A 576,716-nucleotide genomic window follows, 5' to 3' on the forward strand; every position below is an offset into this window, starting at 1 on the left:
GTGTGAGATGACGCTTCATATTGTCACCATCTCTATCCGCTTTTACCAACCATTGCTTCGATTCACTACCGCATTAAATTAGCAGAGTAATCAGGACCGTCAGTTCAACTTTTTCCAGGGGGGGGGGGCAAAGAACATGTACTCAATGTATATATATATATATATATATATTTGTATATATGCCGCTGTGGTGGTCGAGTGGTTATAGTGCCGGACTCGTGATGCGAGGATCCGGGTTCGAACCCCACAGTGGTGGTCGGCTGAAGTTGGTTTTCTGTGGTTCCCAACTTCAAGGCGCAAATGCGAGCCGATCTCCCCGTTTAAAAGTCTCGCCACAGAGAGCAACAGTCCTACAACGGTAAATCATTCAACCATAACACTTCACTCATAGTTAGTAAAACTGGGGGCAGATGACAGCACTACACATAACAAGCATTACACAGAAACAAACTTTACGTCAGGTTGCACTACACGTACACACACATTCCCGCATGTACCGATTCATTGGGGGGGGGGGGGTTCGCATGTGTGGTGTAGCAGTAGTAGGTAGGGGCTCGGGGATCCATGATGTTCTTAAGTCAGCCACCTCGTTGGGCAATTTGCCTGTTGTGGCGTTGTATTTGTATTTGTATATATATATATATATATATATAAATGATGGCCGTTGCCCCCCCCTCCCCTTGACCTCTCAAATGACGGGCCTGAGAGTGATAATGTAATAATGGAGAATTTATGAGCTGTTATACGTATAATCTCATCTACGGCACCAAGATATACAAGTGAAGTTTCAGTCCTTCCCAGTTTCATGTTTGAAATTGCTCACAAAGATTATTTTGCGGACGGGCTTCTATTTTTTATCTTCAAAAACTGCACCCGAGTTTCGACGTCCAAAAGAACGACATATCATTGTTTCTATCTCTCGCTGAAAGGTAATTCATATTCACAAAGGTCCCTAATTAAGAATTTTGGGTATCCCACCTCATCACGGTTCTGCCGAGTAGTGTATCATCGCACGAGAATATGATGATATAGCATCTGATAATCAACATGTAATAGGGGTCCTCCTGTAACGTTTCTGATTATCTTCCAAAAAATTCCGCCAACTGTTTGCTACTCACAAGATAGATAGATAGAACCGCTCACAACCCCGGACTGATGCAAAGCACCTTACTTCCGTTCCCTCAAAAGAGGCAGAGTTGTGTCGGAAAAGTAAGCAAAGATTTATAGTGGTGGTTCCCCTTGCCCCGTGCTCGCAAGTTTCGAATTACTCGCGTCGTTCTCCCCAGGAAGACAGCCATCAACCAATGCAACATACAAGCCATTTGACAAAAATGGGTGACTGAATCCAATGACTAGGGAGAAAAATTGCACGTGCGCCCAGTGGCACATAAGGGCCGGAGACCGCAGCCTGGGATTCCGAAAGAAATGTGGAAAAGACTTGTGGGCAAGAAAGAAGAGGAAGAAGCTGGCAAGTTGAAGTGGGAGAGCTTTGAGAATGATCAAAACACACAATACACAATGTATACAAATTACATATATACCGCGCCTCGACTGTGACGGGAAACGAAGAAACAAAGCCTCCGTCCACAGTGCTGAGCAGTTTTGCCTGACCTATTGCAGAATATGCAATATACACACACACACACACACACACACACACACACACACACACAGAATTCACACAGAGCCTGCACTGCAACGGGAATAATCAAACAGAGCCTCCGTTGACAGTGCTGGGCATTCACATTTGAATTACATGCATATATTATTTACTTTACAAAAATTTCCCTTTTTTTATACCATTGGGAATGCACAAAAACATTACTGTATGAAGGTAGTATTGGGTACAAATATCACCATGAACTCATACAAATATATATTCAAGGTTACAAATTACTATCATTCTAAAAAAGTGCGGCGGGAACAATCAAATACAGCCCTTGTTCACAGTGCTGGGTGGCAGCGATCACATTTGAATTACCCACACATATTTACATAATATACGCTAATTACAAAATATAAATTCCCATTTTTATAATAATTGTTGACACACATAAACATTACTATGTACGTCACATATTCACAACAAATGCCATAATGAGCTCCTACTAATATACAAGGTTACTAAACCACCATCATACTATGAAATTGTATATACAAAAACATTCATAAATTATACAGGGTGTATTACTCAAATGTTATGGTTTAGGATCCCAAGTGCGCCCCTCTATATGGAACCCGCATCCGTTTCAGATTCCACTTCCGAATCACTAGTGGATTGTTCACTACTTCCAGTTATTATCAAAATAGTTTCTTTATAATTTATCAGATAGCCCAAGACTTGTTGTAGTTTCCTCGTTGCAGATCTTTGTAAAATAATTTTCCGTTTCCACAAGATCTCTCGTCCGTTCGGTGGCGCCTGTAAATGGTATCCCTTTGTGTACTCACACTGTGTCACATAGTGTATCACGCTTCCCGGATGGCCGCATCTACACGTACTGGTCTGGCTGATTTTGAACCTTTGCATGTATTCACCGAATGGACCGTGTTCTGTGAGGAACATTACTATTTCTCTCGGCATGACTTCTTTCATTTTACCCACTTTTGGTATTACGTCGAAGACTTTTCTTCCAGTTGTGCATATTTGCCAATGGTGTTGCCATTTCTCTGACGCTTCTTGCAAGAGCAGATTTTTAATGTAGGATGCCGGTAATTTCATTAGATGGTTTTCATGTTGATGTTTTGTAGCCTCTTTTGCGAATTTATCCGCCATTTCATTCCCCTCAATGCCTACATGAGCTTTCACCCATCGTATTGCAATCTTCCTGTGATCCATTAGTGTTTTTCTAATGTCATGCACTAGGCTATAAGGGGATTCTACGTCTCGTATTGCTTGTATACATGACATGCTGTCTGTCTTTATAGTTGATTTTCCTGCACAATTTTTTGCATAACTGACCGCCATCCAGATTGCGTATAACTCTGCTTGAAATACAGTGTTGTTATTTAGCAATCGGCAGTTCCATTTGTCTGTTACTTCACCCATGTATATACTGATGTAGGCGGCCCCTACGCCATCCACGGTCTTTGAACCGTCTGTGAAAATAATTCGATTTGTTGATTCTTCTGCATCTATGGTCAAGACCTGTGTTGGCAAAATATCTTTCACCGGGTGATACGTCCATGGTGGATGTTTATGCTCTACATCTGTAGGAAGATATGTTACATTGTTTATATTAATCTCGCGCTTTAGCCTTAAATTTGCTTTCTGTACTTCGTTTTCCAAAAGTATATGTAGAGGAGGATTGTTAGTTAATACTTGTAACGCACTGTTTGGTGTTGTGGAATAGGCTCCAGTGATGAATAGCAGGAATTTTCTTTGAAGAGAGTCTACTTTTGTTCTTAACTGTTGTTTGGGATCACCGAACCATGCGATAACACCATATGCTATAATGCGGATGGCGACCACTTTATAAAGCGTATTTCTAATTTTCGTATTAATGCCCCATGTAGGACCAGCCATTCTTTTAAAATTTTGTAAACATTTCTGTGTTTTCGTGATCAGATAATTCACATGTTTGAACCATGTCAGGTTTCTATCAAACATTATTCCTAAATATTTGATGTTCATATTGTGTCTTATTGGATTGTTTCGCAGTCTAATGGTTGGTCTTCCCTTTTTGTGAGAAATCCATAAGTAATTGGATTTGGAGAATTCGATTTCTAATTTATTTTTTGTGAGCCATGTATCCAATAATACCATTGCTGTTTTTGCGTGCTCGGTGACCTTGCGGATTGTTGAATCACCAATTACCATAGCAATATCATCCGCATACACTTGAATCTTTATATTTTCTGGCCAGTTTTTCGTAAGTAAATCATTTATGACAAGGTTCCACATCATAGGCCCACTACAGGAACCTTGAGGGCACCCTTTTGTTTGAATTATAGTGGCCTCACCTTCATCCGTAAGAAGGGATATCTGTCTTTCTCTGATTGCATCAATCATTGTTCTTCTCACATTGTCCGGCATTGAGATGTTGAGAAGTTGCTTTACTATTGTTTTATGTGAAATGTTATTGAAAGCTCCCTTAATATCTATTGATATTAGGGCAACATCTTGTTTTTGGCTCTTAAATGTTTGTATGCTGTCATGAATCTTTGATAGTGCTGTCTCCGTCGAGAACCCTTTTCTGAATCCATGTTGTTTATCGCTGATCCACTTCGTTTTCTCGATGTAGTAGTTGATTCTTTGTGTCAGCAATTTTTCGAGAATTTTGCCGATTGTGTTTAGAAGAATTATTGGACGGTATGAATTGATATTGTTCGGATCTTTTCCTGGTTTTAGAAAAAGTATCAGTTGCCCTTTCTTGAATGCTGTAGGGAAAATATTGAAGCTGAGGCATTTATTGAAGAGAGTCAGGAAAAAGAACTTGTGGAAAGCATGTATACTTTTAATCAATGCGTTTGTTATTCCATCAGGACCGGGAGCTTTTTTCACATTTAGTTTATCAATTATTCTATTAATTTCTTGAATTGAGAAAGGTGGATCGTTTCTGGTATCAGTATTCTGCTTATTTCTTGACTGCATTACAGTATTTTCATTTTCCCCATTATTTTTGGGGAAAATTTCTTCTAAAATGTTTTGGGCAGCTTGCAAAGATGTTGTTGGATGATCAGGATTTACGAGGAATGTTTGGGGAAGAAATGAGCTTGTATTTGTGACGGTCTTGTATGCTTTCCCAAAAGGCTCCGTCGCCTTTTCACAAAATCTCATCCAGCCTTCTTTTTTTGCCCTGTTGATTTTCTTTTTGTATAATGCAATTTCTTTTCGATATAATTGCTTTAACCTTATTTGAGTGTCTGTATCATTTTCTCTTTCACACCTCCTCTTTAGTGCTCGCAGACGTTTCCTTTCTAACGTTAGTTCATCATTCCACCATGCGAGGTTTTGAATTGGTGAAGGTTTCACTTTTGGAAATGTCTGCTCACACATGTTAGTAATATAGGTCATTAGTTCCTGGCATATTTGTTGGAGGGTTTTGTTGTCTTGACATTTCCTCAAATTGTATTGTATTGTTTCAATTACGCTTTTTGTTTTCAAGATGAAAACCTTTAGCTTCCTCGCTGTTATTTTATATCGTCTCTGTGGCTTTTGGCAAATAGTCACATTCGTTTGTATATAAATATATTTATGTCCGCTGAGAGTCACTTTCTCGTCCACTTTCCAAGATGTATTCAGTAGTGTTGCATGCGAGTTCGTAATAGTCACATCCGGCCATCCTTTCCCATAATCCGTCTCGAAGGTGGGAGGAGAATTACTATGGTTGAGAAAATATAAATTGTTCCTATTAGAATAATCAATGAGCTTATTTCCTCTAGTATCTGTTCTATGGTCTCCCCAGAGCGGGTGATGACTATTGAGGTCGCCGCACAACAATAAGTTCGCTTGTGTGGACAGTTTCAATAGTTGGTCCATTTCTTTAAGGACATTCTCAACACAATCTTTTGGTGAAGAGTACGCACTAGCTAATATTAAATCATGTTGAGGCTGTGAGATTCTAATCGATGTGATGTTGTTGCTCGTATGATATGTCATAGGGTTAATGTCTGGATTGAGCACCAGGATTGCCGCTTTCCCATTTCTGGACATCCATCTTTTCCATCTTTTCGGAAATCCGCGCAGTGGCTTCCCTGATATTCCTGGCTCCTGCAAGGCAATTATGTCAATCTTATCCTTGATTGCTGTATCTACAAGCAAGTTTATTGCCGCTCTAGTTCGATCTACATTTATTTGTAGTATTTTGAGATTGCCCATTGGAGATGGTGTCGTTGAAGAGCATTGAATTTGCTCTTGTCGACATAATCTTGGGTGTTTTTCCCGTCTGCTATTTTGACCTGTTATCCGGGAGTTGGCTATTGCGTCCTTGATGTTATCTTGAGGCATTGTATATCAAAAATGTAATATTAAAATAGTTATATATAATAAGCTACCTGACTTATATGTGTAGGAAAACGATGTGTTATCTTGTTATCAATTTTTCAAGTGTAACTTCAACTTGAAATTGTTCGCGACTGCCGAACTTATCACCTTTGCAGCCGACGAGTCTGTACATATCAAAGTGATTTGACCTCTATGTTCATCTATTCTAGCACTAGCAATGAGCTCCTGTAGATTGCTGTATTTTAACTGTTCTTCTAAGTCATTCATAACTTGCTTGATGTCCTTTTGGTCAATAGCGTTTAATGTCAGTTTAGATTCATTGATATCGGCATACCTATACACGGTATTACAAGCTCTTGAGGTTAGATTTCTCTGGTTAGCACAAGAGATTCCTGCATATGTAGTACGACTGCTTCGAATTTCACTATGATTCTTAAGATGACAACGATTGTAGAAAACCAAGCCGGATCCAAATCTGAATGCCGAAGAGGCCTCTCTCTTATAATTCTGTTCCTCGGATTCATAGGCAATATCACCCAAGAGGTTTGGATTTTTCTGATACATTGCTGTTGTTTTATTATTGAAAGTACGTCCAAAGTTCTTGTTATTTGAAGTTTTAACCCCTGCATATGTTTGCGGTTGAGGTCGGTGCTGTTTAAAATCATCGGTGCCTGGGCACACAACATATATGTACTGCCGGAGGCTTCGGTTGTTGAGTATAAATCTTTGGATGTTTTTACAGTCTTCTTTAGTGTAACAATCAACTGCCGTACCATTTCTAATATGTCTGATGTTGTGAATTTTTTTCTCAAATTTTTTGATAATAATTTGGTGGTTACTGTTACTTTGATGTGGTTGAGCCAATCTGTTCTTGTATAACAGCACTGAATAGATCTGCCGATTCTTGTTTTTCCTCTGCTTCTTCCTGTAGCTGACTTCTTGGTAAGGATTTTCCGTATTGGAAGAGATCTCGTCAAGTATGACATATGAAGATGAACTGTCATTCAATTCATCTACGTGATTTGATATCACAGAGTCCTTTTGTTGAGGAGGGGAAGGTATGGGAATAGATATCTGTGTGATTTTTTCAGAATTAGTCACAATGGGCAAATTCTTCTCTGCCGATTTTCTCGCAGTTCCATGTTGTTTTTCAAGGCATTGCCCTTGTGGTGATGGGGAGTCTGTTTGTGTCAAACCACTGAGTTCTTGTTTTATAGTCCCCTCAATCCATTCCACAATAGAATCTATCATAGAGTTGGTTTTTTCCAGTGACGCTGCAGGGAGGTTGTAATTATTGCTTAACCGCTGTTCAAGTCTTGCCCGAGTTCCAACTCCAGAGATGTAGGTGTTGACAGCTTTAATACTAGTTGCAGTGTTAATTGATGTGGTTGCAGATGGAGATAATGTAACTTTCTCTGATTGTGGCAGATCATGCGATACTTCTGGAATGTTGGTGTTGACTCCAGCCTCTCTGTGAGTTTCTTTGGCGACATCTCTTTGTGGTTTTGGAGGTTGTTGTGGTGCTCTGTTGCGCATCTCACCCATATTGCTAATCTGCTGTTGGAGAAGTTTCTCGATCTGTGGTTGAGCTGAGAGACGGTCTTGGTGAGACTGAGTAAAAAAATGTGGTGTAGTCGAAGTGAGCGTTTGTTCCTGAGGAGAAGATATTTCTGTTTGGCAGAAGTTGTCCCTAGTAGATTTGAGGATGTTGTCTGCCCAGATATTGATTGCATCAATTATTTTATTGCTTCTTTTGCGTTGTTTAGCGGGAATGCAGAACCCTACATTTCCTCTGGCTTTATCACTTGTATAGGAGTTCAAAATTTCCCGAAGCTCCTCCAGGAGTACGTGTACATTTGGTTGGAGTGTCTTATGTGCTGAAAAATCACTTGAGAGTGAAGTAGTGGCACCCATCGTTTTTTGTGCATATACTTGTTGACCGTTGAGTTTGGATATGACTTCAGATGATGCTTGTTGAGAAGGTAAGGTTACAGAATTATTTTTACTCAAATTATCACTGGATTGCATTTCTGTTATCAAAATGGGCTTGAGGAGATCCTCAGAACCTCCTTGACCCCTAGATATGGCAAGGTTCTTGTCTTTTTCCTTAAGTCTTGATGAACTTCGTCTGACAGGTTTTTCAGCTGAGTTGGGCGTTTCAAACCGACGAGAAGTTTTTTTGGTATTCTTGATCTGAGAGCAAAGTTTGTCTTCATATTGAGTTTGTTTTTTCACCCTTATCTCAAGGTTCTCTTTTTTTCCCTTGGAGGTTTTTAAACTTTCTGTTTCTTGGGAAATGTTCATATTGGCAGCATTGTTCTCCTCACTCCTTTTCTTAACTTGAGACTTGACGTTTTGTTTACCAGAACTTTTCTTTTTTTTTCCACTCTTATAACTTTTGGAATTTTTATGTGAAGTGAGGTTCTGTATTTCTGCTGACTTCTCTTGTAAGAGAAAGTGGCTTTTATCAAGTTTCTCTTTCTTGAAGTCTAAAAAGTCAAGCATTGTCTGAAGTTCCTTGTCGTTCCCGGTGTAATCAATTCCCTCTGGTAGAGAATCCATATAACTGCCTTCATCCCATGATTCAACTGATGAGTCCATTATTTTCGAAGGAAAGTGATTGGGTTGTTGGATCGTCGATGTATTTAGTGAGAGAGAAGTTCCTTTCGAGTGAGATTCAGGGTCACAAGATATGTCAGTATTTAGTTTACCAAGCTGTTTGCACCGACAAGAAGGTGGTGTGTTTGAAACACCCAACTGACTTTGGGAATCATTGTAATTGAGATCATCAGTAGAGAGGAGTGTCTTTGATTCACTGCCCTGTTCCTGTTCCCCGGAATTACTCGCCATTTCTTCTATAGAGGAAGTCTGTAGATCATGTAGAGTGTTATTATTCAATACCATTGAGGGTTCAGTTTTCGTTTCCGTTGTTTCAAGATCTATGTTTTGTGTCTTTTCTGTCAATGGGATTTTCTCTGCTACTAGACTTGTAAATGTAGTCGGTTTATTGGAGGCATCAGTTGCTCGAAAGACTCTCCTCTGACATTCTGAATCTTCTATGCTGAACTTGAGCGAGTCTTGCTTTTCTAGTTGTTCATTATGCACAAATGAAGATGTTTTCTGTATGTTGAAAATACCCATTTTATGTTTCCGTTTTATCAGCTCTGCTTTATTCGAAATTGATGTTTGTGAGTTGCAGGAATTCAGTTTGTAGACCACGTCTGACGTTGACGACGAAGATGAGAGGGAGCCAATCGATGAGTTTGACGACGAGATTGAGACATCTGAGTTTTCCGATGTTACTAAACGGGAGCTAATATTGAAGGTTTCATTGAAAGACCTGGCCAAATTTTTAAAGACTTGGTGAATTTTGGAGGCTTTCTTGTTAATTGGATGATCTCTCTGGTCTTTTTTCTTTTTATCCCGTTCATTGTGCTCGCTTCTCTCAAGATCTAGTATTGGATTTGATGTGTTCATGTCCTTATGGAATGGGTGATCTGTCCAGTCTGGTTGATTTGAAGTTCCCACAAGGGTATCTTTTTTGTCCATGTTTGAATCAAAAGCTGGGATCCCTACAGGTGTCTTATTTGATTTATCCATAGTCAGTACAAAACTATTAACGGCACTACCAACTAGGAAGAATATTAGCACATGAGAAACGTATGCGTGACCTGACTGAATGGTCACCAAATCGAATCCGTTCACAAAATTAAAGTAAAATGTTCAAAAATGAAAATTCAGTACAAAACTATTAACACCATGAGAAACATATAAATATAATAAACATAATAATAAACTTATAATACCAATTATAAAGAATATTAACACATGAGACACGTATGCGTGACCTGACTGAATGGTCACAAAATCAATCCGTTCACAAAAATTATAGTAAAATGTTCAAAAATGAAAATTCAGCCCAAAACTATTAACACCATTACCAATTATAACGAATAACCACACCTGAGAAACATGTATACGACTCGACTGAATGGTCGCCAAATGAAAATCGTTCACAAAAAATTATAGTAAAATGTTCAGAAATGAAAATTCAGCACAAAACTATTAACACCACTACGAATTATGAACACCAATGCATGAGAAACATGTGTGACCCGGTTGAATGGTCACCAAATGAAATTCGTTCACAAAATATTAATAGTATAATGTTCGTCAAAAAACTTTTACCATGGCAAAAGAAAATCAGTTAAAGAAACAATTCCGGACTTCAAACACCAAACTTGACAAAATGCAGTGGAAAGTCCAAAAACCATTTACATGTATAATAAAACTTGTCACCTGGTTCGAAAATGGCGAGTCATACACACAACATTGAATTCTTTTTACAAAATCATATCTCTCCAATTATAAGATTTATGGCAACGATTAACAGGTTGAATTATAGCAAATGTTCTGGTTAATGATCTCTGCTATCAAGTTTCGAAAATCACTCACCCCTATCATGTCCAAACTGTCCTCAAATGTAGTTCACCTTCACCGCTTGAAAACCACTGAAGTTTATATCCGGAGTTTGTAATCATACCATCCACTTCGAACTACTTGGAATGTTTGAATGATCTTCATACCGTTTTGAAGCTGACATTCCCGCCGACAAATCAAATGAAAAATTTACACCGATTGTCACTGAAAATTTCCAGTCATTGATAGCGGAAGATGGTAACCGTCGCCCGTTGATCGCGACTGCACCGATATAGCACGTGTGGCATTAACAATATCCAAATTTTTTCCCTACATCACACCACCACACAACTCCACATATGTGAAGTCCCCACTCCTACACTTAATAGACAATAATTACGCATTTACGGCCTGCCATAACCTAATATTCACGTTTTAAAACCAAATTTTTAACGGAGCACGAAAATAAACAAACTGCCTCCATTGTGACTTGACTGGACTCTCCTACTCACAAGAAATCGAAAGACAGTACTTGGCGAGATTACTCGAGAACTGGTTGACTAAATCGAATATCTCAACTTTCCATGGCTAAAAGGACTTTATCATCACAGATCAGATGAAATAGAAAGTCCCTGCTGAATGCAAAGAGCATCTAATGGATGAGTGGACAGAAGTAATCTCACTCGCTGTCCTTGCAGATAAACTGGATGGATGCCTATGACAATATCAGAAGTGTTTTCAACGGAAACAATTTTCCGAATAAACCCGAACAATTTCGTAAAACTGTGCAAATATAAAAATCCGCAACTTTTCATGACAAATCGTCTATCGTTTGATATGGATTTCTTATACCAGGGTTCATCAAGGCAAAATGTCCAAATTGCTCTCCATCGTCTATGACATATGTGAAATATCCAAACAACGTTATTTTGTACAGCTGTCTACCCACAGACGCTTTGGGCATGTATTCCAAGCGAGGAAACTGGATGTGCAGAGTTTGGGCAGTCTCGTTTTAATCGGCCAATGGCCAGTGTTTCCAACGTATTAGGTCACGTGGAGCTATTGATGGTTACACTGCACCACGAAACCGAACCAAACATGAATATTTGTTTTAATATATATATTTATTTATATTGCAACTTTTTTTTTTTTTTTTTTTTTGAAACCGAGCACAACTTAGGTCTATCGCCATAGGCAATTTACTACCTAGTGAGTTGTGCCGGAAGTGTAAGTATGTGTACCTAATAGTTTGAGTGCGTATCTAGTGTTGTGTAATTATATTGCAACTGCACAAATGAAATGTAACACAGCAGAACATCTCGCAACACCCCCCCCCCCCCCGCAAAAAAAGAGAAAAAATTTCTATAGCGATGGCCTGAAATGATCTGAATCGGCTGTTTCCCATTCTTTTACAGCTGTGACTCTTGTGAGCTTCCGAAATTTACTCGCTGTGTATGATCTGAAGACGTTGATTGTTTGAAGAAATAGTTTGCCCGAAGATAATCGATAATAAAATATTTGCTGAAGCTCAGAAAAATGACACTGAACTAGTGACTTTAAAAACGTCCAATTTGTAACGTATCATATGTACCATATTTGCTGCGGTACTTCCGCTGATGTTGCGGTACTAATATTTACTTGTTAGTGCGTCGGCTGACGTGCCGTGTGTTAAATTAACAATGTTTCGTTGTTGTCGTTGATGTTTACTGAACCTAAAGTGTTATGTTGCAACCGGGAGCCTCATCTATGGATCCAGATGATTTAAATACTGTATCAAGGAGAACCAATGTTTTGGTCACCGTGCCATTCTACCATCGCATAGTACCAAAGTGGACACAAGCCAATTATTTAAAAAATTGCGATCTTTCCCTGATATTAATCGTGCAAGCCGCAATTTATAATCATTATATGCTGCTTACTTCGTTAACATTTGACGCACACGGTATATATTTACCACAAAAATACAGGCATATCCCCACCTTCACTCCTACGATAGAATATAGATGGCAGCAAAACTGAAGCGCGAACCTGATAAATGCATAAGAGGCCACACATATAGCATAATATACATACACAACACATTCCGGCCTGAACAAATTCGTTAGATTTTTTTCCCAAAGGAATGCTGACAAAGTGTTAAGTACGATTGAGTGGTTGCAGTACATATGAAAGATATTAATCAGATCCTCTATGAAAGAAATAATTTATAAGCCTATATTAGCATTAATGGTTTTATACAGTGCATGCCGTATTAATACAGTGTCCGCTTAATTTGTTTTGCTCCTTTTCAAAGCTCTTGAATCTGATATTAATCAATTCCTTGTGCATTTATAATTTTGTGTATTATTATTTTTTATTATACACCAAAGAATAGGTAAATTTCATATATCACTTCAATTGTAAATAAAATTTTGTTTCATTCACTTGATTTTTTTCATATAGATACAAAATACCTAATTATTTGCGTATCCGGAAGCTTATTAATCTATGAGGAAATAACCAACAGTATTTCTACAGTAAATAATAAGGAATAAAAAAATGCAATCATTGCAAAAATTATAAAATTTTATGACAACAATATGTTCTGATGAGTGGGGATGGATACCAAGGATCAATTTTATTATTGGTTGGTTCGATTATTGGCTAACCATATTTTGTGAAATCCACCTTACAGTCGAGTGATTAGAGTATCCTAGTTCCTGGTTTATCGAATCCTGCCTCAGGCATGGATGTCTACTAACACCAACAAAGTCCCTGGACTGATCTGACGAATATCTTGAGAATACGTGAAGATCATGGTTGTTATTAAAAAAAAACGCCAAGGGCCTAAAAGGGTCTACATCCTCGTTCTATGCGTTGTTTTTTGAGTGGCTTGCTAATATTTCCCTATCAATGTGTATAGATGCCACGGAACATTTCATTGCAAGGCACGCAACGCGTACCAGATGAGCGTCTCACTTATGAGGACCCCCTGATGGTTGGTTCATTGGAGAGAGTTTAGATGCGCCTCATGGATATTATATAGCCAAGGCCGTGAAACAGAGACGTGGGTACGAGTAAGATGGGAAAAAGAAGAAAAGCAAATGTCCGAGGTATTTATTAATTAACCCTACGATCAAAGTAAGTGTAGACGCACCTCACAAACCGTGCAGAGAAATATGTACAGCCTCTAACTTCGGCAAAAAATAATAAATAATGGTAGTCATTATCATCAGAATCAATGAAAAATCGCCCCATCTCTCTCTCTCTCACACACACACACTGAAAACTTAAAACACAATTTCAAACCGCAGTGGGTAAAATTTTATTTCAAAGAAAAAAACATTTGAATTACGTGTAAAAGGACATGAGATGAATTTTTATATTCATATTTATTAATACAACTAATACGACTTTTCATTTCACAAGAAGATCAAAAACCATTAGTATTTTATCAAGTACAAGGAAAGAAAATCATTCTTATGTTAGAAGTGTGTCAAAATCATAAAAAAGCCATGATAAATCTAATAAAATATGCTTATATGGTCACCGCTCACGTAGACGAGCCTTTTTTGGGATCCTGAGTAGGCTGCCCATTTTTCCTCTAGAGAAATACGGGAAAATACGAGACGTCGCAAATTACCGCCAAGAACGACGCCAAAAGTGAACAAAGTTGCCAAATATTGCTGAAATTAGGGAAAAATGAAATGTCGGGAAACGAAGCATTACTGGAAATTGCAGTCGATTAAAATGAATTCCTTGCAATAAAACGTTCACCAAGTCAAATATGGGAGATTAATGTTCTTATTTATACATTCTAATCCCGTTTTAACGAATACCGTTATAGCGAAAATCTCGAAAAAAAAACGACCACTTTTCTAATCCCTCAGGTAAGTTTACATAAAAACAATGCAAAAACCTGGAATTCCTTTATAACGAATTTTCGTTATAACTGTGTGATTTTTCTGGTCTCTTTGAGTTTGTTATAACGGGATTCGCCTGTAGTTGCAATTATCATAATTTAATGTATGAGTTGAAAAATAATTTCAACCTTTGATTTCAATAAAGAATAAAAATCCAAATAGGCCTCATGTAGAAAACGAGAAAAACCGAGACACTTTTGCCAAAAAGTCGGAACGGCCAGAAAAACAGCGAAAACCGGGACTGTCCCGGGAAATACGGGACGTATGGTTACACAACTCCTGAGACTATCTGCTTCAAATAGTATGCTGCCATCTACTGACGTAACTTTGAGTAATGAAAACTCACGCATTCTCGGCTAGATGGCAGCAGAAGTTACATGTTCTGTGAATATTGTTTTTTTACATAATATCTTTTGGAATTTTTTTTATTTCTCTCTTTATATGAATAGATTATACATAATATATATATTCTCCTAAAATGTCTTTCTTTAATCTACATAGAAAAAAAATCTTTCTCATTGTTAAAATTTCTGGAGTTTCTCTTCCTATACTAAATCCGTTTATATGTACCTACCTTACATATGTACAGTGTATGATTTGGATAGATTGTTTTTTGAAAATGTGGATTGTATAGTTATCTATTTCTGAGTGACCTATCTATGAGTATCTATTTCTGAGTTATCTATTCTATGCTTATGGGCACCGGGGTCGTAACTAGGAATTTTATGAGAGAAAGAGCAACATGATTTTACCGTCCCTACTATGTAAAATTCGATGATTTTATTATTGTGTTTTTTTGTTCCCACCTAAACTTTGCCTCCTCCTCCACCTGAATTTTTCAGCCAGAGCAATTGCCATCTTTCCTCTCTCTAATTAATTCTGGCCCTGCTCAGCCTTGCAATCACGGAATGCACACAGCTTGTATAATGTTTTGTAAGTCTTGCATGTCATTTGGAAATTCAACGCCTGCTTTGGCGAAAATTTTTGTTAAAATTTGAGAAAGCAACTGCTTTTTACTATATATGGCTTGTCAAAACCACAGCATCAAGTACAGAAAGGTTTTTTGCTAATCTAAAGGGTGGAGGATGTACAACTCACATTTGTAAACATAGATTGCCTAAAAAATATTGGCGGATAACTTCACCATTTTGTATGATTCTTTGGTCTATTGGTCGTGAAACAGTCGAAGTGTTTGTGTGAAATTTTTCATAAAGGGTACAATTTTCCTTTCCGTTACCGCGTTAGACAAGCTCTAACGCGGTTCAATCCAGGTTTTCTTAATGCGTATTTTTTGGTATTGAGAGAGAGAAAAACCACGGGGACCACGGTTTTTTTCCGTTGAAGACACGTTTCCGCTTAATACAGGTTCCATTATATATAAAGACAGGTTTTACTGTATAACTCTTCAAAACTTCACGCATAGATATCACTAACATGTATTTTTGGATCGCATTGAATACTTGACTCAACCATTTGTCACAGGTGGGTTTTTAATTTTTTTCTCCTCATCCAATGTCTATGACTAGGAACAACAGACAACTACAGAAAATCATTCTCAATTTTTTAATTTAAAAATCTAAAGATTCTGATTCTGTCATTACCTTTTGTTGAATTTTTTTTTAAATTGATCATTTGTCACATGAGGGCTAATTAGACTCTCTGGGACGTACAATTCATTGCCGATTCCCAACGGCAACCGAGAGATTGTTGCGCTAATCCCTCGATGTAGGACTCCCCGTGGAAGCAACTTTTTTTCTGTGGTCATACCGTCTATGTTGCACCCCTTTATCAGGAAAATTTCTGACATGGAAGAACCGGGCTTCGAACTCGCGACACCTCTAAACATCCTTTGGTACTCTTTGGGTACTCTTATCCACCTGCGCGGGTTTTTTATTTTTTTTATTCTTACTAAATGGTTGTTCCATTCACTAATGGTATGGGGGGGGGGGGGAAGAAGCTGTATTTAAAGCAGAAAAAGTGGAAGCAAAAATAGGTTTCATTTCCAATGCTCGAGCCTTCTTGAGATGTCAGATGGTTTGGCTAGAATGCCAGAAGAATCATAGTCAGGATGACCATGGTAGATCTTATAAAACAGGGTAACCCTATTTAATAAGATACTACCCTGTCAGGGTTAGTCGAGAAACAGGACGAAGCGAAGCAAAGAGGCGAGGATTAAGTTCGGACACGGAAACAAAAGATGACGAGCAGTCGTGAATGAAACGGGTGGGTCTATTTTGGATTGATTCGAGTTGGTCTATGCAGGGTGTAACCATCAAGACCGCCCAAACTCTGCACAGCCAGATTCCTCGCTTGGAATCATCGAGCTTATATTACTGGAAGGAGCATCCAGCCTCGGCGACGGCAGCAACATCAAATGCAAGGAATTCACGTGACTCGGTGAAAACAATGTTCGTGCCTGGCAATAATTTCATTAATGCTGGAATAATTTCTTTCGTTAATTCTGGAATTTTATTTCATTAATTCTAAAGTTATTTCCTTTATTAATTATTATTTCCTTTATTAATTATTATTTCCTTTATTAATTATTATTTCCTTTATTAATTATTATTCCCTTTATTAATTATTATTCCCTTTATTAATTATTATTTACTTTATTACTTCTGGAATAATTTATTTCATCAATTCTGGATTTGTTTCTTCATTAATGCTGAAATTATTTCTTTTATTAATGCTGAAATTATTTCTTTTATTAATGCTGAAATTATTTCTTTTATTAATGCTGGAATTATCTCTTTCATTAATTTTGGAATAACTGCTCTTATCGACGCTGAAATTATCTCTTTTTAGAATTCTAGAATTTTTTCTTTCATTAATTTTGGAATTATCTCTTCTCTTAATTTTGGAATTATCTCTTCTCTTAATTCTCGAATTATATTTCAGTAATTCTGGAATTATCTTCCAATACTGAAATTATCTTTATTTATGCAATATTGTTGGCCCAAGGCCTATACAAAAGGACGCGGTAGATTTATTCACATATGCTTTGTAACATTTGACAAGAAATCGGAGATCGTGGGGTAATTAACAATAGTAGAGGGGAGTTTGTTCCATCCAACTATGGTATTGGGAAAGAAACTGAATTTAAAACAGTCCGTAAAGGCACAAATATGTTTTAATTTTTTCGGGTAGTCTAGTCTTTTGGAAACATAGAAAGGCTTAGTCAGAATACCGAACGTATCGAAATTTAAATGACCATAATCTTGTGAAGCATGGCTTAGCGGGAGATAAGTCGGCGAGTAGCGAGTGGGTGGAGATAAAGTTCGAGTTTCAGATCGGAAACTGAACTAAAAGATAAACAGCAGTCGTGAATAAAGCTGGGCGGATTAATTTTGGATAGATTCAGGTTTGTCGATGTTACTAGAGGTGTGGGGGGTCCCAGACCGAAAGAACAGGAGAAATATAAGTTTGGTAGCAGAGAAGTCGGACGTCACGATTAGAATGTTTGAGGTAGCGGCGAAGGAAAAAAAGTTTGTTGAGACATATCTGGTAGACAATAATCGATATGATTATTCCAATGGAGATCAGCCGAAATTATGACTCCAAGATATTAAAACTGAGAAACTTGGGATATGGTTACGTTATTGATTGAGTATGAGAATTCCAGGGGAAGAGTTTTACGAGTAGAAAACTGAACTCTTGAAAACTGTTTTAGATAGGTTAATAGGCATATGCCAAAATTATCGCCAATCTGAGATGGAAACAGGATTACGTTGGAGAGTTTCTTGATCAGATTTGCTTTTCATTGATTTAAGAATTATCTCTTTCATTAATTTTAGAATCATCACTTTTTCATTAATTTTAGAATCATCACTTTTTCATTAGTTTTAGAAGCAATCACTTTCTCATTAATTTTGGAATTATCTGTTTCATTAATTTTAGAATGATCACTTTTTCATTAGTTTTAAAATAATAATGTTCTCATTAATTTTGGAATCGTCTCTTTCATTAATTTTTGAATTATCGCTTCCATCAATGCTAAAATGATCTCTTTCATTAATTCTAGAATTTTTTCTTTCATTAATTTTGGAATTATCACTTTTCCATTAATCTGGAACTATATTTCATTAAAACCAGTCAAAACTGTCCAATTAATTTTTCCGAGCGTTACCCGCAGTGCCCACTTTTTTTCCTTTTTTTTTTGAAGATGCGCGCTTTTCCCCTTTTTTTTTCCTTTTCTTGGAAGTTAGAATTTTAAAATATTTTTTAATAGCATGAGATTTTATAGCTCTCATGTGTCGAGACGTAATATGACACCCCAAAAGTGGGGAGGGGCATACTGTCATGTGACTAAAAGAAATGCTGTTGATGGATTTATGTGGAACCATAGTAGTTGAACCTTTGCTAAAAGATATACGAGTAATAAAACTGATGCATCTTCGCAAGGAAATCGGAAATCGAGAAAAAAAAGTGATGGGAATGCAGCTTTTTGCAAAACATGAGACAAAGATAATAATAATAATAATCTAAGACCTTGAAATATAATTGTTCAACTCCATCTAGTGATGAGATAATAAAGTAGAAGGGTGGCTGTACAGATGACATCACATGTATGACAAATTATTTCGTCATATCTGTGAGAAAAAGACCGAAAAGTCTGTACATGGGCAAATGCCGTCGTAGGCACCACCATTACGTGTGGCAGCGACGGCAAATACCGTCGTAACCACTTGACTGGTTAATACTGAAATTTTCTCTTTCATTGATTTTGGAGTTATCTCATCGATGCTGAAGTTATTTCTTTCGTTTATTGTTTTAAACTATCATAAAATAACGGAGGTTTGTGTGTGTTTTCACCGAGTCACGTGATCTCCCAACGAATGATGTTGGCGAGACCGTTCTCAGTACTGCCAACGCGGAGACCGCTGACGTTATACTCCCTCCGACTTCTCTCATCGACCAGTGTGTCCCTCCCGCGAGTATGTTTGCATCCACTGCTTCCAAGGCTGCTGTTTTCCGTATCCTCAGTTCGGCTAATGTAGCCGGAAGGAGAGGCACATAAACGTAGTCCTTTCTAACCCTCACACAAGAAGAAATCGCACACTGTGAGGGCCAGCGATCTTGGAGCCCATTTATGTTTAATTGAATCGTCAGGTCCCGTACGGCCGATCCATCGTTTACGAATGCGATTGTTCATAAATTCTCGAACGTCCAAGCTCCAGTGTGGTGTTGCCCCGTCCTGCTGGAAAATGAAGTTATCCGAATCGGTTTATTACTCTAGGAAAAGCCAATCTTGACAAACACTGAAGTGGTGGGCGAAGGAAGATCGTTAGCGCAACCTCTCGGCAACTACGTGAAACTGGAGATTTCCCTCTTTCTACCTATATATTATTCGATCAAAACGGATTAAAAGCAGAATTGTTATGCCTTTTTAAATCGGGTGATTCTTTTTGAACACACTGTTTATTCATTTCTACGTTTCTTTAAGTTTAGATTTGTTAGCCGCCATATTGGTTAATTTAGACATGGTCTGTATGTATCCTCAAAGAAAGAGGGAGATATCACGTGATCCAAAAAGCCTCATTGAAGAAAATCCGCCCAGTCCCGGGTATTATAGCTAGTTATGCTATATTCAGAAAAAAAATGTCACCTTATAGTCAGCAGCGACGTATTATCCATATGTTCAAATTCCTATCATCTTGAGAAATGGAAGAGCTTGTTTGTCATGTTCATGCAAAAAAGAAGTTGATTATTCTATTCAGAGATCTATACGTTATTTATAAATATTTAAAAATTACTTCGTGAAATTAATTTTGAAATTTATATTCCAACATATATACAGTAGAGTCTCGACCGACCTTATCCGACCTACGATTATCCGACATCCCACCGCAAAAAAATAAATAAATAAAATAAACCGCAACCAAACGCAAATAGGCAACAAGAGCTGCAAGTTGTGAGCGTAGTCTATTTTTTGGTGCTCCCGACTGTACATTACCGCACTCGTCTACACTATGACTCATGTGTCTGTCATTCGCCCCACCCTCACTCATTCAATGTCACAATTCACTACTAAGTCAACATCATCTATAGCAGAAGGCCTCCGCGTGGAGCTCGTGATGTCGCTGAAGGTCATCTCACCTATAGCCATTGGCCGACGCATGCGCGATTTTTACCCTTGTGTGTAGTATATCCAATGGCTATAGGTGAGATGACATTCTTCAGTGACGTCACGAGCTTCTAGCGGAGTCCTTCTGCTATATATATTATGTTGAGTCAGTTAAGTGCAGTTTATCATTGTATACGGATCGGTTTATCGTCTGTTAAATGCGCATGTGTCGGTGAGTTAATTTGACAAACGTTGTGTTGCTTAAAAGTTGAAATTTACGCAAGTATGGCGACAAAAAAAAAGAAAGTTGTAAAACATGATTGTTAGATTCATAATGTAGATTCTTAATTAGATTCATAGGTTGATGATTAATAGTATTTTTCTTAACCCCTCCCTATTATCCGACATCTTCGCTTATCCGACGTTCTGCCGGCCAGTTTATATCGGATAACGGATAAGCGAGACTACTGTATATCAGAAGATGCAGTGATATGTAATGAATATCAAGGAAATTCTAATGGCCAGCGGTCAAAACAGTAAGCTTGATGATTGGTTGATTGATTTTACGACACTGTATCATGTAATGCGTACAAAGATCAACTACCTGTTTGATTTTTGAAAAATTAAAAAAATTCGTGCAAAGCCTATCACTACACACCATACGTGGACCTCGTACACATTCCTCTGCGGAATTTCTAACGGACTGCTACATGCCAAGATGTGTGTTATGAGTATATGTGTGTGCCCTTTACGTATTTATGTTGTCCAAATTGTGTTTGCTTCGATTTCTTGCTGGTGCTGATACCTGTATTCAATATTCTGAAGTGGATATATTAAATATTTGAATTTCAAAGTTATCTAAGTACCATGTGAAAGTCTGTTTGCTCTATGTGGATAGGGTTACCAGATTCGAAAATTGAGAAAGGTGGACGTATATTATTCATATTATCCGGGATCAGCTGGGCCTTTGTTAAAAAAGCATATGACCGGCTTGGAGGCAACTTTCATTTTTGTTTTCTGGGAATTTCGATGGCTATTGGTTTAAGCGAAGATTGTGAACATGTGGGGGAAAAACACTCAGACACACATAAAACAAACAGGCTCATGTCAATGAAGATATAAGGTATCTTAGTCATCTCTGAGTGGGTTGGAATAAAGTTCTCCAGAAAAATAATTACGGAAACCTCAAAAGAGCGAATATTCTAAAATGTAGCAGAACGCTTAAAATGACATAACAAATCAGCACGTCTCTGGTAACCCTATCTACGTTACCAAACACCAACCTTCCCATATCGCTATATTGCATTTTACTGCCATTAATGAGGTCTGTCGGAAATGAAGGCGGTATCTATCGGTTGTCGCCTCAAGCTCGTTAAGGAAAATATCTTATCTGTATCCTCCCTCGGGTTTGAACCTGAGATGAGAACATTACCTTGTAGTTTTTTTTACCTTAGTTGTTTTTTTTTTGTTTTGTTTTCTTCAATGGAAGACAAGCTCACATTTACGCCTCGAAGCTGAAAAACCACAGAAAACCAAATTTCAGCCTACCCCCAATAAACCGCGAACGGGGTTTGAACGTTCAGGTCTTTACAATGAGAGTCTAGTATGATGCCCATACGACCGCACAGTAGACAAAAAATACCAGTAACACCGCAAAAAAAAACTTCACCCTGCAACGATTAAATCAGCATTTAACCCTTTATTCGATCGTGTTGCTTTATTTTTTAAATAAAGGCGTTGTATATTTCGAGCTCGTTTCGGCATCGATGCTTCTAAGGCCCCTTTCACACGGAGCGGATGCGGATGCGGACGCGGATGCGGGTGCGGAAGCGGGTGCGGAAGCGGGTCCGCATACCCTTTCACACGAGCACTGAAGATGCGGGTGTTTCGCCCGCATCTTTAGGTTGAAATTCGTGCATAAAAACTATTTTTTCGCAATTTTTGTAACTGTTTTTCTCCTTCACCCCTGATTCAGTGCCCATATGCAGCCTAGAGGTATTCTTTGGTGGTTTAGTCTAGAGCCACATATAATATGGGAATAAAGATGTCTTAATTCCGATCCTCACAAGTAGTCGATGGGAGAAAATGTCTTCAAATATTTTCAAAACATTTTGAAAAAAAAAATCCGTCTTTCCGGAAAAATATGAAAGAAAAATTCCAAAAACATCCAATGTTCGAAAAATCAAATCCAAAAACATTCAAAACATTCGATGTTCCAAAAAAACAAAAAATTCAGGAGATATCAAAGAATTTGCAAGTAGAAAAAAAGGGGAGGGGTGGGAACGTTCAAAATGTCTGTGCTTAGAAATATTCACATCACAATTCTGTCTTAGGCCGGGATTACACTATAAAAGTTTTATAAAAGTTAGTTTATAAAACTTGAAAAATGCAACCGATAGGCCGATCAGTTAAGTTCTCCCGAATGTAACAGATGTGTTTATTGGTTACATTTTTCAAGTTTTATAGTGTAATACCAGCCTTAGGCCGGGATTACACTATAAAAGTTTTGTAAAAGCTCTTTGATAAAACGTGAAAAATTCAACCAATATTATCTTATTGGTTGAATTTTTTGAATACAAAATGTGTGTGTGTGTGTGCACCGGTTGCATTTTCTTGAATGCAACCGATGCGCCTATTGGTTGAATTTTTCAACTTTCATAAAAGTTCTTTTATAAAACTTTATAGTATAATCCCGGCCGGATTACACTATAAAAATTTTATTATAACAATCATTTCAAAAAAAGCAACTAATAAATTTATCGGTTGCATTAGAGCAAATGCAACCGATAAATTTATTAGTTGCTTTTTTCAAGTTTTATAAAATAACTTTCATAAACCTTTTAGAGTGAAATCCCATCCTTAGATTAGTCATTTCTGAAATATAAAATTTCGTTTTTTAAGTTTGTAGACTGAATATCGAGTAAAATATACTTGTAGGTATCGGGGAACGACCAAAAATATTCAAATGCTAGGGTCTTCAAACGGCCCGGAGTGAACACCGTACGTGGATAACACTGTTTAATAAAAGAATTTTTTTTTAAGTTTGAAAAAATTAAAAGATTAAAAATTTAAAAAAATAAAAAATATTTAAAATAATATTTCAAATATTTATAATTTTTTAAATAATTTTAAAAATTTAAAAAGAAAAAAATTAATATTTTTAAATTAAATTTAAAAGTTATTAAACTATTTAGTCAATTAAATATTCGTAATGAACAGAACGGCTTATAATTTTGGTCCCGTCAGTGGCCCTTGTTGGCAGGTTTTATTGTATAAAATTGTGAAATATGGACAAAAGGCAGTTAAAGTTGCTATATCTCCATTTCAGAAGGAAACAAAGGGATAGACGTATGTGGGTACATCGTATTTGATGAACAGGGACCATCATATGGTGTTTTTAAGGGTATTTATGGCAAATAATTAAAAAAATTCCGTGCAAAATCACCTTCAAAAAATAGCCAAAGATGCGGACGAATTCGCTCCGCATCCGCATCGTCTGAATAGCTCCGAATAAACCTATTGTCAAAACTTCTATGTGCGGATGCGGAGCCCGCACTTAGGTTTTGACACATGCGGACGACGTCCGGACCCGCGTGAACATTTCCTAGGTGCGGAGATTTTTCGGCTCGTCTGAAAGGCGCAGTATATCCCAATTGTTAAAACTTCTTCCGGACCCGCATCCGCGTCCGCATCCGCTCCGTGTGAAAGGGCCCTAAGCCACTCCTAAACATTCAATTTTTATTTGTGAGCATTTCATGAAGTATTTGTAGTTACCAACAGTAAAGGTGCTTACATTTCTTGATAAGCCAAGCAAAAACGATTTGAGACAACTCGGAGAGAAATACGTGTGGGGGAAACATTCTCCTGTGCATTCTTTCACCAATGATAAAGGAGTTTGTTAGCTATTAATAAATGACAGTTTTAAACTATTCAAATCTATGCAAATCATATGAATACAGTGTGTTCTCTGAAGTGCAACATCCTATATTTTTTTCTACTTTTTAAAGGTCCATGTTCCCAATTGAAAACATCGGTTTTATTAATTAGATAAAAATACGTTTCGTACATGAAAGAACTTGATTTCTTTTCCTGAAAGTGAGAGATTCCAAACTTAATGTATGAAACAAAAATTGAATTGATTTCAGTGCTTTATGCCATGAATTTAATTTTTTTAAATGTCCAATTTCGAGGAAAAATAAGATTTAATTTTTAAGTTTTTAATTTTAATGTTATTTCTATGGTATATGGGTTGAGTTCAGAGAACATACTAGCAGTTTTTCCCCTTAAACCTTTTTGGTCGATATCTAAACTGAAGGATCAGAAGGGGAAATAAAAGGCAAAAATTAAGAAAATAAATCCAAATCTTAATTCAGCAGGTAAAGGGTTTTAAATTATTTATTTGTCACGTGATAGCATTTAGGGCGTGATATAACCCCTAAAACTTTTTCTACTCTAGGTATATGAATGCTTGTCAAGTGAAGGGCTAGTTAGAAAGAAATAAATCCAAAATCCAAGACGAATAAAACTCAGTTATAAGTTACGTATTTTGCTTTTTATTTTCATGACTTGTAACTGGGAAATACATTTCCAGCAACAGCACAGTCGGCTGAGATATATATCTACATAATACACACTCAGATCTGAAATGATATAATTATATAGCCTTCTATATATACATAAGCAAACAGGAAACATTCGGAATAAATTAAAATAAACAAATAAAAACAATTTTTTCCATTTTTTTTTTTACAATATAGATCCCATATTTACATATTTCGTCGACAACAGGTGAGAGTAAATTTACAACGTGGGACGCAATTTATAAATGGAAGTTTCTTCTTTTTTTCTCTTGTCAATAAAAGAAAAGAATAAGAAAAAAAAAATGTTTTTTTACTGAAAATTGTTTCACACATTAGGAGCATTTCTTCGGAATCCATTCACATTTTCTCTTTCACATCGTTTCTGTATAAATGACTGCTGATCCAGCGCATGCGAATGCTAACAAAATTCTCTTTCCAAAAAACAGCATGCATTTCTCTCAAGTCTTTGGCATCACGCTATGAATCAGTTATCGGAAAATATCATTATTTGGCTAGCTCATAATCATCACATATAAATTGTGTTTTTTTTTTTTTTTGCTTTAGTTTGAATACAAATCATTCACTGACATCATAAGAATGTAGCAAAACCCCACTGGAGATCCACGTAAATTTTTCTACAGTATAGTTGCAAGTATATCAATGCTTCGAAATACTTAGCTCGTACAGGTAGGGGATCTCCGGTGGATTGTCAAACGTGAAAATTCTCATCATTTCAAGATTGTAAATTGTTGTAGGGATATATAAAGAACAAGTTCAGCTAAATTTGTAATTCTTATTTTTTAAATATTTCCTGACATGTTTTTTTTTGTTGTTGATGATTTTGGTAAATTTCCGTCAAGTAATTCGGTGTCAAGTTTGTTCTTGTGGAGTTTACACATACACAGCACTGTCGTGAATGAATTTTGCTTCATAACCATACCTCAGGCTCATTCAGGTTTGCCGCAGAACCACAAAAATCTATGAACACATTAAAATAATGAATTTAAGGAAATAACTTAAATTTTAAAATAAATGTATTATTTTTTGTAGTATAGATGACATGATGATGTGAAACATAAAAAACGAAACTGATTTACAATTAGATATCTTCGCCATATTGTCTGAACAATTTTATCATTTTTAGACAAAATTAATTATTTTATTCAATTACCATTACTTGATATTATCTGCTATTATAGCATGTAATTCAATATAGGAATTTCAAGAATTGATATCACTAAAATCGTCACATTAGAATCCTCTAATTAAGAACGATGAATGGAAAACATCATAAAAAAATTATAACTTCACAAGATTTTTACTTTGCGTAATTAATATGGAGTACATATACTTGGAAAAATTCTTGTACGCGCGTAAAACCATTTTCTGATGAAGCTAGCAAATGAAAATGCACCATTGCAAAGATGTTCAGCAACCACATCATTAAGTTCTCGTACATGTTTTCCCATCATAACCTCAATGAAAAAATCTTGACATTATAAATAGTTTTTTTTTTCTTCATAATGTATAATTTTATAGTCCAGCTCGAAAAAAAAAAGGTAAATTGTTTGTTTTTATTCCATTTTGCTTGCATCCATTTGAGTTCATTTTACCGCCAAATTTGTAGTTTTTTTTTTCTGTATTTCTCAAAATTGCATGCAACTTTTTAAATAGGCTTCTTTTTTTTTTTGCCCTCTCTAAATACAGCTTCCAAAATCATGTTCGATCATCAACGGACCCGAAATGATCAAGTTGAGGATAATATTAGTGAGACGATGGCAATCTTGTCACCTCGTTATTACAGAACCCATAGAGATAATGAAGACGAACAGGGATAGATGAGGTGATATCCTCGTCGAGCATGAAATGTTCGCGTCGTGCTGAATTGCTGCTGGGCGTTCGCCTAAAAAATAATGAAGAAAAATCATATTAATTTTTTTGAGTAGTTTTTCCACTAACAGAGAAAAAAAATTGTGTTGATAAAAACTAATTCCGATAAGAAAGTAGATATTGTAGAGTAGAAATTATTTCTATTGAATATGAATATGACATATCATTAGACATTCGAAAGGACGTTCATGTTTTAAGGATTTTCTACAGAATCAAAAATTGAACAAATTTGCTTGAAATAAGTTCAGTAGTTCAGAGCATTATGCAATTTTGACGAATAGGTGGATCGAGGCAAGCTTAATGGTGTGCAACTGTTACGGTCATATCCGGCCTCGCGCTTTGAGGGGCCTTGCATTCACGGTATCCGAGGTGAATTATTTTAGGCTGTCACCAATTCTGAAATTATTTCTTGCATTATTTATAAACTTTCATCAATGCCCCAATTGTTTCTCCCGTTAAGTCTGAATATTCATCGATTCTGGAACTATTTCTTTCATTAATTATATATTTTATCAAGTGTGGAATAGTTTCTTTCATAGATTCTGAATTTTTATTGATAATGCTTTAAATAATTTTTAACAGATTTGTCAGGAATTTTTTTCTCTCATTAGTTCAAAATTACCTTCAGTGCTGAATTTCCATCAATTTTTGTGTTAATATACATACGACTGGATTTTTAATTTTTTTTATATATTTCTCAGAATTTCTGTAATTCCTTCTATACAAAATACGAATAATGCATGCCGGGCCCCCCCCCCACAAAATATATAAAATCCGGCCAAAGGGGACCAAAACATTTTTGGTGACCCGAAATTCTTGAGATCCACCTGGTCCCGTTATAATTTTCGCAACGGGCCCCCGTGTCTGGTAAGAACGGTCCTGATTCGGAACGATACCAAAATCGGTACACATGATATTTAACGACAATGAACTTCAGAGAATCAGCTGAAACATATGGCCAACTTATCTTCTTCAACTATTTCAATTTCACGAAACGAAACCATCCTAATACAGGTGTGATTCAAACTTGCGTCTGTCAGCGATCAAGGAATGATCGTAGACACTGTGCATGTGCAAAATTACGAATTTGGGCGTTTTTTAAAGCTGTAGTCTAACAGATCACATTCAAAAAGAAATATAATTCTTATTTCTATGAGTTAATCTTTTACAATAATTTGTACAAGTTGATGAAATATAATAATGAATTTGTGAAAATATCCATCTATGAGAGTTAAGCTAAATACATTACTAAAAAGAAGAAAGAGACAGAAAAAAAAATTGACAAGTACCATAAGTACCGTTTAGGACATATACAGAGATACTGGTAGCATCAGTGTTAGATGGACAACACGTGTAGTTGCCAGAATCCTCGGGCTGAGCGTCCTTTATGAAGAGTCTGGAGACGGCGGTATCTCCAACGCCCTTGTGGATGCTGATCTCTCCTCTTGGTGGGTCAAAGTTGATCATACGTTCATCATGGTACCAGAAAACAAACACAGGTGGTTCTGGACTCTGACTTATGACGCATGTAAGATTTATGGAGCTGCCGGTCTTGACGAAAAAAGGATGAGGACCAATTATTTCAGCTTTTGCCACTGAAAGATAGAGTATAAAAGCGTCAGCGAAATATATATATATATATCTCTGTGAGATCAATAAAGATACACAAGAAGAGCATCTGAAATAGATTAAAATTCTGCGTTAAATTCTCTAAAACTGAAATAAATATGCAATACAAATACAACGCCACAACAGGCAAAATGCCCAACGAGGTGGCTGAGAAAAATGTATCAGCAAATGCAGGGACAGAGGTTCGTAACAGATTCACTTCTTTAGAACAGTAATTGCGGAAAATAGTTGATTCAAATTTTTTCTACGATCAAACAAATGTTTGTTAAATTCCACCTCTGTCAGTGAAAGAAACTCACCCTATGACATTACATTAAGGTAAATATTTACGAAGACATCGATGATGAAAATTCTTGATTTTCGAAATTTCTTCATTATACAGTATCAGCGCGAGAAAAGCGACAGAAACCGAAATTTCAATCGACGATATCTCAGAAAAATTTCACTAAAATGGTAAACACCGAATATTACGCTTTCACTGTGATAGAAAGGCACATGTTTTAGCAAATGGCTCTATTTTTTGATTGAAGTCCGTAAAAAAATGAAATTTATGTTTATATTTACTTAATTTTGTGTGACGAAGGTGCCACTACCATTTCCAAATCTCTCTTTCTCTCTCTCTCTCTCTCTCTCTCTCTTTTGTCTTATTTATTTATATACATTTTACTTTAACACTGACATTTTTTCATCCTGATACTATATGTAATTGAGGAGCTTGTTTTTAAAGGGGAAAATTTCCACTTTTCCTAAATTTACAGTATAAGTAAAAAAGTTTACACAGGTACAAAATAGTCCAACAGGAAGCACATGGGAGTGGTGGAGGGATATTTAAATACTATGTTTCCATCAACATTCAAGGGAGTTATTCACATTCGAATTTTGGAAATGTTCCGTCTTGAAAGAAAATTGGTGGATATGTTACCTTTTGATTAAAATTTGAGCTGGTCAAGTTCATACTCTGCCACGAAGCTGGGCTGGAAGAGATCTCGGCAACGGGATAAGTCCAGTGGCAAAGTTCTGGCGTTCATTCATTCAGCTGGTCAAGTCCGAAAAAATTGAAATTTGCACGTCTTCTGGGGATTCCAGAAGGTTTTAATTATCCCGGGAAGGTATCTTTACTACCCTCTCCCTCCTCGTTATTAACAATAGAAACAAGAGCATTATACAGTGAAACCTCCCATAAAGAACACTACCTATAGTCGACACCTCCACTGACAGACACAATTTTGAATTACATCGACGGGATTCAATGTGTCTTGCATTGAGACAATTACGACAATGCGTCTTACATTATCTTACATTGATAACGTATTAACGAACACTCCTCGTTAGCAGAGAAAATTTTTGGTCCCATGGGTATCTGTTATCAAGAGATGAAAAATATCGAAGTATATGTTCTCCTTTGAAAGAAAGGACTAACTTTACATTGTAATTTCTACCAAAAATATTACCGTTTGAATAAACCATGTTGGATAATCTGACAGAGCTTATCCCAAAGAGTCGACAACTGTTGAAAAGTGCATTTCAGAAAAAAAGTGGAAGCTTTCTCTTTTGAAAATAAGCTCCTCATTTATGCTTATATCGACAGAGTAATAAATTGTAAATATCTTGGATTAGTTATTTCCTCCAACTTGAAATGGAAAGCTCATACTAATTTAATTATCAATAAACAAAGAAAACTCAATTATGAACATTTAATTATCAATAAGCTTAGATAAACCAAACTGAAATCTATTATTTTGTATAACAGTTTGAGAAAAGTGTTTTATGTATTGTATTTCCCATGTATTATATGGATTAACTCTCTGGGGGGAAAAACATACAAAATTTCTATTTCGTCCATAAATCCTTTATATGGTAATTTTCGACGTTACTTTCTGCAGATTAACATTATTTTCTCTCAAAGCAATGTATCACTAATTAGTTTCAACGTGTACATGGGCTTTATTTATACAAAGTATTGTTGTTCATTTATAAAAAAAACCTGATTGCTATCCCAAAACCGAGTGATTGTGCAAAGCAGTAATATACGAAAACAAAATTTATATCAGATACCATTATCAAGAAAAAGAGTTTACAAAAAATATTTGCGCGTTCTTTCTCCAAGGGTTTGCTATGAGTTTAATGGCATTAATAGACAACAGCTTTCACTTGATATGTTCAGAGAAAAACAATAAAAAAATTTGTATTTGAAATAACGGATATTGAACAGCTCATTTTATTTGATGACTAATAAACTGTCACTGTAATTTGAAGCACCGGGGGTAACATTTATGTAGCATTCTGTAACTGGATATTGAGTATTACAGTTTATTGTGAACTATTTGGGTACGTGTACACTTTCAAGATTGCCAAGAAAATTGTTCCATTTGGGTCACTGTTTAGGGGCCATTCAAGAATTACGTAAGCAGATTTTTAGCCATTTTTGACCCCCCCCCCCCGTCAGCAGCTTAGAATATTTCATATCTTCAAAAATGGTGGTTAATGACGTAAGCAACCTTCAATCCCCCTTCCCCCCGTCTTCAAAAGTCAGCAAATCCGAAACCCCCCCCCCCCCGATGCTGACGTAATACTTCATTGACCCCTTACTACTATTGCCTATTGAAGGATTATATTCCTTTGGGTCAAATAGTGGTTGTTTTGCAGTTTTGTTTTTGTCTTTCTGTCTTGTACGTTTTTTTTTTGTCGTCTGGTCTAAAAAAAAAAAATTAACGCATTTTACTTGACACAGGATCGGATTTTATTTGACCCCCCTAGAACGCCCGATGTGCCAAAAATGACACACTTGGAGAAAAACCTTACTTCCTTTCGATGTTTCGGTATTTTTTTTATAGCGCACGCTTGGAAAAATATGTAGTAATTGATCCATGTGCTTTTTTTTTCAATTTTGTATAATGCTTGTTATAGGTGGCAGTAATATAACAAGCACAAGCATTACACAAAAACAAACTTCTTGTTATAAATAGGCAATGCCATTATAGGTTTACAATGCATACACGCACATTTCAACATGTACACCCAGGGATCGTCAACCTTCCGGACACTGTGGACCAATTGAAACTTGATGGTGTCACTTACCGCTATCCATACGAAGGTTTTTAACAGTTGGCTGATGCGAAGACTGACCTTGCGGGGAATCGAGCCTCCATCCTCTCACTCGCCACGTGAGCATTCTAGACTATCTATACTATTAGACTACAAAGGCAACGAATCCCAATTTTTTCTTAGAGCTTGTGCACACTGATCGGGACCATACAGTAGGACCTAACTGAGGAATGTCTCACACTTGCTGACACTGCCACCAGATGACGATTTATCCAAGGATGATACCACTCCCCACTACCCATATAAAGATTTTCTTTGTTCTCCACCTGGTGGCAGTATGAACAGTTGTTTTTGTTAAAAACATTCATATGGTTAGCTGAGAGTGACAACATCTTTGAATAAGTCGCCATCTGCTGGCAGTGTCAGACATTGTGAGCTTTGGCCTGAGTTAGGTCTGACTGTATGGTCTCCTTCAGTGCACACGAGATCTAAAGAAAGATTGACGTTCGTTGTCTTTGCAATCTAGTGGTTTAGAGAGCTCACCACAGCGTAATTACAACCTCTTCTTTCTTAAGCCGGGTTTTCCTAGGAGTAAAACTTTTGCGCCGCAGCAGCGTCAAAACGCTGATTGGTTAAAAACCTGAAATTCAGGTGTTTTTGACCAATCAGCGTTTTTACGCTGCGCGCGCTGTGGAAACCTGCTTCTAGGAAAACCTGGCTTTAGTAACACAATCGGCATTACCACTCCGATGATTGGTTACTAAAACCACAAAAGAAAGATAACAAAACGTCACTAGGAGCGGAGCTTTCGGCGAAACTGAATTACAATGTGCATTAACTAAAAATGTTTTGTATTGTCGCATTTGACATTCCTTCTTCTATCCAAGTAAGGTTTCCTGAGTTTTATCACAATGTTGTTTATATCAGTCACTCATTTCCAAATTGAAACACATACCTAAACCTAAAGAAATTTTTTCAACCTCTATTTTCATAACGAATTGAATAGCGTTTAAATTTTCTGTCGATATTTGTGAGTCTTACAAAACTAATATCTAGCATTGCATGCAAAAAAAAGAAAATTCTGACCCGCCCCCGCAGCGCTTTCTGCTGCTGATGCTGAACATGTCATTTTTACATTTCACCTGGTACTTACACTTTTCGCATTCCTACCACTTTTCTGTTATCAAAAAAGAAGAAAAAAAGAACAGAATAAATATAATTTATTAAAGCTTAGGATTATCATGAACCAAAAACTACACATTTTGACTTTTTTAGTGTAATTTCGAATTTTCGGAGGACTAAACAGGTTCAAAATGTCTCAAACATGTCATGATACGAAACCTCTAAAATTGATGAAATGTCATTAATTTCTAAGCCTGAGAGTAAAAACAGCACCCGCGTCAGGATTTTGAAATTCCAGATTTTCCAAAAATGGAACATCCAAGGCGTCATAGTGTTAATTTCAGACTCACTCTTTCCAGTGTCCCAGTATATTCCAGGTGAGTGAGATGCACAACATTTTTAGTAGATTGTTGTGTTCTTTCAATAAATTGCAGCCGAAAGACGTAAAAATAATACACATTTTTCGTATAAGAAATAATATATTTATATAACAGTGACCGCAAACTACTTCATATATTTTTGCTTAACATTTTCAACATGATACTACCACAAACGGACTCACCAACGACACTGAGATTAACGAACAGGCTTATCTTCGGGTCTGAGCTAACCTGGCACTCGTACAGACCCTGATCCTTGAGTTGGGCAAACTTGATCTTCAACGTCCAGTCATTGTTTCTTTCCATGTGGATAGCCTCGAAGCGTGCGTCTGTTGTGTACGTGTCCAGTCCAACTGTCAGAATGTGAAAGTCTTTCCTTCTAATCCAAGATACCTGCAAAAAATGGAGGAAAAATGACCGTTGAGAAGAAACGTTCTGAAAATATCTTCTAAAAGTAATTCTGAATTTACTTATGTCGTTAATTTTATAATACATTTTATCATTAAGGTTTTGACTTTAGCGTTTCTATAAATTCTCTAACTACTTAAGCCGTTTCGTTGGCGGTGCCCCTACAAAAGGTTTCGACGGTTTTTTGGCCTTCAAGGCTGTGGCCCTCGGGTTATATTACATTAAGGACACTAAATCTATAATGACTTATAGTACATAATGAAAACATTGTTTAAAATATTATGTATAAAATCATGTAAATTATGCATAAATCAATCTTTATCTCAAAGCTTTGGAATGATAATTTCTGGGAAATTCGCAACGTTTTCATAATTTTTGTAATCGTTCAAGTTCTCAACATGTTTTTTCTTCTTTTTTTTCGAATTTTTGTAATTATGTGAGATCGCAATGTGTAATCTCTTGAATTTTTTTAAGTGTTCAAGTTTGCAACATGTTTCCTGTCCCGTTTTTGTAATCACGCAAGTTGCCGCAACGTGTTTTCTTGAATTTTTTAATTCACAACATGTTTTCCCTCTCTTGTTTTCGTACCCGGGCAAAGCCGGTTATTTTTCCTTAGTAATAAATATTTATGTTATGGTGTTCACAAAAACTGTGGTGATTTTTAATTGTGGCAATGGGTGACATATTTTTAACCAAAGAAAAGAAGCCACAAACATTAGAAGAACTCAAACTAATCAAAGCACATCACAGTAAACTGTGATTTTAAGATTAAAAATACTCAATAATATAATGATGAGAAAATTTTGTTGTATCTTATTAGCCCTGTTATTATTATTATTTTTTTTTTATGTTCACTTTTCGAACATAACATTACGTACTATTGAAGAACATTCCAATAGAAATATACACGATAATTCATCGATGAACGGAGATAATTTATGCTAATAGGAAGTCCCTTATTCGAATGAACCGAAATATTCGTTTGTGAATAGTTAATATGAACAAAAAAAACTTACGCTCAAATGAATTATTAACTTTCTGGGAAAATTTCCTATTCAGCATCGTGTCGCCATCTACACTATATTGTTTTCAACAGAAAAAATCACTGATAATTTTTCATTATTTCCTTTCTAAAGGAAAAATCATTTAGATAGGGTGGTCGAAATCACTTTCTTCTTAATAATTGAACAATTTTTTCATCATTGAAAAGTTTTCCAACATCAAAAACTTCAGTGAATTATTTTATCAAAGGTATAGAACTAATAAACATGCAAAGAACTGCCGACTTATAAATGACGTATGAATGTGGAGGTTTTTTCCATTCCGTTCATGAAAGATGCTTTGAACAAAATTAAAGGTAAAAAAACAACGATAAATATTTACGTTTTACAATGTGATTCCATGATTCCCGTTGGCGCATTTTACTAGCGACCCGTTGATCCCTGAGGCATACTTCCAATTGGAAAAATATCCAAAAAACGTGTAGAACTCAGATACGACCATATTTCAAGGGGTTGTATAATTATCGAAATAAAAAAATTAACTTTTTATAGCGACACCATTGACTTGAAAAACCCAATTACTAAAATGTAGTGTTATTGCCCTGAGTCTAATGAGAATAGCAAAAACATATTCCGCGTTTCAAAGTGAAATATTCGCAGAGATATTTGAATTCAAAAAGGGAGGGAAAACAGCTTTAAAAAAATTTAACGGACAGCGCTTCGTTCCCTCATTTAGACTATTACTACACCAAATACCGACTCTGGCCATCTCGCTATATTGCAGTTAACTGTCATTAATGAGTTGGAAATGAAGACGCCATCTATCGGTGGTCGCCTCAAGCTCGTCCTCATTTATACTGTTCTTTCTCAACTTCTCTCAGATTTTTGAATGGAAATATCACAAGTAATATTTTTCATTGAGACAGGACATCAACCTTGTAATTGAATTTTTAAGGATGTGGCGACAGCGTCCACCACTGGATGGCGCTGTCGGCGTAATAGGGGAAAGAGCGCGCCTGCGCGATGGAGGAACTGGACTTGCGTTTGCCGCTCAAACCGGGTGGTCACAAGGCCTGCTCGTTCCTGTAGGTTCTGTAAGTAGTAAAAAACATGTGAAAAATCATTTTAAATCGGATAATTCGTTAAATAAACGTCCACAATAACGAATTACGATTGTGAAATTTGTTAAATGTGAGCCCTTTATATCGGGATGTGATCGTAAAATTTATTAAATGAGGGATCATTATATCTGGATACGATAGTAAAATTTGTTAAATGAGAGTATTACATCGGTATAGAATCGTGAAATTTGTTAAAATGGAGTTTGAGGTAAGATTTCAAAACGCTTGTCAAGTACGAGTTAATTATAGTAGGGGTCATTTCGGGTATTATCGAAAATATTCGTTAAATCGGAGTCCATTATACCCGGTTCAGACTGGTGCTCACAAGTAATAATAAAATAATTTATTTTTAGATAATAAATCTCGTCATAAATTTATCATATTTACCAATTCAAAACGGCAATTATGCATGATGACAGAGAAATGTGACTAATACAGTACGATTCATCATGTTTAACAAAGACGCTTGGGTGAGCGCGAGGTTCATAAGTGCCTGCCTAAAGCAAGCCTACTAAAGGATGCTCAGGGGTTTCGCGAGTTCGACATCATTCGTCGATACTTGTTAGAAACTTTCCTGACGAGGGGTACAACAGAAATGAACAGCATAACCACAGAAAAAGATTGCTACCGCTGAGAGTTCCACACCCAGGGGTTAGCGCACCAACATCTCGGTATGTATAAAAAAAAAGAAAAAAAAATTTGCAACGCTGTCGTTTGGAATTGGCAATAAATAGAAGGTCTCGCGTTCTAATTACCCCTCGTGTGCGGATAATAACCGTAGCGCGACAAAAGTTATTAATGACATGCAAACTCACCGGTAACAGTGATGTATAAATTTAGGGGCATTGAAAAAGAAAAACTTACCAAGATGGTCAGCCAGTCACGTACAATAACAGGAGTTATCACAGTTACCGTTAAACTTATAACTAAAGCCCGGATGCCCGGATAATATGCAAATGCATTAGTGCATATAGCATTGTATTGTATATTTTAGCACTTTTTTATAGTTTTTCATATAAATATTTTTGAATAAGCTTTTTAGTATTTTTCTATATTAATCGCATTGTATTGAAGTTTTCAAGATTATTTTTATCTTTTTATTCTTCAAATTTAATCAAATTTTGTCTAATTGTTTCTAGAAAATATTTTATCATTCAGTATTGTTCATTTTAGGACAATTTTTTTGCATTTTTAAATGCATATTTTTGGATCTCATAATGCATGTTTCCTCATTATATTTGCTCATATTTTGCAGTTTTACTGCATAAGTTTCTTCTATCTTGGAGCATACTTCAATGCTCTTAATACGCGCGTATTTATAATTTTACGTAAATATATATATTTTTCATTTTAGAGCATATATATATATTTCAACATTTTTGAATGCATATTTTAATGCTTTTTTTTTTAATTTTCCGGCAGTTTTAAATACATATTTTTTTCATTTTCGGGTATATTTTTACTTCCATACTTTAGCATTATTAGATGGATTCGCTTTAATTTTTCGCGAATTTTTTATTTCATGTCATATCTCTGAATTTTTAAATGCAGATTTATCTTTATATTTCAGTGCATGTTACAGCTTTTTCAGTGCATGTTTCCGTGTTTTCAGTGAATATTTTGCCACTTTTTATGGAGCATATATTTATCCGGTATCTGCTTATAACTAAAAATGACGCAACCAAAACTGAGGAATTGCATATTTACTAAAAATTCCTTTCCAAGAAAAATACAGGCAAGAAGAGAGAGAGAGAGAGAGAGAAACATTCGCTTTCTTCACTAAATTTCCCTTAACGGCTGTTCAAGATATTTTTCATCTGAAGAATATTTCTAGATGGTTTCATGTTCTCAATTACTAACATAAAAGATTCTTTTTTTACTTGCATTGAAATATTTTGAAATGCATTTTATTCTTTTTTTAACATTTCTTGTTCTCGAAGGATATTTACTGTAACTCATTTCCTTCTTTTTTCCATTTCTTATCCTTCTTAATGGAACATTCCTTTTCTGTCCCTTATGATTATTATTTCTTTTTTTTTTCTATTATTTTCCCGCCGTTCCAATGTTCCATCAATTTCTTCTTCTTTGGGGGAAGCTCGATTTTTCATTCCTTCTTTGTTATTATTGCTATGTGGATGTTTATTTTGGAAAAAAAAATAATAAATACGGTTGAAACTTTTATGAACACAAAAGAGAGATGGAATTTCAATGTTGTTTGTTCGCCGCCCCCCTCCCCGACCGCAATAATAATACTTATGCTGCTTCACGAATAATCACGGGGTTCTATTATCTTCGTTTGTGTCTTCTACGTTTCTTGTCAAACACGTGTCAACAGAATTTTCCAATTTCTAGAAGATAGCGTAAAATCTGTATATTTTTATGTCTCACCCGACGGATGTACTAGAATTTTCTATACGCAAAATTTCGAATAAAAATAATTTATTTTGTGTTAGAAACAGAATTGTTAATAAGAAGTGAATAGCTATCAATTTTTATACGAAAAATTTGCTGTCCCGTGATTTAATATTTTGACCATATTTTCCAATGCAAAAGTAACTTCCCCACAAACAATTTTGGAGGCTTGTGGTGCCTACATAAATTTTTGGTCAAGAAACTGACAATGACAGGTGTTCATAACCTCCTGCCCGTGGGCCAAGTACGGTCCACCAACTGGGTCCATCCCTCCAGCAAAAGATTGTCCGGTTGAAAAGTATCAGAATAAAAGGTTTGCCACATATTTCGTTCATAAAAATGCAGGAAACCGTAATTCATATGAAACATCGTCATTTATCGCCAAAAATTGCCAACGGTAAGTAAAATAGCCAATTTTCGCAAAAACTGCCAATGAAGCTACAGTAATGGCAGCTATGCACAAAATAGGGGCCTACTTTTGCAAGTTGCAATTGATGAAATGCGGTTCACCTGAAAAAAATGTATATGTTTGACAAATATATTAGCTGAATCTCTCGCGGGTGACCATATTATCTATATTTTCAGGGATATTGCCGTATATTTTCTTAATTTCACCCATTCCGACCATTTTGTAAAAATAACCATATTTCTTGAATTTTTTATTCTTCATTGTCGCATAAAAAAATATTTTCTACACTCATAAATTATATGATAATAATTATGCCTGTTGTGATTATGAATGTTCATCTCACATGTTTGTCATGGTAAATTTTTTTTATTTCATTCATTTTAAATGCAGCCAAATGTAGATGGATCAACAAGATGAATAAAACTAACAAATAGAAGTTTTGCCTATGAAGTTTTGAGAATGATTGTGATCAATAGATTCATTATTCATGATTATCCCTTGAGATTTGCAGAGGTGCTCCATATCCTGTCATTGGCGATATCGAAGTGGTTATAGCCATAATTGACAACTTTGCTTACTTTTAGCATTATTTTCAGTGAAAATTAGCGATTTATCGTGTATGAGATCCCCATTCCCGAGGAAATATGGTCATTCCAAAGATGAATTTTTCTTAAAAGTCGAAATGGGGTGTTCAAAATTCCGGTAATGCCCCGTAAAATACAGGTCATATGGTCCCCTCCACCCTGTGCTTACCAGTTTCTGTACCCCGCGAGCGGCAGAAATACCGTATATGTGGCCGGTGGTGTGAAAAAATTGTGCACCCGTGGGCTATGGAATTCATTGTGCTGTTGTTCTCTAACGCCAATAGATAAGGTCTTCATTCCGAGCATTCAGAATCGAAAACACGGATAGCAAAGTTTGCAAACCAATATGAATAAAAACAAAAGCAACACTGCAAATATACAAATATAAATAAATAAAATACACCACGTGTGGAGTTAAAAACTACGATAGAAACACGATCCTCTGTTGGTGCGTAACTTGGCAGCCACTATTTTTGGTCTATTCCACTATTTTTAAGCCATTACAAGTACTACGACTCAACCGGACATGCACGTCGTACACATCCCCCTACGAAATTCCTAATGAATCAGCACATGACGGAATGTGTGTTCTGAGCGTATGTGCGGTCGTACCCCCCCCCCCTCCAACGTATTTGTTGTCTAGTTACAATTGTTTCGTGTTCCTGCTGCCATCTGTCTTCCATTTTCTGATGTAAAGAGCTATTACGACTTGGAAAGGTGAACATGAATTTTGCGGACTGACAAAAAGTAAATAAATATGAGAAATGATTTGAGAACCGGCAAAAAAATACACAAATAGGAGAAATATAATTCAAGTGCCTCCTTCTTTTTCCCAACCAAATCATGTCCCGTAACTTTGTCTCAAGGAACAGATATAGAGAAGGTGGCCGAAGATAAAATGGCCATGATGGAAGAAAATTAATTCAAAGACAGGCAAATAAGATATAAATAGGTAAAATATTGAGAACGGAATCTGTAGTGTTTCAGAATGAATGTAAGGACCGTTGTTTTCAGTAGTTTGTACTCTAAATTGGATATTTTTATAATAACATGTATTTTATATTTTCCGTGACGACGTTGTTTTTCGTTTAATACATTCAGAATTGCTTCTGAACATTCAGCGAGCATTTTCTAGCAAATTTATTCATGTTTAAAATACGGTTGAATAATAATTAGATGGTTGTTAAGCTTTAATCCTTCGAAAGGTGTGCAGCTTGCACTTGGGTGCTCTTTCGGTTCTCTTCATGCTGTGCCACCGCATAAATGAGTGAATGAACGCCAGAACACTTTGCCACTGGACTTATCCCGTTGCAAAGATCTCATGCAGCCCAGCTTCGTAGCAGAGTCTGGAACACTTCATTTTGTGTCAAAAAAAAGGAAGAAAAAGAAGAAGAAAAACATACATAATTTTTATAACATATTTTCCCCGGAAAATTGGGTATATCTCGATTTACAAATTTTGTGGTCATTACGGACAAGATGGGGTTGGAAGTTGAAAAAAAGTTTCTGGGTTTCGTTAAGACGGATGAATGTCCGTGTATTAGGATGGATGTATATTTTGAAAGCAATGGGAGGGAAGCCCATGCCATCTCATCTGTTACCTTACACTTGTCATACTATATGTACAGGATACGAAAAAAAAACCCATGAAATTAGTATCTTATTGTGAAATATGTGCCACGCAATGAAATACGGTAAATTAAAAGGTCAAAGATAAACACACATGACCATACCCTATTCATATCTTTTGAATCCTTGAAATATCAATGTTACCTTATCCAATGCGCGGTAGGTAAACAAAACGCTTTACCTGCTGTGCACATTACATATATGACTTTTATTATTTGTATTACACCCACATATACCAAAGCAGATAATTTTGATATGAAACTAATCCCCCATTCCCATGTTCCGCTAAACGGTGAGACGTAAAGTATAAATGAACACGATTTTCATCTGGAACACTTCTACGCACAGGGTAATTCCTCACAAAAAGCAATGAAGATGTTTTTGGTTCTTCGAAAATTCTCCCAATTATTTCATTAAGGAATTACCAAGGCTTTCCATAATTTTAAGATGAGTACGTTGACATTTTATGTATTATATTTTATTACCCCTATACGTTAATACGCTTAAAATAGTGGTATTCATGAAGCGATCAACTATGCAACGCTTATTAATATTTAAAATTCCAAAAAAATTTCAACTATTAAATATTACCTTGCTGGTGTTTCATAACTAACATTTTTGAGAACTCTCAACTGAAATTATTTATTTTCTTACAAATAAATCCACATTTATCGTGCAAAAATAATAAAAATAAAAACTTCCTTTTACATCATTTCGTCCGTTTCTCACTAGTATTCACTATTATATTACTTTACCTGAAAGATGGAGGGCAGCACTAACCACACAGCGAACATATACTGCACAATTCCTCAGTCACATTAAAGCATTCTGACGCAACTCATCCCCAGATAATAAATAACTGGACAAACTGTTAATAGCAAAGTTATAGAATTGTGCTTTGCCCATTCACAGTCATCAGTAACTGCATAGATCATAACTGGCCAATCTATGAAGCGATTTGAGTTCTCAAAACATATATTTCTTTTTATTATTAAAAAAAAAACCTTGATACCATTCAAGTTACGTTAGTTTAAATTAATTTGTTTTAGTGAAAATTAATTATCTCAAATAGAATTTAATTACATTTCATCATTTATTCTAGAAGTAATTTTTGATTCCCGTTTCTGATTGCAGTTCTTACTATTTCAGCATAAAAGAAGGAAATACTCTTCTCAGGAAAAAAGAACACTGTTATTTGATGCTATTTTCAAAGAGTTATCTATTTGTTTGCTATTTCTCGAACTATAATCTCAAGGTTTTTTTTTTTTGTAACAAACAGGAATAAAATGGAATTCTAAAATTCTTCCCTCAATTTTTCATTTTTACTCCATGCGTGAACAAAAATTTGTCTGGTTGCTTTGCTAATAACTTTTTACAGCAATTTCAAAGTACCTCACGATCTATTAACGTTTTACTTTAAAGAAATGTACCATAAAAATTTTCCACTTTGTGCTAAACTGGATTAAAACAAAAGACGGGTATTTTAAAATGAAAATTGAAAAAAAAAAGAACAGAAAAAAAATCAAATCTCTTTGAACGTTAAGAGTAATAATGGGCACGTACCCATTTATGGACTTTGAAAAGCAAACTTTTTAACCACTGAAACTTAATTACCGAGTAAAACGAGTAGAGAGATGGTTTTGTAAAAGGAAGGTAGTTTAGAATTGGAGAAGGAGAAGGAAAAAAAAAATCGATGGTATGTGAAATGTCTGGTGAAATCTTTCAAACATCAGTGTAATGAGGCAAAATTTCATTAACGTTAATTCAATTTCCGTTTCATTAGGAAACAAAAACTTGTTTTCGGAAGTACAAAAAGAGATAGAATAAGAAAAGAACAAAAGAATAGCAGTTTTCATAAAATGGCGGGAGGAGAAGCACTAAAGGAAACAGCTGATGAGATATTGAGTTTCAACAAAAACTTTCCGGTGCGAATCATTTTGACTAAAACTCTCTGGCAGTTACCTTACGCCGGTGTCGATTTTTCAATTAAATATCGAGAAAAAAGCTTTTAAAGAGGTGGTTCACCTTAAATATATATATATATATGCTCCCTTCTCTCCCTACCTAAACTTAAAAATACACATTTTATGTTTCATTTACTCACTACAGAGAACTTTCACTATTACTGACACATGCAAGTTGACTATATTTTTTTCCTCAAATTTTGACGGAATTTGACCATAAACAAAAAAAAGCGTAAAATAATATATTAAATTTTTAATCATGGTTACGTAACGTTTAAGATCATATTATTGTTTTTTTTTTATTTGCATGTTCCTCACCTCCGAATAGAATTCCATTGGCTCTATACAACGTTAATTAAAATTGTTTTCGGTGAAATGAATTCCTTCGTATAATTGTGAAGGAATTATATACAGGGTGATTATAATTAAATTTCCCGCACTCTGGATAGTTTTATTCAAAACTATTCATCCGAATACTGCCAGATTTTCAGGATATATTAATGAGACCATGGGAGAGAGATTTATGCAATAAAAATAGTTCAATTTTTTTAACGCCAGGTGAATAAGTGGCACTTTTTATTTATTTTTTTCCCATGGTTCGTATAGCGTACATACCAAGTTTCGATGGAATGACTCCATCACAACGAGCGCTAGGTTGGTCTGACCTATATATTACTCAGACCTATATATAGCACCCGTTCTCTGGTGGACGTATATCTTCTTCCCCCACGGTCACATAAACGCGTCCTGAAAATTTGGCAATATTCGGATGAATAGTTTTTGGCAAAAACTACTCAGACCACACAAACACGCACGGGAACTTTAGTTATAATCACCCTGTAGATGTAATGTTTTATGATTCATTTGAATTATATTTTACAAAATAGTATTTCTATAATATCTGTTTTGGTAAATATTTAGTCACTAACTTGCATTTAATGAATGTGAGTTCTCTAAATGAAACTGTATACGTCTCTACCTCATTGAATTTACTAATTAAAAAAATATTGTATTACTTTTGCATTTGCGTTTCTCATCAATGTTTAAAATTCTACTCTTCAATATTATTTTGTATGTTCGTGTAAGTATCTATTTAATAAAACTGTGAATAGTAAAGCATTTTAATCGTTAAATGAAATTATATTTTTGTTAAATTATGAATTTATAAAGTATATTTTCGCAAAAAAACATTATTTTAATAATACGCGATCTCTCTATAGATAAATATTATCAATCCAGAGATATCACATATAAAAATAAGTAGAGGCGTTTATAGTTTTATTTAGACAACACATATTCATTAAAAACAAGTTCTCAAGATTAAATATTATTTTAATCAGGAGAATTTGTTTTTAATGAATATGCGTTGTCTAAATAAAGCTATAAACGCCTCTACCTTATCGAATGTACTGAAAAAATATGAAAACAAACCTCATATTTCACTTTTGTTTTTGCGTTTCTCATTTCTCTTTAAAATTCGACACATTTGAGTATGTTACTGTATACAGAGTGCATAGGTAACAGGACGTATGACATTTTACTGCCGAACTGTTGATCCTAGAGGCATACTTCTACTTAGAAAAAGTATCCAAATAACGTATAGTACTCAGATATGTCATTCATGTTGTAAGGAGATATATAGTTATTAAAATAAAAATGTTAACTTTTTATACGGTGTCTCCTGTGCTCTAACTCACTAACAGAAAAAAAGTTGTTGCCCTGTATCTCTTGACCAAAAAAAAAACAAACACCCCCCTTTTTAAGTGCAATATTCGCAGAGATATTCGAATTCTTCGTTTGGAAACAACATCAAATGCGGGTAAAACGGTTAATCCATATTTAACGATGCCACCCCCCCCCCCAAACTTTTCTCCGTTCTTCAAGTTTAAATATCTCAGTGAATACTGCGCTTGGAAAGGTAGAATGTTTTTTGTTGGCATGAAGGGAGACAGGGCAATAACTTTCTATCTAGGTTCATTGGCGCAGGGTGTCCGTATAAAACGTTTTTTTTTGTTTCAATAACTATACAACTACTTGCAACATGAATGGCGTACACGAGTACTCCACGTTATTCGAATACTTTTTACAATTATAAAGTATGACTCTAGTATCAATGGTTTACGAGTAAAATGCCATACGCCCTGTATACGTATAAGTGCATGAAACTATGGATAGTAAAACATTTTAATCGTTAACTAAAATTATATTTTCCGTAAATATAACTTGACGTTTCGGCCTAAATTATATATATTTTTTATTTGCATATGCCTCACCACAAAATAAAATTACATTAACAGTCTAATAGTATATTAATTAAAATTATTTCTCATAGACTAAATTTCATCGTTAAATATTGGCATGGAAAATTGATATCCATATCCAATATTTCATTACAAAATAGAGTATGGTTATATTATTTAATTTTTTTGTAGATAAGTATTTGTAATCAAGAACTTTAAAAAAGGAGTATGAGTCATTTAAATAAAATATTTATACTTCACTGAATTTGCTTTCAAGATTTGAGTGAAAGTTATACTACTTTTAGTTTTTACGTTTATCATACCGGTGTAAAATTTGGCACACATGTACGTATTAGTAAGTTACGGAAAATCCGTGTCTTTTTCTACAAAGAATTCAGTAAAATGTGTAAAATTTTAACCGAAATTATGTTCTTTTTACTAACATTCCCTCCACAAATTGAAGTTTTTTTTAACAGACTAATAGAATATCAATTAAAATTATTTCTAATGGACTAAATTTTATCGGATTGGATTGGATTTTGGGTTTATTGGCGCAAGGACCAATTTGGTCAAACTGCGCCAAAACAAATATAAAAATAAGAAAAATGTCCTTTTGTCATGTCAAAAACTAAAACTGTGCATGATAAAAAAGCAACATAAAACAATGACATGAATTGTAAAAACTATAATTTGTCATAAAAACCAATGGCTTTGATGAATTTAAAAATGCGAGATGTATCGCAATGGTCAGATAAAATGTCACGAAGTGAAAGATGATTCTGACCAAAAGCGGTCGTAAAATGATGACGATGGTCCGAACAAGTAAAAGCATGGGCAACGGTAAATGGACTTTGACAATGAGGGCACTGCGGTTGACTCTCTCGTAGTAAAAGATATGATTGTGTGATGCGACTGTAACCTATGCATAACCGGGCAAGCAGAACTAAAAAGCTAAATTTGATCGTATACTATATTGAGACATATAATTTTATAATTCATCCAAAGTATTTTCTACAAAATGTTATTTTTATAATATGTGATCTATTTGATGATAGATTTACCTAAATAGAACTGTATTCACATATCTATCTCATTGAATTTTCTGAAAAATTTTGTGAAAAAAAAATCGTACATTAGTTTTCTTTTCACATTTCTTATCTCTCTGCAAAATTGGCATTTTAGTAAGTTACCGGAAATTTGCGTGTTTCTACTAAGAACAGTAAAACGTATAAATTACCAACTAAATGTCTTTTCCTCAGCATATTTCACCACAAAATAAAATTTAATTCCCCCGTCTAAATACAGTATTAATTAAAATCATTTTTAATGAACTAAATTTCATCGTTAAATATTTGACATGATATTTTATAATTTATCCAAAGAATCTTTCACAAAATATAATTTTCACTTTAGTAGATCTCTTTGTTGATAAATATTCGCAACCAAGAACTTGTTCTTGATGAAAATGAGTTGTCTAAATAAAGCTATATAACCTCATTTTTATTGAATTTATTAAAAGACATACAGGAAAATGTCGCATTACTTATTATAACTTATTAGTAACTGTAATTTCCCGTTTTTTTATTTTTTCTTAGAATGTTAGATATTTTAGTATGCTACTGTATATCCTTGTTGGATTATATTTAATGAAACTATGGATATTGAAGCATTAAAATCGTTTATTAAAATTGAATTCCTGTTAAATTATATTTTATTGATACAATTATTCAATTTACAAATACATCAACGGAATAAATCAATTTTTTTTAGCATACATATAGTTGTATATATATATATATATATATTCAGCAGTAAAATAAAATTTTATTAATGGTTTGATGCATTGGTTTCTAATTACTTTTAATAAACTAAATTTAATGTTGGCACATTGATAACATATTATATAGGAGAAGATGAGGTGAATATGCTCGGAACCTCAATAAACGATTTATATGGTATACCTTATAAGTTTTCTATCTTTTTTCAAAGTGGTATTTTTATAATTGGTTCTTATGATCTTTTATTGATAATCTGTAGGGAGGTTTGCTGAGTTCTTGCGTGTAACATTGTAGGACTATTGTTTTATTGAACTGATTTTCTGTTTATTTATATTTTTCTTTTTTCTTGAAAGTATTGGCCAAATATCATGGTTTAAAGACAATGGAAGGGGTAAGATTTCTGTCTTTTTTTTCAAAAAAATTGTTAAATTCATTATTAACTATTACTGTTCATTTATTTTATACTTGGATGTTGTCTCATGAATCTTTCAAGATACTCTTTATCACCCATTGAAGCATCATCCATTCGAGTCAAATAGTGTTTGCGTTTGCAATAGTCTTTTTGTCTTTTCTTGTTTAAATAACATAAAATAAATATTTTCATAATAGTCGAAAAAAAGATATTATATCGAAAGAAAAACTATAGGACAGCCGTTATATGAAAATTATATTTAAATATTTTTATATTTGATTTTTATAAATTATCCGTATGACTTAACTATGATAATAAAATTGATAACTAATTCATAAATTCTTTAACGTCCACATAAAACGTGAATTAATGAATTTATTATTTATTTTGAATTCCTAGATTAAAACTGAAAATATGGATTTTTTTCAATGCCTATATAAGGTGTCCTATAAATGCTAATGCGGCCTTTATCTCAATAACCGTTCATCGTAGAGGTATGTTCCTAATTTAAAAATACTCAAAAATTATTCAGAAATTAACCTGTACCAGTTCTGAGAGTGAAAATGCAATGTGGCACAAAATAAAAAAAAAATCGGAATTTTCATACGGTCCTCTTGTTTTCCAACTTCCAATTAGAAAGATGTTGCCCTGTATCTCCTGAGGCCAACAGAAAAAAACTCCATGTTTTTAAATGCAACATTCGCTAAGATATTTGAATTCAAAAACCGCAGAAATGTTATGAAAGAACAGAAAAACTAACAGACAACGTTCTTTTTCCAACATTTATATTGTCCTTCATATCAAGAATAATACCAATTGGTTTATAAACGGGCATAGTAATCTGTTGATTCAAAAAGGAACAAATTATTTATTAAATGTATTTTCAAAATGCTGTAGAATGTAAATAATTCCACGGTGCATCTATCCATGGACATTCGAAGTAAACAAAAATTATAATTAAATATCAAAATCCTTTCATATCTAAAGAAGTTACTTTTACACACATTCCTCCTCTATATTCATTGGAATTCTCAGTTTTCTTCCGTATTTTCGTATAAATATTGTATTATTTTGCTTCTTGAAATTGTTCATCCTTAGAAAAGATTTTGCATACAATCAAATAATTTAGAAATTATCAAACCTCCCATATATTCCTTCGAATTTTCCTGTGAAACAACAAGGATATAGCGTTCTATCACAAATGCATAGAAATACGTACCAATGAAAATTAATTTAGTCTTGGAAATAACAACCTAATTTATATTTTTCTCTTAAACTACTTTAGGAAATTAATGATTAATGATTTTTTTTTTCTTTTACATTAACGGGGAATGTTTCTGACGTTATAAATTAGTCGGTGGCTCCAGCGATACAACCACTGATTATTAATTATGAGTACAACCACGATCTGTTCGCTTCATTTTTCTTTATGTTTATATCAATAATTTAATTTCTCAACGCAGGCGTGTAAACACTCAACGAGATTTCTAAGATACATTCAGTAAAATTTCAGCGGCAAACATGCTGTAGAGGGAGAATCGGAAATTTCTCCCCTTGCATTTCATGCCAAACATTTCGCCTACCCTGACTTTATGAGAGACTGTATAAGTGGGTGCGTGGCCGTATGAGTGACTATATGGTTCAGTGAATGGCCATATAAATGATCAAGTGAATGACTGGGTGAGTGGCCAAATGCATGCCCGTATGAGTAACCAAGATGGTTCTTGCATGAGCGATAAACCATGTTAGTGACAGAATGAGTGACCACACTTACTTGGTATACTGCCACACATTCGTGCGGTTACCCACCCACTCACTTGTTCACTCATAGTTACTAACCCATTGAATTAGTCACTCATACTGTCACTCACGCATTCACTTGATCACTCATATGGTCGATTATTAACCCACTCACTTGATTACTAATACAGTAACTCAATTGGTCACTCACCCACTCATTTACACACAGACGGTCAGGGCAAGAGATGGGATGAAATTTCCGAGGGCAAAATGTACCAAGGACGAAACGTGCTGGGGCGAAATTTCCGTAAACCGCTGTAAATAGAAGCATGTGAGATATTCATGTAAATTATAAGTGATACCATATTTCTTGGTTTTTTCACTGAGATACATACGTGTTAATTGCAATAATTATAGAGACTACACGATGATGCATCGCCAACGTGAGATTTTTCTCTCTTAAAAGGCACAACAAACCCAATATTGACTATGAGCATCGATAAAATTATATAATATTTAAATATCAACTAAATAAATTCCATTCCATCCATCTAGAACCGATTCTGAGCATTCGCGAAATCGGTTTGTACGGAGAGGACATACGAATATCTCAAAAAAATATGTCTCCGAAATTAAATTGCTTGGAACAGTTACAGATACAGACTCTGTAATTGCAGTAAATACATCTGAGCATTTTCCCTAATTTAGCAACACCACCACAATTTTATACCGACATTTCCTGCTCCACATTTACTTCGACTTTCACTCGCATAGCAGCATTTGACATATTCCGATTTCCTCAAAATGGTATTTTGATACCGACCATTATCTCTTTCGAATGTTTAATGGAATCCAATCAAATTCTGATTCATGCGTTTATATTTAACGGATATTTCAAAAGGAATACATATATTATCTGGAAACGGTACTTATATATGCAATAGGAGAGCTAAACGCTATTCGCAATTTTCTATCACTCAAGTAATGAACGAGTGTGTGGGATGGGGGGGGGGGGTAGGAAGCAATTTTTCCAAGATAATGGCAGATAACAGTTAATGGATGAATTTCGCAGTTAGTGCGCTGCCGTTATGCCGACGAAGCGGATTTTTAACTAGATAAAACTCCGATGTTTTCGTTCGGCCAATCGTTTTCGATTGTAGCTTCTAATAAAACTGGATGGAAGGAAATTGAACTTGAAAAGCGCCTTCAATCGTCCTCGAAATCAAATTTCGGTTACATATAAATCTCAACTGTAATTTATAATCAGTTTCTTTCTGAAGAAATTGCTTTAGTCAGAATTGTTCGATGTATTTTGAAAACACGGGTTGGAAAATTTGTGATTTTTTTTTCTCCTCTTTCTTTTGAGGTTCTTTTTCAATATCGATATAAGCGATTAATGTTCTATCCCGGGAAGCAGAGGCGTATTTATGGTTTTGTTGCATGTAGGCTGTACAAATTTTCTCAACCACTCTCCCATTCGAGTATAATTTTATTGACTCAAATTTGCAAACCTGCGTTTTATCCTTCTTTGCCCCTACCCCTGTAAATACACCTCTTTCTCTAGCTCGCTTTTATGGTAATCACTGCATTCACGGCCACTATTCTGATTGCTGATTCTCTTCGTCCTTTGCTCGGTAGTTCATTCTGTCGGTCATTCTCATGCTTACACAATATTTTGGCCAATCACAAACCTGGTTCTTTGTCTTTACGTGAACTCTCATGTTCCTAACTGGCATAGTGCCTCGCTCTATGGACCCGGCCATTTCTTCTCCCTCTACACTATTTTGGTCATTCAATGACCTGGTTCCTTGATCTCTATATCTACGCTCGAATCTCTCTAGGTCATTTTTTTTTGGTCACACATTGACCTGTCCCTTTCGCTCTCTAGGTCATTCTTTTAGTCTTTTGCTGACGTAGTCTCTTGCTCTCTAGATCAATCCTTTTGTCACTCACTGGCAGGTTCTCTGCCCTCTGGATAATGTGTGGCGTCACTCTTTGGTCTGTCACTGATTTCGTCCGTCGCTCTCTAGGTCAATCTTTTGACCCCTCATTGACAAGTTCTTTACTCTCTTGCTCGTCCTTGGTTCCTCACGTGATTGCATACTCTTTTCCTCACCCAGACGATTGCAAACACTGTAAGTCACTGGTTTGGTCCCTCACTTACCAAGTGTCTCGCTCTCTAGGTAGAGGAAGACATGGTTTTGCCACTTGCGGGCTGTAAAACTTTTTACCATGCTTCTCCCAATCTAAAATAATTTTCTTTACCGCTAATTCCTCCGAACTATATCCCGCTAAGCACCCCGTAAATACGCATCTGCCGGGAAGGCGTGTAAAAACGTATGCTAAATCCATGGCCCGTAGATTGAATGTGGACCTCGGCCTCTCATGTGAAATATCCCGCGACCTCAAACATGCATTTATAAAAATGAAGTAAGCTTCGCATACATTACCAAATGAATTAAGTGCGCCCGAGTGGAATACTATGTTCTGAAAAAGTCAAAAGAAGCATTATTTTGTCAGGTGAAAATTTTTTTAGCACATAGATGTTTTGTTCAGCCCTTATCTAATACGCAGTTTAAAATAAGATGAAGTCTGTGAATAAATAAACTGCAGCTAACATATGCAGTAAAATGTATTAATAAAGTCGAAGTCGTTAATAAAGTTCCGGTATTCAAATTCCTGTCTACGGGATATTTAAAAACTTTTGTTCAAACACTAAACTATAGATTCCCCATAGCAGACTCAAATATATTTGTTTTACTTTCGGAGTTTTCGAAATATACAATACATATTAGTGATGTGAGGACACATATAACTAAAAATTGAAAAATGTTTCTCTCCGACAATGATTAGAAACAATACCAAACACTACATGATATAAACGCTGCCAGAAATTTCAATTGTATTGATACATAAATACTTTATCAATACGATAATTTTTGGTGAGAATATAAGTGTATAGAAGGTGCATGAGTAAAATGAAAATTATAATTAAAAAATTGTGATTCGCGCGAAACCAATCGAAAAATTTGATTATTAATTTTTTAAAGAAAAAAAAAATTAGTTCCACGATAAATGGTAATAAGACACAATATCCACAATGTTCAATGCAGATGTACGTAAATCAGGTTGTCAGTAAATGCCACACCTGCACTTGCATACTTCATTTCATGCCTGGATCCTGTTTTGCTTAATCCTAATCGTCCCGATGTGGTCATATTAAGCGGCGTGCGCTTCACAATAATAAAACGGTAAGAAAATCCAATCATCATTGTAGACAAAAAAATAATAATAATTCCTTGAACAAGGAATTTTGTGAAGAAAGAGAAGAAAACAAGAAATAATTTACATCCCGACGGTGTCTGAAGGAAATTTAAATTTGTCTCTGCGGTCGGTAACCGAGACAGTAAAAGCGATACAAAAGAAATGACGATAATAACAACAATAAGAATAACGAAATAGGAAAAAGAGGGAGGGAAGTACTTGAGCGCATATGCCACTCAACCATTGGGCATTGGATCACTTAAAGCATGTGTATAAGAAATGCAGAGCATACGTTCCGCTGGCATTTTGATGAGGAGGAGGAGGAGGAGGAGAGCAACGCCGATAGGAGGCATATGTACCAGCAAGAGCTGGCGATGAGCCAAAGTCGTTATCCAACGGTTATTTGGAAAGGAAATGGAAAGAGAAATATCCATTGGAATACTTTTCAGCAGTTGTTGACATTTTTTGATGGATACCGTCAAGAAAAGAATACATTTTCTTTTCTAGGCTAAAGATGGCCGTGGAGAAAGTGGGGAAGTGCGGAATTGTCTTTTATTTTCACTGTTTCTTATTGTTATTATTCTTTTTTTTTTGTTGGATTCTGCTATTATTTTTAGGAGGAATAATGGTTTCGAGGAAAGCATTCTGTGCATGCGTAAGTAATGCATACCTCAATCCATCGAATATACAAGACATTAAACACTAGATAAGTATGGTTAGGAAAGACGACGAATAACGCGCAATATCTGTTTCACTCTTCGGAAAACAACCGCATATCTTCGGCAGATTCATTGGGAATGAGTCACTTCGGGACTAAGGAAAAATGTCACACCAATGGAAAAAAAAAAACGAGACTTTACTATAAATTAAATACAGAAAAACCTCGATAGTGTGCGTACCAAAAAAAAAAAAAATCGTTCTAGAGGGGTTATTGTTGTATCGGGAGTTAGTCATCATTAAATCCCTGCTGTTGCTGGTATCGCTTCTGAACTGGCGTTATTAGTACCAGCATAAAATACGTTTATGAGGTTTTTTTTTCCGCAATAAAAAATATAATTTATTTGCAATTTAAAAAAATTCAGTTAGTTATTCCGATTTGTAAACAAGGTTTACCCCACAATATTGTTTTGCATTATACACAGAAAGTAGCTTCATGGCATTGACTGACGTTGCATTTGCGCAACGCTTTTCAAAATAATATTAAATAATATTATTTCTGTTAAAATTTTTGTATGAAATTAACTTTTTTCGGAATTAAAAGATTCAGTGAGTGTCGGAGTATTTTTTAAATTTTGTTTGCAAAGAAATTTAATTTTTAATGCCTTTTCAAAAATAATTTTTTTGGGAATTTTATCCTGATTTTTTCGATGTGGAAATTTCTTTTTTCTATGATCATGAACAGAAACAATTTTTTTTTTAAATTGAAAAAAACATATTTTTCTGAAATTTTTTGTTACATGATACATGAGGTTTCCCAGTATCATAATCATCAATTATTTTAAGGAAATTAAATTAATTAGAAAGTTTAATAATTGTAAATTTACATTAATTACAAAAAAAAGCCTGCTAAATTAATGCCAATTTTTTGAAACTTCTGAAATGTGTTTATTAAGTAACCAGTTATCCTATATAAAAAAGCGTGCAATTTGGTCATGAATTTGAGGAGCGGTCAAAAATGGGTTTACAATTTTGGAGGGTAGATAGTGTAAAATACCGTGTTATCAGGCACTCGAACGAGCAAACAGGAATTCAAAACAATATTTAAGGTGATTTTGAGGGAAGCATAAAAATATTGTTGTAGCAGTTTTAAAATATATTTATCGCAGGAAATGATATCTTTGCATCGAGAGGTATTAAAAATCAGACTATAGGCAATTCCAAATATAATTTTGGAAAATATCGTTCCTCAGGGATTTATCGTTATATCGAGTATCGTTGTAGCACTGTTTCACTGTAATAGAGATAGCAATTATTAGGTTCGGTCAGATAGAAAGCTGACAGAAGTGTACGGTTACAATAAAATGCACATCTTGCAAAGGCCGGTTGTAGTGTTCCCTACTGTTGGTTACTTTTATTTGATCAACTCTGATGTGTAAATATGTTACCCCCCCCCTCCTATGTAATTTTTATATGAGCGTAAAATGAAAATATAATGAGATAAAGTTATCAATGGAGGAAATTTTCTAACGAAATCTCATTCAAACACGTCCTACCAGATCTCATGGCATCCATTGCGAATGATCCTCCTCATGATTTTGATTAGCCATTGGGAAATAACCCCTTTCTCTTGGAGTGAGTGCGCTCGCACAGCATGCCAGATTTTGGGATAAATGCCAAAAAGTAGACCAAACACATTTCCAACATCCTGGCAGCAATCGGTCGCCGTACCAAATATTACGTACAAATATCATTTAGTTACAGATAGTGTCCGTTAACTTCAGTTCTTTCTGCGTAGTACAAAAGCATACCGGTAAATATATATATAATATATATATATTTGTTTCAAAAAAAAGTTCTCCGTATGCGTAACACACACATAATAAATATCTAAAAGCTCGACAAATCGAGTCAAAATATAGTCTTTTATTTCCTTCAAGTTCCCTAAAAAAAGTTTCGAGACCAAAATTAAATAACTGGAAAGGAAAAAAAAAATTGCAATTTTGAGAATAACACCACAAAAATCCCCCTTGGGGAGAATGAACAGACCAAGCATAAGATTAGTTACAGAAATTTCAAGGAAGAAAAGAAAATTCTTGAAATAAAGTGGTTTTTTTTTCCTTTTTGGTCTTTCTCCAGTCTTTATAAAATCTACCCCTACTGGTATTAAATTGAGAGAGAGAGAAAAAAAGAATCTAATCATAAAGAAAGTTTAAAAGCGACTTGAGGAACATAGAAGGCAAAAAAAATAGAAAAACTTCAGAAAAACACGGAGCCCATCACCAAGAAGATTTCCGGAGATCCTTATCGAAGCTGAAGTGACCATGTCCATAGCCAAGAGATAACACAGCCGAAGATTTTCTTGTTTTATATCAAACCTACAGGGAGTAAAAAGAAGGATTAACTACGCTGCAAATTTGTAGTAGCCAACGGAAGCCGAAGTAGATTTGGGGGCGCTTCTTTGGATTTCTTTCTTCCCCTTTTTTCCAGATCCGGTTAACACAATGCTTTGAGAACCGCGGTAAAAGGCAATCGTTAACATCGGTTGCTTGAAGGACTCTGCAACCGCAAGACTAATTGAGAGGGCTCCTGAAAATATCGGCCAAACTTACTCTTCCAGATTTCCTCCCTCCTTTACAAATTCCACTAGAGATTATTTTGAGCTTCGAAGTATTTCCTCCCCCAATTAAGATAGAGATTCTCTAGTATATTAAACGCGCTTACAGAATCAATATAGTCAAAATAGAATTACTTCTAATTTCGCGTCGACCACGATATATTCCAACATCCGAACTCGCTCGTTTAATTGGAATATCGTTGGTTTGTTTGAGGTTTTATTCACATCTGCATTTATTCGCCTTAGCTGTTTGAGAAGTGCTCTGATTAGTCTTCAAGTTGGCGTCTCGTTAGGATGGGAAACGGTGCTCATCTGCATCCCGCGTTCACTGATTGTCATTAAGCAATCATTTCTCGATATTTTCGGATAGTAGAAACGGAATCGCTAAATTTCAGTAATGTTTCTTTCTTATCAATAGACAAATTTCTTTTTGAAGCGCATGAATTGTTCATTTAGATACTTAATATTATCATTATTTTCCAATAGCTCTATCGGAGAAGTATTAGTCATGGTTTTATCAGTGGCGGGGATCATCGCAAAATTTTTTCGGGACGCGCCAAAATTGTTTGGTATTTTATCATGATATGGCAGGGCCCGATTTCCACATGGGCAAGTGGGGAGTTTGCATGAACTTCAGGATTTTGGGAATCGAAAAGTTAAACATAATTGACAAACCAAATATCTTCAATCCAGTTGCAGGCGGACTCTACTAATTTCTGCTTTGTCCAGGGTCCACTGAAGTGAAAAATCAGGCTATGGATACGGGTAATCTATTATTTTTGTTTATCAAATTACATATCACTTCAGCACTTTTGTAAAGCAAGCCTATTTTACTTATTTTTGTAAGTTCAACTTGGTGATCAGGGTAAGGCATGGACTCTATAAGGTAAGCAAGCAGTGTGTGTGGGGAGATTACGGATGTGGACACAAAGCGAACACGTGATAAGATGTCAATTGGAATACCCATGATTTGGCGTGAGCCAAAAGATCACGACAGTGACTGCTATTTTTGTATAGAGTGAAAACATCAGGATTTAACAAGAAAAACAGGTGTAGCATAGAATATCTGAGTCTACCATCTGCGATCCGTGGCGAATATTTGCTTCTAGAACACTCTCCAACGCTAACATTTGTTGTGACTGTTGACGGTCTACGACCAATGTGTGGGCAGACAGATTTGAAGACCGGTAAGGAAGGCCGATACTTCGACTAAGGATGGAAGCTGGAAGGTCATGGGTCGCCCCCTTCGATAAGTCTTCCAATTCCTTCCAGTCTCCAATATAAACTTCAAAATATGTAAGACAGCAGCAGTAAGATCACGAAAGGCGCACAACCTTCACACCATAAATACGTTAGAGGCCACACGTACACAACACATTCCGGCATGCACTGATTCGTTGAAATTCCACAAAGGAATGTGTGCGGATAGTGTGTACGGTTGAGTACTAGTAGCCTCGAACATTTGACGAACGATGCCAAGGTAGAGCGGCTACACTACTCGCCCAGCCTTCGAACGTATTAGGCCGGGCTGGACACGAGTGTGGCCGCGGCTTCCAAGGGAAATCAATACTTAGAAATTCTATCCAATACATATTTCATACCGATATCATAAAACACCAACCTTGGTTTAAAAGATGCCCGATTATAACGATATGATTTCGCGGTCACCAGAATATAGAGTTCAACTGAATCTAAAGCGGTATTCGTGGCATGCAGTAGAACCTGTAACGCCTTTATTTGATTATAATTTATCTGTTGAAGAAGAGGTAAATAATTGGAAACTATTTACAAAATGGAAACGGACACGGGGGAAAAAAAAAACTTTCAATTTAGGGATCACATAATTATGAAACGCGTCGCAAAGTTATTCTCGGAGACGTAGCCAGTGACTGAGCCTTACTACACAATAAATAAAAGAACGCGTTGGTGGGCTTATACGGCTGAGATTTATCGCAAACAATTAGGCTCACCGGTAGCGGTAGTAATAAATATGTCACCGATACCTTCCAATTTCCGTAATTTTTGCTTCTTTTTATTTATATATTTTTGTGGACAGGAGGTAGGTGGTCTGTTCTCTTTTGTTGACACCGTTTTCTTTTGACGCGTTGCAAAAAGGAAATTGATGAAGGGGAAGCTAGGCTTATACCGACGACCGACCGTGAGGGGGAAAAGGAAAAGAATTTGTCGACAAATAATGTCATGAGATCAATTTCAAGTCCATATTTTTGTCCCTTCACAAGGTCGTTCGTAAATTTCCTGGCACCTTTCTTTCCCGTGTGATCTGTATTTCTGCTCTATTCTGTTCTTTCTTGGCATCAAACCATATTGCATACCGATAATGAAGAATATCGAGTGAGTGGGAGCCAAGAAAATAAGATGTTTTGTTACTGATTTTCTTTTCTTCTTGCTCGGGAAAATATTGTCTCTCTCGTATAACTTTGTTTGTGTGGAGAAAATTCGCATTCAGCAATATGTTCAGCATGTTCATACATATTTTTTCATTTTTTCCTAAAGGCTTGAAAAAATTACATGTCACAATGTATTTAACATTCTATAGAAAAATCTAACTTTATTTGGGATTTTTAGACTGTTTCGAATATTCGCCGTAAATATTCAACACTATAAATGCTAAACACATAATAACCTTCAAAAACCAGAACTTTTTCCCAATTTATCTAACAATGAAAGGGTCCCAAGGTGTCGTCCTCAAAAAATTATGAAAGAAAATTTAAGTATATTTATCTTACCCATAAATGCATATACTGCCAAACCCCGAAGTTGGCCGGTTCGCTAGCTGGCAAGCCCAATTAATCCGACCAATGTCCGAATTTCGGGCTCTCGCTGGGATTTGATTGACCCCTGTATGTCAATCCATATATATGGATCACTAAGGCATCGATACCCAGATTTCTTTGGTCATTAGTGTTGCTAAACATAATTATTATGGTTAGCTATGGTTAGTTAAAATTTGTCATAATTATCAAAAAACGTGACGATGATCCCAAATCATAAGGATTGATATGTAAGGATATATAGGGGCTGGCCAAAGCCGGCGAAATCCCGAATTTCGGATATTGGACGGGTTGACTGGACTGGCAGCCTGAACTGACCAACTTCGGGCTTTGGCAGTATCCATTATATATTTCCATATTACTGGATTTCCTAGGTACTGTATGGCAAAACGTAAGGGGTTCGAGTACTTTCCTTGGGCACCGCCCAATCACTCTCAGAGACGTATTACCTCCGGCCAGCGTCAGGGTGTAAACCCCCTGATGAAGAGCCCAGGGCCCCTTCGATAATAAATGAGGTGATAAACGAGACAAGCAATAGAACTTGTACTCGCGAGAATTTCTGTTTGGTCGGTACCTCTAAGCACTACTTCACCGGGATCGTATATAGCGGAAGATTGTGGGGCTGCAGTCACAACCGGTAGGTGAATGGGTGGGAAAAAAATTAAAAGTGAGGTATTAATTTGAAATACCCGAGTCGAGTACATTTTTGTATTGACTTGACTTGCATGTTTTTATTCTTTGTCAGGAAGTTTCATTTCTGAAGTCACCATAGGCAAGCGAATTCAGACATTAAATGAACATTTCTAAGCCCGAAAAGCTAGCCGATCTCGAAAAAAACCTAAGAGAAACGTTTATAATATGACGGGCATTTCTGGAAAATCATTAGGAATGATCATCCTGTAAACTTAACGTAAAAATCCACGTTTTAAAAATCAAATATTGTTAAGATATACAACTTCATTTGCAGCTTCTTAAGAAAGTTCCTGATAACCCCAGTCAACTCCAAGATTCTAAAAGAAATATAATATAAACCGTCTATAGAAAAACATCATAGAAATAACACTAGCAGGAAACCCTCATTTAAATAGTATAAATTTCACTGCTGCGAGAGAGGATTGGGAAGATATTAAATCTAATGAAATAAACATTCACACACACAGGGAAGAAAGTTTTTCATCATTCTAATTCGATTGTATTTTAATAAAAGTATATATTTCTTCTAGATTCGGGATAGGAAAGGAATTACTTCCATTGTGGAAACGGAGCTATTCATAAAAATAAAAAATGTTCTTATTTTAAAGAATATGGAAAACACGGAAATCAAATTTTTATAACCGCATTCTCTTTTAAAAATTGATGCAATGGAAATTATTTTTTATCTGTTTCTTAGGAGTTTTATTCGGCCATCAGTCGCGAATGAAAAATCAAGGGAAAAACAGCGTTATACTGTAATCCAGTTTACGAGCATCCAGTGCAGTACAGTGATTTGTTTATTCGGTGGGAGCTCTCTCCTCGCTCTCTCTCTGTCTCTTCTCTTTGGATAATTCTTTCTTTATTTTTTTAAAGAATATTTATTATCGCTTACTCCCCTTGGAGATTTAAATTTGATTTATTAGAAAGAACACACAAACAACTTTTCCTCTCCCCGAAAGAAGTTTCGAGCAGTAAAAATTCTGCGTTGAATATTATTATCAAGTGGAGCGCGTGCCCCCAAGATTATGTTTAGCTCTTGATGGAAATTTGAATTAACTAGAAATATTTTTAACTCGAGTAAAATCGTCAAAACTTCGCTCAGTGATTGTCAGTAAACAATTATACGGTGAAGCTTAATTATACGATGGAATATAATTTCTTTCTGTTTTGAGATTAGAATAAATTTAGACTGGAATTTTGACGCTTAATTTTCTTCTTCTTCTTCTTTATTTCATGTTCAGAAATTTCATATTTTAGATTCCTGAGATGAATACGATCCCTCAGGCTGACAGAAAATTAGATTAATTAAGAAAATAATTATGTCGAATACAAGAACTATTTTTGTGTTGTGTTTTATAAATGGTGCAATGAAAGGGTGAGATGTAGAGGTATCCTATAAATTCATTAATAGTAAGGAAATTCACAAAAATTAGAGGAATTGGTGGATTTGAATGCGGTTTGCAAAAAAAATTATTCTCACAAAAGGGATTTGTTTTTGATATGGGGAAAAAATATTTCAAATTTTTGTGGATAAAGATCGCTGCAGGGAAGAAAAACACTAGAAATATGCAAATCAGAGTCGTATAAAGTGCAGATGTTATGATTAACCGCTCATTTCTGAATTTTCCTGTAACTGACGCTTTTACAGCGTGATGTTGACATTGGTGAAACTGTTTTACCTCAAGCCACAAATCACCGGCTAAAGCTTCACGAACATTTCGGACACAAAAGGCATTGATGAAAGGATCAGGTCCGACCACACCTGCCTCACCGTTTTCCTTGCTTTCTATCGACTAATATTTTAATTATATTTTGTCTCTATACCAAGAAATATGTGCCTTCGTGAAAATAACTTTTACGCAAGCCGCATTCAAATTCCGTCAATTGATGTGTTTTCTGAGTTTGTAGCTCTATTCATGTTATCAATCTAATGCGTATTTCATGTTCTACTATTGCTGCCACGTGTTTTCGATATTTTGATGTGATATGGCAAGTTCCCGAATTTTCATGTTATGTTAAAATCGTGTTGAGTGCATGCGATCTGTGGAGACACAAATGAGAGACTGACGCATTCACGCCGTAAAGTTGGTATCATCACTGTGCCGCCAACGGTGTTCGAACCTGGAACCTCTCGATGACAGTCCACCTGCCGCGCAATAAGCGAGGCTAGTAGTTGCTCTCTTTCGTGCAAGATGACTATCCTTCCCATATTTGTGAAAGTTTTCTTTCCAAAATCTAAGAATATTTCGGGGGAAAAGCCTCAAACCCGGTTGCAAAAGCAATCAAAAATGTGTAGTTATATCCGATATCTTTGCGTTTTTGTCGACGTGATAAGCGAGTTTCATTAGCATTGTCTCCTCTATAGGAATCATCAGGGATCAATAATGAAAAGGTAAAAGGGGTAAACATCGTAAGTGCCAAAATGAAAAATGTTGGGAAATCGCAAAAAAAAACTTTTTGCAGCCCTTAGAAACGACCTTTCTACACGTTCTTTTGAACCACCTAGAGAATTACCAGGCACTTTCCGTGTTGACAACATCATAAAACATGGTTCATTTGCAACTTTAAGGGGGTTGGTGTCAGCAAATTTTTCGAAAAACACATTTTCGAATTTTTCAATATCAAATACTATGAAATATTTTGCGTCTGTGTTCTTGTTCTACCTGTACTAAAAACATTTTTTAAATATTTTAATATAAACTGCTGGCAGGCGTTATATATGTATATACTAATGTTTTCCACTGAAATGCTTTTTTCCTCAAAAATTATGTTTTTTGTTAGATGAGGAATATTTTTTCGAACACCACTCATTTAAATGTGTTGAAACTTTGTGTATCTCTCAACACTATGGTGTCATATACTTTAGCACGAGCTTTTAGGATTTTAAACGTTGGTTCTTTTTTTTTTTCACCGAACTCCAACATAATGCATCATTTTCAAAAATCACCAAAACTTACCCATATTTTGTGGCATAAAATTTTTTAAATAATTCTTATAAAAATTCCTCGTGTTAAAGTATATAAAGTTCATCATAGTGTTGAGAGACGCACACAAAGTTTCAAGACATTTGAATGAGTGGTGTACGAAAAATATAATGTTCCTTATCTAACAATAAACTTAGTTTTGAGAAAAACACATTTTTAGTGAAAGACATTAGTTTACAAACATGTGTAATGCCTGCCAACAGTTTATATTGAAATATTTTTAAAATATGTTTTAGTACACGTAGAACAAGAACTTAAACACAGACGCAAAAAATGGCATGGTATTTGAAAATTGAAAAATTGGAACATATGTTTTTTGGAAAATTTGCGTGCACCAACTCCTTTAAAGGTGTTTCCATTTTTTTTGCACTCACGGTGTTAACCATCTTTATCCTTCAATTATTGACGTTACAGCTTAGGTGTCGTTTCAACCGAGGTCGTTATAACTGAGTCCGACTGAACTTATATCTCTGAGACGAACACAATGAATAAATTTGCATTTTTCTACTACATTAAAAAATTTTGTTTTCTTTTTCCTTCTCCAGAGTAATTTCAAATGTAAGATGAACCTTTCCTCAAATTACTATTTCTTCAGTCACATAAAAGTCTGAATAATTTTGAAAATAACGCTTTTTCCTCATGATGAACCCCTTTCCCCTTACATTTAAATGTACTTTGAAATGCAAGGGAAAAGGGTTCATTATGAGAAAAAAGCATTATTTTAAGAGCAGTTTTTTAAATGCAAAAACGAAAAAAAAAAGAAAGAATAAAAGGCCACACCTTTTTACTCCAACACGCTCTCATTCATCATGTATGAATTCTTCCACTTTCATTTATGTATATTTTCTAAATTTTTAGTTATGTAAAGAAGCAATAATGGGGGGTAGGGTAGAGTCAGAAAGAGGGAGAAGGTTGTCGGGGGGAAATGGCACAGAGACAAGATGATGGAGGGGTATTTCGCAGAGGACTGTTTGTCGAGAACAATGAAACGAGGGCGAACCACTTTGTATGCATCGAGGCAGAAGCGAATGCGGTTTTCAACTCTGGCAAACATACCGTGGATTCCTTGTAGCGCGAACAAAGCCATTAACTGAATGCACTTGAAGAGCCCAGAGAGAGAGAGAGAGAGAGAGAGAAAGGGAACCTTTCAAAAATTCCTCGCAATTGTAATAGACGCGGTCGTGGGAAAAGAGGAGAGGAATATGATGAGGAGAGCGAGAAGAAAATGCGGACAGCCAAAGGAACAATTACATCAGCACCCACTAGCAAGCATCTAGGCTTTGTTATTTGTTGCTGTTTGATGTAAAAGTATGAATGCGAGTATTTTTCGGGCTCGAAATCTCCTCAAGGTCTGGCTGATACAAAGCTTCATTTTTGTTTGGGTTTTCACTTTTGTGGTTCCGAATGTAGACTTATGGAAATTTCTTTGGAACGCTGTTTAAGTGTGTAACACAATAACGAGTTATACCTACTTGAAGAACGAGTGCGAAGATTTTATAAGAAATTAAAAAAATTGAAATGGGGTGTAATCATTAGTACTGTATCATTTAGGCCGGGGTGAGTGGGGCCTCAACCGCATTGCGGGCCAAACTAAAACTTTCCTTGAAGCCCCGCGGAAGCAGTGGCTTTAGCAGTTGCCCGCCGAGCTGGCCACTACTGTATTTAAAATTACACGATGGTGTCGAGACCCTCGCAAGGATTTAATGAAGTAATTTATAGTGACTTTCTGATGGATGGGCCAACAGGCGCTAACTTGTATTCACTCTGGAATTATTCTTTACATTAAATATGATTTGTATGCAATCATTCTTTCAATGAACGGGGTCATTCAAGTATTACGTCAGCATCGATGAGGGGGGGGGGAGGAAGGGGTTCCGATTTGCTGACTTTTGATGACAAGGGATGATGCTTACGTCATCAACCACCCTTTATGAAAATATGAATTATTCTTAATGACATCTTACTCGGTGCGCCAAAAACGGGAGGAAAAAAATCCTTTGGATAGTTATTGGGCATATGAATTAACATTCTCCTTATTGATAAGTGCCCTACAGAGCCACTTTAGTGATCTCTAAATGTTTCACGGATCCTTCAAGTGCTCAGGAAATGTGTCTAGGCCACTTAAATACGCTGCAACTATGCAACGCATCACTCAAGTGATCCGTAATTATGACACGGATCACTTAAGTAATCTGGGAATGTTCCGCGGGTAACTTGAGTGATGTAGAACCGCACTAGGGGCCGCTTAAGTGCTCTAAAATTGTGCCGCATGTCACTCTTATGTGCCACCGATCGTTTAAGTGTTCTGGAACTGTATAGCGGGTTAGTTACTTAAGTGATCTTTGAATGTGCCACGGGCCTACTTCAGTGATATTTGAATGTGCCACGGGCCTACTTCAGTGATATTTGAATGTGCCACGGGCCTACTTCAGTGATCTAAAAATGTGCCACGGGCCTACTTCAGTGATCTGAAAATGTGCCACGGGCCTACTTCAGTGATCTGAAAATGTGCCACGGGCCTACTTCAGTGATCTGAAAATGTGCCACGGGCCACTTATACTCTCTGGAATTGTGCAGGTCACTGCACAGGTCATTTAAGCGGTCTGTAAATGTGCCGCTTAGTTCATTTTTACAAAATTGGGTTTGAGGGGGCAAGCCACATCAGATAACCTTCAGGGACACATTTGGTCCGCAGGTCAAGTGTTTACCATTTGAGTGAAATTTTGAGTTCTTACCCTTCAAATAGCATTGAAATTAACAGAAATCGATTATAATAACATATAAAAGGTATTTTCTTTCGAAATTTTAATTTTTTTAAATGTTTTTTACATTAATTTTTTTTTTCGTCTGGGGGGAGGCGCACTAGCCCCTCTATGCCCACCTCCCACGTACGTTCTGATCCTACCTATATGCGTTAGGGGGACATATTAGGGTAGGGGGCAGTGCTGACGAAATTTTGCTGATAAGCGGGGAGGGCCGGGTCGGATTTTTGTTGACTCTCTGACAGGGGAGGGGGTCATAAATGACTAAAAATTTGTTTGTTGACGTAATACTTGAACGGTGGAAAATATGAATTTTCATAAATCAGAAATCATTTCTTTGATTAAATATGATTTTTTCTGAATCGCTGGTATTATTTCTTTCATAAATGCTGAAAAAAAATGTTTAATTATTTCTTCTATTTAATCTGAAACTGATTTCGTTACTTCTGTAATTATTTTTTTTACTATTTATGAATTATGACACATTTTTTTAAATAAGTCTGAAATCATTCCGTCCGGCAATTCTGAAATTATTTCTCTTGATAATTCTGAAATTATTTCTCTTAATAATTCTGAAATTATTTCTCTTAATAATTATTAAATTATTTCTTTTAATAATTATGAAATTATTTCTCGTAATTATGAAATTATTTCTTTTAATAATTATGAAATTATTTCTTTTAATAATTATGAAATTATTTCTTTTAATAATTATGAAATTATTTCTTTTAAAAATTATGAAATTATTTCTTTTAATAATTATGAAATTATTTCTTTCACTAATTCTTGAAATGGTTTGAGCATTTCTGTAAGTAATAAAAGGTTCTCATACGCTTTTGTCTTTCATATTTATTGTCTTTTAATTTTCAGTTGTTTTCGCAAAATGGTCCAATTCAAAACACCCTGAGGGCCGAATGTGTCTCTATAATTGGTTCAAGAAATGAAATTTTTCGTTGTTGAAAAAAAAATCCCACGTCTCTGCGCATTTCCATGAAAATCATTAGATATTTCGAATTAGTAATTCCCCTTTTCTGTTACCTTTAGAACACCCTATACCTATTGTAATGGAGAATGAATACAACTTCATTCAAGATTAAAAATGTGTCTCTATATTTTCAAATCTAGTAATTCCTGGCGAATCAAATGGCAACCTGAACCTCCAAATTAATTCTCTCGATCCGAATATTCACAACATTTGACAGCAGTCACCAGAAATTTGCATCTAAATCAGGAATTGGATATTTAATTTGGCATTTATTCTAATTCATTGCGACTCAGAACTTTCAAGCCATTATTTATGAAAATCCAGCGTTGGAGTATGAGAATTACTTCCAAGAGTCATTTCTCTTGAAAATCTCTCCCGTTTTCGTGTGTGTTTGTTCACGTCTCCTTAACTATAACCTCAACACTCCAGAGGTAGCAATATGTGTGCCTCATTTTTAACGGTTTAAAATGATTTTAACCTTCTATTTAGCAGTGCTGCTCTTAAATAACAATAGTTTCTTACATTTTTCAAGTAAATACACATTATATTTTGAGCTCGTGCCTGCATTGATACTTCTAAGCACAACTCTTGAACATTCGATTTTCACTTGCGAGCTGTTCATGAAATTTCTTTAATTGCCAACAGAATGGCTCAAAGGTATACGTCTCACATTTCTTGATAATGCAAGCAGGAACGATTTTATGATATTTTTTGGAGGGAAATACCATGTGTGGAGGAGACATATTGCTGCGCATACTTCAACAATGATAGAAGAGTAAGTTGTCAAGTAAAATTAAGTTTTAAAAAGTAAGTTTTATTGTGTCCAACAATAAATGTCATTTTTATACCATTCAAATCCATATAAATCATATAAACGTAGTATGTTTCCTGAAGTGCAAAATCTCAATTTTTTAATATAGGCAACTCTTTTTTGTCAAGTTATAGCATTTCGAGTACCCCATTTGCTTAATATATAACCCCTCATTTTTTTTTCTTCTCTGCATATTTTGATGCTTGTCAATTAAATGGTTAAATGGTATTGGTTTTTTTTCTAAGTTAACATCTGAGATACACAATGTGTACTTAACTCAAATGGTGCTCGTAGTAAAAATATCGATAAAATAATTAATTGTTTTTTAGTACCCTTTTACATAAACACACAAGTAAAAAAAAAAAATTAATAGTCAGTTCTGGTTTATATGTGAAGAGAAATACTTATGAACACACAACGTGTGAGATCCATAGTTCCCCTCAAACATTTTAAGGAAACTCATGAAAATGGATCATACAGCCTAGGAGAACATGAAACGTCCTCTGAAGGCGGTAGAAGTGACTGTTTGCCGGTGTGTCTTATTTTCATAGTTAGGACTGCCTGTAGGACCAATGAAAGTCACGGTGTTCGAAGCGGTGAATGCCCATGAAATTTACCTAAAATGTAGAGAGTGTTTTCTCACCCCCACCATTAATAGGAGTAATGAATGTGTTAATGAGACACAGAATGTACAGAATGAATAAATTCTGTGATGCATGCACAGCACTGGCGATTTGGTGATGCATGCGTTACGTCACTATTGTATGCAGCGTGCGCTACCCTAGCATTACTGTGATGCATGCTTGACGTTGGAAATATCGGATTTCTAAAACCTAGCAATACGATGCCGCATGCGCTATTCTAGTAATACTGTAAGGCATGCACCCGCTGTCCAATCGTGACGTTACAAATTGTGTGATGAATGCGCGATACTACAAATCGTGATGCATTCACGACGCTGAGCTAGCAATACTGAGATGCGGGCCTGACGCTGCAAATTATGCGATGTATGTGCAATGCTATGAATTCTGTGATACATCCACAATGCAATAATGTATGCGCACTAAATTGGCAATATTATAATTCATGCATGCGTATGTGACTCAGTCGATGCAGTGGCGACTGGAGTAAAACGACAATCATTTTCAGATATTTTTGAAAATATTAGATAGAAAACGAGGTTTCAATGAAACACAAATTATTGTTGATGGTCTACCTAGAACTGACCGTCAAACTTTGCTGAGTAATGTCATTAATATCTTAAGCAATATTTTCGAAATTATCACTAAATATGCGAGAAATTAGAATTTTTCTTCCCTAAACACGCTGTCATTTCCATGACACCATCAAAATAATATAGTTCCTACATTGATTCCTCCATAAAATAAATACTTCTCACAGTTGATCATTTTACATACCCCACTATGTATCAGCAATTCATTCTCCGACTCGATCGCACCCTCGAACGAGTTTTCCCTAAAGGGTTTGAAATTTGCATCATGATACAGATGTTCCTAAAGTTCAACAGAACAACAACTTGCACACATTTCCAATTCAGGACTCAGATAATCTCCGAATGAGCCTCTTTTCCTGTCTCACTGCCGGAAATCATAAGAAAATTAACATAAACGATTCAATCAAGTGATCGTAAAATTCGTATAGGTACATCCACACCATATGGTGAGTACGGATTCCTTTGTTTCTGAACTTGATTGTTTAATCCCCGGAACCTTGCAACCACTTCCCTTTTTCCCTAAGACACTGGAGATTTCATCGGAATAAAATAAACCCCAACGGTTGAAACCTCGTTGGTAATTTACTAGTTTGAATGATTTATTTGTAAACTTCCAGACAAATTGGCGATGAAACAAAAGACTAATCGCTCCATAACATACTAAAGAGAATGAGCGAACCTCGTAAATTCCTTCGGAAATCCCTTCGATTTTTACGAGTAATTTGAAATGGTAGAGAGATTAAAATCTGGACTGTTCATTCATTCCATATATGATAGCATTTCTGAAGAAAATATGTAAATTAATTATTCGTGTCGGGGAGCGAGAGTTTACCGTAATCATGCCTGCAGTCTTATTATAACACACAATGCCTTTTTTCCTCCAATATTTTTTCGGTGATGGGATACTTTTTTGTGTTGATATCGGAGAAACAATCTGGCAGCGATACCTTTCTCTCATATCCCATTCATCATTATTTCAAGTTGTTTCAACTCTAATCTTCAGAAGTGAGATGGAGAGTTCTGATCAATTTTTATTACCATTCCAAACAAATTCTAATCATGTTTATGTGAAGCGCATAGAACGAACATGCACATTTTGAACTCGATGCAGAAAAATATTTCAACTATTGTTCCGAAGGAACCACTTTCCTGTCACTCAGTTGGAAATCATAAGAAAATTAACATAAACAATTCAATCATGATGATAGATTTCGTATAGGTAATGTACGTCCACCATATAGTGTGAGTACGGATTCATTTGTTTGAACTTGATTATTTAATCCATGGAACCATGCCATCACTTCCCTTTTTCCCTAAGACACTCTGGAGATTTCACCGGAGTAAAATAAATTAGTTTCCTGTTCTCTCGCAGCCCCAACGGTTGAAAGCCTCGTTGGTAATTTACCAGTATGAATGATTTATTTGTAAACTTTCAGACAAATTGGCGATGAAACAAAAGACTAATCGCTCCACAACTCACTAAAGGGAGTGTGAGTAGGGGCTCGTAAATTCCCTCGAAAATCCCTTCGATTTTTACGGTTAATTTGAAACGGTCGAGAGATTAAAATCTGGACTGTTCATTCCGTATATATGATGGCATCCAGTTTAGAGAAATATATAATTAATTATTCATGTTAGGGAAAGTTCACCGTAATCATGCGTAGTCTTTATACAATGTATTTTTTATCTTATATTTCTTCAACGTCAGACAATCTTTTATGTTGATAAAAAAACCATTCTGACAGAGACACATCTTTCATTTCATATGTCTTTTATATTTGTTATTATTATTGTTATTTTCAAATATACTCTTATCATCAAAAGCCGGAGAGAGAGAGAGAGAGAGAGTTCTAATCAATTTTCATTACCATTCCAAACAAGTTCAAAGCAAATTCTAATTAAATTTATGTGAAGCGAGTAAAATAAATTTAATAAATTTTAGGAATGGGAATTCCATTTCTATTTTCCTTGCAGTCCGACACACGATAATTAATAAACGAATACATATATCTGTCCAAAATAAAAGATCCCATCTTATATATGGATGATTTCTCTTAATTATTGACTAGCATGAACTATTCAAAATTTATATATCTTTCATATATTTGGTTTTTTTTTTCAATCTTTTAATCCGATGTTTTATTTGAAATTTTCCAGTGATATCTAAAGAATTAATATCAACATCTTTACATTTCAGAAGTAATTAACAGAAGGGAAATATTTGAGCGTATTTATTTATTTTTTTCCTCCTTTTATTCTGACCTTAATCTGTTCATAACACCATCAAATGTCATTTCTTCTTCTTTTTCAAATTGTAAGTATGTATATACACCTGGCAAAGTCTATCGTAAGCTTGAAAATTATGCAGGGTGTAAAGTTATATCCCTTTTCACTTTTTATGTTTTGAACTTCTCTTCACGCCGCTCAATGAGATCACAATAGGACACGGGGATTCTGATAACAATAACCAAGTGATAACTATATCCAAAAGCACCGTTTATAGCAACCATGCATCTCGAACGTGACGTACCCATGGCTGACGTATGGTAAAACGAGTATTTGTAAAACAGAACAAGTTTTTCTTTCTTTCGAGAATGGAGCTATATAATGTATTCCTGAATTAAGGTATTTTTTTATGCACAATATGTTCCATAGATCCTTCGAGAAAGTCTCTCGGAAAAAGTAATTTGAATATGTCAACTGCAAAAAAAACTAATTGATAACTCAAGCAAAGGTATACCGGCAAATTGCCTTCCCATAATAAAGGCAACGTATTCCGTCATACGTTTGCCTTTATCATGGGAAGGCCATTAGAGTCCCGTATATGAATCACAGAAAATACTACGGACCGATTGTATTAATTAAATAAGGAAATGTTTGTCAGTGGGGAGAGGGAACACCTTCTATTCATCCCCTAGCCAACATTTTTTATTTAAACATCTAAAACAGTGTTTCCCAACCGGTGGGCCCCGGCACCCTAGGGTGCCGCGAGATAAGTTAAAAAAACTACGGTCCACTTAAGGTCTTAAAATAAGTTAAATCGAATAATTACTCTCATGCGTGACAGACGTATCGATATATATGAGTAAGATTCCTCTGCTTGTGGCAACAATTTCTACTCAGTGATTTTTGTTGTAGTAAATTGTATTCTGTATTCAAGGAAGGGTGCCCCAAGTTTTAATGTCATTCCCAAGGGTGCCGCGAACTTCAAAAGGTTTGGAAATGCTGATCTAAAATATCAAATTCTGGACATAAAGAAAAGATCCTAGGTAATTGCACAGCTAATGTCATCTGGAACGCACTTGAAAAATTTCTTGAGGAAACCTTGCATAATTTTTGGGAAATAAGGTTTCACTTTGAATAAAGTAACGAAAAAAATGAATCTTCAAAAAATGCGTTTGAAAGTTGTTTATTGCCTTTGAAATTATTGTTTCAAATGATTTAAATCAGCCATAATTCCGTGTTTACTTATTGTATTTATAAGAATAAAGCAGTTTCGTATTCTGTGAAAAACATTCATTCAAATATATAAAACCATTTTCGACAGTTTAAAAAAGAATCATCATTTAAACGTAGTTAGTTGCCTTAAGCACAACAGAACACAGCCCATGTACAGTATCAAAAAATATTTCGGATTCCTTCCGCATTACAAACACTGATAATATACAGGGTGTTTATAAATTAACTGACCTTACTCAGTTTAATTATACTGACACTACTCCGGTCTATGTAGCGCTCGTTGTGCTGGGCGTATTTCATTGAAACTTGGTGTATACACTATTCGGACCATGGGAAAAATATAACCAGTAAAAATCACCAATTTTTCCCCTGGTGATAGAAAACTGAACTTTTTTCTTTTTATATTTGATATTTATTTTTCCCATGGTCCACATATCCTATATACCAAGCTTCATTAAAATACCTCCATTAGAATGGGTGCTACATACGTCTGAGTAGTGTCAATTTATTCATAACCACCCTGTATTTTTCTAATCATGGTATATTTATGATGAAATTCATATAAATGTAATATAAAATACACACCGCTTTTAGAATTAGTTTAAAAAAACGTTTGTCCTTTATACTTGGCTCATTTTACTTCCACTCCGTAGAACGTGAGCGTTTTCTTACACGAATACGCATATACTCACTGCAATACAAAAAAATAAATAAAAATAAATAAAAATCTTACACGGCATTTTCTCATTCATCCCGTGAGATATACCAGATTTATATAAGAAAAAAAGGGGAGAGAAGGATACCGGATTCAGCGAAACGTCTCTTCGAGTTTTGACAAGTGCAACTGTCCGAGAAAAGGGCCATGAAAATATTTACTCCCATAAAAATAAAATAGGACTGAATGGTCTTAAAACTTGAGGGACAAGATAGAAAAAACACCGGTATATATATATGTGTGAGTTTGTGTGTATGTGTGCTATGCATGTGTGTTTCCAGGGCGGATAAAAAGGTATATATATATGAAAGATTGGGTTCCCCTGCAGCATTCATTTCAGTAGCATCAGTGAAAAAATAAATAAATCCTCAGAAAAGATGAGGAGAAGAAGAGAAAAGAAATCCAATCTCATCTGTCTGTTCCGGTCCTCACATACGTGAGATTCAAAATCTTTTAGGATTTCCTTGTTTTCGGCGAACACTCATATAAGAGAAAATAGGGATTTAGATCTTTCCTCATCGTTGCTCTCCATTTTTCTTCTCAAGATAACGATCTGATAAGTAATAGTCGAAAAGAAAATGATATATGTTTCTACGGGGGAAAAACGGCAAAAAAATAATAATGATATTTAATATATTTTTTATTGCGAAATGGTTTACATGGACACCATCGGTGCCAGATGTATTTCAAGAGGAAAAGAGTTATCGCCAATCTCACTTGCGTTATTGACTACGTATTCCTTGCTCTCTTATCCCTTTGAGACCCAAGCATTTTTATATTTTTGGAATTTTCAAAATGATTTTGCATTTTTGATACTGAAAAAATGCATTATAAAATATATGTCGGAAAATCATTTTTTGTTTATAATTATTTTTTGACAATAATTAATTCACTTCATTCAAATGCTTTCTGTCAAGATGTGAATATAGGGTATACATTAATTTTCACTTACAATTTCTTCCAAAATGTTATTGCTGAAGTTTATGTAATAAATCATGCTTTTCCCAAGACACTTTCTACTGGAAGCTAGCTTAAATATCTCTGAAAATTGAACTTTAACCCATTATTTACATTGTGTCTATCCCAACTTCGACTCCAAGGAAGAAAACTTCAAGTTAAGGGAAAATTTCAAGACTTAAGTACGAAAGAAAGTCGGAGTAAAAACTTCGACTTAAGCAGATATTCGAGTTATCAGAGTTCGACTTATAGTGAATTGACTGTATTTTCGTTCTTTGTATTGTCCTCATTTCTGTTGATTTTTCTGTCATTCGAGTCAAGCACACGTCTTGAGAACAAATTTCTTATCCGTGTTATTCGTTAGCATCAATGTTTCGCCGTAATACCACAATACTAATTTTACAAAAAAAATTTGAACAGTTTTTTCCTTATATCTAGATGTCTCCTTCTGTCTTAAAAATGTTTCTTTTTGGTCACTCTGTGGTCGTTATTCAATATCTTTCTTGCATTCTTCAACTTTAGTTATTACGGTTCAAAAAAGACTAATTTTTATTGTATTCAAATTTTAATGAATGAAACACTACTTCCATATTTCAAAACGCTCACGTATTCGGAATCGCTTCGGTAGAGATCTTCATTCATTTTTTTTTAGCATAGATTCAATAGAATTCTCTTCTAAACGAGTTTATCCGCTAAATCCAGATAAATCGGTGTCTTTAATCCATGCATACTCAGAAGTGTGGATTGCTTTTTCCCACTGTCAATTTTTTTTTCTCAAGGAGTTTAGCCACGACTTGAAGAATTGTGTAAAATTTGAGTTCGAAATATGGCGAATGTGAACTTTAGGAGCTTTCATCAGAGTGCAGCACTTTATGTTGAACGTTCAGGGGGTTTGTAAGATGGTTTCCAGGACAAAGTGCCTCCAGAAAAAATGTTATTCATTACATAAAATTTAGCAATAAAAATCTGAAAAAAAACTATGCAAAGATGAATATAATCTGCATATCTCGACTGAAAAAATTAGAACCAAATATTATTTCTCGGAAAAAAAAAATGGAAAATTGAAGACACAAAGATTTGCTGACATTTATGTTTTTAATGCATTTTTTAAACATAAAAAATGTAAAATCATTCTAAAAACTCCATAAAACGAATACTCGTATTCAAAAGAGATGAGTAGACCTGGAGAAGCAACTCATTTTCTCTTTATACTCAATATTTGAGAACGCTATCTATATTTATTAAGAAATACAAATTACCCTCTCTCTCTTTCTTTGTTGATATAGGGATTGGAGTTTTAATCCCACCAAGGAGTACCAAATCCTTCAACTACTACGATCACGAAAACCTCGGATGCACTTGGCTAAATGTGCATACCAGAAAGCGGTGTTCCTTAACAGTACACGTATATGTGTTAGATATTACGTGCTATGTAAGTTCTTATGAGAGGTAGTGCCATCTCTCTTCCATATTAGAAGTGGGAGACACGCCTGAAATTTCATGTTTCTGTGGGTATTGTGTTTACAGAATGCCTGTGTGATCTTCTCGTATGGAAGTTTTTTTCTGAACTACAATAAGATTGAAATAAAATTTCATGCAAAAAAGTGAGATCATATATGATCGATACAAATATTTTCTTTCAATAATACATGGAAAAAATATCAGATTTAAAATTTCAGTTTTTCATATTTCGGAAATCTGTATGAAGCTACCTACGTCTGAAGTTTCTTAGGAATAATCACATTTCCCTGGAAGTTTCTTTCCCTTTAGAACTCTTGCCCTGTTTCATATTCTCTTCCCTCCAGATTTTTATTCGCCATGTACGCGCATCCGAATAGAATGCATAAATAAATTGCATTCTACGGAATGAAATTTAATTAGGCGTCCCTTTCGGGAGAATCGTTCTTTTCCTTTTTGGAAGGAAAGCGAAGAAGGAAAAACGTAACGCTAGCGTGCCACCCTCAAAAAGAGAAATTTCAACGAAATAATTCATGGATTTTTAACTTCGAACGCGAATGAAATTGAATCTAGTTTTTGAAAACGGTAAAAAGAAGTCAGGAATGAACGCGACTCGGAGACTTTTTCGGCATTGAAAATTGAATCTCGGCGTGTCTTGAGGATTCACCGGGCGTAAACATCATGTACCATTCACCATATTTAAAAAATAAAAATAAATAGTAATAGAAATGTTTTTTTTTTGCTCCTGATGGTGGTGCTTATCCTGCGAATGCTCCTGTGTTGAATTCCTGAATAAAATATTTTCCAGTTTTCAATGTTTAAAGTTTTCGCGAGAAACAAATACAAAGGCTTTGTGTGTATTATTGTGTATGCTTTCCTATCACACATCGATGAATACGAATATTATAGGTTGACTAAAATGTAAGCTGAACTTAAAATTCTAGAATAATACTCATAAGTATTATTAACTTCTTGTTTTAATGATATTTTCTAACAAAAGCTGTAATTTTCTATATGATTTCCTTGTCGTGAAATAGTTCTTGTCTTTAAATAGGTATTGCTTACGGATAACATGAAGAATGAGCTTTTAGTATTGCATTCAATAAGTCAATACCGTATTTTAATGTGATCATAGTTTTAAATTTCGAAGACATTAAAGTTTGAAACTTATAAATGTAGGAAAATCCACGAATACTCGAATAATTGTATATTAGAATTAATACTTCAGTTACTGCACGAATGATTCATCACATAACCTGAGTCATCACATTTTTTGTTCTGAATATCTGGTCTGAATCAGTGACGGTTTTTCCGAATTATTTCTGATACTCTTCAATTTGTCTGAACCATCACTATGTCTGTTGAATCATCAACCTTTTCTTTGAAATTATCAGAATTATCTTTTGAGTCATGAAAATTTTCTCTTGGGTCATCGCATTTCTCTTCTGGAAATCTTGAATCAAATCACTTTTTTTTTCTGAGCATCCTAATGTAATTTTTTTTTCTTCTGGATACATTGAATCATCACTTTTTCTTCTGGACATTTAGAATCATCACTTTTTCTTCTGGACATTTAGAATCATCACATTTTTCTTTTGAATATCTTGAAATGTGACATTTTTAGTAGGTAGGGCCTCCAAAAAATGGCTCGGGGATCCATGATGTTCTTAAGTCAGCCACCTCGTTGGTGGCTGACTTAAGAGGCGGCCACAACAATAGGCTGATAGGCCACAACTAGGCTCAAATAAGGCCTTCCTGTTGTGGCGTGGTATTTGTATTCACATTTATTTTCAGTGAATATCATGAATTTTCACATTTATTTTCATTGAATATCATGAATTTTCACATTTCAAGACACGATATCTGAATATCATGTCTAAAGCATCAGCATATCTTCGTGAACGCCATCCAGTTACATTATCACAAGTCTTTTACTGAGAAAACCCATACCATGATAAGGGCGCAAATGTTTTTATATCATGGTTCTTTTCCACAGGACTTCCTCATATAACCACCATTTTTCCTGCTCTAACGCTGACATCTAATCAAAAAGAATCGTGACGCTATAGTAATATAAGGCCAACATAGTTTCGAAAGAATACCGAATTCCAGACAAAAGATTCCATTACCTACTATAACCAATTTATTTTATTCTATCACATCAAGATCGTTTCAGGTTACACAGGGCGGACCGAAATAGAACTTACCACTAAAAAGCAACTAGTTTTGTATTAACGAAACAATAATGATAATATGATTATATACAATTGCTTCTGATTAAAAAAATATTGACAGGAAAATTATTTTCTCATGGATTAGAAACAAATAGTTGTCTGATTTAGCTTTTAAGCCTATGTAATTCTTTCTCTACTGCTAAAATAAATACGATAATTTCATCGCCAACGATTCATCGCCAGAAAATTCTTCGAGAACAATGCTCCAAAATGAAAATTTACCGCTAGAGAAATTCACTGACATGACCGTTCATCGACAAAGTGACATACATAATAAGTGATTAGATGAGCAGAGAGAGGTGAATATGAGCAAGTGAGGTCCCTTTCCGATTGATGCAGTGTTTTGCGCCCGATTGACGCAGTGGTAAGATGCTCGTCTGTCATCGTGAATGCTGCCAATAAGCCCGTGGGTTCGATCCTGGTGAGAAGGACATAAAGAACAAGTTCTTTTTATACAGAAACTGAGGCGGCCACCGATAGATGATGCCTTCATCTCCGACTCAACTCAATCGGTATTAAATTGCTGTATGGTAATATATGACTTCAGTTGGCGTGAGGTAAAGTAGTAGTAACCAAGTGAGTGATTGATTAAGTGCCGTATTCACCGACATGGTTTAAACTGTAGTCACAATTTTAGGGTAAGAGATCTACATAGATTGGTTAAAAACCTGAATTTAACCAATCCGTGTCGATCTGTTATCAAAAAATTGTGACTATAGCTCAAACCATGTCGGTGAATACCGGCCTAAGTCAGCCAGGAATCAACTGAGTGAGCAGATGATAGAGTGAGTTAGTCACTCACTCAATAGTTATTATATTATTTATTGTGAATGGTGGTGCTTACATCCGGGGGAACAACAAACAAATAAACATACAAAGGAATAAAATAAAATAAACAAGCAAGTAAAATGAAAGAAAAAAATACATGGTGAAACAAATAAAATACATATAGAAATGTCCTCTTCACTTGTCAATACAAGATTCATCGAAAGACTGGTTATTTGTGGAGATGAAGATTACAAGGAAGAAAACTCATCACTGCCCCCACGGGGACTCAAACCCCGGTCTCTCGCTTGCCGGATGAGTGCTCTACCATCTACGCTATGGAAGCAGATAGAATATTGCAACCTTGGAGCATATATATATGTTGAAAGGCACCGTACATGGACGGCGTCAACGATCAACTAATAGCTCGTGAATGACTAAGGCCTCCACAAATAACCAGTCTTTCGATGAATCTTGTACTGACAAGTGGAGAGGACGTTTCTATATGCATATGACCATCTGGTTGGCCTTTGTCATTCACGAGCTATCAGTTGATTGTTGACGGTGTCCATGTACGGTGCCTTTCAACATATATATATGCTCCAAGGTTGAAATATTCTATCTGCTTCCATAGCTTAGATGGTAGAGCACTCGTCCGGCAAGCGAGAGACCAGGGTTCGAGTCCCCGTGGGGGCAGTGATGAGTTTTCTTCCTTGTAATCTTCAGCTCCACAAATAACCAGTCTTTCGATGAATCTTGTATCATATGAATGCGTCAGTCGAATAACGGAGACTTAAAAAAGAAAGACTTTTCTCTCTTCTCCACAGACACATAAGATATTATTAAATTCAATGTGTTTGATTGCACTTCCAATTCTGTTAACATATACAGTATATATATATGTAATATAATGTTATTTAAATATAAGTATTTAAAAATATTATTATTATAAATATTAAATTAATAATTATAAAGATATTATAAATGTTAAATTATTTATAATTTAAATATGAATATTATTATTTCTAATTATATATAATAATTACTATATACGTTATAACTAATTGGTCGATCACTCAATCAATGCTCACTCGTTATTCACACGATTAATCACTCATACGGTCACTATCTCTCTACCTATTTCTCCTGCTATTTCACCAACTCAGATCATTCACTCACTTACATATTCAATAATTTGCTCAATTACTCAGTCAGTCAAATTATTCATCTGTGAATTTTCCGTTAATCCTGAAGCACTGCATTTCTGGACACAATTGAACAAAAAAAAAAATATATCATAGTTTTTTTCCGCTACTCTCGTCAGTGGTTTTTCACAGATTTTTTCAAACATCCTGTATATTTGTTTTCTGCAATTGCAATGCTGGTATTTTTGGTAATTTTTTGAATTCAAAAGAACCTGGAAGAAAAAAATAACAATTCGACTGATTCTGGGGGACGACAAAGTGTTGAAAAAATGATGTAAAATGAAGAAAACACTATTTTCCAGCTTCAACTTCTTTCCTATAACCCCAAACATATAAACATGAATTTTCAACGCCATTCCATTCACCGGTTACATTTTTTTCTTTGCTCTCGTATAAAGACTTGAGGAATAGGAGAAGAAAAAAATTTGATAGCAAATAACAAACATAAAATGAAACGAAGTTTATAAGGTATTTTTCTGACCCGAAGAGAAAAGTAGGGAATGTAAAAGGAAGCAAGGGGGAGAAAAAAGCCGTACGCACACCCAAGAGACCATTTCCCAGCCGCTGACACTTACAGGATTTGAATTGAACAGATTTCAAAGTCGGTGAAATAACTTTGTATTTCTGTGAGCAAAGCTTGCCTTTTCATAGAAATATACAGCTTCCGAGGTGAGAGAGAGAACTGCCATTTCGGAAACTTGGAATAGTTTGGAATTTTTGAGAGAAATGAGGAGGTGCTCCTGTTTTTACTCTAAGAATTTCGGTTCGCTGTGATTTTTCCCGAACTTTAGGCGAATTCTAAAATTTCGATGTTTTCAAAGAAATGCGAAAAAAAATTTATTGGAGTTTTGTGGAATTTTCAACTTTTTTTATGTAAATTCGATTTAAAAATGATGATTGAAAATAAAAATGAATATTTTATTCAAACGAAAAAACGGGACATCCAAAATGTCTCTTCCATACAGACACCAACATTAAAATGAAAAAATCATTTTCTTTCTGTCATTTATTTCCGAGTATAGATAGCAGCACTGTGAAATATTTTAAGTGCCAAGTCGTTCACGGTTTCCCAAAGGAATGCTTACAAACTGCATGTGCGGTCGATGGAGTTGTAGTAGTTGATCGACGTCAAATATTTCCATATATGAATGGGTTAAATTCCTTTTTCTTATGTATTACTACTACTCAACCGCACATGCACCTCGTACACGTATTTTTATGGAATTTCTGATAAATTAGTACGTGCACTTGTTGTGAACCTAATGTGAAATTTGTTTCTGTGTAATGATGGCAGTGTGCTGCCATCTGCCATCAATTTTTCTAACTATGAGTGAAATGCGATATTCACTATATACTGCAATCGAAACAAAATCACCCTAATTGTTCGACCATGCACGACTGAGAAATGCGACTTATTACAAAATAAGGAATAAGGTATAAGTAAAATCAGAGTGTTTCCTGAAATTTTGAATCGTAGAACGAGAGACCTCTCTGAGTACTTCTTTATCATATCTATGGCGATTCGGAAAAAACTGTGCGCTAAGCAAATAACTAAACGGCATAGCGCAAAATGGGTCGAATTGCCATTTTGTATGAGGTGATTTTGTTGGAAATAGTTACAATAGATCGAGCGTGACAAATTTTGTTCAACATGTGTTTTGCTTTTTTTAGCTTTGATTATTGCCTTTTCACAATGAGCTCTAAAAGGCAAGCGCTCGTCTAAAATGACATCGAGGTATGAACTAGTGTCAACAGGTGAGATTTGAGTGTCATTGGTTTCAATAGTAGAGTCAGAAGATAAGTCCTTTTTTGGCAGTGATTCAGATATCACAGCGTTTGTTTCACTTAATATACTGAGTATGTACAAATGAATCGCACAATTTAAAATAATTATTTTGATATTATTTTCTAAACTAATAAGTTTTAAGGCCTGAAGTATGTGTTTTATTGTCAAAACCATTACACATAATATACGGGTGATTATAAAAAAACTATCCCGACATATGGGCCCTAACTATCATACCATTCACAGAAACTGAATGAAATTTTGACGTAAGGTATTTTGAGGTATGCGCTCAAGAATGATATGGAAAACAACAGTGCCATTCTAACAGTTACGGTTACAGTGAGAAAATTTCGAAAATATCAAATGGCAACACCAAGTTTTTTGTATTGGAATGCGATCTCCATACTGAAAAACACTAAATAGCGTTGGAATGGCACCTGTAGCACGAAAATCCCCGGAGCTAGGCAAGGAAAAAGTAAAAAGGACTTTGCCATGCACCAGAGCATTAATGTTGGTTTCATTCGTCACACCGTTTCTTCGGCTGAGATCCCAGCCTGATTAGTCCTCCACAAGGTCATGTGGAAAATTTGTGAAACACAATAAAATGCTTCATTTTATGTTGCTTCTCTGTCCTTATTGGTTGTCCTCAATTTTAGCCTATCTACCGCCGGTGATTTTCATGCTACAGTTGCCGTTCGAACGCTATTTAGGGTTTTTCACAATGGAGATCACATTCCAATACAAAAAACTTGGTGTTGCCATTTGATATTTTCGAAATTTTCCCACTGTAACCGTATATCTGATACATAAAACTAAAGAAAAACACATTCAGCGGTTTTTTTTCAACCTCGTTCAATAGATGGCGATACTTCCGTAGATCGCAGCGACCGAAATTGACTGAATTTTTTAGCTTCAAATTTCTAAATGCATGCTGCCTGCACGGAAGTAGCAAAGAAAACCACTTTTTTTATATAATCTAATATATAAAATTTTTCTTCTCCATTGCCGCCATTTTTAATTTCAGTGTACTCTACGGAAGTGCAGCCATCTATTGAGCGATGTTGAAAAAACAAAGTGTTTCTTCATTTCTATGTATCACAGATTATATTATGTGCAAACCATTTTGAAAATATAAATTTTGAAAATCGTGCAATTCATTTGTGAGCAAACCCTGTATTTGGTATTACAGTTAAACTTTTCCCTCTAAAATTGCACGATGTTTATATATACTTTACAAGCGAACGGCAGGGCATGGATAGTATTTTCGAAGTATGAACGGACGTCTGTTTTCAGAAATTCATAGTTAACAAATTCACCTGCGGCTTAACATGTGTAGGTTTGGATTGCCAATGCGAAATGAAGGTATTTACTAAATCGTTCCGCGTAGGCCCCAAAATATAGGCCCTATTATAGGCTCTATTAGCATAAAGTGTTGCAGGAAATGATAAAAACTTCTGTACATGTCTAGTGACTTATCACGCAATATTTCTATATTTATATCAAGGGAAAACTATAAGAATACCAATGCTCACGGAATACCAACTCGACACAGATTGGTTAAAAAACCGGAAATCTAGGTTTTAAACCAATACGTACCGAGTTGTAGGTTGTATTGCTTATCGCATCGATCTAGTGTTCTCTCTGCCCATGCCGGAAAATCAAGCAACACATAGTTCATCATTCTGAATGTACGCATATCCTTGAAATCTGGGAAGAATACCATAGAACGAGACTGTTGCTGCATAAACAATAAATACGTTTCGGACACCGATACGTTACCGATTTATTCATGGGGTACTTTCATACATTTCTCGATGAAATGCATGTATAGATGGTCGGTGTATTGTGAAGCTGCATGCATGACAACGTGGCCTGAAAAAAACAATTCCATCACACGATTCAATGTAGTTGCAGCTAAAGGAAACATTTCGCACGAACACCATTTAGATAATCGACCGTCGAATATAATTTGATACTGTATTCAAATCTTCAGAGTTGGATGGAACGTAAGATTTGCCGAATGATTTGAAAGAAACCACCAACGCAACGACGTTCTTATAGTATCACCTTTCTGGATTTTTTCTGCCAAAGGGGAACAGTGGGGCCTATACCGTTTACTTTTTCATCCTGCATGGAGAATAAGAATAAGAGAGAAAGCTTCTCCTCTCAATCTTACAGAGTGGCTCTTTGGGGCGCTTCTTCCTTGGATCGTACTTATTGGATCCTGTTTCCGCGTCATTCCTTTATCTTTGGCATCCGAATCTTTCCCGAGTAGATAACTCCCGATTTCCTCCAGAATTCACTGACAGTTTAATTTGATTCCGTCCTCGTGATAAAGCTGAAACATTTGACCGTTGACTTCGAAACCTTCGGAAAAAGGAAAGGAAACAAAATTTGGCGCTTCTGTTGCCTCACTCACGTGACTACTACTCGACTCCTGTCCGCTTATCTTTCCTCTGGAAATGGAAAGTCATTTGTTTCATGTGTCCGAAATCAGAGCCCCGATAGTTTCAGCACAACCTAAAGGAATTTATACTGCAATATAATGCTGTGTCGATCATTTCAATCACTTTCTTCAGTGTGCATCACAAACGATACTTCGATCCGAATTCAAGAATGTCATTAGAAATATGATTTTTAAACTTTGAATCTCTCTCCACTAAAAAAATTGTTTACGGGAGTACAAGCTATTCGCTTACAAACATGCTGGATAAATAGTGCATCATCAATGAATTGGTGTGCATTTATGTAATTTTTAACCATATCTACGAAATAAATGAAGTTAAACACGTTTACGGCACAGATAATCACAAAAAAATAAAATCGCAAAACCTGATGCGTAAATCATGAATAATATATCTGTTGATCACAATCCTGAAATCATGAAAATTCCAGTTCAATTCATAGACGAGACTTATATTTGTTAAAGTTTTGGTCATCTTGTTGGTTCATCCAGATTTGGCTGCATTTAAATAGATGTTTCTCGCGAATATATAAGTTAACGACGGTACATAGGGTGCTGCGTTCTATATACATCCTAACCGAACGGTGGCCCGGTCTAAGGAATGTCTGATACTTTCACATACAGAAAAATCACGATATAACAATACCCTGATTACCAAGCAAAATATCGTTACAGAAGGATTATCGTTATATCGAGAGGCAGCACAGTTTAACGTTAGGAATATGAATTTCCACGCTACACTTGAAAAAATATCGTAATAGAAGAACTTGCCGTTCTATTTCACCGTATTGGACTGCACTAAGCTATCTAAGCTATCACATATACATAACGCACATATACTTTCATAAAAAGCAGTGAATAATTGTATTTCTATCAATTATTTATCTTTAATAAATTATTTAAATTTTGCGGACATTATGCATGAACTTCGGTGTAGAATGATGAATTTGATTGGTAATGTTTGTTGTGTTTACACATGTTGATAAACGTGAAGAAAGTTTTATTATTTTATCTTCTTTATACTTATTTTAGTTCAATTAAATTTTTAGTATTAAATTTGGTATTTAAATTTGGTGGATTATGTGGTGAGCATGCATCACGTACGGACAAAACTGTTAAGTGATTAAGTTAAAGTGATATTTCCATGTGATTTCTTCCATATTTATTGCACTTACTGACTCTATTTGGGAGTCATGCGCAACAAACAGTGAAGTGATAAATGCAATGAAATTAATCAAACTTACCGATACGATCGATAATTGTGCATAGTTACTGCTAAATGTGATAAGCCGGTAATTATGCATAAATACCGCTAAACGTGATAAATATGTGATTACACATAATTTAAAATAAATGTTATGAATCGTTAATTATGCATAATTACCGATTTACCTATATTTAGAGTAACGTAGACATTGTGAACAGCTCTAGCTCGCTACGAATTGATGATCATAGTCATCAGTAGGTAGCGGCCATGATATCATAGTCAATTAGTTGGCAGAGCTAGTTGTCTCATGATGAGCAGAAAACGTTATGCGATTTCTTACCAGATTTTACCTACTCTTAGATTCACAGACTTGACTCACTTGAAGACGAAATATGTATATATTGCGTATTTTTCTAGAGTTCATGGAAAAGTTACATAGAACCAAGCCTCTAGTTCTTGAAAATGCTTTATATCCTGAGACATTGATGCTTTTTATAGCTAGACTAAAACATTAAATAAACTAGAAAAGTTTGAGTAAGATCTCACTAGTGCTTTCACAGATAAGTTAAAACACTTTGAAGTAACCTAAAAAGTCACAAACACACACGCAAAAAGAAAAAAAAAAGAAAAAGACACTTGGTAGAAAATATGAGGACTGAAATAAGCAATAAAGAGCACTCGCTCGTGTTGCTTTAAACATCTACACAGACATTCCACAAGCATACTTTTTTTAAGATTAGCATATTTCCCGTAGCATGGCTCATTTAAAAGAAAATTATCATTCCAGAGTGCGGTCTTTTCGCATTTCTTTTCTCCCAGTTTGTCTCTCAGCGACTGAATTCTATTTGTATACAGTTCTGGGGTTCGGCTTGTTGATAGGAATATGCAAAACACTTTCATGCTTGACATTCCCACTGCTGAAGAAAGAGTTGCGATGAAAAAGAAAAAAAAAAATCTACGTGTTAGGCTAGTGTTCTTCTCTTGAAAGCATTTGTAAAGGGAGGAAATAGGGAGGAAGATGAAGATTTCTCATCATTTTGAGGATGTTTCATGAGCTTCAGAATAAGAATGTGAAACTTGAAGAAATAGGAGAAATAAGGCATGTACAAAAAATATATACACCACCATATTCAGCGTAAGAGGAGTATACGAGCTGCAACCATTTGAAATTCCCGAATATAAAGAGCTCTTCATATTCCAATGTGAAGGCTCAAGAAACTACTCTTTCTCTTCCCTTCGCATCTTTTTCTTCTTCAACAAAAACTTATGTATTTTTATGTAAGTATGGACCAAAAAAATGCTAAAAAAAGAGAAGAAAATGGAAGAAAAGCATACGCGCCACTTGCACAAAAGCCGAAGTGTCGGATAATGCAAATTTTTTGTGTGTGAGAGAGAATGACGGTCTTAGCCCCCGATACGCATTCTAAGGAGAAAACGTGTTCTCTTGAACCCTTTCAAGAGATTTTATTCTTCACTCATGGTCTATTTAAACACGTATGGGCATGTATTCAATTGGAAAATAATCAACCCCACCCCCTCTCAGACATATTGAATAATTTTATAAAATATTTTAGAACCATTTTTAAACCTCAGCATATTTCGGTAATCTTTAGAATTTTTACTCATGTTCCTTGTTTCAGTGATTTTAATTGCTTTGGATCCGGGGTGCACAACCATGCCACGTGTGAAAGTTGTTCCGGAAGAAAGGTATCACATACACCATATACACTCAACACGATAAATAAGGACATCATATTTCTTTAAAAAAAAATGCGGGATATCTCCAAGAAAACTTCTCAGGCCAAGCGAAGTTGCCAGTTACAGCAGAAAAAATTGTCAACAGCAAGAAAAGTAGCCTCTTACAGCTAAAAAATTGTCGACATACAGTTGAAAATTTAAAGCCAAAAAAAAATGTTACAGGTCAGTAAAGTTGTCAATTGCAGCCAAAAAAGTTGTTAAGTAAATAAGTAAGAAAGTATTTCATTGATATGTACCGTGGTACAATCAAGGATGACAATGTATCAATGTACGTACAAGAAAGAAAAACAACGCAAAATAGAAATAAAGCACGCACATAAAAACATTTATAACAATTAGTACAAAACAGATGAATCCTTGAGGCGGGGAAAGACAAAGTTGCAGGGGGCGGGGATAAAACCACATGCACAAACAAAAATTAAGTACAGTATAACAGAATAGTCCAATGTCATGGGGGAAGTTTGAAACAAAAACAAATAATTAATTAAATAACATCATAAGAAAAAGACATCATGTAATGACCGTGTCTGACCTGGGACAACATGAAAGAAACCCAAAATAATAACATTTGTGTGCTTCGATGAACGTGATTATTTTCATAATGTTTTCGATGTAATAGAAGATGTAATGACAGATTTCTCGAGAAGGGTTGGAAAAAAGACTCCAAAAGTTTTCGCGTTTGTATAGAGAAGTTATGTTTAGTGGTGAGAATGGACCTTTGGGTGGCGAAGAAATTACATTCAAATAAAGTATAGAAGATATCACTGTGGCTCTGTATTGAATTGCCGAATGATGGGGGGGGGGGGGGGGGGAGGGGTCTTCAGGTGACAATTTAATCTGGAAATCTTTGTATTTATAAGAACACAAAAGGAGAGATTCTTAATCTAGCAAGGTTTCTACGAAAAGCATAAAGGAATATTATAGAGGAGGTAAGGTTGAAAAGTTGTTAAAGGCAAGTAAAACCGCCAACTACCGCAGAAATCACTAAAAAATTGCCAATCATGGAAAAACGTTGAGTACCGTAATTTACAATGTAATTCACAAAAACAAAATAATAAAGATGAACGTATTTGACTACAATTTTGATCATTTTAGTGATCAAAAAAAAAGTTATCAAGTTAATCAAAGTTGCCAGTTACAGCCGAAAAAATTGCGAAAGCAAGTGAAGTAGCCATTACAGCCAAAGGTAAGTAAAGTTACCATTAACAGCGAAAAAAAAATTTCCCAATGCCAGTGCAATTATGGTCAATAATGTTATTTTCAAAGGACAATAAAGCTTAAACAGCTGAAAAATTGCCAACCAAAAATTGCGAAAAGTTATGGGTACTGCGAATGAAAATGTAATTCACCAAACAAAAAAAAAGGAAGAAAAATTCATTGTAAGATGAATATATTTATTTGACTAAAGTGCCCCTAAACTTTAAGGGAACGTAAAATACACATAAAGAAGAATTTTTTGTATAGCAATATTGGGTCGGAAATGGAAAGGTTTAGCGGAAAAACTATAAATGCTAAGGAAATGAAAAAAAAAAACCCAAAAAAAAACCATTATATTTACATTAATAATTACAGTGAATGCTCAATTGTGCCACCAACAACATCGATACACGCCTGGCAGCGTTCATGAAGTGACTGGCGTAACCTTTCGACGATCTCGGGTATTTCAGGAACAGATGCAGCAGCGACTAAATGTTTTGCAATGAAGTCTTCATCAGAATTCTTCTGCCAAAATTTATCATCTCCAACCTCACATTGCTATATAAAAAATGCCTCTATGTGTATAATGCCTATGTGTATTTTACCTTTCCTTAAAGTTTGGTCGGGTTCAGGGACACCCTGCATAATCAATTATGTGATAGAATAACAATTACCATAATAAATATAATTTATGAAATTAATTAATGAAAATAATCTTAATTCTTGATTTCAAAAATTCGAGTAGGCCTGACTGGAAACACAGGAGGATACGGGAGACGAGAAATTTTATAAAATATGTTGGAATGGCAAAAATTACAGAAATGTCTCGTAAAATGCGGATCATATGGTAACTATTCATGTACAATTTTCTGGCTCGCGAGCGGCAGAAATACTGCATATCTGGCTCGCAGACTAGAGATATATAGCCCGCAACCAGGGATTGCGCACGATCACGAGTGGCATACTGGTAAGATGCTCGTCCACCACCGTGAAGATTTCTGTCAAGGTTCCAGGTTCAAACCTGAGGGAGGATATCGGTGAAATATTTTCCCTAACGAACTCGAGGCGACCACCGATAGATAGTGCCTTCAATTCCAACTTTTTCATTAATGACAGTAAATTGCGATATAGCCGGTTTGGTGAATTAGGGGTTTTTCAAAGCCATTATTAAATAAGAGTGGCCTAGAGCAGTGTTCTTCAAACTTTGAGAGAAATAATTCCAATGAATTTGAGGAATGGGTGGTCAATGAAGTTTGAGTAGAATAGGGCGGAAAATTTTGCGTTGTTCTCTCTCATATGCGGCAAATCCATGAATCTGCTTTTGTTAAATCCAAGCATGATTTCGATCATTTTAGTATTTCTTCTCATGGAACTTGTTCCAATGATTTTAATAGCTTTGGAGAACGTAATGAAATAAAGATTATTTGGCTATTCATCTTTTAAAAAGAAATATCGTAGAATATTTAGGAACCTCAATAATCCCATTTAATCTGTAGTTTTAAAATTCCTGTCTGGCTATTAATAATAAATAAATATTTTTGAGAAAAAAAAACAATCAAAATTTCTGTCGAAACTGCTCATTAAAATTCCACGCTACAATTTGTTAAGTTATTATTTTCAGTTTTTTATTTATAAGGTAATGGAAAGTTAAGCTACTTTTATTATATGTAATCAAGACTCTTTGCATAAATATTTTAATTACACTATTGATGAGCATCAGTGACTAATGAAGTTTCTATCCGACTGCGTGAATGTAAATTAACAAATTGGCTCACGCTCTCTCTCTAGGATGATGCGAGCGAGAGACCCATAAAACTGTTTCCGAGCGTCATCTCATTAGCACATATGAGGCGGAGATGGACCATGAGTTTGAAACCTGTAATTTCAATCACAAATCAAATTATGCCGAGCGGTTCTATAATTAGCAATCGATCTTTACTCCCGCAAATCGAGTAGCTCTGGTGATTCCAACAGAGATCGTTTCTGGGTACGTACATACAAATACTCTATCAGATGCGAGCAGCCTGTTTGTAATTAACTCAGCAGCAGCCGTAGATTGGCATGATGGGTGAGCCGAACATTATCCGTGTTACCTCAACATGCTTTCAAGCATCTTTTGCTCTCTTTCATCCTCAACATCAGCGGTGCACAACCCTTTCAGTTCATGGGCAAAATATGCGGTGTTTCTGCCTTTCGCAGGTCAGCAACGTTTAACTAAAGAGTGGCCATATGACATATTTTACGGGATATTCCCGTATGTTTTTGGCCATTGCAACTTTTTTTTATGAAATGTCCTGTTGTTTTTTCCTGTACGCACCAGAAAAAACCATAAGTGTTTTCTTTCTAACTGACCCCCCCCCCAACTAAAGCAGAGGCGTACGCACGGGGAAAAAGAGCACGGGGGCTCGTGTCCCTCCCCAAGAGCACCAACATTTCAAAATATTTTGAAATATTTTGTAAAGCAATTACGTTTCGAAAGGGAAAACCTTTGCATGCTACTTAAATCATTTCGGTTCATTTAAATGCTTTTTAAGGGTTAGTAACTCAAAATGTTTCTGTAGAGAATGAATTCCTTGTTCCCCCCCCCCCTCCCCTAAAATCTCTTGTGACCTCTTAAAGGTCGATCCTGCGTGCTTGCCTGACCAGACTCATTCGTTTTTGCGACCATGGGTGCATCAGAAATTGCATAAAATTGCAAAGTTACTACAAAAAAACAGGTCATTAAAAATGAAGAACTCGCAATTTTTTCTCCAATGACTTATTACGCCAATATTTTCGCATATTAGAAATCTCAATTATGAAGTTAAAAATCACCCAATACATAATTTTTTCCACACAGGTCCTTGCTACACAGCACGTACTTGAATATTAAAAAAAAATAAGTTAAATTCTAATTATTATAGAACTGGAATTTCCAACGAACCATGAAACAAACTTGAAATTAGGTGAGCCTGCTTTAAAACTATAAAAATGTCGACATCGTTTAAAAATATTTTTATGATTACTCATTGCATTTTACATCAACACATCAGGTTTCACTAAAAGGTATGAGCTATTGATTAATAATAAATGGTCCTTTTTTTTAATCTCTCACCAATTATGGAAAGATATTACTCGAGGAAATGAGCTTCTTACAAGAAATTGTTTCTCATTAAACGCCAAAAAAGGAAAAGAAAAAAGATGGTAAAAGAGAAATAGTTTATTCGCAGAGGCAACTTCAAATAACTTTCAATTAAAGGACCCCACACGGAGGAAAAGAGCTTTTTCAAAGTGCAGATAATTATAAATAATTGCCCGAAACCACGAACACGAAAAATGTGGCAATTTCTCCTCCGTAATATAACAACAACAACAAACACTTCCTCCAATAATTTAAATTTTTCTTGATGAAATAGCTGATGGGCAAGAGGAAAAATTTACTTGAAGGAATGGGGGAAAAAATAAATTGGAACAAAGAGGAAAAATCAGTAAAAACAAAAAAAGAAGTAGAAAATTCTGCTCCACGTTTGCTTGTTCATTGCCCATAATTATGAACTGAAAGTGTACGTGTTTTTAAAAATTGAATGCAGCGGAGGAAACCTTTGGCACTAATATTCAACAAATGAGATAGCAGTTACATGAAAATTTAATGTATTTAGAAAATATTAAACAAGAGAAAAATAGTTCTCACAAATATGGGAAATGTTATACCTATAGGAAAGGTTTAGTTACACGAGGTTTAGAAATTGTTTTAATTTTTAATTAAAAGAATATATTTTCATGATGTTCAGAATGTCATTTACATAAAAATATATATATGACTATGAGCGTTCGCGTAAATAAAATCAGGAGACAACAGGACTATGTTCTTCCCCCTCATATACTTTCGGGGCATGCAGCATTTTTTCACTACTGCGATCATTTCTTGATGTGGTCGTATAATTATGAATTATTGGTATTGTTTATACGAAAAAAGCACGACTAATAGTGTCATTGGTGCATGTAGTTTACATAGGGGTTTTGTTGTTTTATGCTGTAATGGTCAATTTCAACTGAAGAATACAAGACTTTGAATTCCAATTGAATTGCAGAAACTGAATCCTCTCTTATATTGAATTGAATATGAACTAAGTTCATAATGAATGCATAGTAAACGGACTGAATTCTTAGTTGAATTCGTAGTAATGGGACTGAATTCACAGTGAATTCGTAGTAATGGGACTGAATTTACAGTGAATTCGTAGTAATGGGACTGAATTCACAGTGAATTCGTAGTAATGGGACTAAATTTATTGTGAATTGAAGCCACCATATCCCTTGCAGATGCAAGACACTACTTCACAGTGACTTAACTGAAGACATTGCATTCCCACACACAGTCAATTAATTAAACATGACATGACATTCGCAGTCAGTTGAATACATTGTATTCACAGTCAAATGAAGATATTGCACAATAATTCAACCTATTATTCATAGCAAACTGAAAGCACTGAACTCATAGCACCTTGTGCGTGTGTGTGTGGGGGGGGGGGGGTATACTAAGTTCATAATTCATAGAGTTGAGGACAATATATTAATAGTTCATTTTTCCCTCTACATACATTCGTGTGTGTGATTAATTCATTGTTTTTACTGATATCACTGTAGATATAGCCACCCCTCTTTCACACCCAAATAATAATTTTCCCCGTGTATAATAAAACTATGTGTGCTTGCTTTTCAAACCCCAGACTGAATTGCAGAAACTGAATTCATCCCTCTTTTACGGACGAACTTTTTTGTCCCATCGGTGCCCGAAAAAGAGATGTTTTACTGTAATTCAATACTTGTGCAGCATTTCGTTTCGTTCGCATTTCCCTACTGTGTTCCTATAAATTTTGATTCATAGGTATTAGCTTCTTGAACCCATATCGATCATTTTCTTAGTCCATCTCAGGTTACATCCCAGTGTATGTATGGGGATCTTCATTGACTATTCATTCAGATAACTGCTGAGGCATAGGTATTTGTGGCTTTTATTCTGTGTTTGGATGACAATTACACAAATTCCCTTCCTCCTAAGTCCGAGAGTATAATGACTTACCTTCCAGCAGAAATTTGTGAAACCATGGTAAATAATTTTTCAAAATTTACACTCTTCAGGTATAAGCTCAATATAGCATTCGTGGATTCCTGCTCCGAAGAGGTAATGGGGGATTCCGTTAGAGCACGAGGTCAGTCACTCATTCGAGCAGCATCCTGTCGGCGGAACTTTTAAATAATCTATCCTTGCTCATGTGCTCTCTTTTTGTAACGTACGTGTTTGATTAATGCGGGTAAATGACATTCTCGGAAGTCATTTATAAATCATGGAAAGCAGAGGAGTAAGGATTTAGTTTTCCCTCGACCTTTCGCTAGCGTATCCGTAAATCACTCTTTAAATGAACTCCGCAAATGCAAACAAACGACTAAAATGAGAGTGAAAGTAGGTACAATATCTCATTAAATTCATTTTTTTTTATTTTTACTCTTTCTCTGTTCATATCAAGCAACTGGCATCTTTGATCAGTCTTTCATGAGAAATTCTAACAAAGATACTCGGGTATGGCAAGCAATGCACAATCTTCTCTCTCTCTCTCTCTCTATACATAGAAAGGTGGAGTAGGAGAGGAAATTGACTCTCTTATCTTGGCGTATATTTTATTTAGAAGAAAAAAAAAGAAGAGAAAAAGACCTAAAGTAAAGATGGTGGGAGAAAGAACAGGCATAAAAAATGTAGCAATCCTTCTAGCAGACAAGGCATTGGCAAAGTGCCCCATGGAAGTGCTGAATTTTTTATGCGCATATTATTTTCTTTTCTACTTTGCTCTTTTCCTATATGACAAAGAGAGGAAACAAATTCTTCTCTTATCCTCCTTAACCTCTTTCTTCCTCCTTTTTCTTTACTTACATGCAGTGTTTCATCTTCTGGTTTTTTTTTTCTTTCCACATCACCATCACATCATAGGAAGTCAAACGAAGTTCAACAACAAAATATATATATATAAAACACATGATATAGAATAAATTTTTAGAACAACGAGGATGGGGGAAAAATAGGAAGTTGAATTCCACGAAATTTTTAATAAACTTCGACTAGTTTTTCATCTCAGAAAAATGAGGTGCTTTATAAAAAAAGTTGTTCGGCATATAATATTAATCGGTTCGTTTTTTGATGGAGGGTGGGAAAACTCGATACGGAACTTGGTGAAGTTTCAAGAATATTTTTGCGGAAGTTTTGTAATCGTGAATAATGCTATGAGTGCACGGAGACTTCCATTTGGTATGGCATGCGAATGGCGTAATTTTATGAAAAATGGGAGTTTACGTAACTTCGCGTGTGGTAAGATACATAGGCCTATTACTAGAAAAATGGTTATTCTTAATTTTGATAATCGTATTCTTTGGAATGTGTGTGTGTGTGTCTGCCAGGGTTTTTACCTTCTCAGAATCATAATTTTAGGGTTTTCATTCATTTTATGTTATTTTCCTAGACGAATTCCCGTTTAACCCTTTCGCTGCCTACAGTATTTTAAAGTCCTAAGTACTAATTTTTTAACCCAAGCAACATTCATTACGTCTGTTGTTGGGTGTTGTTATTTTGAAGTATAAATGCTGTATAGCTCTTAATGATTACCAGATGAGGGCACAAGTATGGAGCAACTACTTTTTTGAAACTATGTGGATTAATAAAATTCAGTTAGGTGTTTCACTCCTGTAGAAGTGTTTACTACATTACAGAAATGTGATGCAGTCAAGCGGTGCTTTTACAAAAAAAATGTCCCCTGACCTATCCATAAAGTAACAACTATGGTTTTCTTCGTGATAAAATACATAAATATTTATTATTATCTATCATTCAACACATTTTGAAAGAATTGTTATTTTTTAACTTTATTATTCGAGATATAAGCTAACAAAACTTTGAAGTACCAGGTTAAGTGATTCGTTGTGCACTGAATATTTTTTCTTTTTTTTGCTTTTAGCCTTCAATTATAACCAAAATGACCTACCAAAAAATTTACATTGTAATTATTTTTTTATAATGTGGTATGAAAGGATTAAATAAATGAACTAAAATTTCTTGGTTAGTTTTCCAACTCACACTTCAACAGGTTTACAAAGAATACAACTTGGTTTACTGTGCTGTGAGAATAGGCAGATATCGATACAGATCTACCGATATCTACATATGTTCAATGGCTTCACTTACATGAAATAAAAGATACAACAATTTTTTTTTTTTAGCAAATACTTGGACATTGCCGCATGGCAGTCGAGTGGGTAGGGAACTAAACTTTGACTGTGCAGGTATGGGTTCAGCCACGAATGTCTACTCACACTTACAAGTTGGACTGATCGTACGGATTTTTTGAAATACGTGAGAAAAAAAAATCATACAAAAAACATTTATTCGGAATCTGAAAGGCAACACATCCCCAGAAACCAATGATGCTGTGAATAGCCATTTCTCCAGTTCCCTTCGATCTTTGATCTTTAACTTGATTTCGAAGAACAGAAGCTGTCATAAATGATTTATTATATTCTGCTCATTCATGATAAATTATGAAATAAAAAACATTCATTCATAATAAACTCATTCCCGATTGATCAATAACTTCATAATTTAGAATTTCGAAGCGATTGGTGACGGTGCCTCCCAATGATTTTTACTTAAATTCTAAACTGAAATAAATGATGCTGTGTGCGGTTAACTTTGAACAAATAACTGTTTTGTTGCTTTTACTTCCACTGTGCGGCTTTTACACCCATGTATCGCTTATTCTTAAAAATTGCCGTTAATTTCAGGTACATAATTGAATAATCATGGAAGTAATCAAACACAAATGACTTAATAACGTAAGAAAAATTTCTATTTTCATATTATGGACGGGTAAGCATTTCTTCCAGCTCATTTTCAGGAAAACGGTTCCAAGGAAACGAGAGAAATTACAAAACAAATTGCCAAAGACAAAAAAAACACATTAAAACGTTTTGTTAGTCCCCTTTTCAAGAAAAACTATCCATTCATATATTACTAGTTTCTGTTTCAAATATATTTACATCTCATCGGACATGATCAAGACTATTCAATCAAGTTCAAAAAAATCATAAACAATACATAAATTGCACACAGCTACTTTTATCCTAAAAGAAACAGACAAATATGAGACTCGTGCTATATTTCAATAAATTCATGACCGCAACTGCATAAATATTTGAGGCATAAATGGTATACCTATCGGCACACAGAATACAACATTCTACATTCATATTTTTCTGCGATAATATTCCCAGTTTTGATTGTATTCTCGAAATATACTCGATGTTATAGAAGGAAGAAAAATGGAGAAAACGTCTCGGCACATACAAAGAAAGGACATTTCCTATGCATTTATTCAATTTGAGGGAATATTGATACGCAAATTTCCCTTATGCTTCACATTCTATCTAAAAAGGGTCTATTTTCCGGGAAGTCCCAAAAGTGGTGAATGCAAGTTCACAGATAACCGGGGCCAGCGAAAGATATTTCATATTTTTCATTCTTCGCGTAAATAAACACTACGTGTCAGCATTGACAAAAAAAAAGAGGACATATTTTTATTCTGTACCTCCAAAAAAAAAAAAAAAAACGCTCCATCAATATCTTCCTTCTTTTTCGGCACCGTGTTGTACATCAGAATAGAGACTGGCACCGGAACCAAATGGTTTATTTTTTTTGGTCCCGTGAGCAAAACCATATCAACAAACAATCCTAGAATAAAAATTGAAGAGCATAAAAGTAGGATAGGGTGACTGGAATAAAAAGAGAGGCAGGCAGAGACGGGGAGAAGCCCAACGGCATCCAAACCGGCGTCGGGGGCTCCAAAGTTATTGGGTGCTTCAAATTGAACGTGACCTCGTCGAATTGCCTTTGGTATTTTTCCTAACGGAACCAAACACGCGTTAGCATCGAACAGGAAACGGTAACGAAAATGAACGGGAACAAGAAAATGCGTAGAAATAGCATTGTGTGTATACACTGTGTGTAGGAGAATGGAATTCCACCAGAAAAATGTGTTTTCATCTAATCTATATCTACTTTTATAACAATGCGGGATGAAAATTGCCCATAGTGGTGCGAATGACAGGCTCGCACTTACTGGAACATTATGTATTGGCGCTTACATGTTCTGTGTGGGCAAACGCAGAAAATAAGACGAAATTCTCATGAGACGCCTTTGATGTTTCGGTCAATGCCTCGAGCGTTGTTTCGTGAATGAAAGTATAATGGAAATGATGGAATTTCAGAATTGTGTTATGGCTGGATTTGCTCAGTCGAGAAGTGATATAAAACTGATTATTTCATTTTTCACGTTTATTTTTTTAAATTCGAATCTGTTTTATTTTAAATATTTGCATTTTCAGTAGTTTCAGTGCAACCTCACCGTCGCCACAGTAGTAGTCGGTTGAAATTGGTTTTCTGTGGTTCACAACTGCGAGGCACAAATGCAATACGATCTCCCCGTTAATAAAGTCCCGCCACAGAGCAACAGGCCTACTATGGTGCAATTATTCAATCATTACACTTCACTCATAGTTAGAAAAATTCATGTTAGATGGCAGCACTACACGTATCAAGCATTACGCAGAAACAACCTTCACGTTAGGTTCACAACACGTACACGGACATTCCGTCGTGTATCAATTCGTTAGAAAGTTTTGTGACAATTAACCAAAAGTTGATTTCCAAATTATTTAAGTGCAGACCACTCATGCGGGCCAGAGCACATTTCCAGATCGCTCAAGTAACTCGAGGCATATTTAATGATTACCGCGGCGCAGTTCTAGAGCACTTATAGAACCTGCATCATATATACGAATCACCGTATCACAGTTACAGAGCACTTATGCGACTTGCAGCGTATTTACAGATCACTAAGCACAGTTCTAGAGCACTTAAGCAACCTCCATCGCATTTACAGATCACCGCGCGACAGCTCCAGATCCTTCAAGTGTCCCGCTGCACATCTACGGATCACTTAATTGAGCGGAACTGCAACACGTTTAAAAACTAGTGAAGTGACGCGCACTCTCCTGAAGGTTCAAAACCCATGTTTTAGAGAGCGTCAATAATGAAAAATCCCCGCTTCGATCCTTATTTAAATGCAATATTAGTTATTAGTTCACTACAGGATTGAAGGATTTCTCGTCAGGTGTCACTGAGTGGCTACCCACAGCCATCGGAAGTTTCTTTTCCAGCCAACGGACTATAAAATGTGATTGAACTTATATGTTTTAATCTTGATACTTCATTTATTTATTTATTTATGCAATATTGTTGGCCCAAGGCCTATACAAGAGGACGCGGTAGATTTGTTCACATATGCTTTGTAACATTTGACAAGAAATCGGAGATCGTGGGGAGTTAACAATAGTAGAGGGGAGTTTGTTCCATTCAACAATGGTATTGGGAAAGAATTTAAAACACTCTGTAGAGGCACAAATAGGTTTTAATTTTTTGGGGTGGTCAGAATACCGGACGTATCGAAATTTAAATGACCATGAATAATCTTGTAAGGCATGGCTTAGCGGGAGATAAATCATATAGAGTAGCGAATGGGTGGAGATTAAGTTCGAGTTTCAGATCGGAAACTGAACTAAAAGATAAACAGCAGTCGTGAATAAAGCGGATGAATTTATTTTGGATAGATTCAAGTTTGTCGATATTACTAGTGGTGTGGGGGGTCCCAGACCTCAGCTGCAACCTACCGTCGCACACAATATGTTGATCGCTGAGTTCAGTTGCAATGTTTTCTTGATGGGCACAATTCAAAAACTTACTGAACACATAATTAAGTCAATTTACACAACTGCCAATTTCAACCTCAATTTTATTGTCATTATTATTGCTACAAAGCATATAAATCAAACCAAAAAAATCCATCAAGGGATCCTGTAGGATCCATACTGGTCGATACACCAATTTCATATGGGGGCAATCATTTTCAATAGATGAAACAAGTATATAATTTGTGTGTATAATAAATACATCCATTAAAATGAAAAACTAACGAGAAAAAAAAAGAATTATAAACGCAGAAACAAAAAAAGCAGGAGACGGGGAAGGAAACAGAGCAATATCTATAAGCATAATAGGCTGTTATAATAAGGCATGATTTGCACAAGTATTGATATATATTTATCGGTGAATCTGGTGTACGCAATGAAATTAGTGTGTAACCATGATTAGCCAAAAAAAAAAAAAAAAAAAACAATATTAAAAAAATAATAATAACCATAATAACATTTTATTATGGGCAACGATCGGAGGAGTATAAATGTATCAATTAATGCAATTATATTTTATCTATAGCTGGAAAATTGCGTGTATATACGTCTATATATGCACACAGACACACATATATATATATACACCGGGATTTCCAAAATGGTCTGCGATGTTGTTTCTGATAAATAGGTAATTCTTGAGCCGTTTTTTAAGAGAGAAACCAAAAAGTATGCACCCATCCTACGGAAAAAAAAACCTCGGAAATCTCTTCTTGGTGATGTGAAGCGGGGTGTTATCGATCCATAAATGTTAATCCTACACTCTACATTTTACAGGACAGCGATTTCTAGCGATTTGCTTTCGTGCCGCTGGGTCTATTAAAAAAATTTAAACTAAGTTTTTTGCATCAAAAAGAAAAATCCCCCTTTCGTGAGAATGACTTTGGCAAACCACATTCAAAAAATACATACTTAAACTCTTAACAAATTTATGGAGCACCCTGTATAAAACTCATATTAGAACAGATACTGGCTTCATTTGAAAATTTAAATAAAGAACTTCAAACGGAAAAAAATAGCATAGACTTTTCAAATAAAATTAATGCAGAACTAACTGAATTCCAGATTATGGAAGTTACGAAAATATTAAGAATCTTCTAAATGAGCCACACGATGCACGTTACCCTGATTTAAATTGCTTTTTTTTTCATATCTTTAGGATGAGAGTCGCGAAATGTAATTCGTAATCGTTAAATATGCGGAGTTTTATTGTTTTCTTAAATGAAATACAGAGCATTGAAAATATCACCCTTCAAATATTAAAGCTAGAAAAATAATATACGCATAAGAACCTAAATGAAAAATCAAACGAGAAAAATATCGCTTCATCCCTAAAATGAACTTTTTTGGGGGAGGTAATACCTTAGCTCATTTTGGAAATGAAGAATGCCTCTAAAAATCTCCTGACTTCAAAGTCATTAACTTTTTTATGTATTTTTTTCTACAGTATTACCAGTGGAATGATTTCTGCGGGAATATTTCTCTCTTCTGCCTCCCAACACATTAAATAAACTCTTTTCTTCTCTTATCCCATATCTTCATTCTAATGGACAAACTAAAATGCGCTCGTTCCACCACGGCCATTTACAGCCTTTCTTCACCTGATCCTATTTTCTGTTCATTTCTATCTCGTTTAAAGTAATGCCGGATACTTGAAGAAGCAGTGAAACCCTCGGGATCGAAGAATCCCCGAATAATGGTAGTAGGATGCATGAGTGAAAAAAAAAATAGAACACCCGAGGATCATTTCAATGACATTGCTGTGCACACACAAGTGTAAGAACGAAATCCTAAATAGATAAAGTAAAAAAAAATAAATGAAATGTGTCCGATAAATGTGTCCTAACAGTAATTTCCATCATTGCTCCTATATCCTTTTTCTGAAGTCTTTCTCTGGTAATCACAATGGTTCACTACCCTTAGGACGAACAACTCCGCTGCTCTTAAGAGGATTACCGGAATCAAAAACAGGAACAGGACAAAAAAAAAATGGGACAGCAACATACACAGGAATCGTACAACCAGAGGAAAATGACAAATTGAACTTGTCTGGGGGGATAGCGATTTGTTGCGATTGATTTCCTTTTTTTTCTTTCCCGTTCACTTGAGATCAGGTGTTGTTTTGCTGTGCAAGTGATTCGATTCGGAATACACGCAAGTAAGCTAATAAGCAACTGAAATAAATAGCACTATTCTAATAATCAGACGTACATGCTTTACAAGTTCAGCAATTTTTTTTCTTCAGAATATTCAAAATGCATTTTAATTTCAGGATATGATGATTAAAATTAGAAATAGCCGGAGGTGCGGAATTTCGAAGAAAGCCTTATAATCTAATCGAGGCAGTTTTAACGAGTCAAGTGCATGCTTATTTAAGAGTACTAGCGAAGTTTTGTTAATCAGTTCAATTAAAACACACAGTGCTCTAGTTTAATTAAAAAACACAGTTACGGCACAACCACCTCTTCAGGTTAAAACAAAAGATTAACAGCGTGGGTGTATTTACTTCCATTCTATGCATACATGGAAACACATTCAGCAATATTCTATACATTCTGGTGGGGGCATCATTTAATTGCATTTTATACATGCGAGATTCATACATTTACCTATATCCTATAGTCTATATAAACACTTCGAGGAGCAAACGCGTGAGCCGATGTCCTATTAAAAAGTCTCGCCCCAGAGAGCAACAGGCCTACAACGGTACAATTATTCAATTATTACTCTTCACTCATAGTTAGAAAAACTCATGGCAGATTTCAGCATAAGAAGCATTACACACAAGCAAGCCTCGCGTTAGGTTCACAACACGTACACGCAATTTCCGCTATGTACCAGTTCGTTAGGAGTTCTGCAGAGGAATATGGAAGATGTATATGTGGGGTTTAGAGTAGTAGTAGTAGTCTATATAAATGCCGGTCGTATTAAATTCTATTCTATGCATACGCGACCGTTCTCAATCGCATTATGGACCGTATACGTTTCTATTCTACATATGCGGGGACACTAACGAATTTCATTTCATGCATACACGCGGGTTGTATTCAATAACACATTTTATGCTTATCCGCGGTGTGTATTCAGTTACATTCTACGCACACATTGGTCGTATTTAGGTATATTTTATACACCCACACGGGCCGTAATCAATTTATATTATGTGCATGCATGGACAGCATTCAATTCTTTATCCATGCATGCACGAATAATATTCAATTTCATCGCACGCATACACGAACCGTATTCCATTGCATTGCTGTATATGTATATACGCCGTTTTCAGTGAAATAAATATGAACTGAAAAAAAAAAAAACCTGAGAAATTTTTTGTCGTGAGTCTGCAATTAATCCCGGGAGTCACCATTTAATTTTTCAAATTATAACTATTTTTAAATTCCTAAATTAAAGAATAATTCCGATTTCATTCTCATAGACGGCCTTTGAGAGCTTCGTGTTTGACTCCCCGATCCATTTTTGCCTGCTGAAATCCTTCTGTCGAGGGGAGAGGGGAAGGGCGCTTATAATTAAACATCAATGATTCCAGCTCACAATATCCGATTATGCGGGGAGCAGCAATTCAATTGTTGTTTTACAACGTTAATATAGTTTGTAGAATGAAAATTTATGAATTGTCAACATTTAATAAAATTTCTCGAATAAATCAGGCATAAAAAATTAAATGGAAATTATATACAGTTGCAATGATCATAATACCTAAGATTTCCACTTTCGTTTGGAAATTTAGCGGCTATTGGTTCAACAGAGAACAAAAAACTAAATAATTGAATGTCCGTATTGAAGACAAGTATAATGTATTTTTTCTCATTCTAAAATGTAATTTTCTTTAAATTATAACTTGGTAACATATTTTGTATTAATTTCAAATGTTTCATTCAATAAAAACAGTGTGTGTATTGTGGTTGATTTCTATTAAAGTTTGACATGTAAAGCGTAATATTCGATTAAGCGGAAAAAGTTGAAATTTTCATATCAAGCGGGGAACTTGAACATATTGTCTCGATAGGAGAAACTTTAGTGCCAAAGGATTTTATCTGTTTATCCGATTGAGTGGGGTTGACTGTATTTATTGTGCCTCAAGTGGCACAAAAATACTATGCTACAAAAGTAAGTATTGTGAAAAGAATTGGATGAAATTGCTTAATTCTTATTTATCACAGTGATCATTCCCATGTTTTAGTCAACTTCAGATAAGGGGCCGTTCAAGTATTACGTAAGCAAATTTTTTAACCATTTTTTACCCCCTCCCCCCTTGTCAGCAAAAGTCAGCAAAACGCTGACCCCCCTCCCCCCCCACCCTTTTCAGCAAAATTTCGTCATCAGCCCTGCCCCTCTGAATCCTAACTGGCATTTCCATAAGGGGTGGTTGATGACGTAAGCATTATCCAAACCCCTCCCCCTTGTCATCAAAAGTCAGCAAATCGGAAACCCCCTCCCTCCCCATCGATGATGACGTAATACTTGAACGGCCCCTAAGGTATCTATCAGCATGTATAACGAGAACTCTACTTAATGTGTTTTTTGTTCGTCTTCCGTGGAGGAAAAGAACATAAAAAAAGTACACGAAGGTGTATCACTCAAACTAGAAATCATAGCGCATTAACTCGAGAAACCATGTATAATACAAACGACTCACCAACAAGGAAAGAAAAAGTTGGATCTTTTAGAAAAGGCTTTACTTCCAGCTCATGTAGTATTTAAAAGTAAGTCTGAAAAATTTATGTCGCGTTATGAGGGGGAAACATTCGATACATACGAAGATGAAGGAGGTTGGTCGAAGCCAAGGCTTCCGTCCTCTTCTCTGCTGTGTCATCGGTAAATAAAAAATGCCCAACTTGTTTTTCTTCATGTCGTCCAGAGAGAACGAGAAATGATAATAAAAAATGGAATGAAAAAAAAAAAAGCGAACAGAAAAAAAAACAACAAAGAGCAGGCGAGCATTTTGTTCGTTGATAGCATGTTTGCGGAAGAGAAACATAAATTATTAAGCCAAACATGTGCGTGCCTTTAGCGCTAGAAATGGTCATAAAATCCCCGAACACAACGTGGAAATTACAGCCTGTTTAATGCTTCATAACAAAAATTTATTACTCAGCCAGGCACTATAATTTCAAGTTATGAACGTCAACTTAAAATCCGGGCTTTTGCTTTTAAAACGGCACACAGATTTTCGTTTTCACTTTTATATACTACCAGATAGATGTTTATTTTCCTTTCTCCCCCACGCATAAAATGGCATCTTGCGGAGTGTTAATTCGCTATAAAATTTGTCGGGTTCTTGATCCTAAATAAAATTAAGTCTATAGCTACATAACAACGGAGTAGAGAAAGATAGAGAGGGAGAATGAGTTCCGACGCAGTTTTCCATGCCATAAAAAAAGTGCCTAATAACAATAACAATCTCTGGATGCTTAATAATCGTTAATAAAAACCCTGTGATAAGTATATTAAAATACACTAAGGAGAGGAGAAAGTAGAAGATTAAGCCTTAATTATTAGGCTTTAGTTTCTGATGGAGATAAAAAGGAGAATTATTTTTATCTTCGGATATTACAAGCATCGGGTAACTCGCCCATCTGAAATACCTTCCACGTTTTAACAAGAGAGTAAATATTTAGATATTACTTGCGTGTTCTGTTTGTAGAGATTGTTCGTGCGATGATATTCTCTAGAAACAATGTCGTGGAATCTTGTCTTTGATGCAATTATTGACGAATCTCTAGCAAGAATTGTCGTTGCCATAAAAAATGGTTTAAATCAATATCTGTTGTACGTGATTCATTAAATTGTTTTTGTTGTGAAGAAGAAACACAAGTAGGTAATTAAAATTAATTTAATTAGACATATCGAATACGATTCAAATAATGTATTAAACAATCGAATGGTTTTATGATTAAATTAAACATAATGTAATCGAAAAATTTGTTGTTCGAGTAAATAACATGAACTAAATAAGTCATTTAATTTGAATAATTAATTATTATTTTGATAATGATTTCGTTAATTTTATTTGCTTGCGATTAAGATATTAATTGACAGCATTTTTTTTTTGTTAGTTTGAATGTTCTTGAGATGCTCCTCTTTGGTTTCTAGAAAATGTTATTTATATTTTCACTGATTTTGAGTTACTTTGTATTGCAATTATCAATATTTATTTTCATAACGCCAGTACAATGTGTTTGTAATACGTTTTTTAAATCTTTTTGTGCTGCTAATTATCGTTTATTTCAAATCACCTGTAAGTGTCGGAATGTTTAATTCCGTCACTGCTACACTGCTATGAGAGATACTCCCAGAACAATTCGCAGGTATGGACTAATATAATAACAATTCCAGGTAGGGATAATATTTCAAACGTTCCGTTGACCAAACCTTTTCAGAGTGCAAAGTGATCAGTCCTGTGGCAAATTTTTCAAATTTTCTCAAATTTGCCACAGGAAAAATTGTCACTAAAATTGCAATTTTATTCTGATTTCTGATTTTCTGCGGCACATTAGCTAAACATATCTGCTGTATAAGTTGTTTAATCGTGCGAAGTATACTGTCGACTCAGAGCTATCCAAAAGAAAAATATATTGCAACCAAATAGTCTATATCTACATAAAACGTTGGGGGGGGGGGGGGGGGAGAAGAGAGATAGATAGATAGATAGAGAGAGAGAGAGAGAGAGAGAGAATGAGTTTTTCAAAGCAGTCTCTCATGACATAGGAAAAATCACCTAATAACAATGATAATACGGTTCCTTAATAATAGTTAATAAGAACACTGTGATAAGTATATTAAATTATGCTGAAAGGGAGGAGAAAGCTGAAGATTAAGCCTTAATTATTATGCTTTAGCTTCTGAGAGGGATAAAAAGAAGAATTATTTGCATCTTCGGATATTGCAAGGATCGAGTAACTCGCCCATCTGAAATACCTTCCATGTTAACGAGAGTGTGAATATTTAAATATCGCTAGCGTGTTCTGTTCGTAGAGTTTGTTCGTGCGATGATATTCTCTAGAAATAAACAATACCGTTGAATTTTTTCTTTGATTTAATTATTGAAAAACCTGTATGAACAGGAATCGTCGTGGTCATAATAAAATGATTGAATTAATAAAAGGGTATACATGATTCATAAAATTGTTTTTGTCGTGAAGGAAAAAGACAAGTTTAGGTAATTAAAATTAATTTACACACAGACATGTCGAATCCGATTTAAATAAGACATTAAATAATCGAGGGTTTATGATCAGTTTAAATAATGTAATTAAATAATTCATTATTCGAGTAAATAACATGATTTAACTGAGTAATTTAATTTGAATGATTAATTAGTTATTAATTTGATACTGATTTCGTCAATTTTATTTGCATGAGAATAGAAGATTAATTAGCAAAAATTTTATTGTTGATTTTTTTTTTGGTTAGTTTAAATGTTCTTGAGATGCTTGTTTGTGTTTCCTCGAATTTTATTTCCATTTTCACTGGTTTTAAAATTAAGTTTGCACTTTATTATTATTTAATTCTTTAAAATTAGGTTAGAAATACAATTTGTGTAATATTTGCGCTTTGAAATTTTTTCATTATACTCAAAAAATGTGTTTGTTTGTGCTGCTATAACTGCAGTATGATTCAAATCATCAGTGAATGTCGTTGTGTTCAAACTTTTACAGTACACACAGTTTTGTAATTTTGTGGCACCACCAATTGCCGAGATGAAACAATTCGCTTTCAATCTCATAGAAAATTTGTACTAATTATAGCAAACTTTGATAGCGTAGACCGATCATCAAAAATTATACTGATTAGGCTCGTTAGTGCTATTAAGTAAGTAACTACTCCATTTATTAAGTAACTCTGCTCTATTTATGGACATTGGATTTCCGATGCTTCGCAATCAATACAACTGTGAACCGGCTAGAATCAATTTGTACACAGATAAAGAATGAACAAAATAAGTGGAGAATGATTTGAAGATCGGCTGATGACAAAACACACATTTAGAGATTGTTTTACTTTTTTTCAATCTGAAATTATGTACCGGCCACATGGAACTGTGTAAATGTTTTTGAGTACTGACATAAAGTTCCCACGGACCGGCGCTAGTCTGCGTTTGATGAACACTCTGACCGACATCAAATCATTTCACCGTGCAAAGTGATCGGTCACAGGGCAAAATTACATGTTTTTTTTTAAATCTCATCATACTGGGCGTCTACCATTATGTTGTTATTTCGTTTTCAATTTTCGGAGACACAATTTAGAAACTATTTTTTCACGCCCTTTGAGAATCCCTCTTTTATGTATAATTCTAAAGTTGTACATTCATTTCTTGATAAGAGAAATAAATTGGTGTCTAGCAATCCAAGTAAAGCTTTCAAAATATATCTTAACAATTATACTCAGAACTGATAACGATGACTTTTCAATGTCATTTGATGTGATTTGAAAACAATTATTTATTTTTTTGGACTTTTGTGATCAGTATTAGGCAGTTCAAGTAAAACTAAATTTTCTTCAAACCTCATGCTCTTTTTTTGCACATTACATGTATCGCAGACTCGTATTTGAAGTTTTTAATGTCATCTCATTGGTCCCTATGGAGACGATATACGGTGCTTATATATATAAAAGTCATTTCGGCTGCAAAAAATGCTGCTGACGAATATATACTCGAAGGCAACATCAATATAAGTGATGAGGTACTTTTAGCGACTGTGACACTGAGCAACTGTTTATAATATGCCAGTATAGGTGAAGAGAGAGAAGAGAATAATTTAAATCGAAAAGAAAAAATGGATAAGTTTCAGTGTGTACCTCTTAAATGAAAATAACAAAAAAGCTTATATTTCTCTTTTATGTGATCACTAATATAACACATGCGTGATATGGACCAATCAGCGTCTTCAAGTCCGAATTTATACGTGTTCTTTCAGTTAAGTGGAATTCGAGCAAGAAGGTCAATTGAAATTGCCATTATTTTAATCTTAAATTATTGTGCTGATCAAAAGAACAAAAAATATAATTTTATATGGCAGTGTGAAAAAAAAAATAAAATATATTCAATTATTCTCTAGCATGTCATATTCCATCTAGAAAACACGTGTATAGAAATCTCAAAAACTCTAAAAAGAAAAGCAGAAAATATCCATTTTTTATCCCACTTATAGTGCGAAGAACCCTTTTGTAGTTTTGAGTGAGATCTGGGATATTTCACAATATAAAAATGATGAATCCGAATATTTTGACGTTTCAGACAGAAGAGGTTTATATCCAATAGATATGAAAGAATATGAAAGAGAAAAAGGGCCTCTCAATTTTATTGTGTGGTGAGGAACAGATAAATTAGACGAATTAAACTTCTTCCCACTATTTGGTGGGAGGGTGTGGGGGGGGGGCATGTCTGTGCGCAAAGGCTTTCACGACCATCTAACCGGAAACGAGATAGAAAACCACCAGAAATAAAGATAAAATTTATGTTCCTCAATTCATTCGGGCTAGTAGCCATTAATCAAGTTGTTCCATCCTGAACCCATTAGGGAGAAGCCCAGGCCACACACACACACTCTATCTCTCTCTTTCCTACCGAAAAACCATTGGTAATAGTGCTTGCTATCTCTCTTTCCTCTGTGTTGTTGTGGTGGGTTTCCATGTCATCTGGCTTGTGTTTCCCAAAGAGAGAACCAAACCGTTCTTGGGTTTGATATACAGCAGTTTCAACTCCCTCGCCCAGTTTTCTAGAAATACCAGAACAGCGTTTCACAATTCACGACCTATCCCTCGTTTTATAATCCAATTCCGTTCGACCGTTATCGCATTATAACCCCTTGCGTCGGAATTTACAAGCGAGTAGCTTCTAGGCACCGGTTATTACTTTAAATCCTTCAAATACTCTCTCTCTCTGTCTCACTAAAGGGTATTTGCAGCAGCTGTAGCTAACAACGATTTTCATAGCGACATAAACGTTATAGGAGGAGGGAAGAGTTAATGCCTTTAATTATACATTTTCCAACTACTAGACGATCATTAACGAGTTGATGAATATTAGGTAATGTATATAATCCTGAATTCTCTCTTTCGATGTTGGCAACGTGAAATATCGGTGAGTTTTAATGCCTGAAATATTCAGAAGATTTGACTGACGTCACAAATGTCTATAATACGTGGGGAAAAATTACCCAATGCATATCCGATATTCAAACTACCTATAACGATGTCTGCATATGAATGTAGTATAATCTTTCGCTATAGTTCCTCATGAAAGTAGATATAACAGAATTCACATGAGTATATATAATAGGGTGTTATCGTGAATAAATCTCATTGAAGTGGAAATACTTAATGAGCTTCACAGGGACTTCACGGGAATTTCAAATAGACCATCCTTGTGAAGCTGTAGATTGAAGTTCTATTATAGAAGGATGTCACAACTAAAGCACTGTACCACCACTATACTGATCCTTTGTTGAGATCACTTCTTATACAATCTAATATATGCAAAATGGAAGTAATGGGAAATTTTTTATTGTTTTTTCAGTCCAGTCTGATACAATAGTCACATTACTGCTTCCAATGTTTGCTTCTCTCTGCTAAATTAAGCGCCAGTGACATGGGCTGGCTACACCCTGGCCTAGCCTGACCCAATGCTCCTTGGCAAATGGTTGCTTCCAGAACACTGTCCGTGTTGTCACTGTTGGTGTTCTTCTACCAATGTGTGGCTAAACGGATTGGAGGATCGAGAAGGAAAGCTGTTCCTTTACTTGGGGTGGCGGCTGGAAGGTCCTGGTTGTTCTCTTCGACCAGCCTTCTAATGCCGTCCAGCCTACAATATTTGACGATCATTGCCAATGGTGGAGCGGCCACACTACTCTACCATGACCAACTTTATAATGTTTGCGGCCTCAGCGTAATTCAGCCTAAAAATTGCAGAATACAAGCGAAAGGAATTTCCATTCCTTGTAATCGGACACTCTAGGAAGGATGGCCAAATCCGCTATTGCTGAAATAACCATTGGCTGTGCTGTTTCTAAACCGTTTTCGTGCTCACTTATGTGTGTGCCATGAATCGTTCCGAGTGAAAGTGAGGTAAACTGTAAGGATCTGTGCTTTCTGATTCAGCTAACCGAGTTAGTGATTTTTGTTAATTATTTGAAATCACTCTGGCTCTCCATCAGTGGACTACTTGTCAGTAGGCACCGAATACAGTTACTAAAGCCAGTGCATGCAACGTGATGAAGAGAAATATTATTTGAGTAGAAGTTTTCAAATGAATGATTTATGTGGAACCCGTTAAAATCCAAGTTACACATATTCTGCGAACTGGAAAATTCAAGGACGGTGCAATCACTAGACCTGCCTCATTTATTGATACCTTTTTAATCCAGACGTGAAGTGTGCTGATGAATTTATCGTTGTTCGTTGGTTCCAAGTACCGAGTTAAAGCCCATATCATCTCCGCCATTGCCTTTTCCATTAGGGAAGTGTAAATCCAAAAATGGAAAATTTCCCACTTCACAATGAACAGTCAGATTAAAAAAAAAAAAAAAAAAAAAGATGATATCCTTGGGTGAGTCTCTTGGGGTTCTTACTCTGATTTTTAATCTCAATATTTTAACTTTTAGTGCCCTGAATCTCTCTATATTGGGCAGTGGAAAACCGAAAAGAGAGGAAAAGGAGTCACTAGAGCAAGGAAAGAAATTCTAAAAAGGCACTTATCAGGGTATTTTTTTTTCCAAGTGCTTTTCACTAAAAATCCTTCCCGTAATATCCCTTATAACCCACATAGTTGGGAAAGATATTGTACACACGCGGTAATGCTACTGAATATTATTTGAAATAATATAAAGCTTGCATAAACGCAAGAGCTGATTAAAAGTATATCAAACTAGCAATAATTCTTAATATTTACCATTGACTGCGGCTGATATGAATTATTATAAAAAGTCAAGCACAAGTATTACCTATATACATTATTTAAAACGAAAAAAGTGGAGATTTCTTTAAACTAACAGCGCAGCATTTTCTGAATAAATTAAATTGTAAGTACTATTATCTTTCTTAGTACAATAATTTAACTTGAAAAAAAAATTATAATAGAAGACGCAACTATATAAGTGTTGCTATATAAATCATATACACAAAAAAATGATTGGAGATTTCTTATGATTTTTCCACTGAATTTTCATAGTTCTAGCAGTTTCTCAGCACTATACTATCTTTTGCTACTTCTAGAGCATCGATGAAGCTTTATTTCCTTCTTAGAATTATTTTGTGTAACTGCTCTGTGTATTCCGATATGCTCAAATTAGTTAAACGCTCCTCATGTCTATAAAGTGCATGTGCCGTTTAGTTGTAGTAGCGATAGTGGTTTTTTTTTAAGTGACCTATGCAGGGGCTGCTCGAGCTTACCTGCCTAACGGGAGAGAAGCCTCACATGCCGCCCTTAAATGTGACCCTGGCGGGAATCTGGCTGGGCTTCAGTCAAGGAGCCTTCGAGATAAACCTGATTTTTTTTTTCAGAATACAGACGCACACCATTTTTTACAGTGTAAAAAATTTTCATGACCATACGCCCCGCTTTTGAAACAGATTTTTCTGCTTTTTTGGTCCAGAATTATTTTACCGTCCTTAATAATGTCAGATACCTCAATTCCCAAAACAACACTTATTGGTGAGCCATCATCATTTATCCTGTAAAGATGATATAAATATAATGAGGTTTTTTATTAAGAAATTGATTTCAAATTTATTTCACAAGGGTGGCTCTTGGGCCCCGCCACACATTGCGACCGTTCAATAGCGGTGCTAAATCCCAGGGGAATGGATGAAAAAATTTCATTGGCCAAAAAAAATCAAAGGGAATGGTTCTTGTCCTCTCTGGAGGGACGCCAAATCCTAGGTGAAATGGCGAAATTTCTTTTTTTTTGTTACGAATTAATGGGATAAGTAGTGAGGCAGGGACATGAGCCCCGACAAGGGTATGGCTGAGAGGAATACAGTCAGGAGGATCTGGAACAAAAAATACTTATCATTTTTCTTTTTTCACACTCTAATTCAGAGTGTTTCAAATTCCATTTATTATTATTATGAAAAAGAAACAACAGGTTAATCACTAAAAGTCGACATGTACAGTAATTTTAATTTTGTTGCATTTGATACCGCTATGAATTTTTTATCAGTAAATTAATTTCGCAATTTACAGGGTAAATATTTTAAGTATGGAATTTTTTATGTAATTAATTATTCGATTGTTAATTTAGTTAATTACAAAAATATAAATTTTCACGGCAGTGCCTGCCTTAAGCATAGACGAAGTGTGAAGGAAAGATATTGGGGAGAAAGGGAAAAAAAAGTTACTTATATCAACAATCGGTATTAGCAAGAAAGTGGAGAGGACCCGCCCAGTGTAATTCGGACATAGATAACAAGAGTGAAGCAGTGTTCATACCTTTCTTTCTTTCGCTCAAACTGAGTTGTGCTCTATCACCATCTATGTGCGATTTACTACTTAGTGAGTTGTGCCGGAGGTGCAACTGTGTATGTACTTAACAGTCTGAGTGTACATCTAGTGTTGTGTCTGATTTTTCAGTGATGCCATCTATATTTCAGAAGGAATGTGAGTGTAATAAATGAACTAAATTTTTGCGGTTTGTAGGTCTGTTGCTCACTGCGGCGAGACTTTTTTTAACGGGAAGATCGGATCGCATTCGTGCCTTGAAGTTGGGAACCATAGAAAACCAACTTTAGCCGACCACCACTGTGGTGACGGTGGGGTTCGAACCCGAGACCTCGCTACGTGAGTCCGTCATTATGATCACTTGACCACCACAGCGGCAAATTTGGTAGCCATGCCTACCTTCCAGTGCAACTGACCCATCCTCTCTAAATTCACTATAGTACCCCCCCTCCCAACCGAATTTAAAATCTAGCTCGTAACCAGCGAAATATTCCAGTTTTTTTTGTTTTTTTTTTGGGGGGGGGGGGCTGACGCCGAATGTACGGACTATTTATTTATATATTTATTCACGTCTCAACAGGCAAGGATTGCCCAATTACAGAGATGGACAAGAGAAGAAAAATACAAAAGCACAAATACAACAACCTACAAAAAACAAAAACGAGTGGAACAATAGAAATACATACGAAAGCATAATAACATGAATTTATTCAATACTCACATATAACTTTTAAGAAATTCTCTTATAGTTGAATTGAACATATCGGGGTTCACATCGCACTGATTATATATATATATTGGAGTATAGGCAGGAGGCGCACAAAATAAGACACGCACGGGTAGAGATTTAATACAATTTCGTGACACACACAAAAACGACCCAACCAATCGCACACTACTGCATCTATAGCGAAATCTTCTCTGTTTTCGGAAACTAATTTTTCTTGCTTGATTTCGGTTTTTTTAGCCATTCTTCATAGCCATGGTTCCGTTTGCTTTGTAATGAAACATACCTGTGTCAGCCCGTCATTGAATTCATTTGCACGAACTCCCATTTTACTTTATTCACTCTATTTGATGAAATCAATGTTTACTCTTCTCTGAATGATAGAGAAACGACGATTACTAGAGCTGGCAATTTTAAATAGCGTGAGCTCATGCAAAATATACGAGTATAACCAGGAAACTGGCATCAAAATTGCGAAACGTTAACAAACTTCAAGCCAAAATTTCATTGAAAAGTAGATCAAATGTTAGACCTTGTGCTGGCATATAGTGAGCATAATTTGAATAAAAATTGCTACTATTGGTGCCCGTACAGGGGTTTCAGTTTAATGGAACGAATGATGAAAATAGTGTCAGTGATCGGGTACTCGTTAAGCATGGGTTCAAAATGCATTACATAAGTAGTATTTTTACCGAAATATTTTTATTTGCCCATAAAATAGGGGTGTCCACATGTGAGGAGTGGCCGTTAGGAGGGGTTTTATGTATCTCCACTGTGAGCGACAGTTTTCATATCTGGGAAGTAGCAGTTCCGCAGAGGGCAAGCAGACCTTCAACACGATTCTTATATAACATAAAAATTCGTACACTTGATTTTTTTATTTCAAAGTATGGAAGCCAGATGGTGGTACTACTTGAACATTTTCTGCGGTTCCCAACTCCGAGGCGCGAATGCGAGCCGATCTCCACGTTAAAAAGTCCCGCCGCAGAGAGCAACAGGCATACAACGTTACAATTATTCATTCATTACACTTCACTCGCTATATACGAGTTGAGAAAGAACTCACAGTTTTAAAAAATTATTGCAGATGACAGCACTACACATAGCAAGTATTACACACAAACAAACTTCACGGAAGGTTTACTATACATACACACATTCGAACATGTATCAATTCGTTAGAAGTTCCGCAGAGGAATATGGACAAGGTGCATGGCTGATTTAGTAGTGGTACTACTTGAACACGAAACATGTATAATTGTATAACTCTAACAACACAAATATGGGAGGACCACAAACACTTTCAGAACAGATACCGACATGTACGAACTCGTTAGAAATCACGCAGAGGAATGCGTAAGATGTGCATTGTACGGTTAAGATCAAATGTAACTTCGAAATCAGTGACTGATCTAAACTAACTTATTTTCGAAAAATAAAAACGGCAAAACACAAGTGACGAAATTCCAGAATTCCATAAATATGTTCAGCATATTGAATTGCATCAAGTGGGAGTGGGGGGAAACCTTATAATTTCTTAATCGATTTGATGTTTCTCTGCCCAAAAGATCAAAGGAAAACAATTTTTTCTGGATATTGTTGCCAAGGTAAACTCGGAAAGGAAGGTTAACTTGTCTCCACTGGGAATCGAACCCAGTTCTATTGTAAACTAGGCTACTTAAAGGGGAACTATTATGCCTTGTTTTTTTCTTTCCGCGTTCACCTCGAAATAACATACAACAAAAGTTGTCATTCCTATTCTTATATTTCTCTACAGCTGGTCAGTAGGTGCGGGAAATGATTAAAACAGTTTTTTATAACATCAGTTAATATCATATAGTTACGAAAAATATTCGATTAAAATTCGCCCTATTCGCTTGGGTCACAGACTCACAATCCTCTTTCCGGCACGTTACAGGTCCGCTGTAAAGTGTTACGTATGGTGTCTCGAATATATTTACATTAGAAAGAACCAACGTTAAGAGTAAATAAAGACACGAAAAGAGGAAATTATAACTGGATTAATTGAATCCAATGAAACTTATTAACAACTGTTTTTATTGGCGTTGAAGAAAAAATGTGTCGAAAAAAGAAAAATGAACACTGTGCACATGGAGTAAAAGAGATGATTTACTGTCATTTAAATTATTCACGCCCGTTCTTTAAAATAAGCACTAGAACAATGTTTCTCGCTTAAAGGAATTTCCAAACACCGTAACAAGGCCTTTGTCACATGCTGACAACAGCAGCAACAGCAAGGCACCTTGTGGGACATGGTGCACCTGTTTCCTACTTAGAATAAGGTAAAATCTCTTTTGTTTCCATAAAACACTGGCCATCGCAGACTAATGCGTTAATTATGAGCGCAAAGTGAAAAGTTCTTCTCTTGTCTACTTGGTTATTTCTGCGCGAAGCTTTTGTTGCTTTTAGTGAACAGCGCGATGATTCTGATTTAAATGAGTAACACCCATCAGCCTCATGACCATGGAACTAATTTTAATTATAATGCAGGGTACATATACAAAGTTGCATTCTTCTTTATAATAATTATTATGTATTGTATGAATACAATAAATAATGCATTTTTTGTGTCATTGTTTCTTACCGTGTTTGAATGATTATTATCCGAGGTTGTTAGGAATGGAAAAGTTTTTAGGAATGATTTTTCGTTGATTAGTAATAATGAACAAGACACCAATTAAACATTCAAATTGTAACGTTTTATCACTAGAGATAGCACTGCGGGCGCGAAACACGTCGTGCCGTCCAAAAATGAGGAAAAGATGGGTAGATGGTGCGATTGTGTTGTACTTGTTTTTTTCGTTTACCCTTGTGAACGTGAGTTTAATAGTTATGTTATCCGTTGTCAAATATTTTATTTGTTTACTGATAGATGTCCCGTCTCTGTCTTTGCCAAATTTGTTACAACAACATGCATAAAAATCTATAGGAATAATGTAGAGCCGCGTTTCTCAACGAAAGATACGTGGAACACCACGTTCTCCCTGACATCGCTCGCGAAATGCACTGGTGAATGGGAGTGCAAATAGTAATTTTAATACGTATTATTATTGAAGGTCAATGCTACTGCAATAATAATACTATAATATTAATACGTTTTCTAATTTTTTACACTATACATTTCCCTTGAAAATAAGGTTTGTGAGTACTGGATTACCTCTAAATTTACCTTGAAAAATGGATCTGGAGTTTTATCTATATGAGCTTGTATAAATGGGAACTGACATTTTTGATATGACCTATCAATAAACTGACAGAGTTTGACCAATTATAGGGTTCTATTAGGCAATTCTACGGTCTCTAATATTCTGTGGTCCTCTTTGCTCTAGACATGCTTCCTAGAAAATGAATATTATATCAAGGGTTCTTAAAAAAGTGAATATTATTCCAGGAGTTTTCTAGACCAAATGTGTAAGTTCAAGGACGTTATCATGTTTCAAGAGTTCTCAAAATATGTAAATCTATAGAGTTTCGTGAGAGAAAGTTTGAGAAACACTATTGTAGAATCTTACAAAGGTACATGAAATAACCTCGCACCATCAAAACTATATTTCCAGGCAAATAATTGTATTCCAACTATTCGATGCTATATATACCGCTGCAGATACCTATATATTCTATACTATACATGCCTAGCGACATGATTGAAACATAACCGGGATTTCCAAGAAAAACATCGATGAAAAGCCGATGTATCTATATGTATATGAGTCAGGAATAATTTGGTCGCGTTCTGGAAAGTCGGGATGGTTCGGGAAGGGATTACGAGACAGACCGTATTACTTTTTCGGCTGTATGAGTAATATAGATATACGTATGTATGATACCATAACGCAAAAGCCAAAGAAACAAATTGCCGACTCTTACAGGTCAATGCTTTCGTCTCTGTCTCCTTTTTCAGCGTTAATCTGTTTTCTTAATGTCCTAACGATGTCGACCGCACATCGTTATTACCCTCGAACCCCCCTCCCCAAAAAAAAACCCTCCTCTTCTTTTTTCTACTATTAAGGACACGGATGATAAAGCGTAACAAAATAAATAGAATAAATAGAAACAGATAAAGAAAAAGTGGGTGTGCTTTTAATGTTTTTGTTCTGAAAATGCTGGCAGCGGAATGCGACGAATTCGAGAGCGTTTCTGAAGCAGGAACACATTTATCACTAACTAAAACCATTAGGAGGGTTGTTTGTCTTTCCGGTGGATCTGTAAAGCTAACCTGGTTGGTCCCTCGGCAAAGAGACATCACTGTGGGAAAAATATAGTAGGGCTAAAAAAACAAAAGAACACACACATAACAAAAAAAAATATTGTCTCATGAGACATTATGATAGTGAAAAGAAATGCGACGATGGCGAAATCTTCCGCCCACTGCTCTCTCTGAATTGCATCTGTTTTGTTTTTATTTTTCAAAAAAGAGGAATTTTTCGTGTATCTGAAAACAATTCAATGAGACAGAAATAAAGAATAACTCATCCTTTACTAAATTCTATTAGCATAGAGAGGGTATGTTTTAGGGGGGAAAAAATTTCAAGCGCTCTATGTTCGCAATAGGAATATCATTGAATGGAAACGTATAATCGTCTAAATATTCGACTTCTTCTTCTGGGAATTTTATTTTTGAGATTGTGTATAGGACTAACTTTAGACTGCGTCCTGATTTATAACTTTATTATAGCAATATTTTTGCAGCTTTCACACATATGATATTCTCTATAGTTATATCATGATTTTTCTAGTTTTATCATCACTTTTTCATTATTATCACGCTCCTTTTAACGTTCTTACGTGAGAAAATGTGCCACTAAATAGAAATGTTATACGCCGTATAATATACGGTATCGTATAACATAAAATGAAAGATGCTTGAGCCAATTCTGAACTTAATGTGATTAAATAATATTGTTAATTGTATTTCTACCAGAGTGTAGTATTTTGGGCCTATGAGCCGTCTTAAAGGGCATGAGAACCCTAACCCCCCCATCCAATTACCTGACCTTATTTGAATAAAACGTTTTTCGACGGTACCGTGGCATCTATTCTGGCGTACTTATCAAGTGGGCTAATATGGTAACCTAATAATACCCCTCCTGAGAAACCACTAAAAAGAAAATTTTCTGTATAATATCCTCTAAATTATACTCACAGGTTGTCTCCTAAATTCGTAAACAGTTTAAAAATTCATAAAAAATTAAAGAGTTGGCGTATTTGATTGCAGTTTCCGGGAAAGTTATTCTCAGGAGAAAGGGGAAAATAGCAAAAAAAAAAAAATTGTTGACAGAGGACCATTAAAAACTAGTGGAGCAGGAGTGATTCGACCTGAACCTTTCTGCAATCATTTCTGGTCCGAAACGTTCGTAAAGCTTTGGCCAGCGATTCGTGGCTGAAGTGAAACAAGTTCACCAATAATGCTTTATCCACCGATATCAACATCACAATGAAGACCTAACAGGTGAATTTAGGAATGAACTGGTAATCGTACACCCTGCATTTTCTGGGACAATGATTCGCACGTGTACAGTGACTTGCTTCTGTGTAGCGATCTCTATCGACGAAAATTAAAACTGATTTTGTTTACTCTGTACCAAAAAAATACCCCTTCGTTGGGATAATTTTTTCGTTGATTTGTAAATTTAAAATAAGTGAATAAAAATGAAAAAAATGAATTCAGAAATTAATTTTTAAATTAAATTTCAAACTCAGTTTCAAATGAGATCGGTGGAAATATATTGACGTCATGCTGCGTGTAATGTGTTTACGCAATATCAAGCAATACGTTATTTTATTAATGTTTGATAACTTCCAAAACTACCGAAGATATGCAAATAGGAGTCAGGCGTTATCATGATGATGATGCGGCACTCATCTTCACGAAAACGAATATGAACATCACTGTATAATATTGACATGCATCAACCATTTAAGTTATATTTATGCTAAATTTATTCATTAATGATTCTAATTTGTGAATTCTGGCAGCAGTCATTTATCAATTGTAGGATAGATGGACGAGGAGCGAAAATTGCCCTTGGCCGATCGCCATTATTTATTTATATCATATAAGAAAAAAGTGAATGCATGCGTCTATCCTTATTTTTTTTTCTTTATTTATTATTATTATTTCACACATATGCAGTAATTAATGTACAATATGAAATTGTAATGATCCTGCAACGAATTTAACGGTTATTTCTGCTGCATAATTTCATAGATATTCCTTCTGAAAATTTTCGTAGACACGTCTTTTAAATATTTTCATGGGCATTATGTATTCCACGAATTTTCATGGGCATTTCTTCTACGTATTTTCCTGGGAATGCCTTCTGCGTATTTTCATAGGCATGTCTTCTGTGTATTTACAATCATTGTTTTTTTCCTTCTTTTGATTTAATTTGCAAGATTTACAGAAAACTGTATAATGCAGGGATGTTAGATTTTTGGATAGAAAAATTGACTTGCTTCAACGGGGGAATGAGAACTACGTCCTACCTACTCGCATACGGAACCAGTCGCAATACGATTCCGTAAATCGTACATAAGGGGACCGTTCAAGTATTACGTAAGCAAATTTTTTTAGCCATTTTTGACCCCCCCCCCCGTCAGCAAAATTTCGACATCAGCTCTGCCCCTCTGAATCCTAACTCATATTTTCATAAAGGGTGGTTGCTGACGTAAGCATTATCCAAACCCCCCCCCCCTTGTCATCAAACGTCAGCAAATCGGAATCCCACCCCCATCGATGATGACGTAATACTTGAACGGCCCCTAACAGAAATAAAGTGTTATATCCTCTACATTATAATGTAATTTAAAAAAAATGTGCACCCATTTTTTCAACAGGTTTAGTAGAATTTTTATTGTTCAACAAGTTCTGTATTATTTTCTTGAATTTTATACGCATTTGATATATTGAAGAAATTAGTCAAACAAAAATCTCTCTCATATAATATTACAGATCATACATGATAGAATAGAAGAAAATAACACGCAATGTACTACCATTTTGAGAAAAATTAATTCGAATGCAAAAATCCGTTTTCAGAAAAACATATTTCGCAGTTACTCATAATTTTTATCTCAAGAGCGTCATTAAAATCAAATGAGATCTCTTCCGGAAATAAAATCCCTATACGAAAATCCATATATCCCTACACATTTGCCAGTAGAATCACGAGGAAAATTCTCTTAACCTTTCAAAGAATTTTTTTTTTTACCCTCTTAAGTAAATTTTCTTGAGGTCAAGAAGAAATAGAATAAGAAATGTGAAGGAAAAGGAAAGAAAATCTTCTCTATCAAAAAAAAATAAAATACGCGAGTAACTGGAGCATTTCCCTTCTCTTTGCAGTCTTTCAAAACGAAGTTTTACTTGGCTAACTCGGTTCGATGTTGAAAAGTTAAATAAACTGTTAGAAAATGGAAAGAGGCGAATTTCTCCCCGACATGGCAATTCAATTACGTTATGTAATTTACATCGATTTTTCGATGCATATATACGCCCCACCCCCACCTCCTCCTCCTTCCTCTCGCTGCTTAAGTTATTTCTTTGAGAAATATTTTGCCATTGCCAGAACGTTGGTGTTTCCTTCTCCTTCTCTCTCTGAAAAGAATTTCATTTTATTTCTAACTTATGGCTTTCGTACGTGATCACGCATTTCGCATGAGACTATCCACATAATCGATCGCGTTTCGTCCATCATGATGCAACCATTTTCTTTATTCCTCAGTGAATTTTGCGATTAAGTTATAAGTTTTTATTTTATGTTCGAATGTGTGTGTGAAAATACAAAAAAAAAGGCTAACCCAAGTATTTATTGAAGCTATATCCATACAGAAAATTGCGGGTGAAATACGATAAGGCATGTTTTATCTAACGTTATATTCTATCTTATTTGTGCATCCAAATGCAAATAATAAAAAATTGGTCATAGTAATAATGTGGCATAAAATATCAAAGAATTCTGTAAATGTAATTCTACAGTATGATGATTATTATGTAAAATATAATAATTATGTGAAATAATTATTATAAACCTTAGGGGCACTAAATTTTTGCCTGTTCGCGAGATGTTAATGGTGCTCCCTGGAGTAGGATGTGAAATTGACGGGTTTTTTTTTGGAGGAAAATAAATGCTACCTTCGGGGAACCTCGTATAGCGAACTATATTTGCCATGCCAGAGGTTAGTATCTCTTATTGTATGCACAATTATTTCTATAGCACAGTTATGTACGGGGTGAATTTCACTTAATGTGCCAAACGAAAGGGCTCTCTTCAAGGAGCATAAAACAGCGTAGCAACTTTGTGCTATTTCTAACAGTTTTCGAGTTATGCCGGATAGAGGAGACATACGTCAAGTCTGAAAAAGAGCCTAATTTGCGAAGTTTCTGAAGTACTTACACGTAAATTGTGCACATATTTATAGGGAAAAAACAGGATATCTGGATTTGATGGCGATCTACAAGCGCTGAGATTGGCAAAGTGCAAAACAGAATTATGGCCAAAATCTCTAACCGAATATGTACTTCAACGACCTCTCATTTCAGTGCTGATTTCAATAAACAGAAGGGCTGAACTTCTCCTGGAAAAGAATGTCGACATGGTTTATTGTAGGCTGTTTCAAAACTGGTGGAATGGACAATATTTTGGTAAATTAGACTGATTGTAACTAGACACTAGCGATTTTGGAAATGACACAGATTTTGGCACATACTCGATTTTACCCACCACCGATGTCGCCAAGTATGAAGTTCGTCATTGCATCCAGATATTCTGATGGAAAGTGGTGTCACCTTATGGGAATGTGTATATGATATTTCCAAATATATTCTTAGTTTGCGTTTCGGTCTCTCTGAATCTTCACAAATTCTGTTTTTTTTTCAAACTTGACGCATTACTCTTTAATTCACCTTAATTCCAAAGCGGTTGGAGATAGGACAGGGTTGCTGCGCTGTGCTATGCTTCACATGGGCGCCACTATCTCCCTCTTTCGTTTAGAAGATTAGTGGAAATTCACTCTGTATTCAGCTATGATGAAGGAAAGGAGAACCATCTACACCACTTCTACTACTTTACCGCACACCAACTCCAGTCATATATCGGCACATGAAAATTTCCAACTAGTGGAATTGGGTGGGAAATAAAGGTGCCATCTATATATCGGTGGTCACCAAGACTCGACAGGTAAACAGCTTTTTATGATGTTCTTTTGGCTGGATTTGAACCCATGGACCTCGACGGCAACATTCACAGTGGAAGACGAGCATCTTTCTACTGCGCAACTCAGACGCCCATCTACATCACTGGAGACACGACCCTGCCTTCCTCATTTCACGCACTGTGGCGTGAGGCGCTGCAGTGGATATTTTATCCGAGTTCACATCTGCAAATAATGCAGAAAATATCTGTTTCCTTGATTGTCACAAGTATTTGGGCATTTTTTATTTTCAAATACAACTCTAATTTAACTCCAGTTTTTTAATTCGTGACTGTGATAATTGGGTAAAATATGAATTTTTAGAATATTAACTCACTAATGCTCTAGCCTGTATATTTCACTGGACCGGAGTCTGAATAAGAACTTCGTGTGAATTGAAATTCCACAGCTTGGCTCAAGTCGCAAAATGAACTTGAGAATTTTTTTTTCTAGGTGTTTCTCTATTATAAGTAAGTTTATTTTTTCCCCTTTATCTTAACAGACATTTACGAAATCGCCTTCTGGTCGACTTACCATCACACGTTTTTTCCTTTCACTCTTTTTTATTACTGAATTCCGTTCCCAAGATATTTTTTTTTACTTATCGTCGATAGTTGTTTTTCCATCGAACTCAAATCAAAGAAAGAAGGAAATTTTTGTTTTTGTTTAAATTTATGGAGATAACATTGAAACAAAGGAAAAACATTTCTGAGGGAATTCTTTTATTCACGGTAATTTTGTTTCTTTCTCTCTGTATTTGTTTGTATTCATTTTCCGAAACCTTAATACAGTAAGACTCTGTCAGAAATAAATTGCTTTTATCGTATTTTGAAAAGACGAATTTCCCAGCATTTAGTTTTCAATCATTCACTTTCGCGACTACATTTTTTGCATTAAAAGTGAACTATATCGGAGAAAAGAGCCATTTCTAAACAAAACTAAACATTTTTTTCTGCAATCTTAGATTAAATCATTGGATAAAGAAATATTTTACAATATGTTTTGGGAAGAAAATAAAAATATATTTTGATATACTAACTTCTATTCATCGGTCGTCGATTGTGGTTAGAGGCGTTTTTACAGAGGGTCAAAGTGGACTACAGCCCATGACAGCAAGTTCGGATGGGCTGCAAATTGGTGAAATGATCAATCGCGAAAATTGGTAGAATGGGTGTCAAAATTTTTATAATATTAATAATAAATCCACCAAAATTTCCACCATGATCCACAATCCACCTCTGCCTGGAGAGCGTGTAGGTCAGTGAGTGGCCCAGAGAGCAAAGGATCAGGTCAGTGAGCTTCTAGAAGAGTGGCGCAGAACGTTCGCAAGCATGTGAATGACCAAAAAGCGCGACCAAGAGAGCAATAGAAGGTCGGTGAGTGACCAAACGAGTTATCTAAAGAGTATACAAGCATGACTAAAAGAATGCCCGCCTAGAGCGTTTGTAAGCATGTGAATGTCCAGAAAAGTTACCTAGGAAGGGAAGGGCCATCTCAGTAAGTGACTAAAAGAGTTATCTGGACAGTGTGTGAGAATGAGAAAGACCCTGAGTGAATAAGAATGAGAAAGACCCTGAGTGAATAAGAATGAGAAAGACCCTGAGTGAATAAGAATGAGAAAGACCCTGAGTGAATAAGAATGAGAAAGACCCTGAGTGAATAAGAATGAGAAAGACCCTGAGTGAATAAGAATGAGAAAGACCCTGAGTGAATAAGAATGAGAAAGACCCTGAGTGAATAAGAATGAGAAAGACCCTGTTAAATAAGACCCGTAAGTTCGAGTTGCCGGAAAAATATTGAAACTTAGGATGACGTCCACTTCCAGGTAAGATAATAATAGTTGATATGGATGTCTTTGGTAATTATTGTTATAAATTGTAGGGAAGTAATTAGGGACGTGTAGTTCATGAACCAACTGGTTCTCACAAATGAACTAGTTCGAGAAAAAGAAATGTATGTAGCGGTCTTCACGGTTTAGCGAACTATCGTTGCTTAGTTCTTTACCTCCTCCACCACCTATTGGAAAGCGTATGCACGATCAGTCCACGCAACGCCACTCCAAGGTAAAAGTCCAAACTCTGAGGATCGGAATTCGAATAGAAACCTTGTCCTTTCAGTTCACCAGTTCGTTCAGTTCAGACTACTTTCGCCCGAGTGACGTGGTGGTAAGATGCTCGTCTACCACCGTGAAGGCTGCTGTCACGGTCCTAGGTTCGAGTCCGAGGGAAAGATATAGATAAGATATTTTTTCCCCTACAGACTTGAGGCCACCACCGATAGACAACGCTTTCATTTCCAACACATCTCATTAATGGCAGTAAATTGCAATATAGCGATATGGCCAGAGTTGGTGTTTGGTGAAGTAAGCAGTAGTTCAGACTATATATATATATATTTCCTACTATGTGGAGTGATTGAATTATTATTGAAAATAAAGCATTACACCCTAGAAAGTTTTGATGATATAACCAAGGAATTGAGTGCTGCTAAAAGTGTAACTTTGTAAAATTCGTCCAAGAATTTGTGTGACTTTGTCAAAGACAAGTCAAAAACTCCAAGTTTTCCTATTGTATTAAAAGGAATGTGCGATAAGGTGCTAAAGGAAATCGGTGACAGGCTGATATGAAAGGAGCATAAATTAATCCCTGAATCAGCGTTGCTTGACAACCGCTTTAAAAAAGTACTAGTTTAAAAAAAAAAGGAAATTTGATGCAGTTTACGAAGGGTCAGTCACAAAAATCCAAACATTAATCATCATGGATCAAAACCAAAATGATCACCTTTTCCGCTCAATCTCAAATTTTCTTTGTCCCGGGTTCCCCAAGCTCGTCGAAGATTTGGACGAAATTCGATGAAGAAACAGTAAGATAAAACGTTAAAACGGCTGGTATCGTGGAAATAGAAAAATACTTATCTAAACCACTTTTACCTAGGTTGTCTGACTCTTTACCTTGGTGGGATCAAAGAAAGTTAATATACCCCCATTTCTATAAAACAGTAATGAGAAGGTTTTGCATACCAACCAGCTCAGGTCTTTGTGAAAACATTTTTTTCTAAATCGGGTCAAATAACGACTGAGAAAAGAAATAGATTACAAACTAACAAACTAACTAAAACTTTTTTTTAGTTAGCTAACGAATACTTTTTGTCAGTGAACTATGAGATAAGAATTTGTTTTTCCCAGACCTTACCAGGTAAGAACGGTGAAACGCCCTTCATGACAGTAGGAATGAACGCATCTTTAGCGGTACCCACTACCCAGATGAAAGGCTTGGGTGATATAACAAGCCCTCAGCCAATCCTCAAAATATATTCTACCTGCTGTTAAAAAAATCTATTTCTAGAAGCAGAAAGGGCTCCCACACTGGGTTTATTCCCAGAGAGTCAAGACCATTCGATTTCGTAGGCAGTTAAATTTTGCTTTATGATTTATCAATTTTACGAGTTTTTATAGGTGCTTCACATTCAAAATGAATTATGTAGTTCACTTGAACTAGTTCAATAAAAAGATCTATCTCAAAAGGAACAGTTCCGTAAAAAGAATGACTTTGCCTCTAAAAGCAGTGTAAAAATTTTCAAATAATGTGCATGTGCATCGTAGTGTTCACAATATTGTTTAGAAATATGGTGACGTAGATGTTGGATGCCAAGCACATAAGGTAGCTGTTATTTATCTTTTTAACTTGAAGCAATTAAAATCTGGGCAGGTGTATGTGTCGATTATATAAATACCCTAAACAATTTGTATATATATTTATTTTTATGTACACATAAAAATAAAAACACACGTAAATAAAAGGAAAAAAAATGTGCAAGAGTGTATATATATATATATATATATATATATATATATATATATATATATATATATACACTCTTGCACATTTTTTTCCTTTTATTTAATTTTTTTATGGGTAAAGTAAGATGCCAAAACGCCTATGTGATTTAATAACTGGTATTGAAGAACAGGGTTATGAGGATGGAGCTGGCCCAAGTCATGCTGATACATACATTGAACCACCTGGCACTGCAGCTGGACATATTACCGACGAAGGTTCTAGTGTTGAAGATAACACAGTTGCATCCAGAATAATCTTCCAGGAAGCCTGCTACGTGCCCAAATTGAGCCAGATTTAGATTATACTGATGTGGAGTTACCTGCTGTGACAGAGAAAGAAGGCTCGAACGAACAAAATTAACAGAAAATGACATGATTGTGACCTTGTCCCTGTGTTTGGTGAATGGAACACATGAATCTCTTGGTCGTCTAGATCAGTGGTTCTCAACCGGGGGCCATATGGCCCCCTTGAGGTACTGGGATACGTCGGGGGGCCATGACAGGTGGTTTGGAGAACTGAAAAGAAAAATTAAGGTGTGAAGAAATAAAGATTTTATATTAGTGACTAACACTTTCAGTGAGAGAAAGAATCCAACAAAACCACCCATAAAACCAGGGCCTTCTTTAGGGCATGGACCCACCCAGGCCTCACTGCCTACATTTTGCAACAAGTTTCCTAGGATGGGGTTTTTCCTCAAGTCCCCGGCTAAATTTTTCAGACCCCCTTCCCTATATGAAATTTATTGTATGAAAAAAAAAAATGATGAAAACCATATTAGGCCCCGGGCTGTGTAGCTCTGTCAGTCCCACTCTAGCTAAAGTATGGGACTACCATAGCATCACTTTGCCTAAGGAGGGGGGGGGAGGGCATGATATTGAGACGGTCCTGATAGAACTCGGACTAGCGGGGTGATCAATAAATTCTAGGCTAGTGTTCTGGAGCCCAATTTTCTTTGCAAAATTTTTGTTCAGTATAAATTCACTGAAAAAAATAATTTCAATACGTCTTGCTTCTAGATGAGAGTTGAAAACTCTGGGTAAGACAGGGGAGCCACGAGAAAAAAATATGGTTCAAAGGGAGCCACGGGCAAAAAAAGGTTAAGAAACACTGGTCTAGATGAACTTCAGTCAAAAAACTAGACTCCTACTCAAGTTTTTGATCTGTTTTTTGACGACGGTGTGTTCGAGTTCGCAGTTACTGAGTCGAACAGATACGCTATACAACATAATGCAAATTTAGGAGTCACAATTGAAGAAATGAAATGCGTTATTGGGATATTGCTTGTTTTAGTGGGCACATTCAAGTTCCAAGTGGAAGGATGTACTCGAAAGCGACTACAAAGTGAATAAAACAGCCGAAATTATCCTTGTCGATGGAATGACAATGATGTTATGGCAATGAGTTCTAATGCTGTAGGCGTATCCCCAATGGCAACAACTGGTGGAGTTTCATCAGCAAAGAAAAGCCGTATCTCTGTGCAACAGACAAGAATGTTGAAAGTTTATAATGATCATATGGGTGGAGTTGATCGACTTGATCATCATGTAAACAAATACAGGGTGTCTATTCGAGGAACGAAATGGTACTTTTGTTTGATAACATACTTTTTGGATCAGAAGATAAATAATGCCTGCCACAACTGCACAGAATTTGTGCAGGAGATAATCAGCTGGGTTTGCTCAATTTTGGAAGAAGGGTTGCACGATTCTATTTTATGTTATTATATTATTATTTCCATTTTATTTTATCATTTATCTCTGGAAAACTTCGAGAATTGAGAATATTTTCGCAATTACTGGGAGTTTCACCGACGTATGGGAACGTTTTTTATGAAAATTGCCGACGCTCCATTTTTTATAATATTTTAGATTCCATTTACCGTATTTTTTTAATGTAATATATTCACCCAAGTCATGATAAAATCAATTCCATTGAAAAAATAAATTATTTTTTACTGAAAAATCTCCTTCAGCAATTTCGGTAATAATTAGTAAATTCGTCGTAAAAATTGAATTTTTTGCCTACAAATATATCCCATATTTTTAAGAGTTGAGGTACGGTTATGCTAAGAACGAAGGTCTAATTTTCTATTTCAAACCATGAGAATATTGTTCTACTTAAATCCCTTGCAAGAATTCTATAATTTTTCGGTCAGTTAGAATATAATTACCAAGTCTGTCTGCGGACCACATTTGCCATCGTCGCGGACCACCTGTGGTTCGAGGACCCTAGGTGGAGCAGCCATAGAGTACTATGCATAATAAATAGTAAAATTAATAATTTTTTAACATTTACATAACATCAAATACAGACAGTTCATTTGACATAACATCAAATTTGCCAACGACGCTTGTGCGTAATCGCCGGTAAATGTCATAAATTTATCAAACTCGCCTTGACGATTGACAAGTATGCAAAATAAACGGTTTATAAAATTTCCCTTATATGTAGATATATGGTTTGAAAATGGTGGCTTTGTGAAATTGAAAATAATTCAATTCCAGCACTATTGATAGAGTGTACTATCTTTATACTATACTATGCAATTAGAGTACTATAGCGAATGAAATATATGCACAGTATGTACATCAAAGTTCTATTCTAATCCATCTAGAGATCGGACCATTCATCTGAAAATTATGAAACTTTTGGGATGTTTTAAATTGAAGAGGGAATGAATAGTTCTGTGTGTGTGAGCTCTCTTCCTTCAAAGACTAAAAATCTGTGTAAAGCTACCTATTTTTGTTTTTCATTTGAAAATATCAAAATACTGTATGTTGAGATTCATTTTATGTTTGTAATCATAGTATGGGTTTTTTTACGAATGTGTCTCACAAATTCGTGTTCCCGAATAAATTTGGGTTGGGCTTAAAGGCTTAACCGACACCATCCTGCCCTGAACGGCTATCGACAGTGAATCACTCAAGTTCTCAAGTGATGGATTCACCAGCTCCAGAAAGTAAACCCGTGATATCGTTTAATATGAAGACATAACAATAGAAATAGTTCTGTTGGAGATGCTTAAATACCATGTCATGGAGCTTAAGCGGTTTCGCCACATGCTGATGTTTGGTCACCATATATCAAAACCTTTCATGTTGAGAAGTGGTGCCATCTGTATCTTATTTTGCAAAACAAATCGATTCGATAAACATAGAGGCATGTTACGAGTTGCATGTATGGTTGCACGCATAGTCGGTGTAGTCATCACTAGTAAGTGGTTTTGGCCAAACACAGTGTTCAACACTCGCTAAAATTAACTAGAAATTAGTTCTACTGTCTTGAACTTTGAACAGACATTTTGAACAAACAAAAATTTAATGAATTTCTCCCTTGTTAGTCCCGTGATCAGTCGCTTATGTGCATGGTTATCTCAAAAAGTAAGATTGGTCTGAATATCGACCAGATCATTGTTCTTCTGCGGCTCTCTAAAATAGTTTAGGGTATATATATATATACCTATATATATATATTATATATATATATATATATGGTATAAAAGAACCACTTTACAACATAAATGGGCACTCAAATCAATATATCCAACTCACCGCGACGCACACTTTCAAAGACACTGTTGTAGAGCTTTTAGATTGATCACGCATCAACACACCACGTCCACCGCGTATATCTTCATTTCGCTGATACTTTGGTCACACAGTAAGCAAAAAAATTAGCGGGTCTCCCAAAAATATTTGCATAAAAACACCATCTTCCTTTCTTTTAAACCGAGCACAAGTCCGGCCCATCGCAATCGGAAATTTTCCACAGAATGAGTTGTACCGGAAATGTGCATGTGCACCTAAATCTGATTACGTATCTAGTGTTTCATGGGAATCTTACTCTGTACCATCTATTTTTTTATATTCTAGTCTAACTGGATCTGCTTTATTTTGGCAATCCCGAAACATCTCAGGTTCTTAAAACCTTCTCCTTCCGACTTTGCCGAGACCCAGATAACTTTGTAAAGTTCTCTTTCCCTGATAACACCTTTTCCTTTCCTCCCGTCCTGACAATAACCTTCTAGTGGGCAAAGTCAGCTCTTCCTTGATTTTGTATGTACCATATTTATTTGAAAATACGGGATATCATTATTTCATGTTTGGGGGACAGCATTTACCAGCTCACGCAATCCAAAAAAAAAAATTTTTTTTGAAAATAGGAAAATAAATATTCCAAGAGGTTAACGATTTCCTCTGTGGCAGTTATAATGCGGATCAGGAATATTTGGAAAACCTCTTAAAGGTTTAGGTAGAGTTGTCAAACAATTAACGTAACTCACCGTCGGTAAAACTTCCGTCGATGAAATATTGTCGATGCCTTTAACAGACCACACACATATTTTGGCGTGGAATTATCCGGAATATCCTATTTAACGTTATACAAAGAGTTTCACGCAATTTCCAGAATGCATTCTAAGTTAAGAATATTTGGCGTATGCAACAGGGGAACTGTCTTTTCTCGAGTCGTCGTCGTTGAAAGACATTTCACGGAAGTTGGATGTTAAAGGATGGCAAAAGGCGACGAAGACAACAACTAAGGTCCTCCTCCTCCGTCTTCTTATTCTTCTCTCGTACGCCTTCAAGTTGAAGAAGAAGAAGATAAACGACCAAGTTACTAATCAAGAAGGAAGAGAGGAAAACCAGGAGACAACTACGCTCTTTGGAAATGTGACTCAAGGCTGCGAGTCACAATTCCTTTAGGAACATACATCAACTCTTTCCAAAGGTAAGGGGGGAGAAAGAAGATACCCTGGAAACAATCGTTTGAAGGGCCCTGGCAAATAATCGATTTCAATGACACAAAGGAATTCCACTATCGATTTTAATCGAAGACACTTTTTTTATTCATTTTCATTTATTTTTCTGCGTAAGGAAGTCGATAAACGTAATCGAATGATCACGAGAGAAACGGAAGCGATCATTTCCTCTTCCATGTCTTACAACATTACGATAATTCCCCAGTCATTATTGGGAAGGCAATTGAAAAGAGCTCCACACACACGAACAATTTTACAGTTGAAAGATGGATTCTGAAACATTGCTGTAAGATTTACTTTTGATACTTTTCCATAAGGAGTTTGTTATAAGAAGAAGAAAAGATTCTTCAGTAGAGAAAGAGCTCGAGAGAGTCAAATGAAAGAGAATGATACTGCGTCAGGAATGCGTATTTTGACTATTTTACTCTCATTACTTATTCTATTAGAAAAATTCATTAACAATTATCCATTCTATATCTATATATATATATATTTTACGGTTTAGTCGAATCCCGTTAACGGATATCAATGGTTCCAGTACACAATATCTAATTGAACGGGGGAGTATAATGCCATAGAAATTGAACGATTTAAATTAAAGATGAAACTGATTATGATTTTATATGAGTTTCAAGAGTGATTTCTATATATTCGGATTTAATCTGTGATATAGGATTATGTTTGATTCGTAATTGCATACGTAGAACATGACCTTGGAACTCGATTTTATGCTTAGATTATGATTTTATACTATGATTGCATTATTTTGTAATGTAGGTTTTTTATAAATAAATGAATTGTCAGAAGTATCCAGTCCGTGAAGACAATGAGCCGATATTGTTATTAGGTGATGTGGCCCGGGTATCCCTAGGTTTGCGCTGTGTTTGATTACGCGGGGAACAATTCAATCGCAGTTTAACACCGGTTTAAGGATAATTTGTTTATTGGAAACTCATGAAGGATCGATATTAATGAAGCTTCCGAAATAAATTAGGCACGAAAATGAAATAAAAGTTATATTGAATTACAACTACCACAATACCCAAAATTTTTATTTTTTAGTTAGCACCTTCTATAGGATCTACGGGGAACAAAAGCAATATAGTTGAATGTACGCCCTGAAAACAATTTCGATAGTTCGAGGCCAGTTCCACTCAAGTCTAGGTGTTTTAATTAATTCATTTATTTGAGAAAAAAATAACACAAACTAATACAAAAGACAAAACAGAATAAAAATCTGTTCTGTAAAGTCTAAAACAGAAACAAAAAAGACACACGTTAATACATAGATTAGGAACATTCACTCAGTGACCCCAAGGGACTAGGGTGTCCTTCCAGTAGGTTCACAAAAAACAATCCACTGTCTGTTGGCTCATGGCAACCACCATTAATTTTCATGGTATTTTTTAATTTATGTTTTTATTAAAATATAATCTTTCACCTCTTTTTTTAATTTTAATATAAAGTAGCGCAATGTCAAGTTATGATTATATTTACATTCTATCTAATTAGTATAATCGATATTAAAAATATATTATTTCTCCCTCCCCCTCTTTTTTCATTAATATATCAAGTTCGAAATATATATTCACGCAATACCATACAAAAAAGGGAGGTAAAAAGACAAACAAACAACTTATTCATTAAACACTGCTGTGTAGTGATTGTAAAGATCAACTTCAGGATATAAACGCAAAGTGGTAAAATTCCGAAAATTCAGTTCCTTGCAATACACAAAATAACAAAAAGATCAATAATATTAGAGAGAACAAAAAACTTTTTTGACATTAATTAAAACTATATTCTCATTTTTGCAAATGAGGACTCTTATCATGAACCACAAAAAGAACTATAATTTCACTATTATACGGGACAAAGCGAAACCAATAGCGAGTAAAGCATCTTTAAATCAGGTGAAACATATTTCAGAGACACGTCTCATCTAATTTTCCATATAATATACTGATATTTTTTCTTATAACGACCAAAATGAATAACCGATTCAATTTTAATTATCAAATTATCTCAAATGATACGTTGAAAATGATTTTTCGTACTGTATTAACTGAAAATTTCTGAAACAAAATTAATATTTTTAATATTCGGGAATTGTTGAAATCATTAAAATTGATTTACCGAAAAATTCTCGGCTGCGTTAAGTAGCTTATTTAATCAACGGATGCGTTTGAAGTATTTAATGCCCTCCCTCGTGCAATGATGTAAATAGTTATCTCAACTATTCAAAAAGTCAGGATCTGATTGTGAATGAGCACAAGAAAAATAAATGTTTGAATAGCACTAAAGCACGCCGTGAATAGTTTTCAAGCAAATCGACACGAGTACACTATTAGATACCCTTTAACGATATGAATAAATGATTGTTTTACAGTTCACTATCTCGTATCGCAAGGGCATATCCGGTTTTCTTTGATACTAGGGGAAGCGAAAATGCAAAAATGTAGGTTATATAAATGGGTTTTCAGACAGAGACGAGAGAGTGGTAGGGCGAATCCCATCAGGGGCTTCCTGCGCTGCCGCAAAAGCGAATAGTTGGAGAGAGAGAGAGAGAGAGTGCGCTTCAAACAGCTTTCTACCCCTTGAAAGCCTTGGACATTGGAAACTACTTAATCTTCCATAGCTCAGGCCGTTGCGCCCACTTCCGCGGATGGCAGATGCCATTTCCGCACATTTCCCTTCCCTTAACTAACGAAATCCCATCAGTAGGGTACAACCATCGATTTCCACTTCCTGCTACCGACAGTACAGGTAAAAGAGCCAGTGTTGGAAGGTTAGTGAATGAGAGAGAAGGCTGGGCCAACCCGTCGATGCGTTTTGCCTTAAATAGAAATCTAGACACCCGCCATCCCCCAACTATTGCCTTCTCTCCTCACCGTCCAACTTCTAGTTTCCTCTCTCTCAATTATCGGCATGATATACAACCATGGAAATGAGAATCCTTTGCTGATGGAAAGTTTCTTGATGGAGAATCGAACCGGCGGTTGCTGATTGCAAATTATGACAAAGTGATGGATAAAAAGCTGAAAGTTATTAATTAGTAAGACCGCTTATGTATCTGGGATGGTGTATTCGGATTTCATTTTAAGGTTAGATACTTGCAAGAAGAATTCCACTGATGTCCAATAGGAATTTGTCAATATAACTTCCGCTTGCAGCAATTCATTTTATACCCTAAATTTTAATTTCAGAACCGCCATTCTTTTCAAATCCATCTTTAGTATTATTCAATTTCCTTCTGAATCAAGTTTTACATGTAAATTGCAACTTCGTGGTGTTTACATGCTAATTACTAAAAGCAAAAGGACATATTTTTGAGATACAGTGAAACGTGGTCGCATCTAGACCAGCAAATTTATCTAAATTTCAATGGAGTGGAGTTTCTCCGTGACTCCAACACTGCCGGAGCAAATCGGGATCAACTGTTTATTCATCAAATAAAACATCACCTTCGGTATTTTAAATGATAAGAATTCGATGCCAGTATGTACGAAATTAGATTACTTCAGAGTAAACGCATTGGACACTTCGAAACATAATTCCTGCACAACAGCTACGGTTTAATACAATTTCTGAAAGTAATGTTCTCCAACCTTTTTACAGCTGTGGATCGGTCAAAATAGTTAAATTAATTTATTTATGATAGTTTGTGGACTGAAACGAAATTAATAAGCAGGAGAAAAAAATTGAATACCCGCAAAAGAGTGTGTGTGTACGGAAAATATTTCTATGCACCAGCAAAAAATGATTAAATAAGTGGGAAAAATATTTTGCGGACGGACAAAAGATGAATAAATTTTAAAAAATAATGATAGTTGCAGACCAGAGCTAACGTCAGAACAAAGATGAACCCAAATTTTGACAGTATTTTATTTTTAAAATCTAAAATCATGTAGTGTCTACAAATTTTGATGAATTTTTTCTCAGACCGGAGGAAGATTCCACGCACCAACACCGGTTGTGGACCAAACTTAGAAAACACTGTCTCAATGTATCCTTGCACCATCTTTTCACTGTTAGTGGTTAAAAGCGCCATCTTGAGTAAAGATAGCCAAACGGCTAAATATTGCATTTATAGAGTAAATAAAAGATCGAAATTCGCCAGACAGCTATTGTACATTCAGTATCTCGAGCTCTGAATCGGCAAATTTAATCACAAGTAGTTTCTAGCGTCTTTTATAAAGCTACACTTCGGACATAATCTTCAACCTTGATCTAACTTTCTTGCCAGTGTCGAAGGTTAAAACTATTTTATATAGTAAGGGGCAACACACAAGTTTAAACATATCAAAAGTTCCCTAAATCTAATTCCAAGACTCTTCAATAGTTTTGCTGAAAACTACGAGTTGCTGATTTTACACACCAGTCTTCCTGCGGTTGATATGTAGATAGCATGACAATATTTCTTGAAAAATAAAATGGGACATTACTGAACAAGGAAAGGAACCCAAGGTGACGTCCTCAAAAAATTATGAAAAAATTAAAAATTTAAATATATTAATCTCACCTAGAAACTCCTAAAAACTGAAAAAAAATTAGAGGCGGAATGCAATTATTGAAGCAGCAAAAAATTATTAAAATTGTAACAGTCTTCCACTCATCACCTCTCGCGCTTCTTGGAGGATACCTAATTAAAAAACTTATTTTCACTTCCTTTTCCTATCTTTCCTCCAGCTTCTCTGAACTAGAAACTAGTTATTTCTCTTTTTTTCTCTCTCTTTCTTTGTCGGTGCTGTACTTGATTTGTACATGTGTTATTTGGATGACATAACTCTAACACTCTACGGTTGCAGGATTTTTTTAGTTCATTTTTGGCCTTTATTGGCGTTGAGAATATTAATATTTAAATATTCTTTTTAGTGACTCATAATAATTTAGTCGGACTTTTGTATATTTTTGTGCATATTAAATTACTAGAATCAGTGGTAATTTTTTCAAAACGTTTTTGAAGACATTACCTTGGGATCCTTTACTTAAAAGTCAATTGGCTTCAGAAAAAAATTGTCGCTCTTTCCAATGGAAACGAAACCCAAAACATCTTCTGTATTAGGCAGGCACACTGACCATTAAGCCACAGAAAGACGATTACTTTTTCCTCAAAACATGCACAGTGGCGTAAAAAAGAAAAAGATCACCCCCATCGATCTATATACCGCCATTTAAGTAATAAACTACGGAAAACCGGCAACTGTCATAAAAAGCAACGAAAGAAAAAACGCCAACTGATACAAAAACAAGAACAAGAAACGATGTTTAAATTTAGACTTGCAACTAAAAATGTTAAGTGTAAACATTGATTCATATGTCTTTACTATGAACTTTCGAAATATCTTCAGGCTAAAAATCCATTACGAATGGGAATTCGAATGTTACGCCTACTCAAATATCAGAATCAGTGTGATGATATTTAATACTTTTTTCAGAATTCTCGCTTCGAAATTCTACTGCACATGCTTGAAAAGAAAACCTCATTTCACAATTGAAAACACTCTAAGTTTACGATTCGATAGTTCGTTTTACAGTAAAGCAATTTAATATTATTAATTTCTTTTCAAGAAAAAGGAAAGTTTCTTCTTATATTTTGTTTCTTGATCTTTCCCACTTCTCTCAATGTCATCCAGGAATATCGAATCCATTAACAAAAGCTCTTCCTGAAATAGTAAAAGAAATTTTCCCACGGAAACTGAATCTTCCTCTTTCATTCTCTTTCCATAAGATAGAATAATAAAAAAAAATAAAGAAATCGACAAAAAATAAAATTAAACAGAATTAAAAAGAGATTTTTTTAAAAAAAAAAAATAGAATAAAATGATAAAAGAATAAGATAGAGAAGCAATTTGTTTCTTGAATACTTTTCTCTTTTACTGGTTAGAAAGATAAAAGGGATGGAATTTAAAAATAACCGAGAGCAGAGGAATTCGCGCATAGTGAATAATAATAGGAGAACAAAAAAGGAAAAAATAAGATGGCGCTAGTTCCGATAATATTAATACAAAAAAAAAACTTAGGAAAAAATACGATTTTTTTAGTCAGGAAAAGTACAGGAGAGTCCTCGTCGTGGAAAAAAAATAAAAAAAAATGAATTGGGTCAGAGACGGTACGACAAAGTTTAGTATCCGGGAATTCAGAGGAACATAGAAAACTAAGTCTTGTAAGTGGCAAAGAAAGAAAAAGACAAAAAACACGAAAATTGAAAGAAAAAGACGAGAGAAAATTCTCATAAAAAAAAGTTGGTAGCTTTAAATGTAGAGGATAAAAAAAGTACTGTGTCGGTATTTTCTTATAAAGAATGTGCTCGTGACGAAACATTTTCGCAGTTTTGTTACGCTACACCGATCTATTTGGAACGATTGGCCGAACGCTAAACGGCTTTTATTTCTTTTCTCGCCGCTAACAAAGGTGCCAGATACATTTTCAGTGTTCTAAAATAATAGAAAAAAAATACTATAAAAGTAAAAGAATTTGAAATTTTTTTATGCTTTCTGCAAGTATCCATTCTGCAAGTTCACTTCAACACCTCAGGTTGCGAATGTTATTGAGGGTCGTTGAATTGAAGAATAACATTATCCCGTTTCTGGAGCGCGTGAAGACTGAATGCTCGATATTGTCTTCGGATGTCACGATACTGTATTGATATTTAGCTTGGGAGTACCAAGTATTAATGGTAATGCAATGTGAATTACATTGCATTCATAAAAATGGATGGAATGTAATTTTTGCATTCTCTTTCGTAGGTGTATTTAGAACTGGGTTCAAATTGGTCTAATCGGCACATATATATTTTACTTTACTGAATATTGAGGCGATAAAATGCATTCGAAAGTACGCGCACTATATATATATATAGCCTCCCATATACAAAATTCTAGTATCCGAAAGAAACCAAAATATATTTTTAAATATGCATACGTATAAAGGTATATGATGATGCTGCTTCGTTGCAATGGAATGAATTTTTTGCAAAGGGGACATTCAAGTATTACGTAAGCAGATTTTCAGCCATTTTTGACCCCTCCCATGTCACTAAAAGTCAGCAAAACACTCATCCCCCCCTCCCCCCATCCATGTCAACAAAATTTCGTCAGCAGCTTGGAATATTTCATATCTTCAAAAACGTGTAGCTGATGATGTAAGCAACCTTCAAACCCCCTTCGCCCCCTTGTTTTCAAAAGTCAGAAAATCCGAACCCCCCCCCCCCCTTCCCCGATGCTGACGTAATACTTCAATGAACCCAAAGAGACCAAAAATGGTCAGTGCAAAAAATTGGTTATGAACTCATATTATTGGATTTATACTATGTTGTATGAATGGAAAAAGTAAATTCATAAAGTGCTTAAGCCAGATGTCATCAAAACATGATCCGGGGGAAAAATTTGGCTATCGGGCTTTTGCCATGGTCCACCGAGCATTTCAAGAACATGCATATTTAACAGTCAAAAACGATTCAAATTAAAACGTGCATATCTACAACGCCTCCAAGTGACTAAAATGTTATACTGCACTACTTAGAATTATCAGAGGTTTTCCATATTTATCATTAATGCTATGTTGACCTGGGCGCCCAAAAAATTTTTTCGCCTCACCCTCTCGTGTTTCCATAAATTTCAATAAATCGGAATCGAAAAAATTACATACTTTAGAGATTTACAGAAATACTGAAATATACACTTCCATTAAGGAGATAATTTCATGAACTATTAAAAAAATTTTTTCTTCAAAATTAGTGAAAAAATATTTCTGGATTAATGAAAGAAATAATTTCAATGTTAATAAATAATAATAGTTGATAAAAACAATAATTCCATAGTCATCACTTTGAAATGCAATTTAATAATAAATGACCAAAAAAACTGAGAGATAAACAGTTTCAGAATAACAGAGATAAATTATTTCAAAATAACAGAGATAAATTATTTCAAAATAACAGAGATAAATTATTTCAAAATAACAGAGATAAATTATTTCAAAATAACAGAGATAAATTATTTCAAAATAACAGAGATAAATTATTTCAAAATAACAGAGATAAATTATTTCAAAATAACAGAGATAAATTATTTCAAAATAACAGAGATAAATTATTTCAAAATAACAGAGATAAAAGATTCCAGAATAACAGAGATAAATGATTTCACAATAACAGAGATAAATGATTTTAGAATAATAGAGGGAAATGATCTCTGAATGACTGAGAGAGATGATTTCAAAATAACTGAGACTAGAATGTGACAAATAACCCTATTCTAATTTTTAAGATTTTATTATCAATGGATGAAATTTTCGGATGCTTACACGCCCGTAGACTATATACGCATTTTTCCTCAACGTAGAGAAAGTCTGCGGATTAGACGAGGAAAATAACGTCATTTCAAGGCCGTAATTCATGAGACTGTTTAGTGATGGACCGAAGAACTTTTAAAAAGTAGTTTTGAAATGTAAAAGACAGTGTGAAAAGAAAAAGAAACATAACGAAATTTAGATTTGCATCAGAATAGACAGAATAATTTTGATTTTGGTAGAGGTTTCTCTTTTGAAAAAGATGAAGAAAAATAAAAATTCGCATAAAAATCGCAAGCTTAAGTGAGTTTCAAAGACATATAAAGAAGAAAAAAAACTTCTGGGGCCGAATGCATGTACCGCAGAATAACGCAAAAGGTAAACCTTCAGAAAGAAAGTTTCTTTTATGTGCAGTCCAAACAGCTGCGTCTATGATATATCATCAATCAGAAATGAGTGTCATTTCTCCGAATCCCGCTTACGAAAGTAAAACAAACAAATGTTGCGACATTTCGAGCATATACGCCTTGAAACCAGACCATTTCTCAACTCGAAAAAAATTTGGACATATTCTCTGCTTTGATTTCAATTTATGTATTCTATGTCATTCATCATCTTCGTAAATAAAATTCTTGTGGAAGTCTCGGTTGCTTTTGCCTTTCTGGGAAATTAAAATTATTCTATATAAAACTGCAAGTATTCCATGTATATTAACATAGTACATGTAATATACATTAAATGGATATAATATATACATTAAATGGATATAATATATACATTAAATGGATATAATATATACATTAAATGGATATAATATATACATTAAATGGATATAATATATACATTAAATGAATATAATATATACATTAAATGGATATAACATACACATTTATAATAACATATATAATAACATAAATATACTTGTATAATAACAAGTATAATACATAGTATAAAACTGCGAGTATCTTATATGGTTTAATCGGCTGGGATTCTGTATGCGATCACATTATGAAACTCATGGCAGTTCTGCTTTATGTTTTTCTGAAAAAAAACTTTGTAAACAAGTTTCTTTGAAAGACAGACTTGAAGAAAAAATGTTTTATAAACTCTGTTTCCAAATTTATAAGAGATTTTTCTTAATTTTTAATTCTAAATATTTTATTTTTACTCAGGTTTCTATAAAAAAGTTTAGTTTCAGAGGTTTCGTCGGAATCTTGTACGATAATCTGATTTCTTTGTTGTTTTCAATCTGAATATTTGAAGTAAATTTTTCAACCATGTATTTTATTTTTCTCCCCCGTTTGGTATTAGATTTTTATGTATAATTTTTGTGTACGGATTTTTATTTCCGTCTATAATTTCTACGGAGCTCAAATTATTTTACATCTTTATTTGTTTTTTTAAGTGATTCTCATTTAATACTGAATTCTTACAGAGATAATGCGATTTTTTCCTCCAGATATTGCCATTTTTTGGACTGAAGTCCATATTTTTCTATTGTTATTACTTGCTTTTTGTCCGCTCTGTATGCATATTACCTATTTTTATTTGTCGGTATATTATAATGCTTATTCTGTGTCTGCTTATCATTCATTCATTATTTCCCCTTACCTTGTATTAACTGTTCTGACACCAACATATGTGCTCCATTATATTCCCAATGTATGGTATATTTTGTAAATATGATTGTAAAATGTGGCAACAATGAATTGCCACTCATTGAAGGACCTACTGATCAAATCAATAAAATTTATATATATTATTGCCATTTTTTAATCTATTATTTTTTGATTGCTCTTTCAATTGAGGTGCTGCCATCTATTGAGTGATGCTAAAAAAACTTTGAATGTTGTTATTTTTATGTATCACAGATCTATATTGTGTCATAATTTTTAAAATATTAATTTTTAAATATCGAGCCATTCATTTGTGCAAACCTTGCACTTCCGTACTCTCTTGAGCGTAGAAGGGAACTTTGCGAAGGCATATATTCAGAAGACGCCATCTATCAGTAATCTGCTCAGATCCGATCACATTGAACGTTGCTGAATCTCATTTTCTTCGACAACAACGAGATCTTTTTTGTGTGTGTGTGTGAGTGTGTGTGCGTGCGTATTTTGGTTATCTTTAACATCCAATTTAATTTTTCAGGCTAGTAAATATAATTCAAAACGTCTGAAATTATTCCTAATTAGCAATATTTTTTTTAAATAAAGCTTTTTTCAACTAAAACATAGTATTTCTCTGTAGCTTTCATTACTTAGAGTAGTATTACATCCCTTACTGAGATATGTAATCAATGTCAGATACATTTACGTAAACTAATTTCCAATTTTTTCAACTGTCCAAAAGTTTGCGAATATTTTCAATCAGATGTTATCACTACTACATTCATTGTCCTGGCATGTTAACATTAATATATATGTATGTTAATAAGATGCATTGATTTTTTTTTCATCTGAATGTAGAATGGTTTACTGACTCTGGCGAGGTTATTGATGACCAAAGTACTGTTCTACATAGGTCTGATTCAAGTACTTGTCCATTTTTCAGCCACATCATTGTACGTGAAGTTTTAGATACATTGCTACGACGGTATGTTCTTGTACATAGAGCTTCAGCTAGAAGCTATAGTTTAACCCTTCTTGTCCATCCATGATCACGCGATGATTGTTTCAGATCAAAGTGACCACGATAGACTCAAAAAAAGGACAAAATGGTCCAATAAGGGTTCTTGTAGTTAAGAAAAAGATTTCACAAAGTTGACAACGACATGGGGAATCTGCTGCAGTTCTCAGGAAAACTCAATTAAAGTCGATTACATCAGTAGTGATGCTGGCTCATTAATCATTCAGAACAGATATGTAATACAACTCGGTACGAAGACCTTCCCAAACTTTCGACCAACGTCACAAGCACGACTTTTGGAGCTTGTGTGTATGTGTCGTGTCAAACAATCCGATCGATCGATACTCTCTGGCAAAAGTAAACTGCTGCTGCTGCTGTAAAAATCCAGCTGCTAGCTCATGGAGTTATGTATGAATTTACTATATGCAGCATGCGTAGAAAATGAAAATAGATAATATTAACGTATACTTGGAAATATAAAGATTGATCGCATACAGTTGAATCAGCTGGAATAATACTCGTTTCGATAATAATAATTTCAGTAAATGATAATTTCACGTTAGCACTGAAGTAATTATTTCGCGAAATCCGGAGTTAGTATTAGAGCAAGAGTGTGTTCAATCTGTTTAGGAGAATGTGGGAAATTTCATTGATTTGAAAACGTGTCGCTGATCACTTAATTAAGTGATCTGGAACTGAGCCACAAGTCACTTAAATGACCTGGAACAAAACATTCTAGTGGCATTGATCTATAAATGTGCCGCAGCCGCATTAGTGATCTGGAACTCTGATCTGTGAAGTGATCTATATAAATATCCACGATGATTAGTCTATATAACACGGAACACTCAAGGTCTGAAAATATGCTGCAGGTAACTAAATTGACCCGAGAATGTGTAGCGGGCCGCTGGCGTGATCTGTAACACTTGCGTGGGTCACTGTCATGTAGTAATGTGCTGGGGGTAATTTAATTTATCTGGGAATATCCACGGGCCACATCTATGGGGAACACAGTGATCTGTAACTGCGCCCCTGGTCATTTAAGTGATCTGTAAATGTACCACAATGATGTGTGTAGTTGTCAGAGGACACTAAATTGATCTGAAAATTTAGCCACCTAAGATGTTCTTGAACTGTGCAGCAGGTCACTTGAGTGTTCTGAGCATGTGTCGCAAGCCACCAAGTGGCGTGGAACTGTACCGCTTAGTTCATTTTTACAAAATTAAATTTGAAGACATTGGCCACAGCAGACGACTTCGAAGAGCTACATTTGGTGACGGGTCGAGCATGTATGTATTAGAGCGATGAATTCTTGGAAACAAAATGCAATATAGTTATGAACACACGGAAATATTCACATCTTTTCTTTGTTTTTTTTTCACATCATCTCAGCTCTAACAAATTTCCCACCATAAGTGGTCACGACTCCCATGCACACGCCCGGTAATTGCTGTTACAGCTTTTATGGGAAAACGTTGTCGGATATCAGTTTCTCACGTCCAGCAGATATATAAGATTATTGTGTGTTTTCTGTTGTGCGTATTTATCTTACCATGTTTCCCTCCTCTCGAACCTATGGAAGGAAAAGAACGAGAAGAAACTCTCTGGGATAAGTTATTAGAAGGAAAAACCAATATGACTCCAGGTCAGCGATGGCGGTCTCAACGCGGTAGATATTCATTTTCTTCAATATCCGAAATAACAGATGGAAGAATGGAAGAGAAAAAGGACTCGGGAGATCACGATTGTGTGAGATCATTAGTACGTATACATCTAAAATAATCAATCACTACATATGTGTCGTACTCCGTACGAAACTTCAAATAAATGTCGATAATATATAAATGTCTGTTATATAGCAGTGTTATTCAATTTTTAATACTTAACCCCTCAAGTGTCACACCCGTCAATATGACGTGTTGGGATATCGATCCGTATTTGTCGCCCCCGTGATATTGCCGGGCTGAGCCGTATACTGAATAACATGGACGCAGCTAGTTAGAGTATTTACTTGTCGGAAATTTTCGTACATTAAATTTTTTCATATTGAATTCACGTTCACTGTATAAAATATTATAATACGCATATAAAATATATAATACGTATATAAAATATATAATACGTATATAAAATATATAATACGTATATAAAATATATAATACGCATATAAAATATATAATATGCATATTTTTATAGTGATATTATATAGGCCTACAATAAAATGTATAATATCACTATAAAAATTATTATAAAAAATATGTTTCCATCCATTGGATCAAGCGATACTGAATTTGTTCACTATTTACAAGAAACAAGGAGGGGAAAAGTCTTATTTGATGTTTCCATTTTGGACTTTGTAGATACTCTTGTAGACTCCATAGACTAACTACTCTATCAGACTTCATTCTAAAGAGGGGTCATCCCAGCTTAAAAGACAACCCCAACCGCTTGATTGAACGATATTTTATAAAACAAATACCTCCCTTAGATAAAAAGAAACAGCCTTCTAGGAAATGCAAAATCTGTTGCTCGCAAAGAGATGGAAACAATAAGAGATATCGAAAAGATACCAACTACTTTTGTCCTGACTGTAACGTTGGACTGCATTGCATGCTTTGAAATATACCATACGCAAAAGACTTATTAAAAACTTACGAATATTCGTCATAATTGTAATTTGTCATATTACTTCACATATTGTGTACAGCATTTTCAAAAGCAATAAAGAAATTTCAAAGTAGCTTGCTTTTACTGTTATCTTACATAATCTGTAATCGAATAACCAACATTTAGGCGCAGAATTCCTGTATGTTAGCTTTTCTGTGAGACAACTATAAACGCTTTAACCGAAAACCGTAATTGGTGGAACGGGGTTCCAATGGATAGTTATAAGCCATCAAACCCCCTTCATCATGACTCTGCCAATTCCTGTGCAGTACTGCGCTTTGCAATGATAGTTAGATTCTAATAAGGTGGGTGAAGACGTAGGTTCACCTGAGACCCAAGGGTTTTTTTTTTTTTTTTCTTTTTCAAGCTCGGCTCTCAAGAGCCGAGCTAAAATTTCGTAGTTTTCAAATGTTCATAGACTTGGCAACACAGGTCGAGGCATGTGTAGAAAATTTTTTTGGTCTTTTTAAAAAAAAAAAAAAAATTATAATTTTTTTAAAAAACTTTAACAGCCGCTGTGGTGGTCGAGTGGTTATAGTGACGGACTCGCGATGCGAGGATCCGGATTCAAAACCCACAGTGGTGGTCAGCTGAAGTTGGTTTTCTGTGGTTCCCAACTTCAAGGCGCAAATGCGAGCCGATCTCCCTGTTAAAAAGTCTCGCCACAGAGAGCAACAGTCCTACAACGATAAATCATTCAACCATAACACTTCACTCATAGTTAGAAAAACTGGTGGCAGATGGCAGCACTACACATAACAAGCATTACAGAGAAGCAAAAAACTTCACGTCAGGTTTCACTACACGTACACGCACATTCCCGCATGTACCGATTCGTTTTCATGAAAACCAAGCGACGCTTGAGGGGTTAAGGGACGGTGGAATCATGTTAAAAATTTCACGGACTAGCATAAATGGGACAAATAATTGGTGAGCTAGTGAAAAAATAATTGGATGAAAATTTTTTAACATTCCACACACAGCTGTTTTTTCATATTTATTATTATAAATGTGAGAAAAGCTTTGGGGTGACATTCGTGCAGCCACCTATAAAATAAACACGAAACTATCAATTATACTTCTGCGAGTAAAACTAGTTGCCGGTCCAAAACCGGTGTGAGGCATCAAAATAAACAATATGCAGAATGATACCATGTAGCCTATTGTTTATTTTTGTGATGCTCACCGCTGTAAAATCGATACAGTAAAATTCCGGTTACTGTGAATTTTTTTGTTACCTGAAAAAGTTAGTCAATTACACTATTGTGTATAGAATAAGAATATACAGAGTTAAAACTATACATCGAGCAATAGGACATTTTGCTCGCATAGGATACTTTGCGATGGGAATTTATTTTTTTATTTGTTGTAGATGGCAGCAGTTGTTCCAGTCTAAAACGGATGCTAATGTCCTATTTCAGTGGTTATTAACCTTTTTTTTTTATCCTAACCTTTGCATTCCAGTGTGCAGATGAAGAAAATTTTGTTTTTCTGTAACTAATTACATTAATTATCCATTAATTATATTAGTTATCCCTTCATTAATTCCTGTTAAATCTTCCGCTTATTATTTTATTTCCTTTTCGACTATGGTTAATATTTAATGTTGATTCTTTTTTTTTGATAATTAATTCAAAAACTAAATTGAAAAAAGTTATTTTTTACCATTTTTCGACATTTGGGAAAAACAATCAAGGAATAGTTCTGATTACTAGCGTATTATTATCTCAAATGCTCTAACATTTATTTAATATTTTTCAAGTTTTTCTTGAGTTTTGTACACAACAGCATCAACACAAAGAGTAGCATGTTAATAGCACGAGGTAAAAATGTAAGCAAACATATTTTAGGTACTCCTGATATTTTCTCTCAATCTAAATGGAAAACAAGTACAATCGTTAATCGAGAAAGGAATTTTTGCAACGTAAATTTTTCATGGCACATTTCTGCAAACGAAACTCAAAAGATGAGGTCATAAAAATATCGGTAATTTTTTTTTTTAAATTGAAAAAAATATATTTTTAATCTTCCTGAATGATCACAGTCAAGATTTTATAATTTTTTCCACATTTTGCTAAAATTCCCCCAACAATTATTTCCCGCAACCCCGATTCAGAACCACTGCTATATTTACTATTCACGAGATAAACAGCGTTGCACTGAGACTTTTGCTGCCAGCTATAAAGTAAAAAAATATATATTTGTTATAATTATTGAAGTAAAATTGGTTATTTACTTAAAACTGGCGTGCAGCATCAAAATGCTATATCATTTGGTATGATATAGTTTTTCTTTTTTTCGTTACTGACAAAGCTCAACATTGTTCTTATTCATCTAGATATAAATTCCAAAGCATCCTTCTAACATGCATCAATGAAGCTCTCCAATCATGTTGCAGCTTTGAGAAATTGACCGAATGATTCGGTGGTTGAAGAATTTTTTCTATTACTGGTAATTTATATGATAATTTATTGATCAAATTAAGCAAAACAATCATCAAATTGTGATAAGAATTGATTTATCAAATTGACCAAAATATGGATCAAGATGTGATGAGAATTGATTGACCAGATTGATCAAAATATTGGTCACATTATATTGAGAATTTATTTTTACATATTCGTTAAAAAAAGGGATATGAAGCACACACACACACAAATGCAAGTGAAAGACCGGAGAAATAACTAATAATATTCATTAGTTATTTTATAGCTGATGATAAATATTATTGTCATTTCCAGATTCTTAGACAGCTTCTTGAATCGTTTGAGACTTTTGAGTAGCAATATAGTTAATAATTTGGCATTTCACTTAGTACATCTCAATCGCTGTAGAACTTGAGATTTCATAATCAGTTATGTTAACAATTCTCTGATGGGATATAATTCGCTACGGCATCAAAATTATGCTCAATTTATTCAAATTTATGTACCCTTTACAGATTTCTCACATCTGACTCAGTAACTCCTCTGACTGATATACACGCATTGCCATAAAAATTTGCGCACCCAGAAGTCGTCAAAATGAAACGAAATTTTACACATGTAAGTACTACATGTGTAAAATACTAGTGATTATAAAATCCAAGAAAAAGGATCATTTATTGCAGAATAATGTACAGATGAACAGAAGTTTTAGTACTCTGTTGGACCCCCCCCCCCCTCTAGCGTGAATGCACGATGCGATACGAGCGGGCATTTAGGCATACAAGTTCCGTATGATGTCCTGAGACATCTCGTTCCACAGTTGCTGTAAATGCGCCTCTGGTAGGACCAACCTCGTAGGGTGTCCAACTTGCCATCCCAAATGATCCCAGATATGCTCGATTGGTGACAAATCTGGGGATAGAGCAGGCCAGGGAAGGGTGGTAATCTGACGGAGGCAGTCTTGTAACATCCTTGCTGTGTGTGGTCTAGCATTGTCTTCTTGAAAAATGGCTCCTGGGAGCCCTGCCATGAGTGGCAACACATGTGGCTGAAGGATGTTATGAACGTACCTCTGGGCTGTCATTTTGCCATAGATCTATATTAGGGGTGACCGTGTATCGTAAGCAATGGCACCCCATACCATGACACCAGCTGTGGGAGCGGCGTGTCGCTGTAAAGCGAAGGCAGGATTGAAGCTTTCACCACGGGGCCTCCACACACGAACACGATTGTCATCACTGCTCAAGTTGAATCTCTATTCGTCGTTGAAGACGACCTGGTTCCATTCCGTTGCAGTCCAATCCCGTCGTGCTCGGCACCACTCCAAACGGAGGCGTTGGTGGGTGGGTGTCATTGGCAGCACACGTAATGGGCGCCGCGGTACCAGATGTCCTTCAGCCAGGCGCCTTGCGATGGTTCGGGAAGACACAGGGGCCCGTAGTGAAGCTGCTGCCTGTGTCTGGATAGCGGCCAATGAGGCAGTTGGCTCTACGCGTGCGTTTCGGATGATGTGACGGTCTTCTCGACGACTGGTCCGTCGAGGGCGTCCTGAACCTGGTCGCCGTGTAAATGACGTCTCTTCTGTCCACTGGTCCCAACACCTCCTCACAGTAAAATCAGAACGGCCTAGTTGACGAGCTACTCGCCGAGCTGAGCACTCAGCTTCCATCATCCAGATGATTCTTCCCCTATCGAACTCTGACAACTGCTCATATGGTCTTCGACGGCGATGTAACGGCATGTCTACCTCAGCATTTCCTTTGCAAACGATTAAATACACTCCAGCAAGCTCTGCTTACCTGTTTTATACTCCAAGGAGAACGAAGTTCAACGCCCTCTAGTGGCATTACGCAATGCGCAATCACGCTGCATTTCTAATAATTTGCATATCTGCCCGACATGTACCTTCAGGCCAACTTTCGTTTCGATCCCACAATTATTTCTTGGTGCGCAAATTTTTATGGCAATGAGTGTGTGTGTATGTATATATATATATATATGCGCAGTTATTGGGAAACTACCCGAATTCTTAGCCCTCAGACGCACAAACCGGATCATTTTTGTCCTAACACAAGGTTTCGCAAACGTTATTCACCGGCAGGCCCCCTTTTACTAATCAACGGTTATCCGCGGCTCCTCAAAGCAATTTAACAAAGAGTTTCTTCGAAAAACCCTTATCAGCCCCGTTCCACTGCGCCCCTGATGAAGATGCGTCGGTGCACAGTTTAAAACCGCTATCCTAATAGATACCGTTTAACCTTTACGATGAGGGACGTAATATTGCGCTCTAAAGCCTGTGGAATAAATTCTATACATCTGACTGTTCAACCACTGTTTTCGTAAACACGAAGGTTTTGAAAGCCTATGCAACAAAGATGCATGCTATTAATGATGCATGATGTTATAGTGACGGACTCGCGATGCGAGGATCCGGATTCTAACCCCACAGTGGTGGTCGGCTGAAGTTGGTTTTCTGTGGTTCCCAACTTCAAGGCGCAAATGCGAGCCGATCTCCCCGTTAAAAAGTCTCGCCACAGAGAGCAACAGTCCTACAACGATAAATCATTCAGTCATAACACTTCACTCATAGTTAGAAAAACTAGTGGCAGATGGCAGCACTACACATAACAAGCATTACAGAGAAACAACAAAACTTCACGTCAGGTTTCACTACACGTACACGCACATTCCCTCATGTACCGATTCGTTGGGGGTTCCGCGGGAGGGGGGGGGGGTGTGGGCGGGGTGCATGTGTTTTTATCAGTAGTAGGTAGGGCCTCCAAAAAATGGCTCGGGGATCCATGATGTCAGCCACCTCGTTGGGCAATTTGCCTGTTGTGGCGTTGTATTTGTATTTGTGTGCCCCCCCCTTTTCTCCCACCACCACCGCAATATATCAACGAGATAACGACCAACCGATAACGAGCAACTGAGATAACAATGGTGGTAGTTCTCCTTTTCCCCTCCTCCTTCCCCATGGCATCCTCCCCTTCACACACACAAATAATGCTTATTTTTCTCAGCACTAATCCTTCTATTATATACTGTGCAATACAAGTGAGAAATAGAACAAGTAAAAAAAACTACGAAACAAGTTTGTAGGTGAGGGCGAAAAAGCAACGGACTACCCTAATAGAATCTTATATAATTATCCCTTGTTCCTCTCTCCTCACCCTTATTACTTTTTTTTTTATTCTTTCCCTTTCTTCCTTTCCTAACGTGGAACAAGGCTACCACATTTATCGCCTATACGTCTAATACAGGTTATTCAAATTTATCGCCAGAAGCTTGTTCGCGACGGGGTTAAGGAAGGAGGGGTGAAAAAGCCGTGCATCTTAGCATCTAATGGTTAAAGAAAAGCCTTACACGACGCAAAACGTTGCTACATGGATTTCTTGCGAATTCTCCTGCGTTAGATATGTTAGATTATCAGTCGTTACTTTTTGTTATTGGATGATATTAGATAATCGGTAACTATGAATCTGAGATTCGGGTACAACTAACACATCTACTACGAGCCTGAAACCGGATAAAAGCCAGTTTTGGAAAATTAACAAGATTTTGGAAGAACACTGTAGCCACTAATTTTAAAAGAAAGAAAAACAGTGCAAGGAACAGAGGTAATTTATGATAACAAAGAACACTTGAATAATCTAGCCTAAACTATACAAATACTATCAAAAGAAAAATATTTTTGAATAATTATATTTCACGAGGCATTGTTACAACTGAAACACCAACCACGTTCTGAATAAAGTACAGCATATTTACATGTTCTGTTCATTGAAAATTTATTTCTGTCTGTATGATCATTGACACGAACATTGCATTAGCAAAATTATAACACTAAAGAACAGGATTTCAAACTCAACTCGAAGCATACTTAATTGAATAACCACATTATCGCTTCCATGAAGGATTTTTATTTCTAGATTCATTTAATTCATATAACAACATCGTTAGTTGAAAATATTTAATAATCAAAAAAATCCATGAGGTACAAATGTTTTAAAAGTGTAAAATCCTTTCCAAAAATCCAAGGAAAAATTTAATGCCTCTGAAAAAAATCCTATATACATTGAAATCATTGATTTTTGATCTGCTATACATTACATGGTTCACTATTATATTATACGTACATGCATCCCCTTAGAAATAATACAATGAAAGTTATATTTCTAGATCAAAATAAAGACGATGAGTCAGTAACACTGAGAAACGGATCCCCAAGGGATTAATTAGAACTTGAGATCTTCTCAGGAAATTTGCATTTCTCAGGGATTTAAAATTACCATATAAGCTGGGATACACGGTTTCACAGTTCGTTTTCGTCATGTATAATGGGGAAGGGGAACCGAAGAGACAGAGAGAGATACCTGCAGGTATAATATATTTTTTCTCTCACCAGTATACTGTATGTGCATACATACATTCAGCGAACGCAGGATGTGTAATTTTCCAGGAATTGAAAATGTTCCACGAAGAACGTAAATGAATTTTTAACGAGAGAGAATTTTTTTTTATTATTTTCATCAAAATTCTCAGGTTTCTGATAATTTTGTTCTTGAATTCTTTTTCCCGCCTCTGATGTTACTATCCATGTCTTTCGGGATTATTAGACTTGGAAATTAGACTTCCTTGTTTTTTTTTAAGTTTTAAGTGCGAAAGAATTAAAGATACTGGCAAAACTTTATTGCACGTTCAAGGCAAAACTGAAACTTACGTTGAAATAAATATTTAAACGCCAGATTACACAGTGACTGAGGGTTCTGAGAATTTACATGGATCCTGATTAAAGCTCTTAAATCCATGATCCGCCATTTCATTTATTTTTTTAACTTTTAGATTATCCGAAAATAATGGCAGAGAACTATTGTTAATGCAGTCTAACTTGGGTTTCATCATTGGATTTATTCACCTTCATCTGCTCTGAACAAATCGCGAAATTAGTTGGGTAAAAAAATCAAAAATGAAGTTTCCGTATTGGAAATAAAACCATATCAGTGTGTAGAAAAATTTCCGGTGTATCTTAAGGTGTTATTTATTTTGTGATATCTGTTTACATCGGGAAGTACCGGAGAGTCAAAGTATTTAGATAACTCACTCAAATGAGATTTTCTCTGAAAATATGATGAAAAACTTAATTAGTTATAACTTAGTTACTACCCGGTTGCGTTTGAGTGAAACTACAAAATTATTTTGCCAATCGTTTTTAGGTTTATTTTCTTTTCGATTCTTTGTTTTTTCAGCTCTGCGTAGAATAAATGGTTTTAGAAAATGTTACTTGAAGTTTTGCTTCTTTCTGAGTAGTTCTAAAGTAGTAAAGTTCTAAGTACTGTAGTAGTAAAGTTCTAAGTACTGTAGTAGTAAAATTCTAAGAACTGTAGTAGTAAAGTTCTAAGTACTGTAGTAGTAAAGTTCTAAGTACTGTAGTAGTAAAGTCCATCTACGTCGCACCCTGAAACTTCTTTTTCCGGCATTCTGAATATTGTGTGTGAACGCGTTGTATGATTCATGCTGCCATCAGCCGTCCCTTTTCGTGTAGCAAATGTTTAAAATCACCTTACATATGATTCGCATAGTGCTAGTTGTAGATTGGGCTTGGTTTTTAGAAAGTCAACAGATCCGTTGATTAAATACATTGATGAAAACTTCACACACACAAAATTTAAACATTCATTTGAACCTAGGAGCATTCAATTTCGTCTTCATATAGAAACATTCTATCAGTCACCTTCTAGAAAACTGAAGTTTATGTAAAAGAATATATATAGTATTTCCACGAAATAAATTTGCGTTATTACCAGAGAACACGATAAACCATTTATTTTAAACGTATAAAACGATAAAACCTCCAACAAACATAGATCAGGGCAGAATCTTCCAACACATAGGCTTGAAGAGTACGGACCCTATAGTAGACTTTCTACTATAGGGCCTGTGTACTGCATAACTCTCTAAGCACGCTTTGTTATGCAGTACACAAACTCTTTCTTTTCTTTCAAACCGAGCACAACTCAGGTCTATCACCATCTATGAGCGATTTACTACCTAGTGAGTTGTGCTGGAGGTGCAACTGTGTGTGTACCTAACAGTCTGAGTGCATATGTAGTGTTGTGTTTGATTTCTCAGTGCTGCCATCTATATTTCAGAAGGAATGTGAGTGTTGTGAATGAATTATATTTGTGCTGTTTGTTGGTCTGTTGCTCTCTGTCACGAGACTTTTTTCAACGGGGAGATCGGCTCGCATTCGCGTCTTGATGTTGGGAACCACAGAAAACCAACTTCAGCCGACCACCACTACGGCGACGGTGGGGTTCGAACACGGTCGAGTCCGTCACTATGACCACTTGACCACCATAGCGGCTGCAGTAGATGCAGTGTAGCTGCAGATCATCCGGTCAACACACGATGAAAAGTTTCACCATCGCTTAGATTAATTTATTTTAAAAGCAAAGATTCTTATTGCTGCCTTTTTTTTCAGGTGTGCTAAAAAATAATATATATATATTTTTTGATTGAAAAGATTTATGCATGTAAACATTGAATTAAGTGTTCTGAAAAGAAATATTTTCATTGTGGCATTTGGTAAAAATACTGTACCATTATTTATTTCAACTTTTTTTCGTTCTCAATATAATACATTATTATTTTGAGTATATCAATCAAAAAAATAACAAATATCAGCAAGAGCCGAGAAAAATAATTACAAAAAGTAATTTTGGCTTTATTTAATCTTATATCTAAAAGCTTATCAATATTAAGACATTTTTATAGATTCATTTAAAACGTTGTGAGTGTCAAAATATATATGTGTGTGTGATTTGTAATTCAATTTTGGTGCCATTTGCTAGTTGGTGCGAAGTGCCGAGCATTGAGGTTTCACCTTCATCTTTGTTCCTCTATTCATAGACACATTGGTCAGTCAATGGTTAGATGGTTTATATATTACATCAGATGTGTATCTGATGCTCCCATTTGGCCACAGATTAACAGTGGAATAGCAGGGACGTCTTGATTTTTCTGAGGCCTATCTGGCAAATTGCGGAAAATTTCAACCGGTTTTCGTTTTTGTGAGGCCCTACGTGCCGTGCCCATGTGGGCGCACGCGTTAAGACGACACCCAATCATTCTGTGATGATGTGAAGTTCTCTTCGTTTCAACGTGAAGTTTTTAAAATGACATGTATTGTATATTCTAGGTTCTTTTTTTAATTATTATTTCTCTATTTTCTAACAGATTTTCTTGTACTGTATAGCATAGATGAACGTTGTCGAGTAGTGTTAGATTGCTTGCCACCAAGCGTTATTTTGTCGGTGATTGTGAGTTCGAACCCAGATTTTCTGTTCTTATCACATCTTTTTCGATTATATTAAACAGTGATACCTGTACCAAACGGAACAAAAGAGACTGAAATAATATTACATTTTAGATAGCTTTCCGTTTTATAAAGGTACACACATAAAAGCATTAATCAAGGAATGGACTATTTTTGAATCCGTCCAAGCCGGATTTCCGTCTCATACTGTGTCCATCTCAATGTATTTAACAACGTGTCAGTTTGAGTGCCATCAATGTTTCACAACATCTGAAAAGACATCCATCAAGATAACTGAGAAAACGTTAATTGATTTACTCTGCCGTTTATATATAAAGAGAAGCATTTCTCCGACTATTCCGCAGCCTAGGTGTTAAAAACATCCATCGTATTAATTTTATGATTGTTAAACGTGTTCTTATATATAAACAACGATGCATGTGCCAAAAAAATGCAGGTTGTCCTTAAATTCGCGAATAGTTTAAAAGTTCATAAAAATTGAAGGAATTAGTGAGGATTAGTGTTGATTAGTGTGCTTATTGTGCTTGTGTTTGGAAAAAAGCTATCCCAACGAAGGGTGATTTTTTTTTATGCAGAAAAAAGAAGTTAAAATTTTTGTCGATAGAAGGTGCTGAAAAAAAGTAAATCACTGGAGGCAAATAACACAAATCAGCGTCCTATAAAATGCAGGTTGTACGATTAAAACAGCACATTTCTGAATTTCCTTGTTACTAGCGCTTACATAATATTTTCATCATGATGTTGAAATACTATCTGTCTCGGGTCTGCAGAGATATGATCTAGGGCGTATGCACTGCATCTCATAGTAGCTCCGTCAGACCAGACGCGACCCATGCTTAACCTAAGTAATTCACGAGAGAAAAAATTCTTTCAGCGTCTTTTACAGGCATGCCATTCGACTAGATAAATATACTTGAAATGAAATTCTTCGTGTATGTACTGATTAGAAACATATTTCCTTGAAATACTTGATCTGCTAATGCAAACGAAATAATCCTCGAAGCGTATTTCGAACAAGTAAATGAAGTTTCAAACGAAATTTCTACGAACCATCATTCATAAAATCGAGGGGGGGGGGGGGAATGGTAAAGGCATCCGCCGAACGAGTATGGATTCGAAAATTATCAAAGGTCAGGACCTCTATTTAGACATGCATAAATGGTTTGTTTCAACTTGATCAAGTATTCCGCTTCGTTTTCGGTCATCGGCGTAATGCGGAATAAATTGATTTTTAATGGGTTGACAAATTGAATTCATCGGTTTCTGACAGTGAAACATTACGGAATGATTTGCCCGGGAAACTCAATTATGTATGAGAGCGCAAAAGAAAACGCCGCGTTTCCTTGGGACCATTTTCTTCCAATTAAGAAGTATGATTTCTTGAAACCATGAAAATCGCAGAAATTTACATAATTAAAATCTAGATCTTCAGGGTAAGAGGTTATTCGAACACGAGTCGAGATATGTTCCAGTTAATATCCAAACTCTTGCTCCCCCCCCCCCCTAAATTGAGAGGTTCAAATAAAAATTGAATTTACTAATGCATTAAAAAAAACGGTGTAGTTTGTCCAATGAATATCAAATCATTTATCTTAATCTTAAATTACGAGCCGATATATTGTGAAATACCAATCAATATTTCATGAAAATACCCAAACTAAGTATTCGTACACATTTATTCACGTCAATCGTTAATGAAATATGGATATCACTAATATACAGAATTTATACTCGATTATTGGGTGCATTGTAGTGCATTCATAAGAATAAATCACGTGTGAAATTACTTTATTGTCCTCATTATTACATTTTCTATACGTTTTTCTTTGCGGTTAAAATATGATATTTTACAAATTAGTAATTTTTTACTTGTTTGCGACACAAACAGTTTGTTTCTTCTTTGTAAAACCATAAAGATGTTACAAACATTGCAGTTAGGTTACAGACTTTAAGGTGCAGGGGTTTCGAAAGTTTTATGAATATACAACGTCTCTTAGTGGGTTTGTGAAGGAAAGTCCTCGCAGACTTAGGATGTACATTAACTTAGATCAGATTTAAAAAACACAGTAATTCAAGACAGACTCCGGAAATGTATCCATACGGTGGAAATTGGCAGTAGAACCACGATACACACATAACTCTAACACAGTAGGTCTATATAGAGCTACACATACCCTCACAACCATAGGCGCACGCAGAATTTTCTCGAGGGGGAGGTTTTCAGGTTCTTTTCCCTTCTGGGGGGGGGGGCATTTACGTTTTTTCCTGCAAAATAACACTGCAACAATCTTTGCTAAAGGGGGTAAGAACTCCAACCCTCCCCCCCTGCGTATGCCAATGCTCACAATACACGTTCCTGCAGGCACCAATTTGTTAGAAATTCCCCGAGGAATATCTAAGAGATGCATGTACGGTCAAGTGGTAGAAAATAAGCAAAAAATTCAGAAAGTGTTTAGAAATTTCTGGGAAAAATTGAAGAAATGTTGCAAAAATGGGTGAAGATTTGCATGCGAAGCGCAGTTAAGAAATCCTGATTATGTAATCTTTCCTCATGGGAGAGTGGGATACTTGTAGATTTAGGAACGCTTTAATTAAGCCCAGACATAAGAATTGCATTGATTAGGTGCAGGTTTCGTGAGTGCATCAAGTAAACGTAGATTCAGGACGTGTAGTGATTAAGCGTACTAAATTGGAGCGGATTTGCTGAACACAGTTAAAAAGCCCTGCTTATGTAACCTTCTCTTTCTTTGGTGGGAGAGGGGGAGGAGGTTAATATGCACGGATCGAGGAAGTGAATTAATTTTGTGCAGATTTCGGAAAATAGTAATTAAGGACAAACTTGGAAAATACATTGATTAGATGCAGATTTAGTGAAAGCAGTAATTAAGCGAAGATTTAGTAAGCATAATATAATTATATTCATACAAAGCCATCCGTATTTCCAGGTAAACTGATGCTGATACATTAATTCATAATTCAAATAGGAAATAGTTCATAGTCCGATAGCAAATAATTCAGAATCTTAATATGAAAATAATTCGGAACCTTAATATGAAAATAATTCGGAACCTTAATATGAAAATAATTCGGAATTGGCATATGTAAATAATTTGGAATCCTAATATGAAAATAATTTGGAATCCAAATAGCAAATAATTCAGAATCTTAATATGAAAATAATTTGGAATCCAAATAGCAAATAATTCAGAATCTTAATATGAAAATAATTCAGAATCTTAATATGAAAATAATTCAGAATCTTAATATGAAAATAATTCAGAATCTTAATATGAAAATAATTCAGAATCTTAATATGAAAATAATTCAGAATCTTAATATGAAAATAATTCAGAATCTTAATATGAAAATAATTCAGAATCTTAATATGAAAATAATTCAGAATCTTAATATGAAAATAATTCAGAATCTTAATATGAAAATAATTCAGAATCTTAATATGAAAATAATTTGGAATCCAAATAGCAAATACATAATTCAGAATCTTAATATGAAAATAATTCGAAATCTAAATATAAAAATAATTCGAAATCTTAATATGAAAATAATTCGAAATCTAAATATAAAAATAATTTGAAATCTAAATATAAAAATAATTCGAAATCTTAATATGAAAATAATTTGGAATCCAAATAGAAAATAATTCGAAATCTTAATATGAAAATAATTCGGAATCTTAATATGAAAATAATTCGGAATCTTAATATAAAAATAATTCGAAATCTTAATATGAAAATAATTTGGAATCCAAATAGAAAATAATTCGAAATCTTAATATGAAAATAATTCGGAATCTTAATATAAAAATAATTCGAAATCTTAATATGAAAATAATTTGGAATCCAAATAACAAATAATTCAGAATTCTAAAACCAAAACGTACTTCCAAATTCTAATAACAAACTAATTCAGAATTATAATAGCAAATAATTACGAATCTACCAAGAAAATTTAAAACTCTTTCAACAAAATAATTGAAAATTCCTTAAGCAGAATAATTCCAATAGCAAAATAGTTGGAAATTCAAAATGTTTGACACCTCTCAAGTATTTAATGAAAGGAAATTATTCGCATTTTAAAATATAATTGAGTGAGTTTCGACATGAAATAGGATGAGGACATGGAAAGTTGGAATGGAACCATTTGTCATCAAAATGATTACAGCTGCACAGAGCATCCATAATTCAGTACTGACAATAAATCTTCGTTTAATATACAACAAAAAAAAATAGATTGTTTCTTCAGTGAAATCGGATCACCCTATATTTTGCATGTGCGCCCGATTCACTAAAAACACATTATACATGCCATTCTCAATGAAATAAATAGAATAATGTCTTGCGGTCTGTTTGTTGCTTTTCTTGTAAGTACATTGAAACAGTCGGGGGCTCCGGTTTTTTATTTATTTTTTATTGTTTTTATTCTCCTCAGCGGGAAATTTTTCCGAATTATAAACGTATCGCGTTCCAAGAAATGCTTAAAGATTTATGAAAATTACTCGATCCTACCCATGAATATGCAAATTAAATAGACGGCGATCAACTTTATGCTCCATTTTGCGGAAATACGGGTATCAAAATGTCATTAGCGATGTTATTTTTGTTTTTTTTCTATCTCCTTCTCCGTGTGTGTGTCATTAGTATCCGCCATATTTTTTTCTATCCGAATCGTGAAAAACACTGACACTCGAATGAGAAATATTTTTGTGTGCCATTTGACACGCAAACAGCTCACGATGAAAAACCTCGACAGATTTCAAAACCAATTCCTTTCCATATGATTGACTCCCATAAGATATGCTAATCGCGTTCCGTGTTTACGGAGGCTTTTACCGCTCTAAAAATGATAGATGACATAACATTTGAGACGCTGATAAAAATGACAAGGAGTGAAACAAAACGAGTTCAAAAGTGTTTTTTGTTTTAAATCGACATATTGAGATAGAATTTTCGGAAAAAAAGCCATGAATTCATCTTTATATATTTTTTTTTCATCTCATCTTTCTACTTTATTTTTCATGTACATGATAAAAAAAATTATCTCAGGTTAATGTTTTAATGAACAAAAGGTAAAACGATTTATAATAAACGAATTATTTTGTCGTGCTTGATGGAAATATGTTTATGCAGGTTTGAAAATAAAATTCGGCATCTTTTGTGTTAGGTTATACGAGATTATAGACACACACAGAAAACTGGTTGGATTCTATTAACAAGTGGGGAGGACACCATCCTCTACATACATATCGCCATCTGGTGGCCTTGATGTCACATACGAGCCACTAGCTGTTTGTTTTCACCGTCCAGCGCACGGTGCCGTTTCGCATGTGTACGTTACAAGGAAGAGTAATCCTCATACTTCTATAGCATAGTGGTAGGTGCACTCGATTATAACGCGGGAGGATGTGAGTTCAAGTACCTGTAGGGGCAGAGGTGTTTGACTTGAGTTATACACATCATATAATGACTTTGGTTGTTTTTTTTCTTTCAATCATACCTCGGCTAACGAAGATGATTCGTTCCGGAATCGCTTTCGTCAGCCGAAATCTTCGTAAACCGGAACGTGATTTCCCATAGGTTTCTATCGCAAATCGTTTGATTCGTTCCAGGTCCTGCTCAAAATTTAAAGAAAAGTTTTTTTTGTATTTTTTAAACGTAAAGGAACACTGCAAAAAAAAGCAAACACTGACCGGAGGTTAAAATGAATAGCTTCAAAATTGGATAAGTGAGAATTATTCAGGAAGATGAAAGGTACTGCAGATCTTTGTGAAAATGTTCAGAATGTTCTGTTTAGTAACCTTTTATTCAAATGTTTTTTTCTATTAGCTGAATCTTTCATTTCGTATGAAAAGACTCAAAATCTTTTAAAAGAGAACTATAGCTTCATCTGAAAAGAGAGATTCTGAGGTTGATATGAGGTAATCGGACTCAAATGAGAGCAATTCTGATGATGACTGGCACCAAAATTCAGCTCACGACGCGGTTGTTTTACGTTAGCACGTGCAATGCGTATCAATATAAACGAAAATGTTCGTTAGCCGAGGCAGAACAATTACGAAACAATTCTTTATTAGCCGAAAAATTCGTAAGCCGAGGTATCACTGTATATCTTGTAGATTGTTTTTAATTATTTGCCTTTGGATCTCTGATAGATGGCAGCACTGGAAAATCAGAGACAACACTAGACACGCACTCAGACTGTTAGGTACACACGCGCGCGCTCACACACTTCCGCTACAACTCACTAGGTAGTACATTCTCCATGGCGATGGACCTAAGTTGTGCTCGGTTTGGAAGAAAGAAAGCGTAATATTTCCGCGACAGCCCCTGTGAGTTGAACGTATCGACTATCTAGTAAATCGCGTGAAACTCCATCAAGCGCTAAATCAGCGTTGCGGAAGATATATCAAGCAGGACTGAAAAAAAAAATCCGAACTAGGGCCATCTAGCGACCACTTGAGATGTTTTTAAATTTATTTTATTTTTGGATTCATTGTTCACTCAGAATAGCACAGAAAAAATCTTGTCTCTGAGGTTCCCAGATATAGTGGAAGTTCAGTCAATGAGTATAAATTTTGAAGTTTCGATTAACGAAAAATTTGAGCTTCCTTTATTTAGTTTTCCTCGTAATCACAACTGAGACGATGGCTTTTCGTAGACAATTTATCACTCCTCCATTCCATGTACACCCGTCCTATGCAGAACAAGCAAGCCTGCCAGAGCATAGACAAATAATAATAATTCGAATATATATGTTTCCACAATCGTACTAAGAATCGTCGTACTCATCGATATAATCGTAAGTACACATCGTACTAAGAATTCCATCTTAGTATTCCATACAAAAAATATTAAATCATCACAGGATGATTTGAGCAGGATTCTACGCTCATCATCAGTAGATAACAAGAGCTCTTTGATGGTTCAGAAGCTGAATTTATAGGAATTTGCTGCAGACCTTTTATTGAATTTCGGTGGTCAATTATACCCAAAATACTGAAACCACATTTATGGGAAATTTACTCGATTTCTACCAATCATAATTACTGAATTAAAGAATTAGGATAACTGATTCACTTTTAATGAAAGAATGGATTTTTTAATACCGTATTCTTGATATAATTATGGTTCTGAATTATAATGATTGAATTTTAGTATTTATTGTACGTCATTGTTATAACTATTTCGTAGCTATAATTGTCATCATTATTTCCGGTAAAATTGTTCGAAATGAAATTTTAGCTTTTTGCTATTACCATCTCATTGTTTCTGTTGTTATCATTAAAACGAGTTCTGCAACTCAAATGAGAGAAATACTAATTAACTTTCCAAAAGAAAAGTAGTTTCAAACATTAAATTTTGTTATCACCGAAATTTCTCGCGAAAGAGTGAGATGGAAAAAGGAAATTATAATGAAAGAAAAGTTTTTATTTCATGAGAAGAAAACACTTTAATTTGTTATTTTTCAATTCTTTTTCGGATCCTCATTAAAGTGTTTCCACTTTATCGTCTCGAGTAGAGAAGGCTCGCTCTTCCTTCAAAGAAGGCGTTTTCTTCTTGAGAAAAAGTGCTTGAGTCCACATTTATTCATTTCATAAGACATTTTCAAGGGAAACAATTTTTATATCGTTAAAGTTGTTCAGCTTATCTCATTAACGATATCTTTCTTTCAGTATAAATATTGTGTGATTCTTTTTCACATTCACGAAAGTCAACTAGAAGTTTTCACTGTTGCTTGGAAATGAGAGGTTCCGAACCAACAAGTCTCTGTTATAAAGTTGAATGCCAAATATACCAACTCGTATAAATGATGTCAATACAGAAACTCAAATCAAAAATGACTTGCCAAAACTGTAGATAAGAGGTTCGGTACTTTTTTGTGCCCATCCATTTTTTGATGGGAAGCCCTGGATTTTCAAATAAACCTGTTTGTGAAATCAGAGTAACGCCTTCGTCCATGAGATGGTGGCACACTGTCAGTGCAATATGCTTCGAACAGTGGATGAAATCGGCCTGCGCAAACGCGGGTCACATAAAATCACATCACGATCTTTTCTCTCTGCCTTTAGAAATTACAGCAAAAAGCAGTGTTGCTCTTGAGAACAACATTAATTTCTTATATTTTTCAAATGATGGATCTTTATATTTTGATCTCGTTTTGGCATTTATGTTTTGAAGCACTTCATAGGCATTCTTTTTTTATTCGTGAGCTGTTCATGAAGTTTCTACAATTACCAGCAGAATGCTACACGTGTCTCCTATTGCTTGACAAGTCAAGCAAGGTAGGTAGAATTCTAACTGATTTTACTTAATGGTGTCTTTGAAATTCCAGGTGTGCTCGTCGAATTCGAAACTTGTACCGTGGTTTTTATATCTGTCACAGTTGTTATGTCCTTTCAAAGTTAGGGAGTTCTTTCTGAAATATCCCGTATCGGAGCTGGAAATTACGCTAAGAAATAAACGTTTCGATAAACGAAAGGTATTTAAAATATTTCACTGTGCACATACAATTAGAGAGAGAGAAAAAATATATATCCTTTTTATTTTCTGGAAAAAATAGAACCTAAACAATTCCGATGTAGATAATTATAGGTATGTGTAAGTATATACCTCCTATAGGAGACCATGAAAATTAGCTCATAAATTGAAAGTGCCATTTCTCGGGTCACTGATCTCACTTACACCCTCGCAACCTACACGTTTTTTCTAATATGCTTGTGATGAATATGTTTGGATATTCTAGATATGGGAGGCTCAACTACTACTACTAACTACTACTCCCCACACACCGCATATGCATCTCGTACTCATACCTATACGGAATTTCTAACGAATTGGACCATGCCGGAATATGTGCTCTAAGTGTATGAGTAGTTAAGCATTTATTTTGTCAGAACTGTTCTTCTTCCGTGTTCTTGCTGCCACTCTATACTAATATAACTATGACGAAGTTTTAACTAAGTTTCTTAAATACTGTTATAACGAAAATCTCGTTTTAACGAACACTTTTCTAAATCAGTTTTCTTTCCCAAATCTTTCCTAAATCAGTTTACATAGGAGCAATGCAAAAACCTGGAATTTTTTTATAACAAAGTTTCGTTATAGCGAAGTGATTTCGCTGGTCTCTCTGAGTTCGTTATAACGGGATTCGACTGTACTACTGAATCACACAAGCACCTCGTAAACATTCCTTCAAGGAACTTCTAACGAATTGGGGCATGTCGGAATGTGCCGTGTATGTGTTTGTTGTGTGAAGTTTATTTCAGAGAAATGTTGGTTATGTGCTTGAGAAGTGCTGTCATCTGTCTTCTAATTTTGAAAGCAAGAAAATCCGGCGGACCGTTTGCTTGTTGTATTATGGGCGAATTTTACAGATCATATGTCTAATTGCTATCAACGGAGACACATTTTTCTTTTAAGTTAAATTTTAATTTACGAAAAAATATAAAAAATTGCTAACATAAACGTTAGTTGGTGTTACGATCATTTTTAATTCTGTAGCACGAAAATCAAACTAAATATTGGAGTCTCTATAGGCTAAGTTAGCCTTGAGGAAAATTTTTCTACCTCAGTCAGTAAGGTCTGATTCTGCTTTCTTTTCCAGTTTTCTATTTCCCAATCATATGGTTAGTGCCTCAAGTCATAAACTCTCTAAAGAGTTTTGAACAATGCGACAAAGTCAGGCACATAGTTGGCTCCTGAGACTCAATTTAAAAATATTACACCTTTGTTAATGATTGTCCATTTTTAAGTGTTAAACCTACCATCTTTGTGTGAAATTTAACTTTTCCTGATGGAAAAGTGGAGTATCAGCACTTTTCCAGTTGGAGAATGATGTGATAGCCCAGTGATGGACAAACGTTTCTTTAGGAGCGGGCCAGAAAAGAAAAAACAATCGGTGGGCCTCAGACATATCCTGACATTGATTCATTAATTTTTATGCTTAAAAGTAAATTGGGGGATAATGTTGTATTCTTTGAAGACTGCTACTGGTATCATTTCATGGCAAATAAGACACGATGGTTTATCTTTTACAAAAAAAATAAATGACATAACACTGAGATCAGAAATTTATATTATATTATTTTAAAAACTGCGGTGGGCCGTTGTTCGTCCATCCTTATGTTCACCAAACGGATGACACGCAGCTGATTAGCAAAAGTGAAGTTGGATGAACATGTCGAGGTGCCGAAAATTCTGCATTTTTCACTGATTTTTTGCGATTTATAATTCATTGAGAATCGTGTACGGGTCAAATTCATTGCTAGCAATTCACAGCTGACAAATCCACCGACAACAATTCACCGAAAAGAAAATTTATCGTTGGTAAAATTCACCGACCAAGTGGCATAGTGAGTAATCGAGTGATTGATTGATCAAGTGTATCAGGGAGTTAGTTAATTTGACGGTAATAAATGAGTGAGCGGATGAGTGAATTAGTTAGTGAGACAGTGAAGGAGGTAATGACTGAACAAATCCATCGATGAATGAGCGAGTGAGTTGGTGAGAAAAAAATCGAAAGAGCGAGCAAATGTGATCGAGTCAGTGAGCTGGTGAGGAAAAGGCAAAAGAGTGAGCGAATGTGTGATCGATTGATTGAGATGGGCTGCAAATGAGTGGGCTATTGATTGATTGAGTCACTTCTACGTTCATTCACTCGATCACTCATACTTTCATTCACTCGATCACTCATACGTTCATTCACTCGATCACTCATACTTTCATTCACTCGATCACTCATACGTTCATTCACTCGGTCACTCATTTGGTTGCTAACTCACTCGCTAGCTTATTAACCAAATCGTTTGATCACTCACTCGCACACACGCACGCACACACACGCAAAATCGCTAGCGTCGCCACGTACACGCTTGCTCAATCACTCGGTCACTCACTAACATGTGATGAACTGTTGCCGGCGAATTTTCAAAGCTGTGATTTTCCATATCGGTAAATTGCGTGGCACTTAAATTGTTGAAATTCTTCGTAAATTGTTAAAAAGTCTGATCAGAAAAATTGAGCCAACTGATACTGCAATTTTCGATTTAAAAGGATCTAAAAACATTACACTTTTTTTAATTTGAAAAAGCAAACATTTATTTCCCATTAGAATACACTCAGTATAATTCTGGATTCCTGTGCATTATAGATATGGTACCGTGATGTACATCTGAAAATGAATATCCATCTTATAACTTATATAAGATTAATAGCAACGTCTGCCACGGAGTTTTGATATCATTATTATCGTAGTAATACGCGATATATATTCCACGTCAAGTTAACTATACCGAACAGTTGTTCATATTACTTTACTGGAATGAAGGGAAATGGCACGAGGGAAATGTGTGCCACCTACAAAACTCGTGTATTCATGTCCCATATGGGGGATTGCGAAGTACCTATTTTCTTGATACAGTAGCCTAGCTTTACGCCAGTGAGTACGTATATATATATAAAGTATATGAGTGTGTATGTGAATTTTTTTCCCATCTTTCGGAAGCATAATTTCACCGCAAGCAAGGCCATTGGGATAAAACAATGATCCACCAACGAAAATCACAAAAGAAATGTTGAAAACCCGTATATTAGCCGAGGAGCTAATGTAATTACTTTTGGGACGAGGGATGGTCCCAGAAGCATTAGCGTGTTGAAAAAAAAATGAAAATAAAGAGGGAAAATAGAACAATGTTATGACAGACATTGTGGGTGAGATAGGATAGAGGTGTAGAAAGATCTGTCCGTGGTGGATGAGGTTCTTGAATAATAGGATAGAAAAATAATATAACATATAAAGTAGCAGGAGATGGAACGAAATAGCCAAAAGACGCCAAAAACTTAGTGCTCGAATTCGATGACACACGATATAACCTTCAAATAAAAAGATTTATTACTATAACGTTGATTTTTATTTTATTACTTTTTCTGTTTTTTCTTTCAAAAAAAAAAAAAAAAAAGAAATATATTGAATTTATCTTTTTTTCTTTTGTATAGAAATGATCAAAAAAACTAGGCTAGCCGAAAAAAGTGAAGAGAAGGAAAAGCTTAAATATGAACGGTTTACTGGATTCGAATACCAATGAAGCTTCTCTTTTACTCATTTGATAAATGACCTATAATATCCGTATATCCGACGCATTGTATAAAGTTGGCCTCGGATCATGGATTTTTTTTTACCGTGTTTGTGAAGTTATTTCTTCTCTCCGTAACCGTAATGTTTCTGTTTTGCATGTAAAATGGTTGCGTATGAACATGTCAGTAGTAGGTCAGGCGTAGGTCATTTGGAATCGTCTATTCTCATGACATTACGATGATTTGATATTTTATATATCTTCAGATATATATGTGTTAGAATATAAATGTATCATTTTTGAATTAAATCTATCTTTAATGGCTTTTGCCTTACATTTATGAATGCATTCGACATTTCAGTTAGTCGCTGTTCAGCAAAATAGAAAGGTGTATAATTAGGGAATTTACTAAATATACATTGTAGAGAAAGATGTCTTCTCCACTTTTTTACACGGTATATATAGGAAACTGGCTATATGTAGAGATTCTGATAATTTTTTTGAAAAAAAAAAACAACTCTGCTTCTTCTATGAAGTTTATCTACAGCGTAGCGGTAGTTCACTCTTTCAGCATAAGAAAGGGCGACACAACTTTTTCTTGCATATAACTAATTCGTTAGAAATTTCCCAGAGGAGTGTTTATATGCACGAGGTGCATATTAAATGATGGATTCTTAATTTTTTTTTCAGTCACGACCGAAAACCAATAACAACATCAGCTTCGTTAACCGTGGGGCTGTTGATGTCACTGACGCAATAAGTGCTTTCATAACAGCACTATGAGTGGATTTGTAGTACCTATCTCAGAACTCCCTGCGACTCTAGTTTGGGTGATGACCCATAGAGTAAGAACTCCTCGGTTAAGTAGTAGTAGAAACCAACATCGAACACTCCGTAATTAATTTTAGGCATAATTACCAACGATTTCACGTTGTCGTTGTTTCATTTTTAATTAAACATATTCAGATAATTTCAATTGAGAGCTCAGAATGACGAATTGAGAATTTTCTAGAAAATACTTTATGTTTTAATGATTTTTCGGAAACACGGTATTACTACGGAGAGAAAAGAAATAAAAATACTTCAACACATAAATACATAAATCAAAAATTTATACCGCCGAAATAACAAAGAATCATTTATTAAAATAATGAGTGAATGGGTATGGATAGAATCGAAAGGAAGATGAAATGGCCTCCTCGCTGAAGGAAAAAAAAAAGTGGTAAAATTGGAAATGCACTCGAACAAACACCAGAATATTCCTAACACATTCATTTATCGAGATTTCTCGGTGCAAGAATCCATTACTTACAGCTATACGATTGGAACCTGACAGGTAAGACACACACGCATACCTACACATTCTGGTGCGCACCCAGTTGGGTTTTCATCTCACTCTCTAAGAAAAAATATATATATTTCTCTGAAAGATGGAACAATTTTTCTGAATACTTTCCTACATATATATATATATTCTGGAGTTTTTCTGTCCTTGAGTGCTAAGATAAATAACACCTATTCGTCAGAAAAATGGATTATATGCAGCAAAAAGGCTTTTCAGCTCACTACTATATTCGCCACACCCACCACATCCGAAAGTGTTTCTAAAGGCATTTCCTGTGGCCGCGTTAAAGTAAAGTACGAAACGCTGTCGCAAGAAATCTAAGTCTCGTGTTTGTTTTTATGCTTTTGTCCCTCAAGCGCCGAGCACAACATATTTCCCAGGAAGAAATGAATTTCGAAGTGAGAGGAAAGAGTGAAGTAAGAGGGACAAGCGCGGTGGAATATATAAGAAAAATAACAAAAAAAGAAAATAAGAAAGAAAGAAAGAAAGAAAAGCTAAGCTTGAATTTCAAAAACACTATTTTTTGGAAAGAAATGTGTTAAGTAGAGTGTAGAATTTAGTCTTGCGTTTCCATGGAACCAGTATAAGATGAAAAAAAAATTTCGTGTAGAAAAATGGGAGTAAAATGCTACAGTCAACAAAAAACCCACTTTATTTTATTATATTAATACAAATGAATAAAATTTTGAAATACTCATGGATATATCGTTTCGAAAGAAAAAGTTGTCAGAAAAGTTGTCAGAAAAAGTTTTCGACGAAAATCCATAAATTGAAATAAATAGTGTACTTTGCAGCAGCTTTATCCAGAAAGGCCCGAGTCATGCTAGGCCACATATTAATCAGCATGTGTAAGCATAATCAACATAACCGATGGAATTCATCATTCAAGACCAGTTTTCCAACTTTTTTCGTCCCATCGCCCCCTTCTTCAGAAATTTTTTCTCCCATCGCGCCCCCAACGCAATCTAACTCATAGGGTACATTCTTCTACCGTCCCCCTGGAACTTTCCATCGTCCCCAAGGGATGCGTTAACGCCCACATTTGGAATCACTGTTCTAGACCATAGTTACCTAACCGGGGTCCATGGACCTCTTTGGGGTTCGCGAGAGAATTTCAGGGGGGTCCGGGAGCTTGATTGCGAGAAAATTCAACTAAATACATTTTTTTCATACCCTGGACAAAATCAAGTGTATTCATAATTAATTCGAGAAATTGGCAGCTTCTTCATCTCTCTTCAGTGTGCAGTTGGTTAAAACTACATACATCTCTCAACGTTGCCAGCTTCCTGTTTTTGCGCAGTGGTGAGATGCTCGTCTTCCACTATGAAGGTTGCCGTCAAGGTCCATCGGTTCGAATCCAGCCAAAAGAACATAAGAAAAAATTCCTTACCAGCCTGAGTCGACCCCCGATATAGATGGCGCTTTCATTTCCAACCCAACTCCGCTAGTTGTAAATTGTCATATGGCAATATATAACGGATTGGCGTGCGGTAAAATAGCTTCTTCATTTTGCTGGCTATATGCACGTTGGAGCCATTGAAAAATAATTCTTATTGTTTGGAATCTTTTGGAAACTACAAAGGCTATCGATATTTTATAAATGTTAAAATCATTTTTTCATAGACAAAATTTTGATTGAAAAGAGAAGTTTTATTCAATTTGCATTGATGGAGCTCCTGCGATGCTTGGTAATAAATCTGGTTTCGCTACTTTGGTGAAAAAAAAAAGAACCTCCTCAAGTCATTGTCTGTCTTTGATTTTTGCACAGATATACATCGGCAACAAAGACTCTTTTGCCAACTCTGAAAGAAATTTTGTCAATAGCTATAAAAGTTGTTAACTTTATCAGAATCATCGAATTTTTAAAATATTTTGTTTATGTAAGGAAAAAAACAGTATATACCGTAAAGTATATAAAATGCACATCCAACGCGGATTTAATTTTATTTATCGCTCGCACGCACTTTCTTTAGTCTTCTGGCAACATCTGATGTCTTCACGAATCCAAGAACTGTCACCACTGATTTTCATTCATGAACAAATTTCGATAATGCAGAAATATGTCCAACTTTGAAAATATACCTGTTTCAATAATTCTTTGATTTTTTTCATATGTACCAATAATACTTGGGATTTAGAAATAATCACCATTAAATGTGATTAATTCGTAATATTTATAAAACTTATTACGGTGGTTACTTATAATAACGGGGATCTATAATAAACGTATTTACCATATTTACCGCGCAAAATTTATGCAGTTAATGCTATAAAAATGTGCAGTACCCTATACGTTTTATTCTGGCGTAGACATCGAAGTCATGGCAGAAGAAATATAAAAAAAAATAAAAAAAATTGAGGTAGGCTGTGTCATAGCCACGGCAGCAAATTTTGACGCGAGTACGTTCGAGTACGGTACTTTCTTTTGTGTGTGTGTGTGTGTGTGTGTGTGTGTATGCTTTTCTTTCTTTCGAACCGCGCACAATTCCAGCCTATAGCCGTGGGACATTTACTACTATTAAACCACCCATGCACCTCATCCACGTTCTTTTGCTTAATTTCTAACGAGTTGTACATGTTGTAATGTGCATTTAGTAAACCTAACGTGAACTTTGTTACTGTGCTTTTGTTACTTAATGATTCTGAGTAGCGCTGACATCTGCCATCAACTTTTCTAACTATGACTGAAGTACATTGAGATGCCATGGGCAATTTACTACCGAATGAGTTGTGCCGGAAGTGTGAATGTGTGTACCTAACAGTGTGGGTGTGTATATAGAGTTGTGTCTGATTTTTCAGAGCTGTTATATACCTATATTTCAGAAGTTAAGTGAGTATAATGATTGGATATTTGTACCGTTTGTAGGCCTGTTGCTCTTTGTGGTGAGACTTTCTAACGGGAAGATAGTCTTGCATTCGCACCTCGAAGTTTTACAAATGCTGGTCGCGACTGAAAGTGTGAAATATTAAAACCGGAGTGACATCATCAGATTTTTCTCTAAAATGCCTATCAAACGAAATCATTTGCGTGAGGAAACTTCTGAGATATAGTGTAAAACAATTTCGTTACGAAATAATGCAACGAGTCTTCTCCCCAGATCGGAAGAGCTGTTAAAACCAGAGTGATATCATGGGATTTTTCTTAATCAGACATGAAAGACACTGATATATTCTGAATACGCTTTGAGATACAAGCTTTTAAAATATTTCATTACGCAACTTTTTGCGAATGCACCCAGTGTCATTAGATGATTTAAAAGACATATTAACCGAAAAAAAAGATGTAAAGGATAAGATTGAAATTCTGCGTAATGTAGCTGATTTTTAAAGTTATATTTGTTGTGTGCTCAGAATTAGTTCTGAATACTTTAAATTCCATGCAGTTAGTAGATATTTGAATGTTACTCGGCGGGGTTGTTATGTTACACGCCGAGAAAATAAATATTCACTACAAAGAAATGAATTTCAAAGTGAGTAAGAAGAGTGAGAGGGGCAAGCGTGATAGAATATAAGAAAAATATGAAGAACAAGAGCTGATCCTGAAAAATTTTAAATGCACTGTTTTTTGGAAAGAAATGTGTTAAGTAGAGTGTGGAATTTATTCTTGCGTTTCCGTGGAACTAGTATAAGATAAAAATATACATTTTTTTCTCTAGAAGAAAAATCGGTGTAAAGTGTTACAGTTAACAAAACCAACTTTATTTCACTGTATTAATAAAAATGAATAAAAATTTGAAATACTCATGAATATAATTTCCTACGACTAAGTTGAAGTTGTCGGAATAAGTTTCTGACGGAAATCCATAAATTAAAAGGAAGAGTGTGAGGTATGTGCTTTGCAGCAGTTTCATTGACCGAGCCCCGGGGTCATGCTGGGTAAATTATTTTCCATTTAGAAATAAGTCGAGCGAAAATTTATATAAAACCGTGATTTTTATTTTCTTTTTTTTGTAAAAGAAACTAACTTTCACTTCTCGTAAAAATTTATTCCAGTTGAATTAAGTATAATTATGCATGTAAGCGTATTCCGAAGTTCTTTTCTACGAGCATTTATCTTTCAGAACGTATTTCAAGGGAATTTATTCGTGAATCCTAGAAATACTTGGATTATTTATACTGGCGTATTAAAAAAGTTTATGCAAATGTGTTAAATGCAGAATAAACTTTCTGATATATATCATATGTAATCCAGTAGTTTAAACAGATTTATAATCTGCTTTTCTGAGTTGGAGAAACTCATTAATGTAGTAAAAATAAGACAGCGTTTTAAGATTCAACTTCATAGTGTAAATATCGAAGATGGCTTAACATAAGAGAATACACTCAGTGGCCAAAAAATTAGGAGCAACCCTCACTCAAACTTTGACTCGTCCGTGCAGCACGCGCGCTGACATAATAAACCGGATTTCCTGATTTGCAAAGGCTTAGATTGAACGCGGCATGATTGTGGGCACCAGAAGGGGTGGTTCCAATACCTCCGAAGAAACTAATCTTCTTGGCTTTTCTCGTACAGCAGTATCTCGACTCTTCAAAGAATGGCAGCTAAGCCAAGAAACTTCGAGCGGAAAGCGGAATAGTTGGAGGAAACCGCTTGTGAACGAGAGGTGTCAGACGACTGAAACGCATTGTGTGTCAGCAACAGAAAAGGTACAACGCAACAGATTGCAGCGCAATACAACTCAGATCATCGCAAAACATACCCATGCACTCTACAAGACGGATCTTAAAACGAATTGGTTTTAATAGCCCGTGACTAATAATAGTACCTTTGATTTCATGCAAAATCGGAGAAAATGACTTTTATGGGCTAAGAACGCCGCTATTGGACACGTGATCTATGGAAGAAGGTTGTTTGATATGACGAGTCAAGATTTCTTCTTCTTGACTTTAATGGCAGGATCCGTGTGTGACGCCAGCATCACGAAACCATGAATCCGGCATGTCATGTGACAACTGTTCAAGTGGACGGCTGCGGAATTACGGCCTGAGGAGCATTTTCCTAGTATACGCTTGGTCTCTCATTTCCATTGGAAACATCTGTCAATGCCAGCACCTACCACCACGTCGTTACTGACCACGTGCACCCGTTTATGGCTATAATGTTTCCTGATGAAGATGGCTATTTTCAGCAGGGGAATGTACACTCACACGGGGCCAGAATTACCTCAGATTGATTTGCAAAACATGATTCAAAGTTTGAATTTCTTCAATGGCCCCCTTCAGCGCCGATCTCAACTCAATTGAGTATATGTGGGGGCGAGATTGAAAGGTCTGTTAAAAGCTCCGAAACACCACTTTCTAATCTGAGGGAATTAAGAGCTGCCATTTTGTTAGCATGGGCAAACATTCATCCCCAACGGTTTCAGAATATTGTAGAGTCCGTGCCTACTGAATATCTGCTGTCATCAAAGCCAAAGGAAGTCCCACAAAAAATTAGTGGTGAGTAGCAGGGTGTTCCTAGTTTTTTGGCCACTGGGTGTATGTACGTGCAGTTAAAGATATAAACCATTTAGTTCCGTATATCTTGATGTAAATACTGCATTCAGAGCAAATTTCGAAGACAATTGCAGTCGACGGTCGTTATAACGAGATCTTTGCTTCACCAAAAACGGACGTAAATTCGGATGGGCATCATAACGAAAGTAAAGCGTATAGTACAGTCATTACAATGAAAATATTTGGGAAATGTTCGTTGTAATGAAATGGTCTTTATTGTATGAGGTCGATATGACGACGACTGCAAAAACATAAGAGCAGAATTTTTCCAGCATACAATTCAACTTTCACATTTAATGTAATAGTTGTTTTTTCTTTTCTTTTATGTATTATAAAAATATATTTGTTTGAAATAAACTTATTCACAGACCCAGAAAAACTAAATTTTCGAAATCAATTTAAATCACTGGCATTTAAATGCTATACGGAAATACAGTGTATTATAGTATATTGGACCAAGAACTTTTGAAGCCAAATTAAAAGTAGATGCCACACGTCCTCAAAAAATCATTATTCTTACAACGTAAGGCACTCAAATGCAACACCAGACTATTATTGCAAAAGTTTCAGCGACAATAAGAGACGTAAAATGAGTGACGATCTCTCAACATTCCTAAAAATACGTATATTCCGACTAGGGTTTCAGAATTTCCGACATTTTGGGTAGTACTAACGGGAATGTGGACAGAAAGTATTATTTCGAAGTTTTCGAAGACATAATAACGATAATAAAGCAGGTGGTTTAAAAAAGGGATGGTTTAAAAATGGGTTTTTTAAAAAGCAGTTTCCGCGATTTTCCGAGAAAATTTACAAGAATTCTTGAATGAAAATCACACCAAATACCTGACAACGGTTAGCAAGAAATTCCCGCACGAAAACCTTAATTTTGGCGTCGCGCCACTCACTACAAATTTGTGGAATGCGAATGAGCCCACGTTAAAACATATCGTGATTCCTCATCACGTAGAAGCCAGCTTCGTTCACAGAATCAAAAAACGATTTTAAGATCTACGAAACATTTAGAAATGAAATTTGACAAACTGATGATGAAAATGTGGTCAGACGTAGACCTAGTTCTACGGCATACCTCTTAAGAAGTAGATTTAGAGGTAACTAAAGAGTGTCAAAATATTTTTGACAATATTTCATAGCTTTCTCCAAAATCGAAGCTTAAATCTGTATATTACTTCATGATCTGAGTATTTTAATGGGGAAATCTATTGATACAAATACACTGTTGCCAAGTGAGTACATATTGGAGTAACTTCAATAAATGTGTAGACTTATTTCTTTTTCACTCAAACACGTACTAAAATTGATGAATAAAATAATCCATGATTGTTTGCGATTTCCGGATGAATTATGTTTTCCGAACATTATCCATGCTCCTAGGTCAGGATACAACCAATGATGGTGATTACAAGTTGTCACGAGTGTTACCAAGAATAGCTTTAGTCAGAGTGTGAAATATTCAATTTCCCACTGACTGATGATTGTTAGCCCTTGTTTCTTTTCTTTTTTTTTTAAGGTCCGCATCGAATGCCAGCTTGTCACGCGGCCAGACATCGACTTAATGGATGACCATTCGTTCTCGGGAATGGTAATCTAAATGCAAACCATAATTTAACAATCGCTCATCGTGTTCACGATAATAAGTGGGGGTATTATAATGCAAATTATGCATTTATAGGCATCGCTCATCAAACGATATTACTCTCAGGTACAGGGGAAATGGACACTCGAACATGGAGGATATGGCATGTACACTCATACACGAGATTCATCTCACGATACCGAGTCCGTATCTCGAGTAGCCCGCGTAATATTTCATTAAGCAATGGAGAACCTCTTTACTAGGTATGGGAGGGAAAATGCCCACACCCACTAGCCTTTACTGCCCTAGAAAAGGGAGTGAAGGGCGAGCGAAGTACCCCTTGCCACTTATCTGATCAAACAGTCAGCGCTGCTCAGTAATTAGGGGCAAACCACTGTAATGATGATTCCTGTGGTGAGACGGAGAGGTTGGGTAGGTTAAGGAATCCTCAAGCTCGTCTCTAACCCATCTAAAACCAGCCGAAAGCGTATTTATCATGATAAAACACTGTTCTAGACATTCAAGAGATGCGTCATGGAGAGAGGAAAATCGTGAGGATCAACGAAAATGTTGGAAATTCAACGATTCTGGGAAACTGGGGAAAAACGAGTACCATTTCAAGACAGTAAACATATTTCATATATGTGCTCTAATGCATTTACATTCATAATAGTATCGGCCGAATAATCGCGAAGTAGCACATCTCGATAATCCTAAAATAGTTTTCCCATAAGCGTGAATTTATGACGCAACTTATAGTAATAAAAGGTGTAAGGTTAAGTCTTTATATACAGTTTATATTTTCAAAAACCGTTAGTCACAGAAATGCACCTTCAGTTGGAAAAATAACGATTTTTAGATACATTATTTATTTTACGGTATGTATCGAAATTTTAGTTTTTATGCGTTTCCCCTTTTTTCTCAAATACGAAAGTTGTTCCATGCTTCTAAGTGCAGTATCAGTCGACGTATTTGAATCCAAACATCACTGAAAATGAGGAAAAGAGCATGACATATTAAAGGACAAATCTGAGGGGAAAGCAGTGCGAAAACCCTGTGAATTTGCATTCTTTTTAACTTTTTTATATTCGGAGATGCATCCTATATCTTTCAATAAGCAATATCTCGGCGAATATTGAATTTCGAAACATCGAATTTTTTTTTGGCTTAGTAGACACATGGTAATAACTTCTTAGTTGAGATTTAGATATCAGGAGGACCGTAAAAAAATTACATTTTATATCTTGCTATACAATGTATCCTGTATTTCTTAAACCGACCTATATCTCATCTACAGTTAGTCGTATAGGTATGATTCTAATTCAAAAATTGCTGAAAATGTGTTCAAGAATCACTCTGTACCAGTTTTGAGAGTGAAAATACAGTGTGTCACAAAATAATGAATCTGAATTTTCAAAAAGTTCTTTGCTGTCCTGTTCCAATAAGAAAGTGGTTATCTTGTCTTTCCTGAGGCCAAAAAAAAGATCATGTTTCTAAGTGCAGTTTTCGTCACGATATCTGGATTCAAATGGAGAGGTAAGAGTTGGGAAAGAACAGCATAAACTAACGAGACATCCTCCTTTCTCCTATTTATGCTAATTTTTCCCACGTGCATTCAAATATCTCAGCGAATATCGCCCTTAAAAACATTGTTTTTTTTGGCATCAGGAGAGACAGGGCAACAACTTTTTATTTATGTTTTTGAGCACAGGGTGCCCGTATAGAAAATTATTTTTTTACTTTAAAGCATATACAAGCCCTTTTAATATGAATGACGTATCTGAGTTTCACATAATATTTGGATACTTTTTCTAATTGTAATTATGCCTCTAGGTTCAACGCTTTGCTAGTAATTTGAGGTGTGAGGTGTTAGCTATGAACCCTGTAGTTGGCTCCTAGTGAAATAAATGGGATTTAAAAGTTTTCTGAATTTTTTTCCCCTACTTTGAACGGAATCTAATGAAGTTATTCTATCCAGCTATTTGTTTGTGTCTTTGAGATCTGATTCATTTTACATAGTGGATGCGTAACTTGCGACGCAAGTTCATCATGTTACACAAAAAAAGTTAATGTCCTTGTAATTAACGTAACTGTTAATATTACATAATTACTTCTGTTTCTCTTACTTGTATTTTCTTTTGGTTTTGCATTTGTTTTCAGATTCTAGGTATATTCCGTTCCGATTCTCCAATATCTGTAAGCGTAATTTCTTATGCTTTTTAGACTGCACTTTTTCATAATTCGACTTTATGCAAAAATTCTGTCTACAATGTTTGTTTTTTTTTGTTTTTTTTTCAATGTGTTGAAGGTGGTCTATGACCTTGTTAGCCATATGCATACACGTGTGTGCATATCAACTATTTTTCATACGAAATTAAGTGAATTTTGAGGAATTTTTCTCTCATCATCTATCGTGCTTACATTATTCGTTATCATTCGTAATCTTATCATTTTTGGGATGCTCCTACTTCTCAATTCTCTAAAATCTTTCGGTTTTCATTTCATTGGTTTAATTTTGGAGTTAAAATCACTCAGTAAAATTTCAATTGTTTATTTCCAAGTAACGTTTTTCTCAATTCGGCATGGTATATTTTTTTCATTGAATTGTTTTTGTAATGTTAAGGATTTTTATTTTGACTATATTACAATCACGATATTTTTGGTGGAAACGGATTTTTTTATTTGGATCTTCCTTCCATATTTCTCATTTCGATAACGCTTGGGCTATTTTATAGTTCTTTTTATTTTTTTATACAAAATTCCAAGACATTTTGCAAACTCATTAACTAATTTTCTGAATTTTCCCACACTGTAAAGTGACAGTAATTAGCATGAACTATTACACTCAAGTATTTATATTGCCCATGTATAATGCACAATATCACAGTATTTATACATCAAAATCACACGGAAAAAAAGGTTAAAATACAGCACATGGGAAAATTACATTGAACTAAAGGGATCTTTAACCTTTCAGACATATTGCGGGCAAAATTAAAACTTTCCACGGAGCCCGCGGGCCACCAAGTCACCTTGGTATTTCGCGTTATTGAACGAAGTTCCCCAAATTATTAAGTTTTTCATGTTCCGAAATTATTTATTTCATTAAATTCGAATTTTTATTTATTTTGGAAATCTTTTCGATGATTACGATTATTTTATTAATTATTACTTTTATTAATTCTGAAATTTAATCCAATAATTCTTAAATTATTTTTTCAATTATTTTAAATGTCCATTAATTACGAAAGTATTTCTTTCACTAACTCCTTTTTTTTAACATGAATTACTGGAAATTGATTTTTTTCACTTCTAAAAATTCTGAAATCCCTCTCAATAATTCTGAAATTATTTCCATACGTCACTATAGGCAAATTCAGTATTTCTTTTTCAGTGATCCTGTAACTATTTTTGTCATTAATTAAAAATGTTCTCATCGGTTATGAAATAATTTTTTTCATTAAGTGTTTTTCAACCTATTTTTAAATTATGTAATTATATGTATACTTTTTGAATGCTCGAAATAATTATGTAAAATCATAGGTTCTAAAAAGTGTGTTTGCTCCGGCTTCCCCCCAAATTCGTTACGAATGCCCATTTAATACATCAAATTCCCAGAATTACTAATGAATCTGTAGAGTATCTCACACAGTTCTGAATACATCAGTAGCCGAAAGGTTTCAGTGGCCAACGCCTTTTAACGTGCTTTTTTCGTGATTTATCGTTTTTATATGAAAAAAAAGGTATTTTCTTAAAATGGTCGGTGGCAAAAAGCTCCAAGAGCCACATTTGTCCTGCGGGCGATGTATTGAAGACCCGTGAACTTCATGGCTAGAATTATCATGGCATTGCCTTCAGTTTCTTGATCCCATTAATAATCAAAAATAGTATATATATCTTCTTTGATAACATATACGGTGTTCGTTAACAAGAGAGCACCATGCTATATCCAGAATACTCACATACATAGTAAATTTATTCAAATAAATAACTCTGTCACTTTTAATGAAAATTAATGATTGCATTAATGAATTACCGCACTGCGTAAACTTTATATGAGATTCCCGTGAATCTTCCAATGCATTAATTTGAATCTACGTCGTGTAAACATAATACACGTATACGGTATGCTGAATAATCGAAAGTTTAATTTAAATTACACTGTTTAGAACAACAATGAATGCGAAATTAATCTGAAAATAAATTAAAATTCTCACGTAGTTCTCAGGAAAAACAAAATTTATAAAAAATGAATTTTCTTGATTCGTATTCAAATTTAAATTGTATTATAGATGCCAGACACAAGTAGCTTTTGCGTGAAATTCAATTTGCACGTAATAGCAAAAGAAAAAAAAGTGGTATAATATTAACAAGAAGAATATTTTTCTTAATATAAAATTTTTTCTTCCCTTTTCCCGGACTGAATACATATATTATTATGATTTTTATTGTTTTGTTCGTCTCTCATGTCTGTCTAGTTGTATTTCAGAGGGAATTATTTTCTCGGAATATTATATGTTGGTAGTCACCCAACTTGGCACAGCTGAAAAAATAGAGATGGCGTTTATGTTCATATATATTTTTGGGACACTTGAAAAATATACATTACAGGCTCAATGAAAAATACGCCAGCATTTTTTAGTTTCTGAATTTCCTCTTTTCTTCAATAACAAAAATATTGGGAAATGTTTTCCTTGGGAAAATTTTCCTGAATTTTTTACCCTTTTTTTTTAATAGATATTTTCTGTATTTCAGTTTATATGCCTAGTAAGTAATTTATTTTATACTTCTGTCAATTGAAAATCTCTTCTATCAAACTAAAATAACATTAAGTGCATATCTGAATATTTTAGACTTACATATACTAATGTTCATTACCTTGAAATGACTCACAATATTTTTGAGTAATTTATTTCATTTTTATATTTCATATTAACATGTTATTAAATAAAATCCGTAGGCTTTCTGAATAGTATGCGGTGGCGAACAGTGAAAAAAGTAGTATTTCTCTTGCCCTGGGAATCGAACCCAGTACCGCCTGCATACCAGAAAAGCGTACTGATCATTACACCATATAGAAAGATGATCCTTTTTTCCTTTAAACACGCACAATAGCGTGAGTTGCTGAGTAGAGACATTGTAGCTTCTTTTTAGCTTCAGCTAATGGCCTCTAGGCGGCGGCAGTAGAGATGGATCAGGATGTTTTTTGCTCGGCTAAGATACATGGAATCAATATGCTTTCTTGATATTATGCCGAGGTGAAATACTGCATAATACTCGTATATAACCATGAGCTATGGATAAAATAGTAAACTAAGATGTTCCATGGTACAAAAGTGGGTTTGAAACGTGTAATATTCTTTAACCTTGAAACGGTGAAATTACAAAGACACAAAATACCGATATTACTTGAAAAATAATATAAGTAATTAGTATTTAAATATAGAGAGATCATATATAAAAATATTGACACGCATATATGATTGTTAATAAATTACACAAGAAAATAACAATAATGGAGGTAGAACGTACTTATGCAGATGAAGTTCATAATTATTCTACATCAGTGATTTCTAACGTGGGCGTTGGAATGTTCCAGGGGGTGGTAGAAGCTACGGTTATAACATAGGATCATATGGGTTAGATGGCGATGGGAGAAAAAAAATTGTGAAGAAGGGGGCGGGGTGGGACAAAAAAATTGGGGAGTTTTTTGGGGAGAAAAAGAAATTTTTTATTTTTTTTTAGTCGTCAGTTCCTTTGTAGCGGGGTCATTGCAGTACAATACAAATACAACGCCACAACAGGCAAATTGCCCAACGAGGTGGCTGACTTAAGAACATCATGGATCCCCGAGCCATTTTTTGGAGGCCCCACCTACTACTGCTACACCACACATGCACCCCCCCCCCCGCGGAACCCCCCAACGAATCGGTACCTGCGGGAATGTGCGTGTACGTGTAGTGCAACCTGACGTAAAGTTTGTTTCTGCGTAATGCTTGTTATGTGTAGTGCTGTCATCTGCCCCCAGTTTTTCTAACTATGAGTGAAGTGTTATGGTTGAAATGATTTACCGTTGTAGGACTGTTGCTCTCTGTGGCGAGACTTTTTAACGGGGAGATCGGCTCGCATTTGCGCCTTGAAGTTGGGAAACACAGAAAACCAACTTCAGCCGACCACCACTGTGGGGTTCGAATCCGGATCCTCGCATCACGAGTCCGGCACTATAACCACTCGACCACCACAGCGGCAGTACAAATACAATATCCGTGATTTCAACATTTCCTATGTCGCACCGAGGAACAACAAAATATTTTATCACGTCTCCTCAGGAATTTCACTTGGTAAAAGTTTGGGTTTGATGCACCCCACGCTGTATAAACTTTGTTTTTTCCCAACAAATTTGACCAAGAAATAACCAACATGGGTGAAAAAGAATAACTGGGGCCGGGGGGGTAGCTGATGTTTTTGTAAGGGAGAAGTGTAGAACTAAAATTTAAAAATAAATTGCATTTGTGGACGCAAAAGAAGAAGTATTAAAAATGTGTGCAAGTTGAGTATTTCAAGGTAAAATGGGAAACGTTTTTGCTGTTTCGAGGTGCTTAAGCTAATCTCGTTTCAAGGCATACGATATTTCACCACTTGTGAAAAATATTAATAACTTATAAATATCCGCAGTGCTTTGTATGATTATGCACTTGGTATGATTCATCAGATGATTTCATTAATTATGATATCACTAAATATAGTTCACTAAACTTGGAATGTTGAGAAGAAGAGCGGCAAAAATAAGCGCACAGTTTTATAGCTAAAATGTACCTGCTTCCAAGATCTTGGCCAATGTCAGGCAAAGAATTGAAATAACAATTGTGTGGTTTGTATTTCTAATCTCTTGCACTCCAAAAACATCAGCTAGGATGCAATACTATTAAAACTATCCTAAGTGTTTCGAGGTTTACTATGGTCAAGGTACAACAGTTTTTCCCAAAAACTAAATAAATTGTAGAATAACCAAAATAAATAATAAAAGTGAAGGATCTCTGTTCAGACTCACCGTCTTATCCCCGAGATTATTCACAACACAATGAAGGTAAACAGTCTGTCCGAGCTGCGTTGTGACGTTCTTCGGATGACCGTTGTCAAAAGACGGTGACACGTGGCTCACAAATGTCCAGTAGTCACCGACGCGTGGAGCAGAAGCTGCAAAGTTCTTAGCTTTTTCTTGCGTAGACGAAGATGAGAGTAGAATCCGCGGGAAGAACGACCCGCTGTTTTTCCAGGAATCGGCCATTGCATCTGCAAGAAATAAATTAGTTTCATCAATGTCTAATATCTTCATACTGTATGAGTTCAAGAATACATAACGTTTTAGAATTTCATAACTAATAATACAGTAAAACCTCGCTACAACGATACTCGAAGATGTAACGATAAATCCATCTATAACAATATTTTTCAAATCTTGTCGATTGTAAACAAGATTATATATATATATATATATATATATATATATATATATACTACTATAAACTCCTCTATAAATAATATTTTTTGCAGAGATTTTTTGAAACCACAATAGTCATATACAGTGAAAAAACTAACACTGTATGAGATGGAACCTGTCTTAAACGGAATCGAAGTATAGTCTGTTGAATGATTAGTGCTTTTATTTGCACTTTTATAAAACGGAAATCTGTTTAACGCCGGTATTACATTATGCAATTTTTCTAAAAGTTATTTTATAAAATTTCAAAAATTCAGCTAATAAGATTATCGGTTGCATTTGCTCGAATGTAACCTATGAGCTTGGTTGGATTTTTCAAGTTTTATAAAATAACATTTATCAAACTTTTATAGTGTAATCCTGGCCTAAAACGCGGAATATTATTTCAGTCTGTTGACGTTCCTTTTCGTACAGGTTTCACTGTACATATATATTTTTATATTTCCCTGGGAATATCCTTCAGTATATGTTTTTAACTCGTCACATATTTTGGTTCTTCGGAGGTCCTCTAATAATATCGATATTTGGTACCACCTTTGATCACCGAAAGGGTTGATGAACTTTTTTCGGTATCGCTGCTTTTTGTGTGATACGTAAAAGTGTATTACGATGGACCTCTTTGCAGGGGCAATACACATACATCTAACAGAGTTTTATTTATCAACTGAGCACACACATAACTCAAATTTTTTGTGGCCAATGATTTTTCAGGAAGAATATTTATTTGGTAGTAAGAGTAATAGCAACGCCGATTTAGAAAAGATGCCAACAGCAGCGTCTTGATAATACGATAGTCTTTCTACAACGACATTTTTTAGCTCTCAGAATATCGCTGTATCGAAGTTTCTCACCATACCAATAATATAAGTTACGGTATTGTTTTCAGTGGCGAACGAATACCAGGCAATCAAAGGCAAGGCAATAATATCACGAGTAATAAAATACAAAAATCACCCAGATTTCCCTACGGTTAGTGAGTGGCCATAATCTATGGGAGGAAATTAGGGAAATCGGCATCATAAACACGGAACTTCGCCACTTTTCCGTTGCTAATTGGGAAATTTCCAATCAATGCCCATGGTATATTAACCCATGGCTGCAGTCAAATGCCGGGACAACGGAAGGGAGGGGGGGGGGACACGTAGAAGCAACTGCCTAAGGTGGCAAAATTTAGAGGGCGGCAAACTTAATGTGAGAAAAAAAAAAAACACCGTAAAAATTTATTAAAAAAATAGAAGTAACTGAGAGAGAGATTTATTTGAGTGAAGGTCGCTAATAAAAGTTATTCCTACGAGAGAGGTATTTTTTTTATGGTACAGAAAAATATTTAATTTTTTTTTTGTCGATAGAAGGCGCTGTATGAAAGCAAATCACTTTAAATATGCGAATCAGGTCCTATAAAATACAGGGTATACGGTTGTATCAGCACATTTCTGAGTTTTCTTGTTACTAGCGCTCACATAAGATTTTCATTGTGATGTTGACATTGGTGGATAAAGCACTATTGGTGAAGTTTTTGTACCTCAAGCCACGAATCACCGGCTGAAGCTGTACCAATGTTTCGAACACAGAAGAGATTGAAGAAAAGTTCAGGACTGACGTACAGCATTTTCTAACGAAAAATATTTGACTTATTATTTTTTGTAATGAAAAACAATTCCCTAAAAAAACATATTTTTAGAATTAATCTAGGGATTTAGAAACGGATACAAATTCACAAAAAATGTGTCGTTATATCTGACGTCGTTGAGTTTTTATCTGCGTTATAAGTAAGATTCATTGACAATAAGCTTCATAAATTAAGTTACGGACGTCATAGCCGAGGTTTCGTTACAACCGAGGTCGTTATAACCGATGAATTTAACTGTTACTGGAATTTTCGAAACACCCTTCCCCTCCTACAGGAAGAAATCTATACCCTGATTATCTGAAATCGTTTTAGTTATCATGGACATATAGGTTTATATTTTTATTTTAATGGATATTGCAATAAAGTCAAAAAAATGTCAATTACATAAGTTTTGGTCCAACACTACTATCAAAACAGAATATACTTTATTATTACATCGATGTCATTTAGATTTGAGTTATGAACAGGAGATATCTCATTTTAAATTCAAGTTCGTCATTCTCCAAGAAAATGTGTCACACGATAACTAAGAGCTCTTTTGTGGGGATCAATCTTATGATTGATCGTGCGATAGTAAATATACTACTATATTAAACGCTATTTAAAATTAATGCTGCGAAATGAACAATTTTCTAAGTGAGTGGTATTTTTGTATGGATAAAGTAAATGGGTAGGTCTATATTTTTGACTGTAATAAGCAATGGTTCACGGATGACTGATGTGACTAGTAGAATTCTGTGGCGAGTTTCTCCATTAACGGCAAACTCACTGATAATGGTGGCCTTAACAAGAACAAATAAATAAACAACTAATCAAGTCAGCAGCCAAGAACTCTACTGCTCGCGACACATAATAGGAGAGAGATTCGCAGTTGCATGAAATGGTCGTGAGTTTGTGTCTCTTCCAGAAATGCTTTGATGACATTGTGCTGGTGTTCCTTTGCGCTAGTGAAAGAGCCAACCAACTGGAACTCTTGTTGATTCAGCTGCCAAAGACATACAACGGGCGTAGATAGATAGAGAGAGAGAGAGAGGCGTTATATCCAGAACTGTATAGGAGTTGATTTCTTAGAGTGAGGGACGCGTCCCTAATTTATATAACACAAGAACAGGAATCACTCAATCTCAAGATGTAAGACGTTTGTGAGAAATGATAATTTAAATTATTTGAACAAAATTATTCGAAAAACGTTGTTGATTCCACAATAAAGTCAAATCTCGATAAGTCCAATGTGCAGCGGCCGAAAAATTAAAACTTATAAAAGATGAATGATAAATCACAGTGCTATTTACGAATTGGTGAAATATGTTTAACACCTGGGGATGAAAGAATTCCAGAGAAAAAAATTCTAATTTATATAATCATATTTAGTTAGGGTATGAAAATATTTAGAAATGAACTAGACTCAAATAGTGTATAACATGGAAACGGCATTTATAATATATCCGTGTCGTGTAAGTGAAACGAATGATAAATAAAGTTTAGGCGAGATCATTTCTCCTGTCAAAAAATGCAGTGATTTTTTACTGTCTCTTTTTATCCTTCTTCCGTGAGAAAGGCATTCACTTTTTTGCAAGCAGGACAAATAAATCTGTTAAATTATTTTGCTAAATGTTAAATGCTAAAGTCTATTGATAAATATTAAATGCTAAATTCTATTGATAAATGTTAAATGCTAAATTCTATTGATAAATGTTAAATGCTAAATTCTATTGATAAATGTTAAATGCTAAATTCTATTGATAAATGTTAAATGCTAAATTCTGTTGATAAATGTAAAATTCTATTGCTAAAGGTAAAATTCTATTGCTAAATGTAAAGCGCTGCTAAATTCTATGGCTAAATGTAAAGCGCTGCTAAATTCTATGGCTAAATGTAAAGCGCTGCTAAATTCTATTGCTAACTGCTAAATTATATTGCTAACTGCTAAATTATATTGCTAAATGTTAAATTGTATTGCTAAATGCTAAATTGTATTGCTAACTGTTAAATTCTATTTCTAAATGCTAAAGCCTAAATGCTAAGCTTATGTTGCTAAATACAAAATGATATTGCAAAATGCAAAATGATATTGAAAAATGCAAAATGATATTGAAAAATGCAAAATGATATTGAAAAATGCAAAATGATATTGAAAAATGCAAAATGATATTGCAAATTGCAAAGTGATATTGCAAAATGGAAAATGATATTGCAAAAAGCAAAATGATATTGCAAAATGCAAAATTATATTACAAAATGCTATATTCTATTGCAAAATGCTATGTACTATTGCAAAATGCTATGTACTATTGCAAAATGCTATGTACTATTGATAAATGCTATATTCTATTGATAAATGCTATATTCTATTGATAAATGCTATATTCTATTGATAAATGCTATATTCTATTGATAAATGCTATATTCTATTGATAAATGCTATATTCTATTGATAAATGCTATATTCTATTGATAAATGCTATATTCTATTGATAAATGCTATATTCTATTGATAAATGCTAAATACTAAATTTTATTGCTAAATGCCAAATTATACTGCTATCGCCAACTATTTGACGTGAAATTACAATTATCAACCAGTATAAACGGTAGAAACATTGAGCTGAGAATAATTTCGCTTTGCTTGAGACGACATTCACGATTTTACTGCTATCAAATATTTATTCAAGAGGAGCCTATTACAACTCTAAGTCATAAGAGTTTCATAGCGCCAACGTAATTATTTATGTGGCAGCAGGCAGAGAACTTAGTAAAACTGACACTGGATTGCCAAATTACCATATTCATATTTGAACTCTTCCCTGAAAGATGACGAAGCTTCGTGAATCCGTCTATTATTAACACTCTGAAGGCATGTTCCACTGATGTGGGACTGTGTCCAAACGTATTACCTTATGCTTTAGTCGCGTGTAAATCTGCAGCGCTTTCGATAACAGCGACACATATCTTATTCACATTTCTACTGTCAGTCATTCATTCGAATTTTCGGCTATATTTGTCTTACAGTTGCTAGATGACTATTTGGTACGCGCAAATCCCACAATGCAAGACGTGCAAGGGTTAGTTACGAATCATTATGAACAATATATACACTATGAGTTTCACATAATCTACCGATAGATTGCACAAGTTATGGTGAAATTTTATTGGAAAATCTCTGGAAATGTTCTAGGGAACCTTATAGTACATACGGAATCTGAGTTTATGCGTTCCTCCTATGCTAAAATGTGGATAGTCTAGAAGTAAACATGACATGAAAAGTCGTGATGTGTTTGGCATATATATGAAGTGTTAACAAAAATCTATTATCACACTTCAAAACGTAATTCTATCGCCATTCGACTATCGTCTATTAAAACAACATTCTGTCAACATTTTACAGACGATAATTAAATGAATATCATTTGAAAATAATCCACTCATCGTCATCAAAAAACATAATATTTCATTGTCATTCTTCCGAATAATAGCTCAGCCATCGTCTTCAAAAACGTATAATCTTGTTACCGTGTTCCGACATACAATTTTGGCATTGTCTTCAAAATCATGATTCGTCGTCAGTGACATTTTTTTTTTCATTGTCGTTTTCCGAATCTTGATTCGATCATCGTGTTCCGTAATTTCATCTTTTCATCGTTTTTGAAAATTTTATTTCATCGTCAACAGCGATGTTATCCTTTCGTCTTTTTCCAAATGCAATGTTTTCATCTTCTTCAAAATTATTTTTCTGCTATCGTCGTCATGGAAAACATTTTATTCTTTTCATTTCTTCTGAACCATAATTCGGTCATTGCCTGGCAAAATATTATCTTTTCATCCATCTTCCAAAACGTTATCCTTCCATCGCCTTCCAAAATGTAATCATTTCATTGTCTTAAAAAGTTTTACCCTTTAATCATATTCCAAAATTCTTTTCATCGTCTTCCAAAACATTGTTTCCATCCTATTCAGACTCAAGATTTGGTCATTCATCCAACTCATCATTTTGTCATCGTCTTTTCAAAACATAGTATCTTTCGAGACCTATTTTTGTCATTGTCTTCAGAATAATCATTCGTTTATCGTTTTCGAAATTGCTATTTTGTTATCGTCTTCTCAATCACATTGTCTAAAGAATCGTGATTCATTCATGGTCTAAAACAGTGTTTCCCAAAGTGGGCAATATCACCCCCTGGGTAGGTGATGGAATGGTCTAAGGGAGCAAATAGAAGCTACGGATTTAACATAAGTATGAGTTCTATGAGTTCACTTGAGATAGGGGCGATGAGAGAAAAAAATTCTGAAAGGAGCGATGAAATATAAAATGTTTGGGAACCTATAGTCCAAATTTTGTTTTTTATTTTTTGCCAACACGTATTCATAGTAATAATTCATTATTCAAGGTTTGTAACATCACTCATTCTTTATCGTTTGAAACTTGGACACAAATTGAAAATATATATGTTACGGCCGAAGCCCAAAATTGGCCAATTCGCGACTTGGACAATTTCATTAAATATTGGCCCGGCCATTTCGCGAAGTGGCAGGTGATCCCTCGCCAAATTCTTATGACAAAAGACGTGATTCAAGATCATCGTGAAGTTGGCGTATTTTTTCGTGATAATTATGTCCAAGTTATGGCATCCCATGGCCAGGGATATCCGGCCACTTCGCGAAATAGCCGGCCAAAGTCCTAATAATATCTGAAATTCGGATTTTGGCCAAAACTCTTGGTCAATTCACGATATGACCGGCTGCGTCGTGAATTGGCAGCAGTTGGCGGGATTTGGCAGTGACATATATAGGCCTCTCTCTCTCTCTCTCTATATATATATATATATATATATTTAGTCTATAATCAAAATGGAACCAAAAAATTTGATATTGAGTAAAGTCAAACTTCATTAGGTTGAATCATTGTGATTCAATCTATACCGAAGATCGTGATCGAATAAAACGTGCATAAAACATTTCAAAAGTACGCTTTTCACGAAATTTCTTCGGAGTGAATGACATTTAATTACCAGTTTGAATTCTACGTGAATGAGGAAACGTGATTTAGCAGATAGAGAAATTTTTCATGGCATAAATATCGGTCGGCATCGTATATATAGAATCTGAAACACACGTAATTTTATTGAAAACATCGAGGTTAAAAACCGACGAGTTCTTTCATTTCCAAATGCAAATATTGCACGATCACCTTATTAAATAAATTCAAATACGTGAAATTAATTACTTCTCAGATTTTACGTATTTCATTTTTCGATGTGAATTGTTAGGATATAAAGTTCAAGAAATGTTAAATGTAACGGTTTTATCGGGGTTTCACTGATTAAAGATCTTGGATTCTTCTCCAATCACAAATGAAAAGGAAAACTGAATTCGAGTAGATTGATGATATTATGGATTCATATAATTGTTAAATATTAATATTTTTGTATTGAAAACGGAACCCGCTGCCAACAGTTTTTTTTAACTAATATCGAATTCAAACTAATTTACATGTAAATGCAAATTTCCGATTAAATCACTGTGTATTTCCAAGTTGTAAAGGGAATAAATGTGACATGAAAAGATTGAAGGAAAACCTTGAATTTATATTTAAAAAAATTCCGTGTACATAATATAATTACTGAAAGTCAATACGGTATTTTATTGTCTTTATAACACAATAATAACCTATTTTCATAACCTATATCCATGCTTCGAAAGTTTAGTGTTTACACAAAAAGTCGCTATAAATCATGTGTTTCAATAACGAAAATTTAAGTTGAAGCACAATTGCATGATGTGTACGTGGTGATCATAGTTTAAAAAACAGAAAATTTCATGGATGTAATAGCGTTAAATAATTAATTCACGATAAAAAAAAATCAAACTGAGCTTTTTTAGCGTTACGTAAACATGGGTTGCTTTGCACCACTTTTATGAAACTTTTGTTTAATCTTATATATGCTAGAAAATAACGAATAATAAATACAGTAGACGTTCATTATAACGGCCTCACCTTATAGTGACCATTCCGTTACAGCGACTGGTAGGATAAGTCCCAAATGTTTTCATATATTTATAGTAATGAATATCCTATGTTTTCCTTTCGATATAATGGCCTCCCAATATGACGCCCATTTTCCATGGAACGATTGGGTCGTAATAACGAGCATTGACTGCACTTGGATTTAAGGTAATTTTTAGAACGTTCGAACCTTTGTCTAAAAGTCTACTATTACTTGACGGCGCATGCACCTCGCACACATTCCTCTAAGGAATTTCTAACAAAGTGGTAAATGCTGGAATGCGTGTGTACGTGTTGTGAATCTTATACGAAGTACACGAAGGTTTTTTTCTTTGTAATGCTTATTATGCGTTGTGCTACTACCTGCCGTCAGTTTTTGTAACCATGACTAATGATTGATTAATTGCCCCAATCATTACATTTCACTCATGGTTAGAAAAACATTGACGGTAGATGGCACCACTACTATTGCGTAATGTTTTTCTAAAAAGGACTGCGATTAAAAAAAAAAAAATGCAATTTCTATATAATATTTTCATGAAATTTATTTATTTATTTTTTCTCTTGGGACAAAGTAGCCGGTAAGTAAAAATAACGTTTTGTCCCGCATCAAATATTCATGTTTTAAAACACTGTAAAAAGGCTTGAAACAATGTGACCCGCTGATTTTCAGCAAAACGTACTCTCATATATCAACACAAAAATTCACTTTATCTCTTAATATACGCTAGTACTTCTTTGTTCAAAAGAAAAAAAAAATGTTTACAAATCAATGAAGAAAAAAACAACATCAGCCTTATTATAAATCGGTAGGTACGGCACCTACGTATAATCTTTGTATCAGTCTTTTCAAAAACAACTTTCAATTCTTGACTGTACGACATTTACAGAAAAAAGTCCTCTTCACAATAATTTTGGAGGCTTGATATCAGATCATTTGTATAGAAAAAAAAGGGATCTTATTTTCTCTTGGCTTCTCGCTTCCAAGCTATTTTTGTAGGCTTCATGCAATCCGCATTAGTGCCTGTTTCTGCTACACTCATAACCAGTAATGGAAAATATTCTTCCTTCCAAGAAACTACCACAGTGTATTCTTTCTTCCAAAATGTCTTGCAATCTGCGGTGAATAGTAGAACTATATTGAAGATGGGCTTTCCTAACTAGTGCTACGGTCTGGCGTAATCGCTGGTTACTATGGAAACCTGAAGCAATCAGTTGTACCACGTATGGTTCAATCATTTTTTTTTTGTTTTTTTTGTTTTAGGACAAATGAAAAACCATAGAGCCAAAGTAGCCCTTATTTACGGTGAGTACTTGAAACAAAAATCAGCATTTTCACTGAAAAAATAATTGTGTCCTGATATGTATGAGTCATATCGTCACCCTAAAGTTGTATAAAAAACAGGATGGGAACAGCGATTATCTATAACACTGATTCCCAACGTGGGCGTTAACGCCCCCTGAGGGGCGATGGAATGTTCCAAGGGGGTGGCAGAAGCTACGGATTTAACGTAGGATCCTATGGGGTACATTGCGTTGGGGGCGATGGATGAAAAAAATGTTCTGAAGAAGGGGGTGATGGGACAAAAAAGATTGGGAAACTGAGCTATAGCAATAATACTGACATCTCACGTTTACTGAAAAATGGCGGATGAGACAGCTAAACATTAAAATATTTAAAGAAGGAGCTCTACGCTTTTCATACGGCAGCCAGACGCCTGACTAAAGATATAAAAGAACAAATAGGCACATTTGCATGGACATGTACTACATAATCATCTCATCAGTAAAATTCAAGGGAATTCGGTATCATGTCGTGATGCCAGGACCATAATGATGACGTGATGTCAACATGTTCATAAATATTGTTCCAATATATAAATCTCGATATCACGGGAGAATATGCTGTCAAAAAAAATACTGCTTTATTAAGAAATATTCCAGATTTCTATAAGATGTCCCAAATTGTTTGCACAGCGGAAGTATACTTTCAATTACAAAACAGTTATGAAATAAATAATGTGTATTTATTTAAAAATCTCGAAATTTTTTGCAGTTGTCGTATACATAACAGAATAAAGACATAAACATTTTCAAAAAGTCCCCTTGTGCTAAAAAAATTGTCAATAAATGAAATGTAATTCCACGGTGAAAAGTCATTTGAAAAAGGTTTCATATTTTAAATGTAATATTTATGGATGCATCAAATATATAAAACTATTGTGTTTTGGCAACTTATAATAGTGCCGGCAAAGTTTTCATGGGTTGACAAGTTTTTTAGGGACTGTAGTAAACCTCCAGGGTGAAATATCTTCTTGCATTTAAAAATGTGAATTTTTTTTGTAAATGACTTCTCAGAGCAGTATTTGCTTTAAACTAATTGGAAATTCTAGCATATAAGGCCTAAATAAAAAATAAATTTTCATATTTGTTATGTATACGGCCACTTGGGAAGACATTTTGGAAAAATTTTACAGAAGTTAGAGAACTTAAACAACTACAAGTTACAGAATATATTTTATAATTGAAAGTATGTTTCTAAAGTCAACGGTTGCAGAGATATCTGTTATGCAAACAATTCGGGACAGCCTGTATATTACTTTCATCAATATCATTATTAGACGTTGTAAGTGTTCGCAGCGGCAGCTATAAATAATAAATTCAGATGCTAACAAGTATATACGTGTACAATTAAAAAATATTCAAAGGAAAACCCATAGCAACGCAACGTTCAAATAATATTGTGACATCAGTTTCATGACTGTACTAGAGCCATTCTTGTCTCGAGATTGATAAATAACTTCGCTTTAGCTATTGTCTTATCGGATATTCGGCTCATATATGTTCCCCCTTCCGTACTTGCTCGAACAAGACTATAGAGAATATTCCACCATAATGCACATCCAGAATCTGCGGGGGACTGCACAAAAGCGAAACACAATGAAAGAGTTGCTCCGTTACATATACACACACACAGAGAAAGCGCAACGTTAACACAAAGAGGCCCCGAAGATCCGACGAGACAAATTACATTCGATTGTAAGCGCGAAACAGTGAATAGAAAAATGTCAATATTTTTCCAAAAGTATCGAGCGACATTATGCAAGGACAATAGGACCCTCTTCAATTAATAACACAGCCAAAGGAAACAATTCGAAATCTTCTGAATAAATTTTACTCAAAAGGCCTCCCTTTTCCTCAGCCTGCTAAAGCCCAGTTGCTCACAAAGATAATGCTTTGAATAATTCTCAATATCCCTCAAAGTGGGCAGATAGGGAGAATGACTGTGGGGAAGAAAGTTGTAATACATGAATTTATTAAGGACGAAATCGTGTAGGAAATTAACATTTACATTATTCAGGACTGATCGCGGATATTTCTTCGGATGTCTATATTTGCCAATCTCACTAGTCAGTGGTGTACGCAATAATTCATATTAAGATATGCGGGATTTTGACGGAAAGCACAATAAAATAAACAAAAAAATTTAATTTATACTGCTTACATTTAATATTCTCGGTGTAACTATGAATATTTTGGCAGACACCGAAATTTGACGAGAATTTTGCTGATAAAATTGAGATTCCGTGATAGATTGGGAACGACTCGAAGCTCGATTAAAGACCGGTGCTGAATTTAATTTTCATGTAAGAAATTTAGATTGTAAATTCACATCGTTAACTGAATACTTAATGGAATAATGTTGGATTCACTAATCTTAGGTGATCTATAGGTTATTTGTGTTATTTTGGATTCTCGAAACATGTTTTCAGCCAACATAATTGATCATTTGGGATATTATCAAGTATCAGTCAGATCTTGAATTACCGTCCTTATGATTGTATAAAATCATGGTTTTGTCATGTGAAAGGGCTAACAACAGTCCGGAAACCTTTAGTGCAGGCTGCACCGTGTATTGAATTAAAGAACTGCCGTGTGTATAGAAAGATTAAGTACAATTAGATAGGTTTGGAGGCAAATAGGCAACGAGGGATAGGTTTGCTGTTGAAGACATGTCATTAGTATCGTTATCTCAAACTCAACATATTTGTCATTATATATAATCCCTAACAAAATATTTTATCCGCAATTGTAGAACTTGATTATGAGTGACATCATTATGCGATATGAGGTTGGCTGTTATAAACACAGTCACAATTGTGTGTTTCGTAACGGTTGAGGTCTTCTACCAAGACTCTTCATATGCATGGGTATCCATGGATTTTTCTCTGACGAAATCTATCTATGAAAACCACTAGCTCTCACTTCCATTAGCACAAACTGTCATGATGTCCCACATTCGGTCTGGAATATAAAACAGAAGATGGTGTATATCAGTGTTTCCAATAGAGGGCAATATCGCCCACTGGGTGCGATGGAATTATCGGAAGGTCGGTATAAGCTTCTGGTACAACATAGGATCCGATGGGTTGGTTGAAATTGGAGCAATGAGAAAAAAAATCTCAAGAGCGCGATGGGGCAAAAAGTTTGGGTGCCTCTGCTGCGCATTCACGTGAATGAATAATTGGCACATTCTCAACAACAAGAAGCTGTATTCTTGGCCTTCTCACTTCGAAATCTTGAGATTCAAGCGTATAAAGTGAGACTTGTTTTTGAAAAGGTACAGTATGGCTAGTATGACCAGTGCCATGCAATTTTTTAAATGCAATGAAAATTAAGCCATTTCAAAATAAAGAAGACGGATAGAATAGTATACCACAAAAAAAAGCATAATTTTGACAACATAAATACGTTAGGGACACACAAATTTCGCAGAAGAATATTTATACGAGATTACACGTCCTGTTGAATACATCCATTTCGGCGTCCAAATCCGATGAACAAGATAATTTCTGTCGATCCACGTTGTAGCATCCCCGTTATAGCGTCAACCCCGTTTAGAGCCAGTAATGTTCAGTGAACAAATCTTACATATAGGGATAAATGTATGACCCATAATGTAAGAACCCGTTTTAGCGCCAGCTTGTTATATCGTAAACTATTTTGTAGGTATATACAAAGTCTATATGTCATTTTCTGACAATTTCCCCGTTTTTCCTCCCACCATTTCGCAAGAAGTTGAGGATTTATTTTCGTTTCACTGTTATATATTATCGATCAGCATAAAAACAGTTTAGAGCATTTGACACAAAATATTCCTGGGGTGCTTCCTGGGGTAAAATAGGTATTTTTTTTTCCTCCTCCTCTTTCACAATCGAGTCTGATATCAGGCTCTCCGAGACCATCGATCCCTTTGGGAAAGAGCGCAAACCATCCCAAGATGGTCTCTCTGGGCGGTCAGCGGTCATGTCTGTCTGTAATGTTGAAGGAGAAGTTGAAGAATGAGTTTCGCGCCCCTTCAGGTCCCGGAGCACAAGACCCACCTGTTTTCACCTTATCTTTCAATATCTGGAAAAAAAGATTTTTTTTTTGTTATAATTTTCGGACTAAAAAAGCAATGCAAGAATATTTCCCTTTCTTTATAGTGTTTTATCACTTATAGAGTGTGTCATTAAATATATCCAGATTGCAATAATTTCAGTGGTAAGTGCATGTTTCTGTTAAGTGTTTTTATATATGTAGAAATATTTCAGCAATTGTACAGTGCTTACAGATTAACCAATTTTCTCTACTCAAAATTGAATACGTGTATTAAAATAGGTTATCTTATTCATGGAGTAACACAATTAAGACAATGTGATACAGTAGTTCTTAATAAACGGGTGAATTTTTGCAATGGTGCTTCTCTGAACAACTATTCTGACCATGATCCGGTATAAAGCTAAACTAGTTAAAGGTTAAAAATTATTTGGGGTGGATGGTGGCGTTAAATCAGTGTTCAACTGTACGCGAATGACCATCAATAAATGTATTCTTCTTATCCAACTGTAGACACCAATGACTTGCATTTTACTCAGATCTGTTTCCACAACGATTCTCAAAATCTAAGTGGCTCTGGAAACTAAAAACGTCATTTTCACGAATATCATATAATTAGACTTTTTTGAATAATATCTATTTATTCACAGACATCATCAAAATTAATTTGCGTCACGTACTTCCTGAGATACAAAGTTCACAATGTGAACGTGTGACAAATTTTCAGACGTGCGTTTTTTTTTACGATTGCGCCAGATACCCGTTTTCGAAGAAGCAATCTCGGGAAAATGTGTGAGTGAGAAACTCGAAAATCCGAACGTGAAAAACTATATTAATTTGAATTCACAAAGATTGATAATCGCGTTTCCAAACAATGGATTGAGAGAATATGGCACCTTCCTTCCAGATATACATTCTTGGTAAACTAAAATTCATCCCCAACAACTGACCGCCGGAACATTCATTGACAAAAATTGACCGCAACGGTATTTACCGAAAGGAAAATTTACCTCTGCGAAAATTCACAGACAAATAACTCATCAACAAATTGACAAAGAGAGTGAGTGAGTGAGCAAGTGAGTGACAGATGAGAAAATTATCGAGTGAATGAACAGTTGAGCAAATTATCTAGTGAGTGAGAAGGTAAGCAGATGAGCGAGTGAGTGAGTCACTCATGTGGTCACTCATAAACACATTTACTAGCTCATTAACTAATTATTGGTTTGATCACTCACTCACTCATTCACTAGCTTATTCACCAGCTCATTCGGTCACTCACTTTCTCTTCAATCACCCAGTCACTCTCTGATGACAAACTATTGTCGGTGATTTTTCCCAGAGAAAATTTTCCCATCAGACAACTATTTGTCGGTTCATTTTTCTATCGGCGGTGGATTTTCCGTAAATTCATATTGTTAGCAGGAACTATAAAAAAAATTCACTCTTATTAACTCTTAAAACACTCCTTAAAACTAGATTTTTTTTCAAAAGATGTATAGAAGGAACGACATGAAAGCAGTCTTCTTTCCACAAAACAAGCACTAAATATCTGAGCTGTAAAAATGGCTTTTCAAGGTTTCTATATCATCCATCGAAACAAGTAAATCGTTAAAGGTAAAGACGTTTATTCTCAGCATTTTAGTTTCGTAACGATGAATCATGGCGAACTCAAACACAAAATCCGTAGAAAACATATACAAAGTGTATGTATATAATGTCCTGGCATTGCTTGCGAAGGAGTTTTCTAAAAGAAGAAAACAGTCTTAAATAAACGAAAACTTGAAAAATTATTTTTGTCAATCGACTTTCTCACACACGCACACAGAGGATGGATGATCCCGAACTTTTAAAGTAATTTGAAATTCAAAACACTCTTTGCCAATTCTGGCTAGACCATTTGATAGATGGCTTTTAGTGATGGCTCGAAAATATATGTGTACAGGAGAAAAAAAATTTGTTCTCCGAAGCGAGGCTCTGATACTGAGTCTTCAATATTGGTCAGTGAAGATGTATTCCTGAGGAATGATCCAATGTGAAAACATATAGTTTGATGAATTGAGCAAGACTTTTTTTCTTCGGAATATACTTTTTTTTTTTCCTGTCCAAGTTATTATAAATCAGGTCCGGACAAATCTCCAAAAATGAACATGCCTGGTCGGGCATGTAACTTGGAATATTAGATGCCCAAAAAATATTATTACTGAACTTACTTGAGAAAATTTTGTGAACAAATTGACTTATTTGCATATCAAGGGTTCCTCGAGAAACTCGTTGGGAAACCTCTGGTCTATGAAGCTAGTAGTCTATTAGACGAATGTTTAGTTTATCTATGATTAAACACCTAGAAAGTTATGTTTACTTTGCAAATGTTCAAGCAAATTAATTTTTCTCTTCTAGTGGAAAAAATATTTTTTTGCACTTAATATGGTTTGAGTTCCTCAGTTCGTAGTTACTCTAATGAATACTCGAAAAATGACCAAATATCATAAATTATTGCATTTGTGGATTTTTATGTCGGGAATGCTTTTCTATCATTAATGCAAGGCAGCGATGTGAGGGGAAAGGAAAAGTATAATTTTGCACCAAACTGCACTTGTGAGTAACAAGGAAAGAAAAACTGGACTTTTTTTTTGAAGGATAAGAAGGAGAACAAGAAACGGGAAGAGTTGTTTTATTTATCGTCTAAAGCATTTGTATGGATTGTTTCAGTATAATGATCAGAAAAAGAAAAAAAAAAGACATAAGCTACATAAAATACATGAACTCCTCACTCACTTTCTTCGAGAAGAAATACAGAAAAATAATGAAAAAAAAAAAAACTGTTTTCAAGAAAAATAAAACAAGAAAAACGATGGACTTTTCGAAAAGTTTCAAGTGGGGGAAAAACAAAAACACTTGAAACAACAATTTGGCAAAAGGAAAATTGCTGGCATTAAGATGGGAAATGACAAGAAAATTTACTCCTTAGGGGAAAACCCTTTAAGAAATTGCACTTACGATAAAAGAAGATAAAAGGAATAAAATAATAGACGAATTCGCCTGTCTTTATTTTTTGTGAGTTTTATAAAGATATTTCATAATCAACTTTCATTGAGCAGTCAATAAAGAATAAACGAGTTCGGAAGACAAACTTTTTTTTTATGTAATTTCGGTTTTTTTTGAAGACGTAATGTGATGAAATTGCGGTGATGTATCATCTTGGGAAGCGAACACTTGCAGCAAGAAATAATGCCAATAAAGAAAGAAATGCGTACATATATTGTTTCTCATTCATAAGATAGGATATTCATTCAATTTTAGGCACTGTGGCACTCATCAAATATTGAATACCATGGTAGCTATGACTTTCTTGCCTTCTATTATATTCAGAACGTTTTTTTAGCCCAGAACATTATCCTTATTATCGGCAAAAGGGGGGGGGGGATATTTCTGATTTTGTTTCCAGGAACCATGTTTTATATGTAATCTGGTATTATTATGGGGGGAAAAAGTGCCGCATTTGCACCAAACACATGACTTGTGCGTTTTGTGTAAAAAAAACTTAAAGCTCATCTATGGTTTTTTGGTAGAGAGTGAAAGAAAGGGAGAGGAAGTGCTATTTCAAAAAATTCAAGCATCTTCCGGAAATCCCTAATGCAAATATTAAGGGGTTGCAGATTGTTTCACGTCTTGAGACAATTCAGGGCCAGAAATGGCAATTTTGGCTCCAAATCAATTCCTGCCAAATCCTGATGCGGTTAGTGACAATAATTAGAAATTGATGATTCAGTTACATGAAACAGCAAACAAGTAGTATTTAATAATTTACTTTCTGGCGAAATCGCAGGAACAATTGAAATCGTGAATGAAGATGAAGAAACAGATAAAACGGTGGGATTAGGCGAAATGTACTCAATAATAATTCCAACGCACGCTGAAGCATGTGTGTGTCCTGAAATAATCCAAAATGTAATGAATTCTATCTGATCCAACCGTAATTTAAGAAAGACTTGGAACTACATGAGGAAGAAATAAAATAGAAATAATAGCCATCCCCCCCTCTTTTCGAAATAACTAGTGATCACTTCAGCCATTTGCAAAAAATGCCATGAAAACTAGCAGTAAGTACTGCAACGAGAAATGCTGATTTAATAAAACTTACAAATGAAAACCAGACCAGACCAGATAAAAATAAAAAATCCTAAAGCCGGCTTTTCCTAGGAGCAGGTTTCCTGTGCCGCGCGAAACGTGATTCACCCAGCGCGACACGCCGTTCACTCAACAATAAGAAAAGCAGCATGATTGTTTTCCTACAGAGCCCAATACGCCTGACGACAGCGCATTGCGTCGGGCGTGATTGGCCGACTGCTTCTGGAGGAGTCAAATGCGTCGTACGCCGCGGCCTTGCCGATATTCGCTTCACACACACACACACACACACTCTTGTGTGTTCTCTTTTCCTTCCCTTCAAACCGGAGCATGCGGACAGCAGAGTAGCTGATGAGAAAGCCATATACTTTATATAGCCGCCCTGATTTGATCCCCCCTCGCTGTGAAAACACAAACGCGTAGCGTGATTATGTAATACGTTTCTCAAGGCGCGAAATAGTCTAATTCGGTTCACGCTGCGCAACAAACCTATTCCTATTAAAACACGGCTTAATGGGTGTAAATGAATGAAATTGCCGAAAAAAAGGGGTCGGACACACCTTTACGTCTGTGTAAAATATCGGTACATTTGTCTATAGGATATTGAATATGATCTCCCTGACTAAAAAGAATTATCGTGTCGATTGTCTCGAATATGCTCTCGCCGACCAACCCGAGTCATCTCGCCGATCGACCTGAATACACTCTCGCCGACCAACCCGAGTTATCTCGCCGATCGACCTGAATACACTCTCGCCGACCAACCCGAGTTATCTCGTCCATCGACCCAAATACGCTCTCGCCGACCAACCCGATTTATCTCGTCGATGGTAACGAATGCGCTCTCGCCATCCAACCCGAGTTATCTCGTCGATGGTAACGAATCCGCTCTCGCCGACCTACCCGAGTTATCTCGTCGATTGACTCGAGAACGCTCTCGACGACCAACCCGAGTTATCTCGTCGATGGTAACGAATACGCTCTCGCTGACCAACCCGAATTATCTCGCCGATTGACTTGAGAACGCTTTCGCCGACCAACCCGAGTTATCTCGTCGATCGAACCGAATACGCTCTCGCCGGCGACCAACCCGAGTTATCTCGTCGATCGACTCGAGAACGCTCTCACCGACCAACCCGAGTTATGTCGTCGATCGACCCGAATACGCTCTCGCCGACCAACGCGAGTTATCTCGTCGATCGGCCCGAATACGCTCTCGCCGACCAACCCGAGTTATCTCGTCGATCGGCCCGAATACGCTCTCGCCTATCAACCCGAGTTATCTTGTCGATGGTAACGAATACGTCTTGCCGACCAACCCGAGTTATCTCGTCGGTCAACTCGAGAACGCTCTCGCCGACCAACCCGAGTTATCTCGTCGATCGACTCGATAACGCTCTCGTTGACCAACCTGAGTTATCTCGTCGATCGACCCGAATACGCTTTCCCTGACTAATCCGAGTAAACTTGTCGATTGCTTCCTATACGCTGTCCTTGACCAACCCGAGTTACTCGTCGCTTGTGTTAATAAATTTTCTTGTGCATAAATAATCGATACTGAGTAAATTTGAATTCTTTCATTCTTGCTTACCGCATTTATAAATTGATTTATGAGATTTATGAACGAATCCTCACACACACACACACACACACACACACACACACACACACACACACACAGAATTCCCTATCTCCATAAACAGCAGATATACTTAGTCACAGACTCGGCACCCATCCGCGAGGTTATAATCTTCTACTATAACCTCGTGCGCTTACACGCTTTTAAGTGTATGTTGCGGGATTGTTTCTCCTCTCTCTCTCTCTCTATTTCTTACCATTTTTATTTCATTTCGTTTTCTCATATTTATATTCCTGGAAACAGAATAACACTAAATTACCAGTTTCTCACGAGCACGCACGTCTCCGGACAAAAAACACGCAACCTCCATGTTTATTCTATGTGATTACATATCCAGCCGTCAAGAATGGAAGTCCACTAAATTTAATAATTCACTGGCACTAAACGCTATACAATATAAGAAAATTACGGGCTTATAATAATGATTATATATAATATAAAAAGAGGAATTCGATGGGATTAATAATTTATTTACGGATATTGATATTTTGTAACGCAGATAAAGAACTAGAGATGATCGATTTTCATGTATTAATGGTCCTAACCAGTAAATATTTCTGATAATAGCATCTGTGTGTGAATCATAAAGGGTACAGGAAACAAATAATGTTAACGAAAGAAATTAAAGAGATGTCTCTGCTGCTCATTAATTTATAGCCAATACATGTGCGTTGGAGTTGTTCAATTAGTGAAGTAATTGTACGTCATCTGGGAATTATTAGAATGAAAGACGATGATGATTAGATAGTTGGAGCAACTAACCACGTATCTACCACTGTTGCGTCAGTAAATGATGTCAGACGGGAAGGGGGGGGGGTGTATACGCTCTTAAAAATAAAGTGCAATACCAGTATATTAGGTTTGGCTAAATAAACAAGTGACTAACTAGGCCTTCTGATACTACTAAACCGTACATGCACAGCGTAAATATTCCTTTGAGGAACGTCTAACGACTTGGTGCATATTGGAATGTTATGTGTACCTAACGTGAGATTTGCTTCTGAGCAGTCTGCTGTATATGGTATAACATGTGCTTCTATACGTTCTCAGCAAAATAGGCAATCCATTTGCATTTATACCTCAGAATATTGATGGAAATTCACTTCAACCGAACATTACTATGCATGTAGTAGAAGTTCGCTACTACTACCGCTATCACTTAAGAGTACATTTAACTCGTAAACATTCTCTGAAGAATTTCTAACGAATTGCTGCACGCTAGGATGTGTCTTAACGGTGTGTGAGGCTCCGACGTACTAATGTAGTGAAATTATGCATGTTTCATTATCTAATGCTGCTGTCATATGTCTTCTGTATTTTAGAGTGAAAATGTTGGATGTCTGAATTTTTGTGTCGTGTAAGTATATGTCACAGTATTTCACTAGGGCTAATTGTACTGCACACTGATAACTGTAACTTCCCTCTGATGCACATCGAACACATTCCTCAACGGAATTTCTAATGAATTTGTGCTTGTCGGAAAGGATTGCGTTTGTGTTTATAAATGTTTGGCCCTAACGTATTTATTTCGCAATAGTTTATGAATGTCCAGTATTCTACAGGTTATGCCATCAGTCCTCCACACTTTAGAGTAAACCAAGAAAATTCCTGAGTTTTCATATTATATAAGTGTCATGGTGAAGCTTAGCTATCTGCGAGGAGATTTTTCAAATGGAAGGACGGCTTTTATTCGTGCTTCGAAATTAGAAAACAACAGAAAACCCAACCTCAGCTGACCACCGCTGGCCAACAGCAGGGTTTGAACCCCGTTGACAGTGACTGCAGTAAAAACACTCAGTATAATTTACAAAAGCGGTTTTGCTTCACAAAACGTGCTTGATAATGCCCGTCAAGTGTGTGTCCCAGCAAATCACCAAAACACGCTAGAAAGTATTAGAACCACACATCCTACAATCTGGACTCCACAACCATTTTCCTTTGCTTGTGTTCCTTCCCTGTAAAAACACATTAAAAAACTAATGTTATGATAAATGTTTTACATGACATTATTGAAGACAAATATAAACAAAAATAAACACCTGATATTATTTATCATTTAATGTTTATTTTTGTATTTACCTGACTTCAATAAGGTTGTGAATAATTTTTCAGATAGTAAAGCAAAGAGCGTTGTTAATAGAAGAAATACGGAAAACACTACGCTATATGTAAAGATATGTTGATTTTTTTGAAAAAAAACCATCTTTGCCTTCACGGGGACTCGAAACCTCGACGAGTGATCTACCATTAAGCTATGAAGACTCAGAATGACCTACTTGGAGCTTATATACGTTGCAAAGCACCGTGCAATGCATAGTGACAACAGTCAGCTACTTCAAGATTCCAGGAAAGGCTGGTTATTTGATGACAAGGAAGAAAATTCATCTCTGCTCCCATGGTCTCTCGTTTGCCGGACGAGTGCTCTACCAAAAAAGTAAGCCATGGAAGCATATAGAGCATTCTTCCCTTTGAGTGCATAAATATATTGAAAGGCTCCGTACACGGCGGCAGCAATCAAATCATTTTTGGAGATGATGATTACAAGGAAGAAAATTCGGTAACTTCTAGTATTACCCTTTTTTCTCGTATGACGACATCGGCCACCAGATGGCGACATTTGTTGTTTTCTACCGCACATTGCCTTTCAGCATATGTATATGCGCTCAAAGAGGAAATATTCTGTCCATATAGCTTATTTGTTTAGCCCTCGTCCGGCATATGAGATGTTGTGGTTCAAGTTCCCGTGGAGAAAGATACACAAATTATTCTTTCCAAAAAATTGAACATCTCCACATTATGATCAGTTTTCGGCATACCTTATATTAACTTAACAAGTGGAGAGGCAATGTTTCTCTAACGGCCGTATTCACCAACACAGTTTAAACTACAATCGCATGTTAAACGATTAGTGATCGACACAGATTGGTTAAAATCTTCAGTTTTTAGCCCCTGGTAAAAGGTACTAAACGTTATTTAAGTACGTTACCACAAACACTGGGATCTTTATCTTTGAACCGAGGACAGTAATTTATAACTAGTATGTTCATTTAAAACCACAGACACTCTCGTCAACCCTCGTAAAGGACTAACCAAGATACAAAACGTTTCCCGACTTCAAATGCCATGACCACTTTATTTCAATTCCATTTTCAGATACGATCATACATTTTTATTTTCCTTCGTTAACTGTCGATACACACTTTCGGGCAGAAATTATGCGTGATAACTCACCAACTTTCATTCAACATCACGTTTTCGGCACCCCATTCATGTTCGATCATGATGGAAACGAAATGCACACACACACACACACACACAGACAAAGCACCCTTGAGCTTATTCGATCAGGAGAAACGATCATTTCCCTTAACGAAATTAATGAAATATTCAATATTTGTCCACCAGCACCCGAACGAATGTTTTCAACATAATTTTCGCATGCACACGGAATTAATATTTGCTCGCATGCGTGAAGAATTTCTCTCGGGAATATCTCTCGCAAAAGGCACGACGAAGACAAAAGAGGGGCATCCTGCTCGGTTATTTATGATTTGGATATGTATGTATATATACATTTTTGCTCTGCATGGTGGTGGTGAGAAGACTCCGGCGTTCCTGCTTAATTTAACATTAACGCAAACAGAATTTTTACGAAGAATTCACCAGGCTATCTAACTTTAACAGGCTTCTCTGTCTCGGCACGCCGGCCGAGATATAATTTGGGTTCTTCTTATGTGTACAGTACAGCACGAGAAGTTTTACGCTAAAGGAAAACTCTCGTCTTTCCAGAGAGAGAGAGACGATTCTCCCAGAAGATTAAATTTCCTGCATTTCGTTTTCACTTTTAATTAAAGAATAGATTTTTTTCCCCATTTCTTTTTCCAAAAGTATGTGTGTCTGTCTCGCTGAGAAATTTCTTTTTAGGTTTCTCTTTCTTAAAAAAAAAGAAGAAAGAATTAAATAAAATATATTCTATTTTTCCGTACTCTTATTTTTCTTTCGTTTCTACTTTCTTACGTACGAGCTGATAATGAATGCAAGAAAGAAAAGATCACTATGGGGTAGATGGAGAAAAATGTGGCAAGTTTGTAGAAGAAGTAACTCTTATTGTTGTCCACGAAACAAAAAGAAATCTCTTATTTTCTCCGAAATTCCATCTGTGTTTTTCTTTTTCACCGTCTTTGTTTGAATAATAATTTCGCATTTGAATGCGGGATCGTCACGTTATGATGATGATGATGATGATGATAATAATAATAAAAATAATAGAAGAAGTATTGATTTTTCTTTTTCTTCAAAATTCATCAATTGAATTTCTTATTTCAATTGATGAATTCTTAAGGTTAATCGAATAATCATTTGAAAATGAATATTTAAATTTTAATTATTTTTCGAGATTTTTGAAAGAAGAAAGATGACAGAACAATTTTTTTTTTATCAATTGGGGGAAAATGTTACCGTTTTCAATTTCAAAAATTAATTTGAAAATTCTGGACTTTTTCTGGTGGGAAATTAAAATAAAATCGTACACAAGACGATGTTTTTGGTGTGGGGTATGTATGGCTATTGATGAATATTTTCCTGAGCATTTTCCACATATTCCTGGAAATTCGAGCTTAATGAAATTGTGAATGTAGTCGTGTTATTATTATTTTTTAATGTTGTTTAATGTTACGGCTAAGAGCACATTTTTATTTTAATTTTCAATGAAGGGAATTACTTTGGAATTCTAGTACGACCTAGTAGTCTATACTGAGACTGACACTCGTATCGTTCAATAAAGGACAACTCCATTTTGTAGTGTCGCAAGGAGTTTTTCTCTTATACGCTTCTCAATAAATGGAATAGCTGATCTCCGAGGGTCGCAACTTCTAACACAATCGACACTTTTAAAAGGAAGTACGATAAATATATCGGGATAAATCTAGAAGTTATCCATACTTAAATAAGACAGCCATAATCTTTTTTATGGACGGTGTATAAATACAGTATAAATTATTAGTGTTTTATTTTGTTATATATGCTTTTATATTGGGTTGCTGTATTTAGAAATTTTTGTTATATTAAAATATTTTTTTCTGAAAATACAATATCCAAGAAGATAATTATGTTTATGAACGTTGCATTCAAATATCAATTAATTACAATCCAATAATTTATTTAATTGTTTTAGCGTAATTAAAGCATGCACAAGAAATTAGGAAAACGCACAATTCAATTCTGAAATTTATAACCGCCAGGGAGTTGGAAAGCGACACCTCCAGGTTGAAGCGAAATATAATACTGCTCATTAAGGGAGTAAATGCGCCATTACTTTCCCAAAATTAGGCCAACGATGCAACAGTAGCACTTCAAACCTAATATCTAACACGATGGCTAAAACGTGTCTTACCCTTTGTCGGTGGTAAAGATAGTTCCACCAAACTATAGATAGTTGTCGGTATGGCTGTGAGCAGTGTAATTACAGTATATGCAGTGAAACCTCGACACAACGATACTCGGTGATACTCTCTCAAGGCCAACGATACCGAGGGAAAATATCGTTGTAGAGGAGTTATCTTTATATCGAGAGTCAGCATTATCATCACGCATTTCTGAATTGGTTTTTACATATACTATAAATTGGCTTTGTTAATAGCACCAGAAAATGCACTTATAAGTATTGATTCGAAAAAAAAAATGTTATTTATTGGGTGATTAATAAAATTCAGTTAGAAGCTTCACTCTGTAAAGTATTTTATGAATGAGACTTTTGTCTGCTACATAGGAAGTAGTAATACCGACAAAAAACTTATTTTAGAAGAAACTTTTTCATTCATGTTGAGTTCATTTCTGTTCAATTTTTTCTAAAACATGCATTTAGAGGGTGTTTTTTTCGATCAACTAAAAAAACAGTTCGAAGTTTCTAGAATTTGGCATGACAAAAACCTAATTCTCGTATATTGACACGTAATTCAATAATGTTAACTTTATCTCATCAATCGTCTGTCGTTAAAATGGTTAAAAGCGTTAAAAAGTTACCTGTATACGTTTTGAGAGTAAAAATAGTGTCACAAAATAAAAAATTTAAATTTGTAAATGCTTCTAACTTCCAATTAGAAAGTTATTGCTCGTCTCCCTCGAGGCCAAAAAAATACGTTTCTAAGTGAAATATTCACTGAGATATTCGAATTCAAAAATGTTCGTTAGTTTCTTCTGTTCTTTCATAATTTTTCGCCGATTCTTGAATTTAAATATCTTCGTGAATATTAATTTTGGAAAAATTAATTTTTTCTGTTGGCTTCAAGAGATATAGGGAAAAAACGTTCTAATTGGAAGTAAGAGAACAAGGGGGACCATATAAAAATTTAGATTTTTTTGTTTTGTTACACACCGTATTTTCATTCCCGAAACTGTTATGGAATGGTTTCTGAACACATTTTGAGCATTTTTGAAAATCAAAATTCAGCGCAAAAATTAGTGACTGTAGACTGTATTGAAATGTTGTCTCAAGAACTAGAACCAATTTGGCAAAATCAACATCAGTTTCAAAATCAGTAGTCCCAACATGCCCTCAAACCGTTAAAAGTTTCCTCTGGCACATGACACTTTTTTTTTGTGCAGTGCAATTAATGAAAACGGCTTTCATTGTCTAGTCTTGATTAGTTTTCTTTGTACGCAGACCCTGAAATACTATTTAGTACATCATTGCAGTTAGCTTTTCGGGTGATCATCATTCGGATATGTTTTTCAGAGTAGCATTAATGTCGAAGGAAACACGGAAAATACTACACAATACATATCACATTTTTGAAATACACAAAAATTGAAACGAGAAGAGAATACTAAATAAAAGATAATGAACGATTCTTCTTCAAGAAATTCCCGTACATTTCGCTAGGATATAATTAAGAAAAGTAAAAATAGTGATAACATAAAAAAAAACAACGAAATAATTTCAAAACTACAAAAATATTGTGGAAAATACTGGAAATGAATTAGGAACAAAAATGATTCAATTTGTGGTAAATGCTACAAAAGACATTAGTTATACACTTTCGGTTTAACAAATCAATTCTTAAATAATATAAAATAATAACAAGACCTGGATATGCATATGATGTTTTTCTCGTTAATTCAAAATTCCATTTTAGCAAGAAAAAAAATGGAAGAAACAAATTTTTGTTCTGAGAAATGCATATATTGCATATATTTTAAATCTATCCCCCAATTTAAAGTTCGATTCTTTTCTTGCGCAACAGTGAACGCGAATTAGAATGTAAATAATTAATCGAACCAGAAAACGGTTTTTAATACTGTAAGAATTGAAAAAGAAAAACTGAATTGAATCCGGGGGATTTTCTATTTTCCTTATTGGATCTCTCGTGTAATCATTCCCAGACGTAGTTCAGATCGTACAATCGCTTCTTTTATATCACAAGAAAAAATGTAATTCATTTTCTGAGAATTGCATATTAATTTAAAAAAAAATTATTTTATTAATTTAAAAAAAAATTAATAAAAGAAATTCTAGAAATTGTTTGAAAATGAACTTATTATTCAACCCTCGATACTAAAGAAAAATCTTTGAATGTTGGGTGGGAATAGTGATTGCCGTTATTAATTTTCCTTAGGGATTAATTTGGAAACGTCAATTGGAAAATGTGGATTTTTTCGACGTAAGGTTCAATGCGTTATTATCCGAATGAAAATAATTATTGTAATAAAAATGAAATAACTATTGCTTATAAAATCATTAAAGCGGTTTCTTGTATCTAACGCAGGGATCTTCAAAGCATGGTCCTCCAAAGTTTTTGTGGAGGCTCATACCTACGAAATGGCTTTCATAGTTACATACATACATATTTTAAAAAATACTGAGAAATATGTAACCCTCAATGAAGAAATTTATTGGTGCAATATTAGTGAAATTTATGTCAAAACCATTTCAGGAAGCATTTCAGATATAATGAGAAGAAAAATTCAGAATTTGTGAGAAATAATTTCAAAATTTATGAGAAATAATTTCAGAACTTATGAGAAATAATTCGCCAATCTCTGAGAAATTGTTTCAGACTTTTAAAATTAGTGACCTTAGTGAAAGAAATATATTGCATTTTCAGAATAAATATTCAATAATTCATTATCAATAATTTAAAAAAATATCAGAATTTATCGAAAAATGATTTCAGAATTAATAAAAAAAGTACATCTAGAATTTTTGGATGAATAATTTCAGAATTTATGGAAATTCTTACTTAATAGGACAATAATCTTATAACAAATGGAATTCTTCGATAATATCGGTTTCCCTGTTTCATGCTGAGCCCTGGGCCCCGATGAGCCCACCCGTTAAGACGATAATGTATGAATCCAGATACTACAGCATGACTTGCTGGCGCTTGGGGACTTCAAGTTTATTTATTGTTTTTTGTTTTTGGCCCGTAATGTCTGAAAGGTCAAGACCCGTTATCTATCCAAAAAATAGACATCCATAAACAGTCTCAGAAAGACCCAATAATTTTGCCAAAACTAAGCGACAACCCTACATGCAGCGTCTCACATTTTGCGAATCTTTGTACTGACATACAAGTGCTTCTTAGATCTCTGCTCAACTTAAATCAATCGAGTATATATTCCAGAAACATTAGTTCATTTTAGTTCAATCAGATTTTCGCACCATCTTCAGAAACAAAATTAAGGTTTTTTTTCTGTAGCCATTCCATTGGTTTACGATATATTTTTACTATCTCTTACACACATATGCATATTTAATATATAGAAAACGAAGAATTACACGAAACAAAATGCTGCAATCGGCATACAAAAAAAAATAAAATACATACACTGAATATTTCGGCATTTCCTTCAAAGTAAGTACAAAGATACTGCGCGTGTATGTGTGTGCAGGAAAAAAATATTTCTTTGTGGAACTCATGTATTATTCAAAGCCTGGAAATGATTACGAAAAGATTTTTGATTTCCCTTGAAACCACCGCCTTCTCTCAGTCCACTTATGTATAGAAGCTAGCCTTTCCCAAATTTTTTTTCCCCTGCCATATGACAAAACGCATATTTTCGCCTCAGCAACATTTCATGCGTAGGCGAAAAGAAATGAAGCCAGTAAAAAATAAAATACCTATTTTTTGTGTCCGAAAAATATTTCCATGTTCAAAGCCACGTTCTTATGGAGATTTTTGAACAGAAGAAAAAATTTCAATTTTTTTTTATATATATGAACAAACGTTTTTCAATCATATTCAGAGAAAGAGCTGTGAAATTTTACGTATTTTTGTTTCACAGTTTTACGCATTTATATTTTAAATGTCTACATCATATGCAGACGTATTTATGATTCATAACGGTTTTTGTTAAGATTGCGATTCTTTTTTGTGTAGGTATTTATACATCATTCTGTAATTTATTTTGTATTTTTGATATTGAAGAGATGTGTTTTTTCTTGTGTTGTGTGAATTCATTCTTGTATGATCATGAGTAATTGGTAGTAGGAGAAGAATCTTTTGCATAAGGTTTTCATACGGCGTTTGAAAATTTTTAGCGTTCACAGGACCCTGGAAAAGCTAATCATATTTCTTACTGCTCTCGAATGTGTGGAGGAGCTTTCATAGGTCCCTAGAAGAAAGCATTCATCTTTTACACGGCCCTTAAATTCATGTTTGAGCTTTCACAGGGTCGTCGAATAAGTTATTCCTCCTAATAATGTAAATAACCAATAATATAAATTACTAGCTATAATGTCAGTCACTGCCCAGGTTTTCTTCAATTGCTGGGAGGATTGAAAAAGTGACAAACCATTATAAAGGCATATGAACTATTATTCATATACTGACAGGATTACAGAAAAGGCAAACCATTGTAAAGGCATATACATATCTGAAATGCATTGGTTGAGAACCTCGGTAACCAAAGTGAACATTCCAAAAGTGATTGTTGAGGCCCAAAAACCATTGTTGCGCTACAGTTTTTTGACCATTGCGAGCATTTGCCCTGCCTTGACGCACTTTCAAAGTAGCCTGTTGTTGAAGTTGAGTCCCATTTGGTACAAAAGCAAAAAATTTTCAACGATAGATCGAAAATTGTGTATTTGTATACAGAACACACACACACACACACACACACACAAAAACACACAGAAAATCAGTTTTATGTGTACATAGATTAATAATCTATATATATATATATATATATGTAAATTGGTTGTGTGTGCGTGTGCGACGTCAACAACAGGCTACATTGATAGTGCGTCAGGGCAGGGCAAATGCTCGAAATGGGCAAAAAACTGTCGGGCAACGTTTTCTGGGCCTCAACAATCACTTTCGGTATGTTTACTTTGGTTACCGTGGTTCCCTAGCAATGCGTTTCAGACATGCTTTTACAATGGTTTGTCACTTATTTAATCCTGCCAGTATTATGTATAGTAGCTTATTCCTTTATAGTGGTTTGTCACTTTTCCAATCCTCCCAGGAATTGAAGATAACCCAGGCAGCGCCGGGTATTATAGCCAGTATAATAATATAAATAATTAATAATATGAGCAAGTTACCAAGGCCCAGCGAATGATTCGTCATACGGGGGTAAAAAATATAATAATAATAATAATTAATAATATAGATTATTAGTAGAATAATAATAATATAAATAATTAATACTTGTAATTAATTCTCAACTTTTTCTAATTTACCGACGACACTTGGGTAATGTAATTAACATAACATCATATAAATTGATAATTTTGTAGTGTTTATTGAATTCCTCGACACCCCTAGGTATTATGTATAATCACCGGTAAAAAAGTGATAGATTTATCAAACATACCTCCTCCTCTTAAGAAGATCATGGTCCACTGCTGTGTCTAAAACTGGGTGATCGAAGAAGACTTGGACCATGCTGGAAAATGTGCTTTTATCTGTTGTGAACTTAACAAGAAATTTGTTTCTGACTTATGCTTGTTATAGAGCCGCCATCTGCCATCAATTTTTCTTACTATTAGTGAGGTGTATTGATCGAATAAATGTACCGTTGTGCAGCCCTGTTGCTCTCCGTGGCCACTATCAAACTGACCGAGACGATTGACGATTATACATAATAACCAGTTAATATGCATAATGGAATATTTAACACATTTACCGTGACAGCTGCATGCGCCTATGAGTTCATTACGCTTTGTGTGTGTGCGCGTGCTGCAATCCTGAAACTAAACTAAACACTGTAATGATCGACAACTAATTTTCCTCCTTGTACTTGTACTCAATACACTTGATTAGTGACACGCTTTTTTTGATTCTGCACAAAAGTTAACTATACCATTTTTTTTCTGTCCTCTTTACTCGGTCGGAATTACACAGTGCGTGCAATTAACAAAATTCGTTAATGAAAACCTAATCGTACTTTTTTTTTCTCCCCGTCCGTTTCCTGAGCATAATTTGCTCGCCAGTTAATTGCTGGACAGAATTTTCAATTAAGCTTCGATGGTTGAATAATGATGCTACATTAGGCAGGAAATATTTACGGGAAAAACAAGAATCAGCCGTGAAAAAAAAGTTGCGAAAGAAAAATAAAATAAAACGTACACAGAAAATGATCTGGAAGTGAAACTAATACTATGTAAAGTAAGATCCTTTTTTTTTGGCATATTTTCCTTTCTACCATGCGCAGAGATAGAGAGAAATCCGAAATTCTTCAACAAACATTTTTTTCCCCACGTAATGATGGGCCAAGCAGTTCATTGGTGTGTTCGAAGAAATAAAGAAATTGAAACAGTTCTTTTTTATAATTTTGTAGTGCGATGATTTCATGATTATTCTGATTCTTTGGGATAATCAAAGGTCTCGTATTTTAATTTGCTTTAATATTCCTGTTATTTCTGTGCCGTCTTGCCGTTTTGATGCCAATATTGCGTTTTGTCCCGTATTTTTAACAAAACTGATTCTTTTCTCTTACTGTGACGAAAAAAGAAAATCAACTTCAAAATGTTTCGTCCTATATTTTCAACAAAATCAACTACTATAAAACCGTATATACACCTCTGGGGGAATGTATAACGAATTGATACATACAGGCAGGGCCTATTGCTCATAATTTCAGGTCTTGGACAAGCACAGCTTTTGTGTAGGGGGACTCTCTGTATTCTTTAAGGAGCAAGCGTATGTCACCATGAATGGCCCGTGTCCCCCCCCCCCCCCGAAGATGATCAAAAGTCAAAAACATTAAACATTTTGTGAAAAAGAAAGAAGACCAAAAACTAATGGGCTCGTTGCACGTTCCCCGTTCTTGCCTATGAAAGAAACAGGCCCTGCTTGCAGGAACGTGTCCTGCGTGTGTGTGTGGCCCTAACGTATTTATGTTGACAGAGATATGCTTGTGTCGTCTACTGATGCTGTAATATCTCTTCGATATTTCAAAGTGAAAGCTGTAAAAATGCCAGGTCATCGATGTTATACTGTGCAGTGTTGGAGGTTTACGTGCGCTCTCTGTGGAGTGACTTTTTCAATTGGGGGAACTTCTCGCATTCCCGTCTTGAAGTTGAAAAATCGTAGAAAACTAACTTCAGCCAATCAACTCTGTGCCATTTACGGTGTGCGAATTTGGATTTTCACCATGAACGGAAGCAACAGGGATTCATTATCTTAAATGAAATGGAGGATATAATACCGATAATTCGCATAACGTTATGAATATACAGGATGTCCGCTGTTATCGTTGCCCAATAGCTATTTATTGAACCGGTGGTTTTAGAGACAACTTTCAATCGAGGAAAATGTTTCAAATGATCTCGCCCATCGTTTTAAATGTAGTTGAAATTAGAAAAATTAATAAAAAAGTTTTAACAGTGTTAGGTAACACACCTTTCATGTTTTTAAGTGAGATTCTTTGAATTTAAAACCAGAAAAATGGAAAGAACAGCATAAATATGGAAAAGGAGCGTTATCCATTTGTTTACGCTCCCCACCCCCTTATTCACTGGCTGTTTAAAAAAAATTCAAATATCTAAGCGATTTTTGCACTTGGAAACATGGGAATTATTTTGTTGGCCTCAGGAGAAACATGCCAACAACTTTCTAACTGGAAGCTACAGGACAAGAAGACTGTATGAATATTTAAATTTTGTAACTTTTTTATTAATTTTCTTTTTCATTTCAACTGCGTTCAAGATGATGGGCGACACATCATTTGAAACATTTTTTTTTTTATAAATGAATGTTGTCTCTAAAACCAATGGTTCAGGAAATGGCCATTGCGCAACGATAAGGGTGGACGCCCTGCATATACATAAAATCTTTAACCAGATACTTACTATATTGAACTTGCTTTTCCGATGGAATACATTTTACGTAAGTGAGTTCAGATTGGCTCCATCATTCGGCATGCACCAAAAGTCAAGAACGATCTCTTCCGTGGTATTTGGTGATTTGTTTTGGTGGCAGTAAGAATTCTTTGTACAACTGGCAATGCGTTTGTCGGCAATTTTCAATTGAATATGGAATCCTATTTTAGTCAAACCAAGAGCAAAACGCGATTTTTTTTGGGAGGGGAAGGTAGGGTAGGAACTGTTATTTTCGGATAAATTTTTTTATGCATAAAACTTGTATAAATAATTTATGTAAGTTATTTATATATATATATATATATATATATATATATATATATGTATATATATACTATTCCCAAAGCTCGAAGTTGGTCACTTCGCGAAGTGAGAGTCCAGTTGACCCAGCCAATGTCAGAAATTCAGTCTTTCGTCGGGCTTTGGCCAGCCCTTATATATCGATCCGTATACATGTCTATATATCTATCACAAAGATATCGACATTCAGATTACTTTGATCGTTAGGGTTGCCGTAGCTCGCCATAATAATTATGGTTAGCTACGGCTATTTCACTTCATCCGAAAAACTAGAGCCGATCAGTCAGATTCGGAATCAGTGCCCCAAAAGCACCCTAAAATCACTGAAATTTTTTTAGAACAAAATCCGCATTGGGTAGTGTAATCAATAGTAAAAATCCGAAACCAAAAATTATTTTGAATAGGTGAGTTCATAACATAATAAGTTTGATTAAAAGTTTTCGATTGAATCGGTGTTATTATTTTTTACTGTTTCTCCCAGTCGCACATTCGTCAATTTTTTACGTCCTTCACGCGTAACAGTTTTGATGAACGTTAAAAAAAAAAAAAAAAAAAAAAATATTTCCATTTTATTGATCAACATGTAATTTCATTAAAACGACAACGTAAAATAACGATCACGCTGTAAACCCGTACGCACTGTATGAACCTTCTCTCAAAAATTTTTACGTGATAGTGAAGTAAACAAATTGCCACATTTTGGCAAAAAAGTGTTGATTTGGCTGAAAACTTCTCAAACAGATCTCATTTGGCTAACTCGCTACAAATCTGGTGGCAAATTTGCCAACTAGAGGACGAAGCTAACACGTAAGCTTGTACGTAATAGCAAGGTTGTAGTGTATGTACTCACTTGTATTACTACAAGGTTGTAGTAATGTACTCTACATGGAGAGAAAAAGAGTCAATCGTGAAGGAAGAAGGCTGGACTTGGCTTCTAATGGGATTGAATATTTTAGTTCCTTTTTTCAAGAAGTGACAACCCACCGCTGGCGGAGAAATGTACTTTCGTTCGCAGTTTGACATATAAAAATGACACGTCACAATATTTCAAAAGCTTATAACTCACTTAAATTCGTTCGATCCAAAAATGGAAACCACTTTTCTCTATTAGTTTTTCACAAGGAACCACGTGTGCAATTATTGGACGATCGATTGTTACCACCCTGTATATATACAGGGTTGTGCATAGCGAACCGGGCTATGACATTTCCCCAAAACCCAATTAGGAGGTTGTTTCCCTGTCTGTCTTAATGCCAACAAAGAAAAAGAAATATTCAACGTTCCCAAGTGCAATCTTCACTGAGATATTCAAATTCGAAAAACGGGGGAAAACTGATAAAATGCAGCTCTATATGAGGAAAAGCCGTTTTAACAGCGTGTAATGCTGTATTTTCCCCCAAATTCCCCCCGGTTTTCGAAATCGAATATCTCAGTGAATATTGCACTTGAGAGCGTTGATTTTTTTTTATCTTTGTTGGTATTGGGAGAGACAGGGCAAAACGCTCTAATTTGGTTTTAAGGCACACGGGGACTATATAAAAATTATTATTCTTATTTTAATAACTATACAAACCCTTGGAACATGAATGACATATCTGAGCACTACGCGTTATTTGGGAACTTGTTCTTATTGAAAGCATGCTTCCACAGGATTAACGATTCACTAGTAAAATACAATATCCCCTGTTTGCTATGCACCTTGTAAAATAAGATTTGTAATTGCATTCCCTTTATATCAAGTCATGCTTTAAGAAATAGATTAAAAACTATGAATATTACTGAAACACTTAATACATTGCAGTAAAATAGCGCTTTTCTGGATCTGTTTTTGTGGATTTTACCAACTTTGAACTTCAAATATGAGTCTGGTTCTGGAAGCAAAAACTCTCTATACAGTGAGTGGCAGGCCCACGACATCACTACCGTACGTTTATTTGCACATTCACTCAATGTCGATTTCCCAATGCGAAGACGAAAGTTAGATGGCAGCAGCTACTGAACATATAGCACTAAAGAAACTTGCCCCCGAGCACATGCAGTCCTTTAAATGAAATGTACAGACACAACTCATATCTTTCAGATCAAAGTTGCAAATTTCCTGTTTGAGAACGGTATTTATTTAAATGAAGAGCATATGGACAGACAAACGCGATATTCAATATTATCAAATAATGAAAAGGTAAATAACGATATTTACTATTTTTCGAATTTTAAATTCACAAAAACATACACCAAACGGGGTGAATTTCTGCCGATATTTTGAAATAAATCCCGAATAAATAAAACTAATTACATTATTACATTAAAAAAAAGTATTCGAAGAATTTCCAAGAAATTCAATTAAACGGAAGAATTCGACGAAACGAGAAGACACATTCGCTCGGAATTCCGCATAAAGGGACTTAAAACACGGATATTTACCATTTTACCAAGGGTTATTATTGTTATTATTATAGCTTTTCGGATATATATATCCCAAAGAGTCGGATAAATTTCTATAAGCATTAGCAATTAAGCTTCCCCCCCCCACATATCGTCTTACAGATTTTATCGATCCCCCCATTATTTTCACGCATCGTAGGAAGTATATCGAGATCAAGTTTTAGGATTGCATTTATTTGATGCTTTCGAACTCCAACGATTTAATTTCCACGCTGCTCTGAATCCCCCTGATATGTTTGAGAACCATACATAACTCGTATATTCATACTTACAGCACAAAAGCATAATGGATGGGATCAGGAAGTGATGAATAGTGAGGATGGAAAGTGAAGACGGACGTCGAAAATGAAGTCGAGATATTAATTAAATGAGCTAGCAGATTGTCTATTAACTTTTGGCTCTGTTCCTCTACCCGTGCAAGTGATTTTTGCCTCGATTATCACAATAATTATTACTCGGGAAAATTTTCCTCATTTTTACGAACTAGGAAAACAAAATAAAGGAGAATGAATCAAAGTTTTCGTGCTCCAAGGATTTCCGAAAAGAAAATTTTAATTGCTTCAATTATGATAATCTCAATTAAATAGAAATAATTTTTTATTGTAAATTTTAATTTTTTCAATTTATATCATGTCCGGAAAATTTAATTTCAACCTGATTGGCATGAAATGTGATATTTGTGATTTTTTTATTTCATCTGACCCAATATTTCATATCAAATAGGATGAATTTAGATATGATAGTCTTTCTAAAATTGTAGTTGTTTTGTTTCAGTTTTTAAGGAAATAATTGTTTTATTTCATTTCTAACTCTGAGTATAATTCTGATCACACTAACAGATGCATTATTTTTAATCGATGTACACCTACACATTTCATTGAAAACATTCAAATATTAGCCCATATTTTAATCAGTTTTGGCAAAATACAACATGGTTTCTTTCTTAAAAAAATTTCACTTCAATTGCTTTTAGGTCATTTTTATATTTTGTTCATGCATATGTTACAGCAAAAGAAGATGCTTGGTTGTAGAAATATTTGGAAATATGTTTCTCTCTCTGATGATTATGACGACGACGATGATTATCATAATAACGACGATGGTGATAGTGGTGATAACGATGCCGCTGCTTCTGAATGTGGTGATGGTGGCGACGACGATATTATTGGTGGTGGTGCTGATTATGATGAAGACGACGAACATCATGCTAGATTAGTAATATCTACAAATATACAAGTAACAGAAGGCACAAGAAAAATTCTAAAAAGGTGAGTACTTGATATCGTATGACTTTAATTAAATCAATTCGTGATAAAAAATATTACGTACGTAGATTTCCCCACGTGAAGTATCTTCTCTGCAATATTGGCCACTCTGCTAAGTAACAAACGCTCAGGCGTCATTTAGCCCTTTCCGATATAATGCGTACTAAACACGTGATTTAGTAATTCAAATGACTCCTTTTGTCGTATGTTTGATATTTATCTGAGTTTATTTGCTCAACGAGAGATATTACGGAATTAGAATACGGTTACAACGCGTATAATCTTCTTCAGCCATTCAAAAGAGTGCGTTCGAACTAAAAGTGCGTCAACTCGAATTTTTCAAACCTCAATCTAAAATTCATGTTGGAAACATTATTTCACAATAAATACATGGCATTCATTCTTCTACGCTTAGCAGAGAATCAGATGTTATTCGACCACAATTTTGAGGTTCTATCTTCTTTTCATTCTTGGAGAGTATTTCATCTGAATTGTATACTGCAGTTACGTGCATACAAGATTTCGGTAGTGGAATTTATTTTTGGACTTCAGCTAAGAAACGGGGTAAAAAAAGATCAAGAACTACAATCTTGTTCATGGCATTCAGGTGGATGCAACTCTTAGATAATTATTCAGTTATTATATGATTATGGAATATGCTATAAATCTTTCTAAATCTCAAATAAGCTATTCAGTTTACATACGGCCCTTCAATGAGTGTTTGAGCATGCACAGACCACTCGAACAATCATATACGCTTTCCTTATGACCTTCGAATAAGCTTATTTGTCTTTTGTACGGCCCCTCAAATATGTGTTTAAATTTTTTCAAGGCCATCGAATAACCGTTTGAGCTTCGCAGGGCCCTCGAATAAGAATTTGAGTTTTAAAAAAACCATCGAACAAGCAAATAAGCCATTCTCACGTTCCTAGAATTCGCTATTCTCCTTTCTTTCTGCTTTGGAATGATTGTCAGAATTTTCGCTCACCCCTCGAAGAAGCAATCACGCTTTCTTTCACATCTCGTAGAAGCTATTCATCTTTCATACAACCCTCAAATACGTGTTCGAGCTTTCACAGGATCCTTTGCATAGGTGCGTTGAGCTTTTGCACGGCCCTCGGAGAGGCAATTTAGTACGGCATACGAATTAGTTATTCAGCCTTTTTTTTATCATCATCAAATAAATTATTCAGCTTTCATTATCATCATCGAATAAGTTTTATACCGCTTTCAAGAGGTATTTTTTTATTCCATTCGGCCCGTAAACGCAACTCCATGAAGATGTCGGCGGCCCAGTTCAAAAAAAGCAACAACTGAGAAAATTGAATTTTTGAGTCATGCACGCCATGAGAACATGGTGGAAAATGCCTCTGCGTGTATTGTAGAACAGCAACAACTCTCAACTCTGTTTATACGTTCCCTACTGTAATTAAAATTAAGTTATTCAGATCCATACAAAGTGAATATTTTAATTGCAGGTATCTCAAAACATGGAGTTTTGAGCGTTTGCTTCTTTCGATTTGGGTCGCGATATGATCAGGTTTTCCAAAATTTTGAGCGTCAATTTTTTTATGATAAAACGTAATTCGCTGAATTTATTCTACACTTGTGGCAGATTTACTAAGAGCTCCCATCAAAAATATTTACTTTTATTTATCTATGTTGCTGGGCAAAAAAACAAAGATGGAGAAAGATTACACAGCAAATACCCATCCTCATTTGTCTCTTGTTCCCCGGAAACCTGTCATCCCAACTAACCACTAGACCACATACCTCAAGTAATACTCACGTAGCGAGTGTTACCACCACCACCACAAAAAAAAAAAAAGAGAACAGCAACAGCGGAATCCACGAGAGGTCATTTTGTCTCAACCAACCACCACCCTTTCCTTTCACGATATCTCTGGGCCGAGGCTTCAGTGGGCAGATAAAATCCTCTTGTCTTACAAGCTTCAGTTTCGTTGCTGAAGCAATAGAGGGAGGGCAAGAGAGAGACATACTAGCCCCGATGAGCAGTGGCCTCATTGATATTCGGGAAGCGTTGGGGCGAAACTAGAAATCAGATGTCGGAAGAACCCACACGGTGACGGAATACCTAATAGGTCAAGTCAAGTCAAGTCCCTTGAAACTGCAGAAAAAATGGAGAGAGACACACACATACTCTTAATCTGCGATGTGGAAAGATGTTTCGGCCTGAGATATGCTATAGCAGCACTTGACTCGCATTTACTTCGTGACTAAACAAAGAAAACTTGAGAAGCGACATCCAATCCTTATTTTTAAGAGGGATCAGGATAGAAAATATACGTTATCCTGAGAAGAGAAGCGTTTTTGAATTATTTCTGGCACGTTTCTGATTTTTTTTTATGCACCGAAAATCCGCCGTGACGTCTATTTGAAGTGTGTAAGCCTCTTGTAACTTCTGCACATGTTGAGGACTATTTAGAAGATAAAAGACGTCTCTCCTATCAAAGAAATAAGTAAGGTTGGGGGTGAGATCGTGGGGAGAAAAAAAATGAATCATCCTCTTTTATGGTAATTAAATGTTAATTAGAATTTGTTTTCTATTCATTTCTATGCATAATTGAATTTTCTAGGGAATTCATTACATCGGTCGTTAAAAATTCACCCGCGATTCCTAGCTGGTGATGATGGCAAAATTTTAAATTGTTTACGACAATGATAATTATTATACGATTAATAATAGACCATTAATTATATTGATTTCTTATAATGCACTTAATTTATAATTTCATTCATTAAATTTTAAATGAATTTTTAGTCAATTATTTCTCCATTACTGCTCTCTTAAATCAAGTGAAATTCGTATGGATATTTGCTTTTTTTTGCTTGTCATAGACGATATGATTGGTTCGAATGTATTATATGGTAAAACTTGGTTTATCGCCAATTATAATATCCTCATTTTTTTCTGGTAACCCTTATGATCAACCATTATTTAGTTCATACCTGATTTTGTCTATGCTCATTCCGTCGCGTGAAGTTCTGTCTTATTCGGTATCATTTGGTGACAAATTTCAACAATCATTTCATATAATTAAGTGTCCCACAAGAAAATTTTCGCTCGACGTCTATAGATGTTTAGGTTTCCCGGAGGCACCCGAATTCGCCGGCACAATTTGCTTACAACAACTAGTGTGACAGAGCCTGAGTGTGTCTCGGTTCTCATGCACGCTTTTCGGTACCATATTTGGACGATATATAGTTGAGGTGCAAGCGATAAATCTCCGAAACTGGCGTCTTCGTAGGTGTAAGAAGTAAAGGAGGAAAAAATTGGGTGTGACAGGAGATATTCCCTTCCTCATCAACTTTAACCACCAACATTTCCTTATATGTAGTTTTCTGCTTTGAAGGGTGGGGGGGGGGGGTAGGCTGTGATGAATGACTTGCTTCGAAATTTGTAAAATCGTTTTTACTAACATGCGCTCGAAATATTTGGCATTCCACCACTGTTACGGTTGTGGTTAGAAAATTTCTAAAAAAGACATACGATGACAATTTTTAAAGTTTATTGCGGAATCGTAAAAAGCACGATTAAAAACTACCAAGAGTGCTGGAGTTTTTGCTCCAAGTTCAAATGGAAGTCGAGAAAAAGAAAGACTAGCCAACTAGTTTGGGGGAAAATAGGCTTTTTTTAACGTTTTGATGAGAACTTATCGATAGACGTAAGCAATAAAGGGGCTTTGCAGTGAAAATCCTCTCGTTTTCCGAGCTTCATTTCGTGGCATTTTGATGGGTTTTATGCAGGCCCATCTGGGCTTGAAGGTTAGGTTCTAACACTCTCGGTGATTTTTTTCATAGTGCTTGTTCGGATAGATTTCCGCAATAAAATTTAAATGTTGCCGTTGAATCTTATGATACAGTGGAACCTCTCGCTAGCGGATAGTCTTGGAACTGAAAATTTAGTCCGCTGACGAGTAGTGTCCGTTGAAGGGTCATAAAATATATTCAAGCCCTTCTCTCTCTCTCTCGGGAGTTATATTCCACTGTATAAGGAAGCATGTAGACTATTCATGTAGAAAACATTGTTGAATTAATTTATGTAATCGACACACGTGTACAGTTAAATCAACATTTAACAGTTGACGAATACATTTTCGTCATACGAAATGTCTTCGCATATTCATTTGAAAAATCAAGTGTATCAAAAATACCGGGATACAACATTTTTTAATATCATACAAAATTCCATATCGAAATTTGTCTTCTCGGAAACGTTCATGTTGAAAATATTTTCATCATTCTGCGGGTATCATGTTTACGTGACATGGAAGTGGGAAACGTGTTCGGAAAACCCCTTTGGGAGAGACCAAACAGATCCTCGATTACTCCGCTCCATTACCACTGTACTTAGATGGTATTATAGGGAGGATTCCAAGCGTGTGGATCCGAGGTTTGGTTTGGGGATAAGCAATTCGCTCTCTGGTCTCACTTTCTTATCAGGCTGGCAATTAATCAAACGAATGACCTCGAAGAGTTTTTTTTTTTTTTTTTCTGTTTTTACTGATCTCACGTTACGTGATCGAAAGGTTTCTTTCTTTTGTTTCTTCTGTGTGTGTTCATCTGACAGTGGAAAAGGAAACGTCGTTTGGGATCACTTCTGATTGGACCCAAGTCGAAAATCATTGCCTGAAAAAGCTAGTATTTCGTTAAAAAAAATCTAATTTATTGACTGAAAAAAAAATTATCTTTATACTTAACATTCTCGTGCTATTCATTCCGTCTATATCATCATTTATTGCAATGCTATATATCGAAAATTTTCAATATTATTGATGCCGTAAACTGGGGTTACAGTAGTATGGGCCCCACTCCACCGCCGGAAGTGACGTCACACTTCCGGTGTTGAGATATAGTACGAGGTGTCTTATCTCTTTTCCGGTGTTAAGTGGCAGCTGTTGTTAATTAAATGACTTCCGGTGTTGAGATATAGTACGAGGTATCTACTATAGTACGAGATGTATAATTACAAATTATCTCTTTTCCGGTCATTAAGTGACATCTGCTGTTAATTAAGTGACTTCCGGTGTTTATCAAGTGACTTCTGTTGTCTATTAGGTGACCTACGCTGTTTATCTCTACAGAATGCCGACATCCGGTCATTAAGTGACATCTGCTTTCGATTAAGAGACTGCCGGTGTTTATCAAGTGACCTCTGTTGTCTATTAGGTGACCTACGCTGTTTATCTCTACAGAATGCCGACATCCGGTGTTTATTAAGTGACATCTGTTGTTCATTAAGCGACTGCCGGTGTTTATCAAGTGACCTCTGTTGTCTATTAGGTGACCTACGCTGTTTATCTCTACAGAATGCCGACATCCGGTGTTTATTGACATCTGCTGTTAATTAACCGACTTCCGGTGTTTATCAAGTGACCTCTGTTGTGTATTAGGTGACCTACGCTGTTTATCTCTACAGAATGACGACATCCGGTGTTTATTAAGTGACATCTGTTTTCTATTAAGATACTTCCGGTGCCTTATCTCTATTCAGGTGTTTATTAAGTGACATCTGTTGTTCATTAAGATACTTCCGGTGTCTTATCTCTACAGACCCCTATTTACTTCCGGACCTACCATATAAATAGCGCGGTCTGTGAGAGACAGATACCATTAGCTTTTTCTTCACCGTTCTAGCTTGTTCGCTTTCTCTCATCGACTTCATCATTCTTTTCGACTCGGAGCAAGATGGAAAATCGTAATGTAAGTACCTATATATTCATCAATTCTAAATGTGCAGATATCGTGTTTTAATGTAGCGTATTAAATTTATGTTTTTTTTCCAGAATGTTTTCGACGTGGAATCTGTTTTTGACAACAATTCATTGCCTGATGTTATCGATTGGGACGAGGTAACTTTATTTAATTCATATATTTAAAAGATTCACCTAGTATTTAACACTGATTTTTATACTGATGATAATACTGTATTTTTTCTAGAATTCTAATCTGTTCGGATCTGATTTTACCATGGACGAGGCAGAACTGATACTCATCGAAAACCCGTTCTTGGAAGAAATAGATATGAACCAAGCTGAGAAGGTTAGTTTCAGTTGTCTTATGGCTGTTTTCTACAATTCACTTGTTTTCCTCGTATATTCTAACATTTATTCTCTCTCTAACAGGACACCGTGGATCAGATAGGTCAAGGAAAGGATCCTGGCGAGGGTACATCGAGACAAAATACTGTAAGTTTTCTTGAAATAGAACATGTTTATTACTGATTATTTGACTGTTATATACAAAAAACACTTGTTTTCTCTCTTCACATATTCTAACATTTATTCTCTCTCTAACAGGAACCCGAGGATCAGATAGGTCAAGTAAGGGACCCTGGCGAGGGTACATCGAGACAAAATGCAGTAAGTTTTCTTGAAATAGAGTTTGTTTATTTTTGATTATTTTACTGTTTCCCCACAATACTCATTTTCGTTTTTTCTCTTACAGAACACGAAACCATACGTGTTGCAGGAAAAGTCCCGCAAGAAAAATGTCCGCTTTAATGCGGAACAGATCACCTTCACAGCTCGAATACGAACGGAGGAGTTGGTGGACCCGTCAACTCGTTTAATAGCTGCTGTGGCATTTTTGCGAGCGTTGTTGAGGCAACTGATAGACGAGACAACTAGCGGGTTGCACCCCGAGGACCGAATACGGTATGTATTTGTTGGATATTTAGGGACTGGATATTCAAAGTGACGAATTATTTGGAATAATTGATTATTTTCTCCTTTTTCAGAATCGTCATGACATCCGACAATTTGGACCGGCCAATCTCTACATCACTTGTTCCAGTGGCTTCGCTCACGATTGAGTCGCTGCTGGCAGTAATAATGAAAGTGCTGCAGAGTAAAAACTCCATACCTCTGGACGACCCTTCTCTAAGGTTTGACGTTATCACAGTCAGATTACCACGAGGAGGAGGCCGACAAAAGATCGTCAATATATCGTCTGACCGGTTGACAAAGATGTCAATCATACGTACGCCCGAAGACGGACTCTGTTGTGCCAGGGCAATAGTTATAGGCAAAGCTGTCCTAGACAAACATCCGAAGCTCTCGATGGTGAAAGACGGCCGTAAGAATATACAGAGGGAAATGGCTTTGGATCTGTATAGAGAAGCCGGAGTACCCGAAGGTCCTTGTGGTTTTGATGCAATCGCCAAATTTGCCGAGGTCCTGGACGTGCAAATATTTGTCAAGTCCTCCGAAGAATTTTACCAGGTAATTTATCATCACCGAGAATTATACTAATATTATACTATACAATGTAATATATGTTCTTATATAATTTCTTACTTATGTCTTTTTTTATGTAGGTGGTGTTCAAGACGGCCAAGAAGGACAAAAAAATATTTTTGTTGCTTCATGGCGGGCACTACGACCTGATAACATCTCCCAAGGGCTTTCACGCATCGAAATTCTACTGTCCGGACTGCGACAAAGCTTATGATCACGTTCAAAAACACAAATGTGCTACGAGATGCAATACCTGCTTCAGCGAAGCATGCATCCCCGTAGACCCACAATTATGCAGGGATTGCCACAGGACATGTAGATCCGCCGACTGCTACGCAAGGCACAAGAGTCTTGAAGGCAAGAGCAAAACTTTCTGCCAACAATTCTACGAGTGCCCGTCCTGCAAGAGGTTTCTCGTCGAGAAAGAGCGGCCTCGTGTCAAGCACGTCTGCGGGGAAAAATATTGCAGCAACTGCAAAGTTTTCCATCATGACGAACAACACCTATGCTCTCTCAAGAAGAAGACGGTGAAGGCCCCCACCGACAAGCTCATCTTCTTCGATTTTGAGACAGACCAGTCAACGGGGGAGCATATTGTCAACTTTGCAGTTGCTCAATATGCGGACGGCGAAGAGATGGTCTTCAGTGGCTACAACACCATCAACGAGTTCTGCGCATGGCTGTTCCGCAAGGAACACAGAGGATACACCGCAATCGCCCACAACATGAAGGGATTCGATGGCCAGTTCCTGCTCAAGTAAGTTTTTTACCACTATTCGAAAATGTTTACATAAATACCACGTTACTGTTTTTTTTATGTGTTGTTTTTTTTCCTTTGTAGATATCTCCTAGAGCAAGGAGTAAAACCTTCAGTTGTGCCGTGCGGATCAAAGATTATGGCTTTGCGGCTGGACACCCTAAAAATCCGGGTTATAGACAGCCTCAACTTTCTCCCGATGGCTTTGGCCAAACTACCAAAGACTTTCGGTCTAGAAGAGTTGAAGAAAGGTTTCTTTCCTCATCTCCTCAACAGACCAGAAAATCAGGATTACGATGGAGCCCTTCCGGAGAAAGCGTTCTATAACCCGGAAACATTCAACGCCGATATGAAGGCGAAATTCGATGGCTGGTATGAGCAGAGAAAAAACGGGAAATTCGTGTTCAAACACGAAATGTACGAATACTGCAAGTAAGTCCTTTTCTATATTATAATACGTTTTATTTATTGTTCTATTATTTCTTCACTGTACTTAAAATTTTTTATTTTTTTTAGGTCAGACGTCGATATTCTTCGACGGTGCTGCTTGCAGTTTCGTGAGGAATTCCTGGAGCTAACCGGTGTCGACCCATTCCAATACCTCACCATAGCCTCGGCCTGTATGGCAACGTACAGGTCGAAGTACATTGAGGTGGGGTCAATTGGGATGGTGCCCGTCAACGGTTACGTGAATCAAACCAACAGCAGCCGCCTTAGTATCGAATGGTTGTCATACCTGGGTGAGAAGAACAACCTAAAAATTCACCATTCCAGAAACGGGACTGGAGAAAAAAGAGTGCTTGGTCTCAGTGTGGACGGTTTCTGTACCGAAACAAACACGGTGTATCTGTTTCACGGTAATTACTTTTCGGATTTTATTTTCAAAACTTTTTTCTCTAATTATTATTTTTTTTTTTCATGTTTCTCTTTTTTCTTTTCAGGATGCTATTGGCACGGCTGCCCGCAGTGCTTCGATAGGGACCTGGTGAATCCTAGCACGCAGACATACATGTGGGAACTCCACAAGAAAACATCAGAACAAGAGCAGAAAATCCGTCAAGGCGGGTACAGGCTTGAAGTCATGTGGGAGCATGACTTCAATGCCATGAAGAAAACGGACGGGGGTCTGAAAAGTTTCTTGATGGATTTCCACTATGTCGACAGGTTGGCACCCAGAGATGCATTTTATGGTGGTAGAACAAATGCCACCAAGCTGTTCTACCAAGGAACAGCAAAATACATTGACTTCACGTCATTATACCCGTGGGTCAATAAATACTGCAGGTAAGTACTTTAAATATTATTTATAAGTTATTATGACCTAACGTATGAAATGTTTTTAAATGAATTTTCCTTTCATTTGCAGATATCCGGTTGGCCACCCCCGGATTATTACGGAGAACTTTGGGGAGCTGGGGTCGTATTTTGGTATCATAAAGTGCAAAGTACAGCCACCAAGAGGATTATATCTGCCCGTACTCCCATACAGGTAAATGGAATGATTTTTTTTCTTATTATTTGTTTTCACATATCATTATAACAGGTACTAATGAGTTTCATTTTTTCTAGATCCGACGGAAAGCTGACTTTTCCCCTATGCCGTTCGTGTGTGGAAACACTGTCTAACGAATGCCACCACAACGACGAGGAAAGGTGTATTACGGGAACATGGGTTACAGAAGAGCTCAAGAAGGCAGTTGAAAAAGGTTACGTCGTGATGAAAATTTACGAGGTATTTTTTTAATCTCATCACTTTAATCTCATCACTTTATTACTCTAGCAATATATTGTGTAGTCATATGTTTTAACTTCTTTTCTAGGTTTATCATTTCGAAGAATCTCGGGAAGGTCTTTTTGCCCCCTACATAAACGCCTTCCTGAAAATCAAGCAGGAGTCCTCGGGTTGGCCGTCTAACTGCGTCACGAATGAGGAGAAAAACTCATACGTGAAGCAATATGACCAGGTTGAAGGAATCCAGTTGGAGCCAGGAAACATTAATATTAACCCCGGACGTCGACAGGTGGCGAAGCTATGTCTGAATAGGTAGCTATCAATTTTTCAACATCTTTATGTATTTTTTAAATATTCTGCTTTTTTAAGATAGAGTAAAACAAACTATTCTTTTTTTCAGCTTCTGGGGTCGCTGGGGTATGCAGGAGAATAAGTCGCAGTTGTCGTACTTGACTAAAGCCTCCGATTTTTATAAGATGATGAATGATCCTGCGATAGAGGTACTTTTTTAATAATTATTATGTGCTATGATTCTTCATAAAATATTTAACATGTTCACATTTGATTTCATCAAACTAAAAAATATTTTTGTTTTTGCAGGTCAAGGACTTGTATCTGCCAACTGAGAACGTTGCTGCAGTTGAATGGCAGTACAAGTCGGATTTCATACCCCAGACCGACAGGACCAATGTTTTCCTGGCTGCCTTTACAACAGCGTGGGCTCGCTTGAAGCTATACTCCGAGATGGAGAAACTAGGCGATGCCTTGTTGTATTTTGACACGGACTCGTAAGTATCTATAAATTTTTATGAAACTAATTTTATGTGAGCATTTCTTGCATTTGATTTTTCTTTTATATTTGATTTTTCTTTTATATTTGATTTTTCTTTTATATTTGATTTTTCTTTTATATTTGATTTTTCTTTTATATTTGATTTTTCTTTTATTTGATTTTTCTTTTATATTTGAATTTTCTTTTATTTGATTTTTCATTTATTTGATTTTTCATTTATTTGATTTTTCTATTATTTTAGAATCATCTATGCTAGCGATGGTGACAATGACCCGCCATTGGGAGATTTCCTGGGACAGTTTACAGATGAGCTCGATGGTCATGTGATTACCGAATTTGTGTCAGGTACCTTTTTCAATTTATTATTTTTCAACGAAAATTCTCATTATTTCATAAACGAAAATTCCCATTATTTTATCAACAAAAATTCTCATTATTTTATCAACGGAAAATTTATTCTTATTACTTTTATAACAACAGGTGGAGCCAAAAACTATGCCTACAGGAGATCTGACGGTAAAACGTACTGCAAGATTCGCGGCTTCACCCTAAACTTCAAGAATTCGGAAGTTCTCAACTTCGACACTATGAAGGCTCTAGTACAGTCAATGGATTTCTCCACGAAGGTCGTCATTCAAGACAAATACAAAATTACAAGAGAGGTGAAAAGGAGGCGTGTCACAACCCGAGTAGAAGAGAAGAAATACGGCATCGTATATGACAAGAGGGTTCTTCTGCCTGATTTTACAACATTACCTTATGGGTACTAATTTTTTTCTGATTATCGCAATAACGGCGAAGACCTCTACTCTAATGAATAAATTTTTTATTGTTTGTTATAGATTTGTTTCTCTCGTTCTTGTGTTATTTTGGTATTTAATGTTATGCAAACAGAAATATCTGTCATTTACGATGGAGGAGTTGAAGCTTAAACATCCTTTTGGATGTATAGTGTCTGGACCGACTTCTTCGGGAAAAACCCGTTTTGTTTCGAGACTCATAGCCGAAAAAATGATTGATCCATTTCCTACGGAAATTGTCTGGTTCTATGGTATTTATCAATCGTTTTATGAACAGATTTCAGGTGTCAAATTCGTAGAAGGTTTACCTACAGATTACGAGTCTTACATCGGTTCACGAACGCTATTCGTTATCGATGATCTGATGTCAGAGCTAGGCAATGACAGGCGATTAACTAATTTGTTTATTCGCGGAAGCCACCACAGAAACCTTTCTGTGATATTCATCGTTCAAAATTTCTTTCATAAAGGTAGTCAGATGCGAGAAATATCTTTGAATGCACATTATCTGGTCTTGTTCAAAAATCCGAGAGATAGAAGCCAAGTTCAACATTTAGCTAGGCAGATGTATCCGGGTAGACAAGCATTTTTTCAAGAGGTTTTTAATGATGCCTGCAAACCCGCTTACGGCTACCTGTTGATAGACTTGAAACCGAATACGGAAGAACAATTAAGACTGAGAACCGGTTTTTTCCAGGATGATACATATTACGCTTACCAACCCAGATAAATTCATTTCGTGTCGAGCAGCCAAAGTGGTCACATCATGGAAGGGGGTCTTGTCATAGACTTTGAAGGTTTCCAATGTGGTTCGAGAGGATTTATAGTTAAGGAACTGGCTTACTTTTCGTTAGTTGGTAGTAGTTACGGGGCCTATACTTTCCAGCCACCTTATGAATGGTCCGAACTGAGCAGTAAAGAAAGAGCGTCTGCTACATGGGTAATGTCTAAGCTACATCATATTTCTTGGAGAGACGGCGACATACCTTATGACAAACTTTCCGGTATTCTTTCATTGTTATCGGATTCGTATTCTGTTATTTACTGCAAAGGTCAAGATAAGTGCAAGTTCATACAGCGGATGATGGGGAAGCCTTGTTACGATCTCATCGGTTATCCTCAATCCCCCTCTTTACCAAATCCTAAAGTCCGCTGTTTCAAACACGGCTTTAATCATCCCCATTGCGCACTGATCAAGGCCGTCAAATACGCTATGTATATACGAGAAAGAGGTTTCGACTGTCAGTGAGGATCAAGATGTCGAGGTATGCACAACAAAATTTAGAAACTCTTAAAGAGCTAACCTGCTGTAGAGGCAGAAAGCGCACTGAATTGATAAAGAAAAGTAGCAACAGTGTCATACGGGCCCTCTGCGAAGTGTGTCTTAACGTGTTAAAAGGTAACGTTCCTGTCACGAAAACTCAGAAAGCTAAGCTCAGTCGTCACAAGAGGAGTCTGAGAAATCTGTCTAAGAAGAATCTCCCACTATATAAAAAACGGCGTATTTTAGTCCAGAGAGGTAACGGTTTTCTCAGTCTACTTTTACCAGCAGCTATATCCGTTATCTCTTCCCTCATAAATGGAGCACGCTAAAAAATACGTCATCGTGCCGGCAGATAGACATTTGAACGCTGTAGAACAACAGCTAAGCAAGTTAGATGGTGATATCAGCACTGTTCTCAAGAAGAAAGGTCTGAGAGATGATGAAAAAGCGAAACAGTATTTACAGGTATTGCAAAGGTACCTAGCACTCGCCGAAAATGTGGATACTAAAATTTTAGGGGAAAAGAAAGAAGATATAAGACCCGATTTTGAGAACATGATCATACGAAAAGTCGCTCCGAGTCAGAAGAAAAGAGCTAGAGAACTGGTTGACACCTTGAAAATGAACAATAGACAGCTGTTTTGGAATGAGGATGGCGAACTTGTTCAAGATGGCGTTGTTGTCCCGGGAACAAATATCGTGGAACTAACACGACATAATCTGCGAAAGAAGAAATTTGGAAAAGTACCTAGAGGAAACGAAGCATTTAAAAATTCCGTTGAACAAATAATGTCTCCTCAATGGTTATGCTTGTAACTATAATACAATAAAAATGTGAAAATTTAGAAACCTGTGTTATTTTTTCTAGTATATATTCTCACACGATATAATTATACTCTCATTTGCTAATGAACAGAGCTAAGAAACAGGTGTGTTTTAGCGATAACGTATCAATATTCGTAGTTGGAGGCGAGGATAGAAGAGGGTTTTGGCTCGAGGATGCGATAAGATTTAGGAAAAGAATATCCGATTTTGAAAAAATATGGAGAAATATACAAGTCCCTCCGAACCGGCCAGTTTTGGCGGAATCAACGCGTTTCACAGGCGACAGAGAGAAGTCGGTAAAAACGTGACTTTGAAAGATGTCAAAGAATTATTGCAGGGTAACGAAGCATATACTTTGCACAAGCCATCGAGGAAGAATTTTCAGAGGAATCGAGTGATAGTGGGAGGTATAAACGAACAATTTCAAGCCGATTTGGTAGACATGCAGGCTCTGAAGAAGGAAAACAAAGGCATCAAGTACTTACTTACTTGTATCGATGTTTTATCAAAGTTCGCTTGGGCCATACCCTTAAAAGATAAAACCGGAAAAGAAGTTACCGAAGCGTTCAGAAAAATTTTCAGAGGCCGCGTATGCAAGTATTTGCAGACCGATAAAGGTACAGAATTCAAAAATAAAACTCTGCAAGTTTATCTAAAATCGATGAATATCACACATTTTTCAACAGAGAGCGAGAAAAAAGCCTCTGTCGTCGAGAGATTCAACAGAACTCTAAAACAGAAAATGTTTAAATATTTCACACATAATAATACGCACAAATACATAGACGTATTAAGCGATCTGTTACATAGTTACAACAACACGTGGCACCGCAGTATAAAGACTAAACCCGTTCTTGTTACCGAAGAGAATCAATCGGTCGTTTGGAATGAACTGTATAAGGATATCTTGAAACCCGTGAAGACAAAATTCAAGTTTGACATTGGAGATACGGTCCGCATAAGTCGCGTCAAAATGATTTTCGAGAAAGGATATGAACATAATTGGACTCGAGAGATTTTCACTATTAAAGAGAGACTCGAGCGCTTACCTCCAGTGTACAGGATAAGCGACTCTGACGGTGAGATTGTCCAGGGTACTTTTTACGAATCTGAATTGCAGAAGGTGAAGCCGAGCGAATATTATCAAGTAGAAAAAATTCTAAAAAGACGCAAATTGAGAGGTAGAATGGAGTATTACGTAAAATTTAAAGGCTACGACAGCAAGTTCAACGCATGGGTGAGTCATCTCAAGCGTATATAAGTGACAGTGTTTGCGCATTTATCAGTCATTCAACAAGATGTCGTTCTATGTAACACTCCCCAGCGACAGTTCAGGATCATACTATCCTGAAAACACTATATCCCATTTTGTCACAAGACTGCCATTTCCAATAAGCTTGACTGGTGAATGGGAGTGTGCACTTTCGGAGATTGTTTATTCTCACACATGGTACAACATAACCGAAAAAAATAATCTGTTCGGATTCGATCTGGGTGATGACAAACTACATGGAAGAAACGTTCCAGTCGGATATTACGAGACAGTTCCCGATCTCTTGAACGGTATGAAGATACCGGCTTTAAGAAACAAAATAGTGTTTAATTACAATGAAAACACGAGAAAAGTGAAAATAACTCTAAAAGATGGTGCAAAACTTTTGTTAAAAACTGGCATTGCGGAGCTGCTGGGATTTGAACCATTGCTGATCGAAGAAACTACCGAAAGTCCTTACGTTGCTGACACAAACGTGTTTTTTCCAGTTTTGTACGTCTATTCAGATATCGTGCAGCCTCAGGTTGTGGGAGATGTGCAAGCTCCACTACTGAGAGTCGTTCGCGTGAAAGGAAAAGATAACGAGGTTATAAGCTCTCATTATGATAGACCTCACTATCTCCCTATTGCTCGAAAAGAATTCCAGACTATAGAGATAGAAATTCGAGACAGTTCGGGAAATCACATACCTTTCAGTAGAGGAAAATCGATTCTGATTCTTCACTTCCGCATGAGACAACTCTTATAAAAACACCGGTCTTATCGACCTATTATCATTTACGAACTAGATACGAAAGATGAAGGTTCCATACCATTGTTGCACTGAACAGTTTGAAGACTATTATGTCCAACAAGCCGGCCAAGGCCTGCCGTATTATTCGGGCGTTGTAATGCAGAGAGGATATGGACTAGGAAACATATTCGGCAGTCTTTTTAGAGTAGCTTTACCTTTTCTAAAAAAAGGAGCTAAAACTGTTGGCAAACAGATTTTACGCTCCGGCGCTGATATTGTTGATGACGTAATGAAAGGGGAAAACGTCAAAAAAGCAGCGAAAAGAAGAATGGGTGAAGCTGGTAAGATACTGACGGAGAAAGCAGTGGCCAAGACTCGGTCCATGTTTGGAGCGGGACATAAAAGGAAACGTAAGAAGGTGAAACGCATCATTTTAGCCAAACGACCCAGCGTGAACACACACGATATTTTCGATCCGTGATGGCTTTTCTCTTGAAGGATTCTCCTCAACTGGCAAAATCTGAACTCAACCTTTTCACTCTACCTGGAACACAGACTACCATAGAAAGTGGAAAATGGGTTACCTATTACCCAATTTCAAACGTCTCCGATGGTGGCCCACTGGAATTTAACATTGGCGGAAGTGGTGACGAGTATCTGGATCTCTCTCAAACGTTAATTCATGTGAGAGCTAAGGTCGTGAAAGGCGATGGAACTTTTCTGGATAAAGGGAGTAAAGTCGCCCCTGTGAACCTATTCTTGCAATCCATGTTTTCCCAAGTTGATGTTTCCCTGAATGACCGTCTGATATCATCTTCCAGTAACACGTACCCCTACCGAGCTATGATAGAAAAACTCCTGAATCACGGAAACGAAAGCAAAACCAGCCAACTGACTACAGAACTCTTTTACAAAGACACTGCCGGAAAAATGAGTGATGTGGACCCGAAGTCAGAGGATCCCAACGAAGGTCTAATACAACGAGCAGCGTTCATCGAAGAAAGTAAGACCGTCGACATGATGGGTACTATTCACGGAGACATATTTTGTCAACAGCGACTCCTACTGAATCTTGTCTCTCTAAGAATAAAAATAATACGTAGCAAGTCAGAATTCTGTCTCCTTTCACCAGACAAAGATGCAAACTTCAAAGTCATTCTCCGTGACGCCTGTTTATACATAAGACATGTCAAAGTGTCTCCTGGTGTGCTTGTGGGACATGCGAAAGCTCTGAGCCATACTCCAGCCAAGTATCCGATAGACAGAGTAATATGTAAAGTTTACTCGCTACATCAGGGTAGCATGTCGTGGGTTCAAGACAGTGTCGTCGTTGGACAATTACCCAAGAGAGTGGTAGTCGCTTTAGTAGACAACGACGCTTTTTCGGGATCGTATAGCAAATCGCCGTTCGAGTTTAAACATTACGATCTTAACTTCATAGCCGCATATACTGACGGACAGCCAGTACCTTTCAAGCCTCTAGAGCCCCAATATGATCAAGGATTATATGTCAGAGCGTATCATAGTTTGTTTTTAGGGACTGAAAAAGCCTGTCAAGACAGGGGTATAGACATCTCTCGAAGTGAGTTCCCATTGGGGTACGCTATCTACGCCTTTGATCTCAGCGCCGATCTCTGCCAAGGTGATCATTTCAATCTGATCAGGCACGGCAACCTACGACTGGAAACAAAGTTTAAATCCCCGCTTGTCCAACCAGTCTCTGTCATTGTCTACCTGGAGTTCGACAACGTCGTAGAAATAAATCAGGCACGAAACATCCTCCATGATTTCAGCAGTTAAAATATGTATTCGTCTCAAATAAAAACAATTTTAGAGCGGGAAACACCATATTTCATCGGCGTGTTTCCATGTGACATGTTACCTTTGCATATTCAAACTTATCCGGCGTCTTTAGTTGTGAACGCAGATAAGCATACAGAACCTGGTTCTCACTGGATGGCAATCAACATTCCGGATAAGAACACCTTGGAATTTTTCGATTCTTACGGACAGAAACCAGAGACTTACGGAAAAGAAATTGCATCATTTACAAGAAGATATAAAAACATTTTATGGAACTGGACTCCTCTACAATCACCTACCTCCAATGTATGTGGACAGTATGCTGTGTTCTTCGTGATACAGAGAAGTAGAAATGTAAGTTTAGAAAGTATTGTTAAGAAACTAAACAGAAAAGGAAATGATTTTGCTGTTTATCAGTATGTGAAAAAACATTTTGCTGTACGAATGTTTTTCAAGAAGTAATAAAGAGATTTTGCCGATACATTGTGTTGTCTTTTATTTCTGTCGTTTGAAGTCTTTTTATTAAAATGTTATGTGAATAATCTTCACGCGTAGTAAAATGAAACACAACAAGTTCATTCAGTCCAAATATTTATTCATATCAAGATATCGATTGCATGCTCGATAAGTTTATACATCTGTCTGGAATTTAAATTTATTCCTTTTATCGTCGGTGTGTTATTGACAAAAACACGAATATCATAAATTGTATTACATCTCGTGAAAAAAACACCATCACCAAGAGATTCGGAACGGGAACAGTTTCCTCTAAATTTAAAGCTTGGGTCGTCGTACGCAGTCAATGCAAGGCTAGATAAAGTGATAATTATAATCACGGACACAACGATGATCCCGATTAAGGCTTTTCCGGTTTCTTCACGGCTAAAAAATTTTCTCTGGGCCGTCACAGCGATATCCGTCTCCTGTTGCATAATGAAACACTCTGTACTGAGAAAAATGACGACCGATCCCCCGGAAGTTTATAGCGACAAGGTATCAGTAGCCAATAGCGATGAGGCAGCAGCGGCCAATAGCGATAAGGCACCGGAAGTCGGATAATCAACAACAGATGTCACTTAATAAACACCGGATGTCGCTTAATTAACAGCAGATGTCACTTAATGACCGGAAAAGAGATAATTTGTAATTATACATCTGGTACTATAGTAGATACCTCGTACTATATCTCAACACCGGAAGTCATTTAATTAACAACAGCTGCCACTTAACACCGGAAAAGAGATAAGACACCTCGTACTATATCTCAACACCGGAAGTGTGACGTCACTTCCGGCGGTGGAGTGGGGCCCATACTACTGGTTACTTTGATCCAAAAATGTTATAGCATTTTTGTATATTTCTTACCAAATAATAGCATTAAAAACATTAATTATGCTCATAACCTGATTTTTACTATTTTTTAAACATTTTTCTAAGATTCTGGGTTATTATTTCAACCAAAATTTCAATTTTATAAGAAAAGAAATGGAGCCACAAGAGACATTTTTTGTTGTAAATGACACGATACTTAAAAATTTGATATTACATTTGAAAATAAATCTTAAATTCTGGCATGTTGAATGAAATATTTTAGCACCCATTTATGTCTTTCTAACTAATCTTACTAAGAATAAAATACTGTGTATCAAAAAGCGCTATTTTACATTGTAACTGAAAACAACGTCCGTTTTATTAGTTGTGGTGGAATAATTTTATTTTTTGCATCGCACTTCTTCACTGGTAAAAAGGGGGTGAATTCCCGGGTCTGTTTCATATAAACCATTCTTCAATCCCATTTTTATAGTAGACCTACTTATTTTAAGGTTGGCTGATGCATCTTCCTGAGACATTCCTCCTGATCTTACAGCATTTGGACATCCTGCTAATTTTTCAACTTTAAAATTCGCGTACTTTCTGTTCCTATGAGACCTCTCGTAATTCCAGTGCATTTTTAGTTTCAGATCTGTAAATAAATGCACAGGAACCGTGGTTTGACCAGTTGATGAAACAAAATTGGCAAAAAAGCGATGATATCAATTACTTTTACGGTGAGAAATTCGAAAATATAGAATTGAAAAATATAGATAGGGTTTACTTTTTGGAACCCACTTCTTGACTGAGTTCAAGTAACCCCCATTTTCAGTTTCTTAGTGCACTATCATTACTCATAAATTTCACTTTGTAAAGTGGTTCGCTATCTAGCTAAAACTGGTGTTCTTTTCTTAATGGCTGTACATGAAATGTAAATTTCTCTTTACCTTGCGTGTGATTGCAGTTTTTAAAAGAAAAAGTGAAAGTGAAAGTTATCAAGTAACATTTATTCGTGTTTTTACCCCAATGCAACATAACCTGAACTAAGAAAATGCAGGAAGAGTGGGAACGTCATTAAGTACCTCAGGCACTAGCTAGTGACGCTACCTGTGGAAAGGATGTGGAATCCTCTTTACATTTGCTAGCAGCAGACCGAGGAGTGATTTTTAATTTCTTCTTTTTTGTCTTGGATTCAAATAAATTCTCCAGAACTAAAGTAACCCCAGTGTGCGGTACCCTTCCAGTGTTTAGGGTTAGTGTAATAAACTGCTTCCAGTTTGGTTCAGTGTGAAATAAAATGAATCAGAGTTGAATTAGCCAAATCAAATAATTCTATTTAAAGTCGAAATATTCTTTATTAAGAAGTTTATTCATCAAGCGGTGTTTCTATACTACTCGTGCTCACGGGCATCTCTTCTGGTTTTCGGGCATCTCTTGCGTGCTTGCTTTGCCTGCACTTTTTCGTTTATACGACAGGTTTTTCTGATAAGTTCTGATATCAAACATTAATAAACAGTCCAATGATTTATTGGTGACTACGAATAGATTTCTGCGGTTTTTCAACTTCAAGGGGTTGCTAAATCATTCGAGAAATATCAGCAGTGAGCGGGCAGTCCTTCAACACGATAGTTACATAATGTGAAATTTCATGCATTGCCATTTTTCCATCAAAATATGGAATGTATGGCAGATTGGCAGATGACAGCAGACCAGTAAAACACGAAACAAGCACAACTCTTACAGCATGAGTAATGTTAGGCTACAACAAGTCCCTGCATGTATCACTTCTATAGAAATTTCGCAGCGAAAGTTTACTAGATGCTAGTATAGTCTAGTCCACATCCACTAACACCCTATTATAAATGCACTTACTGCATCACTGCTTCCACTAAGAAGTACAAAGAGCTGTGTCGCAAAGCTGATCCTGTTGTTTATTTTGGATCGCGGCTGAAAAAGATTCAACCTCTACCTTAAAACATAATAGCTTCAAACATTTCCAGAAAACATAGAAGTAATTTCAATTGTTACGCTAGGGTAGAAAGGGCGATAAACGCTGCCTAGAGATTATTATATGAAATGTGTTCATTAATAATAAATCGCACACATACGAAATTGAAAAATTCAATTAAATCTGTGTTTAATATCCTCAGAACTTCATTAATTACTTCAGTTAAGGGTAAATCCATTTCCCACATTCAGAGATCAAACTTTGCATGAAAACGAATGAAATATACCATTCCAAAACGATTTAAGCCGATCACGTGATCACCACATAGTGACATATGGTGTATCTATCAAAATCGTCCACACTTCCTCCAGTATATCCCATGCCCTCTCTCAAGGAGGGAGGAAATACTTTTCCCAAAGAATAAATCGATTTACCATCTAATTGATATTTCAATAAGCTTAAGTGTAGTGTGTGTGCGTATAAGGAATTTTCCTCTTGGCATCATTAGCTAATGATTTTTGCACAGGCTGTGCTATTAAGGTTGAACCGAGTAAAAGCCTTCTTCCTACCCTTTTCTACACATCCTACTTCCTCCGAGTGGAGTCTTCATTAGAGAGTTGACTCCCTTGGGGGTGTGGGAGGGTTATAGCCAGTGCATTGCTGGAAGTACACTGTGTGTGTAGTCGTGGTGGGAAGGGAATAGAGGTGGCCGGGCAAAAGGGCTATCGGAGGAAGTAGCCAAGACTTTTACTAGTTTACCGCTGTAATTACGTGCATGCTAACGCGAATGTGTGGTTGGTTGAAACGATGCCAGAATCAAATTGCCGCCAATTTAACTGGGCTCTTGGGGTGGGCGAGTAGTAAGAACCCACACCCTCTTTCCATCGCTGAAAGCGGGTTCACCCTTTTAACATACGCATGTATCACCACTTTCACGTGGCCCGCCCATATTATTTTCCCAAAAACTATTACGCGTTCTTTCAAAGCGTCACCCATTAACCCGGAGTGCAACGTAATGTTACGCGAGGGTTCCTCGTCTTATCGTTATTATAATTACACTCGTCATATATTTACATACGTATCAACTTTCATTGCTAGATTCATATTTATTCACATCAAGAAGAAAAAGCTTTGCATTTAGTGATATTTTTTCATTCACAGATAGTGGAGGTTCAGTCATTGACCTACTGTAGTGCAAGTTCAATTCAAACCTCAGTTTGCTGTGTGATATTTTGAATATAGTGAACTCCCTCCTCCATCTTCCTTCTTTTGCGGACACGTCTGGGACAAAAATAATGGTTCGTTAAAGAGGGGTGACAATATAAACAAATGGGAGGGGGGGGATTATTTAAGAATTTAAAATAAAACTTAAATATCAGTTGTTTGTTGGAAAAGGGTGACCTTTCACACTTAACACATTTGCATCATAAGCGCATATATGCGTTGAATTTTCCTGGCCATTATCACCGATGCGCATATATGTGAGCTAGTTTTTTATGCATAAGAACAAAACAATATAGAGTAATATCATACTGTATAAAACTATTAAATTTAATATTTCAAATTATTTTTAATGTATATCTTCATTGAACTGAGTAACATTATATAAATTCTTTGTGTACGCCATTTTGTTTTTCGCTTTCTTTCATTTTGAAATACTTCTAACTTTATACAATAAAAAATGAAATAAATAAAATAATTTTGGTGATATGGGACAATTTTCCACTTTTTCGAATGATGCAAATGGGTTAAACTGCTCCCGTAGCTGTTACATGATGACCTGCTAAGCATCAGAAACACTGAATTGGTTTCATGAGTGTAAGTTGTTAAAATTACGTTTTAATGACGCGCAAAGAATGTTCTAGCTTTCGTTGCAGTAAAATCGCTCTTTAAGGTCAGCCCTTTATAAAGGCTTAATAATAATTTCTCTTATAACAAAAGTACGCATTACTACTTCTACTTAACCAAACATGCACTTTTACATTCGTCTGAGTAATTTCCAACAAATCGGTTCATGTCGGAACGTGTTACGTGAGTGTATGTGTTTTGCATGTCCCCTAACGGGTATATGTTGTTAGAGTTGTGCTCGTTTCGTGTTGCTGCTAGTGCTGCCATCTGTGTTACATAATTCCATTCCCGCGCCATGTGGTAAATGCCAGAATTTTCATGTTATGTAAGTATCATGTTTAAGTCTGCCAGCTCTCTGCTGAGAGACTTTTTCAAATGGGAGACTTTAGCCGACCACCACTGTGCGTCAACGGAATTTGTAGCTGGAGCCTCACTATGAGAGTCTGCAATTATCTTTTTCTCAACGGATATGATTTTATTTATATTGACTTACTTCTGAAAGTGGAATATCGAAAATTGAATCAGACTTCCATCACGGCAGTAGGAACAACCCAACCTGTGATCCGACGCAGTGGCAGCAGAAAAAAATGCCCCAGAACAAAACTTCTAATTCCGATATGCGTATGTGCCAGGATAATTATCGGTAAATGGTGTACATACGACATTCCATATGTTTTGATAGTCAATACTTTACAAATACAAATACAAATACAACGCCACAACAGGCAAAATGCCCAACGAGGCGGCTGAAAAAACATAAACGAAACATAAATGAGGGGGGAAAAAACATAAACACAAAAGGTTTTACGTGAACGACAGGAAACATCCGGTGTTACGTGACCAAAGGATTTTCCTTTGCGTAGGAATCAATAAAATTCTTTTATACATATGTCAAAGGATATTTTATATATTAGGGCCGTCCAGGTAAACGCCCCTTTTACTCAGTTGGTTTCCATTCCCGTGCCATAGATTTATTTTTACGACCATGTACACCCGGTATTTATATTTATCTATATTTATTTTGTCGCGGCATCTGCCCGTGTCCTGGAGCCAGTTTTCACTTGACGAATAGAGGAACAACCCCCTATACGGTTCGCTTTATAGAAATTTTGTTCTTTCTTTTGCTCTACGCATTGACTGCGAGATTGATGGTCATGCGGACAGGAAAAAACATCGACGTTGAGGCAGCAAAAAATAGGTTATGAAAGGATTTTTTCCTCTCCTATATTTCCAGAATATTCAGGAGAGTATATAGATATATACATACATGTATCCCGGACATAATCCCGGACGCTTGGGAAAATTCTTTTCCGGTAACATTTCTCTCCATACTTATTTTTTCCAGGCTTATGAATCTTGAAATTTGGTATTCGAACACCGTCCAATATTTCTACTCGGTTATGTGTCACTCGAAAAATAAAATGGTGTTGTTTATCTTTTACAGGGATGTTCATATTCTAAAACGTGAGTGTTGGTCATAAATTTTACATGGAAGCTTTGTGTTGACTATTCCACATTGATTATGCTGATGACTGTGTGAATACCGCGTATAATAAGTATATTGTCGTATACCATGGTTTTTGAGTCTTTCATGCTCAAATTAACACGTGGAAATACATAGAAGACGTATGTACTTCTATAAATGCGTTAGAGGCACGCGTACTCGAACTCCTTGATATCTGTAGAAATTTGTGCGTAACTCCTGAATACTCGAATGTATTTTCACTTTTAGTACTTTACTCATTTTCTTGCACTATTGCTGATTATTTTCTCGTACCCTGAAATTCTCATCGCATACTCTCAGGATGGTTAGGATCGCAGATTGGGTATCGCTGATCTAATATACTGTGCATTGTCATTGTGATTGGCTTAGTTTAAGTATTGTTCGCTACTGAGTTCACATGGAACTCGAAGCAACGGGGCTTCCGAACCAGGTTACCTTATTCGCAAGTAACGATGAGAACATTACATGAAATGCTGGAGAAATGCTGGAGAATCATCTCAATATTGGGATGAGTAGAATTCCGGACCTTTAATAATTTTTTGTTGATGGTACCACTTTTTCCGATTATTGTTTAAAGAAGGTTGTAGGGAATTCCGAAATGTGCTACGATTTCACTTTCCTTCACGATGGAACTTATTTATAAAAACTTGAAAGTATCCGCGTTTTTTTCTTGAAGAAAGTTAAATTTTTTTCTCCTCAGCCTCCTTTGTTGTGTTTTGAATTGGAATAAACAATAATTAAAAAATTAAATAAATCGGTTGTATAAACACAAATTTACATCAACTCTATTCAAGCCAATTTACCGCCAAATTGGCGATATCTCTCCCTAGGGAATTCTGTTCATTTGACCATTTTTGTCGCACCACGGTCATTTTTTGAACACGAGGGCTAATTAGACCGATACCTACAATTTATTGCCGATTACGAACGGCAGCCTTTTTTTAATACTCATCGAAAAGTTGATGTGCTAATCCCTATATGGGAGACTCCCTGCGGTAGCAATCTTTTTCTGTGGTCATATCGCCGTTTTTGTTGAACCCCTGTGTCAGCAAAATTCCTGACAAGAACGAGCTGGGTATCGCACTCGCGACACCTGCAAACATACTCTCGTACTTTAGGAGAGTATCTTATAGACCTGGGCTGTCACGCATAGGACAGGGAATTCTGTAACAAACCAGGACTAGGTAGTTATTACGGATAAAACAGAGAATGGTAAGTATTTTTCCGTAGTTTTCCTTAACCCTTTTTCCGCATACCAGAAATCTGCCACTTGCAAATTACATATTTACTGTGAAGAGAGCTTTCTTCTGATTTTAAGCAGGTGCAAAGTAGAAGGGATTGGAAAATGCTAATCACCGGTAAATCAGCATTATAAAATATCTGGACTTGACAATGCTAATACAGGGTGGGCAAAAAGTCTGTAGAAACTTTAAAAATGAATAAAAACCGGAAAAACAACCGAAATAAAAAAACTATTTGCAGGGTTAGCATCGCTAGGTCAATGGAATTTTTTTAAGACAGGAAAAAAAAACTAAAAAATAACCGATAGGTGGAGCTGGTACGAGTGACTTCGGTGGAAATATGCAAATGAGACGGTTATAAGAACTTGCGCTCCTAATCCACAAACACTTCACCGTTGTAAACAGTGTATGTGGACTTGCCTCACTCTGCCGTTGATAGATTCGTGACTCGCCTGAAACGTGTTATCTCCTGTGGCGTTGGTCATGTGGAACACATACTGCTGTAATAAACGATTTGGAGGCATTGTGTTCGTTATTTGCGTATCTTTACTTTGACTTGTGTACGTCAGCGCCACATATCTGCTGTTTTTTTAGGGCTTTTTTTCTCCCTGTCTTAAAGAAATTCCCATGACCTAGTGATTTTGGTTACTTTTCCGGTTTCTATTCATTTTTAAAGTTTCTACGGACTTTTTGCCTACCCTGTATAAAAAGCCTTTAAGAAGACGAGGTATCTCGTCAATGCAAACATTTCGTTTAAAGATTGACTGGATATAAATCCTTATTTTGTATTAAGTGCAAATGTTTATAAACCACCGTCAGTCCAACTGAACATACCCGTAATTTCAAAATATTGAATCATGTTGTACATGAATCGTATGCACCCTCTCCTATTCATATAAATTTTATTGCATCTGTATGAAATATTATATCTCGTAGAAATCGGAGGATCTTCCAAAAAGAACCAACCATATTCTCATTCCCAAATGATTTTGTGCAACTGAACATTACCAAGAAACAAAATATATTCCGAGTGAAGTTATTCTGAATATACTTGAGGGAAATATACACATACATAAAAAAATAGGAGATTGCAAAGAAAAGCGATGAAAATAAAGGAAAGGAGAGATAGAAGTGCCACTGAAGTAGTAGGTGTCACAGAGATTTGTCCTTTTCTCTGGCTTCAGCCCGAAACTCTCGCAACCAGTACTAAAGGAAATCCGAGTCTCTGTCCTGGAACATATATTACGTCTCTTTACTATATATATATCTACTCGTATATGTAGTAGTGTGAGTGTGTGATGACGCTATGAAAGAATCGGCAGCGGACGGTGCATTTTCTCCATTTTGTTGTCAGAAGGTGATGGAGACGGTTATATATCATTTGATACCTAAACAGTGGGAGGGAATCCGAGCACAGAGCAAATGATAGGTAATGGCAGAAAAGAATTGGATGGCGATCTGCCAGAGAGCGAGAAAATAATAATAGAAAAAAAAATAGACCTTCATACTTTTTCTCTCACTATACTATTACTACTAAGGGAGAGAAAAAATGCGCCATATTTTTACTATTGCTTTTTTTTTCTATTGGGTGAGGCACCCGGCAATCTAGTAGAAAAGGTTTCAAGGAAAGAGGGTCAAGTGAAATTGAAAGAAGCGCGTTATCGTTTTCGAAACCCTCTCAGTGGAATAGCAGTGGAATTTATAGAACTGCTGATCCATATTTAAACGGTTCAATGATCAAGTGATACATATATGGAATGTATCGTGGAATTCGAAATATGTCTCTTGACTTGGAATGCAGAATATCAGTATTTTATAGCTACTTTAAAAGAAAGATATCGGATTTTTTAATCAATAATCCTCGATGAGAATAATGTTCGTTCTTACCCGATTCAGATTGATGGTGGCGATATTTTCTACTCGCGCAATTAAACGTGGCGATTTTTTTGGGTTTTTTTTGTGTCTCAAAAGCTTAAAGATACAATGCCTACAGGGAAAAGAATGGTTAAAAGTTTTTCACTTATTGGCTAAATGTCTTGAACATAGATTCTGAAGAACGTAAACGGAGGGTATTTTGTTATCTGTTGATATTGGTCGGAACTACAATTTGCGTTTCAAAAGGATTTAGAGTTGAATCATAAAGAAATCAAGAAATATAGTTACGGAAATATAATAGATTAATCTTTTTCAAATTATATTTTCTCCAATGATATGTAACGGTCCCTTCGTTTAATCTACTTTTCAAAGTAGAGAAGGCTCTATCTGAAAGTTTCCTCAGCGAACCCTGCACAACTGTAAATTCTACCATTTCGCGGCGCTTTCTCGATATGTGTTGTCGCAAACTTCTCAGAACTGTAACATAATACATAAATGCAATACTAAAACCATGAAACAATCCACTTGCATGCGATTTCTGCCTGATTTGGAGTTTGAAGGAGAAGCTCCGAAGGAGAATTTTTAACTGCGAATAACTGCGGCAGCTTCCAGAAAAAGGCTTCTCTACTTGCTTTGAAGAGTGAATTGCATGATGTGACTTTTGATGATGTGATGTGACATTGCATATCCCCCCCCCCCCCTCGTGTTAGAAGCACGAATGTGCAATGGCTTCAAAAAAAAGGCGGAAAGGACGTTCGAATGTTTACTCTACCCACGTATTTACTACCTATGGAAGGTATTTTTCTAAAATCTTTGTAACATGTGTTTCAATAGGGGATAAACATTCGTGTTTCAGGCCAAAATTAGCAACATCAGGTATAAAACCAGCTGATAAAACAGAAAAGAAAAATGTACATATTCGTTCTTCTGCGGGGGACGATATCATCCGAAGGAATATGCAAAGAATTAACTACTTTTTGCTGTAACTATAATGTATAGATTTTTTTATAATTTCACTTCAAGTTCTTGGAAACGCATCTTATACAATGCGTTTATTTTTTATCGATGAAATTTAGTTTTATCAAACTATCTATAAAAATTTATGATATACTGATGATCATCTGAAGTTTGATGAGTTGATATACCGCATTTTCCTGCGTATTGCTGGCATTCTTCCAATTAGAAAAAATATCCAAATACCGTGTAGAACTCAGCCTCGTCATTCATGTTGCAAGGGGTTGTGCACATTTATTAACATAAAAAAATTAACTTCTTATATGGGCACCCTGTGCTCGGAGACCCCCTGTGCACTTAGAAACGTGATTTTGTTTTCCTTGGCCTCAGGAGAAACAGGACAACGACTTTGTAATAGCGTTTCTAATTGCACAGGTTGTCCGTATAAAAAGCTATTTTTTATTTCAATAACTATACAATCCATTGCAATTTGAATGGTGTATCTGAAGTCCACACATTATTTGGGTACTTTTTTCTAATTGAAAATATGCCTCTTGGATCAACGGTTCTCGAGTACATTGCGATGCATGCTGTCAGCTGTGCACCCTTTTTATATCGCGTTTCATATCTGTCATTTTCTTTTTTTCATGAGAGGCGGAACAGAAATGAATAATTTAAAACTAATTTCTAAACAAATAATTTATCAGCGACTGTGGCAACGGGTTGAAGATGCCTGACACATAAAAGAATGAGATTTTCGCCTAAGCCGGTGTAGACAATATCATGATATTTTTCCGCGATTTTCCGAAATTTTCATCTGTACACAACGTGTCGCCACGGATTTTAAGCAATCAATTACGGTGCATTCGGTATTTTTTAAAGCAAAGATTTTCAACGTTTGAGTTCATTCCGAAGCCTCTCGGTGGTTACGAGATTGTTTCAAAAAACTAAAACCAACATATGAATACGTTTCTAATATAGATATCGTCGAACACCCGATTTGATTTCTTTTTATTCGTCAAATCCAGGAAACCTGTTTATCGGGATTGAGATTAACACAATTACAAATACAATTTTTTTTTTTCAAATATGCGTTGGATCGAAGAATGTAAAATCGTGCTCCGCTTGTATTTTTGCAGATTTGATATCACTGAACCCCTGAAAAGCTCTTGTGGAACTCCAGGGTTCCACGAAACACCAGATGGAAAGCTAAGAACAACCGTAAACGTATAATATCGGTTGTTTTTATAACATTTTGCTATATTCGCTCTTTGCCATGAGCACACGGCTCCTCCTTTTAAACTCTGACGAATTCTTCCGTTGGATAGCTTGGTGAAATATGGATTAGTAATAATAATATGTATAGCTACATAAACCCACATATTCCCCTCTTTTCCTACACGGATTTCCAACAAGTTTCTCCACCAAAAACTGTACCCCTACAGCGAGAACAAATTTCAAGAAAAATACTGTTTTCTTCCGAGGTATTCACATTTGGTATTCTCTGCCACTGAGTGTTCGAAATGTATCCTTAGCATTGTTCAAAATGGCTGCATTCAACCATCCTCTGGATGGAAATCCCTTGGAATGAACAGTGCGCGCGTGCTCGTCTGTACATATATGCAAAAGTACTTCTCGTTATCACTGATAAGAGGTTTTCTTTTCCTTCAACCCCTCTTTCTTGCCAAATAACTATTTTCTTTAAATCCTATCTCTGCCTTCTTTGTTTCTCCCTTTACATTCTGCTTTTTTCAGCATCTTTTCTGCATATCCAAACTGTTGAAGTGACAATACCGGATTTTCTAATCAGCATGTGGTCTTCCATTCCTGTCCTTATCAGTACCTCTACTCTACTTTGACCACACGTTTTTATCTTTCCCCTCACATCAACACGCCTTGTGAAGTGACTCACTTGGTGATTCTTAATTTTTTTTTTCTTTTCGCTGACTCGTTCTTCTGAACTAATTATATAACCAATTATGAACTTTTTACAGAAACTCAGATGAAACTCCTTTGATTGTGAAAGCAACTTTACTTCTGTTTCATTAACTGCAGTTAGTAAGGTATTGCAATAGCAATGTCACAATAACAAATTAATCAATGGAAAGACAATAAATAAGATTTAAACAAATATAATGAAAGGAAAAGATAATTTAACCCGATATCAAATTGATATATCAAATAATAAATGAATCGACAAGTAAATTAAATGGAAACAATAATTCGATTTGGTTATGTAGCTAGTCTACATCAAATGTAGATTCTATTTATTTTAATTTTTACTTTTGTCTAGTTTTTTCTCTCCCTTCTATATTATTAACAATTTGTCATTGAATTAACATGGAAAAAAATGTTAGCATAAAATTCTATTATATAGGCTTTTGACTGCCATAATTCACTTTTTAATTTTATTAATACAGTGAAACTCCTCTAAGAAAAGTGACCACCGAATAGTGGTTGTATGACACGAAAAGCACATTTCAGGGGACGTGTCAAAATAACGTTTTCATTTCACAAAAAAATATTTTGCTCAATTTACTTGCAGTGCCCACAAAACAGATACATATGCAGTGAAATCACACTACAAAAATACTCGATGTAACGATAAATCGCTCTACAATGGCATTTTTCAAATATTGTTTGGAACTGCCTATATTCTAATGTTAAACTTTTCTGGATACAGCGATATCCTGTACTATGATAAAGCCCTTTATTTTTTAGGAGGATTTTGAAAAACTGTTACAACTTTTATTATTTTTATTTATTTTTCGCTCGAAATATCCTTCAGAATATGCTTTTAACTCATTTTACATGTTTCAGTTCCTCCGAGGACGTCTAATAATATCGGTGTTGAGTATCACCTAATCACTAAAAGTGCTCGGCATTGCTATTTTTTGTGCGATACACCAAACTGTATTGTGATAAACCCCTTTACAGGAGCAATACACATCTAACTGAATTTCTTTTATCAGCTAATCAATTAAAATATTTTGCAGCGAATAAATACTCAAAAGCGCAAATTTGCGCCGATCCGAAAAGGTATTTATGCTGATGTACAGGGTGTCCATAATTAAAAGACCCATAAAAGATATAGTGAAATTTAACAAACTTAACGAGATGTGATTGTGCATAACGATAGAAATATCACGCTTAACGTAGAATAAATACATGAATGAACCTATATACCATTGGTTTAATGGCCAGATAATTATTTTCGCTAGTCGTCCAATAACAGTTTCGACGGTTTCCATCACATCTAAAGAAATTATCTATGATCGTTAATAGTCAATACACAAGTACCTTTTACTCTAACCCTCATAACAATTCGCCTCTCACGGTGTTTCATTCGATTCACTAGAGATGAATGTACATTTAATTAATGCAGTAAATCTCTCCGAAATACTTCATTTCTCAGAGATAGTAGATAACTCTATCCCTCGTCTTTCGATACCGGAGAGAAAGTGCTCAAATAAGGCTATTCTCACTAGAGAACAAGTATTTCATCATTTTTCGTCAAGCAACAGTATTATTATTCCCGAAAGAAGAAGAAGACTGAGGATCGACTAACATTAACGCTGATATCGAAAAGCCTGGAGCAAAAACTAGCGATGACTAAACTTTTGCAAGAAGCCTGAAGTGAATCGTAAACATCGTCGGCATTATTCTCTCTTAAGATAAGACCAAAAATAAGAAAAATCGTTCATTTTTTTTTTCAAAGTTATTATTTTTTCTTGCTAGCAAGTAGATGCCGAACGAGTTGAAAGTCATGATAAATCGAAATATTGTTGCCACCACGCGAGGCGACTCTTGCTGCTGCTGCTGTCTGTAAGATAAAGGAAATCGATAAACAAATACATAAAACCGATAAAAACAACTCATGGAAGTTGATGGAAGTATACACGTATACAAGCCTGTATATATATATATATTATATGTTCTCAGGCAAAACATTATACCATTTTTATTTTATCTCCGGAACAAAACGGCTTCTTAATCGCAGCTTTTCCTCGCCAAAAAAAAAAAAATGAAAACACGGCAGCTTAACCAACGGCAATAATGAAAATATTTCTTGTTTTTTATGATCGAGAAATGTATAATGTATTCATAATTACTCGATTTTTCATAGAATGTATTCTAAATGTCATTTCAGAATCATACAGGAAAATCCATTACGAAAGCTCTCGAATGACTTTCCTGTTGTTTACGCGGAGGCTTGTTGAGTTTTCTGGGATATCGCCAGATATTCTATTATATATTCATTATTCTTTGGGGCTCTATACTAGGGAAAAAAGCTAAGTCTTAAAAACATTTCAGGATTTTTTTTTTTAATGTTAGATATTCATGACGTGAGAATGTTCGTTCATCTGTAATATATATGCCATATCCGAACTTTAAGTTTGAACTGTTTATATCTTTAACACTCGATATTATTGGAAAATTACAGTCGATCTATTGCTCGCGTTATGCTCGGCCACTTATTCGAAAATAAGAGAGGACCAAGGCACACACACACACAAAGCAGCTAATCCGAAGCCTCTTCTGTTTCAACGAATCAAAAAAATTATAATAATAATTTATTTTCCACTGGACAGATGCTATGGAGTTTGATGTAACATTGGCTGTTCGCCATGTTTACCGGCTTTATTGGAAACATGCTAACAACGGACGAGAGAGTTAATGCTGAATAAATCAACCGTTCACAACGTATAATTTTCAGAGTCATTTTATTATCCACTAATACAAGATATACGGAAAACCGGACGTTGCGTAAAGATTCAAATTTTTTTTTGGGAAGATTTAGATTTTATTTCTTAGAAATAAAAGTCATCTCTGCCTCAAACCCAATAAACCTCGAAAATTCTGGAAAAGGGCCTGACAAAGATCTGGGCCGAGGGAAAGCTCCGCCCCAGTATGTGCAGGTTAGATTAATTTCATAAGGATGGTGAATTGATACGTATGACGCACCTAAGTTTATTTGTTGATCATTTCTGTCTCACCATGTTAATTTCACACACACGAGGGCCTCAAACTCGGTCTGTCACTATTGACACAATCTACAACACTGAATTTGTTCTGAGAGATATTGCAGTGACTTTAGGATGATTTTGGGGTGCTGATTTTGAATCTGTATTAGTTTTGTCAGATTCAATGGAACTCAAACCCCGGGAACCCCCGTATGCCGGACGAGTGCTCCAACCACTAAGCTACAGAGGAGATACACAATTTCTTCCTTAAGTGTGAGCCTGCATATGCTGGACGTGACCATGTAATGGACATTGATCATTGAAGAACCGGACACACTCCGCTTCTCATTTCAGAGAGATATCAAAGCATTTCCGGAGGATGGATGTATTTGGAAATTTATTCATTTCCATGCAATGGACAGTGACACGACCAGGTGGCTAAATGCATATGACATGATGTCGTTTCCCACTTATTTATGCAAGATATACAGAAAAGTGGATGTTGTGTAAAGGTTCCAAGTAGAGATGAATTTTCCAAACAAATAAAATCAACATCTGTCCAAAAAATCAGAATCTTTACACAACATACACACATACAGTTTTCAGTATACCTTGCATGAACATGTGGAGAGCGACATCATACCATGTATTCATTAACAGTTAAGAATTAATATTTTTTATAATTTTAGTTTCTCATCATTTTCTGAATGTTATTGCGATACGAATATCTGGAAAGAAAAGTTAGTTGTATCCTCTGAGAGAGAATCGAACCGTAGTCCTCTTTCCAAAGATATCTTATAGGCATAACATCCAGAAAATATCTATCCTAATGTATTATGGGCCAAAAAAAAGTCTTTTTAATAGCATTTTTTGCTATAGCGCTGCATTGCCTACGCATGTAAGGCTAGTGACTCTAAGGAAGATATTTTCGTCTAAAAAAATGTAGAAAATTATAATAGATAAATATGCATAATCATGCTCTTATGATATCCAAGCTCACATAGCCAATACCTCGCATATCTTCAAGTAGTTATTCGTGAACAAGTCCCACTGAAGCCCACCCCCCCCCCCCCCCTCTAGAATTATAGGCACTTCATTTATTTATTTTACTCTCCTATTTATCACACCAGAATAGTTAAACAATCCTCTGCAACTTCCATTCGATTATTTACATGATCTCGATTTGAGTTTATATAGTGCCAGAGTTACCAAAATGAGCTCTTCTTCTGATCATAGACAGAGATGATGTTTTCTACCCAGAAAAAAAAAATGAGGATAAGACTGCACTACAGTTATCCCATCGGTATGACGCAACAATGATTAACCCTCAGATGCTCCCATCATTTCCAGATGATGAGCGTAGTAGCCTATCTTACTCTTTTTTTGATGATCTGAATTTTTTTTTCCTTATTAACATGAAGTTCTAAAAATAACGTAAATGATGTACGCATATATATATATATTCTACTTTGAAGGTGCACATAAAAACATTTATCAATGAAGGGACTATATTTTGGTTCCGTCAAATACAGGTTTTCACCTTATACTATGCCCGTCTTAAATAGGTTTCACTTTATTTGCAACGTATGAGTTGAGTGCTATCTATATTTCACAAAAAACAACTGAATAAAAGGAAATTTTTTTACACTGCCGTTTTGAGAGAACCATTTCTCGTACTATTCTCCTTATCTTAAGGGTTGAAGAGAAGGAATATTCATATCTCATAAATTGCTTTTTTTTGAAAATCCCCAAAAACAAACCGTCATCTCCTTATCAATATTATTCAACTGATCATTGCAAGTAGACCACACTCTTGCAATACACTATTCTAACAATATCAACTAGATTGTAAGAATAACATAATAATTAATTTAGAATATTTTTTTGTGATAGAATCAATAAAATACAATATGTTATAAAGGCAAATTATATCATTCTAATCCATTCAGTCTTGTCTAGAAATGAAGTTGATGACGTTTCAATATTTTTCAGAGGAAATTTCGAAATGTATATAATCGCCTAAATTACAAGATTCAATTAAATAAATTGAAGATTCAAAGTCAATTCCCAAATGTAGAATATTTTCCAATCGTTCCAGTTATTTCCATGAATTCAATTACGCAACATTCAACCTGATTTACGAAGTCGTTCCAATATTTATCTTAAATATTCAAACATTATTGATTTTTTTTTTCATTCAAAGACAACAATTTGTACCGAATGGAGTTGATAGGAACATTTCTGTTTGGATGTCTTAATTATAAATATGTACGGAAATATTTTTGTTTTTTTTTAGAAAAAGAGTGAAGAAGGGTAGTTTTAAATGAAAAGAAAAACGTCAATTCAAAATTTTTTCTTTCATCAGAAAAAAATGGCCATTTACGATGAAAAAAAGCTTTCTTTGAACAGCCATGTACTTTGCATGTTTGACGTCATCATATTTCTTTAAAAAAAAAAAATATTTTTTTAATAATACTCTCGAACCGATATTTTCGAATGCAATTTTTTTTCATAATTATATGTATAAAGAAAGAAAGAAAAATGATGAATTTGCTTTTTTTAGAATACTTTTCACCGCAATTATGAGTGCTTTTCCGTTGATGAAGAAATCTGATGATTGCGAAATTAGTGAACATCTGACATGTTTTTGTTTCTACATGTTTTTTTTTTCCTTTTTCTTCTTGTTATTCCCGCTCTACTTAACATCATTCTTCCTTCACTATTTTTTTCAATTACTCAAAAATTATTTTTTATCACTATTAAAAAAAAGTTTTTTTTTCCTTATGTCCATTATCCCCAAAAAGATATCAACACGTTTTTTTCACTGTTTTTAAACGCATATCAACGGCCTCGGAGATAACTCTTTTTATCCCTTTTTTCTCTCCATTTGTGATTTCTTATTTTCTTCTAATTAGGAAGAATTTTTTTAAAATCGCTTTTATGTATTTAAAAAAAAGTTTATCGATAGTAAATATGAAGCTTATTCTGTCAGTTTATCAATATATTTTGGTGATGTAATAATGCGATTTCATAGGAAATGTTTTATAATTTTTCGATGATCAGGATGCTTTCTTAGAAGAAAATGTTTTTTGTTTTTCCTACCGCATCTATGAAGGTGGTATATGATCACTTTATATTTCGATGATACCATGTACAAGGTGAGTGTTAAATAAATTCACCTATATAGAGCATATATACAACTGTCAAAAAAAATTGTCGAATCGTTAAATTTGCTTTTCACATACATATAGTTGGCCCTGCTTAATCGAGTAACAGATAATCTCTGATACAACGCTTATACTGGTAAAATTCTCTCTGTGGAACCAAAATATCTTCCACAGAGACAATGTTAAAGTACCACTTTAATGTGATATTTTCTAAAACTTTTCACACACACACACCCTAATCGAATATGGGCGCGGTGGCCCAGGTCGATAAGATATTAGCCTAAAGTACCAAAGAATGTTCAGAGGTGTCGCGAGTTCGATACCCGGTTCGTCCTTGTCAGAAAACTTTCCTCTGACACAGGGGTACAATAAAAACGGCGACATGACCACAAAAAAAGATTGCTACCACAGGAAGTACCACATCGAGGGGTTAGCGCACCAACCTCTCGATGAGTATAAAAAAAATTGCCGTACGTAATCGGCAGTAAATTGTAGGTCCCGGTCTAGTTAGCCCTCGTGTGCAGAAAATGACCGTGGTGCAACAAAAATGATCAAACTAATCAAATATTCGAATTCACACGACAACCGTAAATACATATCAACCACAATCTACGTAATATTTTCATTGAACGAAACATCCAAAAATTAAATTAAATATGTGATGAACAGTTAAAATTTATCAAAAATTCGGAATTGGTATCCCGTAATATCGTTACCTTTAATACATATTATTATTGCATTTTATTTTTGTTTAGTTAATAGAGGGCGCAGAGTTTTCAAATAAAATAAAAACTAATTAAAAAATCTGCACAAAAGCCATGGCTTCATGCGTTGCAACGTCCTATAATTTAAAAAAATTTTCTCAAAGAGCAAGAATCAAAAGATAGATTGAAAAATTTGAATGCAGTAATAATAATAATAATAACTCAAACTGAAATCGCCAATCGTGTATAAAAGCATTGCAAAAAATGTGAATGGAATTGAAGATTTGCGAAAGAAAGAACGGCAACTCGTGATGAGAAAACGGAAGAGGGAAATCTAATTTCCACGGTGGTGACTAATTACAATGGTTTCATGCTGGAAAGCCAAAAATGCATAAATCAACCTCCGCATAATTATACAAAAACAGAGAAAATCGCCAAAGGTTTTGAAAACTCCAAAACTATAAAAACATATAATATGATAATTATATATATATATTGAAATTTCGTTTCTGTTGATTTTCTCTCTCAGTATTGGGCTAATTTGCTTTTTGAATTAATTTCAGCTTATATAGGGATATATCACATTATATATGTCTTTGGCGCTGTTATTGGTATGCTATTATTAATATTTTTAAAACTTAAAATCTGATATTTAATTCATTCTGCTCTGATGTATTTCTCCTCGGACGATATGATAATAATATACACAGTATATTTTTTTCAATATAAAATCTATACTACGGTGAGAAATTGCAATCTAATTGTGCCCCCGCTTAATCGAATATTTTGTGCGAGAATCTTTGATATCCGTTCAAGTGGGGCCGTCTGCACTATTCATAGGAGTCACTAGATAGAGTATTATTATAAATTTAAAAAAAAAGTATTGAAAAAATCAACCGATAGAGGAGGTATTCACAACAACGTTCATATATAGAGAATCCATTATATCCTAAAACACTTAAAAAATTTTGAGAACATGGAAAAAAAAGTTTTTCTTTTGTTCAGCAATGTAATCATTTCACTCCCAAGAAATCGGTTGTGGAAATCGTTCATTGCGGGCCTTTTTCCCGATGGTTTAGAGCAGGGCTTTTCAACGCATGACCCGCGGGTCACGTTTGACCCTTGGGGATGTTGTTGTGGTCCACTACCCATTGTCAGAAAATGGGATTGAAAAAAAAGGCGATTAGTTCTAGAATAAATGAAACAAATAATTTCAGAATTAGTGAGAAAAAACAACAACTTATAAATAAATGAGAAATTGTGTAAGTTGTGATAGAAATTATTGCATAATTAATACATAGGTAATTGCATAGTTATTGAAATAATTGATTCAATAATAATTTAAATTGGTTTCAGATTAAAATAAGTCATGATCAATTGAATTAATAATTAATCATAAACTTTTTCCAGAATCGGTGAAAAAAGTGATATCAGAACTAATCAAAATTGATTTTTCATAAAAATAATAATAATTTCAGACTAATTAAAAATCTTTAATTCTTTTTGCCCCATTATAATTCGGGGCTCCATCTACCCCCTTCCTTCCATTAAGATATCACTGTAAATTTTCATTATTCCACGTGTCTTTGATTTCACGAGTATAAGCCCTTGAAAATCTGTGTGTGTAGATTCTTCTTATAGTTATAAATATCTTAATTTGAGTTGGTGGCCTGCGGGCTTCTTGTGCAATTTCAATCAGGGCTAGCCTGTGCCTGAAAGTTTGAATTGAAGACCTTTTAGACACAGACGTGTTTAGAGCATAGGTAGTGGTACGCCATCTCTCGTGCTCAGGTGTAATTTATTTCTCTGTAAAAAAGTTCTTATGGGGACTAAATCGGTTTGAGATTTATGAAGTTCGGGGTCGTTTACTGGTTGTTTTAAATGTTTTTTGACCGAGTTCAAAGAAGAGGTTTATAAATGACTAAATTATTTAGCTAATATTATACAATAAATATCTTCAACATTATAGTGTTTACGTACATGCAATAATAAATAATGTGTGCTTATTTCTCTTGTTTCGCTACGCTTAACAAGTTGAGAGTTGCTTTTCCTCTTCCAGGCTATCGATAACTAATTCACGTCAGTCAAACTCAAGTAACATCAATTATAAGACAGCGGAGTTGAAGGAAACATGGCCAAACATTGAGGTATGTGATGCCATCATAATTCTGGGTCACACAAAGGACACGTATCCGTCTAAAATTCATCATCGAATTATTGAGGCGTAAGGCTGCATCGTCGTGTCACGAAAATGGGTTAATTATGGTGCTCCGTCTATGACAACACGGCAGTAAATATGACAGAGAACAAGATGAGCAAGTCCAACAAAGACGGTAATATATGCTGTACTCAAGGTCTGGTTCAAGAGGCCAGATGCATTCAACTGAATGGTACCATCATAAACTAACGTCACATTTACATGCGAAGTCGTAGGCATAAATTCCTTAAAATTATTCCAACTATTCAGATCACCAATGCCTGCGTCATAGGTCTGAGTACGCATGACAATGAAAGGCATGGGATCCAAGCTATTCAAAATTCGGCTTGAAACACTCGGTACAATAACACCACATGATCATAATATACCATAAGGTGATGAAAATGAGAGCATAGACACCCTTGATATAGAGGGCAACAAACTAGCCACAAGTTTTCGAATCTACGTGTATATGTAACTCTTATGACTTCTCTACGGGTTAGAGGTGAAACAGAGATGAAACAATTCTAATTATTGCCCAATATTCATAATTTTTGACTGATATCATCATTTTTTTATATTTGGCATGATAATAACAAAACAATATCATAATTTTTTGATGATAATTGCTTCTTTACAGCGGCAATGGCGGGATATGTTCCTAACTCGATGCCTTTGATTTCGGCGACCCCGAAAAATATACCGCCTCCTTAAAAACCCTCTCATTTCGGCAATGACGAGCCCACACAACCTTGTAAAGACCTCTCGTTCGTAAAAAAAAAACATATTTTTCTTTCTTTCCCTCAACCTATCAATCAACTGCCAGTGGGCGGAGTCAGCTTTTGTTCAAAGTCTGTTAACAGATGGAGAGAGATGATGCTTTTCCTTTTTCCGTTCGAGGTAGTATAGGATTTTACGCACAGCATACATAGCAGAAATATACACAGCAAAAGAAGACGGTAGTTATTCTCATCTTTGTTTTTTATTATTATTATTTCCAGTACTGGGGGGCATTTATCAGCTCACGCGATCCGGGAAAAAATATTCTTCTCAATATTAAGTAGAAATTTCTAGAAGGATTAGTGATTTTCACGGAAGCGGTTACAGTGCGGATCAGAAAAAAATGTAAAAACCGCTTAAAGTATTAAGTAATCCTGAGTGAGAGGGAGGAAATATTTTCTTAGTAACATACAGAAACACACTAGATTAGACACTAAGTCGATAACTCACCCACTCACATGGTCACTCATACGGTTGCTCATACCGTCACTCACTTGGTCAGTCATACGGTCACTCATACCGTCACTCACTCACCTAATTCCTCATGCAGTCACTCATCCACTCGGTCGTTCATACGATCACTAAATCGCTCACTCGTACGGCCACAACCGGGCACTCATGCGATCACTCAATCCCCTCATATGGTCACTCACCCATTCACTTGATCGTTCATTCAATCACTGCAACAGTTGTGACCAAAAGAATGTGTCACAACATACTATGCAGCGGGACCTTTCGCTAATAAGCCTGTGTTCTAATCATAGTCTAGCCTAATGAAATGTTTCTCATATTGTAATGGCTAATTGTGTGTGGTGTACGTATTTAGACCACGTATCCGAGTGCAGCTTGGTTAAAATAATTGGGGTTTTTCCTTAATTGAAACACTTATGGATGGGTACTATTCCTTAAATGTTGGGGGGGGGGGATTATTTTCTTTAGAAATGCATATGAACTTCACCATCAATACGCATCAGGATTGCTGCAGTCATTATCTTCCCGACAAGATAAATAAGGCGACGAGAGAATAATCCCTGTTCAATGCATCTTCCGAAAGACAGACTGCTCCGTCAGTTTCAGGACAGGATCGAAGTACGCCATCTGCAGTGACTATAGTTTGACTCTCTATAGGTAATCCATAAATACCTCTCAGTACGGTAGCGGTCAAACTGTGGAAGGACACACACTCTCTCGCTCCAATTGTACCTTCTTCCGGTGGGAAGGTGGATGATGTACGGGGCTTTAAAAACAGGTTGGCCCTCGTTACCTGATAGAGGCACGCACAATGTGGCTTCGAGAGATAATATCTCTAACCTTCACGGCGCACAAATATCCATTTGAAGTTCGAATCCATTCAGAAAATGATGAATGACTCGAGAAACTCCTATAGAAATCAATTGCTCACCTACTAATATATCTAGCCATGCACGCAACTTGGTAAAATTCCATTGCCACGTTTAACCAATAGCCGTTCAGCTCAAAATGTTTATTTTGATGAACATATCCCAATGGATGAAGCGTATATTACGTAAACTATAATGTTCTACATAATGTAGATTCACCATGTTTTTTGTCTACATTTCATAAGCTGAAACAATGATTTACTGTGAAAAACTCCTCACAAGGAGCTTTTGAAATGCAAATCACGATTTTTTATGGTTCAATATGATTACAATCAGTAATCAGCAATAGCGTCTCTTTCTCTCTCCACACATTTGTTATTTAAATACTCTCTATGAATTCTAACTGGTGTGTTTTTTTAATTATTTTATTTCTTTCTAATTCCGGATAGTGGCGCGGCGCTTGATTTGAATGCATCTGTTAGAGGAAACTGCGCTTAACATGGAGTCTTCTCATATTATAGTTGGAAGTTTTCTTTGGAACAATGGAACTTCTGGGACTCTCTTTTACTGACCGTCCATAGCCCCGGTCTATACTTATATAGGTACGATGGTTTCCATAACTGTGCGGGTGCGAAGATAAATCCAGGAAAGAAAATTCAACTGTCTCTGCAAGAAATTGGACCTATGTCCTCTAACTTGCCGGGTGAGCGGAGAGCGACATCATCTTTAGATAAGTCGCCATTTTGTGATAATGTCAGTAATGCAAGCTTTTTGGCCTGAATTAGGTCTGGCTGTCCATGTATCGACACTGCCACCAAATCGTGACTTATCCAAAGATGATATTACTATCTTCTCAGCGCACACGAGCTCTAAGGATGGAGGGCTCACCCGGAAAGTGAGATGACGTGGGTTCCATTCCCCGCAGACGCATTTGAACTTTCGGACTTTTATAGGTAGTTACCGTTTCAATCCTGAATAAAAGTGAGTTTATGGGACTATAAACTTCCTGGACACCTCCTTCTATACCTACTGAGATAGGTAAACACATCTACCGAAATATATGTATATATGTATATAACTACCGTAAACTCTTGACTACCCGGCATTGTTTAAAAACAATAATACATTAATGAATTGCAATATAACCTTTGAAATCAGCACTACACGTGCATGGATGATATCATATTACGTCCCAATTAGGACATTGTGAACTGAGTACGAACATTTTTGTCAACAAGGGAGCCTTCTGACCTTCCACCTATAACAATAAATTAAGGGGGAGGGAGATTAAGGGGGGGGGGGAGAATGACCTGTTTCAACCGTAGCTTCAATATATGCAAAAGGACAAAACTTTCGACCGAAAAAATTGATAATATAAACCAGACAAGTTCTGATAAGTGTGAACGAATTGGTTTCCCGTGCTATGATACCAGACCGTTACGCACTTCACGAAAGTGATAACGATACTCGAATAATAATATTATTCATGATCCTAATAAATGGCGCCCACTGTATATACGCATAAATTGAAGTAGGATAAGCTGTTATCTTTCGGATTGCTTTCTTCGAATCATTTCCTTTGATCTTAATGATGGGTTTAATTTATTTACATTTAGTCACGTACAATGAATGAATGACTCCAGGACTCTGCCACTGGACTAATCCCGTTGCCGAGATCTCTTCCAGCCCACCTTCGTGGCATAGTCTGGAGCAGAATGTGTGTACCTAACAGTCTCAGTATGTATCTATATAGTGTTGAGTCTGATATTTCAGTGTTGCCATCTACATTTCAAATTGTGAATGGAATGTAATAATTGGATATTTGTACCATTGTAGGTCTTGTAGGTCTTTTGTTCTTTGTGGCGAGAATTTTGAAAGGGGAGATCGGCTAGCATTCGGACCTGGGATCTGGGAACCACATAAAACGAATTTCAGCCCACCAACATTGTAACGCCGGTGGGGTTTAAACCCGGATCATCGCGATATGAATCCGTCACTATGACCATTCGACCACCGCAGCGGCATTTAGGTACATACAATAATTAGAAAAAGCCGGTCCCTTATTTCAAAAATGTCTCTCCGCAGAGAGCAGCTACACCTTCAACACGATAACAACATGAAAATGTAGCATTTGTCATTTTTCACTTCAAAATATGGAAAGCAGATGACAGCACAACTATAACACAAAACATGCGTAACTCGGATAACATAAACACGCTACTTTGAACACATATTCTGGATCATGATATTCGTTGGGAATTTCCTAAAGAAATGTTTACGACACGTGCGTTGAAGTAGTTGTAGAATCGATGCGAATCATTCAAAATGTCTCCGAAGCATCGAGCTTATATTACTGGAGGGAGCATCCAGCCGCCAGACGTCGTCTACATCTAATGCAAGGATACCACGTGACTCGGTGCAAACAAACACGATCCCCCTTAGGGATCAATGTTAAAATTGCCGATTTTACCATGGAAATGCGAAAATTTATGAGGGTTTTCCGCCGCATCAATAATTTTAAAAATTGAATTGAATTCTTGATTTTTGAAATATTGAGTTCGCTTAGAGATACGAAGCCCAGAAAATTAAATTTAAAATAATGAGCCAGACCCACTTTTGAGGTGGATATCCATGCAATAACATTGATTTCAGCCTCTTATTTATATCTTCTCAAACACGAAAATGAAAATTAATGTTTCCGTATTGTCTTATACTATCCACTTGCATCAATACATATAGTTTAGGATGTTTTGGAATTAATTATGGAATTATTTCTTTATTAATTATTATTTATTTCATTACTTCTGGAGTAATTGCTTTAATCAATTCTGGATTTGTTTCTTTCATTAATGCTGAAATTACTTCTTTCATCGATTTTGGAATTATCTCTTCCATTAATTCTATAATTTTTCTTTCATTATTAATGCTTAAATTATCGCTTTCATTTATTTTGGAACTGAATTTATCTGTTTCATGAAAACTAGAATTTTTCTTTCATTAACTCTGGAATTAACACTTTCATTAACTCTGGAATTAACACTTTCATTAACTCTGGAAAGCTAACACTTTCATTAATTTTTGAATTATCTTTCATTAATTCTGAAATTATCACTTCCATTAATTTTGAAATTATCGATTTCGTCAATGCTGAAAGTATCTCTTTTATTAATTCTGGAATTATCTTTAATTACTCAAAAAATTGTTCTCAAATTGTTTCAAAAATGCTTGATTAAAGCTGCGGAATTTAATTTATATGGGCCCATAATTAATTTCAAAGCATCCTAAAAACTATATGGATTGATGCAAGTGGATAATATAAGACAATACGGAGATATTAATTTTCATTTTCGTGCTTGAGAAGATATAAATAAAAAGCTGAAATTAATGTTATTGCATGGATATCCACCTCAAAGTGGGTCTGGCTCATTATTTTATATTTGATTTTCTGGGCTTCGTATCTCTAAGCGAATTCAATATTTCGAAAATCAAAAATTCAATTCAATTTTTAAAATTATTGATGCGGTGGAAACCCCTAATAAATTTCCGCATTTCCATGATAAAATCGGCAATTTTAACATTGATCTCTATGGGGGATCATGTTTGTTTGCACCGAGTCACGTGTTCTTCCGACGAAAGATGTTGGAGGACACCTTTCTCAGCACTGAGAAGGCGGAGGCCGCTGACGTCATGCTCCCTCCAGTAATATAAGCTCCGAAGGGTATAACACCAACCAGCACAACTTTAAAAATCAATTTGTTAGTTTCGATTTTCTGGTGAGTTTCCCTGTTTTTGTCTTTTTAGAGTATAAAAAAAATAACTTTATTCAAAAGTATGTAATTGTATAAATTTGCATTTTTTTTTCAAATAACAGATGCCGGTTGAAGGATAATGATTGTTCGGAGAAGATACATGTAATAGTCTTAGATAGGCTTGGGGGCACATTGGCGGTCGGCTGAATTTGATTTCCTGCGGTTTTCCAACTTCGAAGCGCAAATGCGAGCCGTCTTCCATTTGAGAAAGTCTCTCCGTAGAGTTCAGGCAGCACCACATCAGAACTCAAGCACTCACCATCTTCACTCCAATATATGGTAGGCAGATAGAAGCACCAGCAAGAACACAAATAAGCACATCACTGACAACATAAATATGCTAGCGCCACGTGCCCTCACACTCGCAACACAGCACGTTCCGGCATGCAATGATTCGTTAGAAATCCCGCTCAGGAATGTTTAAGAGGCGCATGCACGTTCAAGTAATGTAGTCTTAAATATGCTGGCAAAGATTTCCAATCAAACAGGTTGAGGAATAAGTAATTTAATCACAAGTTTTTTTGTTTTTTTTTTCAAAAGCAGATCGAATCTCGAATGCGTCTCCTGTTATAACACCTTCAATTACGGTCTTCATTTGGTGCCGAACTGTCACTGATGCAGTTTTTGGACATCCTTCCCCTCTCGTTTCTCTTCTGTCCGCCGAAACGCTCGATATCCATCGCCAGTTTCAGGACGGTATCGACCAGTGATGTTACCCGAAGATATCGGGATATTATCCTTCGAGTTCTTTGTGAAATCGGTTTGCAGAAGTCAGAATCTTGATACGGGTGGCACACACGCAACCCTTCTTCTCCCTCTGACTACTCTCTCTATTTTGCCCATACCTTTTTCATCATTGACGATAAAGACTTGCCATCGATCGGTCTTGTCATCTTCCCCCTCTACTCGTTTCTCTTCAGGAAATGATATCTTCTACTACTACCACTATTACTAACTCCCCCCCCCCCTTCACCGTCATATTCATCATCACTATACTCGAATGAACGTTCAGTATTAAGGCAAGTCCGGAAAAAGAAAATCAATTATGATTATCACTCGTGTGTCAGTTGTCTCTGATAAGCTAATTGAATATTTTCCTTTTGCTTGCCAAAAATATCCGCCTTGTGCCATTCCGATTATAATTTCCGTTCCGGATGAAGGGGCGATTTCTGTTCCGAAATTCTTGCTTAAGTTTGGACATTAGCTTATAATGGTCGAATCCATTAAAACGCCATCTTTCTTCTTCAGTTTTAAGTGGAAGCAGTCGTTCAGACTTCCCTGAAAGGCTAGATTGCTGATTTATTTTCCCGGATTCCCTCCCTCTCTTTCATTAAATGAAACAATACTGAATCAGAGTTAGTGATGAATAAACGTTCCGCCTAGTAGTAAAGAATAGGCGTACAGTGTCTGTAATAGGTACAATAACAGTATGGATGCGGGCAGACTTCCTACACACATGATGTTGTACTTACATAACACGAAAATAAATGCATCGGCAATAATCACTGAAAAATACGGAAGACAGGTGGCAGCAACAGTGTAATACAAAATAATCATAGTTTGGCAACAAAAATCCGTTACCACCGTGCGTACATTCAGAACATACATTCCAACATATACCAATTCTTTAGAAACTTGAAGGAATATTTGGGGGAGTACAGGTTACTTCATTTATTTGAAAACCTGCCGCAGGCCACGTTATTTACTGATCTCGAGCAGCACACCCCCGGTTATTTATATGCTTTGAAAATGTGCCACGGACCACTTAAGTTATCTGTAAATGTGCCACAGTCACTTAAGCTATCTGAAAATGTGCCAGCATAGTTCCCTGGAACTGATCCGCGAGATTTCTTAATTCATTTGAGAATACACCACGGGCCACTAAACTAGCACCGCGAGTCACTTTTGTAGTCTGGAAGTGTACCGCATTTTTAATTTTTACAAAATTAGGTTTTAGGTTGTGGGCCGTATCTGATCACTCCGAGAGCCATATATAGCCCGCGGGATTTCGGTTGAGCATGTACGATACGGATAAGACGTATGACTACGGATAAGTATTAGTAATAGTAATTATTATGGTGGTTGTCAAAAAATTCATGAAACCATTTCAATTATTGGCTTCACCAAAAACAAGAATGAAGTTGGATACGTCACATCAGGTGACTTCAGACGAACCTATTGTTTCTTTATAGGTGAAGTGGTCTCAAGACTGCCGTCGTCTTCTCGCAAGATGTGCGATTGCACTAGTCCACTTCCCTATAGAGGCAATGAACATTTTTCTTTCCTTAGAGAATATGTATACGCTGAACGAGACCGTACAATGAACAGTCAGTTGTTAACTATGCTAATAAGTTATATATACTCAGGCCCGTCATTTAGGAGGGGGGGGGGGCGGCTTTCGAAAATGCACTAAAAAGGGTATATATATATATAGAAATATATATATACATACATTGAGTACATGTCCTTTGCCGCCCCCCCCCGGAAAAAGTTGAAATGACGGCCCTGTGTATATACTGACCTATGTCACCAGATGAGTCCAGTCAAGTCACAATGGAGGCAGTTTGTTTATTTTCGTGCTGCGTTAAAAATTTTGTTTTAAAACGTGAATATTAGGTTATGGCAGGCCGTAAATGCGTAATTATTGTCTATTAAGTGTAGGAGTGGGGGTTCACATATGTGGAGTTGTGTGGTGGTGTGATGTAGTAAAAAAATTTGGATATTGTTAATGCCACACGTGCTATATCGGTGCAGTCGCGATCAACGGGCGACGGTTACCATCTTCCGCTATCAATGACTGGAAATTTTCAGTGACAATCGGTGTAAATTTTTCATTTGATTTGTCGGCGGGAATGTCAGCTTCAAAACGGTATGAAGATCATTCAAACATTCCAAGTAGTTCGAAGTGGATGGTATGATTACAAACTCCGGATATAAACTTCAATGGTTTTCAAGCGGTGAAGGTGAACTACATTTGAGGACAGTTTGGACATGATAGGGGTGAGTGATTTTCGAAACTTGATAGCAGAGATCATTAACCAGAACATTTGCTATAATTGAACCTGTTAATCGTTGCCATAACTCTTATAATTGGGGAGATATGATTTTGTAAAAAGAATCCAATGTCGTGTGTATGACTCGCCATTTTCGAACCAGGTGACAAGTTTTATTATACATGTAAATGGTTTTTGGACTTTCCACTGCATTTTGTCATGTTTGGTGTTTGACGTCCGGAATTGTTTCTTTAACTGATTTTCTTTTGCCATGGTAAAAGTTTTTTGACGAACATTATACTATTAATATTTTGTGAACGAATTTCATTTGGTGACCATTCAACCGGGTCACACATGTTTCTCATGCATTGGTGTTCATAATTCGTAGTGGTGTTAATAGTTTTGTGCTGAATTTTCATTTCTGAACATTTTACTATAATTTTTTGTGAACGATTTTCATTTGGCGATCATTCAGTCGAGTCGCATACATGTTTCTCATGTGTGGTTATTCGTTATAATTGGTAATGGTGTTAATAGTTTTGGACTGAACTTTCATTTTTGAACATTTTTCTATAATTTTTGTGAACGGATTGATTTTGTGACCATTCAGTCAGGTCACGCATACGTGTCTCATGTGATAATATTCTTTATAATTGGTATTATAAGTTTATTATTATGTTTATTATATTTATATGTTTCTCATGGTGTTAATAGTTTTGTACTGAATTTTCATTTTTGAACATTTTACTTTTATTTTTGTGAACGGATTTGATTTGGTGACCATTCAGTCAGGTCACGCATACGTTTCTCATGTGCTAATATTCTTCATAATTGGTAGTGCCGTTAATAGTTCTGTACTGACTATGGATAAGTCAAATAAGACACCTGTAGGGATCCCAGCTTTTGATTCAAACATGGACAAAAAAGATACCCTTGTGGGAACTTCAAATCAACCAGACTGTACAGATCACCCATTCCATAAGGACATGAACACGTCAAATCCAATACTAGATCTTGAGAGAAGCGAGCACAATGAACGGGATAAAAAGAAAAAAGACCAGAGAGATCATCCAATCAACAAGAAAGCCTCCAAAATTCACCAAGTCTTTAAAAATTTGGCCAGGTCTTTCAATGAAACCTTCAATATTAGCTCCCGTTTAGTAACATCGGAAAACTCAGATGTCTCAATCTCGTCGTCAAACTCATCGATTGGCTCCCTCTCATCTTCGTCGTCAACGTCAGACGTGGTCTACAAACTGAATTCCTGCAACTCACAAACATCAATTTCGAATAAAGCAAAGCTGATAAAACGGAAACATAAAATGGGTATTTTCAACATACAGAAAACATCTTCATTTGCGCATAATGAACAACTAGAAAAGCAAGACTCGCTCAAGTTCAGCATAGAAGATTCAGAATGTCAGAGGAGAGTCTTTCGAGCAACTGATGCCTCTAATGAACCGATTACATTTACAAGTCAAGTAGCAGTGAAAATCCCATTGACAGAAAAGACACAAAACATAGATCTTGAAACAACGGAAACGAAAACTGAACCCTCAATGGTATTGAATAATAACACTCTACATGATCTACAGACTTCCTCTGTAGAAGAAATGGCGAGTAATTTCGGGGAACAGGGCAGTGAATCAAAGACACTCCTCTCTACTGATGATCTCAATTACAATGATTCGCAAAGTCAGTTGGGTGTTTCAAACACACCACCTTCTTGTCGGCGCAAACAGCTTGGTAAACTAAATACTGACATATCTTGTGACCCTGAATCTCACTCGAAAGGAACTTCTCTCTCACTAAATACATCGACGGTCCAACAACTCAATCACTTTCCTTCGAAAATAATGGACTCATCAGTTGAATCATGGGATGAAGGCAGTTATATGGATTCTCTACCAGAGGGAATTGATTACACCGGGAACGACAAGGAACTTCAGACAATGCTTGACTTTTTAGACTTCAAGAAAGAGAAACTTGATAAAAGCCACTTTCTCTTACAAGAGAAGTCAGCAGAAATACAGAACCTCACTTCACATAAAAATTCCAAAAGTTATAAGAGTGGAAAAAAAAAGAAAAGTTCAGGTAGACAAAACGTCAAGTCTCAAGTTAAGAAAAAGAGTGAGGAGATCAATGCTGCCAATATGAACATTTCCCAAGAAACAGAAAGTTTAAAAACCTCCAAGGGAAAAAAAAGAGAACCTTGAGATAAGGGTGAAAAAACAAACTCAATATGAAGACAAACTTTGCTCTCAGATCAAGAATACCAAAAAAACTTCTCGTCGGTTAGAAACACCCAACTCCGCTGAAAAACCTGTCAGACGAAGTTCATCAAGACTTAAGGAAAAAGACAAGAACCTTGCCATATCTAGGGGTCAAGGAGGTTCTGAGGATCTCCTCAAGCCCATTTTGATAACAGAAATGCAATCCAGTGATAATTTGAGTAAAAATAATTCTGTAACCTTACCTTCTCAACAAGCATCATCTGAAGTCATATCCAAACTCAACGGTCAACAAGTATATGCACAAAAAACGATGGGTGTCACTACTTCAATCTCAAGTGATTTTTCAGCACATAAGACACTCCAACAAAATGTACACGTACTCCTGGAGGAGCTTCGGGCAATTTTGAACTCCTATACAAGTGATAAAGCCAGAGGAAATGTAGGGTTCTGCATTCCCGCTAAACAACGCAAAAGAAGCAATAAAATAATTGATGCAATCAATATCTGGGCAGACAACATCCTCAAATCTACTAGGGACAACTTCTGCCAAACAGAAATATCTTCTCCTCAGGAACAAACGCTCACTTCGACTACACCACATTTTTTTACTCAGTCTCACCAAGACCGTCTCTCAGCTCAACCACAGATCGAGAAACTTCTCCAACAGCAGATTAGCAATATGGGTGAGATGCGCAACAGAGCACCACAACAACCTCCAAAACCACAAAGAGATGTCGCCAAAGAAACTCACAGAGAGGCTGGAGTCAACACCAACATTCCAGAAGTATCGCATGATCTGCCACAATCAGAGAAAGTTACATTATCTCCATCTGCAACCACATCAATTAACACTGCAACTAGTATTAAAGCTGTCAACACCTACATCTCTGGAGTTGGAACTCGGGCAAGACTTGAACAGTGGTTAAGCAATAATTACAACCTCCCTGCAGCGTCACTGGAAAAAACCAACTCTATGATAGATTCTATTGTGGAATGGATTGAGGAGACTATAAAACAAGAACTCAGTGGTTTGACACAAACAGACTCCCCATCACCACAAGGGCCTTGAAAAACAACATGGAACTGCGAGAAAATCGGCAGAGAAGAATTTGCCCATTGTGGCTAATTCTGAAAAAATCACACAGATATCAATTCCCATACCTTCCCCTCCTCAACAAAAGGACTCTGTAATATCAAATCACGTAGATGAATTGAATGACAGTTCATCTTCATATGTCATACTTGACGAGATCTCTTCCAATACGGAAAATCCTTACCAAGAAGTCAGCTACAGGAAGAAGCAGAGGAAAAACAAGAATCGGCAGATCTATTCAGTGCTGTTATACAAGAAAAGATTGGCTCAACCACATCAAAGTAACAGTAACAACCAAATTATTATCAAAAAATTTGAGAAAAAAATTCACAACATCAGACATATTAGAAATGGTACGGCAGTTGATTGTTACACTAAAGAAGACTGTAAAAACATCCAAAGATTTATACTCAACAACCGAAGCCTCCGGCAGTACATATATGTTGTGTGCCCAGGGACCGATGGTTTTAAACAGCACCGACCTCAACCGCAAACATATGCAGGGGTTAAAACTTCAAATAACAAGAACTTTGGACGTACTTTCAATAATAAAACAACAGCAATGTATCAGAAAAATCCAAACCTCTTGGGTGATATTGTCTATGAGTCCGAGGAACAGAATTATAAGAGAGAGGCCTCTTCGGCATTCAGATTTGGATCCGGCTTGGTTTTCTACAATCGTTGTCATCTTAAGAATCATAGTGAAATTCGAAGCAGTCGTACTACATATGCAGGAATCTCTTGTGCTAACCAGAGAAATCTAACCTCAAGAGCTTGTAATACCGTGCATAAGTATGCCGATATCAATGAATCTAAACTGACATTAAACGCTATTGACCAAAAGGACATCAAGCAAGTTATGAATGACTTAGAAGAACAGTTAAAATACAGCAATCTACAGGAGCTCATTGCTAGTGCTAGAATAGATGAACATAGAGGTCAAATCACTTTGATATGTACAGACTCGTCGGCTGCAAAGGTGATAAGTTCGGCAGTCGCGAACAATTTCAAGTTGAAGTTACACTTGAAAAATTGATAACAAGATAACACATCGTTTTCCTACACATATAAGTCAGGTAGCTTATTATATATATAACTATTTTAATATTACATTTGATATACAATGCCTCAAGATAACATCAAGGACGCAATAGCCAACTCCCGGATAACAGGTCAAAATAGCAGACGGGAAAAACACCCAAGATTATGTCGACAAGAGCAAATTCAATGCTCTTCAATGACACCATCTCCAATGGGCAATCTCAAAATACTACAAATAAATGTAGATCGAACTAGAGCGGCAATAAACTTGCTTGTAGATACAGCAATCAAGGATAAGATTGACATAATTGCCTTGCAGGAGCCAGGAATATCAGGGAAGCCACTGCGCGGATTTCCGAAAAGATGGAAAAGATGGATGTCCAGAAATGGGAAAGCGGCAATCCTGGTGCTCAATCCAGACATTAACCCTATGACATATCATACGAGCAACAACATCACATCGATTAGAATCTCACAGCCTCAACATGATCTAATATTAGCTAGTGCGTACTCTTCACCAAAAGATTGTGTTGAGAATGTCCTTAAAGAAATGGACCAACTATTGAAACTGTCCACACAAGCGAACTTATTGTTGTGCGGCGACCTCAATAGTCATCACCCGCTCTGGGGAGACCATAGAACAGATACTAGAGGAAATAAGCTCATTGATTATTCTAATAGGAACAATTTATATTTTCTCAACCATAGTAATTCTCCTCCCACCTTCGAGACGGATTATGGGAAAGGATGGCCGGATGTGACTATTACGAACTCGCATGCAACACTACTGAATACATCTTGGAAAGTGGACGAGAAAGTGACTCTCAGCGGACATAAATATATTTATATACAAACGAATGTGACTATTTGCCAAAAGCCACAGAGACGATATAAAATAACAGCGAGGAAGCTAAAGGTTTTCATCTTGAAAACAAAAAGCGTAATTGAAACAATACAATACAATTTGAGGAAATGTCAAGACAACAAAACCCTCCAACAAATATGCCAGGAACTAATGACCTATATTACTAACATGTGTGAGCAGACATTTCCAAAAGTGAAACCTTCACCAATTCAAAACCTCGCATGGTGGAATGATGAACTAACGTTAGAAAGGAAACGTCTGCGAGCACTAAAGAGGAGGTGTGAAAGAGAAAATGATACAGACACTCAAATAAGGTTAAAGCAATTATATCGAAAAGAAATTGCATTATACAAAAAGAAAATCAACAGGGCAAAAAAAGAAGGCTGGATGAGATTTTGTGAAAAGGCGACGGAGCCTTTTGGGAAAGCATACAAGACCGTCACAAATACAAGCTCATTTCTTCCCCAAACATTCCTCGTAAATCCTGATCATCCAACAACATCTTTGCAAGCTGCCCAAAACATTTTAGAAGAAATTTTCCCCAAAAATAATGGGGAAAATGAAAATACTGTAATGCAGTCAAGAAATAAGCAGAATACTGATACCAGAAACGATCCACCTTTCTCAATTCAAGAAATTAATAGAATAATTGATAAACTAAATGTGAAAAAAGCTCCCGGTCCTGATGGAATAACAAACGCATTGATTAAAAGTATACATGCTTTCCACAAGTTCTTTTTCCTGACTCTCTTCAATAAATGCCTCAGCTTCAATATTTTCCCTACAGCATTCAAGAAAGGGCAACTGATACTTTTTCTAAAACCAGGAAAAGATCCGAACAATATCAATTCATACCGTCCAATAATTCTTCTAAACACAATCGGCAAAATTCTCGAAAAATTGCTGACACAAAGAATCAACTACTACATCGAGAAAACGAAGTGGATCAGCGATAAACAACATGGATTCAGAAAAGGGTTCTCGACGGAGACAGCACTATCAAAGATTCATGACAGCATACAAACATTTAAGAGCCAAAAACAAGATGTTGCCCTAATATCAATAGATATTAAGGGAGCTTTCAATAACATTTCACATAAAACAATAGTAAAGCAACTTCTCAACATCTCAATGCCGGACAATGTGAGAAGAACAATGATTGATGCAATCAGAGAAAGACAGATATCCCTTCTTACGGATGAAGGTGAGGCCACTATAATTCAAACAAAAGGGTGCCCTCAAGGTTCCTGTAGTGGGCCTATGATGTGGAACCTTGTCATAAATGATTTACTTACGAAAAACTGGCCAGAAAATATAAAGATTCAAGTGTATGCGGATGATATTGCTATGGTAATTGGTGATTCAACAATCCGCAAGGTCACCGAGCACGCAAAAACAGCAATGGTATTATTGGATACATGGCTCACAAAAAATAATTTAGAGATCGAATTCTCCAAATCCAATTACTTATGGATTTCTCACAAAAAGGGAAGACCAACCATTAGACTGCGAAACAATCCAATAAGACACAATATGAACATCAAATATTTAGGAATAATGTTTGATAGAAACCTGACATGGTTCAAACATGTGAATTATCTGATCACGAAAACACAGAAATGTTTACAAAATTTTAAAAGAATGGCTGGTCCTGCATGGGGCATTAATACGAAAATTAGAAATACGCTTTATAAAGTGGTCGCCATCCGCATTATAGCATATGGTGTTATCGCATGGTTCGGTGATCCCAAACAACAACTAAGAACAAAAGTAGACTCTCTTCAAAGAAAATTTCTGCTATTCATCACTGGAGCCTATTCCACAACACCAAACAGTGCGTTACAAGTATTAACTAACAATCCTCCTCTACATATACTTATGGAAAACGAAGTACAGAAAGCAAATTTAAGGCTAAAGCGCGAGATTAATATAAACAATGTAACATATCTTCCTACAGATGTAGAGCATAAACATCCACCATGGACGTATCACCCGGTGAAAGATATTTTGCCAACACAGGTCTTGACCATAGATGTAGAAGAATCAACAAATCGAATTATTTTCACAGACGGTTCAAAGACCGTGGATGGCGTAGGGGCCGCCTACATCAGTATATACATGGGTGAAGTAACAGACAAATGGAACTGCCGATTGCTAAATAACAACACTGTATTTCAAGCAGAATTATACGCAATCTGGATGGCGGTCAGTTATGCAAAAAATTGTGCAGAAAAATCAACTATAAAGACAGACAGCATGTCATGTATACAGGCAATACGAGACGTAGAATCCCCTTATAGCCTAGTGCATGACATTAGAAAAACACTGATGGACCACAGGAAAATTGCAATACGATGGGTGAAAGCTCATGTTGGCATTGAGGGGAATGAAATGGCGGATAAATTCGCAAAAGAGGCTACAAAACACCAACATGAAAACCATCTAATGAAATTACCGGCATCCTACATTAAAAATCTGCTCTTGCAAGAAGCGTCAGAGAAATGGCAACACCATTGGCAAATATGCACAACTGGAAGAAAAGTCTTCGACGTAATACCAAAAGTGGGTAAAATGAAAGAAGTCATGCCGAGAGAAATAGTAATGTTCCTCACAGAACACGGTCCATTCGGTGAATACATGCAAAGGTTCAAAATCAGCCGGACCAGTACGTGTAGATGCGGCCATCCGGGAAGCGTGATACACTATGTGACACAGTGTGAGTACACAAAGGGATACCATTTACAGGCGCCACCGAACGGACGAGAGATCTTGTGGAAACGGAAAATTATTTTACAAAGATCTGCAACGAGGAAACTACAACAAGTCTTGGGCTATCTGATAAATTATAAAGAAACTATTTTGATAATAACTGGAAGTAGTGAACAATCCACTAGTGATTCGGAAGTGGAATCTGAAACGGATGCGGGTTCCATATAGAGGGGCGCACTTGGGCTCCTAAACCATAACATTTGAGTAATACACCCTGTATAATTTATGAATGTTTTTGTATATACAATTTCATAGTATGATGGTGGTTTAGTAACCTTGTATATTAGTAGGAGCTCATTATGGCATTTGTTGTGAATATGTGACGTACATAGTAATGTTTATGTGTATCAACAATTATTATAAAAATGGGAATTTATATTTTGTAATTAGCGTATATTATGTAAATATGTGTGGGTAATTCAAATGTGATCGCTGCCACCCAGCACTGTGAACAGGGGCTGTATTTGATTGTTCCCGCCGCACTTTTTAGTATGATAGTAATTTGTAACCTTGAATATATATTTGTATGAGTTTATGGTGATATTTGTACCCAATACTACCTTCATACAGTAATGTTTTTGTGCATTCCCAATGGTATAAAAAAAGGGAAATTTTTGTAAAGTAAATAATATATGCATGTAATTCAAATGTGAATGCCCAGCACTGTCAACGGAGGCTCTGTTTGATTATTCCCGTTGCAGTGCAGGCTCTGTGTGAATTCTGTGTGTGTGTGTGTGTGTATATTGCATATTCTGCAATAGGTCAGGCAAAACTGCTCAGCACTGTGGACGGAGGCTTTATTTCTTCGTTTCCCGTCACAGTCGAGGCGCGGTATATATGTAATTTGTATACATTGTGTATTGTGTATTTTGATCATTCTCAAAGCTCTCCCACTTCAACTTGCCAGCTTCTTCCTCTTCTTTCTTGCCCACAAGTCTTTTCCACATTTCTTTCGGAATCCCAGGCTGCGGTCTCCGGCCCTTATGTGCCACTGGGCGCACGTGCAATTTTTCTCCCTAGTCATTGGATTCAGTCACCCATTTTTGTCAAATGGCTCGTATGTTGCATTGGTTGATGGCTGTCTTCCTGGGGAGAACGACGCGAGTAATTCGAAACTTGCGAGCACGGGGCAAGGGAAGCCACCACTATAAATCTTTGCTTACTTTTCCGACACAACTCTGCCTCTTTTGAGGGAACGGAAGTAAGGTGCTTTGCATCAGTCCGGGGTTGTGAGCGGTTCTATCTATCTATCTATGTCACCAGATGGCTACGGACAATATGGGTTGAGCGTACTACTACTACTATTACTACCATCATCGGCTATTTAACCGAACACGCACATCGTCCATATTCCTGTGTGGAATTTTTAACGAATCGGTACTCGTCGGAACGTGTTGTGTGGGTTATATGCGTGCTGCTATCGTATTTATGTTGCATTTATGCTTGTTCCGTTTTTTGTTGTTGACATCTTTCTTCCATATTTTAAAGTAAAAATAACAAATGCTTAAATTTTCACGTTATCTAACTACCGTGTTGAAGGTCGGTCTCTACACTTTGTTCAGCAAACGAAGAACTTCCGACTGCCGAGCATTTTCCTCCTCCTTCTCTTCACGATGGATCCATTTTCCAAGTAGCATTCCTAAAGGTAGTCTCATCCGCGAAGAAACTCAGTTTCCGGCCAGTATGAAAAGCGCGTGTTTCTACAAGACCAGAACTAGTCTAAAACGGTCTCGAGTGGCGCTGTGGAAAGATGATCGTCCACCGTCATGAAGGTTGCTGTCAGGTCCGAGGGGTCGATCCTGGTGAATTACTCTCCCTACCGATCCTGAGTTGGCACCTTTATTTCTGACCTAATTCGATCAGTTGAAAATTGGTGTATGGCGATGTGACTAGAGTTGGAGTGTGGTAAAGCAGTAGTAGTCTAAAAGGGTTCTATATAATAAAACCCATCTTTCTCCTTGAAGTGGAAGTGATAGAGATACAAAAACACTCTTCATTCTTAGGTGAATTAGACTGATATCTTTCCGCCCTAGACTACCATTACCCCCCTCCCCCATCTACTTAATGTACGATCTTTTCTTGGTACTTTGTTGTTCTTTCTAGAAAAAAAATCTGAAGTTTATCTTAAAAAATAGTTTATTCTTTGTGTGATATACTGTTCTTCACTCAGAGATGCTCGAAAGGAAAGAATCTTTTCTTATCCAAAATTCGACAACCCCCCCTTAGAACGAATGATGCCAAATTTACTGCTAAAGACCGAGTCCATAGCAATAAGACTCTCGTGAGATCTATCAATAGACGATGGCTCCCTAAAATACACTTCAAAATACTTTAGAATGCCTGAGATCAGTTTCCTATTGCAGAAAATGAATGAATTCCTTAGGTTATCTCCGTTGCCTCTAAACAAACATAAGTGGTGGCCATTCTTCTTCTTAGACATGCAGAAACGAATTTGGGGGGGGGGGGGGTTGTTCTTTCTCTCTCACTACCTGCCTGCTCCTGCCATTTTATTTGTTCTTAGTTTCCGGGCAATTCTGTCTCTTAGCCCAGAAGATAGAAGGAAGAAAAAAGACAGATGTGGTATTTTTCCGAGAGGATGCAATCCAACGCACACCACCATCACACAATCGGAGGGAATCTATTCCACAATTCCCATCCTTGGCTATTCCCGTCACGTCTCGTGGAAGCAATGTTGGCTCAATCGGACTGAACTAGGAATAAGAAAATAAAAAAGAATACCCACGTCGGGTGGCAGTTTGTTGAATGCAGGAGTCTTGTATCTAGCTCGAGGCAGAAAAAGGAAGGGGGCAGTAGTGAAGATTCTTTACCCTCCCCCCCTTTTTTTTGCCAGTATTCTTTTGCTATACAAAGCTCTTTGCTGAACTCTCACTGAATGCTCTATTAAGGTGCCCTTGTAGTTTAATTCAGGAGATACGCACATGCATTAGAAATTCTATGGACGTCAGACAATGGGTGTGTGATGAATCTAACGTTTCAGAAAAAGTTGCCGTTTTCCTTACGTCAAGAAACACTTTTTTTCTCGGGATCTGACGTGAAGTCACGGGATCCCAGAACTCTCAATGGTGTTACTGATGGGAAGAGAATAAAATTCGGACGAGAAAATAAGCTCAATTCTTTTAGAAATCGGACATTGGCCGAAGAAAAACTTGCTGACTATTTTGTTTTGCTCAAAAAAAAAAATTAAATTGAAACTTAAAACTTAAAACAATTAAAATTTAAAAATTAACGGCAGTATCGAACTAATTGCAGTGATAAGATAATTCGTCTATATACGAAGGCTACTGTCAAGTCCGTCCATCCCAGGTCAGACGAGTCCTTTCCCCACTGATGGGGGACAGAGCATATTATGACTTTCTGTGGATAAAAAGATTATAGACCTAACTTGATCGGAACTGAATTTCTATATGGCGATATGACCAGTGTTAAGGTACGGTAAAGTAGTATCGAAATAGTAAAATGTGGAACCGTACAAAATTATTTACCAGTCAGTTGAACCGAGAGTAGTTGGAGGAACCGGAAGGGGGGGGGGGAAGCTCTTAGTTAAATCTCGTCTGCAATCGTGGTATTTACTATTTACTCTGGTTGGTCACGCATTTGGGATAACTTATATATATCTATTAGACAGTGGTTTAAGGAACCGCGTCATAAAAGTAAAATTTTACAGTAGAGCAGTTTGGATATAGTTATATATATATATTTTGTATCTCTTTCAATGAGCTTTCTTGTTTTATGGAGTGTTTATATTATTATTGTTATTTATCAAACGAGTTTTTTGTCGTTTACTGACGAAAGTGCACCACAGCGACCAAAATACACCAAATTAATAGCGTTTTTCCAATAGTTACAAAAGTAGGGCATTTACCTCCGTCATTAGAGGAGGAATGAGGAAATAAAGGGGAAATTCTCAATCACGTTATTTCATATGTTTTATAGCTATATCAGTGGTTCCAAACTTCGTTTAGGCCATACCCCCACCAAAGCATCTCTTAAATCTTGATGTCCCTCCCCATACTTGTGTCAGGTACATCCCCCACTCCGGTGGAACTTCATTAGTTCCATAACAAAGTTATTTTATTTTTTCCAAGTATAAAAATGTTTTGGTTTGCCTCTTTAAATTTTAAAACCGGGGTTGGGGTCCCCCCGCCCCCCTATTTGTCTACTTTTACTTAGTCAAAAGCAGTGGTTCTTTTAATCGGGTGTCCGTGAGCTTGGATGAAAAAACAGCTCATTGTTTTTTATTGCTATACAAAGAATATTATTTTTACAAGAAATCGTGGCTCTTCATTTTTCTTCATGTAGAGAGGGTCCATGAGCACAAATTTTACTGGTACAAATTTACCGTGAAGCACAAAACATTAAGAACCATTAGTTGAAGCCCTTCCACTGAGACGGGAAAAAAAAGTAAGCACGAAATATATACAGTCAAACCTCTTTAGTGCGTCACCCGGTTAACACATCACTCCGCTTACTGGGCCACTTTTTTGGAAATCGCAATTGTCCTCAGACAGGAATTGGCACAGCTATGGCTTACTCCGTTTAACGAGTCACTCTGCTTACGAAGTCGTATTTTTGCTCTTCCAAGAGTGACTCATTAACAAGGTTTGACTGTATTGTTCAAAATTTGAACTGATATAATAAAACTGTAGGGAGTTCAGAAGGCTCCTAGCCTTCATAGAAAAACTCAAATTGCTCCCCCCTCCCTAAAATTGAATTGACCCCCCCCCCTCCCCTTGTGGGGCGTTTGTCCCACTTTGGGAATCACGAGCTATATGGCCAGTATCAAGGCAATTTATAGATCTTTCTGTAGTAGTCTGCACTGGATGCATCGATTGCCAACATATTCATAACGCCTGCAATTAAGACGATGAATTAAAGTCTGATGATAGAAAGCTGTCCATAACGTCTTGCAGGAATTTTACAACAGAATGTTTCTTTCTTAGCAAAAGAGAGGAGATTTCTAATAGATTTAGTGAGATTTCTAATAGTATTTTTATAACTGAACTCATAGGTTCGTGTTATTCGGAATCGAACTGAAAAATTCATGTTTCTTCGACTTGAATAATTATAATTCGAACTTTTTCAAGTTGACTAATTTGAGCTTTTTCTCGAACTGGAAATTCGTGATTTTGCGGACGTGAACTGAAAACTCAAATTCAAGACTTTTAGAGCTGAAGAAATGAATACGTGACGTTTCCTGCTGAACTGAAGTATCTGTAGGTTTTAGAACTGAACAGCTACTACTTGATCGGGCATGCATCTCGTACACATTCTTCTGTGAAATTTCTAACAAATTTCAATGTAAGCATGTATGCAATCTGTTTGTGTATGCGTGGTCGTAATGTTTCGCTGAACTAAATAGTTCGTGCTTTTGTGGAATTAACTGACTAAATTCGTATGATTTGGACTAAATCATACGAATTCATATTATTAAAACTGATACAGCTGATGATTTGGATGAATCTACTTAAAATTTTTTCAGTTTTAGTTACTTCTTTTTTATACTGTGCGAGAACTCATCTGGAAAATCTAGACCTAAATTCAAGCAAGAATTCGGTTCTTTTGAAGAAACGTGTATCGGCTGAGATAAATAAGGAGTAAAATAGTTGAGATACAAAGCTCGATGAAGCGTTTTTTTCTCACGCATTATATCAAGAACAACATATCGTAACATAAAACAAGCGGAAACAAATAATAAAAGAAAACTGGAACTTTTACCCCATAAGGGACTCCTCCCATATTTCAACCGAAAATGGCGGCAAACAGCGAGAGACCATATATCATAACCACGGGTACATTCCACTCTCGTCTAGGGAACGAAGAAGAAGCTTTTGAGAAACAAAGATTTTTGTTTATTCCTTTTGACAACGGCGCAATGCGAAACGTAAATGTGTTTGAAAGAGTTTAATGTCATGGAACAATGGAAGAAAGTGGCGCGCCAAAGGGAAAAGCTAAAGCACATACATCTGCATGGCTGACATAAAAGATATGTATGTCCCTAGCTTGCGCATGAGTAACGTATACGAGCTAAAAACGTCTTTGTTTCTTCTTCATTTTCAGAAGTTTTGTTTTGAGAAATAAACAAAAAAATAGACGCAAAAAGTATACTGGACATTGACTTGCTCTTTTCTTTTCTACATCAATAGTCACGGGAATAAGGCAATGTATCTAAACAGTATCTTACGTTAAATGATCTGTTTCATCTAAAATATCCAGCCTTTTCCCCATTGATGTTCACACAAATTGTATGGCTCTCTCTCTAATTCTTTCGCAAAAACTAGATTGACCATATAAATCTGTGAGAGAACAATTTTTTTTTGGGAATGGGGAGTATATCTAGTGATTTATACTATATATATATATATATTTTATACCTATTTATCTATACCTTTTAAAAAAGAGGCTTCGATACTGTACACATACTCAGTGTTTACCGTGCTCCTTGTTCCCAAACGGACACTTTTTTGAATCATTTTGACATTGTGTGCGTGCTGTGGTTCAGAGCAGTCTTGCTTTACAAGGAAACCCATTACGTATTCGCTTCCTAACTACAAAAAAATACGAAAATGTGTAAATCATTGGAAGCAAAAACGCAGATCATTCGGAATGAAGAAACAAATCATTCGAGATAAACACATTATTCGGTATATACAGATTATTCGGGATGAAAACGGATCATTCGATATAAAGACACGGACTATTTAGAATAAAGGTATAGGTAATTCATAGCTGTTTGATATCCAATAGATATTTTCAGATAAAGGCATAGATTATTCGGGATATAGACACAGATCATTAAGTATAACGGCACAGATTATTCGGAATAAAGATAGACTCATTGCCAAATCTTTAAAAAAATGAAGCGTGAAAAAAATTAAGTGTGTCACATTAGTGAAAAAAAAAGAAAGATTATTCGAGATAAATACTCATATAATTGTAGATGAAGGCACAGATCATTCGTGATAAAGGCACAGCTTATTTAGGATGAGGCACTGATTATTCGGAATGAAGACAGGTTATTCGCGATGAGACACAGATGATTATTCAGGTTAAATACACAGATCAATCAGGATAAGATACTGATTATTCCGGATATGAGGGAATGATTATTTGCGATAAGGAAGCAGATTATTCGGAAATAAGACTCAGATTATTCGGAAATAAGACTCAGATTATTCGGGAATAAGGATGGATATTATCCGGAAATATATCGTGGATTATTCCGGATAAAGAGGCACAGACTCTGATAAATCTATAAGAAAAAGAAGTTGAGTGTGTCGTAAGTGAATCAAGTGTCTGAATGTCATAACTAATGGAAAAGTCGATGAATGGAGATAAATATGTTTTATGAATGTTTTGGAGACGCGTAAGAACATTGTGCCTTACGCATGCATAATATCGTAATCACATGCTATACTTGAGCATGTATACACGATCTTCTGGTTTTCCTAAAACAGTCTCACGCATTTACTGGCATTACTATCCCGTCACGGCATTCCGACTATACATTTTACAGATCTCGGGAGGAATATCTACTGTTCTGCGGCCGGCAAAGGAACAACGGAACTTATTTCGGTGGAAAGCTCGATTTTCTTAAACATTTTCATTATTGAATTTTCAACATGATTCAAAATATCATCCGTTTACGTACAAGGAATATCGGTAAAACCAAGCACAAATTTGGCAAACGTTTTTAACTGAAAACTTCCCACATATAAGTGATCCACGGCTTTTATAAATAATCAGTATTATAGGACTCATTTGAAAACATAACGTTAATTTGAAATCCAAAAATATATATAACAAAACATTAATACATATACTTCGGTAATCTATTCACTTCGGAGAACGAAGTTTTTACTTTGAAATATTCATGAAATGATCCAAAAAATATATATATGGTTTTTTTTGCCAAGTTTCTTCTTTATGTGCACCATTAAATGCTGAAACAACCACCATGATACCGATACTTTCTCGCAGACAGGAGAGCTAGTGTTATGGTTATTGTGTATTCCGTTACGGTAGTCTGAGAAAGGCAATGGATATCACCAAAAAAAGATACTTGAAGAGAGAGAGCTCAAAACTAGAGGCCCTCGTTTCTTTTCCTATAAGGCAACTAGGATTCGGCTCACGATTTCCTAAAAAGCTACTATGAAGGGAGGTCAGGAGAGAGAGAGAACAGCTCGCATATCGGATGTTTGTATTAGGGTTAATATAAGGTAGGTGGTCGGGAGAAGCTTGAGGCCATCCCTGCAAAGAATTACACTTCGTGCACAGTGTATGATAATATGTTGTCCGCATTCAACTCCATAGAGAGGCACAGCAATATAATCTAATTTTAGCTCCTGGTATGGTACAGAAACCGGAAACGCGGTAAATGTCGGTGTCTTACTTTCTCCTCTTGGAAAAGTGAGGGGAAAAAAGCAACATGGACAAAGAGTAAAGGAACTTATCGCTCGCTGCATGCGCGAGATAAGCAGGAACGAGGTGCTGGAAGTTGTTGCAACATGGGAAAATGCCTGGAAAACGGGAAGTCGGAAACTGTTACGGCCTGGAATTATTGAGAACGTAATCGACTCACGCTGTAAGAAACGGATGCTTGAAAACTCTCTCTCCCGTCATGGCGAGTTACATTACCAGATGTTCCAGCACGGAAGTGACCATAAAAGAATAATTTATCATAGAGATGGGAAAATGTTATTGGCAGAGCAATGAATTCATTCGTGGTCCTTGTATGCACTTAATTACGAGAATTAAATACGTTAGAAACAAAAGAAGGGGGAAAACGTTCATTTCGTCATTGCATTTATCCACTGTTAATTTGACATATAGATGGTGGCTTCAACAAATACGCATATCACTCTCACCTTTTGGCTATCATTAAGTAAAGAATGTAAATTCTCTTATGAGTTAAAATGCCAGGCATAGGGAATCATCTTTTAAACCACAAACTATGTATACGAGTGTTTCAACACACTCATACCAGTATCACATTGGCAAAAACGCATTGCTCTTCCTAAAGCTACAATAAAGGAGACCGCAGTCATCGTCCTCCATTTTGAACAAAAAAAAAACGCGTTTGCCGCTCCAAGTTACCATTAAAAGAAAGGGATAAGAAACATCGATTGGCTAGTGCGGTAATACTGACATTACACTTTTGTTCAAAAACGGCGGATTAGTCTGCCTGGTATTTCAAGGAGCTCTACTTATTGCGTGCTCCCGTGACACTTAGTTTAGAGCTCAGCCATTCCCACCATGCGTTTTATAACTTGCTTGATATCCCACGAGTTATCGGTGCTGATATTTCTTATGTTTACAAATATCTCAAGGAGACGCACTAGTCGGAAAGAGGACACCAACGAACTGGTTTCTTGACTGGTGATTCTCTGATCTATGAAATAAATTACAAATCATTGGAATCCGGTGTTAACCAAGACAAGAAAGCGAGTACAAACCTGTTACATTATGTTGCTTAACAACAAACATTTCATTTAGTATCAATAGCTGGTTTTTTGCACATACATCCTATATAAAAATAATTTTCCGATATAAAAATGACAAGATTCACCTCTCGAATACAAAAGGATGCATTTGTAAGTAAATTATAGTCTCGTTTATCCGACCTTCGCTTATCTGACAGTCTTATTAAGCGACGTCCCACCGAAAAATAAAACACGCATCAATCGGCAATAAGAACTGAAAGTTGCGAGCAAGAAATCGAAAGTTGGATGAAGGATGATGATCAGTATGAAATAACTGATGAAGAAATTGTCACTCTGTCAATGGCGATGACAACGAAATTGAAGATCAAGATTAAGCACCAACTGTTGAGAGTCGCAGAATTTCACGTAACGACGGAGTTAAGGCTCTAAAAACTGCAATTAAATACATTGAGTGACAAGAAAAAGCTACAGGAATCGGTATAACGATGCTGCAAAAATATGGCGAGACTTAAGAAAACGGAATTTCTTCAGGAATTGAATATTCTGTAATTGTAAGTTCATTTTTGCAGTTAATTTTTTTCTGTTGTTTTATTGTAAAACGTAATTATTATGATCGTAATGTGCAAAATTATAACATCGTTTGACGTTTAATAGGATTTTTCTTAACGCCTCCTATTGATAGGAATTCTATTATACGGCATTTTCTCTTACTTGACGTTCTGCCGGCCTGTTTATGTTTGATAAGCAAGACTACTGTACTTAAGAAAATACATTTTATTCGCATTCCTTACCCTTTTTTAGAGAATCACTGAGTTTTTTGTGTGTATGCAAATATTTTTTTTAATTTTAAATCATCTGCACAATTTAAAATTTTCATCCCCGAAGCAAATTTTCCTTTCAAACAACTTCGGTTTTTTTTCCTCTAATTTTTATTCTTATTTTTTCTATCGCTATTATACCTTCAAAAAAAGGAAAAAAAATATTGTCTTCGATAATGTCATAAAAACTTAATTGAGATTTAATGCAACGAGATTTTATTGACTTATTAAAAGTACTTAAAAACAGGAAGAAACATTTGACATTTTATTATCAGTCGTTTTTTTATGGCAAGCTTCGAAAAAAAAGAAGCATATCGAGAGAATTCTGTCCAGAAATAGTCACTTACTGGGAGTGACATGCCAAACTTAATGGCATTTCATTTTTTAAAGATGACTCAAAAAATAAAATAAAAGAACATGTCCGCACATACATGCATATCTTCATGCATAAATGTAAGATTCAAAGTTAAAATGCAAATCATTAGTCATTACGATTGTGGGAGTCTTCTTTGACAAAAACCCGAATGAGAACTCGGATAAACTCTTTCATAAAAGAAATAAGAAAACGTTTCTTTTTTTTTTTCTTTTTTGCTCATCATTTCTGAAATACAGATTTTCGTATATTTTATGTGACATGATTTCTCTTTCGGCTCTTTTACTTCATTCTGTTCTTTTTCTCTTATCGAAATTTCCATAACTCATAAAATGGAAATTTGTCCTCCTTTTTTAAATAGCCCATTTGCTCGCTGAGTTTTCATTTTCGGCCTTTTTCCCCCTTCTTCTTCTATTCCTAACTTCCATTTTTCGTTCGAATTTCTTTTTCTTTCATTTTTTTTGCAGGAATATTTCTAATGTTAAATATTGTTTAGTGACTGTGTGTGGACAGATTTAATGATATTTTTGTGGACATGTATGCCTATGACATCTGCTTGCGAAAATTACCTATTTCCATTCTTTGACTCATTTTTTTCTTATTAATATTTTTATTAGGTACGAAATAGCTCTGATTTTCGAAAAATCCTGATTTCTATATACGTTACCTTTCAAAATTCCTTAAACTTATGTGGTTAATAAATATTTCAATTCTCACTGCTATGCAAAGCAATTTCCTTCTTATGTAAGAAATCCTGTGAGTCCTAATGCGGCTTTTATATAATCAACCGTTCTTCTTAAAGTAATGGTTCCAATTTAAAAAAATGCGCAGAATGTCTTCAGAAATCACAATCACCCTGTATCGATTTGACATTGAAAATACAGTGTATCACAGAATAAAATAGTCTAAATTTTTTTATATGGATACCATGACTTAAAATAGCTGAAGTAGAAAGTTGTTTCCCTGTCTCTCTTGAGGCCAAGAAGAAAATTAACGCTCCTAAATGCAATATTCGCTGACATATTTTAATCCAAAATCAGAGAGAATATGGGAAACACCATAAACTAACGGACAAATCTTCTTTCCCCCTCTGATTTATGCTGTTCCCTCCCCAAACATTCTTCGGTTTCTGGATTAAACTACCTCGGTGAATGTGGCACTTGGAAACGTGAATTTTTTATCTGTTTACTTCCCTAACTTACACTATAAATGTTTTGTAAAAGTGATTTTATAAAACTTTCACGGTGCAATCTTGGGCTTAGAAACGGGGAAAAAATTTGTTGGCCTCAGAACGGACAATGCGACAACTTTTTAATTGGGAGTTTTAGGACACAGTGGTCATATGGAAATTAATTTTTTTTAAATTTTGTGACAATGTTATTTCACTCTCAAAACTGGGACCAGGTTATTTCTGAACACAACTGAGTATTTTTTAAACTGGGGAATTGTTCTTCCCAGACGAAGATTGATTGGATAATTAGGCATTAGAGAGTATTTACAGGACATCCTGTATATTTGAACATAATTAAAACAATCTAACCATTCATATTTGAAGTAATAACACAAATTATGTCTTCTTTCAGGTGAATCTTTGGATCCACTTTTTTTTTACCCAATAGCTATCAACAGCACTGTAAATAATTCATTTTGTCTCTGAGTTTTCTGCTTCTTTCTCTTCTTGTTTGGTTAACTTCAATTTTCATCTGAATTACTTTTTTTTGCAGAAATATTTCTAATGTTAAAATTTTTAACGGCTATGAGTAGACAGATTTTATGAGCTTTTCGTGGACTATGACATACCTGCTTACGAAAAATACCTATTTTTATTCTTTGACTCATTTTTTTTCTCATAATTATTTCTATTAGATACGAAATAGCTGTCATTCTTGAAAAAATACTGATTTCTATTAGTCCGTAATCTTTTGGAATTTTTTAAATTTATGTGACTAATAAAAGTATTTGAATTTTTCGTTACGATCCAAATTTATTTTGCCCTTATGTATTTGAGATAAGTAAATCAATCTAAATAATTATTAACTGAAGTAATACCCCTAATTAGATGTTTTTTTCACCTTTGGGTTGGATCTTCATTCATTTCTAGAGCCTGTTGAAGAGTATAAAAATTTAATGAAATCATTTTTTTTCATGCGGTACCATCTTTATTGAGTTTGAAGTGGAACTGAATTATTATTGAATATTAATATTTACTTATTGTTGAAAAAAAATTAATTTACTTCCGCAATTCGAAGGCCTTGTTTCTTACCATAGCACACTTCAATGAAATAAGACAAATGTCTACATATATTTAAAACATCAATCGATTTTAAACGCAAAAGTGTTGTTATTCTTCAAACAGTTCACATTAAAGTATCTATAACACAGAAGATGTTATGTTTATACGGCCATTTTTCACGGATTGGCTAAATTTTGTTTTTATTTCAAAAAGTATAAGTAATATGTATAGTAATATGTATAGTATAGTACAGTGGAACCTCTTGATAGCGAACACCCTTGGGGACCGAAAATTTTGTCCGTTGACGGGTAGTGAAATACATTGAAGCCCATTGACGTTTTTTTTATCATAAAGTGTCTGTTAAAGGGGGGGTGTACGCTAATGGTGAGTGTTTGCTATAGGAGGACGCTAATTGGCGAAGATTGACTGAATTTCAAGACTTCGTCTCAGTAAAATATGACCATGTCGGTTGTCCGTATTTTTTTCATAACCTTATTTTTGTTAGTGCATACTCTCTAAGCCTAATTTGTGCGTAATTTCGAGCAAGTGTCTTAATGAGTTTTTCGGTGAGAGAAACCAAGAATTCCACATCACACAGTTACATTAGTTACGAAACACACATTTCTATTACAGCATATCAAAGACCGAGACTTTGTGGATATCAATGCTGAGATAAACTATGTAAAGAAAGGTTTGCTGTCTCCACCGGGAATCGAATCCTGGTGCTCTTGCAATTTAGGCAAGCGCACTAATCAATATACCACAGTGACACAGCGATTTCTAGCCTTTTTACTAATCGAGTATCCATCCATACTCAGAATAAGGCACAACCATAATTTTTTTATGGGCAGTATATTTACATTTTATCATAATTATTGGTTTTCTATTGGTCTTATTGGATTGCTGCATTTTTCGTACTGTTTAGATGTACTTGACATCTATATATTTTATGGGCATCTCTTTTTCGGAATTTTTTTCTCCCCGTTGGACATTTTGCCTGTTCTGGCCACTGAATATTTATTATATATTATATATACACTGTATATTTCATATTGTATAATTTACTGCAACAGGTACAGTAGTCTACTTTCAATTTATCGCAAGGCCTCCATTGGGGGAAACATACCCTCTATCTCTCTACACATTTCTAGTGCTTTCCACAAATACACATTTGTATTACATCATATCAAAGGAACGGACTGGATATCAGTGCTGAGATGACCTATAAAAATAAAAGTTAGCTGCCTCTACCGAGAATCTAACCCTGGTGCTCTCGCAACCCAGGGAAACGCACTAACAAATATACGACAATGGCACCGCGATTTCTTGCCATATTGTAACAGGAAAATTAGTTTCCCCTCTGTAACGATTTAGGTTAATTAGATAACCCAGGTAGCAACATTTCAATATAGTCTGCGGCCACAAATATTTGTGTTGAATTTTTACTTTCAATTTTTTATTTATTTTCCTATTTTATTCACTATAATATTATATTTACATTATTATCACACATGAGTGGTATTTATGTGCTGATATCAAATTTATAACAGCACCCCAGAATCTCTGAAAAATATTTGAGAACAAAGTCAGTGTTGACTAGCGCAGCTGTGCATTACCGACTTTGACTAATTTCACTTTCTGTGGCTATCCACACCACGGACATCTTCCGCGGCAAGCTCTTATCAGACCGAGACCCACACTCACATAACATTATAAAACTCTCCTAATTTAATTCAATTAAGCTTCTCTCTTTCTATGCACATTTATAATTTTATAATTCGGTTACTCGTAATTGTTTTGACAGTTTGCGTCTGTATAGTGTGGGACTAATTGTATATCCATGAATAATTTGAGAGGAGGCAATCACACAAAAGTTCGCAAAAGGCAATCACAATGAGTTCTATGAGGTTCATGAGGAATTCCACATGCAGTGAGAGGAAGAGGTAAGTGTATAATGATAAAATAAATCAAAATTATCGTTTTATTCTATGTTTTAAGTCCATGGTGGATAAAATCATAATATAAATGCTCACGACCTGGAAAATTGCGCGAATATAATCTCAATTTCCGAAAGGTCCAAATCAATACTCACTACTCATAGAAATAATTTCGCTCAGAATTACCATCATTATTTGTAAAAATAAATTCGGTTAAACACTATGTAAGATAAATATTCCATGATTCACATAGTAAAAGGAAAAAAAAAAATCTGAATTGATTAATTACACCGCTTCGGGATATAATTCCACGGAAAATTCTCCCAATTACAGAAACGAACGTGCGAGTAAAATGGTAATATTCTCGCATATATTAGTATGGATATATGGATGAAATAGAATAAGAGTTAAGTGCGCACGTTAAAAGCTTTTCGAAATATCTTTTGCGCTTTTAAAGCCTGGAGATTATTACGAGATTTTTTTCTTCTTTTTCTTTCCACGTGGAAATGTAATTTGAAGTTTATTCTCTTTTACCTCAAAAATCGATCAAAAAGATGAGCTCTTCCGATACTTTTAAATGACAGAACACTTTTTAAAAGGTTATCTGCAATTCATTCGAATTATCTTAAAAGTACCATTTTACTCTTTGGAAAAAGATCGTTCATTTAGAGGGGGATGGAGATCTGTTTCCACGATCGCATTTTATTGGAAAAGGGAAGTATTTTATGAGGGGCAAAAATCAGAAGGTGTGACGGCAAACATGTTCATACCTTTGTTGCGGAAAAACAATACTATTATTGTGGAAAAGCTAACATAGTGCATTAATTAAATAACCTAACGATCTTTCACACTCGCTGATTCAATATTCAATATTGTGTATAGCCTCAGATAAAGGTGTTTTTTTTTTTGAAACAGCGCAGGGCTCTTTAACCTTTCAGATATTGCACATCAAAATTTTCCACGTAGCCCGCGGGCCATCAAGTCATACTGAGGTATTTTGAATTTTTTTGAATTGTATAACGGTATACAGATTCCAAAAGACTGCATGGTATGAAAGTGGCGTCTTGACGGAAGGGTGCACAGACAATGAGTTGAACAAAAGAGACCCCCCCCCCGAAATTATTGAAGATTTTTTTTTCTCTTCGTTCATTATGTATGAATTTTCAACAAATCTGAAATAGTTTCGTTCAACAAGTCGGAAATTATGTCTTTCACTGACTCTGAAATACAGTTGACGCCGTCTATTAAAATCATGAATAATGTTATCATTCGAGCATTGTTATTACTTTCGTATGCAATGGAGCAATATCATCGCATGGGAAAGGGAAAATCTGTCTATAGTTATCCAGACTGTATGTGTGTGTGTGTGTGTGTGTGTGCGCGCGCGCGTGCGTGCGTTCTGAAGCTCTGGCTCAACCAAACTTACTTCCCTTTTTTGCATGTGAGTTATCGCTATCAGGCTACAAGACTATGTAGGAATGTAAGAGGCTAGAAGCAGTTCTCTTTCCCCACCTGATGTTGACAAACATTTCCGTACTTAATGTCGTAATCAGTCCTTAGTATTCGCTGTGATCCATGTTCGTGATATACATTAGACAGATACATTTCAACGCCCCACAATTCCTGAATAATAGAAATGTAGAATTTTAGTTCTAAGTAAAAAAAACCGTTTCTGAATATGAGTCTCGGCGTGATCACATTGAGCGGTGTGGACTGTAATTTCTTTTAACAACTTTGAAAGGATTCATTTCAAAGTAGGTGATATAATCAATACTCGCAAGTGATTACGATGTTCGCAAATACACTGCTGGCCACCGTAAACGCAACACCCTGTAGGAAGCATGCAAATAATATGAAATTTACAACATGCATTAGCGGAAGTGAGATATGCAAATGATTAGAATTTCAGCGCAGACGCACATCACGCGCGCCTGTGGCGCCACTTCAAAGCGCTATTTAAGGCTTGGAGATTTCGACGATTTGAAGTACGGCAATTGTGTTTTTCTTGTGGTTTTTTCAAAAAAACGATCAATTATTCCTCGTAGAAAACAGCGATCATCTTTTGATCAAGTATCCGAGTTCGACAGAGGAAGGATAGTGGCCTACCGAGATTGTGGATTATCTTTCAGGGAAATCGGTAGTCGTGTTGGACGAAACCAAACAACTGTAATGCGGATATGTGATCGTTGGATGCAGGAGGGTACGACGGACCGGCGTGTTCGATCGCATCCACCTCAGTGCACCACTTCACGTGATGACAGGCGTATTGTGCGTATGGCAGTGACGGATCGCTCAGCCACATCACGAACCATAGCACAGCACATTCAGTCTGTACCGCATCATCCAGTGTCTGCGCGTACCATTCGACGCCGTTTACAGCAGAGTGGTCTGTCCGCAAGACGTCCATTGCTTCGTCTACCCTTGACGCAGAACCACAGACGTCTCCGCCGATAATGGTGCGATGAAAGAAGGATGTGGACGGCACAATGGAATGAAATTGTCTTTACTGACGAGTCACGCTTCTGTCTGCAACACCACGATGGTCGGATTCGAGTCTGGAGACACCGTGGAGAGAGGATGCTGAACAGCTGCGTTATGCACCGCCACACTGGTCCAGCACCGGGTATTATGGTATGGGGCGGTATTGGATATCACTCTCGCACTCCTCTAGTACGCATTGCCGGTACTTTAAAAAGCCAGCGCTACATCTCCGAGGTGTTGGAGCCAGTTGTCCTTCCTTACCTTCAGGGCTTGCCCACAGCCATATTTCAACAGGATAATGCGCGACCACACGTGGCACGCATTGTCCAAAGGTTCTTCGTCAATCGCCAGATTGAATTGCTTCCCTGGCCAGCTCGCTCTCCGGATCTTTCGCCGATAGAAAACATGTGGTCCATGGTTGCTCAACGATTGACCCAGATTACATCCCCAGCTGCCACACCAGATCAACTTTGGCAACGCGTGGAAGCTGCTTGGTCTGCTGTACCCCAAGAACACATCCAAAGTCTCTTTGAATCAATGCCGAGGCGTGTGGCAGCGGTGATCTCCAACAATGGCGGCTACTCTGGCTACTGATTTTGGCAGGAACCACACTTCACAGAAGTCTATAAATATAATCATTTGATGCTTGGTCAACATGTTATCTACAAAATAAATATTGTTGCGATATCTCTTGTCTTTCTTGGTGTTGCAATTTGGGTGGCCAGCAGTGTAAATGAAAAAAACAGTTGCAGCAATCACACACGATCGTTATCGAGGTTCATTATGCAATTTCACTTCCACACTCTCAACCATATACGAACCTTACAATCATTCATGGTGCCCGTACCGACCACTAATAATTTTTTGTCAGTGCCACATTTCTTAGGGCCAGAATCGTACAAGGAACTCATACATTTTACAAACATCGAGTTATTCCTATATTTTTGAACAGCTCTATTACAGGAAGTGAAATGCACGTATTGTGAAAGTGATTCAAAATGACGTCTATCTTTGTACAAGAGGTATTTGTGAAACTGCGCATATGCACAATTTTCAACCATCGGTTTGAAAGAAAATTTCAAACGATTCTCTGTAATTATGCTTCGCACATACATGATGTGAATGATATGAAATATATTCAAACATTAATTGAAATCCTTTGGAAAAATCTGATTCTTCCAAATTTCCGAATTTGAAATGACACGTACGTATTGCCGATATCCATAATTCAAAATGTCATTCTGAATTTACATAAGTGCTAGAATTATTTATTTTGTTTATTCTAAATTTTCACTATGAAATAATAATAACGTGATTTTCACGTTTTCCAAAGAGACACGTAATAAACAATTCTGCAATTATATCCTTCATTGATTCTGAATTTTAACTAGTATACAATTGTTTCCATTAATTCTGAATTTTAACTGTTCTGAAACTGGAGGGCGCGGTAGCCCGGTCGATAAGATACTCGTACTTCACAATAAGATTCTCATTTCGTTTTGTTTTTTTTTTTTGTATCCTGCGTATATAATATGGCAAGTGTATGATAACAGGTGAGATGGCATGGACTCCCCTCCAATTGCTTTTAAAATATACCTCCATCCTTATATGCGTACATTCATCCGTCTTAACGAAACCCAGAAACTTTTATCCAAGTTCCACCCCCATCTCGTCTGTAATCACCACAGAATTTTTTAATCACGACAGTGCCCAATTGTCCAACGAAAACAAGTTTAAAAATTTTTTTTTTGTTCTTTTCTTCTTTTTTCTTCTTTTTTTACACAAAATAAAATTTTCCAGACTGCCACGAAGCTGGGCTGGAAAAGATCTCGGCAATGGAATAAGTCCAGTGGCAAGGTTCTGGCGTTCATTCATTCATGTTCTGAAACTGTCTCTTTCATTAATTCTGAATTTTATAAATATTTTGTAATTACTTCTTTCATCAATTCTGAACTATCACTATCCTTTAATTATTTCTTTCATCAATTATGAATTTTTTAGGTGTTGTCTTTATGCAAGCGATATACACTACGCATGTGCGAAATTGTAAACCCTGTTTCAAAAATAAATTTTCAATCGTTTGTTATTTTCCCTCGAATAATTTCTTTCAACAATTCTGTAATAATATCTTCACACAATATGCGAATAATGTAAGAAAAAATAAATTATTTAAATCCTCTCTATATGAATTTTAGTTTTAAATTTCTAAATTTGAAAAAAATGAAGTAAATTATGATTGAGCAGAAAGTTGAGTAAGTTTTATATCCTATATGCACAGTAATTGGAAAACTTGCTTATCCTAATTAAGGCACGATAATAATGCAAACTCAGCCAGATAAATTATTTGCGATGGATACGATTATTCAAATTTCCTTAATTAAAATAAGTAATACTAATTAAGTTCAACTCCTCATCCACGATCAATATTTTGATGATTAATCAACCCTCTGATGTCAGATGACTGCTTGCCTTACAACTGAATCCACATGTGTTAAATTTAAATATTTAAAAAAAAATACGATTTTAAAACCAGCATAATGAGTTATCAACATTTATTCTCCCGGAAAAATCCCCTATATAAAAAACGCTGTTTACGGAAACACAACGTAAAGTAAACACCGAATGTTTTCACTCATTAAAAGAGACATGCACTCGACATGGTGCTCATTCCAATCCACAGATTACTCACGTAAGAAAGATTAAGTTAATGAAAAGAAAAGTGCGAGGGAGTCTGGAAGAACACCGTACACACATCGTATCCGGAGAAAGAATCTAGGGCAGCGGGAAAAGCAAATATCCGAGATACAAGACTTAATTACTGCGTCGCATGGGATAACGCCGAGTTTAATTAAAGGTATTTATGGCTTATGAATATTCAAATTGGCGCTGCTTTTCCGTTCTCAAACTAACAAGAATTTAAAAAAAAGAAACTAAAAAACTAAACCCTGGTGTGAGTAAACAAGATTTACAAACTTTAAGAATAGCAATAATTGAAAGGATGGGAGAACACATTTATCCTTTTTTTTTTCCTATCTCTCTTCTCGTCCATCTTATGCGTCGTGTAATCCTGTTTAAATGATTTTTCCGTTGGCGATAAAAGCAGCTTGGAGAGTAATAGAGATGGAGATTAAGCCCCTTTTTGGATCCATTACTGCTGAAAATGTCTCAAGTAAAATTGGGAAGTAAAAAAAAAATTAATACAATTAAGTGTTTCGTCAGGTGGATTTAACGATTTCGAAATTAAAAACTTATTTTTTTTTTCAAATAGAAATTCTTGGATTTTGGATTTCTTCACTGTATTTACGATGCCAATTTTCCATTTTCTAAAATTATTGCGAATATGAGGTACACATTATAATTAAATCATTTTGAAGAGTAAATTCATTCCTCTCCGAAATTTTGCGGGGTATTTTTTTTTATAAAAAGAGGGGAATTTTTCCTTTATCAGTGGAAAATAACTACCAAAAAAAAATTTACCAAAAATAGGAAGAAGTATTTTCACTCCTCAACGAAATTTGATGAAGGGAAGTTGAATTTTGATGTGTGAATGTAGATGCAATGGTGAACACTGGTTGCGCGTAATGAATAGGTTAAGTCTTTGGTAATTTTTACTGATGTAGGCCTACATCTTACGGTAAATTGTGATAAATCTGTTATTATACATAACAACTTGAACTTGAACTACCAGACAGATACCCACGTTACTATTCCTTACGGAACCTCTAACGTAAAGGGTATCTGTTGGAAAAGTAGCAACACCTTCCCCAGCCCATCAAATCCATCCACCCTACCCGATCAAACATGAGAACACCTTTTCAAAGTACATGGGGGGGGGGGGCGTCGTTGTTGAATTTGATAAATATTGTTACTTAACCGAACATGCACCTCCTACACATTGCTCTACAGAACTTCTAACGAACAGGCACGTGTCAGAATAAGTGTTCTGTGTGTGTAGCTCTAACGTGTTTATGTTGTCGAGTTGCGCTTGTTTCGAAGTATCGTGTTGTAGGTGTGACTAGGCTCTGCGGAGGAACTTTTCAAACAAAAGACCTGCTCGCATTTGCGCCTCGAAACCAGAAAATCACAGAAAAATCTGATAAGTACTGAAAACATTACCACTAATACCGGCGATTATGCATAATAACCACAAGTGTCGTTGGTAAATTTCATAAATACTAAAAATTTATCGCCTTTATCTGTAATTAAGTTTTGCTTTCATCACCTTTATCTGTAATTAAGTTTTGCTTTTATCGCCTTTATCTGAATTTGATGAATATGAAAAAACATCCAAATTAGTCTAGTATGTATACGAATGTAATCGGCGCCGATGTAATAATAACAAATTTTACGATCGTACCCCGACAAAATGATGCAGTACATGTGTGAATTACCATGTGTATCATATGTAGTACGAGTTATCATAGTTACCAGTGACGCGACGAATGAATTTAACTTTCATGCGGTTAATACTTTTCTGTTCCACAAACAAATAATGCTTGTTAAGAAAAAATCTTGCTCAAAAAAAAAAATATGAATAATTTATTTTAATGTCGCATTAATTTTGTAATTGAATAATAATTTTAATGTACATAAATTGTATTGAATTTGGTTGATGAAAGATTATATAGAATTTTATACGAAAATGTTTCTAGTCCATTACTTGAAGAATATTAGAAAAAAAAATTGCCTAATTGCTTCGTCAAGGATCTTCGAAATAACTGTTTTTTTTAAACTTAAGCTCCTCGGCATGCAGACAGACAAATTAGCATGGTTATCTTGTGGGTTTGGGTTTTGCATTGAAATGCTTACTTATCAATTTATTAAAACCACTATCATGTTGTCTCAAATCGCTTTTTCCAAATCTGTCGCAGTGCGAATTCGTCGCAACGTCGATTCCTCGCTGTATACGTGTTCCAAGCGATATTGTACGTTTTCAAACGTTAAATATGACATGTACAAACGAAGGAAAGTGCACAAAAAATATTTTTTTTGTCATTTCGAAAAGATCATCGAAAATAAAATTTCAATGCATATTAATGTATTTTTATTTCATTATTGTAATCACTATATCAATCATATTTAAAAATTTAATTATTTAAAAACTTAACACTATGTAGAATTTTAATTATTTAAAATTTTTAAATTTTTGCTATGAAACTGCTAAAAACTGGAAAAACTTATTTTATTTTGCAGATTTTATTATTATAGACAACCATGATATTATTTATGGGCATTGCATCATGTGTATGCATTGTTTATAATTTTTGTTGATTGTGTTTTTAATTGGGTTGCTGTATTTTTGAATTATATAGCATCCATATTTTTGTTATGGACATCTTTTTCTCAGCCACCTCATTGCGCATTTTGCCTGTTGTGGCGTTGTATTTGTATTAAAACATATATTATTCGTTGAAAAAATTTCGGCATTTATGATATTCCCCAAATTAAAATGGAGCATCTCTTTAAATGTAAACGTACCACAAACATTTACCACTATAGTATTTCCTGAAACTATCTGAAATACTTAATTAGTAATTTATATATATATATATATAATTAAATTAATATTTAATTTTCATCGTATAAGCCGCCTTACGCTTTCTACTGGGATATCCATTTCTCGCAGCGAGAGGAGATGCGGCAAAACACCAGGTTAATAAATTAGCATAAATTTGTTTTTAAAAATTTAATATTCACCGGCTTTATAGAGGGAAGTACGGCTTTTACAGTGGAAATGAAATTTTGAAAAATTATTTGATAGCAATTTATTATCTTGGTGTGTTCCCCACGGCCCCTCACTCGGAGAAATGAAAATCCCGACAGAAATTGGAGAGTGCGGCTTATGCGGTGAAATCGATTTTTAAAAATTTATTTCATCGCAATTTATTATCTTGGCGTGTCCCCTCGATGACTTCAATTAATTCTTCCCTTCATTAGCTAAAAATTAAAAAAAGGATGGGGAGGGTAAACACATTTCCAATAAATGAGAAAAAAAGAGTTCCAATTTTCGATCAAAGTGAAAACCCACTTATAAAATCACAATAAACACGTAAAGTAGTTCAAATTTGTTGCGACGAATTGAAACTGCGACGAAATGACTCTGCGACAAATTTGTACGACGACGAATTTGTAGCACGACGAATTGACGCTGCGACAAATTGTCTGCGACAAATTGTCACACAATAAGTTGAGCGCGACGAACTGACCTAGACCCGGAACAGGGAGCTGGAAAACAAACAAAAAAAAAGAAAAATCACTTATTTTTCTCTCCCGCACTGCCATCTGCAGCGTCATCTAGTGACGTATGATGACGTATCTGGCCATGGGTTCCTATGCAATTCTCAATCCTTTTGATGTCGTCTGCCGCCCCTTATAGCACCTCTATTTATGGGACACCCAGTATACAAACAGTCCCGGTTACTTTTTTAACCATTAAATGCACAAGTTTTTATTTTATGTTAATTATTCTTCATTATATAAATTATAAAAAAAAGTGTTCACTGCTCTAATCGTAATTTAGAGATACGCGAATGTCGTTTAGCTTTTGCGTAATATTTATTTGTCCCCTACAATTATTTGCCAGGAAATATGCAAAAAAATTTATTTGTGTAATATCGACAATACGAGTTGAAAAGAATGATGTGCATATATGCAAGGTCACCCATTTAGAAGTTAAATATTGGAAGTTATTCTTGCTATACCGAACATATTTCTATCTTTAAAGCGATTGCCATGCGAGAATTTATTAATAATTTCTTCCCGCTCCACCACCAGTGCGTGTACATTTTACCTATAATTATTGAAATTCAAAATGTTTCAGGAGCTCGGATTGGCCGCTGTGCTGTCGTGGTGGCATCGTGCTGGGTTCTAATCGTGATGATCTAGGTTCGAACCCTGTTTGCGGCACAGTGGAGGTCGGCTGAACTTGGTATTCTGTGGTTTCCCAACTCCGAGGCACAAACGCGACCCAGCTTCTTATTTAAAAATGTGTCTCCGCAGAGAGTAGGAAGTCCTTCAATACGATGCTGATGTAACATGAAAATTCAAGCATCTTGAGTTCAAAATATGGACGACAGATGACAGCTCCAGGAAGAACACAAAACAAGGAAAACTCTAGCATTACAAATACAATGGGGAGCCATGCATGCAACTCAGAATATCATTCAGGTATGTACTGATCCATTAAAAATTCCACAGAGGAATTCGTATGAGGTGAATGTACAGTTAAGTTTGTAGAAAGTCTAGTTTTCTCTCTCTCTCGCTATAGAATTAATCTTTGTGGTGATACATAATAAGTCCAACGCCACACTATCCGGCTAATATAGTATAGGAGTCACTGATGCGTAACTCGCGGGGCCACATTTTGCCCTCGCAGCGTTTTGCAGTGGCACACCGGTCATTTTTAGAAAATGGTTTGAAACATTGAAAAACGATTAATTCTAGTGGTGATAAAAATAATTCTAGAATGAATGAAAGAATTTGGAACAAATTGATGAAATCTCAGAATTAGTAAAAGAAATAATTTCGATAATTCCCGAAAAATTATATAAAAGTTTTAGAGTTACAGAAATAATTGATTGCAGAATCATTTTGAAGTGATTTAAGAACAATCTCATAATTAATTAATTTAACAAGTAATTAATAAAACACTATTCAGAATTAGTGGGAAAAATTATTTGAGAACCAATCGAAATTGATAATTATTCAAAGAAAGAATTTCAGAATAAATAAAAATCGTCAATATAAGTTTTGTCTTTGTTCCACTCGCGGCCTTATTGGCTCCTGCTATTAAAATATCACTAAATCAAATGAATAATTGGCCACAGGCTTCGTGGGATCTCGTAATTCGGAACACCGTGTCTGAAACTTTGAAGAGCCTGGGTGTAGGCCTATAAAAATCATGGCGGGACCTGCTATGTTTATAAAATGGAATAAGAAATTTGATTCCATAAATATCCTTTTTTCAATGAAGTACCAATAGAAAAAATTGATTTCTGTAAGTTTATCGCGTGGCTTTGGTAGAACATTTTAACTGTTAAAGGATGACGTCACTCTCTGCTAACATGCGAAGGTTTTTTAGCAACTGACTGTTGCAAAGGTGAATTTCTTGGAAAGAGAGAAAATTCAACTGTCCTTTCCCTTCCCGCGTGAACGCCCTAGACCACTAGACTACAGTGCACTGAACGAGAGAGTATTGCATAAGATGTGCCATCTGATGGCAGCGTCAGCAGTTGTGAGCTTGGCCCGAGTCAGGTCCGGCCGTCCATGCACGGTCCCGTTCGGTGGACACGAGCTCCAAAGAAAGATTGAGAGATTCGTTGCCTTTGTAGTCTAGTGGTCCATGGTAGGGGTTCGACTCCCCGCAAGGGCAGCTGAATTTTTTTTTCTCACCTTCCAAAAATAATCAGCTTCGCAACAGCCAATTGATAAAAAAACCTTCGCATTTTAACTGTGTCAAAAAATAAAATCCGTACCATTGTAAGGTGGTGTTTTGCTGCTCAAATACAAATAGATAGGAATAAAAACTCCCTTCGATATTTTGGAGAATACTAATCCAGAAAACGATGACGATATTGAAATCATCAGGAGGGTGGAAAAGTACCTGCCGAATCCTATTAGAGTACGCGCTAAGTTATTACACGAAACACTTTGCTGAGTAGTGAGTCTCGAAATCTTATTATACGTTCCTTATCCCATAGTTTTTATCTATTATTATTATTTTATCTTTTCTATTTTTTGCAATCTGCCCTTACTCCATCTTCCAGTGTGGTTTGTTCTCTTCTTCTCGCCCATCCATTTTCTTGCCATCTTTCATTTTTTTTTTCTTTTTGTTACTTCTCCTATAACTTCTTCTCCTCCGCTATCTAGTACTTACCCCCCGCTTCCTGCCAAATGGGTAAAGTTTAAAATTGAATAATGCCCCCCTGCCGAGATCTGGACATTGTTTCTCAAAAAGCGGCGTAACTTAATTTAAAGCGAGGGTGGGGGCACCCCATCCATACTCTCGCTCTCTCTCTCTCTGCTCTATATCTACGCCATTCTCCATACGTCGCCGTTTTTCAATATTTTTTAAGAGGTATTACATACATATTTTTCTTTTACCCCCCTGATTCCCATTTATTTATTTATTCGAATTCTTCTCGTACCTTCTACGAAACTTTAATTTTGAAAAATGGGCGCATTACATTATCAAGTACAAACGAGATTTAAGCAGATAAGAGGATGCCGCTTTTTTCGCATATTCACAATTTTTTTTTTTTAGAAGAATAGCGTTTTTTTTTTCAGATAGTTAGTTAAGAGTATTCTTCAACTACAAAAAAAAACTAATAATGCTGTTATCAAAATATTAACATGTTTTTTGTATTCGTATTCTATGGCAGTGTTGGTAATCTAATATTCCATTGGATATACTTTTCTCTTCTGAAGCGAGTTTTCTTGGATATATGAAAAAGATTTCATTGGTTGAATTCTAGTGAATAAAAGCATTACAAGACAAATAAATTATATTGAAAGAACGAGAGCCAGCCGAGTTTTTGAGATAAGATTTTATGCCGTCTATACAGTGGAGCCTCTCATAACGGACACTCCCCGTTAGCGGACACATCCCTTAACAGACACTAAACTGCACCAACGATATTTAAAGCTGAAACACACTACACTGACGTGACGTGATTTCATGTCATGCCAGAGAAGTGAATTCTGATCCGTGGACGTGGGTATTTAACGTCACAGAATTTCCACGAATCAGAATTCATAAAGTCTCTGACGTGATGTGATTATGACGCCACGCCAATGTAGTGTGTTTCGGCCTTTAGTGTATTTTAATACCCATTAAATGGACATTCCCCGCTAGCGGACAAACTCTTCAGTTCCAAGAAAACCCGTTATCGAGAGGTTCCACAGTATAGCTATTCATTTTGAACATGAACATGCGTTTAAATAGACTCGCCACCCTGATGTATCAAGCAAATGCAGTCGGTGCTTGTTATAACGACCGTTACATTATAACGATCAGTTCGTCAATACGATCAGTATGTGCACAATTGCTTTTCCTATCTATCGCATGTTATTTTTCATCCAATCTGTTGACCTACCATTCCAGCCCATGGCGAAATACCATTCAATCCAATACAACGTCACAACTCAGTTGTTCCCTGAGAAATGGACATAACACATTTTTGGTTGATCAAAACTATGTTTAACCTTGACTCTTGATATTAGATAATTCTGTACACGGGTACATGTAACTAATTATTACACAATTTTTGTTATTAATTTCTCACCTGATGCATTTTCACTACTACTACTAAACCCCACATGCACTTCACCTACACTGCTCTTCGGAACATGGAACAAAGTGATACATGTTGGAATGCGCGTGTACGTGTTGTGAACCTATAACGTGAACTTTATGACTTCTAATGCTTGTTATGTTTAGTACTGCAATCTGCCGTCAGTTTTTCTAACTGCACGCATTTTCACTGGAACTGCTTTTTAATGTAAGAAAATGAATAATATTTTTTTGTTCCTTGCAAATATGGATTCTCTTGAAAGGCTAATTTTTTAAGGGCTCGATATAACGGCATCTCAAAATAACATCTGTTTTCGGTGGAGCGAAGGTTCGTTATAATGAACATCAATTATATTATTCACGTGAATTTGAATTGAAATAAAACTTTTAAATCCACAAATTTTATTCAAGAAAACAATAGTATATATTGGAGGCCAAAAGCAGAATTGAATCCGTTACTTTAGTTCAAATGGTAGTCAGTCTTCAAATACCACATACTCGAGGGCACTACATTTTACCAACAACTATTTATCAAATTCTCAAACCCAACTGAGTAATGCAGTGTTCTTGAATGTTTATACAACTGCGGACCAGTGGAAGTAGTCGAAAATTTTCGGGAACCAGCAGAAATTTTGGTAGATACAGGGTGATTCTGAAAAGACGGGGGGAAAACGTTAAGAGGTGGTAGTACACACAAAAACACACAATTTTCATCAAAGAATGCAAGGTCTGAAATTAAATGCAAACGTTCTCAGGCGCAATATAGTAAAACCGAGGGTACGAGGGGAAAAAGCAATTTCAATGAATAATTTACAATAATTGCTCAAAAGAGCGACCACTATCGGTGATGCAAGAACAACAGCGGTGAAGGAGGGATTGGCGAACGCTCTGGAATATTCCAGGCATATCGTGAACCTTCCCAGCAGCAGCCGAAAGTCTTGCGATTAGGTCCACAGTCAAGAGGAGTCTCATACACCAGACTTTTCAGCTGTCCCCACAAAAAGAAATCAGGACAGGACAGATTGGGCGATCGTGGTGGCTACGTCCGGTATTTGACCTCGTCAAGGTGTTCCGACAGAAGATACGGTCCTATTAGGTAGTCGCCGATGATTCCTGCCCAAACATTGATGGAGGCGGCATGAGGATTTACAGACGTCCAGACATGTTTACTGTCGGTATTAAATGCGCCATCTCGTGTGACAATGCATTCATCGGAGTAAAGAACAGTTGCCGTAAAATCTGTGCGTGCTGCACTCTGCTTACGAGCCAGCGGGCGAAGTCTACAACGAGCATAATCTTCTTCATTCAATGCTTGGACTCGTTGAAAATTGTATGAGTGCAACCCCTCCCACTTCAGAATCCGCCATGTCGTGGATTGTGGCACATCACCGCTACGGCCCACAGCTTGTGTGCTTGTAGTTGACAGCTCTGCCACCATCTCCAAAATCTCGTCTTCCACAACCTGCTGTTCTGGCAGTCCTTGTACGTGCTGCATCAGACGGGGAAGCAAGAAAAGATCCCGTTTTGCACAGCTGCCGATGCAAGCTAGCAAATGTTTTCAGATTGGGAACCGCCTGTGGGGAAAACGCTTACCGTACATTCGTGCTGACTCTGTGCTATTTCCGTTTGCTGCTCCGTAAATGAAATACATCTATGCTTTTTCAGTATTACCAAAGTGCGCTATTATCCCGTACGTTACAACTGTTAGAATGGTTGCACGTTCGAATAACTTCTCTGGGCTGCCGTTTTCGCTTTTTATTCACGGTGACGCAGCTTTGCATACGGTTTTTTCTTCTTCCCCAGGTACGCATGGTGTCTTTTTTTTTCCCGATAAATTTCAACAGGAATGCCGCTTTAACGTTTGCGTAACGGCCGTTTCGAAACGTGCTAGCGCTTTTTCATTTCATTTTAGAACATGCATTCTTTGATGACAATTGTTTATATTGGTGTGTACAATCGCTTCTTAAAATTTTCTCATCTTTTTTGAATCACCCTGTATATCCGAGCGAACGTAGCCAATAGACTTGTTTTTTTTTAAGTTTTTTTTGTATCAAACTTTTATAGGATAATGCCGTTCTTAGAGAATAACATGAACACTGAAAAGTGTTTAGAATCGAAATTTGAGGGGGTACTTCGCCGTCTTAATAAGGTGCCAAAGATGGAGTAAGAGGGGAAAAGTAGTAATAAGCATCTGAGATAGAGATATAGGAAAAAGTTCAACCTTTTTGAGAATGTGGGTCGCTTCATTCGTTTATAAACGTCTCGCGGGCCACTTAATTAAATGATTTCGAACAGCAGAACTTTGATGATCAATTCAGTGATCTTCAAATGTGCAGCACGTCTCTTGAGTGATTTGGAACCATGACGCTAGTCACTCAAGTGATCTGTTAATATGCCGCTGGTCACTGAAGGGATCTGGAACTGTGTTTTGAGTACCCTTAAGTAACCAGGGGCTGTGCTACGGTGGTCTTTAAATATACATGTGTAACTGCACCGATGATCACCTAAGCGAACTAGAAATCTGCCTATAATTGTTTTATAACATTAGATTTGAGAGGTCGCTTTCCCCAAAAAATGACTGTGAGGGCCATATTTAGCCTATGGCTTGATCGTGCAGGACTTACAAGAAAAAAAAGCGGCAGTGATTCGTGTTTGATAGAGATTGTATGAAGTGTTTACAATTTATATATTGTGTTCAGTAAAATAACATTCCTAAATGAATATTATTCTTTAATTTCCATTACGAAAAACAAAACATTTCTAAATTCGTTATCCAACAACTGCAAATGAAAAAAATATATTAATAAATAAAACAGTTTTCCAAGTGATTCCAAAAATTGTTATTATAGTCAACAGAAATAAATTTGATTTCTGAGATTCCGTATATACTAACTCAAACGTCAAAGTAATGTCTTAGAGAATAATATGAACTGTGAAAAGTGGAATTGAAGTGAGGAAAAGCTTTGGCGCCTTCATAAAGTGCCGGGGATGGACTGAGAAAGAGAGAGAAAAAAAATAATAATGATAAGCACTTGAGATATAGATTAAATCGGAAGATGTCGGGGGTTTTCTGTTCTTTTCCGTAGCAAATTCGTACTATTCAGTTTCCCCTGCGAATGCACCTCTGTCTGTCCACTTCCATTCTTTTGAATTGTGACTTCCTGACATTTCGACATTTCGCTGTAACAAAACTCTCCACCTTTCAAACGCAATTTCATTGGTCTTTCTACCTTTTTTTTTATTTATTTATTATTATTATTATATGTGTGAATGTGTATTTTTGTTCGCCAGTTGCTCCATGTTTTGTATCAGAGCGAGGAAAAGTGGGTAGACAGACAGAGAGAGAGTGTGTTTTGTTGTGCGAGGTGCCAACCTGTCACTTTCCAGTTTCGATAAAGTCGGCGGCGGCCCCACTTTCATTTTCCGTCGCGTATATCTCTCCCTCTATTTTTTTTGTTATTATTTATTGTTATTATTTCTCCTTTTATTCTATTTCCATTCTCCCGCGAGTCTTTTCATGAAAGCTTATGACAGTTGAAACATTTCGAGTGCTGGGGTAACAGAAAACAATTATTCTGTGTATAGGTCCCCCCAACTTTTTAGTTAAAATGGCGGGAATGTAATCGAAACGAGGAATGAATCGCGAAAAACACGGGAATGGAATTATCTTCGACGTTTTCTAATCAGTGATTTTTGAAATTTTCCATAACTGTGTGATTTGGAAAGGAAAGTTCCGAATACTGCATCACATTAGAAGCCTCGAATAATCCAAATAAAACTCATCTTTATAGTTACTGCGTCTGCGTCACTTCAAGTGTAGAGTTTTGTGGTCCCATCGTCGTCTAAATATTATTGGTGTTAAAATATCGTGTGAAGTATTTGAAGTAAATCTGAGTCAATTGTACTGCTCTTCTCCATTTTTTTGTCAAGTTATTCTCCTTTTTAATGAATTCCAGGATAATTTCAATACATATTTATCGGTTATAATGACACCTGTGCTATAACAGCAATAATTGGCGGTCACGCTGATTCTAATAGACAAAAATGTTAATGAACCTTGGTTATAACGTCGGTGAAACGCAATGACCTCGGAAAAAATTGCATTTTTTTCATCCGATTTTATAGCGTTTCCTAAGAAATTTAACAGAATTAGAGCTCATCACATGATCATGTGATGCATAATTTCTTATGTAGAGAGAGAATGTGTGTTTTATTGTGCGAGGTGCCAACCTGTCACTTTCCAGTTTCGATAAAGTCGGTGGAACTTTCATTATTCATCTCGCGTATATAACTCTCCATATTTTTTCGATATTTGTTTTTATTACTCTCCTTTTATTCTATTTCCATTCTCCAGCGAGTCTTTTCATAAAAGCTTATGATATTTGAAACATTTCAAGTGCTGGTGTAACAGAAAACAATTATTCCTGTGTATGTGTCTCCCCTTCATTTATAGCTGATAAGGCGGGAACGTAAGTAAAACGGAAAATGAATCGCAAAATATACAATTAGAATGGAATTGTTTTTCAACGATTTCCAATCAGTGTTTTTGAAATTTCCCATAACTGTGATTCGGAAAGGAATATTCCGAATATTGTATCACATTAAAAGTCTCGAATAATCCAAACGAAACTTTATAGTTATTGTGTCTGCATCTTAAGTATGGAGTTCTATGGTCCCATCCGTCGACTAAGTATTATTGTTGTTAAAATATCCGTCCGTAGTATTTCGAGTAAATTCTGAAACTCTCAGCCAAACTGTATGAGTTTTGTATTGCTTTTGGAGTCATAAAAAGTTTTTAATTTTTTTAATTTTTTTTTGTGTAATAATGAATTCCTATAAAATTTCAATGGTTCATATTGTAGCAAAACTTGGTCGTAACGTCAATAATTTGTTGTCCCTGCTGACTCCAACACGGAACAATGTTAATGAACATAAGAACTTGCTTAAGATGAAACTACCGCAGATATAACGACACTTTTTTTTCGTTTTTTTTATCGTTTTCGCAAGAAATTTTCTGGAATAATTATATTGAAACAATGTCTTTCTGTATTGATTCCTAATGTTTAAAGAAAAATTTCGTGTTTGGCCTTTCAACCTGATCATTGACATGACATGAAAACGTGACATTCCCATAATTTCCCCTAATTCAAACCTACTCAACTTCTTTTTTTTTCTTTTAAATTGCGTAAAAATATCCCGTGCTTCACATGGAGCTTATATTTAAACTCAACGAAGTTAATCTCTACTAAAATTACAAATGAAAATAATTTGCATTATTTATAAATTAAATTATGATGCGATAAGGACAATAAATATAAATATTTATCTCACATATTTCAAATGTTGCAATTTTATTTTGTTCAATATATTTTAAATCCTTGGAGGCTTGCTGTATCACAGCGATTCTCAACCTGTGGGGCGCGATAGTACTGAAAGGGGGGCGCTAGCATATCGAAAGAAATATGTATTATTTAAAAAAAATGATTATTTTACTCTGAAAGGAAAGCAAAACAAAATGCATTATAAGATAATAAAAAGTAAAATTCGCATTTACACTGATATAATACACTTCAAATAGGACTTTATCAGTACTGCACAATGTATTTAATAATTAGAATACCAATATAAATTAAAAACAAGTTCAATTATTTTTAGTGACTCCCTTGTGCTTGTTTTGAAGAGCAAAGTTTTTCGAAGGAAGGTTTAATATTAGAAATGGACACTCTGAGTTCTTTTTCTATATTTAGTTGAGATCTATATTTTGTCTTCAAAGCCGCCACTGCAGAAAATCCGGTTTCGCAAAGGTAGGATGTTGGAAATGGTAATAGTATACGAAATGCTCTTTCTTTCAGTGCAGAAAACTCATCATCCACCCCTGCCCAAAATTCAAAGAATGATTTATTACTAAATTGTGTCTTTGTATTTCGCCACTTGCCGTGAAGTTCTATGAAGATTTCTTCTTCAGCAGTTGAGAGACCATGGGGAGTATTTCGAAATGGATCCCTAACCCACTCGTAACTTGCTACCAAGTTGTCGTCAGCAAGAAAATACTTTTTGAAATTCTTTGCCAGCATGGATAAATGATTTTCAATGGTTAGAAAAACCACTTTCACATGTTGTTCTTCAGCTTTGTAAGTTTTAACACATTCATCCACATTTGCAAACATTTCTAAGTTTTTTGCTTTAAATTTCTGCTCCACAATTCTAATTTTCTATAAAAAGCATTAACTTTATCACTTGTATCCAACATATGTGTATTTGCTCCTTGGAGTTGAAGATTCAATTTATTTAATTTATCAATTAATTTATCAAATATGTCTACCAAGTAGCTCAATTTCATCACAAATAAACGATCTCGAAACATCTCTGCTTCCGGTCGGTTTTCCTCTTCTAGAAAAATTGCGATTTCATCTCTTAATTCATAAACACGTTGCAAAAATTTCCCACGTGATAACCATCGCGACTCGCAATAAAATAGTAACGCTGAATGTTCTGCACCTATATCTTTACAAAGTGCAGAAAAAATTATTGATTTTAGGGGTCTCATTTTTATATAATTTACTACAGTCACAACCGTTGTTAGCACGTTATTAAGACCAGGGCTCATTTCTTTGGAAGCCAAAGCTTGTCTATGGATCATGCAATGTGTCCAGACACACCGTGGGGATTTTTGTTTCACAAGTGCTTGTATACTTTGAAATTTTCCAGACATTGAACGAGCACCATCGGTGCATATTCCAACGCAATTTTTCCACTCTATGTTTGCGTCGTTTATAAAATAATTTAAGATAGCAAATAATGAGAGTGCTGTTGCTTTGAGTTCTATTTGTTTGCAGAAAAGTAGTTCTTCTACTGCTGACGTACCATCACAAAATCGAACATAAGCAATGAGATGAGCATCTTTATTGCTATCTATTGCCTCATCAAGCTGAATTGAAAACAATTTGTCACGTAACTTCTCGAAAAGCTGATGCTGTACATCTTCAGCTATATCACCAATTCGACGGGCAACAGTATCAATTGATAGAGGTATGGACTGTAATTGTTTGGCAAAATTATCCCCCAAACATAGTTTCTACAATCTCGATTGCAGCTGGCAAAATAAACTCTTCACCTATGGTGTGAGGCTTTTTACATCTGGCTATTTTATATGAAACTTTGTAAGAGGCAAGTAAAGCTTTTTCATTCACAGACAAAGTTCTTATAAAAAATGATTTTTGCTTTTCATGCGATTTTAATTTCAATTCAAAGAATTCTCGGGGTTTGTTAACGTACTCACCATGAGGCGTTTCCAAATGCCGTTTAAGTTTATTAGGTTTCATGCTGTCTGCTGCCAAAATTTTTGAGCAAATGACACATAAAGGTCTTTCTTCTTCATTTACTTCAGTGCTGGTAAAACCAAAATTTAAGTATTCTTGAGAATATTTCCTTGATTTCATTTTTGGAACCACGCTACTCTGTGCACTTTTCGATGCTTCGTCCACTGCTCGCTTGCGCCCACTTAAAAATTTATCCATGTTTCTGTACAAATCTACTGCGGTAATATGTATTTGATACCGTTGTAAACCGTATACACCTCCTCTAGAATAAAATCACTTGAAATTCATTGTTTTTTACTCTTTTCCCGTGATCTCGCCTCCACAAGCATCTCCCTTCTCTTCTTTACTCCTTTCTTTCCGCAGTCCCCCCCCCCAACCGAAACTAAAACTAATGTCGTTAACTCCCACGAATAAAGGGGTCCTTTACTGCAGTTTTTTTTGTCTCCATCAGCTAACACGCAGATTATAACATACACATTCACGATAGATTCGATAGCGATAGGGAATGGGGGTAGGGGGGGGGGGATACAGAGCTCCCTGTTGGGAGGGATGATTTTTCTAATTGTTGTGAATGGGTTGACATACATCCCATATTGTTCAGTATTTTCGTGACTTTCTCAGAGGAAACATTGTTTTATTTTCGTTTAAAATAACTTGATAAAAGTAATTTTAAGAAAATTATTTGAATGTAATATTCCATATGAAAGTTCCAAAAATTTCATGGGGGGGGGGGTGCCCCCCTGTACTGCACTTGTGGGGGGGCGTGCGATGAAAATTATGATTGAAAATTGGGTCGCAAATATTGAAAGATTGAGAAACGCTGCTGTATCACATTATATCTCGCCAAAGCTTTATTTATAAGCAATAATTGCCGCTTTCGCTGACAACTAGCACAATTTTTGTCTTGATGGCCCGTATTTTTATTGATCATACATTCCCACCCTAACCACGATGAAATTGCGACTTCATGTACGATGTGTGGTTGAATCTGATTATCTTTTAGCACCAGTCGGTCATTTTTCAGTTATCATTAATAACCGGATCTTATTGACCTAAGAAATACTGCAAAATTACCATGAAACATGGCCCAAAAACTCGAACAAATGCCTAAAATATCGAAAAACATGCTTTATGAACTAGAAAAAATTCCCTCAAAATGAAAAACTATTATTAAAATAACACAAATTTCTTTAGAAACTCAACCAGTCATTATATTGACTGGAGATCAAAGAAAGAAAGAACAATTACAGAATCTATTGAAAATCACATTCATTCTTAACATTAGATTTCTACAACTATTGCCCCAATGAAGTTTTTTTTATAATTTATGATAGGGATTGGATATCAGAGAAAATAGAATTTTCAGAAAAGATAAGATAAACTTCTCTTAACACCAACATTTATTAATGGGGATATTTAGAGGGTGAAATCTAATCTACTCATAGTGTTAATTTCTCTTCAATTTCAAAACTTTTAAACATTCCCGTAACACATCAAAAGGGCAATAAGTCCAGTCCACTTCACCCCCCCCCCCCAATTATTTTTTCAAATATCATGATAGTGAATTACTCTACCGCTCTACTCCACTTTCAGCACATTGATTTTATCGATAGTATCAATGAGCTTCATACTTTCCTGCAAGGATTCTCCAATCTCCAATATTCCCAAGACAATAGAAAGTTTTTCAAATTTTACTTCATGAAGCATTGTTACTGATTGAAATTATTCAACATGAATTTAGAAATTTCAAAATTCCCCTTATAGTACATACAAGTACATGCTCCCTTTTATAACATGGAAATTCCTCTCTCTCTCTCAATATACCATATTGTATCAGTATTTCTTGTATTCACTTTCATTTATTGTGTGGTTAAGTGTGGCCAGCTCTTGGGATTTTTACTAAATACTAAATTTACCTGAAATTGATTCTAAATTTTGTTTGCTTGACGTGACGTAACACCGAGTATCCGCTCGCCCTGTCGGCAAGAACTCTAATTTATATATATATATTAATTTTTTTCAGATAATGTCAAAAACATCCGACTCTAAAAAGTCTAATGTATTAATTGCACCTCGGTATGCCAATTTGTTGAGATTTTTTTATGGTTTTTGAAACTCGGTAACACACAGCCTGAGTGCCTCTTAAGAAAGATAGGCCAGTATAGAGATTAAGTTGTGAATTTAAAATGTTGATTATTAAATTCAATTGCTAATTATCATTTCGTGATTGCCTACGTGCAGGAATTTCTTCGCTCTAGTTTATTGAAAACGTAAATATGCATGTTAAACTAGGTTTTTCTATACCCCCCCCCCCCTTTCATCTTGAAAATGGGGAAAAAATGCTGTACATTAATATTTTTATCTCTTTCCTGAAAGTTCATCCAAATCCCTTTTTGGATAAGATGAAATCAAGAGATCCGCTGTATATTCCCCACTCAGAATTTCCCATTGATGTTTTTTCCCCTTAGTTTCTAATTTTTGGGCGAAGGGAAAACTTTAAGCCTTTTTCATTTTCTAATTTTCTAAAAGCTAACCGCTGAAAAAGGGAATGGTAGGAGAAAAAAAAAATTACACATTCGGCGTAAGCTTTTGTTAGCTATGATGAATACAAGATCGCTACTAGACTTTCACTAGCTTAATACGCATTTGAGAATCAGGAGGCGCAAAGAACCTGTAGTTCAGTTGCTCCCTATGAATATTCAAAGCTTTGGATTTGAATAATTCGGGAACGTGATTCAGAAAGAGCCGAAAGCAGTTTCTTCCTCGAGGCATTACACAAAACGGGGGCCGAAGTGATATTAGTTCCTGGGGAGTGGCGGGAAATGCAACCTCTCTGATAAATCAGCTCATTTCATTCAAGGTTTTAATGATGTCGGAAAGTTAAGTCAAACAAATGACCCGATCTCGTATCCATCCACTCTCTCTGTTGTATCCGCCACCCATTCCCACAGAAACCTATTAGCTACCCTACCACGCCTGGCCACCCGCTAGCCACGTGCAGACAGTTAGTTATAAAGATCTACAGATACTTTTTAAACGTACATATACATTATACAAAAGGGATTCTGGTAAATACTGTATTGATAAAAAAATTTCAATATCATGTGCAGGAAAAATTGCGAGGTTCTTTGGAGTCCTGGTAGTTCTCCATAGACAGGCTGCCCCGTAAATATTTTAAATAGTAAATAATTAGATAATTCATAATTCGTAAATAGTTTAAGAATTCATAAAAATTGAAGGAATTAATATACCTGCATGCGGTTTGCAGAAAAGTTATTTTCGCGAAAAATGATTTTTTTTTTAAAGATTAATGAAAATTCGTTCAAAATTTTGTCGAAAGAAGGCGCTGCTACTCAGTCTGACAGCGCTAATTGGACCCGAACCTTTCTTTAATATTCTCTGTGTCCGAAACATTCGGAATCCTTCCGCCGGTGATTCGTTGCTGAGGTACTAAAACTTCACCAATAGTGCATTATCCAAAAATGCCAACATCACAACGAAGACTTTGTGTATTTGGCAGTAAAACAGGAAAATTCAGAAATGAGCTGCCAATTATGCAATGTTGCCCTGAATTTTATCAGCATACTTCCAGTGATTTGTTATCATGTAGTGACCTCTATCGACAAAAATTTGAACTATCATTTTCTGTATCAAAAATAAATCCTTCGGGAGAACCGCATTCAACTATAGTGTTCTGCGCCAGATAGAGGAAAATTATGAGGTTTTTCCGGTATTTGGTAATTTTCCATTGTATGTACCTTGGAAAGATTCGTAATATCCTTCATTTTATTTATTTATTTTTTTTTCTCGTTTATTTGCGTAAATTCAATTGCAGACATAGATTTAACGCTCGTTTCTTCGACCGGTAAGATAAGTCCGAATTTGTTTCATCCAATACAACATTTATTCTTTCATTTTCATTCTTTAGAATTGTGCGGACCACTACATTCATTTGAAAACATGTCGCGTGCAATTTAATTAAATGGTCTGAAGAAGCGCTATAAGTTACTTAAGTGATCTAAAATTTCACCGTGGGACAATTAAGTGAGCTGTAAAAATGCCGCAGGCCGCTTGAGTGATCTTGAACTGTGTCGTAGTTCACTGAAGTGATCTATAAATATGGTGCAAGTCACTAAATTGTTCAGGAAATGTACCGCCGATTCCTTGAGTAACGTGGAACTGCATCGCGGGTTAATTAAGTGATCTAGAAATAGTGGCGGGTCATCATTCAAGTGCTCGGGAACTGTGTCGCAGGTCATTGAAGAAGAATCTGTAAATGCATCGTTGTTCACTCAAGTGATCCAAGAACCTGCCTCGGGCGACGGGGGGGGGGGGGACTGCACCGTGGGATCACCTAAGTAATGTGGGAATGAATCACATATATATAGTTAATTATTTCTCTTTAAATTAGGTCTGAGGTCACACCATATCAGATGATTCCAACGGTCACATTTATCCCACAGGTCATGGGTTAAGCTTGTATCAAATATAAGGACGATTCGATCCAATGCAATGTCTGAATTGAATGCTGACACTTTTTTTTTGCCAAAAATTTGCAAAATCCGTGTTTTTCGTTTGACCTTGGCACTTGATATTGAATAATTGATACGTGGATGTAGTTTATTACCAATACTTTATTATTGTTTTTAACCTGATGCATATTTTATGCAACTGCTTACGTAATAAAATGAATGAGAGAATTTCTCATTGAACTATTTTTTCCCAACGTTTTCAATATAACGCTCTCCCAATATAATACCGATTTTCCGTGGAATGATGGGAGGTCGTTACTAACAGTCGACTTTAACGGACGTCGACTGTATTTTTGCGGAAAAAAATTACCATAATGGCACATATTACTATTTACTGATCAAAACAAGAAATATGATAATAATTATTCGTTTCATACTGTAACAATACAGGATTTATTATTGAAATTATTTATTTCATAATACTTCCAATAATCGCGTATTGAACCGTGAACACCGAGTTTTTAAACCAGTTCACACAATAGGTACTCAAACAAGCATTCAAAAATGAATTTTAGCGTCATCTGTTGTGCTATTTTAGTTCGAGATTTTTTTCTAAAACCATTTAGTAATTTAATTTTTCAACTAGTTCATTATGTTTCTTGTAAAAATTATTCTCAAATTAATTTTGTATTTAACTAATTTGGTTTTATTTTCAAAATATTTAATCAATATTTAAATAAATTAATAATATTGATAAATATTATTTCAAAATAATAATGTTAGTCGTTTTCCGATAGAAATGAGTATTTCTTACTTGCGGTGTGTAGAACACCAATCTTAAGTGAAAGGTATTGGTTTGGTTGAGGTTCTCACTTAAGTCGAACATATAATTCATTCAGACACATAAAAATAAATACAAAGCAAAAAAAGAGCAACGTAGACGTAAGAAACCTCTCGTTAATATGCACAGCAACAATATAAGTAGAAAACAAATGTATTTTATGTAAAACAATATATAACAATAGTTAATTTATTGGTGTCTGACATGTACTTGGTTTTGCATTGTGCTTGTGCTGGACATAAGATGTCTTACAATCATCCACCACTAGCCAAGAAGCATACTTATCGACCATTTTCCCTGGTAACGTTGATATATGGTCTTTGCCACTTTTTCAACCACCATACAATAACGCTCGTATAGCACTTTTTTGTTTCATCATTTTTGTCGCACCACGGTCATTTTCTGCACACGAGGGATAATTAGACAGGGACCTACAATTTATTGCCCATTCCGAACGGCAGGTTTTTTTATACTCATCGAGAGGTTGGTGCGCTAACCCCTCGATGGGGGACTCCTTGCGGTAGCAATTTTTTGCTGCGGTCAAGTCGCCGTTTTTTGTTGTACCCCTGTGTCAGGAAAGTTTTCTGACAAGGACGAACCGGGTATCGCATATCGAACTCGTGACACCTCTAAACATCCTTTGGTACTTTAGGCGAGTATCTTATCGACCGGGCTACCGCGCCCGCACTTTTTAGTATTAACATGATAATATATCGCAGAACGAAAGCAAATAAAACTTTTTCATGGTCATATTCTTGTTCATCACGTCAAAATCATTCAGAATTGCACCTTATCATGTTGGACATACAGTGCCACTACTACTATTACTACGAAACCAGACATGCACCTCGTCCATATTCCTCTGCGGAACTTCTAACGAATTGGTACATGTTGGAATGTGCGTGTCCGTGTTGTGAATCTAACGTGAAGTTTGTTATGTGTAGTGCTGACATCTGCAATCAATTTTTTTTCTTAAATGGTGAGTTTTTCTTAATTCACGCATAGTGATTGAATAATATGAATAATTATACCGTTGTAGGCCGTTTGCTCTCTGCGGAGAGACTTTCTAACTGGGAGATCGGCTCGTATTCGCACCTCAAAGTTGGGAACCGCAGAAAACCAATTTCAGCCGACCACCACTGCGGTGATGGTAGGGATTGAACCCGGATCCTTGCGATGCGATTCCGTCACTATCACCACTCAACCACCACAGCGGCGGACACAGTGCCACTGTTGTCCAGTGATATCGCTGGTAAAACATCTCTTTAATATTTACTTTGGTAATATCTTAAAAAACCAGAGCTTATAAAACTTTTTCATAGTGTCATTCATGTTCACCAGGTCAAAATCATTAGGAATTGCTTATTTGCGCGTCGGGCGCAATTTCATTCTTGTCGAAAGTAATCATTGAAGAAATATGTGTTGGGTTAAATAAACTTCATAGGAAGTAAAGGAAAAGTAAGCTCGAGAAATTTGTCAATTGCACCTGAAATCTCGTTAAACGTGCTCCTCTTTTACAGTATTTATTCGACCGTTGAAATTCAGAATTTTATATCGGTAAAATGATGCAGGCTCTCTGAAAGTTGTAAGAATATCAGTAACGAAGACGTTGCTTTTCTCCAAGTGCTAATCTGCCGTGACTTGCTGCTCCAATAAACTCGCTATTCTAGAAGTCAATGTTTCCGAAGAAAAATGAAAAGTAAGGAAGAATTGCGAATTAAAAGAAAGAATATTTTCAAAGAAGGTTAAAAATCATAGCAAATATATTTCATTTTTAATAAAGTATCGAATATTTTACTTCTTTTCTTTCTCCACTGCTTTCACCGGTGAAAAATGTCCACTGTAAAATTGTTTGTTGAAATTCAGGGATAGAATCAACTCCTCACCGAAGTATTTTATATATAACATCCTAAACGAGTTGATCGAAATTTAATAAGACAGGCCGAAAACCTGTTTTGAGGAATTAATGCATCTATGTATCTGAAATTCTTGGTCGAGAGGTGAATTATTTTTAACAATTGAAAACTTCATGAAATATCAGTAAAACTAATACTTTACAATTGGATTTTCGTTGCTGTTTTTAAAAGCTGATTTTTCAAATGGTTTCTATGAGCTTTTGAGCAATTCACTTTTTCCTGAAGATTCAAAAACCAGTTAAGAACGAATCTGGGAGAAAAATCTGGAGTGAAAATTAGTTTTTTGCGTCAATTAAAATTTAGTTTTTGCATTGATTAGAAATAATTATATTTTGTATGAAATATACATTTTTTAAACCAGTGAATAATGAGTTCTTAATACATTTTATATTTAATCAGTTTTTTAATAAATTTTCAACTTTAGTTAACGATGACCAGTTAAAAATGTATAAAAAAAAGCGGGGGAATGTAATTTATAGTACAGGTTGTGCATGGATGAATGACACCACATTTAAAAAAATTATGTTTCCCAAAACTATTACACGTACCATAAATATAATCTGTGACACACAAAAAACATTCAAATTTTTTTCAGCATCACACAATAGATAGCAGCACTTGAGTGGAATACAATGTCTGAAATTAAAAATTAATCACAGAGAGAGGAAAAAAAAAGTATGTATTTTTTAGAATAAGGGTAGTTACCGCAATTTCTGTGCACCGTGCATTTAGAAATATTTCGAAAAAAAGAATGGTTCAGTCAATGTTCCATGGAAGTGCTTCCATCTATCGAGGGATGTTGAAAAAAAGCTTCGAATGTTTTTTCTTTAGTTTTATGTGTCACATATTATATTATGTGTAACAGTTTAAAAATATAAATGTTTAAAATCGCGTCTATGATTCATGCAGACCCTGTAGTTAGCAATTCAATTTTGAAATGATTAATAATTGATTACGGAAAGTAGTTACGAGTGGGTTCTTGAACTCTTAATTATAAACTCTTGAAATTTTAATTATTCATTCTTGGAAATTAAAATAATTATTATTCTTAAAAATGAAATCAAAATTAATTGATTTATTTTTTCTTAAAAGCCAAAATACAGGGTGGATGGGATGCCCAGAACACATTTTAAAAATTAATCACGAGTTAACCGATTGGCATAAGAAGGTGCCGTTTGCACGACATTCAATACCTACATTCTTTCATGGCACTAGGCCATGAAATACTTATCATGGGCGCCTCCAACCTTTGTCAGATGCGCCGTGGTGCGGTGACACTGACAAAGGTTTTTCGAAAATATTATTTCTTAAACAGCACTGGGGAGCCGGCGGAGCTCGTGCATAAGCATTGAATAGGGGAAAGGGGCCTTGGGTGGAAAACGTTTGAGAACCCTTTTGGCCTAGTGTTTTTTTTTTGTAAATTGAAAAAAGTTCAAAATTTCTCTCACAGGTAGCAGTGTAACATGAAAAGATCGGCATGATACACAAAATGCAACACATGCAGTCCATAATTTATGTTTGTGACGATTTGCGTTACATAAAACTATCACATTTCACTTTGATTTCCCTTTTCAGCTTGGACTACATCCAAACGGGTGAAAGGTAATGCAACTGATGAATATTTTACTGGCACCTATTTATGTAAATATTTGTTGATATTTTCTTTTCAATGTGTCCAGCGTGTTTTCGTCGTCCAACCTGTAAATTGTTTCTTAAAAATTAAAATAATTGGTTTCTGAAACCCTAATAATGCAACTTGATTTCAATAATGGAGTTCGGAATCATACCTTAACAGATTCCATTGCTACTTATTAAAATTTTCACTACCCAATCGTTAAATTAGTTTAAAACGGCTTCCGGTAATTAATTCGATATCACGTATTCAAAACATTTCACATTTGCAAATATATTTCTTATTCTTCAACAGGTAATAATATTCCTGAAATGAAGTAAAATTTGAATAATTCTTCCCCAGTAGCGGAGGTATCATCATTAATTTATCATTCAAAGTAAAATTCAAAAGATTAATCCAATTCCCTTCGATTCTTAAAATCCCCAAAATGGAAAATTATAAGTAAATTTCACTAAAGTTATCCATTATTTAAGCAAAACAGTTTATTTTTTGAAACACAATAGGGGAAATAATCAAAAAATACGATGATTTAAGATTTTTAGAAACTTGAAACTCTTCTAAGAATAAAAAAATAGGTAAAAGCAGAGTAGAAGTTAAAATAGCCAACAGCATTTCAGAGAATATTTCACCAATGCGATTTGTTAGATTTTCTCTACGTTTCTCAAAAGAGAGAAAAGAAGTGAAAATAATTCTTTTTTTTTTATTTTTTTCGTTCCATAAAATTCGCTGACAAGTGAAAGAAAGAAAAAAACTTCTGGAAACAATGGAAGAAGAAACCCTTTCAGAGAGAAGAAATCCGCATTTCTTTGGAACAATGATGGAATAAGTACAGAAAAGAAAGAGGGGATTTCTTTTTTCCAATTCCTTTTTTTTTGTTCCTGTCACGAAAACCTGCAGTATCCGAGGACGAAAATCTGCAAGCAGATTTCTGGAGTGTTTAGTTACACGCTCCAGCAGTAACAGCTATAAAAAGAATAAGAAGTATATTTGTAAGTATATACACATACATACGTACAATGTATGTACGTACTTATTTTCATAGTTCCCGTTTTCGTCGTTCATTACTTTATTTCCGAGAAATAGATTCGCGGAAGTTTGGCATTCTCGAAAGAATCGCGCAAAGGCACATACATGTATATAACCTAAAGAAAGCGGGGGAGGAAAAAAAAAACCACATTAATGTGGAGAAATAGAATCTTCGGAAACTTCAGAATGTCAGGATCTTAAGTTTCATAATGATAAAAGCTTCGTGTAGTGTTGTGTTTCCTTATACGTGCATATGATTGTTTATCGTCTCTGGCAACCATTGGAAAGCTTTATAATAATAGTATTTTATGTGAGACTGTTAGAGAAGACTCCTATTTATATTGCTGTCTCTCATGGAGTCTCACGCCTTTTTACATAGTTGAAAAGCCTTAAAACCTATGCCCTTTAAAGTTTGATACACATATTTTTGATTATATATGCTATGCTACGTCAACATAAGGTTTTGCGTATCCCCTGATACTTATTTTCGTGCATATTTTCAAACATGAAGGTTGATTTAAATATTTCAGATTTATTCATGATTTATTAAATACTTGATTTATTGAAAATTTTAAAATTTTGAGCTTTCAATTCCATTTTCAATAAAACTGAGTCAATGAAATAAATATGAATACTTTTATTTCATTTTATGAACTGAAAGTAGGAGGCACATGTATTGATCATGTTTTTTATAGAACGAAGAAAAATACTACACAAAAATTTAATGTGTTCAAAACTCAACTAACAGACCATTATCCAATATTAGGATACATTGATTTTCAAGATATAGGAAGAGTAACGAATAACATTGAATGTACAAAAACCATAATTGATTATAGTAAATTTGAAAACTTTATATCAAATATCTCTTTTAAAAACGTCTGTGATGAGGAGTTGGTCCATCAAAAATATAAACGCTTTCTAGATATTATAACACTTAACTCAAACCTGTGGACTAAAAAAAAAGCAAAAAGATCAACAGGTAAAAATAAATGGATTACAAAAGAGCTCATAAAAAAAATAAACGTCAAAGAAAAATTATATAAAAAATACAAAAAGTATCCAGGCATAATTACATATGAAATGGAATACAAAAACTATGATAAGACACTGAAAAACCAAATTAAGCAAGCCAAATGTGAATATCAAAAAAACAAATTTTTTGAATGTCATAAAGACAAAAGAAAACAATGGAAATATATTAACAACTTTGTACTCAACAAAAATAATTCAAATAAAATTCTTCCAAATCACCAAGACTCAATAACATTGGCAAATCAACTTAACATAGACTTTATTACAAGAAACCTGGATAGAGAAGATAATGAACACATGTATGAGGATGAAAATGACTGTGTTTCAAATTCAATGGTGAGCATGGAAATAGAAATACCCACTTTAAAAAAATTAATAAATGATTTAAATGAACATAAATCAAATGGATATGATGGGCTAACACCAAAAATGTTGAAAATTATTGCACTATACCACATTGATGTCTTAAAAAACCTAATTGATTCTTCAGTAAGTAAAAGTCATTTTTACGATCAACTTAAGTTCTCCCTTGTACATCCAATCTACAAAAAAGGAGATCCTAACAATATGGCTAACTACAGACCAATCTCAGTTCTTCCAATATTTTCAAAAGTTATTGAAAAACATATGAATGGACAACTAATTAGCTTCTTAAACCATAACAACTATATTGCATGCAATCAGTATGGATTCCAGCAAAACAAAAATACTGAAATGGCTATACTAAAAGTCTGTAATTATCTAAATAATGGTTACAATAATAACAAATATTGCATAATAGTCTATCTGGATTTAAAGCAAGCATTTGATAACGTAGACTTAAATATATTAACAATAAAATTACATAAGGCTGGAGTCAGGGGACATGTACTTGAATGGTTCAAAACTTATTATTTACATAGACACCAAGCTGTTACTATAAATAAGGAAATTAGTGATTACCACGAAACCAAAAAAGGTGTTCCCCAGGGATCAGTGTTGGGTCCCACATTATTCTTAATTTATATAAATGACTTTTGCAAAATGCACCTGAACGGACAGCTAATCTCATTTGCAGACGATACAGCATTATATATAGAAGATGACGATATAACAAATCTTTTAATAAAAACTGAAAATGACCTTAGAAATATCAATCAGTGGATGACAAAAAATAAACTTAAACTAAACATTAGTAAAACAAAATATCAATGCATAAAAACACGAAGTATTCATCATGACTCTGAAATTCACGTTAAAATCCATAGCTGTCACCCACAGGAACAACATAACTGTAATTGCGAACTCATAGAAAGAGTATACGAGTATGAATATCTAGGAATAATCATTCAAGATGACCTAAAATGGAGTGCTCATTGCAACAAACTTGTCAAAAAACTTCGATTGCACACAGTCCTGATATATAGATTAAAGTACCTAATAGATGCAGACTTTCTAAAAGATATTTTCTATGCTATGGTTTTCTCGATAATAACCTATGGCTTATGTGCTTGGGGAGGTGCATACCAAACCAACATTGAGAAACTAAGCAACATATATAATAAAATAAGAAGTATGATAATGGACACATATCGTGAAAACAGTAATAATATAAATAGCTATATTTTTAGCATCAGACAGCTATATATTTACAGAATGATTAACTTCTTAACAAGAAACAACGAATGGTTACAGAGAAAAACAAATAGAACCTCGGTAAGACTTAAAAACGAATATCAAATACCAAAAACTAAAAAACATCTCTTCCAGAAAAGTTTCTCTTTCAATGCACCTAAAATAATGAATTTTTTCCAATCGGAGTACCAAACAACTAACAACACTAACAAAAAGTACGAAATATATCAATATGTAAAAACGTCTGAAATAACGAAAATGATATTTTCCTAGCATTATGAAATGTTCTTGATTGCTCTATTTCATTTTCACATGTCCTGCCAATAGCATATCTAGACACTGTTACATAAATTATGTCTTGCACACTGAATCACCTACAATATATATAATTCTCGAATTTTTGCGAAACCTTCACAATTGTGAAGTTACAATCGTCTATTTTATATTTTTTTTTTCTGTGATAAATTTTATCCCATTGCTTTATGTCTTCATGCAAATAGAAAACCTAATAACATTGTAATGTACTTTGGTTCAAATTGGCGGCTAAACAAATAGAAATATTCAAAGGAAAAGAGAAAAAGATATATATATGTGTATATATATATGTATATATGTGTGTGTATATGTATCACTCATTGTATTACTTTTATAATTATTATTTTTCTTTTATTTTTTATTTAATTTTTTTTTTTTTTTTTTATCTCTTATTTTGCTTGTGTAAACGGATAAGACATAATTCTTATAGGCTTCCTGGAAGGACAATTGTCCCTTGGGGCCACACAAATGTCTTTATTGTTTGTGTGCGCGCTTAGCGCTCAATTTCATATGTATATTTGTGTATTGTTCAATTAATAAAAAAAAAAAAAAAAAAAACCACCACAGTTTCCGCTGTGGTGGTCGAGTGGTTATAGTGACGGACTCGCGATGCGAGGATCCGGGTTCGAACCCCACAGTGGTGGTCGGCTGAAGTTGGTTTTCTGTGGTTCCCAACTTCAAGGCGCAAATGCGAGCCGATCTCCCCGTTAAAAAGTCTCGCCACAGAGAGCAACAGTCCTACAACGAAAAATCATTCAATCATAACACTTCACTCATAGTTTGAAAAACTGGTGGCAGATGGCAGCACTACACATAACAAGCATTACAGAGAAACAAAAAAAACTTCACGTCAGGTTTCACTACATGTACACGCACATTCCCGCATGTACCGATTCGTTGGGGATTCCGCGGGGGGGTCGTGGGCGGGGTGCATGTGTGGTGTAGCAGTAGTAGGTAGGGCTCGTAGGTAGGGTAAAAAGGGCTCGGGGATCCATGATGTTCTTAAGTCAGCCACCTCGTTGGACAATTTGCCTGTTGTGGCGTTGTATTTGTATTTGAACAGTTTTCTTTATTTTGAATTTCTTTTTTAATCAATTGCATTAAGGTGATTGTATTCAATCATGCAGCAAAATGTGACTAATACATTTTTTCCTCAATGTTTATTTTGCTTGCGAAAAAATAAATATTGAAAAAAAATAAAATATTTCTGTTGTGTTATATCATAGCATAGATAATTAAAAATATGTGCAAAAAATTGGAAGTAAATCAATGGATAAATATTGTTTTTAATGATGTTTTCTACTGGAGCATAGAATTGAGGCTTTTAACCATATTAAAATGCAGGCCATCTTATGCTATATAGGCTGGTTAAAATATGTGAGACTGGTAGTACATATAATGGATTCTCCGTTGTTCGTGATTAAGAAAACGTGTTTGTGATTTGTATCATCTTCCGGAGCGTACCGAAAGTTTAGAGGGGCATGTACCTCCTCAATGTCCTTAAGGAAAAGTCAGTCCTCAACTGAGGACGTATAAGTAATTTTAATTTCGTTGGAAATGGTCATAATTTCAGATAAATCTAGGCATGTGGAAACAACAATCTCTAGATTACCCGTAGTTGAAAATTAATTTTGAACTAAAGCAACTTTGGAATTTTGAACTTGAAAAACTTTAAAATGTCAGCTTTAGAAAAGTTTAAAATTTTAACTTGACAAACTTTACAATTTAATTTACGTTCTAAATAATCTTTAGTGGTTCTGGAATTAAGAGGAGTTGAATATAATGTGATAAATTTTTCTTCTCAAAACTGAACTAATTTTTTCTTATGAAACATGATTCATTACTTAAAAAATCGAAGGCTGTCACAACGAAATAGATTAGAGGTTATAGTTAAAGGCCAATACTAAGAATGCCATATAATTTCGACCAAGATCTGAGCTAAAATCACAGCTGTTGTGTTAATCATTCAGCAATGAAGTCAGGCGAACGCGATAAATTTAATGGTTCATTTTCAGTCGTTCATTCGCATTACCCAGTTCAAATTTGTCCTAGCTGAGAAGAGAATCAATACAGTTTTTTCGTGAATTTGCCGCATATATCGAGCCAATGAATTAAAAATAAACCCCAACAAAAGCCAAGCATGGCTTCAAGACAGTTCTTTTCATTTCTGGCGTAATTATAAATTATCTCGATTTTTTTTGCATGATAGATCATTCCGAGCTATTGATAATTGATCATTTCTCCATTGACAATACCACTACGGAATGAATATCACGATCCATCAATCATCTCATTATCTAATAAATGTATGCGTGTGGATGATCATCTATTAATTTATATTCTAGATTAGTAATGAGTTTTTTTTAATTATTTCAACTGAGTGCAAAAGTACAAAAGTAAAAATCTCACATGACAATCTAAAAATATTTTATCTCATTAGCAAATGAATCAGAAAAAAATACTAATTTTTTTATCTAATAATTAACGTAGAGTTAATTACTAAATTGTGAGAGTAATTGAGTTATCACGCTGTTAGCTATCATTTGTGTGTTATTAATGTGATCAGAGGAACAATGCTTGTTATCAGCATGTAGGAAAATGGGAATTTTCTTTTTTCTCCTTGAATATTTCATGGTTTTTTTTTTTGTTTTTTTTAACCCTCGGGTTCTCGTACGGAATACATATTTAATGTATATTTCATAAAAACAAATGTTGTGTTTGAATGTATGTACGTTGTTACATGCATGCAAAATATCCTCAAGAAATCCCAAAATAACCACAATGTTTTTAATTATTATCATTTATGTTTTTCATCTCTAACTTCGTTTCTTTTAACTGCTGATTCATGATGATTTATTTTAGTTTACTCCTTATAAAATTATCTGTACTCACAGGTATTTTTAACATACTAAACTAAAACGACTTTGGTTCAATTTTGTTTCATAGAATGCTATTTTTAAAATACCAGTCGGAATATTTGAGGTGATCATTTTTTCAAAACTATTCTTTACGCCATTGCGGAACCGTTTCTCAACAGTTCTGTCTTTGTGGAACATTCGAAATAATTTCTATGTTTTAGGGGGGTACGCTTGATGCAATATCCATGTTCTAAAGAATTCTTGAAACAATAGCAATATTTAACCACTTGAATGGAAACCATGAAGTGATGTTCTCGTTGAAGGGGAAGTTCCCGGGATTATAATAAACAAAAATAAATTTATTTTCATTGACAACCACTGAAGATTTTTATATGTGCTTATCGACAGAATATCTGATCTGATCAACGAAAAGCCCACCACCAGTTCATATGCTTAAAAAAGTGATGGCGCTTGCCCCGTATTAGCCTGGAAATGAATTTGTTAAGAAATTTGTAGAAAGATCACATACAATTGCAGAATATGATAATTTATTTTTTCACAGAAAAAGCTCAACTCAACGTTTGCGTTTAGGGGGAAGTGGGGTCTAAAAGGCCAAAATTTCCGTATTTGTTGTTGTTTTTCTTTCCAAATATTTCTTTCACATGTGAATGACGAGGATCAAGATGTTATTTTATTATTACATAACTGATATATGATATATATATGTATGAAATTTTTTTATACATAATATGGAATAAGAAATAAATAAATAAAGAGAGAGAAATATATATAATATTTTTTCCCCCGATTTTTATGTAATACAATATCTCAGTGAATATTGAACTTGAAAGCGCCGACAATATTTTTTTTTGGCATCAGGATAGATAAGGCAAAAATTTTCAAATTGGGTTTTGGGGCACATGGACACTGTATAAAAAGTTATTGTTTTATTTCCATAACAATACAAAACCGCTTAAAACATGAATGACATATCTGAGTAGGTAGGACTTATACACTGAAGAGCCAAAAAAACTGGTATACCTCCCTGATATCGTGTAGGGCCCCCGCGAGCCTGCAGAAGTGCCGCAACACGACGTGGCATGGACTCAACTAATGTCTGAAGTAGTGCTGGAGGTAATTGACACCATGAATCCTGCAGGGCTGTCCATAAATCCGTAGGAGTAAGAGGGGGTGGAAATCTCTCCTGAACAGCACGTTGCAAGGCATCCCAGATATGTTAAATAATGTTCATGTCTGGGGATTTAGGTGTCCAGCGGAGGTGTCTAAAATCAAAAGAGTGTTCTTGGAGCCACTTTGTAGAAATTCTGGACGTGTGAGGTGTCGCATTGTCCTGCTGAAATTGTTCAAGTCCGTCGGAATGCACAATGAACATGAATGGGTGCAGGTGATCAGATAGGATGCTTACGTACCTGTCACCTGTCAGAGTCGTATCTAGACGTATCAGGGGTACCATATCACGCCAACTGCACACGCCCCATATCATCACAGAGCCTCCACCAGCTTGAACAGTCCCCTGTTGACATGTAGGGTCCATGGATTCATGAGGTTGTCTCCATACCCGTACACGTCGATTATCCTCGAAGCAATTGGAACCGAGACTCGTCAGACCAGGCAACGTGTTTCTAGTCCTCAACAGTCCAATGTCGGTGTTGTTGGGCCCAGGCAAGGCGTAAAGCTTTGTGTCGTGCAGTCATCAAGGGTACACGAGTGGGCCTTCGGCTCCGAAAGCCCATATCGATGATGTTTCGTTGAATGGTTCGCACGCTGACACTTGTTGATGGCCCAGCATTGAAATCTGCAGCAATTTGCGGAAGGGTTGCACGTCTGTCACGTTTAATGTTTCTCGTCAGTCGTCGTTGGTCCCGTTCTTGCATGATCTTTTTCCGGCCGCAGCGATGTCGTAGATTAAATTTTTTACCGGATTCTCGACATTCACGGTACACTCGTGAAATGGTCGTACGTGAAAATCCAAATTTCATCGCTACCTCGGAGATGCTATGTCCCATCTCTCGTGCACCGACTATAACACCACGTTCAAACTCACTTAAATCTCGATATCCTGCCATTGTAGCAGCAGTAACCGATCTAACAACTATGCCAGACACTTGTTGTGTTCCTTGTAGGCGTTGCCGACCGCAGCGCCGTACTCTGATTGGTCCCATATCTCTTTATTTGCATACGCATGCCTGTACCAGTTCTTTTGACTCTTCAGTTTATTACAGGACGTAGGTTGACATATCCTTAGTGGTAGGACCAATGGTTCGCCAGTAAAATACCATACGTCCTGTTACCTATGCACCCCGTATATACATATATATTCGATCAGTAATAGGCTTTTTTCCGGCCTGCGTCGCTTTTGCCTAGAAATGCGATACGCTATATATTAATAAGTTCGTGAATTAGGATGTAAAAATTCTTGTGAAGAGAATGACTCTTTTTTAATGTAGTAAGAATACTCAGTAATCAGTAAAATGTTATTTTCGTGTGCGCCGTATTGTGATGTAGGGAATACGTATCTGAACATCATTTTTCCGGATCTATTACCATCAGTATAGAAACATGATGTCAACAGAACTCAAAGAATATTTCTCTCTCAAAGAATATGCCAAAAAGCAAATTTCACCATGTCATTCATGATTCTCATGTCTGGTTGTACCGTGAAAGGGCGTAAAAAATTATTTGCACAGATATGTCATCTTCTAAAAAGAATAGACACGCCACCATTGACATTCAATAAATTATATCTATAAATACAGCACATTTCTTCTCTTTACCTGCTAAATAATTCACCATGAGCGTCAATATGTATTGACTTACGTAAGTAGAATTTCACTCGGTACTGAAAGTCACTTTTAACCGGGTTTCCCAATTTTAGATTGGAACAATGTCACATTATCATAAATGTACATAAAAGTATCTATCGACTGTACATCACGTCACAATTAGTGATTATATAAATGTGTTTCAGAGTACTAGCAGCAGTTTTTCGAAGGCTATTTCATAGATTGGATTGCCTAACCTTTCATTTCTTTTGAGTGAATGCTACACTTTTCCGGCTAGTGGTTAGCTTTAGAGAGAGAGTATTATCGGTAGATGTTTAAAACTTGGCGTGATGCCACTGATGGATAGAGCGTGATGTCTGTGAAGCGGCGGAAATGAAAATACAAAAAAATACGAGGCATCTCCTACTCTTGTTAGTAATATCTGCCGAGTGCGGAAAGTAATTTTCAACTGTTCACTTCTTTTTTATTATATAGCTCTTCCACCTCCAGTTTTGACTGTCAGGCACAAAACCATTTTTCTAAAGGGTAACGAGAAAGAGCACATCACGTGCTTCTATCTTTTCCTCTGGACTTCGAGCACTCGAACGCAAAACAATTAAAAGAGCACCGAACTTCCTCTCGGTTTTAACTCACTTTCTCGCAGTTTCCTGCATTTACCCCAATTTTTTTTTCTGATGTACATAACACTTTTTTCTCCAATATGTATTTGATAATAATTTTGTTTTTGCATACATATTTCAATCGCATGTTCAGTAGGGTAATAGCGGTGACAGGTAATGATTAAATTTGGAGCAGCTACATTCTCTGATGTAAGTATCAAGTTAGCAAATCACGTTTCTTCTGTTGGAATGAAAATAATCAAGGTTCTAACTAGCCGAAATTTGGGTCGGTTGAGCTGATACTTTACAAAAGTCCAAATCTGATAAACTGTCCTTCCCAAAATAAAAATTAACGAAACCATAAATCTGAAATATCATTTCTTTTGTACAAAACTAATTAGATTGTTTTGCTTTGCTTCCCACAAGATGGCATACATTTCGAAAGGTCATGGGTCATTTTTTTCTTCCAAAAATAAAGAATCATAAGAACAGGGCATTATAAAAAATGTCTGAAAAAAAATAAAACCTCTGATAATATATTTTGTATTCTATATGATCGTCTATTGCCACGGTGTTAAAGATAATCTAGTGTTAGCAGAGGAATATTCAGCGCAGCATAGGTTGCTCATAACCCCTCTCCTCCCCCCTCCCCCCCCCCCCCCGCTTCCTTCAATTTGAGGGTTATCGAAAAGAATACAAATGGCCCCCGCTGCTTAATCAGGTAATGGATAAACGGATACCGCTTAGACATAAAATCCCCCGGCACCAATACTTCGAAATGTTACCTAAAATGTTAAAGTTCTCCCCTTAATATGTGAGCATCTTCTGCGCACGTTATCATTACAATAGCAGCTCTATTCCTCTGACATGCGCTTTAACTCAAATTAAAATATTAATGCTTGTCCTCGAATGCTACTTGAATGGAGTATTCAGTCATGGGGAAGATCAATACCTATCCATTAAGGAATCAAAAATGAACATAACAATCATACGTGCTTGGGGGTTCGTCGTGCTAACAACAAGAGATGCTTCTCAAGAATACCTCATAATTACTTTAAGCTAAAACGAATGTGGACAATCAGGATGTGATTGGGATGTTGCTTGCATATAAGTGATCATCTGACGAAACGTTATAGGTACCTTCACATATGTCCATAAATTTTAAGCTTAACTGAAATTTATAATGGATAGCAGATATAATACAATCATTTCTTATCACGAAGATGAGTGTTTTTTCAGAAAATATTAAAATCGACGGACATTTTGAGATTCAGGTGCGATATTTCCACTCTTCCTGGAAGTATATATATCCAATTCATCAACAAATCCATATGAAAAGAAAAAAAAACAGAGACTTATATGGAGCACACCTTAAGTCAGACATGATATTGTTCCGGTCATTGAAGATTTCTTTTATACGTATACCATCTGCCCCTTGCGGCATTCTCGTCACCGAATCTCGAAGAAATGATACCATGTCTTCATCACAATCTCCACTATCCTGGAATGTTCTACGAGGATTTTGAGATAATATTGGAACAAAAAATATGTATGTAAAAACGTCAAGAATTTTTTTTTTTTTTGCACAAAAGAAAAGGCAAGGTGCAAGAAATAAAACGGAAGGATGTATGTAAGCGAAAATACGATCTTGTAAATTTTGATCCGTGGAGTCATCTATAAGCTCCACATTACGCCCTCTTCATGGATGTTTTTCTTTTTCCTTCTTTTATTTCTTGCACCATCCAATCTTATATATTCTCACACTACCCTATCTCCAATTTTATATCTTATATCAAAAAGGGGAGTAAACTCCAAAAAAAAGAGGGAAATATTTATGGAAAAATAAGAGGAAAGGAATAACGAAAAATTTCTAAAGATCTCTGACTCAATTCTTTTTCGCTATTCATAACTTTTCTCGGAATTAAAGTACTTGAAATTCTCGAATGAGAAAGAATTTCGCTATTTTATTCTCCTCCACGGAGAAAAACAACACACGCTTTATATGTATATGAATAAAAAATTAAACGAATGTATGTTCATTTCTGCAAAGATAAAAATGCACGAAGATAGGACGGATATGGATAAAGGAGCATTTCGAAAGCAAAATCGAAGCGAAAAGATATTGAAACTTGATGAGAAATGCATAACGATATTCCAGTATTTGAAGAAGAAAGAGGGTGTTTGTGTACGTACGGATAAACACACACATGGGGATAGGAATAATTGCTAATACTGATGGATTCTTCAGGATTCAGGAGAAAAGCAAATAAAAATCATTAAAAATCTCAGAGAAATGATCTGAAAACATCCGTTCATATAGCAAATAAAGTTTACTGGCGTGATGTGGAGCGTAATATCTGGATTATTTACAGCTTCACTGAATGAATCTACCCGAGGATCGATACACGGATGATGGAAAGAGTATATTGAAAAAAATAAAACACCTTTTTTAAAGGGTTTCATCTGTTTCCCAATGAGAAAATTTATGCGTTATAGGACATTGCGACGCTCATGTCAATAGCATCCCAGTCACCCTAAGCATTTCGTGTTTTCTACACCATTAGTTCTCACCCGGAAGACATATTCTCCCCCCCCCCCCGTGGTCTTGAGACATTTTCAAGGACCACGAGTGAAATTCAAGTGAAAAAGACGTTACAGGTGATTAAGGAGAGCCACAGGGTGTCATGAAAAAATATAAATATGTAAAAATGAAGCCATTGAGTGAAATATGGTGGGAAAAAGCGTGGCTTTATTCAGAATCCAGTAGAACTGATTTTAGAAAAAGGCTAAATTAATCATGTCCTGTCCTGGGAATGGCTCCAGCTCCTCGTGTACATAGATGCCTTACATTGGGAAATGGTACTATAACTATAATGGAACTATAACTATTAATGGTACTATAACTATTAATGGTACTAACTTTTCGAGAACTTTTATATTTTTTTAGTCGGCAAATGACACACTAACTATGGCATGGCAAATACGCTAACTTCCTTAGTGTAACTTTTGTGAATAGAGTTTTTCCGTTTTGGTACAAAAGTATTTTATGGTCACTTTTGAACATATGGCGATGCTGCTATTAAGTTCTTTCTTTAAGGGAAGCCATAGAAGACATGTGATCCTCTCTCTCAAACTTTTTCAGTGACGAATTAACGAAAATTGCCGAAATTAGCGACGAGTAAATGAGGGTTTACGAAAACTGTTACCGCGGAAAGCTGGACGGGACCGAAGAAGCGACGAGTTATCCGGAACGACGACTTAACCATTTATTGGCGAGGTCATTTGAACCCACGCATTCTTAATCTTGCCTCCCCTTGAGAAAGAAATGTATTTGGGCCATCTTATTTTCAGTACCTTTCAATCTAGCAGTTTACACGTGTTTGACAAATTTATGACATTTTTCTACTTTTTCTTCCGTCTATATCGTTCATTAAAGTTTCCGTGGGATCAAAATGACCCCACCACACCACTTGCGCAAATCTTTTGTCTGACGACCAGAGTGTTCAGATCGAAATGGCTTATCGGAAGACCACCAGTTTTTTTCGATAACAGTTTCAAATTAGTCGTGAAACATCAGATATCTGAGGTGAGCAGGAGTATTAGTGTTGTTAGTTAATTGTACGTAAGCCCTGTATGATCAATATGCCATAGTGCTGTTTACAAGTACACTGTGTTACCGACTTAGAATAAGACTAATTTTTGTGCTTGTGAAAATATAGTAAATATTATTTTAATTTGTAAATTTTATTTACTGAGTTTATTTCAATCATATCTGTTCATTTTTATATCATGAAAGTTGCATTCAAAAAATTTAATAAATATTTAGAAAAAAAATTTGAAAAATTATTTAGGGATTTGATTGACAGATGAATGAAGTCATCAAAGACACCCATTCTATTATGAAGACTCTTTTTGTTTATTTTTAAAATGCATTAATGCTGGCTGGGGTCAAAATGGCCCCGAGACGCCAGTTACGCACATAATTTTCACAACGCCAGTTAAGGGTTAAGGAGGTTTTACTGTATTTTTTGAACTGTAGTTTTACTAAAAAAAAATCAGTAAGTGGAAAGTGTTTCTCTCATGGATGTCCGGGGAGAGAGGGGCGGAGATGTATAGAGCTAGATAAGCGGGGGGGGGGGGTCACAAGAATAAGAAAGGGTCTAACGGGGGAGAGTGTATGTGCGAAGAAGGTTGAAGAACACTGGTCTAGACTGCTTGGTTGAGAAAATGAAACACCATAAAGAAATACGTGGGATACGATGGAATTTGAAAACGGAACCTGCTTTGAGGATGAAATCTTCTATGTTCAAATCATACACGCGTAAAGTTTTCGGATATAAAAGAGTGCAAGACCATTTATTTATTTTTACTGACGAACGCAAAAATATCTTAGAGCGGCGCTCCTTAATTCACCAGGCTGACTTATCCGCCATCATCAGGTGGAGCATGACTTCATTATTATCTCTATCACTGTTCGCGCCAATCACTGTTCCCTGTCCTGTTATTTTTCACTGATTAGACGTGGCTTGAAGAGGCAAAACCACTTTTTTTTCAAACATAGAAGATCATATGCCCGCTCACTTTTTTTAGGTGTCTTAGCTTAGAGGGAACATTTTTGAAATGCCACCCGGTTTATTCAACTCCTCCACGCGCTCGCGATTCCAAAATATGGGAATAGTACATGCTTTGAACATGTTTTCTAATTTGGAGAAGACGGGACACAAATCTGAGACACATAAACTTATCGTTCCATCAGATGAATAACATGAGCAAAAATTGTGGAATTCTGATTCGACATTAAAACGTGTTTCGGTATCTGATGAATCGTTAAACGCCTTCAATAGCTGTTTACAATAGTATCATTGATCATTGTTTATAGTTATCGCTTACAATACTTTTCATTCATTTGATTCTCGTGAGAGGAGTTTCAATGTTGTGTTTTCGTTCAGAAATTACAACTTTTGTCTTTCTTGAAGAGAAAACTTTTCCCATCGCCGTGAAAGACGAACGGCGCGGAAACAATCATCTTTCGCGAAACCAAACACTGAGTAGAAGAATCTTTTCCGTTATCCAGATGAAGTCTTCTCTATTTTCTCTCGTTGTTTTCATTCGAAAGAGACATGCCTCCGCTTTCAACTGCATCCGAAGAATTTAATTACAAGGCCGAAAAGGGAGGCCTTTAACAGATTTATTATAGCTCGTACGCTCACACAAAGAAAATAGCGTGTGGATGAAGGAGAACTCGGCGTATACTATCCGGAAACAGACATTGGAAGCGAAGATTTTCATTTCCTTTTGGAAATGCTCGCTTCTTAATTCACGGTTGAGTCCAACAAAAATTAATAATATCCCTCTGGTTTCGCAATGAAACGGTGCCGAAAAATAAGCCTCATTCAATTTCCGTGTATACCTATGAAACGTAATTACATCTTTCGCTGGAAGTGGGATAAAATCCTCTCGTTAAGTTATAGATGAAATAAATTGAAATTTGCTCATAACTTTTCGACGTTGTGAAATTCTGATTGGTTCAATGACCGGAGAAAAAAATATTTACATCTTCAGAACCGTACATGTGTCCCCCTCCACAGACCAGAAAACCTCGTGATATAAAAATAGGTGAGTCTATGTCGTTCTATTACCTTATAGAATCGGGGTCTTAAACATTTCAAACATTGCAGGCGAAATTATTACTGGCAGCACCACACCAACATACTCATATTGATGTCTTTAGAATTTCAAGATCGAAACCATACAGGGCTGCCCTTATCAGATGCTGTGCCAGGAGTGAAAATACCTAGCCCATAATAATGAATAGTGTTAATGTATACTGGTAGACATAGTTAATGCCTGGCCATAGTAATAAATAGTGTGAAATAACTGGACATTTTGCCTGTTGTAACCTTTGCATTTGTATTTGATTTTACTGGGAAGGAAGGAACAGACAGCTCTCTCTCAAGATTCGTGAATTGTCACAGAATATACAGGAATGCTCAAAAAAATATATGTATATAAAGAAACATATATGCGCAATGTAATGTAAATTGGCAGGCAAAAAGGGCCTCACGATCTGAGAACTAATAAAAATTCATAATTTCTGTATCAAAAAATTCAAATAATTGAATCATATGATTCTAGCGCGAACGAAAATTCAAAATTAATCTAAAATCTAATCCCTGAATTCATACAGATTAAGAATTAACGAGGGGAAAAATCCCGTAAAGGATGAAAGGAAATATTGCATAATGAATGAACGAAATTATTTCAGATTTGACGAAAGAAATAATCCCAGAATTGATGAAAATTCTAGAATCAAATCAGATTGGAGCTCATACACCTTGTTAACTACAAAAAATGTGTTTGATATATGTATATTTTTTCACTTCTATTAAAATAAGTGCGCTTCACCCAAACCCCGGTACAACCGCACCTCCAAGGTCGGCTCCGAGTCCATATTCACAGGAGTTCAATTTAATGTAAATTAGTGTCTTAACGGATTGGGCAACACGCCCCGAGTAAAATAAAGGCCCACAAATAATTGAAGATCTTTGTTTGTTCTGAAATTATTTTTTGATAAATTTTATTAATTTTATTAATTTTATTAATTAACAGGTTTTTACGCTATGTATATTTTAAGAACCATCAGTCATATAATCATCACATACCAAACGAAATACTTCGCTCATCGTTCTGTTATGATTCCCTTGAAACTCGCCGTCTCAGGGCCCTTACTGTTTTTTTTTTGTAACAATTCTTCACTCTGATATTGATGCACCTGATATTCTTAACCTTATTACTTTTTTATTGCCCACGAATCAATCTTAGATGCCGTAATCTTTTTCATGTTCATCCATATCGTTCTGATGTTTTGAAAAATTCTCCATTGTACCGATTTCTGAGATCCAGTAATACTGATGATGTATATTTTTAAACTTTTAATTTTGTATATACATGCTTTTCTTGTATTCATATATGCAAACTGTAACTGGGCTTTCGCCTGTAGTTTGTATTTAAATGAATAAATAAATAAATAAAATAACCTTTACACCTCATGCATTATGAAGCGTGCAATAAAAAAAGAAAATTATAACAAATATAAATATAAACATAATGATAATAATAAATATAATCGTTTTAGTACATTATTGGTTGGCCATTTTTGTTCTAATTGAAGACAAAAATCTGTTTTTCGAAACATCAATAGGAAGTGAACAGTAATTATCCTCAAATTATTTCTTTAACTAATTCTGAATCTATTTTTTTCAATAATTCTGGAATTATTTCGTACACCAATTCTGAAAATATTTTTTTACTTTTATTCTGAAATTATTTCGTCAGTCAACTCTAAATTCATTTTCTTTCCGGCAATTCTGAAGCTATTTCTTCAGAAATTATTTCTTCCACCAATTATCAAATTTTATCGCTCTAGCCAATTGTTGTTCCCTATCATGCTATTTTCAACGATTTAATCACCATATTACATCCTTTTTTGTGAAAAAAACGTTCAATCCGTTTTATAGTTGGGGGGGGGGATGTTGCACCATAAACGATTAACTCCCCTTGTGTCTACGTAAATAATTTTCGTGACTCATCTTTACTAATATGAGTTAGAGCCTCATTCTATTCATCAATCACAAAATACGCATATTTCGAATCATTAATTACATACTTTTTATACGCGAGAACTTTCTCATGATTTTACTGTTCCTTTATGTCCATTAAAACAGGTTAAATCCCACAACGATTCAGAAAAATTCAATAAACCGCCCGAAAATTCCCAATCAACGCAATAACTAACTACTTCAGTTTGAAAATGTGATTATTTCCAATCATCGGTTATTTCCATTCATCCTCTAATACGAGCTTCATCAGAACTTGAGATTTTCCCACTAAATGCAAATCATCGATAACAAATAACGGATAAAGTGCTAACTTATGTAAACCTTGACGCTGAACATTCAAAGTTAAATCGAATTAATATTCAATATCAGCGAAGGGGAAAAATTATTCATTTTTCCGAGAGCTCCACAAACCAAAAATTGGTTCATCGACGTCTCCCATTCGCGATCGATACAATTTAAATCTTTCCGGAATGGAGTGTCAAATCACTAAAACCGCATTCGGAAATAATTCCCGCTGATGCTAGCAACGTACGTAATCTAAACCACCGCCATCGTTACATCGCGCTACACAAACCACACGCAGCGGGACCAGAGAGAGAGAGAGAGGATGATGCATATGGCGTGAATTTATGCATATGTTATTATGGAATAACAACAGCGGGGGCTTCACGGATTTTTCGAAGATGAATTTCTGCTTCGAAAGCCGCAGCAATTAAATCAGCGTTTCGCTTGTGTATTTTTGTGCCGCAACTTATATAATCTCAAAACGATAAAACCCACCTCTGTTCCAACCACACACCACGTACACCTTAACAAAACATTACCACACCGACTCTTGTTTTCGTGAGTGAATTTTCCCACCGTCTTCCTAATGGTTTCTGTTCGATATTATAATATGCACGAGATAAAAATAGGAAAAAGATACATTTTACACAGATGATGCCATTCCTCTCTTCGGCATCGTACATTATGCCGTATGATGCGGCTACGAATTTCCATGTTTAAATGATGGGGTTACCATATAAGTGTTGTTGTTATGATTATACAAAATTAGTATTATCTTCCTTCTGTTTCATATCCATGCTTACGAAGTTAATTTAATACTTCCTGAGTTGAAATAAGCTTAAGTATTATTCTGTTCCGCATTGTATTACGCTAGGTTTAATATCAATAATATCGTGTTTGCCTGGTGTTTCCTTTCTTTGCGCTGTAATTCGTATGAATAATGTGAATGCACTGATGATAATTTTAATAGAGCTTATATATATACTTTTCTGGTTTGTGTTGTGGCTGAATTGTTGAAGCGATGGAGACGGAGCCCGTTAGAGCTTTTGGTATTTTCCTTTGGCTTTCTGTGGTCCCCAACTGCGAGGCTTGAATACAAGCCCATCTCCCTGTTAAAAAGTCTGCCGCAGGAACGACATGCCGTATATTTCAACATATACTCATTCATTAGAAATTTAATGGAGGAATATGGAGATGATGCATGTGTGGCTTAGTACTAGTAGGTGTCTTCAACCTTCAAGACATTACGGGCAAAAAAAAAAACAAATCGTAAAACCCAAGGCCAAGTGGTTTCTAGATTCACTCAGTGACGTCTTAACGGGGTGAGCCCAACGGCAAATGGGATTACGAGTCAAACAGATGGGCCCATAAATATTGCAGAATCAAATTTATTCATAGTTTTTTTTTTTTCAAAAATGATTGATTTTCATTAATCTTGAAATTTTTTTCATTTTTTCATTAAATGAGAATTTATTAAAAATCTTGAAATTATTTCTTCATTGAACATGAGATTTCACTAATTCTGAAATTAATTTTTGTTTGAATATGAACTTTTATTAATTCCAAGAAGTTATTTTTTATTGAATGTGTATTATTAAGTCTGTGAAGTTATTTCTTTCAATAATTCTGGAAACGTTAGTTTTGCGATCGATGCTGAAATCATTTCTAGAAATTATTATTTATGTATTTTCATAGATTTCGAAATAATTTTTTTCTACCAAATCTGATATAACTTTTCTTAATGATTCCAAAATTATTTCTTCAAATAATTCTAAAATTATTTCTCGAATTAATGCTAAAATTATTTCTCAAATTAATGCTGAAATTATTTCTTCAATTAATGCTAAAATTATTTCCCTCATTAGTTCTGAAATTTTTTCTGAAAGTAATTTTGAAATATTGTCTGAAAATTATTTTGAAATTATTTCTTTAATCCACTATGGAATGAATTTTTCCCATTCAGGTTTTCGGCATTTCTAAAAATTCTGTAAATATGCCAGTCTTTTCGTTATCGGGCCACTGCAAAGAGCCTCGAGGCTTCATGTGCCCCACGGGGCATGCTTTGATGTCCTCCTGGGTTAACCGAAACTAGTTCGAATCCTTTCAACTATAAACGAAATAATAGGCTTTCCCTTTTTGTAAGATTTCAGGAATAAAAGTTTAGAAATCATTGAGATAAATATAGCTGAAGAGTCTGAGTCAGAATCCAGACACCAATATAATCCTGACGAACTATATCTCAACACTACTGATACTGAAAAGCCGTAATTCCGGCAAACCAATTCCATAGTTTATACAAAAATTGACACTCTTTTAAGACAATAAAATTTTAATTGGTCGACTGGTCGACGCGTCTGAAAAACGAGTCAATTTTTTGTATAAATTAAAACTAGGCAAAGTTCTAATTTTTGTGATAAGATTCCATAGTTCCCCCCCCCCCCCAACATTTAGCAATTTCACAATTAGCAATTTACATTTCGAAACATGAGAAAAAGATGACAATACTAGTGTAACGCGAAGCAAATACAACTCAGACACCATAAATATGTTGGGACCACGCATATACACACACAATACGTTCCTGCATGTAACCAATTCGTTAGAAATTTCCTCAGAGGAATGTTTACCACAGGTCCATGTATGATCAAGTAGTAGTAGTAGTAGTGGTTGCTCCGCAATATACGCACCTTTCGGCTGTCGGGATTATTATAAGAACCACTAAGCATGCATGGATGATAAAATTTATCATTATGATGTATTTCAGAAATAAAGTGCAGTGATATAGAAAATGCATTGAAAAAAAAATGAGCCTACGTTTTCACAGCGCACTTTCTTTCAGTGCAAGGCTCAGTGATTAAACTGCACAGTCTGGGCATTCTGTAAGACCATACAAGTCCCGGGATCTGCCCCTTCGGAATATTAGCCCTTTACCCGGTTGTGTTGAGCCATTTTGGGGAAGTCTGGACATTTGAGGATCTTAACTTTCTTATCCGTACGTCCCAGGCACAGAAATGAGCTCACCAAATCAGAAATGGATGATGACACATACGAACTCGACTGGGCTGTGTCATCACCAGCTGTAATAGACTAAAGCTGGTGTTGGCTGTATGTGTACGTGCATTAGTGTAACATAAAATGATCTTCAACATCTCTCATCTTCCTGCAGATTCTCATTTATGCAATTTTGAAGCTGTTCAATTTAACCTTCAGCCAGTTTTTTTTCTCTTCTTTTTATAGCGAGTGTTCTTCGGTGTTTTAAAAAAACCGAATCTTTAAATTTTGGGGACGAAAGCTGGAACGAATCAAACGATTTTCCATACAAACCTGTAGGAAATCACGTTTCGGCCGACTAAGATTTCGGCTAACGAACGTGATGATTCCGGAAAGAATCATCTTCGTTAGCCGAGGTATCACTGTACATTTCAGAAATTTCTCAAGTGTAAAAAATCCGAATCTCCTCGAAATAACCTCTATTTCACGACTATTCTGACCTGGAAATAAATAACTCTTATTTTCTTAAGTTTTGTGATTGAACCCCAATGTATACGTTTTATTTGACAAAATTTCACGATCGTGCCCCCATATTACGCACCATTTTATCAAATTATCATTACGCATATTTTTTTTAGTACTTATCAAATTCACCAACAACAGTTGGGTATTATGCATAATCACCAGGAAAAGTGATATTTTTTAGCATATAATAAATTTACCAACTGAGCTTGTGGGTATTACGCATAATCCCAAGATTAACCACCTAATTTTTAATTGAACCAGTGATTTTATGTAGGCCTAACTTTTACTTATTTTCACATATTTTTTATTGATTTGCGTTTTATTTATGCATTTTATATTTGTGTATTTCATTTTATCCGGTTTGATTTCACTATTCTTGCATTTTTATGTCTTACTTTGCTATAATTGGATATTTTTCTGTAGCTTGGTAACTTGATAAATTTAATTTTAAAAAAATAAGAAGTGGTATTGTTTTTTAAGTTCAAGAACGACTTTTTTTGGGCATTAACATTAACCGCCGGTAAAATCGATACATTTATCAAACCTACCGATATGGTTCGTTATTATGCATATTAACCGGTTATTACGCATAATAATCGATTGGTAATATTTACCGTAGCATATCTAATGCGTTCTAAGCACATAGTTTTCTCAGTTGAGATGATTTTTTCTGATACCGCATCGAGTGTTTCAGTACATAGAAGGTAAGATACTGTACGCAATTTTTTCCTCTTTTGTTGCGGTAATTGATCCGCACAAAGTATACGTAACCAGATGTTTTTTCATCTTTCCTTTCGTATATTTTCACCGGTGAGCAGTGAGCACACCTGCTACTCATCACAACAGATGTTCATCCCTCTGCTCTATCATCAACGCCGCCGCCGTGTATTATGCGTATAAAAAAACGGCGAAGACGAGTATTTTTGATTCCCATAATGTATATTTCTTCTTTACTCTCATCACAATGGAGAGATTATTCTCTCTATTTTTGGCTCGCTGTTGTCTCATAATCATCGAGATCCACTCACGTACATAATGTACGCCCATTGTATGATATATATATGTTTTCACAAAATAATTCTAGGAATATAATAAGAATATTTGTTCTCTAAGGTAGCAATTCCCATCTTCTCAATCAAATAACATTTCTCGATTGGTATCATTTATTTTTCCATTGTCTCCAGGGACCATTTGATATCAACTGAGCCAATAATGGGTTTAATGCTGATGGGAGATTTATGTCTTAAGTGGATGTTCCTGAACGGGTCTGAGTTTTTATTTCCTGAAGAATAAAAGATGTGATATGACGTCTTTATCCTCAATACTTTTTTACCGATGAAATTAAGCTAGATCGATCGATTTTCACACTCGTTTCTCGCTTCGATTAAACGCAGAAACAATTGGCTTCGTCGTTTTGGTGTGATTTGAATTTACAGAATAGAGATTTGCCACTATTCTGTTAAGTATATATTATTTTTTTCAGAAGAGCAATAAGTTGTAAATGGGTTGTATAACCATGATCATTGGCTCAATCACCGTTAAAGCGATTCTGTTGTTTGGATATCGATTACAATGGTTTTTTATGGTGAACGTGAATTTTGGGAAATTATGAAAATGATTTAATTTCACGTTGTTTTGTTACAGTAATCCCCTGCATATAATTCTCGGATTACACATTAAAAGATTATCAGAATTTCTTGGTGCGGAACAGGGTAAATGTGTGATTACACATAACTTTGCATGAGTCGGTCTAGGGCTTTTGCATAATCACCGGTAATGCGTTACCATTTGGGTAAATTTGATTAATTTTTTTTCAAAGAAAATTTTTAAATTTACCGGTTATTACGTATGGTTAAAATGATATATATTCTGCAATCTTTTTCAGTAAAATGACGAATTATCGATGAAATGACTCAAATTCACCTCCTCCTCCTAAGAAGATCATGGCCCGCCGCGCTGTCTCAATGATGACATATAAACAGGTGGTTCAAGAAGAACTGGACTATGCTGGAAAATGTGAGTGTATTTTTCGTGAACCTAGAGTGAAGTTCGTTTCTGTGTAACACTTGCTATAGTGCTGCAATCTGCCATCAATTTTTTTAAACTATGATTGATCAAGTTTACCTTCGTTGGAATGTTGTTCTCTGTGGCGAGAATTTTTAACTGGGCATTTGACTCGCATTTGTGCCTCGAAGTTGTGCGAATTAACTAAACAAGTGAGGGACATCGCGACCTGTAGCTTAAGAGTCCTTGGCTGTAAGTGGATTTGTGTGGCTCGTCTAGGAAGCCCCTGCGAATCAAGTTTGGGTCGTGGCACATAGCTGAAGAATCCCGGGTAAGTTTAGGGTGGCGACCCATGGATTAAGGACCTCTGCTCTAAGTGCCTCTTTTGGTCGTTTAGTGCATTTAGTTCATGTTTTTTTCGTTTCATAGATCACTCCCATGCTTTCACACTTTCTAGGCCATTCTCTGGCTCGCTTGATGACTTAGTCCAGTGTTTCTGAAAGTGTGCGTCTTGGCGAGCTGAAAATATTTATTTGTGTTAACGCTTTTGAAGTGGTTCTTTTATAAGTGGAAATATATACACTAAACTATTTTAGGGACATACTCCCTTAGTTTCTAGTCAGAGCGGATTCGTGATTTTTTCGCCATCCTTCTCTAATTTTCTTGCCCACTCAATCCTCAAATTTTCTGCTCCCCCGAAATTGCCGTCCTGAGCTTAGTCTCCTTGTATATACGACACTGGTCGGGAAGGAAGCCTTATTTTATAGATTTTGCTCCACCTTCTGGTTAGAATGATGAATTTGTTCGGTAATTTTGCTTTTGTTTGCACACGATATTACGTGTGAAGAAAATCAGCATAGCAAATTCAAGGCCACTTGTATATAGTATATACATATATAATATTTAATTTCATTTTTGTGGCAAAATACGCTGGTGTACATATCACGTATAAGTAAAATTGATAAATGATAATATTCCGTAAGATTTTTCCATACAACAACCAACTTCATCTACAAATTATGCATAATGGCCGGTAAGAATGATGAATGTAGTATAATTAATCGAGAGGATTGGTAATCACCAATGAGTAATCATTCATAATGAACGGAGATTATGCATATAATTTTACCGATTTATCACATTCACCGTAACGTAAACTACAGTATAACTTGCTTATATGTACATCGCTGAGTTTTTTTCTGCGGCTTTCTCTCTGATAAATTGGGAACAAATCTGTTCAAAAATGAATTTGTAAAAAATAAAAACACAGGCCGCAGTAGCCCAGGTCGATAAGATACTCGCCTAAAGTACCAAAAGACGTTTAGAGGTGTCGTGATTTCTTGTCAGAAACTTTCCTGACGCGGGGGTATAACAGAAACGGTGACATATCACAGGAAAAGACTGCTACCGCAGAGATTCCCATATCGAGAATTTAGCGGTCAGTGTAAAAAAAAAAGGCTGCCGTTCGAAAACGACAATGAATTGTAAGTCCCGGTCTGATTGCCCTCGTGTGCAGAAAATGACCGTGGTGTGACGAAAAGTATCAAAGGATCAAAATACGCATTTTTTTTTTTCAAATATTTATAGTTAGCTTATGAGAATGCGACGACGACTACTACTACTTAACCGTACATGCAACTCGTACACATTCCTCTGGGGAATGTCTTAAGAATTGGTAAATGCCGAAATGTGTTTTCTGAGTGTGTATATATATATATATATATATGTGTGGCGCCAATATATTTATACTATCATAATTCTTTTGTTTCGTGTTTTGCTAGTGCTGCCATCTGTCTCCCATGTTTTGACGTAAAAATAGTAAATGCCTGAATTTTAATGTTATGAAATTACCGTGTTGTATGTCTGCCTGCTTTTTTTTTAAACAAAAACAGTGAAAATTGTAGTGACTAAATTTCGCATACCAATATGGTTGCATCCAAGTAATAAGCGTGGGTCCGATCGCACAATTTATACAAGATATAAATATGATAGAAATCCAAGATAGTGAAAATTGATATCAATGACAAAAGAGCAATTATAGACATAGAAATATTGGAACCTTGGAAAGGAGAGCTTTGAGGATACTTGAGACCTAAATAATTTATCAAAATATTTAAATATAAATCGATAAATATACTTTAATAATGGTCAAATAATTTGATGATTAAGATTTTTAATTTTTAAATTTCGTGGATTGTAGAAACGTTTCTAACACATCGGTGTTTATGTAATTCATACTATAGTTGAAATGGAAGAAAAGGTCATAGATGGTAAAAGACAATTTATAGAATGAGAGATATATAAAAAGGTAAAGAAATATATATAGAAGAAAAGCTCTCTCTCTCACGATCGGAACTGAAACAGCAGTTTCACACTCTGCCGCATTTCATTTCAGTGAAAACCCGTTTATTTTCGCAATAACTCTAACAACTCCTTTTCGATGGTGTTTTTATAGTTCTTACCTCTCTTTTTCCTCTCGTACTATATATACTACGGTAGCAGCAGCCACCAGAGTTACACAATTTCTTCTCCCTTAAGGCGATATCTTTGCTCTCTCTCTCTCTCTTATTCTACTTTTATATATACCTACTCACTCACACAATATTTTCTTCGGTGAGATAGGAAGTATAAAAGGAACAAAGCAACAACAGAGCCCCCGCTCTCGAATGTTCCGTGATTGAAACCGTATATCAGGAAGATCTCAAAAGAATTGTGAACGGATATCTCTACTCTAATTCGATTAGTATCGTAACATTCAATCTGAGAGGAGAAATGAATGCTTTCAAATTATATTTCTGATCCTGTCGAGAGAATAAATACGTGACATAGAAGCCATACTTCTGATTATTTCTTCATCCCCGCGAATTAAAGCGTATGTAAAACTGGACGAAAAAGAAGTGTTAATTAGATTTTTCTTCCGAATTTCAGTCCGACCCACTTATAACTAGGAGCTTCGTTTTCTGACCTCGTTCTAAAACCAAAGATATAAAAATTTTGGAAGTTAAATGTTTGTAGCGAGTAGCTATATGTGTTACGGTGAATGTGATAAATCAATCATTATACATAATAACTACTTCTACTACTAAACCACACACACATGAACCTCATTCATATCCTCCTTGGAGTCTCTTACGAGTTAGTGCATGTTGGAATGTGTATGTTCATGTTGTGAACCTAACGTGAAAATTGTTTCTGTGTAGTGATTATTGTATTGCTGTCATATATTTTTCGAACTATGAGTGAAGTGTAATGATTGAATATTTGTACCATTGTTGGGCTGTTGCTCTCTGTGGATGTCTAATAAGCTGTTATTATGCATAATCGCCGACCATTTCGTTAAGTTTGATCAATTTCACTAAATTTAAAACCTATTATATTAACCCCATATTTCAAAATGACCAAGCTGTAGGATTTGACGGCCTCTCTTGAATGAAGGCAATAAAAATGCTCACCTCAAACACGATCATCTCAATTGTTAACTTTTTCAAGGAACCTCTTGATAAAGTGTAATTTCCAGATTTCTGGAAAAAAATACAATTGCGGTCATATCCCGTCATAACAAACTCCCATAACGTCATAACGAGACCGGAGAAATCACTTCGTTATAACGAAATTTCATTATAAAAGAATTCGAGGTGTTTGCATTGTTACTGTGTAAACTTATCTATGGGATTAAAAAAGTGTTCGTTACGAGAATTTTTGAAGATATACTGTATATACCCTGTATCTTCTATTAATAATGTACCAACAGCATGGTATGCACAAATATTACTGTGAATAAATTATATAAATTATTTTCTAAAATGCTGCAAATGATGGCAATGTTGATCGCAATAGGGAAATTATATTATTTAATATGCTAGAGCGATATTTTCATGTAAATACATTTATTCACTAAATTGGTTGTTGTAAGGTATTGAAAGAGGTACATAATATAATTATAATTCTTTGTGAGTTACATACAGGGTTTTCTGTAAGTGCCAATGTGGCCGTTACCTCGTCAACCATCCGTTGTAAAGATATAGTTTCAGTTACAAAAATGCTCAAAAGGCGTTCAGAAATCGCTCTCTACCAGTTTCGAGAGTGAAAATACAGTGTGTAACAAAATACAAAAATCGAAAACTTTTTACGGTCCCTTTGTCTCCTAACTTCAAATTATAAAGTTATTGCTCTGTCTCTCATGAAGCCGACAAAAAAAACCTGTGATTTCTATTGCATTATTTCCTGAGATATTCGAAATTCAACAATCGGAGAAAAGTTGGGAAAGGACAGCATAAATGCTGGAGAGGATCGTTTACGATAGTTTTGCTGCTTTTTCATAACTGATATTCAAATTCAAATATCTTAGGGAATATCGCACATGGAATTTATCGAAACATGGAATTTTTTCTGTTGGCCTCAGAAGATGCAGGGCAACACTTTTCTAACTGGAAGTTGGAGAACAAAGGGACCGTATAAGAATTTAGACTTTTTGTTTTGTTACACACTCTATTTTCGCTCTCAAAACTGGTACAGGGTAATTTTTGAACACTTTTTGAGCATTTTTAAATCGGAATCATACCTCTACGATGAACGGTTGATGAGATAAAGGCCATATCAGCACTTACTGAACACCCTGTCTAACCATTTATTACATAACCTCTAAGCCTATACTTTTGATCAAATATAATTGCCAGATGTTCAAAAGTACAAAAGTAACACCAAATGATTCTGATAGTATTGTAGGGCGTGTATTTCAGCTCTGTAAATTCTAATAACCACACAATTGTAAAATTTCACTCTATTTTATCCTTATCTAATATATTTGCCAAATGTTCAAAAATCATATCAAATAATTATGTGTGAGAGTTTTCATGTACATTACAGTACATTCCAACTTTCTCTAAATTGAAATATACTGTAAAAGATACTGTAATTATGTTGTAAAATATTTAGTAATTTTTGTGAATTGTGGGAAAGCAAGTGACTTTAGTGAAATTGGATTAGTTAATACTGTAGATCAGAATGCTCCTCAACCGGTGATCCGTGTGCACTCTCCAGGAGCTCCTCTAATTTTTGTATTCACTTTTTTCAATGTTTTGCTTTTGAATCCGCAAGTCAGAGCTGGCGTAGAAAATCTCTCGCTGAAAGTGACAGAATTGCTATAAAATTGACATTGCATCATGATTAAATGAATGCCGGAACACTGCCACTGTCATCAAGTAGTGTGGACAAGCCAATCGACTGCTTTGATAAGGAGACACCAGTACCGATTGTTAAGTGACAATTCTAGGTTATGGTGTCGCATGGAATTTTTCTCTAATAGGGTTGTTAATAAATTTAATAGCTTACCTCCTGGAGTAGTAAATTCTAACGCAATTGACACGTTTAAACAGAGATACGATAAACATGTTGGGTAAATCGAGGAGCTATTCATACTTAGAATAAGACAAACATAAGTATCCATTAAGTCATTATGGGCACTCTATAGCATTTTATCATGTATATATGTTGTTTGTTGCATTTTTAATTGGGTTGCTGCATTTTTGAAATATATGACATCCATATTTGTTATGGGCATCTTTTTCTCAGCCACCTCGTTGGGCATTTTGCCTGTCGTGGCGTTGTATTTGTATAAGTTATCCCGTTCTCGAGGTCTCCTTCAGCTCAGCTTCGTGGTAGAGTCCGAATTAACATTGTACCAACCAAAATGCACTGATTTGCTTGTTAAAGATAGACTATCGCTAAAGATGGGCTCCTCGTAAGCGGATCCGACTGTAATTCATATTGAATAAGTGCAAAGGAGAGATAATTTAATCTGAACTGACATGCGAACGGAGCGAGTTACTGTTCGCAGACTAGTAAAATGTACTTCTGCACTCGATCAGTTGTAACGAACTAAGTAGTACGTAGCATTGAAAGCTATTATTGTGGGAGAAAAATGAAAATGTTTATGCACTCACGATCAAAAATCGACCATAAGTCAAACTTGAGCTTCTCTTCAAAAAACCAAAATACATTTGCAACGTAAATTACGAGAAACATTCCCCGAAGTATCTGTAATTGAAATTTGTTTTATTCATCATCGAATACCCCATACATATGTTTTAAAAACGATGAAACAGAAAAATCATGAAAAAACTTCTCAAATTATTAATCTTATTGTCCATTACTGAAAATGCGTATAAATTGAATCCTAATTTAATCGTTCTGAATCCATTCTGAACATTTAGTACGAATGTCCTAATAAATGTTTGTTTATCGAATACGGGATTGAATCCTCGAAAGGTTTTTCCCCCTCAAATGTTTCACGGAGTAAACATTTCTTACTTAATTTCCAGATAAAGGAAAAACCCATGTGTTTTTATTTCTATTGAAAGTAAAATTCATATTAATTCAAATACAATAATTGTTGAGCATGTACGTGCAGCGTCTGAATTCTCAAGATACACCAAAGATCAGTAAAAAAAAAAAGAAATCAAAATCGATATAAATAATTTAAGACTCGCTCTCTGAAAGAGAGAAATAAATCAACACAAGTAATTAAGAAGTCGTTCATTTCGATTTGAATAAGATTCGTGTAAATATCTCCTCATTTCCCAAGTCGTTTCTTAGAAGAGAGGGGAAAAAAGAATTTAGAAGTACTGAGGAAAAACCTTTCAGCTTTTCTTGTCGTCAAAAGATTCATCTCAACAAAGAAATAAAGCAATTAATTCTCCGAAGATGGGGGAAAAAAAGAAGATAAAAACTCTAAGCTATTCTGTTATTTTCAACAACAATAAAAAAAAAGTTATCATTCCATTCCCACTCTTTGATAGTGAAATTACATTCCAATCATAGGATTCCCTGGAATAATAAAACACTTTATATTAAAAGTTCGAATGTATGACATTTTTTTTGTTCAATCAAACAACTAGAGAAGTTATCTTAAGTTAATTAATGTTGAAATAAACTACATATAATCATAAATAATGATAATTTGATTTCTGTTTCAAAAATAAGTCATAGAAGAAACTGAATCATATGGATTATGTATTTAATGTATAAAAAATGATAAATACGCGCTCATATTGTTGAAAAAAAACATCTCAAGAGGTTACACATGAAATTTAAAATATATATATATTTCCACCAGACAGATTTAGAAGTATTTATGTAGTTTAGTAAAAAAAAAGGTAATATCTTAATTTACATCCTGAAGAGTTAAATTCTAAATATACATATAATTTAAATATTTATATATATATATTTCATATAATAAATAAATTAAATTCACATAATTTCTCACAAATTTGTCTGTCTACATGAAAATAATGAAGTTTATTTGATTTGATTTGAAGTGAATGTATCTTGGAATCATTTCATAAAACTTACTGTCGCCTCAAAGGAAGATATAACACCACACTGTATCGAGTGTTGCTTCGGAACATTAAAATTGGCGTCAGAAATGGCGTTTAAAACACCGTAGCTTTCATATTTGCTGCCATCTATCTTGTTGATTTTGTGTAAAATAGGCAGTTGGTGAATGTATTACAATTTTTTTTTCTTTTGGTCATGACCCTGTGGCGAGACATTTTAAACAAAATTTTGAAACGAAGGGTTCGAAGTTTGAATATCACAGACCTTGTAGCTGACCCCTAACCAATTAGCTAGATGTTACTCCATTCACTTTCTTTGCGTCCCAATGTTATCAGAAGTTAATTTTCGCACACGTATAAATATAAAGCTGTTTTCCTACTATTCAAAACCTGTGATATTCAACACAAACAATAGTATAAGAATATGCCAAGTCTGAAAATAACTCCTCTGTGTCTTTCCCAGACAATATGTTTACTGCAAATTTCCCTACTGGAAGATATCCACATTCCTCTAAAGTTTTAGTAAACGTCTAACTCAAGAAACGTTCTAAAACTTGGTGTTTATCACCGAAAGGTGAACTTTCTTAACTATAAACAAACTTTAATTACATTCCATCGTCGGAAGTCGGAGCTCTAACCGATATCCAGAGAAAATGGTGATTAGAAATATTTCAACAAGTCATGATGGAAAGCCAGTAAAACACGCAATATCCAGCAATATCAAAAGTATTTTTTGGCTTTAGCATCGCATGCAAAATAGAATATCGAATACAAAAAATATCGTAGGAAAAAAACTTTCAACGAAAGAATCGCACATTTTTCTAGACAAAATTAACTTCTACATAATAAATAATTTTTGAATTCTAAAAACACATATTTTCTATAAAATGCTTTATAAATTTCTTAGAAACGAATCCAAATTAGTTTTAACTATTTTTATTGGTTCTGAGTATTTCGACTATTCGAACTCATTACCAATATCCGTAATGCATTTAGATTAGCTGGCATTTGAATGTTTCGCGTTAATAGTCTTGGCTAATTTCTCGGAACTATTTTCCAGAACAAAAAATAACGCCGATCGTCGCATCAGTGTGAGCAACGCAAGACTTCAGCATTACTATTTTAGAAACATAAGCACCGTTTTGTGGATAGAGCAAGAAATGCGGTATTTAGCTTGTTCTTTCTATAGAGCAGTGTTTTCCAACCTGTGGTCTGCGAATCCCCGGGGGTCCATAACTACCTGGTAATGATTCGATGGAATAATTTTCATCAACTCTTATTGCATGAAGTTTATTGCATTTTAGTGCTGTGAAATCGTAATTTGTTACTTCAACATTTTATTATATGAAAATTATAAAAAATAGTACTTCTAGATTTCATGGGGAGGTGTCGGGTAAAGTGACTTCGTTGCAAAGGATTCCATGTGCATTGAACTGCAGTGGGGGGGGGGGGAGATCGGGTCTGTGACATCAATAAAATGGGACACACTGATATAAAAGGGAATATAGTCAATAGCTACTTATAGTCAATAGCTACTTATATTCAACCCGTTGCTTGCGAGCGCCACAATGCTCCCTGAAGCACCCAGAGTGCTCGATGTTCATTCGTGTCCGATTTCGTGCTCGCGAGCACTTGATTAACATTCTAATCAAGAGCCTTGTACAAATTGCATTCAAGGATTAAAATCATTCCGATTCCAAGTAGTCTTATGTCAAATTTGCCCTAAGGACGCTCTTTTTTGATGATGTGTACAGGCAGTTCTCGTTACTCTGCCACGAAGCTGGGCTGGAAGAGATCTCGACAACGGGTGGCAAAGTTCTGGCGGCCATTCATCAGGCAGTTCTCGTTACCACAAAACCTCTGACATAGATTGTAAAATAAATTATTTCACTTTATATGCATTCAAATTTATATATATTTGTATAAATAGTCACTTCAAACAATAATTCCTTGGCAAAGCTGTGCATTCAACAGATATGTGTTTTGGTGCAATTACTCGGCCCGAGAAGCATGATCGAATGCAAAAAGGGATATTAAAAGGACCGAAAAAAGGAGCATCATAAATGATTAGGCGATATAAAACTCAATTCTAGATCACTCTTTTTTCATAAAGTAATCAATGAGCTATATACGCGTAATTTATTTTCATATATTCACGGCCAAATAATTCAATGCAATAGGAATATAGGATCCCAAAATCACAAATACATGTGCGAATACATGCTTCATCCCATCGTTATAGAAGGATTTGTTTCTTTTTATCTCCAGCTCGAATCAAGTTCTTGTCCAGTGTGTTTCCGAGGTCAACAAAAATATATACGATTGCGACTTTCGGAGGATACATCCTGATCCTCAGATCATCACAAGAATCTACGCTTGTCACGGCCCACACTTGACAAATGCACGGCGATAGAAAAATAGAAACGGACATTGTTTGTCCTTCGCGTTTGTTCTGGTACAGGGTTTCTTATCTAGCATAGGTAGTGATAAAATATTTATGGTAAAGTGGTACTAATCAAAGTCGTATGTATCAAAGAATGTTTCAGAGTTAGATTTAAAAGCGTAATATCTCATTACCGTACCTCTTTTTTTTTGCTTTTATTTGCCTGGTGATAAAGTAATAGTTCTTTTTTCGCCTTTTCTTCCATTAGGGTAGACTGGTTCCTACTCTTTATTGAGAATACACCTGGAGAGAGTACACAACGGGCTAATCAGGGTTGAAATGCGTGCACAATTTCCTTGCATTTGTAAAGGCTGATAGGCTTCCTACACGTTTCAGGGGAGTACTCAACGAACGCTTATAACGTATTTTTAGGGGCACACAAACGTTTTCAGCATTTCCAATGGGAAGAGAGAAATTGTTCCATTTACTAGATCTGGTCAAATGAGAAGTTGACTAACTGCAGAAAATATATGCCTCACAACAGCTTGGTGTGTTGTTTTACTCTGTGCATCGTGTTACAAAGAAGGGCTACCATCTACCTGCCTTCCGTATTAATAACCAGATTACATCTCTTGTAGGGGACAGAGTGAGGAATCATGGTCGGTTTCTTGTTGTCTTTCGTATTAGAAGTGAAAGTTTCAGAGATCCGTAAACAGTCTTTCTTTTTCTTTTAAACCGAGCACAACTAAGTTTTATCACCATCTATGGGCGATTTACTACCTAGTGAGTTGTGCCGGAAGTGTAACTGTGTGTGTACCTAACAATCTGAGTGCGTATGTAGTGTTGTGTTTGATTTTTTAGTTCCTCCATCTACAATTTCGGAAGTGAAATGAGTGATGTGTTATGATTGAATTGAATTTGTACTGTTTGAAGGTCTGTTGATCTCTGTGGAGATACTTTTTAAAGGGGAGATCGTCTCGAATTCGCGCTTTGAAGTTGGGAAATATAGAAAACTAACTTCAGCCGAACGCCACTGTGGCGACGGTGGGGTTCGAACCCGGGACCTCGCGACGCGAGTCCGTCACTATGACCACTCGACCACCACAGCGGCGAACAGTCAAGTGTACTATGCGAAATTGTAACATCTTTTCAGTGTCATAAAAAAAACTAACGTCCCGGAATTTTGAGCACGTTTTTGATAATATGGCCACTGTGTGTGCACCAGGAACTTACCAATCTTCGCAACAAAAATCTTCGGTAAATTAAATATTTGTTTACCTGCCCAACATTTTAGACTTATCAGACCATGACTTTCACTTGTTTGCCTCCCTGTTCTTCAAAAACTTTGAACCATTGGACTGAAGAACTGATAGCCCAAGCCGATATTTCTGAAAGCTATACGTGCTCAATCTTGTCGTACAACTAAGAACATTCCAGGCCATATAGGCAATATCGGTAAGATGAGCTTTTGCTTGCTCCTATTCTAGATCTGGTCTGTTTTCCAAAACATGGGATGCGTACTTTCAGTCTTGACAGTATTTATCATCAGGGACTTGCGTAAAATTTTTATTTGACTAATCCTCGTAGGAAATGTGATTCAATCTGATTTCAATGGAGGCATCGAGTTTCCAATCGGTAAAATGTATCAAGAACCACTTCCGATATCCCAAACACAAGTTCGAAAATGTTCATTATTTTCAGAAGTTTAAGCAAACGGGTAAAGGATTCTCGGCGTAGAAGCTATTGCCTATTGAATAGGAATTACGCCGGAACCAAAGAAAATAGCGTTGTAAGCAGGTTTATCGCTATATACTGGTTCTAGTGTATTTTGCAATGTTTAAAATGTCAATTTTTTTTTTTTTTTGCTGCCACCTCAGTAACCATACTTTAACCCAGTGGTTCGCGCACTTTTCAATCCGTGGGCCTGATACTCGTATGTGGTATTTCTATCGTTCGTGAGCCAGAAACATGCATGCATTGTGCGATCATATGACGTTTATTTCACGGGATATTTCCATAATTTTGACGTCTCAACTTTTTTTACATAAAATTTTCCGTTTTCTCTCTTATTTTCATGAGGCTTACTTGAGAAGTAAGGCTAACTTTAGAAGTCCAGAATCAAGATTTTTTTTTTCATGAATTAGTGATACATGTGTCATATAAACATGTTCATTTCTGCTGACATTGATAATTTTTGGCGATAATTTGTGATATCCCGTATGGTGAAGGAGATCTGGTCAGCCTATATTTGTTTTGTGCATTGATACTTTTGCACTGGAATACGTTTGGCGGACCGCATCTGGCCCGCTGATCGTAGTTTGCCCATCACTACTTTAACCTGTGCAACCAACTTCCTTCCTAAAAACAAAAAAAAATTCACAGTTTTCAAGAACTTTGACGATTGTTTTCTGCTTTCTGCCAAAGAATGGCACCGTTGATTAATGCATTTTTGGTTCATTTTGCACGAAACCACTGTGATACAGCTTGGTCGACACCGTCGAAATTAGATTTTCTCTTCCATTTTCTGATCAATCTTTTGCCAATCTTTCTGAATTTTATGAATTTCACTTTCCTTAGTGCTGAATACACCTGAGATAGAGAAATTCCATACTCTCTTTGACAATTTCAGCCTGATTTTTATTGCAGTCAAAACTTTTAATTTGTTCCAATTTAAACTGGGGGTATCCATTACCCGAATAGGTTGGGCCGACTTCATTCATTTCTTTGTGAGATTCTAGAAAAAACCAGCATCCGAAATGGCCTCAACCAGTGCACCAACAATTAACTTGTAGAGGCCACAAGAGATGACTAGTTCAACCTCATTTGTCAGAAGATTTTATCGATTGCTTCAAACTGAGCGGAGATTAATTAATGAAGAGGCTTTAGCTCTAATGGACGACGACGACGATGAGGATGCTTCACGGAAGCTGCTTTCATACAATAATATATAAAACTCGTGTCGCATTTAGGACGAGTAGGAAAATGTAAATATAACTTTTAAGTATTGGCAAACTCCTCCTTCGTACGGGAGCGGTTTTGAATAAAATATTGGCTTGGAAATTGAGGGACGACGAGAATTTACTCTTAACTAAACGTTAGTTATGAAAAAAGAAAGTATTTTCATATTTCTTGTCAGTACTGTGGTTTTTGATTTATTCAATGATGGTGATCGTATGGGTACTGTAAATATAGGGTTTTCAGACGTATCACGTAAGTTAAAGCCACTTGAAAAAAAAAAACAAAAAAAACCATGCATTTTAGATCTAGAAAAAACACTTTCAACACTGACATCGACAGTTAGGAGCGAAAATGAATGTAAGTGACAATAACATTTTTTTCCTTATTTCCATCCATCTAAGACGAGAAAGAGGCGTACACCATGGTAGCCTATATGAAACAAGCTTTTAGTCAGATATATCTCACTTATATACCACTCCAGCCATGCAACACATGTGCAAGAAAAAAATATCTGAATAATTTATTAGATATCTATGAAGAGAAGAACAAAAAGCCTTTAGCTTTGTAGGAATCTCTTGAATGCGAAATATTTATCCTTCTAACACAGGGATGTGTTACGCGTCACCTAATAGAAAGTTTCAAACATAAACATATTTTTTTAGAAATTGTATCCATACCGATATCAACATAATGAATCGATACCAAATATATTTCTCAAAAATGCAATTCTCATTTATCACTAGAAATCGATTCAACGGGATCCCGATTCACTGAATCCGTCGATTTCATGTGAATTGCAGTGTGTTTTTCTTATCAGACTTTTTCCTAGAAATTTTCTCTCAGACAGAGTGACACCCGCTTCAACACGCACCATAATAAATTATGATCATTCGAACCGCGTGACTTTCTTAGAATCAACCCGAGAATTTCCAAGACGAATCAGATAATTTTTTCGATCACATCAGACGACCTTCTTTTTCTCTCGGCCTAGGAAAAACACTCTTTGTTTCAACACTGACATCTATAATTACGAACGAAAATGGATGTAAATGACAATAGCATTTTTTTTTTCGATTTCTATTCATCGAAGACGACAAAGAGGCGTACACCATGGTATACGAAACACGCTTCTCGCTAGATATCTCGCTTATATACCACTCCAGCCATCAAGCACACTCAAAAAAAACAAAAAACTAAATAATGTCTTAGATGGCTATGAAATGAACAAAAAAAGTCTTTAGCTTTTTGTTTCACAATGACATTATGGGGAGACAGGGCCGGAGGACACAGCGAGAGAAGTTTCAGACAACACAGCAATCAAATGGGAGGCGCTAAGAAGTCATTTGTTTGTATTGAAAAGCACTGGCAAGAAGATGAATAACAAAAAAAAGAAAGAAAATGCATCCGAATATACGAATAATGAAAACATTTTTTGATGGTAAGTACTCATTATTTCTTGTCGTTTTTCATGAGGCTTGTAGTAGTAGTCTGGCGATTCTTCTCTCCACTGTGCTGAGTGTTTCGCATGAGAATGAATAAAAATGAATAGTGTTCTTCAGCTCCTTTTATGGTTCCAAGCCATCAGTGTACACACATAATGACACACACATCAGAAAATGAGAAGTGAAACAAAGACAGCCAGAGAAAAGAAAAAGAGATGCATTTTTTTTTTCTTTTCTTTTCGTACAACACCAATTGAATGACATACGGGATTTTGGATGTCTCTAAAAGTGAAAGATGTGACAGTTTTATTGCAGGTAGTTTGGAGAAAATCGAAATTGGAGCCCCTCTCTTTTTTTGTGAAAAGAACTTCTTTTGTCCGTTGATCCTGCTTCTTCTTGTACGACGATAGATATGATGAGTAGAATTTGATTCCCTCGAAATATGAGTTACGTAATGATTTCCTCTTTGTCTTGTTTTTCCAGCAGAGATTCTTTCTTGATTTCTGCGTGGATCTGTGGAGAAACGATTCACTCTGAATGAAGCTCTCACTAAAAAAAATTGTCTCTCTCTCTCTCTCTCGCATATGTTCTGTCATATCCTTTCATTGTTCCAGACGGTTTATTTGACATCCAATTTAGTGAGCATCATGGTAATAATGGATTCTGATAGTCATCAGGAATCAAATCCGTATGATTTATTCAACTTGTTGGAATATTGAATCTGTTTATAATCAGGATTGCAGTGACGTTTTTTATGATTTTTGTTAGAAATTATATGGTTGTTGCACACTGATAGATGCAATTAAATCCTCTACAGGTAACTGTAGGTGCTTCAATAGTGAACCAAAGTTTATCAGTGACTCATAACTGAATAGTGCTTGGTCTTAAGTTACAGCGACATTTTATTAAAATGTCGATATCGCCAACCTCTGTCAGGATACTTTTTAATTGAAAGTGCAGAATGTTCCTATTCCCAACGGTTCATATTGTAAAACAGTTGGGAATAGGAACACCTCAGGTGTATTTAGGATTTAAACCTCAGAGCGGATTTAACTTCGCCCGCTGCACGCACGCACGTACACACACACACACACACATAATCCAACAGCCTAAGAAATCCAGAAGAAGGTTTACGAGGTGCGTGTGCGGTTTATTTGGATAATGTTAGCAAAAGGGCTCCAAAAACGGAATAAGAGACGTTGTCGTGTTTGTTTTCGACCGAAAGTACTATAGCTTTGTGTTATAAACATTACGCGAAGGTTCCCACTCTGATCGGTTATAGTACATTAACCATTGGGCAAAAAAAAAACCTTCACAATCATCATGAAATGTAAGTCTCGGTTTGTTTTGGCGCCATTCTCGCAGCATAAATGATCGAGATAGATTTGCATCATTATTTGAAAACTCTCGATCATTGAATTTTATACATTAAAAAAATATGGCTCAGTTAAAATTTTCTATAAGAAATAGGCAACCAGTAACAGAAAACCTCAAATAACAATCTGTCTTGCATCCCCCCCCCCTCCCCCATTAGCTCATGAGCACCGAAAGTTAAGAGTTGCATCGTACAGCCGTATAATTACATGGGTTTCAGTTTCGCCACTGTATCATAACCGCTTGTTATCGGCCAACATAATGGAGCCTAGAGATTCATTAGCCACTAAGAAAGCTCGTTAGTATAGCTTCAGTTTCTATCCTTCACTCTTCAAGTTGTTTGTTTTAAGATATCATGTGTGTATTTAGAAAAAATAACACCTCTAATACTTCCACAGATGATGGTGCTAAAAAGCACTAATGATGATGTGTTCAAATACGTGAATTTTGTCATAAGCATCATGCGCTGATGGTTGTGTTTACTTATAGTGACGTTGATAGAGCTATTTGGGAACAAAAATTGATTCAAGTTCGAAAATGACGAATGATATCTTCTTAATATTCTTAGCGGACCTCAAATATCGCCATGACTCTCACCATTACCTTAATTGTGTGCGTCAAATAAGGTTATCCTCGATCGCCCGTTGAATAGGTTCTCCATAACGATATAAATATCGTTAACTTTATTAACGATTCACTTTATTCATTATTAACTTTATTCGTTAACTCGATATAAAACAATCGTTGCACTTTACTCACAGTTCGGAATATAGATGGAAGGACTAACTTAACACTCAAAGGAAAATACGCATGCAGAATATTGGGAACAACTGACCCACATCTAAAAAAGGGGTGGGGTTAAAAATGTAGTAAATTGTCTAAAATGTTGATGAACATGGATAATGCTCGGTATAGTAAGCTCCGCCATGTCATTTTCGTATTGAGATACTACTGCGTCGCATGCCGTAATACTACAACCCAGAAACTAGACATGCGCAAGAATAACGCGTAATAGGTCTCGCATAAACTGAGTCTACAGCAGTTTATGGTGTTCGTGAATTGCTGTAAACTGAATTTGTGAGTCTTCAAACAATGCAGACGTTATCTAGAATATTCAGTGACCCTTGACGAGGATAACATACAGTAAATAGGTGGTTTTGATTGGAAGTGACTGGACCCTGAGGGGCCCACGGCCAAATTATAAACACACACACACACACATGTTGGCAGACTTTAAGAGTAATATTGCACTAGTTTCACAAAATTTTACTTATGGTGACTAGACAGAAATATGATGGCATTGTTTTAGTTCTTTTGCAGTCCAGCAGATGGCGTTAATATCGCATCAAATATGTTAGTACTGGTAAAAATATCCTCCGTTGTTCGATAACTGATAGATGACTGTAGTTTCTGCTGCTATAAGTCTATGGCAGACAAGATTTCCGGGAGGTCAACGACTAAAAGTATTTGGGAACCGCTGATATAGATCATATAAATGTGAGTCTGTACTTCTCATGCTCGAGGCATACGCTCATCGGTGTGGGGGGGGGGGGGTCTCTTTTGGCTTTAGCTTGTGCTCGTCAAGTCTAAGTTCACGCTACTGCAGTTACCCGTCAAGACTCGGTTTGAGAATATCCCATTGTGAAGCATTAATCATCGAAAAGACAATCATGAAAACATAAAATACTCTAAGCTATAAGTAAAAATTCCCGCTAATTTTTTCAAATCTCTCTCAAAACTCTCTAATTCTATTATTCCCCCCCCCTTCTATCGCCATTCTCACGTGTTCCCGACGCCCTTCTGGTACAAAACGAAATGCAAGCAGACGCTAATCGCTTCAGAATACGCGAACACTATTGGTGATTCATTTCACCCACCATGTTCCCCGGAAACAAGGATCAAGCAATAAAGAATAGAAAGGGAAATGGAAACAGGAATGGGATATTGTGTGTATAAGAGCAGAATAAAAAAAAAGGCCGAACCCCAGACACAATTTCCTCTTGGTTTCAGGAAGTTAGGAGAAAGTAAGGGTAACGAAGCGTCAAAGCCACTACGGTTCCCGAGAGAGCTCTTCAATTAATATGATAACTACCAGTGCCCCAACGTTCATCAATACTAAGTCAAATGACACCTGATAGACCCGATCCGCCCTCTTTCAACTTTTCTCGTGTTCTTGCATTGGCTCCACGAGAGACAATGAAAAAATATTGATCACGGGAACGAGTCGAATTTGGAGAAGAATCAATTACTTCTTCGCTTATACATGTAGGAGGATTCAGCCAAGACTCAGTGACCTCCATTTCCTCCATTATGTTCGTGGAAAGTCTCCTTTTGTTTTGTTGGAACTACTTTTGCTTGTATGGACACGAAAGCTAACTAGAAACTGGATCATAACCGAGAACATGGTCTTCGTAGCGTTATGAGATGTCCTTTCTTATGTTGTTACAAATGACTGTGAGCTATCCAATTTTTTGGAGCTACAAATTTAAAATGCGATAACTAATTGCTGAGCACTTCACAGTTCGTGTTTTGTTCCAAATGAAGGTAACTTTAGAGTTCAACGTCAAATAAATTATCATTAGGGAGTCATATCCGATTTGAATAGGAAATTATGTGCTTCGAAAAGCATCTGTAGTTATTTATCATCTGTTAATTTTTGTAGGATTCAGTTTTATGTGATTTGAACCGGAAATTTTTGCAGGATATTTGTAAATATGTAACATGCATCTGGATCTTTTCGCTGGATCCTGGTGCATTAATTATTTTTATTTTATCATTATTATTATTATTATTTCGCTGTATGTGATATAAATTGCCAATATCGGAATATGTGTTATGAATTGGAAATTTCTGTGTGATTCTGGAGCATGGAATATGCATCTAGAACTTTTGCAGGGTTCTGGTTACGTCACATGCATCAACATTTTTTTTGCAGGATTCGACTATACGCCACTTGCGTCGAGATTGTCGGCAGTTTTCTGGAATATGTGATATTCATCGGAAATTTCAGTAGGATTCGAGAATATGGGATATGAGTCGGGATTGTCAGCAGGTAGCTGGAGCATTACATATGCATTTGCAATTTTTTTAAGGGTTCTGGTATACGTCACATGTGCACCTGGCGCTTTAGTATGGCATTTTTATAGGTAAATCATTGGAAATTTTTGCAGGATTCGAGTGTATAAGATAGGCATCGAAAATTTCGCAGGATTCTATAATATTTGATGTGCATACGGAGTTTTCTGAAGGATTCTTTAAGAATTTCGGCAGGATTCCAATATGTCACATGCATATGACATTTCTGCAGGATTTGGACATATGTAAAGGGAATTTCCACAGGATCCAAGAATATGTGATTATAATTTGTATTTTTTTTCAGGATTCCAGTATATATAAATTATATACACCTGAAAATATTTTGCAGAATTCTGGTATATGTGATTCCATCGGATATTTTCGTAAGATTCTGTAACGAGTAAAGTGTATTAGGAATTTTTTTTTCCTCAGGATTCTATAATATCTGGTAGAGAATGAAGAAATTATATTTAGAATATTAATATAAGTATGTGATATGCTTTGGAGAAAGATTATGTAATAATGTTCTTCATCTTAATTACAGTGATAATAATTTCGAAATAACTTTTGGAAGTAAAGGTGCAAAAACACACACATATGAAGAGAGACCCAAATCAGTAATTCAAACTAGGATAAAAAATCTGCCAGAGATGGATAAGCATGTTAACACCTGCGTTGGAGAAAAATGCTCCTTTTTTTTTTCTGACGCCCAACACGAGTTAACGTACACAGACGGCTTGTAATTATTGTCGGCTTAGAGAAAGGTGATGTATATCTTGCAGCATGCGATAGCTGCTCCGGATGAAAGTCCAATAATAATTAGTTAGGAAGTTGTCGCACCAAGATTTGCGGCTTTTGCGCAACTTATTATTTTTTCTCTCTCCTCGTATATAATCCTGGAGCTTTCATTGAAAAATAATTATACCATTATCATAACTCATATGGAGGTTGCCTGGAAACATTATTTTTTATACCTTTATTCTTTTTTTCCCTTTCAGTAACTGGCTGAAAGTAAAGCGAGGACGTTAAAGTTTAGTCGAAATGGTATAGATGTATCCCACCCACTGTTCAAATATTCAGAATTATTCAGGTGGCTTTTAAATCAAATAAAATAGGAAAACGATTCACACACCCGAGTTATTAAAGCAACGTTTTCAACCAGAAATAAAGACATGAGAAGAGAAATCGTTTTAAGGAATATTTTTGGGACTGATTGTATGGACAATATGAGTGATATCAATATGAGAAAACATATTTTTGGGGAACAATTTTTTTAATTCGTATCAGCTTACGGCATTTCATCCGTAGTTCTAAAGCACATATTTTTTGGTATTTTATGATACACATGTTTACATGTCATGGGGGATACATGGGCTTAAATATTATGTACATATAAACTAATGTTCTCCAACCTTTCTCAAGGCACGAGTTAAGTTCATTCTTCCTACATCAGAAGAACAGTCAGCATAAAGTGACACTGATATAAGTTTCGACTCAAATCCTTTGACTCGAGGTTAGAATACCAGTCTTTGAATGATAACTTGAATTAAGTGTCGATCAATTGGTATACCGGAGCGCGAATATCGAGCATTCATAACGCTTCAGTCAATACCACAGTGATCGCGATGTTTTCTGTAAACCATCATATAATTGACACCAACAAAAAATCATTTTGTTGGTGATCAAGAGAACCATTACTACTTAACCGGACATGCACCTCATATATAAATTCCTCTGTAGAATTTCTAACGATTTGGTGCATACCGAACGTGTTCTATATGTGTGTGTATGTGGGAACATTTTTATTTGTGTTGTCAGTCATGCTTGTTTCGTGATCTCGTAATGCTGTCATCTGACTTCCCTATTTTGAAATGAGAATGAGATGCCTGAATTATATTCATGTTATGTGAGTATCTTGTTGAAAGTCTACCTGCTGTCTGGGAAGATATTTTTTTCAAAGGGGGGACCGGCAATCGATAGAATTGGATCGCCAAGGAGTAGATAAATGATCCTGCTTCCTCTGGGCTTTATACAGCATACATATCCCGATATATCATCGTAGAGGAAATTTCAAGTGTTGGCTGTATAATTAAGCCCGAGAAAGTATTATTATTTAGTTGTTCCTTCAATGAAAAGTTGTTCCTACTTTTACTCAGGAAGTGACAGTCTCAGACTGCTTTTAAACCAACGGAAGTATGTTGCAATGCAAGAGGCAGGTGCACTCCACACTAGGCAAAACTACAACTTCAAGACTTTGGTTATGAATTCCGGAAGTCTTATCGAGATCGTCTCATTTCGCCATACCCAAAAAGCCGTGAATATTGTTGAATTCCCGCGAAGGCTAAATTAACAGTAAATTAACTTTTGGATAACGTGATCATGACGATTCGAACTAAGTTTCTCTCTAGTTGACGATTACTATTACTTCAAAATCTCGTAGGAACCAGGGAATGAAGAATGTTTGAACACCTTCATATCTTTTCCAACATTAGAACTTGAAATCCTTTTGACCCAAGGATGGTGCGCAGACCACTCATCAGAACTCTCGTTAAAATCGAAATGTAATCGTATGTAGTCTGTTGCAAAATAAGTGTTATAGAATACAGATTTCCAAACATTTCACGTCTGCGGTGCACTTGGGAGTGTGATTAGAACGTAGAATAGTTACATATACTTAATCGTACATGCATCCCGCACACATTCCTCGGCGGAATTACTATCGAATCGGTTACATGAAGGAACGTGTTGTGTGTATGTGTGTTTATGCTTGGCTTTAAATCATTTATCTTGCCCGATTTGTGTTTGTATCTTATTCTTGATGTATGGTCCTGTCATCTCTATGTCATATTTTGAGTTGAAGATGGTAAATGCTTGAATTTGTTCATGTCATGTAAGCACCATGTTGAAAAAGTGCTCTTAGTGGAAATTTTTTCTCAAATGAAAGACCGGCTCGCATTCACACCTAAAAGTGAAAACCAATTTCAGCCAGCCGACCACCACTATGCCGCCAAACGGATTCAAACCTGGATCCTGGCGATGAGAGTCCAGCAGGATGCCCACACGACAGCACAGCAACTTATAGACCACTTACTACATTCCCACCAGCTGTCGATGCATCTTGGTGGCAGGCAGCTATGGCAACTCTGTGACATCGATTTTTAAACAGACTGATTGGGAATCACAACAGAACGTTCAGTTTACCTTTGAGCAAAATGGTGGGCAGTAAACTTGGAATATTCACCCAGGACCATAGTTGCTGTGGCGCACCTGGGAATCACTGATATAAGCAATTACTCTAAAATTATAAAACCAATGTGTAGTATATCCGCTTTGATTTTTCACCCTGGCACCGGTATTCACGAGATGTCTCGCTTTCTTGAAAGGCGTTCATTTTAACAATGACAAGCCCAAATATTTTGTAAAGCTGATTTCTCAAAGGAACACATTTTCCTACATTGTTTACTTTGCACCTTCTGAAAATCGGAAGATAGCTTACTCCATAAAAGAAGATATATCATTATGCAAGGGGTTTGATTATTTCTGCTACGGCGTCTATAGCAATGTTTGCATAACTATACGGCAGAAAGGTGCCTCACTAGTAAGAGCTGACCATATTTCCTTTTTTTTCTAGTTGCCAATTACAGTATAGTCAAAAAGAATTGTCAATGGTAAATAATGTTGCCGATTATAACCAAAAAATTAACAAAGTTATGATGACAAAGGTAAGTAAAGATCCCAACTATCACTAAAATTGCTGAAAAATTGCCAATGGCGGAAATAGAAGGGGGAGGGGGAATCACTGCAAGTCACAATAGATTAAAGTGTAATTCATCAAAGAATTATATGTTTGACAAATATAGGATATTAAAGTATTTATAAGACTATAATTGATTATGATACTTAAGAGTCATCATTGTTGTGCACCCATCATATAATTCATAAGTTGAGAAAATAATCTTAATACTTGCTTTTAGTAAAGAATAAAAATTCAAACTTCGTTGAACATACTGGGAAACAACATTTTACAAAAAAAATCTTATAGCACGGGTCTTCAACGCATGTCCCGCGGCCCACATTTGACCCTCGGAGCTGTTTGTCGTGGCCCGCTGACCATTTTTATGAAATGGTTGAAGAAATTGAACGAATACTTATAAATCAATAAGAGAAATAATTTCGTAATTTGTGAAGAAAATTACTTCACAATTAATAAATGTATAATTTCTAAATCACATAATTATTGAAAGAAATAACTTCAAGATAGTTGATAAGAAAATAATTTCAGAACTATTGAAATAAACCATTAAAGATTTGGACTATTTTTAAAGTGATTTTAGAATTAAAATAAATCTAATCAATTAATCAGTAATTAATCAGAGACTTTTCAAGAATTGTAGAGAAAAATGATTTCGGAACTAAAATCAAAATTGATGATTCATAAAATGAAAAATAATAAAGTAAATAGTAATTAATAATTTCAGAATAAACAGGACTGTTCAATTAATTTTGCCCCAGTACAACTCGGCTCCCCATTGGGCCCTTCTATTAAGATGAGTAAGCCTCTGTAAATAAGATCTGGATTCTTCTTACAATTATAAATACCTCAGTACCAGTTGGTGGCCCACGAGCTACTTCAATTTGACCACTGGTGTCTGAAAGGTTAAGACCCTTGCGTACAGTCAAAATTACGTAAATGTCCGGTTAAAGAAGGGTCATCTAGTAACTCTATATATACCAGTTTCTGGCCAGCGGACTGAAAATGTTGTGCACCCCTGGTCTAAAGGCTTGAATGCATCCAATGATCTTGTCAACCGGTTAAATTTTTTATTCAGCTCGAGGCTGAAAATGGCGTGAAAATCCTTTATATTCAGATGCATAGTTAGTTCATGGATGAAATAGCGGAAGCGCAGTAACAAATTCCTACTGTTAAAGCGGTGGGTACGAAATATGATTTTCTTTTTTATATTTTGGGCTAAAGCCAGAGAGCAGCGGTTACAATTATATCATACTCACAAATCTCGTGTGTATGTGCCAGCAAAGAACTTCTTTTTGGCCCTATTGGAAAAAAAAATTATGCCACACACCGCCAGCTGTTATATATAACAGTGAAAGAAAAATTAAATGGGGCATTACACGGGAACATTAAAAAAACGGGATGAATAGCCCGTAACCAGAAAAAAAGGATTCTTCGAGCTATGTGTGTGTTTAAAATAGACTCTCTCCCTCTCTCACGCCTAGGATACGGTGCCTAATTGTGCCTTTGGGGGCAATTGTTCAAAGGATAGAGGATTTTTTTTTTTTTTCATTTTATTTTGCCTAGAGTGTGAATGGTTTTAGCGGATAATTACTCTTGAGATATTCGCCACGTTCTTTAACTAAGAGGGGGAAAGACATGGATATTCAAATATTCATGGGAATAATGAGGGATATGAATATATCTCTCCCTCTCCACGATTAGGTTCCCATTCATTTCGATTCTATTCTTTATTATAAGATATTTTCGGGACTGTGATATTTGGGAGCTGGTTTCTTAATTGACACGTTTAGTATAACGATTAAAGGTAAAAAGTGCCTAGAAATTGCTGTTTATTCATTTTTTTTTCTTTCCGTTTTTGTATATAAATTGGCTTTCGTGAAATCCCTTGTTTATTCGTTGTTCTGTTACTAATTATGAGTCAAAGTAAAACAAAATCGCATTTTAAGGACCTTTGTTCCTCATTCTAGAGTTTCTGCTTGGTCATCTCATTAGGGTTCATTTGGGATTTCCATAGAGAAATATTTTCTTGAACAGACTGGAATTATGTTAATTCTGCAAAAAAAGAGAAGTTGTGTTGTTCTAAAATCCACTTTAAATCATTCATGCTTATATGAGAGTAAAGGTGATTTCCTCTTCTCATAAGAGATTTTTTTACATTAGTGGTTCCAAGTGTCCTGTCACATGACGTTTTTGTTTTAAGAAACTAAGTTATTAGACGTCTGAAATATTTGAAGCTATCAGGAGTCTAGTTGTAGTTGAAACTGTTAGTTGTCAAGTAATAGTTGAAGCTTTGAGAAGTCAAGCAATATATATATATATATACAGTTGAAAAAATTGTCAATGTGTGTAGTTGCACAGCTATCAGAAGACTAGCAATAACTGAAAATATTGAAAGTCTAGTGATAGTTGAAGCTAATGCATGTCCAGTAATAGTAATTGAAACTATCAGAAGTTTACTAGTAGTGATTCAAGTTAACTGAAAGTATCAGGAGTAGTTTAATTGAAGCTGATTGAAGGTATCAGAAGTGGGATAATTGGAACTCTCAGAAGTCAAGTAATAGTTTGAGATATTTGAAGTATAGTAATATCTCAAGCTATTGGAAGTTTGATTGAAGCGGGGGAGAGAGAGAGAATTGTGCAACTGAAACTATTAGAAGTCTAGTAATAGTTCGAGCTATTTTAAGTCGAGTTGAAGCTGTGGGAAGTTTAAGCAACTGTCAGACATCCAAAAACTGTTGAAGCCATCAGAAGTCTAGTTATATTTGAAGCTATTAGAAGTCCAGTTATATTTGAAGCTATTAGAAGTATAGTTATATTTGAAGCTATTAGATATCTAGTTATATTTGAAGCTATTAGAAGTCTAGTTATATTTGAAGCCATCATAAGTCTAGTTATATTTGAAGCTACTAGAAGTCTAGTAATTGAAGCAAGTACGACCAAAATATAGTACCTCTCTTCCAACTGATCATTCTATAAAGCCATATGAAGTGATTTGGATTTCTCCACATCGTTAAAAAAACTTATCAGTCTAAAGAAGTTTTTTGCCAATAATTCTTTTATTCAAATTGATATGATCTGGCACACGTAATGAGAATTTCAATGATGATATGGCATAATCTTGAAAGTTTTGATTAAGATCGGGTCGGTAGATACCGAAGGGCGTTGTCTGCTAAAAAAGGTACGGAAAATCTCAAAGAAAAAAGCGGAAAAACTCGAATCGAAACACATAGAGAAGGATGCGGCGAAGTGAAGAAATATTCATATTCTTAAGATGTCTTCAATCACACAATGGGACCAGCACCTTTGGTCCAAAGATTTTGCAGTAGTTGAGGTTATCAGAAGAAGTGCAAATAAAACTATTAGAAGTCCAGTATTAGTTTTGAAGTTGTCGTAGAAGTAGTGTAATTTGAGCTGTTAGAAGTAGTGTAATTTGAGCTGTTAGAAGTAGTGTAATTTGAGCTGTTGGAAGTCTAGTAATTTTTAAATTTGTTAAACGTCTGGTGATAGTTTAGTCTGTTAGAAGTCTACTATTAATTGGAGCTATCAGAGGAACAATATTAATAGTTGAAGTTATTAGCGTTCTAGTAATATTGTGAAACTACTCGAAGTCTAGTAGTAATTAAACGTATTGGAATTCTAGTAATATTTAAAGCTTTTAGAACTGTAGTTGAAGCTAATATAAATCTAGTCAGAGTTGAAACTATTGAAAGCTTAATTGAAACAAGTCGGTTCAAAATAACGTAATTCGATTTATTGCCAACTGATTGTTATCTAATTCTATGGGGTTTAATATGATTACTCCACATCGTTGAAAAATTTATCGGTCTTATAAAATTGCTAATATATATATATATATATATATATATATTCATTCGATTTGATGTGATCTAGCACACGTAATGAGAAGTTGAATGATAAAATAGATATAAACTTAAAAGTTTTGATTGAGATAGAAGTGGTAGATACCGAAGGGCGTGGTCCTTTCCAAAAAAAAATGCATGTCGAAGGAAAATCTCTACAAAGAAAGTAGAGAAATGTAGAATCGTAACGCATAAAGAAAGATGTGACGAAGTGAAGAACTATCCAGATTCTCAAGATGTCTTCAATCACACAACGGGACCGACATCTTTGGCCCGAGGAAAGACTTCGGCAAACATCTTACCGACCGATAGATACACTTCGTATATGTGGAAAGTATTCGAGGTACGACGAGAAAAGGATGGATAAGATGGAGGTGAAAGAAAAAGTAAGCTTAAAACAGAGACGTGTCCAGCACGCAAAAAACTATACCTCTAACAACTTGTACCGTATAGTGTATATATTTTTTACTATACCTTTACGTAATCTATTGCGTGAGAAAGAAACATTTTTAGTGGAATGTGTGACACCGCGACGAAAAAAAAAAAAAACTCAGTCGCTGCTTCTTTGGACGTGATCGAAAGAGAGCACAAAAACACACACAGACATCACTAGTACGTACTCGATGGTTGTTTTCTTTTTTTCGGTTCTGCGTGAAGATGATTGTGGTAAATCGGGGACGTGTCCGACTTTTTCAAGTTTTCAAACTGATTTTTCTCTTTTGAAACGAAACTTCTCGTCTGAAGGATAAGAAAATAAGAGAAAAAAGGGGGGGGGGGGTTTCTATTCTGAGATTTCCGAACGAGTTTTTATTTATCAACATGTATTTTTTTGTGACTTCTTTCAGTTCTGACAATAAAACTTAGCTATATACTTTATAAAAGATCTTCCCAGAGAAGATTTGCGAATAATACTCTTTTTCTTTATGATATCAGTAACACGCAGTCAATAACATTTATAACATTATAAACATTTCATTGTAGTTCGTTTTGCGTGAAATGGTTTTTTTCTCTCCCATGGAAAAGCTCGAATGCGTTTTTTTTTTCTCATTTATTGTCATTCATTTATATTTTTTAGATGGATGTAAGTAACAAGCTTCATTTGAGATATTTCCTAGTATTCATTTATATTTTTCGATTAGGATCATAAAAACAGGGCATTGTCATTTCTCGCGAAAAATGTCATGTGAATTTCCTGTGGAATTGCCAAGTAATGTGAATAAAATAAATCTTGGCGGAAAATAATGTGCACAGCCAGTATGTGCAGTGAACTAAAATGTATTTCATGAAAAACAAAATTTGCATATGCTAAATACTATGTGAGATGAATATTCATAATCTTTGTTATTCGTTATAATATACAGTAAATTGCAGTTATAACGACAGTTCGCAACCAGTAAATTGTCGTCATAACGGACTTCGCGTTTTAAACGAATTTCAGTCTTTTCCAATGTGGAAACATATAAATAGGGAAAAACAAATTAGATAAATTTGAATTTTATTTTAACTACTTTTGAAATATGCATCTATAGTTAACTGCTTATGCATACATAATGTTCAATTATAACAAGATTTCACACTTTGTACAATGCAGTAGTTTCAGCAACTGGCGTATAGCGCACGAAAAAAAATGTCGAATAACCAAGATAGGAGAAAAGTGGTTCAAGGGAAGTAACAATGATGGCAAGACTAGAGGTCGTGCTGCACCAGAATGAAGTGTTTTACCACCTCTATCTAGTATAGGTAACAAGAAAATAAAATACAGCATACGGTCTTCTCGTCTACGGAGAGGTAATGAATGCCTCGTTCATAAACACTTATGAATAGGAAGAAGAGTCCAGTTCATTTTATAATTTTGTATAATTCTTGAAGAAAGGTAAATGAAAACATGCATTTCGAGAATCTCCATTGTCGTTCTATCCAATGTGTTCTGATTTTCATTCATAAATAACTCGCTGTAAGCGAATATTTTTCGTATCTTTAACATGAGCTCTTTGATAATCACTCGTAATAACGAGATCCTTATATGCCGTACTCGTTATAACGGACTTTTTCTGTAATTTAAGAAATTTCGCAAATCATTTCCGTCCGTCATTTTAATAAATATTGGCAAATAAATTTAGCTTCATTGAAAATCAGACAAAATTACGGGCAAATAGGGAATGTTCCGTATACAGAACATGTCAATAAGAAAGTCGGAGCGTCAAACATGTAATTTGTTTTTAATCGTTCGATAGGGCAAGGGACGAACATTCCCCTTAATACAACGGGCTGAAATTCTAAGAATTTCTTGTTTAAAATATCGATCTTAAGAATGGAAGCAAAAGCTTCGAAAAGTGTCGTTGTATCCCATGTTTTAAAGTTTTCATCGACGTTATCAGCAAAGCTCAGTAGCTTATCATTTTATCATTTTTGTGACACCATGGTCATTTTCTTCACACTAGGGCTATATAAACCTGGACCTACAATTTATTGAAGATTCCAAACGGTAGTTTTTTATACTCATCGAGAGGTTGGTCCGCTGACCCTTCGGGGTGGGACTCACTGCGGCAGCAATCTTTTTCTCTGGTCATGTCGCCATTTCTGTTGTACCCCTGTTTCAGTAAAGTTTCTGACAAGGACGAACAATATATCTAATTCGCAACACTTCTAAATATCCTTTGGTAGTAACATTAGGCGATTATCTTATCGACCTGGGCTACCACGCCAAAGCTCATTAGCATTATTCTGTATGGAAATCATCCGAAAGCACCAATTATCGACGTTATGGCTGAAGTGTTTCCTCTTTTTGATGATAATTTTTCTCTTTGATTTCACAATACCCTCTACAGATACTCACCCGTAAACACACTATCGATGAATTTATTCCGACAACACTAACACAGTTTTCACCCCAGTCTCTTGAAAAGCATATGTAAATATACACGAAAATCAAAAAAAGGAATATTTCCAAGTTTAAGGAATATTTTTCCGGCTCTAATAACATAAGCACATTCAAATGTATTCAAGTTATTTTCTTTCTCAGTGTAGTAGCAAAATATAAAGGCTACCAATAAAAATTTTCATTGTTTTTACCGTTACATGATACTTCAAATTTCCGTCTTCTAGAAAATGTTCTTTTCATTCTTTAAAAATTTGCATGTATGTAATAACAGAATACGTGAGAAAAATAGTGGCATACAATATAAATGTGTTCAAAGTTTACTCTCAAAGTTTTAATTGAAAAAAAATGGCACTAATAATATTCGAAAACTTGAACAGAACTTTGAGATACCGTTTCTTTGACCAGACAATTTTTTTACTCATTCCACAATTCAAAATTATCCGAACTGTTGAATATGCATAAAAATTTGTCATTCAAATTATCATGTGTCTTCATTTTTGCTCATTAATCACATCTCCTGGGGATGCGAATGTATCAGAAGCGTTACTTAAACGATGCAGTACGTTTCGCAATTAGCGCAGGAAAATTTGATATTTCTTGTAGGATTCCAAAATTTTTAGCATAAATAATAATGGCGAAGATAAATAAATGCATTTTTACTCAGCAGCGTTTGTATAGATGATGTATGCGGAACTGAAAACTCAAAATAATTCCCAAACTCTAGGGAAATTAGCAACGTTTAAGACGTTATTATCCCTGAAATTTTGCTCTATTGAAAAGCTGCGAATGAGCGGCAGCTTCCATTGATCATGCAAATTTCGAGATCAGAACTTTCTCGAGTCTGATTCGATGTCCAACGGAACGAAAAACTTAATTGAGTTATTAAAACTAATTCGTTTCTCGGGGAGATAATTTAATCATGATTGCATGCAAATGAATGCGTTGACTGTAAAAGAATAAATCCTACTAGATGACTGGAAAAAAAGGTGACTTCTCCCTGTTTGAAGAATTAGCAAAATTCTCTCTCAACTTCGACGAAACCTGCGTGAGACATAAAATTATTATTCTCTTCATAAACTGTAACTATTTTTAACTAAAAAAAATGTTTTTCATGTGGAAAATATCCCGTCATAAATATATTTAAATTATTTGTAAATTGATTTAATGTAGCAGTAATTTCGTTTTTTAATTGTTTTCTCTGTAAAAAGTACAGTAACTTCATTATAACATCAATAAAATAATAAAAGTTTAAACAAACGTATTTTATTCCTTTTTGCGATTTTTCTTCTTTTTATCTGTTTTTTTTAAAGAATGCGTTATTTCTTATCTGATTAGAAATTTTTTTCTCATTCAAGTATCCATAAAACAACTATTTAAAAGATGAAATTTTCAATATAAAAGAAAAATTCAATATTGTAATAAAAACTGTTACGAACCATGCAATCAAAATGTTACTCAGAAATAATTCTTCATTTAACTTGTTGATCCAAGAAGTGTTTCAACGGACATGTATATCATATGCGAGGTCTAATTTTGCTATCACCATAAATAGCAGCTATATGTATGCATAAAGTGCATTATTGAGAATGTCCCGGACGGAATAAGCTTGTGCAGTACATAATTGAATTTAATACGGAATGAATAATGGTTTTTTTTTTAGGTTTATATCGCCTGAGGAACTTTGAAAATTTATTAAGTGTAGCACATGCAGGATATACGGGATGCATAGGTAACAGAGCGTATGGTATTATACTGGCGAACCGTTGGTTCTAGAGGCGTACTTCCAACTAGAAAAACGGGTCCGAATAACGTGTAGCACCCAGTTATGTCATTCATGTTGCGAAGAGATGTATATTTTATTAAAATAAAAATGTTAACTTTTTATAAGGACATTCATTCTGTGCTGAAAGCTCAACTTGGAGGCCGTTGCCCTGCCTGTCTCTTCGGATGCTACCAAAAAAAATTCCATGTTTCTAAGATTTAACCTCCGAATTCAAATATACACTGAAATATTCGAATTCAAAGAACGGAGGATGAAACAGTGTTAAATACGGGTAAACCGTTTTATCCGCATTTAACGATGTTTTTACCCAGCTTTTCTTCCGTGCAACTTCTTTTCAAGCACTTTTCCAATTGTTCTCAATAGCTTCAAGTACTATTCAAATAGGTTCAGGTACATTTTCAATAGCTCCAAATAGGTTCAGGTACATTTTCAATAACTCCAAATAGGTTCAGTTACATTTCTTTCCAATAGCTTCAAATAGATAATTGATATTGATGGACTTCAAATGACTAACTTTTACTAGATTTCTAATAGCTTCTAATATTACTAGATTTCTAATTACTTGAACTATAGCTGGACTTCTAATAGCTTCAGCTACACTACCAAAACTCTTACTAGACTTCTAATAGTTTTGCAGTGACGCTTACATACAAATACCAACCGAGATATGTAAAATCACTGACCCATGCTTGTTTGTGTGCGCGCGCATGAGAAAAAAAGAGACAGCCGATCGCGAGATGCCTAGTCGTGTAAAACGTCCGACGACCTGCTTGGCAATATTCTACCGATATATGTAAATAAAATATATATTATTTTAATTCAGAAATATGTTTTAAATTACGAAAGTCAATTCGCCTCCCTCAAAGGCGAGACTTCGCAGCTTCAACTGTCACTGTATGGACTTCTAATATATATATACCTTCAAATACAAATACAAATACAATTCTAATAAGTGCAATCCTAATAACTTCAACTCTTTCTATACTTCTTATAATTTCAACTACACTTCCGATCGATGTAACTGTTACTGGACTTCTAACAGCTCTAACTATTACTAGACTTATAACAGACTCGAAAGTTAAATCTTAATATAACCGCAAATGTGCAAATGTTATCTTTTCAATAATTCTCAATGGAATAAAAGACAAATATCACCATGACAAATGTACAAAAATTTCGTATAAGGCAATGCATTGGTTCCCCCACTCAATCAAAGCTTTGCAGCGAGAAACCGAACAGATGGACGTACGGAATGGTATGTAATAACAAAAGAAAAAAAAGTAAAAGTCGACAAACAGCAAAGTACAAGTTTCCGAGAAGAAAACGCGGGTAATGTCCAGCGTTTATAACCTCCACACGCATCTCAGCAATCAAAACAAACCATCCCGATCAAACCTGTGGTAAAGACCACCGATATAATAGCTTTTTCTTATTTATCTTCTTTTTTCCTATCTCTGTGCTGCCAACGTACTTGAGGTATATTCCACCCGATTTCGTGATTTCTTTGGCCAAATTCCTCCACGATACGTACGGTAAAAGCCATCTCTTTCTCCCAAGAGCAACAAAAACACGAAAGAAATGCTTTTTCCTTTCAATAATTTTTGTTACACGTTCCTGGAAATTGAATGCTCAAAATCATTTCAAAACATTCTTCTGATAATAATAAATGCATCCCACCTCCAGGAAAAGTATAAGCGTCCGTCAATTTTTTCCACCATTTCGATCTCATGATTTAAAATAGCTTTATGTACTATAATGGTTTAAACCGAATGATTGAGCATCACTGAATGCAACAAATATGATTCAAGTTTCAATGAAGAGCACGTTCGCTCACTACAATACATATATATATATTGTGAAAATTTTTTATGACTTTTAGTCATTTTTTACCATGTGAATAGTTGTTGTTTTTTTTCTAGTCTCAGTTTCTCAGAGGAAGGCTTATTAGAGATTAAGAAAGAAAAAAGTGTATCTTTGAGGGTTCAAGATGATAATGTTACTAGAAAATAGAAAAGGGGAATTTTTTGGTTCTTTTCTTGTTTTATATATAAGACTTAATTTTAGTTTTTATAGAGTTACACAAATGTATTTTTATAAAGCATTTTCTATCAGTTTATTGGCCATAAAAATTTTAGTCCTAATTACTGTTATATGCTGTCAGGGATAAAAATATATTTTGACTACTGAAATTATTTTTAATTTTCATAAGCTGGTCGTTATCTTATCGTCAGCATCATTATGTTAGCATTATCAATATCTTAACAACAATTTGGATATTAATTAGCATATGTTATACGCTAACCATGAATGTGTTAGGTGCAATATCATCATTAATGTACTTTTACTACAATACCGACATCGCTGGCTGTAATATAACTATAAATATTATATGTACTGACTACGATATGAATGTCAATTTATTTTAAATGTTGGCTGTAAACACTATTATCATCAGGTTGTCTGCCAGTACTATCTCCAATTTGAATAAGTCCTTCCGCGGAGTGCAGCAGGCAGACCTTCAGCATGATAGTTATATGACACGAAAATTCAAGCATTTACTATCTTCACTAACAATATGGAGGGGCAGGGGGTGGCAGCACCAGCAAGAACGCGAAACAAACTCACCTCTGACAACAAAAATACGTTACTGTTATGCATATGCGCACACAAAACACGTTTTTTCATGCGCCGATTCGTTAGCAATTCTGCAGAGGTATATGTACTCTTTGCATGGACAGTGGAGTAGTGATATTATCATCAAATACAAATACAGGCTACAACAGGCAAAATTCCCAATGAGGTGGCTGAGAAAAAAATGCACGCAACAAATGTGGATGTCACATGTGTCTAAAATACAGCAACCAAATTAATTAACAATGAAATTATGAAAACCAAAAACAAATACAAGATAAAATAATATACAATGCCCATAACAAATATTTATTTTTGTCTTATATGTTTGGATAGCGTCTCGATTCACCCCAACATTTTTATCGTATTTCTTTTTAAACGTGTCAATTGTGTTACAATTTTACAGAATAAAATTAACAACCTCATTAGAGAAAAATTCCCTGCGACACCATAACCTAAAATTGTCCCTTACCTATCGGTACTGGTGTGTCCCCTTGTCAAAGCAGTCGATTGATGGCGTATTAATAATCCATGGTCCATGCTATCCATCCCGTTCAAAATTTGTGAACCCTTCGATCACATCCCCCCCCCCCCGACACCTGCGTTCATCCAATAGAAACATATTCAACACATCAGTATCTTCACGTTGAACTAAATATTATCAACGATGAGCATAGCAAAATAAATATTAATTAATCAGTCGAATGAAGCGCGAATCGACTGCTCGATCCGAATTCAGTTAATAAACCGATCAATCGAAAATGGATTAATGGCTTTACAAATTCATCAACAAACAAAAAATCCCAATCAATTTCCTATTATAATTTCTGACTATTCGTTCCAATTAAAAAAAATAAGTCCGAACGTGTTGAAACTTTTGGTAGTCGAAATGTATTTTTTAAGCATGGTGTTCGGTTCTTATCTTTATGAAAGTATCAAAATCATTATCGTTGATGGAATGATATCAATATGCTAACTACATCATATTAATATCAATTAGTCTTGATGCGATATTGTTAATTGTTCTGCGTCTATATTTTGGTTGAAATATTAATCCATATCAGTGTTTTTCAAACTTACTGAATCTAAGGACCAATAAAATATCTGAAACAATTCGACGAACCGTAGACTCACAACATGACAGTGTCCCGTATTTTACGGGACTTTTGAATGTCCCGATTTTTGGCTGTTCCAATTATTTTATACACTTGTCCCGTTTTTTTCAACGAAGCTTATTTGAATTTGCAATGCTTTCTATGCTCGCTATTGATGATAATTTTTTATAGCTTATACATCATTATATATCATAGTCGTTTGGCTACATTAAAATTAACAGCGATTTCCAGTAGTTCTCTATTTCCTAAGCATTTTAGAAATTTTTCAGCAATTTTAGCAATTATTGTTCATTTATGGCAACGTTCTTTGTGACAATCGACGATGTCCCATATTATGTCATATTTAAGATCCTAGCCTCCCGTATTTTACTTAATGAACTATGATTAAGTTAGTCATGACAAATGATTTTTTTTTTCAAGAAATACATCCACTACCGAATCTTGAATCCTGCGAATTAAGCGGCCACAGAAGGCGTCAACTGAAAGGGGGGCCAACTTTTTGGGGATGGGGAGGGGCGATTTTTTATCGCCAAAATATCATTTGCTCACACTTGAAAAATGCTCAAAACCGGTTCTAAATAGATCTTTGTTTGATACGATTTTCAGTAACCCTTTATTACAGCAAATTTCGCAATATACAGCAAATTGTCGTAAATTTCATTTTCGGGCTACAATTAGTGATATCCCGTATTTTTCTCGATGATATATTGTTACGCTAATTATGCAGCTGTAATTTTTACGTAACAGCAACGTACCCCATATTACTAATATAAATCACACCAATTGAACAATTTTATAATTGATTTGAAAGTAAATGATCAAGTCTGCCTGAGGACCACCTTTGTCATCGTCATGAACCACCTCTGGTCCGCAGACCATAGATTGAGTGACGCTATTCTATATATCATTATTATTGTCCCTAAAAACAACTGAAATATGATCCACCAGCGTAAAAGAAACATCAAGGCACAAAGTGAATGTTCCACATATGACACAAACATTTCAGCTAACATTTGCTACAGCTTTATTCTTTGGTGTCATTTTTCATCTGAGCTCGTAGAGCAGAATTTTAATATGGGTAGTATTTTTTCAAACTTGACAAATATGAGAGTAAAGGAGTTATAATATGCAACACGTACAAAATTTTGAAGATAAATATGGAAACGGACTCTGCACGCCCCAAGCCAAGATAGAGACAATGAAAGCATATAACAGCATTTTGAATACGTTAAATAAAGACGCGTGGTAATTTAAAATGCTAAATTACATAGTAAATGCTAACTTGTGAAGGTTCTGATATTATTTGAATTCACAACCATCCGATAGTAAGATTCAGAAAAAGCAGGTTTATTTAAAAGGAGTGGAAGAATGAGTAGCTTAACACTTGTTTTGAAGCCAAGTCATATTTCAATTTGATAAATTTCACTCTAGAGAAATTACTCGAACATGTTAAGGCTTTCGCTCGCGTGACCGGAATGGAAATGTCCGTAAGCCCTGAAGAATGATGACGTGATGGTCGAGGGTCCCCCCTTCTCTTCCCCCATCCCTGCTCTTTTGTTACAGCTTTTAGAATACCATACATTTTCTCAAGATCTACCTCGGTTAATCAAAATCATGTGCTTGTCTAATTATCTGTTTTTATTGAGTAATTATCATAATTCATGTGTTCTGGAAATAAATTAATCACGACGAATTGACATCTAGAGGTATTTAATTATTAATATTTGCAATATTGGAAAGATTGCTCTTCGAAAGAAAAAAAATGCAACGATCTTAGACTGAAACACGTAAGCTACTGGAACTTATAGAGTTAAAGTCGGATGCAGAATTCGATGTGATTGCATTTTATTATTTTGCTTATTCTGATGCAGCTTCCCTATTTAAAATTAGTGGAATTTTGCTATTTGAACATATTGGAATTTTGTTACTCGAAATAATTGGAAGCCCAATTATTGCGAAAATTATTAATGTATAGTCTTGTGAGTAATGTTAAATTCATTATATTATGCATTAAGTCATATGCATACTATGCATATAACCTACAATGATTTTAGAGCGAAATAATTGAAAATATATACATAAAAAATGCGTCATTATCCCGTACGTTGCAACTGTGCACGGTTGCACGCTGTGAATAACTTCGAAACGCACTAGCGCATTTGCGTTTCATTTTAGACCATGCATTCTGAGATGGCAATTGTTTGTAGTGGTGTGTACTATCACCTTTTTGAAGTTTTTTCCCATCTTTTCTGAATCACCTTGTAGGTCTCCTCTGGCACCGTAGACAAGAGTTCGGAGTTCAGTGAGCTCTCTTGCTGCTTCAACATCATGGGCTTCTTGGGTTGAGCGATATTCGGAGGGTCCGTATTTTGTTGAAAGTAACAGCTTGTATGTTTGTATATTTACTATCGGAAAACAAAATGGAAAACCAATTTGATCATGAAAAGGACCACAGACAATTCTCGGATAGGCCCATGCGTTAAGATGGCCCTGCTTCTATAGCAAACTATTTCGGATTCTGAAAGTAGTCATACATTTCCTACCATATTTCACTTGAACACTTCACTAACTTCGCATCTAATCTTTTCTTCACAGTTCTCTGTGCCCCCTCAAGCACCTGTCATGCCTCCCGTTCCACTGGAATCTCACCCGTGTCTCCTGCAGACTTCCCCCTGAATACTAGAAGTCTGGTCACATGACCCCAAGTTGAAAACTAGCCATCTACAAACAGTGTTTCTCAACCTTTTTCAGCGCATGGCCGCTTTTGGACGATATTTTTTTCTCGTTGGCCATTGTCTTACCCGGGGAGACCCTACACTTATCTAAAAGCGAGGCCCTTCCTACTTATCACCGATAAGCAGGAAGATTTTTTTTTTGATCAAAACTAAATTTATAATGAACAAAAAAATTTTATAAATAAGATCTATCTCTAACAGAACCCTGGTCCAGATCCCGATCCAGAAGGTGTGTGATCATCTCTCCTAAAAGTCTAATTATATGGAAAAAATCGGTCTATGTGGAAATGACATGCAAGAAGGTACAGCAACTAACACATATCACCCTGGGCCTAAGCCTATCTAGGGTTTAGAGTTCCATGGGATTCCTTCTTGAGGGAGATTTTATTCATGGCCGTATAAACATTGTGGATCCCTGTGAAAAGTGATGTTCTGGGACCCCATACTTAACTGGTACTAATACATGATACGAACATTAATACGCTCACATATTTATATTCGGAAACTATTGTGCCAGATCTTATCATGTATCCCCCTCCCTTCCATGGATATGTTGTCCCAGGTCATCCCCACATGAGTCTATTAAGATGGCTCTGTTCCTATGAACTATCAGAACCATCTACAATAGACTATTACTACTGGACCCTGGAAGTATAGTGACATTTTCTCCCATCATTACTTCACTTGAAAGCTTTATTTCTTCACAATTCTCTATGACCCTTTTCAATGCTTATCATGACTCCTCTTTCACGTTATTTTCACCCGTGGCCCCCTTAAATATCCCAAGACCCCAGGTTTAGAACTACTGATCTAAACGGCCAAAAAACATAAAAATCAGGAAAAATATGAACGTACACCTTCACTGATCGCGACATTTTTTTCCCCCAATTCACATCCTGCATGAAAAATAACTTCCAGTTTGTGGTGTTGCCACTTTTCCGGAGTCACAAGGAAAACAATAAGTAACTGGAGTAAGTGAAGTGAAAAAAAAGATATGACATTTTGTCACAAACTTGACAGTGTTATTAAAACTGTCTACAAATTTTGAAAAGAAATATGAACCGTTCGCGTATCTCTGACACCTCTACGTGCTTTTGACCTATAGACGGGCATGTCTAACGTAACATATGATTTTTCCACGGGACTTAAGGACAACACGCGCGGCTATCGGAAAAGAATCAGATAGAGCATTATAAATAAATGGAACGTATGAGAAATAAATAACTAAATAAATAAATTCGCAATTGAAATGAATCACGTGGTGTAAAAGAGCGAAGGCTAAATGCGAAACTACGAGTTTCGTGTAACGAGGCTCATTACTTTAATTATTAACGAGAGCAAAACAAAAGAGGTTTCTTTCTCTCCTCTTAAGTATTCAAACGACGTAGACCTCATTTTCGCAACCGAGTAACAAACAAGAGTATACGGCTTTTTCGCATTCATAGAGGTTTATAAATAAATACTCGGCGAAACATTTTCCGTTACAAAAGGTGGGGTTCAGTGCAACACAAAACACGTAACCCAGAGATGAGGTTTTCTTCTATTGTACTTGTACCAAGGTGGGCCAAAAAAAGTGCTACAATAATAATAACAATAACCACGTTAACATTATCTGATTAAAGCTTTATGGGTTCCGTAAGAATTTAAATATTTAAAAATGTTTTGTTATACGTATAGTAGTGCAGCGTTTCTCTTCTTCTTCGATCCTGTTAATGAAATATAGCGCGATAAATCTTTCGTAATCAGATATAACGCTTTCCGTGGTCTGCGAATCCATATATTTTATCGTTAGTCGTATAATGGGTTTAAGCAAATATACACGCTTTAACATATATTACTTATGTAGTAAAGTTTATATTGCAGTTGTTGTTGAATATTTTCCCGTATAGAATGAAGTGTTCGGCAAATTGTCTGCGAGTGAAATTGCTTGGAATTGCTTTCGTTTATCAGTTTTATTCTTTATATAGGGCTCTTCCAATACTCTGGTAATATAAATTATCTTTTATACATAGAAAGGAAATACTGGACCATGATCAATATTACCCGCTGTGGTGGTCGAGTGGTTATAGTGCCGGACTCGTGATGCGAGGATCCGGGTTCGAACCCCACAGTGGTGGTCGGCTGAAGTTGGTTTTCTGTGGTTCCCAACTTCAAGGCGCAAATGCGAGCCGATCTCCCCGTTAAAAAGTCTCGCCACAAAGAGCAACAGTCCTACAACGGTAAATCATTCAACCATAACACTTCACTCATAGTTAGAAAAACTGGGGGGCAGATGACAGCACTACACATAACAAGCATTACACAGAAACAAACTTTACGTCAGGTTGCACTACACGTACACGCACATTCCCGCATGTACCAATTCGTTGGGGGTTCCGCGGGGGGGGGGTGCATGTGTGGTGTAGCAGTAGTAGGTAGGGCCTCCAAAAAATGGCTGGGGGATCCATGATGTTCTTAAGTCAGCCACCTCGTTGGGCAATTTGCCTGTTGTGGCGTTGTATTTGTATTTGCATTACCCCATATTGATCATCTTAGCTACTATTGCTAAGCCACACATGCATCTTGTCCACGTGTTGCGAACCTAACGTGTAGTTTGTTTCTGCGTAATGCTTGTTATAGTGCTGTCGTCTGCCATCTATTTTTCGAACTATGAGTTAAGTGTAACGGTTGAATATTTTTATCGTTGTAGGCCTATTGTGCTCTCTGTGGCAAGAGAACGCGGAGACCGGCTCGCAATCTCACTATGGGGTAAGCCTACCGTTAACAGATATCTGAATATTGAAGGCGATGTCCTTATTCATACACATATAAAATAAAGGAAATGTCTGTATTCCTCTGAGGTCATTATGATCAATTGATTACAATTTGCGAATAAAATTGCAATTCTGTTATTAAGATTGCGAGCAGAAAGCGAAACAAGAGCCTGCTGCTGACATTTACGCGTATCGTGTTTTGCTCCCAAGTATGTACCTTTTTATTTGTTATGATTTGTTTTTTCACCAGGGTAATACGGATATCTTATAATGATTGGCAAAACGAAACGTTGGTTTACCATAAGAAAATCAGCGGTTATAAGAATCAGATTTCGTCTTCTATAAGAATCAATTGTTTTTCCTCTAAAATTTCCACTATTCATTTCAGTGGCAGGAACTAGTAAGAAATATCAGTTATTGACAAGGATACCGGTTCGTCACTTTTACCCACGTAACAATCATCCGATATTCACTGCATCTTTCCTCACGAATAATGTTTATTATTAAAACTTTAGAGTAAAGTGATTTTCGATAAATGGTAGAACTTGTATCGGTAAGAAATTTGTCGTAGAAAAAAAACTTCTGATAAACCAGTTTATTCTTTTGTCATTTAAAGCAGTGTTTCGCAAAGTGGGTGATGGAATTTATACAATATTATTGGTCTCTGGGGTCTATACAAGAGGATGCGATTGAAAGTGACAAAGATATTGTTTGATATTGAACAAAAAACTAGTGATATAGTGGGGGGAGTCGAAAATAGAGCTGGGGAGTTGTATTCAAAGCAGTGACTATAGAACCAAAAATAGGTTTTATTTTAAGGGAATGGTCTAGTCTTCTGGAGATGTAGGATGGTGTGGCTAGGATACCAGAAGTATCAAAGTTGAGATGACCATGGAAAATCTTATATAAGAGGGTTAATCGAGAGAAATGAAACAAAGAGTGGAGAGAGAAGTAGGAGATTAAAAGTTCGTTTTTCATTTCGGACATGGAAACAAAAGATGACCATCAGTCGTGGGCAAATCGGGTGGATTTATTTTGAATTGATTCGAGTTTGTCTATATCACTGTAGGTGAGGGGTCCCAGATTTCAGCGGCGTAGAAAAGAACGGAAGATATATACGTAAGTTTGGTAGAGAATAGTCTGATATCTGTTTAACCGGGAAATTTTCGGAAACATAAATATTTGTTAAGTATTTCATCCGCACGATCGATCGAGCTCGGTCTTAAAGGGTTACTGTTGCGGCGGAAGAAGAAAAGTTTGTTGAAATATTTCTGGTAAACGTAGTCAACATGTTTGTTCCAACGTAGGTTGGCTGAGATTATGACACCGGGTATTTAATTTGAGAAACTTTGGATAACGTTAAATTATTGATAGAGTAAGAGTATTCAAGAGGAAGTAATTTACGGGTAACTCTCATGTAAACTGTTTTCGAAATATTTATAGACATCTGCCATAATGAACACCAGTCAGCGATGAAAGCCAGCTTATGTTCTTGATCGGACTCTTTTGGTGAATGATAGAGTAAATTACACAGTCATCTGCAAGGAATCTAGTGGTGCATTTGAGGAATTCTGGGAGGGGATTGATGTAAATTAAGAATAATAACTGGGAGTCGATTCATCCTTGAGGGGTACCAAACTTTACAGAGGTGGATGGGAAATTATGATCTTTGTGGACAAATTGTTTACGATATTTTAGGAAAGTTGAATTAAATGTACGTCGAAGCCAATATTATAGAATTTCAGAAGTTTATCGTGGGGAACTTTATCATAAGCTTTAGAGAAACCGAGGAACATCGTATCAGTTTGCAGGTTTTTATCGATGGCTTCCGAGAGGTCGTTGATGAAGAGGGCCAGTTGAGATTGTCTAAAGCAGCGGTTCTCAACTGGTGCTCCACTGGTGCTGCGCTCTCAAGGGGCTCCGCGGCCGCTTGAGGAAAATAAAAAAAAGCAGTAAAATTAAAAAAAAATAATAATCATATTTTCAAATAGTAAAAATAAATCAGTAACTTTGATGAGTAATTCAGAAATGGGCCTACGGGGCTCCGCTATATAATTTTCTACTAAAAAGGGCTCCTCGAGTCAAAAAAGTTTGAGAACCGCTGGTCTAAAGCCATGTTGATTGGGGGGAAAAAGTTGGTGGAGTGGTACGAAGATAGTGGGTACGGATTTATTTCGCTACAATATGTTCGAATGAATCACGAGATAGGATAGAATTCTACAATTCCAACATGGGATCATGATGTTGATTTTATGGTTGGTTCAACAAAGAGCACGATTGGAAAAGTGTTGGAAACAAAAAATAGAGTGCACAATCAGACAAAAATGTTTTGAAAACGCATTTAGGCTGATGCTACAAGAGTGTCTTCCTGCTCTCTGCTGGGAGACTTTTCCAAATGTATGACCGAGCTTTAAACCAGAAGTCCGCTGACTTTTTAGCGGTCCGTAGTGCTTGAGAAGAGAAACAGTAAAATCATAGTTTTACGTTACACACAAATCCACAGATTGATCCGCGCACGGCGAGACTCTGCCACTTGTACGGTGTAACATTAAACAAAGAATATAATTTTAGAAGAGGATCTGTCACGTTTCCCTTATTTGCAAAAGGGAGATTGTGAGACACAAATGGTTAAGAATTTCTAGTCTAAGGGATAGATTTTTACAGAAACTACCTTTTCCAAAGTAGACATCCTACTTCTGTGTGAAGTGATGCATATTCCATGTCTACTTGTATAAGGGATACCAAAAGTAAACGTGGATGGAGATAAATATGTGTTAAATTAATGCCAATGCGTTCAACTTATAAGCATAACTAAATCAGTATTAAGTCTACGTTTCGAGACAGTGGGCCGAGTTGCATTGGCCGTCTCCTAACGTCATTAGATTAATATATTCAACGCGTCGACATATTGTGTGTGTGTGCATTACATATATATTAAGGACGAGTATGACGCGCGTGCCGCATAGCCAGACATCCGGAGAGGAAAGACTTAGAGCAAACACCGATAGAAGCCGTTTACGCAACTGCTTGCTGCTTTTGCCAATTTACGTTCTTGACGATAATGAGTGCTCCATGATGCCATTCGATACCTACTGAATTGCGAGAATAACCGATGCGCGAACGTCCGTGAAATGGCTGAATTAGTAAGTTACTATTCGTGGGAAAGCGGGGGACAATTTTAGAAGGTAATGGTGCAATTAAAATTAGCAGTGAATGTAACGGGGTTGCCGCCACTCCAAAAGGCCCATCTTCTTAGACTTGATATTGGAATATTTTAAGCGGCAAACAAATTTGCATTCAACTATTGATGAAAGACGAATCGTGAAATTTCTTGAAGGGTACGCGAGAGATGGAAAGCTTCACTGGAACATGAAGTACCCCGAGGGATTGCTGAGACGCTACGGCAATTTGTTATTTAAATTAAATAACACGAATTTAAATTTCATCTGCGCGTGTGTAAAGAATATAAGACATGGCTGTTACAATTCGAATTGGCTAAGTTTGAATTTCCGAATGATCATCAACGTATAGATTGACGATTTGTATCTAATTAACTCGAAATATTCGACTTGCTAGCTTACGTGAACATCCGACTCGGCAGGCAATAAGATAGTAAATTCTTAGATTCGCACTGTGTAGCACGTCATTCTACGCAAATAGGTGAAAAATTGATTCACCACTTATCACCAATCTTGTTTTTTTGCAATTAATTGAATTGTGCAATGCCTTTATTCCAATTATATTTTCCAAAATATTTATTGGACTTCAGAAAGTCTTCACAGTTTCAAAGGGAATCTTTAATAAGTGTAGAAACTAAAGATAAACTTCCGTGATTGCTAGTATGCTGCTGCTTTCTGATTAAGCCAGTTTTTGTCGCCAAGTCTTTTCCTCAGTGTCTCTAGTGGTCAGTCAGGGGTGGCTACATACTGGTCTAATGTCCCTTGGCGAATATTTGCTTCCAGAACACTCTCCAAGGGTAATCCCACTGTGTATCGTGCGGGGTCCTTCTCTCAAGACCACTTCACTTAAATGCGTATATATACATACAGTCGAACCTCTCTATAGTGAACCCAGGATATTGTGAACTCTCGGTTATAGTGAACTTTTTCGGTGGGGGAACACCTATTTAACTAATGCTATTTTAAACGCTTATAGTGAACTGCTGAGAAAATGAAGAGTCCACCTACAGTGAACCGAAATGTCCCTTCCGCAGATTTTTTTCCCAGTTATTCAAAGGTAAGCTTACATACATTAGGATCCCGAAAGACAGTATTCTTTAATTTCCGTGTGAAATTCCACTCTTTCTTTCTCTCCGCCGTTTCTAGGAATCCACTTTTCCACCACAAGTAGAATCGTAATTAGGATTTTTGTCACCCCCTCTCCAACTTTAAAATTCAATAATATAACAGTGTTCTTTGTTCCAATCTAAAATTGCCGCCTTCTATATTTTGCCACACGGGGCAGTTGACCCCCTTTTGTTCCGGCGTTGACTACAAGACCTCCCCACTCTTTTTAAACTACCCCTTGGTAAATTGGAACAATGGTAGAACAGACCTTGAGGCCAAACCTTAAGGTCTGTATAATTGCCTACAGAGGTATCTGATCCCCCCCCCCACTCCTTTCTATCTCCTGCCGCTGTCTTATGAACGTATGACCGCTTCAGACTAAACAGACGTTTTGCCATCTCAGCATTACCTTTAAAAAAATCGGTAAAAATGACGATTTCTGTAAAGAGGAAAGCATTTTCAATTGATAAAATAAAAATAGTCAAACGTATTGAAGATGGAGCCAATCAGTGCCGTGGCGTACCTTCTCGAGGCCCGGGGTAGACATTTCCTTGTAATCCCTTTAAAAAGGAAAATATTATGCCACATAAGTGTGCATTTTTGTCCACCAATCAGCTCATCTTATAATCAAGTGTGATGGATAATCCCTCTGTAGATGATAATATTGCACGTTCAAATAATTCAGTTCCGGTTTTCGGCTGACGATTATTAATTGCTATCATATAGTTCAAAAAGACCACAAAAGAAACTAAGTTTTCTGCCCGTACAGTTTTAATATAAAACTATTATGTATTAAAGAAAAGGATATTCCATCTGCAATGTCTATTGTGCATTCATGACAGTTGTGAGAGTTTTTTTCAGGTTGAATTTTGAAGATCCCTGCTGACTTTAGAACTCGCCAGAGATTCACCAGAGTTTCATAACCTTTTCTCTAGTCTTAAATGGCCTCCGCAGACTTCCATTTCCTAATTTTATTCCGTTTCTCCAACGTCCACTTCCTGTATAATGCTGAATACATTATACGGAACGTTTTTTTTTTCCTCCAGAATTTTCTGAAGAAATTTTTCTTTTCTGCAGTTAAGGTTTCTCAGCTCGGTCGGTAGTTTTATTTATATTTGTAGAACTACATGTACATTTTTTTCGGATGCTATCTGTACGACGAACTCCGCAATACTCCGACCGGAATGATGCTAAGAGCTCCATACATTAAAAATGTTCTTATTTCCGCTATTTTCGGAGACCCCTTCCCCCCCCCCCTATGTATTTGAAAAAATATTTCAATGTCTATTTTCAATAGCTTTCCATTATCTTGTGAAAATACATTTATCAGAGGGAATGCTTTTTCCATGTATTATAAATATGTTTTTTTTTTATCCTATTGCGATTAACGATCGTTACATAGAAGTACAGAAGAAATGTTTCCGATTCACAAATGATCTAAAATTCTTTGAACGTGTTCAACTGAAATCCACTGTGTTCCAGATTTTGTAAATGTTCCGTAAGAATTATTTTATACGTGAGTTCTGGTGAAGAATTTCCAAAAAAAAAGCGTAAAATCCCTCCTTCCATGGCATGAATAAATCCACGAAATCGGTTTCAGCCTTGTGTGAACTTCAGCTTGAATGCGAATTCTTTGGATGTATGGAATTTCGTTATAATCGATCAGGGTTTTAGATGGAGAATGGATTAGATTTCGGCCATGTTACATCCAAATGATCCCGTGATCCTGCTTGAATAATTTAATATCGATATTTGTCGATGTTTGGTTGAAATATATTATTCCTAATAACGATTAAATCATAATTTTCAAGCCATAATTAAACTACTGTACATCATGCAAGGGTAAATCGGGTGAAGTAAATAACGACCACTGCCATTATTTGAATGTCATACGACCATATCTACAGTAATTGTAGTCGGTGATTTTATTTTTTTCGAAACGAAAATTTACGTAAGTGCTGCAAACCCATAAAAAACATGTTTCTAACCCCCTTTGCGGTCCAGAGGTTTTATCAGCACTTCGTTGTCTCAGTTCGTACTTTGCAGCGCTTTCTCTCCCGCAATGAGGAAGGTAGGTCCCTGGGTGCTAGCTTTCGTGTCATCTGAATAGCTTGTTACTTTTGCTACGAACCACAATTCATGGGTGTCTTGCTGTAATCGTAAAGCGTTGTTATAACGAAACAGTGAAATGTCGTTTTCTTCCTGATGTCGATTCCACTTTGGAAAGGTGCAAGCTCCGCTATAGATAGGCCATGAAATATGGCATCCATCCGTAAAATTTATTTGCGTATGCATCCACAGATACGAAATTTGCTCTACTTTCATAGAAATACTTTCAAATAGTCGGCAGTGGCGTATAGCCCGCATGTGAATACTAGAATTGTGCTGACGGTCCAGGTTCTATGGCCAGCTCTGCTAGGTTCTAAAAGTATTTAGTCAAACTTTCGCTAACCGCACTTTACTATAAAGCTTCATTTCACCAGAGATTATGTTTTCACAGCTCTTTCACTGCCCCCCCCCCCACCAATTACCTATAGTGGCTCCTTTTTTCACTTGGTTTTCACCCCTGGCCTCCTCCGGATACACCAAGAATAAAACACAGGTCATAGGGCTCCAGTTTGAGGGCACTGCTCTAGAACATGTATATCATTGCAAGGTTAAAAAAGTTCAGAAACTATGAAACTTACCTATTAAAACTCGGAATTGCTGTGCAATGGTACCGATCCAAACCACTTGCATTGAGAAACACAGTCATTTTGACTGATAAAAAGAACATACTACAGAACTATGTGCTCTAACAACTAGTGATTAAATTTCAAAGATAAGCCAAAGTTGAAAAATACAGCCACTGCTTTCCGATAACATGACTTCACAGTTACTTCGAAACAAAGAACAGGAGAATAAAAAAACATGAGAAATCAAGGATGAAAATTAATGAATTAGCATTCAAATCATGAACTGCAATCTGAGATGTTACAACTGCTGCTGCTACATGGATGATTCAATAACAACTTGTGTTTTCGCATGCGTGTGAATTAATCACTGAAGCATCGGCTTAAGTCATTAAATACCTTACTCTCACGTAAAATGAAAAGAGAAGGACGAAGAATCGATTTCCGGCAATTTTATTTTATTTTTCTTAAGTTTTGAGCAATAAGAAGAGGATCTCCGCTGTGTGTAGGAAATCGGATTGTATGCGCCTCGTTTTTATTTATTGCTTCTTATCGAGATAAATCAATTAGATGGAAGAATCGCTACGCAATTGTCCCGGTATCGGATTTGACTTAAACTCTGAAGCGAGAATAGGCACTGGATAAGTATAATAATGGTAGAAAAGAAAGAATAAAAAGGACCAAAAAGAAAGGAATGAGAACAAAATAGCGAGTTGGAAAATAGGGTAGAAGAAAACTACCTTCGATTGTGGCAGTCTGCCAAAAAATGGACGTTCAAGGGTTTGTTGAGGGAAAAAAAATAAGTAAATAATGGGAAGAGTTGAGTTTTATTTTGCTCGATTTGGTTTTTACTCGATCACAAAAGTCGAATTTTCACAAATATTTAGATATTATGGTACTTAAGGGAAATAGATACAATTTGAGAAACACGAAAAAAAAATCACAGACTGAAAAAAAAATGTATCTCAATGGTAACGTATTTAGAGTCATGCATCATCTCTTTGATAGAGTAAATGCTTATGTATTTCTCATTTGGAGAGTTCAATCTATGGGAAGATATTTTGAAGAAAAAGAAAACAAGCATTTATTTTTTATTTTTTTTTTATGTAGGAAATGCTTCTGGCGCACCCTTGGCCTACCCTTAGGGTAGTGGGTGTTAATGCCCCCTGGAGGCGATGGAATGTTCCAGGGGTGCGTCAAAAGCTACGGGTATAACATAGGATTCTATGGGTTAGATTGCGTTGGGGGCGATGGAACGAAAAAATTCTGAAGAAGGAGGCGATGGAACAAAAAAAGGTTGGGAAACAATGCAGTAGATGGATGTGGTGCGGTTGGTTTTCTGTTGTTTTCGATATTTGAGTATCAAAGTCGAGTCAACATCATCCACTCCCATAAAATATCACCACAGTGGTTTACAGGCAGTACAATGTTTAAATTACGTTAATTTCCTTGAATAAGAAGCATCCAGAAAAATTACTACTGGGAAAATATTCGTTAAAACACCGTAGCTTAGTATGAGCTGCACGTTATTTTCATTTAAGAAGTGCAAAAAAAAAAGAAAAACACTACCGATACAGATACCACTGTTCAAGTTTCCTTTCTAGTTTTTTTTTAAGAGTTTTTATAGGATAAATGATAAATATTCGTAAGTATTGTTTAACTGTTAAAAAATAAATTCATGTTTTTTGTATGGACTTGTTTATTTTTTGTGCGCAATTATTTTTCGTATTTTTGTATGAATTTATTTTTCTTATTTATCCATGAAATTATTTTTCTTATTTATCCATGAAATTATTTTTCTTATTTATTCATGAATTTATTTATATTTATTCATGAGTTTTATTGGTTCAGGAATTTCTGTTCATATATTAAGGGATTAATGTTTATTAATTTAAGAATTTCTTTTTATTAATTTAAGAATTTCTTTTTATTAATTTAAGAATTTCTTTTTATTAATTTAAGAATTTCTTTTTATTAATTTAAGAATTTCTTTTTATTAATTTAAGAATTTCTTTTTATTAATTTAAGAGTTTATTTTTATGCTTTTATTTATTTATTTTTTTTTGCATGCATTTATTTTTATTTTATTTTTTTTGCATGCATTTATTTTTATTTATTTTTTACATGCATTTATTTTTTTGTGTTTATTCATTTACATTTTTATATGGTTTTTGGCATTTTTATATAACTTTTTTATGAATTTATTTTTTTATATTTACATATATGCATTTATTTTTATTTTCTGTACGCGAAATTTAATGTTTGTACTCATTCATTCTAATTTTTCGAACAATATAAATTATTATGAATTATTAATAATGTGTTATTATGTCTATAACTTTTTGTGCTATCAACCAAATAGCTAAAACCAGTGAAACTGAGAGGGGGCCATTACGATAGCATGTTTCTTGGAAACGCAAACTGGGGATCGAGATTGCAAAGTGGGTCGTTTAATTGATCATTTTTACCAATTCCTTCAAAATTTTATGAAGGGAGAAAATATATTATAAGCATAACGTTACTCTTTCTCGATAATTATAATTATTTGAAGAAAAAAAACGCAACATCAAGTAATAGTAAAAAGTAAAATCATCGTAATCATTTATCCATCAGATGCAGCTATAACCCTCTCATTTTCTTTGCTCACGTGAATAATACGGGGAAAAATTCCACCTCGGTAATTAATTTGCATTTATACAACAGCATATTCTAATCTCTAAATATTACAACGGTGATCGTTGAACAATTAATTCAACGATGGAACACATTTTTAGCATAATAATTGAATAATTTTTTTTTTTCTCTCCTCAATAAATAAAAAAAGAAATATATCCACACGGGAGAGGTGAAGCAGGGGTGCATAACCGACGGACAGATTTCGCTAATACCCGACGTAATGAAAATGCAAACAGATACCAAAAAGGAAACAAATTTTTTTTAAAGACGAGGGACTAATCTCTAATTTTTAATTAAAGGAAGTGCACCTTCATTCATGGCGATGGTGGTTTTCGGTTTGCTCCGCAATTAATTTGCATTCAGCTATTTACAAGGAAAAATACCGAGATGGACGGGGATCTCTAAATAAAAAAGTTTACATATACAGTATTTTTAAATCTTATTCTTTGACATCCATTAAAAAAAAATGTAGAAAGTGTAATATTCATTATTTTTTCCCCTCTCCGACCACAAAAATGCAACAGCAGCAGCAGCCATTGCATTACGTAAATGCATAAAAAAAAAGGGCAATGAACGAAAAAAAACACATATACATATTCAATAGTAGAAAATACTATTTATTCTTCGTATTTATATTAAGAGAAGAGAATTTTTATTAGCTAATTTTGTTTTCGCTACTTTCCCTCCGTTTTCTCGTTTATCTTCATGGGCTTATCAGGAATCGAGAGACGGAGGCGCTCGTTATTCTGTCGGCTCTGAATAATAATAATAATAATAATAATGATGATAGTGGAAAAAAAATCTCTGCACTTTAATTAGGAACATTATAGTTATTTTTTCCATCATTTTTTTGAGGAATTAAAAAGAAATGGGGGGAGCTGGGTTTTAATTTGCACGCGTTCCGGATTCCCTAATTTCGATTCGAAGGTAGAGGAGAATTATATTTTTTGAGTCTGATTAATATTTGTTGTTTTAGTGATTAATTCATTTCTAAAGCACTTACTTAGAATGCATGTGTTTTTTTTTCTGATAATACTAGTTTCCAGGTAACCCCTTGTGTTTTAATTATTTTCATATTTAATTCAAGGATATTGGATATCAAAGAACGTTCTTGATAAATAAAGGTTCGAATTCGACACATGAGTGTCCTGATGATCTGAGCTGACATTGACTTAGATTAATTGTATTATTAGTACTTTTTCATTATACTGTTTTTCTGTAAAATCACATAATAGTGATTCCTTTTTCTTGAAGATTTTGTGCCTTAGTTACCTTAATATTTGCACAGACCTTCGAACCAGTGCTGCACAACCGTCTGAGCGGGCCAGCAAACTGTATATATAGGGTGACTATATGAGCTGTATTTTACGGCAGATTTCTGAAAATTCTGGTAGCCCCAAGTTTTTCATAAAAAAATGTGTGTCTCGTTTTTTCACTTGTTTTCAACGAGGCTTACTTGAATTTTTGAAATCAACAATGACGATTATTTCCAAGACTTATTAAAATGATGAAACGTCTTGAGATGAATGAAACGTCAACCTCGGTTGCAATGATGCCTCATTTATAACGACGATATTTCACTGAATCTCCGATGTCGTTATAATTGAGTTTTACTACAAGCAGGGACGGTTCGTCATATGTTCCGACCCTAGGCTAACACGGATTTTGGGACTCTTTATATGTATAGCATTCTCTGAGGCAGAGGCGTACGTAGGGGAAGAGGAGCATGGAGGGTCAGTGCCGAATATGCCCCGAGTATACACCACCCGAATATGCTTCGGAAATTTGTGGGCCCTGGATCCGTTTTTCGATGCTAGAAACAGGCCCAGTGTATATGACAGAACACATAAATTACGTTTTACCACGTATCTTTTCTCGCACGCACAACGGCTGTTATCGCCTGCAAATAAATGTCACAAACGCATTCGTTCATTGGGAAATAGTACCTTTGTGTATTGTCCCAGTTGATTATTTCGATTATTATCCGGACTCAGCTATGTTTTCGTTTCTCTGACCTGATTAGTATCAACTGCTGATGATGATGATGTTGTAGCAACGAGGGACACATAACATCATTAGCCCTTGTCAGCGTATGAGTAGTTGATTGATGATGAAGGAAGAAATTGATTAAAGTTGAAGGAATCCGAGTCATCGATCAATCCACGTCCATCAATGTACTCCCAGAAGCTAACGTCATCTTATACTAATAGTTTCTATTTGTGCCACTGCTGTAATCACGTGTTCTATTCGCGCTTTAGCTACACCAAATATTTACAAGCATACATGGAAAACCAGCATAAATGACTGACATTTCTCTGAAATTATTTTTTCTTCAAATATAAATTTCCATAAATTCTGATTTTTTTTCACTAATTCTGAAATATTTTTCATTTATTCTCAAATTTTGAAAATTTGATTAATCTGCACACATGCGCCAATCAGGGTACGTACGCAGCACAAAGATATAAGAGAAAAAAAAACAGAAGTAACAAAATCACTGTTCGGAAAAGTGAATAAATATTACGTACAGGGGAAAAAATAAATACACGTAACATAAGTTGAAGAGGAAACGAAAAAAAAAAAAAAATGCTAGAACAATAGAGGAAATAAAAGGAAAAAGAAACACATAGATAAATAGATACAGACAAGGATGACGTCACTCTCCGCTATCATACGAAGGTTCTAACAACTGGATGTTGCGAAGATATATTTTGGAAAGAGAGAAAATTCAACGGCCCCTGCGGGGAATCGAACCCACGTCCTTTCATTTTCCGGGTGAACGCCCTAGACCACTAGACTACAGAGGCACTGAATCTCTCAATCTTTCCTTGGAGCTCGTGTACACTGAAAGGGACCGTACATGGACGGCCGGACCAGACTCAGGCCAAGCTCACAACTGCTGACGCTGCCACCAGATGGCGACTTAGACAAGCAGTTAGCAGCGTCAGCAGTTGTGAGCTTGGCCTGAGTCTGGTCCGGCCGTCCATGTACGGTCCCTTTCAGTGTACACGAGCTCCAAGGAAAGATTGAGAGATTCAGTGCCTCTGTAGTCTAGTGGTCTAGGGCGTTCACCCGGAAAATGAAAGGACGTGGGTTCGATTCCCCGCAGGGGCCGTTGAATTTTCTCTCTTTCCAAAATATATCTTCGCAACATCCAGTTGTTAGAACCTTCGAAATAGATACAGGTAGAGAATTTGAGGCAAGCACGAGACTTTCCAAATTTTAGGATATACATTGAATGAGACTTATGATCATGGATATGTCTTCGGTGAAGTAATTAATAGAGAATCATAGAAAATAATAATAGGGAAGCTTAGAATTTCCGCGGGCCCACATGTGATCCGCGATCCATGCGTTGGAAACCCTTAATCTAAATTTAATCTATACCCTTAACCAAAAATGTAATCATGATTTCATTTCGAAACGTAATTTAGCTGATTACTGTACAGCAGTTGCATCGATGCATTGCTCAATAGAAATGCAGAGTGACAAAAAACATTATCTTCCAATTATATTATTCAAAAAATTATCTTCCAAAATATCAATTTCCTTATCACATAAATTTTGCTACTAAATGTCGAATACGGCACACTAGATTCTGATATTGTTCAGAATCCTATTATCAGTTCGAATCTCTTTTAATCTGAAAAATATCACTCAGATCTACGATTATTACCACTATCTTGATTTATAAGGAATTCGGTTACGAAAAAAAGAATGAAAGTACTTTTCTTTGCAAGAAGAAGAGATAAATTGTTTGTTTTCCTGAAAGGTTTCAGAAAAATGAAGTTAAAAAAAACGTAAACGAATGAAAATCCGAAACGTTTCAAGTTTAATCCTGTAATTCGAAACATAAGCGTCCACTTTCAGTATTTTCCGGAACGTTTGATCTTTTCCAATAAAATAATTCTTTTATAGCTAATAAAAGTATGTTTGGCCGCCTCATTCTAGTCCGTCCAGGAGCCATAATTTATTTAAAGATGGCGCAGCGTCACAAAAAAAATTGATACATCAGGAATTAAGTTATATCCATACTATAACATAGGATATGCGACTATCTGTGTGATTTTAAAAAAAGGCCATTTTCTAAGGTAGAAATGAGCTTTGGGAGTTATTTTGAGGATTTTAGTTTCAGTGTAAGAATTTTGAGAGCACTAATCAGACCGGGACCTACATTTTATAACCGATTGCGAATGACGATAGATTTCTCTTGCCATGTCTCATCGAGATCTTCATGCGCTAACCGTTTGGGTGAGAGATTTCTAGTGGTCGCCATCCCCTTGTGCAGCATAGAGCAGTGTTCTTGAACCTTGTTACACTTGCAGATCGGTGAAAATTGTCGAAAAATTTCACGGATCAGCAGAAAATGAATATGCTTAATAACGTTTTGCTAATAAATATTAACAAAAAATTAACATGCTCATAATTTGACATAATTTTAACAGGCATAATTTGCGGAGTGGCAAAAAAATAAGATATCAGGAAAATTATTTCTGGACCGGCAAAAAAATAAGCAAGTTTAATAATTTTTGGACCTAAAAAAAATAATTAATTGAAACAGATAATTTGAGGGCAAAACAGATGTATGGTTTATAGTTTAATGGTTCGGGACCGACTAAAAATAAATGAATGGGAGAAAAAAATTTTCAAACTACAAAAATAAACAATTTGTAGACAGGCATAAGATAAATAAATAGGACGAATGATTTGCGGGCCGCAAAAATATAAATATCGAAAATTATTTGAGAACTGGTAAAAAAATAAATAAATAGGTGAAAATGATTTACGAACCGGAAGAAAAATGAATAATTAGAAGAAATAATTTGCTGAACGGCAAACAGAAATTATAATAAATTTAGAGACATGATATTTTATTTTTCAAATCTATAATTATATATCAGCTGCACAGATTTGGCAAAACATTTTTTGCGGACCAACAGAAAGTTCCCCCGGACTAGCTGTTGAAGAATACTGACATAGAGTATTAATATTTAGTAATGCAGCCAGAGTAAAGCAGGGCCCATGTTGCCTTCGGATGGCACACACAAGGGCAGAAATAACAAGCATTTCTTAAGAACAACATCAAAGTGATATAGAGAAAGCTTATTGAAGCTGTCTTGATGAAAATGTTTGGCGTGAATCCCATGACCTGGAAAAATCACCTGGCTAGTGGAAATGCACCAAATTCGATAGGTTGGCTGAATTTTTAGATTTCCTGGAGGAACATGGTGTCATTTTCCAAAACAACCATCCATTAAAAATCCCTTTGATTTCTTTCTTCCTAACACTTGGAAGATGCCATATTCTAGAGATCCCGAAGGTTTCTAGGAACTCGGACGAATAATAATTTTTTAATTGTACAGCCACTCCAATCACTCACGTAGCCGGTCACTTCGTCGCGCCTCAATTTGTCGCGGTACAAATTCGTCGCAGCGTCAATTCGTCGCGGTACAAATTTGCCGCCGTGTCTATTCGTCTTGACGTCAATTTATATATTACAGCGCAGAATCAATTCGTCGAACCGTCGATTCTTCACTGTACATGTTCCACGCGAGCTTGTATGTAGGTTTTTGTCTTACACGTGAAATAAAAACATGAACAAAAGTGTACACGCAGTTAACTGAAAATAATTATTTTTTGTCAATGCGGAAAGGCTATCGAAATTAAAATAAAAATATCAATTACATTTAAAAATTTAACTGCATATAAAAGTTTAATTATATTTGAAAATTCAGTTATAAAAATTTGAAATGTTAAATAATTGATTTTTGCTGTGATAAAAAATCATGTGGAAAAATTTCGGTTTGTATGATATTCCCCAAATTACAGTGAGCCTATCTTTAACGGTAAATTTCTATCTGCCCCATGGGCTCGAGAGTTTCTCCCCATCCCTCCTTCGAGAGTCATCAACATTTACCATTACAGTACTTCCATAAGAACCTGTAGTATTTAATTAATTAATAATTCAATTAAATTAATATTTAATTTTCACCGTATAAGCCGCACTTCCCGCTTTTGTTGGGATTTCTATTTCTCACAGCGAAGGCAGTGGAGCGCAGGTCAAGGGTAGAAGAGTATGGGTCAGTCGCATAGATATAATATAACCATTAATCTTATGTTTATAATCAGTCGCATATCTTTGGCTGGACTGTTTGAATATTTTCAAATAATTTTTATTTGCGTCTAAGCTTTTGGTACAAGGTTGGTGTGCTTGGTCTACATATTTCTGTTGACAAAAACATGGAATATTGCAAAACCGAACGTGGAAATTATATGTTGGTTTGCGTGTGTGTTTAAAAGTTGTTTCCCCATAATTCATGTTCCGAAATTAGAAAAACTTTTATTGCAATTCAATGAATTAGTCTATTATTAATTTTCTTCATTTGAGTTTTTGTTGTATCATAAAATAGAGATACATATTATACGGATCACAAAAAATAATGTAGTACTTTTTAAATTAAATTGTTTGAATTCAATTTAAATTCCAATAAATTGAAATCTTTTCCTACGTATCGTAAAAAAAACGAAAATAATTATGATAGTTTAAAATATAGCAATCACTAGTTATTCTATTAATCAGGCTTTTTATTGCGATATTTACGTTGGATAAGTGATCCCGACAGAAATGCGGCTTATATGGTGAAAATTAAATTTTAAAAATTTATTGGATCCCAATTTATTATCTTGGTGTACGTTCCAATGTCCCTCGATGACTTCAATGAATACTTTCCTTCATTTGTTAAAAATTAAAACAGAGATGGGGAGGGGGAACATTTCCAATAAATGAGAAAAAAAATTAGTTCCGCTTTTTACGCCTAAAGCAACTACTCAATTTATAAGATCACAACAAACATATGAATTTTAAAGCAATTCAAATTTGTGGCGACGAATTGACGATACAGCGACGAAATGAGCCTGCGACTAATTTGTACCGCGACGACTTTGTAGCACGACGAATTCACGCTGCGACGAATTGTCCCGCGACAAATTGACCTAGACCCAATCACTCATCAGCAGAAAATGCATGCTCTATTTCTTTTACACATTAGATTAGAATACCAGCAGTTCAAAATTATATTGGTATATAAAATGTATCAATTGTTTTTATTGTTTATTAGCAATTCATGTTTTCCTGCATGTTTGAATTAATTCCTGCATGACAAATTTTTAGAAGTTTCTGCATTAATTGTATACCGCTTGTTATATATTTTTTTTTTCAATAATTAAAATATAATGAATATTTCAAGAATCAATTTGTGAGGAAATACTGTCTTAAGATTTATAGATGGCGCACAAACAAGAACAGAAAATTTCATCTTCTTTTCTATAAAAACTCGGTCAGCAGCCTCTTCCATTATTCAGAATGGATTTACTGGTGAATGAAATTATCACATGTGTGTCAACAATACGTAGCAAATTACCGCACTTGGGCAACACCGCCATCTGTCGGTAAAGATTTCGTTCAAACACTGGATTTGCTTAAATGCTGTGGCCTGTCCGAAAATCTGAAAGAAGTGTTTCCAACACTAACTGTTATGCCTGTATGCATTAATCTTTATTTGGCATTAATATGATTTGGCATTTTTTCTATCTTGTGAATTGATTTGATTACACTGTTATTGCAATATCCTCATGTGCATCTTGTAATTAATTTGTACGTATATTTTGTGATGTCTAAGTTCCATAAGGAATGTTAGATTTCATTTTTAAGAACAGAGGTCTTTTGTAGAACACAAATAAATTGATAAATTGGTCCCTATCTCGAAAATGGCGCAACGGGTAATTCCATTGGCTCCCCCTACTACCCACAGCAAGACCTTTTTAACGATATCACTTTTGTCAAAATCGGCGAATGTCATCTCGTGCACTTCCTAAGTAAGTGCCGTTCTCAGTTTTTCCAAAGTTCTTTCAGTACATTTCAGGACACCTCGTATTATTTGCTATAGACATGGAGAGAGGAAAAGAAATAGGCCGTGAGAAAAAACGAAGATCAACAAAATGAAGAAATGCAACGAGAAAGAAAAAATAGTTGGCAGTGCAAGGATAATGTTTGCATATGCCAAAGCGTGTAAAGAAAAACAGCATATCCTCTTCTTTTGAAATATTCAAGCAGATAACATGAAAAGGTATGGGGATATCCATCTTGTTTTTTCTGAGCGTATATTCTCAGGAAGCAGAAAAATAGTCGAGCAAAGTTAACAAAAAAAAAATTGAATCGATGTTTCTATTCTTCTCACAATTTTCGAAAATATTGTGCGCATTGGGCATCATCTTCCACGTGAACAACAAAGACGCTGAGTGGGATGATGCCCCCTACGCGAATGAAGCGGAAGGTGGTTAAATCTTTACGCTAATCTCGAAGCATTTAAGCAAACTAATGCGGAGATTTAGGGCGGAAATGCTTCTGCAGATAATAAATAATAAAAGAGGCTCGAGATGAAGATATTCTCTCTCTTTCTATCTATCTCGTGTTTTCCGCCGCTAATTGCATTTTTCGCGCTACACGCACCACGAAACAAAAGTAATTTCCAGGCTATTATCATTCTTCCTGAAGCTATTGCTGCATGAAGCTGCCAAACCCCCCCTTAAAACAAAAACATCAAAAAATGTATTCTACGATTGCTTTCGAGTACGAAAATATGACTAATTCAAATTAAGGAACCGTAATTCTGCTTCTTCCGACTGTACTATCGGAAGCCTTGGGAATACTTCCCGCATTTAAAGGAATCTGTTCCGTGAGTATTAAACAAAGTCTTCTCTAAAACCCTCTACTTTTTCGGAAACTTTTTGTTGTTAATGCCATTCCAACCGCTCACATACTCTTAATAAACATTAATTAACGGGACATTTAAATCGTTTATGGTAATTTAGAAATGGGAATTGAAAAAATGAAATATCTAAAATTAATGTTATTTTCTGGAATATCAAGTACTTCAAAGTATATTTATTGCTTATATCACTGACATATACATTGATACTTCGGCTAACGAAGACAAGTCGTGTCAGAATCCCGTTCGTTAGCCGAAATCTTCGTTGGCCGAAACGCAATTTCACATAGGTTTCTATGGAAAATCATTTAATTCGTTCGAGAAACGGCCGAAAATTTGTAGATCAGCTTTTTTAAAACACCACAATATAGAAAAGACAGAGAAAGAAAATGAGAGAATTTTTTACAGGAAAATGAGATAGTGGCGATTCTTTTATTTCTACACTTTTTACACATTGGGCATAAAAGCATTGGACATATCCCGCTTCCCAACTCAGGGCGATATCGAAGTGTTCAAGCAGGATAGGACATTATTTACACAACCAACACAACCCAATCGAGTTCGTAGGTGTTCTCATTCATTTGGTGTAACTTGGTCCATTTATTCATTTATATTTGTGTTTTATGCATACGGATGGAGGACATAAGCTCCATGAATATCTAGACTGTTCAGTTTGATGCTAAGAGTCTAGCACTGAAAGAACGCGTGCTCTGACAACATAATGCTTCTTTGTTTTCAATAAATTTTCTATTAGCTGAAATGTTCATTTTGCATAAAATGGTTCAAAAACTTTTACAAAGTGAGATGGAAATATATCTCGAAAGGGTTCCGAAGTTGATGTGAGTTGATTGAGCTCGAGTGACAGTGATTCTCCCCGATGATGTTTATTCATTAAATTCAAGAACTTTGTTTTTAACATGAATTTATCGATTTCACCTACAATTAACTTTATCATTAAAGAACTTCAGCATCTAGATGTAACTATAGGAATTCAATATATTAATCTACAAGTGAAACATGTGATAGTGTTACGTTATGCATCGCATGAGTGTATATTTTAAAGGTAAGTTTTATAGATTCAGTTATTATGCATAATACTCTCACGCACACGCACACAGATTTATCAAATTTAACCGTATAACATCTATGTTAAACTTATACTCTACACGCAAGTTTTAATATACAATGTCTAAAAAACTACAACCCATTGGGTGGCTAATTCAAGAGTTTCGCTAATTATTTAATTTAATTTTCTCGAGTTTGAAGAAGAAAATTGTGTGGAAAATATGATATATTATAAGTACACTTAATATCACCTAGATGACGTAGTTTGGGTAATCTCCGTGATGTCTTATCTCGAGATTTTAATGACCATTAACTACCAAATTTATTCGGAAATGAAAATCTCTCAAAAATATGCTTATGATATTTTTATGGGAATTCAAAATTAACCAGAGAATGAAATTCCGAAACTTGATAAGGTCATAAAAATCAGTAATTTTCAGGGAGAAAAAACAGATTACTGACTCATCCCGATTCTTTGATAGCTTGAATATATTTCCCCCCGCACCATAATTTATCGAAGTTACTGAGTGAAGTGCCGATAACAAGGGAATTTTTTTTGTTTAACTTCACTGATTTAGATTTCAGGAGCATTATCATGATATGCAGTGAAACTCGGTTATAAAAACATCAAATATTATGTGAATTTTTGCCGTTATAGCCGAGGTTGACATTTTCGGGACTTTTTTAAATATTAAAAATATGATCAGATGTAACCAAATACCACATGTAGTTGAAATTTCATTAATATTATAGGTGATCGTATTTTATTTATAAAAACCGGAAAATTGGGATCATAAACGAAGGGGCATCGCCAATGGTTGCCAGAAATGTTGCCAGTTGCCTGCGAAATTGCATTATTCATTATAAGCAGCCTTTGGCGGGAAACAAAGTGCTACTTCAAAGTGAATTAAAATTCATTCACGAAAAAAAAAATGAATATAGCATAACACGTTTGATGAATATTTATATATAGTCATATGCATTTTAATACAATTTCAAAATCATGCAAATCTTCTTCTTCCCCGAGTTTATATAAATTAAAATAAGCTTCGCGTTGAACAAACAAATGAAAATGGGGCAATTATTTTAGTTTTAAGAAGTTGGGAAGAGCAAAATTGCGAGAAAATACGCGGGAACGTCCTGTTTTCGTTCCATATAAACGAGCAATTCGGGCCGTCAAATGTGGGATATGTATTTTTTTTTTCACCTTTAGGTATTAATAGAATAACAGACGGTATATTCGTTGAATTTGATCAGCATCGATCGTTTTTGAAATTGCTGAGAAAGTGCCATAGACGAAAAATGTGTTATATCCGAAGCTCTTGCGTTTTCATCGACTTTTATAAACACACAAGTTGAATTAATATCATCTGCAGGATTCAGCTTGGACAGCTGATTCTTGACGTTATAGCCAAGATGCTGTTATATCCGAGTTTGACAGTACGTGCCTACTTAGAAATGTTCTGCATAATTTTGATTCCAATGGGATGCACAGTTAATTCTCGATAAGTCTGGTGTGCAGCGGTAGACAAAAAACTTACCGTTAGTTCGACGTAACGGAAAATCCGATTTCAGACAGAGAAAATGAAAGATATATTAAAATATCAGTGCTATTTTTATGAATATCGTGTTGATAAAACATGCCAAACTACTGGGGATGAAGTGATTCGAGGGGAAAAAAAATTCTAAGTTTCTATTGCTAAATGATAAACGGTATTTGTGAATTTTAAATTCTATTCCTGAAAGCTGAGTTATATTCCTGAAAGCTGAGTTATATTCCTGAAAGCTGAGTTATATTCCTGAATGCTGAGTTCCATTCCTGAAAGCCAAGTGATATTCCTGAAAGCTGAGTTATATTCCTGAAAGCTGAGTTATATTCCTGAATGCTGAGTTCCATTCCTGAATGCTGAGTTCCATTCCTGAAAGCCAAGTGATATTCCTGAAAGCTGAGTTATATTCCTGAAAGCTGAGTTATATTCCTGAAAGCTGAGTTATATTCCTGAAAGCTGAGTTATATTCCTGAAAGCTGAGTTATATTCCTGAATGCTGAATTCCATTGCTGAATGCTGAATTCCATTGCTGAATGCTGAATTCCATTGCTGAATGCTGAATTCCATTGCTAAATGCTAAACTGTACTGCTAAATGCTAAAATCTACTGCTAAATGCTATTTTTTTAATTTCTCTCATGCTCGAAAACTGTGATATAATTAAGGAAATTTTTAACACTAAAAACGGAAAAAGTTCTGGGGCAGAAGTGGAAACTTCGACTTGAACAGATATTCGAGTTATCGGAGTTCGACTTACCGTGAATTAAGGAATACAGTCAATGCCAGGAAGAATTCCACGTTTATATTCATACCTTGTTTGTCCAAAACTTTTTATATTATATACATACATACATATATAATATAAAAAATGAAATAAAATGAAATACGCTGTTATAAAAACCTTAGACGAGACCATGCAAGAAATATATATGTTTCTATATAAAATTTCACTCCGTCCTCTTCTCTCCGTCCAATGTCTCTTATCAGTCATGAAATCGATGCAAGATTCGTCGGTATGTTTAGAAAACGTTCAAGGCCATGACGAGAAGACATATTGGAACATAATGGAGTAGACAGGAAACGTGTACGACTGGAAATTGGTTCGGAAGCGTGGCCGTTGATCGAAAAGTTCCAAATTAGATACACACTGGACACACCAGTGGGACGCGAGATGAACGCGGAGAGATGCACTGAGATGGTTATCGGCAAGTACAGCGAGGGGGGAAAAAAGTAAATTTCTAATGACCGACAAGCAGGAGCTCTGGAAAAGGTACCTTTATCACATATGGTTAATGCTAAGCTGTCATTTCGTTACTCTTCAAAAATATACACGTATACAGAACACGTGGGAGAATTGAGTTCGTATCGCAGTGACTCATTCGTTTGTCACTGGAGCGTCCGTCCCTCCGACCGACACAAACCTTTATTGGACGCTACGTAGAAAAGCGGCTTATTTCCTCTGATGCTTCCTTGTGCCTTCTCCCCTCCTCCCCTATACTTATATATATACATTTTTTTTCAAGTTAGGCACGCGGCACACCTACTATCCCACACCCATCCATTAAAATAAAGCGGTGACGTCGCTCTCTCCAGCAGGAAATCGGTACGGCGCACACACAACGCTGTACGTGTATAAACGTCCGTAAGAGTGAATGAATCTGCGCAACGCACACGCGTCACACGTCGTTCGTGCGAGTAAAAACAGATCACTTTCGCAACCGAAGTGTCAGGTGATCGCTCACTTTTCTGAGTAAGCAAACACCAAATTAACTTACTCTCGTGTCATCAATATAAGCAATTATTACAGATACTGTATTGAAGTGACTCATTTTTTGGCACGAATCGAATAATTTTAACAACTACACATACAATGTACTGATGTGTACCCGCACATTATAATATAGCCATATATACCACAGCGTTTCGCTGACAGCATTTCCGCGAATATACGTAATCACGATACATCCCTGTCGTGAATTTATATTACCTATGGGACGGTGGGAAACACGCCTACCAGCGAATTCTACGGCCAATGTAGCTATTGTGGTGATAATTTTGCTTCCACATTCTGGGTAAACTTAATGAAATATTCAGCATTGTGTCGGTATAGATGGTCGATAGTTTAGTCTGTTAGTGTCAATCTATAAATGTTGCGAAATAATTGGTATGTGATCATTTCCACAATGTTACAAAACAATAATTATTTCAATGAACACAGGGGTAATTTAATCAGAGCCGAAATGGCTGCTGCATTGTTAGAACCTCCTTAGAGTAAATATTACCTAACTATGTTAGCAGCCTCTATCTCTTTAACCCTTAATCTACCAGATAACGAGAAGTACAATAAGAAGAAAATGATAGCAAATGTAAATAAAAACAAATGAATTTACATGATAACAATAAACAATTGTCATGTAAATTATTCGATGATATTTTTTGCTCGAACTGGAGATTTAAAAAACATCAAACAAACACCGTTTCCCATACAATTAGTGCAAATCAAATTATCTAACCTGGTACTTCCAGATTAGATAATACTGTCAATAGATAAAGGATTGAAATATCCTTTTTCATATACTCGGAAGGAGAAAAAATTTCTAAAATGGCTGCTTTTTTTCAGTAAAATTAAAAATGATTAATTTTAATCTATATATAAATCATTTAAATATTTAATTAAATGCAATTAATTAAATTAAGTTAAATAACTTTAATGTTTGGTAGGAAAAATAGGAAACGTGTGTACAAGACATTCAGACTGAAAACATCAACCTCAAACAACACATTCAATATTTCAGAAATTTGGATATGCCAATATATCCGTCAAATGCTACACAAACCCGACATTATCGAAATAAAGTAAATTTGATCATTTGCGGATATGAGCGGGTTGAAAAAAAACCGTCCGTTAGACAGGAGTGACTGTTTTAATGTGGAGTTTGAAATGACATACTTTTATTATCGAAGTAAATTGTTATTTGGCCGTAAAAGAGGAGTAACCGTTAAGGGGGAAGGCGGGGGTTACCAACATCCCAACTTCTAAATTCAAATATCTTCGTTATCAAGTTAATTGTGAAGTTTCGAAGTACAGTCGACGTTCGTTACAACGATCTCACCTACCATTCGTTCCACAGATATTGAACGTTATATCGAACATTTGAAAAAATTATCTCCTCATCTATAATTTATGCTTAGAAGAGATGAAAAAAATATGTTATTCATATACAAATAATGAAAGCAGCTGCAGTTAAAATTCAAGTTAGAAAATAATGATGAAACTGCAATAGTTAAAAGGATGCACAAACTTATGAACCGAATTCTCCAATTTCAAGAGCCAAGGTGAAACACAATTTTGGGAAATGAAAAACACGGATTTTGCACATATAATTGCAATAGAAAGTCGGTGCAGAACTGTGTTCAGATGTTCTATTGGATCAAATGAGCTTTGTGGGTCGTTATACTGGATTAAATTCATTAGCATGGTATGAATAGGAGAAGAAAAATAGACTTCGTCCGTAAGGATTCTTAAATGAAAAAAATTCATAAATTTCAAAGATTTTGATCGATAAATGTGAATGCAATTTTTCTTCAATTTTGTTTTTCATTTTACATTATTTGGCACTTATACTTCACAAGCATTATCTGTCAAGAGGTAAATTTTGTGCGGTCCCCAACAAGGTAAAAAGAGTGTCCCATAAATTTCAAAATAGTTTAAAAATTGATAAAAATTGAAGGGATTATGAAAACTTCACCAATATCGATTTATCCACCAACATCACAATGAAAACCTTATGTTTATCATGTACCCTGCATTATATAGGACTCTTATTTGCATATATCCACTTATTTGCTTTCGTGCAGCACTCCCATCAACAAAAATTTGACTATTTTTTCCGTACTAAAAACATCCCCTTTGTAAGAATAAGCCCGCGACGCTGCTGCTAACAACCATTATGTTAACCCTGGAGCAGAAAGAAGTTGGCCACCCCTTATCTATTATATTACTCTAGTATTATTATAAATACGTTTTATTGTACAAGTCACTGTACTACTTTTTCAACAAAAATATAAAAGGTATGAAATAATCTTCAACGTATTTCGTAACAGCAAACTCATATTATCATGATATAAATTCAACAGAGGTTTCTAAATCCCTCTTCGAATCATTCATTCTCAAATTATCAATATCAAACATTTTCTTACAAAATATAGTAAATGAAATATGCATGCTGTTATCTCGAGATATATTTTCTCATGTATAATAATTTTTTCCCAGCAATCGCAAAGTAGCAAAAAGCCCAGCAGTCATGTACGATGATAAAAACAGAAAAAAAAAATGGATTCGCTATATACAGCATTTTCGACAAGTTTCTTTTTCAATGAAAAATAGTAAATAAAAGGCCGAAATAAGGAAAAAAATTATATATTTTCATTCTCCATGTATATATTTTTCTTATTCCAAGAGCTTTCCATTCATTTGACCGTCTTTTCTGTAGGAATAAGAGACACGCAGAGAGAGAGAGAGAGAGAGAGAAAAGCATAGCTACTAGAACATTTTCTCTTTAATATCAAAGTTATTTTCACATTTCCTTTTCTGCTTTTATTTTTGCTATTTTCTTTTCCGTTTCTTTCTCACTTGTTCATGCTCGCAAAGCTCTACTCCTTCATTTTCTGATCCCTTTGATGTACTGTTCGGCACAAGATCGCCAGAAGAGTACAGAATATATAGGAATAAAAAATAAAAAGGATGGGTGTAAAAGCAAGAAAAAAACATAGATATATATGTAGTATAAAATATATTTGTCCGTTTTTGGCTTCCGCCTAAAATCTTTTCCCCTTCTTCAATATCTCAGCAAAAACTTTTATCACTTTCGCTGATTTGTTTCGAAGAACCGAGAGGTTCTTTTTTTGAAGGATTCGGTATTCCTAATTTTATTTTTAGACACCAAATATTACGAATGGCTGTGAATTTTCTTGCTTGCATCAACGATTTTTTTTTTTATTGACTTTTCTTAAGCTGTTCAAATAGAAAAGACGTTGACAAATATTGATTATGCAAATAATTAAACTGACCGATAATCATGCAATGTTTAAATAATCTTATCAGTTTGCACAGTATTTCTTTTTTAAGTTTCGAATAAAAAAAAATATTCGCATTTCCTGTAGCAAAACCGCGGTGTTATTGTCTTAAATGCTTTTTTCTTTGTTCTATGAGGTTTATTTAGAGAAATAGAGATAATTCTCTATGAAGCTTTTTTATAGCGCTGTATTTCCAAAATATTTTTCAATTTATATTATCATAGCTAAGAAGTAACAAAGTTTAATTTCATCAGTCGCAGATAACATCTACTCAAAGGCTCATAGCTGTGTTTCGCAACAACGTTTTCCAATTCAACACATGTCTTGAAGTTGTGCCGGCATCTGTGGTATACAGTCGAATCCCGTTATAGCGACTCCAAGAGACCGGAGAAATCACTTCGTTATTACAAAACTTCGTCATAAAGGACTTTCAGGTTTTTGCATTGTCCCTACGTAAACTTATCTGGGGGATTAGAAAAGTGTTCGTTAAAATGAGATTTTCGCCATAACGGTATTTGTTAGAACGGGATTCAATTGTTTAATGTGAGTAGGTAGTAAGAAAGCTCTTCGAAAGATTCGAATAGTTAAGCGGAAAAATGTAGACTTGAGTCCGTCTTTGCTTTTCATTAGTGAAAATTTTCAACTCTACTAATGCACCGAAAGTATTGTGTGAGTTTTGGATGTTCATTAACTTCGCTTTCTTGTGCGTATAAAATATCATTTTCAAAACCTCCAAAAGCTTCAATGCTCGAGATAAGTTTGGTCGTTGTAAATGCACACAGATAACAGTTGAGCAATAAAATCACAGAGCAGAGCGTATGTATGTATTTATTCACCACTTTGTCGCTGCTACGATATTTCAAATTATGCGTGCTACGTAGAATATTAAAAGATGATTGCCTGAATTTTGAGTAAGTGGAAAGAGGAGTCATTGAGTGAGAACAATAACTTTTTTCAAGAATTTTCAAAGTTTCATAAATTTTCAAAAAAATGTAAGCTAACAATGATATTTTCGGAAGATGTATGCCAAGACTTCAATTTTCAAAAGATGCAAACAATGAAATTTCAAAATATCTAAGAACACAATGAAGTTTCCAAAACGTGTAAGCAACTAACGAAATCTTTAAAAGGCGTGAGAAAACAATTAAATTTTCAGTGGATATTAGAAAACAAAAACATTTTCAAAAAATGTGAGTAGACATTGCAGGAAATGATGAACTCACATAAGATACAAGCGAACATTGGAATTTTCAAAAAATGTAAGAGCAAACAATGGAATTTCTTAAAGATGAAAAAACAATGAAATTTTTAAAGCATGTAGCAAACAATGGAATTTCAAAACATATAAGTGTGTAAACAATTGAATTTTTCCAAAGATGTAAACAAAGATAACAATGGAATTTTCAACAGCAATTCAAAACTTGCCACCTGGAGTCATGTGGTTAGGCCTGCACAGGCAGGTCTGGGCTCGAATACCGGTTTGGGCATGGATGTCTACAAACACTAAAAAATTCCCTGGATAGATGATACGAATCTCTTGGGTGAATACGTGAGAAAACTAATACTTCAATGAAAAATATTGTAAAATTGAATTTTATTTCCCTCAAAACTATATGCCCTGTAAACTTGCGTCAAAAAGAGGTGTTTTTAATTGTTGCTACATCAATTTTGACTGTTTTGTGGGTCATGCACCATGCTAAAATCCACTCAGTCCTCAAACAAGGACTGTTTGAGGACTGAGAATAAAAGTACTGAGGTCTATGATAAATCTTTTGATATGTATGGATAAAAGTACTGAGGCCACAAGGTAAATTTGTTTCTCTCAAATACTATTGAATTAAATAGATTTAAACTAGACATCTATAATGTACAAGCATGATGTCAACATTATAAACAAAATCGAGATCTAGGTGACCCCGAATGACCAGTTAACATGACGAAAGGCAAATACGAAGACGTACTTCGGTACAGAACCACTTCACACCAGTGGAATAAAACATAGAACAGAACTGAATACATTTCAAGAGAAACTGTTCACTTAAATGAATTCACGAAGTCGGCTATTTTCAGAAGAGCAAAATGATTCGTTTGTGTACCCTCCTCGTAACGCCACCATAAGCAAGTGCAATAGAACTGGACTCGAGATCATATGTGATATTCAAGTGAATGGCTGCGTTTACCCTTCAATGATGAAAAGAACTGAAATTTGTAGATTGCCCTGACGATTATTCTTATTACTGACGATTATTCTGCACAACAAAAATCGTTCTGTGTTTTAAGCTTCGCGAATTGTGAGTCCGTAACAACTGTTCATCGTGCTTTTCGTTGACAATACCTTGGTGTTGAACTTCCTACCGCTCAGAGCTTTAGGCGATTGTATAAACAATTCCGGGACACGGGTTGTCTGTGTAAAGAGAAATTCCCTGGCCGTCCCCACATGTCAGATGAAATTGTAGAGCACATCCGACAAGGTTTCTCACGTAGTCCACAGAAATCCACTCGCAGTGGATGCGAACATGTTCGCAAAAGTTTGGTAGGAATTTGACTACCGTATAGAAATATGCCGTGCATATCAAGGTGGACATATTGAGCACCTTTAATTTGGTTTGAAAAAAAAAAACTTTATGATTAGCCATGTAATATAAAATTGATCTTAAGTGTATATGTGTTCAATATTTTTCGTAATATACGCACTTCAAATCGAGTGATTCTTTTGGAAACATCCTGTATATACATATTTGCAAATAATCGCTCTTATATGCGTTTTAATGGATTAAATTTATTCCAAAAAATTCAGTGAAATATGAATAAATTCATTTCGTTTATAAAAAATTATTCTACTGTTTGTATTCTCATTGTAAATAAGTACAAACCAAACGCAGTTTTTCGCACAAAAAATTCAGTGAATTATGCATAAAAAATCATTTATAAAAGAATATTGTACTGTTTTCTCTATATTTTCTTTGCAAATAAATACAAACCAAACGCAATTTTTTTGCAACCATCTTGCACTCACTTATTGCGCGGGAAAGCAGCAACGCGAGAGATGATTGATTCGATCAACAAATGTTCAAAATATAACAGTGCTGTCCTGTTATGTTAATTTTTAGCATGCATAGCGTTCGCGGGTAGTTGAAATACGATTTCCGCCGTGTAATACACAATACGTTACTCCATACTGCGTCAGTCAGCTGAAAAAACCTCAAGTTATTCATTTAAGCTTTCTTTCTTTTTCCGAAGAAATTTCCTTAAAAAAAATATAATACGGCCGACGTATATATTTTCATGCAAGATTCGTATTCAGTTTAAATGAACCAAGACCGAGTCCATTTGCATTTTTTTGTGTTACCGCGATGGATTAGCAGTCAACTCACGTCATATTCCCGCATAACTGAATGCATTATTATGCATTGAATATTGTTCTGGATATTAATCGAAAAATTATCTTTTCCTCCTCAACTCAAACAATCAATTTTTTGTGTGAATTTTTTATGATGTTTATCTGCCATGAATATCAGAAACAATATTCACGGGGGGGGGGGGGGTCCTAGTGGACTATAGCTCAGGGCGGTTAGTTCAGAGGGGTGGAAAATTTAAGGAATGAATGGTCAAGAAAATTTGAATCGAATGTGAGAAAGGTGGTACAAATTTTTAGCACCCACATTTGATAAAACAATGACTTCGCTTACGCATAGAGAGTAAGGAAGTCAGTGAGTGACCAAACGAGTAGGCTAAAGAATGTGCAAGCATGTTTGTGTGACCAAAACAGTGTGAAAGCGTGTGAGGAACTAGGTTGAGGAGTGACGAAAAGTGTGACCTTCTGTGTATACAAGAATGTGAGTGACTAAAACTGTGTTCAAGAATGTGAGTGACCAAAACTGTGTTCAAGAATGTGAGTGACCAAAACTATGTTCAAGAATGTGAGTGAGCAGAATATTGTTCAAGAATGTGAGTGAGCAGAATATTGTTCAGGCATGTGAATGACAAAAAGAGTAATCTATTGAGCGGGGATTAACATAGAAATGATCGAAATAGGGCCAGGTAGGTGAGCGACCAAAATAGTAACCTAGAATGTGTATGCTGCAAGTATGTCAGTGACCAAAACAATATGCAAGCATAGGAGTGGCCAATTAAGACCAGTATGACCAAAGGAGTGTGCAAGCATGTGAATCGGCCTGTTTTAAAAGCATCAAATCTCTACCGATTGAAAGACTACTCAAAAGCATTGATTGATGTCAAGTGAAATTCATAAGCACACATTAATTACTTTTTTTCAAACTTTTTTTATAAATGCTGACAACTCTGAATGAAAACCATTAGCATATCAACTCAAATAATACCAGTGAAATAATTAAATTTTTTAAAAATGTATCTATAATCCTATGTGTGAATTGTACTTCAATATATTTTCAAAATTCCTCAGGAGATTTCAACCAAAAGCAAAAATTCATTCCATATTAATTTAAATTATGTGCCTCACGAGAGCCTATTTCGTCCAGCACATTCTCAATGATACACTTTATGCATAACTACAACTGCTATACATATATGGTATTTAAAGACTTCACTGAAAGCATACACGTTGGTTATAATATTATATTTCAGAAGTCTAGGCACATCATAAAGTGACCAATGTCTGAAGTCTGACCAGGTTATAAGCTAACAGCCCAGACTCCGGACATTGGCCGTACCGTACAAAATATAGTAAATGGGAAACGCGAAAGAATATTTGGGTATAACTTCATTTTTCGCAACATTGACGACACGACAGAATTAATGGAGTCGACTTTGAACTTGAGTTATGATGGAACTGGGGAAAAAGCCTTTCATGTGGATCGTCCGTACTCTAAAATTAGCCGCGATAATGTATAAAACGGTTTTTCCTTTTTGCTTTTACAGCCATATAACTATTGGGTAGTAATTTAAGGAAGTTATTTTTGATTAATGCTCATACCTTTCACGTTCGTGTATCATCAGTCATCGATTTTGTCAGCCCCTGTTCAAATTTAGATGTTATGGGATTTTATTTTTTAAATACGTAAACAGAGGATTACGTTAAATTGAGAAAATAGAGTCTAGCAATAAAAATATGTTCGCAATACATATTCAATTTATTTTAATAAGAGTTAATCCGACGATATTTACAGGGCGTTCCAAAATAAACAAATAAGTAAAGAGAGAGTTTGAGAGCTTGTGAAAACACCAGAACCATCATTTTATGTAGTAGTAGAATCTCGGTTATAAAATGCATGTTCTAAAATGAAACTTATGAAGAATATTGAGTGAGGCTGCCTCATCCCCCCCCCCCACAACACATTATTAATTTCAACCACCAATCATAGTGCAATACTAACAATATCCACGGTGGGACTAGAGACATTTTAAAACATTTTTAAAGTACATTTTAACGACATATCTTAGCCCTTTCCAGCTCGGCCCTTTTGAATCATATTTTACCCAATATGTCTCGTACACCCCCCTTCCCCCCATCCTATCCAGGGTCCTCCAACCTCATTCAAGACCACGACCTTTTCTACTTATTGAAATGATTGTTTGAATAAATTTGCGATGCCCATGCGTTAAAACGACTATGGAAATTTATATGGGCGATTTCGCTGATTTCTATAAATAGTCAAACTTTTGCCTACTATATATATATATTGCCTACTATATATTTCATTTAAAAGCTTCTTTTTTTTTTCCAAACCGAGCACAACTCAGGTCTATTGCCATAGGCAATTTACTACCTAGTGAGTTGTGCTGGAATTATGTGTGTACCGAACAATCTGAGTGCGTATCTAGTGTTGTGTATGATTTTTCAGTGCTGCCATCTATATCTCAGAAGTGAAGTGAGTGATGTGTAATAACTGAATATTTGTACTGTTTGTAGGACTGTTGCTCTCTGTGACGAGAATTTTTAACGGGGAGATCGGCTCGCATTTGGGCCTCAAAGTTGGGAACCACAGAAAACCAACTTCAGCCGACCACCACTGTGGTGACGGTGGGTATCGAACCCGGATCCTCGCGATGCGAGTCCGTCACTATGACCACTCGACCACCACAGCGGCTCATTTAAAAGCTTTATTTCTTCACGTCTCAATCTTTTACAGAGCACTCTGTGGCCCTGCAAACAATCTGTCATGCCCTTGCGTTGTTTTTTTCCCGTGGCTGCTTTAGAATGTCCCAGGACCACAAACACGTAGCATATGAACCCCGATTGAGAACTACTGATTTTTGGAATATATGGCATCCATATTTTTATGGCCATCTTTTTTTTGCCTGTTGTGGCGTTGTATTTGTATTGTATTGTATTATATTATACTGGTCTTGAACACACGAGATACATTGCGCATAGCTTCAGCAACAACCAAGTGAAAATTAAAGTCTTTTAAAAGGAGGTAGTTGAGATGACCCTTAAATTTAAATCGAGATCCGGTAATCATGAGAGAAAAAGCTATGTGGGAACCTCCTTTTCCAGTACATCGATATTTCATTTTTAATAAAGTCATTGCATATGACGAAGAATTGATTTTATTTCGTTCATTTTCACTATCTCTCAAAGTTACGTCTACTCCAAAGCACCTTGTAAAATAACTGTAAACTACAAAGTGTTTCAGAAAGAATCACTCGATTTGAAATGCGTATATTACGAAAAATATTGAACACATATACACTTAAGATCAATTTTATATTACATGGCTAATCATAAAGTTTGTTTTTTCAAACCAAATTAAAGGTGCTCGATATGTCCACCTTGATATGCACGGCATATATCTAAACGGTGGTCAAATTCCTCCCAAACTTTTGCGAGCATGTTTGCATCCACTGCGAGTGGGTTTCTGTGGACTACGTGAGAAACCTTGTAGGATGTGCTCTACATTTTCATCTGACATGCGGGAACGGCCAGGGAATTTCCCTTTGCACAGACAACCCGTGTCCCGGAATTGTTTATACAATCGCATAAAGCTCTGAGCGGTAAGGAGTTCAACAACCAAGGTATTGCAGACGAATAGCACGATGAACAGTTGTTACGGACTCACAATTCGCGAAGCTTAGAACACAGAACGATTTTTGTTGTGCAGTCGCCATTTCACAAACACTGAAGTGGTGGCCGAAAGAACAGCGTTAGCGCTACCTGTCGGCAACTGCGTGAAACACGAACTCGAGATTTCCCTCTTTCTACATATATATTATTTGATCAAAACGGATTAAAAGCGGAATAGTTATGATTTTTTTTTAATCGGATGATTCTTTTTGAAACACCCTGTAAATACTATTACTACTATCACTCAACCAAACATGCGCATCGCAAACATTCCTCTAGGGATATTCTGATGAATTGGTAGATGCCCGAACGTGTGCTCCGAGCATGTTGTGTGTCCCTAAACATTTATGTTGTCAAGAGTTATGCTTGTTCCATCTTGTGTCCTAATGGTGCTGCCACCTGTTTTCCATGTTTAAAAATTGAAATGGCATTTCTAAATTTTCGTGAATTTTTATTTCACTATCGTGTTGAATGTCTGTCTGCTCTCTGCGGAGAGACTTTTTCAAATACGAGACCGGCTCTCATTAGCGCGACAAAGTGAATAACTGTATGACTCACTAATTTTTACCCAAAGCAGTGGTCTACCAATAGCTTCTTGCGTAAAATAACAGTGAACAAACATATAATTCAAGAATGTTAAAAGAAAAAGCATAGTCAAGATAAGACCAAGAATGCTGCAGATGGTAGGCAAGATATTATCTAGTAAATTGGAGAAACTGACATCTGATAAAAAGCAGATATCTCCCCTAAATTACCCGCCATCAAATCTACACATGGCATCTGTATTTCCCCGGAACGCACGTATTACTCAAAAGAATGGCTTGGTAGTATGCCGTAAACATGGGAATAAAATACATCCCAGGGGGAAGTTGTGGTACTATATAAGAACATCAAAAAATAACATGTAATATAAAAATAAATGCCAGAACATGAAAATTCTGGAGTGGATTTAAGAAACATGTGCAAATCAATATATCTTTCTTTCGAAAATCTTTTTCTTTTTACGGTTTGAGATATCTCCAATATGCGCTCTATGATTCAACAATTTATGCAACCGAATTCAAATTCTTTTTTCCCATTTTTCTTTCCACATTCCCACATAACGTACTGTCCGTAAGAGAAAAAAATATATAATAATAGCATGTTATATATATACGAATCTAATACATTGCGGTCTCGGCCCTCGGTATTCGCGGATTTCATATTTGTAATCGCGGTCTGATTCCCAATTTTCTAGAAAACACCGCTGTAGTACTATAATTCTCCTATCGGAATAAAATATAAATTTTATATGTAAAAATAAACATTGTAGAAAAAACCCCTTCTGAAGCTTTTTCTAGTGCTTAAGTAGTCTTTAATGTCTTAATATGTCTTTTAACTCCCACTGACATTCAGCTGCTTGATCGGATGTTATACGAACATTTATGATTCGCTATACATATTACTACTGTAAATAATAATTGTATAGGCGATCGAAGAAGATGCAAATGCAGGAAAGGCCTCAAAGTCATGGATGAATTTCATCGATGCACTTATTGTCATTGCTGGAACTGTATGGGAACAGTCATATGGTATTCGAAGAACGTTTGGCCACAAAGTGCGCCCGAACACTCACCCATTTATGCAAAGTCATCCGAAAAGTTTATGAAAGATATTGTTATGTTAACGAAGCAGGTGGATGGGAGATTTCATTAAATGGCATGGGCATAGAAGAAATTGGAATGTTAATTAACAGCAGTTCAGAAATCGACAGTAGAGGGATGAATCGAGCTGACCGCTTCTGAAATCGAAGCGATACTGTACGATGATCAAGATAAAGAAGTGGAAGGCAAGTTCATTATATCGACATAGCGCAACTGCTTGGCAAGTTTAAATCGGCAATTCCATGAGATTGACCAGTACATTTTTTCAGATATAGAAAAATTGGAATAGGAAACCTTGTTATACCGCTCATGTTCTTCCTTTCAAACCACACACGGTACAGACTCTATCGACTTTAGCCAAATTTAGCCGTGTTATTTGCGGATATTTAGTATTCGCTGTAACACCCGGAACGTAACCCCTGCGAATACTGAGGGACGACGGTATTTGCAGACGCAACATCTGCTATGTAGCGCAATTTCAAAAGCTGATGTCACAATTATACTAGTAGTACACAAATACCATATGAACCCCGCTCGAGAACCACTGCTCTAGAACACACCAGACACTCTTTAACCATTTAAGAAGATTTTAACATTTACCTGATCTGCATTATAATTTCCACATTGGAAGTAAAAGCGTGTTAAGAACTCGAGATATTTTGGGGTGAACGAAATAAAGTGGATAAAGTTCGACGAGATACCTCGGGATTGCCGCTATAAGGTCATGGTTAAAGCATAGTTTCAGCAACGACCAAGTGATGGGAAAGGAGGTTTTGAGATGATCCATAAACTTGAATCGAGATCAGGTAATCACCAGAGAACAAGCTAAGGGACCCCCCCCCCACCCCTCTCGTTCTTATTTACGCGCTACATTGACGTCCCATTCGCAATTAAGCTATACGTTACATATGACTAAAAAAGTGATTTTTTCGGTGTTTTCTACACCTGAAGTTAGGATTACCTTCTCTAAAGCACACGGTAAAATGATTGTAAAATAGATATAATGTAATTTCCTGATTTCTATGCAAAGAATTAATTTAGGACTTAAAATGTCAGTAGATTACCATATAAGACTTAAAGGCCAGTCGTAGTCCAGGCTCTGTCCCTTATGGGATGTAAGCCATTTACCCAGGAGGGTTGGACCACGCTGATCCATATAAGACTGGAATGGTAAACTAATATATAATCAATATAGCACCGAAAATAATGTTAGGCAAGGTATTACCTAGTGAATTTGAGAAACTAGTGCCTGATAAAGTGCGGATTTTTCCCCTTAATTACTCCATCATATTTACACGACATTTATATTCTCTATAATGCACGGATCACTCAAGATTCAAGAAGAATGGTATGGTATGAAAATCAAATACATCTCAGGAAAAATTGTGGTACTATATGGGATAGTGTGTTCCGAATTGGGGTGCCTGGACCCCCGAGGGTCCATGGCCCAATTGTGCAATTATAAAATAAATCAATATTACGTTGAAAAATAAATAGCTAATATAAATAAATTGCTTAAAAAGGAAAGCTTTAATTAAACTTACGCGCAAAAGCGCAGCTACAGCGTTGGTAGACTGCAGCAATAATATTGTCATGATTTGACAAAAATTATTGTTATTGTGGCGACAGTTGTCGATAGGGATATATAGGGTTGATCCAGTTCTTTTGCAGTTTAGTAGATTGCATTGCTATCGCCTCACAATTCCTAGCACTATATAAAATATCCTTTACCGTTCGAAAACATTCTTGTTGACAAATATAACTGCTACTATTAATGGGAGTTCATGGCAGACACCAAGGTTTCATGACGGTCCAAGACTGAAGTTATTTTGGGAACCACTGAGATATAGAACATCAAAAACTAAAGCTTAATAGAATAATAAATATCAGGACATGAAAATTCCGGAATGGATTTCAGAAACATGCGCAAATCAATATTTTCTCTGAAATTCTTTTTCCTCTCACATTCTTATGTTTTGGAAATTTCTTTTTTTCAATTTGATATATTCCCGATACATGATTCAGCAATACACAACTGAATTCAAATTCTTTCCCCCCCCCCCATTCTTTTCAGATTCCTACATAACGTATTGTCCATGAGAGAAAAACAATTCTAATAATAACATGATACGAACCTAATACATATTTACAAACACAACATCTGCTATGTAGCGCAATTTAAAAAGCTAATACCACGGAGAACAACGTCGTCTCAAGAATAATACCCAACTGACCCCGACGTAAATGTCCCTTTTTTTTATTCCCGACCGTCCGCTTGCATTCCTGCGGACAAGTGAAAAAATATTTTTTACATGCTTTTCTTCATCAATGTGGAGAAAAGAAAGGCTGTAGAGAAGTCTTGGGAAAGAAATAAACCTGGTGTGAAGTATAAGCGAAAGCCAGGATATATATATATATATATATATATATATATATATATATATATATATATATATATAGGGGAAAAAAAGACAAGTTCGATGCTTCAGGTGAAATCCACAGATAGAAAAAAATAAATAAATACCCAAACAGAAAAAGGTGGAATCTGGAACTGCCATCAGGGCTGTGAGATCGCTTCAGGGGAGATCAATGACTGTGTCCTCCCACGTGTGACCTGATCTCTAATGGATACACAACACACATATCTAGCAATGTTATTGAGAGAGAGAGAGAGAGTTTCTTCTCTCTCTCTCTTTGCAGGTGAGAGTTTTCCATTGCTCGTCAGTACACAACTCAGCTTTGATCTTTTCTCACATTGATTGAAACATAACGAAAAAATAAAAATAAATACATAGAAAATGGAAAAGATGCTCCATTGACCGTTTCTATAAACAACGCTGTCGCAACCATTTTAGTCTGTGATAAAGATATCGACGACTCGGGAGTATCGCAATTAATAAGCAAGCATCCGTGTTTCTATAGCTCGTAACTTTTATGAAAGTTTCTCGTCTAATAGCGCTAGATAGTGCAGCTACATCTCCCCCCCCCCCATCATGCTTCTAGATTTTTATCTTTCCTCTTCGATGCGTTTCACTTTTTGAAACGTAACGGCGTATTCCCTTCGGATATACGAACGTTCTCTGTCTATTTAATATTGACATTATTGACATGGCAAACTATGTATGCCTGTTTGATTCTTCGCAAATTCTCCTATATAGTAATTACGTTCATTTTCAGGAAGCGGGCTTGTCAGGAGAAAATGCTATTTCGATCATGTTTCATTTTCTACCGATTCATCTATGATTTATCTGCGTACAAAATCTGTGTACAAAAATAATGTGCGCCTATTATTATCTGTGTACAAAACAACTAATTTAGCTTCGGCAAAAAAAAAAATAGATAGGAGCAATACCTACTTTGGGGATATACTTAGTCATTCAGAACGTTTTAAGCATTTTTGAATGGCGCATGATTTAAAGCTACTTTCTCTCTTTCAAACCAAGCACAATCCCGGTCTATCTCCATGGGCAATTTTCTTCCGAATACATTGTGCCGAAAGTGTGCATGCACGAATTAAAGTGCCGCCATCGATTTTTCAAAGTATGAGCGACCTATAACACGAAAAAGGAATGATAGATATGGGACATCACCAGTACTCGCCAAATATGTTTATTATTGCCGGGGAGATTGCCCATATAATGCTTATAAATAGCCTTGGTAAGAAATAGCAGGTATGAAGAAATTTAGAATATAGCTCAAAACACAGAAAAAAACACTGCACATGGCTGATACTTGAGTTGAATCTTTTGCCATATTCATTGTAACACAATTCATCAATTATGCAAATTATCTTCATCCTCAAAATTCTAGTGAAGATTATGAATTGAAGTAAGCTTTGTTGAAAAACTCAAAAAAAAAAAAAAAAAAAAAAAAAAGGAACATACCTAAATAAGGGTATCGGGAAGAGCAAATAGACTGAAAAATATGGAATGTGTCGTATTTCGGTCATATAAAGGAGCCAGAAATGCAATTATGTAACATCAAACATGCAATAAATCTTATTTTCAACTTTAAGCGTGAATATACAAAAAACGGCAAACTTTTCCTCAACTGACGAGCTGCAATTCAAAGAATTTTGTGGGAGAAACGCGATAGAAACGAACTAGAAAGCGACAAGAAATTTGTCGTCCTACCATAGGTAAAAAAAACTATTTCAACTGTTCTTATTAAACCATAAACGTCTCTGGGGAATCTCTAACGATTCAGTGCAGTGGTTCTCAAACTTTTGTAGAACGTGGCTCCGTTGTTCAATCCATGGTTCCCCAGCGGCTTCCCAGAATAGTACAGTAGATAATTTCTTATACAAAAGAACCACTTCAAAGGGTGTCACCTATAAATAGGCGCACAAATCAATATCTCCAGCTCGACGCGACGCCACTAGGAGCCACTTGGAGAAACACTGATTTAGTGCATGCCCGAAATTGCCGGGTGTGAATATGTGAGTCCCAAAGGTAGTACTTGACAACATTTTTGATTTTACGGACCCCATGTAGTGAAGGAAAATGCTTCGCTGAAACCCTTGGTGAGGATCGATTTCCAGCCTCCAATCCACACGGACCACATGTTTTAAAAAAACATTACGCTGAGGTATTTATGCTGTCCCAATTATTCATGTTTTGTGCTCGAGAAGTGCTGCCATCTCTCTCTGCCTCTCATATTGGAAGTGAAAATGTCAGTTGATGGAAATTTCATGTTTTTGTAAGTTTTAAACTTTTGATTCAAACAAATTTGCAATTATTTTTATTCATAGTTTAAAACATGAAGAAAGAATGTTGATGTCGTTGCTTATATGCAGGAGCTTATATACTTAAGTGGTAACAAACTCAGAGGGGATCAAGAAGAACAAAAATTGCCATAGAACATTTCATCGCAAACCACGTTTAGTCGGTGAAAATCGCAAAAATACTTATGAAGGGTGTGATGTCGAGTGGGGAAAAGAAAGCCAATAATAAGTAGAGAAAACATTAATTTGACAGCATGATTACAACACAGCCTGGTGGTGTACAAATAAAGTACAAGTGATAAGTACAAAAAAGTGAGTGAAATAAATAAGAAAAAAAAACATTTTCTTTACAGCGTGATTATAATTCAGCATGTGCACACCACAGTTCAATGTCAGAAAGTACACGAAAAGAAATGATTACAAGGGTTGTTGCCATCACAGGCTGTGTTGCAATCATGCTGACAAATAAATGTTTTCTTCCTACTTATTTTTGGTCTTTTTGTCCGACTGGAAGTCACACCCTTGCTAAGTATTTTTACGGTTTTCACCGACTAAACGTGGTTTGCGATCCCATGTTCTATGGCAATTTTTGTTCTTCTTGATGCCTAACATCACCCCTCTGAGTTTGTCGCCAAAACAAGGCGACACCCTGTATAGTACAAAAGTATACTTTAGAAGTAAATTGAAATAGAATTTAGTCAAAAAATGATAACTATGATTGATAATTATTAACGTAAAACCATGTATGGCCAAATGCAGCTTGGTGAAGGGGATGATTTCTCTCTTTATAATCACGAGTATAATTCTCAATTGTTCTCTTAGTTCTTGGAGATCCTGAGTAATTTGACATCTTGATGTTGCATTCTTTGAATAGGATTAAACACGAACTCTCTCTCTCAGAAATAATACTTAGGGAATGATCTTATCTTTATATAAAAAAAAATACACGTGCTACGAAATGATGGATTTATCTATCCTTACAATTATAACAATGGACGATTCGAAAGTAGGATTTATTTTATTATTACTGTATTTGGCATGAGGCCAAATCAAGGAAGAACTGCAAGTTTTTTCTCGTGACGTTGCCTTATTATTTTTGCAGACCATAATTTCCCGGTTTTGCTTTTTTTTCTGCAACCGCAACTAGTTGTTAAAGGTGAAATGACCACTTCCTCTACTGAAAAGGCCCCCGAGCCAGCACCGATAAAAGTTAGTCGTCATCATCATTGGATTTCTCAGAAATAATAGCAGATTTTTTTTTTTACTTCCCTTTAACGTACAAGATAAAAATAGAAAATAATGAAGATTAACGCTTAAGAAATATTCCTCTTAAAACTAGCTTATCGGGAAATTGTATTTTTGAAAACCTGCATATTATATCATATTTACCACAATCTTCTTCGTGTTCAGGATTGCACAGTGTAAAAACCATGGAGCTCCTTCCACAGACACACACACACGCACGCACTTCTTCTACCCATAAAACACTATTTGTCTAAATTAGTTTTCCAAACTTATTTCTCTTACGCCCCCCCCCCTCCTCATTTACGAAATACTTTGTTCTCGGCCTTCCTCAGCTCATAGTCCCTTAAATTACACCCATAGCTTTTACCATTCTCCCGATCAGCTCCAATACCTACGAGAAAGCGATATCATCCACATTTAGCGAGTGAGAACACTGCAAATACTCGTTAACCGTGCATGAGTGTGTGCACGTGTGAGGATGTGGTCCTGGCGTATTTTATGTTGTCAGAGCTTATTTCTTTTATACTGGTGCCATCATCTGTCTTTCAAGTTGCCATTTTGAAGTGAAAATGGCAACTTGCTGTTACAGGAATTACAAGTATTTGTGCTGATAAGAAATAATTCGCTATATGTCCCGTTGAATATAACTCGATGTATGTCGTGTTGCTGAGAGTACCGTTCCATACGACTGGAAGCTTGCTGATGTAGCTCCGATATTCAAAACGGTTAGTAGAGAAGCCATGCCCAATTATCGCCCAGTGAGTTCGACGAGCTCCCTCTCGAGAATTTTGGAAATTATTATCAAAAGGCAATTGGAGAAGAGGGATAGAAGAGAATAACTTATTGTCGGTTAATCAGCATGGATTCAGAAAAGGGAAGTCATGTGTAGCAAACCTCATTTGCTTCTATGATCACGTGACTAAGGCTTTGGGTACGTTTATCTTGATTTCCAGATGGCATTCGATCGGGTCCAACATGGCAAGCTTGAGTCGTTTACACGAGAATGGGATTGGGGGAAACTTGCTGAATTGTAGAATCGTGGTTAAGAGATAGGTCACAACGGGTTATGGGGAACGGTGAATTCTCTGATTGGACAGGTGTCATATAAGTGGAGTCTCTCAAGGAAGTCCATGAATTATTAATACGCTGTCAATCGACTGCTTTGACAAGGGGACACCAGTATCGATTGGTAAGATACAATTCTAGGTTATGTTGTCGCAGGGAGTTTTTCTGTAATAGGGGTGTGAACAAATGGAATTAGTTACCTCCGGGGTCGTGAATTCTAACACAATTGACACGTTTAAAAGAAATACAATAAACATATTGGGATAAATCGAGAAGCTGTCCATAGTCAGATAAGACAACCATAATTTTTTACGAACATTATATTTCAGTTTTTACGTAGTTATTGGTTTTTATTGCTCTTTTTGGGTTGCTGTATTTTTGATACAGTTTAGAGGTATATTCGACACCCCTATTTTTATGGGCGTCTTTTTTCAGTCACCCCGTTGGGAATTTTGTCTGTTGTGGCCTTTGTATTTGTATCTGTTAATATCTCAATCGAATATGCGAATTAATGCGAATATCGAATATGCTGTTAATATCTCAATTTCGAACCAGCGCGAACGCTGATGCTGATAGCCATGTCAATATAAACCCCATTATTATAGTATTAAATATCAAATATAAAAAGTACTCCAAGATTACTTTGATGTGGAATAAGATGTCCTCCCTCCCTACTTGTTAATACCAGATATGCAAGAAACTGGTGGTTATCCAGAGATGGTTGACTGAGGAACTAAAATTCTTATATTCCTTCAATGGGACTGGAACCACAGCCCTCTCACATGTGGGTTGTGCGAGTGCACTATCACTACGCTATAGAAGCAGCGGGAAATTTCTTCCTAGGAGCGTATACCTTGAACGCTACCGATGAACGGTAACGCAATGGCACCAGATGGTGATGTATAGAAAGTTGTCCTCTCCATTTGTTAATACAAGATATGCAGGAAATCTGTTTTCATGCAGAGATTATGACTATCAGATGACTATAGATGTACCCATCGCTCAGTACTGTTCAGCGTATACGCTCAAGGAAGAAATTTCTCATGGCTTCATTTGCTCATTTGTGTAGCGGTAGCGCACTCACCCGGACGCGAGAGGGTTGTGATCCAAGTCCTAATGGAGGCAAATGCTGATTTTTCTTTCTTAGTCTTCATTGCCGCATAACTACCAGTTTACTGTATATATTTATTTCTTCTTTGAAGACAAATGTATTAAAATGTATTTTTCTAAACTTAAATATCCTCTTTCGGTACGTTTAGTTGAATGTATCGCAGGAGAATATGGCAATTCTAAGAGTAATTTCCAACTCATAGGAATGTAAAAATGATAATTTCATTCCCCAGGAAAAGCGAAAAGTCACCTGAAAATAATGACTGAAAAAGAAATAAAATTCTAGATTGTTCCTATTACATTATATCATTACATCTTTTTCCTTTTTTGTTCCACTGATGAGCCCCCAAGAAAAAGTATTATAAAAAATGACGGGAGCTTTATTCGAATTTCCAGAACCTATTAGTGCTGCACTCACCATAAATCTGTAGGAAACGTCAGAACCAACGCCTGTTAAAAACAGCTTCTTTTCCTTTGGGGGTTTAGCCTCTTGTTTCTAGAGGAAGAGGGAGCACCTCCCCCTTTTTCCACCGTCTCCTTCAATTATCTAATTGACACGAAGTGCAATTACTCGATTAGCGACATCAGAGCAATGAATTATGACATGGACTTCCTCAGAAACGCCTTGATGACATTTCTCATCTCCCTCATATTACTTTTATTCTCCTACTTCTTCTCCTCCTAACGCAATTTTATTCTACGTTTTGTACGTGTGTCCGTTGAGTTTTATTAGTGAACTCAAGAGTGAAACCTCACCGAAAGATTCCGCATTTGGAGAAAATAACCACGACAGGACACAGAAAAAAAGGAGGTAGAAACGCATAAAGCCGGCGAGCCATTGAATTTTTGATCACGTTTTACTGCTCTTTTCCTCCTAGAAACCTGGCTAAAAAACCTTAGTTGGCGGTAAAAGAAAATAGCAAAAATAAATGGAAAGGAGTACCATAAACACACAGGGCGAGATTTAAAATTTTATGTCACGATTCTCGATAGCAGCGGACGATTCCACGGGAACAGAATCTGATGATGATGATTCTTACAAGGCTGTAAATGATACACACGGTAGCAAACAAGTCTCATATACAGAAATTTTCCGTTTCCGCAACACTTGATTCCAAGGCGTTTCCTGTTTTTTGGCTGCTCTTCGTTTAGAGAATACCAAATCGTATATATAACAGCTCTCTCTCTAACACATTTATTGGTATCGAGATGTAAGTACATCTTTATTGTAGGGAATGTTGTACAGTATTCTGTGGAATAGCTGAAAACTATCGTTATTTTCTTTGAGAATTTCCTGTTTGTTTCATCGTGGAGTGAATAAAAAAAACAAAAAAATCCCAAAGTCACGAATAAAAACGATAGCTCTGGGATTTTTTTCTTTCGTATTGATTAATATCGTTGTTCTTAGCGTTTGTTTCGAGTGCATTTTGTCGCCGTAGAAAAGATAGAAATGGAAAATTATTATCGATTTTGAAGCATCTGTGTCTGGTATGAATTTAGCATCTGTGTCTGGTATGAATTTATTAAAAGAGACTTATTTAAAGAGATTATTGAAGAAAAACATTTAAATCTATGAACAACTGAATTAAATTAATAAACCACAATAAACATAACATGCATGCGGATGTTTAAATTTCATCACAGATGCCCCTCCCCAAAGTTTGAGATAGTCAAGAAAGGCTGAAGACTGGAGGGGGGGGGGCATATATACATATATATATATGTATACAGTGAAACCTTTCCGACGGACACTCCCCGTTAACGGACACCTCCCGTTAGCGGACACTTTTCTGATCCCCGGTCCCGTGTAATAGGGCTTTAATGTATTTTACTCCTCGTTAGTAGACACTCTCGATAGCGGACAGTAAAATCGGGAAAACTCTTTTTTCAAAACTCTAATTTATTAATTTTGTTTTACTAATCGTGAATTTATCATATTCAACGGTGATTATGTATAATCGAAATCTTGTATTGGAAAATATGATAATCCGGCAATCAATTACTTGAATAACGGAACGTTGGTCCATGATGGTAATTCCGAATGGTAATGTTAGTTTTGTTTGCACATGTTGATACGTGTGAAAAAAGCCAACATTACAAGATTGATAATGTTGTTATATAAATATAAATACAAATACAACGCATCAACAGGAAAAATGCCCAACGAGGCGGCTGAGCTTATGCAAATTATTTTTATCTTCTTCACACCTATTTTAATTTAATTCAATTTCTATTCCAAAATACAAATGTACGGGTAAAAATATTTAATTGGTTTACTGAAGAGAAGAAAGGTTATAAATTCTTCAATGCACTTATCATACTTTCCATTTTTATTTAGGAACTATGCATAATTGCAGGTGAAAGTGATGAATGCAGTTAAATTTCAAATCACTTTCTTTATTTAGATAACTGGTGATTATGCATAACCACCACCAAACCAGAACATGGCTCCCACTCTGTCCCAAGATAGGGATATAAATGCATAACCACCGCACAGGTGTTAACTTTTACGCACTCATACACACAGTACCATGTGCATTTTAACATAAACGTTTATTGCGATAGCTAATTGCGACCGGAGCAAGACGTCGTGTAAATGTGAAAGTCGCATAAACGAGGTTATGCTGTACATCGTATCTCCCCATTAGCTGAAAAATGTTTTGGTCCTGTGGGTGTCCGTTATCGAGAGTTTCTACTGCGTGTGTATATACAGGGTGCATAGCAAACGCAAACAGGAGGTATGGCATTTTACTCACGAGCCGTTGGTCCTAGAGGAATAGTTCCAATTAGAAAAAAAGTTTTCAAATAACATGTTCCAATAACGAACCCAAATACGGCCTTTGTGTTGCATAAGGTTGTATGGTTGGAAAATAAAAAAAAAACTTTTTATGCATTTTCCGTGTGTTCCAAAACCCAGATAGAAAGCTGTCTCTCTTGTTGCCAAAAAATCGATGTTTCTAAGTGCAATTCACTGAGATATTCGAATTCGAACAACGGAGAAAAGTTGGGAAAAAACAGCACTAAATGCGGAGAACCCGTTTTATCCGCATTCAGCACTGTTTTTTTCCCGAATATCCGCGTCTTTTGAATTACCGCTGTGAATATTGCACTTAAAAAATGGGTTTTTTATTTTTGACATCAGGAGAGACAGAGCGACAGCTTTCTAATTGATATTATTTATATTATAATTGCTTTGATATTTATAAAACCTCTTTCAATACCAGGCCCGTCATTTGGGGAGGGAGGGGCCGGGGGCCCCTGGGTACCCCCGTGGCTTTTGAAAATACACTAAAAACGGTATATATATATATATATATATATATATATATATATATATATATATATATATATACATAATTAATAAATAGTTACCAATTAATTCGTAAATATTTTAACAATTCATAAATATTGAAGGGATTGGTATCTAGGAATGCGGATTGAATAGAAAACACGTTGCAAATGTTCGTCGAGAGAGGACGCTGCACACCTGTCCAACAGAAGTGATTGTATCTGAACCTTTCTTCAATCTATTCCGTGTCGAAAACGATCTTAAAGCTTCAGCTGGAAATTAGTTGCTGAGGTAGAACAACTTCTACAACAGTGCTGCATCTCCCAGTGAGAACATCACAGTTAAAACTTTACGTAAGTGCCAGTAACCGGAAAATTCAGAATAAACTGTATTTTATATAACTCTGATTTGCATATTTCCAGTGATTTTCTTTTGTGGAGCGTCCACCATCGACAAAAAACTTGAACTATTGTCTTTTTTATGTACCACAAAAAACTCCTTCGTGATAATAACTCTTTTTCGCAAACCACAATATAACAATACCTTCAATTATTATGAATTTCCAAACTATTTACAACTTTATGGGGCACCCTGTATGTAAATTATAAATACTAGCTTCTTGTTAAGTTTAAAATAAAGTGATATTATAAGAGTAATGAGAATAAAATCCAAAGCGAAGAAATAAAATCGTAAAATTACGAATAAAATCGTAAAAATATTACGAATAAAATCGTAAAAAATTACGAATAAAATCGTAAAATTACGAATAAAATCGATAGAGCTGGCATTTTTTTTCGTATTGTATTATCATTTGTCTTTTTGTTTGTTTCGAGTGTATTCTGCTGCGGACAAATCCATGGAAAGATCGTTATTGTTTTGAAGCATCTGTGTTTGTTACGAGTGCCAAAATATTGAAGGAGAAAATATTTTAATATCGAAACCTATCGTTGCATAGAGGACATAGGTATTAAAAAAAATTAACTTTCATTATGTAAATAAAATCTAGACAGAAAGTTTATAATATGTTTACTAGAATTTACGCCAGTTATGACAATATTCAGAATTGAGGGTCGAATCATGCGAAGTTTTCAAATTTTTGCTGGAGTCAGTTTCAGAAATTTTAACAAATGGTTGTGGTAAAAAAATTACATTTTTTTTTTTGTAAATACAATTTGGAATTTAGTGAAATGATGAAGAAAATACAGTCTAGCCTAACGCGAAATATGAAAAAGAAAATTTTCCAAAGTCTCTCTCTTCTTCCCATATTGTTTTTAAAAATAATATCGGCTGTTGAGTTCTCCCTATTTTTAGTATTTCATGTTTTATAACATCAAAAACCAACAAAAACAGTTTTATTAAAATTTTCTGAAGGAAATAAATATCCAATTATGTATAAGCATAATTTTTTATCAAAATAAGCTACTATTGCTGCATGCACTCAAGTAAGCATTCCTGTGTGAAATTTCTAACGAATTGGTACATGCAGAAACGTGTTGTGTGTGTGTGTGTGTGTGTATGTACAGTCGAACTTGGTTAGTTCGAAGCTGAAAGGGGACGGCAAAATATTCCGAATCATCCAAACTTCAAATTATCCATTGCATCAATATAGGGAAACTATATACTTTCCTTCAAAAAAACAATAATTCTCAATGAGTATAAAAGTGTATTGAATGCTGTCATTCACGAATCCCCTGAACGTAAACCATCACGAACACTATTTCATTTGTAACTATGCGATTCAATTGTCTTTCTTTAGGATTTTCTCTTAAATATCTTGAATTTGTTTTTTTTATGATGAATTTTCATCAATTATTGAATTCATACATTTTTTCCAGTAATTATGGATTTCCATCACTTCTTGAAATTATTTCCCCTTATTAATTCTTAAGTTATTCATTTAATCAAGGTTTTTTTTTTCAGCATTTCTGTAATATTATATGCTCGTTGGCAGGAAATCTTCGAGGGCCACGTGTGGCCCGCGGGTTATGCGTCGAGGACTCCTGTTTCGAATATAATGACTTCTGAAACATTATTTCATCACACTGAACTATTCTAATAGCCTTCTGATCATGGACCTCTGAAACACTATTTCATTGCAACGCGCTATTCTAATGACCAGATCGATTATTACATGTTGATTAAAAATTATTACCTCACCGACCGAAAAAAAATATTATAAATCTGAAAGCAAATTTTAAAAAATCGATTCCGAAGTAATGTACCACTACCCAGTTTCAGAGCTTAACAGAACTTTTCAGAAAATAACTGATTTATTTCATGGATTTTATTTGTCAATTGAAGTATACGATTTCATTTCTGATAAATATGAGTAATCCCTAGAATATCTCCGAGTCATATATTTATGATGATGAGAAGGATATAACGGATCTCCTGCATTTGTTCATGTGAGAGCAGGTACGAGTTATCATCACAAATCGGGCAGCTTCATCGTTCTCGAAGGCCCCACCCTAGCAACGACGAGTCTCAACCCGGTACGTACAGCAAGGAAAGGTAGGAGAGCAGGGAAACCATCCTCACCTCGAAATATTGCCATAGTTGAATACTTCAAAAAAGACCCTCACATACATACACATAAATTATGACCGCGATTATAGAGAGATAGAAAGCGGGGGAAAACCTTTCCTAGGAAAAGGCAATGTAGGGAAACCCTTTTCTCACTCCTCCTCCTCCTAGTCATGAAGCTAATTTTGTGGGTAGCCCTAGACAGATATAAGATGCATTACTTCATTAATATTAATAAATTAAAGGACATGTCTAATTATACTTCTGCAGCCGTAGACGGTTTCGGCTGCGTTGGGATCCGTTGAAAAGGGTGGACAGGGGCTACTTTTAATATGACATCGGGAGAAAATTATTTGATCGATGCCAAGAACTCTCGTGGACGTACATGAGAGAGTGAAAGGGTGAGCTACAGCCGACATTTTGCCTCATTCTCCCCCCCCCCACACTTCCACCTGAATAACGGTGAGCGATTTTCGTGGGAGCTTCTACCCCAAATTATTTCGCGGATAATTAACTGGCTTATTTCCGTTGTGCGTAGGTAGGTACGTTTGCTGTGATAGTATTTGTCTGAAGCCGTAAATATAGATTCGATCAGTCCCGTAATTAGAATCACTCGATTCCCAGGGCTATTTACAATTACAAAGACTATTACAATTTTCGTAAAACAGAAAGCACCGATGAATAAATAGATTTATTCATTACTGTCTCGAATAATCATACGAATTGGCTTTGAACAATCAACTCTCTCTTTAATAAAGTTTCGAAGGTATAATCTTTCGCGGATATGACAACTGTAAATTACTCTAATGGGAATCTCTCTAACTCTAGCATTTCTGTTTAATGGAAGAAGTCTTTTACCTGCGATTCTAAACCCGAAAAACCCAGAAACTAAGACGTCATTCTATTGTTTGTATGATAGTTGATCAAAGTTGATCAAATGTAGAGAATGTAGACAAAAAATGCGGTATCCCATAAATTCTTAAATAGCTTAAAAATTCATAGAAAATGAAGGAATTGGTATAATCCAATGCGGTTTACGGAAAAGTTATTCTGACGATGATTATTTTTTTTGTCAAAGGAAAAATATAGTTCGAAAATTCGTCGATAGAGAGTACTGCGTGAAAGCAAATCCCTTAATTTTTGAACCCTTCAATCCCTTCTGTATATGAAAATTTCTCAAATTTTCAGCCGGCTACTCATGGCTGAGGTAAAGCCACTTCGGCAATAGTACTTTATCCACCAGCATCAACATCACAATAAAAATGTTATGTAACCGCCATTAACAGGAAAATTCGAAAATTACCTGTAAATCGCCTACTCCGCATGATTCTGATTTGAAGTATTTAAAGTGATTTGCTTTTGCGCCACGCTTCCTATCGACAAAAACTGAATTTATTTTTTTTTCCAAGAATTTTTTTTTTTTCAAAATATTTTACAAGAATAAGATCTATAGATCGCGTATGGGAGGGGGGGGGGGGTCTCTACTACTACTAAACCGCACATGCAACTCATTCATATGTTCCTGCGGAACTAAAGTTCCTTATGGGAGACTATAAAAATTGACATTTTTCCCACAAAATGGTGACACACACCCCACCCTTTCCATTTTTTTATGATTTCATTAATTAATGAACGAAATTTTCCCATGTGGAGTGTACCTTTTTGAAAATAAGCTTCCCAACTGATGACCGAGTTTCGTATACGCGTGGAGCAATTATTCTTCACACAGCAGACCTGAAGCGGAATAATGTTATCCGATTCCATGAAATTTGTTTGTCCTTTCGTTGAACCCCCTCATACACATTGAGTGAGAAATATCGAAAGTGGCACAAAAGGATGTCAATGGTGGTTCTCACCCTCGAGATCTAGGCTCTGTATGTCAGAGTATGAGCAGCAAATGGCGTGTTGAGCGATCATGTTTGTCACTGAATGGTAGTAATATATTTTGTGTGCCTCTAACTTCGCATTTAGTCGAGACTCTTGAAGCAGACAAGACATGCTATGCTGATGTTCTTTCTGGAATTTATCTGGCATTTAATAATCCCTTAAATTTATCAATAATGTATGTATAGTAGACTGTGACTAACCCGGCACAAGTTAGACCAGGGTATGCCGGATTATTGGAAGTTAGTTGAGAAAGCCCATTTAAATAATATAATCTGCGCATGCACATTCAATCACATGTTTTTGTCTAAGAAAAAGCGCCAGATTCAGTCCCGTCATTCGGCCCGAGGCGTTAAAAATGAAATAGAAATGGGCAAACAACGTGAAATACACACACAAACACATGCTGATTATCGCATACCCCCTCCGCAAAAAGTTGAAATGACGGGCCTGCCGGATGATCAAGAGTCTACTAATAAAAGTGTTAGTAGAATAAAAGTTGATTTATCCCCAACAGTTACCACATTGGAAGCCTGTATTGCTGCACATGGGAATCAACCTCTGATTCACGACTCGATTGCAATTACAGCCGATGCTTGGTTTTATGAACTGAAACGGATTTGAACAATTATTCAAAGAAGTAAAATTGGTCGGATAAAAATCAGAAGTCCACAAATGAGAAACTATTTTCGAAAAATGCCACATTGTTTGAATCCTCAAGACTAGTTCACAAGAACGTGTCGGTTCGTGAAATCGAGCGTTGGTCAAATAAACGATGTTATGTCCAAGCAATCACGATTGATCAATATTGGTTTTACATGAAGTTTGTGCTGCATCACTGGAATTGACCAAGAAAATTTTACCAACCCTCTCACCGGAATTGACGAGATATCTCGCCTTTTTAAAAGTGTTATATTTCACCAATAACAAACCCAAATCTTTTATAAAGCTGATTTTTCAATGAAACAAATTTCCTATCCCCATTTACTTTGCTCCAGCTGACATTTCAGGAAGAGTATATTCTGCTCTGCCAGAGAGAGGAAGGGTTAATGTGTGTGTGTTTTGTTAGTGCTTTAAAATCATAGATGGTCTCTGAAAAATGGTTGAGTATACTTTCCCCCCTTTTCTTGGTAAGTCTAAGTTCTTTGTCGACTGTCGGTAATGGACAAACACTTCTCATAAGATTTACAGCTGTCATTTTCAATGTCTATGTTCCTTTTATTTTTCATTTCCCTTATTCCTAAAAAAAATACTTTTACGTCGTGTCCGGGATGATCCAGCTTTTTGGAAAAAAATGTTTGCGTAATAAATTCCAGCTTGTCCCGCCGAATTGAACTGGTGTTGAAAGAGTATTAAAGAAAATACACAAGCTATCTATCTACATGGGGGTTTTCGCGAGGCCGGTTTGATAGCTGAAGAAGCACAGACGAAAAGATTGGCGGATTAGAGTAAAGATAGAATGCCAAGCGTCTAGATTTATAGGGTAACTGGCTTTGTTGGTGGAGATTCCCGGCAGAGCTTATTACTCTTCACGCCGATAACTCATCGTTATTTCCAGCAGCGCCCAATGTCATTCCATGACACTTCATTGCCTCTTCCTCCACCATTCATGGATGGATCCGTGGCTGGTTTCCCACCAACATCCTCCTTCATCTTCCTACTTGTGATACACTTTGGGCAAAAAGGAAAGAAAGACCTCATATATTTTCCCCCCGTCTTGGAAATGGAAGTTTGAATTTCGAAGATGAATTGAAATGCCTTGAAATTGTATAAAATACGCCTAAACTATGGCTCTTCATTTCAAAAATCACTATTTCGTGTGCGATTTGTCTGGTCTTAGTGCGTACTCAGCACGTGAACGATATTTCGATTTTTTTCAAGAAAGTTCTTTCTTATGAACGTTAAGGTTTATGGAAAGGGTGACGAAACCGATTTAGCTAATGTACCTTCCATCATGGAGCTCAGTTGTCGGTGTTAACTGCTTGTCCCCAATAATAAATTTATACACTGAATGGCCACTTTATTTTGACCACCTCGTTAGAATTTCGCTTCCATATCCCATATTGTACGGCAAACAGTGCGTTCAGAGATCCTTTGAAACGACCCTTCATTAATATGTGCTGCAATTGTTGTAACAGTACAGCAGTTTACCGTTTTTCTCTTACAACTTAGGAGACCCTCCGTTCCACCCTAACATTCACCTGTAGGTGACGACTAAAAGTTACACGTTGGATCCAGTTTTTTGTCCGAAATTTCAGGCCATGGGCACTTTAACTGCAGCTTGTCTTGTGCATTAACAAATGTGTCAGTTTCGCTGATGGCCGCGACACGGCTCCTACAATCCCCTCACGTTCAAAGTCCGTCAAATCACCCCCCCCCTCCACCGTGTATTTGTTGCTTCCGAAGCCCGAGGTGCGATAAATTCGAGAAATGAGAGTTCTGTCCAAAGTCCGATTTGCAGAAGTGGTTCGGGCTTTGGCCGGTCAATTCACTGGAGTAGCTGGAGATGCCTGGCCAATGTTCGATGTTAAACGGTCTCAGGTGGGCCCCAAATCCATTTTCTCATCGCTAACGTGTGATGCATGGTTATACAGTATCTGTATTGGATTATCCCCAAGTGACATGAGAGAAAAAAGGAAAAAATTGAGAGAGAGAAAACAATTTATATAGTAATATAACTTTTTTTTGTGAAATTTTGAAGAGGAAAAACGGATAACTGCATCGTGACTACTAAACTACACATGCATCTCGTCCACATTCCTGTGTGGAATCTCTAACGAATTGGTACATGCTGGAATGTGCGTGTACGTGTTGTGAACCTAACGTGAAGTTTGTTACTGTGTGATGCTAGTTGTGTGTAGTGCTGTCATCTGATCAATAGTACTGTAGACTAACTACTGCATCATGACTGTAATATGTTGAGTTACCATCATCGAGCTTATATTACTTGAACGAGCATGACGTCAGCAGTCTCGGAGTGTCCGAAACATCATTTATCGGAAGATCACGTGACGTATTTAATGTCATCGCAATCCCCGTTATTTTCTCATGTCATCCATAGGAGTTCAAAGGGAAATGAGGAGAGAAAGGACTATTTATTTTTATAAGATTTTTCGCAACCATTTTTCTGGAATTCATGTAATAAAAAATTCCGGAAAATTAATGAATGAATTTCTGAAATTGATAAAAGGAATTCTAGGATTAGTGAAAGCAATAATTCCAAAATCAATTAAAGACAATAACATTGAATGCGAGATAATTCCATAACTAATAATATAAGTATAAATCCAGAATTAATGAAAGTAATTATTTCAGAAATAATGAAAGTAATTATTTCAGAAATAATGAAAGTAATTATTTCAGAAATAATGAAAGTAATTATTTCAGAAATAATGAAAGTAATTATTCCAGAGATAACAAAATTAATTATTCCAGAGATAATGGAAGTAATTATTCCAGAGATAATGAAAGTAATTATTCCAGGGATAATGAAAGTAATTATTCCAAAATTAATGAAAGGAATTATTCCAAAATTAATGAAAGGAATTATTCCAAAATTAATGAAAGGAATTATTCCAAAATTAATGAAAGGAATTATTCCAAAATTAATGAAAGGAGTTATTCCAAAATTAATGAAAATTATTTCAGAACTAATTGAAGAAATAAATCGGGAACAAATGAAACAGGTGATTCCAGAATTCTTGACAGAAATAATTAAATCGTTTTTAATCTTTAGAAGTAGCAGTCTTACAATTACAGTCTTCAAAGATTCAACTGTACATTTCAATGAGAAAATGACATGAACTGTGTATTAAGGGATTTGAAAACGCAAATTTTCCTAAAAACACAGTTATAAATTTTTAAATAGTAGCCTACTATAAAAATTTCTGCGACTAACCACGTTCGACAGTTTTTTCTACCTGCACTTAAAATTATTTTTTAAATATTTCAATGCAAACTACATTGTGTGCATGATAATGTTTTCCATTGAAATGCTCTTTTCTCGAAAGTGTTTTTTGTCAGGTAAGGAAGTTTTTTTTTTCAAGCACCACTGTTTCAAATGTCTTGAAACTTCGTGCGTCTCTCAGCACCGAGGTGTTACATGTTTTAACGAGATTTCTTATTAAAAGGATTTTTAAAAAAATTTGGTGCAAAATATGGCTAAATTTTCGTAATTTTTCAAAAAGGTTGCATGTTGTTGAAGTTAAAATTCGAAAAAAAGAAAAACAAATAACCTGCAATTAAAACTCTAAAAGCGCTTGTTAATGTTAAATTGTATAAAATATATCCACAAAATTTGAGATAAAGAAAATTAAAGGACAAAAAAGAATAGAACATTTTTAAATGTTCCTTTTAAAGGCAGGGGATTTTTCGCATAGGAAGCCAAGATCGTGCACCACTACCCCTTATACACGTCACGTGATATTCTTGGATTTGATGTTACTGCCGTCGTGGCGGCACTATGCTCCCTCCAGTAATACAAGCTCGATGGTTGCCGTACCATGAACACCAAATTAGGATATGACGAGTGAGACGCTAGATATATTATTAAAAATATATTTCCTATACGCAATGAAATTAACAGTTTGAATCAAAAACTATTTTCATATTTCAATTAATACAATTGCATTTCAAGATAAAATTCCAATGTTTGAATTTATTTAAAGATCTTTTTTTTTCGTATCTTGATCAATAGGGAATTAATTGATAATGAATCAATCTTATTCTCGATTATTCTACTATATATACAATAACTAATTTTCAATATCTTCTCAATTATGAAAATAGTTTGAAAAAAGTCATAATTTTTTTTTTAAAGTATGCATTACATACATTTAAAAGTATACAGTTTTTACTATATCTGTTGCCGTGCATGAAACTGTGCATAATATTAATTAATAGAGATTATATCTGAAAGGACACAATGTCACAAACGGTGACGAGGATATTGTAGTAGTAAATAAAAATAATTCTCAAATTTTATGATATACCTTGTAAATACTTTACCAACATTACTAGTCAAGCATTTGATAATTAGCCAAGTAATAAAACTTTTTGTTCCAATATATGGCTATTTTTAAATGTATATAACAAAATTTCAATAAAATCACATTTTAAATCCACAAAAGTAATTTCATAAGGTGACCTAATTATCAAGAAAAGATAAATATAAATATTAGCCAATTTTTCTACACGTGAAAAACGTACCACAGAGGGGCTTATTTCATTATTTCATGGAAGCAATTCATTGCCGATCTAAAGTTACGAAGTCTTCGCTACGTTGCTTAAAAAAACTTGTCTTCTAATTCTTAGGATTCGCAGATTTAAATAATGATGGCTATAGTGTGTTAAGGACATAATATAAAGTTATCTTTATATTGTTTCCTTAATTAATTATGTTATTTTTATTTACAAAGACATTTCCAGTACACAATACTTATTCTTAATCGCTGTGTACAGTAATAAATAGTTCGAATAATACTTATTTACATAAAATTCGTATAATCATCATTTCATTCGTTATTACGAATGACATTATTTCAGAAATAACAATGAGATATTTGATTTATTTCGAGAAAACCCCAAAACCGAAAAAAACAGGGATATTTGTAATTTCACCGCGTATTATTTGTAGCAATTCGCGTGATTCGTTTCATGACTTTTAAGAAAGAAATTATAGGACAAAAAAATAGTTGATCAAAACACTTCTTTTAGCCCCATGTAATTTTTATTGGTCATGAAACAGTAAGAAAAAAAATCAACTCCCATTTGTCTGAAGTCAAACGCATAAAAAACGAGAAGAAAAAAAAACACAATCACGCAAACATCCTCTCGGCTTTTCTTTCAGAACATTCAAACGAGAGAAAAAAAAAAGATTTAATGATTTTTAAAGAAAGCGAGGCTAATTTGCTCCATTATTTTGTTTTCGCTGTACATATGAAAGTAACTATAAATACATGTACGCGAATTTTGTGAATCATTCAGAGATCATTTTCTAGTGCAGACAACTTGCCCTCGTAAGAATTTTTCTCGTTTGCCACTTCATTAACAAGCTCTCTAAGTACTTCTCGTTTCGTCTGACTGACTTACTGAATGACTAACCAGACAGAATTGAATTTGTTTTAAGGCTGTCATTTGAGGAGGCACGAAACCGGAAACAGCACCCTTTTAAGACTCGAATACACACAAACTTTCAGCAATGCGGCATACACTTATCATGTGCCGAAATGCCATAAAGAAGCAACCCTTTAACAACTAGAATTTACGTATGTATTCTAATAATTCCGCTATAAGAGCCTCAGCTAGTTATAACTTTGCTATGCTAATCATAGCACGGAATGGATCGAGTCGAAGAATTATAAACTCGTTTTCAGACGTTCTTTAATGCTATCTCAGCAAACGCAGGCTCTGCAGTTTTGAGTTAATAAGGTCACATTCGAGAACTTATTTATATATTAATTGTTCTGTTCACTTCGTTAATGTTTAGGCGCCCCGCAGATACTCCGTAGGTGTGCGCCGATAGCTTAACGTCATTCCAGTTGCCTAGATCGGGATACAAGGCACCGTAGAATACGTTATCCAAGTTTTCGCCCAACTGTAGAAGTTAATTAAAAATCGATCGATTTTCGACTTTAATAGTTCGGATAAGTAAATAAAAATTGATATAGCTTTGAATATTTTGGATTTTCTATGACATAAAAATGAATAACCATTATAAACTTACTTTTAGATTTTAAATACTTAAAATGTATTTGAATACTTTAGTTAGTACTCAATCGTACGATTGTTCCCGCTTTTATTTGAAGAACATCAAAGGAAATACATTTACAATGTTAGTTAAGAGCGCTTCGTTTTCCGGTTGATACGAAAAATATTTCGTTAAAATACTTCACTTCGCTAGCAAATATCCGGCTAGCGAACACGATACGTACAAGAAAAGCTTTGATGCTTTGAACAAGTCAATTGTATTATACGGTACCATTCTATATTTTTTTAGGAGTATTAATGTTGTGATAGCACCACACTAATTGAAATCACTTTTTCATTATTTTAGACGAGAAAGTTGATTTCAAGTTTTATGTAACGAGTAGTTTTCAGGAATGGAAAAAAAATCGCAAATCAGAATACCATTGCACATCTCCAATATTAAGAGTTCATCACTATATGTGACGAACCCTGAATGTGGATATTGAAAATGGGAGGAATTTTAAAACAAATATCAAGTTGTGAAATATGTATCATATTCTTGATGTAAACATTGAGGCCAAAAAAAATCTCCCTTCATGCTAACAAATCCTGAATGTATGAAATGTAATTCAATCAGTTGATGTTGGACTACCTCAATGTTCATAGTCAAAATGGCAACTCTGTGTGTGTGTGCGTGTGTGTTTTGAAACTTTGCTTAAAGTAGGTATCAAATCACTGTAAGCAACGCAACCCTCAAAAATTATGTTTTTCTAAAAAGTATGCATCGCAAAGGATGGAACAAAAAATACGGTATGCACAGTTTTACACGTTGGTGTTTTTTTTTAACCTGAACTCTATACGTTTCATGAAATATTTTTATAGCAATGTATAAGCACAGTTCACTGTTCTTAGAGCAAAAGAAATACAGTGTCAACAATTTCAAGAGTTCAATTAATATGTTTGAATCAAACTCAATGGATTCGCTATCCCTGAAACGCGAGCTGAATAGTTTTAATAGGTTATGTTTTAAAAAAACTGTATATGAAATTATGATCAGTAACAAAAACAGTATATCAATGGAATCGAATCATGTAAGATAAGTTCAAATAATAATACGGATATGGAAAACTTAAAGAACACTCTCATACACTTTTCGATTAAAATTACATTAATTTATGTCCAATGATAATATAAAATGTTGACGATTCCAATATAAAATCATATTTAAAATTGTAATATTTATTCGTAGAAAAAGCAAATGGTTTGTTGAAAAATATTTTTTTTCTTATTTCAAAAGGAGACATTTCAGCTCAAAATCTTCTGAAAAACTCTCTTTTCCAAGTTTCTCCTCGGAATTTAAAGGATGAGACGCCGTTAATCACTCCATCAGACAGTATAAAGTCTTAAACGTTATTTTTTTTTTTCTATAATATATGTACCCACTTTCTACTATTTGCTTAACGTGTCTTTGTTCCGCTTTTCAGAACGTTTCCTTTAGGAAACTCCAGGCAAATCACATAAGCATTACCGATAGATAGCCGAGAAAGTAATCGCTCGCAAAGTGATTGAAATCGCGCATTACAAATGATTCCACAACTAAAAGGGTAAAAAAAGATCGAAGAGGTATCAAGCAAACAAAATAAATAAATAAAAGAGGGAAAAAGAGGAGAAATCCAGAATTATTACGTTGTTTGTGTAAAAGACAAATTTCCATGTCTTTCATGCGAAAAGCGGCGCATTTCCTTTCTCCACCCTTAAACTCTTTGCTTCATTTCCCTGAAAGAGAAAGAATTTAGCCTTCCATTGCATTGAACCTAACTCTTTTCTGTGGAAAGAGAAAAGAGAGAGGGAGTTGATGTAACTCCCCCTTTCCCTTGTGCCCGATATCGAAGAGGTTTCTTACGAAACAATTTGCCTTGGAAATAGCACTTAGTTTCTAAAAAACACGCACAAAAAAAAGTTGTTGCTTTTTTCTTGAATATACTTATTCTTGCTTGACGCTCAAGCATTTTATTCCGTCTTGTTTCTACTCCCACGTGGTCGCACTGCTCTAATGCACCATGATCATTCACTTTCCTCGACAAGGAAATGATTAAATTCAAAATATTCAATAAAAAAATAAATGAAATATATAAAAAAAACCCGAAGGAAAAATTTCCGTTAAAAGAATAGTTTTCCACTTTAATTGAAAGAAAAATCGGAAAAAATATAAAATGGGTAATCAATACAGTACATACAGTATTTATACATTCACAATAGATTGAAATATATCCGGCGTTAATCTATAATTTAAAATAAATAAACTCATTGATGTATCGGTGTAAAAAAATATCATAACAGCGTCTAACTTGTATAAGCAGTGGTAGTTTGAGTTACGAGCGTTTTGACTCGTTAGTAATGCAAGTTACGAGCGAAAAACTCGGGGTAATAATGGAAGCAAAATATATATATGAGCTGAAAATGCAAACGATAAAAATACATTAGCTCAAAATGTGAGCAATATGTTAGGAGTAAAATATGCTAGCTCGAAATATGTTACGACACGAAGGTTTTCAACAGCTGGTTGATGCGAAGATGAATTTAGGAAAGAGAGAAAATTCAACTGCCCTTGTGGAGAATTGAAACCCCGTCCTTCACTCGCCGGGTGAGCGCCCTAGACCACTATAAAGGGGCAACGAATCTCAATCTTTCCTTGTGTGCACTGAACGGGACCGTAATATGTTAAGAGCAAAATATATTGGCTAAAATTTCGAGCAAAACATATTCACTGCAAATACCTCAACTAGCGAGAAAATATCGACTTACGATCTTTAAACGTATGGAAAGCTCATGAATTATAGTTTATCGGAAAAATCGAAGCTGGCAATGTTTGCATACACACTACTTCAGGACCTGCGAACACACTACTTTTTTATTTATTGCAAGCAAAACTATCCTAGTTCCTACTATCCTAGTATACATATAGATCGTATAGTGTAATACGGTATATTCTAACGTTTTCTACCCGTACCCAGTAATGCATTTTTATGCAAGTTCTAATATTGTGTGAGGGTACGGAACAAACTAAAAAGATCCCCATCATTTTGAATTTTTTTTTCGAAGATATACCGTATTTTCCCGCATTATCCTGATATGCCGAGAAACAGCTAGGTAGACCAGTCGGCTTTTGACATATCAGAAAAAACGAGTAACATATTTTTAAAAATTCTTTAACTTTATTCTGAAAAGCTATTGAATTGGGTGAATGCATTCTGCGATCTTTATCGAACCTCACTTTTCCCGGCATGCCAGGAACGAACCAGACCCCAACATTCAAAAAGACGATACCCCTCGAATATTGCTGCATGCCGGTTAATGCGAAGGAATGGGCAATTTTTTTCATGACGTAGTAGTTAGTAGGTTGAGAAACCACTGCATTTCCATCTAGAGGATTGTATAACTACAACTGCTATTGTATAAATTATCCTAATGGTTTTCATATCCTAAAAATTCAGAAAATATTGCATTGAACAAGAAGTACATTATTCATCCAAAATATAATTAATTTTTATTAATCAAATTTTCATTCGTTATTTCTATAGTACATGTACGTGACTGCGAATTCAACACAAGTTTTTTTTGAAAAATTGTGATGTAATAGGCTATATATAAAAGAATTTATAGAACTATCTATGTATCTTGTATTTTTAGTGTTTCTTCTTTCTTATTAAATTCTCATTTGCCGATCGAAATCCATTGACATTCGGACCTCATTCAGAACTCTCACCAAACAATAATCCAGAATTTCGGAATTTGCTTATTTTTTTAACGCGATTCCAATCTCGCGTACTAATGGGATTGTTAACCACGATGAAAAGATACTTCCAACTGCCACCGAAATTGATGCAAACGATCATATATTTTAGCTGGTGTTGACTGGCATCAGTTATGTATATTTATGCAGTTTATTTTAATTCCAAAGGTAAATAATCTTAATATAATCAATAACGCACAGAGACTAACTTCATTTTAGTAGACTAACTACTAAAACGAATAGATTTTGGAAGCGTTTGAAAAATTTGTTTAAAAAAAAAAATTACACATAATAGCTCATCACTGAATTAACATTGACTAAATTCAATATAAGACGTCCTACAGGTAATACAGCAGATCCCACTTATAACGGGTTTATTTTTTCGTTTTTTTTTAAATATTCATCATGACAAAACGTCGTAAGCAGAAACACGCTTTAAATTCTTGATAGGTATTATCAGCGCACGCAAAAAGTTAGAACCACGAAGAAAATTTCGTATTAAGAGAGAAAATGTTTTAAAAGGGGAACGTTATAAGTGAAACACACTGTAGTACCACGTTTAAAAGAAAACTTGCATGAATATGATTTTCTTATTTTTTGCAATGAAAGATGCCTCATTCTACATGCTTTTTGGATATAATTATTCAGGAATTTAACGCCTGAAATAAAGCCAATAAAATATTCAATGTCAGATAAGAACATACCAGATGTATAAAATTTGAGCATGCGAGTAAACAGTGGAACAAGAACAAATAAAGTTCAGCAGTTGAATCAAATTAACAACTATTATATAAGTCAATGGGGTAATGTGGAAATTATAATTCTAATGAAGCCTTTTTTTTTATAATCTGAAATTAGTGTTTTACGCTCTTTAATATGTTTGACAGCTGTATAGAGATTAGGATACAAAAAACCTATGCTCAATAACTTTTCAATCACGAACAAAGCTAGAATACATGTACTCACCTTCTCCGGCAGAGTCCACGAAATGTAACACACACAACAATAGTCCCAGGAAAAGATGCATATTTATATTTTTTGGAATTCCATAGCTCATTTTGGAGGAGTTTTTCATGCCGTATCTACGTAAACCGTTAGCACTGCTGAATAAGTTATCCTTTTGAAGATTAGTATTATTATGCACTTTTGCAACAGACACTTCATCCATCGAATTTTTTTTCTTTTTCAACTGGGAGAAACAACAGCAAATTTATTCGATGAAGTAAACTTTATTTTTTCGAAGTCTATCAGATGCACCAGAAAAGTGCTTTATCGAACACAAAATACGACCAGCCAACGAAAATTTTCATATTTGTTGACGAAAAACTGTACAATTTTAGTACCTCGTGGGAATTTCACGCGTACGATGAAAGTACACACACACACACACACAAAACACCAAACACGTTTCTCCTTTCGAAGATGTACTGTTATGATGTAACATCCATTTTTTCTCCTTACTTTATTTATTTTTTTATATAATTCTCTGTTCACGGATTTTCACACAATATGTTCCAGTGAATTAAAAAAAAAATTAAATTAAAAAAACAAAAATTCTAGAAAAAACTTGTCCCGAATGTGAAGCCCAAGTTTTTGCCCCAAAAAAGTATGATGAGAGAGAATCGGAGCAAAAGCTAAAAAAGTTTTATGCAAGAGCCAAAGAGACAGGAGGAAAGAGAAAAGAAGTAGATGAATTCGAACGAGAGCGGCTAAAGCGTTTGAAAATCCTTGTTGTGTGTTTTGTGTTTCGGGCTCCGGGTTTAGTGTCGTTATCCACCGGCGGGTGGCGCTGCTATCACCAATGCGCTGAACCACGTGACTGCACAATGATGGCGTAACTGCCGAGCGCGAAGATCTCTCTCTTCTTCGAAGATAATGCGAATGTATGGCCAGAATAAAAAATGAAAAAAAAATTAGCAAAAAAAAGAAAATAGAAATTGACCGCCTGGGTCCTCATTAGAGAAATTCGCTTCCCGACATCAAACCTGCCATCTATGTAGTAGTTCGCAAGAAAAATGAATGTCGGAAAAAATAAAAATTCCAAAAAATGTAATTAACGATCATGAGTAAAAAGGTTCTAAAAAATTCATTAAAGAGGTAACTAATTTTTTCTGAAAACATACCTGGTTTGCTTGGTTAAAAAACTTGAAATGTTAAAATAGTTGCTCCCTCTTTTCTCTTTTATTTAATTGAGGGGAATAAACTAATTGTCAAAGAATTATTTTGAGATTAACCTTGATAATTTTAATTTAGAGACCAAATATAATGTTATAAAAGAAATTGCGTCGTATGTTGATTTTCATACTCAATGAGATTTTGTCAATTATTTGAGAGTGTACTCAATTTCGAAACTGCAATATACCTGTGATATAAGTAAATAAAAATTATTTATCCATATTACTTATTTCGCAGCGTATGTGGTGCAGCATATATGAAAAAAATCGATAACTGTTTGTTCCATATTAGCACCGTTAATTCGAATGTATATCTAGAATAATGCTAATTTAACATGAAAAAAAGCAAATAGCAAGAAACCGATGAAATCGAAGATAATTTGTTCAGCGTAAACGCCACACTCTTAATAATGTGGATGCTTGGTCAGAATAAAACATCCAGAACAAAAATTTAGCAACAAAAAATAAAAAAATTGACTACCTGAGTCCTCATTAGAGAAATTTTGCTTCTAGACATCAAACCTGTCATCTATGTTATGATTCACAAGAAAAATGAACGCCGGAAAGAAAATAAAAATGAAAAGAAATGCAATTAACGACTGCGCGTAGAGTTTTTCTTTTTAATTCAATAGAATAGTTACTAATTTTTAACAATGCTTGAAAACTTATAATTCTCTAAAATCTCGTTGGGTAAAAAAAAGTGAATAATTCCCTCTTTTTCAATTTTAATTCAATTCTCAATTCTATTTATTATCCTTCAATTCAACGGGGTGTAACCTGGAAAATTGTAATTCATGGACGACATATGATTTCACTTAAAATTATATATTTAATTTTGTACACATGCACATACTCAAATATTGAATTTTGAAATTATTTTTCGAAATACGGTGAGTTAAGCAAATAAAAACTAATTAATCGCTATATCAACTTATATCTCTGCGTATACGGAACAAGGTAAAACAATCTGAAATGACATTTTTAACATAAGTGTCATTCTTTTCTTCGAATATAATAGGAATGTACGGAAACAACAAAGAAAAAAAATTAGCACAAATGTAAACATTAAGTCTGCATTAGAGAATTTTTTTTCTCGACATCGAACCTGCCATCTATGTATAGTTCGCAGAAAAATGAATGTTCCACCAAATAAAAACGACAAAAACATAATTAACGACTAGGAGTAGAATTTCTTTAAAAAATTCATCGGAGAGGTAACTAATTTTTAGCCGTGCTTGTAAACATTCCTACTTTTTCGAGACTAATTTAGAGAGTAATTGTAACTTGATATAAAATTTTACGACGCATGTTAATTTACGTTCTTAAGTGCATTATTCGAATATTTAACTTTGGAATTCAAATATCCCTTATGCACTCAAAATAATAATAATAATCCTCATACATATTTCCTTATTATCAATGGCTTGGAGAAGGGGGAGAAGGGGGAAATGAATACTTATATAGCATATGTATTATTTAATCCTTGTATTTTTGTATTTCTTATCGTAAACTGAACAGTGTTCAAAAAATAAAAGCATCAAAAATAATATGTTGAACATAATCGCGCCTCTGTCCAGTACAAAATTAAGTTTCATAAAATTACTGCTTACTAGTAATTTACTAGCTTATAGCTCTTATTAAATATATTTTCTAGATGCTCAGAACCTATTCTTAATCGTTAAAATTCAATTCTGTGGTGGTTGACTGTTTTGGGAAAACAATCATAGACAATTAGTTTTTCAGATATTGCTTTTTCTCAAGAAAAAATGTATGCATCATTCCATAAGAGCCGCTGCAAATAATCCAACAAATACGTGATTTAAATCTGCAATATATTTTTTTCCATTTATTATCTTTTGGAATTAATTTTTATTTGACAGATATAAATTAATAACTAATAAATAAGGAGGATCCAGTTCACACATAAAACGTAATTTAATTTTATAAATAGGATGAAATTTGTAACCTGAAACACACTGAATGAAATTTCAGTTTTTTTAGTTATAACTGAGTTATATCAATTAATCATATTCATCTTTAAAAATTGCGATTCTCGCATATCGAGCTATGAATTATTTTCCTATGAATACGAAATAATTATGTTGCAGTGTATATACAATATATCAATTTACATCATACTTTTTACATTTTTCATGAAGGATTTTCGCGATGTCTTTATCATGAAGAGTGTTCGTAATATTTCCTTCATTTATAATTCTCTCTCTCTCTCTCTCTGAATATCGGCACAATGTCGTGCTTAATAACTGAAAACTACAGAGAGGAAATACGTTTATTGATGGTTTTTTTCTAGTCTATTCTGTGTGAAAAAGAGTTATTTTATCATTCTGGTCGTGATGATTAATTTTGTATATATTATATTTCTTCAGTTTCACATTTTATTTCTCTCGATGCAATTAGAATAAAAAGTCTTTTTATAATGATAGGCTGAAAAGCTTTGAATAGATATCAAATGATTTTCTCCTCAACTATATATATAATATTTTTCGATATTTTCAAAAAATAATTGTTCTCTTATTGCTCTCAAAGTTTCAAGCTCTTTAAGGAAATTTCTTTGATAATAAAAGATACTTTTCGTTATTATATGCAGTAAAAAAACAACAACATTAAAATGTCATTCTATAATGACGCAAAGCTTTTAATAAATTTTAGCATAAAATATATCTGAGTTGCAAATTTTGTTAAATTTTTTTCTACGGGAAATTATTTAGATTAAAAATCTTAATAAATCAAAATTTTTAATAAAAATATCTAATATATTGAAAAGTCAGTACTATTTTTTTTTACCTATGTGATGTGGTTTTCTACAAACCACTCATATTTTCGTCAATCAATCATGAATTTTAAATAATTTTTTATAGTGGGAAACAAATGTCGTAAAATAAGAATAGATTGTATCTTCACTGAAATTTCGCAGAAAAACTATATTCCATATTTGACGATATTATCGGAAAAGGGAAAAAACCCCGATATAATAATAATTTAGCGATCATACCTCGATATGATGATACAATACACATATAATGTAGTACCATTTACCATGTTTACCAACGACGCGACGCTTGGATATTATGCACAAATCGCCGGTAAAAGTGATAAATTTAAGGAAATTTATGGAATTCACCAACGACGCTTGGGTACCATGCATGATCGCAATGATCGCATGATGAATTTAGAGAAATTTATCACTTACCAAAATGCTTGGAAAGTATGTATAATAATAAGCGGTTGTTATGTATGATAACCACATTTATCTACCGTAGCATATACACATTAAATGCCTCTCTAATTCGGATGGAAAAAAAAAAATGGTTCTTTGTTTTTTCCGTTGCGTCATCTGTTGTGAAAATATGTAAGTGACGATGCCGAGAGTTACCGTGCTTGTGTCTTCTTCATTTGTAAGTTTCGGAATCTGGTAACCTAAAGTCAAATGCCGACAAAAATAGTAGTACAGCAGTTCAGTTTCAATAGCACTAGCAGTGCTGTTTTGATTGGAAAACTCTTAATGGTTTTCAAGTATAGTGACGCCATCTGTGACGAATAGAGGGAAATGAGTCGATACTAAAGCGACACAAGCGTTTCCTCATTTTGGAGTTTATGAATTTGGCAAAAATTGGGTCCCAAAAGAAAAAAATATACGTATACAGTTGGCCCTTTGTATTCGCGTATTTCATATTCGTTCATTTCGCATTTGCGGTCTCTTTTATTTTTGATAAACACTATTAAATAGTAATAATTCTTGTATCAGAACAAAATATAAGTTGTACGAGCAAAATAAACATTTAAATAATCCTACCGAAGGTTTTTTGTGGTGCTTCGGAACATATTTATACAAGACTTCAAACAAGTTCAAATGTATCTAAAAGAGGAAAACATACCAGGAAAATTCAAAGTATTGACAAAGGTTAGCTTCATTGCTGCGGATTCTCATTATTACGGCATCAATGAGTGTACAGTCAAATATATCAAGAAATAAGAACGTAAAATTCGATCAGAAGTTGCTGCTGCTGCACCTGCTACTATATAACCATGGATCCACATGTCTATCATGTAGAAAGCGTTATTTTTCTGCGGGTGTGATAAAAAAGGTATGCAAGTTGAGTATTGCAAACTTGCACACTGTAGCCCTCATTATTTAATCTGCAAATCCTTAGAATTAGAAAACAAGTTCATCATGAGCAACATAGCAAAGGAATCGTAAGTTTAAATCGGCAGTGGATTGTTTACATGAAATACATCCACCTGTAGTATGTTTCTCGCATGTAGAAAAATTGGTAAAGGAAGCCGTGTTACTATACTCTAACAAATTCACTGGAATTTAAAAGAAACTACCAACATACATTATATGTTGTTCTTTCCAGAAAACATCGCCTTGCATCACTGGACCCCCTTCCTTTCTACTTCTTCCATTCAAAGCATATACTGTAAAAATGAGATGCCCAAAGAACAAAATTTTAGGGCTTGAGTTATTCGTGGATTTTCCGTATCCACGGTCACCTCTGGAACGTAAATCCCGCGAATACGGTGGCACGACTGTATATATACAGGGTCACTCAAAACACAACGTGCAAATTTGTAGGGAAGGTAGAAAACACAAAAACAAAACAGAATCATAGTAATGAATCACATAACATATATATTTACAAGTTTCAGGACTTGTTGAGAAACTTAACGTGTACACGTACTGGCCTCGTGTAAAGTACCGCTAAATAGTTTTTCCACCCATTATTGGATCGTGATTTCTGCATCTTCGTTTATCCTTCAGCTGATCAGGTTGGGGTTTCCGGTCATACACTCCTATGCAATTCTGTTTTCTTTTTGTGTTTTCTACCTCCTTTGAAAGTTTGTACGTCGAGTATTGAATCACCCTACATATATATATCGGGTTTGCTGCCAAAACCCGAAATGGTCCAGCTCGCAAGGTGGCCAGCCAGATCCACATCGTGAATTGGGCAATTTCATAGTAATCGACTTGGCCCATATCCAAATTTCGGGCTTCGACCAGCCAGTTCACGGAATGGCCGGAGATCCCCGGCCGATAACAGAAGACGTGATTTGGAGTCATCGCCAAGTTTGCATATTCTTTTCGTGATAATTATGACCACGTGAGCTATGGCAACCCATCATATCGCAGTGACGATGCGCGATAGTCATTTCCCCTTCAAAATTTGACATAAAAACTATATATGTTTATATTATAATTTTTCTCCGTAATATTTCTTTTTTTCCCTCTCATTACATGGAGGTTATCCAATACAGCTACTGTACATAGCCATGATGTACACGTTGACGATGAAAAAAATGGATTTTGTTGCGTACTGGACCGTTTTACATCAGCACATCGAAATTTAGAGAGTGATACCTGGCCACTTCGTGAATTGGCCAGCCAAAGCTCGAATCGATTCTGAAATTCGGACTTTGCGTGAATTGACCTCAATTCTTGCTTTCGCATTGTAGGAAGAGTTTCTTATATACGGATAGAGATATATCTTTTCAAGTTTTGTCCAAACTTTCACAATTTGAATCAGGGGTTTCTTATATACGAGGGCTCCATTCACACGTTGAAATACGGTAATTGGAAGAGTAATCTAGATCAATCGACACTTTCCGATAACGAAAAATATTCCCAATTTCCAAATATAGCAGTCATTAACTATTCATAAAATTTACAAAGACTTACTACACGGAGAATGGCAATGACAAAAAAGAAAAATTCATTGTTTTCGATGCTTGTAGCCGTTTCCATAAATGTTTAAACACATTTCGTATAGTCTTGAATAAAGTATTTGAGGTGTGTTCATAAAATATTTGCTTAGTTTCTTTTGTTTGTTTGTTTGATTTTTTTTTTCTTTGAAGTATCACTCTTTCTTGTAAGATCATGCATAAACTCGAGGCAGCGGTTTCATTAAAAACATTCTCCTTCTGTTTTCTTCAAGGAAAAAAAATAAATAAATAAGAGGCAAAGGAAAGCGTGGGTGAGAAACGAAAACTTTTATTGGAGGTGAAGTCAGTTTTTCGTGCATAACACTTAAGACATTTTTCATTTACTTGCTTTGAGGTCCGTTTTTTTTTCTTTTCTTCTCATTCTGTTTCATTTTTTTCTTCTTTTTTTACATTTATTTCCCTTGTTTCCGTTTTTTTTCTTCACACCCGTCGAATACATAAGGAAAAAAAAACCTAGAAAAAAATACGGGAGAAAAAAATACTTGACGCTGGTCTGTCAGCATGGAATTCATTACGTCCAGCCATCGCTTCTCGCATTTTTCTCACGTTCCTCGCTCTTCGTCTTTACAGTTATAAGATTTTTCTTGTTACTATTACTACTACAGTAGCTTCTTTTTTCTCTTATCCTACATATATATGTATTTTTTTATCCCTTTTATTACGAAAACCTTCTAAAGAAAGTTTCAAAACAGGAAAATTTAAGTTTTCGTAAACAGGGAAGAAGAACAGATTCGATATAAATTCATGTACGGGACATTATGCATAAATCAGAGAGGAAAAGTAATAATTTATTGTTCTTTCAGAAAGAACAAAAAAATTTTTATGTCTGTATGTGCTTCATTTTATTCACCTTTCAGTACTGCAGTTGATTGAAAGCGATCGAAACATATCAACTTACATATGAATATACATGAAAGCAAATGTTTTTCGCACGTCTGCGTAGTGTAAATGTATAATTCTTATTTCGAAAAGTTACATTACTAGGCCTACTTATTGTTTTGTCTTACAGAAGTGTTTCCCAACATTTTTGATGACGCAGCACCCCTTAAATGAAATTCAAGGCATCGCGAACTTGCTTACCCTCTATAGTAAAGATCAATTTTCCACAGACCCTCTGCAGTGAAAGTAGATTTGGAGTACCCCCCTCCCAGAATATAATCCAAAATGCATTATTTTGTGTAATGTGCATATCATAAAAAATTTATGTAATAAATTATACTTTCACAGCATTTAATCTGCCATTCATGCAATGGCTGGGAATGAAAATTATACCGCGGACCCCTTAAAAAGTACTCACGGACACCCAGGGGTACGCGGACTACAGATTGGAAAACACTGGCTTACCGAATGGGCTAAAATCATATGAAACGTTGCAAAAAGTATTATGAAATTAACCGATCGGAGCATGTATTTTGCTTCGGAATGCGTGTCATGTTTAAGAAATATTTTTTTCAAAAAAAAAGTTTTTGTTAGTATTAAGCACAACACGGATCTGTACACTACAATCTAAGTATTACTCTGATTCACATCGAAGCTGTTTGTGTATATTTTATCGGTCTTTTTTTCTTTTTTTTTAATTTTGTCATTCGTGTGTGGAATAATGAACTCATTTTTCGTATCTTTCATTCATATTCTCTACATATCCAGGTATTTTATAGTTAACCACTCTCATATAAATCATGAAATTGAAATGACTTATTGCGTGGTAACAGTGTGGTAACTATCGACCGCCAAATAATTGCACACGTAATTCCTAATGAAAAACTGATACGGATAAGTTTTTTCAGTTTTTTGATTTGAACTATAATTAAAGAGTTATAACGCTTTAAAAATTGATGACATCACTTCAAAATCCGGCGTTTTTTTTAAACTGAAAAATGATATAACCCTAGAAAGCGCATGAAAGAAAACCCGTTTTTGATGTGTGTGCGTGCGTGCACTTTGGAAATTTTTGCGTGATTGTTAATCATTTCAATTTTCTAAGATTGCAGTTTTTGAGTTCAACCGTGAGATTAAAAAAAAGAATAAAAAAACTATTGTGCCACCGCAAAAATTCTGAAATTTTGCAGAAATGTTTACTTACCATGTGTTAGTAAAATGAACCTCAGATTTTCAGAAATTAACCGATGGGAATTTTTTTTTAAATTTTGAATTCTCCAGATTTTAGAATTTTTTTTCATTTTTTCAAACTTTGCAATTCGTGAAATTCAAACGAATGATCAGATATCAAAGTTCGATTTTCATCATTTTACTAGCACATGCATAAAAATTCTTACAGAATTTCAGAATTTTCGGTGTAGTATTTTTTTTTTATATCTCAAACGGATGAGCTCAGAAACTGCAATTTGAGAAATTAGCGTTTAAAGTGTTTGTTTCTTGCTCACGTTTACACTATAATTGATTAATTTTTAATTTTTTTTTTGAAAAACACATGGACCCGATTGAACGAAATTTTTTGCATTTGATTTTCACAATTGAATGAAATATTTTTCAAAATAATGTTTGAATAATTGGCTTCAGGGTGTCATGACACCCCTTAAATGAATAAAGCATAGCCAACAATTTTGAGATGAATCAATTTATCGAGCATTAAACATTATGCACTGCATTCACACCTCCCTTCCAAAGTTTTCACTAAACAGTGAAGGAGAGAAATTACTGCACTATGGCAAAAAAGTTGGTTTGGTTAAAGAATGGTCGCTTGATTGCTCATTTTGGTTGGAACAACCCACGTTTTACGTACGAGTTGAATGGTGGTATCATTTCGGATGCAGCTAGGATAACCGATTTGGGAATCCTCATTACGAGCGGCTTAGGTTTTCAAAACATTATTCAGCAGTGCTTCAAGCGTGCATAATGCTTGGTCTCATTCTCAAAAATGTCTCTTCGCTTTCTCTCACAGCGATCCTTCCACTATCTTGGGATTTAGTTTGTCCTGGATTGGAGTTTGCCATTAGGTTCTCTGGAGAATGCTTACAAAGATACGCTGGCTTGTTCGAGAGGGTGTAGAGAAGAGCCATGCGTGCTCTTGATGGCAAGCGGGACTTAAGCTATGCAAACATCAAACATGGCCCCCCGCTCTATCACTTGTGGGATATAAGCAGGTCACCTTATGGCTGGGCCGTGCTTGAAAAAAAAAAGAAAAAGAAGAGAGCTTAAGCTATGAAGAAAGACTTAATTTTTTGAAAATTTTTACACTGGAAGAGCGCAGGTGTCGGGGATATATGATGGAAGTGTTTAAAATTATCAATGGGATTCATAAAATGGACCATGAGTCATTAATCAATGAACTGCTTTGACAAGGGAACACACATTATCGATTGATAAGGGACAATTGCTGTGTCGCAGGAATTTTTTCTCTAATATGGTTGTGAATAAATGGAATAGCTTATGTCCGGGGGTCGGGAATTCTAATACGATTGACAAGTTTGAAAAGAAATACGAAAAACATGTTGGGGTAAATCGAGATGCTATCCATACTCAGATGAAACAATCGTAATTTTTTATGGGCAGTATATTTATATTTTATCAGAATTAGGGTTTTTTATGGCTCTTATTGGGTTGATGTATTTTTGATTTAGTGCAGCTATATATTTTATGAAAATTATATTTTTATCAACATCTTTTTTCAGCCACCTCGTTGGGCTTGATTGTTGTGGTATTTGTATTTCGGAGCCCTGCTGTTAGCCTAATATACTTATGGACTTGCGCTATAAGAAATTTGTATTATTCCAATTTATATAAATACAAACACAAAGGTGACAACAAGCAAGCTGCCCAATGATTTGACTGAAAAAATATGCCCATAAAAATGGATATCAAATGATTGAGATCCCACAATACAAAAGCATATCTCACAAAAAAACAAATACATAAAAATAATGATATATATAATTCACTGTCCATAGAAGAGATTATGGTTTTCTTATCTAAGTACGGATAGCTTCTCGATTTATCCCACTATGTCTATCCTAGTTCTCTTTAAACGTGCCAATTGTGTTAGAATTCACGACTCTCGGAGATAAGCTATCCCATTTAATCGCAAACCTATTAGAGAAAAACTCCCTGTGACACCACAACGTGTAATTCTCCTTTCCGATTGACACTGGTGTCCCCTTGTCGAAGTCATTGATTGACGGTGTGAATGAATGATTGCCATTGAGGGCGTATAATACAGCGTGAAGAAAAAATTAACCAAAAAATAAAAGCATTCGAAAATCAAAAGCAGATACAATAATATTTTCATACGTGTCAATATGGATTATACCGGAAATGGTTTTCCGTTTTGTTCCAGGGGACAGCCGTTGAATGAAAATTCATTCGTATTACACACACAAAAATAAAATATGCATCTCCAGATGTTGATATAGTTTGTGGCAAAACATATAAAAATATAGCTCATTATCTACATAAACACAGATTTAATTCGTAAGTAATAAAAAAAATCGAATTATTCGAAAAAAACCTTTAATATCTGAAATCGATGATTAAAAAATAAAATCTTTACAAATGAAAGAATGCTTTTGTTAATTTAAATATCATTGGAAAAAGTGCGAGCCCCCATAAATATATTCAGTTTTGATATTTTTTTAATAGAAAATTCGATCAATTTTTCCCACTATAGTATTTAAAAGCATCTTATCAAAATACAGGGTAGTCGAGAAGTCCTGGACACATTTTAAAAACTAATAACAAATTAAATAATTCAAATAAATAGATGCGGTTTGCACTAGAATACCTATATTATGGCCTAGAATTTTTTTCTAATTTAGTTAAAAGAAAGATTTCGAGTTTCACTCACAGGTGGTGAATTTGAAAAAAATACGTGCGCGCGCGCTAGAAAATAACGAGATTTTAACAACACTGTGGTCTAGTATGGTTAATGGCGCATAATTATGCATTCCTCTACCCCACCAAAGACGGGGGGGGATTGGATCATTCGAATTAACCAAGTTCTACTGTATTAGATTATATATCCCCAAGCTCATCCGTGCAATACCAGCTCCATTCCATATATAATTTAAATTGAAAAATGGGCATATTATTATTTTCAAACACCTTGGGACTATTTATTCATTTGCCAGATATTATATGAATCTCAATTTTTTTAAATAATTAACTATAGAGTAGTTTGTGTGTTAAAACCTTTTACATCTACGGACCGGTGAACCTAATTTAAACAGTTCTCGAAAAGGCAAACATAAAAAATAATAATAATGATTTTCGGACAGAAGGAATAAAAAAATAATTTTCGGACTGGCAAAATAAGTATATGGAGAAATAGTTTGAAAGCCGGCGAAAAATAAATGAATGGGAGAAATAATTTCAGAACCGCACAAAATGAATAGGAGAAAATATTTGTGAACCGGCAGAAAATAAATAAATAGGAGGAAAATAATTTGCGCATTATAATGAAATAAATGAATTAGAAAAATAATTTCAGGACCAATAAAAAATAAATAAATAAGAGATGATTTCATTGTCGGAAAATAAAAATAAACAGAACACATTGACACCGACAAAAAATAAATAAATGCAGAAACAATTTGCGAACTAACAAAAAATAACTAAAAAGGAGAAAAACAATTGGCCTACCGTCGAAATATAGATAAATAAAGAAACAGTTCGCGCGCACAGTCAGGAAATAAACAGGAGAAATAATTTGAGATCCAGAAAAAATGAATAAAGAACAGAAATAGTTTGCGGACCGGGAAATAAATTAATGATTAAATTGTTACGCACTGTGGTAAAAAATGAATAAAAGGGAATAATAATTTGCGGACTAGCAAAGAAAATTAATAAATATGGGAAATTATTTGAAAACTGGAAATATGAATAAATAGCAGAAAAATAATTTATGGATCAGCAAAAAAATAACAGAGCAGTTATTTGCTGACAGGTAACAAATAAATGGATAAGTTTAAATTGCAGATATGATGACGGCAATGCCAGAAATTAAAAAAAAAAAATACAGAGACCAAAATATTCAAAATATATCTAAAATTCATATAACGACTATATCAATCGGTCGAAATGTTTCCGGGCCGGACCGCAAACCAGCGGTTGACTTATACCGATCTTTATTTAATTAAGAAATTTTTAAATCTGTAAAAAGTTCTAAAAAATTCATCCATTTGATATACGTATATCATCCAAGACTTTTGCCATTATCTTCCCTGTCACCGCTATCCACAACTCGAGCTCACGCATGCGTAATGATAATTTACTTCTTCGTCTCCAGGTACTGAAGCAAGAAATTGCGTTTTCCCTTTTACAAAACTATTCGAAGGGAACAAGTCTTGATAAATCCGTGGTTCCATCGCATTTCTTTTTCAACGCATTGTTAAGTTCCTTTACAAAAGAAAAATAAGAGAGAAGAAATATATCCACAAAAAGAGTTTCCAAAGTCTTCTTTTCGACGCGCAATTTTTTTTTTCTCATCCTATTCAACAATCGAAACCCACTTCCAATGCTATAGTAGAAAATTTCGAGCGCCGCTCGCGTGTATGAGAGTGTATTTGTAAGTGAATTTTCTTTAATTCTCGAATTTCCACCTCCTTGTCGGAAAAGCTGGATATCAACACTGAAGAAACTATTTAACCCGTTTTCCCAAGTTAGAGAAATGCCCCTGATCGTTGACGTCACTCGGAGAGCCATCCAATCGGAGCTCTGAGTTACCATGACGTGGTAGTTTTTCGATATGGCCTTCAAGCGACCTTCATTTGGAGCATCTCCTACAAGAAGGAGAGCGAGCTGGAGCAATTTTTTTCCCCCATTTTTCCCAATACCGAAACAAAATTACGGACATAAAAAGCAAAAAAAAAAATTTTATTGCCCGATTTTCGTGGCGGGGGGGTTCTCCAGAAGGAAATTTTAATTCGTCGTCCGCCGGAATCGACTTTCATTCCCCGAGTATCATTTTTGTGAAATGTTCTTTTTTGCTGAGATTTTCTCTGTTGGGAAAAATATTTTCTTCTCCTCTGTGTTGTTACTGCTGTTGCTGCTCTCCATTCCGCATTAAAGGAGGATGAAAAAGAAAAAAAAAATGAAAATATTCTTTTCTATCATCGAAATGGGGATGAAAAAAAATAACTTTTCCTGCAATCAATGCAACATTTGTGGTTTCCTCCGACCCCCCCCCCCCCTTCATCCTACAAATTTTCGGAATGCTCGAATTCCGACATAAGTGCTCGATTTTTATTTCCCCCACTTTCCCTCTTTTTCTATTATTATTCAGCTACAGGGACGCTTATTTCAGCTCAGAAAAAAAAAAAACCCCTCAAAAATAAATTTCAGCTCGCCATTGACTGAATGCAAAACATTATTCAAAGAAAACTTCGGATAATTTTCTGCAATAAATGATCTCTATGTGATTACCGATTTCCATGGGGAAGAAAATTTAATTACTGTAAATCTCTATTAATCTGAATTGTTATTCGTTTAAGTATTTTGATACGTATTTATCGGACTGTCCAATTATACTCTCTGTGTATATGATAATATTTATATTGAAAAATAATTTTATTTATTTTTCCCCCGATTGTGTTTAATTTTATTATTATGAGCTAATTCTCTAAATTATATTTATGCGCTAAATTAAAATTTCGAATTTGTACGACTTTTTATCAACAATTATCGGTGCTGTTTAATATTGTTGCAAACTGAAATACAAAAGCATTTTTCTTTATTGTCGGTCAATTAAAAGACTGCGCGTGCCTGTACCATGTTTTAGAAATCTGCACGTACCGTACCATGCCCCTTATTTCTATGAAAAACTTATTTGAAAATTCTCTGAGTAGTTCTTAAATTTTCCCAGTATTTTAGCGCCTCTACCGGAAAACTCTGGTACTTTTCCATATATTACGATGATTCAAGTTTCACAACTTCGATAAAAAATATCATGTTATCTGCAGCCGTCTCTAATCCACATGTGAAAATGTCATTCATCAATAATAATTTCTTGAAGGAAAATACTTCTTCTTGTAATGAATGTAGCATTTGTGGTTCCCCTGACCCACACCTTCATTCTAAAATTATAAAAATTTTCGGAATGTTCGATTTCCAAGATAAGTGTTCAATTTTCTTTTCCCCTCACTTTTCCCTCTTTTTATATTATTATTCAGCTACAGAATCGCTTATCTGAACTTAGCATTATACCGGGCTTCCGAAATCTGCACATCCCTCACCATGCCCCTTACGTCTATAAAAAGAAACTTACTTGAAAATTGTCTGAGTAGTTCTTAAAATTTGGAAGTTTTATTACCTCCAATGTAAAACTCTAGTACTTTTGCGCACTCTAGCACTGTTGCAAGTTTGACTACTTTTTTTTGAGAAAAAACACCATCTTATAGTCCTAAGCAGCGTATAATTCGCATTCGAAAATTGTATTCATTAATAATCTTATCTTAAGGAATGAAAGAAAGGGTTTGTTTATCATGGTTTTTTATATAGTTATTTTTCTTGTCATATTTCTATATGCAGGGTGCATAGCGAACAGGGGGGTATGACATTTTACCGATGAACCGTTGATCCTAGAGGTATACTTAGAATTAGAAAAAGGTTTCAAATAACGTGTAATACTCAGATATGTCATTTATCTTTCAAGGGCTGTATAATTGATAAAAACGAATAAATAAACTTTTTATACAGTCCCCCGTGTGCCCCAAAACCCAATTAGAAAGTTTATTCCCAGTCTCTCCTGAAGCCAACAAGAAACTCCACGTTTCTAAGTGCAATATTCACTGAAATATTCGAATTCAAAAAAGGAAGAAATTTAAGTGGGAAGCATTAAATGCGTGTAAAGTAGTTTTTCAATATTTATCGCTAATTTTTTCCCAAATTTCCTTTGTTTTTCGAATTTGAATATTTCAGTGAATATTGCGCTTAAGAACGTTGATTTTTTTTCTTTGTTGGCATTAGAAGAGACAGGGCAACAACTTTCTAATCAGGTTTTGGGTCACACAGGGAATGTATAAAAAGTTATTTTTTTTAATTTCAATAACTATACATCCTCTTGAAAGATGAATGTCATCTGAATAGTACACGTTATTGGGAAACTATTTTTCTAATTGGTAAGTGGAACTATGCATGCCTCTAGGATCAACGGTTCACCAGTAAAATATGATACCTCCTGTTTGTGCTATGCACCATGTATATATATGCATACGCCGCTTAGAAACGATATGTTCAATGTATAATTCACAGAGTATATGCAGGAAAATACGTACCTGTCACACATTTACTATCTATTACTACAGCGATACCTCGCTTAACAACTTCATTCCAGAATTGCATTTGTGAGAGAAAATCTTTGTTAGCCGAAATAAGAGATTTCCCATACGTTTTAAAAATCTTTAAACTCGTTCCACAGGCATTGCCTAAAATTTAAACGTGCGTTTCATAAAACACTGAGACGTACTGTAAAATAGAGAAAAATTAATCGATGGCTAAAATGAACAACTTCGTAATAAAGGAAAATTTATATGAAGTGATGAACTGACAGCTTTTTATTCCACACTATTTCACCAGTTGGGATCGTAGGTCTCCGCTCGATGTGGTGATCTCATTTCTCTGTCTTGTCTATGCGAATAGGTAAAACAAGATGTTAGAATGTCTAGGCGGTTCAGTTTGTTGCTAAGTCTTGAATAGATATAAAAACATTCAGGTCTAGGCTCCTATTATGTATGTATTTTCCCTTAGCTTAATCATTCATTTTACGCAAAAACTGTAAAATTCAAAAAAGTGTAAAATTCATTTTACACTCAAGAGCTTCTCGACAAGGAAAGGGTCTCAAAGGGAAGGTCTAAAGAAAAGGGTCTTCAGAGAGTTTTGAAAAAATTACCCCACTGGTTCTACTCATTTAAAAAAATTACAGAAATATAAAACAATCCGACGGAATTATTATGGGTCACAAAAAAAAATTGATATTTTGAATGCCAATAGAAGCCAAGAATGAATTTTACAACTCCGCAAACTTAAAGTGACGTCATTCAACTAATACATGATTACATGATCAGGTACAACACCAAAAAATAAGCAAAAAAATGAAGAAAGGAGAAAGAAAAGAAGAGCTGAAGAAACGGTTCCCATTTGAGGGTGCTTGGACCCTCCAGGGTCCACAGTGATTTTACTGGGGGCCCACGGCCTGATTCTAGAATCATAAAAAAATAAAGTTAAGTTGAAAAAATACAAAAATAAATTACTCTTAGGAAGAATTTTAATTGAATTAACGTGCAAAAACAACGCTACAACGTTGCTATACTGCAGTAGTAGTAGTATTGTTATGATTTCACAAAAACTGTACTTGTGTTGACATCTCTCAGTATTAGTATGAAACTTTGTTTTATTTCAGACAGTCCAGGCATTGCTATCGCATTATATTTTCTAATACTGGATAGATGACCTCCATTGTTTGGTAACATTCTCGCTGAAGATAGCAGTAGTTTCTGCTACATTAAATGGGGGTCCATAGTAGACATCAAGATTTCCGGGGGGTTCCCGGCTAAAAATATTTGGAAATCGCTGAGCTAGAGAATGTGAAGAAAGTGAAAAGAAGTTTTTTATAGATATCGTCGAGAAGTGCGAGAGTCGATAAGTAACCACTGTTGTCATTTTTAATAATTTTTTGCGGATTTAATAATCACAATTCACCTCTAATATCTTGTTTTTATGTGTTTCTGGGTAAAAGATGAATGCACTTAAACTTTTTCATAATTTTTTGAGGACGACGCTCAGGGACCCTTTCCTTTCGAGAGGAAAACAGGGATGTATGCACAGTAATATCTGGAAAGTGATTCGGAGATGGACATAAATTAATCGGGCTCGGGTAACAGTAATTGTGGTGATGATTTTTGTGGAAATTTAGCTCATAATGTGGCAGTGTTATGTTATTGTAGTGTATTGTCGTTAGCCGTGATTGAAAAACCGAGGAAAAACCTTCCTTAAGCAAAAAAGAGACGTTAACCGAAGTACCACTGTGGTATATTAAAGAATTTTGCAAAAACCGACGGTTATATGATACGTCACCGTCTATTTTATATGCAATCATCTATTTTCATATTAGTACAAATTTTTTGCCGTTTCAAAGTGGAGCTCTGAGAAATGGCGTCGAATCATTTAAATCGAAGATTGGGATCCTGTAAAAACGATTCAAGTTTTTACTTCGACTGAGTAGATACATTACTCGTAATGAGTGCTAATTCAATTAGTAAACGCTCAGGTAAACTAACGTGTAGTTTAGTTTAAAAGCCTAAAGGTTCACTTAATGGAGTTGGAAACGTCTCTTTTAGAGAAGCTTAAAGTCTCTCGAAACATGACGTCACGATGTTTGGCTAACAAGAATATTTCCGCGCATGGAGCAATTCATACGCTCCATTTCCTGGAGAGTTAGAATTCGTTTTGGAGAGAACGTCGCGGTCGCACTCATCAAATTTGGAGCATTGTGTTGTTCGCAGTCAGAGAGAGAGAGAGAGAGAGAGAACCATTAGGAACACCTGGAATTGTCATCATCTCTCAGTCTCTTACGCTCAAAAATTATTCAGCGTTCGGTCGCTTGTCTATTGCTTGAGAATAGGATAGATGATGGTCATTCGGTGCGTGTAACTCATTAGAGCTGAACTTTAATCAGAGGGAAGCGTTTCCCATGCTCTAACATGCATACATTCAGAATGAAGTAGCGGTTCAAAAGTGAAGGATTATTAAAATGATAATTTATTTTGCAATATAACTTCGTATGTTTCTTTCCTTCCTCTCACCTATTGAATTCTTATCAAGATTTATTTAAGATTATAAGGGATTATTAATATTATTTAAGATTATAAGTATTTGAAATATAGACAACCATGTCGCGTTCTACATTAATCTACCTTGTTTGACACATTTATATATATATTAAATATATATATATATATGCACTTAGTTTACCAGACCCTCAGTTATTAGTTACCCAAAGTTGTATATGAGATATTTCGAATAAATTTTGAACTGTCGGCCTCATTTAATCTAATAATGTGTGTGGATGCCCCGCTTAAACATATAAAAACCTCCGGAACAAAAATTTCTCCCAGAGACGATGTTTTAGTTTCTTGCTTTCGTGTATGTTCAGCAACTTTCCTTCACTTGATCGAATATTCCGATTCACACGACATTTGCTTATACACATCAACTATTTTGTGTATAATATTTTTAATACAAAACATTTGGAATTAATGACATATGTTGCCAAGATAAAACTCGAAAAAGACATAGGCTTCAGAGTGGGTACTGACCTCGAAGTATCCAATCTCTCTTCAGTACGTGCATTTAATTATTTTATTTTTGTTCTCTGTTGAACCCATAGAGGGAGGGAGATAGCTTTCGCAATGAAAAGTAAAAATCTTAGGTATTGTAATCATTGCAATTGAATATAATTTTATTCCATTTTTAATGTCTAAATTTATTCCAAAACCTTTATTACTATTGATCTTTCGTCCGTTTTCAATAAGCAAACTACATTAACGGTGTTACACCGCAGTTGATTTGTTCACCGCATAATCGAATACCCCACTGGAACTGCTATTGTGCTGAAACCGTTCATAAGTTGCTGGAAAAAAGCAACCGAAAAACCCTTATGACTTGTAGACTTGCTTGTAGATGCATGAAAAATTTACAGCGGTAATTACAAATAGAACTGAACAATTCACATCTAAATTACTTTTGATTAGTGCTGCACTTTTTCAAAAAAAATTGTTCAAATTATAGTAAATGTCATAACCTGGAAAAAAAATATAAGGAGACACATGTTTTCTAATGTCTGACGTCGAAGAAAGAAATTTGCATTTTTCTCATATTGGCTTAACAGCCGAGGCTGTTCCGATCAGTCGTTCACTGCGAAATCAGTATTTTTTGTGAAAGTGTGAAGGTGCCAAAGACATATATTTATTGGACACTGAAAAGGCAAAATATACTTGCTTTCAAAGAAACTTCGATGCCTAGTCATAAAGTGGCGGGAAGAGTATAAAGATTGAAGATTGTTAGCGAAAGTTTCATAAATGATTCCGAGAATTATGGATTGAAAGCTGGCTGGAAAAGAGTATAAGAAGAATGAAAAATTAAGCGCAAAAATGTGCAGCAGTCATCAAAATTATTTTAGTGCAAAATGTGTTCATTCCCACTTCTAGTGGTCACTGTAAAATTTCGATGCACCTACAAGTACAAGTCTACGATTGTCTTTAAACTTTTTTCCAGCATCTCTCTCTCTTTTTCTCCGTTTAAGCGAGGTCAACTGTACTTTCAATTTTGAACCATATTTTCATAATTACATCTATCATAATATGCGCAATTTGTTTCGAATGCGTTTCATACACGAAAGTTTGCTTTAATCCGGTAACAAAAATTTCATAACAATTTTAGTGGACTAACTGCTATTGCAGCTATGGGCAGCATATTGCCCCCTGCTGTCCATATGCAGCAGGGGGTGGTTCAATGTCCATGGGAGGGGGATCATGATAAGATCTGTTGCCATGATTTTCAAGGGTAAACATGTGCATATGTAAGATGTTACTTCTATCTAAGTGTGGTACCCTAGAAAGCCCCTAGAGTGAAGCTCACTGAAATCTACCCCAACAATCCGAACATCGATTTTATTTATAACACTTTTGTTGTCTATAATTCACTCAAAAAATCAATTGGATCTTCAGCAAGTTTCTCTCTACATGACAGAGACATATTTACAGGAGGCAAAACGATTACTACTACACCACCGTACACACATGAAACTCGTAAACCTTCCTTAAACTAAGGCGACAAAGTCAGCGAGTTCGGATGGGCAGCAAATTTGAGGAATGGGTAGTCAAGAAAATTAAACTTGGACAACAATTAGGCGGTAATACCTGAATATGCCGCTCCTACTGGATAAGGATGGATAGGGTCTTGGATAACACACGAAACATATTGTACCTATACTGTACCTATATTGTACCTATACTGTACTTATATTGTGCCTATACTGTACCTATATAATGAATACTTGAATTGTATTTCAATTATCCAGAATTGTTCCCGGAATTCTAAAATCATTTTCCAACGTATCCTTATTTGTAGCACACAAGGAATTTTAGCATTACACGAGAATTGAATTTTGTTCTAGGGCGAACGACACATATGGCATTGTGGCACACATGCCAAGAAATATGGTAATCTTATTTATTCTCTACGGTTTTATGGAGCATATGAAGTATTTCCATACCCCTTAAACATTTTCGTTCGAGAAAAATATGGAGCAAAAATAATATAAATATTTAGCTTATATTTTTCTAAATTAAATCAAGTGCAATAAAAAGGAAAAACGAAATTTAATTTTTTTAAAAAATTAATCACTGCAAAAACTGTTTTTAAAGTAAAAATAATATTTTTATACAAAACAGCGAAATTTGAATTCTTTTAATACCTAATATTCATTTTTATCGTTTTCCCCTTATATCCCCTCCCCATTATTGTATACCTCTATTCTCCAAACATGTATCGTATATACACATGTACTAAATATATTTGATTAAGAAAATATAATTCAATAATTTTCAAGTTATAAAGTCACTTATTCAATTACGTTCAAAGTGGTTTTTTTTTTAATATAAAATTTCGCTCGTATCTCTTCCCCTTTTTTTACAGATTCGGAACAAAAAGATTTTCGGGGGAGAGCTATTTCCATTTTGAAACAAATAAAAATACAAGGTCACAACAGGCAAAATGCCCAACGAGGTGGCAGAGAAAAGGATGCGCATAACAAATTTGGATGTCATATATTTCTAAAATACAGCAACACAGTTAAAAAATGTAATCTTAAAACTAAAAAGTATATATACATGATATATATAATATTATACAAGGGCCATAAAGAATACTTATGGTTGTCTTATTCTAAGTATGGATAGCTTCTCGATTCACCCCAACATGTTTATCGTATTTCTTTTTAAACGTGTCAATTGTGTTAGAATTTACTACCTCCAGGGCTAAGGTATTCCATTTATTAACTACCCTATTAGAGAACAATTAAGCCCTAATAGAGAAAATCGATACTGGTGTCCCCTTTGTCAAAGCAGGTGATTGACGGTGTATTAATAATTCATGGCCCGCCCAATACATCCCCGTTGAAAATTTTGAACACTTCGGTCATATCACTCCTCCACACATACACACGCACATGCGTTCTTCCAATGTAAACATATTCAAAAAATGAAGTCTTTCTTCATAACTGAAGCCCCGTGTGCGAACAAGGACACGTGTAGCTCCGATTCGCACCGTTTCAACAAGCTCTACTTCCCTCCATAGGTATGGTCTCCAAAACTTTACATCATACTCCAATCCAAGACGAACTAAGCCTCGGAAAAGCGGAAGAACGAATTTATATTTAAATACCCATAATTTCTTTTCAAATTACGAACACGGATTTCTTCGAAATAGAAATACAGAAACCGCACTTGTTGAATTCTGTAACTATGCTGTTGATAATATAGGCAAATCAAATAAAACAATAGCTATCTTCCTGTATACGCGGAAATGTTTGACAGCCATGACTATACCCTTTTACTTAAGGGTACAGAAAAAAAAAGGGTAGTTCTTCTCCTATATATAAGATAATTGCTTTCATGTAAAACAGGTTGTAGGTACTAACATTGGAAGGACCGGACACTACCTGCTTCGCATTTCAGAGCGATACCGAGTGGGTATCACCAGCATTTGTAAAACAGATGTTGAATTAATGAATCTCAAATGCACTAAAACAGATATTCTCCGTGAAATTTGATACCAATCAACATGTTTCATAACAAATATGGCGTAGAGAGAATTGTGATTTTTTTTTTTTTTTCGATTTCGTTCGGAAAAACTGTCTTAGGTTGTTTGAAATTGAGTTTGTGATGACTGGTAGTAGCAATCAAACGTTGTTTTATAATTGAAAAATGGTGTTTCATTTTTCTTTGCCGCTTACTTATATGTAACAAAGCGGGAATTTCAGAGGGTTCTCGAACAACCGCTGTCTCGAATAAGGTTACACCAAGAAAACAAGTAAATAAAGCCATTCAGCAGATGTCAGTGTAGTTGCAGTTTCATTTTTAATGTATTCATTAGTACACTAATTGGGGGTTGGGGTCGGGGGAGTGGATCATCAAATTATCAGAAGTAAGAAGGTGGTTCTAAAAAGTTTGAGAACCACTGTATTAGATATATTTATCTTGTTTTCAATACAAGTGAACATGATGCAGAAATTCAAATTTTTATAGGTTAAGAATTAGAAGGACCATGATATATTTTCGTATAGAAATAAAGGTCGTCCAACGAGAGAAGACCTATTAGTACTGATTACTAGCTAGACTATGGTGCCACAGGTTTTTCCTCAAATATTGTTGTTGGCGAATAGAATATTTTATAATCTGAATCATAATTCTTTAAAAACCAGTCAATATGTTTACAAAGATTATAATGATTATATCAGGCACACCACTGGCATCATTCTGATAAAAAAAAAAATTTCAGATGTCAATGGAGAAATTAAATTGAAAATTAGATTGTTAGATTAAAAATGAATATTAAATTATAAATAAATTTAAACAGAAATTACCAACGAAGAAATTTTGTCCAAATTTTCTACGATAAGTAAACCACAACACATCGAATTCATATGTTCTTAATTGGTTTCAATTGATTTAATTTATACTGACTCTCCGAGAGAAGCTCGATCTGCATATTTCATTATCTTTTATTGACACAGTTCTTATGCATGTACACTCACGCACCCAACTATCATATACAATTTCTTATCTTCTTTATCCAGCTCGTTCAGAACAACCTCGAATAGGGAGGCGTATAGGAGTCGATAGACTAGGTACGCCCTGAAAAAATGCATCTACCTCAGTCAGAAGAAATTAAAAATACAATGAGGGTAAGACAGGTTTAACAACTGCAGAGACTACTACGAAACTACATATGCGATCGGCCATATGTTTCTCTGTGGAGCCTCTAATGAATTTGTACATGATGGGAGTGTGCGTGTTCGTGTTGCGAACCTAAGGTGAAGTTTTTTTCTGCGTAATGCTTGTTATACTGTTGCCATCTATTTTTCAACAAATAGGCAACTGCAGAGACTGAAACGTTTCGAGCGATGGCTCGTCCTTGTGTACCATAAAATGACAATCGTATTTCACAATTCTTATAATTTCCACAGCAAGATCATCATTAGAAGCCATATCCTTTTTGCACATCTTGTCTTCATTTACACATTACATGAGTTCCAAGCGGCCAACACTAGCAACTCTTGGTAATGCTAAACATTTCACAAATGACAGAGTGTTGTATGGTGTTACAGTAACGTTGGAAAACTTCTGAGTACTTGAAAAATCTTAGAAACGAAGTGTTTTATTTCCTAACAGCAAAGTGTACCGCCTGAAGCTGAAGGCTTTTGGAATCTTCGGGGGGTGAGAGGGCAGAGCAGCGGCAAAGGGTTATTCGCCTTCGCAAGCTTGTTATCTCACGATAATCGGATTAAGGAAATTTATCCTCCAGTGTCGCCAACCCCCTCTTCCTCTGGCATCTAGAAGTAACTAGACCAGTAAGGAGAAGAAGGATCTGGAGGGAATTGATTGCTTTCTATCACTATGGCAAAAGCATTAGAGTTTAAACGGAAACGAATGCATCCGTAGGAAAAAAGAACTTGAGATCTTAAGAGAGGGAAAATATTTCTTTTGGAGTGCTTTTGGAACATATTTATGGAAAATAAATGTTTGTGTGTTGAGTGCTGTATAGTGATTCCAAGAAAAGCGACGATATAACTCAAGATCCACACGAATCAACATTTCGCGAAACTTTGAGAGAAGAATTATTTATTCATAAGTTAGAATCATTGAACGACTCTTTCGACGGAAAGATATTTAAAGTTTCATTCTCTACAAAATATGGAAATTTTTCTAATAATCAATACTGAATTCGTTTCAGATACGACCAAACATCAGTGAATTTTACATGAGAGTATTTATAGGAATACTACACATATAGCTTCTGGTGATTTTGTGATACAGTGAAACCTCGATATAACGATACTGCATCAACCAAGATAAAAATTACACAAATACAAAGATATGTATATATACAGACATGTAAACAATATACAAACACATTACTATATATACAAACATACAATACACACTCACTATTGACCTCAAGGGAGTTGAATGTTTTTCGAGCACGTCTATGAGGGTTATACTTAGTGATGTTGGAAAAATATTTGCTTATTTGATGTGACCATCACAAAAGAAGTGACAAAAGTATTTAGTTGTTGTATATGTGGATGCAAACCACGGTTTCCCAAACTTTTCGTTCCATCGCCCATTCTTTAACCTTTTTTTGTACTCATCGCCTCCCCCGCCCCCAACTCAAAAGAGCCAACCCATAAGATCCTGTACAAAATCCAAAGCTTCTTTCGCCCCTGCTTAGATCATTCTATTTCGCACTTTGCGAAACACTGATGTAAACCATAGTTTTACAAGCATAGGAAAAAATAAATTAGCTCCTTTTTCTAGTGTAAATATCCTCTCTGTCCTTTCCAGTGAATATCCCCCAAAAATAAAATTTATGATTGAAATATATATGTATATTTCATCGCAATATATTAATTTATTTTGCTCCGACATAACCCCTGGTAAATTTTTGAAGTAAAATAGGTAAATAAACAAATATATATATATATATATATATATTTTGGTTTGGTCAGTCGGAATTTTTATTTGTCGGGATTTTCATATCCACACAGGATACTTACATATACTACGAAAGTTCAAGTGCAATTATCATCTTTACTTCAAAATATAGGAGATAGATGGCAGCATCAACCAAGCACAACTCTGACAACATAACTACGTTAGGGCAATGCATATATTACTGCCAAAGCTCAAAATTGGCCAGTTCGTGAAGTTTCCGGAGATCTCTGGCCAAAGTCCAATTCGAAAAGACATGATTTGGAGACACTGCCAAGTTGGTGTATTTTTTCGTGATGATTACGTCTACGTTAGCTATGGCAACCCATAAAACCTCTGTCGTGATGCGGTAATCATTTTGTTTTTCTTCAAAATTTGACAGAAAAAAACTATGTCTACATTACTATTTTTTACAGTTTTTCTCTCAAATTTCTCTTTTTTTCTCTCTCGTCACATGGAACAAATCTAATACAGCTACTATACTATATAGCCACCGGGCCGTCATGCATCCGCACATCGAACTTTGAGCAAGGATCTCCGGCCACTTCACACTTTGGTAGTAATCATATATATACTCTCACACAACGCATCGATTCATTACGACATGAGTCGGTTCGTTAGAAATTCCGGAGAGGAATGTGTACGAGGTGCATGTACGATTAAGTACGCAGTAGCAGAGCCAGGATTTTTACATTGTCGATATGTGGCACAGTCGCGATTTCGTTAGTCGATATTTTAGCTTGTCGGGATCTCGGCCATGTCGGGATTTTTCTCTGCAAGGATTTTGGCTTGTCGAGATTTTGGTATTGCCATGATTTGGTCAGTTGAGATTTTGGATAACGGGATTTCGTTGTGTTGGGGATTCTGGCTCGTTTCATATTGACTCATCTTGGCCATGGTCAGATTTCTGCCATGTCGGTATCTTGGCTTGGCCGTAGTCGGTACTATGGGTGTTGGAATTATAAGCTGAAAAATAATAGCATCATTATTTAGTTCAACTGGTGTCGGCATAACACCCGGGCTGAAAATATTGATGTCTTTGTCCAGGCACTATCAGCTGAACGTGTTTTCGTGTATGGCTAAAAAAATCGTTCAGATCATAATGTATCTAGTGATTTTCCAAGAGTATGAAATCGGCTCTTAACTATTAGCCTATTTCTGATAGACGCTGGCAGCCCGAGATGATCGTGGACCACCATTCACAGGAATCGGCATCAAAGTCATATTTGCCTCATGGAGGAGGCTTCAATTCCATAATGGACCAATCCATGAACCAAAAATAAATATGTGACTTCAGGAATCAAGGCATCATGGATACCATCATCAGCTAAATTAAGCATTAATAGCACTACTCATCAGCTGAATTAACACCTTTTCCAATAATCGACCTCAAATACGTTTCCATGTTGTTTTTTTCTGCTCTTCACTGGATGTCTAGACGTTATATCGAAATTCCTCTCACGATTATCTTTCTTTTCCATACATTATTATTGTTATTCTGCTTCGAACACTGATGTTGTACGCGTTCCATGTGTGATATCAAATGCCACAATAATTTCCACCCAAAAATCACTTCACGGACCACTTATCAGTCCACACGTCTGATAAATTCCGGGTTATCACGTTCGCAACACTTTTCCGCAGTTTCCCTTCCAAATGACCACCGCAGACCAATTACCACTAATGCATCCTTTTATTTGGGCTTCCGATTTTTTTTCTACTAATGTCACCTTTATATATATATATATATAATATACCTTTACCTTTTCCTCTCTTTTCTACCATTTCTACACATTCGTGCCTACATCCTCCGTTCATTATTACCTTCTATGATCTGTTGAATCGGGTTTCGGTGGAAAAAAATATTAGTTAGTATAAGTTATATTATAGGCTATCGCAAAAATCTATTTAATTTCTATGTGTCTTTACGATTTGGAAATTCCCAGCTGTCACGTGCAATCCCGCACAAAACTATTAGTCATTAACCATAGTAAAATCATGGTCATAATTTACTGAAAAATAAATGAGAACTGAAAAGTTCAAAATTACTTAATAAGCTGAGAAAACGCCAATAACCAGTTTTCGAGTAATTCAAAAGCTCTTGAATTTTCCCTTCTAGTGAATTTTCCTTCTTCAATTACGGTGTGTGCGGTCTCAATTGTATTTTTCGAGTTATTATGTATGACAACCGTAAATGCCTACTTGAAGGCATTGCAATCTAAATTCATCATTGATTATTGCAGTGATGCTCAATTTTTGAGAAATTGGCCGATCCTGGCCCAAAGTATTTTGCGATTTATAATATTCATTCACCAAATGAGCTCGATGTGATCGGGTTATAGCCTATGAAGGTACAAACCAGTATGGCTAGCTCTTGCCAGTGATATTTATACTACGTGTTAGTAAGCTCATATAGCGGTCATAAAATGTCATATCAATATTGTGATTAAATAAAGCCCGACTATTTAGAAAGTACTATTTAGTAGTACATCGAAGTCAGGTTTTGTTTTGAAAGTCGCATTTGGCTTTAAAGACTTTGAAATTACAGATGTCGTATTTGACTTTTGCCCTTCGACCTCCTCTCCGATGAAAATCCCCAGTCTTTCTTCCAAACAGAGTTTAACTTCGGTCTATCGTCATAGGCAATTTACTACTGAATGTGTTATGCTGAAAAAGCGTTCACGTCAGGGCTAGAAAAATCCATTTTCCTTCAACTTAAAAATATAAGTTCGTTTTAATTGCAAAGAGTATGCACCACACAGCGTCAAAAATTGACCACTCAAGTTAGCCTATTATTCTCAGAGTACATTAACAAATAAATTACGAGTATTCGGTATCTGACTTATCATCCAATTTACATACCCTGTGCCACCTGTTATGCACCGTAATTCCCCTTGTCCAGCTTCACCACAGCCATTATTTGCATGAACACCCATATCCTTAGCCTTTCAATCTTTTATAACTATGATTTACATTCTGATTCCTTAATATCCTCTAATTTTGTCCGCTATCATTAGAAAAATATGTATCATATTCCGAAAGTTTTTTTTTTGTTGAAAAATACAAGTACAGTCGACCCCACTTGAATGGATATCGACGCATCTAGCACACAAAATCAGATTAAGCGGAGTATTTGATTATGCGGGTAACAATTAAATTGCTGTTTCACACCGTTAGTATGATTCCAGCATTGGCAACTGATGAAAGATTAAGATTAAGCTGTGATTATAAGCTTCTGGAATAAATCAAACACAAAAATGATATGAATTTTTTTAAGCAAGTAAATATACTGGAGCCAGATTGGAGACTAGAGAAGCCCTAAACCTAGTCACATTATTATAAATCTTAATTTATAACATTAGTTTTTAAATGTTTTCTCCGGTAAAAAATAAAGTTTATGCTGGTTAATACGTATTTACTGTGTGCGAGTTTCTATATTAGATTGAGAATTTTTTTTCTTTAATTGGATTTACCTCAGTCAGTCAGTCTTTTAAAACTTGTGCTAAGCCAGAACTAATAATATTGTCTCGATGCGAGAAATTTTGATTCCAGAGGATTTTAGCCGTCACCAAAATAAGCGGGACCGACTGTAGTCACAATTTAGTGAGATAACTCAGATAAAATAATAATTGAGCAGTCATAGACAACTATCTAATTTTATAATTCAAACTCACTTTTCTCAGTACTGAAATAATATCGCAATTGTAAATTTACAAACCATAAAGTGAATTCTCTAATGTTTTACAAAAAATGTGATAAATTTATCCAATGGTAAAACACCTTCACATAAAAATATGCAACAGTATTTCTCAATACATATACTCAACTTTACTAATGGCAGGAATTTTTGAAGTTTCTGAAACATCATCCATTATTCTCACACCACCGAAGAGAAATGTGTTACATAGGTATATATTTAAATGTAACTTGCTCTTAATATTATAGCAATCATTCCTCTTGTGATACTTTTTTTTCACAAAATATGTAATGTGTTTTTTATTTTATATTGCACGCGTGATATCAATGAAAAATTAAATATAAATTTCCGGAATATCCACAAGAATAGGATAAGAAGAAGGATTAGATAAAAAAAAAGTAAGATAAAAAGGGTTAAGGTACAAGAAGAGGCTTCCCTATCATCCATCACTATCTGCTGACAGTATAATGAGGGTAACAACCGGAATTTCTCCCCCGTATCTACAGAGAGAATGGCGGCAGCAGTAGATTTTTCTGTAGACCGATGAACATTCTTTTATCTAATAGGTAGAACATGAGAATGTAAGAGAAGAAGATAGATGAAAAAATAAGTAGTAAAAAAATATGGCGGCCGTGGAAAATTGGGAAATAATTTAGGTACTTGCAGGAAAAATTGAAATGAATCCATCATTTAACTTTTGCATCAAGTTTCTTCTTGGAAATCTTTCAAAAAATAAATATGGTATGCGTTGCTGAAACACTCACCATACATGACAAATTAGTTCTCCCTTTTCAATACATCTCTCCTTCAACGTGGATTAAATTTTTTGGATATTCAAGCGGTAATGAGTTTGCTTTTTTTCAAATTTAATCTTACAAAGAAGAACTAATTAAAAATATGTTCGTTGTACAACAATAAGTGAATCTTTTCAAATATGTCTGAGTTTTTAATTTATCAAACAAAAGATGAGAAATTTGATTCCCACGTAAGTCATATGCAATATAGGATTCTGGAATGACTAAAAAACGCACTTCTTTTCATCAACATATTCATTTTCAAGAGCAGCTCAGCTTTTAGTTTCAAGGAGCCTTAGTTTTCAAAAGAAATTTACAAATAAATTACATCTTATAAGGTACGGTTATTCCCTAAAGTTATGTGAAGCGCTGGACTGGTAATAGGAACAGAGGTACAGATTTTCATACAATTAGATGTGAGTAATTAAGCAATTAATAGATTAAAACAATGCATTTTATTATTATGTCTTTTTCTGTTTACTCAATCGGCATTGACAGGAAATGCGAGTGAGCCGATCTCCCCATTAAAAAGTTTTTCCACTGAGAGAAACAGACCTAAAACCGGACTTTTACAGCTGGACAAATATCCGCTCGTTACAGTTCACTCGTAGTTCGAAATAGACGGCAGCACTATAACGAGCATTAGACAGAAAGACATGTTATGTTCGTTAGGTTCCCACCATACTCACAGCTTGCAGCATGGCCAGGGGTCTTCTTCGACCACCTGCTTACCACCACCTTAAATTTCAGAGCTGGACAAATCCCAGGCCACCATGGTGACTAAAAAATTGGTATCAGCGCCTAGAATTTTCTTTGCGTAGTTGCTAAATTGCAAGTTGAGAGGAGCACAAAATGTTTGGAATTTAAGCAGCATATCCGCCAACGTGAAAGAGATTCAATTAAAAACAAACTGGGACTTTAAACTTCGGGTAAAAATCTCTACGGGTAAAAAATTTCCTTGCCTAAAAAGTTGTTCTGGCGTCTAAAGTATTTAGTGATTTGTCCAGCCCTGGTTCAAGTTCTCTATTATGCACTTCCCTTTGTAGTAAGGTTTCACTGTATATAAACAATGAATAACATAAAAAAAATTCCCATACTTTAAATCAAAAATAATTAGAATCGGAAATATTTTAAAAATATTATAAAACTGGAATTGGCTTGTGATTGATGTTTAAGGATATGCTAACCACTTTACTTTAGTACTTGCCACCAACATAATACGTATGAGCGCGGCAGCCCAGGTCGATAAGATACTCGCCTAAAGTACCAAAGGATGTTTAGAGGTGTCGCGAGTTCGATACCCGGTTCGTCCTTGTCAAAAACGTTCCTGACACAGAGGTACAACAGCGACATGACCACAGAAAAAGATTGTTACCGCAGAGAGTCCCACGTCAAAGGGTTAACGCATCAACCTCTCGATGAGTATAAAAAAGGCTGCCAATCGGAAATAAATTGTAGGTCCCGGTCTAATTTGTCCTCCCGTGCAAAAAATAACCGTGGTGCAACAAAAATGATCAAATAACAAACGCAGACATTTTATACAACGTGTCATGGACGGACCGCACTGATCCCTCAGATATAACAAAAATTTACTACATATGGTGCGCGTGCATGTTTGTATACTTGTCGTGTCATAATTACTTTATGTATTTTATGTTTTTGCGTATGTTAATAAAAATTTCAGTATCAGTTTCAGTTTGCATCAATAAATTAGTGGATACCCAACAGGTATCTGATCAAAAACCCTGTCATCCTTGCCCATGCACCAAAGTTTGAAGAGCACTTCCAGGTCGCACTGAATTTCTCTGGGGGGAAAAAAGTCTCATCTATGCTAAGACTTGTACAGATTGTATCGGGATTGAGAACTAATTGCTCCGGTTGAAGATAATGAATTTTCTTTGGAATCAAAAAAATTAGGTACTCTTCTCTTTCTAGTAAATTCCATGTTACCAGTTCAACGACCGAATGATCAAACCTTATTTAATCAGCTAAAATCTTCACTTCTAGTTTTGTTTAGCTGTTTAAGTCGTTCAAACGCGAGAAACGTCCTCCCATTTATGCAAATGGATAAAAACATAAAAATTACAACATCTCAATGGAACAAACACTGTCCAATTAATGCACAGCATGCGGTAACATGTATTTTTCTTTTTACATTCAGCCAAATAATTTTCTCAAAAATGAAACCAATAGCACGGACGATAACGTAACAAACGGCAAAGCCACGATGTAAAACTTAATTCTATTTAAAAAGTTTTTCGTATCGCTATCATCGGTCCCGATAGTTTCTCTGTAATTTATTTAAACACGGATGGCATTCGTTGCAACGCGACGCAACACACACGGTACATCCGTGGTTACTAGTATTGACTAGAAGAAATTAAACAAAACTATCACAAAAAAAAGTAGAATAAAGCAAAAGCAATCTAATCAGCCCACTCTTATCGTACCCCATTTCTGAATCCTTTGCATGGTTTCTTTTTTTTTTCATTATACTACATTATTTTTTCCATGTTTTACGCATGTGTATGCGTGTGAGTATTACCCGGTCCCCCTTCACCACCTTATTTGTTTCCAGTTTCCCGATAAGACCAATTACCAGAACCAATTACATTGAACGAGGAGAGAGAGAGAGAGAGAGAGTTCGTAAAAATAAATGGCTGCCATTCATCGATCAGAGTATCGCGTGCATCTTACAAATAATATCAGATACGTGTTGTAAATTTAATGACAAACTAATACGTATGAATTCAAACTGTCGGAATATTACTTTAATTTTTTTTCCCCTTCCGACAAGATAAACTACCAGAATTTTCTCTCATTTCTCCTCTCTTCCAGCCTCTCTGGTTGTTACCATCCTGTCCGATGTTTTTTTTTTTTCCTTGTGATTTATATATGAATTCGATATTTTCCTCTGGGTTATCAAAGTTAGTAAATTAGTCGATGATTTTTTTTAATCGATTCCGAATATCGAGTATTTTATGAGGGTTTCCGTTATTACAGTAGATAATTCAAATCTCATCTCATGAGAATGAATTTTAGGTCATTTGTTTCGAGCCTCCCTTTTCACTGATTCAATCAATATACGATACGATGGTATTTGGATTGTTATTTTGCCCATAAATTCGTAAATATTTAAAAAGTTCATGAAAATTGAAGGAATTGGTATATTTGAATGCGATGTATGAAAAGTCATTCTTACGATGGTGTGTGTGTGTGTGTGTGTGCGTGTGTGTTTCAGGGGAAAATATTTAACAGTTTTGTTGATAGAGGGCACTACACAAAAACAAATCAAAATTCACACCTATGTGAATCAGTCTATTTCAATGCAGCGTGTACGATTAACAGCTAACTTCTGAATTTTCCTGTTACTAGCACTTTTCATAAGATTTTCATTCTAATGTTGCGATTGGTGGATTAAACATTATTACTGAAGCTGTTTACTTCAGCCACAAATCGTCGGCTGAAGCTTTATGAAAACGTTCCCGAAGTCAGACACAGACGAGATTGAAAAAAAAATTTTCAGGTCCAGTCACTCATGTAGCACCCGAGTGACATAGTGGTAAGATGCTCGTCTTCCATGGTGAAGATTACTGTCAGGTCCCAACTTCCAATCGGCGGAAGAATATAGATACTTTCCCTAACGAGCTTGATCATTTGATCATTTTTTTCGCACCATGGTCATTTTCTGCACACGAGGGCTAATTAGACCGGGAACTACAATTTATTGCCGATGCCGAACGGCAGGCTTGTTTTTCATACTCATCGAGAGGTTGGTGCGCTAACTCCTCGATGGGGGACTTCCTGCGGTAGCAATTTTTTGCTGCGGTCAAGTTTTTGTTGTACCCCTGTGTCAGGAAAGTTTTCTGACAAGGATGAACCGGGTATCGAAATCGAGACACTTCTAAACATCCTTTGGTACTTTAGGCGAGCATCTTATCGACCGGGCTACCGCGCCCCACCTAACTAGCTTGAGGGTATCACGAGTAGATAGCAACCCGTTAACAGCAGTAAATTGTGCTATAGCGATATGACCAGAAAAGATGTGTGGTGAAGTAGTCACTCCTGTCGGGCTGGACTCAGCCGCTCTCTACCAACAAAAACATTCACTAAAGTGTTTCTGTACCAAAAAAAATTCCCTTTCGTGAGAATAACTTTTTTCAAAAACCACATTGAAATGTGCTTAATATAAACATTTCTTCAATTTTTAAACTACTTACCAATTTATGGGCCACCCTGTATATGCTGTTTTTATCAGTGTTTCTTGAATTAAGACATCTTTATTTATCAAATATTAAATTTAATATGAAAACACATTCATTATCTGAGTGCATCTGCAACCCTAGTCGTAGCCCCGGATTAGTCTCCATAAGGAATATGAGCTCGTTATTCAGAGGGTTGATTTCTACATTCGAGACACTCAGTACATATACGACCTCTGCTAAAATGAATTACATATCTGAAACGGGCACGTTTTCTGGGTAACTTCCACTATTGGACGTATGTTTGTATAACCAATGTCACAAAGGGCATATTATGGGGATTAACGTCAAACCCAGTGTAGACAGTATATTATACAATCGATCCCACTTATAACGATTTTCCAAAAAGTCATGAAAAAACGCTCTAAGCGGGAAAACGCTTTAAACGGTATATCACAATGCGTTAATAATATTTGGGGGAAAATAAAACGATCTAAGGGGGACGATATAAGCGGGATGCACTATAGACGAAGTCTCCAGGTAAAAACAGGAAATATATACATACATAGATCCTCACCTCCAAGATAGTAGCTTTTGTTGTGTGTGTGCTTGATGGGGGGAAGCTCACACTTTATTCTTTTTTTCCATAGATTACACAGCACCGGGCATCAATGTCAAGAGGGGAAAAAAAGAAAAGGAACAGAAGTTACAGAGATGGGAGAATATTGCTCTTCAAAAGTTTGCATCCAAACTAGTCCAATTAGGACAGCAATTGCCGTGAAAAACTTTTTCGCTTTGGTTTTTTTATTTTCCCCTCATATTGAGAGAATCGGGGCTCATTATAGGGCACGTGGGTGAGGTGTCAGAAATCTCTCTTTTCTCCGGTCCCTCGTTTATATCTAACACCCTTTCCTCCTGTTCTTTTTTGCTCGAATTTTGAGCCTTTTTATTAAACGAGGTGGTAGCGACGAATTTATTAGATGCGAATTCTCCTAAATTCTCAACAGTTTAACAAGCTTGCAACGGAACTAAATGTGATGGAAATTATTTATAGACGAGCGGGCAATTTTACGAGCTGCAAAGTTTTATGAGATTTTACGAGGCGAATTTCTTGCGTATTTCTCGGCTTCGCGGCTATTAACTTTCACCCGGGACCTGTTCGCGATTTATATATGCTCTTTTCATTTCTTCTCGATTTCTGCAAATGATGATGATCGTGATCATCACCATCATCATCATAACATTTACACGTATTTTTACATCCCCCCCCCCCCACCAACGAAAAGTTTTGCCGCAAATGAGAGATTATCAACAACAAGCAGCAAACAAAATTTATACGGATGTACGTTCCTGGAAAAAAATGTAAATCTGATAAAATTAGAACTCCAGTTAAAATGTGGATGGCTTAATATGAAGCCTAAAAATTACTTAGCCAGTTTTATTTTAGGACGTCATTCTTGAGCATGGCAAGAGATTCTTCCCACTATCATCTTATAATTTCTATGTGTTTTCTTCTGACTTTTCTTCGTTCACACTTTCGAATGTAATATCATTCGATTCACTGAGACCGATAATAATTGTCGTGGTATAAAATGAATGAGTTGTACAACCAGAGCCAATGTGATCGCTTATTCTTATGGGTGCAAAATTTTGATTTGTTTTCCTCCATTCCTTAAAAATTTGTTGGCTCTGCAGTGTTTTCCCCATATTTCCTTCTTCTATCCCAGAAATCCACATTCATCTTGGTGTTCTATCAGCTTGGATGAGAAAATTAACTCTGCATTTCTCTAGTTTTTACTAAATATTATTCTGAAAAATGGTCCGTGGCCTTCATTTCATCGGTACAAGGAGTGAGTGGTCTTCATTTTATTGCTACAAGAGGTCTGTGGAACGCAAAATGGTTTAGCACCCATGCTCTATTCAATGCCAAATTTAATTGAGGTACTGTCTGTATCATACTCCAACATAAATGGGATCTCAGGACAATGCAGATACGGACTTACTATACTAATATGAATACACTTTTCCTGTTGTAAAAAAGATTTTTTAAATCCGTTACATATGCGAAAACAATATCACGCACACACACTTTTTGCAGATAATTCAGTAACGAAATACCCCTAATTAGTGGTAAATTACAGCATTTTAAATCCAATAATTAAATAACTGAAATATAATGTGTATAAAATTCTCTATTATGAAGGAAACATATATTATCTGAATTTTATGCCGAGGTGAACTCTTAAAGAAAAATCATCTGGTCTCTGCCTGAACTCGAATCTTGGCCGTCTTGCATACCGGGCAAGCATGTTAGCATCTACACCACTGGACACACGACCAGGTCTTCTTTATTTCATGCACTGTTGCGTGAGATGCTGAAGTAGAGGTATTAGCAACCTCTTTATTTCAGCACATATCCCCCCAGGTGGGACGATAAAGATAGACGCCTTTTTTTTCAGCCCAATATATATAGGGTTCGAGTCCCAGCGGAGACCAGGTGACTTTTCTTTCCGAGTTTCTTTCCACCTCTGCATACAATTCAGATAATATCTGTTTGCTTCAAAATGGACCATTTTATACATATTTTATTTCAATTATTTGATTGTTGGATTTAAAATGCTGTAATTTTCCCCTGATTATGTGTATTTCATTACTGAATTATCTATAAAAAGTGTGTGTGCGTGTGATATCGTTTTCGCATATGTAAGTTCCGATTAAAAAAAAATTTACAGCAACAAAATTATTTATATTAGTATAGTGAGTCCGTATCTGCATTGTCCCGAGATCCCATTTCTGTGGGATTATGTAAATAGAGACAGTATTTCAATTAAATTGGGCATTGAATAGAGCTGGGGTGCTGAACCTTTTTGCGTTCCACAGATCTCGAAACACCCTGAAAGTTCAAAGGGCTGATGAAAAACTCCAAGGTTCATATTCACTGTATTTCTCACTCAAAACTTATGCAAGTCTGGGATTAACCCCTTGAGGTCAAAAGCAAAGAGTTACTTTCTATCATTGTAGCATGAAAGAAAACTACCCACACATACGTATCAGTGAGGTCTGGAAGGGTTAATTACGATATTATAGCCGTGATTTTTTTTTTCTCCAGGATCTGACAAATAGAAAAGTGAGTAGGAAAGCAAATTTTAGAGAACCTCCTATTAACCATCTTCATGAGTATAACACGAAATTGGATGTATTTTTAAAAATTGAATAAAACGGCGATGACCACGGAGTTTAATCTTCAGAAAGTAGCCCTGGCATAATTCACGGATACCTAGAATCTTTCTAAGGGAAAAAGTTTGCATTTTCATCAATTGCTATCAATTCGTCAATTGTTTGATATTCATATGAATATCAGCTTTGCCGGACGTCTAAACTGGACCAGCGTAACACAGAACACTTCAAGTGATACTGTCGAAACGTTTGACACAAAATGAAGGAGTTTAAAACGCGAATATAACTAAATCTATTAAAAACATAGACATTAAATTACTTTTTTTTATAATCACTTAAGATTATGAATCATTTAAGTATTCATGATTTTAAAGGCACGCATAATTTTGATGAAATGCATTGGGGAAAAATAAACGCATGTTCATAGTTTAAACGAACACACATTTCTCGATTCGAATATTTTCTTCTCATAAATATTCTATTTCCAGATTCAAATGAGGCTTCTACGAAATTGATTATGACTTCCCTCGGTTATTAAATTCAAAATCTCTATTTTCAGAAAGGTTTGAGCTTATTTAAGTAAGAGAAGGATTTTTTTTTCTATTAAAGTCGATAAATATATTAAAATTTCCAGAAACAATTCTAAAAACAGATTTAAGTCGAGAATTTATTGAAAAAGAATTGAGGTTATTAAAAATATAGAAACTGTACGTAAAGTAATTTTTTTCTGTTAGAAACCAATTTACTGTCATTTTATTTTCGGCAGCCATTTGTACATTATTATATTTGAAATTAAAATCAAAGGAAACATGTACATACGTTTGTTTTTCGAATGAGATTCACTTATTACAGTCAACCCTCGGTTTACGAAATTAATTCGTTCCTGAAGTCCGTTCGAAAGCCGAATTGTTCGTAAACCGAATTTTTTTTGTTCCATAGGAATGTAAAATGAAATAATCAGTTTCTGGCGCAACGAACATTTCTAGTAAAAATTTTAACAGCAGCTACTGTGTATGACGTGAAACCATAATTAAAATTTATTATTTTGATGAATATAATAATGAACTTTCTATTTTTATAGTATTAATAAGCTACAGAAAAAATAATCGCAATATGAACGAGACGAGATCAAATCGATGCTAGGGCCATGACTAGTTTCATTAATGTAATCTATTATCCCAATGTCACAGCTTTCTAAGTTTCTGCCCACAACACAATCTGGATACGATATCCTCCAAGCGGAGTCCATAGTTCTGTAAAATATTTGCTGCTGAGCTTTGTCATTGATAGCAAATGTAATTCCCAAAATACGCAATGTAAAATATTAAAGTAATGTTTAAGAAGTTATTGAGAGTGTTAGTTTTATACCAAACTAATTATAAAAACTAACATAATATAGACTAATTATAAAAAACTATTTTAAAACATTTTTGAAAGATTTCTCTGATGTAGAGCTTTTTGAAGTTTCAAATGACCTGCTGATCCATATTTCACAGAGTGAATAATAGGTGTCGTATTTGTGGGGGTGGGGGCGTGCACATTACTCAGATATATGAAATCAAATTCCCTAACTAGCTCTTTTCTCTAATAAATAAAAAAATTGGTCACAGACAAAATTGGTCTGAAATATCCTTCCATCGAGATTCAGTCCATTTTGTGTGTTCGTAAATCAAGACTAGTTCGTAAACCGAATAATTTTGTTGCTCGTAAATCAAATTGTTCGCAAACCAAGCCATTTGTAAACCGAGGGTTGACTGTATATTAAGAAGAGCATCATTAATCTTCCGTTCGGGATGGGAGAACCATGTCTCCTCGAGAAAAAATAGGGACCACCAGTTTAGTTACGGAACAACCAAACACATTCGGATTCCTATCTTCATGAGAGCTATCGAACTCTTTCTGAAAGAAGAATTTAATTTTAAATTATTATGGAAAATTGTGTGAAAGTAAAAACTTGAAAAACCTGGAAAATATAGTTGAGAAAAACTAAAAAGAACTCCAAAATTTAGGTTGAAAAGCTATGGAATTCAAACTACATTTAAGAAAAGCTGTAAAATTAAAAAAAAAAACATATATAAAACTTATAATTAAAATATAACTTAAAAATTATAACATTATAAAAATGTAAAATACAGTACAAAATGCTATAAATTGGCAAGTATGCCCAATTTGGAAAGCTATAAATTCAAAATGTAATATAAAGAAATTATAAAAATTTAAATTGCTACAAAATTTGAATTTCAGTTAAGGTTGTGTGTGAAAAATTATAAAATTATAAAAATTTAAAATACAGTACAAAAAGTTATACAGAATCACAAAAGTGTGTAGTTTGAAGAGCTATAAAAATTCAAAATGCAGTACAGAAAAATGATAAAAATTTTAACTATAAAATTTAAATAACAGTAGAGTTTGAAAAATCACAAAAATTTCAAACATGGCACAAAATAGTCATATACAAAATATAAAATACATTAAAATATAGTACAGGGGCCGTTCAAGTATTACGTAAGCAAATTTTTAGCCATTTTTGACCCCCCCCCCCTTGTCAGCAAAATTTCGTCATCAGCTCTGCCCCTCTGAATCCTAACTCATATTTTCATAAAGGGTGGTTGATTACGTAAGCATTATCCAAACCCCCCTTCCTTCCCCCTTGTCATAAAAAGTCAGCAAATCGGAAACCCCCTTCCCCAGTCGAATATTGTATGTAGAATATAGCACAAAATTTTTAAATGCATTAGAATTTGTCAAATCGTAATATTTCATTCTTATGCGATACAAAATTGAATTTCCTATTCCTAGCTGGGAAAATTGTTTCATGAAACAGTCGAAATTCCTGGAAATTGACAGTGCGGCATCCTTCATTAACGTCGTTTCTCTTAACCCGATCGATCGAACGGGCCATTGGCATAATTGCAACATGTATCTCCAAGGCAAAGTCCGCTAAAGATGAGAAGCAACTGAATCGTAACTAATGACCAATCAAGCCGTTTACTCATCTTTCACTCTTCCTATATATAAATATAGATATGTGTATCTTTACTGAAGAAATTTAATAATCGCACTATATATGTAAATACATTCTGTTTTATACCTTCATCTAGGTCAAAATAATTACTCATCCAAATCTTCTTTTTTATGTTCAATTTCAGCCGAAGCATCTCTTGGAATACATCACTTCACAGAACGGTGAGTCTTTTTTTCTCGTTCAAAAAGATTGATATTTGTTCTCTTTTTAAAAAAGGATAAGAACAACGATAGCAGAAAAAAAATTCAGCAGCAAAGGCGTAGGGGGAAAAAAAAATTAAGGAAACGGGTATATAGCCGAGAATTCCTGGCAGATGTTGGGTCTGGCGCAATTAATCCTGTACATGTACACATCGTCCTGGACACGGCCATAAAACGGCAAGGCTTGCAATTACTCAATGTCACTCTGGGATGAAAATAAAATCGAAAAATAGAAGAGAAAAAAGGTTGCAAATGGGGCTATGGATCAGCTTTCTTCGGCAAAAAAAGAGAAAGATGGTGGCCCTTTTACGTACTACCTAAAGTACAAACACATTCAAGCATAGAACTGACAATAGCTACAAGATTGATGCACCAAGTTTATGAGGTTATTCCGGTCTAAACATTCGAGTGTTCAGTGCGTATGTTTTACATAAGAGTGTGTGGGGTTTGAGGAAAAACTAGTGGGATTTAAGTGTAATGAAATATTGATCGCTATGAGCCAATGTCACGTGAGCGTATATTAATCGTTTGATGATTACCTATCAACTTTAAGTGAATTAAAAATATCATGTCGTGGAAAGATGTCATTAGTTATAGTTATCCAAGGACAAGAATGGTTTTTAGAACGCCCCTGTGGAGAGGGGGTTTATTTGGGTTTCTAGTACATATGCTTAATGAGAGCCGATCTTCCATTTGAAAACTCTCTACAGATAGACTTTCAACAAGATACTTTACATAGCATGAAAATTCAAGCATTGTTTGTTTGATAAACTTTAAACGCTTTACGAAGTAACACACATTCTCCACTCTAGTTAGAGGATAAACATTCATAATTTGTTGGAAGAAAAGAGAGATAAATAAGTTTTCTCTTGACAACTAAGAAATTGTAGTTAACAAAACTGAAAAAAAAGTGTGCGATGCATATAAAAAAGATTTATCCGAGCTACGAGCAACTGACAACATCAGCTCAAGGGCTAGAAAACCCAAACCAGAAAAATCTCAGGAAAATATAAAGTTAACCACGCTTGAAAAATCGGGGAAAAAAATCAACAACATTACACATTTCTATCGCGAAGTGCTTGGGAAAAGTTTCGCAACCATGAAGAAAGCAAAGTCCAAAATCCAGCTATCCAGAAATTTTTCTAAGACCGCACATAAAGGATCTACTGACTTCGCTGTATCTAATGAGTTGCCGAGAAACTTGGAAGAAATCACGTGCCAGCCCCAAATTTTTTTCAAAGTCAAATTTTGCAGACTTACGAAGTAGATCTCTCGACTTTGAAAAAAAAAAAAGAAGGAAAAATTCTATCCACAGTGAGGACTTTGCCAGAAGCAGCCCGGTCATCAACAACCAGACCAAGTCTGCCGCCGAAGTACTAATACAGGTGCAATCATGATGACGGGGCTGTCCTTTTTCCCGGAACCTGATGATGATTCTGCGGCCAGTTCCAACTCGCCATATTATATATTAGAGTTTACAAAGTTCTTTCTTAAGGATATTACGAAGTGCTGCTCAAAGAAGTGTAAAAAAAACAGTCTTGGACAAATTCCTCACTAAAGCCGGTAATATTCTCATCAATTAATATGACTTTCAGCCGAAAGTTGCCTTTGAACTCTAAAACTTTATTTAGCCCAGAAATGTTTCTTCTCAGGAGTTTTTGGAACTCTAATAATGTGTGTGCAATTTCACAATTTTGACAATATTTCTCATGCACATGGATACATACATACCAACTGACGTATATTAAATGCAGCTTCCTACATTTCCTAGGCTGTTAACTAGTGCGTCTGTAATCCCAACATCAGCCCTGAGGGCTGGACATGGAGGTAGGCAAAAAAATTGAATCTGGTACGGTAAAAAATTGTAGTCCACACACTGCACTTCCTAGCTATTTTCTGCGCTGATTTCACTGTCTATGAGAGAACATATAAATACTCGTTTCCAAAAAATGAAGAGTTCAGTTAGTAATTCATTAAATGAAGAGTTTAGTTAATTAGTTAATATAAATCCCGTCAAAATGTTTGCTGCTTTTGATGCCAAAACAAGCAGTCAACAGTCAATAATTGAGTGCGGCTTATATGCCGGAGTTTTGTTCCTGGTGCGGCTCGCGACACTGCGTCTGACCATTACTTTTGCCCTCGAACAGAGAGATATTGGCTACCCCTGCTGTAGAACAAATGACGACTTGACTTGTCGTGCGCAGCTGTCTATATTCGCAAGACTATATATTCCCATTGCACAGAAAGTGGGAGAACTTCGTCCATTTGCAATGGTTTTCAGCTAGTGATTTTCGGCTACAACTCTCTCTCTCTCCTATCTCACGTGAACATGGAAGCTGCCAATTTGATAATTGCCATTTATAGGTTGTGAAGGTAAATAGTTATCGACTAAATATAATTATTTACTAATTGGCAACAAGAATGTCTTCTATGAGTTTGTGTCAGATGTCTCATTTATTGACTTAATAAATTTCCTAAAAAATTTTAGTTTCCGATATTTTTTTCAAGATCATTTAACGATCACACTCGTCTTCATGGAGTGCAGTCGTAGACTGAGCAGCATCGCTTTCACTGAACGACGTCACACTCCCCTAGTCGCCGGACTTAATGTCGGCTGATGCCGCCTTGCGTAATTTCCCGCATGTTGTCGCTTCCAGGGGACGATCGGTCTAACTCACGGACCTGCTAAGAAATTGTAGTCCACGCTGCAATTCCTATCTTCTGCGCTGATTGCACTGTGAAGAGTGTATAAATATTCTTGATCCTAGAAGCATGCCTCCAATTGGAAATAAGTATCCAAATAACGTGTAAACATTAGATAAGATATTAATAATTGAAAGGCTTTGTATTGTTGTTAAAATAAAAAACACAACCATTTTGTTTTGGTCACGTTGTTCTAAAAAAACAGGATTAAAGAAAGTTGTTACCCTCTGTCTCCCGAGCCCAACACAAAGAAAAGCTTCATGATTTTAAGTGCAATGTTTGCTTTAGATATTTGAATTCGAAAATCAATTAAAACGGAAAAAAATAGAATTACTACTACATTTATATTCCACACTTCGTACACGATGGATTTATTTTGATTCTGGAGAGAGACACGGCAGCAGCGTTCTATAATTGGGTTTTTTTGCACCCTATTCAATATAATTATACAACCCTATTTAATATGAATGATGTATCTGCGTAATACACGTTATTTAAATACTTTTTATTAATTGGATGTGTGCCACTAGGATCAAAGGTTCGCCAGTAATTTGCGATGCGTGCTGTTAGCTATGCAACCTGTATAATTGCATTTCAGAAAACTTTCCGTCTTGTTTTAACCCATTAAAGACGACTTTGATTCTTAGAAAGGATAAAAAAACACTGAGTGGAACCACTCCAACCATTTATTAATTGGCAAAGAAAAAAATTAAAATGTCGAATGGAAAATTTTCTTACCAACCGGCGTTAGTTGCTAAAAGATTTACATTTTACTTTGAGTTAAATATATAATTTATTTCAAGCATTTATCACTTCTTCTATCATTTTCCACGTTTACTGCGACCCAAGCAAATCTAAAGGAACATGCATGAAGTTTCTCGGCTTTCTAGAAAACGGTCGTCTTTTTTTATACTAAAATTTTTTAATCAAACAGCTAAATTAACCCTACTACGATATCACCACGCAGACAACATATGTATACACCTAATATACACATTGAAGTAATCTCACCTATATTTTTGAATATTTAATTGGCTACTCGTGGCAACTAAACTGGCTCGGCTGAGGTAATTTCACGTCCAATCGACGATGGGGGTGGGGTGGGGGGACACCTTGCTTGTAGTACCACATTGTTACGAAGTGTTCCTTAACAGTACTTGACAGTGTTTGCCGTTCATAGGGGAGGCGCTGTTAATTGCGTAATTAAGATTAACATGCTTTTCGAGCAACATGCGTTGCTCAATCCTGTTAGATTTAGTCCCCGGGAAAACTAATTACATTTCTACGATGGATAATTGAGTTTTCCTTTCCTTCCCCCTCCTCCCTTTTGTAAAAGAGAAATGGTGTGAGTGAGGGTTTTGGAGGCTCATTGGAATAATGAAGAAATTTTAAACTAATGCAAAGAAGAGACGGGAATGGGAAGGCATGGTTAAGTCCTGGGACTACGGCTTAATGTAAAAGTCTTTCAAATTACACGTCGTTTCTCCTCCCTTGGAAATTACTGTTCATTAACCTCCCGTGTAAAAGAGTAAAATGGAGTGCTACTTCAAATAAAAGTGACATTTTCACAGGGGATTCATCAGGATCTGACGCTGGTATTCTCGTAGGTATGCACTAGGGAGAAATATAAAAAAAAGAAGTGTGAAATTTCTAATTTGATGAACTTGCTACGCATTATTCACAAAAATTGTTTTGAATGCTTAATGTAATTGCTAATGTGTTTTAGATAGCTTGAATTCCTTGAAATTACTTTCCTGGTTGAATATCGTTCTTTTGAATTTTTATTACAATTTTTCTATTTATACAAAAATTGACACGTTTTTAAGGGCAAATAAAATTTAATTGCTCGAATGGTCGACGCGACGACCAGACATAAACATCACCCTTCCACGACTCATTTGTGAGAATTCTGACCACGAGGTCCTGATGACGGTTCTCCATTGTAGAGCCGAACCGCGTCGACCATTCGACCAATTAAATTTTATTTGTCTTAAAAACGTGTCAATTTTTGTATGAATTAAAACCAGGCAGAAAAGTTCTAATTTTTGTGATAAAATTTTTCTATTATTTTATTTTTTTATGAACTACTACCTATTATCCATATTATTTTTTACAAATTCACAATTATATTAAAAATAGGCAATTTAATGAAATTGGCCAAAAAAAATATCATTGTTTGCAGTGGGATCAAAAATTGTAAATTTGGGGCTTTTTTTTTATAATGATATATGCCCATTTTACTGTGTGTAAGAGAGACTGCTTTTTCCAAAAATTTTAAATTTTTAGATCAAAAAATCAGGTTGGAGGGGGGGGGTTCGTTTTACACGTTAAAATATGGTAATCAGCAGGAAAAGGCGTGGTTGTGACTTCTATCACGTGAAGACTGAGATATGGTTTTTAATGTGTGAGATCAAGCTTGAGTGCCGTTCTTTTTTCGAATAAAATATTATTTTACTGCTAAATATAGCTTTATTAGTTTTGAAAGTAAAGCAAGCATTCTGACTATACAGTTTTTCGGACAGTTAAAATTCCGTGATGATTTGCGGATTAATTCCATCTCTTTAAATTATACACATACATTTTTATTCACTTCAAATCAGTCCACATTTTTTTATCTGATCACTTGAAATCATGGCATCCTACTGTATATGCTTAATACTTCTTGTCTGATTTTTGTTTGCGATGCGCATTTCTCGTCAAATTTGGCATGTACAACAATGTAATCAATTCCAATCAGAAAAGCCCTCTACTGGTCAATGTTAAACCAGCTGCATGTCCGGAATATACCGGTAATAAAATTACTAAACCTTTTAAGCGGTACAGCAGAAATCACTAAACCTGCTATAAAAAGCTATATCTTTTTTAACTGAGTAATCTTTCTGTCGATTTTGGAAACGTCTAGCAGGAAACGGAAGAAGAAAACTTCATATGCAAATCAAAGTTCATGACGTCAAAAACCAGAAAAAGGAGATAAGGGCAGAAATCGGGATGTTGCAGAAACGTCTCTTTTACTGCCGTAACTGTGAAATTCGATTGCGCAGTATTTTTTTTTTTTGAGACAAGGTGACTTGAGGATGTCTCAACAACGTGATTTACCGGAATCCATGGCATGGCGTGTTATAGGCAGACTGGAATCCGGGCAAACACAACGTAGTGTCGCGGACGCTGTTGGAGTCGCCAGAAGTGTTGTTGCAAGGCTGCGGAATCGATTCCAAGAAACAGAAAATGTTAGACGACGACCAGGGCAAGGTCGGCCATGCGCCACTACAGCAACTGATGACCGGTATGTACGGTTAACAGCCCGTCGAAACAGAACAGGGAATGCTACGCAGCTGCAAAGACGGTTGCTCTTGGCAACAGGACGAAGGGTGTCCAGCCAAACAGTACGTAATCGGCTTCATGAGGGAGGGCTCTATGCACGTAGGACAATGGTCTGCATTCCGTTGACCCCACGCCACCGTGCGGCCCGAAGAAGATGGGCTGCTGAACATCGAGATTGGGAGCAACAGGATTGGAGCCAAGTGCTGTTTACAGACGAGTCCCGATTCAGTCTGGAGTGTGACACCCGACGTGTTCTGGTATGGAAGGACAGGGGCACTCGAAATAACCCCGCATTCGTTCGTGAAAGGTCACAATACAGACGAGCTGGTTGGATGGTATGGGATGGAATCAGCATAGGCGGACGTACGGACCTGCATATCATTCGGAATGGCACTTTGACGCCCCGAAGGTATGCAGACGAGGTACTGCGACCTCATGTCATCCCTTACGCTAGAGCCATTGGAGATTCCTTTGTTTTCCAGGATGATAATGCCCGACCGCATAGAGCTCGTGTGGTGGAGAACATGCTTGAAGCTGAAACAATACAGCGTATGGAATGGCCAGCATGCTCTCCTGACCTGAATCCAGACATGCTCGGACGACGCATTGCTGCGCGACCAAGGCCGCCTGTTACTGTCCGAGACTTGCAGATTGCACTTCTTGAGGAGTGGAACAGTATTCCAGCAAAGTCGATAACCTGCAGCAGTCTTAGCTGTTCGAGGAGACCACATGCCCTATTAAAACTCATGCATCGTGTCTAAACAGTACTTTTTTTTATCGTTTACATGTAACCAAATTGTTGCCCTAAATCATCTTTTCATGTTTTTTTCATATTTTCAAAGAATTAAAGCTTAATTCCAAATTTTTTTACGTCTTTTTTCTGTATTGCGCATTGATACGCGTGTACTATCCATTGTATGCCAATACGTGGCTGTCTCGCACGGTTTTCTTCACTTTTTTGCTTGCTCCCCTAATTGTTTTGAGCAGTGTACTATTTAACCATTGAGATTTTATTTCAATTTTTTCGATTGTACATACTATTTTATGCTAGTAGAAAGTATCACATATCTCTTTAACGAATACTTTTAACGAATTTTCAAGAAATGTATTTTTCTATATTCAACTATTCTATATTTTTCCTTATAGAATGAATACATTCTATAAGGAAAAAAAGAAGTACCTAAATCTAAATCCAAACATTATTAGGAATCAAATATTTTCCGAGAGTCGAAAAAATGACCAACTTGGACAAAAAAAATAGACATTTTTATTTTGAGATTCCGTAATACGGATTCTGGTTCAGGCAAAAATATCTAATAAATCCAAAACTCGATACTATTCCCAGCAGCAGCATCGACATTTTCGATAGCCCTTTTTTGCCGGAAACGAGGTATTTTACCTGATTCTTTTCTTTTATTCGTATTGGTTTTTTCCTTCTTCTCCGGACAGAACTTGCAGTTTCGACAAAATATTCGATATTTTCACAGAGAGAGATACGCAGAATTTCCTACTGCATCCGTTTCATGGGCGATAATCCGATCCGCGATGTGAAAGAAATCTTTATCCGATCAAGAATATGTTTGTTCGCATTGAATTCCTCTCTTCTTAGTTTCTTCTACTACAGAAACAATGATATTTCCAAGGAATTTCGCATGAATTTGTTTCTGTACGGAGAGAACATCCATTAGAGTGTATTTTCGAGAAGAGTTTTGCATCTTTCAATCGAGTGGGTTCAACGTTTTTTCATAACGCAGATGTTTTTTATGCAGTCTACAGAAGCTGATAAACAAAAATGGTGATCGCGGGTGAATGGAAACTATGCAGGGAATATCCAATTATGGGAATTCAGAGAACTCAAGCATACAAACTTGCATCAATTCAGCACTCTTGGGTCCTTCATGGCAACTTCTTGTTGATAATGAACATATTTTTCCAGTTTGTTATATCGGTATGATTAGTTTTGATGGAATTGAGAGAACGCTGTCTCCACAAAAGCATTCAATTTCTACACATGACTTACCGAAATTAATTAGTTTTTTTAGAAGCTGCTAAGGCGTTACTTTTGTTTTGTGTATGAGTTTCTTTGATAGGCATTATAAAATTGTTATTTATGTCATAGTATACGAGAAAAAAAAATTATGTTATTTTACATAGTTGAACATCCATCGATGTACAGGGTGCCCCATAAATTCTTAAACAGTTTAAAAAATATTCATGAAAATTGAAGGAATTGTTATACAGTAATACCCTTTCTCAACGGTCACCCCTGTTTTACGGCCAAATAAAAATACCCTGGCAAAAGCCTATTTAAATAATGTATTTCGAATCTTTATTTGAAAGTCACCTTCAGACACGTTCACGAACAACATTTCTATCATTCGTTATATTGGACTAAAACTCCTGTACGGACACCAACAGTCACAATTTTGGTTCGAATTGAGCTCACTAGATGGTAGCAGAAGTTTAAATATTCAATCACTTTTTATACTGTATTTGGCGACTTCCGAATGAAATTTTTGTTTGAAGTTAGTTAATGTTTGGCACGTCTGATGTCCGTTTAGAATATTAAATCATGTGTTGCTGGTTGTGCTTCTATATTTTACATTATTCCACGCTGTTTAGTTTGGCCAGCTTCAGTATAACCGCTGCTCTATATCACTGTATACCGTACAATATTCCTATTGAATTTTAATTTCGTATCAACGAGATAATTATGTATTTTGATTACTATAAACGCATCTCATATTGTCAGACATCCATTCATATTCAAATAAAGAACCATTTCAGTTTTTCAGTTGCTGTTAATACTATATGGTACAATTAAAACTGGTATTCTTTCTGATATGGTAACCTCTGTTTTACGGACAATTTTTTATTGTCCTACGAGTGTTCGTAAAAGAAGGGTTTTACTATACTGTATTTGAATGCGGTTAGCGAAAACAAGTTTTTCTCACGGGAGGGGGAGGGGGAGAGTTTGGTACAGAAAAAAATTAGCTCAATTTTTTTTCAGTCGAGGACTTTGTGCAAAACGTAATCATTGGTGATTTGACTTGAACCTTTCTTCGATCTCTTGTGTTTCTGAAACGTTTATAAAGCTTCATCCGGCGATTCCTTGAAATACACTGTTCTAGCGTATTCGGTGTATCGGGCTTCCTTCAATTCACAATGCTTTTGTTGTCACCTGCACATAGAAGTTAAGAGTTGTTTATCATAAAACCTCTTGTCCTCTTATAGCTCTCGAATGGCAGGTAAAATTTATGTCTGAAGTAAATGAAGATGGGCGCACACCGATAACTCTGCTTCCGAAAAAGGACGGCCTAATCAAACTCACCGATGACAAACCACTTCACATACCAAATCTTGGTATGGTAATGAATTTTTATTCACTTGCAGTGATTTACCGCAGCGGTTCCCAAATGTTTTGAAGCGCGGTCTCCTTTTGACAAGAATTTTATATATTGCATTCTTTTGCAAAGGATATGCATATATCCATTTTTTTTTCAACTTCTGTTTAAATTTAATCGATAGGTGGCGCTACACAGATACTTTTCATGTATGCATATTCAACTCTGCATAGTTTGATTTTTTTTTTTTTTTTTTGAAAAATCGACATTCTGAGATCGAGATGCGTCAGTGCTCGTGCTTGTATGTGCGTGTGCAGTGGATACGTCAACCTGTGTTTGATAACAAATGAAAGTTGAATGATCGTAGGGCTTCCAATCTTCAAGATCTGAAACTACATGATTTCGTCAAAACTGATAATTAAAATTTTGGAAACATGCCTAGTTTCCAATTAATTTCTACGAAATTTACAGAAAACATGACGCTATGAGACATACTCTACAGAAATTTAAAATGTGAAAAATCATTATTCGATAATCTATGTGTATTTTCAGCGAATGATTATAAATTGCGCATGCGCGATAAATTTTATTTTTCATAATTTGATTGTCAGATATATAGTGCAACTTATATGAAAAATCCAACTGAATGTCGTGAAAATCTAGAAAGATATACGCGATATTGTGAGCAGTAATTTCGAAACTTGCTGAAAAGAACTGAATTATAAGGGGCTTTTTCCACAAATTGGTATGCGATTATTTTCTGTTATTTGAATTTCGAGGATAAGCCTACAGTATCATTCGAATGAGCGAAGACGCGTGTCTGATGTTATGTAAGAGAAATCAAACATTAAATAACAGCAAACAATCGGATATCCATTTGTGGGAATTTCCTTATTATTCAGTTACTTTCGAAATTACAGCTCACCATATCACGACATCTTTCTGAATTTTCACGACATTCTCAACTGGATTTTCATACGAATTGCAGTGTACATCTGGCAATCAAATATAAAAAATTACAACTATATTTCTTACGCATATGTATGCACAATCATTAATCATTTAATAAAAATACTCATACATTAATGAATGATAGTTTGTCACGTTCGAAATCTATACACATTATCTCCATGTATGTCGGCATTTTGTAACCAAAAATCATACAATGGAATTTTTATAGGAGACCTACATTTTCCAAAATATACGAGCTATTTTGTTCATAGAGGGCGCTACACAAAAACAAATCGCTGGAATTACTTGAATCAAGAGTCCCTTTTAATGCAGCGTGTACGATTAAGAACTTATTTGCGAATTTTTCTTTTGTTGGCGCTTACACAATGTTTGCATTGTGATGTTGACACTGGGGTGGATAAAGGACTATTGGTGAAATTCTTCTACCTCAGCCATGAATCCCGGCTGAATCTTTACGAATGTTTAGGGCGCAGACGAGATCGAAGATAGGTTCTTGTCCAATCTTTGCTGATTTGATTTCTTGCAGTCTACCGAGTTAAAAATTTAAATAACTTTTTTTTCTTGTACCAAAAGAAAAAGAAAATCCCCCTTCGTGAGAAGAACTTTTTCCCAAAGGGCATTCAAATGCACCAAATTTCAATAACTTTATGAGTTTTTAAACTATTTACAAATTTATAGGACGCGCCCACCCTAAAATAATCTCTCCTTGAGATTCACATTAGATTTCTCCTATCAGATTTAAACATTTTATATAGTTCGCCTTGGACGGATCGCACCGATCCCTTAGGCGCAATAAAAATGGACCATGTAAAGTATGTTGTTCGTGTATGTTCGCATGTGTCGTGTTGTATTTAATTTGTATTTTTAGGTATTGTATATGCGTGTATGTATGAAATATATGTGAATAAAATGTCAGTTTCATCACCATTTAACCCTGAACTAGAGATTTAATTGAAATTTATTACATAGGTATTGCTCAAAGACGGTATAAATTTCCTTGATTCTCTATATTAAATGTTCAAGAAATGGAACAGATGATGTTCCACGTCAGATGCGGGACTTCAGTGCGACTTTTTCCGTTTCAGAAATAGAAGATCCGTAAAAAATGACGCAGTCGAATAATACAAGACAGATTAGGTAAACACTAAAATATTAAAGTCTTTGCGTACCGTATTCCGTAAATAAAACATAAACGGTATAAAGAGGTTGATGGTTTTTTCTTGTCAGCCTCTTGAGCGTCAACAGAAAATACCTGCGCAGTTCATCTGGAATTACCGTCTGAGCACTTGCGATAATTAAAGGTATTGAATTTGAAACGAAGCGTTGTGTGCGTCACGCTCTTGTTAGAAGTAAATATTTATATTCAGTCTCTGCTTCTGCTTTTATAGTGAGAGTGATGATGATGATGACAAACGTTCTCAAGTGCAGCCCATCATAGATATACGTTTCGACACTTTCGTTTCTGTCATTTGAAGGTGAAACTTGGAAAGAAAAAATAGCGTGAGAATCTCTTGTGATAGAAAGGGAACTTGCAAATACTGTTTCTTTATGTGAAAGACACGAAAGTGCAAATCGGTAAAGAACTTTACAAGGGCAGTGCATCTAACTGAATCTTATTAATCATCTTATCAATTACAATTTTCGCCGTTGATAAATACTTAAAATTTAATTTGTGGTGGTACTAACATCCCGGATTCAAAAAAGATGTCAACAAAACAACAATTTCGGTGGCACATGACAGTAATATTGACTCTCGATATAACGGTAATCCCTCTACAAATTTTTTTTTCTTGGTCCGCTGCGTATCGTTGTATCGAGGTTACACAGAGTCCAATGCAATGGCTCCATTCCTGAAGTGTTTCTCAAATTTTCCTTCGCAAATAGGTAAAATCACATTGCGATATATTCGAAATTGTCGCCTTGTTTACAATGACATGGTACGAGAGAAAAGTGGCATTTGGAAGCAGCTTGCGCAATGTCTCTTCTCCGATAGACGTGCATGCCTCACGTGAATAAATTGTTGAACTAATGAAAAGGACTCTTAATTAACAAAGCTTAGTTAATAATCTTAATAAACTAACAATGACCATTCAAATATCCCTTACTAAAAAGCAATCTAATTTGCCACCATCTATCAGTTTAAATTCTAGCTAAATTCGCAAGCTTATGTATTCAAAATTATAGGCCTCCCATCAAACGAACCACGTTTCATCTCTCACTGTTTCTAGATTATGGAAGTTCATTTTAATTTCGAAGGGGGGGGGGTGTCTTTTCTGAAACACTCCGTGTGACAAGTTGAATTACGTTAGTGAAATATTAAAGCTTCAACGGTAGGAGTTTTCACCTTCTTTTTCGGAGTTGGGAGCACCGTTCGTCCCCATCATCAGAAAAGAAGCACACGTATGATGATTTGGAAGCATTACTCAAACTCAAATCAGCCTAATCTGTAATCGAAACATTTTGCGATATTTGATTAAGTGGTTGATGAATGAAGAGAATGAATCGTGGATGGAAAATAAGCAATTAGCACTGTTAAGGTCTTCGGTGAACACCACGTTGATAACGAGCCACAGGTTAAAATTAGCACTCTGGGGCCTAGAATAAAACATTACTTAAAAGGCCAAGTCTTTGAAGTATGAGTTTGTAGCTATATTTTAAAGGGAGAGAAACTATATAAGTGTTATACCAGGGGTTCTTGACCTGTAAGTCACGACTCACACTTGGGTCGCAATGGCTTCACAGATGCGTTCAAATACACTTACAGCCAGGAGCTCATGATTTATAGGTCCTACCCCTAAACTTGATTCACATCGGATTCAAGGAAAGGTCGTACGAATCTACTTACACGCAAGTGTTTTTGATCTTTTCTTTCGTTCTTTCTTTCAAACCCAGCACAACTCCACTATATCGCCATAGGCAATTTACTACCGAGTGAGTTGTGCCGGAAGTGTCAGTGTGTGTACCTAACTGTCACAGAGTGCGTATCTAGTGTTGTGTCTGATTTTTCAGTGCTATCATCTATATTTCAAATTATGAGTGAAAAGCAATGATTGAATATATTTTTATCGCTGTAGGCCGGTTGCTCTCTGTGGGGCTGGGGGGTCTCTGATCTATAGATTCTGACTCAAACTTGATTCGCAGGGGCTTCCGAAATGGGTCGTAGATAGATAGATAGATAAATAGAACCGCTCAAAACCCCGGATTGATGCAAATCACCTTACTTCCGTTACCTCAAAAGAGACAGAGTTGCGTCGGAAAAGTTAGCAAAGATTTATAGTGGTGGCTCCCCTTGCCCGTGCTCGCAAGTATCGAATCACTCGCGTCGTTCTCCCCATGAAGACAGCCATCAACTCGATGCAACATATAAGCCATTTGACAAAAATGGGTGACTGAATCCAATGTCTAGGGAGAAAAATTGCACGTGCGCCCAGTGGCACATAAGGGCCAGAGACCACAGCCTGGGATTTCGAAAGAAGTGTGGAAAAGACTTGTGGGCAAGAAAGAAGAAACAAGAAGCCGGCATGTTGAAGTGGGAGAGATTTGAGAATGGTCTAAATACACAATGCATACAAATTACATATATACAGCTCCTCGACTGTGACGGGAAGCGAAGAAACAAAGCCTCCGTCCACAGCGCTGAGCAGTTCTGCTCGCCCTTCCCCTTACAGAACATGCAATATATACTCACACAGAATACACACAGAGCCCGCATTGCGACGGGAACAATCAAGCAGAGCCTCCGTTGACAGTGCTGGGCATTCACATTTCATTAGATGCATACATTATTTTCTTTACAAAAATTTCCCTTTTTTATACTATTGGGAATGCGCATAAACATTACTATGAAGGTAATATATATTGGGAACAAATATCACATACAAATATTCAAGGTTACAAAATTACTATCATACTATAAAAGTGCTGCGGGAACAATCAAACATAGCCCCCGTTCACAGTGCTGGGTGGCAGCGAACACATTTGAATTACCCACATATATTTACATAATGTATTTATATAATATACGCTATTTACATAATATAAATTTCCCTTTTTATCATTTGATCATTATTGTCGCACAACGGTCATTTTCTGCACACGAGGACTAATTAGACCGGGACCGACAATTTATTGCCGATTCCGAACGACAGGCTTGTTATTATTCTCATCGGTAGGTTGGTGCGCTAACCCCTCGATGGGGGACTCCCTGTGGTAGCAATTTTTGTTGCGGTCATGTCGCCGTTTCTCTTGCACCCCTGTGTCCGGAAAGTCTTCTGACAAGGACGAACCGGGTATCTAACTCGCGACACCTCTGAATATTTCCTTTGGTACTTTAGGCGAGTATCTTACCGACCTGGGCTACCGCGCCCCTTTCCCTTTTTATATAATTGTTGATACACATAGACATTACTATGCACGACACATATATTGGAAAAAAAATGCCATAATGAGCTCATACAAATATTCACGGTTACTAAACCACCATCATACTATGAAATTGTATATACAAAAATATTCATAAATTATACAGGGTGTATTACTTGAAGTGGGGGAGATTTGAGAATGGTCTAAATACACAATGTGTGCAATATATATGTACAGCGCCTCCACTGTGACGGGAAAAGGAAAAACAAAGCCTCCGTCTACAATGCTGGGCAGTTTTGTTTCCTTTTACGGAATATGCAATATACACACACAGAAAACACACAGAGCCTGCAATGCTACCGGAATTATCAAACAGAGCCTCCGTTGACAGTGCTGGGCATTCACATTTGAATTATTCACATATATTATTTACATTATAAAAATTTCCCTTTTTTATACTACTGGGAATGCACATAAACATTACTATGAAGGTAATACATATTGGAAACAAATATCACCATGAGCTCATATTCAAGGTTACAAAATTATTTACATACTATGAAAGTGCATATACAAAAACATTTGTTTATTCTTCCGATGAGGGTCGTATAAATCCACTTACAGCTAGAAGGATTCTTGAACTATGGATCACGACCGTAACTGGATTCCTCGGGGCTTCCGAGATGAGTCGTACGAATCCAATTAAATGCACTCATTGCGCCACTTATTTCACTAATTTTGAAGAACAAACAATCCTATGCGTCGCAAAGCTGATTTTGTTGTTGATTTCAGTTCGCGGCTGAAAAAAAAAGTTGAGAGTCCCGGAATTAATCTGCACCCTCCGGTTTAAGTGCAGTTCTTTATTTTTGTTGGTTTTTAAGAAAGCCATCTAAAATGGAATTTTTATTTACTTTGAAACTTCAGCAATTAGCATGCCTAAAATTTAAAAGAGTGTGTATGATGTACCTAGAGTCTCTATAGGTAAAGTTTAAGGCACAATCTAATAGAAGGCGTAAATAAACTATCTATAGAAAGTGATAAAATCAGCACAGGTATATATTCTATATAGGTTATCACACACGCTCCTATACACCTAATGCGTGCATTCATTCATGGAAATTCTATTCAAGCTGACGAATTGAGTTTGAAGTTGTTGGTGTAAGTCTCGCGTCCGATGTGTGTTCACCGTCAATATCTGATCCTTTTGACTGCCTAGTTTCTATGAAAGTTTAGTTCGTGTCGGCATTTACGGATGTCGATATTTCCTGTTAGTACGTTTTTCGTTTCTGTCGATATTTCAGGGTTTGTTTAACCAATATTTATTCAACAACTGATGGATGAATAATATACTTACGCTCTTCTGTGACTATCGGAACTGAAAGTTCAATTTCCAAAAACAGAGGAAGAATCTGGAACATTCAGAATATTTAATATTGGTTATTGAGTGTGTTTCAATAAGCAATATTTGATAGTATTAGTTCTTGTACGTTTTTATCTCCACGGTGCAAGTCCTTAAAGTTTGGCGTTATGAGCAAGGCCATAATTATTGGTTACAGAGGCACAGGGGCAGGTAATTGATTAGGACTCGGACTTTCTACATCTAATTTAGACTATCAACAAATAACAAAAAACACAAAAGGCAAATAAACGGAAAAATACGAAATTTCTAATCAATTTCGTTATACTATGGGTGAAAAAATTCATCAATCCAAGTCTAAAAGTCCAAATCACTATCACGGTGATCGGGGATCCCATTTGAGAAATTTACCAAATCTTCATTCCTTGTTGTTAGCGGGAAAATATGTGTCTGTATAAGTCAAATGTCGTTATCAGAATGAAGCTGAGCACCTGTCTAATGTAACGTTCTAATTGATTGCTTATGAAATTGAATTATTTTGATTGGTCTACCTAAATTTCCTTAAAATTCCCTACTCGTAATGAGCCTAAGCCCAAGGAATTCCGTTGTTTTCCATTGTGATTATATCAGACAAATGATTATTCACTCTCCCTAATTCAGACCATCCTGCAGACCATTCGATGCTTGGCCGCCGTGCTGCATTTCCACCCCTGCGTAGCTACGCTGCTGACTGAGAAAAATATTTATATATATATTTTTTTTTCTTTTTCTTCGCTTCATAATGTATATAGTCGGCTGGTAAAAAAAAACATACAATGCGGGTCTCAAATAAACTGACTTATTCAGAGCCCTCTTCAACCCTCACCAATAGTCGAATTGATACCTAAATGTTTGCACATACTCTTGAGAAGAGCCTCTCAAAACGATTTTGCAAAAAAAAGTGCAGTCAAATGGGTTGTTTTGGTGACTAGTGGTCAGTGACAAAGTCAGTGGTCATGTGAGTGACCAAGTGAGTTATCGTATTATTGATCGAGTTAGGGACCATATGGCCAGTGACTTCACTCTCTCACATTACCTTACCTTGGTCACTCACTCGCTCACTTAGTCACTCAAATGATCATTTACCCACTTACTTGTCACTCATATGGTCACTCAGCCACTCACGTCGTCACTCACACGGTCAGGACATGCGAAATGTACTGGAGACGAAGTGTACTAGTGTACCATGTCGGAGGTAAAATTCCCGTTATACGTCGCAGAAAATTTTAAGGTGTTTTTTTAAGGTTCCATAACTTTCTGATGAATATTTACAGCCGTAGACGGCTCTCAATAGGGGAGGAATTTCAATCATGCACTCCCTGTATATCACAAGAATCATGTGCCGGTAACATTCTACTGCAGATTCTTATCTACGTATCTGACTTTTTCAGTGAATATTTCGCAACTGCAGCGCTTGAGGAGACCCAAGACCCTTAATACAACGTTTCCACATTCCATTTCGAACATCAGGTGAAAAAACTTTGGCATCAGTGCGACAACTTCTTGAATCTGCAGAGTACTCTGAATAGGAGAATTTATTTTATGCCTGCCTTGTAAGTTCAATACATGCCAAAAATTATTTCGTACTGTATAATAAACTACACGATACTGGGACTTCCTTCGAAATCATTTCCTTAATGGTTTTTTTTTCTTCCTTTTTTCGTAGTTCGCCTTCATGAAATGATATTTGCAAGAAAAGCAGTAAAATCGTTTTATCTTATCTGATGTTTTTTTCTTCATTTTTTTATACATTTCTGACTGATACCTCTTTTCCCAACATCACCAAGCACTGAAAACATATCGCTATTTCTCTCGATACAGAAAATCTGTCGCATTTAATCGGAGGGACTCGTGGAAAGACTTCACAAAAGATTGTGATGCGTTCAGTCTCAATTTTTTTCTACAAACTATTCTAATCTTCTGCTTTTATTATTGTATTTTTATTTTTTCAACCAATAGGGACGAATTCGCTGTAGGCAAGAAATTTACTTGAACTAGTAGAAGAGAGATTCCAATCGCCTCAAGGTGGTAGAAACAGATTTTTCTACCTTTGAGTTACTGGATTCGGTTTGATGATTCGGTGAAATCAGATTCACGGACAAGGAAGGGGGAAAATACAAAAATATATATGGGGGGGGGGAAGAGTGAAATATAATAATAGTATACCAGTAAATAGATCGGAAAGAAAAACAGAAACAAGAATGTCTTGAAGGGACTTTGCCGTCCTTTCTGAGAGAAAATCAGGGATTCGTAACAAATTGCAACACTTGTTAAAATTTCGGTTTGTTTGTAATTAGGAGGTTGCATTGAAATATAAATATTTTCGATCTGGGAAATTCATAATTTCATAATTCTGACATTTTGGTTTTTTAAGTTATCATTGATTTTCTGAAGCAACCGAACGGATCAATACCGTAACGTGAGAAAAAATTCGTTTACAGTTATCACGACTTCGTATAATGTCAATTCCCCCCCCCCCACATTATGAAGCTAAGGTTTAGCCATTCGTTTTTCTATAAGTTATTGTTATCAGACTGCAAGGCTATGTAGAATGTTAGATGTGATGTTCTCTTCTCCTTCCCTTGTGGACAAAAATTTCTGCACTTAATTAATGCCGTAATCATTCCGTAGTATTCGCTGCGATTCACGTACATGTGGAGCTGCTTTTACAATGACCTTCTAATAGTGAAAGCAAATTTTTGACGAAAAAATTGCAGTTTTAGTTTTTGATCAGTTTCTTTCAATTGGCTAGATTCAAACTTCTTTTCCTGCGAGGCTTTTATTCAAGGCATCTATGAAACACATTAACATTTAAAAAAATATCGTAATTCACGATATACATTAGGCAGTTCCATTAGACACCACCATGCCAACAATGACGCTTTTTATCGCAATTATCTTTTTCCCATGGTCCAAGTAACGTATATGCCAAGTTCCAATGAAATGCGTCCACAACAATGAGCGCTACATAAGTCGGAATATTGTCAGTATGCTCAGCTAATTATGCTGACACTCCCCCGACTTATGTAGCGCTCGTTGTGGTGGACGTATTTCAGTTAAACTTGGTATATACGTTATTTGTGGACCATCGGAAAATGATAACTGCGATAAAAAAGCGTCACTTTTTCACCTGGCGGTCGCAAATTGAACTTTTTTACTGAATCTATTTTCACCCATGGTCCGTATATCCTATATACCAAGTTTCATAAAAATACTTCCATCAGAGTAGGTGTTACATATGTCTGAGTAGTGTCAGTTTATTTATAACCACAATATATTTTCATTACAAACAGAAAGATTTACAGTATACCAGCAATTCTCACAATCATTGAATTTATGATAAAGTTCCGAAGCTGGGTTGAGAAGTAGTTGAACAGAAAACTTGTACACAAATTCTAAATCGACAGTGAACCACTAAAACTTGCATAAAAAAAAGATCCATATGACTTTGTCCAGATTTGAATCTTATAAAAAAAAATTGCATTTAGGAGCCACTATTATTACAATAAACCCGATATCTCAAAAATAAAATTGTTTTCAAACGCTTTCGTGCTACTGAGTTTTTAAAATTTGCAAATTTGCGCATTTCCTCTCCTCAGGTTCTACTATCTACAAGCCTATCCGTCGATCTTCCAGTATAATCTTCAAGTGCTTACTTTGAGCTTCCAAAATCTGCTTGTGCTTAAATATAAGCACCTCTCACATCAATCAAGTAAACTAAAAAATTATACGAAAATCCTATTGCGAAAGGTTTTAAAAATTTCGGTAGTTCCTCCCTCTCATACTTATCCCTGGAGACACACTTCCTCTGCTTTACGTATCATTCGTATCACTCTTATGGTGGAGCGAGAGTGTCCATGACGTGCACTAAAATGTTCATACATGTGTCCTATACCTTTTTTCCTTCCAAATATATGAATGAGATGGTTTACTGAAACTTTTCTTCCGACATTTCGCCTCCAACGTTTCGTTCGCGGTACATTTCGCCTACCCTCACCGTATGAATGACCACGTGAGTAACCGTATGGGTGATCATATGAGTTAGAGTACGAGTGACCAATGACTGACCGTCATTCAAACGGTCACTAAATTCATCATTGATATGGTCATTTACTTTACTAAATCATACAGTCACTCACAATCGCTTACTCATACGATGACTCATTTGGTCATTTATCCTCGACCACGCAATCATTAACTGAGGCATAAACTGCATGGTCAATAATAAAATGAGTGATGTATGAGTGACCAAGTTCTTTTCAACCATACAGCCACTCACTTGGTCACACCCTGGGTCACTAATTCAGTCACTCACTGAATCACTCATACGGTCACTCATACAGTCAATCGCACACTCATATTATCACTTACTCAGTCACTCACACGGTAAGGACAGGTGGAATGTCAGGGACAAAATTTCCGGCGGCGAAGAAGTTCCTGACATTGAAACAAGACTTGCTAATTTTATTCTTGTACTATTTACCTATCATGTCTCTTTTCCTCAAATTTACAACTAGTCAGCTACCCAGAAAACAATCTACGAAACGTCACTTAAGGTAGCATGACTCTGACTCACTGTTGAAGTTCATGCTAGAATCAATTTATGAAAGCAATTATCTTCGAAACTTTTTGCAAGAAAAGTAGAGAAATTATAGTAATAATTTCAACAACAACAATAAATATGAAAATAAATAACTATGAAAGATGGGAATATCTATTTTCATGGAAACAAACAAACATTAAATATTTGAATCAAAAATTGAATATAAACTTTAAAAAAATCTAACAATTTTTTCAGTAAATAATGTAATTTTGAATTTATTCTATATGTAAAATTTATTTACCACGCTTGAAAAGACATAGATAATTGTTTCCTGATGTCATAAAATAATAGTAAGTAATGCTTATAAACAGTCCAATTTCCTTTGAGGTTTTTTTATATTCCAGTAAGAAAAGAGAAAAATATACATATCGGTGGTATGGAATGCGTGGCTGAAATATATGCTAGGCAAAGCAAAAAAGAAAGAGTGTTGATGCATTTTGTGGATGCGACCCCGGTAGAAAGTAGAAGCAGTGCCAAAGAGGGAATATATACTGCAAAAACTCAATTTATGCAAAGTGAGTTTTTCGGTAACTGCTACCTTCTGAAAAGATTTCGAAGTTGAGTAAGTTTTCTTGGAGAATATTTTCATAAAACGATCTGCAGCGAGAAACGAGAAAAAAAGAAGAAGAAAAAATGTATAATAAAATAAAATAAAAAATACAAATACATATATATATATTTCATTTTCCCTTGAAGGAAGTTGTTTTTGTTGTGATATGAATATTTAAATTCGGGAGGGCCCTGCATATCGCCACTTCACATCGAAAAGAGGATGCGAATCTCGAAGTCTCTAATAAGTTCCAAAGATCCAAATAGGAAGAATCTAAATCGATTTCAAATACTCCAAAGACGTTGTTACATATGCTCGAGTTTTATATGAATAAATTTTATTTATTTGTTTACTCACTTTTATCGTTATTCTTTCTTTGTATAAGCCTATATTTTATTATTTTGTTTACCTTTTTTTCTACGGGAATTCAAAATAAGAATATGACTGTCATATCGTGTCGAATTGAGCTGTAGTGAATCAACTGAGTGAATACGCTCGTTAAGCAGGTTTTAATTTATTTTTATTGTATAGCTGCATTTGTTTTTCTTATCTTTTGTGTAAATTGAATTTTTTGAACTTTAATTTTTCTCTGTGAGTTATATGATTGATAAAATTCTTGATACAATAACGGGAAACATATTTTTGCAAAACAATGTACAAGTATATGCGTCTATGTGGAAACAATCTACAACAGGGGTGCACAATCTCTGGCCCGCGAGCGAAACTCACCAAAAGGTTCCATCCGGCCTGTGAAATTTTGAAATTTTTTCGGCAGAAAAATAGCAATACATACAACCCGATAAATTCATACTAAGTCTTGTTGAAATTAGGGTAAAAAATGTAACATTTTATAAATAAAACAGGTTGCGACAGCAAAAAGTATGTTTTGTAAAATATAGGTTATATGGTCACTCTACGCATGCAAGTTTCGGGCTAGTGAACGGCGCGAATACCGCATATGTGTCTCGCGGACTGAAAATGTTGTGCACCCCTGGTATGCAACCTAGGAATAGCACGGTTAAATATTCAGAAGAGAAGACAGTAGAAGTAAAATATAGAAAAAAAACCTACAGTAAATTTTCAGCAAGAAGATATCATTTTAGATGCGTCTTCTGCTGATAGCTATATAGGTTGACAATTCTTACGTCTAGTTAGCAGTGCAGTGTTATTCTTTGTAACTATTAATTTCATTCTTACCATGTTCTAAAACTTGTTTTATGACGGGATTTTTGGGTGCCTTTGGGGATAATGGGAGGTGTTGAATCCTTGAAATTGTTGAAAAACTCATGCACAGGGTGGTCGAGCGTTGACTTGTTAGAAACTAACACCCAGGTGTCCTCACAGCGTAGGCAATGCGATTAGCTTTCTTTAATCCATAGCTTCAAATTCCAGCTAACACCTCTTTATATCTGGGCCAATGCTAAATTTTCTCTCTGCTTCGTCTAGACATTACATCATCGACTGCAAGCTTACTCTCGCGTACACATTTAGTGTATGGTGGAACATCAGCATTAAATATAGAGTAGGGGCTGATTACGACGAGAAGACTGTAATCCCCTACAGCTGAGAAAGGCAGGTGAATGACAGTTCTGCAAAATTAAACACCAATTCTCAAGATTTCGAAACGACTTCCATATGCCTACGCATTTATAAATTCTTATGAATTACAAAATTTCAGAAAACTTACAGATTCAGACTACGAAGGGCAAGAAGAAAGATAACCGACATATTTATGATGAAAAATTTTATTCGGTGTTTTGAATAATTCAACTTAAGATAACTTACCATATGTCTAGAGATTTTAATCCTTTTTGAACAACATTTTTTTCCATCACATAATTTGGCAATACATAATCCTGTCTTTCGTCTTCAAAATTTGGAGACAGCTGCTGTCATTTTGCGGTAAGAGACAGGTTTTAAAAGAAATAAAAAATATCCCAGTTCGAACAAAACAATCAGTTTACCTAACGAGAGAACGAACAAAAAAAAAAAAATAGAATTGAAAAAGTACACTGATTGGAATAAAAATAATAAAGAAATAAAAGTAGTATGGAAGTCTGGGCTCTTGTTTTTGATGTTCTTGAATCTAAGATCAGTGAGCCGGATCCAGCAATGGGCGCTTGCGACAAGGGACTCGAACATCAGAAAATTGGTTTTCGTTCACTCTGATCGAGCATAGCAAGCAAGCTTCAAAGAAGAAGAACGAAAAATAAAATAAACCAAAAAAAAAAAAAAATTCCGGTGAATTCATGATTTCCACTGGGACAGAGGACTCGTATCGAAATCGCTAGAGTTGTGTAACTGAGTCCTGTATCAAAGAAGAAAAATACTAATCTAATTTTTTTTCTTACTTCTTTTTTTTTAGCTCGAATAAGTTTCCAGCCCGAAGGAAAAAAAAAGAAAATAGAAAAAGAAAGGTTTATCGGACTCTTTAAAATACTTCATCGACGAAAAGTTTCTTGTGTCGAAGCTTTAAATATACGATTTGAATATTTGATAACATTTCCAAGTAAGCATGCATATGTATATAATGCATTTAGATGCATCGATCAACATTCTTTCCGCTAAAGTAAATAGAAAAAAACATATATAAATTCTCTATCTCTCTCTCTCCTTTAATTTAATTTAGTACTTTTCCTACAGAAAATAATACAATTTTGGAAGATGTAGGATATGCACGAAAAGTTTCTCAGCTTCTCTGGATTTTTCTATTGTTGTTGATAATAGTCGAAAAAAAAAATTTCAAACATGCAATGAATTTCTTGGAATAACCAGCACAATAATAATACAAAAATATTTTAAGTGTCACGTCACCGTATCTATATAGTAGAAACTCTCGATAACAGACACCCATGGGAGAAAAAATTTTGTCCGCATACGATATACACAGAGGAACCTCGTTTATACGCCGTTCACATTTATACGACGTTTGACTTCGGTCACAAACAGTTCCTTCTAATGTTAAAATGTATACTTGTTAGAGAGAACGTGCGTTTCTGTATTATTGATACACAGGTAATTGACTATAATCACCAATTGTTTCTGCTTGGTGAAGTTCATCTGTAAGACATGCATGACAATGTCAATACCGATATCGCAGATAAGTGGCTTCACAACTCGAGTTTGTCAGTAAAGGCGTATTCGAGATAATCGAAGAGTTCACTCGGGTTGATCGGGCAGGGCGTGTTCGGGATATTCAACGAGTTTACTCAATTTGGTCAGGGAGATCGTAGTCGAGATACTCGAACGATACAATTATTTAATCATTACACTTCACTCATAGTTAGGAAAAACTGGTGGCCGATGGCAGCGCACTACATATAACAAGCATTACACAGAGAAACAAACTTCAAGTAAAGTTTCACTACACGCACATAAGTTTCCAATTTTGGCGTTCTCTAGCACACAGAAGCCGTTTTCTTCGGTTTTGCAGCAAAATCAAAGGGCATCTTGTTGGTCGTCGGCTGTTCAAACCAATTCGTTTTAAGATCCGTCTTGTAGAGCGCACGGATATGCTTTGCGCTGATTCTAAGTTATATTGAACTAACTAACTAACCATGTGATGGTTCGGTCCATATCCTACGGCACTTCTAACCATAAGCCATCACCAGGAACATATTTTTAATATGTTTAAAATGCAAAATGAAATATTATATACGTGCATCCCATACACACACTCCACAATTTCTAAACATTTCAGAGATAGAAATACAAACAGAAATCAGTACAAAAAACAAATAACACAGTCACATATGACGTCATCAGAGATGCAATGCGCTGCCACAGAGATCTATACAGTAATATAAAGGTTATTGAATTCCGTTCACATCGCCAGTCTATTCCGTAGCGGTGAATAATCTGATAAGATTGAAGTCGTAGATGTGTCAGACGCAGGAGGTAGTCTAGCAAAAGGATGTAGCCCATAGGATCCATAGGATTTATAAGGTTTCCCCTCTTTTTGGTGAGGACTTACGACCTAATTACTTGTTTCTTTCATGTGTTTAAGTGAGACGGATTTACTTGTGGAAAATGAACATCGCTGGTGTACGAGCACTGTGTGAAGCAGTGCAGTAGGTCCCCTTTACCGCCGCGGTTACAGAAGTTGCTCTGGGCACCGGCGAATGCTGCCACTGTACTGGTATAAATTTTAGATCCATCAGAAAAAATCGCTTGCTCATCATCTTCGATTAATTTTTCTGCAAGTGAGATTTGATGTGGATGAAAATTGATAGCTAAATGTTTCTGCAATCCATAGGAGGTGTTTCGAAGTGTGCACTGAACATAGTAAAGTCCTCGTTTACCACATCCAGGTGGTATGTCCATCTTAGTAATGGACTGGACTCATGTAATGTCTGGTTGATTTTTGTGATGAGAGTGAACTTGCATTCATAAGAAAGAAAAAGATTTAAGTGCAGGGTTGTCAACCTGAAGTACGGATGGTGTTGTCGTTCTATAGGCTCCTACAACACATAGCAAAAAAGGCCGTGAATCGAGTTAACCTTCTTGATTGCTCTACCAGTAGGATTGCAGAACCAGACCGCAGCACCATACGCTATAACTTTACATAGTACTGACCTGTATAATATGTTTCTAAATATACCTTTAGTTCCCCATCTTGAACCAGCCGTACGATGAAATTGATTTAACATGTTGTTTGCTTTAACTGCTAGATTCACTGAATGTTGAATAAAATTAAATTTCTCATCAAATGTTGTTCCCAGAATTTTTAATGTAGAAGTATGCCGAAGTCTCTAGCCACTCATGTAGATCTTAGGTAGTTTGCGTTTCTTATTAGGCCAGAGATAGCTACGAAGGTTTTAACAACTGGCTGTTACGAAGATGAATTTTTGGAAAGCGTGAAAAATGAAGTGAACCAGGAAAAAAACCTGAATTTCAGGTTTTTAACCAATCAGCGTTTTCACGCTGCACACAGCGCAAAAGTTCTACTCCTAGGAAAACCCGGCTTTACAGATGACGTCACAACTAGTGACGTAGCTAGGGGGAGTCAGAAGGAATACGAAGCAGTGAATGATCAACCAAGTTTGCACGTGTTTTTTATTTGTTGGTGCTAGTGTTTTTAAGTTTGTTAGACGACGTTCTAAGATTTATTTTTGTGTTACATATATTCCTTTTCAATTTTGATCCATCATGCCTATGGATGCCAAGAGACAGAGAGGCAGGCTTCTCTTATTTTAATTTACTGAACAATAAGAGCGGTCATGAAAGGCCTGCTTCTATGATCAAGGAAGGACATCAGTGCCGAAAGTTTTCGAGTAAGTATTTTTATTGGATTTATTTTTATCATTACCGGTGAAAATTGTGGCATTATTTACAATGAATAGAACAAAAGAATTTATATCTATGTTTCAAGTAGTTGAAATGTTGAGGGATTTCATATAATTTGCGGAATAAGCTATTATAGGATTATACAGTATAACTGTGTGCAAATTTTGCCTAAATCTATCCAGGGCAAAAGTATATTCATGCGGCATATAATAATTATTCGTTTCAAAATACGGTGAGAACTTGATATAACGATAATCTGTGAACCAAAAAAATATACATATATCGTTGTAGAGGGACTATCATTATATCGAGAGGCATCAGTTCAGCACTAGAGTATAGACATTTCCAAACAAGACTTGAAAAACATCGTTGCAGAGGAATTTATCGTTATGTCGAGTATCATTGTAATGAGATTTCACTAATTAATTTTTCAAAACAATTACTTTGATTCTAAAGTGCATTGTATATAAAATTCGGGTAAGTTGGAGGGAAAGAAAGTCACTTAGCAACAGTATTGAATTTTGTATTAATTTTTATTTTTTTGCTTTCGTCAACTTATTTATCAACTTATACTGGAACAGTTATGATCTTTATACCTAAGGGCTAAGGTCAGAGTAATTGCTTTTAATCTAATAAAGGGAAGAACTTATTTCATATGAATGAATTAGTGTTTAGTCATGCAGATGACTGAAAAATATGTAATGAGATATAAAAATATGTAAACCTATGTAAGAGTAATATTTTAATACATTTTCTTACAAGATTTTGTCTTCACTCCAGTACACCACTGCTTGGGGATTCTTGTGGTGACTCAACTATTCTTTACTAGTGCGTTATTTTTTTTTGATGGAGAATGCATTTCTACAGCTGTAGTTAAAAGCTTCAAACCCTAACGAGAGTAGGAGCAATAAGGAAATCATTTACTATGAATTGACATTATCATCATCATCATGCCCCCTGCAGTAATGACCGTGCGCCCGAGACTTCCAAGCCTATCTCCGCCTATGGTTACCCAGTCATTCATTGAATTAAGGATTTATCCGGCCCGATCGTTCATATCTTGTACTGACTTATCAGCAATGACTAATACCAAATCACCAGCATACGCTTGTAGGTGGACACTTGCCTGTCGAATCTGGCCCAACAGTTGGTTGATGGCCAAGTTCCAAAGGGTTGGCCGTCCGCACGAGACCTGTGGAGTGCCACGTCACACCGAGTGTTGTGCCATTCCTCCATCGAATGTTAGATTTTCTATCAGACAAAAAGTTTACGAGTGTTCGGCCTAGATGATAAGGTATTTGTAGTTCCTTCAGTGTATTTATGATATAGTTATGAGGCAACAAACCGAATGCTTTCCTAATATCGAGCGTGATCACCGCTACAAGAAAGTCTTCCTGTATGTATTGTTGTGCAATTTTCATTAAATCATGCAGAGCCATTTTGCAAGATCTTCCACAGCGGAAGCCGTATTGATAACGACTTATCACGTTCTTCGTTTCAATGAAGTAAGTAAGCCTCTGGATTTTTTCCAGCAGTTTTCCAAATACAGGTAAAAGAGTGATTGGGCGATATGAGTCCAAAACAGTTAGATTTCGATCTTTCTTTAAGAAAAGAAGAAGTTTGCCGACCTTAAAACGATTAAGGATGGTTCTTAGCTCGAGACAATTATTAAAGAAATCCCTAGTTAGTGAATGGCAAGCTTGGTACATAGTTTTCATTATTGGATTAGTGATGAAGTCGATCCCTTGTGCTTTTCTAGGATTAAGTTCGTGAAGAATTTTCACTGTTTCAGCGAATGAAATTGCATGATCTGAGATGTTTGTGTATTTAACAGAGGAGTTAATTTGCGTCTCATCTCCGTTGTTACAGTGAAATAATTGCTCGAATTGTTTCCAGAAATTTTTTGCATAATAATTTGCTTGGTGAATCTTTTCTTTTTTAAAGTAGCTTGTAAGTGTTACCGAATGCTTCTGTCTGTTCTTCACAATATTTTGTGCAGCATTTGGCTTTTGTGTGTCTGTTGAGTTTTTTGTACTCTGCAATAGCTGCCTTATATTTTTCCCGGCGTTGCTGAACATCAATCTCATGTCTAATTCCAGATATCAGCTTTCGCTCAAGGGCTCTTACTTGTTTCTTATTAATATTTAAATCTTGATTCCACCAGAAAATTGAGTAACTTTTTGGTTCTCCCTGTAGCCCAGAAACTTCCAGTAATAGCTCTGAATCAGAACTCTAATATAACTGCAGAATTATTATCTGCAGTTATATTGCACTGCAATCTGTTGCGTTGTAGCTCTTCTGTTGCCTGGAACCTCTTTAGTTCACATTCGATTTCCGCCTACTATTCCGCTTTCCGCTCGAAGTATTTTGCCTTAGCTGCCGTTCTTTGAAGACTCGAGACACTGTTACACAAAAAAAACCAAGAAGGTTTAGCGGCTTCAGAGATACTGGAACCACCCCTTCTGGCGTCCACTATCATTCTGCTTCAAAATCACTCAAAACTCTTGTTTTCCCCCATGAATAAGGAAATTGTAGCATTAACTGGTGTTTCTTTCCAGAAGAATGCTTTTTAGGGGCCGTTCAAGTATTACGTAAGCAAATTTTTAGCCATTTTTGACCCCTTCTCCCCCCCCCCCTTGTCAGCAAAACGCTGACCCCCCCCCCCCCCGTCAGAAAAATTTCGTCATCAGCTCTGCCCCTGTGAATCCTAACTCATATTTTCATAAAGGGTGGTTGATGACGTAAGCATTATCCAAACCCCACCCTCCCCCTTTGTCATCAAAAGTCAGGAAATCGGTACCCCCCCCCCCATCGATGATGACGTAATACTCGAACGGCCCCTTATCAGCAAATCCGGTTTATTACGTCAGCGCACGTGCTGCACAGACGAGTTGAAGTTTGAGTGAGGGTTGTTCCTGATTTTTTGGTCATTGAATGCGCATTCGTATGATGTGACGCCGAAAATTCAATTTTTACGAAAATACCAGATTCAATGAATTAAAGTTTCCAGAAATTCATTAGGCTCAATTTCTTTCACATGCGATGATATTCAAATACAGGCTGCCCCATGAATTCTTAAATACAGTAGTTTAAAAATTCAAAAAAATTGCATGAATTGGTAAACCTGAATTCTGGTTGAGAGAAAAAGTAATTCTCACACGAGAGTTCCTAACATTAAAATATTAGTTCAATTTTTTGTTGATACCATGTGCTGCACATTGTGCAAATCATTAGAAATATGCAAATCAGAGTTCTATAAGAGGCAGGATGTACGATTAACAGCTAATTTCTTAATTTTCCCGTGACTGGCTCTTACATAAATTTTTCATTGTGATTTTGACATTACTGAATAAACAATTGGTGAAATTTGTTTTCAACAGCCACGAATCGCCGAATGAAGCTTTGCGAACGTCCCAAACACAGAACAGATTAAATAAAGTTTCAGATTCAATCACTCCTGCCAGAGAGATTTCCTTCACCCTCTAACGACAAAAATTTGAACTATTTTTCTATACCAAAAAAAAAATCCCTTTTCGTGAGAATAACTTTTTTGCAAACCGTAATCAAATATACCAATTCCTTCAATTTTCGAATTTTTCACGAATTTATATGACACCCTGTATTTATCAGTTATTTCTCCAAAAAAGAGGAATACATTCCTATTTTTAGTTAACTTAAATTTTTTTTTCTCATTACTTATGTTTTTGGATAAAGTATGCGTTTAAAGACGGCTTAATATGAAACAAGAAATCTGAAAAAAAAATTTGTTTCACTGCGGAAAACATAATATATATATTTTTTAATCCCCGCATGAATAGCCTGATCCTGCAACCAAATGCATTATTTTAGCTAAGGAAAGACCCAAAATGATTAGAATTAGCACATCAAAGTGTCACATACTGTTTTATTATTAAGCCCTGAAATACCTTATTTCTACTGTAATTACTCTTGTTGGAAAATATATTTTGTTGGCTTATGAATTCATGCCACAATTACCTTTTTTAAAAAAAACAAAAACTGCAGGTATTATTAATATTTATTTGCACCTGTCAAAATTTGTGTTACCTTTTGTTACATCTTGCCCCGTGTTATGTAATAGCTACGTACTCCCAGATAAAAACGAGTCTTTCGAATCGCTATAATGAATGGTATTCACCTGTAATTGTAGGTTCTTGAAGTAGAAAACATGAAATATGGATGATTTTTTTTTTTGAAATTTTGTTCTACGTTTAATAGAATCATTTTTATACGTGAAAAAAATTGGAATTTTCATAAATCTTAATTTTAATTATTTTTTGTTTTACTTACGCTTTTCTTATCATTTTTTCCATAACTCAAAATCACGAGAACATCCACCATTTCAAAGAACATCAATGTGCGATGCATTTTGGTAAAAAAATAGAATATAAAAAATTACATGTTAGAGTATTTTAAAGAAAAAATTGTACCTATTATGTAAACAATGTTCCAGCTTCCCTTTCCAGTTTAAAAGGCGAGAACAAGAATAAATAATAAATCAATGAAGTTAATGAAAACCTCAAGGAAAAACTTGCTAGTAAATTCGTCTTCTAGGGTGAGATATCGGAAAGAAGAAAATGCCACAAATTACAGGGTGTGTCGTGAAGGAATTGATGGATACTCTAAAAAGACACTTTCTTGTGCCTTTTTTTCTTCTTCATTTTCTATACGTTGCTTTCCTCCTTAACCTTAATTAGCTTTGCACCACCGTAAGAAAAAGGGTGCGACGAAAAGGATGAGAAGAGCAAAGAGAAGAAAAAAATTCCACGTAACGTTGTCAAGTCTCGAATCGGTTGCTAATATGACTTGCACTGATAAAAGAAAGGGGTAAAAAATGGATTCTCACGACCCTTAAACGAAAAACTGCCTAGCATATGTCAATCGAAGTATGGGGGAAAAAAAGATTTAGTTATGAGCATATTGTATTTACTTACGAACACTTTCCCACTTGCGCATCAATAAAAAAGAATAAACTCAATTATAAAAAGTGTGAAAATTCAATGGATAATTTAAAATGTCCTGCGCACTTTACAGGATCTAGCTGTGCACATGTGAATGCAGATTTTATTTTGTGATTTCAAGAGTCTACGTTGATTTTCTTGTTAACATATAGAACTCTTCTATCACCATTATGTGATTTTTTTTCGTTTCCCCAAATGTTCTCCAATGACATATCGAGTACCCACTTTGACCCGTGCTTCGGAATACATACATTTTGTGAAACTTCCTATCTGTTCTGTTGCAGAGCAAGCTAGGTCTGGAAAGCATAGAGGTTCTCTGTAATCTAAAATAGGGCTCTTTAAACCATGGCCCGTGAGCCAAGTGTGGCCCTCCGAGCTTTGTCTGCCTGCCGACCATTTTCAGGAAAACAGCTATTTTACGTACAAAATCGAATAAATTCAACAAGATTGAAATCGTTAAAGGAGGGAGCTTCTAATCACTGAAATTTCTATTTAGAATTGTAAGATACTATACTTTCCAGATTCAATAGTAAGGCTTAATGGGGGTTTCATGTAATTATCACTATTATCAACAATATTTGCATGTAACTTGAGACACTCTTCACTGATATTCATTACTATCATTTTTTTCAATGAAAGGTTGTGTCACCGATATGCAAAAGAACTCTTTTTATTTCTCTATTTCCGAAATCGTTTCTAGGGTAATATTTTCATTATGATTGTTCGGGAGTAGTTTTTCTGCTATATATTGCTACTATTACTCATAAACTATTTACTTCGAGTTAAAAAGTAATTTCTCAAAATTATCAAAAGTAATAATTCACGAGAAAAAAATATTAATTGTTAAAAGAAAAAATTCATGAAAAAAATCTGAATTTTTGAAAAAAGTAATTTGAGGTTTGTCGGATGAATTTCAGGTAAGAATGAATGAATTAATTTATTTATTTATTAAAAAGAATTAATTAATTTATTTATTATAAAGAATTAATTAATTTATTATAAAGAATTAATTTATTTATTATAAAGAATTAATTAATTTAATAAAAAAAATAATTTATTTATTGAAAAGAATGAATTAATTTAATGAAAAGAATTAATTAATTTATTGAAAAGAATTAATTAATTTAATGGAAAGAATTAATTTATTTATTGAAAAGAATTAATTAATGAAAGTAAATTATTTGAAAATAAATAAAAACTCAAGTTTATATAATGAAACAAATTCGGAGCACATAAGTGCTCAATAACTTATGGAACCCTGTTTAACTACCGAAAATGACATGCTATGACTTGGTGGCCCGCGAGCTTTGTGGGAAGATTAATTTGGCTCCTAACCTCTGAAAGATTCAAGACCCCTGACTTTTCAACTGTTCCTCTGTAATGGCTACTCCAAGCGTGTGCGTGCGTGCGTGCGTGTGTGTTATGTTTGTTTCGTATAGTGTTGAAGATCCACCCACTCTCAGTAGAAAAAAGTTTTGAAATTGAATATATAGGAATATATAGGGAAATAAAACACTAAGACGTTGAGTAATATAATCGTTTTTAGCAATTTTTTCTTAGTATGATTACCAGGGCCCGTACTTTGATGGCACTTGCATTTTTTTTTTTTTTGAATTTTTCAATACTTTTTAATTTAAAAGACATTTTTCAGATTCTGGGGGTATTTTAAGGATATTGTATGACTTTTGAAATTTTGTTCATAATAAAAAGTAGGCACAAATTTTTTAACCAAAAAAATAAGCATATTAACCAAATATACTGCTATACTTGACCAAAAAATACATGAAAGTGAATTGAAGCAATTCTGATTCTATATGGGATTTTCGTTATATGAAAGGGAACATGGTATAGTACTTGTATTGCACTACGGGGGGAATTTCTAAATCTGCAAGTTTATGTTGAAAAGATTTTGATCCGTAATAAAGTCGCATGCATTAAGATCTCTTAAGTTTTGTTTTGCCTTGGGAATATTGAAGAACCGATGACGTTTGATGAGATTAATCTTCAGGATTCTAGGTTTCTACCATTCAGTCTTTGCAGTAAAGTATGGATAGATAGATAGATAGATTTATTTGCGCAACAATACAGATGAATGCCGAACACCAGAGATTAATACCTTGCATTCATGTTATACATATAATATCGACAAAATCATTAAGGCAAAATGTCTCATTGATTATGGCACAAGCTTATTGATGCTGTCGATAAAGTCAGCGTGCCAAAAGTGGGGTAGGATGAATTGCTATCACAAAATTTAAAAAAAAATAATGGGAAAAAATTGGACTTATTGCCTGTAGAAAAAGTTTTGATGTCTTTACGGGAACGTGTAAAAGTGTTGTAATTGAAGATAAATTTACACAGAGTAGTCAGATTTCCCCTCCTCAAAATATCCCCAATAACATCTGTTGACGTTGAGAGAAGTTGTTAAAGAGAATCTTGTCTTTTCAGAAATTTCTATTTTGTCTTTAGATTTCCTAACCCACTCATAATTATGAATTGTTTGTTTGAAAATTTTTATTAGCATTTATGATGAAATCTAATGTTGAGAATAAATGTGATTTTCAATAGATACTAAAAGATTTTTTTTTCTTCAACCTCCAGTCGATATAGTTCATTTTCTGAAGAACTTAGTTACGTTATTTTAATAGCATTTTTGTTACTTTTTGGCTTTTAAGGCATTTTTTCGAATTTTTATGACAATTTTCGTGACTTTGGGAAATTTTTTATGGTCGTTTTCTATGATTATTTAGGTCAGCAACATCCAGCCCTTGGTGATTTCTAACCATGCCCTTAAATTAACTAGTCGTTTAACAGTATTTTATTGTCATTTAAGTGTAAATTAACAATATTTTGTAATTTTGCATCTCCTGATTTGGTTCCAAGTGATAGAAACACAATTCACTTATTCAAGAAAACGTTTAATGTCATAGTAATATATACGGATACTGATGGGATTGTTAGCAAATTCGCAGATGACGGAAGCTTAATGGGGGGGGGGGGGGGTGGGGGTACTCAGGAATCAAAGCGATAGGGAATTGCTCCGGACCAACCTAAACAGAATTGCAGCGTGGGCAAATGAATGGAACATGTCTTTTAGCGTTGACAAATCTGTCATTTTGATTCGAACAACCCATGTTTCACTTACGAAATCAGTGGTATTACTATCTTGGATGCAATAGATACTAAAGGTTAGGATCGGCTATCTGGGTATTCTTATTGACGAGCGGCTTAGGTTTACTGAACATTGTTCAACGGTGGTCAAAAAATCGGATAGATTGCTCGGTTCCATTCTCAAAAAAGTCTTTTCGCGTTCTCCTAAAGTGATGCTTCCACTTTTCTGGGCCTTAGTTCATCCTGGATTCAGTCAGTATTCCGACAGGTTTTTCAGATCATACCTGAAAAACCTGTCGGAGGAACAGACTTGGTGGAGGGGGTTGCAGAGAAGAGCCATGCGTGCTTTTTGATAGCACACGAGGCTTAAGCTATAGAGACTTTATTTTTGAAAATGTTTACATTGGAAGAGCGTAGATGTCGGACGGGGATATGATTGAAGTTTTTAAAATTTTCAACGGAATGGGTAAAATGGGGGGGGGGGGACCATGAGTTATTAATAAATCGTCAATCAACTGCTTCGACAAGGGGACACCAGTTTCGATTGGTAAGAGACAATTCTATGTTGCGTTGTCGCAGGGAGTTTTTCTCTAATAGGGTTGTGAATAAATGGAACATTTTACCTCCGTGGGTCATGAATTATAGCACAACTGACACGTTTAAAAATAAATACGATAAACATATTGGGATAAATCGAGAAGCAATCATGATGAGATAACCTCTTTTTATAGGCATCCCTTTTCAGCCACCTCGTTGGGCATTTTGTCTGTTGTGGCCTTTGTATTTAAATAATAATAACTTACTGAACGGTCACCCAGTCCATATTCCGAAGAATTTCTAACCGATATTCACCACCAGGTTAAATACAATAATGCCTAATAACATTATGTAATAGTTATAAGTAATGATATTTGAACCTCTTCACTCCAGAGGTACAAATTCATTAATTTTCAACTATTAACGGTGCAGTGGTTTTAAATGGGTTTTTTTTTTCAAACCGAGCACAACTCAGGTCTATTGCCATAAGCAATTTACTACCTAGTGAGTTGTGCCGGAATTGTAAGTGCGTGTATCTAACTGTCTGAGTGCGTATCTAGTGTTGTGTATGATTTTTCAGTGCTGCCATCTATACCTCAGAAGTGAAGTGAGTGATGTGTAGTGACTGAATATTTATACTGTTTGTAGGACTGTTGCTCTCTGTGGCGAAACTTTTTATTGGGGAGATCGGCTCGCATTTGCGCCTCGAAGTTGGCAACCGCAGAAAACCAACTTCAGCCGACCACCACTGTGGTGACGGTGGGGCTCGAACCAGGATCCCCGCGATGCGAGTCCGTCACTATGATCACTCGACCACCACAGCGGTGGTTTTAAATGGTTATATATGTATGCATGCATGCATGTATTGTTTCTTTTTTTTTTAAGTCAAGATTTGAGGTAAACGTGAGGGGTACTTAAATCAAATGGCCCTAGTAAAGATATCGACATAAACTAATTAATCAATTAATTTTTTCAATTTTTTTTCTTTCTTATAAGGCATTTTAATATAGAATAAACACAAATCAATCGATTTTTGTCAATGGTTACTTTTGGTTCTGTTTAATATGAATAGTATAGAATCTTCGAATACATGAACAGAATTAATGTTGGTGTATATATAAAATTGTTTCAAAACATCTAGAAATCACCTTCTTAGTGAAGTATTCTTAATACTTAAAATATATTCACATTTTAATAGTTATAGAAATGCATATGTTTCATTAGTATTCTTGTGGTCATTGATTTATGAACTTGCATTATGAACAACATTTGTTGGAAATGTAATAAATTGAATGAAACGCAAAATTTTATTATTCTCGGAACAGACTTTTCTTTGAGATAAATATATACACTTAATACTTCTGCTATTAGGTTTTATTCGAATAAAATGTTGCAAATTTCATTCAAATTTCCTGTTTCTATGAATTCAAACATAAGACGTCCACACAACTCTAGTATTACCGTAGTATTGAAATTGTAATAAACTGTAAGGAATCCTATTTATAATCGTATTTTTCAAAATCATTTCTCTTTGTCAGATATCAACATGAAATATGGGAGAGATAAACAAAGGAAACATTGTTCGGATGAATTGCACCTATAAAGTATTAAAATAGAAATTTTTTTAATACGGAAGAAAAATGTGAAAATGATATTTTCCATTGCTTTTGATTTCAGTGATGTAGATAAATTCATGTCATTGTATTTTGTTATCAATATCAATTTCCATATATGCACCGTACGTTTATATACATCATATATACATCCTACGTTTCCATATTAACTATTGAAATCGATTGCACGAGATTATACATTCATTTAGTAAATTTTATTTAAAATTTCGCAGAAATATAGCAAAACAAATTACTATTTCCCATCGGAATTTTTCTTTCTGAATGAGACTTTTGATAGAACTCCTGGTATAAGCTTTGTATACCCCGTCTTAATACTTTAAATGTTACAGCCAATATCCAAAGTGCCAATATCCAAAGTCTGGCCAGTTCATGAAGTGGCTGGCCGTTTCATGGACTTGACCAAGAGTATTCAAGAAATTGATTGTGGTCATCATCGTGTAACATTGAAATATAAACTCATTAAATTCTCTATGCGATATATAATAGGTCGATCTTTTTCCAAAATACAGGTTGTGTGCGAGAATTCTCTCTGAATTTGAAATGACGTAACTTGGAAACAGAGAGAGAAAGTAGTCCGCGTTTATCTGGTATTTCAGAATACACCGGCTTATGAAATTAGTTACAACTTTAAAGGACCGTGATGTCATCTACTGATCAAATAGTGAATGTAATTGCCTTTCCGTAACATTGGTTAAATCACATTGTGATTGATTAGAAATGGCCACCTTGACCAGCAATGGCATGGTAAAACTGTAGATTGAGACTTTAAATACACTTTCCTGCAATGGATGCGTATTTCTCACGGATGAACTATTGTCACTGGTACAGTATAGCGTTTAAGGACTCTTGCAGTAAACAATCCCCTTCAGAAAACAATCTTAAAATAAACGACTGTAGCACCATCCATAAATTAGGATTGTAACCAATCAATTCTGTGGTGTTTGGTCAGAACATGACAACTCCAAAATTACATTTTTGAGACATAAGCATTTTCATTGTCATTCAAAAATCAAAAGTAAAGCATACATACAAATAAAAATGGAAATATCATACATCAGCATGTTTTTTAGCCGTTCTCACATATTTGTGCATTTATCTCACTTCTAATTAGTTATAATTGGCAAGACTTACTTTCAGATCAAAAAGCCATTTTTTGGAGGTATCATGTTCTGACCAAACACCACAGAATGTTGCAAGGTTTATTTAAAAATCCAAGCCTGCCCATCAAACGTGTATGAGTTGTATGTGTGTGTTCTACCTTTTAATCTATCAATGTTTCCACTTCATGTCATTTCAAGGTTAGTGGGAGTCCTTTCTGAAGCACATCGGATTCCATATTAATATGTATCATGAGGATTCAGGTTCGAACACCGTTGGTGGTCGGCTGAAGTTGTTTTTCTGCGGTTATCCGTGACTGCCAGCTGATCTCCCATTTAAAAAGTTTCTCCGCAGAGAGAAGGCAGACCTACAACACCACACTTACATGAAAATTCAAGCGTTTGCCATTTTTACTTCCAAATATAGAAGACCGATGGCAGCACCAGCAGGAACACGAAGAATCTCCAATGCACAGTTCTAAGAACATGAATATTTTAGGGCCACTCACACACTCAGAACACACATTCCGGCATGTACCGGTCCTTTTGAAATTTCATAGAGGAATGTGTACGAGGTGCACATACGGTCTAGCATTAGTCAGTAGTATTAATTAATAAGTATGTTTTCTATAATATTTATAGAACACAAGGGGGGAAAAGTAATTAAATTGAAACGAAATTTTATAATTAAAAAAAAAAGCGGAATTCACTTTGAACACATCTTTACATGTTGTTTAAACTGCCTTACGCCAAGAAATAAAGTGATTCTATGTATCACGTCAGAATTTCCAACTTTCATACATAAAATGTAAAACCATTATTAAAACAATAATTCCAAAATAAACTCTCCGAAGCAATTCAAGGTCCTCAAAATATTGTACTAATTTGAAATGCATGCAAGAGATAAACAGAATAAATCCTCTAAATAATGAATGAATCCTATAAGTTAGGTAAACCGAGTTTTTCCTCTAAATTCAATGGGCACATCACATACTTGGATAATAACTAACAAAGTTCTAAAATTTTGTGAAATGACTCATTACGCGAAATTCAAAATACTTTCATTGATATATAAATATCAAATGAGAGAATCCCTTGTATAATAATAAAATGAAATTCAACTCTTAAAGACTTGCGCAATTTACATTCAAAGTGTTTCAGTAATTCCTAAGACGTAAACAAACAAAAATAAAGGAAAGAAATCATTATAATTTACTCATCATATTTCAGATAATGAAAACCCAAAAAAAATAATTCAAATCTAACGTATCATATTCAGAAACTCATTTCCATTTTAGGTAATTCAACGTGGAAACATGGACAAATGGTTTCCATGTAAGAACCTTAAAAAAAAAAGAAATCCCAAAATGCATTAAAAGCAGTTTAACATGCATTATCTGATAGCCATTGAATATTGGAGGGGAATTAATAGCAGCATTAATTAAGAAACCATTCAGGTAGACATCTAATATTTGCTATTTAGATTCTTTGAGTTCCTCGTATACATAAAAGATGCTTTTAAGGATAAGCGGAAAAAGAAATCCTTTCGAAATATGTACTTAATGGGGGTTTCAAGTAATTATCACTATCATCAACAATATTTGCATGTAACTTGAGACACTTCACTGGTCTTCATTATTATCATTTTTTTCAATGAAAGGTTGTGTCACCGATGCGAAAGAACTCTTTTTATTTCTGTATTTCCGAAATCGTTTCTTTGGGTAATATTTTCATTATGATTGTTCGGGAGTATAGTTTTTCTGCTCACATAAACTATTTACTTCCAGTTAATTTCACTCGTATTAATTACCTATTCACGTATCATTCTTCCATTTGCATATTGATTCCATATATTTATTTTCATTTTGCATCTACGTATAATATACCGGGTGACCAAAAAGTCTGGAAAAATTTTGAAATTCAATAGCGTTCAATTCGTGAAATTCAATTCGTGAGCCAATGATGCTAAAAGGATTCTGTATGCACAGAAAAGGTTGGCAACGAAGCCGGTTTTATCGTCAAAAATATATAATATGATGTGAGATTAGTTCGTTTTCACTAACGGATGGCTTTTCAGTTTGTCAGGTTGTGTATTATATAGACTAGTATATCAGATTAACTCGGGCGCGGTAACCAAGTTGAAAAGATACTCGCCTGAAGCACCAAAGAATGGTTAGAGGTATAGCGAGTTCGATACTCGTATCGTCCGTGTCAGAATCTTTCCTGACGCGAGAGTACAACAGAAACCGTGACATGACTATAAAAAAGGATTGCTACCGCAGAAAATCCCACATCGAGGGGTTACCGCACCATCCACTCAGTGCGTATAAAGAAAAAGAGGTTGCCGTTCGTAATAGGCAATAAATTCTAGGTCCTAGTCTATTTAGCCCTCGTGTGCAGAAAATGACCGTGGTGTGACAAAATTATCAATGATAATATTACGTCTCGGCTTACAATTGTTCAATGTGTCTTCTGTTATTTAGCAACACAGATGTTAAATGAGGAACCACGCTGTTCACAGAATTATTCAACATTTTGTACATCTACATATATTTTGGCAGATGGCATTGTTGCAAGGATTCCGCCTTTCAATGCTGCAAATGATGTTGGCTGATTGCGGGAGACCTTTGACTTCAAATATCCCCACAGCCAACATTCACAAGATGTCAGATCAGGAGATCTTGATGACATGCGGAAAGAATCTGCTGAGAACACGATCCTCTCTAAGTGTTGAGCGTATTAATCGCTTCACAGGCGTAGCAATATGCGCGGTAGTGCTCCAACTTGAATCGAGGTGACCGTATGCAGCTCTTGAAAAATGATTTTATAACAGGTCCTTTACTTCCTCGGACAAATATTGGACGATTAAGAAATCAACGGTGAAGCCAACTGAAGTCCCGATACCTATAAGCGAATTTTTCTCATCTTATGATATTGGTTCGTTCCGTACTTTGCAAAAGTGATATCAATACCCGAATGAAAACATTATCCGTGATTTTAGTAAGCAGCGCGCGTCTACTGTAATACAAGAATATTAAATGCGTAATATGTTCTTATATTATATGCCTAAAGTTCAAATTCGCCAAGGATATGCTTGAATGTACTCGAGCATATTGATAGCAGCATAATGGAGTTGGTGGAGTTATTTACCCGTTTATTCATTCATGAGCATAGAAAGAGAGTGTTTCAAGAATATCTTGAAATTTTTCAACTATGACATGAATATGGATACATAAATGATGTGGGAATATTCAATGCAGAATATATCAGTTTTTCCGGAGAATTCCGCGTGAATTCAGACAGGATATTCATCGAGAAGTAATTTCAGTTTTAACGCGAATATGATTCTTATATGTAAAACATTTTTACACGTCGGAATTTTTTTTTACCTCAGCAGTAATAAATACGTAAGAATATCACATTCAAAATTATTTTTACCGTTATTATATTTGTATAAAAGATTTATACGACGAGTGTCCGAAAGACTAAAAGTTTTTTGGTTGATATCATAGAAAAATTTCAGAAAGGGAACGAAAATTCTTCTATGATGATTGCATTCCTATGAAATTAAAATTGAGTGATATATAAAAATGTCCATTTTTAACCGGCCCGTAATCTGAAAAAGACATGAATATGCAAAATTTACCAAGTCTAAATTCAATTAAAATTGAGATATTAATAGTAGAAATGTTTGTTTTGCTCACTGCTTTTTTAAAATTTTTACGTGATAAAGTGAACAAATCTCAAAAGGATTGCGAATATTTTAAATACGGTTAAAAGTAGTAAAAATTTTATGACCAAAATCAGCAGTCTTCAACACGGGGCTCGCTGGCAACATGTGGCCGATCGAAGCTTTTTCGATGCGACCTGCCAATGAAAAAGCTTACATTGTTACAGAATTTATAGAAACGTACGTGCGTGCGTGCGTTTCATAACTATTCACAGAAGTGATTCGAGATTAAGTGGGGAAAAAATATTTCGCAATTCACATGGAAGGTCATAATTAATAAAAACTATTTCCAGAATTATTCAAAGAAATATCTTCAGAATTAGTAAAGATTCATATATAAGGTATCCGACTACGTTGAAAGCATCATTTAAGAAGAAAATATACCTATTTTTATTTTTTATAAAGGCATTTATGAAGTCCATTATTTTTATAAATCCCCATTCACTGTAATTCCAAAGCAGGTTTTTTTTTATTCCATACTGTATATGACGCTCAGAAGTGGAGTTACGTTTGCTTCAGTGTTGGGTTTTCTACATATAAGTAATCCGTGAAAAAAATACTTCAATAAACGTGTTTTACGAAGAGAGAGGAAGAGAGAGAGAGACTGCTATTTTCTCCGACGTTTTACTTGAATTTGAAACATGATTTCTAAAAATCTGTTGTTTTCATCGTTAAAAAATTTTAATAGGGCATTTTGATATATATCGTTATGGTTATGAAACTAAGATCTGTCGCTTATAGTTGTCTAATTACAGTTTTATATATGATATAGAGCCACGCGTGTTCTTGATGGCACACGGGGCTTAAGCTATGAAGAGAGACTTGATTTTTTTGAAAATGTTTGCATTGGAAGAGCGGATGTTGGGGATATGACCGAAGTGTTCAAAATTTTCAACGGGTTGGATAAAATGGTCCATAAGTTACTAATTCATCGTCAATCAACTGCTACAACACGGGGGCCACCAGTATCGATTTGTGAGGGACAATTGTAGTTTGTGGGGTCGCAGAGAGTTTTCCCTTTAACAGGGTTGTTACCGGGGTCGTGCATTCTGACACAATTGACACGTTTCAAAAGAAATACAATAAGCATGTTGGGATAAATGGAGATACTCAGATGAGACAACCATAATTTTTATGGGCAATATATTTATGTTTTTTCGTAGTTATTAGTTTTGCACTGCTCTTATTGGGTTGTCGTAATTTTGATATAGTTTAAATATGTATTCGACATCCATATTGTTATGGGCATCTTTTTTTCCAGCCACCTCGTTGGGAATTTTGTTATTTGTGGAATTTGTATTTGTATGTAGAATGAGAAATTTTGGAAATCTCACATGTACATTAAGCGAATCTGGTTGCGAATGTAACTTATGAGCATACCATAGAGTTCTTTAATTTTTTTTTTCATAATCTGCATCATTACTAGCTGAATATGGTGTGAAAGTAACAAAACATTCCAATCACACAGAATTTTTTGCAAAATCGTGTTTATAATATTTTCTACTTTTTCGTAGGAAATGATATAGGCAGGCTACTACAAAATTTATTATTGTTTTCACCATTTTGGGCACTTCATATTTATAAATACTATCAAAGTTCACTCCAGTACCGTTTTAAAGAAAAGTGACAAGAAAAATAGTCGGATATCTTGATGTAAAATAATGTCATTAATGGAAATTCATATTTAATAACAAATATATTTCAGGATTGCTAGGTATTCATTTTTAATGAAACAAATGTTTTCAAAATACCGGTAAATGAAAATTTTCATATATGATGCGGAAATGATCCCAGAAAAAATGAATAAAATTCTTCGCCTCCCCCTTTGACTCGAAGCCCTGTTCGCCGTAGAAAGGTCCGTCCCACGAGAGTTCGCTAGGGGACGTTGGGTAAGATAATTAAAGTTTAAGACAATAAAAGTCTTCGTCAGGGTCCACGGTCGTCTCGGGCCTCGGGAAAGCAATAATTTTTATGGCTTTCAATACAAAGGCAGCGGAACGAGCGTCCTCCTTTGTGAATAACCGAACAAGTACGGATTACTTCACGCTGCCTGTGGTTTTGCGGTTTATGTCCAACAAAGACTTTTATTATCTTTAGACTTTTATTAACTTTAATTATCTTACACATCGTCCCCTAGCAAACTCTCGTGAGACGGACTTTCTAGTATCATCCACGCGGTTCTTTCTGGATTGTGTCACTGGTCACGTGGGTTGAACGGAAGTGGTAGGCTTAAGATTATCTTTATCAAGACGCCTTACTCAAGATGACTGACAAAGGACCTAACAGTAGTTTTCGAAGCATAAAGGATTATGGGAGAGGAGGGTGGATTCACCCACCAGTGACGAGAGAGAGAGAATCTCGGTCGCTCATTTTCTTTTTCCATATGGGAAAAAAATTTGCCATGTAGGTAAAAGTATAACCACTAAAGCAACCCTCCTATAATATTTTGAGTCTCAATGTCTGAAATTTTGAAACCCCGGATTTAAATTGCGTATCGATATCTTGATGAATTGAACTATAGATGATTATAATCATATATTTCTATTCGTCCTAATAATCCATGGACTACTGTGAGAGAGAGCGAGGGTCCTACCTGAATATTCTGATACCACTCCTCTCATAAATAAAATACTCCAGGGCTCCGGGGGTTCCAGATGTATCAATATTCATGTTCCAGATATTAAAACCTTTCGATTTCTACTCATTGCGTGCGAATTAGAATATATTCATTGATCGTTTGATGATCAAATTTCCCAATTTCGATAATTTTCTACGGTTTCCATGTCTTGAAAACTTCGTGAGATTCATCACGTGTAGTATACGGTATTCGGTGTCAACACACGGTGCGTGGACTCAATGCTGCATTCCAGTTTGCTTTGCTCTGGCAAACTCTCGAAGAACGCTTCTCCTCGAGACGCAAACAAACGATGCAAATTACTCTCCAACACTAGAGAATCTTATCACCTCTGTCAAGTTGTGGAGAGGCAAAGTGGAGCAAGGCTACACACAGTATATACACACACATAAGAGCACATTCACTTCAGTCTCTCTCTCTCTCTCTCTCGACATAGGTGATGAATTGAAGCAGCCTCCGCCTTATTCGGCTTATTAGGTAGCAGCTGCCTGAGCGCGACAGTCTGCGCACCTTATTGTGTAGTTTGATGGCGGGGAACCACTGAAATTTGTATTGCCCAAATGAATCGTGGACACGTCCCTTCAATTGTGAACCAGATATTCATCCATATTCATAGTGTGTGTGCGTAGAACTGGGTAGATATGTACTATAGGAATATACCTACCCCCTCGAGGCAATATGGCGTTTGTATACCAACATTGAAATCAGCCGATGCGAAACTAATCCCCCGAATAATTGTTACGCTTGTATTCGTCACTTAATGCCTTGTACTAATTCGTTACGTGTATATTTGAAGACATCGGAAAGCTGAAGTCAATTTTCACGATAAAAATGTAGCCACAAATTGCCAAAAATAAACTAATCTAAGCCTCCTCGGTCAACACTCAACAGAGTCTAGTAAAAATGAGCCATAAAGAGAGAAAATATTAAGTACACTCATTATTTGTGGTTAATGGGAACTTAATGGACATTAATTGAAAGTGTTAAAGGTTTCTCTATTTTTTGCGTAATTATTTCTTGTAACTGTTTGTTTACTGGCAGTTATTTCCCATTTGGTTTTAATTGAAAAGAAAAGAAATTTTGCATTTCTCTTAATTCATTCAACTCAAGAATAAATTATGTTTCTATTATACAAGGTGGCAGCAAAAGAGATAGACTTTCAACATTTCATAGAAAAATACTATATAATACAGTCGCGACCAAACATAACGAAGTCCGATTTAACGGATTTTTTTAGAAATTACCGTGTTAATTGTGTTAATCACACACATCACCTATAACATTATTTTTCTTGATCTACTGAATAAAAATGTCGGTTTTAACTCATTCGTTAAATCTAGGGTTCATCTGTATTACAAACAGTATGTTTAACGAAGATCACAAGGAAGGAACAGAAATATTACTGCTGATTTTGAAATTGATATATACATTTAATATGAAAGTCGGTGTTTGCCAATACATATTTAGATGCGTGATTAAAGCATACAAATTCGATTTTACTCCTCAGAAATTTCGTTGAGGAGAGAAAATAGTCTTTTAAATTTAAGTAATTCACAGTAGTTTATTAGTACAATAATTTCTATGCTCTGTCTTTCATAGAAAAATCCCCCTCCCCCGTTTCTACAAAACTAGCCTTAAAATTTTGGAGAAGAGTGAAATCACACTTCAAAATTATTTCTTCTTATAACACTGATGGAAATGATTGACGGCCCCCAAAAAAGGAAAAATCCTTTGAGAAAGTGTGACATCATAATTGAAGAAAAATATGAAAATTAAAATTCTTATGTAGTCCAATCACAATGTAGTTAATCACAATAATTTGAATCAATAAACCACGCGACTCACCCCGTAACATTTGCCAAAAAAATCGATGCGATTGTGATTCTTCATTCTTTTCACACTTTCAATGTATAGTCTACCACGTTCGCACCCCGTTGGAGGCACAGCGATGGCCGGCTGAATTTTGTTTTCTGCTGTTTTCCAACTTAGACACGCGAATTCAAGCCAGTCTTTCACTTGAAGAAGTCACACCGCATAGAGCAGTCATCCCTTTAAACGCTATACTCGCATAACGCGAAAACTCAGGCATCTGCTATTTTCACTTCAGAAAGGCAGATGACAACACCAGTAGAGCACGAAATAGGCAGAACTATAGCAACGTAAATTAAGTTGAGTACGGTTATAGCATACCGAATTAGTGATTCAAGAAGTGTATGTTATAATCGAGGTCTTGAAACTTGCTTAGGTATATATCCATGAAGTGCATTATTCAGGTTGTCACGGACGAAAAATAAGTTTATGCAGCGCGTAACTGAAGTATAATAGTGCTTGCCTATTGATTTATACCTGAAAAATATTGATAGTTTATTAGAAAACATGATGAGTGTGTATAACAACATGAATGCATGTTTACTAAATATCAATATTTTCTTTTAAGTTTACGGGGTGGGGGGGGTAACAGTTTTTATTTGAAGTGACAGCATTGCAGTTTATAGAGAAAAAAAATCCAGATGTTTATAAATTTTACGCCAATCAATAGTCTTGAATCAGCTTAGCTAAATAGGATGAAGTGGTTTAATAAATAGCCACAGGCGTTCCTTCATCACTGCCATCTACCGGGTGATCACAAACTAACAAAAACGAGTAAGAATTCCATAATTCGAAAGGCATGGACATGGACAATGCAGTTTGCACAAAAAGACAGGATTTTATTTAAAACAAAACTTTCATCGTCAGGAAAGTTACAAATATTGCCAACAGGTGGAAGAAGACATGAACAAATTGTTTGTAGCGCTATTTGTTAGTCATTAATGTAACTATTTTAACAATCAAATTACTCATTATTGAAAATATCCATGTCTTTTTGTTTGAAAACGTGAAGATATCACTCACTCGGATACAACACTGATTGCACATATCACTCAGGTTTTGGCTTTATTTTTCCAGGTTTTTGTTTGCAGTGCGTTTTATCCGAATTATTTCCAGTTATGGAAGTATTTTCGGTATGTTATGTACTCCACTGTACTTTAAGGGCACGCGTATATATGTACACTCGCAACACAAGTTTTGGCATGTGCCAATTCGTTAGAAATTCCTCAGGGGAATGTTTGTGTGGCGCATGTACAGTTAAGTAGTAATAGTAGTAGTAGTGGAAGTTTACAAATTCTTTGTTGGTGATCTGAACCGACGTTCAAGAAGCCGCTCAATGTATGAATATGGCATAACGACAAGTTAGTTACCAAGAATTCCATGGACCTCACACCATGCGCGATTTTTTGCTGCTTTTATATCAAGCACAAAGTTTTAGTCCGTTCACACTTTGTTAATATGAATAGGGAATGCAGAATTGAAATACGGGATCATGGCAGCTGTACTCAGAGCTGATACGCTGGTATTTGAGCGAAGTTGTAGTATTGCATTTAAGTCTGCCGAGTGAGTAAAGTATTGCACCATACATGCCCAAACCCCCGTCCCGCGGGCCGAATGTGGCTCTTCTTCTCATGTCTTCTGATGTGAGCCGTGAGGGACAGACAACCAAACCACTCAAGTGACCCACAAAAGATTATCAAATCACTTGAGTGGCCAATGGCACATTTCGAGATCATTTAAGCTGCCAACAGTGCCTATCTATGTCTCTTAAATAAAAGCGCTGAACACCTCCAGTTCCCTCAAGTAATTTGCAAATTTACCATGTGCCACTTAAGCCACAGCGGGGCATTTCCAGATCCCTCAAGTTGCCAGGGGTACGCTTTCAGATCACTCAAGTAGCTCACAACACACTTACACATCATTTAAGTAGCCATCGGCGATGGGTTCGCTTAGCAGCCCGTGAAATTTTTATAAATAATTTTAGTGGCTCTATGCACATTTCCAGATCATTTAGGTGACTCGACGCGCATTTCCAGATCACTTAAATTGCCCGCGGCACACTTCCGGGTCACTCAAGTGGCAACCGATATGTTTTAAAACAAATGAAGTGACCCCCATACTCCCCAAAAATTTCGTCACCCTTATCTTTTAGGTAGTAAATTTCACCCTAAAAATTCGGAGGTGCTTACATAACATACTTAAAAAAAAAAAAAGTGTGTTATTTATGTAATGCTTATTTTCTTATAAAATGTCAAGAACGTGTATTTTTTTGCCCACCCCGTAAATTTTTTATGCTACGTACTCATGTGTATGAAATTCAAACCATTCACACGAAAAAAAACAAAAAAACTACACTTTGAAGCCGGTGCAAGAAACATATTCCAAGGTTTCGGGGAAAAAAATCCCTTCCGATTCCATTAAATGTATTTGAAGCAACGTCCCCACCAAATACCATCACGCGCTTCTCATCAAACTTGAAGCGATGCTTCTCTTTTAGATCTTTCATTAAACGGACGGTACTACGGTTCCTTGTCGATCGAGATTGCGATCAGAGAACCTAATGATCACATCAGAAATGCCGAAGCCATCAGAGCTCCTCCGGATGTTGACGTGCAGCAAAAGCTAATGATAAGACGAGCGCAAGCGACATCGTCATTTCCATCGCCGAAGAATAATCTTGATCTTGTGCCATCGTATCGCCGACGTAAATCTCAAGATCAGTCGAAAAATAAAATGAGAAAAAAAACCCCCCCATAGATATATATATATATGAACACAGTCTCATTTTCGTGATTCCTAGCTTTATGGCCTTCTTATAATGCTTCGAGATTTTCTTAAATTCGTTCGATTTAATGTCTTTCATATCGGGAGAATCTTTAAAAGTGTTTCCCTAACATTTAATGATTCTAGGAATTGCATTTGTCAAAACAATATAATACATACGAAGGGTACTATTATTAACGTAATTTGCATTATGTGTCTATGTACTACAGTACCAAGCTTCCTGGTATAACATTGCCAAGTTGTGTTATTAAATCTAAATGTGCAACATTCAGTTTATATCTAGAGGTGATTATGAAAAAGAATTATACGCTGAAACAAGTAGTTTTTACTTGCGTTTAAATGAATGGCCAGGATGAGACACTTTTGTAGGCTACCAAAATCTCCCATTCTACAAGTGGAAAACAAGAACAAAAAATGATAAAGACCTGCAAATAACTGATGAAGCTAACTAACCAACTAACCGTGTGATGGCACGGTACATAAAGCTGACGAGGTTGAAAATATGAGAAAAGGCTACCATTCATCGTCTTCTCGTTGTGATGAAAACATTGGCACCTCTATTGGTGGGTTCGGGAACTTTGCGGGCCACTAGACACCATCTTTTCAAAAACTGAAAAAGTTGCCCCACGTGACATGGTTATCACGCTTGACGGTACTCCTTGAATATTACTTTGAATTCACGTTTTTGATTTTATCGGCATTTTCATTGTGTGCTTAACACTTTACCGATTCTTGAAGAACACTCGGAGGACCGTGAAAAAAAATTATTTTTGCTTTCTGAAATGAACTTATCGAAACTTTTTCTGCTCACTAGCCGCCATCCTTTCTCATCATTCAGTTCCTACATTGTATTATTACGAAACAATAGCGCGTTTCAATGGAGCTTTTAAAGTCAAATTGATTGTGGACGTCTACGCTCGTCTTTCTCGTTCCCACCCCTGGCAAGAGTTTGCGAGTCTAATGGCGGTTCAAAGGCCATATGGCACCGAGCTGTAACCACTGAAGCTACAAATATGAGAAATTTGCTCAGTATTATACTTTAAAATGTAGACATCCAAGATGAAATTTCTGAAAATTCAACCCCCAAGGGGGAGCATGATAGATTCAAATGCTTTATGGGCGAATCATCGCCTAGTAATTCCCAGGTTACCAAATCCACGCGAGCGAAGCCGCAAGTAATAGCCAGTTTCTTATATACCCATACTCTCTATCTATGCTGTTTCCGGATGTTTGCTTGTAGAGCCGTCTACGACCGTTATGGCCGGTAAAGAGTTAAACTTTTGAGACGTATTATTGTAATTAATACTTGCAGTTTTCACAATTGTCATTAAATATGATTTTACCTCCCTGTAGAAGTTGAATTTAAAATCGAGAGATAAAAAAAGAGACAGAGAAGCGTCTGTGGCGGCGAAAAGTTTCCAGAGCTATGCCAGGTCTGAAGCGTAATCCTATCGGAACATGATACCGCGTATAGTTTTATTTCAAGGATCGTGAGAGCAAGACGGCAAAAAAAAAAGAAAACTCGAGGCATTGATCTTCACTTCACGTTTCTATGATCGATGTCTTCTTATCGAAGAATTGGCGAATTCTTTCCCGGAGATGTCAATAGGGTTCAACGCTCGACTCTGCTGTGTGTACGATATCTTTATTCGATGGGGAATTTCTTTGAACAAGAATTTACTCTCGGTTCTATAAGACACTACAGACCAGCCAAGGGTGAATATTATTCATCCAAGTCTATAATTAAAAGTTATTGGTCTATTCGAAATTTCGTATTAAGGAACAGAAATATAGGTTAGGCAAAAAGGTCCATAACATATTTCCAAAATTAATAAAAAATCATTTAATTCATATAAAAATGTGGTTTGCATATAAAGGATTATCAAGATGTAAAGTTTTGTTTTATTGATAAATCAAAAAATGGTTTAAAATTTAACTTACAGGTGGCGTTGTATCTCAAAAACACTTTATTTTACTCAGAAACAAATAGTATATGTAATGCAGGGGTCGCCCAACTTCTCTCTGTTCGAGGGCCAATGGTCACAAAAACTCGCAAATTTGTCTCTGCCAAAAGTAATGTGGTGAAATACTGGCAATCTAGTCGTTAAACTTCGGCCTCATTCTGGGGACCCAACTTCATCATTGGTTGCTTACCTGGTTGTGTTCCCAGCTCGATGCAATGCGTAAAAAACTGCAGTTTCTTCTGCAAATTATTCAAATACAAAGGCTAGAACAGACAAAATGCCTAAGCTCATAAAGGACAAGGTTGTCGAACATATATCTAAATTATTTTAGGTATATTAGATTATTATATATCAAAAATACAGCAACACAATAAGAGCAATTAAATGATAATGAGCAATAATTATGATAAAGTATAAATATACATAGTGCCCATAAAAAAATTATGGTTGTCTCATCTAAGAATGGATAGCTTCTCAATTTATCCCAATATGTTTATCGTATTTCTATATAAACGTGTCAATTATGTTAGAATTCACGATCCCCGTAGGAAAGATATTCCATTTATTCACAACCCTATTAGAGGAAAACTCCCTGCGACCCCATAACCTGGAATTGCCCCTTACCAATCGATACTGGTGTCCCCTTGTCGAAGCAGTTGATGGACAATGTATTAATAACTCTTGGTCATTTTTACCTATCGCTTTGAAAATTGTAAACACTTCGATCACACACACATCCCCCCCCTATTATTATTATTAGAATTATTTTATTCTATCTATTTATTTATTCTTATTTAATCCAATTTCATCCTTAGTTCGAAATTTTACAGGAAAACATTTTTTCCCCTCATTTTCTGCAATTATCATTTCTTCTTACCCCTGATTTTGCAACCGATGGGAGCTTCGCGGGTCAGATAGACGCTTAAGGAATGATTCAGTCTCTTACTCACTCAAGAGAACTTTTGCATTGGGATAGAAAGCGTGTCAAAAGCCAGTGACGTGGTGGGTAAACACGTGATAATAAGAAAATAAGATTAACTGTAGATTTGAAAGGATAAGATGTGTCCATAAAATTACATGGAGAAATATTTACGGTACATGTGTTCTTATTGCGTGTCATCTTCTTTAAAGAGAATATTGGTATTTTGGTTCGAAAAAGCTTCTGCCTGCACGTCCATGTCAAAATTTAAAGATGAATGCTTCTCTGCTTTCGACAAAAATATTCACCATGTCTGGGTGTGGAACTTCCAGTGCGACTGCACAATATGGACCCGACCATAAAATATAAGACATTTTTGCTATTTGGAATTATTATGGTCTGTGAAATTGTGAGTTGACATCCAATTCACAAATTTTTCATCAGAATGAGCAGAATATCAAATAGGCATTGAGTTGCAAATGCACAGGTCACAATAGGCAACTTACCTAACGAGGTCCCGGAAAAAAAAATTACCATAACAAACTTTATGAGAAATTTTTGTGTTTGAAAAAGGCAGTATGATGAGAACATAGCCAATTACTATCATCATCAGAAAATAATTATGGATCCCCTGAAATCTTTTCAAGGACCTCCAAGGGATCAGTGAACCCCTGATCAAGAACTACTCATCTATGGAACAAGATTTCTAAGGAAATAGTATGGCGGTAAAAATATATTCATGTGATATGAATGTTACCTTACACTGTGGTGTCTGGGTAAAACATATTTATAAAGGTTGCACCCTACTATTTCCATCTTCATATAGTATGTATTATCCACGATTCAGGATCTGTATACTCTGCCGAAAGCTAAATAGCATCTGGTATGAACCATAACGGTATTAATTAAAGTCTGAAAAGGAAAGATTTATCTTAAATTTATTCTTCTCTCTCAATGATGTTGGTTTCATGACAGAATATTAAGAGTTTTAGCCCTACTTTAAACACCTTCAAGTTAAACCACTGACTTCTTCAAGTGTGTACGTGTGTGTGTATATATATACAGGTTCTCTCATAAAAATAATGCTGTTAAAATTAATCTAAGACGGGCTAAAAGTTTAATATAGTGTTGCACGCGAAAAAAAAAAAACAACAAAAAAACATTTCATTTACTTTTATTTTTTGATAGCCGCCTTAATGAACTGCTCCTTCAAGTGATAACAAAAGGAGCGAAAATTTTATAGCGAAGTTTTTGGGAAAATGGCTCCTTTGTTCTTTTTTTGCAGTTTAAGGACTCCTTGAGTAAAGGCCAAGCAATTAAGGGATGGCGCACTTTTTTTTATTTATTGTATCCGTTGGTTATACTTCTTATTTTAGCGTCATATTAATTTTCTCTCTTGTTTTTCTTCCTCATTGTTTATTATATTCTCTTTTCTGTTTTTTTTTTCCTTTGCCTTAATATCACGTCCGCCATGATTTATTTACGAGCTACGGATACCGTGGATAAATTTTGTATTCAGCTTTCTATCTAAAATATAACGGAGGTAAACTGGGTAAACATAAACAATATTTAGTACATTCAGCGTTCATAAAAGTATTGAATGATTTGTCCGAGACTTGTCTGAAATATCTAATTAATCGTATAACTTTTTTTAACAGAATCTTAAGAAGTGCACTTTGATCAAAACAACGTGAATTGTTGTGTACAGGTTGATTCTAAATTCATGGGACAAACTTGAAGAGGTGATATAAAACACCTAAACAAGCATTTTTAATCATGTGGTGGTCCAATAAAATGTGTGGTGGAATTGCAATAGTAAAAAACGGTAGAGGGTGTTTCTAGAGAGTGCTCAACAGCACTTCACCAAAAGCAAATATTGGAGGATGCATATGCACCTTCGGATTTGAAGGGATTTCGTTTTTTATTGGTGCAAGGACCATCAAAGTTATGCTGCGCCAAACGATGATCAAGCAGTACGATGAGCTGTGATAGAATTAGCGTTACCCAAGAGGAATCATGAGAAGACATACAAAATTAAAATACCCTGAACCCTCGAATGCTTGATTGAAATTGTTGCTGCAAATCAGTCAGTAAAAAATGATATTTCTCTCTGGTGAAGTGCTGTTGTCCACTCTCTGAAAAGGCCCTCTACCGCCTTTGCTATAGCCATGATTCGATCGTACATTCTATGATTAAAAATGCTTGTTTAGGAGTCTGATATCATTTCTTAAAGTTTGTCCCATGAATTTCGAATCACCGTATCGTTTGGAATGGTTTTATTAAGATACAAAATACCTTCTTTAAATTGTTCCCCTTTTTAGAATCTATTTATGTACTAGAAACTATCCCAATCTATCGAATTCCTGATTCGAAACGTGTAGTATAGATTTCTGAAAACTTGAGGTAGTTCTGCAGCCTCAGAATGGATCTGAATAACTAAATGTTGGGCTTATGTGGTCTGGTTGTAGAGATAATTTTCTTCTGCTTAGTTGGATGAAGGAAAATATATCAACTGGATGTAACCTTAAACGTGTGCAATATTTCAAAGGCCTAGAAAATTATGCAGTCGATGGCAATGATAACGTCAGTTCTTTGGCTAAGTATAGAAAATATTGTAGTCCAGAAGCCTCATCGATTTATCATCCAGATAAATGACTAATTAATGGAGAAAGGCTTGGCAGTGCCTTCAGAATCCTGTATACAAAATTCCACATTCACTTCGTAACCTAGCTGTCGCATTATTTCGTCCCTTGATCCAACAAGCCTGACGTCACCCTTTTACTCACGCGTGTTTGGTAACCCATATGGATGATTTACAGCTCAATTAGCAGTGATATATCTCCGAAACATATATTTGTTAACATTTTGTCAAACCACAGTAAAATAATATGAATGGATTTAGTTTAACATCCAATTCATCCAGCACCCTTCCCATATTTTTTTTCTGACTTCAAACCACGCGCGTTCCCTTATCAGTTTTAAATTGATGTCTATTTTGGAATTATTGATTTGCATGTCACTAACACTAGAGAAAAGAGCGAGAGAGAAAGGAACAAATTTTGAAGTACACGAAAAGAAATTGGGCATCCTATTCATAGGGTCACCATTGAAACGTCACGATGATGAAAGGAAAAGGATAGATAGAATATAAGTATATTCTTCTGCTACTCTCGGGCGAGAATCTCACCCTTGTAAGGGAAGCGGTTAATATTCATCTCAACTTTTGTGTCAGTGGTTTTCGAATATCTACGTAATGTGAACTTCCGAACGTGTAAAACATATTTGTGAGCTCAGAAAAGTCCTGTGAAGATTTCTAATACTCGAGAGAGCTGATAAAATAAATAAAAATCCTTGCTCCATGTGCATCGGAATGCTTTTCTCTACTTTCGAGCTCGCCACGGCTCGGCCTAAAGCCAATAATTAAAATTTGCAAACCTTGGTTGTGAAATACTTCTGAATTTTTTTCGTACGCGTAATCGGCTATTTTCGCTTTTTTATATGAAAACATTGTCCAAACATGAACCAAAATTATAATCGAATTTTTTTTAACTTCATAGCTATAATAGGAACACCTAACTGTATTTTATAACGACATTGCTGGAAAATGAATTCCTTACACACACATACACAATTTAAATAGCCTTCTGGGTATCTCAAAAAATATTTTTTTAACTTTATTTTCTTTCTTATGGTTAAAATCACGAATTCTGCGGAGTTATTCCGGAATTTTTCTTTTCTTAATCTGCATGAAAAATGTTAATAATAAATGAAACGTAGCAGATGCCAATACAATAGCTAGTTTATGCAAAAACAAATTCGGGGGCATTTTATTCTACATCAATCATTCTCGGGTTAAAGCTTGTTCAAGTCCAGGTACAATACACATTAATTTCACCAAAAAATTGGCTTTCTTTGTTATTTTATTTATATAAGATAGAACTTTTTTTTTATGAAAAAATAGAGGGAATTACAATATTTTACGAACGGTTTCGACATCTTTATTTCTGCCAAGTAATCATTAAGACGACTTATTGACTATATGTCATGATACAGCCAATAAGAAAGAAAAAAGGATTGAAATTGACATGATCAAATGTGTATCTGTCGACTTATGAACTCTCACGGAAACCAATATTTAAGAAAGGCTTCAGGGAGGAAAAAACTGAATTCCGCTTTTTTAAGTACTTCCTATTTTCCAATTTCAACAACAAAAAAAATTCTCAAGTAAACAATATTTTTAAGAAAAAAATCTAAAAAAAATTGAGTCTTTGTGAATCGAGCAGCTCACCTTTCTTGAACAATCCAGAAAAAGAAAAAAATATATACTTACGTACATTAAGTCGATCGACTGAGAATCAGCTGAAACAGCTGAATAAAGCCGACTCCATAAGGAAGAAGTTAACATTTACATTTACAAAAAAAAAAAAATCTAAGAGATTTTCATCGATTTCAAATTTAGTTTTTTCCCCCTTTTCATCTAAAAAAGAGATGGGAAGGGTGGGACAGAAATTTATTCAGGTATGCAAATGTTATCCCGAAGGCATTAATATCGAATTGGAAATGAATATCAATTTGTTCGAAAAAAAAGACAATTTTAAAATTGGAAAAATGATTTCCGACGTTGTATGGGGAGAAGGGGGTAATCATATCGTAATGATGACAACTAAAAACTTTAAAATTTAATTCTCAGATTACCATAATATCAGGAAAAAAATGACAGTAATTTTCTTGTCTCACGTGAACTCTTTGAGTAATGATATGTTTATGGGAAATGACATACAAATTATTATTTTTCTCTTTTCCACGTTATTATCAAGCAGATTCCTAGGGTTGATTTCTTGCAACATTTTATGGATATGAATTAAGAATAATTGAATTTTCAGGTAAATTTACTATTCGATTGAACGTTTGAAAGGAAAAAAAACTTTACAAATTAGAATATTCAGCTGAATTGTATCAAACTTCATGTATAAAATGTGTACCTAAATTCATAAGGTTGTATAGATGAATAAACGTAAACAGCAAGCCATAATTGGTAATTCGGGGTTCTGATGGGTAGTAATAACCCATTAAGCTCCCTTCATCATTACTCTGCCGATTCCCATAGCAGTAGTGCACTTTCATGACGACTATAAACATTAAGTCGGTGAATACGTAGGGGTTCACCTATAACACCCAAAAGGGCTCTTTTTTTTCAAGGAAAAATAACATAATCACACTGATCAATCAGACCAGTAGATGGAGTAGTCCTCAGGGGAACATGAATTGAATAAAATGCGTTTAAATATGATTAAATGCGATTAAATATGGTTAAATATGACTAAATGTTTGTACAGTCTCCACTATCTACACTAACCGGGATCAAAACCGACTAAGACTGCTGCACACCTGTTTGCCATGGATGCGATGAGGTTATCGATCAGACTTTGGGGAATATTGTTCCACTCCTCAAGAAGTGCAATCTGCAAGTCTCGGACAGTAACAGACGGCCTTGGTCGCGCAGCAATGCGGATTCAGGTCAGGAGAGCACGCTGGCCATTCCATACGCAGTATTGCTTCAGCTTTAAATTATGGATGATTCATTTTGTTACTTATCGGTATACATCTTTGCGTAATTTTGTTAAAACCATGTGCTCCCCTAATTGTTTTGAGCAGTGTAGTTTGGTGGTGGTCGAGTGCTTGCTTCGGAAGCCGTGTTGTTCTGGACCAATGATGTTGTGATCTTCAGTGTATTTGTGAATCCGTGCAGACACAACTCTCTCGAACAACTTTCTCAGAGAGCTAAGAAATTGGGCGCCAATATTCTGAGGATAATGTAAGTCTTGCCCAGGTTATTCGGTCTTGTATAATGTAATGTTAATTTACTTTTTTCTCATAATAACCGATTCAAACGAACAAACATTTTTTTACAGAATAATTTTTTATTTGGATAATTACGGATAATTTGAAATATTTTTCGATTATTATTTATTCATATCCAAATCGCTATTATTAGTTTTTTATTATTCTTAATTTTACTGATTCTTCGTTAATTAGGGAAAAAATTTCAAATCCAAAATTTTACAGAGGTATCGAACAAATTAATAACAAGAAGTATTGATTATATAATAGTGCAATAGTTACAAGAAAATTTACCAATAGAAAATTCCTTATTTTCAATAAAAGGAATTGTAGGGGATATATAGGGTGTGTGAAAAGTCCTGGACACATTTCAAAAATCGAAAACAAATCAACCAGTCGACACGATAAGGTACCTTACGATTCGCACTAAAATGTTTAAAAGGGTGTAGAGTTTTTCTTTTTAGTAATAAATCAAAAATTCACACATACATGACGTCATATAAGGAAAAAGTTGACATACATAAAATACAACCCAACAGTTTATAATTAATGTTTGCAACGCTTTGTGTTGCATCAAACTGCCACATAAATGTGCTCAATATGAGCAAATTCTGTTGCTCGGGCTGCATCTAAACAATACTCAATTTCAACCCACGTATCTAGAATCCTCGGGTCTAAATCTGGTGCCCGAGATGTTGTAAAACTTTCTTTGAACTGTAATCACCTAATATCATATTTTGTTTCGAAATACCAAACTACTAGATTCGATCTGTCATTGGATGATGCCATTTTTAGAACGACGGTATTGGGAGGCAATATTTTCAGATCGCATTCTAATGTTCTGAGCAACTAGCGACAAACAATCATGCCGAAATGCAGAAACTCTCATTTCTTCATCCCGAAAAATAAGTCTTGCAAATGTTGTTGATCTATTCCGCTATCTTGTGTTTAGTTTTTCGCGACACAGCGTCAGCTCTGAGTCAAGTTTTGAACTATTCTGTAATTCACATAAGAAAAACAACAACTCTACGCCATGAAAAGTATTTTAGAGTAAAACGTACTTTTCTGTGAATTGGTTGATTTTTTTTATTAATTTTTAATATCTGCCATGGACTTTTGGCTCACCATGTATTACGTACGAGGTTTGTTTGCTGCTCCCTGGATTGCCGAAATGAGAGGGGGTTTTAAGTACCCGAGGTATTTTGGGACTGTACTTACAATTGAAGTGCATCAAGTTGGATGAGATATGTATTTCGTCCTTGCCACTGTAAAGGTTTCTTCAATTGAAAGCATATTACATAAACACAATGAAATGCAACTAATTAATACATACAAACAAAATTCTAACCTTAAAAACTGCTCTAATGGCACACTTAAAAATTATAAGAATGATAATAAGCACCATAAATAGTAAAATAAACAAGAAAAAGATTTTCCATCAGTTAAAATTCAACTATTCTACTGTTGAAAAATAAACGTTCCCACAAACTTGCTTTCAACGTCATCCTCTCACACAACCATGAACATTCACTAGTTTTGTATTGCTCAAATATAACTTTTCTGATGCCCCTGTTCGTTGCCGATGACGGAATTAATACTTTGCTCGTTCTCGCCGAGCGGAAAGTACTTTCACTCGCAATCACGTCTACAAAATAGAAACGATTCATGGCAGAGCGACCGCTCGAAACGCATCTGTTGTTTTCAGACCTGACTTGGGAATAGTATTTGCTTCTAACAAAGATGGAAACCGTTGAGTGTATATGTGTATGATATAATATACTAATGATGGAGGAAGGCAGGGAACGTTTTGGTTGTATGAACGGGATTTCCACTAACTTGTGCACGTGAACCACTTCCGAGTTGAAATTCATTGGTCGAATGACTTCCCTCGCTGAGCTAAAGCGAGGAGTGATGTAAACTTGCACAATTCGAGAAAGATATCATCTCGACGTTTTCTGATGAACTCAAGCCGGTCAAAACATACGCTATATATGACCGGACTCTTCGGAAAGAGTAGCTGTGGAAATGAGTCTGTCCGGATTATTAGTCGAACCTGGGAAGAGTTTGAGTCTAAAACAGTTTCACACACGAAATAATAAAAAGTAATAGATTGTAACTTCGAATGGCAGTCACTTCTGAAGGTACCCCCGTACTCCCCCCCCCCCACATTTGAAAAGGTCTCTACGCAGAGACTAGACAGACCTTCAACACAATACTCATATGAAAATTCAGACATTTGCCATTTTAGCTTTAAAATGTGGAAGACAGATGACAACACCAGTATAACACGAAAGGGCGCCCTAGTGGTCCACCGATATATGACATCTTCATTGATGACAAAACTCAATCGGTAGTGAATTGCTGTGTGGCTATATGATTGGAGTTGGTGTGCGGTAAAGTGGTAGTAATATAACATTAAACAAGCTTACAAGTCTGACAACTTAAATACGTTAGTGCCACCCATATGCGCGCGCACACACACAACACGTTCCTGAATGTATCAGTTCGCTAGAAATTCTCCAGAAGAGTATTAACAAAGTGAGTATACGGTTAAATGGTAGTAGTCGTTTCTGAAATGTTAAGCCTAACGTGAAAAATTAACTACGAATGACTGCACTGATATGTCTATGCTTGCACCAGGATTTATACCATATCCCAGATGGCTTAAGGTGCAAGTCTCTACGCATAGTATTCAAGTCTTTATGTCCCTACAATGATGACCCGCATGAAGGCTACTACACACTTAACTGCAATCTTGGCAGGAATGAATGTTCAATGTTTTTGTGAAAACATACCCAATTTGTGTTTCAAAAGCCACCACATGACACAAATATTTTTGCAAATGAACTGATTTATGCTTGGAATATGTCGACATCGGGCAATGATGAGATTGCTTTGGTGCTTTTTTTCCCTTGTGTGCGGAAGAAAAACGTTAGCAAAATGTCAAAGCAGTGCAGAGGTCACTGAAGAGTGAACATTGGTATAAGCTTGAATAAGCTAACTGCATGGCACATACTTCTAGTTTCATTTGCGCAAGCGTGACCTCTACAAGAATGCATAATCAAAATTCATTCAATCTTCAATCGGCTTGTACAGCCGAAATGCTAGCGCAAAATGTTCCTACAGACGTTAACCGTGGTTGTACAAAAACATGGAACATGCATGGTTGTCATGCTTGCAGTGACGTGTGTTTCCACTTCAAAGCACCACACACATCGATCCCGAATAAACTGATAAAGTCTCCTTTCTCAAGTGTAGCCATTGGTCCATAATCGGTCTTTATTTGTCTCTCCTGGAAAAATAATTTGTTTTAAGCAAGTAAAAATCAAGTTACCCGAGAAATTCAGATATTAGCGAGTAATCACGTGATTTGTGGTTTTACTATCTGAACACCTGATGGATGGCAACAGATCAAAAGGTTTTTCGACCTGGTACGCATTTTAGTTCCGCGTATACCAACACGTAAATTGGCATCACCCTGAAACTCCTCGAAGATGATGAGTTAAAATTTCACTGGATTTATGCATAATCTCTTAGTGGTAACCAAGAACATCCTTCTTGAGTAGAAGCGGCATACATCACACAATTTTTCCACCAAATGACGACGGTAAATTGCTAACTTCGAAAATATGCGATATATACTTTTCGAGCTAATTGGGGTTAATTATATCTGAAATCTCAGATCTTTTATGAGAATCCATAAAGAAAATACTTCGCCTTAATGCATGTGTATATATCTAGGTATATATATAATAATATTTTTGACATTGAACATCCATAACGACGATACTCTTACCACATTATATCTAATTAGTTCATATTTAGAGCTGGAAATCAAATCTGTTCAGGAAGAGAATGTGATTAATGTGTTTTTACAATTTTAAAACATCAATTAGTAAATTCCTCGACGAACCACTAGAATATATTTAGTATAACTAATTAAATCACACTGAAATTTGAAACTAATTAAAACGTAATGAAATTTGTTTATATTATTATAGGAATTTCCGAAATTAAATTCTAATAAATAAACTGTATTATGATTATATGCTTTGTATTAACTTATGTTTGACCTGTATTTCGTTTTCTCTAGCATCTGGAGGAAAACCCGAATTTCTTGAGGAATTCCTTTGCATCCATAAACAATAAGAAAATTATTTTTCAAAAAAGAAATAAAATAAGTTTAGAATATCGGTAGGAATTTTTAAAATGAAAAGTTGTATGTATCCCCTATTACGCAGTATAAGTTTTATAATGATTTATCATTGGCTTGTATTGGTTTTCGCTACCATATGGAGAAAATGTCGAATTTACTTTTAGGAAATGTCCTTGCAAAAAAATCTATAATCAATAAAATAAAATGCCTTTCCGTAAAAAAAATTAGTTTGTAATATCAGTAGCAATTATTATATAAAATGAAACTTTAATAAATAGCGCTTACTGTATAAGCTTTGTAATAATTCGTCATCGACGTGTATCTCTTTGCTAACATCTGGAAAAAATATCGAATTTACTTTTGAGAAATTTCTTTGCATATTATCCATAGAATATAAATTATAATTATTTTCTTTAAAGAGTGAAATTATAGGTGTGTGTGTTATAATATCAGTAGGAATTTATAAAATGAAACATCTTATATATAAAAACACTCTGTTTTTTTTTCAGCTTTATAGTAATTGAATCGTTCAGCGGAACAACGGTCTATGATGCACGAAATCGGTATTTGACTGAACAACGTTCCATATAGCTCTTGTTTGACGTTTCTCAAGTCAGTTCTTGCAGAAACCAACGGAGTCGGCTGAAGTTAGTTTTCTGTGGTACTTTTCTTTCCCACGTCGAGACGCAAATGCGGGCCGATCTGCCAGTTGAAAAGTCTCTCCACAGAGAGCAACAGGCCTACAACGACGCAATTATCCAAAAACATTACACTTCACTCACAGTTACAAAAACTGATGACAGATGGCGGGACTACATATAACAAGTAATACGCAAAAACCAACTTCACGTTAGGTTCACGAGTACACGCACATTTCAATTTGTACCAAGTTCCGCAGAAAAATCTGGACGAAGTGGATGCGTGGTTTTAGTAGCAGTAGAAACCAAACGAATAACGTTGCTATGATACTTTTATTTACACAGCTGTAATATAGGCAAAAAAACAGTGTTTCCCTAATTCAAGGATGACTTTGTCTCCTTTAAAGTTTGAAGAAGAAAAAATGATGCATAAACTGTTGCTCGACTGAACGCTTCAATTCATCATTCGCTTCTACCGTTTGCTGTAGCACCTGAAAAAAATCTTGAATTTGTTTTCTTGAAAATTTCTTCGCAAAAAATTCATAGAAAATAAAAAAATTCTTTTCCGTAGAGAGTAAAATTAATTTATAATATATGTAGGAATTTTTTGAAATAAAATTTCAAAAAATCACTCGTATTTTGTAAGCCCTATTCATACATAATAATACATTTAGTATTATGTATGAATAAAATGTGTGATATTTATAACTTGTATCATTTTCTCTAGCAATCTGGAAAAAACCTGGAGTATCTTCTCAAGAAATTTCTTTGCAAAAATCCAGAGTCAATATGGAAGTTCTTTTATGTAAATAATAAAACTTGTCGATACGCAGTATCAATAAGAATTGCTAAAATGAAATTTTAGTAGATAATTAATATTATGTAACAATGCTGTATAAAACAATGTTATCATTTACTTGCATCGTTTTCTCTAGAATCTGAAAAAAATGTATAATTTCTTTTTTTGGAAATTTCTTTGCGGAAAATCCATGGACACAAAGAAAAGTCTTCTACGTAAATAATAAAATTAGTTTATAATATCAGTAGGTAAACTATCAAAAATAAACTTTAATAAATATAATCCGCATTATATACACTTTATATAACAATTTATCATTGACTTGTAAAGTTACAGACAAAAAGAGAACATTCTTTCCCGTAATGAATATTATCAATAGGAATTTCAAAACTTTATACATAATCCGTATTATACCGGGTGGACGAGAAGTCCCTGATTAAAAATTAATAACGAATCGATCAATTGCCATAAGAAGGTGCTCTGTTTGCACTAAAATACTTATCATGGCCGAGAGTTTGGGTTTGTGTGCGTTTTTTGATGAATTTAAAGATTAATTTTTGATGGATAGGGTTCAAATTTTACTCACAGTCGTATAATTAATGTTTATGACAATTTGCGTTGCATAAAACTAATATATTTCAACATGAGTACTCTGTCACCCGTTTAAATGTAGCACGAGCTTAAAAACGGTGCTCATGTTGAAATATGGTAGTTTTACGTAACGTAAATTGTCATAAACATTAATTATACCCTGTTCATTTTGTATTTTATGTGTTATGTCGAGTTATTAGTTTTATAGCGCCACCTTTGAGTGAAAATTTGAATTTTTCAAATTTTTCAAAATAAAGTGTAGGCTATGATAAGCGTTTTTGTTCAAACAGCACCTTTTTATTTCAACTGGTTCATTTACTAATTTTTATAATGTGTCATTATAACAATTCATCAAACTGACTTATATCGTTTTTTCTAACTTCTGGGAAAAGTCTCGAATTTTTTTTTTTAAAGGGATTTCTTTTCAAAAAAATCCATAGAAAATAGGAAAATTCTTTTTCGTAAGGAATAAAATTGGTTCAGAACTTTGTACTTATATTATACAATGTGACTTTAATAAATAACCCGTATTATGTAATCTTGATAACAATTTATCATTGAGTTGTTTCGTTTTCTATAAGTGGAAAAAATATCGAATTTCTTTTCAGAGAAATTCCTTTGCAAAAGATCCGTAAACAATAAGAAAATTCTTTTCCGTATAAAACAAGAACTTTTCTGTTCTATTGCAAGTCCATACATCTTATATCCATCTTTTTTCGTATTCATATCTCAAGTGCATACGCATATATATCGTCTTATATCCAAGAAAAGAAATCAATGGGCTCCGAACCAAAAAATAAAATCACAGGAGTATCGATATTCTTCTCTATTATCCGTATGGGGATAGACTTGTATAATTCCTTCTCTTCCGAGGTAAAGTTAAAAAAAGGGAAACCGCACCGAGTTTCGCTTTGATGGAATACAATGATCGTGTAGATGCCGCAATACACAAGACTCCATAAACCGAGACAACCACAAAGCATTGGAGGAAAGAAAAAGCTTATTCGGTCTCGCGACTAAAGATGGCCACCGAAATGGTTTATATCATAAATCCGAACAGGTTCAGACTTCGTTCCATAAAGTACCTCATCTTCCTGCTTTAAATTTCAAAACCTTCACCTTTAGAGGAAAGTTCAGAACAGCAACGGAATACATTTCCTAAGCAATCTGCGGCTGCAATAAAGAAATAAAATTTCCATACTATTTCCATTTGCGGAATGTAGTCATGCGAACAAGAGAGTTTATGCGTTTGCTGAGAGATAGAGAGAGAACCTTGTCTTATAATATAGTCTTTTCCCATCATCCCTCTACCTTTCTTCTCTTTCTACGCCCGCTTGTATTCGTTTTCTAAAGTCTGCGGTCACAGTGTAGCGTATTTCTGAATAGTTGTTGTAATGCCACTTTGACTTGCATATTTACTGACACCGAGAAGAAGGATTCTCTTCTACTGAGTAGAATCACCATGATGTGAATGGAATAAACCGACCGAATGCGTATTTTGATGCAATCTCAATATTTTATTTCCCAGTTGTCCAAATTCGGTTTTCGTCTGGTAATATTTCGAGATATTATATATACAAGTATATATATATCTCCAAAGCGCGATTTGTTCTAATTGAGTTTCTCTTCTGCCCATCTTACAATAAATTGGTTCGATTTTTTCCCTAATTTTTTCCTCTTAATATTAACTATAGATAACTTTTCAAATACCATTTTATAAAAGACCTTCTTGAGATAATAATTTTCTGAAACAATGTTTTATACTCTGCAGCTTTGAAACTTTTGGCTCTCATATTAATTACAGTGACAATAGGAGTGATTTTTTATTTTATTTTATACGACAGGTATCTCTTGAATGCATTTCTTATTTCTGTCTTTATTTCTTTGGCAGGTACAGTAAAACTACTTGAAAGCATCCACATAAGGTGTTTTTGCCGCGCCGAGATGTTGCAGTGACTATCGTCACTGGCTTTTAGTCCGCTAGTTATCAAACCCATTTGCTCACCAATAATCTGTTAATCAAGATGACTCGCTCCGATGGATACTTTATATTTCACAATAATATATATTTTTTTTTTTTTTGCATCCTGTGTATATAGTATGATAAGATAACAGATGAGATGACGTGGTCTCCCCGCCTATTTTGCTTTTAAAATATACCTCCATCCTAATATACGTACATTGATCCATCTTAGTGAAACCCAGAAGCTTTTCTTCAACTCCCAACCCCATTTCGTCTGTAATCACCACAAAATTTGTAAATCGTGACAGTACCCAATTGTCAGGGGAAAATATATTGTAAAAATTTGTATTTTTTTTACTTCTTTTTTGACACAAAATAAAGTGTTCCAGACTCAGTTACGAAGTTGGGCTGGAAGAGATCTTCCAAGTCCAATGGCAAATTTCTGGCGTTCATTCAGTGATTTGTAACACAAAAGGCTTCATGACGACTGAACTGACGAACAATAATGAACGGTAAGTGTTGGGGTGAAAGACTCGACGCGAATGGCAAACCAAACTCCGCATTTGTTATGGATAGCGCACCAGACCGTTAGAAGTAAACTATCAAAGCCAGTTTCAAAGAAGTGGCTTCAGGATGGAGAATCAGAATTCATGAAATACGGGAACAGCCATAGTGAATCGTATTCCATGATTGCATGGAGGTAAAGATTGCATGGAATAATACTTAACGGGAGTTCATAAAGAACTTATTTATTGCGCGTGCCCTCACGTAAGAAGCACTAGCAAGATGTTAGTATTTTAGAGGTGTTTACATAAAAGGAAATGTTTCAGGAAAAAGTTACGTACTCCAATTCATCTATACGGCCCTTAAGTACCATTTGTCGTGTGTAGTAAAAAATGCTTATGCAGGCATGTAAAAGAAAAAAAAATCTGAACCATCACGATCACCTCATAGCTGCACAACGTTCAATATAAAAATTGGAAATACTTCATACTATATATATATATATATATATATATATATATATATACTATATATACTCTTGAAGTATACTATGGATCAGTCCTGTCATTTAAACTTTTTGCGATAGGGGGGGGGGGGTCCAAAGAACATAACATATACTCAATATGTGTGTATGTTACTGTGAATGCCCGAAATTGGTCAATTCTTGAAGGGGCCGGCCACTTCATGAATTGACAAATATTTCGACAGTTAGCATTAACATATATATTTCACCTTGTTTGTTCATTTCTATTATATTTTTAAAGCAGCGAGCAGGAACTCTGGCCTCCCCCAAATGACGGGCCTACTATGAATTACCGACTGTACTGTTGAATTAATTTCGTTTTCACATGATTTTCACTGGAAAAAATGAAGTTACCATATAAGTGTTTTAAGATTTTGAAATATTTTCCGAAGTTTATTTTGCTGAATTCTTTTTCTTTGCGCCCATGATATCCATACCATTCTTGAAAAACAAATCTCCCGAAATTCTCAAATATCGCTGAACTACATGAGCTGATAAGGAATATATGATTCGATATTGAATTTGATGGCATTGGTATAGATATAAATGACAAACACATTTTTCTTCTTTTACCTTCCAACGGAAAACACACTTTTGCAATGATACCCATGCATTTCAAACAATTGAATAACGTATGGCATGAGAATAATGTATGTATGTGTTCATATACATCACAATACCACTTGGAGAAAAGATGAGCTAGGGAAAAAAAGAAGTGATAAAAGAGTGGGAAATAATATTTTCAATTTATGGAACAATAAGAGAAACCGAAAAAGGAGGCATTTCATCGTCATTGCAGTGCTCGTCATCAATCACGAGAGTCTTCTTGTATCGTTCGTCTTCTTCTTCGTCTTTTCTCATCGACCAAATGCGAACTTCCATTTTTCTTCATTTTCTCGGTCCGGGAACGCTAGTGAAAGCGATAAGCTATGAGTTCCTGTCTACTCTTTGGAATCATCATCGTCCTGGACAACGGACAAGAACGAGCGGAAGATGGGGGGATGCAGCAGCCATAAGAGCAAAATAAAAGGAGGACTCTCACCCACTTCCCTCGAGCATTTTGTGGACATACATATACATTTATACTACACTATATACAGTATATATAAGGCGATAGCTATTTTCATCCCTCTTGGAAATAGCGATGTGATGATCCGAAACTGCGGAATGAGCTGGAAGCTCTCTGGATGGAGGGTCCTTGACCTTGCGGGAACCTGGGACTTACTTCATCGACTTGATATTTCTTCCGTCCTCCCCTCCGTTCCGTATTTCCGGAATTTAAGATGTACTGTCTCAGAATAGTGGAACTATATGAAAATTTGTGGGTGGATATTTCCACCGTAGAGTCTCTCTCTTCTTAGTTTATTGCCACATATTTTAAGATAGAACCAGACATTCGAGAAGGAGAGTTGGATTTATATTTCAAGATAAGATACATTGTTAATAGTTAAATTTCGATAGTGGTATTTCCCGAATTTTTTTCAAAAGAAATGGAGATTTCTTTTGTACAAAGTGGAAATATTTTTTTTCCACTTGTTTTCCTAACGAATCAAAGTTTTTGAAGATGAAGATTAGAAATTCTTTAACAATTTAGACCCCAAAACAATGTGCGAATTCACGACTGGAGACACTTTGGTGATTTGATATATCTTTTAATTTATGATCTTTAAATTAGAAGGGACCACACAGTCTGCGAATGGGGGCTAACAATTTTACTGGAAACCAAGAACCCATAGATACCCAGTGTTTCTTTCGGAAATTACAGAATTCATTTTGATATTGCTTTTTGGGGATTCAGTGCAAAATTAATTATATTGATATACCATATATTCCTGCGTGTACTCCGCAGATGCGAATTTCGCTACAGAGAGAAAGAATTATTATCGTATATTCCGCAGCGGCGTATAATCCGTATGTGAAAATTTCATTCATCAATAATGAAATCTTTAAAAAATAAAAGGGGTTCTTTTTGTCCTATTGTATTTATTATTTTTCCATCCGTATTATGTACGCAATCTATAAATCTTTAAAAAAGTATTTTTTGCATATTTATTTTTGGAATAATATTTTTTATTCCACTCTCTTTAACACAAAATCGCCAGATAAGACGCATCAGTTTACGTCATATCTACGCCGATGTATGGTGGTGAGCGGGCACAGACAGCCACTGATATGAGCTGTAATTAACGAATTACTTCTTAACCTTACGTTTCTTTCCTTTAAATTGAACACAACTCCCGTCTATCTCCATGAGCAATTTACTACCGAGGGATTTATGCCGGAAATGTATATGTACCTAACAATATGAGTGTGAATCTAGTGTTATGTGAGAATTTTGGTGCTGTCATCTATATTTCAAACTGTAAGTGGGAGGTAACCACCTAAAATTCGTATCATTATAGGTTTGTTGCTCTCTGTGTTGAAACTTTTTTTTAAAAGGGGAGATCAGCTTATATATATATATATATATACTTGAAGTTCGGAACTACTACTTATTCCAAAAAATTCATCTCGTAAACATTCGTATTGGGGGAATTTCTAGCGAATTGGTACATGCGGGAACGTACATTATGCATGTATACGCAAAGCTTTAAGGTATTTATGTTGTCATAGTTGTAATAGTTTCGTGTTCTACTAGTGATGCCACCTGACTTCCATATTTTGAAATGAAAATCGCAAATACCAGCATTTTCAGGTTATGTAAGTAACGCGTGTTGAAGGTCTGCCGAGTTTCTGCGGAGAGATGTTTTTCTAACGGGAAACCGGCTCGCATTCATGCCTGGAAATTGGAAAACTGAAGAAAACTAAGTTGCCAGCAACGGCAAGATTTCTTCATGTACATATTATGAATCTGTTCACGAAAAAGTGCGCGTTCTGTACTGTTAAATAAGACTAGAAAATTCATAATCAGCGGAATCAACATAACTGCTGAGTCAAAGAAATCTATAACTAATTTCTTCTTTACTACAGCGTATAGAAAATGAATTTATTCTAGTTCTAATATTAGACGTAAATATAATAAAAACAAGTAAATCTAAAAAAAAAAAAACACATGGTTACAATAACGTGTGCTATCCCAACGTTATTATTTCGGAATAATATATTTCTCATCTCACTCATTAAAAATACCGCTCTAGGTGTCGTTCAATATCCACATTGAAACATTAACTAATATATTCATGGAGTAAATCATGCTCCACAAAAGCCTTGGAATAAAAGAAAATTACATGATAAAAATAAATAAATTTTATTATGGTAATGCAAACGCGTGTCAATCGATAACTTCGTGTTTTTGTATAGATTCCCTTTTTCCCTAATTGAAAAACTGCATTTCATATTATTGCCGTTTGTGTTATTTCTTCCGAAATTTGCAATGATACAATAATTTACATACGGATATGACGCAAATTATCACAAAAATTCGGGAAGGAAAAAAAAAATGCTGAATATAAAGAAGACAAAGCATCGAATAGATCAGAGAATAAAAGAAAGTCATTTCGTTATAATAATAATTTATCCGCATGTATTCAATCTTTTGAAGCCGAGAGTTTTCGCGATTCTCCGCTAATTACAAGAGGAAAATGTCATTCGCCCAAGAAATCACATGACTAAATCTCGAGGACAAGCTTTAATTAAGAAAGTGCTAATTGGAAAGGCGTTTCGTGACAACGTTTCCTCTCTCTGTTCCAGCGAGGGAGGGATGGCTAAAGTTTTAGGAGGGTCCCTTCCCTCGCCACTTTCATGAAATTATTGCCATTTGTTTCGCTGGGAAATTGATTTATACGCACACGTTTATAGGGGAAAATTCTCTTTGAATTGAGATTATTTACAAACTTTTCTAGCAATTTGTGGTCGCGTGAAATCCATTAGATTCGAGAAGTTTCTCCCTCTTGGTATTTGAAATTGGATCTTCATTGATGGCAGTTAAAAAAAATATAATTATAATTGATTTGATTAATTCAACACTGCGCTTAGATTCGATCTCATTTAGATTTCAAAAAGCGATAACTTTCTCCGATACGTTCATCACAGCGGTATAAAGGCACAATTTTTTGAGGTATTTGCGTACTTTAATAAATATTACTCTAATGCTCTCCGGTCGCGACATACAATGAGTGCCGTTTGTCAAACGAAGAAATAGATAATGAACGATCGACTATTAGATCTCACCAACCCTGGACCCCTTCTGGACAAAACCTTTCATTTCTCTACAGGATACTCAGCGGTAGAATGGCAAGGCCATTATGAAATCTTGATCGTTTCTTCTGAAAAACAGTGAACAAATATACATGTTAATGCTATGCAGGGCCGTAACTAGGATTTTTGCCGCCCGGGGCAAACATTATTTCACCGTCTCCACAACTTTGAAATTCGATAATTTTATAACGATGTTCTTCGTTCCCACCTAAAATTGCCGCCCCCCCCCCAAATTTTGCCACCTGGAGCAGTTGTCCCCATCTAGTTACTGCCCTGTGCTATGGAAAGCTTAGGTTAGCGGGAAATAAAATTTTGAAGGAAAGTAGAATCACATATTGTCAGTTAAGTACTATGTTCTTGTTGTTCAAATTGAAAATTCAATTTTCAAACTTTATTCATAAATACAGAAAATACAGAACGATATAAGCGGGATAAAAATTGCTAAAAAAACCGAGACATGGCTCTTAGTAGCAATCACAATTTTTTTTTTTTTTTTTTTTTGGAATTTTAAACATCAGTTGTAAGGTTTTGATTCAGAATTAGATAAGATAATAATAAATGAGAGAAGGCGAAAAAAAAAAAACCAAGAAGAAACAAAAAGTAAAAAAAGGGGGAACTCGAAAATGACAAAATAAAAAAAATACTTATTGGTGGCATTTTCGGGTAATCTCAAGTGAGTGTTAGAGGGCAATTTTGATTGTTTATCAATATTACCAGTTAGTTGTTAATGAAATGTCATCTTTAGACGGGGAATTACATTTGTTAAACTCAGATGAGTAGTAATTATTTATATTTCGCAATCTTCATTTGTGATCTAATTAATGAAACAACATTTTTGTAAGCTGTTAGTATGAGGTTATCATATGACAATCTTTTAGACTTAAAATAGAGCTTTTGCTTTATTTCTATGAGTTTACTGAGTTCATCAGTAAACCAAGGCATAGATTTACTTTTTTTAGAAGCACGTAAGTAAGATCGAGTATGATTAATTACTATTGTTCCCAGTTTAAGAATAAAGGTAATCTGAAGGTATACCTAAATACTACTAATAATACTACTACTACTAAACCGCACATGTATCTCGTAAATATTCCTATGAAGAACTTTTTATGAATTTGTACATGTCGGAATGTGCATGTATATCATCTGTACCTAACGAGAAGTTTCTTCTGAGGAATGTTTGTGATGCACAGTATAATCAAGAAATGCTGCTATCTGGCTTCTAAATGCGAAAGTAAAAAACTTTGCAGGTGTGTGTGTTGTTGTTGGTTTTTTTTTTTTTTTTTTTTTTTTTTTTGCGTGTTATAGTTGTGAGTGAATTTTTTAAATATTGTTGAAGTAGCTGTTCCGTTCACATGACCCCTTTCTGTGAAAAACATGAACTCCACGTACCTCCTGTGTTAATAAAATGAATGCCCGCGATGCTTGTCTATCACTATGACAACATGTCCGCACAGCGGCATTTAGGAAGTGCTACCCTCTGCACTTCCGGATTTGAAAGTAGACAACTCGGTAGGTTATTTCACTTCTTGCATTTTGCAATGCATACTCCTAAATGTGAGTGATTGGGGGAAGTTGGTGAATGGATGAACAAGCAAGCAATGAGCATGAGAGAGAGCAGAAAATGATCGAGTGTAAGAGCAGGTGAGCGAGTCACTCATGTGGTCACTCATACATACACTCACTTGATCAATCACTCAGTCATTCACTCATGTATTCGCTGCCAATTATGGCCCGAGATAGAATTTAATATTCAATAAATCTCCGGAGACATCAGAGTTCCCATGGGAGAATGTCCTGAAATCATCTTGTGTGATAGAACGTGGGTATCTCTCGGTCACTCACTCACTAGTGATGAATTATTATAGTTGTGTGTGAACTCTTTTTCGGTAAATTTTCACAGCGGTGAATTTTCCTATCGGTGAATTGCGTGGCGGCGAATTATTGGAGATGAATTTTCCTTAAATCATGCCCGTGAATGTGTTGGAGTATTGTAAATCCTTTCACACGTCATAAATTCTCCATCACTGTTTTCCTTCCATATATCAGGTTTTTGAGAAATGTGGACTAGTAAGCCACTGGGGACTTCACTATATCAAGTCAGTGCACTGGTTGCAATTTACGATTAGTCTAAAACTGATGATATTTAGAAGACACCAACGAATAAGGCCTTATTCGTTGGTGTCTTCTAAATATTCTTTGGCAAAGTGGATCAACTCTGCTAAAACTGATGACGCTACTAAAATAACTGAAGTGCTAATGATCTTTTAGTATTGGATTGTTTATGTTGAAAATATTCTGTCGGTAACTCTGGCTTTAACAATTTCTCAATAACACATAAGTGATTTTAGTAACTCTTCATTAAAACTGAGCCACCGTGAGTTACTTCTGCTGGTGGTAGCCGCAAATACAGTCCTGTGAGACTGACTGTGATATTCATAATTGTTTGAATTTGTAAAAGTGACATCTGTTGATCAAGAACAGTTGAGCTGTCGTGTGATCATTGTAACGGACTCAGACGTAAATATTACTCTAAGGAACTTCAAACGAATTGGTGTGCTGTATCCAACGTCTGTTTTTTCCGAAAATAATGCCTGTCATGTGTTTGATGTTTCTCAATCCCGGCATAACTCCGGCTTATCACCATGGGAATATTTTTACCGAATGAGGTGTGTCGGTGTGTACCTTACAGTCTGAATGCGCATTTAGTAAGGCATATGCATTTTTTTTATAGTAATACTGCACGATATAACTATATAACGATATAACCGAGCCACACGATCACACAGCAGCATTAGTAAGTGCTGCATTTGTCTTCCGGATTCAAAAGTAGACAACTTGATGTGGTTGTTTTTGCATTTTGTATTATGCCTACGGATACCTCGAAAATGTCTGTGGGGACACACACTTGGTACGTGAACTTTAGTTTAAATGTCCTGGTCTAAGACACGATCGAAGCACATACGCTGGTATCTTCAAAAAAAATTGAAGTTTCCCAGGTGGTTTCAAAGAACCACAAAAAATCCGTTTCGTCTTTTGTCATTTAGAAGGTATTGCAACTTTCTTTATACTCGAAATCCTGACATAATAACCCAGGCCTGAAAAGTAAGAAGTATATTCCAGGTGAAAACATGCTCGTATCTTTCGTGTCTTACTTCATAATTGCTACGGATACACGAAACTCTGATAGAAATCCTACTCCTATCTCGCTCATTTTATACGAATACTCAGATTTTTTCCCACTGTCCCTGAATGCTGTTTATCGAATTATATATATTTATACGCTGTAGGGCGAAGCGAAATCAAATATATTCTGTTATAAACCAATAGTTTATAAAACGATTTGCATAATCATATAAAACGCAATGAAATTTAAATAAGAGAAATGTTTGATGTTCTACTCGCTGGAGTTTGAAATTCGGTTAGGTTATATCGCAAACATTACATGGCGCTATGCGCATAAATTTACGTTATTTCGGAAAATTTTATTTGTGTTATTTACAGTCGAATAATATTACCAGCAATAAAATATTTTTTTAGCCGTCATGTTTGTAGTTTTTGAGCCGTATGAAAGGCATTTAGTGTGAGGACTGGCTTTCGTCTCCTGTGTTTTTCACGATCTAACTCAAACGACATTTTCCCCCATACATGTTACTTAAATGTGATAAATCGGTAATTACACATAATAACTTGTTACGTATTAAGTGTAATCACTATTCGAATCCTTAAGCTTGATAATTTATCACTTTTTACGATTATTATGCTTAATACCCACGCGTCGTTGGTAAACTGGATAAATAAAAAGTATTATTTTGCCATCGATTATGCATAGTTTACCGAAGAGTGTGTTTTGTAAGATTGACAAATGCTAAAAAAATTATCACTTTTACTTGTGATTACGCATAAAACCCCATCGTACCTGACAAGTTTGATAAATACTAGAAATTTATTGCTATTAACGCAAATTTTTGCCTAAAACGTCTAAAAATGAAAAAAACAAACTCTTTTCATTGAAATTCGTTGGGTCGAGGTCAAATCCTAAAATCCGTTAAAATCCTGCCTCAGAAGTACGGTCATCCGAATTATAAATCTTATCTCGACAATGGGAACTGATTTATCATGTTTAACAATACGGAATGGCGATTATGCGTATTTCCCCAGTCATGAATTTACTACGATTTAACATGTTTAACATAGATGCTTGGGTGTTATGCATAATAGCCGTGAAAGTAATAAATTTTGAGACATTTATCATCCAAAATGGTCGGTGATTACGCATGATAACAGGCGCGAAGAGGATAAATCCAGTTAGTATGCATAATTACTAGATCAACTCATAATAACCTGACACTTATGCATAATACCTGGATTTATCACTTTCGCTCTAGAGCATAGTGTCCCAAACTTTGTATATTCCATCGCCCCCCTTCTTCAGAAATATTTTTCTCTTATCGCCCCAACTCAAATGAAACCATAGGAGCCTATGTTTTATCTGTGCTCTTATTACCCCTCTGAACCATTCTATCAGTCACCGGGGGCCGATATTGCCCACTTTGGGAAACACTGGAGGTACACACATGTGCACCTTCATTTTCAAGGTTTTAAGTGATTTTTAATGATTGTTTTTTTAAGTTCAGACCAGAGATGCACATACGTGTACCTAACTCAAATGGTTTTAGAGAAAATATTGACCTATTATTAAATTTATCAATAATATTTTTAACGAGATTTTGATATAAAATGAGCACAAATCAATCAAAAATAATAATAGTCAGTTCTGGTTAAGGTGTGAAAAGGTTATCACGTGTACCGTGACATATACGTATCAAGATTTTTCTAGAATGGTTTTCTGTCTTTCTCCACTCCTCAAAGATGCTACTGCTGAACTACAAATGAACCTCGCATCACTCATACTCGCACACGAAATCTGAAATGACAGAATAACCGTGAATATTCATTTACGAACCATCTCGCCCCTAGAGGACAAGTATACTAACACTACTCCGACCTAGGTAGCGCCCGTTCTGGACGACGTATTCCATTGAAACTTGGTATATACGCTACACGGCCCATGGGGGAAAAAGGAAAATCCAATAAAAAAGCCCCATTTTTTTCAACTAAAATGATCGTTCAAAAAAATTGAACTTTTTTTTCATAATCTCTCTCTTTCTCTCTCTCATGCTCTCATTAAGGTATCCTATAAATTTGGCTGTATTGGGATAAGGGGCCATTCAAGTATTACGTGAGCAGATTGTCAGCCATTTTTGAACCCCCCCCCCCCGCCAGCAAAATTTCGTCAGCAGCTTAGAATATTTCATATCTCCAAAAAGGAGTGGTTGATGACGTAAACAACCTTCAAACCCCCCCCCCCTAGTCATCAAAAGTCAGCAAATCCGAAACCCCCTCCCTCCCCTCGATGCTGACGTAATACTTGAATGACCCCTAAGTAGTTTTGAGAAAAAGTGCTGATACTACGGGAACTTTAATTATAATCAGCCTATACACATATCAATATTTTCCTAGAAAGGTTCTCTGGTAGGAAAGACTGTTTCACATTTCAAAGATTCCGTCACACGAAATCTGAAGTGACGGAGGAACCGTGAATATTCATTTACGGATCATTTATATTCCCAAACGATATGATTAATGTTATTTTTGATGCATCGTGGATCTTGATTTACAAACACGGATCTCCACGAAATGGATAGCTGTTTCTACGACGGAGAGAGTTTTCAATGCAGTTATGGAAAAGACACTAAAATAAAAAGCCCTTTCTCACTCTCTCTGGAATAACGTGAAAGGGTACAGCCCGTAAAGGTTCCACAATGCGATCGTTGGGTAAAGTAATCCAGATAAATGGCCGGCACTTTCTCGGTCATTTACTTGGTGCCGTGACGGCCCATTTCCGGTGAAAATGCCATTATGTTCACTCAAAAATCTATTCAAAGAAGATTTCACCATGGCTACCTCCCCCACCAACTTCACCATTATATTCACTTTCGTGCGAGTACGCGACCGAGCAATCCTTAATACGTTATTCAAGGAATATGAAGTGCACAAATACTATCCTCTGTATTAAGTATGCTGGATTATTGCATAAAATAAAAATTTCTAGCGTGTATGAGCGACTAAGCAGAACCGATTCATTCATAATAAAAACCTATAATACTCGATATATGTTAAATTCCTTGTTTTTTCTTGAAAGGTAATACAAATACAAATACAAATACAAATACAACGCCACAACAGGCAAAATGCCCAACGAGGTGGCTGATAAAAAGATGCCCATAAAAATATGGTTGTCACATGTTTCAAAAATACAGCAACCCAATTAAAAATGCAATTAACACAAATACTTTAATATAAAGTATTGGATTTTATTTTACGCATATAATAGTAAAAACTCTGAAATATATTCCTATACATACGAGGTCACTCAGGACTTCAGTATAATCCCAAATTTGGGCGTTATAAACCACACTAGAACACAATTCTTACTGACTGACTGACTGACTGAGGTAAATACATTTTCTCAGGGCATACCGAGTTTTTAAGTGAACACTATTCTTTTATTTGAAATTTTTTGATATTCTTACATCACTATAAATAAAGTTGACAGATTTTTGAAATGTAGAATACGCCCGCGTTGCATGGTTTTTCGTTCTATTATTTGCTTTGAAGATAATGTCAGGATATATGCTGACAAACATAGAAATGTACACAATTTAATGCACTGGTTAAAATTTGTTTCTGCCAAAAACCGATGGCTCTACCACAATAACTAAAAATTCCAATGTTCTTTTAGTACCGGGTCTACTTGCAAAAGAGATTAGTTCTTGTTTCGTGCTACACTAGTGCTGCCATCCGGCTTCTACATTTCCAAGTGAAAATAGCGAATACCTGAGTTTTCGTGTTATCGTGCGTTGCCTGTGGGAGAGCACTTTCGAAAGATTCCACCAAGCTTAATGAAATATTCACAGAGACCTCAAAATTAATAGTAGTACTTATGTAGTTGTAATTGTTGTAAAACATTTAATATCAGCTTATTCATAATCATCTTCCAGTATAAGCTAATTTTAGGCAGTTTCACACTTAGACATAAACGTAAAATTCAAAATGACCTTGAGGAAAGAGAAAGACAGAAAGTTATGTTGGCTTGCCGATTCTCTGCGAAGAGATTTTTCAAACGAAATACAGGCTTGCATTGACGCTCGAAGTTGCAAGTTCTTGAAACTTGAAAAAAAAGAAAAAAGGTGGAAAAAAGTAAATAAAATAAAAAGTAAAATAAAATAATTAGTTATACAAGAAACACATACAAAGTCTATATCCAAATACTAGACTTGTAATTTTATATCAACCGGAAAAAGTCTTATTCACTGTACAGTGATCGATGTCTGGCTACATTAATAAGGAAATTATATACATCACGTATATCGACATTTCTCAATGTTAGTATTTGTTCGAGGGAAGGGCGTAATATATGTCCAAAATATTTTCTTCTGTAGTTCTCAAAAGTAGGGCAGTAAAGAAACACATGATTCCACGTTTCCAACTGATTTAAATTGTAGTATGTACAGTTACTATTGGAATTTATAATTAAAAAATTGTCGTTTATCCTAATAGAATAATTACTACCAAAACGCAATTGAATTAATATACTTTTGAACAAAATCCCAGATGTGCTCAAAAGGTAGTCCTCCGCTCCAAAAACATTTTTAATACTGCGGTAAAAAACAGAACCATAGCATTTTTGTAGGTATCGCATGTCTAATTGAATACTCTGTGATATCAGCGTGTGAATTATAAATGGGAGGTGTTGTTTTTAAGAACAGTGGCATCTTTGAGCATTTTGAGGTAGCTGAACCAAGTATTGTCAAAAAGTTAGAAAATGGAATTTAACCAGTAAATTTTGGAGTTTCCGTGTGAGCCCAACAAGTTGTTCAAAAGTTTAGAGAAACATAACCTAGGAAATCTTGAGCTATTCATAGATAAGATTCATCCATAAAATTTAATAAGAAGTTTTTTCAGTGTAATTGCCACTCGGGGTTGACCCAATTCAACGCGAATCATGTATCCGGGTGTATTTGGTGGTATTTGCAATAATGTTTTTACAAAAAAATAAAAAATTTTTACGAAAAATATGTTTCAGTTCATCAAAATAGCCTGCCGACCAGACTGGTGCTGCGTACGGACAATATTATTGAATGGAAGAGTTTCATAGCGACATTTATGGATGAAATTTTTGCCTTTATAAAAATTGGCCAAGCGTTTTGGATAGCCAGTTTTGTCTTTGCCACAAATCTAGTTTTTGCAAGGGTGAACGAACCGGATGACGAGACACCCAAATATGTATAATTATTTACTGTTTCAAAAGGGGTATTCTGTAATCTCCACTTCTCGGCATTTTTAAATTTACCAGCGCATCTGAATACCATGACCTTGGTTTTATCAACATTTATTTTTAACCGAAATTCCTCACAAAACCTATCTAGTATAATAATTTTTCTTTGTAAATTTATTGGCGAGTCCCCCCCAAAATTACTAAATCATCAGCAAAAAATATAGAATGTTAAATTCAACTAGAAAAATCAAAACCAATGGAATCAATATACCTGTCGCGTCAGAGAAATATAGAACTACAGTCGGACCCTTGTATTCGCGGGGATTACGTTTCGGGGGTGACAGCGAACACGTGAAATCCGCGAATAACCGAAACCATCGTTTTTTTTCCCTTATATATCTCGTTTATTGAACAGCATAAGAAGAGCAGGGTAACGCAGAGATATAAGAGAATGTAAAAGAGGGTGCAACGATTGTTGGCGATGTTTTCTGAAAGAACATTGTGATTTCTGTTTGCCTTTCTTCTTCATATCATCAAGTATGTTGGCATATGATGACAAGGCTTCCTCTAGCAATTTTTCAACATGTGAAGAAGGTACCATAGAGGGATCTTTGTCATGAAAACAATCTATTGCTGATTTGAACGTGCGAAGCCCCTTCGCTATGTTACTCACGGTGAACTTGTTTTCCACTTCTTTATCTTGATCTTCTTCATCTGGTACAGCTTCAGTTTCAGGAGCAGTCAATTCCATTACTTTCTCCTCAGCCAATGCCTCTGAATTGTGATTAATTTAGCTGTTCGACTTCTTCTACATCCACATCATTGAACCCTTCTCCACCTACTTGTTTTGCTAACGTGACAATATCTTTTATAGTCTCTTCAGTTGGCTCAGTAGAAATGGTTGTGTCCTTTAGCGCACATTGTGGCCAAAGGTTAAAATCCAACCCTAGATGACTCTTTCGCTCTTGGGAGCTGCAACGGCTCTAGTGATGACAGTAATGTGATTAATGAGCCATCCTAAACATGCACAACTCAAATTTTGTAAACAAAACACATGAATGACAATTTTTGAGTGTTTCCAAAAAAATCCAATAAAGGAAAAAAAATCGCGAATATGGAAACCGCGAATATACGGGAGGGCAGACTCCACATAATTCGTTGATTATTACAGTGTAGGAAATGAAATTATTCTTGTTCTATTATTAGACATAAAAAAATACAATAAAAAAACTAAAACTAAAGCAAATAAGACAAATTTAAATATCGTGTGCTATCCTCTGTTTATTATTTCTGAACAATATTTCTCATCTTACTCATCGAAACACTGCTCGAGGTGTAGCTCAATATCCCCAATCGAACTATGAGCTAATATATTCATGTAGCAAATGTTAATATATTCATGCTCCAACACTTTTAGGAACGAAGGAAAATTACATGATAAAAATAAATAAATTTTATTATGGTAATGCAAACGCGTGTCAATCGATAACCTTGTATTTTTGTATAGATTCCCTTTTTCCCTAATTGAAAAACTGCATTTCATATTATTGCCGTTTGTGTTATTTCTTCCGAACTTTGCGATGATAAAATAATTTACATACGGATATGACGCAAATTATCACAAAAATTCGGGAAGGAAAATAAAATGCTGAATATAAAGAAGACAAAGCATCGAATAGATCAGAGAATAAAAGAAAGTCATTTCGTTATAATAATAATTTATCCGCATGTATTCAATCTTTTGAAGCCGAGAGTTTTCGCGATTCTCCGCTAATTACAAGAGGAAAATGTCATTCACCCAAGAAATCACATGACTAAATCTCGAGGACAAGCTTTAATTAAGAAAGTGCTAATTGGAAAGGCGTTTCGTGACAACGTTTCCTCTCTCTGTTCCAGCGAGGGAGGGATGGCTAAAGTTTTAGGAGGGTCCCTTCCCTCGCCACTTTCATGAAATTATTGCCATTTGTTTCGCTGGGAAATTGATTTATACGCACACATTTATGGGGGAAAATTCCCTTTGAATTGAGATTATTTACAAACTTTTCTGGCAATTTGTGGTCGTAACGCCATTTAGATTCGAGAACTTTCTACTTTAGCCATTTCAAATTGAATCTTCATTGATGACAGTATAAAAAAACAATGTTAATTGATCAGATTATTCCAACAGTGCACTTAGATTTAGATTTCAAAAGTGAAAACTGTCTCCAATACTTTTATCACGGTCGTATAAAGACGCAATTTTCGGATATTTACGTAGTTTAACAAAGATTATTCTACTGTGCTTTGTTTTTTGGTAGCACGTAAAGGATGTTGTCAACGGAGCAATAGATAACCCACGCGTATGTGCACTTAAAGAATTTTTTTAATCGTGCTTGTGTGTGGAGAAAACTGTGGGCTGATTGCATTATTGAACGTGATTTTGAGGCGGCTAGCGCAAGAATAAGGAGAGATTGTATCGTTGGGGAAGACCATGGGACTGAAGGTTCATGAGCCCCTCATTCAAGGAATAGTGGAAGAACATGGTCATATCCACAGGCGAACTAATGAATTTCCATTGCGGGCCTCAGCAAGAGCTTATGCACGGGATCTCGTCTGAGGAAAACGAAGAGAGAAATGAGGAGTCCCTCATTTCAAATGAGATTAAGAGATGTGTTGAACGTGTGGAATTCTGCGCAAAACTTTGTAGAACAGAACCACCCCAAATAAAGCTGTAGCAGTGGGAGCAATGAATCTGTCCAACGGTAGTGTAATTTCTCATTTCCAAAATAACCAAAAAAAAGAGACAAAATCAAGTGTCGTAGATAAGGTTATTTTTTAAAGTCACGCAAAAAAAATACCGATGATGTTACTTATGGCCTTATGAAGTTGAACATGGAGTTCATGAAGAAGTTGAACCTTCCTGCCAACAGTGAGCGGCGATGGTCGATTTTTCACATTCCTGATTCTTAACACAGCGAGAGTGTTCATTTAATCTTGCTTTTATGGGTCTCCTTGTCTGTCCCTGCGATAGACAGGGGGTTCAATACCAAGATCGTTGACGAAATAAGTAGGAAATTCTTGAAACCGGCACGAGGAACCACTCTATAAAATATTAGAGAAAGACCACTCAAAGAAAGTGTAGTCATACCCTACGATCCAATACTCTCACTGAAGATCAAACCGATTCTTAAAAAGTTTAATCTAACAACCATAGATGTACCCACCAAAAACTTTGGTTTCGTGCCCCCTAAAGATGCTATACCGCAGAATAAACAATGGGGCATTTATTACATTCCATGCGGTGATTGCTCTCTTGGTTATATAGGACAGACAAGGAGACCCATAAAAACAAAATTAAATGAACACGCTCGCTGTGTTAAGAATCAGGAATGTGAAAAATCGACCATCGCCGCTCACCGTTGGCAAGAAGGCCACAAATTCAAATTTCAAGAAGCGAGAGTTTTTCACAAAGTCAAGTCCACAGTTGATCTAGATTTCTACGAAGGCACATATATACGGGCCTTCAAAAATATACTAGTGAACGATAATAAATCTACAACCTCGATCGCAACACCATGGCTTAAATTCATTAGTTCGAGCGGGAATTACAAGAAAATTCGAATAGACCAATCGGATAGCACTATTCCGCAAGTGTCCAATCAGGACGCTGCATTAGTATCTCACGCAGGCTCACAACTTCATTCTGACCACGACGTTTGAAGTGAACAGACGTTGTTCTTCCGCTGAGCAACCGATAGTTAAGATTTGGTATTCAACCCAAGTGGGAAACTCGGTCAGCGAGACTAGTGGTTAAATTTTCCTCTGAAGATTATATTTGCCTTATTCGTTGGTGTCTTCTTAATATAAAGGATCTATTGCAGGGTTCAGTCTTCTCTTCTCATCATCAAATAGATTGCGTTAAGTAGATTGCCTATCACTGTTAGGAGTATGTTCTGCACGCATCTCCCTGTAATCACCACTTCTCTCGCTGTTTTTGATAAACTGCAACGGAGCTCCTTAATCATCACAGAGTTGATCAGGTTACGTCAACTCTGGGAAATGATTGGGTACTAATAATTTATTAGTACCCAATCATTTCCCTACTTGATAATAATCACAGCGCACCCCAGGTCTCCTTGGAAGACCAGAGTGAATTACCCGCCATCTTTGAGTGCTAGTATTATGCCGGTATTATTACTATAGCATACCTATGTTTCCTATCCCGCTCTTTTTTTAACCATTACATGTCACTTGTATTGGCAAAATCAGTTTTTTATTCAATGATGGAGGACGATGAGTCCGCTTGCTTTTCTAGTGCTTTACTGAGCACCGTGATATCGTCTCCAGTAGCACATGTGAATTAGTTCGCGATGCAGTCTCAGATTCGAGGCCCCCCATAAGCCTTTTGACGTTCGGAATTGATTTTCAGAATTTATTTGGTTTTTTTGTAGTGTTTGCAATTTTCCTGAGTCATTCCATCCTTTGAATGCGTTGTCAATTTTCATACTTCTCAGCACCACAATGTTTGACAAACATTCACTATTTGTTTCTTTGCTGGTAGAACTCACTCAGACATCTAGGAAAGAGGGCGGATTAATTTCACTCCGTCTTAGACCAAAAAACTGTTTTTTTCTGCTCAGAATGGCGTTTAATCGTTGGAAAAAAAAAATCAGGAAAGAAATTTTAGAAAATGAGAACAGTAATTTTTGCTATATAGCGATAATACTGATGCCCCACTTTCACTGAAAGATGGCGAATAACGAATAGTTCTGTTTTTAGAATAAAGCTGATTAAGTAAATCAGCCGCGAAAATCATCCTGACTATTCAAGGAGCCATAACTCAAACAAATCAAACGACACTCGTTTTACACCTCTACCATCCTTTGAAGGACATATCTACCGATTTTTAGCCGCAGAGCACGGTGATTTAAATATTTCAAAATATCTGTTTATTTGCTTCACTGATGATATTGTACTGACTTCAGACCAATGTAATAAAGGTACATTGAGACCCCAGAATGACTATTCCGCAATCTTTGAGCTCAAATGTGTGTTAAATCTCTCATGTTGTGTAACGCTCACTGACCCAGGGACAGTTCACTAAACTGCAGACCAGTATTTCTCAACCTCTGGTCGACGAACCACCTCTGATCCGTGACGGTGGCCCAGGTGGTCTGCAGACAGACCTGATAAATCGATTCTAACTGAATGAAAAATTATTCATTTGTTGTAATTGATATGAATAATATCCATATAAGTTCAAATAGCACTTGCACTCTCATATTATTAGGTTCACCATACATCATCAAGGAAAATGAGAGAAATAGCTACGGGATATTGCTAACTGTAGTCAAAAGATGCAATTTACGACAATTGGGCTAATAACTCCAAAAAATGGGGGAAGGCTGTGGGAATAAAGGGCTGATGCAAATCGCCGTATACAAAACATTTATTATTTATGGTCATCTATTCAAATGACAAGATGACAATATTTCGTTTAGATAAATAAGGAGAACTGTGATTGTAAATACTGTAAAATACAGGAGGTCACCAAATTGCCATTAAAACCGTTGCCACAAGTCAACAAAATCATCCCGTATTGTAGTTAAAAACTGAATTATTGTGTGAGAAATTTGAACCTCACAAATACATAAAATGAATATTTGTATTTGTAGCAATAATTACCATAAGTTATGAAAATACCGCCTATTCACCATTTTAGTAAACATCACAAATTTAAGTAAGCATCGTTAAAAAACGGGACAAATGTATAAAACAATCCGGAACAACTAAAAAAATACAAGAATGTCCTACAGGACACAAGTGGTCTGTCAAATTGTTTCAGACATTTCACTGGTCCTTAGATTCAAAAAAGGTTGGGAAGCATTGCTATACACCAACATTTTCCACGCAAAAATTTGTTTTAACCATTAACGGTAAATTGCTCTTGAAAAATAAAATGATTGACGAATGAAAATGATCATTATCATAATGAAACCCATCCATACACACGTTAAACAAATAAATTCAAATCATATCCTGGTCGGATTCAACTTGGCATAAAATTGGGGAAAATCTTTCGCTGGTTATGTAAAAACAAAGTGCAAAGAGGTTACTGAAATGTAACCGGAAGGAAAAATTCGAAATATTTCCTTTCCCGGAAAAAAAGAACGGTCCAAAAAAGAAGTTACTTTACATTTTTTTTTTCGAATAAAGACAGCGTTGGTGGTATCGGAGAGTAGAAATTTTGATGGTTGGTATGGATGTGTGTGCCCTAGAAAGAGAAAGAAAACGAAAGGGGAGAGAGAGAGATATTGGGAAGGATCCAGCAGGTGAACAAGTCGAACAAATTTCCCCAGGGTGAAGTCTCAAAGTCCACACGTAGATATACGAAAAGTAAGAGCAAAAAGTAGGGGAAAAAAAAATACGCACACATACACATGGAAACAAATGACGAATGCGGAGAAGGGCAACGCGAGTACAGTACTCGGTATATACATAAGTTTTGACGGAAACTGAACCAGCTGCTACACTTTCGCTATTTCTGCTTTCTCCTCTCTCCCTCAACCTATCGAGCTTGAAACCCAAGAGACTGGATCCGAACCTTCTCCCACTATATTTTGATTGGAAAAAATATATATAGGTGAGATACAAGATCAGAAAGGAATCGTGACTACGATTCAAGAAACCAAGGAGGTCAGTTAGATTATTCATATTGGTGAGTTTAAAATTACTGGGTATGTATAAAAATATTGGTGTGCATAGTTTTCAATGATGCGAAATACAGTCGACGCTTGTTTCCACCCTTCAGGAGTTGCAAGCCCAAAATGACATTCCCGATTGTTGTCGGCTATAAGATAATTCAAGTCGACGCTCGTAATAAAGGCCATGCGTGGTCGAGACCGTTCAGTTATAATGATGGTTATAAGTACGATGGGTCCCAATTTTTTTTTTCATATTTTTCATCCAACGACCTTGAAACACCATTTAGATGGAAATAAAGAATGTAACATATTGACTGATTTCTCTTCTCAGAGAAGTTTAAATGATGAGAAGAATTTGATTGACTTTCGAAAAATATGAATCAATCCGACATTTCCGCTCTTCAATTTTTAACTTTTAGACTGAAATTTCATGCGAAATATAGGTTTCAAAAGTTTATTTTTCTATTTGTTTACATTCGTACTTCTTGTTATTAGCATGTTGTTCTTAGATTTGATACTGCCATGAGCATGACTCAGAAAAAAGTCGCAAAAATTTATCCAATAAATGAATGGTTCGAACGAATAATGGTCAAACTTTACAGAAGTTGCGATTAAAGTTATCGCTGAAAAAGATATATTTTTCGCCTGAGAGTACCATAAACCGTTATTTCCTTTGGGAAGGTGACTGAGACGCAATGGCAACGTAGACCGTTGATCAAGTTATACAACTCGATTGTAGCTATTTAAATGGGCATACAAACGGACGATGTGGGTTTCTGTGGGAACTAACTTAAGGAACCTGTAAAGAACCTATGTGAACATTATATTCAAAAATGGATTTTAAAATGTAAGTATGACCTTTGTTCGTCCGAATCCTTCAAATGCTAAAAAGTATATACATAATATTATTTTTCCGGCTGGAATCAATAAGTGAAGAACAATCCATTGAAGTTCATCATTCGATCATCTCGAATTTTGAAAAATGTCAGAAAAGAAAATATACCGACATAATATTTAGTTTAGTTTTTAAATTAATTTTCAAAAAGACTCAGAACTAACAAATAACCATGGACCAAAAAAGTTGAAACGTATAAAAAAATAGCGCATAAAATTGATTAATGGATAATTAACCCCTTCGCTTACAAGGTTTTAGCAAGAAATCAGGACTATCTCTATTTGATGAATTGGCGATAAATATGGTAAACTTGTCGTAACCTTACCGCACGTTAGAAAAAATGAAAGAAGGAGAAGGGAAAAAAAGTAGAAGAAAAGGAACAAAAAAAAGAAATGAAACGAAAGCAGTATAATACGTACGAGAGTAGCTACACAGTCGATTTCCCTTTTTATCCTCACACCACTTGTTCTCTTTCACTCTTACGTGTATATAGTAGAAGGATACACCATACGTGGGGGGGAGGGCACTTATAAGAGTATAGAAATAAACGGAGGTAAAGAGAACAAATTTATTTCATAAGGTTCAAAAAAACTTCGCGATGATGAGAAGCGAAGAAAGAAAACAAAGAACTTGTTTGAAAATTCATTCCACTGGTGTTTGGACGCAATATTACGTCATTTGATCGTAAAGTGGTTAATATAATTAACAACAAAAAATTAAATTCCTTAACGGATATTATCGGCTTTATAACACATATTATTAAACGCGTTATCCAAGCGGGTGCGGGAAGGTAAATCGTATTGCACAGGGGGTGCGGGATGGAAAAAGGTCAAGAACACTGGTGTAATACAACGTAATAATTCAGCTCTGTCCTGTTGTGTTTTTTTTTTTTTTTTGTATTTTGCATTTTTTTCCAAAAAATGGGTGAAATATGATCTTCCACTTGAGTCATACCATTGTATATTCGAGGATTTATTCAGTATAATTTGTTTATCGTACTAGACTTATTTCGGGAGGATCCAGGTTCGAACTCCGTTGGTGGTACAGTTGTTGTCGGATGATTTTTTTTTCCGCGTTTATATAACTTCATGACGCGAATGCACACAAACCCCGATCTTTCCATTCGAAAAAGTGTCTCCACAAAAATCAGGTACACCTTCAATCAACATCACACTTATACATCATCAAAATTCAGGCATTTGTCCTTTTTACTTCAAAATATTGAAGACACGTGACAGCATTAGTATCACACGAAACACGCTTAACTCTGATAACATAACTAAGTTAGGGGCTACACATACGAATCAGAACACAAATACCGGCATTCGTTAAGTTCAAATATGTAATTCTCTTAAGAAGCTATTTTTTTTTCAAGTTTTCGATATACCGACCCCATTCCCCAATATAACATACGTTTTCGGGGAACAATGAGATCGTTATAACGAGTGTTGACTGTACTATTCAAGGAATATGAAGTTTGCAAATACTATCTTTTGTATAAAATATCTTGGATTATTCACATAAAATAAAGAACACTCATTTCATAATAAAAACCTGTAGCACTCGAATAATGTAAAATTTATTTTTATTAATTTTGGTTGTAATTAGCAATGATCCCATAAGTATGGATCCTAATTTCCCATATTTTTATAAAGGAAATATGGTTATGCTATGTATTTATCGTGTATTAATGTTTTTCTACCAGAATACCTTCCACAGGCTGGAGAGAACGTCTTGGCTGGCCGGAGGTTGTACACCCCTGCTCTATACCATCAATTCTAACATGATTAAAATCACTCAATTTCAATTCCGTTGTTGCTTCTTGCGCTTTTGTTTTCATACATCCAAACTTCCACGTTATCACAATGTTTACTTTTATCCATCCATTAATTCTAGTAAAACATGGAACACTCATATAGGAAAACTAAAACCAATGAGTAAGAAAAATCATCTTTTCTTTTTCAAAACTTCTTTAAAACAATAATTTTTTATTGGTATGAGGTTTCGGGGATGAAAGTTTCTCCCTAAAATTTTAGATTGAGGCAATTCTCGCAGCTGGAATTGGCCTCCGTTGCCTACGAAATTGTATTTACATAGGGTGTAATCATTTGAGCAAATAGACTGCAGGCTTCATTTCCAAACCCCGTTCCTGCGGATTAGTGGCACCCGGCAATCACCTAAGCCCGCACGATTTGTCTGGGACAAAGCTGACTCTGGGTCGTCAGCAAAATTTTCCAATTTTCTTCGGTTACGTAATTGTACGGAAGGTGGATTATTTGTCTTTTTCTGCCTTATTACTGTGTCCCAATTTTCACCACCCAATGCTAATCTCAGATTCAATCGATTTTTTTTTTTTTTACGTTTTGCGCAATAATTTTAAATTATTTTCCTCCCTCGTGCCACGTGTACCCCGAGGCAATTTTGCATTCGTAATCTCGATTAAAAGTCTGCCTTATCCCGTGCATACTCCAAAGAAAGAAATTAATTGCACCGAGGCATGCGAACACACTGGGTATAGGCATGAGGATATTGAAGTATGCTAAGGATTATGTGTGGTAGGGATTAAGTTTTCATACTCTCTGTAGGTTACATCAAGTATAAGAAGTCTATTGTGTTTGTGATGTAGGTGCTTGTATAAGTTGTTATTCCGCAGCAGCTATTAGTGTATTCGGATGTTGGAAGTCTTCTTCTTTTATTGCATTTATGCTGAATAAATATTTTATCTCTGCTCTCTTACTGTTTATTACAGTGTTGTATGATAAGCTAACAAATTAAGTAATTTCATTCAAACTATGTCTCTGTTGAGAGCTATGACTTTGTTTTACTAGTCACATAGGGTAAGACAGCCTATGTTGAACCCCGTGAAATCATGAGGCCTTCGACACAAATTGCGAAGGAAAACTATTTAAAGAATGCGTGTTTCACATTTAAGGTGAGCTGGTTGATGCACAGAATTTTTAATTTACTACGTAAGCGATGACGAAAAATAAATAATTTTGAAAAGTATGAACTGGTTCAATTTAGGGACACATATAATTGCTATATTATACCGTAGGCTTCGAAATTTGAAATGTAATTGAAAATACCGAAGGCTTAACTAGGCTTCAAGAGACCAACTACAACCGCTTGAATTGAATTTCTTCTTTGACCCCCTTTCGTACAGTCTTGGGTGTCCACTTTTTAGGCCGCGCACATAGTGCGGTGACCAAGAGCTATGAGAGAGTATAGTATATATATAGACTAGCGAGGAAAACAATTGTATCGTTTTTCTCTACACCGCACATATTCGAGAAGCGAAGTGAAGAAGAGAAATAGGCCACTCAATGAGGTGCGCGACGTGAACAAACCTGTTTGTTTTCACCCCGATCTGCTGATTTTCAGATTCGCTATCTGCTGATTGGCCATTTCTCCCTTTTTTTCTTTCCCTCTTCTGTGGAGCGATCATCATCACTACCTTACATTTCGGAACCCCTTCGGTCATTTTCACTGTCTTGCTTCTTCTTGATTATGCGTTGACATCTTTTTCTCCACCCCTATGCAATTTTGTCTTCCCAGTCCAATTTTTGTATCGCTTATTTCTTCGTTCCCCTCTATGTTCGTTCTTAGACCTTCCTAAATCCTGCTTGCAATGTGCATATACTTTATCACTCTATACTGAATCATGTTTCTCACTTTCTCCGTATGCCCCAGTTTGTGAAACAGAAGGCGTTTATACATTAGCGCGCGGATCGTGCAATGCAAGCAGGCAAGAGTCCCTTCAGCCCAAATTTTATATATTTAGTGGAGAGGGGTTCGCATTCAAAAGAAAGTCATCGCAGAATATGCCGGAATACAGAAATACATCGACACAAAATGTCTGAACAAGCAATGGAATGTGAATTAAAGCAGATATTAATGAAAATTTCAAAATAGGCAAAATTTCATAACTCATGAAAATAATGAGAGAAATTATTCCAAAACTAATGAAAATTGAGAATTGAAGAATTAAAATTAATATAAATTTTGGAGCTAAATAATTGCTGCATTAAAAATTTAGAAATTTATGAAAGAAATTCTGACATTAATGGAAGTTCATAAGTGATAAATATTCAAAATCAATGAAAGAAATAATTCCAGAATTAGTGAAAGTTTTCAATTAAGTTTGACTCCCCTTTCTTGATTAGGGCCCTTCACTGCTAACGCGTGAATGTCGAACTGTTCAGGGCCACAGAAACGCATTTAGTCACTCAGGGTAAACATCCATGTGTGTGCTGTCTTCTATGATCGTGAATGAACAAGACATGAATTTGGAGCCCGGGACATCACGCACCTTTTCTTTTTTTGCCTTATTATCACTCTGCAGTTGAGTCTCCTTCATGAATCGAATCTTTCTGCAGTATCAGTTTCGGAACAGTATTTTTATAGTTGAGCCAACTCGTTTTACTATGGGGGCCATAGAGCGGGGACGATGCGACCGCTCTTCTCACACATTCCCCTAAGGGTGGCTCTGTCCATGTAACTAACTGAAGAAGTCTAATTCTTCGTCTGGGAAATTTATATTTCAAAGTAAAAGTTTTCAATTTTAAACACTTGCGTTCATTTTAGTAACTGAAAATATTTACTCGTTAAAAACCCATTACTGTAGAGGAAAAGAAAATCTATTCCACCGCTTTATCCGTATATACAATTCCTTAGTAAACTTATAACATCAGAATATTTCACCGCCGTTCATAGAATAAAGCATGTAGAATTCAAATTTAAGCGATCGTTCACAAAGAAAGTAACGTCGGATAATAAAACATAGCAAGTTAAATGGGCTCTCCACTAGACTGACCATCTCACAAAGTCTATAAGATACTTCAAGCGGATGAATTCTTGAATCGATTCACGAAAAAGGAAGAACGGGTCATTGAATCCAAAACACGATGTATGAGTAGAAATAGGAAGGCAATTCCACCAGCAATGGACCAAAGAAAAACCCAAGAACAGATTTCTTCGTCCTTAGCAAATAGGGCGAAATCACGCAAAGTATACTTCGTATTTAAAGATTCCTATTTCTCTAAAAGCGCGATTGGTTTAGTTCTCATTAAATATTGAAATCTGTTTGGAATGAGGAAAATATTATTTTTTTAAATATAAAAATTAACAGAAATGGGATATAGAATTCAAATTTCAAATGTAAGCAAAAATCTTTAAATTCTTACTAAACCAGACATGCACCTCGTCCATAACGAGGTGCATAGGTCGATCATCTAACGAATTGGTACATATTGGAAATGTGTGAGGAGACGAATCTAATTTATCTTCAAATACTCTTAAATGCATTCTGTGTTGTTCTTCTAAATCAGTGTTTTAACCGATGGTCAACGCACCAGAGGTGATCCGTTACAATGGAACAGGTGGTCAGCAAGTAGTGATGTGATGATTCACCTATAATTGCGTGAAAAAAATTATTCAATTTTTGTAATTGACATCTATAATATCTTAAGTCAATTTTACTTCCCTTTTCGATGGAAAATTCTATTGTGTATACAAAATGTATATACAGTATATACAGGGTGTCCTGTAAGTGCTAGTACGGCATTTATCTCATCACCCGTCCGTCGTAGAGGTATGACTCCACTTTATAAGATGCTAAGCCGGCGTTCAAAAATTACCCTGTACCAATTTTGAGAGTGAAAATACAGTGTGTAAATATAAAAAAAATCTATAAAGAAATCTATCTAAAAAAACTTTTATAGGGTTCCTTTGTGATCTAACTTCCAATTAGAAAGTTGTTGCCCTGTCTCTCCTGATGCCAACAAAAAAAAATTCCATGTTTCTAAGTGCAATATTCGCTAAGGTATTTAAAATCGGAAATGAAGGAAATTTGGGGAAGAACAGCGTTAAATGACGAAAAACCGTTTTACCCTCATTTAGAGCTGTTCTTTCCCAAATTTCTTCCGTTTTTCGAATTCGAATATCTCTTTGAATATCGCACTTAGAAACATGGAACTTCTATTTGTCTCAGGAGATACTGGGCAATAACTTTTTAATTTGAAGTTAGATCATAAGGGGACACCCTATAAAATTTAGGTTTTTATTTTATTTTGTTACATTCTATTTTCACTCTCAATATTGGTACAAGGTAATTTTTGAAAACCTGTTCAGCATTTTTTAAATTGGAATTGTAACTCTACGACAGACGGTTGATGAGATAAAAACCGCATTAGCACTTACAAGCCACCCTGCATATACTGTATATATTTTCGTATTATTTTTTTGTACTTTTCCCCGTCTTTTGTGTTTTCTCAATTTGTGTTAAATGTTTTAAGCATTTAAATCTTTTTCTTGTATTTTTGTATTGTTTTCTATTTTTGCACTGTTTTTGTATTTTTTAATTGCTTTGAATTTTTTTTTTTTTTTTTTTTTTGTGCTATAATATTTTGTATGTATGAAATCCCATATATGTACATTTGTCTTTAACAAGTTTTTACGACACTGTCTCGCCCCTTGACAAAGGCAATGGCTAAAATTTGCTAAAGATCATAGAAGCCCTGACTGTGTTTGCTTTGAAAGTAAGAAAGGCAGTAATATATCCT

The 576,716-nt window shown here is 35.5% G+C and overlaps 2 protein-coding genes across 3 annotated transcripts; one reads left to right on the plus strand and one right to left on the minus strand.

The window, feature by feature from the left end:
• Window positions 1–26,588: 26,588 nt before the first annotated feature.
• On the minus strand, window positions 26,589–443,241 carry LOC149078205 (zwei Ig domain protein zig-8-like). Of its 2 annotated transcripts, none has more exons than XM_089241796.1 (5): window positions 442,463–443,241; window positions 180,434–180,675; window positions 33,161–33,371; window positions 28,101–28,397; window positions 26,589–26,815 (listed from the first exon to the last, which is right to left on the minus strand). In XM_089241796.1, exons 1-5 carry the CDS (start codon window positions 442,662–442,664, stop codon window positions 26,700–26,702), a joined length of 1,068 nt encoding a protein of 355 aa, XP_089097922.1. In that variant the 5' UTR covers window positions 442,665–443,241; the 3' UTR covers window positions 26,589–26,699. The 2 variants fall into 2 exon arrangements, with proteins under 2 accessions (XP_089097922.1, XP_089097921.1); XM_089241795.1 differs by having other exon boundaries at window positions 28,092–28,397.
• Window positions 221,839–226,522, plus strand: LOC149078206 (uncharacterized). Its single transcript, XM_089241794.1, has 11 exons — window positions 221,839–222,864; window positions 222,953–223,054; window positions 223,138–223,200; window positions 223,312–223,374; window positions 223,460–223,668; window positions 223,752–224,235; window positions 224,331–225,007; window positions 225,092–225,439; window positions 225,524–225,864; window positions 225,949–226,291; window positions 226,374–226,522. The coding sequence occupies exons 1-11, from the start codon at window positions 222,784–222,786 to the stop codon at window positions 226,498–226,500; spliced, it is 2,838 nt and encodes a 945-aa protein (XP_089097920.1). The 5' UTR covers window positions 221,839–222,783; the 3' UTR covers window positions 226,501–226,522.
• Window positions 443,242–576,716: the final 133,475 nt, after the last annotated feature.

The sequence above is a fragment of the Pholcus phalangioides genome, unplaced genomic scaffold, assembly GCF_987345545.1.
Source record: "Pholcus phalangioides strain wild (caught in Gottingen) unplaced genomic scaffold, Ppha-v1.0 ptg000014l_1, whole genome shotgun sequence".
In the NCBI taxonomy this organism is placed as follows: domain Eukaryota; kingdom Metazoa; phylum Arthropoda; class Arachnida; order Araneae; family Pholcidae; genus Pholcus; species Pholcus phalangioides.

Coding starts and splice junctions, on each gene's coding strand:
- LOC149078206 (XM_089241794.1), top strand. CDS start 222,784: ATGTTTTTTTTCCAGAATGTTTTCGACGTGGAATCTGTTTTTGACAAC. Junction 223,201..223,311: donor GTACATCGAGACAAAATACT/GTAAGTTTTCTT, acceptor TCTCTCTAACAG/GAACCCGAGGATCAGATAGG. Junction 223,669..223,751: donor CACCCCGAGGACCGAATACG/GTATGTATTTGT, acceptor CTCCTTTTTCAG/AATCGTCATGACATCCGACA.
- LOC149078205 (XM_089241795.1), bottom strand. CDS start 442,664: ATGGATGAAGTGTCTGTTGCAAAAGTGCATAATAATACTAATCTTCAA. Junction 33,372..180,433: donor ATAATCTCGGGGATAAGACG/GTGAGTCTGAAC, acceptor CATTTTTTGCAG/GTATCTTGGATTAGAAGGAA. Junction 26,816..28,091: donor TGTCCTAAACGGTACTTATG/GTACTTGTCAAT, acceptor ATTATTTTTTAG/GCGAACGCCCAGCAGCAATT.